This window comes from Eleutherodactylus coqui, chromosome 7, assembly GCF_035609145.1.
Source record: "Eleutherodactylus coqui strain aEleCoq1 chromosome 7, aEleCoq1.hap1, whole genome shotgun sequence".
NCBI classification, from domain to species: Eukaryota; Metazoa; Chordata; class Amphibia; order Anura; family Eleutherodactylidae; genus Eleutherodactylus; species Eleutherodactylus coqui.
The window spans coordinates 67,402,445-67,979,160 of record NC_089843.1 but is presented as its reverse complement, the minus strand read 5'-3'; the positions used below and the strand labels follow the sequence as shown (position 1 = coordinate 67,979,160).

General features: G+C 43.7%; 4 protein-coding genes across 5 annotated transcripts; 2 read left to right on the top strand and 2 right to left on the bottom strand.

Moving 5' to 3' along the window:
* The first annotated feature begins 165,207 nt into the window (after window positions 1–165,207).
* NWD2 (NACHT and WD repeat domain containing 2) lies at window positions 165,208–368,272 on the top strand. The gene is made up of 7 exons (XM_066573203.1): window positions 165,208–165,358; window positions 256,770–256,858; window positions 269,260–269,376; window positions 335,781–335,984; window positions 348,819–348,960; window positions 358,650–359,239; window positions 364,340–368,272. The coding sequence occupies exons 1-7, from the start codon at window positions 165,208–165,210 to the stop codon at window positions 368,270–368,272; spliced, it is 5,226 nt and encodes a 1,741-aa protein (XP_066429300.1).
* Window positions 307,586–556,773, bottom strand: LOC136572538 (uncharacterized). The gene is made up of 2 exons (XM_066573204.1): window positions 552,378–556,773; window positions 307,586–307,644 (listed from the first exon to the last, which is right to left on the bottom strand). Exon 1 carries the CDS (start codon window positions 556,762–556,764, stop codon window positions 553,789–553,791), a length of 2,976 nt encoding a protein of 991 aa, XP_066429301.1. The 5' UTR covers window positions 556,765–556,773; the 3' UTR covers window positions 307,586–307,644; window positions 552,378–553,788.
* Window positions 419,667–489,677, top strand: C7H4orf19 (chromosome 7 C4orf19 homolog). 2 transcript variants are annotated; one of them, XM_066573202.1, is made up of 5 exons: window positions 419,667–419,716; window positions 419,798–419,948; window positions 477,299–477,341; window positions 479,034–479,086; window positions 482,293–489,677. In XM_066573202.1, exons 4-5 carry the CDS (start codon window positions 479,055–479,057, stop codon window positions 483,092–483,094), a joined length of 834 nt encoding a protein of 277 aa, XP_066429299.1. In that variant the 5' UTR covers window positions 419,667–419,716; window positions 419,798–419,948; window positions 477,299–477,341; window positions 479,034–479,054; the 3' UTR covers window positions 483,095–489,677. The 2 variants fall into 2 exon arrangements, with proteins under 2 accessions (XP_066429299.1, XP_066429298.1); XM_066573201.1 differs by lacking the exon at window positions 419,667–419,716 and having other exon boundaries at window positions 419,746–419,948.
* On the bottom strand, window positions 509,152–564,577 carry RELL1 (RELT like 1). Its single transcript, XM_066573205.1, has 8 exons — window positions 564,258–564,577; window positions 541,120–541,344; window positions 534,756–534,830; window positions 524,948–525,020; window positions 518,557–518,796; window positions 517,142–517,280; window positions 515,865–515,897; window positions 509,152–512,214 (listed from the first exon to the last, which is right to left on the bottom strand). The coding sequence occupies exons 1-7, from the start codon at window positions 564,322–564,324 to the stop codon at window positions 515,874–515,876; spliced, it is 843 nt and encodes a 280-aa protein (XP_066429302.1). The 5' UTR covers window positions 564,325–564,577; the 3' UTR covers window positions 509,152–512,214; window positions 515,865–515,873.
* Window positions 564,578–576,716: the final 12,139 nt, after the last annotated feature.

Sequence of the window (576,716 nt, the reverse complement as noted above, 5' to 3'; positions counted from 1 at the left end):
GCAAAATTCTAGAAAATCTAAAATTGTGAAAGAGATCTGGAAAGTTTCTGCCAAAATAATAATAATAATATTGAAAATAAATACACACATATATATATATATATATATATATATCTATATATATACTGTATTTTTCGCTTTATAAGACGCCCCCCGTTTTAGAGGAGGAAAATAAGGAAAAAATATTTTGAACTCACCCAGGAACAGTGCACGGGATAGTACTGGGCGATGGAGCAGAAGGCGCAGCAGAGGTCTGCAACACCAGAGCTCCGTGTCACAGCACCACTTGTGTATGGCAGGAGAAAGGGAAGAAGCCGATTGGTGGAGGCGGAGGAGCAGCACCAGTTCCCACTGGCGCTTACCACCAATCAGCAGTACATATGGGCGGCAGTGGGGAGGAGAGAGAACTGCTAACTGTCCACACACTTGTATGCGCGATTGCGAATTTGCGTGACTGTGATTTAGTTAGCATGTTAAAGTCACGAATGCACAAACAAATACAGATTGTCATGAATTTCGGCAAGTGTGTGTCTTATAAAGCGAAAAATATGGTATATAGTGGTTGTTAGGACAGATGAGACAAATAAGAAGATCTGGAGTCATGTCTAGATGCCAGATGCTCCTACAAAAGTGCATAGTCTGTTAATTTACATCCACATTAATTAATCCCACTTAAGGTATTCTGGTCTCTTTTGATGAGGTGTTTCTAAGATCTAATTCTCTGTCCCCAGCAGATGGACAGCATATTTGTGACCTTCTGTATTATAATTTTTTCATGCAGCTTTTACTGAGAGAATCTACCTGCTGGTTAATTGAAAGCTGTTGGCCTCTTTACATTTTAATTATTTGCTGCTTGTAGCTCGGGCAGCTATTTCAAAAATAAATATTTCATAGTCTTGAAATGTTTTGCCTTCTGAATGCCATCACACAATTTCATTTACAAACAGGATGTAAAATTATTCTTCTATAAATAATAAAGATCGTGTAACTCTGGCGTCTCGTTCCCTTTGCAATGCTGATAGGAATAAGGATTTTAAAACTGGAGTTTGTTTTTGTTTATTTTGATCATATTCATTTATTATCATTTAGAATGAGATCAATTTTGTTGGTATTTTCATAAAAAAAGAAGCTATTACTAGGCTGTTAGCGGCATCGAAAATGGTCTTTGGAGCTGCAATAAATGCTGACTATAACAGTCATCAATAAAAAGCAGGGAAGCAGATGAAATAAAGGCATCTGTGCCACGAGGGGTTAGATCACCACTGCAGGAGAATCCTCATGTTGTAGTCCACACTCAGTTGCTTCCAATCAGTGATGACTATGGACAAGCAAAGTCAATCTAGCAAATGCAGAAGGAGGTAGGAGGGAGGGAACTGAAGCACAGTTGAAGTTCCAGAAGAGGACATACCCCGTCTGCACAGCAGTCGAGAAGCAAAGTGGAAGGCTAAATGGTCCTGCCTCTTATTTGCCACTGACTTGCCAAGAACCTAATTCCGAAACTCCGACAATAGTATCAAAAGAATATCTTCTCTTCTTACACAGTCCTGATGCTGCATGCTCTGCGCACAGCATAACTCCGCCACCAGCTCCCAGGACAGTACGCAGGAGAGAGCAGAGAAGTTATGCTGTGCCCAAGTCACGCAACATCAGTCAGGACTGTGGGGGAAAAAACTAGTACTTCTGATATTGCTGCTGGAGGTTTGGGAGCAAGGCTATAGATTGAGGGAACTAGAGGGGGGCACTATTATTACTAGGGACAGATGGGACATTATTAATGTGTGGGTGTACCAAGAGGAAGGCACATTGTCACTTTGTTGGGATACTGAGGGGAGGGGGTAGCGGCAGGATGGAGAAAGTGTGCAGAGATGAACCATGGCTTTAAGAAGTCCTCATGGAGGTCAGGGTTGGATGGAGAAGAAATTGAAAATGAATGACTCAGTTCAGAAAAGATATCATGTGTGATCACTGGTGGTAAATTTACTGCAATTACGATCCGATCACAGTGTAGTACTGGTACCTGACTACTATCTGGTGGCAGGATTGTTTAGAGGAATAATAGATTAATAGATTTAAGAAGCTGTATCTTAGTTTACTTGGTTGTTTTGTAATATATATATATATATATATATATATATATATATATATATATATATATAAACACACATATACACAGACTTTTTAAGGGGGTGGTCCAGGCATATTCTCTGCACAGTATCCTTCTGAGCTTCGTGCCCACCCTGGTGTAGTTTGCGCCCAGAAATAAAAAGGACAGGAAAGTGAACTAAACAAAAAACAACAAGTGAATGGACCAAAGGAGACAGAAAAACAAAGGTTTAAAAAATTTAGATACTATAAAACAACTACAAGTTGTACAGATCAGTTGTCACGAAACCCGCTCACCATACTATATTACAAATTTTATTATAGAACTTAAAAACTTCACATTTTTGACTGGTTCTTGGATGCCTCTGATATACTATGGAGTTCTTTACAGCAGAAAATAAGCCATTAATGTTTTAGATCTCTTGTTTGTGTGGCCTAAAGGCCCTTTTACACACAACGATGATTGGATCATAGGCTGCAGGCTATATCGATTACATTTCATTTTATATTTATTTTTCCTTACCTTTATTTTCATCTAGACTATTAAAGAGGCAGGAAGAATGGTCCTGGTGGGACTAACTTTTGAAAGATAGACAGCAACAAAGGCTGATAGCCAGCCTATTTAGAGTAAGCTAGGGAGCTGGTTTAGCTAATAGAATGAGTAGAGAAGCATAAAAAGATGAAAAAAAGTCTCATTATCCCTGCACAAATTTAAATCTGCAGCAGATACCAATGAGAGCAAACCATATCCTCCTCTCATATCCTAAAAGCACTTGAAGTGGAATTAAGGCTAATTATATTGAGAGAAATAGGTCTGGTAATAGTGTGGATCTGCACTCTGTCTCTCATTTAGGCCCCCTGTCCACGGGCATTGCGGTATCCCGCAGCGCATCTCTGCCACCGGAGCCGCCGCCGAATCTCTGCCAGTCAGCCCTATCTGATAGATAGGCTGACCGCGGAGAATCGGGGCAATTCGCAGCATGAGAAGAATTGCCCGCCGTGAGCGGAGAATCGCAATGATTCTCTGCCCATGGACAGGGGCCTGCCCTTTCCATAGCAGTGCTATGGAAAGCTTCAGAGGGCGTGATTCACCGGCGGTTTACTGCCGGCGAAATCATGCCCGTGGACAGGCACCCTTATACGCTTCACCAGGATTATCATTTGTATCTAATTATCCAGAAATTGATTGGAATTACGTCCAGTATCTAGCTTAGTAGTAGCACCATTTGTCTATCGATATGCCCTCTACCTATTAACTACTAGACAATGTGGGGAAACGCGTCGAACCAAACCCTAATCATACTCTATTCTAAACTATATAGGAAACTGTGGATACCCACGCACATAATATTTAAGGAAGTAGACCTGAGGAATATGGCTACTACTGTGACATCTAAATCATCAATTATATCGGCAACTCTACCCAGGTGAGACTCTCATCTTGGATAAGAGTAGGCCTTTCTTCTTTTTCTGTTCTGTAACTGTTCAAGTCTAAGTGCGTGTATGTGTTGGGTTCCATTCATTAAAACAGGAGGGATGAGGAACCTATTAGAGCCCTGCAATTTTAATTGGTTGTCAACAATAAAGAAAATAATTTTAATTTATGTCTACACCGTGAAAGAGCATATTTAGTAATTGTAATTTAAAAAAAATATATTTTTTATAATTCTGTCTATCTTATACATAATAAATATATAATTCCAATCTAAATATAAAATAACTAAAACAAATAATATATAATACTGTAATATAAATTATTACACCCTTTCACTTTTTGACTATTGCTCATCTACAGTAGCTGTATGTCTATGCCATTATTGAAAAGCACCTAAGAACTGATGAGGTGCATCTTGAATTTTTATGTAATTGCTGGTCCCAGACCACCTGTACCATCCACTTGAACATGGAGAAGATAAATGATCATCATGCCCTTTGCCAAAGAATAAGACCTTCAGCCTGTTTAGCAGAAATACATTAGTTTAACCATCCACTTCACACCACTTGTCAATCTAAGCGGAGATGGGATAATCTGTCGCCAATATAAGTGCACTAAAATCAAGATGTTTTTCTATAAGCATCATCACAGCTTATTTTCTAACCAGCTGTTTTTTAATAAGAGTTTTGAACAGATTAAAATGCTTCGAACTTTATAGACATTTATTTAGCTGGAGTCATCTAAATTATAAATTACAAAGACAACTTTAGACTAGCTGCACATTGAGTTTTTTTGTCTCCATTTATTGTATAACCCAAGAAAATCTCTAGGCATATACAATTAAAACGTAGGTTGTAAGGTATATGTCATGGGCTGTATATGAGTTCTTCATGACATGTTAAACAAATGGTGTTATAGCCTATGGATGACGGGTGAAAGTGTTTCGGCATCTGTCACACATAGGCTATTATCTCACCTGTATACCTCATTGAAAGCTAATGATGCATATGTTTAGAGGATACCTGGGAGGTATGCTATGCAGTAACTTCCATAGGCTACCATGTTAAAAAATATACTGTGCAGTATATGTTTTTTTTACTGGATTCCATTGGATGGAATAGCATAGTCTGCTACCATATTCCATCTTCTGTTCTTTGTAGTATGCTATCATATAAAAGGACGCTTTTTTGGCCCCCACTTGAGTCAATAAGTCCTATGAAGATGTTTAGCATGTAGATCAAGAGATTTCCTGACATAAATGATAGACATTGACAAAAAAAAACCCCGCAATATGAACCCTGCCTTATAAAAATATTTGAATGCAATACAGTACATGCAGATATTGCTACTGAATTGCCACAAGGGGAAATCTACTGACATAAAAATGTGTGGACATGCCCTAAATGTGTTTTATATGATCTTAAAATTTGCAACCATGACTTGCATCAATCCAATCACTCTTCATCCTATCTTATACTTGACTTTAAGCCATCCACATTTGGGTAAAAGAACGAACTGTCACATCCGCTTCAAGCATGCAATAACTGCAAAGCAGAAAAAAGTGAACTGCAAATGGGAATTGCGAGGACATCCAACAATGACGGACAAAACACCAAAACCCTTATCAAGAATACCAACACGCAGAAGCAGATGGAATAGCTAAAGTACATATGAGATATTGGTTCATATTTTGGCCAAAGCACTTAAGCTCATGAGCCTACGGCAAGGGTCCTTGTTGTCTTTTGAATCCCTACTCTAACAAGACAACTTAAACCCAAAGGAGTCTTGCCTGCAAGCCGGGCAATCGTCCCAATAGCAACAACCCCACACTGGAACTTGATAAATGGCATACAAGCAGAACAGGACACTGTTCACACCAACAGACCACCTGTACCAGGCACTTGAACATGGAGAATATAAATGATCATCATGCCCTTTGCCAAAGAATAAGACCTTCAAACTGTTTAGCAGAAATACATTGCAGAAGAACACAACACTGTTGCATGACTCCAAACACCAGAGTTCTGAAAGGAGCAAGATACATGAGGAGAAAGATACATGACCAGCAGCTCCCTCTAGAAAGAGGGGTTGGTATTCATGTGCAGCAGAGGATGGTGAATGGCTGACTGCAGAACTCCACACATTTGGCAGCAGCTTTCTCTCTTCTCAATATTTATAACACATGGCCACTTAATGGCCCGATCATGCATGTACATGGGGAGGCTGGAAGAGATGGATATTGGCAAACAGCTATCTATTGTACATGGGCTGCTTAACCTGTATCAGAAGCCAGTATACATGTTTTTCGAAGATGGACGCAATCATATTATTATTAAATAATTTTATTCTTCCTCTTCAAAGTCAACCAATATGCATGAACAAGTACCGACATCGTAGTTAATGTGAAGTTTTGGTTTTTTTAAACTAATATTGCAAACAGGTGCTAATTTGTAGTAAATTGAAGCAATCAGTGAACAATTTACTGTTTTTTATATGCAGCACATTTAAAGATAAAATCAAATGTTTAATTGATTCTCATTTAATTCACGGAAATGTAGGGAAAATAAACAAGACTGAAACAGACAGTAAAATAGGAAAGATTAAAAAAAAAAGACTAAAAGCAATAAATACATAATTTTTATAATATTCAGTCAAGACTGGTGCTACATGGCAAGATTAGCACAACACAGCTTTAGGCCTTATTCACACGAGCATTTTAACATGGCCAATTTAGCTGCGATAAAAAATTGCAACCATCTGAAGCATTGGTTCCCAATGTATTCATTCAGATGAAAGATCTTCAACCACAAAAAAAAATTGCTCCAGGAATAATAGGACATCGGCGACCGAAATGGCGACCGATTTTATACACAGCCGGAAAAGATAGGTCTTGCCCCAGGAGAGGCCATCAATGGATAATCAGCTGGGGTCCACTGCTCGTGACCCTGACCAATCAGCTGTTCAGTCACCTGCTGTCAGCACCCAAACACAGCGTACAAAGCGGAAGCCGATAGATCTGACTACTGTGTAGTGGTTGGCGCTGTTAATTGCAGGCTCCCATTAAAATCAATGAGAGCTACACCTGCAATTACCAGTTCTGACCCCTACACAGCGGTCAGAGCCATCTGCTTCCATTCTGTGCATTGTATTTTGGTGCTGACTGTGGGTGCTAAAACAGCTGATCAGTCAAGGTCCTGAGCGGTGGACCCCAGCTGCTCAACTATTAATGACCTCTCCTGAGGAAAAGTCATCAATAGAAATAGCCAAAAGTACTTGTGCGTGGTCTTGTTTTTTGCAGATTGTATTTCTCCATAGTATCATGTAATGCACCATATAATGTCCTAAGAAACTTTAAAAACTTCTAAATTGTAAAATAAAAACGTAATTGTGCCATTTTTTTTGGGGGGGGGGATGTCTTTATTGCATACATAATGCAGCAAAAATCATATGAAATCTTTATTCTGTGGGTCAGTGTGTTGGTGGCAAAACCAAATTAAAATACTTATTTTGTTGCATAACTTCTAAAAATATATATATGTTTAAAAGAACATTTTCTGTCATTGTCTGACCTCTATCACCTTTTTATTTTTCCTATAGATGGGATTGTGTGAAGGTTTGTTTTTTGCAGGATGACTTTTTGATCACTGTTTTGAAAACTTTTTTTGGAGACGGAGCAACCAAAAAAACTCAATTCTGGCGATGTTTTTTTTTTCTTTATGGCGTTTACAATGGGGGATAAATAATGTTATTTTAATTGATCAGACATTTATAATAGGGTGATCCTAAATATGTGTTTTTTTGCTTTTATTTTCTTAAATGTATCTACAAAAAAATTTCAACTTGTATAATATACTTCACTCTGACACGAATTCTATTAAGTCTTGCCGCGGGCTTAGTAGGCAAACATCCAATTATTAAGGGCTTATTCACATGGGCATATATCAGCCGGGTGTGAAAACCCTGCCAATATATACTGCTCCTCTGATGCATTGGCTTACAATGCATCAGTGCACAGGGGCGTATTTCCGTGGCGTAAAAGCACCTAACCGGGCGGTCTCACACCGGCGGCGGCAGCTGCATAGAATACTATGGGAGCCTATGCTAGCTGCCGTAGAAGGGAGGTGGAAGGGAGTTTAGCAGCGTGACTGCTAAACTCCCTCCACCTTCTCTTCTCCTCTCCACCCCTTGCCGCTGTTTGCAATGAGAGGGGGTGGGAGGAGGGCAGAGCTAAGCTCCACCCACTCCATTGCTAGCTACGGACAAAGGGCAGGGAGGCAGTGGGAGCTTTGCTCTGCTCCGTCCCGCCCCTCCCATTGCAAACGGCTGGAGGGGAGGAGAAAGGAGGTGAGCCGGCAAGGGGAAAGGAAGGGGGAATGTCTCCCCAGGCCCCATGGCATTGCAGCCTTGGCATATATGCGCCAGGCCCTTTGCCGTTCAGGCATTTTTACGGCGCCAGCGAGCGCACGTAAAATGCCTACGCCATGTAAATGGGCCCTAAGCCCTGGACTGCAACAACTAATAAGCCCCAAACTGCCATAACGAATGAAGGACCGCCCCTAATTTCATTGTGGATAAGCTGTTCGGGTGACAGAGGGACTTCCTTCCCTATATTGGGCCATTTAAATGCCGCTGTCAGAATTCACAATTGCATCTAAATAGTTAATGGCTATAATCAGAGTTCTCTGATCGCAGCCATGTGTCAGTTGTCAAAGACAGATGACATCTGCTATATATGGAGAGAGTTTGCTTTTAAGCCTGCTCCATACAATCCCTGCGCGCAAATCTGCTGTACATGTTACCAATGGGTTAATGATATACAATAGGAAAAATGGCCGCAAGTGACCTTGTGATCATGTCAAAAAATCCATTTAGACCAATAGATGTAGACCTTTTTAAATTTTAGACTAGAGATGAGCGAGCACCAAAATGCTCGGGTGCTCATTACTCGGGACGAAATTTTCGTGATGCTCGAGGGTTCGTTTCGAGTAACGAACCCCATTGAAGTCAATGGGCGACTCGAGCATTTTTGTATATCGCCGATGCTCGCTAAGGTTTCCATTTGTGAAAATCTGGGCAATTCAAGAAAGTGATGGGAACGACACAGAAACAGATAGGGCAGGCGAGGGGCTACATGTTGGGCTGCATCTCAAGTTCCCAGGTCCCACTATTAAGCCACAATAGCGGCAAGAGTGGCCCCCCACCCCCTCCCAACAATTTTTACTTCTGAAAAGCCCTCATTAGCAAAGCAAAGCACCACACTACCTCCAACAAAGCACAATCACTGCTTGCATGACACTCCGCTGCCACTTCTCCTGGGTTACATGCTGCCCAACCCCCCCCCCCTGCACGACCCAGTGTCCACAGCGCACACCAAATTGTCCCTGCGCAGCCTTCAGCTGCCCTCATGCCACACCACCCTCATGTCTATTTATAGGTGCGTCTGCCATGAGGAGGAACCGCAGGCACACACTGCAGAGGGTTGGCACGGCTAGGCAGCGACCCTCTTTAAAAGGGAGCTGCACACGTGGGCATAGTAATGGGGAACATATGTGCCACACACTATTCATCCTGTCAAGGTGTCTGCATGCCCCAGTCAGACTGCGGTTTTTTATAAATAGTCACAGGCAGGTACAACTCCGCAATGGGAATTCCGTGTGGACCGACAGCATGGGTGGGTGCCAGGAAGCCACCGGTGGTACATAAATATATCCCATTGCATTTCCCATCACAGCTGAGGTAATGTCATGTTAAATGCAGGTGGGCTTCGGCCCACACTGCATGCCCCAGTCAGACTGGGGTTCTTTAGAAGTGGACACATGCAGTTACAACTCCCTGTGGACCGACAGCATAGGTGGGTGCCAGGAAGCCACCGGCGGTACATAAATATATGCCATTGCCTTGCCCATCACAGCTGAGGTAATGTCATGTTAAATGCAGGTGGGCTTCGGCCCACACTGCATGCCCCAGTCTGACTGGGGTTCTTTAGAATTGGACACATGCAGTTACAAATCTGTGTCGACCGACAGCATGGGTGGGTGCCAGGAAGCCACCGGCGGTACATAAATATATCCCATTGCATTGCCCATCACAGCTGAGGTAATGTCATGTTAAATGCAGGTGGGCTTCGGCCCACACTGCATGCCCCAGTCAGACTGGGGTTCTTTAGAAGTAGACACATGCAGTTACAACTCCCTGTGGACCCACAGCATGCGTGGCTCCCTGGAACCCACCGGCGGTACATAAATATATCCCATTGCAGTGCCCATCACAGCTGAGGTAATGTCATGTTAAATGCAGGTGGGCTTCGGCCCACACTGCATGCCCCAGTCAGACTGGGGTTCTTTAGAAGTGGACACATGCAGTTACAACTCCGTGTGGACCGACAGCATAGGTGGGTGCCAGGAAGCCACCAGCGGTACATAAATATATCCCATTGCATTGCCCATCACAGCTGAGGTAATGTCATGTTAAATGCAGGTGGGCTTCGGCCCACACTGCATGCCCCAGTCAGACTGGGGTTCTTTAGAAGTAGACACATGCAGTTACAACTCCCTGTGGACCCCCAGCATGGGTGGCTCCCTGGAACCCACCGGCGGTAAATAAATAAATATATCCCATTGCAGTGCCCAGCACAGCTGATGTAATGTCAGCTTTAATGCAGGTGGGCAAAAAATTAATTGGATTACACTGTAAGCGAGGGCCCCAAAAAATTGGTGTACCAACAGTACTAATGTACCTCAGAAAAATTGCCCATGCCCAACCAAGAGGGTAGGTGAAACCCATTAATCGCTTTGGTTAATGTGGCTTAATTTGTAACTAGGCCTGGAGGCAGCCCAGTTAAAATAAAAATTGGTTCAGGTGCAAGTTTCAACGCTTTAATGAGCATTGAAACGAATAAAAATTGTTTACAAAAATTATATGACTGAGCCTTGTGGGCCTAAGAAAAATTGCCTGTTCGGCGTGATTACGTGAGGTTTCAGGAGGAGGATAAATATAATACACAGATTGATGAAGCAGAAATGTCCCCGTTTTGGATGGTGAGAGAGAACGATGCTTCCATCCGCGGGTGCAGCCTACGTATTGTTTAGGTATCGCTGCTGTCCGCTGGTGGAGAAAAAAAGTCTGGGGAAATCCAGGCTTTGTTCATCTTTATGAGTGTAAGCCTGTCGGCACTGTCGGTTGACAGGTGGGTACGCTTATCCGTGATGATTCCCCCAGCCGCACTAAACACCCACTCTGACAAGACGCTAGCCGCAGGACAAGCAAGCACCTCCAGGGCATAGAGCGCGAGTTCAGGCCACGTGTCCAGCTTCCACACCCAGTAGTTGTAGGGGGCAGAGGCGTCACGGAGGACGGTCGTGCGATCGGCTACGTACTCCCTCACCATACTTTTACAGTGCTCCCGCCGACTCAGCCTTGACTGGGGAGCGGTGACACAGTCTTGCTGGGGAGCCAGAAAGCTGTCAAAGGCCTTAGAGAGTGTTCCCCTGCCTGTGCTGTACATGCTGCCTGATCTCCTCGCCTCCCCTGCTACCTGGCCCTCGGAACTGCGCCTTCTGCCACTAGCGCTGTCGGATGGGAATTTTACCATCAGCTTGTCCGCCAGGGTCCTGTGGTAAGGCATCACTCTCGAACCCCTTTCCTCTTCGGGTATGAGAGTGGAAAGGTTCTCCTTATATCGTGGGTCGAGCAGTGTGTACACCCAGTAATCCGTAGTGGCCAGAATGCGTGTAACACGAGGGTCACGAGAAAGGCATCCTAACATGAAGTCAGCCATGTGTGCCAGGGTACCCGTACGCAACACATGGCTGTCCTCACTAGGAAGATCACTTTCAGGATCCTCCTCCTCCTCAGGCCAAACACGCTGAAAGGATGACAGGCAAGCAGCATGGGTACCGTCAGCAGTGGGCCAAGCTGTCTCTTCCCCCTCCTCCTCATGCTCCTCCACCTCCTCCTCCTCCTCCTCCTCAACGCGCTGAGATATAGACAGGAGGGTGCTCTGACTATCCAGTGACATACTGTCTTCCCCCGACTCTGTTTCCGAGCGCAAAGCGTCTGCCTTTATGCTTTGCAGGGAACTTCTCAAGATGCATAGCAGAGGAATGGTGACGCTAATGATTGCAGCATCGCCGCTCACCATCTGGGTAGACTCCTCAAATTTTCCAAGGACCTGGCAGATGGCTGCCAACCAGGCCCACTCTTCTGTAAAGAATTGAGGAGGCTGACTCCCACTGCGCCACCCATGTTGGAGTTGGTATTCCACTATAGCTCTACGCTGCTCATAGAGCCTGGCCAACATGTGGAGCGTAGAGTTCCACCATGTGGGCACGTCGCACAGCAGTCGGTGCACTGGCAGATGAAACTGATGTTGCAGGGTGCGCAGGGTGGCAGCGTCCGTGTGGGACTTGCAGAAATGTGCGCAGAGCCGGCGCACCTTTCCGAGCAGGTCTGACAAGCGTGGGTAGCTTTTCAGAAAGCGCTGAACCACCAAATTAAAGACGTGGGCCAGGCATGGCACGTGCGTGAGGCTGCCGAGCTGCAGAGCCGCTACCAGCTTACGGCCGTTGTCACACACAACCATGCGAGGTTGGAGGCTCAGTGGCGTAAGCCAGCGGTCCCTCTGCTCTGTCAGACCCTGCAGTAGTTCGTGGGCCGTGTGCCTCTTCTCTCCTAAGCTGAGTAGTTTCAGCACGGCCTGCTGACGCTTGCCCACCGCTGTGCTGCCACGCCGCGCGACACCGACTGCTGGCGACGTGCTGCTGCTGACACATCTTGATTGCGAGACAGAGGTTGCATAGGAGGAGGAGGAGGAGGGTGGTTTAGTGGAGGAAGCATACACTGCCGCAAATACCACCACCGAGCTGGCGCACGCAATTCGAGGGGTGGGTAGGACGTGAGCGGTCACAGGCTCTGACTCTGTCCCAGCCTCCACTAAATTCACCCAATGTGCCGTCAGGGAGATATAGTGGCCCTGCCCGGCTGTGCTTGTCCACGTGTCAGTTGTTAAGTGGACCTTGGCAGTAACCGCGTTGGTGAGGGCGCGTACAATGTTGCGGGAGACGTGGTCGTGCAGGGCTGGGACGGCACATCAGGAAAAGTAGTGGCGACTGGGAACCGAGTATCGCGGGGCCACCGCCGCCATCATGCTTTTGAAAGCCTCCGTTTCCACAAGCCTATACAGCAGCATCTCCAGGCTGATAAATTTGGCTATCTGCACGTTTAACGCTTGAGCGTGCGGGTGCGTGGCGGCGTACTTGCGCTTGCGCTCAAACACTTGCGCTAGCGACGGCTGGACGCTGCGCTGACAGACATTGCTGGATGTGGCCGAGGACAGCGGAGGTGAGGATGTGGGTGCAGGCCAGGAGACGGTAGTGCCTGTGTCCTGAGAGGGGGGTTGGATCTCAGTGGCAGGTTGGGGCACAGGGGGAGAGGCAGTGGTGCAAACCGGAGGCGGTAAACGGCCTTCGTCCCACCTTGTGGGGTGCTTGGCCATCATATGTCTGCGTATGCTGGTGGTGGTGAGGCTGGTGGTGGTGGCTTCCCGACTGATCTTGGCGCGACAAAGGTTGCACACCACTGTTCGTCGGTTGTCTGCACTCTCAGTGAAAAACTGCCAGACCTTTGAGCACCTCGGCCTCTGCAGGGTGGCATGGCGCGAGGGGGCGCTTTGGGAAACAGTTGGTGGATTATTCGGTCTGGCCCTGCCTCTACCCCTGGCCACCGCACTGGCTCTTCCAACCTGCCCTGCTGCTGCACTTGCCTCCCCCTCTGAAGACCTGTCCTCAGTAGGCTTAGCAAACCAGGTGGGGTCAGTCACGTCATTGTCCTGCTGCTTTTCCTCCGAATCCTCTGTGCGCTCCTCCCTCGGACTTACTCCGATTCCTACTACCTGAGTGATAGACAACTGTGTCTCATCGTCCTCCTCACCCATTGAAAGCTCTTGAGACAGTTGCCGGAAGTCCCCAGCCTCATCCCCCGGACCCCGGGAACTTTCCAAAGGTTGGGCATCGGTCACGATAAACTCCTCTGGTGGGAGAAGAACCATTGCTGCCCATTCTGGGCAGGGGCCCGGGAACAGTTCCTGGGAGTCTGCCTGCTCCTCAGAATGTGTCATTGTAATGGAGTGAGGAGGCTGGGAGGAAGGAGGAGCAGCAGCCAGAGGATTCAGAGTTGCAGCAGTGGACGGCGCAGAACTGTGGGTGGTCGATAGATTGCTGGATGCACTTTCTGCCATCCACGACAGGACATGCTCACGCTGCTCATTTTCTAATAAAGGTCTACCGCGTGGACCCATTAATTGTGAGATTAATGTGGGGACACCAGAAACGTGCCTTTCTCCTAATCCCGCAGCTGTCGGCTGCGATACACCTGGATCAGGAGCTCGGCCTGTGCCCACACCCTGACTTGGGCCTCCACGTCCTCGCCCGCGTCCACGTCCTCTAGGCCTACCCCTACCCCTCAGCATGGTGTATTACCAGTAGTGCAGAAACAGAACGCTGTAATTAAATGTGCCGCTTATTGGCCTGTGGTTGGAGGCTGACTTCGCTTACGGAACGCACAGCAGAGCCTGGAAAGAATTTTGCGCAAGCCCGCTGTAACATTTAGCTGGCTGTGTAATAATTAGGACTACTACCCCCAGTAGATACGCAGTACACTCAGGACGGTCACAGGCAGCCCAAATATATTTTTTTGTCCCAAATTTTTTTGGAAAAATCCACTGCCTATATAGACAGTATATGTCTTTCACGTTTTTCACTGTCCCTGCCTCAGCACTACTGGCCCTATACTATGTAAAATTACTGCAGACTGTTTCCCTCTGGACAGGATGACAGGAATTATGTAACGGGCAACGCACAGCCAGGAAAGAATTTTGCACAAGCCTGCTGTAACACTTAGCTGGCTGCGTATTATTTAGGACTACTACCCCCAGCAGAGACACAGTACAGTCAGGACGGTCACAGGCAGCCCAAATATATTTTTTTGTCCCAAATTTTTTGGAAAAGCCCACTGCCTATATAGACAGTATATGTCTTTCACGTTTTTCACTGTCCCTGCCTCAGCACTACTGGCCCTATACTATGTAAAATTACTGCAGACTGAGGACGCAATGCTCTGCACGGCCGATATACAAAAAAAAAAAAAAGTGCAACACTGCAAAAAGCAGCCTCAACAGTACTGCACACGGTCAGATGTGGCCCTAAGAAGGACCGTTGGGGTTCTTGAAGCCTAAAATCACTCCTAACACTCTCCCTATAGCAGCTCCAGCATTAGCAGCACTTTCCCTGAGCTATGTCAGAATGCATCTGTGGCGAGCCGCGGGAGGGGCCGATTTATATACTCGGGTGACACCTGATCTCGCCAGCCTCTCACTGCAGGGGGGTGGTATAGGGCTTGAACGTCACAGGGGGAAGTTGTAATGCCTTCCCTGTCTTTCTATTGGCCAGAAAAGCGCGCTAACGTCTCAGAGATGAAAGTGAAAGTAACTCGAATATCGCGTGGTGCTCGCCTCTAGTAACGAGCATCTCGAACACGCTAATACTCGAACGAGCATCAAGCTCGAACGAGTACGTTTGCTTATCTCTATTTTAGACACATAAATGTAGCATATATCAGCCACAAGTTATAATATAAACCTGGACTAAAGGTATGCATCAAAATCTGCAATAACATAGAATGTGCAGACTATGTTGTTGGTTTTGCTGCAGATTTAATGGTATTTCTGCAACAGATAAGGCATGTTGCAAATTTAAAAATGTGCAACATAACAAGAAGCTGCAGCAGATGTTGCAAACTTTGTAGTGGAGCCAACGTCCTCAGTAATAAGCAAGCTATGTCATATTCTTACAGACAATCCACTCAAATCTCACTGTTAAATGCTAAATTGATCCCATTCTATGGGTTATTCTAATGTTTTTGTAGTATAATCAGCAATTTAAGCTTTGGCGAATATTTTTGCCTTTTGAAGTTTCCCCAAAATCTCCTTTTTTCATTTTGAATGTCAACCTTAACTTGCTTTACTTTATCTTAAATTTCTACTTATGAATCTAAGCAAAAATATTTTAAGTGAAAGATACATTTAGTTTATTTTTAGATATAGGAAAAGCTACTAAAAAGATATTTCTTATTCTCTCTGAGAAATTCTAAATTTGAGCATACCTTGTACAGTTTATGTGTTTTCTTTTTATTTAAAAAATACTCATTGCTAGAATAATAAAAATAAAATTAATTCAAAAGCTATATGAAAAATAAATACTCTATAACAATGAGAGAGAGATTTACAAGTTAACCATGAACCTACAAACAACAGGTGGATATAGAAACCAGACACAATGAAAGGTGTATCTTGTGAAGTAGGTGCATGGCACAAAAATCCAACTCATTTCCGAGTTCCGTATGCATACTTTCTTTCAAGCCCCCAAACAAAGGGGAAACGAGGGGCTAAGAAGAAATCTGATTGGACACCCCCTTCTGGTCACGACCCCACTTCGAACAAATATATAGACTCCTTTACACATGTGGTGCAATCTACTATACAGTACAAGGAGAAAAAGGAAGCATTTAATATTAATATGCAGGAAAGAAGGGCCATTTATGCACTCAAAAACAACAAGGAGATCACCATTAAGCCTGCGGATAAGGGTGGCGCTATAGTGCTCATGAATACATCAGACTACACGAAACAAGCAGACAGACAGCTGATCGACACCAGATACTATACCAAACTGAATCAAGACCCAACTCAAAAATATGTGAGAGAATTGAGAAGGGTCATCAGAAGTCTGTCTGTGGGCTCCACAAAACTTTTGAACTTGATACCGGAGAATCCTAGGGTTAGAACATTCTACATGCTTCCCAATCTACACAAAGCTGGCAACCCAGGAAGGCCAATTATTTCAGTTGTGGGAACTGTCACTGAAGGTATCTCAGGATGGGTGGAAGGTGTCCTCAAACCACTGGTAAGAAATACAACCAGCTACTTGCAGAACACCACTGATCTACTGAATAGACTGTCAACCATAGTTCCCCTACCCGATGGCACCATCCTGGCCATCATGGATGTGGAATCCTTATTCCATACGAAGATGGACTGACCGTCTTCCAGGTACACCTTTAGGCCAATGGGGTTGCCTCTGAATCGGTGTTACAACTCAAAGGATTAATTCTCAAACACAACTATTTCTGCTTTGGCAAAGAGATAAACCTGCAACTCACCAGATCCACCATGGGCAGTAAAATGGCACTGTGATATGCCAACCTTTTCATGACAAAACTGGAGAGTGACTTTCTAGCCTCCTGCTCCAAAAAACCATTGGCCTACTTCCACTACACTGATGACATCATAATCGTCTAGAGCAACTCTGAACAAGAACTTAAAAAATTCCATGAGAGATTCAATGAATTTCCCCCCACCATAAACCTGGCATTAAGCTACTCATATACAGAATACTGTACTATAATTTTTGAACACCACCATAAAAAGGTCTAACAACTTAATACAGACATCCCTATACCAGAAACTGATTGATCAGCCCACATACCTCAGATGGGACAGTTTCCATCCAAAATACATCAAAAAGTCTATCGTCTACAGCCAGGCCATCAGATACAACTGGATCTGCTCTAACCCAACAGACAGAGATCAACAGTTATACATCTTAAAAGGACATTTTTAAATCAGCCCTACCACCCCACCTTAATTGATGACCAAATCACCAGAGCCACATGGTTACCTAGAAGTCAACTACTCCAATACACAGAAAAGGAAGAAAAAAGTAAGTAACCTAAAATTCACAGCTAGAGGTACTAAGGAAAACCGCAAAGAAACTGTATCATACCCTACACAAGCATGACCGTCTGAAAACCATATTCCCCGACCTTCCCCTCATGTTACAAGTAGAGATGAGCGAGCGTACTTGGAAAAGCACTACTCGCTCTAGTAATTTGCTTTATCCGAGTATCGCTGTGCTCGTCCCTGAAGATTCGGGTGCCGCTGCGGCTGACAGGTGAGTCGCAGGGGAGAGCGGGCGGGAGAGAGGGAGAGAAAGATCTTACCTCCGTTCCTCCCCGCTCTCCCCTGCAGCTCCCCGCTCCGTGCCGGCACCCGAATCTTCAGACCCGAGCACTGCGATACTCGGATAAAGCAAATTACTCGAGCGAGTAGTGCTTTTCTGAGTACGCTCGCTCATCTCAAGTTACAAGCAACCTCCAAATTTGAGAAACTTTATAATCAGGAGTGCATTGCCCTCTGAAACACAAAAAGGAACTTATTCCTGTTATGTTAGGCACTGCAAAACGTGCTCACATTTACGGACTGCGGACAGGATACAAATCCCCAACACAAAGCAGGACTATAAGATCCCTGGGAAATTCACATGTTCCACGTCCAATATTTTGTACCTGATCCTTTGCAGTAAATGTCCTGCTGGGGGTCTTTATGTTGGAGAAATAGGACAAGAACTGAAAGTAAGGATGAGGTCTCATCGCCACACAATTAAAGAAAGACTGAATTACCTGTGGTAGAGCATTTTTCTAGCCATGGATACAACATAGAAATATGAAAGTTAGTATATAAAAAGGCAACTTCAAATCTCAATGTCATAGAAAAATTTGGGAGTGCAAGTTTATAACCATCTTTGACACTCTCAAGACGGGAAAAAACATCACAAATGTTTATGCATCAGTGGAGATTATGAGAAATCTATAGCAGACATAACACACAGGCCTGGTGACCTCCTAACACCAATTTACAGAAAACTTTCACATCCCCTATCAGTGGACTAATTAAGTATTTACTCCTCTTTTCATCCTGTTCTGGTAGTGTTTTAAGTGTAAATTAATCCCACCACGTCTGTGCCTTTTCATATATGTATATACATTTATATATATATATATATATATATATATATATATATATATATATATATATATATATATATATAGACACTTCTTCAGATTTACTCCATTAAGTTTGAGGAAGAATCCTAAGTAGGTTCGAAAGCAGCATCATGTCTTTTTGTTAACCATTAAAAGGTATATCTGAAAACAATCACATGTTGCTTTCTGATACACTTGTGCACCCTGCGTGATGTGCCAAGAATGTCAAATTTTGATTCATTAGTCCATAAGACCTTCTTCCACTCTTTTGCTTGGCACAGGCAAGTCTTTTTTTTATTTTGAAATCTTAGAACTGACTTTCTTACTGATACTCTACCTGTCGAGGAGCTGAAATAGAAATGTGTTTATTTCTTGCTGCATTAAGCTGTGCTTGAAGACTTTGAGCTGTGAGTCACTGATCACACAAACTATGACTCTAATGAACTTGTCATCTGATTTTGTAGTAGCCTTTGGTCTGCCAAACCTCTTCCTGTCAAAGTTTCCTTTAGTTTCTAAGTGTCCTTTGATCGTATAGGAGACTGTAAAGATTGCCACCTTGATTTTCTTGGCAATTTCTCTGTAGGATAGACCTACACTTCTAAGGATTATAATTGTGTGTCTTCTTTGGTTAATTGTCCTTTTCTTGCCATTATGATAGCAATGTTCTCTGTTCTGATGAGCAAAACAGTACAAAGTCTGCCCTAGAGGGTGTTGTAATGCAGTCTGTTCCAGACTGGTTGTAAAGAATCAGAGGGTTTGAAAGTAATCTACAAAAGTTGAGACACCTGTGGGAATAACTTCCATCCAATTTCAAACCATAATTTGCTTTCCCTGCTGCCAAACAGCAGCTGTCTTTCATGTGTTCCCTGAAAAAAAACTCTTTAGTAAAATCATAAATACACACTATTGTTGTGTTTCAGGTTAACATTTTATAATATTTTCATGTTTTAAACTTACTTTTAAACCTTTGAATCATTTCACATTGTTTTCTGGGCTTAAACTGTGTTAATGTCAAAAATAACTGGACAAATTGATGTGTTCTAAGACCCTTGAATGGTAATATATTTATAAGGTAATGGTTTGGGTTCTCCTATAGCAAAGACCAGATCTTAACTGGTGTGGTTAAAGGGAGAAAACCAGGGAACTATAGGAAAAGCCACCAGATCTAGCCCTAAGCCATATTGGTTTTGTGGCACAGCAGAATCATTTACAATGTCTTGGCAGTGTGAACATAAGAAACAGAGACATAGCATAAAGCTCCTAGGCCCCGATGCAAAACTGTAGCATTTCCAGGATGTCACTGAATACTGTATCTCTAGACAGAAGACAAAAAAAATAGAAGGGTACAATATGTGAAGGATTTTGGGATGGGTGCGGTGATGCTTGTAAAATGTTCACTTTGGTGACTATTGTTATGCGATACAATTTCAATTTTTGAATGGCCTTTTTTTAATCAAAGGATTTATTGATGGAGTACGGTACTGGCTTCTTGTCTCTTGTGGTCAACTCCATGGATTAGGTCAGCAAAGTGAGTAGGTAAGTAGATCTCTATTCCTGATGTAGAGATTTTCCCCATTGGGAAGAGAAAATAAAGAATTAGACCATGAGGTGCTTCCTAATGTGGTAGGTATTACAAAAAAAAAAAATCACTTTTCTCAAGCCTACCACCTTACAAAGCACCTATGGGATCTTTTCCTTTCTCTATCTCCCTCTACACAAGGAATGCAAACCCACCTTCCAATCCTCAGTTGTAATACTGGTGTATTCTAATGTGGCAGAGTAGCTTTTGGATCCCATAAGGCATCAGCTCTCAGGTGTGACTGCTAGCTAGGCTCCCACTTTAGTTTCACCCCTTGTACAATATATTTCAATTGGTAGTCATGTGGCCATGTACCTATCAACATGTTGGCACAAGTCTCATTACAGTAGACTACTTTACTGGTTTATTCTGTTTTTCAACTAGAAAAGGCCAAAAATGATAACACATACAGAATAAAAAAGTTTCATCTGAGGATCAGCCAATCATTTTGGGAGGAGTCAATGATTTCATGGTCTTTTCTAATATTGTTACATATTGTACATTCTCCTGAATTCAAGGGCAAAGGAAACAACTGAGCGGAATTACTTTCATAATATATAGAAAAAGATTGATTTACTCTTATAATCCTATCACATTCCAGAAGACTATGAAAACTATGAGTCAGCTCTTATAAGACCATTGTAATGCAAATATTTAGAACCGTTTTATCTTATGAAGATTGAAATATAGACAGTTATTTTAGCATAGAAAGGAGAGGTTTCCAGGTTTAATTCACCTGTCATGGATGCTGTGACACACGACGTCTTGGATTGTAATAAATGTAATTGCTGACTATTATCTGATCGTAGGAAATTGGTCTCCTGAGATGGGGAGAATGACTTGATAAAAATCATTTAATGCAGACATGGTGAAAAATGGCATACCTGCAGTAAAAGGCAAAGTCGTTTTGCACATCTGACAACTATACAAATGGAATGACTCTATTTAAATAGAAAGGGACCGAGCGAAAATACATAAATCCAGATTAGTATTCGTTGAGCAACTTTCAGTACAAAAAAAGTAATCCAAACAAAAGAATAAGGATAGAGATAACATAAATACATTCAAGTATTGGATTATTGCGGTGTGAATTATTTATAACCTAGAACACAATTCTGCAAAGCTTTGGAAATAATTAAGGATGTGGATGGTAATAGGAAAATCACATTGAAGAGGGCACTCAATTATGTGTATTGTTTGTTAATAATGTTCATTGTGTAGTTGGTGATTTTACAGAAACATTTGTTTCAATTATAGATTAGACTATAAATAATTGTTCTTCATGTGCAAATGGATTTCTTGCAGAAGATATGAAAAGATTCATTAATGAGACTCTATCACCAACTTTTAGCCATATAAACCAGGAAGATGGGCACAAAGTAGGTGATCCGCTGAGTCCGGGGATGTAAGTGTTATACTTACCTCCCCCACTGTTTCCCTGGTGTTAGTGCTGAAACCAGCTGCTGCAGTACATTGAGTAGCACAATAGATAGTTCTCCCATTCTACGTTTAGAATGATAGGACTACTTAGCTCGCCGCTGAAAGCACTGACACTGGGGGTATGGTGGTAAATGGAAGTCTAAAACCTAAATCTTTGAGCACAGTGAGTCATGTACTTTGAGCCCTATAAGCCTAGAGGACTCAAAGTAGCTACATAGTAACACAGCAACATAGTATGTTAGGCTGAATGAAGGCAATGTTCATCTAGTTTGGCCTGTTTCAACCCCTCACCCTCTTGTTGATCCAGAGGAAGCCAAAATAAAAAGCAATGAGACAGAAGCCAATTTAGCCCATTTGGGGGGAAAAAATTCTTCTTGACTCCATAATGGCATTCAGAATAATCCCCGGATCAGCGTTTGAGTTTTACCTAGCTCTAAGACTCAGATCAACAACCCCACTAGTTATTTTTACTATTTATATAATCTCTTTTTATTAGGAAATGCTTAGTAAAACATATAAGTCTGAGAAGCATATCCATACAGATTGCTTAAACATACAGGAAGAAACGTACATTTATGATTGAGGCACGCAGGTCTCGCAATAGGTACAATCCGTCACAGTTTAAAACGACCATGAATGTTCTCATAAAAATTTTACTTTTATCAGATTTATGTCTTTTAAGCACACCATAAGACAATGGTAATGTCAATAATAGAGATGAGCGAGCACCAAAATGCTCGGGTGCTCGTTACTCGGGACGAAATTATCGCGATGCTCGAGGGTTCGTTTCGAGTAACGAACCCCATTGAAGTCAATGGGCGACCCGAGCATTTTTGTATTTCGCCGATGCTCGCTAAGGTTTTCATGTGTGAAAATCTGGGCAATTCAAGAAAGTGATGGGAACGACACAGCAACGGATAGGGCAGGCGAGGGGCTACATGTTGGGCTGCATCTCAAGTTCACAGGTCCCACTATTAAGCCACAATAGCGGCAAGAGTGGGTCCCCCCCCAACAAATTTTACTTCTGAAAAGCCCTCATTAGCAATGGATACCTTAGCTGAGCACCACACTACCTCCAACAAAGCACAATCACTGCCTGCATGACACTCCGCTGCCACTTCTCCTGGGTTACATGCTGCCCAACCCCCCCTGCACGACCCAGTGTCCACAGCGCACACAAAAGTGTCCCTGCACAGCCTTCAGCTGCCCTCATGCCACACCACCCTTATGTCTATTTATAAGTGCGTCTGCCATAACGAGGAACCGCAGGCACACACTGCAGAGGGTTGGCACGGCTAGGCAGCGACCCTCTTTAAAAGGGGCGGGGCGATAGCCCACAATGCTGTACAGAAGCAATGAGAAATATAATCCTGTGCCACCGCCATCAGGAGCTGCACACGTGGGCATAGCAATGGGGAACCTATGTGCCACACACTATTCATTCTGTCAAGGTGTCTGCATGCCCCAGTCAGACCGCGGTTTTTAATTCATAAACACAGGCAGGTACAACTCCCTATTGTGAAGTCCCTGTGGACCGACAGCATGGGTGGCTCCCTGGAACCCACCGGCGGTACATAAAAATATCCCATTGCATTGCCCAACACAGCTGAGGTAGTAATGTCGTGCTTAATGCAGGTGGGCTTCGGCCCACACTGCATGCCCCAGTCTGACTGGGGTTCTTTAGATGTGGTTTCAGATGCATTTATAATTCTCTGTGGACCCACAGCATGGGTGGGTGCCAGGAAGCCACCGGCGGTACATAAATATATCCCATTGCATTGCCCAACACAGCGGATGTAACGTCAGCTGTAATGCAGGTGGGCTAAAAATTCATTTGATTACACTGTAGGCGAGGGCCCACAAAAATTGCTGTATCAACAGTACTAATGTACATCCAAAAAATTGGCCATGGCCAACCAAGAGGGCAGGTGAAACCCATTAATCGCTTTGGTTAATGTGGCTTAAGTGGTAACTAGGCCTGGAGGCAGCCCAGTTTAACGAAAAATTGGTTCAAGTTATAGTTTCAACGCTTTTAAGAGCATTGAAACGTATAAAAATTGTTTAGAAAAATTATATGAGTGAGCCTTGTGGCCCTAAGAAAAATTGCCCGTTCGGCGTGATTACGTGAGGTTTCAGGAGGAGGAGCAGGAGGAGGAGGAGGAGGAATATTATACACAGATTGATGAAGCAGAAATGTCCCCGTTTGGGATGGTGAGAGAGAACGATGCTTCCATCCGCGGGTGCAGCCTACGTATTGCTTAGGTATCGCTGCTGTCCGCTGGTGGAGAAGAGAAGTCTGGGGAAATCCAGGCTTTGTTCATCTTGATGAGTGTAAGCCTGTCGGCACTGTCGGTTGACAGGCATGTACGCTTATCTGTGATGATTCCCCCAGCCGCACTAAACACCATCTCTGACAAGACGCTAGCCGCAGGACAAGCAAGCACCTCTAGGGCATACAGCGCGAGTTCAGGCCACGTGTCCAGCTTCGACACCCAGTAGTTGTAGGTGGCAGAGGCGTCACGGAGGACGGTCGTGCGATCGGCTACGTACTCCCTCACCATCCTTTTACAGTGCTCCCGCCGACTCAGCCTTGACTGGGGAGCGGTGACACAGTCTTGCTGGGGAGCCATAAAGCTGGCAAAGGCCTTGGAGAATGTTCCCCTGCCTGCGCTGTACATGCTGCCTGATCTCTGCGCCTCCCCTGCTACCTGGCCCTCGAAACTGCGCCTTCTGCCACTAGCGCTGTCGGATGGGAAGTTTACCATCAGTTTGTCCACCAGCGCCCTGTGGTATAGCATCATTCTCGAACCCCTTTCCTCTTCGGGAATGAGAGTACAAAGGCTCTCCTTATACCGTGGGTCGAGCAGTGTGTACACCCAGTAATCCGTAGTGGCCAGAATGCGTGTAACGCGAGGGTCACGAGAAAGGCATCCTAACATGAAGTCAGCCATGTGTGCCAGGGTACCTGTACGCAACACATGGCTGTCTTCACTAGGAAGATCACTTTCAGGATCATCCTCCTCTTCCTCCTCCTCCGGCCATACATGCTGAAAGGATGACAGGCAAGCAGCATGGGTACCGTCAGCAGTGGGCCAAGCTGTCTCTTCCCCCTCCTCCTTATCCTCCTCATGCTCCTCCTCCTCCTCCTGAACGCGCTGAGATATAGACAGGAGGGTGCTCTGACTATCCAGCGACATACTGTCTTCCCCTGCCTCTGTTTCCGAGCGCAAAGCGTCTGCCTTTATGCTTTGCAGGGAACTTCTCAAGATGCATAGCAGAGGAATGGTGACGCTAATGAATGCAGCATCGCCGCTCACCACCTGGGTAGACTCCTCAAATTTTCCAAGGACCTGGCAGATGGCTGCCAACCAGGCCCACTCTTCTGTAAATAATTGAGGAGGCTGACTCCCACTGCGCCGCGCAAGTTGGAGTTGGTATTCCACTATAGCTCTACGCTGCTCATAGAGTCTGGCCAACATGTGGAGCGTAGAGTTCCACTGTGTGGGCACGTCGCACAGCAGTCGGTGCACTGGCAGATTAAACCGATGTTGCAGGGTCCGCAGGGTGGCAGCGTGCATGTGTGATTTGCGGAAATGTGCGCAGATCCGGCGCACCTTTCCGAGCAGGTATGACAAGTGGGGGTAGCTTTTCAGAAAGCGCTGAACCACCAAATTAAACACATGGGCCAGGCATGGCACGTGCGTGAGGCTGCCGAGCTGCAGAGCCGCCACCAGCTTACGGCCGTTGTCACACACGACCATGCCCGGTTGGAGGCTCAGCGGCGCAAGCCAGCGGTCGGTCTGCTCTGTCAGACCCTGCAGCAGTTCGTGGGCCGTGTGCCTCTTCTCTCCTAAGCTGAGTAGTTTCAGCACGGCCTGCTGACGCTTGCCCACCGCTGTGCTGCCACGCCGCGTGACACCGACTGCTGGCGACGTGCTGCTGCTGACACATCTTGATTGCGAGACAGAGGTTGCGTAGGAGGAGGAGGAGGAGGGTGGTTTAGTGGAGGAAGCATACACCCCCGCAGATACCACCACCGAGCTGGGGCACGCAATTCGGGGGGTGGGTAGGACGTGAGCGGTCCCAGGCTCTGACTCTGTCCCAGCCTCCACTAAATTCACCCAATGTGCCGTCAGGGAGATATAGTGGCCCTGCCCGCCTGTGCTTGTCCACGTGTCTGTTGTTAAGTGGACCTTGGCAGTAACCGCGTTGGTGAGGGCGCGTACAATGTTGCGGGAGACGTGGTCGTGCAGGCCTGGGACGGCACATCGGGAAAAGTAGTGGCGACTGGGAACCGAGTAGCGCGGGGCCGCCGCCGCCATCATGCTTTTGAAAGCCTCCATTTCCACAAGCCTATATGGCAGCATCTCTAGGCTGATCAATTTTGCAATGTGCACGTTTAACGCTTGAGCGTGCGGGTGCGTGGCGTCGTTCTTGCGCTTGCGCTCAAACTGTGGCGCTAGCGACGTCTGGACGCTACGCTGAGAGACATTGCTGGATGTGGCCGAGGAGAGTGGAGGTGTGGGTGTGGGTGCAGGCCAGGAGACGGTAGTGCCTGTGTCCTCAGAGGGGGGTTGGATCTCAGTGGCAGGTTGGGGCACAGGGGGAGAGGCAGTGGTGCAAACCGGAGGCGGTGAACGGGCATCGTCCCACCTTGTGGGGTGCTTGGCCATCATATGCCTGCGCATGCTGTTGGTGGTGCCTCCCCAGCTGATCTTGGCGCGACAAAGGTTGCACACCACTGTTCGTCGGTCGTCAGGCGTCTCTGTGAAAACCTGCCACACCGTAGAGCACCTTGACCTGTACAGGGTGGCATGGCGCGAGGGGGCGCTTTGGGAAACAGTTGGTGGATTATTCGGTCTGGCCCTGCCTCTACCCCTGGCCACCGCACTGGCTCGGCCTGTGCCCACACCCTGACTTGGGCCTCCGCGTTCTCGCCCGCGTCCACGTCCTATAGGCCTACCCCTACCCCTCAGCATGGTGTATTACCAGTGATTTGATTTCCCAGGAAGGCAGGAAATACATTGGCGCAAGCCTGCTGTTAAACGTAGCTGGCTGCGTATGATTTGTTTACTATCTCCACCCACCACACAAGTACACAGAACGCTGAGGACTGACAGAGGCAGGGCACATAGAATTTTTCCTTTTTTTTAAAAAGAAAAGGCCCACTGACTATATTCAATCAGATAAGAAATCTGTTCCACAGAAATGCAGTTATATGAAGTGCAGCAGAGCGGTGATTTTTCCCAGGAAGGCAGGAAATAAATTGGCACAAGCCTGCTGTTAAACGTAGCTGGCTGCGTATGATTTGTTTACTATCTCCACCCACCACACAAGTACACAGAACGCTGAGGACTGACAGAGGCAGGGCACATAGAATTTTTCCCTTTTTTTAAAAAGAAAAGGCCCACTGACTATATTCAATCAATAATATATGTCTTCTGGCCCTGCCTACACAATTCTGTCCCTGTAGTATTACTGCAGGGCGCAATGCTCTGCACAGCCGATTTTGAAAAAAAAAAAAAAATGCAACACTGCTAACAGCAGCCTGCACAGTACTGCACACGGTTAAATGTGGCCCTAAGAAGGACCGTTGGGGTTCTTGAAGCCTACACTCACTCCTAACACTCTCCCTGTCTAACCACCACTTCTGTCCCTGGACTATTACTGCAGGGCGCAATGCTCTGCAGACAGCCGATTTTGAAAAAAAAAAAATTGTGCAACACTGCTAACAGCACCCTCCACAGTACTGCACACGGATAGATGTGGCCCTGAGAAGGACCGTTGGGGTTCTTGAAGCCTACACTCACTCCTAACACTCTCCCTACAGCAGCACCAGCAGCAGCACTTTCCCTCAGCTAACTCAGTCACAAGGCATCTGAGGCGAGCCGCGGGAGGGGTCGACTTTTATACTCGGGTGACATCTGATCGCCCCAGCCACTCACAGCAGGGGGGTGGTATAGGGCTTGAACGTCACAGGGGGAAGTTGTAATGCCTTCCCTGTCTTTCAATTGGCCAGAAAAGCGCGCTAACGTCTCAGAGAGGAAACTGAAAGTAACCGGAACATCGCATGGTACTCGTTACGAGTAACGAGCATCCCGAACACGCTAATATTCGCTCGAGCATCAAGCTCGGACGAGTACGTTCGCTCATCTCTAGTCAATAACCATAAAAACAGTAACTTATAAAGCAATAAAAGGGAGAAAAAGGGAGGGTGAGAGGGGTAGTCATCTAGGCTTCTTAATAGATTCTGGCCTGAAGACTTGCTATTGGGTTACTTAAGAGATATTTCATTCGTAACTGAATGTGAAACCCTCAGTGGATGAGGGGGGGGGGTGTTACCAGATGTGTTACCAGCGGAAGTGGGATACCAGATTGATATTATTGTGACCTTTCTGGTGCCGTTCTCTCAACTTATGAGTTCCTCATAGCGGTATATTTGGTGTATTTTGTTCTCCCATTGGGTTAGGGAAGGGGGTTCTTTGTTCTGCCACTTTAGAGGGATGAGTAGCTCGGCTGCGGATAATAGGATTGTTGGCAGGGAGTCTTTTCTTGGTGTAAAGTTTTTAGATGGTTGCCACAGTAAAACCTCCTCTGGTGCCAATTTTAATGAGGTCGAACAGATGTTGTTGATTTGGGAAAATATTTGTTTCCGATGTGGAACTATCCCTGGCCAATTCCACTTTGGTGGCTGCATCTCTAACAGCTATCAGAGGATGTTAACCCCTTAGTGATGGAGCTTTTTTGCTTTTTTCCAATTTAGCTTTTTCCACCTCCCTTTTAAAAAATCATAACTCCTTTATTTATCCATCGACGTCGCTGTATGGGAGCGTGTTTTTTGCGGGATGAGTTGTATTTTTCAATGGTACTATTTATTGTACCATATAATGTACCGAAAAACTTTTAAAAAATTCTAAGCAGAGAAAAATGGAAAAAAAAACGACATTCCACCATCCTTCGGTGCATTCTGTTTCTACGGCGCACAAACTGCAACAAAAATGACCCGATAACTTTATTCTATGAGTCAGTATGATTAGTATGATACCAAACTTGTATAGGTTTTTTTTGCTGTACTACTTATATTTTTTTTAAGATATTTAATTTTTTTGAAATTATTTTCTGTGTCCATTTTCTGCGCACCATAACTTTTATTTTTCTGTCAACATAGTTGTGTAAGGGCTCATTTTGTGTGGTATGTCCTGTCGTTTCCGTTGGTACCATTTTTGCATACAACTGACTTATTAATCGCTTTTTATTACATTTTTTCTCGAAGATAGAGTGACCAAAAAAGTGCATTTCGGACGTTCTTTATTTTTTTTCGGACCACGTTTACCCTACAGGGTAAATAATACATTACTTTGATAGATCGGATTTTTACGGACGCAGCGATACCAAACATATATTTTTGGTTTATTATTTAGATTTTTATTGCAAATATGGCAAAGGGTTTTTTTTTTTTTACTTTTATTACCTTTTTTTTTTAGTAATTACTAAAACTTTACTTACACTTTCTTTTAGTCCTCCTAGAGGACTACAACTAGCGATGCTTTGATCGTTCCTGCAGTATGACGTAATGCTATAGCATTACGTCATACTGTTTTTTACAGGCAGTCTATCAAGCCACCCAGCGGGGATGGCTTAATAGGCAGTCTGCTAAGGCAGCCCTGAGGCCTTTCAGAAGGCGCCCGGCTGCCATGACACCTGCACGGCTCTCCCGATCTCACCGTGCGGTGGCCGTACGGATTTAAATGCCGCTGTCAGCTGATAATAAACAACTGATGCTCGCGCTGTATGCAGGGAGATAGCGGCGCTATCTCCCTCCATACACGTCCTGCAACAGCAGGACGTAAAAACACTATAGGGCTGTCACTAAAAGGGTTAAATTAAAAACTAATCTCTAAGCTTCTCAAGGGAGCACTCCTAGACTCGGCCCCACACAAGACGTGGTACTTAAGGGAATGGGAAAAAGAATTAAACATTACCCTGTCTAAAGAAAATACAGACAAAATCCTAAGCAACTCTCATGGTTTCTCAAAATGTGTCGCCATTCAAGAAGATTCTTTAAAACTTATTACAAGATGGTACAAAACTCCTCGCTGGTTAATTAATGTCTATATCCTGTAATATCATTGCGCTCTAAAAAGATGTCTAGTCGCCTCTTGAACTCCTCTATTGATTTTGCCATGTCCTCAGGCAGAGAGTTCCACAGTCTCACTGCTCTTACAGTAAAGAACCCCCTTCTGTGTTGGTGATGAAACCTTCTTTCCTGTAGACGTAGCGGATGCCCTCTTGTTACCGTCGCCGTCCAGGGTATAAACAGATCATGGGAGAGATCCTTGTATTGTCCCCTCATGTATTTATACATAGTTATTTAGTCGCCCCTTAACCGTCTTTTTTCCAGGGTGAATAATCCCAATTTTGATAGTCTATCTGGGTATTCCAGTCCTCTCATTCCATTTTTTTTTTTTAACGTAGTTGCTCTTCTTTGAACCCCATCAAGTACTGCAACATCTTTCCTGAGCACCGGTGACCAGAACTGTGCGCAGTATTCCATGTGAGGCCTGACAATTGCCCTATATAGTGGGAGGATAATGTTCTCGTCCCTCGCCCCTATACCTCTTTTAAGGCACCCCAAGACTTTATTTGCTTTTGCAGCAGTTGACTGGCGTTGATTGCTGCAGTTGAGTCAACAGTCCACTAGTACCCCCAGGTCTTTTTCCATATCACTTTTCCCTAGCTGTAACCCATTTAGTGTATATTGGTGACATCCGTTTCTCCTGCCCATGTGCCTAACCTTACATTTAGCAATATTGAACTTCATTTGCCATTTTTCTACCCAAGCCCCCAACTTATCTAGGTCCATTTGTAGCCGCTCATTGTCCTCCTTTGTATTAATTATCTTGTATAGTTTTGTATCGTCTGCAAAGCTGACAGAGTCTCTTTAAATAAACAAGGTCAGTTTAACAATTGATATCAAATGATGTTATATGTGCTGTATCGGTGCTCCTGGGCATACATTTACAACCAGATGATTCTCAGGCTGCATGTGCAAGAGATGACAAGTGACCAAAAATATTTAAAAAGTTTTTTAAAAACTACTTTTTCTAATCTAATATATATAAATGTTAGCTTGCTTTGGTGCAGTTTGTTGCCAAAACAACTCTGCCCTCATATGTACCATTATGTAACTAGACATTATGCATCACACTCACGCTCATCACCACAGCATCTACACGTGGGCCATGGAAAAGTAGCCTAGCACCACACTCTTCTGAAAGCTGTCAAAAAGCATTTTCATCATTGCACCTTGAGCATACTCAGAGTTTTGTAAACATGATCTGGCTGTTCATCATCTTGGAGCACATGCTCTGGCTGTATATTGTTACTGGAACATACTATACAGAGCATACTTGGAGTGTGTTAGCTGTGCTTCACCCAAAAACAGGGTTGAAAGCAGAGCATCAAATTTGCGTCGCCAGTGCAATAGCTCTGATCCAGTTTATACTGCACAGACAGTTGTGCAGCATTGATATGGATGCAGAAGCAGCACAGATGTACCAGTCAGAAGCCATCTCTCTGTCTAATGAATATTTAGAAGCATGTACAGTATATATAGACTGATGATACAAGTATGCATAAGTTAAAGTATTTTGTTGTTTGTTTGCTGAAGATTTTTTAACTTGTAGTAATCATGAATTTTCAACTTGTTTCTATTAACCCCTTAATGCCCCAGGACGTAAGTTAACATGCTGGCAGGGTGGTAGTTCACACAGCAGGACATAAACTAACGTCTTTGGATGGCATAGTAACGTAGTATGCTAGGCTAAAAAAAGACAAATGTCCATCCAGTTCAGCCTGTTTCCACCCCCTATTTTTAATCCAGAGGAAGGCAAAAAAAAAACAGTGGGCAGAAGCCAATTTACCCTCACTCTGGGGGAAAAACTCCTTCCCGATTCCATAATGGCAGTCAGAATAATCGCTGGCTCCTCATTTGAGATCAACAACCCTTCTGGTTATTTAATGTCTATATCCTGTAATGTTGTACTGCTCTAAAAAGATGTCTAGTCCCCTCTTAAACCCCTCTATCGATTTTGCCATCGCCATGTCCACGGGCAAAGAGTTCCAACACACTCTGGGCTCTGCAAACAGCTCCTGGAGGCTCTTTTTCTATCTTTCAGTCGTTTGACAGATTATCTTTGCATGTAAAAGGGTCTTTACACACACAATTTTGACCACAAAAAGTAATTAAATCATATAGAGGCATATAAACAAATAATTTTACAATCTTACACAAATATGTTCTATAACACTAGGATTGCCATCTTTCTCGGCAAGACAGATGGCATCTTCAGAAATTCACTCCCAGACAAAGTCAGTGCAAATCTAGACTCGCCAGCTTTATTCACATTATGCAGCCGAGCATTTTATATAAACACTCTAATGACTAAAATGATCCCTGGGCCACCTAACTACTAACTCACATTAGTATCCCTCAATAAACCAGGTGCTAGGTCTACCATATAGTACCTCAAAACCATGCACTAGATGTATATTTACCTTTCGTGCACCACAGCCACTGACATACATCTCCCATAGGTATTTGCTTAGCTTTTCTTTCTTTCACGGGTCAGGAGTCATTGTGGGAAGAGCTTAGCCAACTTTTCTTGAGCTTTCCAACCATCCAACCTGTCAGCAAAGTAACTCAGCACTAGTGTTAAGCAAACTTTTGAAAGTTTGGTAAAAACTAGAACTTCACCTGTACCCTTAAAACTATTGTATAGCACTTGACCCAGGTATACCAGAGTCGTTACCAGCTGTAGCCTACTGATCTCATTCTTCCAATTACTAACCCCACATCCACTACATCTCGAATAACGACATACACTTATTAATTTGGGATATTTTGGCCACAGCAACCACTTTATTACAACAATTAACATAAATTAACCCAATTTAACCATAAAACCTATTAATTAAATAGTCACCTTCCACCAAAAAAGGGAGGTCCTTGGAGCACCAAAATCCGTCACCTCATTTAAAGGGAAATATCCTAATTGCCTCCAGCTGCACTCCAGCTGACTCGGAGAACTAATAGCCATTACAAGGCTAGACACTCCACCATCTCTGCAAGGACTTCCCCCTGTCAGAGCCAAGAGGCAACAGACACCAACATACACTATCCAACGAGATCGGGGAAGGTGACTAACCACACCCTGCCTCTCCCCCCTTGACCAATTTTATAACTGACTTTAAGGACCCCACCCATCTACCAACCGCTGCCATGACAATGTTATTAACCTCTCAACAACCAAACCACCCCCACCACACATTCTTCACATATCACATTGACCATTTTATTCCCTTGTAACAAAACATTCATAGGGCGGGAGGGTTGGACTTCCTTGTTTTCCTGCTTGAGTCACTTCTCCTCTGGGGTCTCCAATGGTCTTTAGCACACTTTTGTAATTCCTCCTATCCCCCTGCTACACCCCTCTCTTGTTTACAGTTAACCCTTTCCTTCCCACTTCCCTTTTAGCCCTGTCATATAAGCCTCCACTCACAGCCCTGCAGGCCTTTGTTCCAGCCCTTCTGTCTAAGAGGCATAAAAGCCTTTCTTCTCCTCCAGTGCTGGGATCCTAGTTTCAAATCTGACCAAGGACAACATCTGCATGGAGTTTCTATGTTCTCCATGTGTGTTTTATGGGTTTCTTATGACTTATATAAACCATGCAGATGTTGTCCTCAGTCATATTTGAACCTAGGATCCCAACACTTCAACGCAAAATAGGAGAAGCAGGAATTTTAGTAGGCTTGGCCAAGACAAACTGCTTAAGGTTTGTGTTTGCGCCAAAACTGAATTTTTCACGAAGTTCAACCCAAAACAGGGTCTGACATTACAGTTTGCTCAACACTACTCAACACCAAAACAGGGGAAAAACCCTTTCCCTGCCAAACACTCCTCTTGCATCTGGCCCACTAGTGAAATAAACTTGCAACAACAGTAATAACATCTATAGTGCCTATTGTGTCTATTGTCTTATAAACATGTCGGCAGGAACAGCTTGTGGTTCACCCATTCACCCATATATATCCTATAGAGGAAACATTTCATAGGAGCAAACAATGGCATCTTTATTTATTTCCCTGCTTGTCTCATCACTTAATGTACATTCCCTCCTGTTGTGTCAAGAAGAATTTTAGACCCCGTGTCACATTTGGTGACAGCCATGCAAAAGCGACTATACATGTGCCCTTTTTAAGCATGTTTGCTTGACAGCAAACTGAATGATTCTGTCATGATTTACATATTGGCTCAAAGCAAACATTTTACAATAACAACAAAGAAGACAGAGTTTCATCTGCAGCAACACTTGGATTTATTATTACTATTTTTTATTTAATTCTATTTATTATTGCAAAATTCCTCAAGTAAAAATCTATGAGAAAAGTACCGTATTCTGAAAATAGAAGTCACAACAGTTTTGCACATTTTATATGATAAATCTTTTGTTGTCAAGTGTAAAGTATCACGAAAGTTCAGTCTCCCATATGAGGTCCTGGATTTGCAGTTGCTGAGAGGTCTTCCTTGTCCTGGAAGACCTAGGACTGAGGATGGGAGTATCTGGAAAAAAAACTGCCATTTTTCCTGTTTTTTTCCTAAGTCGTTCATTCCGGAAAAAGTAAAATAAAGAAAGATGTGTAGAATATTTTCTTTGCAAATGATAAATAATATGGTATTCGAACTATATAACATAGAAAATGGCTTCGGAAAAAACCTGAAAAAAAAGTTTTTTTCCCAAATTTTCAGCTTTTTTTCCAGGCCATCCCATCCCTACCCAGGACATGTTTCCATTACATGGACAGCCCTTTGATTAAAGTGAGAACTGTGTAATGTTTCCCTTTCTCCTGTGGTGGTGATGCTAAGAGAATTAAACACCTCTTGACATGTTGCTCCATAGAGCACTGCTAATTGCTGGGGATCCCTGCAGCAAGACAATCAAGAATCACATTTTCATTGTAGGAAATGTCGAAGCAAAAAGATGGATACAGCTGGTGTGTGAGAGACCCCCATTGGTTCATAAAATGCTTCATCCGGATTTATCGTGTCTTACCCATCAATTCTGATACGATGAACCCCAGTGCAGCATTTTATAAATCAACGGGGTCTGTCAGGCACCGGCTCTGCCTATCCTGAAGTCACAATACAGATGAGAATAGAGCCTGATATTATAAGCTCCCACTGCACTCAAATTCAGCAGTAGTTTCATAAATATGTTGATAAACTACAGATCAACTTTTTGAACTTTTCATTTAAATTGCTTATGTTAAAGGAGATGTCTCAAGGAAGCAGTGAATTTTTTTTTTTGCCCATTCCCCCCCATTAAGTATACATTACTAAGCCCCCCTGTAAATGACATTTCTAGCTGGTTTGTACTTACCGTTCCAGCGTTTCAGCAACTTATAAAAGTTTCCCCAAGATGGCCGCCGGCTCTTTTCCCGTCGCTCGCTGCAGCCCGACGTGCGCGCTCCCGAGACGCAGCCAGCTGTGTCTCCATGACAACACGACGCCCCGCTGCCGCCGACCGGACCCACCGCAGCCGCCGACCAGTCACCCACCGCCAGGCAGCAGGTAACCGGCGCTAGCCCCCGGCTCCCCAGCGCTACGCTCCCGGCTCCCCAGCGCTACGCTCCCGGCTCCCCAGCGCTACGCTCCCGGCTCCCCAGCGCTAGACCCTCAGCCCAGGTGAAGGCCCCGGAGCCCAGCGCTAGGCCCCGGAGCCCAGGTGAAGGCCCCGGAGCCCAGCGCTAGGCCCCGGAGCCCAGCGCTAGGTTCCGGAGCCCAGCGCTAGGCCCCGGAGCCCAGCGCTAGGTTCCGGAGCCCAGCGCTAGGCCCCGGAGCCCAGGTGAAGGCCCCGGAGCCCAGCGCTAGGCCCCGGAGCCCAGCGCTAGGTTCCGGAGCCCAGGTGAAGGCCCCGGAGCCCAGCGCTAGGTTCCGGAGCCCAGGTGAAGGCCCCGGAGCCCAGCGCTAGGTTCCGGAGCCCAGGTGAAGGCCCCGGAGCCCAGCGCTGGGCTCTGGGGCCTTCACCTGTCAGTGAACATCACCCCCGACCCATCACTTACCTGGGCGGCTTCTCGGGACAGCTGGACACCTGGGCGGCTTCTCAGGACGGCAGCTCCAGTTTCTGCACCTTCCTCTAACAGAGGATGGTACAGAATGGCCGCTCCAGCGCGCTCCCGAGCAGTGACAGCTCGTCTGCGCATGCGCAGAAGAGCTGTAGCGGGGAGCACACTGAAGCGGCTCGTGCTGAAAGGAGAAGACCGGAATGCGCAAGCGCGTCTAAAAAAGCAAGCTGCCAGCGATTTTAGACGGAACCATGGAGACGGGGACGCTAGCAACGGAACAGGTAAGTGGAATAACTTCTGTATGGCTCATATTTAATGCACGATGTACATTACAAAGTGCATTAATATGGTCATACGGAAGTGTATACCCCCACTTGGTTTCGCGAGACAACCCCTTTAAGTCAGAAAGCAGGTATATGTAAAGGCATAGCGCTGTTGTGCTTCCAATTACTGTATGCAGCAGCTCAGGATTCGGCTGGGAGAAGGGAAAGGGAAGAGCTGATGGGCGCTTGCCAGCGCCAGTATTAGGTACACTTTTGGCAATATGCAGAGGCCCCTCTCTTGCCAGAGACCAGGGGAGCTGAAAGAGTGCAGTGAAGAGCTATGTCAGAGGTTCAGAAGATGTAATTTTGATGAAGCCTTACATACGGCTGAAAGGGAAGGTTCCGCATCCCCTAGGGATGTAGCGATGATGCAACTAGTGCATCTCTGCTATGAAGACTCGGCCCGCCCTATCAGGAACAGTGCTGAGCTAAGCCCACCCCACCCCCTAATCTGAAGGCCCTGTAAGGTTCGAGGTATCTCAGTCACCTGATATAAAGGAGAGGAACTGCATCACACTGAGGGCTCAGTCCCACGGGCGCCAATCCGCGTGTGTTTCTAGATGATAAGATGGCCGCACCGCGTGCAGACAAATCTCCGCATGACCGACTCCATTGGCAGCCATTGCCAGCAGCTGTCTTATCTTCCAGAAACACGGGCGGATCGGCACCCGTGTGACTGAGCCCTGAGGAAGTGAGTAGTAGTGTTGTGACACAGCTACGAAGCAGAGATAGCAGCAGAGAGAGGAGCCAAGAGAGAGGTCAATGGTCAATGTCATGGTGGCCACAGACAGCAGAGAAAAAGAAAAGCTGGAAGTGTAATGCTGATGATAGGAGCCAAAGCTGGAGAAATGAGCGTGCCAAAGAGGACAGCGACAAGCAGCAGTGAAGGAGAGGGAGTTGGAATTTGCAGTGGTTCCTAAAGACTCCAACAGCACCATGGATCCTGATACAGAGCTGCAGGACACTTAAGACTGGTCCAACAAGACATGATGGTGTGCGAACACTAGAGACAATGAAGGACAAATATGGGCATTTCCTCAGATGTAAACTGTAAAGAGGGAGTTGTGATGCAATATTTACAGTTACTGGATAACTATGTTAGTAAGTGATGGCATGTGTAACTGAGTAGGTGAAGTGATTCCATGTGTAGATACGATTAGTGATGAGTGATTTGTGCAATAATTGATTTGTGTCAGTGTCGGACAAATTTCATAAAAATCTTTGTGAATCGGGACAGTCAAATCCAACTAACTTTACAGTCAATGGAAATAAAGATCGGGTTTGCTTATTTGCCCACTGAAAGGTCTCCAATGTAGCCATGCATTCCTAAATTTAATGGGAAATACAGTCATACATCTGGAGAAAACTGTGCTCCTCCCAAAAATTGGTCAAAATAGTTTGCAGTGATGTAGGGGTCAATTGTAGCACAGGGCTGCCACTGAAATCAAGGCTCACATAGAGTCTCCTAGACCAAAGATTGCACCAAAGAAGACAGTCAATATCCTTCTTGTTTTGAAAGCAATGTCATAAATTCTTCAAGTTGAAACTCTGTCAGGTGATGACAATGCTCAAGCACTGGTCTTCTCCAAGGAACAGCTGCAGAGCCAAAACATTTGGCTATGCAAGACAGTGATTGCTTTAAAAGCAATGTTATAAAATTTGCAAAGAACAAATTCTACCAGGTGAACAAAACAGCCAAGCACAGGCCTATGCCAAGGAAAGGCTGTTAAGTTACTGCTGTTTTTTTGTGTTTTAGAAAATTTTTGTTTTGGGAGAATGAGGAGAAAACATGGCTCAAGGAAAAAAAATGGTGGCTTGGCATCTGGTACTGTCGGTTAGCATCACATTGCAGAAGGCGTCTGTGTCATTTAGCCTGAAGGGCAGCATTTCCATTGCAGGTAGCTGTGCAATGCTTGCATTCATGCTTTCTGCTCATGGATGATTGGGGTGGTATTGTTTTTATGCAGTTCTATTGAGGTTGAGTGGAGCAGCACCACACATCCTCTAGAGACCTTTAAATTAATGACAGAGGCTACAGTAAGGTGGAGAGGGGGACATAGGACCTCTGTTCTCCTGACCGGTGGGGGTCTTAGCGGTAAAACCACCACCGTTCAGACTTTTATCACCTATTCCATGGATAGGGGATACAAGCCAAACTTGCCACAATTCCTTTAAGTTTTCAGTTCACTTTTGATATTGACATCCAAATTGTGTGAATACGTAGTGTTCCTGACAGTCAAACCTTTGCAGAGTGTTAATTTCCTCCTTGTTCTTGGGTGGATTTTCTCTAGGAACTCATGGTTCATCTCACACTAATATAAATTCCTGATAGGTCAAGTCTCTGCTTCTGAAAACTGCCCTGTGTAATAACAATATGAGATTCTGGCCCCACTGGGAAAGGAGACGGATGTGAGTGGAGGTGCAACTGATGATATTTGTTTTTTCAAGGCTGGTTATCTCAGGCCATTCATCTTGGGATATCTCGATCTGAAATGAGGTATGTTTTCAATGCTAGCAGTTTACAGTAGCTTTGAACAATGAACTGGCCTACTTATATGTGAACAAATTTCAGCAAGCTCTGTATTACTACTAGTATGATACTGTCACTTTTGAAAGTAGTTATTTTTATGAAATCCCCAAAACAAAAAATACATTCAATTAAAAGGTCACCTAATTGTACGTGTGGAATATTAAGTATATGTGTATTCTTAAAACCCAGCTATAATTTTGACCTTTTCATAATTTCATTGCATATGAAGAAAAGCAGCATATTACATTGCTTTTACTTATGAATTAGTGGTCTAATTATACGGCCAGTGGGGAATATTACCATACCTTTTAGAATATTAGATACTCTGGTTTATATTGGGCACCTGTGGAAATGATTCGCTATATATTTACATATCCTTCAGGCCCTTGTTACATTTCTAAGTTATAGGTGTTGTACATGGTACTATATGCGCAGATGTGTTAAACCCAAGGATTTAATTATAATCTTCATCTAGATGGTACAAAATGCCAGTCATTGGGGCCTTTTACATGAGTGCTTTGCTCCCATAATCGAATGCCAATCAATGAAATGAGTGTTCATCTACCCAGCTTTAATACTGAGTGATTCAGACTCATTGATGAACCATCATTCATGTGATCAATCGTCCTGCATCAAGAATTAGCACTGTCAGAAACACATTCATGATTCCCCTGGCAAGATGTGCAGCTGAAAACAATGATTTTTTCCAATTGCAAAAAGAATGTGATCCGCCAATCAATGAGCATTGGCTCGTTTGGCGGCTGATCGGGTGCAGCTTTGCACGGGCCAGTAGTCAGGCAAACAAATGTTTCTACCAATGTTCATGCCCAATTATTGACCTGTGTTAAAGGGCCTTCCGTCATTAAACATGTACAATACAACAAGTTTGCTGGAGGTGCTAAAATGAAAAATACATCTATTTACTAGTATGATAGACTGATTGTTTCACTAAAAGGGTTTGATGGAGGATAGGTCATCAATAGATGATCAACGAGGATCCACCACTCAGGAACCCTCCAACCCACTGTCATTGCACCAGAGCCGAATGTCCACATCGGTGGTTAGGGCTGGAAGTGTAAGAGACAGCTTCACTCCCATTAAAATAAAAAAAAGTTAAATAAAATGTTAAAAATATTTTCAAAAGAAAAAAAAAGCAATAAATCCTTTATTTTTTCAATTTAAATGCTTTATTATGTCAAAAATGGAAAGAAAATAAAAGGTGCACATAATTGGTATGATTGCAACCATAATGAACTATAAAACTAATGCATTATTTTTCCCGCATGATGAAGACTGTATAAAAAAAATGCCAGAATTTATTTTTTTGTTAATCCCAGCCTTTAAAAACTAAATAAAAAGCAGTCAAGAAGTCAAATATACCCCAAAATGATACCAATGAATGCTATAACAAATTTGTCTCATAAAGCTCCATTAGCAGCAAAATAAAACTGTTATGAATCTTGGATTGTGGTAAAAAAAAAAGCTACTTTTTGAAGGTGCATTTATTGTGCTATTGTGCCTAAAAGACTGTCCCTACAATGGAGAGCGCTATATGCAAATAAGGGCCCCCAACTTATTTGGAGTGCTGATTAGGAGAAGAGACCACCATTTTCCAATAGGTGGGAGCCCCGTTAGTGGGACCTGCTCCTATAAGATATTTATGGCACTGTGGTATAAATAACAAAGATGGTAATATCCCTTTAAGAATTTTTGTAGCCCTTGGGTGTGGTTCAATGCTGCCCTCAAACTAGAAAAGGCTGTGCATCCCTGGTATAGATAAAATGGAAAATGCATGGGCATATCTATATGGCATGCTGAGGTCGTAGTGGCACTCATGCCTGATGGATCTAAAGACTTATTTGGTACATAACAAGAAAAATTGTAAGTAGGGGGCTGTATTAGACATTTTGCCCATATGGATGTATGAATGTTTATGATGTTCATCACCCTTTTGATGATGTCCATTACTTGGTTCTTACTCCAGAATTGCTTAATATATGCAATTTCTAGTAGGACTTCCAAGTGTATTATAATCTATTCATAGTGTGCAGACATTTTATCTGCATTATACTTCAAAGTCAAACTCAAGGTCTGCTGCTTTTTGTTTCTTATGCTGTAAAAGCAGTTGTGTTCTTATATGTGAAGGGTTTCACAAAGCCTGGTGATATAGAGAAATGTATCCAGATTTCTCTTCTAATTAAGATCATAATAGAAGCCATCACTGATCCAATTAAAATTAAGAATGCAGATAAATCATTGCTAGGATTTCAAGGCTCTTCCTTAACTTTCTTAATGATGCCAGCTCCCACTGTTCCCTCACTATTGCAATTGCAAGTTGGCAAGCAGAATTACATTGATTAATTATAAAATGTGACACAGAAAAGAGCTTTAGAAAACTAGATACTATAGAAGGATAATTACTCTTTTAAACAAGTGAATCTAGCTGTTTCAGTGGTTTTTTACGCATATAGTTGTTTACATGGGCTTGTTTTTTTATTTTCAAGTAACATCTCATTTATACACTGAAAAACTGTAAAAGTCTTTAAATGGGACACCTGATGGTTTACTTATTTCCCTGGTTTGTACGTCAAGAAGTCATACAAGATAACATAAATTCTTTTTTAACGGCAACACTGTTGTCAGTGGATTGCATCGGGTATTACTCAGCTCCATTAAAGTAAATGGGTCTAACGAAAACAGTTACCGTGTTTCCCCGAAAATAAAACATGGTCTTATATATTTTTTTTTTGCCCCAAAAAGGGTAAAGTGTCTTATTTTCGGGGGGGGGGGGGGCTTTTACTTACCTGGTCCGCGGCATCCTGATGCCTCCCAATGGTGTCCGCCGGCGGCGCAGCATCCTCCTGCTCCTCTCACATATGACTTCTACTGGCTACAAGGCTTTGAATGCCCCGCCTCCAGCAAAGCGAGCGCTGCGATTGGCTAATCAAGCACTGGCAGCCAATCACAGCCGACGCTCGATGAGCCAATCACAGGCATTCAGTGATGTCATTCACTGAATGGCTGTGATTGACTCATCGGGGGCTGGCTGTGATTGGCTGCCGGTGCTCGATTAGCCAATCACAGTGCTTTCTTTGCTGAAGGCGGGTTATTCAAAGCCCCGTTGCTAGCAGAAAGAAGCTGGGAGACAGAGGAGGATGCCAGCTGCTGCCACCGCCACCACTGCTGCCACCGACGACGACAACACTGCCGCCAATGCCACTGCCGCAGCCAACACTGCTGCAGCCGACACCGCCGCTGCCGCAGCAGAAACCATTGGGGCGCCGCGGACCATGTGAGTATTTTTTTTTTTTGTGGGGCACCCGAGATAGGTCCTATTTTCTGGGGAAGGTGTTATATTTCAAGCATCCCCCGAAAACCTGATAGGTCTTACTATCGGGGTAGGACCTATTTTCGGGGAAACATGATAGGTACTGTAGTAGCCAGTAGAGCAAAGTGTGATTGCTCTCAGTAAGAGAACCAAGTAATCTTGTAGATATGATACCTTTAAATGGCTAACAAAAAGATATGATGCTATAGCGAGCTTTCAAACCTACTTAAGGTTCTTCTTCAGGCTTAATGAACATCGGTCTAAACTGTAATACAAGATGGAGACCAAGTACCAGAGTACTAACATTTATGAGAAAAAAAGAGCCAATTTCTTTTCTCATCTGAGGCATCTTTCACAGGAGTGTTAATATCGTGCCCTAGTTAGCCGCACAATAAAATCGCAACCATCTCTGCTAAAAATTAGGCGAATGGACAATTTTCTGAAAACAAGTCCCGAGCTTAATTAACATTTTCTCATCTATTCACACAGCCAGGTGCGCTGTTTTGCTGAAAAAATGCCCTGCTAATCGGAATTCGCTCAGTCGGCAGAAATTCTACTCAATACTTTCTAATGACTTAGATAGGCACCTGTCATCTTTTCCCAGTGTTGGACGCAGCTAAACTCCCTCCCCCTCCCTATATTTTTCAAGCTCCCATTGGAGTCTACAGAGGCTCCAGTGTCTTTTGGCCCAAAGATAGGATAAGACCTATATTTTTCGGCAGCAGGAAATTTCGGTCATTGAATTCAGTCACTTATATGCTATTTTTTTCGGTCTGATATTTTTGAGAGGCTAAAAAAAATTTGCCTGAATGAATCCATAGGAAAGCATTGGTTCTGATGGTTGCGTTTTTATTGCATGGCTAAGGCCTCCTTCCCACGAACGGATTTACGCCGCGTAAATTCGCGGCAAAAATCCGCTGCGTGGCCCCCTGCTATTAGGTTCTATTGAACCTAATAGCACAATGCTCACGATGCGTAATTCCACCGCGGAATTATGCACCGCGATTTCTCCCGTCCTCACCCGCAGCATGCTCTATTTTCTGCGGGTGAGGACGGGCTGTACGCGCTGACGGCTTCCATTGCAGTCAATGGAAGCCGTCCGTTCACGCTATCTCCCGCTGTAACCAGCGGGAGATAGCGTGAAAAAACGCTTTCCCGCCCACCGCCGCGCGTCATATGACGCCATATGACGCGGCCGGCCGCGTCACGTGACACGGCCGGCCGTGCACGTGACACGGCCGGTAACGCGGCGGCGGTGGGCGGTGACGGGCGGTGACGCGGCGGCGGTGGGCGGGGAAGCGATTTCACGCTATCTCCCGCAGGTAAGTATAGGGGCTCTGGGGGGCGCCGTGACGGGCTTCACTGCGTAATATTACGCGGCGGAGCCCGTCACGCTCGTGGGAAGGAGGCCTAACTTAGCCACGCAAAAATGTTCATGTGAATGAGGTCTAATACAACCCTTTTACTATTTTTCCCCAAAATAAGACTTACCCCAAAAATACGTTTTAGTTACATTTAATAAAAAAACAATAGGAATGTATTATGTATGTCATTTACCCAGTAGGCTTGGTCCAGGTCCTTCCTGCTGCTCTCCAGAGTCTCAGGGTGGCTCCAGCAGTCCTCTACCAACCACTTCCTGGTTACTGGATTCATAAATTCTGTCTCCCTGAAGGATGGCTTTGATTGGTTCTTTGAGAGCTGCATCGATTGACTGAGACTGAGCTGCAGCTCTGCTAATTCATAAATCTCGCCTCAATGAAGCTATGGCTGTGATTGGTTCTTCAAGCGCTGTGGCTCAGCCAATCAAGGCAGTGCTGGAAGAACCAATCACAGCCATCGCTTCGTGGAGGCAGGATTTATGACTCTCGTAACCAGGAAGTGAGCCTGTGTGTCCATGACCACAAAAATGTTTTGCCACAGGTAATTCAGTCTTTCCCTCTCAAATTCTGTGGTGATGAGATCTCATCCTGGCTTTCAGTTTTTGTCTTGTTTCCACAAAAAAAGCACCCCAACACAACAGGGACAAAACATGGAACAGATGAGAGTTATCATACTGTAGGGCAACTTCAAGTCCCAGCATCACAGAAGAATTCGGGAGTATAAATTTATGGCCATTTTTGAGTCCCTCAAGAATGGAATGAACCTTGGAGCAGGGTTCTTGCATTAGTGGAGAGTATGAAGGGTCTGAAGGAAGTCAGGAGGGGTGTCCTTAACCCATTTAGGACCAGGCACAGTAAATATATGGTGCCTGATCCTGGGTTTAAAGCCCTTAAATTATGGCGGAGATTTAAGCCTTCTGACTCTGTATTGAGTCTGAGGCAGGATGGGTTGTCAGCTGTTAGTAACAGCTGATAACCTGGAGGAGAAGGCAGGAGTGGTTTTTAACCCTTTCTGCCTTCTCCTTCCCCGAGTACACAGCACTCAATGAGTGCTGTGTACTGAAAAGTGAAGGTGTAAGCATAACTTTCACTACGGGAGCCAGGGGTCATGTGACTTCCGGGATTGCCAGTTATAGCAGAGCTGCAGGGTCGTACTAGACCCTGACCAGCTCTGCCAGTGACTAATGTCACTAGAGGGGTTGTTTTCCTCTGTAACTGGGGCTCCTATGGGTAAAAAGCATAATTACATACACAAGTAAATAACAATTACAGAATAAAACAACAATATATGCATAAGAAAGAAAATAACCCAAAACCAACGATAACCAAAAGCGTCGCCATATGCTCCCTGTAATCCAAATTCATACATATTATATATTGAAATGTCCAAAACAAAATGCGGAACCCGTTCTCATACTTAATTTCAGCGTAAATATACTAATTCAAAGAAAAATAACTAGAAATGTTAAAAAAAAATAGTTTTTTTTAGCTTTTTACCCCAATGAAAAAAAGTCAGTGAAAAAGATAATAAAAAATAGCCATATAAGTCATGAAAAAAACGCAGTAAAAATTATTTTGGTAGCTAAAGGAAAAAAGTAGGGCAGTAAAACCACCACATGGGTAAAATCCCTAAAAAGTGTCTGGTCCTTAAGGTACAAAACAGCCTGGTCCTTAAAGTATTAAGGAGAGCACCCAGGGGGTGAGTGGGTCTGTGGATGGTGTCATCTCTCCCCAATGAGAGCACCCAGAAGGTGTGCTATTCCCAATCATTGTTCTACAAACTTGGTAAAAACTCAAACTTTGATTTGAAGGAATGCTGCCATCCAATAGGTGGTGCTGCAGAGGTATTGTTTCATCTTCTTGTTTGCAGGTCTGAAGGGGAGATTTCACATTCCTTGTCACTAGACTGATTATTAACTGTTATGGTCATCCCTCCCTGCTATTTATCTAAATGCTATTGTTCCTAGCAAGTCTGTGCCCTCTTAGCCTCTGTCTCTGGTATTTATCTAGTACAAATTAAGTTCACCATGTTCGTGCCCTCCCATGTGATCATATGTATTTATTAAGTAAGTCGTCAGATTTGTTCCATTATTGCCTGAGGAAGGATCCTGTGAGGTCTGAAAGCTCGCTATAACATCATGTATTTTTGTTAGCAATTAAAAGGTATCATATCTAAAAGATTACTTTATTTCTCTTACTGGGAACAACCACAATTAGGAAATAGGCTTACTAAACTTTATGCTAACTTATACATATTTTCCTCAGTCCCCAAATTCAGGGTAATTACTGGGGCAACCCTCAACTTTCATCCCTTCTTATCCAGAGTATGAGTTTACTGATAGGCTCAAATGATCACTCACATTTGTTCTGATGACCTGTTTTTTGTTTGCTTGTGTCTCTATAGTTTAGTAGCTAGTAGAAGTTAGTATCTCAGGCTCAAAGTAGAAATCAGCACTGCCACACCAGGTCCTGATGCCTTTTAGAATCATGTCCTGTGTGTAACACATACAATGTTATGACATAGGTTGGCATCTGGATCCTATATACAGCAGCAGCCAATGAAGATAATGACTGTAGAGAGAAGAGTGGTGAGTATAAGGAAGTATCTTGTCTGGGGTCTAGAATAATTTGGGGTTTGGTCTTGGATACTCTTGAGTGAACATTTGAAAGTTCGGTTGAGCCAGTTTGCTGAACTTTGGCAAAAGTTCAGTTTTATCCAAATTAGTTAAAATCAAACTTCAAGGCTTTCTAATTACTGGCTTTTTTTAAAAACAGCTCATATGGGAAAAGGAGGAGAAGAAGAAGATAATTTTAGTGTGTTCCGCCAAGATGAACCGCCCCAGTTTCAGGTTCACGCCAAACTGAGCATTTAGCAAATTTCGACCTGAAACAAGGTTCAACTGTTTTGGTTTGCTCAACACTAGGCTTGGATCTTATTAATTTTGGGGTCTGGTCTAGGATCCAAATTAATTTAAAGGTCTGGTTTGGGGTATAGTTAAATTAGGGTTCTGCTCCAGGGTCTGATTTTGGAGTTTGGTCTGAATTTATTTAGGAATCTGATATCTATATTATTTGGGGGGTCTAGTCTGAGGTCTGAATTTATTTAAAGGTCTGGATTAATTTTACACGTTGACCTAAGGAATACATTTATTTAGAGTATGTGTGTGTGTGTACACATGTGTGATGTACTGCACCAGTAATGTAGCTGTTTGCTGCTCATCTTTTTGGTGTTATTTGTCTGCATTTCTGTGGAGGTTGTGCCATATCTCTAGGTCTTCCGTATACGCTACAGCATTCTTAGCCGGGACAAGCATGTTTTGACATCATGTCTACTGTAACAATGCACTACTTAACTCTCACTGGTCTTTGGTCTGGGTTGCCGCAACTGTTCCTAATTAACTCAATAACTACTTTATTTATGTCTTAGGACTCCAGTCAGGCCTGGCCTCAGTATCTATACAGTTGATATTTGGTCTGTTCCTGTTAACTGCTAAACCAAGTTATCTTGTGTTACCAAACCTTGTCTGGATGTATACCTGTACAATTCAGCTACATCATCCTGTTACCTACCTGCACAGCTCTGCAAGATTGGTCTTTTACTTTGCACAGCTCTGCCACATTGGTCTGCTACATACACAGCTCTGCAACATCGGTCTGCTACTTTGTACAGCTCTGCAACTTCAGTCTGCTACTTTGCACAGCTCTGCGACATCGGTCTGCTACATGCACAGCTCTAATAAATCAGTCTGCTACTTACCAGGCTCTACATCATCATCATCAAGTTTTGTCTGGTCATCTGTGCTACTAGCCACACCATGATCACCCATCTGATCATGGTTCTAAGGATTCATGAAACTACAGCACCTGAGGTAGGTGTCATAACAACATGTTCCCCCTATGTGAGCGCTGTATGTGAATAAAGGTGAAAAATAAGTACAATATTAAAAAATGAAGTTCCTTCACGTAATATAACATCTACATATGTCCATCTATGTAAATATATTTCTCACCAAAGTACAATTTGTGATCCCCTTGTTGGCAAAATCCTGCATGCACAGCTGCAAGAGGACTGGACATTCCTGGATCTTTCAATCAAATTGAAAGAATATAGAAGACAGCACCTTGATATACGAACCTAGATAATGAAGTTAGGGTGAACTCGCGTGATGCTGAGCAAGAGCTCCCAAGGAGCAGGTACCCACTCACACTGGAGATCCTGGCAGGCTCAACAGTGGTATCTTGCAGGTCCTTCAACAATCCTCATAGTGAGGACAGCAGCAGCCAGAGGTGCCACAACAAGTAACAAATAACAAGTGGAACCTTACTTGTTATTTGTTACTTGTAACACAGGACTTCATGAAATAAATGATTAGCTGGAACTTAGTCTTGTGTTCCATGAAAGCTACTCTTTGGTAACTATTACAAAGGACCACAACACGAGAGCAGAAGGAGGTTTTTCTTCCATTACTCCAATCAAAGTAAAGGAATCCCAGGGATATTTGTGTTTCAAGAGCAACCTAAAGAGTGCAGGAGTGGGTTTTAATAAAGAAATACATACATGTCGTCTTCCTACTATGTATTACAATCTTCAACTAATCCAAGGAATCCAGACAGTGTAACAAATCCTTGGTATAGCACACTTTAATGTTTGCATTCTGTTTAAAGTCATTAAGGCATTAAAGCATGCAGAGTAGTGCAGAGTTGCAGGATAAAGAAGATGATATGCAGTCTGCAGGGGGAGAAGGAAATTGATTTCAAATCTACCATGGAGGCAAAAGGGAATAAGCACCCAGATCACATAATAGAGAACTCTGAGCTGTATCTGATGGGAAAATATTAATACAGGAGTTGTGCTGCTTGAGTAAGCAACCAAATGTCAGCATGACTGTGCGCGGTTTGGGCTCTAGGACTCTTCTTTATTCTGACTGGTGTTCCTCATTGGATATCAACAAGATGTGAACAGTACCCATGCTGATACGATAACTGCTCCATGGGAATTAAGCCAAAATGTATAAATTCAAAATGTTTACTGAAAATGATACAGCATTTTACCTTTTAGTATTACAGAATATAGCACTTCACAGTAGCAGAATATATAGAGCATGGTCATACAAGTAGTCAACTCTCTTCAGATGTTCGGGAGGAAAAGGAGAGATCTCCAGGACTCCTGGAAGAGAAGGCAAATCTCCTGGGCACCCAGTTTTTAAATTTAACTCAGTTCCCTCCATTCTTGCATTCCCCTTAAATCTTGGACGCCACTGTAGACAATGTCCTGCCATTGGCTGAGAGACTGGATGTTGTCTGTGATGAGGCTCCTGAGTGAAGAGAAGTGTGAAAAAGGGGAGAGGTGAATATCTGTGCAACTGGCCTGCAGTCTGTAGAAAGGAGATATCTAGTTTGGGTTGTGCAAGGATGGAGGGTCTTGTCTGGGATTTTTTTTATATAGGCGGTCTGGTCTGGGGCCTGTATAGATTGGGGAGGTCTGGTCCGAGGTCTCTAGGAGGTTCTGGTTTAGGATCTGTGTCAACCTCGTAATGCCAATGTCAAGAAAATAGTAGAGAGCGCCACAGGTAGGTATAATCCACGGCTGATAGGATGTGCATAAACAATCACGATGAATCTTTTCCTCAGTACTCCAATCCTCTGAGTCAAAGGAGAGCTGAAGATACAAGCTGGGGGGTCTAGAATCAGAGCTCCCCCAGGTATAACAGAAAGTGGAATGTCAGAAAAAATCCTCCTCAGACTGTCTTCCACAGGGTACAAAACTATGTTCCAGAACATAGTTTTGTACCCTGTGGAAGACACTCTGAGGAGGGGGCATTTGTGCATCATACCCCCCTCCTTCCAAGTAAGTGTTATAGCAAACTATTTCTTGTATGTGAAGCTGTCCTTAGTTTTCAGATTTTTTCTGACATTCCAGTCTCGTAATGCCAATGGGCATACATGTATGTCCTTTAGCAGCGGGTCTTGAATGGAGAGGGCCTGGGAGCTGAGCCCGTTCCATACACAGCAGATGCTGGCTGTCTTTGACAGCTGACACCTGCCTGCAACAGTCGAAATCAGAGATCACATTGATCACAGCTGATAATCATTTAAATTCCACTGTTAAATCTAACAGCAGCATTAAAATGGCCTGACAAAGGGAGTGAGCTCCTTCTCCTGACTGGTCCCCCGCGCAATGAGATCGTGGAATGCCATTTGGATTTCATGGGAGCCCGGGACTTTATGAAAGCCCCCAGGGTTGTCATGTATTTTTGCCTATCAAGATATGTCTGTGGCACATCTTAATGGACTACCTGCAGAAATATAATATGCTGCAATACTGAAGTATTGCTATATATTCTATGAACAAGTAGAAGATCACCAGTTCAAGTCCCCAATAATGTTTTTTTTAAGTAAATATAAGTTAAAACCTTTTTATTATTGCAAAAAATCAAACATATTACAAGTTTGCAAAAAGGCAGGATCTGTATGAAGGGGAATCTGGTTTGGGGTGTGCATTATTTAAGCGGGCAGGACTGGGATCTTTATTTTAGCAGCTTGGGTCTATAATTATTTCAGGAGTTTGAGGGATTTTAGATGTATTTAGGGGTCTGGTTGTCTGCCCTTATTTAGGAGGTCTAAGGTCTACATTTTGAGGTATAGTATGTGATGGATCATATGTACTGTTTATGATTCCCATTCTGTGTGTTAAGGGCATGTTCTATATAAAAGGCTTAAGGCAAAAAAAATAGCTCAGCCCTTTGATCTTATCTTTCCTGCATCTCCCTTCTCAAAAGTTTGCAAATATGCTATTCGGCACTGCCACACTGTTTTAGAAAACCTGTACAGCCTTGGGGATTTCTATTTTAAAATTATTCAAAATTATTTAAAAAAAAAAAAAGTCATTTTTTCCAGGAAAAGTGCCCTTCATTCTCATTCAAGTAAACTAAACTGGACTCTCAATAGTAGGCACAGTCCAAGAGTCTTCTGGAGTCGAGTGGTAATGTTTCTCCTTGATGAGGAGCGCTGCAGGAGAGGGCACTACAAGGGTGTAGAGAGCCTTTTAAAGGCCATGCAATGTTCTCTAGAAAAAAAGCTATTCGCCTTCAATGTGACCTGTGATCTGTTTAACAATTACAACGTTTTCTTTACATGAGTGTGTGCGCATATATATAAAAATTGTGCTGCCATTTGTCACTGCTGCGGCATCAGACACCACCACCTTGCTTCAAATATACCCTAGAGCCACGCACGCACACACACACACATATATATATATATATATATATATATATATATATATATATATATATATATATCGCAGTTGTCCCCATACATATTCTACTGGCAATAAATCTGGTGACTGAACAGACTGTCACAATGCTGTGGGGACATTCCTGTGACCCCCTTGTGTGCTGCCGAGCATTATCCTGCTGGTAAATGCCTCTTGGAAGCTGCCAAGACAGGAACACATGGGACTGCAGGATGTCTTGAACATTCCGCTGAGCTGTCATTATCCCTCATACCGCTACCAGAGGTGACCGAAATATATTAAAAAAATGTTTTGTACTGTAGAGCAAAATGTGATTGGTCTCAGTAAGAGAAACCAAGTAATCTTGTAAATATGATACCCGCTCCTGAGGAAGAACCCTGAGTAGGTTTGAAAGCTCGCTATACCATCATGTTTTTTGTTAGCCAATAAAAGGTTTCAAACCTACGAGATTACTTAGTTTCTCTTACTGAGAACAATCACATTTTGACTGTTGTATGTGATGGCCCTGCAGACCATAATTCCAATAAGTAGTGGGGACAGTGTACCACTCCATAGCAAAGACAGGATCAAGGCGCTCACCCTTAGGTCTACAGGGCTGTTGTCAATGCCCAAACGAAACCAGGATTTATTATTAAAGACAAATTGCGACCACTCTGTAGCAGTCCAGTTTAATTATTCATGACAGTACTGCAAAAGGAGGCAACAGTGGGTGGGTGTCAAAGGCAGTAGATGCTACGTGTCTGTAAATGGGTCAGATAGACACAGGCGTGTAACGATGGCGCCACCGTCCTCTGTATAGCTGACAACTAAGTCGTTGGATCTGCTTATGCTTGTCGGGTAATCAGGCGATCCTCCCTATCGGTGGGCTGTGATGGGTGTCCTGAGCCTGGTCACCTTGTGTGCCTGCTCTCATACATTCACTGGTTTCAACCCCTCCTAACAGTGTGGTCGGAACAGCCCAGGTGGCGGACAATTCATCGATATGACCACCCAACTTCTCACATTCCAATAATGCGCCCCTCTCAGACGTCTGTTGACTGGGTGAAACCTCTTTGATTGCGTCATAGTGGTCAACAAGCTCTACAGAAGCAGAAAAAGAGGTCACTACACATAAGTGGCCTCTGAGAGGCTGTTTTACAGGCCAAGGGAGTCAAGGGTGGAACCTCTTTTAGATCCTCAGGTGGCAAGACCGTTCATCTAAAGAACTCTGATAATTTGCATATCTGCTTGTATATATAATGTATGTAAGCACCCTCTGGTTTCAGAACAAAATACTGTCTTGCTCTGGAGGGTGAAGGGTTATCTTACATAGATTGCCAGAGCATTCATAGTATTAGGGCTACTAATGCAGTATATCTGCTTTATGATTGGCCAGCACTGCTTACATGATTGGAGCTCGATAATCACAAAGAAGTTTACAGTGGCCATTAGATGGAAAATGGCAGTGGCCATCAAGGCCACCTAAAAATCGAAGTACCAAACCAACAGAATAGAGGGGCAATGAAGAGAAAATCAAATACAGGAAAGATGCCCCTCAACTCTCCATTGCCAGGACAGAATTTTGTCCCAAAACTGGAGGGTCACTTAAATGTACTTACAGATACAGTACTTATACATCGTTCAGGCATAATTACATATGTTTAACCTACAGGCTTATTTTCTAAGGGCATTGTTTAAATGCCCTAAATTAAAGGAGTCTCTACTGGGGTCAGACTCTCGCTAATTCAGAAGTGGCTGGTTTCTCTACAGGTTTGTATAAGATGGCAGATGTACTTTATACTATTGCTGGCTGGAAAACTAGGCCAACTTTTCCTGGTCAATGATATAGTTAATCTCAAAAGAAACATAGCATGGCCCTGTAGTTATTTACTCATCGTGCTTCATTTAAATGCAAAATTAGCTGTTTATATGCTGAATATATTATAACTTTGCTATCAGCTAATGTATAACCAAGCTCACTCCATCACTAATGCTAGGCGACAAATCTACTCATAATCTACATATTCACATTATTATCTGAATATTATTACGCATAAACATCAGTAAATGTGCAAATATTTTAAAAAGTGGACGACTAGGGACTAATATGTATAATTATTTGCAATCTGTAATTAACTTTTTTGATTACCCACGCTGCTCCACAGAAAAAAGTATATAAAAGACACTACAACACAATCATGCTGCTAAATATAAAAAAGCCGGGTCAATACAAGATGTTGGTACCATTGATTCCAGCTTCAGTACAGTGGACCAGGTTGGCATCAACTGTGGGAAAGGTTGTTTCTAGAGATGAGCGAGCGTACTCGGAAAAGCACTACTCGCTCGAGTAATTGGCTTTATCCGAGTATCGCTGTGCTCGGGTCTGAAGATTCGGGTGCCGCTGCGGCTGACAGGTGAGTCGCAGCGGGGAGCAGGGGAGAGCGGGCGGGAGAGAGGGAGAGAAAGATCTTACCTCCGTTCCTCCCCGCTCTCCCCTGCAGCTCCCCGCTCCGTGCCGGCACCCGAATCTTCAGACCCGAGCACAGCGATACTCGGATAAAGCAAATTACTCGAGCGAGTAGTGCTTTTCCGAGTACGCTCGCTCATCTCTAGATGTTTCCATTATAACTACAGTTCCTGAATAAAAGTTTCACATTCCGATATCATGCCTGCCCCTCTGAAGGTGGCCTAAGGTATAGGTTCGCCCACCTGTGAATTCTTGCAGAATTGCTGTGGGTATTCCATTGCGGATTTCCAACAGCAATTCTGCTACATGAGAAGGTGACCTTACTGTATCACATTTCGCCCTCCTCACCACCACCCATACACACATATTTTCTGAATGTAGGCACTTGGTACATGCAACAGAAGGCAGTTTGTTCACTGAATGGCTTGGAAAGCAGTGCAATGATGAGTGTCTGCAGGCAGAGGTGAAGCATGGTGGAGCTTCCTTTCAAGTTTCGGGCTGCATGGAGTTAGGGATTTGGTTAGGATTAATGGTGTTTTCAATGCTGAGATTAATGGTGTCTTCAATGTTGAGAAACACAGGCAGATACTTATACATCATGCAGATACTTATACATCATGCATAGGCAGATACTTATACATCATGCAATACATGACAATGACCCCAAACATACAGCCAATGTAATTAAGAACTATCTTCAGCATAATGGTACATGTACTTTTGGGTGCAACTTGGGTCGGACAGCACATGGACATCCAGTCCGTGTGCTGTTCAATGTGATAAACACATGTGCTATTATTGTTCGAAAATTGTACAAGAATAGGACATACTGTGACTCTTTTTTACTCAGACTAACAGTCCGAGAAAAAAGAAGCCCATGTGTATAAATGAATGGGTGCTATTTCCATTCGATTTTTTGTTCTGAAAATGAGCTGGAAAAACGTCCATGTGCAAGTAGCCTTAAGAAGAACAAGGAGTCCTGGAAGTGATCATACGGCCCCACAGCGCCCTGATCTCAGCATCACAGAGTCTCTCTAGGATTACATGAAGAGACAGAAGGATATGAACTAGCCTACAGCCACAGAAGATCTGTAGTTAGTTCTCCAAGATCTCTGGAGCAACCTCCATTCAAAAAGTCTGTGCAAGTCTACCTAGAAGAACTGATGCTGTTTTTTAAGGCAAGAATCAGTCACACTAAATACTGATGTGATTTAAGTTTCTCTTTTGTTCATTCCCTTTGCATTTTGTTAATAAAAAAATAAACTATTAACACTTTTAGTTTTGAAAGTATTCTCACTTTGCAGTATTTTTATGCCTGCCTAAAACTTTTGCACATTACTGTATATCTGTAGTTTTAATGAACTACTTTGTTTTTACTCCTGACAATGAGGGTCAGTAAGAGCCCAGAAATACATTGTCCTACCATAAAAATCATAAAATCTTTGATTTGTCCATGTTTTTTTCCTCCGTGAAAAGCACCTTAAATTCTTGATCAACCTGAATCAAGAGAGGATAAAAAGAAGCCACTATTAACATTGGGGGTAATAGGCTGAACTGGAAGACATATGTCTTTTTTTGGCCTTACATACCATGTTACTATCAATTCAATGGGCCTCATTGCCTATATCTTGCCTCAACCACTCCGGCCATGGGAGCACTTTGGGTGTTTTTGGTTCTTCTTTAAACTTTTAGTTATGTATTGCTGCTCTAAAATTAGAACTTTTGGCCTTTCATAAGGATATTACAACAGAGCGGTTCTGTGGCAGAAAAGTCTGCGCTCGCTGTCAATACAAAGGGACAATTCTAAAAAGAACAATTTCCCTCCTAGAGCTATTTGGATTTTGCTGTCCTAGCCCACGTCGCCAAAAGGTGAACCTTGTCATAACAAGAAGCAGACAGGCAGGAAAAAAAAAGCCCTAATTATAATTTTCTCATATATTTTATATTATACAAAATGTCAATATCAACAAAGAACAAATTCTTTCAAAAAATGACTGGGATTGATGGACCGTTTATATTCTATGCAATTAAACACCACGCTGGCTTCAGTTTTCCTCAACAAAATCTTGACAGATGTCAAGCAAAACAATCACACATCACAACCTACATTATTCCTGGCTAAAAGAAGTCATATATTTAGCAGCACTCCATTCTGACAAGTTTCCAGGAGATTTCACAATGTTTTCACAGAAGGGCCAAGGCATTGAATGAAAACAAATGGAGGTAGAAGTACCTGACTGATTTCTAAATCCACGTAATGACTTATTTTCAAGAGTGTTGATTAGAGATGAGCGAGCACCAAAATGCTCGAGTGCTCGTTACTCGAGTCGAACTTTCAGTGATGCTCGAGAGTTCGTTTCGAGTAACGAACCCCATTGAAGTCAATGGGCGACTCGAGCATTTTTGTATATGACTGGTGCTCCGCTAAGGTTTTCATTTGTGAAAATCTTAGCAAATCACCAACGTCATGTAAAAAACACAGAAATGGATAGGGCAGGTGAGGAGCAACATGCAGGGCTGCATTTCGGGCTCCGAGGTCTCACTTTTAAGCCACAATAGTGGCAAGAGTGAGACCCCCCCCCCGCGCACTGTCAGCTTAACGATCGTTCTCCTCTGCGACAGCTGTAACAGCTGTGGCAGAGCAGAACGATGTTAGCCCATTGAATTCAATGGAGCCGGCAATACAGCCGGCTCCATTAAAAGCAATGGGCTGCCGGCGATCGCACAATGAATTTTCGGGAAGGGCTTAAATATATAAGCCCTTCCCTGCAATTCATCCAGAAATGTGTAAAAAAAAAAATATATATATATACTCACCTGGTCCCGGCAGACGGAGTTCAGCTGCGGCCAGCTGGCAGTTCTCCTGAACTGCTCTCTGTAGTATTCAGCAGCCGGGGAATACTGCTAAATGAGCTGCCTCTGATTGGTCACAGCCTGACTAATCAGAGGCAGCTCTCACTCACACCAATTCATGAATTCATGAATGGGTGAGTGAGTGCTGCCACTGATTGGCTCAGCTCAGCTGTCATTCAGCTGAGAGCTGCGCTGAGCCAATCAGAGGCAGCACTCACTCACCCATTCATAAATTCATGAATGGGTGTGAGTGAGAGCTGTGACCAATCAGAGGCAGCTCATTCAGCAGGCGGGGATTTTAAATCCCCGGCTGCTGAATACTACAGAGAGCAGTTCAGGAGAACTGCCAGCTGGCCGTGGCTGAACTCCGTCTGCCGGGACCAGGTGAGTATATATATTTTTTTTATTTTTACACATTTCTGGATGAATTGCAGGGAAGGGCTTATATATTTAAGCCCTTCCCGAAAATTCATTATGCGATCGCCGGCAGCCCATTGCTTTCAATGGAGCCGGCTGTATTGCCGGCTCCATTGAATTCAATGGGCTAACATCGTTCTGCCGGGACAAGGTGAGTATATTTTTTTTTTACTTTTTACACATTTTAGGATGAATTTCAGGTAAGGGCTTATATTTTTAAGCCCTTCCCGAAAATTCATCCCGTGCTAGCCGGCAGCCCATTGCTTTCAATGGAGCCGGCTGTATTGCCGGCTCCATTGAATTCAATGGTCAGTGCTCGTTTAATCGAGACGAGCACCGCGTGGTGCTCGTCTCAAGTAACGAGCATCTCGAGCACCCTAATACTCGAACGAGCATCAAGCTCGGACGAGTATGCTCGCTCATCTCTAGTGTTGATATAAAAGTTATGTAAGCTGGACAATTCTACTGCACCTTTAAGATGTCATGGGGCATTAGTCATTATTGAGGATAGGGACCATGGGGTCATCATTATGTTAGCCCCAGCTCGTGGAATCCTCACGCTGGCTTATGCTTATTATCGTTCTGGTTTTGGACACCGACAATGATACTTCCCCTCCGGTGTACAGGCAGATTCGTTGTCTGATAGGTGGGACAACTCAGTCAACCAATCGACATTAGTTTATGCATACCTTTTCTGGCTCCTCTTCACAGAGGGCACTGGTTATCCACTTGGTCTGGTCTGACTCTTCGTCTGATCACACGGACGAAGATCTGGTCTTGTCTGGAACTCCCTGTCAGAGTGACGTCCTGTCTGACTCCCATCTGTCTTGGCTGAAGACTCTCAGTCTGAAGGTATTTCTGGTCTTGTCTGTGGCTCCTTGTTCTCCAGAAAAAATGTGGCTCCTTGTTCTGTCTTGCATCACAGCTAAAATAGGTCTATCCCATTTCCTGTTGCCATCTAGGTAAAGTCATGGTTACTGATGTGAAGCTGTCTTCATCTGGGTGATCATCCCACTTATAGGTAGACTTTTTCTGTATCTGAGAGGATAGGGATAGTCTCCCATTGTGTACGAGCTGTGGCTAGACCACATTATCGCTAAGCGATGGTGCGAGAAGTACACAATACTGCAGTTATGCGGAGAACATTACGCGGTGGTACGCAGGGCCACGGTCAGGCTCACAGCTGTGATCCGCTGCAGGCCTCCGCAAGCAGATTCCACGTATGGCCATGTGAGTCCAGCATTATTCATACCGCTACCTGTAATACGTAATTTACAAGAAGCCCCTGGAACGCTCGCCTTCCTGCAGTTCCAAGAGCAGCTTGTTGAACACCTTCTGTGTGAGACCGCAGTACCTCAGCAAGCTTACGAAGCCTCACAGAGTGCCACTTTTCAAACCACATTCCTGCCACTGAGGTCAAGAAATACCCCCCCCCCCAAAAAAATAAAAAATAAATAAATAAATGTCGGGTTTGCAGGAAGCAATGATGTATTTTTTTTAATTTTCCAAATTTTGATGTTTTTAATAAATAAACACAAATTCTATCTGTCTATTTTTTCCACTTTAATGGAGTACGACATGAGGCGAAAAAACAGTGTCAGAATCACTTGGATATGCAAAACCTTTAGGCCTTAGTCAGACGGGCGTTTTTTGCCGCGATTTGCAGATCGCATGACGGATGCGCATCCGCAAATCGCGTGACCGGTGCGCACAAGTTGCCCGCAAATCGCCCGAAAATCTGCTCCTAGCCGCGTTTCATTAGAAACGGGCCGGAGCTGTCCAGCGCATTGCATTCAATGGAGACGGCAATACAGCCGTCTCCATTGAAAGCAATGCGCTGCGGGCGAGCCCGGGATGAATTGTCGGTAAGGGCTTAAATATATAAGCCCTTACCTGCAATCCATCCTAAAATGTGTTAAAATAAAAAAAAATTGCATTCTCACCTTCTGCCTGCAGCTCCGGGCAGCCATCCTGCAGTGGGTGTGAAGGGGGTGTGAGTCAGACCTGCCCCCTGATTGGCTCAGCGCTGAGCCAATCAGAGGCATGCCTCACTCACACCCATTCATGAATTCATGAATGGATGTGAGTCAGACCTGCCCCTGATTGGCTCAGCGCTGAGAGGCAGCAGTCACTCACCCATTCATGAATTCATGAATGGGTGTGTGAGTGAAACCGGCCTCTGATTGGTCAGGCTGTGACCAATCAGAGCAGATCATTCAGCAGGCGGGGATTTTAAAGCCCCGCCGGCTGAATAGTGCCGAGAAGCAGTTCAGGAGAACTGACAGCGGCCGCGGCTGGACTCCGGCTGCAGCGGAAAGGTGAGTATACAATTTTTTTTTATTTTAACACATTTTAGCATGAATTGCAGGGAAGGGTTTATATATTTAACCCCTTCCCGACAATTAACCCCGCGCACGCCGGCAGCCCATTGCTTTCAATGGAGCGGCTGTATTGCCGCTCCATTGAATTCAATGGGCAAACATCGTTCTTCTCTGCCACAGCTGTTACAGCTGTGGCAGAGAAGAATGATTTGTCTTCTATATGTTCTCAATGGGGTCGGCGCTGCTGCCGCCGGCCCCATTGAGCGCATATACAGAAGCGAACAGGAATCGCAGATCGCAGATAGGTGCGATCTGCGATTTTTTGTTCTATAATTTTTCGGACGAGCGCATAAAAAGCGCTCATGTGTCCGATACCATTGCGAAGCAATGGTTTTAAAAAATCGCCGGACGCATGCGCATGCGCAAATCGCGGCAAAAAACGCCCGTCTGACTAAGCCCTTAGGGAGTTATTCTATGTTAAAGTGACACATGTCAGATTTACAAAATTTGGTTGGCCATTAAGGCGCAAACAGGCTTGGTCACTAAGCGGTTAAAGGTTTTTTGTCAATTTTGTTTCTATCTTTGATGTCACAATATATATTTAAGAAAATAATCCTAAAATCCTGAAATTTCTGCTATAATTTACATCATTTTCTAACATACGTTATACATAAATATGTCAGCTCATGCCCCCTCCCAACAATACCAGCCCACTTTTCGTGAAGGTGGCCAGGCCAGCGCAGGAAAGCCACAAAATGTTTGCACAGGCGGGACTTGTGCAGAAAAATTGCGACTTTTCTACCCTAGAATTGTGTCATAAAGCAGTTTCCAAATATCCCTGCATGATTCTATCCTGTTTTCTGACCCTATACAGTATTCTGCATAGAAGATGGAAACCCATAATGGAACGGGTGCTGGAGCTAGAATTCTAGTGTGAAAGAACTCTTACTAATACCACCAATAAATATGTAGCAGTGATAATATTATACAGTTCTATAACATGCAATTGTATATTGAACTGCTTACTAAATAGTAATATGGTCTATTTTGTATATGTGAGAATAAATCTCAGTGTTCTCTTGCGCTGGCTATGAGGTCGAATTTGACTATTTCTCCTTTTGGCAGGACGGTTAAATGGTTTGGATGCCCTCCAGTGATCTACAGTATATGAAACTACTGATCATTGTCTTTGTTCTGGCAGAGCTCACAGACCATAATCCATGAATGCAGTTATGTTTTCTATTGTGTTTCCTTAATAATGAAGATTAGGCATATTTCACTCTTTATTTACTGGTGCACTATAACAATAACGCAGTTATTTTGATTCTTTTATATAGGGTGTTACAAAAGTGTTAAAACACATATAGAATGAAAACTGCTTGGCAGGCGGTGATAAAATTTTGCTTACAAGCTACAAGAGAAGGGGGAAACCCGTTAGATCATGTAACAAACATAGCGGTCATTTTTTTTTAGAAATTCTTTATTTGTAATTTTCATTTAACAGAAACATTTCCAATTCGGCGTAAGTTGAGTGGCATGCATGTCTAGAGAATAGCGATGAGCGAGTATACTCGCTGAGGCTAACTACTTGAGCGAGTAGTGCCTTAGCCGAGTATTCTCCCGCTCATATGTAAAGATTCGGCTGCCGGCGCGGGTAACATTTGAGTTGCGGCGGTGAGCAGGGGGAAGCGGGGGGGAGAGACAGATCTCCCCTCCGTTCCTCCCTGCTCTCCCCTGCCGGCCCCCGAATCTTTACAGACGAGCGAGGGGATACTCGGCTAAGGCACTTCTCGTTTGAGTAGTTAGCCTTAGCGAGTATACTTGCTCATCTCTACTAGAGAACATTCGAGTAAAATAAGCAGTATATCCATGAATCAAGACGAAAACACTATTTGCAGGCATGCCAGTGTTTTCTTCTTTGTAGATATTATTTTAACAGTAGCCTAAATCAGGAACTAGGGGGAGGGGGTAAATATAGGGGAGGAGAAAAAGCAAATTGAGGTCATGACGGTCATTTTGAATCCCGCCATCTTGGATTCAACTCACATTTTTGTAATGGGAAAGCAGATGTGTGATATATCAAACTGGCAGAGAAGTTGAACAGAAGAACAATGGTGTCCTTCATTTTAACATAACTTGTTTTCATGTTAATACATTGATTGTTCTTCATTACTAGCAATGTAAATGATGGCACTATGTTAAGCAGAACATGTTGAGTTTGTCCTTATGTCAGCTGAATGAAGCACGTGTTCACCACCATAGTTAATCATTTAGTGGATGTTTGCCGTTCATGTTTTATATATGTAATGTGGTTATATATGCAGTAGCATCTGCAGCTTCCATGTAGTGCAATGTAGTCTAACCCTATTCTCCAGTTGTACAGCAGCTTGGAATTAATGGCACTTTAAAAATAAATGATAATAATATTAATGCTACAATGTTTTGGCAGCGCCATCGAGGCATTGCAGGAATATTGCATGGCTTTTCATAACTCAAGTCTACAAGGTTGTCTCCACAAGGAGAAACTATAACCCTTCTCAACCCATATCATAGGCCTTTCATCCAGCCAGCTATAAACCTACTGTACACTGATGAGGGGCAACATCTCCGAAACAGTCTGTTTATACATGGTTATTTCTACCTGCTAGAGAAGACTTTGGTTTTGGCTTATTTTCCCAGTCATGTTAAAGGGCCTATTAAAAATTTGGACATTGACTCATAGAATAACAACTTTCTAATAGGTGTCACTATTATGAAGCCGCGTAATATCTCCCATTTACATATCAAAATTACCAGAGGAGCATTGCATGGCCTTATAAGGTCTTCTCACACCTACTAGGTGAGCTTCATAAAGAGAAATTATACCCCCAACCTGTGATATGCCAAAAATGGGACATTGATAAAGCAGCAAATTGGTGTCTATACAGATATTGAATTGCTATTTATCGTAAGCTGCAAAGTTAAATGATACAAAATACAAGCATGTGTGGATAAAGCCAGAAAGCTGCAATTAAAGAACTATCATTTATCAAAGCATGATACGAGCAAAGAATCTCCTTATTAGGCCTTTGGCACACTAGTAAATCCATAGACAGCACATGGCCCCATTATAACTTACGGGCTATATATAGGCACAGTTTTTCACATGGACTGATAGTCTTTATGAAAAACCTTGTGGTATGTTCTATCCCTGCCTGTTTCACAAATGAGGCCTTCGACCAGCAAATGCCGGACAATGTGCTATTTTCCTATATATTGTGAGTCGTGCCTGAGTTTCTCAGTCACAGCTAGTGTGGCACCTACTCTTAAGTCATATAGATCTTATAGAGTACAGTCCCCCAATCAGGACCCCCTTTATGACCTAGAATGGAGAGTCAGTCAGTATGAGTGGCTTGTATCTTGGCACACTTTCTGTCATCTAGCTTCTCTGGCAGAATCAGCTGTTTGCCTGTTGGTACCAAGATCAGTTGATCACACCAAGCCTTGCATTCTCAAAGGGGTTGGGTTTATTGGCGCACTACCTTTAATTAGCTTGTTGTTCTGTAAAGTCTGATTTTTTTTCTTATACATGTCCTTATATTAATTTAATACATATTATTAGTGTAATATAATTACAGTCAATAATTGAAACACTTAGATCTGAAGAGGCAAAAAAAAAGAGTTAAAGTTGGAAGCAAAAGGAAGGGAGAGGAGGAAAAACCCTATCTGTTGGACTTTTTTATCCATAGAAGCCATCTCATCTGAGATGGAATGTTTCTTTCCTGAGCATCTAAAACTTAGGTTCCTTTCATGGAATTTTATACTATCCGATCAAAGGTAATTAAACACCTGAGCAAGAATCAGAAGTAATATTTATTTCCATATGTTAATACTTAGTGGAACTCCTTTGACCCTATTGACATCGGATACTTTCTACTAAAGTCTAATACATTTCAACTGGTATTTCCCTCCATTCATTCTGCAAACATCTAGTGAGTTCTCACAGAGAAGATCAACACTAGTCATAATTCCTGACCTAACATTCCAGTTCGTCCCAAAGATGTTCAGTAGGGTTTCGGTAAGGATTCCAATTGTAGAACATCTTTATCCTCAAACTTACTAAAACAGCATTGTATTTGTAACAAGTCATGTTGTCTAATTGGAAGTATTACTGACCATTCCCAGAGTATTGCCACATTGTCAGCAGCACATTGTCTAGAATGTCAAGGTACACCTCTGTGTCAATGTTTCTTCTCACTGCAACCAACGGACTAAGACCATAATATGTAAAACATCCCCAGACCATAACAGAGCCCCCGCTGTACTTAACTGTTGGCACAACACAAAATGCATCCCCCAGACATTCTTCACACCCAGGTACATCTATCTGATTTAAAAATAGAGTTGCGTGATTGGTCATAGAATGTTCTTCCATTGCTCAACTGTCCAATGACGATTCTTCTTGCACCACAGTAGATGGGGCCAATGTATCTTCTTTGAAAGAACTTGCCAGACATTTGCTGGATGAATGGAGGGAAACAACACTTGAAGTGTATAAAAAGTTAGTAGAAATTATGCACGGAAAGTATCCAATGTCATTAGGGTCAAAGGAGGCCCCACTAAATATTAACATATGAAAATAAATTCTAGTTTCGACTCTCGCTCAGGAGCCCAATTACTTTTAGTAGGGTAGAGTTAAATTTTATGTAAATCATATTTCATAATGGAAGTATTAACATGTCTAATGCTGATCTTATGTTTTTTCAAATGCAAAATTGTGGGGTAATTAGTAGTAGAACATTATATTATCATATTTTGGTATAAGAAGGCCAGAAGATAACATTTACCAATTGTGCTCAGCAGGGATTCTCTACCATCTCTCAAAAAGGTCAACAGAATATTTTTGGAGGAAAAAAAGTGAAAAAGCCTGAAGCTTTTCAACACATTAAGTTGTTTCAACAAAATGCCAAGGTTATTGTCTGTTTTATGTAACTTTCATCTTAAAAATATCAGTGCAAGGATTCTGTCGCCGTTTCACTCCATTAAATTATACACAGATGTCAATGGAGCAAAATGCTGTACATGAAAGATTGACTAAGATCTGATCAACTTCTAGATAAGGTGCTGAAAAAAATGGAAAAGGAAATTGAATGTTAAAAATAAAATCTGATGTGTTTTGAGAACTATTAGGAATGGCTGTGGATATGGGAAACCCCGCACCTTGAATTGCACAAGCTTGAGTATTGGTTGCTGTACATTAGCTATACTGTCAGCTTTACTAGCTTCCACTCAGAAAGGTGATGACTGCTTCAGTACCATAATTACTCTCCCTTCTAGAAAATGGCTTTGAACTATTGTCTGATACCTGGCCTTCCAAATCCAAAATGTCTACTGTATTGTGAAAAGCTTTAGTTTCTCAAAACGTGGACATACGTCAGACAATAGCATGTAATTGCTGTTTATTCATCACAGTGAAGTTGATATTTCTATAGACAACAAACTCAACAAGCTTAATGAGGTTTTGTCATTAAAACAAAACCCGTCCACTAGCTGAGCTCTGCCTATAATAACAAACAAGGCCATTCTCACCTTTCTTGGGGCCCTAGGGGATATCTGGCACTGGCATCGGCAAGGCTCTCAGGAAGGCGAGCCTGGTGGAAGCACGTTAGCGCTCCTGGCATCAATGCTCATATCCTAGCCACTGGAGACATGATGCTGTGGCCTATGATTGGTCACAGCGACAAAGTGCTGTCGTCCAGCCTGTCTAACCGGAAGTCACTGCCGCTGGCAGCGCCGGCTACCAGCCTTATCCCAGAGCCTCAGGGAAAGTGAATATGCCCTTGTTTGTTATTTTTGGCCAGGCTCAGCTGGTGGCTCGGGTTTTGTTTTAATGACAAAGCCCCTTTAAACACCAAGTTTAGAATGACATTAGGAACACTCACGTGGACTTCCTGAATGCTTCTAAAATGTATGATGCAAATCTCATTGATTTATTATCTCAAGATTGGCAGGTAGGTATTTGTTGTAAAACACACAAAAAAAACTGTCCAGTAAAAGACACCCTTTCTAGTTAGTAAAGGGGTTGTACCAAGAACACAAGTTATCCCCTATGAGCTGTGAGTGTCACGACTGGAGTTCAGGCAGGTGGAAGTCCCTAGTTCTACCCACAACCCCTGTCCCTACCTACTTGCCCCCCCTGGGCTAGGCCCTAGAGCGACAACTGGGCGACAGTCCCTAAGCTCACTAGCGATGCGGGGCAGGAGTCAGATTCACAGACAAATACAGGAAAACACACAAACACAAAAGCAGGTCAGGCAATCCGGGTCAATAACAGAAGAGAACATGGTACAAGGGGTCAGGTGAAGTCAAAGTCAGGTCCAAGCAAGCAAGTCAAAACAGGGCATCAATTCAAGGTAATGTGAGTGTAGGTGGAGACCAAACATACACTGGCCAGGTCAGAAGGAAACTGAGCAGTTTAAATGCTGTCAGAACTCCTGCCCCAGCAGCTGATTGGGGCGGAGAGCCTGGCAGCAGCAGGACCCAATCACAGGACGCTGGAAGAAACAGCCGCCACACCCGGCTAAAAATAGGCAGAGACAGAGCAAGCGCGCCTGGGTGTCATGAGAATGGGGACGCAGCGTGGGACGCACTCACCGCATCCACAGAAATCAGGCTACTTAGGCGCCTGTTCCCTGAGCATGGAAGCACACGCCCAAAACCGTTGTCCAGGATTACGGTGGCCAGGGGAGGTCACAAAGACCGGGGCTCCCCTGCGCCGCTTCCCTGCAGCCCGGGAGATAGGATCAGGTGTGCGGGCATGATGACCCTGAGAGCCGCCGGTCCTGACAGTACTCCCATGGGGGAACACTGGACCCCCACGACCAGGAGCAGGCTTGAGAGGGAAGGCCATGTGGAAGAGTTGGACCAGGTGTGGCACCTGAACATCCTTGGCAGGGACCCACGTCCTATCCTCAGGGCCAAACCCTCTCCAGTGGACCAGATATTGAATCAAGCCCCAAACCTGTCTGGCATTCAGAGTCTAACGCGAACGCAATGCCCATAGAAAAGATAGGAGACCCATCTAACGCAATTACAATTGCTATGTTTGCGTTACCAGGCCCTGCATTGTTTACAAGTTGTCATGGAGACCGTTGGTCCCTTAACGCCAACTTGAAAAAATGCATGGCACGAAGCCCCACAAACACATACAGACACAGATCATGCTCACATCCCGTCAGGTCCAGTGTCCATCTTCTGGCTTCCTTGTAGCTGGCAGGACCTTGTTTCAGTGTGTTTGTTGGCTCATTAGATAACGATTATTGGGGCCAATGTTAAAAAACATTTTTTTCATATCCCCAATTTTAATTATATGTTTCATCTGTAATTTTTTATTTTCATTTGTAACTTTAATATATTTTTATGATGTTATTAATAGCTATAAGTTAATAATAAATTCAACAGTTTAATGTTTTAAAAGAAATGTTGTTGATTGTTGCTTTATTAACTCTAGACCTGTTTTATTTTTATACAGCATTTAAAAAAGTTGATATATAGAAATATCAATAGTTTTCTACCGATATTTTACAATAATCAATAGTTTGTTTAGCGATAGTCGATACTATCAACTATCAATATTTTTGTGTTGATGTCCCAACCCTAGCGAGAGGTAAGTAGTTGGCCCACTGAAACTAATTATCAGAAACAAAAAGTCATAGGTACTGGATTAATTCTTGATTTATGCGTTCAGTTTGTCCGTTAGACTCAGGATGGAATGCAGAAGAAAGAGAAGTTAACATTTAGGTTTTTGCAGAAAGCTCTCCAGAAGCGAGCAACAAACTGTACTCTTCTACCCAAGGTAATACCCTCTGGAATTCCATGTAGCCGAACAATCTCCCAAATAGTTCGGATAGTTGCTTGACGTCTGGTAATTTGCATAGAGGAACGAAATGTGACATTATTGGCAATTATCAACTATAACCCAAATGATCGTGTTCCATGTGAGAGAGGCAGATCTGTTATAAAGTCAGATGGGACCATGGCCGAGATGGAACGGGCACAGCGAGAAGAGGACCCTCAGGACATCTCCTGACACTCTTCCCCCTGGCTCAAACTGGGCATGCTGACACAAATGACCGGACATCCCTGGCCATATGAGGCCACCAATAAATCCTGGATAGTAGTTCCTGATTACCCCTGATACCAGAGTGACCAGCTAGGACTGAACCATACCTCTCCCCTAACACCTTCAACAACAAAGGGACAAAAAGTCTGCCTTCCAGAAGGGCTTTCAGGGCTGATTGTTGAACAGCGTGAATAAGAGGTGAAAGGTCGGAGGAGATAGCAGCGAGAACCATGCTGTGGGGGAGAATACTCTCAGGCTCAGACTCTGAAGGTTCTGCGGTTCCAAAACTCCTACACAAGGCATCCGCCTTAACATTTTTTAAGCTGGGTCTGTAAGTCAGCAAAAAGTTAAAACAAGAAAAGAACAGGGCCCAGCGGGGTTGCCGAGCATTCAACCTCTTAGTGGAGTCTAGATAAATGAGGTTTTTATAGTCTGTGAATACAGTGATTTGATGGAGTGCTCCTTCCAAAAAGTGCCTCCATTCCTCAAACGCCCTGTTAATAGCTAGTGATTTCCAGTTGCCTGTCATAATTTTGCTCAGTGGGTGAGAACTTCTTGGAAAAGTAGGCACAAGGTCTAAGGTTCGCGACTGTGGAGGGACCTTGAGACAGTACAGCTCCAACTCCAAACTCGGGGGCGTCTAACTCCACCACAAATGCACAGGATAGGTCAGGCTAGATGAGGATGGAAGCAGAAGATAAGGCCACCTTCAGGGTAGAGAAGGCCACAAGTGCCTCAAAAGACCAGGTACTTACATCCGCCCCCTCTCTGGTGAGATCCGTTAAAGTCTTAGCTACCATGGGGAAGTTCTTAATAAATTTATAATAGTAGTCAGAGAACCCAAAGAAGCACTGCAGAGCTTTTAAGATGACTAGCTGAGCCCATTCCGTGATTGCTTTCCCCTTTATCAGATCAATCTGAATATTGCATGGTGTAATGATATACCCCAAGAATGATATTTTCTGGACACTGAAAACACATTTCTCAAATTTAGTGAACAATTTGTTAGCCCTGAGATGAGTCAGTATGATTTGTAAAGGGACAGTGAGACCCCCACCAATCAGCAAGTTATTCCCATTCTGTGAGATAAGCTATCAGTAGTGGATCTGCAGGGGTCTGCCAACACGGATCCCTGCTGATTACCTGATCTCTGGGTTGGTGTGCAAGATGATTTTTGCAGGAAGCAGACAGCTCAATTCTCACTGCAGTGGCAGTGAGAATTGAGCAATACCAAACCTGACCACTACAGTGAGAACAACGCTGTCCTGCAAAACTCATCTGAGAACAGCTGATTAGTGGTGGCTCCAGGTGGCAGATCCCTATTGATCTATTATCGATGACCTATCCTAAGGAAAAGTCATTGATAGTTTACAAGTGGACCATTACTCCACCTCCACCAGACAGAACTGCTGATACCTGATAAGAAAGGTTCATCAATCCATGCTGCTTCTATTAAATTATGACTCTCCATGTCATTTTGTTCCGGAGGATCTTTTATATGTTTCTTTATCATCTAAGACATAACAGGGCTTCTTGGGGATAGGTTCCAGTACAGGGCTGTCCTTTTTAGGATAATTACTCAGTCTAGGAATATTTGATAAGGACATCTTAGGGTCAAAATATTCCCCTGTTAACATCTCCTGGTATTTTTGCTACATTCTTCATCATGGATAGCATTAGTACTTTTAATCTTTTTTGCATAACTCAATACAATATTAATTGATCGCAAAACAAACACAAGCATTTAACCATTCATTTATTTTTACACAAATTTGCAATTAACTCCTACATGGGAAGGCATTACATGTTAGAGTTATAGTATTACATTTTACAATACAAAGTCTTGATTCGAGCCGTTTCTATGTATTTGCTTGTAATTGTGCACTGTCCGTGGTACTGAAATCTTCAGCTGTTTGTGATTACTTCATTCATACCCACAAATATATAATCCTTTGTAATAAGCTTTAATCGTTCAAGGGCTATTCTATTTTGGGAGCTTACTGGCAGCTTTTAATACTTTTCCTGTGCAAGAATCATTATGTAAAATAATAATACCAGAAAGAAGGATTGTAACTAACATGGCCTTCGTACACACATGTTGGTATTGTTCTCCTCTTTTATGGAAAGTATAATATGAAGATGAGTATTTTGGTTTCACAGAAGCAGGAGGAAGACCTAGATGGTTAAATTAAATTTCACTGGGAGGGTTCAACTAAACTCTAAAATGTAACTTTTAATGAAAATATTCGTAAAAAAGCCTTGTCATACAAGTCTTAGATGAGACGCACACAAAAGAAACACAAAAATAACTCCTGGACCAGAACCCCTAATAATGATATGGGGAACTGCACTGGAGATGAGAAACGTCCAATCGTACAGGTTTCTCCTAAATTGTAGCCGAATTCTCTATAATGAAATCACCAGCGACGTATAATGGTTACATACACTGGATATACATATGAGGTCGGCTTAAAAACAGACGTTCCTGTGTTAGTAACAAAGGTGATTCAATTGATGGCTACCTCAAGATTGTGGTTCCACTAATGGAGAAAGAATTTCTTCAAGCAGACCCGAGCCAAAATTAAGCGTGGAGACACGAAGGCTCAGTCGTTCAGGCTGGCGGCCTACCATAGGGCTGGTGCTGCTGCTTTTGTTATTTTTGTTCCTGTAGCTACTGGGGTGGGGATTTCTTGGGATTTAGATACAAACCTAAGACTTTAGGATCGTCTATCCCTCACGCTTAAGACTCTACTAGTGTGGTTTAGTAGTTTAGGATCTTTCTCAGCAGTTTTTTCTGTTAGTAGAAGCAATATACAGTTTGACTCTCTATCCAAATTGGACTTGGTTCCTGATGATGCTACATTATAGTAGCAGAAACGCGTCGAACCACTCACGTAGATCTCTGTCTAATTGAGCGGCATTTTGAACCGCCATTTTGTGATCTTTATTGATCCGAATTAACCATACTACCTTGAGCCCTGACCTGAGATCCTTCAGTCGTATCATTCAATTGAACCTCTACGGGTTACTCATTTTTTCTTTTGTATTGGCTCACCAGCCCTCAATCAGACCTGAACGACTGAGCCTTCGTGTCTCCATGCTTAATTTTGGCTCAGGTCTGCTTGAGGAAATTCTTTCTCTATTAGTGGAACCACAATCTTGAGGTAGCCATCAATTGAATCACCTTTGTTACTAACACAGGAACGTCTGTTTTTAAGCCGATCTCATACGTATATCCAATGTATGTAACCATTATACATCGCTGGTGATTTCATTATAGAAAATTCGGCTACAATTTAGGAGAAACCTGTACGATTGGACGTTTCTCATCTCCAGAGCAGTTCCCCATATCATTATTAGGGGTTCTGGTCCAGGAGTTATTTTTGTGTTTCTTTTGTGTGCGTCTCATCTAAGACTTGTATGACAAGGTTTTTTTACGAATAGTTTCATTAAAAGTTATGTTTTAGAGTTTAGTTGAACCCTCCCAGTGAAGATGAGTATTTTAATTCAGTTCTGGGAAGTTACTAAGTTGAAAATGAAGAAAATGCTCAAGTGTTTTTTTTTTATTGTTTGAAAACCAAAAATGTTACCAAATCAATGGATACAGCTTTGCCTCTGGCTATCTCAAAGTTGGAAATCTAAGAGAGATATAAAATTTGCCTTGCTGCATTCCTCTTTACCATCACATTATTTCCAAATGTTTACCAACTAAAACAAATAGGATATACATGTACGGAAGCTATCTCCATGCATTTCTTTAAAATCAACAGGATATGGGAAAAAATAACAAAAAAAGCTACTTGCATTTGAATTCACTCCCAACCCTGTCGCTACACCAAAAGCTCCATGGTGCAAACACTGAACAGTTACATTGGTGATGTTAATATGTCACCAGTGTGGTCAAATACACTATCAGTGCGAAATACAATCAAGAACAGTTGGGGAAATTGAAAGAAATTACAGTGATACCTTGGGTTGCGAGTGCCTCAATTTGCGAGCTTTTTGACTTACAAGCAGGCTCGCTCCTGAATTTGTGCTCTGATTTAAAAGCAAAAACTCAGGTTACAAGCCTGCTTCCGCATTGCAGCATTGCTCTCAATGGGGCTGCCACTGCTGCCAGCAGCCCTATTGAATGTAACGGCTGCTGGCAACCTTTGCAATGATTTTCCGGGGAGGGCTTCAAATATAAGCCCTTCCCTGAAAATCATCCCTACCTGTAGTAAAAAATAAAAAAATATATACTCACCTGTCCACCGCAGACAAGGCTCAGGTGCGTCTAACCACCACTTGTTCTCCCTACACTACTCTGAAGCTTTTCAGCAAGTGGGGATTTCAAATCCCCACCTGTTGAAAGGGCTGAGTCTGATTAGCTGAGCACTTTATTGAATTCAATGAATGGCAGAGCGCTACCAGTGATTGGCTGAGTGCTGTGACTAATTACAGGCAGCATTCAGCTGTCATTCAATGAATGGATGAGTGCTGCCTTTGATTGGCTGAATGCTCAGCCAATCAAATGCAGCCTTTCCAGCAGGAAGGGATTTTAAATCAGGTAAGTATATATTTTTTCTATTTTTTACTACAGCTAGGGATGATTTTCAGGGAAAGACTTATATTTAAAGCCCTTCCATGAAAATTACTGCAGGGGTTGCCGGCAGCCCATTGCATTCAATGGGACAGTGGCATCCCCATTGAAATCAATGTGAGAGCTTGCGATCCAGAACCGATTAATGGCTTTTCCATTCATTTCAATGGGGAAAATTAATTTGACTTATGAGTGTTTTGGGTTAAGAGCTTTATCACGGAATAAATTAAACTCTTAACCCAAGGCACCACTGTAGTTTGTATATATTTTTTCTGTGTTTCAAAATAATGACCTTTATTTATATAGCACATGCATATTACATAGTGATTTACATCACTTGATATTTTCTGTCCCCTTTGGGGCTCACAATTTACATTCACCTTTTTAGTATGTCTTTGGAGGGTGGGTAGGAAACCCACACAAACACAAGGAATAATTACAAAATCCATGCAGATGTTGTCCTTGGCCAGATTTGAACCCAGGATTACAGAGCTGCAAGACATCAGTTCTAACCACTGAGCCATATTTATGAAGGAGGATTTGTATGGCTTAGACAGTGTAATACAGCAGTTTCAGGGATACTGGTGAATTTGGAACAAACTGGAATTTTTGCCGAAATTCAATAAAGTGGCTGAAACTAATTTTTCAAAAGTTCGCTCATCACTGTTCCTGAGCATATAATGTAGGTGCCTTCCATGCAACTGACCGATCTTGACACATAGGAGTGTGCTGCTGGAGCCCTAAATCACGCCATCATCACTATACATTTGACCTTTAATATTATTATTTCGCTGCCCACCCTCTATATTGCTGATGTCAGTGCACGTAATGGTGAAATCTCACACTTGTACTGAATGGCCCTGTGTCTCAGTCCTTCCTTGTGCTCTGCACGGGGCCTGAGAGCGGCCGGGCGTGAGAATACTTAACCCTCAGCTTCCGGTATATTGAGGTAAAGTTGAGGTGTAGATGCCCGGACCCACTGGTGTAGACAACTCAACCCACTGAGCATGTGCATAGCTGGGAACACAGAGCTGCACCGCACAAGCATCGGATCTCACCACAACTAGAAATGTCAGCAGGAAAAGCGTAAATTCTGCAGAAAGGGCTCATATATACAGTAACAATGCAGTGACTTGTGGCTCCAGCGGCCCACTCCCCAGACTCCAGATTGGTTATTAGCATACTGTAGAAAGCGACAAAGATTACATGTAATTTTTAATACTCAGGAACAATTTACTATTTTGAACACAGATGTCCGTGGTGCACAAATCATGACTGTAAGCACTCTGTTAGCAGCTTCAGATCAAAAATCCTGATGACAGATTCACTTTAAGTTCTTTTTCCAGTGAGATAGTTTTTTAGGTTACTATTACATGGAATGACTGTAGGATGCTTAAGGGTCTGACTGCCATCTCAACAATCGCTCACTGATGGAGGCAGAGCATGCCGGAGATCTCTTCTTGCCGTCTTTCATAGTTGAACAGCTGCCTGTTAATAGGGCTAACAATCACTTGGTTTTTCAGTCAGGTGAAAACCAAGCAACTCCATCAAGTGGGTGATTGTCATTCATTTGCCCTGTTGAGTCCCGTGTTTACATGGGGCGACAGTTACCTATAATAGCTCTTTTGTCTGATCACTCTGGCGCTTATTGGCCCGTGTAAAAAGTACCCTTACTGGATGAATTTCAATAATGTTTTTGATTATAGCATTTGTTGGAGGACCAGAACACAAACCTTTTGAGCCAACTGAGTAACACAATGGATTAAAATGATCATTGCAAAGCATTAAAAAATGGGAACATTTGCTTTATGCTGGAGTTTTACATTAAAATCCTGGAATTCTCAGTAAAATAAACATTCATACTAAGTTTTTGAAGATGCATTTAGAAAAAAAACCTGAATCTCATTGGCAGCTTCTATTGTTATTCTAGAGCATTAAAGGGATTTTTCAGCTCCTAAAAATCGTCAATAGCTGATCAGAAAGGTTCGGCCACCCGGGACACTGGCGAATCAGTTCTTCACCAAAATGTGATGTAACAGTGTATGGAGCAAGAAGCAGATAGCTTCACACATTGTGCAGTGGCCCAACATGGTATTGCATGTAGGTTTCCATTCACTTCAATGGATGCTGTATCTACAATACTACAGTGGACCACTGCCTGATGTAGCCATCTGCTTTCTACTCCATACATGGTGACAGTGAGGCCCAATGAACAGCTGATTGGCTGTAGTTGGCAGACCCCTGTCAATGAGTTTTGATGAGCTACTCTACTGATGACCTTTTTTTTTTTTTTTAAGCGGAATAGCACTACAGACTTGGATGCAATTTCAATTGTTTATTGGTTCCAAACAAGCATGTTATAAATGTAGGGATATTTTGGACCAATAATAATCCTTCATACAAGATCAAAACAAGAAATACTAGAGCATAATAAAGGCAAACAAATTGTTTGCATAAGTAAAAGGTTGTCTATAAATATGAAATATTTTAAATATCACACTCCAAATCATAGCACATGGCATATACTGTATATTAAGTGGGATCATTGCACTACTGGGCAAAGAACATGTAAAAGCCAAAGACGTTAGGGCTGTTTAATTGCCCATAAAACAAATGGGGGACCTGAACAGTATGACCTCCAATAGTTTATATGGTAAGTCTACATGCATGCTGATAGACTGTGATGCTGGTGGCAAATACTTAATTGCTGAAATAAGGATTAGTGCTAATTATATTAAAGGGATTAGTTATTAAAGTGCACCATATCGCTACCTGCCGCATAGAACATAACCTGGACATGTGTGTAATAAAGTCAGAATATTAATTTCATCAGCAATGTATTTTTATATTCTCCAGCACTGTATGGTAATTGACCTGCCTTGAGTCATGGAGGCGGGGCATATGAGCCACAAGTCACAGCTTCCACTAATTATGCATGCCCACTCCAGAGCTCCACCACCTGCCCTGCCACTAATGTGAGCAGAAGCGGCAGTGAAATCTCACACTTGTGCTGTGCAGCTCTCTGCCCAACCTCTTTAAATCTCTCTCTGCTATATCCATGCTGCTCCAGTCTTTGTTTACTGTACTGCTGCAAAGACATCATGTCGACACATGTGAAAGCTGCTGCCAATCACTCTAATTGGGGTAATAGCAAGAGACTGCAGAAGCCAATGATTGGCTGCATTGGTCATGTTTGTAAACAAAAACAGAGAGGGAGCATCGACATACTGGAGCTGGAATGTTAGGGGATTAAATAGGTAAGTTAGGCTTCTTGTATTATTTTATGCTAAATGCCCCCTTTGGGCCATTTTCTCTTGATCCCAGACAACCCCTTTACCCTCTTTAGTTGGATAAAGTTACACTACTGTACATTTCCAGATGCTAGCTAATGAGATAAATAAGCTTATTACACTGGTGAGAATCTCTTTCCACCAACAGCAGGTGGGAAACTATTTATATTTTAGAATTTAAATATTACAGAGATCAACAGGGGTCTTCGCCTCTTGCATATATAATTTCAGGCAAACAAAGGAGCAATCAATTCTTTGGAGAAGCTACTGGAATGCCAACTGAATTCATCAAGGATCTAAATTACAAGCTTGAACTTAACTTGATAAGAATGTTTTTATTCTAACAAGAACAATGAACAATAAAATTGTGAAGCAGTCAAGCGGATAGAAAGTAGCAACAAGGAAGAGAATCCTCGTAGAAACATCAATACCAGAGCCTAGATCCTCTTATTTCAAGGTTCAATTGTTGATTCTATTCATTTAACGTCTAAACATAGGATGTATGGGTATCATGCGTGATATAACAGAATTCCAAATGACCCAAGACTTACAGTATGTTCAGGATCACAGCTTGACCAGTACATCCTATATATATTCAGGATATTCATACATTGCTAACTTAATTTGTATGTCCCGGCTGCAGACTAAGGGATCATGGAAAACATACAGCTGTGCCTGGATTCAAAATCACAACATTTATAGCCGCCCTGACATGTTTTGCCAGAAACTGTCTTCATCAGGAATCACGGTCTATATGTCTTGCATAATGAGCAGGATCCAGCACTATCAGTTTTTTTATTTTTCTGCTCCTTTAAGGAAGCCAAACAAAGAAATATTAGCGAAAGTGTAAAAGAGGCCTAAGGTATACTTTTTTTACTGAACAGAAAGAAAATATATAATTTTTGTACCATCAGAAATTAAAGTGCTTAATGAAAATCAAGCCAAGGTAAGAGTGGCCACCACTGTACCTCTTGTTACAGACTTGTGTTATGTCTGACCAGTCCCTATGAGCACGACTGTCTTACAGCTCTTCAGACAAAAAGATGGAAAACTAGGAGACTGCAGCGATTTCAGGCATTGGGTGTAATAGCTGCAGGTCTGAAGAGTAGTCAGGGAAGAGCCAGGAGTCAGCAATGGGACGTCTTGGTTTGCAGTACAGATGGATGAGGTGAGTAGTGTAGTCAGAAAGGAAGCCAGAAGTTAGTATCAAGAGTCTCGGTTTGAGGTACAGATGGATGAGGCGAGTAGCATAGTCAGAAGGGAAGCCAGAAGTCAATATAGAGTGATCTTTCAGAAATGGCAGAGGAACAGGCAAGTGGAGCTTGATCAAACGGTGTTATGGAGCTGAATAATCATGCACTGAGGGAGTGGCAGGCCTGGCTTTTATAGGAAGTGTAATCAAGACAGAGGTCAGGACCAGGAGTCAGCAACTAAGTAGGTGGGATCAGGAAGCACGGCTGAGAGTCATGTAAGAGAGCTGTCCACAGGCTGGATAGCTCAGTAGTGAAAACTGCTGACTCGTGTGCAGGAAGTCCTCCGTTCAATTCTTGGCGTACAAAGTGCAAGAGAAAGGTATGACCAGATGAAGTAGCCCAGCTGGAACATATGGAAAAGATGCAGGATGGGTAAAAAGGATCTCACCCTACTCTGACCCTAACTGATCCTGCCTAAAGCATGGAAAGAACTACCCCAAGTCTGGGACCTTACGGCATTCCCTAAATGTCTTTAGATGGAAACCAGACAATAAATGACAGGGTACAGGGAAGACTGGAACTAAGAGTACGGAGGACCTAGAGATCCACAACTGAGTTGTACAAAATGCAGGAGAGATCACTAAAATAGACATGACAACAACAGACATCCACATTTGTGGAACTTACTGTGTCCTTTTCAAATAGAGAAGCAGCAGAAGCATTACAGATAGCAGCTATACAAAGCAATCATAAGTGAGCATGCTATTTTCTAAAGCTGTATCTTTGGAAGTGTCACTTGCATTTATTTACTGTTTATCTATTTTATTTTTTACATATATTACTTTCATCTAATCTATCTGTATGCCCCCCATTTAGAATTTGCTCCATTATTGACAATGCAGTCCAGTGTACATTTTGTGCCATGGATGCAGTACTTGAACAGCAGTTCGAGTGTGTATACTGTTGTATGAGACATGAGCATGTTGCACATTTGGAAGCCCAGATTCTGAATCTAAATGAGCAGCTTGCAACACTTAGATCTATTGGCAACATAGAATGGAGTTTGCTGCTCAGCAAGCGGGCACTCGCTGGGGTAGATTTGGGGGTGGATGGTAGCAGGAGAGTGAAGGATAATCAGGCAGATAGCTGGGTGACAGTTAGAAGGTGGGGATAAAACAATAAATACAGTGCCAGCAGCACAATCCAGAACACTTCAATAGTGGAGCAACACATACATAGTCACCTGGAACCAATGTAGCGTCCGAGGAGCGGGCCCACAGCCAAGGAGATAGCAGGGTAGATTGAGGCTTTGCCATGGGGCTCAACCATCTCCTCCCCTGAGGGTAGCACGGGACCCGTTCAAGTTACTGCCGAGAGAGATTCATATAGGAAAACTTAAGTAGCGGTTTATCTTAAAGTCCTGAAACTCGTGATGCTACCGTTCCATCCACTGTGGTGAATCCAGATGGTTAAATAAAAATTCCACACACAGGAATAACTTTTCAGAGTAGAACTGGGGATGGTCAGTTAAGCTCATTTACTTGCAGAACTAATTACACATGCCAGCAGGATAATGGTACAAAACACAAAAGTGGTGTGATAGGGAGAATTCACAGGATAACAGATGAGTCCACAGTCCCAGTTATCTGTGGAGTTCTGTTCCCAGCCACTGTCCTTCTCTCTCTCCAGCTCTCTAGCAGTCAACACTCACATTTGGAAGACGGGCACTCAACGCTGTATGGTGCTTCCTTTCACTCTCTCAATCCTCCAGGTCAATAGTGGGAAGGCCTGGGTGAATTGGGCCTAGGGCACACACAATCGCTTAGCCTCTTCCATCCTGGAGTCCCTTGTAAGACAAAGTACAATTTCTCCTAATCACCAAAAGTCCCCACACTCTCCAACTTCTGCACCTTGCACCGACTAGCTTGGGCTCCCACTACTAGCTCTCTTGCAGACTTGCATAGACTCCTTTACATTGCACCTTGTATCCACATATATCTAACACAGCAAGATACATTTTCCAAACATAACCCAGACATTAACCAATTCAGTGCTGCAGAGGTGCAATACACATCAAATTCATGCACATAGAAGACACTGACAATACAAATGCACAAGACAAACACTTTTATACTTATGGAGGGGCCCTGTTAACTCTGGGCCACTACACCAGAATCCATGGATCCAATCTGGAATCATAGAAAGAAAATGTGACAGCATCCAGAGTGCAGATATTAAAAAGCTTTATTCTTTTAAGAATCACAGCAGCAAGGTCTTTGTCAAGCATACAAAAAAACACAAATGTGTCTCACATATATGTAACCCAAAGGCATTAAACATACAAGCCAGGTGAACTTACACCATCACCGGTCAGCCTTCATTCTGGCGTGCATAGTTATCAAGGCACCATTCATTCCTCTTTAGCACCATTGCTCAATAATTGTGCAAGCGCAGGAAATAGTTCACAAAATCCAGTGAAATTACAATCACCCAGATGCTCCAATAGGGTGCCAGCCAACTGCATCCAAAAACTCAGTATCTGTGTGAGACACCAACTGGCGATTCCGATGAGACCAAAACTATCAGGCACATCAGCTATCACAGACTCACCACTACCCCAGTGCCCTGCACATGTGCAAAACTCCACTGATATAAACTAGCAAGCTATCAGCTTACATTTGCGTTTGCAATATAAAAGGATCAGTTGACTACAGTAGTGCGAGAACTAAAAAAATGCTTCTATAGCAGTTGGTCTAAATGGACCCCACAGTCAGTGCAATGTGTACTGTTACAAATCTGATGCTTTAAATATAGTTTGTGCTAGAGACTCTCAAGATACAGTATATCTAGGTCTTAAGGCACTATCCATCTTAATCCAAGGGGAATATATCAAAGGATCCCCAAAGGGTAAAATATAAATATACCTTCTGGGGATCCAATAGCATAAAATACTATAAATATAATCAACCACAATAGACCCGCTTAAGGAAGATCTATCAGAGCAACCACAGTCAAAATGATGAATAATAAGGAATTTTTATTAGTCAGTCATCCATCCATAAATACATGTATCCTGTCACAATTAGTGACCAAAGTCTATCCTCCAAGGTCACCATATGTATATGCATGCAGTGTCCAGATGGCCATCACATAATAACTTGAAAAGTAAAATAGAACAAAATTAAGATCAAGACACATTAAAAGTACGATGTAATGTCTCAAAGGAATCCAGATCTCACATGTATGGCTGAACATTCCACTCCATATTTCAACCCTTTGGTGACATGCTATCTAACAGAAAGATCCACCTCAATTCTTTCTTCTTGGGTAATTTATTTATATCATCTTCTAAAGAAGCATATTTTCCGTTCCCGTGATACTGCAGTCGATTGATCCTGCAATGTTGCCAACACTAATATGGCTATAAAAGCTGATAACTTGCTGGTTCACAACGGCAGAGTTTTGCACATGCGCGGGACACTGAGGTAGTGGTGAGACTATGATAGCTGAGGTGGTCTGACAGTTTTAGTCTTGTGGGAGTCACCGGTTCACGTCCCACGCATGTGTGAGCTATGAGATAGTGAGTTTTAGGATGCGATTGGCTGGCGCCATATTGGAGAGATTGGGTGATCGTAATCTCGTGGGATTACATAAACTATTTCCCACGCTTGTGCAGTTCTTGAGCAATGATGCTAAAGAGGAATGAAGGGTGCCATGATTGCTATGCACGCAGGAATGAAGGCTGACCTGTAATGGTGTAAGTGCACCTGGCTTTTCATTGGTAGTGGCTTGCATGTTTGATGCCTTTGAGTTACATATATATGAGACACATTTGTATGCTTGGCAAATGGATCTGGAAAAGTTGGGGATTGGGTAGAAAAGTGGCAATTGAGGTCTAACACTGATAAATGTAAGGTTATGCACATGTGATAATACATGTCACCAGTACAAAGTAATTGGGAAAACAATGGGTAACACTGACATGGAGAAGAACTTGGGGATTTTAATTAAGTGTACACTCAACTGGAGCAGCCAGTGTTAGCTTTAGCTTGATAAAGGCTCATTAAGTGCCGAAATGTAGCCTACAATTTTAACAACTATGGAGAAGGTTGCTTTTTTAATATTTACTCTGGTTTATGCTGCCACTGCTTCTAACTTCTTTTGGACTGCATGGGGTCATTTGGCTCTGACCTATTATAGTCACGTGCATCTGCTTTCCACCTCACCCTAAGGAGGTATATCTTGTGAGTGCTGCTGTATACCTTTTCTTTTTCTGAGGCAGCTTCTGCCAAGGCAGATAGGATTATGGGGTGCATCAAGAGAGGTCTAGAGGCACATGACGAGGACATGGTTCTACCTCTTTACAAGACACTGGTCAGACAACACATGGAATATTGTGTCGTTTTGGGCACTGATACTCAAAAAGGACATATCAGAGCTTGAGCGGGTACAAAGCCAGGCAACTAAGGTAATAAATAGAATGGGCGGACTACAATACCCAGAGAGGTTATCAAAATTGGCATTATTCACTTTAGAAAAAAGACATCTGAGGGGCAACCTAATAACTATGTATGGATAAATCAGGGGACAATACAGAGATCTCTCCCATCGTCTATTTGTACCCAGGACTGTGACTGTAACAAGGGAGCGCCCTCTACAGCTAGAGGAAAGAGGGTTTACACCGACATGGAAGGGGGTTCTTTACTGTAAGAGCAGTGAGACTATGGAACTCTCTGCCTGAGGACGTGGTGATTGTGAATTCTTTCTTGAGCAATACAATATCACATATTATAGTCACTGATTACTTTAGAAGGGTTGATTATCTAGGTTATTATTCCAATTACTAGATTGGAGTCAGGAAGAAATATTTTCACTTAAATGAGGAAAAATGGCTTCTACCACATTGATTTTTTTTTTTTTTTGCCTTCCACTGGATCAACATTTGGGGAGTAATAAGCTGAAATGGATGGACATATGTCTCTTTTGGACCTAACATACTAAGTTACTATGGCCACAGCCTGGCAAGGCAAGGCAAAAAAGCTCTCCAAACTGAAACCACCTCACATACTAAAAGTATAACCGGCATCCCCAGTAACCCAGAGTCAGCTTAAGAATGAACCCCAATAGAGCACCATAGACTGGCTGAGAAAATAGACAGCTCAGCCAGCCTTCCACCAACATTACAGCCACGGAGAAGCTTTTCCCATAGTGTCAAGCACAAAATGTGCCTCATGTGGACCCATGCCCATACTCAGAACCAGTTGGTTCCCAACACCTTATCAATGGTGAAACACATTGCCTTAAGCATGTGATTACTGTTTTTTCCTCTAACCATCACAATTACTGAATTTCATGTACTTCTGTCAGAGCTATCATCCAGTCAGAGAATACTCTTGTAGTCCTCATGCTAGTATGCAACTGAATTGATAGTAGACACTTTACTTGCACACATCTGATAGCCCTTGCCCTTGGTAAGATACAACTCTAATATGTGTATTACTCCCACATAAGCATTACGCTCTTAGAAAAAGACCAATAAATGGTTTTGATGGAGTCAACGTAAGATCTTGGCATACCATGTTGTTTTCATCATCCAATGTTATTATCATGTTAATAGAATATTTATTCATGCAAGAGAACTGTACCGAAGCTACAACACAAAATTTCACTCCTATGCTATTTGCTTAGCTTAGAGCAAACACGTATATAATAACTTTCAAAAGTGTTGGCACTTAGAGGTAGACTGAATTTCTCTCTTGATGCGTTTGTGAATATGGATGACTGGCATTCTTCCAGACTCTTCAGCATCACGTTGATTATTTCTCCTGCTCTGGAGAGCTGCTGCTCAATCCTCTTTTTTTCTTTTTTGTTGAGAGGACAATTTAAATTCAGAATACTAATGTGGGGAAGTAATGCTATTCTGGCACACCTAGGATAAACTTCAACATAGTTATTTGTGCTGATGAGAAGACTACTTCTTTTTTCATAATGTGGCATCTCTGCCAGTCTTGAGTGGATGCTTTAAAGAGTGACTGTACTTTTTTCAAACTCTTGACATGTCATAGCAACACGTCAAATGTTTTGATCCCACTGCTGAGACAACCGCTAATCACTAGAATGAGGGGGCTCCATAACTCACCTGAGTAGGTGATAAAAGTGAATTCTGGTACAAAACCTTTAAAATGGCTTCACAACTTCTCTGTCCTTCCTGCTTCCTGATGAACAGGGCATGTCACTGCAAGCAGTGACCTTCGACAGTGAAAGATTGGGTGCAGCAGTCACAGATCTCGTCAGCAGCAACCAGGAATGACAGAATGGTTGGGAATCAATTTTTAAGCGGTGGGAAAACCACCTTAATATTTTCCTGTTTTCAGAGTTACATTTACACCAAGAAGAGATTGCATTTACCTGTGTAACATACTTTATTTCTCCAAAAAAATTGAACATACCCTTTTTAGATGATCAAGGTCAAAGTTCACATCATGTGACCTTGAACTTCAGAACTTAAATAGTTTGTTCATGTAAAAGTTTTATCCAAAAGGGCTTCCAAGTGAAGAAAAAAATAACAAAGAGTTTTTACTCCTCTTTCCCTGCTCCTCTCTCATCCTTCCCGGGTCTCCATATTGGGGTACTGTTTACAGGCTGCAGTCAGACTGTGACATCCCATAAACCTGCCACTGCAGCCAATGACAAAGCTCAATGATCACTGCTGAATGCAGGCATTGGCTGCAGCAGCCTGTTTATGGGATGGTAAAGGCTGACTGCAGCGTGTAAGTGATAAGTCAGCAAGGAGTACAGAGCCGCTGGTGAGAGATGAGCAGGGAGAGGTGAGTATAAATACTTAGTTTTATCTAAAAAGGGCTTCTCAGTAAAGAAAACAGTTATCTTAGACAACCCCTTTAACATTTTATTCTAAAACTGTTTTTATTGGAAAGTGTGCTCTCTTAGCTTCAAAACAAACTTCAGATAAAAGTTCTATTAGAAGCAAAGTTATCTTTTTTCCGTTGATCTTGTAAGCATAAACTTCACATTTTCTCATGTTTGCAACCCTTACTTTATGTCCTCTACCATCCTGCCAAATATCATGAATATCTGAGATGGTTGAGTTAAAAGGTTATTTTTTTGTGCTGATTTCGCATGGAATGACCCTATTACAAAAATAGTTAAAATGCCTGCCTGTAGGTAAAATTTAAAAAAAAAATGATTTCAGTTACATGGACACAGAATGGCCACTTTATTAGCAACACCTTCTCTTTAATTGGAGTTGCCTCTTATGGAAATTAGACACATGACCCTGGAGTGCAGCATAAAGTCAAGTAGGTGAATTTTCCTTGGATTAGCTTCACTATAAATCCACATTAGAATGGGAATATTGAGCAACTTCAAATGAGTTACAGTCCTCAGTGCTCGACAAGCTGGGCCTAGAATTTCACTGCCAACCTTGTACACTTTTCTCATACAAAAAATGTGAAAAGTATACGGAGAATGGTGTGATCAAAGAAAACATTCAATGACCAAGGATCCAGTGAAATTAAACAACTTGTCACCAAATGGGGGTTAGAGGAGGTACTCAAATTTTGACTGATGCTTCAAAATTTGAAATATCTGTTAATTTGTTTGCCGAAGGGCTGGAGAGCAATACAATATGAGTGTCTGCAGGCAACAGTGAAGCATAGTGGAGGTTCCTTGCAAGTTTGGGACTGCATTTCAGCAAATAGAGTTGGGGATTGGTCAGGATCAATGGTGTCCTTAAGGCCTCAGTCAGACGGGCGTTTTTTCACGCGATTTGCGCATGCGCATGCGTCCGTCATTTTTTTTAAAAAACCATTGCTTTGCAATGGTTTTGGACACATGAGCGCTTTTTATGCCCTCGTCCGATAAATTATAGAACAGAAATCGCAGATCGCACCTATCTGCGATCTGTGATTCCTGTTCTCTTCTCTATATGCGCTCAATGGGGCCGGCGGCAGCAGCGCCGACCCCATTGAGAACATATAGAAGACAAATCATTCTTCTCTGCCACAGCTGCAACAGCTGTGGCAGAGAAGAACGATCTTTGCCCATTGAATTCAATGGAGCCGGCAACACAGCCGGCTCCATTGAAAGCAATGGGCTGCCGGCGTGCGCGGGATGAATTGTCGGGAAGGGCTTAAATATATAAGCCCTTCCCTGCAATTCATCCAGAAATGTGTAAAAAAAAAATATATATATATACTCACCTTGTCCCGGCAGACGGAGTTCAGCGCGGGCGCCCTGCAGTGGGTGTGAAGGGGGTGTGACTCGGACCTGCCCCTGATTGGCTCAGCGCTGAGCCAATCAGAGGCAGGTCTCACTCACACCCATTCATGAATTCAATGTATTGAACGCTGGACAGCTCCGGCCCGTTTCTAATGAAACGCGGCTAGGAGCAGATTTTCGGTCGATTTTTTTTTTTCTTTTTTTTGGGCCCCGGTCACGCGATTTGCAGATGCGCATCCGTCATGCGATCCGCAAATTGCGCGAAAAAACGCCCGTGTGACTAAGGCCTAATGCTGAAAAATACTGAAAGATACTTACCCATCAGGCAATACCATCAAGGAGGCATCTGATAGGCTCTAAATTTATTCTGCAGCAAGACAATGATCCCAGACAAACAGCCAATGTCATTAAGATCTATCTTCAGCATAAAGAATATCAAGGAGCCCAGGAAGTTTTTATCCTCCGAAGGGTAGAAGAGAAAACCTGTGAATCTGCGGTCTTGGACCTAATTCTTACCAACAGGGAGGGAATGGTTGAGGAAGTAAGGGTAGCTGGGAACTTAGGAGGTAGAGATCATGCTATCCTTGAATTCTGGATAACAAGGGCATGAAGACCTGAGAAGATTCTAATGTTAAGGTTGGATTTCAGAAGGGCAGCTTTTAATGAACTCAGAAAGAGGGCAGGAAAGATCCAATGACTGGATGTTCTTAAGGACAGAAATGTCCAAGAAGGTTGGGAAATATTGTGAAATGAGATTCTCAAAACACAATTGTTCACAATCCCTAAAAGAAGGAAGAATGGGAAGCATTTAAAGATACCAGGATGGATGAACACAGACTTAAAGTTAATAATGAATAGAGGCTTGCAAGAGTGGCCACAAACAATAAAAAGGATTTGCGGGGTATGTCAAAAGCAAAAGAAAAGTCAAAGATGCTATAGGATGTTTACAGGATGAGAATGGTAAATTGGTTAAAAATGATGTTGAGAAGGCTGAATTTTTAAATTCCTGTTTTGTATCTCTTTTCTGAATGTAAATGTAACATCTTTTGATCTTCCCTGTGCTGTTGAAGTAATAAAAGAATGCAGACTATCTATAAACATAGAGATGGTAAGGGAACTTTTAGCTAACTAAAATTAATTCCAAATTAAGTCCAAATTAATGACATCCTAGGATATTGAAGGAAGCAGCAGGTGTAATTGCTGAACAACTCGGTAATTTTTGAAAATTCCTGGAGAACAAGAGAAGTCCCAGAAGATTGGAGAAGAACAAATGTTGTCTGTATCTTCAAAAAAGAACAAAACAAACAAAAAAAATATTTTAAAAAACTCCTGCACTCATAAGAGAAGTTCTTTTTCCTTATGTCCACTTTTTGATTAAAAAAAAGGAAACTTAAAACTTAACTTTTATTTTAAATCAAAAAGTGGACATAAAGAAAGAACAAGAACTTCTCTTATGAGCGCAGGAATTTTTTAAATAATTTTTTGTTTATTCTGTTCTATACTCCCGAAAAAACCCTTGGAGTTTTTTGGATTCATTGTGGCTCTCCTCCATTGGATTGGATGTCTAGGGCATTAGAGGCTATAACTAAGATAAGAAGACCAGGACTACAGGTGTGGCACCTGGTTACCCCATTTAATATTGGGTCCAGGTCCCCACACCAGGTAAGTCATTTCCTATATAATATCTTTCCACATTTTTATATTTACTTTTAATCCTTTGAAGCACTATCTTACCTACATTATTATCTGCAAAAAAGTGAAGAAGGCACACGCATTAGCCCCGCCCCCATCCCGCCTCTCCTCATTGAAAATAGTGCAGAGGGGCGGAGAGGGGGTGGGAGCTCAGTTCCTGCTCCTCGCTCTTCCATCATCCTCCCCCTGCACACAAGGAGATCGTATATCGGTCCCGACTGCAGAGAGAAGAACTGCGCATGCGCGGATGAGAAGAGGCTCGTTCCTACGCCGACAAGAGCTGCTGCGGACCGACAAGAAGAAGAGAAGATTCTTGTTGTAACCAGGGACGACGGAGGAGCAACACGGGGGGGGGGCACCCCTTCAGGTAAGTCCAAAACTTCTGTTTGCTTCATTTTTCATGCACAATGTATATCACAAAGTGCATGGAAATGGGCAAACAGAAGTAATGACATGCAATGTTTCTGGCCGGACAACCCCTTTAATAGCTGTCTACAAAAATCTGAAGGACTGTCACAGTGTAGAGGGATCAGCCCTATTCTCATTTTCACAAGGAAAGACTAGAAGCAATGGGATGAAAATAAAAGGGAGGAGACACACATTAGATATTGGAAAAAACTTTCTGACAGTGAGGGTGATGAATGAGTGGAACAGGTTACCACAGGAGGTGGTGAGTTCTCCTTCAGTGGAAGTGTTCAAACAAAGGCTGGATAAATATCTGTCTGGGATGATTTAGTGAATCCTGCATTGAGCAAGGGGTTGGAACCGATGACCCTGGGGGTCCCTTCCAACTCTACCATTCTATCATTCTAAGTGATGATATGGCCCCAGAGAGCCCTGATCTTAATATCATCAAATCTGCCTAGGATTACATGAAGAGAGAGAGAGAAGGATATGAACAAGCTACATCCACAGAAGATCTGTAGTTAGTTCTGCAAGATGTTTGGAACAACCTCTCTTCAAAAATAGTCTACCTAGAAGCATTTATGCTATTTTGAAAGCAAAGGGTGGCCGCACCAAATATTGATGTGATTTAGATTACTTTTAGGTTTATTCACTTTGCATTTTATTTATTGTCAAAAATAAACTATTAACACTTCTATTTATGAAAACATTTTTACTTTGCAGCATTTTTCACACTTGCCTAAACCTTTTGCACAATACTGTATATATATATATGATCTATTTGATTTTATACCTGACAAAGATTGTCAGTAAGAGTCCAGAAAAACATTGTCCTACCATAAAAATCATTGATTTGTCCATGTCTGTGTTCTCCAAGTAAAGCATATATACTCTTATATTGTACACTTTTTAGCTAAGGTTTTGTTATACAAAGTTTCCAGTCTTTTATTCTACTATTGTATGGGAACTTGCAATTGTCCTAATGTACAGTTTTAATAGCCTGCAATTAGCTCTGAGTGCCAGATGTCATTGGTTTGAATAAGTACTCTACATAGGTAGTCAATGTTTAAAGTTAACTTCAGACTTTTACCAAGGAAACTAATTGCATGGTTGCACTGTAAATGCTGTGGACTAGTTAAACTTAGGGACTCCCTAGTGTAAGAGCCATAGGGAGATATTGTAGCACTTCTGTTCTGCCACTGTGCTCAGCACATTATCAAACAATTTGCTAAAAGCATAAAGCCACTGGTAATGCAATCAAAAGAAGTGTTTTATTATGCCAATAAGTCACAAAAAAAGTATTTCATGCCTCATACAGTTTTGCTGAATCATACCCTCTCTGCTAAAGTACTGTAACTAATTTTGTAAGAAAAAAAAAACCTCATTTCATAAATTCCTGTGGTGATTGTTGCCAGAGTTAGGACTGGCAGAAAGCAGAAGAGGAAGTTTCAAGGCTCGATAGGAGCTCGGGGCTCTGTTAGAACAATTAATTGGTTTGCTGCTGTATTTTCATTTCCTTTGCATATGGTTTCACTGATTCTGACAGAAGATGAAATTATAAATGTACAGTATTAGTATGCAGTAACTGCATGATGAAGGCATGGGATTTTACATTATGAATTTTTGCCTTGGAGCTACATCACTATGTCTTTTACTGATGATGGTAAAAAGATAATTAATCTGACTTTAACAGACGCACGTCAATATTTTGGTTCCGATGTCAATTGTAAAAGGAATCTACATTAGAACATGATACTGTTCTTGTAAAATGAAGCTCTAAATCCACTGTTAAACTGAGTTAGATTATTCAATATTTACTACCTGGAACCACCACTAGGTGGAGCTTAGGAGCTTACTGCATACATTATTGAATAAAAAGCTGTATCCATCTCAGACACATCCACAGGATGTACCATAAATGTCTGATAGATGCAGGTCCCACCTCTGGGACCAACACCTATTGCAAAAACAGCAGTTCCCCGCCCCCCGTCCTGGCTTACCACTGTGTCCGCTGGTGGCTTGAATTAAAAGTAAGAGCTGCACTGGTTGTTCCACACTGTTACTGTAACTCACATAGAAGTGAGAGCGAGCTATGCTATTTCCACAATACGGGAGTTACAGAATCAGCGTAGAATGGCCAGTTTAGCTGTTTCTGTACCAATGGCTGCAGCATACAAGCCATATTTGGATAATATGGGAGTTCCCCTACAATGGCAGCTATAGAAATCCTTCTTGAGTAAGCTCTTAGTGGTGCCTGCAATTAACCATAATTTCATCTTTTAACCCCTTAAGGACATGGCCTATTTTGGAGGGAAAAAAAAAAATTAGAATTTTGATATCATTGTAATCGTACTGACCCGCAGAAAAAATGTATTGTGTCATTTATGCTGCATGATTAAGGGCTTATTCCAACGTGCGTATATCGGCCAGGTTTTCACACCCGGCCGATATACACTGTCTCTCTCTGGGGGAGGAGGCGGGAACAGTGCACTGAGCTTTCGCCCCCTCTCTGCCCTCTCTCCGCCCCTAGCCACTGTTTGCAATGGGAGGGATGGGTGAGGGCGGTAGCTCAGTGCACTGCTTCCAGCCTGGCCTGCCTCCTGCCCCTGCAGAGAGAGACAGCGTATATCGGCCAGGCATGAAAACCCGGCCGATATGCGCACATCAGAATAAGCCCTTAATCATGCAGCATAAATGACGCAATACATTTTTTCTGCGGGTCAGTATGATTACAATGATATCAAAATTCTAATTTTTTTTAGGTTTTTTCACTTGTTAATAAAAACCCTTTTTTTGGAAATTTTTCTTTTTTCTAAATGGCTGCATTCAAAGTCCTATAACATTTTTATTTTTCCATGGACTGAGCTCTGTCCTGGCTTTAATTTTTGCGAGACAAGCTGTAGTTTTATTGGTACCATTTTGTGGTACATACGGTTATTTTGATCACTTTGGGTGCGTTCAGACGAGCGTGTTTTGGTGCGTGCATACGCACGCACAAAAACACGCTTGCATTTACAACACTGCATTCGCTATGGTGTGTGCACATGTCTGTACTTTGCAGGTGCATGCCTGCAAAGACAGGACATGTGTGCACCATAGGGAATGCACGCATTGTTTTCAATGGAGCCGCGGCTGCTGCCGGCGGCTCCATTGAAAACAATGACCTGCTGGCACCCTGCATTTCTTTTCAGGGAAGGACTTTACATATAAGCCCTTCCCTGAAAAAGAAAGATTTTAGTGTAAAATAAATATAAACGCAGGCATTCTCTTCAATGGAGCCGCTTCTGCTGCCGGCGGCTCCATTGAAGACAACGGTCTGCTGGCACCACCAAATTGTTTTTCAGGGAATAGCTTTACATATAGGCTCTTAACTGAAAAGGAAAAATTTTGGTGAAAAAAATAAATAAATGCAGCCATTCACTTCAATGGAGCCGCTGCTGCTGGTGGCGGCTCCATTGAAGACAATGGTCTGTGGCACACCTGAATTGTTTTTCAGGGAAGGGCTTTACATATAAGCCCTGCCCTGGAAATCAATTAAAAGTGATTTAAAAAACAAAAAAAAATAGATACTCACCTCCCTTCAGCTGCCGGGGCACAGCCGCGTCTTCTCCTGCTGTCCCCTGCACTGTGGTGCTGAACTGCTGATCTATCAGCAGCCGGGGATTTAAAATCCCCGCCTGCTGAAAGAGCTGAATGTGATTGGCTGAGTTGCTCAGCCAATCACAGGCAGCTCTCCCCGAATGAATGACAGGTGATAGCTGCCTGTGATTGGCTGAGCACCTCAGCCAATTACATTCAGCTCTTTCAGCAGGTGGGGATTTTAAATCACCGGCTGCTGATAGATCAGCAGTTCAGCAACACAGTGCAGGTGACAGCAAGAGAAGACGCGGCTGTGCCCCGGCAGCTAAAGGGAGGTGAGTACCTACTTTTTAATTTTTTTTTTACTATTTTAAAAGGCTTTTCAGGGAAGGGCTTATGAAGCCCTTCCCTGCAAAGCCACTAAAAGCTGCCGGGGCTCAGCAGGGACTTCTGCCGCTGTCCCCGGCTCTGTAGCGCTGCTGAGCTATCAGCAGCTGGGGATTTAAGATTCCCTCCTGCTGGTAGCTCTGATTGTGATTGGCTGAAGCAATTCAGCGTGTAATCAGTGGCAAATGTTCTACTTTAAGAAAAAGAACTTGTCCCTGTAGGACATTGAGCAGCACTGTATAGTTGAAAGAAAAAGTAAGTGGACACTTTGGAATTATCTGAATTCCCACATTGATTACTAATAACATGTGCTTTGATGGTTAGTTAAAAGTTACTGAAATTAACAATTGTAGACAAACACAATTTAGCTAACCTAATAACACTCAAACAGATGCCTGAGAAAGGCTTGGGAATCGAGCCAAAATGCGTCGCCAATAAAAGGATTATACACGGGACCATCTCCTACCTATTCTCTACGCCAACTGGAATTGTAAGGATGCCACAGGATCGGCACCCCCAAACAAGTAAGATCTATAATAGGGGTTTTTGTGCATCACTAAAACAGAGCGCTGAGAATTTTTCTCATCTTTGCAACTCAAACAGTTGTATCATTGATGTCTTTTATTGAGCACATTGAATATAATCATCTGCAGATAAGGGGAAAAAATAAGTGACTCTCCCCAATAGCTAATTGGCAAAATGTGTTCCAATAAAGAAGATGAAATTGGAAGTGTGGGTTTCACAGGTGCTTTGCCCATAAAATAAAGGCGTATAAAGCCTGACAAATTTTTCCTTGTGAAGAAACATTGGTTTGTGTGAACCATACCTCGATGCAAGCAACTCTCAGAAGACCTCTTCTCTGCTTGCAAAACTTTCCAAGCTTGCTAAAATTCAGGACCTCCAATAAATTCTAACATCGAGTATACTGAACCTTTTATTGCATATGAAAAGAACATCTTTTATCTGTTGCTTTGCAAGTAAATTTAAGAGCCATAAGCAATCTTACTGTAGCTTCTTAGTATTCCAGCAGATTTTCTGAGTATCTGTGTTACGATTCTTATTTCTCAAGGTCTTCACAGTCATTCAGTCGAATGTGTGAATTTATAAAGCACGTCATTAAAATAACAGAAACATAAGCACTGTGCAAAACATTTATCTTAAGTCTTTAATTAACCGAATCTAACTGAGGATCAGAGAGTTAACGTCAACTGCATCGTCACCTCTTCTGCAACACGGATACAGCTAAATAAATGCAGTGAATTCTGATTTTGCTTGAGGTCCTGTCTTAAAGATTAAGTGATTTGTTCTGGATTGAGAACAGGGTGAGAGCACTTTATCCTCAAGCACAGCTGCAGTAATAATAAGAGAGTCAGACAAAAGAAGATTTTATCCACCATGTGCCAAAATTATCCGGAACTTTTCTTCCAGTGTTTATAGTCAATCTTCAATCATTTTATAGCTCAGATTAAACGCACCATTTTATCTACTGATGTTTACTGGAGGAATGCATTTTAATTAACTGTACAGATAATGTTTGAAAACGTTTATCTCTTGACTACCTTAATTCCCACAGAAGTATCTATATAGATCTAATCATATACACGAAAGCAAGCAGAAATATCAATCCAAGGCACTCATGTGCTCATAGTGATAATACAAAAATTACTTTGCCGCCTGATTTAAGGTGGCCATACACATTAGGTGTATATCGGCCAAACCCGATAATTTTGGTAGGTCCACTGTCTGATCCTTTTGTTCTCTAGGACTGCCAGAAGTGTCTGGAAAGCGATTCTCTCAGCTCTAAATTCAGAAACACATGCATGCTCAGCCAAACCAAGTCTGTATGGGAATATTTGGCCGACAGTTATCTAATGTTTCTAGCTAGCCTTAGTGCCAAAATTATACAAATTTCATTTTAGCAGTGTCACATATATTTTTTACATTACTCCAACACTTTAAGACTTCTCTTATATCTCCTCTGGAACTCCCTCTTTAATTTCATACGACTTTCTTCTACTCTCTAAACCTTCAAAAACGTACTTATTCTAACAGCCATGAAGCTTGGCCTAATGGGTTGGTTTGCCGAATTTTGGCAAAATTTTCTATTTGATCCAAAATAGTTCAAACCAAACCAGAACTTTACCAATGCTTCTAAAACTGATATAAAACACTGTTTAAGATCCATAAAAGTCTGTATAACATTCTTAGGCCACCTAGGAATGTGTCTACTTTTGAGATATTTTTAAAGCAGTTAATGACGAAAAAGAAGGAAGAAGGAAAATGAAGAAAAAATATTTTTTCATTCTTTTTCCTTCTTTTTTCCTTATTTTTAAAAGAAGAATGAAAAAGAAGAATTATAGCTGGTTTGGCCAAACTGAACTTTGGGAAAGTTTGACCCAAAATGGTATGACTGTTTCAGTACCCTCAACACTAATACAGGGTCCCTCAACTGATTGTTAGGGCCGTTATTCAGACTTGCTCCTCTCCTACTGTGTCTGGCAGATTCAGGCTTCATCCTGCTTTGCTTGTAACCTGAGCTTCTACCTACTTTCTTTCAGAACCTCAATGCTTACTTGCTCCTGGCCTTCCAGCTCCACTGTAGCACCTTTGCCAATTATCACCCTGTATCCCTGAACTGGGAATTCCATTCAGTGCTTCAGTGTTGTTGTGAGATTGCTCTCTCTGACATCCTGCTTAGCCCCTGCTTTTGCATTTATTCTGTTATTATCTATAGAGATGAGCGCGCGTACTCGGTAAGGACCGATACTCGAGCGAGTATCATCCTTACTAAGTACCTGCCTGCTCGTCCGCAAAGATTGGGGTGCCGTCAGGGTGGGGAGTGGTGGGGGAGAGCGGAGGGGAACGGGAGGGAGATCTCTCTCCTCCCCCCCCCCCCCCTCCGCTCCCTCCTGCTCACTCCCGCAACACAGCGCTCACCCACACCGGCACATGAATCTTTGCGGGCAAGCAGGCAGGTGCTCGGTAAGGACGATACTCAGTCAAGTATCCTCCTTATCGAGTATGCTCGCTCATCTCTAATTATCTAGTATCCTTCTGTTTGTTGTCATTCGCCTTTGCACCTTTTTCTGTTAGTAGTCTCATCGCCTGTTCTTCTGTCTTGTCCTTGTAGGCCTGACCGCCCCTCTGTTTCTCTAATACTCCCAGTCCTGGTTTAGTGTATAGAAGTTCTCCTGAAAGTGTCAGCCAGCGTCTAGAGGAAGACCATGGGGTTGTCCTTATCAGGACGAGTGCTCTGTGCCTAGGCAGGGCTATCCCTCCTTCCCTGTAGTATCGTAAGGCAAGCTATCTTCCCTAGTTCACTTCCTTGGACTGGTTACTGTCATCTAGAGTCCTAACCTCCGATTCCCTGAGGGTCAGCTACGAGCTGTGCTGGACTGGGCCTTTGCCCACCTGGAAGGTTGATCTAGTGGCTCCACATCCACAGTCTTAACACTGATATTATAACACCAACTCCACCTGACATGTCTAAAGCTGCTTACTCTTTTTTGTGAAATTTTACATTTATTCCCTAATGCTTACAGATTGTATGCTGATATGGAGAGAGTGTTCCTACTGAATGTAGCACAGTGTTTTTGCTGTTAGAAATATAAAATACTAGCTGATATACCCGGCTTCGCCCGAGTTAATTTGGTACTGGTGTTTATCTGGTGTTCACACGGAAAATCTTCTGAAGCCGTGGTTACTTTAGAGATACCGGAAAAACATATGTTCATTATTTTGCATAGTTCTCTGCGTTACCCAGGAAACATCACGGGGAGGTAACCATGTGACGTTTCCTTTATATAAAATGACATCAGGAAGTGAGAGAATTAGATTTCATACGTAAAATATTGACGCTAATTCTTTTGCACTTAGAATTGAATAATCGAGTTGGGACCCATTAGTTTTTCCTATTTATGACATAATCAATGCTCCTGCCAAATTTCACGGTTCTATGACAGCGGAAAGTGAGAAAAATACATTCCATGCGTAAAATTTGGACGCTAATTCTTTTGCGCATAAAATTGAATAATCGAGTTGGGACCCATTAACTTTTCCTATTTATGACATAATCAATGCTCGTGCCAAATTTCACAGTTCTATGACACCGGAAAGTGAGAAAAATACATTCCGTGCGTAAAATTTGGACACTAATTCTTTTGCGCATAAAATTGAATAATTGAGTTTGGACCCATTAGCTTTTCCTATTTATGACATAATCAATGTTCGTGCCAAATTTCACGTTTCTATGACACCGGAAAGTGAGAAAGTTACATTCCGTACGTAAAATTTGGATGCTAATTCTTTTGCGCATAGAATTGAATAATGGAGTTGGGACCCATTAGCTTTTCCTATTTACGACATAATCAATGCTCCTGCCAAATTTTAAGTTTCTATGACACCGGGAAGTGAGAGAATTAGATTCTGTACGTAAAATTTGGACGCTAATTCTTTTGCGCATAGAATTGAATAATCGAGTTTGGACCTATTAGCTTTTCCTATTTATGACATATTCTATGCCCGTGCCAAATTTTAAGTTTCTAAGACATTGGGAAGTGAGAGATTTAGATTACGTACGTTGGACGCTAATTCTTTTGCGCATAGAATTGAATAATCGAGTTTGGACCTATTAACTTTTCCTTTTTATGACATATTCTATGCCCGTGCCAAATTTTAAGTTTCTATGACATTGGGAAGTGAGAGATTTAGATTACGTACGTAAAATTTGGACGCTAATTCTTTTGCGCTAGAATTGAATAATCGAGTTGGGACCCAATTCATTTTCCTATTTTCGAGATAATCTATGCTTCTGCCAAAATTCATGTTTCTATGACATCGGGAAGTTGGAGAACTTTTGGCGAGTCAGTCAGTGAGTGAGTGAGTGAGTCAGTCAGTCAGTCAGTGAGTCAGTGAGGGCTTTCAGCTTTATATATATAGATTACCTTCACCTATTATCTTCTTCCCCCTTCCCTTGTATATTGTAAGTCTTCACGGGCAGGGTCCTCACTTAATCTACTCTGTACCAGTCTGTCACTCATTTAGTTCATGTTTACTTTACTTGTTTCTTATCTTATGTAATGTTTTTAAACCCCTGTTCTTAAATGTACAACTGAAATGAATGGCGATTTAAAGCAAATAATATTATGCTACATAAAGCAGTATAGATGCTGACGGTGCTATACAAGTAATAATTTATAGTATAATTATAGATTACAAAGCATTGTGCAAATGGTAAACTATAGACAAATAGTTTCAATGGCTGCCACGGTCACATAATATTGCATTGAGCAGGGGGTTGGACCAGATGGAGGTCTCTTCCAATGTTATGATTCTATATGATAACATTGTGGATGATGACAAATCATGGTGCCGCAATATAAACACCAGAGTGGCAAAGATCTATGGAAGTTTGGGGCGAGGGATTGAAGGAGAATTTGAAGGGTACGCACTGCACTATTATAATTTAGCTAATTTTGCTTTGGAGTGTTTTAACAATTGAAAAGTATCTCATTCCAATAGTTTGATAGAAAATACTCAAAGTTGTAGCGCATCACTATGCAGAAAACTACAGGGACAACATGTTATTTTGGCGCTTGCTTCAGAGGTTACTTGAAATTAAATAACATTGGTTTTAGTTTCATTAATTCCATTTAAACTGGTAGGAACCATGTTTTTTGTTAGGTATAGATATATATTAAAGGGGTTGTCCCGCGAAAGCAAGTGGGGGTATACACTTCTGTATGGCCATATTAATGCACTTTGTAATATACATCGTGCATTAAATATGAGCCATACAGAAGTTATTCACTTACCTGTTCCGTTGCTAGCGTCCTCGTCTCCATGGAGCCGTCTAATTTCAGCGTCTAATCGCCCGATTAGACACGCTTGCGCAGTCCGGTCTTCTCCCTGGTGAATGGGGCCACTCGTGCCGGAGAGCTGCTCCTCGTAGCTCCGCCCCGTCACGTGTGCCGATTCCAGCCAATCAGGAGGCTGGAATCGGCAATGGAATGCACAGAGCCCACGGTGCACCATGGGAGAAGACCTGCGGTCCACCATGGGTGAAGATCCCAGCGGCCATCTTAGCAAGGTAAGGAAGAAGTCGCCGCAGCGCGGGGATTCGGGTAAGTACTATCCGTTTTGTTTTTTTTAACACATGCATCGGGTTTGTCTCGCGCCGAACGGGGGGCCTATTGAATAAAAAAAAAAACCCTTTCGGCGCGGGACAACCCCTTTAAGAGAGAAGTGTTATAAATTATTACATGAAAGAAATGAGAAAGTATAACCCCATCTCCAGAGACCAGGAAGTTACAGGGGAGCATACTTAGCCTTTTGTGTATGTATAGTGTATGGAGTTAAAACTCTGCCTTATCTAGGCTTCCGACAGTACAGCAGAGCTGACTTAAATCACTCATCATGTAATAATGAGAAAACTCTGCTCAACTGCCCCAAGCTACACAGTACAGCTAGCAAGAGAGCTTCAGAAAAGTGGAAGTGTCAGCCTATTGTTACTGTCAGCCTATTGTTACTGCCCCAGTGGACAAAGTGAAAACTTCAATATTTCCAGAATTGTTTTATGTGGACAGATAAGAAATACCAGGCCATGGTAGCTAATATCTTGCAGTTACATGATTATTGGACCTGAATAAATGTGACATGAAATAATATATACTTTCTCTTAGTTTACAGAAAAAAGCCTCAGTAGAATCATTGTTTATATTGCTAATTCTGTATTATTTGATTCAGGATTTGTAGATGATTTCTTTAATCTTACAAGCAATCGTCACAAAAGAGTCTTTGTACACTGTTCGCAAACCATGGCAAAAATACAATACATAAACATGTGAGCATGAATATATAAATATGATGAGAGCATTAACAATAAAGAGGAAATGGGTTCAATGCTTCTTTTGCTTATCTGTCACAAACATAAGTGTTACATAATCCATGTGCATGAACACTATCCAACCCGATGATTACAACTAGCAAATAAATAGCAGATTATAATAGGACAATATCCAATGTCACAGATGGTGCCCAAACATGGAACTCATGAAGAAAAGACAGCAGAAACTATTGTCCATACAGCTTCACATCTAGGGTAAGAACAGAAATTTTGAATTTGCATAGCATTACATACCATATTATTAGAGTTGGCCGTCACAATTATCAAGAATCTCTGAGTGAGAGTAAATTTTTGTGGTTTGCACAAGAGAAATGGTTTGCCAGATGCTCATAGATAAAATATGAATCTTAGCAGTAGAAATAAAGAAGCTTTTGGTAATTTTAAATTATCTTGGCCCTGTATTTCTCAAGAAAGTCACAGGAAAATGTGTAATCCATAAAAAGAATAGAAGGATGACCTACAAAAGCATTTCAAGAATGTTACATTGTACTTTGCATTTTGCAGCAAATTGTCACAAATACCATTATACTGAATTTACTAAACTCAATATAGGAGACTCCAACATTTCCTTGATGGAATTGTTCCTATGTGACACTTCTGACTTCTCATAAAGTCATCGAGATTTGAACTTGCAGACATGCTACATACAGAAGCGTGGTTAATATGACCAATGTGTTCTTCATTTTATGTCCATGAACATCGTGTCTATTTGAAGACCTTTTCCATATGTTTTAGTAATGTTGAGTGAATCAAAACAGTCAAAACTTGTTTCGAGTTGAATGTTGCTGAAAGTACGGTGCAGCATGGGCAAACCCACTAAATTATCCTTCGCCATCTCCTCCCCCTCTTCTTCCTACCTCATGGGTTAGCACTGTGGCCTTGCAGCACTGGGATCTTAGGTTTAAATCTGACCAAGGACAACATCTGCATGCTAGTGTGGGTTTCTACAAACATTTATACAAACTCTATGCAGATATTGTCCTTGGTCAGGTTTGAACCTAGAACTTCAGCGCTGCAAGGTAACAGTACAAACTACTGAGCTCTTAGACCATTTTTTACAACAGTTTTAGGGGTAATGATGAAGTTCCTATTCAGTTCAAACTAATCTGAACCTAATTTTTTTACCAAAGTTCCGTGAACCGCTGAAACCGAACGTTTCAACATTGTATCTAATGATGACATGTGTCCACAACAGGACGGTTACAAAAAATCCAAATTTGTTGGATTTTTGCCCGTCAGCCGCAGGTGACCGTGTGATTGTAGATCGCAATGCAAATTACGTGCAATAGCAACTTACCTACGACCTGTCTGTAATTTGGCTATATTTTTTACAGCCAATTTGCTGGTCTACATAAGTTAAGCAGCTGCAATTTGCCAACAAGAAGCACAAATTTGTTTTAGGTTAGGTCTACAAGGGGACTTTTGTATTGTGAATCAAAACTTAGACAAGTCACCAAACTCCTCTTGTAGCCCTAACCTAAAGGTTATTTTAGTGTAATCAGGCCACCCATTGCTATATCATGCTGATCTCCCCAGGACACCCTTTTATAAGCCAGAGCAAAGAGTCAAGAACAAGCAGGGGCTCTTGCCCTGACGGGTTTGAGCCATCGTCTGTGGTAAACCAGTGTCTGTGTACTACTTTTTGCAATATGCGTTTATATATTTAAAGGTAGTATTCAAAAAAATGAGTAATTCACTTGTCATTCGTCCAAATTAAAGTATGCCTCCAGTATGTAACTAATGCCTACCTGTCTGGGCTAATAAGCTGCCCACCTCTCTACATCACTCTTTTTGACAGCGCTCCAATAGAATGTACCCTAGAATCCATCAAGTCCTTACAATGTTAAAGCTGAACTTCTTTCATATAGTTAATGTGTCGTGCCTTTTTCTTTCCTGCAGGTTTTTTTTTCTTGATAATGTTAATAATTGTGTGTGATTTGCTATAACTAATTTATGCTGGAAATATGGTCTTGCTGAGTTTAATCCTTAAAATAAATTTCTAGAGGGAAAAATGAAATTGACTGTTAATTTAACTTCATGGGAGAATGTTCAGTATTTATCCGGTGTTTATTTCTATCTTTCTGCTTAATATTGGAATAGCCAACAAGATGTGTAAGAAAATATAGAATGCAACCGAGTTGAAATTTACACTAGATGAAAATCGTTTTATTGGGTTACTTATTTACGGTGTATCGGTCATTTTAGGTGCGCGCATGATAAATAATAGAATTTCTGGCCATAATAAGACTTGTTTTTAGCATTAAACAGCAGTTTTTCTCTCTGCATGCTCAATCTCAGTTTCCCTGAGCTAGTAGGTGGAGACTATCTGCTGTGATGTCTCCCATACACAGAACACCAAAGACAAAGAGATCCTGCTCACTTATCTCTCTGTAGCACACTACAGAATTAGCAGAAGCATGGAGGACATTTTGAATCAGGTAGAACACCTAAGATGCCCACATATCTTCAATATCAGACAGCTGAATGCTTGTTCAGTTGATAATATTCTTCCTGACCCCCACAAACACATACACATTCAATTCAGCTGAGCATGATTGTGTTTTCTGAACACGAAGAGGGGAGTAAGCTCCCATGGCGGCTGTTTATCTTCCATGAATACAAAAGCTTTGAAATTTAACATGTCTGATCCTTCTTCCCCAGGCATCATCTATAGGATCACCTCTTTTGAAACATTGTAGACAACAAAGGTGTCTTATTTCCACCGAATATTTTCCATCTTCAACTAGCAGATTGCAGAGAGACAGAACTTAGCCAAGAGGTTTGGTTACCATCTTTTCTTCTATCGCAGACAGACTAGAGAGGGGGGCTCCTGTTGTAGTCAATTATCACACATTAAATTATACACATCGCAGCTGGCACCATTGTTGATCCTGAGTTGATATAACCAGGGTGCTTAAATGGAACTAACAGTAACATGAAGTATCAATAATCTCTCAAAACAATATATATTTGCATGCACTAAAAACAGACACCATGAAGACACATCTGTGGGGTCAGAGGTTAAAGGTACATACATTTTTGTGTTATTCAATTTCTTACTGGCCTCCTTTAAATATACATCTACTGGCCAAAGGATTATTTATGTTCCCTCCCTTGTCTGTCTCTCTACTGATGGGATTAATGTCTTTCTGACGAATTTCTAATTGTTTGTCTTTCCTCAAATGAAATATTGTCCCTCCCTCTATGATTTATTTTAAGAGTTTTTAAATCCCTAACTAACACATCAAAAAATACCTGGACTATGGGAAATAATCTCAGTGAAGGAGTGGATTGAGATGGGAAGTTCCTATTACCTGTGGGTTGCTCATTGTCTCACAGCAGATCCAACAGATCTTGTAGGACTTGTCGGTCCTTCTCTGGCATGTTGGTAACTGCAGATGGTTGCTCATATAACAGTTTAAATGAGATCTGCCAGCAGAGAAGATATACATTTTTAACAAATGCAAACCTATCCAGGGATTATGTCAGCAATAAGGCAAGGCTTCTTGAAGAACTCAAATTTCATTTTGAACACAGATCCCACAGATCCCACGAGGCCAGAAAAATACAAACTCTAAGACTTTGTGGGGCTATGCCAGCTTTCAAATACTCCTCCAAGCTTTTAATGTTCCACAAGGTACTAATAAAAAAACTTATGTAACACAATCAAAGTATTACCCACAGTATTAAGATCATCATATTGAACTGTTGTCTATACAACTCCAAAGACTGAAGAAACATGATTCTGCCACGTAACCTCCCTTTATTTAACGTCAAAAGCCACAACATCTAGTAAATAACACAATAATTTGTTCAAACCAATAACAGAAGATAAAGCACCTCCTTTAAAAAGTATTAGACCATACACATTGTATCTGGCACCTTTGTTGATCCAGAATTGATATACCCAGGGTGCTGAAATGGAACTCACACTATCATGACAACATGCAAACTTTAGAAAGAAACATGTGAAGAAACACATAGCACTCTATAATAAAGTATCGAAAATTTCCCAAAAATGTTATTATGACATGCACCAGAGACAGACTCGAGCGAAAAAAATTGCAGCATGCTCTATCTTGGCATTTAGCCTGCACATACACACCAATATAGCGCATGGGGATTGGTGGCATGCAGCAAGTACGGATGTCATTGCATACTTGCTGCGTTCCGGCTCACGTGGTTGTGTGAGCCTGGCCAAAGACACAGGACTCTGTGAGGAGGAGGGAAAAATGGCTGATCTCATTGGACACATGTAGAAGAATTATATAGAATCAGTTTCAAGCCTATATGAGACAGAATAGAAGCAGGGGAGAGGAGGATAAGTATAGATAATAAAACTAATGAAAGCAAACACATATTGCATCAGTATTTCATCCATATCTAACATGTATGTAGTTTAATCTGTAACATAGACACATTGCTGCTCTGTAATACAGAAGTGCTACAATATGCTCATGTGCAACCCGCCTAAAGAATGATAAAAAAGAGGTCCACTACTACTTACGTAGTATGAGTGCAAATACAGAGAAGCACAATGCTACATTTCAAAGTAAAACGGCAACTGTTTATCCATTTGCTGCAACTGGAAGTTTCAAGGTTCGGTTTGATAATTGAAGCCAAATAAAGCCACAATCAAGGACATGATATGACCTTAGTAAATGAGCCCCAGGAGCATCAACTGTGGTTACTAATGAAATAGCACTACCTAGGCCACTGGTTGGCAAAGAGATCCTTAATTGGTTAAAACCGATACACAGAAAATGAGTCAAACACTAAAATGGACACTTTAGCAGGTCAACTGGTCCCAAATGTGCAAATGACTTTGGGGGAAAGAAACACTGGAAACCGAAAGTCTAATTACATAAAAATATATGTGCAGTCTATGGTATACAATAGTAATAATAAATAAAACTGCAAATAGGTTGCAAAACATCAATGGGAAGACATCCAGCAGTAGTTGTCATAATTCATATTTAATAGACATTCTGGATATTCAACAGAATGAGAATAAACCGGATAAGAGAGTACAATAGATACAGAAGGAGAAACAACAAGCAAGAAGATTGTGTGATATGGAAATTACTTTTATGATTTATTTAAGAGAACAGATGGGGGTTGAGAAATATAGAGGAATAGATAAAAGTGGTGTAGAAGATGGCACAAAATATAAGTAATTATCAGGCACGATAATGGTTGGGTGAGTAAGAGGATATCCAGTATATGGTTACACAATTACTAGGTGGAAGAAAGTCAGACAGCTAGGAGGTTACAAGTTACAGAAATCTAAAGAAATCAGTAAGCACAGATAAAAGAATACCAATGTCATGGTGCCACTGGAATGGTCCGGAATTGGGTGAATGCGCAGGTCCGATGTGACATCACAGCGTCAGCTCCAGACCACGTGATGGCGTTGCCGGCATATGTGCTGTTTCATTCCCTTCTGTTGTAAAGCTGATAGGCTGACTGGGTTCTCTATCATCTCTGTTAGCCTATTAGTGGCTTGCTTAGGGTATTTGTTCCAGCTCCTCTTTTGCGGAGGATGCCGGTAATACATTTAGTACTGCTCAATGTGTTTTGCCTTTGTGCTTCTTTCAGTGTCTTCCTATTCTGGGCATTGGGCTTTGGACTATGACTGTCAACTTCTCTCTCTAAGCTTTGTCGCTCTCAAACTCTGACCTCAGCTTATTTGTTTACGCTTTTCTGCCCTATCTTTATTTACTCCATTTCCACTATTTAACACCTATGGATTTATAGAGAATCAATTTAGGTTTCAAACATAGAGTTGCCCTTTGCATTTTATTGGTAGGTTCATTCGGCAGCTCAGGGAAAGACTCTAGGCCTCCTGTCTGTTTCTAACTCAATCAGTTATCTTATCTTGAATGTCTAGCAACCTAAAAACTGTCGCAGCTTGTCAGTCACAACAGCGTCGTGACATGGTGGCCTCGACACAGGCCAAAACCTGTCACCTTGTTATGCAGGACAATGGTTAATGCACCATATGCAGAGACTGCTGGTGTTGTACGTCTTTGCTGCATGATGCATGCTTGATTAGTCATGGCTGGGAGAAGGTTGGAGGTGTGCTTCCCTAATTGCTGTGCTAGTCTTCAGGTTTGGAGTAGTTTTATATTCTCACCCCTCCCTTGGCTCAATGCTGCTTATTCAATTCTCTAGAGGAAAGGCTGGAGTCTGGTGTTCCTCTAGGCTGGGTGAATTGCTACATATACAGATAAGTGCTATTGCTTGCTATCAGTTGCATTTTGTTTTCCCTTGTTGTTGTTTCTTAGTGGTGTCCATTCATCTTTTCAGGGGTTCCTATAGGGACAATCAGGGCCCAGAAATAAGACCATGGGGCCGCCTTTTATTGAGGCGATGACAATGCATTAGCCAGGGACCCGTCACCTCCCTGCTAGGTTAGTGCCAGCCTTCCTTCTCCCCTGGAGTGGTGGTACTGATCTGCATGGTGTGATGTTTCAGATTTCTGGTGTGGCACACACTGTTCTACAGTGCATACTGTTACAACTGCAGTAGTGTGAACATCACTCTGCATCCATGCTGAGCATAGTGCTTGTGTGCCGCACGGACGTGACAGAAACTCTCTGCGTTTTACACGTCAGTCAGCCTGTTCTTCTTCCATTTCTGAATCCATTGATCAGGTTCCTCAACAAGACTTGACAGATGTCACAACCAATACTAGAAAGTACATGCTAAGGTACTATCAGAGTGGTATTTATGAAGTTGCTAGAATGCAACTAAAGGGTTTGTGGTTCAGGAAGAAGACATTGTCAAAGAACTCTCTGGTTAGACACAATCATGTCAGACACTGGCATGACTATTTGAGAGCTAAAAGAAGCTGTACTTGATAGACGAAAATGGTAAGAGTTGATTCATAGGATGACATAGAATCGGCAACAACTAAATGGTTAATTATCATAGTTAAGAAAACCCAATTCCCTAATAGACTGCTCTGATTTAATCAATAGGGTCCCAGTTCAAAATCTCAATTTTGGAGCGGAAATGTGAAGTTTCAAGCATGGCCATAACATTACTGTACATTACATTGATGGTTGATTTACTTCAATGGCCACTGAGTAATTCTTTATTTCCCCTGTGGTTATAGTACAGTAAAACTGAACAGAATCTGCCTGATTTCCAAGCTTATTTTTGTTCTAAAAATGGGAATTATCTAAAACGATTATGTTTTAGGTTATCTGCTTCATTTGTTGACTTCTATGAGCGCTACATCATATAGGCAATTCAGAAGCATTGTTTACCCGGTGTGAGCGTGCTACAGTTCAGACTCTCTTCACCTGAGGTGTGACGGAGACAAGTTATACTGGGAGAACATTCAGATTAATATTCTGATGTATTCAGTTGCACGCAATCATTCTGTGCTATAATATTGCACTGCCACACATCTATTGATATTACCTTGACCTAACTGCACTTGATATTCCATGCTCCACTAATTGTAATGTGTCATTTCTAGAACTGTAGCTATATGACAAGATGGATAAAGAGTAGAATATTTCTTCTCCATTCTTAGGCTTCTTTCCCACGAGTGTGAATCGTCTACCGTTTCCACGGCCGGCTGATATACACTACGTTGGGAGAGATAAAATTGAGGAACCGATGCATAAATCAAACGTTTGTGTGTTCATTCAGATGCCATGGGTCCTGATGCATATAAGCCGAGACTACCATGCCGTCACCTCTTTCCCCTCCCTCCGCCTCGCAGCCTCACCTCTGCTCTCCTTCCTGCTTGTTCTTTGCAATGGAAGGGGGCGGGGCAGGGGCAGAGCTAAGTGCCGACCCATCCCCCCTTCTTCCACTGGTGGCTATGGACAGTGGGAGAGGAGAGGGCATGAACTTAGCTTCACCCACACCCCGCCCCTTGTCCGCAGCCAGCAATGTGAGGAGGCGGGATGAGCCAGTGCTTAGCTCTGCCTCCGTCCTGCCCCCTCCCATTGCAAAGAGCCAGCGGGGAGGACGGCAGAGGTGAGCCTGCACGAGGGGGGGAGGAGAGCAGAGTGAGGGAGCCCATGCAGCGGCCGACATATTCTGGCCCAAAAGATAGTTCCAGGACTATCTTTTGGGCCCGACGTAAAAACGCCCAGCGCTATATTGGCCGGGCGCTTTTACATCATGGGAATACGGCCATGTGCTCTGATGCATTGGAATCCAATGCATCAGATCACAGCATATATCGGCCGGCGGTAAAAACAGACAGCCGATATACGCTGGTTGGAAAGAGCCCTTAGCTCGATTCTTCATGATCCAGCTATTTGCTTAGTGGCTACTGTTGTGCTAAATCTGTACCTACATCTTCATGTCTTCCTTCATGTCAGAAGGTCACATGGGTGAGAACTTCTCTGATGCTTTGGATGAGAATGACTGCTGTACTTTGACCAATGGCCACAGGAGAATATGCCTATTACTATTAGAATCGTAAACTGAGCCCTAACACAGGTGTGAAAGCAGCCTTCCAAATGCATTGACCATTCTTATTATATTTTTGATGTATTAGGCGGCTTCACATGGACGTATCTGTGCGCACAATAAATACACAGTGAATAGAACCTATTCATTTCAATAGGTTCCTTCACATGTGTGTATTTTGTGTGCACATTTTCGGCCAAGAAAAAAAACTATAGCGCAATAAGGGTCCCCATAGAAGTCAATGGAGGTTGCACAAATACTTGCGAAATATGCAAGGAAATGCGTGAACACTGCGGAACTCCGCTAAAAATGAATACATCTAGAACTAAATAGCATTTCAGTCGGTGCATTTATTTGCCACACGCAAATTAACATTCCCTGCGGGCAGAAATAGTGCAGTACACATGCAAAAAAAAAAGTTCGTAGTGCAAAAAAGTTACACAAAAGTGTGCAGAATCGCGATTACACTCATGTGAAGCCTCATGATTTAGTGAAGCCTATTTCCACAATACTGTAACAATACAGGAAACACTCATCAGTGATTGTTCCCAATGTGATTTACAACCACACAGAGCTAATTTTATAGTAAGCCATCAGTATGCTGTTGTTTGCTGCTATTCTTCATGCCAGCCATCACCCATAACTGAATGAATCCTACAAGTATATTAAGGGTGCAATTCAACAGTCTCCTGAGAGGGCAGGGATTACCGGGTAATTACAGCTGAACTGGTCATCCTTCTGGTTATTGAATTCCAAAGTGTTACATGGAGTACTTTCAAATAATAAGATGTACGGTAACAGCCATGAAATATGCATTATATCTGGAACAAAGAGGATCACACTACATAGAATCTTAATAATTTTGCGTGCCGGGTCACAATTGCTTCAGCATATGTGTCAGGTTTTCATGCCTTCTTAATATTCAGTGTCAAGGCTGCTGCATTTGCAGATGTGATACAGTGCCTTAGTTTAAGCTGCAGTATGGTGTCATCGACACTCTCCTCGCTAATGCCAGCTGGCATGAAACGAACAGGATATTTGCCTTGAAGTGCAATTCATTTCTTCAATGAATCAAGCTAAAAGGCTGCATCATTTCCAGTCTTAAAATAAAATACGGAATTGACTTTCAAATGGTAATTTCCAAACAAAGAGTTAAAGAGGTTCAGTAGTTGGAGATAAAAGATGGCTCACATATCAGAGCAGGTGTAACGTTCACAAGTGCTGCGGGGAGGAGGAGGGGGTTGCTTTTTTGAGCAAATCCATACATGAAGTAAAATAGTGCATAAGAGGAAAAAAAAGACACATGTCCATCCAGTTCAGCCTACTATTACCTCCCAATGTTGATCCAGAAGAAGACAAAAAAAAAACAATGTGGTAGAAGGAAACTTTACCCATTTAAGAAAAAAAATTCCCTCCTGACTCCAATCTGGCAATCAGAATAATCCCTGGATCAACAATTCTCTAGTGTATATGAGATACAAGGTCTATATCCATAGGAGTCTATGAAGAGAAATGCTTGAAATCTGCTGATTTGGACATATAAATTATCCCTTTATGCAGGATCTAAAGCTACTACCATAGGAGCTGATCCATAGCATAGAGATGCCATGTAATCTTTTGCTAAACTTAAAATACCGCATTGTAGTTTGATAAACTATAGCAGCCAATAAGCTGAAATACATCAGTGTATAATAAGCCAATGAGTTTGGACATTCTGCAGGTTGACGGGGTTATCAGGGCACACATACAGTCATGAGAAAGACTAGGAGAGTGAGAGAGAGATCTCTCTTACTCTCTCCCCCCCCCCCCCCCCTTCCTGCTCGCCCATGCCGCCCCTCCCGCATTTGCTTAGATGAGTATGCAGTTACTCGAGAAGAGCGATGCTCGCTCAAGTATCTGCCTTTACTGAGCGTGCTCGCTCATCTCTAGACCTAACCTATCTTTTGTGTATGATGCACAGGAGTTTCCATAGACTCCTATGGGAGCTAGATAACACGCAACACGGCGTTCCCAATCATGTGAATGGGCAATTTCACAGCTAATGAGGCTCAGGACTTGAAAGGTTTAAACCGTCCGTTCACAGTATTTTTTGAGCAGTTAGCCGCGATTTTTTCAGATGTCTATTCTGCGTGAAAACAACATCTGTGTGGAAGAATCCTAAGTACACCCTATCTGATTCCTTTTCATATCAGGACATAATTTTAAGACCATCTAGGGGCCAGATTTTTTAAAATAAGTAAATGCAACCTCAGATGAAAAGCACACGACAAATTACACCGTATCATTATTTATTTATCAAAAACTCGGCCAAAATTCAGAAGTAGTATGTAAAAAATTAAGTGCGCTCTTACTGCTTCCAAAGAGATTAAGAGGGCCAGGTGCTGCTGATCAAAAGGCTTTGATTAATTGATCAGCAGCAAGTATGAGCATTTAATCAAAAGCAGAAGTCTTGGCAGTTTGCTGGTCTGCAGCATTCAGACAGACATGCTAACACAATGCCAAGGAGGAAAGACATCAGCAATAATCTTAGGGAAGCAATTATTGTTGGCCGTCAATCTAGGAACAGCTATGAGTCCATCATTCTACAGTGAGAAAGATTAATATTCTGATATATTCAGTTGCACACAATCATTCTGTGCTATAATACTACACTGCCACACATCTATTGATATTACATTGACCTAACTGCAAATGATATTCCATGCTCCACTAATTGTCCTGTGTCATTTCTAGAACTGTAGCTATGTGACAATTCGGTTAAAGAGTAGAATATTTTTTCTTCATTCTAGCTCCATTCTGCATGATCCAGCTATTTGCTTAATGGCAACTGTTGTGTTAAATCCATACCTACATCTTCATGTCTTCCGTCGTGTCCAAAGGTCACATGGGTGAGAACTTCACTAATGTTTTGAATGTGAAAGGCTGGTGCACTTTGGTTGATCAATGGCCACAAATGTGTTGCCCCTCCACTGAAATCAGCAGAAGAGAATATGACAGAAATCTCATTACTCTGGGTACAGAGAGAAACGGTGTAATTACCTCGCTGGGCCTATCTGCAGCATAGGCCATCAATTGTAGATCAGCAGGAGACCACCACCTTCTATCAGCTGTTTTCTGGACCAGTGTGCTCATGTACTAAGCTGATTTCTGCCTAAACAGTTCCGTTCTCACTACAGTGGCCAGGTTTGGTATGGCAGAGCAAGTTGCCATTGAAGTAAGGGCTCCTTCACACAAGTTTATTTTTCATCAGTATTTTGTGAACCAAAACCAGAAGTGGATTTTACAGAGCGAAAATATAATGGAAGGATTTGCATTTCTTCCGTATTTTGGACCTGCTCTTGGTTTTGGCTCACAAAATACTGATGAAGGAGCCCTAACTAGGAAAAATGAACTTTGCTTGTAGTACCAAGCCTGACCACTCCAGTGGAAATGGAGCTGTTTGCTTCCTTCAGAAATCAGCTAGAGCAGGTGCATACCAGCCTGGCAAACAGCTGATCATCAGTGGTTCTAGGTGGTGGAGCTCCGCCAATCTACTATTGATGGCCAATCCTGCAAATAAGCCCATCAATTGTTTACAACTGGACAACCTTTCTAAGGCCTTATTCACATGGTGCATTTCATTATGAAATTTGCGCTAATTCTTTGAATATTCCGCATCAAATCTACAGTGTAATCTATATAAAGTGTCCAATTCTTGTGAATGGCACTGATTTTTTACGTGATGGAAAAAAAAGTGACATCATTTTTTGACGCGAAATCCACATCAGGTTTGCCGCATGAGGATTAGCCCAATTGAATGAGGCTAAAATGCATGAATGGATAAGTGTCAGCAGCAATGAAAATCTGCAGCAGAAACCCGTCTTAGGCTGAGTTCACACAGGGCGGATTTGCCGCGAAAATTCCGTGCAGAATTTCGCCACGGCAAATCCGCATGCGGCCGCTAATCCCGGGATTAGCCAGCCTAGTGGACGAGATTTCTCAGAAATCTCATTCACACGGGACGGCAAATCCGCTGCGACTAAGTCGGCAGACGCCTCTGCTGCGGCGCGAATTTGCCGACCGCAGCATGTCTATTTTTTTTTTTTACGCTGCAGCCGCGCTCTCCTCCGCTTCAAAGCTGCCACGGCGGTTTTCCGGCGGAAATGTCGCGGTTTTTCGCTGCGGCCAAACTGCAACATTTCCGTCGGGAATCCGCCCTGTGTGACCGTGGCCTTAAAAGCATGGATTACTGTTGTGGTTTTCCATTGAAACCCGCAATGGATTTTTCCGACTTGGATTTCCTCATGTGAACAGTGCTGGTTGTAACTGGAAGTATACGCCCCATTCCAGCTTACCATGAATAGTCCCACTAAAGAATCACTTGCCGATAAATATATATTGCCTCCCAGAAGAGGTCACTTACTGTTTACCCCAAAACAAACATAATTTCATTACTGCCCAGTACTTAAGGCCCATGTAGACACAATGATTATCACTCAAAAGATGTCTTTTGAACGACTTTTGAGCGATAATCGTTGTGTCCATTTACAGGATGATCGCTCAAATGTCGAGCGATCTGCATGCAGCTGTTCTCTGCTCGGAACGCCTGGCTGTTATACAGCCAAGCGCTCCAAGCAGAGGATGCAGAAGACAAGTGGGGCCGCTTGTCTTCTGCATGCAGCTGTTCCCTGCTTTGAGCGCCCAGCTGTTATACAGCCAAGCACTTTGAGTGGAGGATGCAGAAGACAAGCGGGGTAGCCCCACTTGCCTTCTGCATCCAGCTGTTCTCTGCTCGGAGCGCCTGGCTGATAAGGCTGTCATAGCTGAATTCCTATCAAGCCATCCATGGGGTGGCTTAATAGACTGCCCGCTCGATTGCAGTATGATGTAATGCTGTGGCATTACAATCATACAGCAGGAGTGACCAAGGCATCGCAAGTTGTTGTCCCCTGTGGGAATAAGGCCTCATGTCCACGGTAAAAAGATTATTTAAAATCTGCAGCGTTTTTCCCGCACGCGGATCCACGCCCCCCATAGGGATGCATTGGACACCCGCAGGTAGTTAAATACCTGCGGATGTCATTTTACCCTTGAGGCGTGGATTGCGTGTGTGGGAAAAAGAACGCGGCATGCTCCATTTTAGTGCGGGTCTCCCGCGGGGACGGCTCCCGCAGGCTTCTATTGAAGCCTATGGAAGCCGTCTGGATCCGCGGAACACCTATACCTGAATTAAAACTTATCTGTCCGGACGCTGCGGATCTTCCCTCCGTCGCGGCCGGATCTTCTTTCTTCGGCCCGATGGATGTGCCCGATGCATGCACGCGGCACGCTGCCGGCGTGACGAGCACATCCGCCGGGCCGAAGAAAGAAGATCCGGCCGTGACGGAGGGAAGATCCGCAGCGTCCGGACGGGTAAGTTTAATCTTTTTTTTAGCCTCCTGTTCCCGGGAAAGGAGGGACCCGCTGCGGGATTCTCCATGAAGAATTCGCGTCGGGCCTCATTTTCCCCGTGGACATGAGGCCTAAAAAAAAAAAGTAAAAGTAAGAACAATAAAGTAAAATAATCATTGAAAGAAAAAAAAGTAATAAAAGTTTAAATCACCCCCCTTTTACCATATTTATAATAAAAGAATCTAAATCATAAAACAAAAATACATATTTGGTATCACTGCATCCGTAAAAGTCCAATCTATCAAAGTAATGTATTATTTACCCCGCACGGTGAATGTCGTCAGAAAAAAAACAAAACGCAACAAATGCGCTTTTTGGTCACACTTTCTCTAATAAAAATGCAATAAAAATGATCAAAAATTTGTATGTATTCAAAAATTGTACCAACATAAACTGCAGGATGTCCTTGCACAACTATGTCAACTGAAAAATAAAAACGTTATTGCGTGCAGAAGATGGAGACAGAAAATAATTTAAAAAAATTAAATGTCTGAAAAAAAATCAAAGTAGTACAGAAAAAAAAAAAACTATACAAGTTTGGTATGGTTGTAATCATACTGACCCATAGAATAAAGTTGTCAGGTCATTTTTGTTGCGGTTTATGGGCCATAGAAACAAGATGCACTGAAAGATGGCGGAATGTTTTTTTTTTTTTCATTTTACTCCACAGGATAGGTCATCAATAGAGATGAGCGAGCATACTCGCTAAGGCAAACTACTCGAGCGAGTAGTGCCTTATGCGAGTACCTGCCCACTCGTCTCTAAAGATTCGGGTGCCGGCGGGGGAGAGCGAGGAGGAACGGGGGAGGGGAATCTCTCCCTCACTTTCTCCCCCCCCCCCCCCCCGCTCCCACCTGCTCACTCCCGCAACTCACCGCTCTTCCCCGCCGGCACCCAAATCTTTAGAGACGAGCGGGCAGGTACTCACATAAGGCACTACTCGCTCAAGTAGTTTGTCTTAGCGAGTACGCTCGCTCATCTCTAGTCATCAATAGTTGATCAGAGGGGTCCATTACTTTGAATCACCACATATCAGTGGTGCTCTTAAAATATGCAGTATAAAATATACTCTGTTACTTACATATATTCAAAAGACAAAATCACAGCTAATAAATAGAGTAGGTGAAAAGATCAATATTAGTAAAGGGCCAAGTAGTCACTTGATAAGACGTACCCAAAATCAATTACAAGATGATCACACAGAGGGGGAATGCAGGAGAACACGCTAACTCTCAAAACCTTCCACCCAAAGGCTTATTCACTGTAACTATCAACCATGAGGATCAGGGCGGACAGTTACATTTAAGAAAAGCAATACATTACCCAGCAGGCCCAGTCCAGGTCCTCCCGCTGCTTTCCGGAGCTCCAGCGAGCTTGCTTCAGTCCACAGCCACCGACAGAAGTTCACTTCCTGGCTACGGGATTCATAAATCCCACCTCCAGAAAGCAATGGCTTTGTCTGGTTCTCAAGCGCTGCTCAGTTAGTCAATGCAGCACTCGATGAACCAAAGCGATGGCAGTGATTGGTTCATCGAGCGCTGCTTTTTTTTTGGCTGAGAAGTGCTCAAAGAACCAACCACAGCCATCGCTTTATAGAGGTGGGGTTTATGAATTGGTTGAGTTGCTGCTTCGTCAGTTCATAAATCCCGCCTCCACAACGTGATGGCTGTGATTGGTTCTCGAGCACTGCTCAGCCAATCAATGCAGTGCTCAATGAACCAATCTCAGCCATGGCATTGGTTCATCGAGCGCTGCATTGGTTGGCTGAGCAGCGCTCAAAAACCAATCAGAGCCATTGCTTCCTGGATTTATGAATCCGGTGCAGCAGATGGGGTAACCAAAATAAACAATATTAATTTACGAACAAAGGAATGGAAGTAAAGAAGGTTATGATGAAAATTCAGCAAATTAACAGTTACTTTTCAATAGCTTGGCACTAGCTACAGCTAACTAGATCCTAGCAGTAATAGTTTGCCCACGATATGAGATAACAACACTACTACTAATAAGAACAATATTAATAGCACTTTGCGAAGTTTTGTTTGAAACACAGATGATGTGATACAATACACAGTTCTTGGCAGGAATAACACTCTACTACTATCAATATGGTCTAGCTGAACAGGTAGGATCGCACCTCTGTATTAATATCTCATTTTGTCATTGTGAGTACTGGAAGTTTGCTAAATAGTACAAGCCCCTTTGACGTAGCACCTCCCTATGCAACTGCCTGTTGGTTATCAACTGCATCCCTGTGATGTGCACACCTAATGCATGAATTGAAGCCGGCCTCACTTTTGGTTCCCTTGTATGAGAATCACTACTACTACTGACTTGTCCCACGTCAAGAGTGCAACTCTACCTCACTGTTTTCAGTTCCTTGTCATGATCAGCTGTCCCCAACGGGTTGTGGTTCTAACACGGTTACTTCCTTCCTCTGTGCAGAAATCTGTCTCTGGTGCCTCTGCACAGCGTTCTCTGTGCTCTTCAAGCAACCCTTTCCCATCTAGGCTCTGTGCTTCTACTGCTCTTCCTCTGTCTCACATTCCACATCTCCTCTGCGGCCTCTTTTAATGATGCACCAGCAGCACCTCTACTCACATGAAGGTCAAATTGCCCCCTTTTATAGCAGGGCACCATTCCACTAGAAAGTTTCCAGTGAGCATGATTGGTCCTTTCTTTCTCCTTCTGTTCTTTTAAGGACCTTCCAACGTGTGACCTCCTAACAGCCAATCAAGACACAGCACCTAGGAGGCAATATCTAATGCAGTTTTTCAAACTGGCCACTAGAGGTCACTACAACCCCAAGTTTCTTGTCTTCATATGGTAGCAATTTAACCCTTCTGGGTGAGTCCCTAACATAAAGGACCTATAGAAATCAGAGCACCTTGAAAACTTGCATTGAAGGAACTAGAGTAAAATATTAAAAGGGTTTAACGGGACATAAATATTTGTGAAATACCCTTAGGATAATTTATCAATATTATATCCATAGGCTTATGACTTCTGACACCTCTAAGGATAGGTCATCAATTTTTAAGTCGCAGAATATCCTAACAGAGCTGGTATGTTACATAACCCTAGTAATTCTACTAGTCATGGAAATGTGTCCAGCTTCTCACTTTCATCACTTTACTTTTCTTCTGTCAGGCAAGATTGAATAGATGTTTAATGTATTGTATAGTGACTACACGGTTGGGGAAAGAAAAGGACAGAGAAATGACGATGTCAACTCAAGTAAAGAAATCTATCATCTGCAATGGGCTCTATAACCTAATGTAATGACTGCATACTAGAAGGGGCAATGAGTTGAATGCATCATTTAAATACTTGCATTCCTCCACGTTGCCCCTCGCAAACCTCAATGCATAGATTGGACTAGTTAATGTTCTCCATTATGTGAGGGACTCACCCTAGGTGGTAAATAGTGCCATAGCAACGGACTGGAGTGATGCATCAAAAATTGTACCAAAATCACTGCGAGTGCCAAAAATTGAACCCACATTTGGACTTAGTGTGATTGGAGGATGCTCTGATATAATAAGTAATTTCAGCTGCTTAGTGAGCTGAGTAGGCATCAGACCGATGATCAAATAAGCTGCTGGCTGTGAGAGAGGTGGAGCAGGATTGCAACAGCACGGATAGCAAGAGAACTGACTGGCACCAAAAGAGGACGGAGAAAGGAGTGGAAAATAGCTCTCCCGACCACTGACAACATTGTAATCGCTGGGGTCATTGGAAGCTGTGACTTCCACACAATGAAATGTAAGTGAGGCCAGCCTCTGCTAGCATTACAGGTGTGCACACCAATAGGACAGGCATGCTATAACAATGTATATCGGTGTTTAGAGAAAGTGACCAAACTGTAAGGGACACTGGGTGTGTCTCGAACTCCCGAGAGCAGTTTGCACCAGTGGAGGAGCATTGGGAACTTTAAGTTTTTTGACTGAAATATTTTGCATGGGGAGCAAGGGTGTTAACCCCCAAAGGGACTGATCTGTGCTTTCATGAGACCGCATTGATGTTACTAAAGAGTTATTGATATTGTTCAAAAAGAGCTACTACGTTAGAGATGATAGTTTATTGTGCTTAGGTAATAAAAGGTATCGTCATCATCCAATTGCTTACTCCTTATTATCAAGTTATCACTTTTCTTCCTGTGTTCGTAAATAAATATTGTATACTTTGGTTACTCCATCTACTGCATCATATCCAGAATGTTGTATTGCCCTACCTCAACCCTTGACAATTATGTGCATGAACTCAGTAGTTTGCTGTATGCAAAGGGTCATTGGAGGTTACAGCTTCCTTTTAACTTTGGTCTGGATTTAAAGGAAACCTGTTATGTCCCCACAGCACCATAAACTAAGTTATTGTGCTGTTGGGAGATGAGACAAGGAGACGGGTGAGGTATTTTTTATACTCCCTCAATGATCTGGTGGTTTCCTCTTCCTAAGTTGGCAAGCAGCATGAAAATCAAGTGAATTCGGCAAGTGTGCGTAGACTTGTGTAGGAGAGCATGCACATGGGATTCTAAAGAGATCAGATGTTCCTGTCACACACCAACTTCAAAGGGGCACACTGCTGGATTGTGGGAGCTGGTAAGTAAAAAAAAATGCCTTAACCGGGTCCATGTTACTTCCATAACTTAATTTATGGGGCTGTGGGGACATGACAAGTTCCCTTTAAAGTACTAGTATTTATTAGGAAATTATAATACCAGTGTTTCTAGTGGCACAATGTGCCACACAGCTGTGTTACATCGTGCATGCCTTATGATCCCCACACATCACACAGCTCTAGTACATCCATCCTGACCCCACACATTACATACAGCTCTACTACATGCCACACACAGCTGTAGTACATCCATCTTGATTCCCACACAATACACACAGCTCTGCTACATTGTACATTCATTATGATTCCCACACATCACACAAACAGCTCTACTACATCCATTTTGATTCCCACACATTACACACACAGCTCTACTACATACATGCTGACCCATTACATCACACACACAGCTCTGCTACATTGTACATCCATTTACACCCATCCTGACCCCACATATCACACACACAGCACATGACACACAGCTCTGCTATTCCACACATCACCAGATGCTTGGATACATTGATCACCTCTGGTCATGTGATTTCTGACTCCACCCACACAGGTGATCACATGACGGTGACATCATCACAGGTCCTGGTTGTAGCTGCTGTCAGTTTATCCAGTATACAGTACTTTCTACCAAACTGCACAATGGCTCCTCCCACAGCAGTGACATCACCGCAGGTCCTTCAGCCCATCGGATCTCTTTTACCAAAACTGCACAATGGCTCCTCCCACAGCAGTGATGTCACCGCATGTCCCTCAGCCCACTGGATCTCTGTGGTGGTGGTAGGTCAATGTCTTCTGTCAGGACTGCTAAGTTGTGTCTGAGATAATAATGGTTTGTTGTATTCTCCTTTTGTTATTTTTGTTCTCCCCTTTTTAAGTGCTCTAACTATGTTGTTCTTCTGTTGGTCAGGCTCTGTGTTTTATAAATGTATGGACCTTCAATAACATCACCAGGGGGCGGAGAGATGACGTTACCGGGGACGGAGTATGAGAAGCACTCACATACTAACTGACAAGCGGTTGTTAGTAGTTTGACTGTATGGTCCAAGATGGTACAGTGAAGCTGGTGGTCAGTACTTAGGACATAATTGAGCGCTGCAGTAGTATACAAGCAGAACCATTCATTACAAAGCATAGTATAAAATGGCTGATGTCCTGAAAACTGCTATTTTGCAGGCTCTGTGGCAGCATTTCTGCTATGGGAAATGTTCGTTTGTGTGCTGCTTGAATGGTACACTAAACATGACGTTTAAACAATAATTTCTCTTTTAAAGTACATAGTGTTGCATAATATGAAGCATAATTCTAGGCTTTAAGCAAATGACTTGTCATGTTTAAAGAGCGCAGTGCAAATTGCTGCATGTCACATTTGTCTTCGTAATAGCTGAATCGCCTTATGGGTGTTCTAATATCTGTACTGACGGCTTCTGTAAAACAGTGTTGTCTGAAAAGACCCAACGCGTGCGAAAAATAAAAGTGTCACAGACTATGTATACATTGTTATGCCTTTAGACTCACAAGGACGCCATCTGTCACTACTCTGCGCTATGCACGCTATCAACTGCTTTCAATATATCTAGTGGAGTTTCATAAAGAATTAAAGGTACCAGAGTTCCTTCTCTGACCCTTGTCTTGTATAGGTCTTGGAGGACACAAAACTCTGTTTAATTGCATTATTTTTTATATATATTTTTTAACTAGGTGATATTAAGTCTGGTACATGACCTCTTATTATGACTGCATTTGGTGAGCGGCTCCCGCTACATGGAGACTCCTCCTCTGGCACTGCTTCAGAAAAGCAGACACATAGGTAAAGGCCCTTTTACATGGAATGATTATAATTTATTCCTTCATTCAACAAAAATCATTAAAAATCATTCAAACGAGCGAAAATGAACGATGACCATTCAGTGTAAATACAGCCAATGATCGAACAACAAAAAATAAATTATTCGCTTTTTGCTCATCGATCATTTTATGCAGGCATGAAAATCATCATCGGCTCATTCACTAATCCTTCGGTTTAAATATTGATCATTCAGTTGTTCTCATTCACTAATTCAGTGAATATGAATGACTAAACGATTTCTCATTTGAACGAGCCAACAATGTATCTGCCTGTGTAAACAGGCTGCTTGAGCGAATGAGTGAACTCTGACAATGTTCGCTAATTCGCTCGTTCAAATAATAAATCGTTAGATGTAAGTGGACCCTAAAATGTAAGAAAGAAAAAGGGGTAGGACCCAAAGAGATTCTCCTTTGAGATTGAGGTGAAAATGTGTCCATATGAGGATCTATAAACACACTGAAATCTCCCATAAAATACAGGCCATAGGAAAAGTTGTTGCAAATATAGCAGCTTCCTGCAGGATATCTATGGAAGCATGTGATGGATTATAAATTCCTATAATAACATACAGGATGTTGTTGATATTGGCCACTACTAAAACATTTGATGTTAGGGAAAGAAGGATGGGGGTCGGATGTTGAGTTTCAATACCCAAGCCAGTGTCTGGCTATGGATTTCCTCCCTAAAAACACCTGACTGAGCTGTGTATAAGGGATCTGGGGAAAACAGATGTTTGGCCAACAGTTGTTGAAGGTGTTTGGCACCTTAAGGGTCCACACTCTTCCAAGACTTTCATCCCCTTTGTCCATATTGCAGATGCTGGATTTGTGACCGAGAGATTACTTCAAGATTTCGGAGGCAATCTATAAATGATGATGGCAGCTCACCTGCCCCAGTGCTGTGCCACCCCCAGCCTGAACTAAGAATTATTAAAGTTTGGCAAACTTAGCAAAATGTATTTAACTTTTACACACTACACACTACAAAACATACTTGGTCCAAATCAGAGCGTACTAGAGTAAAAGGGAGGTGCATAGCCGTGAGAATTATTGTGATGTTAAATATAATATTTGTACTATCCTTTGCAAATTGTGTTTTAAGCAAAGTTTGGTTTAAAGACTGTACCCTCTGGACACTGGGTGGCACAATGCACCAAAAGTCCCTGTTACCCTAGAAACCAGGGTATTGTATAGTAGGTTGGGTGGTGCTCGTCTCCTGGTAGAGGAGAAGTAAGACAGTCTGACTTAGTATTCAGTGTACTAATTCAGCAAGTGGCTTAGGAGCAGCAAGTGAAGTATGGACTCGATCCTGACTCCATGGAGTGTACCACCCCAGCGCCCAGATAGGAAAGCCACACATCACTGAATAAAGTTCCGTTAAAAGCTTATAATGGACGTGGACTTTTTTACTACTTGCTGTGATGAGTGCAGAAGTGAAAACGGTGGCTGAAAAACCACTGGTAAATGAAGAGAACGCAGCATCGCTGGATTGAGGTAGGCCCTTGACACCTCGAGGACTACAACACCTGTTGGCTGATCCCAATTCTGGGGTGAACGACTCTGCTATGGCACTCCATTCCATGCTAGATATTCTCAGGACACTCAAACATGTAAACCAACAGGGGTGCAACTACAAAGGTGCAGATGATGTAGTTACGACTGGACCCTGGAGCCTTAGGTGACCCATAAGATGTCTCTTCCGCATATAAGGAGACCAGTATTATGAATGAAGCATTATTATTGGAGGGACCCTGTTACAGATTCTCTATTGCGGCCCAGCAGCTTCACGCTACACCTCTGTAAGCAAGCATGTTGTGGCAAAAAATATACGGCATGAGCATATGGCAGTTGGAATAGTGATATAACAAAGACAATGGCTCTAACTTCATGTCATATTCAACACTGAATTTCTATTCCAGAAGCAGCGCACAAGCCCTAAACACACTTGTCATAAAGAAGGTAAAGAAATCATTGATTTTGTCTTTTTATCTGCAGAAGGAAACTTGATTGACTGACATTTCTTTTTGCAGGGCTCCATATAAATGGACGAAAACTGTCAGCTATTTCTCTGTGTATTAGTTATCCACCCAGAGCCCGCTGCCAAAGAGCGGAGTGCACAGACACTGACTGGAGATAAGAGTCTTGTTTAGATGCATTGACATACTATATTCTACCAAAGGGGATTGGTAGAGATGAGCGAGCACCAAAATGCTCGGGTGCTCAGTACTCGAGTCGAACTTTTCGTAATGCTCGAGAGCTCGTTTCGAGTAACAAACCCCATTGAAGTCAAGGGGCGACTCGAGCATATTTGTATGGGACCGATGCTCCGCATAGGGCATGATTTGTGGAACACCTGAAAACATCAGAAAGGCATGGAAACACCACAGAAACGGATAGGGAACAGCAGCGGCAGCATGCATGGCTGCATCTGAGGCTCCCAGGTCCCACTATTAAGCCAAATAGTGAGCCTGGCGGTCACCCCTCTAACAATTTAGTTGGGACAGACCCTCATTAGCAAGCACATGCGCTGGCACATCTTAGCTAAGCACCACACTAGCTGCAACCAAGGACAATCACCTCCTGCGGGTAACACCGCTGCCTCTTCTGCTGGGTTACATGCTGGCATTGCTGTCCGACCCCGCGCATGACCCTGTGTCCACAGCACACACAAAATTTTCCCTGCGCAGCATTCAGCTGGCCTCATGCCACACACTCGCTTCATAGCCACACCACCCTCATGTCGATTTATAAGTGCGTCTGCGATGAGGAGGAGCCGGAGACACACTGCAGAGGGTTGGCAGGGCCAGGCAGCGACCCTCTTTGAAAGTGTGGGCAATAGCCCATAATGTTGATGACAATTGATGATAAATTAACGTAAGATCATCATTCCAATCCCGTGCCACCTCCATCACAAAATTGTCAGGAGCCGCAAACGTGGGCATAAAGGGGACTCAGGTGCCAGCACTTCTAGACATCTCCACAATGCAGCAGTGCATACTAACACCAAAGATTGGTTTGAAGCCGGAGGTGTCGAAAAAGTAGCCACCACATTTATACAGTGACCCTGTGAAAGTCTCATGAAATCAGTTACACTTCCAGTGGATGCTCCAATCCAGTATTTCTGATAACTGTGGTAATTTGTAGCACGAGAGATAATACATGCTGAGCAACGCTGATCCCCAGACCCCAAGCAGGAGTATAGCAAGAGTATAGGTAAACCCCTCAAGTCTTTCAGTAGCAAGAGTATAGGCGGACCCCCTTAACATTTCTGTAGCAAGAGAATAAGACAACCCCTGAAAAATTGGTGTACCCAGAGTATAGGCGAACACCTGAAAAAATTTGGTTACCAAGAGTGTAGGAGAAGGCCGGAAAAATTAGTTTGCTAACAGTATTGAAAATGGCCTGAAAAATTGGTGTACCAAGAGGACAAGTGTACCCCTGAAAAATTGCTCAACCGCGAGGGCAGGTGAAAACCATAAACACTTTTTAAAGATACAGCTCACTGTTGCTTAATTTGTAACAGAGCCTGGAGGCAGCCCTGTGAAAAAATTGGTTGCAGTTAAAGTATAAAAACATTTGACATTTCTAAAAATTGTAAAAAACTTTTAAACAGAGCCTTTTGGGCTGCAGAAAATTTGGCAGTTCAGCTTAATAACATGCTGTTTTAGGAGGAGGATAGGAGGAGGAAGAGTAATAATATCCGAGAGTGATTGACGAAGCTAATTCCCCCTTTTTTTGTTGTTATAGCGGATGCATTTTTCCCCTGTTGCAGCGAAAAGAATCATTAGGTTCCACTGCTTTCCGCCGATAGAGAAGAGAAGTCTCGGGAAATCCAGCCTTTGTTCATCTTTATGAGTGTAAGCATGTCAACGCTGGCAGTTGACAGTCAGGTATGCTTATCCGTGATGATTCCCCCTCTCTGACAATCACAAGAAGATAAACCAGATAGCGCCTCAAGGTTGACATTCAGTGGAAGCCAACACTATTTTGATCCTCCAATACCCGGGGGAGAGCTGCAGAAATAATTGGGGTCTCTCATAAGAGAGTGGTCCCAAAGGAATAAAATGCAAAAGAGCTATCAGCAAACAAAATTTTCTGCGCTCAATAAATAGTGTGTAACCACAAATAGTAATCTGTCAAAGAATATATAGGAGTTACACTTACTGGGGAGGAGGGGGGTATGATGACCATGAACCCCTCCTTGAAGTGATGACTCTTTCAGCCTCCAAATAGATGTTTACCACACGTTTTAGAAGTGAAGCAATAACACCTTTAATTCCAAACTTCGCTAAAATAACAGGCAACGCGTTTCAGTGCACACTGGCTTGAGAAAGGTGCCTGTGTGCACTGAAACGCGTTGCCTGTTATTTTAGCGAAGTTTGGAATTAAAGGTGTTATTGCTTCACTTCTAAAACGTGTGGTAAACATCTATTTGTAGGCTGAAAGAGTCATCACTTCAAGGAGGGGGTTCATGGTCATCATACCCCCCTCCTCCCCAGTAAGTGTAACTCCTATATATTCTTTGACAGATTACTATTTGTGGTTACACACTATTTATTGAGCGCAGAAAATTTTGTTTGCTGATAGCTCTTTTGCACCCTCTCTGACAAGACACTAGTGGCAGGGCAGGCCAGCACATCCAGGGCATACAGCGCAAGTTCGTGCCACGTGTCCAGCTTTGACACCCAATAGTTGTATGGAGCACAGGGATCACGAAGGATGTTGGTATGATCAGCTATGTACTCCCTCACCATCTTTTTACATTTTACATTGCTCCCTCCGACACATCCTTGATTGGGGAGTGGTGACACAGTCTTGCTGGGGAGCCATAAAACTGGCAAAGGCCTTGGAGAGTGTTTCCCTGCCTGCACTGGACATGCTGCCTGATCCCCACGCCTCACCTGCTAGTTGGCCCTCGGAACTGCGTCTTCTGCCACCAGCGCTGTCAAATGGGAACTTTTACATCACGTTTTCCACCAGGGCCCTGTGATATTGCATTACTCTCATACCCCTTTCCTGTGGGTGGGTGGTGGCGTATTTCCACTTTCGCTCCAACGTTTGTGTTAGCAACAGCTGAACGCTGCGCTGAGAGACATTGCTGAGTGGAGGACCATGGAGGTGAAGGTGTGGGTGTAGGCCGGGAGGTGCTCGTGCCTGCATCCTGGGAGGGGGATTAGAGCTATGTGGCAGGTTGTGGCACAGGGGAAGAGGCAGTGGTGTGACCCGAAGGCGGTAAATGTCCTTCATCCCACCTTGTGGGGTGCTTGGCCATCATATGCCTGCGCATGCTGGTGGTGGTCAAGCTGGTAGTGGTGGCTCCCCGGCTGATCTTGGTGTGACACAGGTTGCACAACACAGTTCGACGGTCATCTGCGCTCTCACTAAAAAACATGCACACCTTTGAACACCTAGCCCTCTGCACGGAGGCTTGCCACGAGGGGGTGCTTTGGGAAACAGTTGGGGGATTCTTCACTCTGGCCCTGCCTCTACCCCTGGCCAATCCACTGCCTCTTCCAACCTGTCCTGCTGCTGCACTTGCCTCCCCCTCTGAAGCTCTGTCCTCAGTAGGCTTAGCAGACCAGGTGGGGTCAGTCACCTCATCGTCCAACAGCTCTTCCTCCGAATCCTTTGTGTGCTCCTCCCTTGGACTTACTGCCCTTACTACTACCTCCCTGACAGACAACTGTGTCTCATCATCCTCATCCACAAAAAGCTCTTGAGACAGTTGCTGGAAGTCCCCAGCCTCATCTCCTGGACTCCGGGAACTTTCCAAAGGTTGGGCATCGGTCACGACAAACTCCTCAGATGAGAGAGGAACCGTTTTTTCCCACTCAGGGCAGGGACCCGAAAACAATTCCTGGGAGTCTGCCTGCTCATCAGAATATGCCATTTTCATGGAGTGAGGAGGCTGGGAGGAAGGTGGAGAAGCCAGAGGATTCAGAGTTGCAGTCCCTAGGCCGGGAGTAGTGGACTGCGTAGCAGACTGGGTGGTCGATACATTGCTGGATGCATTTTCTGCCATCCACGACAGCACCTGCTCGCACTGCTCTGTTTGTAATAAAGGTCTACCATGCGGACCTGCATATTGTGATATGAAGCTGGGGAGCCCATAAACTTGCCTCTCTCCTAATGCCTCAGCAGCCAGCTCGTGTCCACGGCCTCGACCCTTACCCCTACTCCTCATGATGGTAGATTAGTAGAGATCAGGGCCCAAATAAATCACCCCACTGTACAGCGCTGACAACTGTGGCTAATTCACCACACACAGAGACTTGTAGATAGCGGAGGCTCTATGCTGTGACTTGAAAAAATTAACCCGCTGTCTTGCACTAACACCTAGGCGTAATTTACCGCTCACAGAGACTTGTAGATAAGAGAGGCTGTATGGAGTGGGAGAAGACTCTAAAGCCAGTGGATAGTGCTGGTAACTGCGGCTATCTCAGCCCCCCCTCCCGCCAAGGAAAGGGTATCGTGAGATGCTCTGCACAGTGGCAGAGCTGAAATACTTTGCAGTAGCCTAGGAAATATTAGAGTACTGTTTTACGGTGAGACCTCGGTGTAATGCACTGCAGACTGAGACTGCTATAACTGAAAGGCTGGGAACAGGCCTTGATGCGTAATTTAAAAAAAGGGTGCACTACTGCTCCCAGCCAGCCACAACTATAATGCACACGGTGAGAAGTAGCCCTAAAAAGGACAGTTGGGGTTCTTGTAGAGAGGATTCCGACTGTAAAACTTTCCCTATCTCAGCAGCTCTGTCCCTAAACTCTGCCAAATGCACTGCAGACACAGAACAGTATAGCTGAAATGGCCTGCACAGCACTAGATGTTTAAAAAAAAAAGGTGCACTACTGCTCCCAGCCAGCCACAACTGTAATGCACACGAAGAGGAGTAGCCCTAAGAACGACTGTTGGGGTTCTTGAAAACAGGATCCTACTCTAACACTTTCCCTATATCAGCAGCAGCACTTTCCCAAACCACTGCCAGCATGTGTCTGAGGCAAGCCGCGGGCGACCCCAGTGTAAGTACTCGGCGGTCACCTGATCCGCCAGCTACTCACTGCTGTTGCGGGGCAGAGGGCTGGCACGTCACAGCAGGAAGTGGTAATGCCTTTCCCTGCATGTTTATTGGCTAGAAAATGGCGCTAAACATGCGGGGAAGGGACATGCAATTGACTCGAGTACAGCGTGGTGTTCGTCTCGAGTAACGAGCATCTCGAGTACCCTAATACTCGAATGAGTAGCAAGCTCGGAAGAGCATGCTCGCTCATCTCTAGTGATTGGACATCTGAGCAAGAATCAATAGTATTATTTGTTTTAACACTTAGGAAAGAGTTTTCCCCCAAAAAGGCTAATTGGCTCCTGCCTCTTGGGGTTTTTGGCCTTCCTCTGGATCAACAACATAGGAGAATAAACAGGCTGAACTAGATTGACATTGTCTTCATTCTGCCTCACATACTATGTTACTATGTAGTGGGGCTCCTTTGGTCCCAAGGACATTGGATGCTCTCCGTGATGTACTTTCTGCTATCATCTAACACACTTCAGCTCGTATTTGCCTTTATTCATCCTGCAAATGTCTGGTAATTCTCTCAAAGAATTTGCCTCAGCTCGTCTGTAGTGGTGGAAGGAGCGTTGTCATTGGACAGTTGAGCAATGGAAGAACGTTCTATGGAGTAACGAATTACGCTACTCCATCTTCAAATTGGATGGACGTACCAGGGTGTGGAAGATGCCCAGGGAATGTCTTTTGCGCAGGTGTGTTTGTGGCAACAGTTAAATATGGCAGAGATTTTGTTATGAACCGGTGGAAGTTTTATGTGGTATGTTTTTGGTCCATTGCATGTAGTGACAAGAACCAATATGGCAATACTCTGGGACACTTTCACAAATCCAACGCTGTTACATGTTGTTTTTAGAATATGGATGTTCCATGAATGGACTGGCCTGCGGAGTCCTAACCTGAACCCTACTGAACATTTTTGGGACAAACGTCTCTGAGTGAACTTGCCAGACTCTTGCAAGATGAATAGAGGGAGATACCAGCTGAAGTGTATCAGACATTAGTAGAAAGTATAGCACGAAGACCATCCACCATCTAATTAGGGACAAAGGAAGCCCCTTTAAGTATTAACATATGGAAATAAATACAACTTTTGATTTTTGCTCAGGTGTCCAATTACTTTTGGTAGGATAGTGTATAAAACGCGTATATGTCTGGTCCTGTGCTGAGAAGATGAGTAACACCCAAAGATACTTATTGCAGGTCATTTTACAAGTCTTTCAAACCTGAAGGAAGAAGTGGGTCAAGTAAGTAACACTGTATCAACCTTGAAGGAGCAGGATTTCCTCCTATTAATTTACTTTCAGCAGAATCAATAGGTTCAAGGAAGGTGAGAAGGAGAACATTACACGAAAACCACTGTCCTATATGTTCACAGCCAAGCCTAATGATGTAGCATTGTATTGACTAAATATCCAATTATTTCTGAAATCAGAAAGAATCACCATCATTCCCAGTGTTTGCAATCACAAAATAGGACAAGCAGTAACAATAATCAATGGGTTTTAACTGTGTGGGCATTCTTTACCCATGATGTGAGCCCAAGTTGTGGACTGGCACTTAAAGCTGTCACTTTCCTCCGTATTGTCAGAAACTTTAGGACTACTTTTTAGAATTCATTGTCAACTGACCATCTTAAAAGGATTCCATCACCAAGCTTATGCTGCCCTAACTATGGGAAGCATGAACCCAGGACAGGTTTGTTCATTACTAGAGATGAGCGAGCGTACTCGTCCGAGCTTGATACTCGTTCGAGTATTAGGGTGTTCGAGATGCTCGTTAATCGAGACGAGCACCACGCGATGTTCGAGTTACTTTCACTTTCATCTCTGAGACATTAGCGCGCTTTTCTGGTCAATAGAATGACATGGAAGGCATTACAACTTCCTCCTGTGATGTTCCAGCCCTATACCACCCTCCTGCAGTGAGTGGCTGGGGAGATCAGGTGACACCCGAGTATTAAAATCTGCCCCGCCCGCGGCTCGCCACAGATGCATTCTGACAGAGATCAGGGAAAGTGCTGCTGATGCTGCTGCTGCTATAGGGAGAGCGTTAGGAGTTATATTATTCTTCAAGAACCCCAACGGTCCATCTTAGGGCCACATCTGACCGTGTGCAGTACTGCTGAGGCTGCTGTGAGCAGTGTTGCACTTTTTTTTTTTTTTTTGTATATCGGGCGTGCAGAGCATTGTGTCCTCAGTCTGCAGTCATTGTACAGAGTATAGGGCCAGTACTGGTGAGGCAGGGACAGTGGTACAGGGAAAGAGATATACAGGCTATATAGGCAGTGGGCTTTTTCAAAAAAATTGGGGAAAAATACTATATTTGGGTTGCCTGTGACTGTCTTCAGTGTACTGCGTGTCTGCTGGGGGTAGTAATCCTAATTAATACGCAGCTAAGCGTTACAGCAGGCTGGCACAAAATTGTTTCCAGGTTCTGCTGTCTCCGTTACATCACCACCGCCATCCCGCCAGAGGGAAACAGTATACATAATATACGCTGCCTACAGTATCTGTCTGCTGTATCAGCTCAGCATTTAAAAAAATAGAAGCAAAATACTTAAGGCCTACTAGTGGCCTTTGGCCACTTGACTGCTTCTGCGCTGTGAATTCCACTAGCTCAGTCATACGCACCTACGTCACAGTGCAGGCGTGCGCAAAATTGTTTCCTGGCTCTGCTGTCTCCGTTACATCACCGCCGTAATCCCGCCAGAGGGAAACAGTATACATAATATATGCTGCCTACAGTATCTGTCTGCTGTATCAGCTCAGCATTTAAAAAAATAGAAGCAAAATACTTAAGGCCTACTAGTGCCCTTTGGCCACTTGACTGCTTCTGCGTTGTGAATTCCACTAGCTCAGTCATACGCACCTACGTCTCAGTGCAGGCGTGTGCAAAATTGTTTCCTGGCTCTGCTGTCTCCTTTACATCACCGCCGTCATCCCGCCAGAGGGAAACAGTATACATAATATATGCTGCCTACAGTATCTGTCTGCTGTATCAGCTCAGCATTTAATAAAATAGAAGCAAAATACTTAAGGCCTACTGGTGGCCTTTGGCTACTTGACTGCTTCTGCGTTGTGAATTCCACTAGCTCAGTCATACGCACCTACATCTCAGTGCAGGCGTGCGCAAAATTGTTTCCTGGCTCTGCTGTGCGTTCCGTAAGTGAAGTCAGCCTCCAACCACAGGCCAATAAGCGGCACATTTAATTACAGCGTTCTGTTTCTGCTCTACTCGTAATACACCATGCTGAGGGGTAGGGGTAGGCCTAGATGACGTGGACGCGGGCGAGGACGCGGAGGCCCAAGTCAGGGTGTGGGCACAGGTCGAGCTCCTGATCCAGGTGTATCGCAGCCGACTGCTGCGGGATTAGGAGAGAGGCAAATTTCAGATTCATCTCCCCAGATTCATCTCACAATTAATGGGTCCTCACGGTAGACCTTTATTAGAAAATGAGCAGTGTGAGCAGGTCCTGTCGTGGATGGCAGAAAGTGCATCCAGCAATCTATCGACCACCCAGACTTCTACGTCGTCCACTGCTGCAACTCTGAATTCTCTGGCTGCTGCTTTTCCTTCCTCCCAGCCTCCTCACTCCATTACAATGACACATTCTGAGGAGCAGGCAGACTCCCAGGAACTGTTCTCGGGCCCCTGCCCAGAATGGGCAGCAATGGTTCCTCTCCCACCGGAGGAGTTTGTTGTGACCGATGCCCAACCTTTGGAAAGTTCCCGGGGTCCGGGGGATGAGGCTGGGGACTTCCGGCAACTGTCTCAAGACCTTTCAGTGGGTGAGGAGGACGAAGACGATGAGACACAGTTGTCTATCAGTGAGGTAGTAGTAAGGGCAGTAAGTCCGAGGGAGGAGCGCACAGAGGATTCGGAGGAAGAGCAGCTGGACGATGAGGTGACTGACCCCACCTGGTTTGCTAAGCCTACTGAGGACAGGTCTTCAGAGGGGGAGGCAAGTGCAGCAGCAGGGCAGGTTGGAAGAGGCAGTGCGGTGGCCAGGGGTAGAGGCAGGGCCAGACCGAATAATCCACCAACTGTTTCCCAAAGCGCCCCCTCGCGCCATGCCACCCTGCAGAGGCCGAGGTGCTCAAAGGTGTGGCAGTTTTTCACTGAGAGTGCAGACGACCGACGAACTGTGGTGTGCAAGGTTTGTCGCGCCAAGATCAGCCGGGGAGCCACCATCACCAGCCTCACCACCACCACCATGCACAGACATATGATAGCCAAGCACCCCACAAGGTGGGACGAAGGCCGTTTACCGCCTCCGGTTTGCACCACTGACTCTCCCCCTGTGCCCCAACCTGCCACTGAGATCCAACCCCCCTCTCAAGACACAGGCACGACCGTCTCCCGGCCTGCACCCACACCCTCACCTCCGCTGTCCTTGGCCCCATCCAGCAATGTCTCTCAGCGCAGCGTCCAGCCGTCGCTAGCGCAACTGTTTGAGCACAAGCGCAAGTACGCCGCCACGCACCCGCATGCTCAAGCGTTAAACGTGCACATAGCCAAATTGATCAGCCTGGAGATGCTGCCGTATAGGGCTTGTGGAAACGGAGGCTTTCAAAAACATGATGGCGGCGGCGTCCCCGCGCTACTCGGTTCCCAGTTGCCACTACTTTTCCTGATGTGCCGTCCCAGCCCTGCACGACCACATCTCCTGCAACATTGTACGCGCCCTCACCAACGCGGTTACTGCCAAGGTCCACTTAACAACGGACACGTGGACAAGCACAAGCAGGCAGGGCCACTATATCTCCCTGATGGCACATTGGGTGAATTTAGTGCAGGCTGGGACTGAGTCAGAGCCTGGGACCGCTCACGTCCTACCCACCCCCAGAATTGCGGGCCCCAGCTCGGTGGTGGTATCTGCGGCGGTGTATGCTTCCTCCACTAAACCACCCTCCTCCTCCTACGCAACATCTGTCTCGCAATCAAGCTGTGTCAGCAGCAGCACGTCGTCAGCAGTCGGTGTCGTGCGGCGTGGCAGCACAGCGGTGGCCAAGCGTCAGCAGGCCGTGCTGAAACTACTCAGCTTAGGAGAGAAGAGGCACACAGCCTACGTACTGCTGCAGGGTCTGACAGAGCAGACCGACCTCTGGCTAGCGCCGCTGAGCCTCCAACCGGGCATGGTCGTGTGTGACAACGGCCGTAACCTGGTGGCGGCTCTGCAGCTCGGCAGCCTCACGCACGTGCCATGCCTGGCCCACGTCTTTAATTTGGTGGTTCAGCGCTTTCTGAAAAGCTACCCACGCTTGTCAGACCTGCTCGGAAAGGTGCGCCGGCTCAGCGCACATTTCCGCAAGTCCAAGACGGACGCTGCCACCCTGCGGACCCTGCAACATCGGATTAATCTGCCAGTGCACCGACTGCTGTGCGACGTGCCCACTCGGTGGAACTCTATGCTCCACATGTTTGCCAGGCTCTATGATCAGCGTAGAGCTATAGTGGAATACCAACTCCAACATGGGCGGCGTAGTGGGAGTCAGCCTCCTCAATTCTTTACAGAAGAGTGGGCCTGGTTGGCAGACATCTGCCAGGTCCTTGGAAACTTTGAGGAGTCTACCCAGATGGTGAGCGGCGATGCTGCAATCATTAGCGTCACCATTCCTCTGCTATGCCTCTTGAGAAGTTCCCTGCAAAGCATAAAGGCAGACGCTTTGCGCTCGGAAATGGAGGCGGGGGAAGACAGTATGTCGCTGGATAGTCAGAGCACCCTCATGTCTATATCTCAGCGCGTTGAGGAGGAGGAGGAGGAGGGGGAAGAGACAGCTTGGCCCACTGCTGAGGGTACCCATGCTGCTTGCCTGTTATCCTTTCAGCGTGTATGGCCTGAGGAGGAGGAGGGGGATCCTGAAAGTGATCTTCCTAGTGAGGACAGCCATGTGTTGCGTACAGGTACCCTGGCACACATGGCGGACTTCATGTTAGGATGCCTTTCTCGTGACCCTCGCGTTACACGCATTCTGGCCACTACGGATTACTGGGTGAACACACTGCTCGACCAACGGTATAAGGAGAACCTTTCCACTCTCATACCCGAAGAGGAAAGGGGTTCGAGACTGATGCCATACCACAGGACCCTGGCTTGTCCTGCGGCTAGCGTCTTGTCAGAGAGGGTGTTTAGTGCGGCTGGGGGAATCATCACGGATAAGCGCTCCCACCTGCCAACCGACAGTGCCGACAGGCTTACACTCATAAAGATGAACAAAGCCTGGATTTCCCCAGACTTCTCTTCTCCACCAGCGGACAGCAGCGGTACCTAAACAATACGTAGGCTGCACCCGCGGATGGAAGCACCGTTCTCTATCACCATCAAAAACGGGGACCTTTTAGCTTCATCAATCTGTGTATTATATTCATCCTCCTCCTCCTGCTCCTCCTCCTGAAACCTCACGTAATCACGCTGAACGGGCAATTTTTCTTAGGCCCACAAGGCTCAGTCATATTACTTTAGTAAACAATGTTTATACGTTTCAATTCTCATTAAAGCGTTGAAACTTGCACCTGAACCAATTTTTATTTTAACTGGGCTGCCTCCAGGCCTAGTTACAAATTAAGCCACATTAACCAAAGCGATTAATGGGTTTCACCTGCCCACTTGGTTGGGCAAGGGCAATTTTTCTGACGTTCATTAGTATTGTTGGTACACCAATTTTTTGGGGCCCTCGCCTACAGTGTAATCCTAGTAATTTTTATGGGCTTCGCCTGCACTCATGGTACAGCAAGGTGTGTGGGGTTGGCCTACACTTTTGCTACATAAACATATTACCAGTCTGACTGGGACATGCACTGTGGGCCGACGGCCACCTGTATTGTATGTGACGTTAGCTCTGCTGAGCAAGGCACTGCAATGGGATATATTTATGTACCACCGGTGGGTTCCAGGGAGCCACCCATGCTGTGGGTCCACAGGGACTTCACATTAAGCATTTGTACCTGCCAGTGTCTATGTATTAAAAACCCCGGTCAGACTGGGGCATGCAGTGTGGGCCGAAGACCACCTGCATTTAATCGGACGTTACCTCAGCTGTGATGAGCAATGCAATGGGATATATTTATGTACCGCCGGTGGCTTCCTGGGACCCACCCATGCTGTCGGTCCACACAGAGTTGTAACTGCATGTGTCCACTTCTAAAGAACCCCAGTCAGACTGGGGCATGCAGTGTGGGCCGAAGACCACCTGCATTTAATCGGACGTTACCTCAGCTGTGATGGGCAATGCAATGGGATATATTTATGTACCGCCGGTGGCTTCCTGGGACCCACCCATGCTGTCGGTCCACACGGAGTTGTAACTGCATGTGTCCACTTCTAAAGAACCCCAGTCTGAATGGGGCAGGCAGTGTGGGCCGAAGCCCACCTGCATTAAACCTGACGTTACCTCAGCTGTGATGGGCACTGCAATGGGATTTATTTATGTACCGCCAGTGGGTTCCAGGGAGCCACCCATGCTGTGGGTCCACAGGGACTTCACATTAAGGATTTGTACCTGCCAGTGTCTATGTATTAAAAACCCTGGTCAGACTGGGACATGCAGTGTGGGCCGAAGACCACCTGCATTTAATCGGACGTTACCTCAGCTGTGATGGGCAATGCAATGGGATATATTTATGTACCGCCGGTGGCTTCCTGGGACCCACCCATGCTGTCGGTCCACACGGAGTTGTAACTGCATGTGTCCACTTCTAAAGAACCCCAGTCTGACTCGGGCAGGCAGAGTGGGCCGAAGCCCACCTGCATTAAACCTGACGTTACCTCAGCTGTGCTGGGCAATGCAATGGGATTTATTTATGTACCGCCGGTGGGTTCCAGGGAGCCACCCATGCTGTGGGTCCACAGGGACTTCACATTAAAGGGGTTGTCTCACGGCAGCAAGTGGGGTTATACACTTCTGTATGGCCATATTAATGCACTTTGTAATAAACATCGTGCATTAAATATTGGCCATACAGAAGTTATTCACTTACCTGCTCCGTTGCTAGCGTCCCCGTCGCCATGGATCCGTCTAATTCTGATGTCTTCTTGCTTTTTTAGACGCGCTTGCCCTGTGCTGTCTTCTCCCCTTTTGCTCGGTCCAGGCACGAGCGGCGTTCTGGCCCCGCCCCCTTCTACGCGTCATCGCGTAACTCCGCCCCGTCACGTGTGCCAATTCCAGCCAATCAGGAGGCCGGAATCGGCAATGGAACGCACAGAGCCCATGGTGCACCATGGGAGAAGACCCGCGGTGCACCATGGGAGAAAACCGCAGTGCATCCCTGGGAAAGGACCGGAGGCCATCTTGGAAGAAGATTTTTTGAAGTCCTTATTTCGTCGGATCGGTAAGTAGCAAGCGGCTTAAAAACCACTTTACTTTGCTATTTTATGCCAGGGGGGGGGGACAGGGGGAATGGCGTAAGGTAAAATTTTGAGGTTTGCCGCGAGACAACCCCTTTAAGGATTTGTACCTGCCAGTGTCTATGTATGAAAAACCCCGGTCAGACTGGGGCATGCAGTGTGGGCCGAAGACCACCTGCATTTAATCGGACGTTACCTCAGCTGTGATGGGCAATGCAATGGGATATATTTATGTACCGCCGGTGGCTTCCTGGGACCCACCCATGCTGTTGGTCCACACGGAGTTGTAACTGCATGTGTCCACTTCTAAAGAACCCCAGTCTGACTGGGGCATGCAGTGTGGGCCGAAGCCCACCTGCATTAAACCTGACGTTACCTCAGCTGTGATGGGCACTGCAATGGGATTTATTTATGTACTGCCGGTGGGTTCCAGGGAGCCACCCATGCTGTGGGTCCACAGGGACTTCACAATAGGGAGTTGTACCTGCCTGTGTCTACTTATAAAAACCCCCAGTGTGACTGGGGCATGCAGTGTGGGCCGAAGCTCACCTGCATTTAATCTGACGTTAGCTCTGCTGTCCAGGGCACTGCAATGGGATACATTTATGTACAGCTGGTGGGTTCCAGGGAGCCACCCATGCTGTGGGTGCACACGGAATTCCCATTGCAGAGTTGTACCTGCCTGTGACTATTTATAAAAAACCCCGGTCTGACTGGGGCATGCAGACACCTTGACAGAATGAATAGTGTGTGGCACATAGGTTCCCCATTGCTATGCCCACGTGTGCAGCTCCTGATGGAGGTGGCACAGGATTGGATTTCTCATTGCTTCTGTATAGCATAGTGGGCTAACGCCCCGCCCCTTTTAAAGAGGGTCGCTGCCTGGCCGTGCCAACCCTCTGCAGTGTGTGCCTGCAGTTCCTCCTTATGGCAGACGCACTTATAAATAGACATGAGGGTGGTGTGGCTATGAGGCCAGCGTGTGGCATGAGTGCAGCTGAAGGCTGCGCAAGGACACTTTGGTGTGCGCTGTGGACACTGGGTCGTGTGGGAGGGTTGGGCAGCATGTAACCCAGGAGAAGTGGCAGCGGAGTGTCATGCAGGCAGTGATTGTGCTTTGTTGGAGGTAGTGTGGTGCTTAGCTAAGGTATGCCTTGCTACTGAGGGTTTTTCAGAAGTAAAAATTGTTGGGAGGGGGGGGGCACTCTTGCCGCTATTGTGGCTTAATAGTGGGACCTGGGAACTTGAGATGCAGCCCAACATGTAGCCCCTCGCCTGCCCTATCCGTTTCTGTGTCGTTCCCATCACTTTCTTGAATTGCCCAGATTTTCACAAATGAAAACTTTAGTGAGCATCGGCGATATACAAAAATGCTCGGGTCGCCCATTGACTTCAATGGGATTCGTTACTCGAAACGAACCCTCGAGTATCGCGAAAAGTTCGTCTCGAGTAACGAGCACACGAGCATTTTGGTGCTCGCTCATCTCTATTCATTACCCAAGTCTATGTTCTATTCTGAAATGCTATGGTGCTTCAGAATATACACACTTTGAAATTTGACTCGGAGCTGAGCTCTAAGTCATGGAGGCAGACCACACTAGCCTCTCCCTGCCCGCATCATGCAGAGTGACAGCCCTCTCTCTATACACAAAAGACAAAGCTGTCAGTTTGCATGCTGCAGTGGGGAGAGGCTGGTGTGGCCTGCCTCCATGGCTGTCCAAAATAGCAGCGTTTCAGGTCGCCCGCTCACTCCTGGGCAGGTAGAAGTCAGGGCAGGGATGTGCTGGCCGCATGGTTATAAGCTGCAGATGATAAATCTAGCTAGGGCATGGAGGGCCCGCCTGAATAAGGCAGCTTCGGGAGATACGTTGTTGCAGGCTGCAAGACATGTTGGCTAGACACTGTTTTAATGAGTAGAGTGCCATTACAGCCATTTGGCTGCTTCTGGCAGCTAGGTATCAATTATGAAGGTAGATAATGACTCCTTCAGAGAGGCAGCATTAATCAACAAGGTGTATAACAGAAGTAATCAGATGGAGTAAGGTGGGTGCTGAAGCTTAAGGGAGCCACATCATTATTATTCCTTTACCAGGCCACAGTGCTTTATGAGCATTCTTTGCATTTATGAAGAAAACAGTCAGTGGGGTCTGGTACTGACAGCCCCCCTGACTTTGGAATATAAGATGAGAAGCCCGACATTTCCCAACGATTTTCGTTAGGTTAAAAACATCCGTCTTTACAAGCAAAACCATCGCTCACTTTTATCGTTATAACGAATTTTGAGCGATAATCTATTTGTCTAAATGGGGCTTAAGAGAATGCTCTGCTTATCAACTATCTGCTAACGAGCCACAGAGAACAAAGAGAGAGATAGACCTATCTGGGGCTGAAATCATCAATGAAAAAAGGGGTTAGTAAGTGACACTATTACTCGGAGGGGATAACTAGTGGGGACTGTTACTTTGTGAGGGCCACTAAGGAGCTGTGAGGAGGTCACTAATAGGCACTGTTACTACTAGAGGACACAAAGGGCATGGGTTAGCATCAAAGGGGTGTGGCCTAAGACTAAATGATACGCTGCAATGCATTACGCTTATTGTAAGAATTGCCCTTCTTTTCGTTTTTTAAAAACGTTGGGGGTGATGACACTCCCTGTACAGCACAGTGGAAAATATTGGTGCAATATAAATTAATCCAATAGGGAGCACTCGCCATAAACATATGGCAGGTGATTGCGGTTGGTATATGGAGTCCCCTCAGGAGCCAAGTACATTCCATATACAATGGGTGCTCGCTGTCTCTGCAAGCTGACACTTGCCTGTAACAGCAGAGATCAGACCGAGCTCTGATAACTGTTGTTAACTGTTTAGATGCCACTTTCAAATTTTACAGTGCATCTAGGAAGCCAGCCAGAGGGGGTGGGGGTATCCTTTGGTGCCCCACTGGTCGCTCTGCAAAACAATTAAGAGGTGTCAGTGGGTTCACATGGCAGCCCAAAGCCTAGTGAAAGCTCTCAGGGTTGCTATGTATTACAGTCTACTAGGCTTTGCCTGCAACAGAGCTTAATAAACTATTGTTAAAAATACAAAATACTGCAGTATTGAAGTATTGCAGTATATTGTAAAAGTGATCAAACTATTGTAAGTTTAAGTCCTCTATGGGGACTAAAGAAAGTAAAACTAAGGTAAAAAATATTAAAAGCTAAAAACGAACATATTTCCCACTTCTCAAATAAAAAACAAATGGAATCACTGTGTTCAGAAAAAAAAGTGCAAACTATTAAGATTAAGATATATAATTATTTATCCTGCACGCTGGATGTCATAAGAAAAAAAATAATTAATGCCAGAATTGTGGTTTTGGGTACCTGACATTTAAAAAAAATGAACAAAAAGTAATCAAAAAGTGATATGTACCCTAAAATGGTAACAATGAAAACTACAAGTCATCCTGCAAAAAACAACCCCACAACCCCATCGACGATAACATTTTAAAAAGTTATGCTTCTTAGAATATGGTTACAGAAGCAATTATTATTTTTTTTAATGTTTTTATTTTTTAGAAGTAACAATATATTAAAAAACTGTATACATTTAGCATCACCACGCTTGTACTGACCCACAGAATAAAATAAATATATCATTTTTGCTGCATCATGAACACCCTAAAAAAAAACAATGGTGTTATAGTGTTTTTTTTTCTATTTCACCCCACCTTAACATTTTTTAAAGTTTTTCAATACATTATATGGTACTATTTAATAATATCGCTCATCACGCAAAAACAAGCCCTAAGGGCGCCTACCCACTGGCGTTGCCGATTTTCGTGCGTGAAAAACGCAGCGTTTTTCGCGCTTTGTCCGCACGTTTTCCACGCCTTTTTCGCAGCATTTTTCGCGGCGTTTTTCATTAATTTCCATTGACAATCATGGGTGCATTAAGAGAAAAATAAGGAGACATATGCAACTGACAGTTCCTATGTGAAAAATTGCAACGAAACGAAAAAAAAAACCCAAATGGACAAGAACACATTCTATGCTAATTGCTCTTCAGAAAAAACGCAAAACGCAATTTAGCATCGCAGGAAAAAAAATCGCCAGTGGGTAGGCGCCCTTATACTTGTCAACAGAGGACTAAAGCAAATTTAGCTTTTGAAAAGTGGGGATAGAAAAACAAAAATGCAAAATTGAAAAATTACTGGTCTTTAAAGGGTTTAATAAAATGTATTGCAATTTAAGGCAATCTCCTCAGGGATAAGATTTACCGTAACTCAAGAATGTGGAGTATACCGATGCTCGAAAATGTATTTACATGTCCATAAATGCATAACTTTATGGGATATTTCTGTCACAATCTACCAGAGACAGCATCAGTTTCAGCATTGCAGCAGGAGTAGCAGGTATGGACAGCAGACTTACACCCTTGGGATATACTGGCATCCGAACTTACACTGGCTTTCATCTGAAGGTCAGAGTGAGTGAACTAGTCAGACACAATTCTGCACAGAAGACACCCTGATTCCAGGCTCTCTAATGACTGCCACTTGGGTTTACTTCAAAGGGTTTGCTCACTGTAGCGGAAAAACAAGATGTTTTCCCCACTGTAAATCTATAGCAGAAAGCATGGCTTATCTTATTATAACTGATGCATAACTAAGGTTTTAAAATATGCTGTCTATGCCTTTTAACTGTGAATACATAGTAACATAGTATGCTAGGCTGAATGAAGACAATGTCCATCTAGTTCAGCCTGTTTCAACCCCCCCCCCCCCCCCCCTCCTTGTTGGTCTAGAGGAAGGCAAAAAAAAAAACAACCAGCCAATTTAGCTAATTTGGAGGAAAAAATTCCTTCCCGACTCCATAATGCATAATGGCAGCCAGAGTAATCCCTGGATCAACATTTGAGATCAACAACCTCGCTGGTCACCTAATGTGTTGTAATATCATAGCACTCTAGAAAGACATCTAGTCCCCTTTTAAACTCCTCTATGGATTTTGCCATCACCACGTCCTCAGGCAGATAGTTCCACAGTCTCAATGCTCTTACGGTAAAGAGCCCCCTTCTGTGTTGGGGATGAAACCTGCTTTCTTCTAGACATAGAGGATGCTCTTGTTACTGTCACAGTCCTGGGTATAAACAGATCATGGGAAAGATCCTTGTATTGTCCCCTCATGTACTTAAACATAGTTATTTGATCGCCCCTTAGCCGTTTTTCTCTCAGAGTGAATAATCCCAATTTTGATAGCCTCTCAGGGTATGCCGGTCCTCTCTTTCCGTTTATTAATTTAGTTGCCCTTCTTTGAACCCCTTCAAGCACTGCAACATCCTACCTCATTTAATGCACCCCAAGACTTTATTTGCTTTTGCAGCAGCTGATTGGCATTGATTGCTCCAGTTGAGTTTACAGTCAACTAGTACCCCAGGTCTTTTTTCTATATCACGTTTCCCTAGCAGTTCCCAATTTAGTGTATATTAGTGACATCCATTTCTCCTGCTGATGTGCAAATACTGATATTTTACTTTGCAGCCCCTCTATCAGGTCATTGTAAATATATTGAACAGAATGGGGCCTAATACTGAACCCTCTGGCACCCCACTAGCAACAGTGGCCCAATCAGAGTATGAACCATTTATTACCACCCTCTGTTTTCTATCTCTGAGCCAGTTCTTTACCCAGGTACACACATTTTCGCCCAATCTGCGCTGTCTCTTTTTATATATCAGCCTATTATGTGGCATGGTGTCAAATGCTTTATAGAAATCCAAATATACGAGATCAAAAGACTCAACCCCGGTCCAGCCTAGAACTTACTTCATCGTAGAAGCTGTTCAAATTGGTCTGACATGATCGACCTCTCATGAACCCATGCTGATGAGGAGTTATGTCATTGTTATTCCTTAAGGGATTCTAAGATGGCGTCTTTCAGAAACCCCTTGAATATTTTTCCAATTATTGAAGTGAGACTTACTGGCATGTAGTTACCAGACTCTATTTTGGACCCCTTTTTGTATATTGGAACTACATTGGCAATGCACCGATCCAATGGTACAACCTCGATCTTGATAGTGTCCATAAATATAAGAAATAGCGGTATAGCTATCATGTCACTTAGTTCCCTTAGAACCCTTGGGTGTATTCCATCTGGGTCTGTCAATTTATCGATTTTAACCCTCTTTAACTGGCTCTGCACTTCCTCCTGTGTTAGGCATACAATATTTAGTGGTGGGCTCGTTGTAATCCCCTGCATCCCATGTGATATTTCTTTTTCATTCGTGAATACACTTGAAAAGAAACTTTAATAGATCTGCCTTCCTCACTAACATCTTCTATGGTTTCTCCATTATTCGTTAAAGGGCCAGTGCTTTCAGTCCAAATCCTTTTACTGTTTATATAATTGAAGGATATTTTAGGATTATTTTTGCTCTCTTTAGCAATCAGTCTTTCTGCCTCCTCCATAGCAATTTTGTTCTTTTCTTTATATATTTAGTTTTTTTTTCCCTGTATGATTTTAATGCTTCTTTGCTGCATTCTTGTTTTAGTACTTTAAACGCTTTTTTTTTTTTCGTTTATTTCCCCCCCTACAGTCTTGCCGAGCCACATTGGTTTCCTTCTACTTGTAGTTCTTTTGTTTTTAAAGGGTATGAACTGCTCACATGAGGTAATTAGGATGGTATTAAACTTCTCCCATTTGTCACCTGTACTATTTATGAGGATGTTGGCCTAATTAATGTTACCGATAGTAGTTTTGAGCTGATCAAATTTTGCTTTTCTAAAGTTGAGTTTTTTGTCGCTCCCTGATAAAGCTTCTTATTGAATGACAGCTGGAAATTAATTATATTGTGGTCACTATTTCCCAAGTGTCCCTCAACTGGCACCCCTGAGATTCTGTCCGATTTGTTAGTTAATAGTAAGTCCAGAATGGCCATCCCTCTATTTGGCTCCCTCACAAGTTGGGCAAGGTAGTTATCTTTAATTGTTCTCAAGAACTTATCTCCTTTGTGAGATTTGCAGGTTTCGTCTTCCCATATTATATCTGGATAATTAAAGCCCCCCATAATAATTACTTCATTGCGGTTTGACATCTCACTGAATACACTGAACACAATCACTGAAATTAGCAAAATTGAAAATCATTTCTATGGTGCAAGTTAAAATGTACCTGCAAATGACTTTTCAGAATGAGCTCCCATGTGTGTACACAAGTAGTAACATTATTTCTGTCCATAATATTACTTGTATCCTGCATATTTCACCAGTTTTTCCCCTCTGTAGGCTCTATCTCTAATTTTCAGTCTTCTGAAATGATACAGCAGGATGTCATTGTGTTACCGCTCTAGCATAGTGCCAGAGTACCTGAGGAGTCAGGACTATTACATAGGGTTAAGGAAACTCTCTGGATCTTCCTGTGCTGGAGTGACTGTAAGTTTAGGGCTTATGCTGGGCTCAATACTTGGAATGCATAACAGCCTTCCAGTTATTCCAGTCCTGATGTAAAGGTGTGGACTCCATTGGTAACACTCTGAACTCTCCAAATTCTACTTACCCTTACCGATGCACTGAAGCCTCTGTCTCTTGTCTCTGTCTCAAAACAAGAACACATGGGAGCATCTCTCTGTAGTTGCACCCATAAAGAAGATGCAGCATGCACATACTGCTTCCATGAACTCCTCACTCTCTCCCTGCCCTTTTTTTCCTCCAGAGTATTTCTAGTCTCCTCATGCAGGGAAGATTAGCTGCTTTGATGTCTCCTATGCACTGCACAAATAGGAGAGTAAGATCTCTTTTTGTTTATCTTTCTACAGCACACCCTCATAAATAACAGCGTCGTGAAGGATATATTTGCGGCATTATTGAGCAGTGTAGCTGTGATTTCGGTAGCTATAAGTTAACACATGTTTTAGCTCCAGCAGTACTTCTGTGTGAATCTCTCCCCTACTGTCAATGAGCACTATGTACTAAAAAGTGAAAGTGGAAGTGTTTCTTCCACTACACAACCCGGCGATCACGTTACCGCCAGGTGCCCCCTAGCACAGCAGAGCTGCAGGTTCCTAGCAGACACTGATCAGCTCCATTAGCGACTGATTTCACCACAGGGAGATCTTTTCCCCTGTAACTGGGGCTCCTATGGATGCTACAATGGAAAAATGTGAAATGAAAAAAAGACCATGTTAATGTCCCACAGAGGTTTTATATGATGCCATAGGGGACATAGATGGTAAAACAAAATGTTGCAAAAATATGTTAAAAAAAATTACAGAATAAAATAAAAACATACATAAAAAAGAAATAACCCAAAGCTGACAACAACCAAAACAGTCACCGTATGTGCCTTCAAATCCAAAATTATACATATTATATATCAAAGCATCCAAAACAAAATGAGGAACCCATTCCCATACTTTATTTTAGCGTAAATATACTAATAAAAAACCCCAACTATAAATGTTAAACAAAATCATGTTTTTAGCTTTTTACTCCCAGTAAAATGAAAAAATGAAAGAAAAAGTCAGTGAAAAAAAGAATTAAAAAATAGTTCCATATGTCACGGGGAAAAAAATGCAGCAAAAATAATTTTGGTAGCTGAAGGAAAGAAAATAGAGCGATAAAAGCACCACATGGATAAAATCCCTAAAAAGTGTCTGGTCCTTAAGGTACAAAACAGTCTCGTCCTTAAGGGATTAAAAACCACATTAGACAGCCCCTAGCAAAGAGTGGCTCCTATTCTTACAGACACGGCTATCTATTACATAGTCATTGAGATAGGTGGTATTCACAACTTTCACTCATGACATCAGCCGATCACCAGAGCTTCCAGAATTGAGTCCCATGATGACCAGCTGATCGTCCAGCCGGCTTCATTTAATATAAAGGGTGTTGTCCTAATGAGACTATCTCTTTAATTTTTTTTTCTAAAAAAGGAAAAGGTAGAGTGCAACTAAAACTAAATTAGTATAAAAAGTGCTGAAAATGAAGAAATAAGCTAAACGTTCAAAATGTGATTAAAATATAGCGTTCACTACTTGCAAATAATCCTGTGCTGTATCAGTCCAGTGAACTGACATGTAAAATAATGAAAATTGCTCGTCAGTACAATTCTGGAAAAAGGAACAAGAGCACAAAGCACCACAAGAAGCAGCATCCGATTAGCTGTGAACCGCTGAGCTTCTTTCAAGTTTCTCTCAAGTGATCAATAATCATATGCCATTTTCACCATCAGCAGCAGAAATAATGTTTATAGGAGAAGGAAATTCAACACTTAAAGATAAAAGAAGGTAAAAAAAAATATATATATATATATATATATTTATCATGTTCTACTGTTAAAGCAGTTGCCCATGATTAGAGAAAAGAGTCTTCTTTGTGTTACATTTGTGATGGGTGAAATGGTGGCGACCCTGAAGGACATCAACAACACATTAAACTGTGACATGATAATGCCTAGAATGGAATAACATACACATGTATTATCATCAACAAAAGAGGAAAACACCAAAACACTGGAATGGAAATACCATACCTAATCAACATTGGCTATGTAGACCCTACCTAAAGCAGGGTTATCGTCCCAAATGGGAGGGCCCCACGTCTCCAACTTAGGGGATTTAGCCTGTCCCTAGAAGAAAGAAAGGGAAAGATATTTGGCAGATGGAAATGCAAATAAGGCTAGGACAAGGCACATACCTTATAGGAGTCCACTGCTACACCAAACTCCACAGACAAGACAGGGTGCAGGCATCTGACAACCCTTTGGACGGAGGTGGGGGGTGGGGGGGCATAAAGGACATGATTAAGCCATCCAGTGCCAATACAGACTGTGGGGATTTAAAACAGGACAAGGTTCAAGCGTCCAACAACCATACAGATAGAGGGGATTCCGACGTCCATCCACCAACGGACAGAGGGGAAGAAACCGGACATGACTCAGGCATCTAACCACCGTTGGATGGGTGGCTTAAACAAGACAGGATTTGGACCAAGCATGGATAACACTGGATCCAGACAACAGACTACTCCCTGTTGCCCAATCAGTTGACATACCACATGATATATTTAAACAGAAAAGAGAAAAAGGGAACATTGAACACTGATGCATTCCTGACAAACGACTCCCAAGGGAACTTCTGCAGTAATAGGAAACACCAAGGATTCCCAACAGAAATTCCCTAAGGGAACTTCGGCAACGACAGGGCACAAATAACCAAATGAGAGAGTACATGTGCTGAAGTCACAATCACATCGACAAAGTTTAATGTCATCACGCCACCTCAGCTTCACTTCTTGTTTGCAGCCAGCCAAGTTTATCCATGGTTTGTGTCTGGTATTGCAGCTAAGCTGCATTTAATTCAAAACCTGCAATACCAGAAACAATTCATGGACAAGAGTAGCAATGTTTCTGGAAACAAAAGCAGACCACTTTTTTGTGATACTTGACAACCCATTACACTATTGAAAATTAACATATAGGGATGGACAAAGATACATTGAAAGAGTTAGATATTGGTAGATTGTACAGGTACAAACACAGAAGGCTGATTTTCTGCAGTGGATTTTGCCATGATTCCACATCAAAATGTGCAACAGATCAGCAGCAAAATCTGCATATTTACTGTACCATGGATATACAGCGGATATTTCCCCCCATTCATTGAACGTAATGAAATACCCTGTGAAAATCCACAGCATAAATTGACATGTTGTGAAAAATTGGCATATACTCACCTGTGGTGAGGATTTAACATCCACAGTTCATTTATGCTGCGGATTTTCACAGCTCCGGAGTTCACCCCTTCAAAAGTGGAATTCTGCTTCTCACATGCTACTCTTCAAGTTTGCAATTGGGCTTTAGACTTCTTGCACATAGGGCAATTTAATATTTGCGCCTGAGATTCTCAGGCACAACTTGCATCGGAGAGGACTCAGACATCCCATCTGTGTGCTTTCCAATGTGTTGAACATTGCCCATTGACATGTGCTATTCTCATCCAAAAATCCGACAAGAATAGGATATGCTGCGATTTCCATATGAATGGGTGCTATTTCCATCTAATTTAGGACTGAAAAAAAGTCCATGAGCATGTACTCTGACTCTCTGTCTTTTACAGGGGTCACAACAAAAAACTGAAATCCATGTTCTTGGGTTCCTAGGGGCCCATGCACTGTACCATCATGTAGCGCATCCATGCCTTCCCATTCAAGTACACTATTGTCATTTCAACATAGGACACCAGTATTGAGATATAGCGCTGGATACATCCTGTATAGTAGTATAATTACAATGATTGTTTAGCACTAATGTTTCATAGACCTCCTTGGATATTAGAGAACCTATAACGACTAAGTATAATATACATTGCTCAAAAAAATCTCAAGAACACTTAAGCATCTCAGTATAACTCCAAGTCACTTAAACTTCATGGATACCAATCTGTCCAGTTAGGAAGCAGAACAGATTGGGAATCAATTTTACCTGCTTTGGTGCAAATGAAAGTGACAAGGGCTTCACTAGAGAGGAAACTGCAAGACAATCCCCAAAAAGGAGATAGAGACAGTTTATCTCTCTTTCTTCTCCCTAACTGATTGTTCTCTAGTATTGCTAAGGTCCTTGTCACTACTGGTACACGAGGCTGTACCTGCAGCACAATTAGGTTGTACAGGTAGTTCTGCTCCTTCAGGATGGCACATCCATACGTGCCATCACAAGAAGGTTTGTCTTGCCTCCCATGACAGTCTCAAGAGCATGGAGCAGATACACAGGCCATTACACAAGACGATCTGGACAGAATGGTGGAACATTATCAATCCAGCATCAGGACCGGTATCTGCTCTTTTGTGTGAGGATGAACAGGAGGAGCACTGCCAAACACTCCATGCCTCCATGAGGGTGGCATGAGGATCTGACGTCCTATAGTGGGATTTGTACTCCCAGCCATCTACCAGCAGCTCAATAAGCATTCACCAATGAACACCAAAATTGGAAGGTTTGCCATTGGCGTCCCGTTCTCTGCACAAATGAAAGAAGGTCCCCATTGAGCAGAGGAGCCTCGTGTGGCACAGATTGCTAAGGCAGCAGAAATGCAGTCCTAAGCTCTCGCTCATGACCTGGAGGTTGCGAGTTCAATCACCGCCTGGTTCAAGTAGCCGGCTCAAGGTCGACTCAGCCTTCCATTCCTTGAAAGCACTGTGGAATAAACTGGCGCTATGCAAATAACAAGATTTATTTTTATATGACAGTCTGGAGATGACAGACATCATCAAATGTATGATTTAAGTGTTCTCTTCAATTTCTTTTAGCAGTGCAGATACTAATATCCCTTGTACACCTCAGACAACCAATAACATTAGGAATTGACTGCTAAACCGCTGGGAGTATGACAATAATGTGAGCACTGAAGCAGACACTAAAGTACTGAGCTATTCTAGGGGCCCAAATACTGTTCATCTACGAGGACCCTCTGTGTCTGCCCCTGCTAGTTTGTGAAGGAACAATCATGTAATGTTTGTTTGCAGTCATAACATGTCCATTTCGTATTCTCCCCGGGTTTCCTAGACGCTGTTTTCAATGTTGTTTTATTTGATTCCGTAAATGCCTGCGAATAACTGATTTTACATAGCAAAAGGAAAAACATCATTCAGAAGAGCCTGTGGTACGAAGCAACGAACAGAGGAAAGGAGATTGCCGCGTGTCTCTCGGAAGAATGAAAGAAAAACATTGATTTTTTTTTTTCAAGCTTTCCTATATTTGCGATCTTTTTCTTTACTCATTACTGTATAACAGTTTTCTCCATTCTGTCAGAGAGCTTCCAAGAAATGACTGTAAATCATCACTTTCTCAATCCTTGCCGCAGAGCAGAATTCAATCTTTTGTTCTTTTTCAACTTCTTATTTCTATAAAAGACATAATTGTATTTTTACAAAGAATTAGAAATCCTGACAGGTTTGTAAACTATAAGTTTAGAGCTAAGCGTTTCACTTAAAAACTCTTTTGTAGAAAAATTAAAGGGGTTGTCAGAGTTATTGCTGATAAGTAAAACCCCTTCTACATGCAGTAAAATAACAGATAGACATATACTCACTTCACCCCGCTCCCATTATATCCTAGGTTGCCGCTCTGGGTGTCCCTGCTGATGTCATGTTTACAGGCTTCCCCAGCATGTCTATGGGATGTCATATGTGCTGCAACCAATAACAGAGCTCAATGCTTAATCGCTGAGCTCTGTTATTGGCTGCAGTGCCTGTGACGTCCCTTAAACTAGGCGGGACTGCAGCCTGTAAATAAATACAGACTCGGAGGAACGAGCAGCGGTTCGGGACACAGTGGTAGTGGGGAGAGGTGAGTAGAAGACTATTTGTTTTTTAACTGCGTGCAAAAGAGGTTTTACCAAAAAGCTATAACTCGGACAACCCCTTTACAGGGCAGATATACAGAATCCCATCTGTAACTTGTACAACATGAGCAGTATAAGGAGGTGAGCCCACTGGCAACTTAGAAAAATATTAGCACCCCTTGCTGTATACTAGATGCCATTCAAGGGACTGTGTAACTGTGTAGCATGGTGTACACCCCACTATTCCATGCTTTATTCTATTACATGTCTAATCCCAGTCTAGTGTGAAATATTAAGTACTGTTGCTTTAAGTTGGGAAAGGGTCATTGAGGTACCGGAGGTGGAAAGGACAGTGGCACCATTTTGTGTGGTGCAGTTAGAGTGAGAAAGGACGTAGAGTAGCTGTGTTAGCAAGGTGCTCCATGTCTGTTGCACTAAAGAGGCTGAGGTCTATTGCCTTGTGAGCTGCAAAGTAGCCGTGGAATATCAAACTCCAAGGGAATCGGTAAGAGGGATTTGGATTTTACCTGAGCTGATAGAGCTTCCTGTAGCTTAGGGCCTGATAGATGGTGATTAGAGATGAGCGAGCGTACTCGTTAAGGCAAAATACATGAGCGAGTATTGCCATTTTTGAGTACATGCCCGCTCGTGAGAAAAGATTCGGGGGCCAGCGGGGGTGAGCGGTGAGTTGCGGGAGTGAGCATGGGGGAGCGGGGGGAGAGGGAGAGAGATCTCCCCCCGTTCCTCCCCACACTCCCCGCCGGCCTCCGAATCTTTTGGCACGAGCGAGCATGTACTCGAAAATGGCAATACTCACTCAAGTATTTTACCTTAACGAGTACGCTCGCTCATCTCTAATGGTGATCGCAAGAGGTAGACTCCTGCCGATCAACTGTCCTGAGAAAAGGTCATCGATAGTAAATGCTCGGAATACCCATTTAAAGTAGAAATTAATAAGGTTGGAGGCCTTATAGAAGGTAGTAAGGCGAATAAGAATGTAGAGTGCTCTTTATTTTAGTACATTGATTAGCAATATAAGTCTGCTTTATGAACACATTTTCAATTTTAAACACCCTACAGATGTTTATTCTCTTTTCTACATATTTGTGTAAGTACAGTCTATTAAATAGAATGTCTACTTACATTGAATGGTCACATTACACTAGGCAACAAAAATAAAATTGTGTCCGGAAAATCAGGGGTATTTTCACATTATTTGGATAACAAACAAATGGGTTTTTTTTAACAGTTATTGAGCCAAAACTTTGTTTGTCACATTGCTGACTAAGATTATATGTACAGTGCAGGTTCATAATTATACATGTACAGTCATTATTTTGTATGCTTATATACTGCTGTTATTTTTTGTTTTTTTACATCTGTAGATAAATTGGTGATTATTTGAATCAAGTATGGCATCAAGAGGTCATTAATATCCCGCAGATGCTTTCTGTTATGTATGTGGAGAGTTCATCAAAGAAACACTGTTTGGCAACAACAGCAAAAATCTATTTAGCCTACAGAGCATATTTTGGGATGGCTGTAGGTGATAAGATAAGTCATGGGCACTTCACTTCAGCTGCGATAATTGCAAGAAAACTCTGGAAAGTTGGTTAAGAGGCGAAAATAGAGCCATGAAGTTTGCGATATCGCAAATTTGGTGAGAGCCAACTGATCATTCCACCAACTGCTATTTCTGCATGGTAGACCCCTCCAAACATTGAAGTGGAAAAAAATGCAATTGCTGTGACATATGCAAACATTCCTTAGTCTATGCCCCAGTACCACATTGCACTGATCTCCCCATTCCAATGCTTCCACAGATCATGCATAGCGTACAGATGTGTTCAGAAAACCTCAGCTCAGACAGTGAAGATGCAACTGATCCTTTCCATGCCGGCTAAGATGACAGAAGACCATACTACCCAAACCAGAAGGATGTTATTGATTTGGTAAGAGTTACAAAAGCTAAAGCAGCAATTCTGACGTCCAGTGGAATCCATTACACAGTGGAACTTACAAATTACAACTGAGGGCGCCCACCCACTGGCGATTTTTTTTTCTTTGCATTTTGCGTTTTTTCTCAAGAGCAATTAGAATTGAATGTACTCCTGTCCACTGGCGTTTTTTTTTGCGTTGCGTTGCGTTTTTTAACATAGGAACTGTCAGTTGCATATGTGTCCTTATTTTTCTCCTAATGCACCCATGAAAGTCAATGGAAATTAATGGAAAAGCCGCAAAAACGCCGCGAAAACGCGGCAAAAAATGCCGCAAAAGACGCGCGGAAAACGCGGGAAAAACGCGGCGTTTTTCACGCACGAAAAACACAAACGCCAGTGGGTGGGCGCCCTCAAAGAAAACGTCATCAAATGTTTACTACCTTCTTCACCCTTCAATATGGACTCTGTTACTGCCATGATGTGACAGGTCCATTCAGTGAAATTGGGATACCTTGTAACACACAGGATAGGCACCTTTTCATCAACAGTTCTTCCAAGAGCCTGAAAGCAGTTCTGCTCCACAATGGAAATCAACTTCCATCCCCTCAGTGGCTCACTCCACACATCTCAAGGAGGAGTACAGTAATGTCAAATTCCTGTTGCAAGTTCTGAAGTACAATCTGTATGGTTAGGAGGTAATTGGAGACCTCAAGATGGTTGCTTTCCTTCAAGGTGGTTTCACAAAGTTTCCTTGCTATCTTTGTCTTTGGGATAGCACACCCAAAACTGAATACTACCATCCACAAGACTGGCCTGAACGTATTGAATTCACTGTTGGATGAAGCAACGTCAAGTGGGAACCCCTACTAGATCCTAAGATGATTCTGATGCCACCTCTTCACATAAAACTCGAGCTTATGAAACAGTTTGTCACAGCTCTAGATAAAGAATCTACAGCGATGCAACCTCTACTAAACTTCATCCCAAAGCTGACTGAGGCCATGGTAAAAGCTGGCTTTTTTGTGGGACCAAAAATCAAGAGGATCATAGAATGTCCAAAATTTTCTGACCTGCTCATAGAAGTACAGAAAGCAGCTTGGAACAGTTTTGTTGCCGTGGTTCAGGGTTTTTTGGGAAATCACAAAGCAGGCAACTATGTGGAGTTGGTGGAAACGATGGTGAAGAAATACTAAGTTATGGGCTGCAGGATGTCGCTCAAGGTTCATATCCTGGATTTTCAGCTACCTAAATTCAAGCAGAACACGGAGCATACTCTGAAGAAAAAGGAGAAAGGTTCCACCAAGATATGCAGCAGTTTGAGCATCGCTATCAAGGACAATATAATGAGAATATCATGGGCGACTACATCTGATGGCTGGTACGTGAAATTGGCCAAGTACGCAATTGTCAATCGAAAAAAAACAGACATTTTCATTAATATTGAACTGCATGGACATATTCTGCATTGTATAATGACTTTGGCTCATAACTGTAAGTAATTTCTTTTCTCACTCTGTATGTCCTTGAAACATTCGAAATTCAAAATCATATATTTTTAATAATTGATATCCTGACCACAAAAGAAAACTTTTTTCAAAATGAAAGTTATTTTCCATTATATTTTACAGTAAGCTAAAAGAAAAAAATGAACTTTTCTTAAAAACTTTTAACAAAAAAAATCGCATTGCCTAGTGTTTATTAGGCTGGGTTCACACTGGGCATATTCCTGCCAGAAATCCCGCGGTTTGGCCGCAGCAAAAACAGCGAGATTTCCGCTGGGAGAACCGCCATGGAAAAACCTGTGGCAGCTTTGAAGCGGCCCGGCCACTCTTTTCCGTTGCGGCCGGCGCTCCTATAGAGGAGAACGCGGCCGCAACGGAAAGAAAAGATAAACAGACATGCTGCATATTCGGAAACCGTGGCTGCGGTGGCCGCAGCCGCGGTTCCACCCTGACTCACCGCAGCGGATTGGCCGTCCCGTGTGGACGAGATTTCTGAGAAATCTCGTCCATATGGCTGGCTAATCCCGAGATTAGCGGCCGCGGGCGGATTTGCTGCAGCGAAATTCCGAGCGGCAAAACCGCGGCAAATCCGCCCTGTGTGAACCCAGGCTTAGAGGCACCCGACCTTTGACAATTGAAGATTCCCTGTATGAAATTTAGGCATGTGACCCGGAATGCAGCATAAAATCAAGTGAGCAAATTTTCCATGGATCAGTTTCAGTGTGAAACCACATTTGAATGGAAACATCCAGCAATCTGACCAACTTCTAACAAGGCCTGGTCATTAGTTCTAGATTAGTCATGGCCAAGATTACTGCCAACCTTATGGGATTTTCTTGTGTAACAGTGTCTAGAGGATAGCGAGAATGGAATGATCAAGGAAAAGGTTCAAAAAAAGGGGACCCTGTGAATCGAAACAACCTTTCGACTAATGGGGTCAGAGGAGGATGTCCAGAATTGTTCTGACAAATACGCAGCGCACAGTCAAGCAAATTGCAGTTGAATTCAATGCTGGTGCTGGTACATTTCCAACTTATATCTCTGAATGCACAACTTGTTGTTCCTTAGCACAGATGGGCTATAACAGCAGATGACCAGTTTGAGTATCACTGCTATCTAAAAGAAACAGAAAGACAAGATTCCATTAGGCAAAAGACTATAAAAAGTGGATCACTGAGTGGTGGAAAACATTGCCTGGTCAGATGAATGCAGTTTTCTATTGTACTATGCTATTGGGAGGGTCAGAATTTTGCACAAGCAGCATGAATCAATGATCCCTTCCTGTCAGCTGGTCAGAACATGTCAGTGCCTCCACATAATTTGCAGTAATTGTAAGACGGTATTATGCTTGCATGGGCCAATATTCCTGCACCTACCGGTAGTAAACTCTATGCTATGACAAATTACAGTGGTTCTGAAGGCCAAAGGGGGTCCAATATCATATGGCGCACTAGTGCTAAGGCAGCAGAAATGCAGTCCTAAGCTCTCGCTCATTGCCTGAAGGTTGCAAGTTCAATCCCTGCATGGTTCAGGTAGCAGGCTCAAGGTTAACCCAGTCTTGCATTCTTCCAAGGTTAGTAAAATGAGTACCCAGCTTGGTGAAGGGGGGGGGGGGTAATAAATAAATGATCTTAAAGCACTGTGGAATAAGTTGGCGCTATACAAATAACAAGATTATTTTTTTTAATTACATGGCTATCTCTAATAAAGTTGCCATTCAGTGTACATTGACAGTTATATTGTATTTCTTGGTCCACAGCAAAAATAGTAATTAAGAAATACTTGTGTTGCCCCATCCTTAGTTTTCCCCACACTTAAAAAGCCAATTAACAGAACTGTAAAGTGATCCCATTTACTGAGCATTAGCATGTATTACTTTATTCTTCTTCCTAAGAACCCTGATTTATAAAAACACAAAGTACACAAATCCTGATTATTAGCGCAGCCAGTTTTACCTTGTTAAATGGCGTTTCTGACAAAAGATATTGACATTCCTCTTCCTGCGCAATAAATACATCCGAGAAATGGTAAAATGAATGTCTGCTTTATAACTAATGTCCTTACCCCAAGGGATTAATTGGCATCAAACCGAGTCTTTGATTCATCTGCATTCACTTCAACCCAGCCACTCCAATTCAATCAATTCTGCTCCATTTGATAATTAAACCTTAACTCAGAGACAGTCATTTGGAGAGCAGTGCTGCGGCATTTAGCCACAGAAAATCAAGCAATGTGCTGTAATATGTCAGAAGAAGAAGCCTAAAACAAAATGCATCCTTTCAGTTGTGTCAAGTCATGATGTCACTCTCCTGTGCTCTAATGATTCAGCAATATGAGCTCATTCTCAGCAGCATCTTTGTTCCTGTCTCTATAAATGTAATTAATGGGTAATATCGGGCACACAGTTTTCTGGTGGAAATATTGTAATGAAAATATTGATCAGTGATGAAAAATTGCTTTATGGCTGCATCATGGGAACGGTGGGTGCAGAGCCACAATTTTTATTATCGTTTCAGTGATAAATGAGTGTTCGCTAAATTAACAGTTTTATTTCAGAGCTTCGAAAATGCTAATTAAGTTCTAGAACTAAAGGGTTAAAATAAAATAGAATTATATACATAAAAAAGGCAAATTTACCAAACAGATTGTGTCTTTGTTAACTACCGTGTTGACTACTGGCGCAGGTCCAAGGTTACATGGTTTTCAGTATTTTTTTTGTTTAAAAACTGATCATAATGGCAGGTGTAGATAAAGGCTCCTGAGCCCTGATGTAGAATATCAACGTGCTTCCCTTCCTCCTCTTTATGGCTGCTGGCTGTGGTCCACATGGAGCTTTCCATTGCATCACCACGTCTCCTAAAGGCTATGGAAACCTTTGTGCATTAAAAAAATCCATACACATATACTGTATTTTACTAAGTCCCTGAAGAAAAAAATGATGCATGTATCTGAGGGCGTTTTTTGCATTGACTTTTCCTTCTCATGTATTTAGAAAGCCTCATATTTGGTTTACAGGCTCTCTTATTCAAGTTTCTGGCTCATGGGTATTCTCAGCACTGGGCTGCTGGTCTCTTTTATAAATAAACACAAGATTAGCTTCCTCTCCCCTTTCCTCTTTCAGAGGCTGTGTAGCATAACTACGCCTACTCAATGCTACACAGCTATCTCTCCATCCTCTCTCTGAGTAGCTGCTGGAGTTAATTACAGCCCTCTGTAATAGTAGCTTTCTTTGCTCTGATCTCCTGTTCCTGAACCATCTTCCAGCACTGTCATACAGACTTCTGTAATAGCTTAGTGGAAAAGCAGTGAATGTATATTCAGAACAGGATAGCTGGATAAGGGAGGAGCTAGGAAACAACCCATCAGTTTACTCTGACTGACAGAATTTACTAAGATTTCAGTCCTCCAGTCTTAACAAATTAGGGTTACAGGTTCTAATACTCTTGCAGCCCCTCCTCTCCCTTATCCTTTTAATAACACGGGAAGGTTCAAATTCAGGGGCTCAATTCTAGTGTACCTCTAAATAATGCAGTTACCACATAATAATTACATATTAGTTCTACACTGTCATAGTGATCACAGTACAGCTACTTTCAGTGATCACAGGTGATGTCTTCTCTGATTGGGGTCATTTGATTTTGTTTTCCTTCTTTGTCTATGCTCAGGCTGCCATTTCTGCACATATTGTCGCTACTTCCACTCTCCTCATCTTGTCGCTACCTCCAATATCATTCTCAGTGCCCTGCCATAGTACTAGTGCCCCTAAAGACTAATAGAGCCTGCCTTTGTGAGTGATAATCATCCTTCCTACCCCCCATCCCCCCACACACACACACAACTTTCTACCCCTGAAAAGTAATAATGCCTCTCTGTGATCCCACAAAGTTGTAGTGCCTTCACTGCATCCCCAAAAAGTTAGAGTACCCCTTTGAGCCCACAGAAAAGTTTAGTGTCCCCTCTGTGTGCCAACAAAGTTATAGCATTGCTGTATGTTCACTCTATGCCCCGCAAAGTTATAGTGCCCCATCTCTGCTGCCACAAAGTCATAGTGGTCCCTATGTACCCTTACATTTTACAGCCTACAGGCTATAAACATTTGAAAGTGATATCAAAGTGGTGCTGTCCCTTAACAATTAGTGAAATTGCACTCCTCAAACAGCTGTGTTTTTATGGCTCCTTCCCACGGGTGCTATGATTGCGTCCGCCTGCATCACAGCCGAACATCGCATGAATGAGAGGCAGCCATAACCAAGTCGCGGCTGCATCTCCTATTTTAATGCCCATTCAGATGGCCGGGCTGCGGCGTGTATATGTCGCTGCCCGAAATACCGTCGGGTGGGGGGAGAGAGTTTAGCACTACTAAACTCTGGCTTGCGGCAAAGTGAGGGGACAGGATGAATGGAAGCTTAGCAGAGCTAGTGTGCTCATCTCCCGGTAGTCGGCAATGGGCGGAAAGGGATAGGGAAGGGAGAGGAAGTTTAGCAGAGCCTCTGCTAAACTCCCTCCCACCTCCCTTTTCTGGCAGCTTTCATAGGCTCCCATAACAGTCTATGGTACCAGTTGGCGTATTCCGGCAAAAGATAGGTCCAGACCTTTATTTAGGCAGCGTAAAGGTGGCTGGAATGTACACCATATGCACTATCTTTTCTGGACCCCCACTTTTACGTACCAAAAAATTCACCCATCTAAAAAAACAAGTGCATTGGAATCCAATGCTTCAGATCATCCCGATTTTCGGCTGGCATTTTATTACAGCGAAATAGCCGTAATAAAATGCTTGTGTGAAAGAGCCCTTAAGTTGTAGATTAATGTCTCCTTCTCAACCTTTCAGGTATTATAAGAGTCCCCCCAAAATAAGTCAGTGTAGTGCCTCTCTTTCCCAACAGTCACAACATTGTCCCCCACATTCTGAGTAATACCCAAATATCCCCATGAATAGAACATCTCAACAATTTACTCTATAAAGAGGACATCTCAACAATTTATGAAGGGGGCAGCTTATCAATCTACATATGTGTCTGCTCTCAACTTTTGTTCAATTGTGGCAAGAACACCTTAGACACTGCAAGGAGTACCTTAGCTTCTAGACAGTCCTCCCAACAACTGACTAGGAGCGGAAGTTTTCCGGCCAAGACTTCTTCCCGCAGTTAGCGACCCGATGACCAGGCTCTCCACAGTACACACAGAGGTTCTTTCTTAGTCGGTATTCCCTTCGCTGTTGAGGTGCCATAGTACCCAATTCCATGGGTTCAGCGAGGGGAAGTGGAGTGGTCTGATCTGCAGATGAAGTGGTTGGACTGGTCTTAGTGGGTTGCCTGGCCCTTAGTCAACGAGCAGCTCGAATAGATAGCAACATCGCTTGTTCCAGAGTTCTCAGCTCCGGATGCACAATAAGCAGATCCTTAAGACCTTTGGATAGGTCGGCCAAGAACACATCCTTGTGTGCTGAATTGTTCCACCCCGACTCCGTACAGTATTGCCTGAACTAGAAACAATAGTCCTCTGCCAACCTCCGACCCTGGCATAAGGACAACAGTTTCAAGACCGCGTAAGCAGCCCAGTCGGGCTCGGCGTAGATCTGACCTAGAGCAGAGAGAAAAAGACGTCTAACAACAGTCAGGTGGGGGAGTCTGGGGGTAAGGAGAAGGCCCAATTTTGAGGGTCTGCTCTCAGGCGTGAAATCCCAATACCAACTCTCTGGTACTTGGTGCCAGAAGAGTGGAGTCGCAGGTCGACGTACAGTCTGTAGCCTTCCCGAAAGGCAAAACACTGTCTTTTCTCCACTGTGAAAAAATTAGGCAGTGTAGCCCGAGGCTCGGAAACTGTCACTGGAACCATGGGAGGCGTGGACAACGCCCTTTCCTGTAGCTGCATGTGAGTGATCAAGTCCAAACAAACACAGAAATCAGGTCAGCAACTAGAGGGAACGCGATACAAAAGGGTCAGGCAAAGGCAAGTCAAGTCCGAAGCAGGAGGGTCAAAAGCAAGGAGATCAATCTGAAAATGCAGGTGTAGCCTGGAGACAAACATACACTGGCATCCTGGAAGGGAACAGACACGTTTAAATGCTGTCAGGACTCCCGCCCCAGCAGCTGATTGGTGCGGGGAGCCTGACAGCAGCAGAACCGAATCACAGAGGTGCTGGAAACAACCGCTCTCAGCCTTGCAGCACTGACAGAGACTGAGGACGCGCGCCCGGGGACGCTGGGACGCGGTGCGGGATGGCACCCGCCGCGTCCCTAGCAACCCAGCGGCGATCAGAGTTAAGGTGGCCAGGGGAGATAACCAGAACTGGTGCTCCCCTGCACCGCGCTCTTGCAGCCTGGGCGATGGGCCCGGCAGTGCGGGCACGGAGGCCCTGAGAGCTGCCGATCCTGACATAAACAAAACCTGACACTCCAGGGATTACAGCTAATTAATATCTGTGGACCAGGATTAGAGAGGGTGTTGTCCATGAAGACCCACCTGTAAAGTAAGTTATATACTTCTCTATATTCATATCATCATATGAATATTACAGGGGGTTCTTCGTAGAGAACATCCTCTCTGATCTTGGTCTGCAGAATGTCACAATGATGCTCCCCAGAGGTCCCGATCAATGTTCCACAATGAGGATATGTAGAACATTTATGGTTTATTAATTTGGGTAAATGAATACTGATCAATAAATATATAAAACAGAAAAAAACAACAAGGGGGTGACAGTAGTAGAGCTGCGAAATTACTAATGCCTAGGCATAAATTAACCAAAGGTTACACCATAAATATGATTACTAAAATGTCCAATCCTTAGTCATTGGTGGACAATCATACATCTTTGTGAAGTTAAAATCTTCAAGATGGTAGACAGATATAGTCTAAGTATTTTTGTGCGACAGCTGTAAGTATTGTATTAGTAACAGCTGATGACTGTCAGAACAAAAGGTTTAATATTGATCTTAGCCAATTTAGTAGATATACTGATAGTATTATTTATGACCTAGTATTAGAATATATTTCTTCTCCTTATGTAATTACCACAATAGCATGCATGAATTAATTAGAATAGGATCAATTAGATGTGTGAAATTGCTTCACTGAAATATAGATAAATCGTTGATGGTAAGAACACCTAAAGGGTTAATATAGTTGTATTAGGGGTGTACAAATAACAACCCTGCATGCTATAGAGTAATAGAAACCAAAAAGGTCTAGTAGAATCTCAATGCAAAGATGCTATATATTTGTTGCCTTGCTATATTCAGGTTAATAGAAGCCAGTGCGATAGTCAAGGTATAATAACAACTAGCTATCTGAATAGCATATAGACTGATCAGCCATCAGGGGCTGAGTGCTGCCAGTAAAATGCTAGCTAGCTATCTCAATGCTGTTATAGTTACTAACCAGCACTGACTAAATTACTGCCATCTCTAATCTAACTATCAGCTGTAGGTTAGCATGAGTACCTTATGGACTAGTCATCCAAAGGGAGGCTGATTGCTGCCAGTGCTATGCTAGCTAGCTTTCCCAATACCATTGAGGCTTGCTGACTAGCATTTCTACCATATCTAATCGGACTGACTATCAGCTGTAGGTTTACTATCTACCTATCTGAGCTAAAAACAGGATGCCCTTCCTGACATGTTTCCCCACCTCTGTGGTTTATTCAAAGAAGGCAAGGGCTGTTATGGGGTGCAACGCGTTTCGAAGGAAACTCTGCCTCCTTTCTCAAGCATATGCCTGTATATTATATTACTATTAGATTTACACAGTTTTATATATTTTTACAGTTCCAAACAATAAGGTAAATATGTATTATGTATAACATCTGGTCACTAGAGCGAATGACCACTACTGGTGGTTCAGGACACAAAATGTGCGTTCAAGTGACGGTATCGGCACCCAGACATCTGGCGTAAGGTAACGCACATCTTTGTGGTTTCCCAGCACACCAAAACGATTGCAATGGCAGGAATGTACACAACACCCCCGAACATTCCAGAATTCTATTTATACACCTCTTTGCTGATCATATAGGCATGTGCTCCAGAAAGCAGGCAGAGTTTCCTCCAAAACGTATTGCTGCCCTACTACTGTCACCCCCTTTGTTGTTTTTTGTTTGTTTGTTTTATATGTTTATTACTTAGTGTTAACTAAACTTTCTTAATAAATCATACATTTTCTACATATCCCCATTGTGGACCATTGATTGGGACTTATGGAATTGTGACTAGGATTAAAGGGGGTGTTCTCAATGGAGACCCATCCTGTAAAGTTAGTTAATTTACTTCTCTACATCAAATAGCTGTAATCCCTGGAGCACCAGGTTGTGTTTACTCACTTGGAAGTCTATGCTATACCACTCAGATACTGTATGTCATGTTAGAGACAAGCTAAGGAAGAAAACATATGTAGAGGACAATTCAACAACTTATAAAGAAGACAACAAAACTAATTATAAAGAGAATAACTCAATAACACATGAAGCGCACAACTCAATAACTTCAAAAGAACGCAACTTTTTTAAAAGCGATCAACTGAACAACTTATTATGAGCACAACTCAACAACTTATAAAGAAGACAAACCAATAACTTATAAAGAGCACGACTCAATGACTTATAAAGAAGGCAACTCAACAGCTTTTAGAGTGGACTACTCAACAACTTAGAAAAAAGACAAATTCAATAATTTATAAAGAAGGTAAATGTTGCAGCTGCAATACAGCTGAAAGTTACACTGACATATGGTGCAAATCCTCCATTTGCTATTAGAACTGCTGTTTATCTGCAAAACTGAGCAGCCATTCACAATGAATTTACAAACTGTACCATTTGACAGCAATACTGCTTGTAGGCGCAGTTTACGGACACTTTGTGGCTGCCACAGGTGATCTCATTCTTTCCGGCGTATGCCATAAATGCCACCTCTGGGATCCTCATATATCGTGGTCCACCAAATCCCACTCACCACGTGTAGCATGTATTTTCATAGGAGACGTGGCCTCATGCAAACGTAGCCATCTTTCCATCAAAGTGTATGGAGAATGTAGCGAATAGCAATTTGTGAATGGGGTGCGGTAATATTTCCATACAACTGTACAATAGACTTGCAGAATGAATTTTACTAGTGGGCAGGGATTATTTTAGACTTCCTGTCCGTAATCCCATTGAATAATGTTGCAGTCACAGCCCTTCTTGAACTGGCTGATAACGCAAAACATTAGAGTGCTTTGAAGGAACAGCAAACATTAATTAAGGCTGGGTTCACACGGGGCGGATTCCCAATGGAAAACCCGCGGCGGTTTTTAAGCGACAGGGCCGCTTGCTCTTCCGCTGCGGCCGGCACTCCCATAGAGGAGAGCGCGGCAGCAGCGAGAAAAAAAAAAGAACATGCTGCAGTCTGCAAATCCACGTCCACATGGCTGGCTAATCCCGGGATTAGCGAACACATGCCGATTTGCCGCGGCAGCAAATCAGCCCCGTGTGAACCCAGTCTAAGACAACAGGCTTTAGGTTTCATGTTCCTTTAAGTGATGCATTCTGCACATTTGTTGCTTTGGCAAATAATTAAACTCTCATAAATAAAAATAACTGATCTTGTATCCTGAGCTGGTGCTTTGAATGCTTTGCTTCCTACCAGGGGCTTGCATTTCCTGCCCATTCTAAGCTGCTCTCTCTGGGAGGTTTATATATAATGCACAGACTGTAAAGGTCCACAGCTCACATTAATGTCGCCTCTAGCTGTGACCACAGACACTTCTTTCTCTCTTGGCAGTAAAATAAAAGAAAGTGCTTTGTCTACAGGGTGCAGCCTTTTAGCCCGATCTTTGTACTACGCCTTTTTCTCGAATTCTTTAAATGTACAGATAGAGATTTGCGGATTATAATTATAAAGGAGCAATGCCAGCCACCCAGGCAGATACTAAATTTTTTATTTGGGCCATTCTCACCAGGATGCCCCACCGCATACTGGGCAGGCGAGCAGCATAGAGTAAGTACAATTATTTATTTATGTTTTGAATCATTAGGCAGTAAAAGCATTATAAACCGTGGATAATGGATCACCCTTACATATTTTAAGAGCACTAGAAATCGCACTTGGCACTGCTATGGCATTTATAGAACACCGACGTAGCATATACGATGCCATCTATGGAACGTAATGGTGCAGCGTAAGCGGGCTGTACATTGTAATATTAAGCATAAATCACAGTAATAATGATAATGTTAAAGGAACACCGACATACAGGATATCATCTCATTTAAAAAGTTCTATAACTGCTTTAATGATTTAGAGGCAAAACAGTGTGATGCTAGAAAAATATATGATGTTAAATACTCTTGTATAAAAAAGTATTATAGAGGTGATACCTGTTACGTTCATGTAAGGTGCAACTATGATGCCCTGCACGGACGTCACCAAAATGTCAGACTAAGACGTAATAATGTCCATAATATAAATGTATTACAACATCAACATATGGGAAACACCAATATGGAAGTGGTAACATTATCGCTAGGGCCGGGATCATATGAGCATGTCGGATTCCGCATGCGGTAGGCCTGCAGGGTATTATTGTATCTTGACACCACTGGAAGCTAGGGGTGTGACAGGGCTTGGATGCAGTAATGCCCCCTTCACGCCCCTAGCTCCCGATTGGATCACTTTAGAATGGTCCTAGCAGCATAGTGTGGATGGATTATTGGCTGCCCTGGAGGGTTAAAACACGAACCCTACAGGGCAGCCAAAAATCAGTACACACAATGCAGCTGTCCCTGTGATCCATCATGGCTCTGTGAGGACGGTTTTTAGAAGCCGCTCTGGCGGCTGTGAGCTGTGTCCCGACTACCAATTCCCCCAGTTACTCACAGTTTGGCTGCGGTATCCTTGTGCCTCAGCTGCCACCTGACTGTGAGCTGCCATGGTCACCCTTTCCGCAGTCCTCCTCCCGTGTCAGGATGGCACTTGGAGGATGAAACCTGCCGGAGCTCCCTGCCTTGCCGATGTCCTGGGCACTGGGTTCCGTGGCCCTTCTCCTCCTATGGGCTGGGGGTCGGACGCTTCCATTGACATCAATGGAGGCCGTTTGATTCCGCAGCAAAATAGAGCATGCTGTATTTTTTCTTCCACTCACGGAATACGCAATTTGTATCCACAAGTGTGACCCAAAAATTGAAAAGGCATGCCTTTCAATGCATGCGTTTTACCGTGGATGGCGATTACAGAATCCGCAATACAAATCCTCTTGTGTGAGCCTGGCCTAACTAACTTTGGTGTGCCAGACCCTGCCTAAAAGTGAGGTGATCCTCTCGATAAGGATAGCCCCACGTCTCAAACCTAGGGGATCTAGCCTGGAGGATAGAAAAGCAAACTGTATATAGCAGTAATAGGCACAGGTGAATAAGCTCCACAGTAAAAGTATCACCAATGGTACTTAGTTGTAGATGGCTATTGCCAAACCAGACACCTCAGACAGGAAAATAACCATCACCCATGTAGAGGCGGATCCAGAGTAAATACACTTTCATTACGATTAATTGGCTGGCTAGGGAAAAGAGATTCCTGTTGGTAAATCAGTCCATACACTACAGGAGATATTGACACAGGGAGGATGAGAAGGGAACATCAACACCGAGGGATTCACGACAGATGACTCCTAAGGGAATTTCAGCAGAGACAGGAAACAGGCACTCTTTGGCACCCGCCCCAAAAAGCACAAACCTTACTACGGGAGAGAAGCAAGTGACTCCAACTGCTGAACGCCAAACCATATAATACTTGAGAACTAAGCATGAAATACAGTAATCTGAGCATAGATCCAATGAGCACAGAAGCAGAACTATAACCGGCATACTTTGCAAAAAGGAGCTGGTTGAAATACCTTTATAGAGAAACTGATAGATCTGACTGAGCTAATAGACATCTCAATCAGCCTATCAGCGCTAGAACCAAAGGGAGCTGACCTAATCTGTAAGGGCTCATGTCCACGGGGAAAATAGGATTTAGGATCCGCAGCGGATTTCCTGCATGCGGATCCGCACCCCATAGGGATGCATTGACCACCCGCGGGTACATAAATACCCGCGGATCGTCAATAAAAGGCATTTAAAAAAAAATGGAGCATGAAAAAATCTGGACCATGCTCCATTTTCATGCGGGTCTCCCTAAAATAGGAATTAAAAGCATTTACTCACCCGCAGCGGACCGCGAAGCTCTGCTCTTCCTCACGGCCGCATCTCCCTTGCTTCGGCTCGGCGGATGTGCCCGGCGCATGCGCGCGGCACGTCGACGACGTGCCGGCGACGTGCCGCCGGCGTCAGGAATTCATCCGCCGGCCGAAAATGAAGATCCGGCCGTGAGGAAGAGCAGAGCTTCGTCGCCCGCGCCGGAAAGGTAAATGCTTTAAATTGCTATTTTCGGCGCTCATGTCCGCGGGGCAGGAGGGACCCGCTGCAGATTCTACATGGAGAATCTGCAGCGGATCTGATTTTCCCCGTGGACATGAGGCCTAAATCATATGGGGTGGATTTTTTCTGCATGCAGATTTATAAATCCGCTTTATCAAAAAGAGCACTGGCGCGGTTTCCACACAAAATCTGCTCAGATGGCCTTATATGAAATTGCCCCAATGACTAGGGATAAAGCCGAGTGTGGATCCATGTGAAAATCCACGGCAGGACTCCGAGGTTTGCCTAAGGGTTCTGCCACAGATTAAACTGTTAGATGCATTTAGGAAAAATCTAATGTGGCTCTGAAAGCTAAAGGGGAACATGTCATTTGTATAAAGAAGACCCCCTGGGTCTAATAGGAGTTTTTTTTTCCTGATACAGCACCCTACTGGAAGAGAAGAGTAGAAGTTCTACCAATAGACCTGGATGATTGTATATCCAATTGTATGCAGCATGCTAATATATGTGTAGAACTATAAGCCAAATACTTTATAACTAAAACTAAACTGAAGTTAGTAATAATAAAAAACTGTGTAACCTTCAGTATTCTCAACTCCTTATACATAGATCTATTATCTGATTACATAGCACCCCAGACAATAAGCTGTATACTCCATTACACTATATACAATATCATGTATCTGTTGTGTGGTTATATGTGTCCTATATTATAGATGTCCTGTGGTACTTAGCACTAAGATATTAGCAGCAGATTCTTTAAAGGTGTATTTGCATCTCAGCACTTCCTGACTGAGATGAGAAACCTGTGGCTGGTTTCCCAAACATCTCACTGGGTGTTATGGAAACAGCCGAGCGTGTCAGTCTTACACTGTTTTCGTAACTTCGTAAGTGAATAGTTCTTTAAAAAACAGGTGGAAAAAGTTGCATGCAACTTATGAACTGTCACTAAAATCCAACCATGGTCGATTTTATGTGACTGTACAGTTGCATTAGGTTGCAATGCAACACCATTAGACATGATGTCACATGCAACACATGTGACGATGTAACCCTAGCCTTACACAGTACTGTTGTATCTTGTCTTCACCAGAAGAATGGGTGGAGATAAGCTGCACGCCCACAACCACCGACCACATTTTGATCGGCTGGGCCGGAGAAAGGGTGCCCCTTATCTCCCCTCCTGCCTGGTGTCACTCACGCCTCCACCGCTGTCCCTTGTCCTTCCTGGCTCCAGTATCACTCACCCCTCCACCACTGTCCCTTGTCTCCTTCCCGGCTCCAGCACTGTGAGTTAGTCTCCTCGCCAGCCGGGCATAATGGTTGCAATATGCGACGGCAGCCAGGAGACTGACAGCGGGTGACCGACTGCGGCGGAGCAGAGACAGGACAAGGCAAACCACCAGGGACAGTGACAGCGGGGGAATGCAGCTGGGGTGGGGAGGGGGTGACAGTGCCGACGCCAGCAAGGGAGGAGGTCGCCAGGGGAAGTATGAGAGCAGAGCAAGGAGGTCAAAGCGGTGCCAGCTTGATGGGTTGCTGGGCGGGGAGCGCCGACGCCAGAAGTGAAGGAGGTCGCCGGAGAGGAAGTATGAGAGCAGAGCTAGGAGGCCAGAGCGGTGCTGCCTTCAGGGGTTGCCGGGCAGGCATATTCACAGCGGGGGAATGCAGTGGAGGGGGGTGGGAGAGAACTCACAGCGTTGAAGCTGCAAGGGAAGAAGGTCACTGGGGGAAGTATGACAGCGGAGCTCAGAGCACACATGGGACACTGGCAGGGTACCAGTGGAGGCAGCCTTGACCCATTCTCTGCCACAACCAATCAAATTGTGCGCACTGGTTGTGGGCATGCAGTTTATCTCCAACCATTCTTCTGGTGGAGACAAGATACAACAGCACTGCCTTACACACCTGAGCAAGAATCAAAAGTATTTCTTTCCATATGCTAATGCTCAATGGGGTCTCCTTTAGCCCTAATGACATTGGATACTCCGTGGCATACTTTTACAAATGTCTGATACACTTCAACTGGTTGATTTTTCTCCATTCTTCCTGCAAACATCTGAGTTTTCTCAAAGAAGATGGACACTGTTCATATTTCCTGACCCGACGTTCCATTTAGTCCCAAAGATGTTCAGTAGAGTTCAGGTCAGGACTCTGTGCAGCCAGTCAAATCGTGGAATGTCTTTATTCTCAAACCAATATAAAACAGCATTGGATTTGTGACAAGGTGCGTTGTCTTGTTGGAAGTATTGCTGACCATTCCCAGAGTATTGTCACATTGTCAGCATCACATTATTGTCTGGAATGTCAGGGTACACCTCTGTGTTTATAGTTCTTGCCTCTACAACCAATGGACCAAGACCATGCCACGTAAAACATCCTCAGACTATAACAGAACCTCCGCCATACGTAACTCCTGGCACAACACACTCAAGTAAAATGTGTTCCCCAGGCATCCTCCACACCCAGGTACATTCATCTGATTTATGAATGAGAAGTGGAGAAGTGTGATGATCCATAGAACATTCTTCCATTGCTCAACTGCGAAATGATGACGCTCCTTGCACCACGGTAAACTGGCTGATGCGTCTTCTTTTAGAGAACTTGCCAGAACTTTGCAGAACAAATGGAGGGAAATACCAGCTGAAGTGTTTCAGACATTACCACATAGAGCATCCGATGTCATTAGGTCCCACTAACTATTAACATAAGGAAAAAAAACTTTTGATTCTTGCTCATTTCAAATAACTTTTGCTATGATAGTACATATATATATATATATATATATATATATATATATATCCTTGTAATCTTATAATGCTAAAGATATCCTTATTCCATGCCTGCACTGAATACACCACCTATTGCTGTGTACTATTTCTTGTATATAAAATGCAAACAGCAAGGAAAAAGAGAATAAAAAGCCACAGAAATGTTCTGGCAATGAAAGGGTGAGCATGTTGGTTATATGTATCCAGTATATATTAGCACTCTGAGGTGCAGCAGCCTGGGCAGGGCTCTGATGAGGCTGGGGATGCCCAGTCCTGCTTCAGCTGTTGCTGCACACACTCCTCCTGTCTGCAGTGCCCCGTGCCCAGTTTGAAGCCTCCCGCGGTGGATGCCAGTGGTGAGTGGAGCAGTGGTGCCCCTCCTCTCTGCCTTGTAGCTGGGCAGGGAGAGGAGGGAGATGAGGGATAGAAGATTCTCCCAAGTCACATGTCCCCAGCAGCAGCAGTGCTAAGAGCTGCCGATCCTGACTGCAAGAGAACAGGATGCCCTCAGCTGCTGCTGGCACTGCCCGCCTGGCACTCTGAGTACATGGGTGACACATAACTGCTTCCTGTGATGCCGCTAATCCTGGACTTAACCCTTCACTGTTCTGTCTTTTTGCAGTAGTTGGCATGGCCCTTCTCTATAGGCAGGTGGTTAACCATTTACATGCGGGGTAAGAAGTTGCCCAAGCTCTGACTCGCCTACTTCACTTCTTATACTTGGCATGTTGGTGTGAAGCAGATGACATGTGGCCGTCTGGAGCGAGCAGTAGGGCACCATGCCCCCGGGACTCTGCTATTAGGAGGGCAGCGTTTGCTGGGAACCTCTCTGCAATGCCCCCTCACCTTGTGCCAACAGGGAAAATCGTCCGGGTCTTCATCAGTGCCAACCCTGAAGGCAAGTCATACTTTTTTTATACTATGTGTCTGATTCAACTTGCCAGTGGGACTTAGCTGCTGCAGAACCTCTTTGGTATGACAAGTGGTATTAGTTGCAAAGGTTCACCGGTGCCCGTGTGTGTTCTGTATATACAGGTGTTTGTAAATAGAGCTTTAGTTGATCAATATTGTCATCTGTTTATTATGATGTTATAGTCAATGTTACGGCATTTAAAGTATTTTCATGGGCGAGTTTCCCCGTGTGACTTCTGCGTTTTGCAAGATTTACAGAAATCGTACATGAAAAGAATAGGTTAAAAGGCTGTATTTACACAGGCGGTTTTATAGTACGAGTTGAGTGCGTTGCGAGACGCACAATATTCACCCAAAGATAGAACCCGTTATTTGCAATGGGTCTATTTACATGTGCAACTTTTCTTTTGCAGCACTTCCTATTTTTGGGCAATATTGCCTATTATTTCCTATGGGAGGCAAAAAACAAAATCGCATCGCACTCACAATGCGAGAGTGAAACTCGGGTATACAGCGATATGATGCAATCCGCTTTCCTTGCAAATGCTTCGCTCTTGCAGAAAAATCACGTTTCCAAGCGCCATATTAGTCCGTATTTCTCGGACCAATATCAATATCGCTCTCGCCTTGGTATATACAGGCTTATTTAAACATGTCCTATGTTTTGGGCAATTCTGTTCCAAAAGTACCCATTATTTCCTATGGGAGCAAAAAAAAAAAAATTGCATCACAGTGGCACATAAATGCGATTTGTATGCGATGTGGGGTGCGCTTTTTTCATTTTCACTATTGACACAACATGCGGTTTTCACACACGGGATAAATGCATGAGAAAACTGTATGTGTAGCAATGCGATATGGTGCGTTTTTTTCGCAAAACACATCGCAGGTTTACGTTCTTGAACTAATATAGAACTCACCCATGTAAATATACCCTTACATTATCCCTATTGCTTCCTGCACTGTTGATATAGCATACATTCAGGACAGGAGATGCTATTATTATGTTACAGTTATTATTAATAGTGATACAGTGTAGCAATAGCACCAAAAAGACATTAGAATTCCTTGTATCTGTATGCTGCATAGGACAGTATACGGTGTGGTATAGATTCTCTGTTATTATGATCTATTATATAACACAGATAAGAAAGCAAATCTACAGTACATATATGTGAATATTAACCCCACATTACCAGGAGGATTCCTCCACCTAATACAGTAGTTGGGGGAGTACACTCCAGAGTCTGTGCATGTCCTCATCATTAGAAGAGTATTTATAGTAAGCTCATACGCCTCATTGAGCCTGAGATGAATGCCTGGGCGACAGAAGACCCATCACATATTAGCCTGATGTCTCCTCCAATCTACATTCTTGTAATGTATTTATGATTTCTCTACAATGTGTTCAAATGTCAAACACTGAGGAAGTGTGAATGCTGCATAACGAATGACTGGCATGTGTTCACAGCACCCTTCACAGAGACAGCTGAAAAGTAGGTGCCCCAGATTTGCCAGCGAAAGATGTTACTGATATAGTAGGCAGAGCAGAAAGTACAGTAGTTGCCATATCTGCGGGGACCAGACCCAGAGATAGATGGGATTCGTAGAGTGACAGTATGTGTATATGGAATGTAGGACAAGTCTATGGAAGTGACACTGGCCATACAGTACATAGAGCTTGTCTATGAAGGGCACAATATATGGAGCTGGTATACTGTAAGCAGCAGTGATTGGCATGTGCCGTCATTTTGCAACGTGTTACATAGTTATACAGTCAGAGTATATTCACACCCACAACTTTTCTGTCCGTAAAAATCAGACCGAAACTAGACGGAAATCAAGCATATTGTTAAGGGCTCCTTCGCACGGATGTATTTGCATGCACTTTTGCGGACGCAAAGTATACGCATGCAATACGCAGAGAATAGAACCCATGATGGGTTCTTTCACATGAAGGATTTTTTTGCGCGCATTCTGTGTACAAATGATAGGTACTGCTCTAGCTTTCTGCGTATTTGCACATCAATGGGCTCCATAGACGTCTATGGGAGGCGCGCAAATGCGTGCACAGTAGACAAGGGAATGCGCAATACAGGGCAGAGGCAATGTCACGGGCACATATGAAGATGTCCCGCTTGCGCAAAAAAGTAGAACACAATGCGCCGAGACGCACACAAATCAACCTAGTTCACTGTGCAAATATGTTGCGCTAAGGCAAGCGTATATGCACATATGCTCTTCTGAAGCCACCCTTAAAATGGTCATATTCACACGTGTGAATTTTTAATTGGGTGAACAGTCGGAGCAACAACAAAAAAGCGTTTTGTTCTATTTTGTTTCGATTTTCATCAAAAACCGCCCATTTAAATCTATGGGTGCATTTTAAAAAACAGATTGATTGAGTTTGATTGCATGTGACCATGCTAATTTTAAAGGGATTGTACAAAAATTGCAAGGTATCCCCTATCCACAGGAAAAAGCGATAACCTGCTGATTGGTGGGGGTCTCATCTCTGAGACCCCAATCGATCAGAACAATGGGACTTCTGTGACCCGTTCTGCCTATGACTATGGAGTGACGTCTTCCTTCTCAGTGACGTAAGTATGAATGGAGTGCTGAATGAGCATGCACAGTCAGCATTCCATTCATTTCAATGGGGTTGACATAAATACCCGAGCGGGTACCGCTTCACTATCTCTGTAGTCGCATTGAAACTGAATGGAGCGCAGTGCGCTTGTGCGATCAGCTCTCCATTCAGTCTCCTCCTCCCTGCAGGAGGTGCAGTAACTCCACATGATGGGAGACAGTGAGACCCCCTCCCTCAAGCAGTGGATGGGAAAAACTTGTACTTCTGGATAACCTCTTTAAGAAAAATGTGCATTAAAATCGCATGCAAAATAGGAGAAAATTGTGCAAAAAAAAATACAGAAATGCATATAAATTGTGTGAAAATTGCACAAAAAATTGGTCTGATTTTTGGGGACTGAAAAAAACCACCCAGGTGAATATAGCCCTAGCGTGATTAGGGAAAGACTTCTATCAAGTTCAGTCATTCAAGGAAAGTGAATGCAAAATCAAAGTACAGGACAAGCCATATAAAACCTATAGTTCCCCATAGGACTGCAGATATCAGTTCAGGCTGTTAAACCTGCATAATATAAGACTGGCACATGAGATCATGCCAAAATTTGCTCGGAAGGTATTGCAAAGATTGAGCTTTCAAATGATATAACCTTCATTGATGTGAAAACAAGCGAAGATCGAAAACTAAAGACTTATCAGCAATCCCTCGTATAATGGTATTGCAATATAGTTTTACTTAAAACTCATCCATGATATATAAATTATGTTTAATCTCTTAATTCAAGTGTTTCCCTTCTAATGAATCATTCCTCCGCCACATCCATTCTCATACCACAGCACTGGCAGACTGTGACTGCATAGCAGTAAGTTTTCAGGTTGTGCACTGGTGACATCATCGTCTACAAAAAGCGTTGACATCACTGTCATCTCAACTGGGGATGTGAATACTTATCCCAACAGTGAATGCTAAGTTGTCATTTAAAGCGCAAGAAGTGTTTGCAGTGGATGATGGAGCCGGACAAGATCACATATGTTCACTGCTTATCTTTGACCTTGCTTTTATTGGAAATGCCCAGGCGTCTGTAGATAATGTGAGCTCTTCCTTGGTCTGTAGCTGTAACCAGATCCTTACATGATGGCTCACAATATTGCGCTATGTATTTCCAGCCTACACTAAGCAAAAAGCTAGAAGCAGCTAAAAACTCTCAGTATGTCATATAATTTTTGCTGATAAATCATTTCCTACAACCTGATGTAATAGGCTGCTAGGTATCAGGCTTTCATGGCTTAAGCTTACACATTATTAATGAACGAGTCTGGTCTTTGTACGTTATCAACAGTGCCGCTGCTGTATGCAATATTATCAACCGAGGGTCACTCACTGCTCAGTATATGTTTGGACATAAAAATTCCACTTAAGTAATATGTATTTGGCAAATATTTCATTCTTTCATAATGAAACTATACAGTAATTGTCTTATCACAAGGGCAACTATATACTGTATACTGTATGGGATTTTCCATATATAAGTCTGTTATTGGAATGAGCAGAACCAATATTGATAATCTCCATGAGTGTCAGAGGACAGTTATATTCCAATGACCTCCCTGCAGCCCATCAATAGGCAAAAACTATTACCACTAGGGGAGTTAGAGCATGTTAATAATGGCAGCCTGCATTACGCTGATGGGCTTTGAGGGCAACAACCAAAACTTTGATTTCCCCATTGCTTTCTTGCTCTAATATATAAAAATGATAATTATGATATTGCATACATATTTAAAGTGACTTTAGGAACGAATTGTGTTCTGCAAAGAGAGGGGTTAGGGGTTTATTGCTTGAACTTGTTCTTGCCATCCGTCCAATCAACTAGTTCTGGACCCAGTTTTTGGATGTCCACTTTCTGCTACAATTTTCTATCTGGCTAATGCACACTGTGCACTACTCTCTGGTAGTTCAGTGATGATCACGTTGGCAGTACTGCCCAATCAAACAGAGCAGGTATAGTGCATTGGTAGTCTAACACTGCCTGTGCAGTATGGGAATTAGGTAGTCTGAAGACTGAGTCAGCCATCTTGGAGAATTAAAAATTGTATGTGAAACCGACAAATCGGATGGAAAGCAGAGAAGAACAAGTGCGTGTAATACACCTGTCAGTCAGAGCAAACTGACAGCTCCTTCCCTAACCTGCTACCCTGTTGGGAACCATGCATCCACTGCTTTTCCATTATGCTATTACAGATAGCTGTATGACAGTGTCAGGGATGGTGGAGGAGATCAGTAGAACAGAGAGTATATAAAGCTAGTATTACAGAGGGCTGTAATTTACTCAGAGTGAATTTTTTGATCTTATAAGCAGTGAGGCGGAACGGGGCCAGAAACTACTCAGAGAGAGTAAGAGATAGCTGTGTAGTCTTGAGTGGGCGTGATTATGCTACACAGCTTCTGAAAGAGGAGAGGGGAGGTGGAGTTGAGCAAATTCATGAGATAGATCAGCTGATCAGTGCTAGGAACATTCCCTAGCCAGAAGCTGCAATGTAAGAGAGCCTGCAAACCAAGTATGAGGCTTTCTAAGTGCATGAGAAGGAAGACTCAATGAAAAAAAAAAACTGGTGCTAGATGTGTTTCACTTATCAGGATATATGTGTATTGATTTTTAATGCACAAAGGTTTCCATGGCCTTTAAACCCATAACACTACAGGATGTAAGTGTATGTTTTGGCCGCGGGGAACGTAACGCAACAGGTCATAAACTTACATCCTGTGGATGGCACAGAAGCTGAGCCTGTGCCATCCCGCAGTGGGAGTAGGCTTTTACTGATAGCCGGGCTCCTATTGCAACAGCAAGGATAGATAAGAACATCAATCCCCACTGTTAACCCCCTACATGACATGATCTATGTAGCTCATGGCATGCAAAGGGTTCACGCTCCCTCTGTGACATCATCGGCCCTCCGTGATGCAATTGCAGAGGGCTGATGGGTTGCACAGGATGGCAGATATTGTTGTCCGCCTTACCATTGCCTATGATCGCTATTGTAAGCGATAAGGCATTGCAGTACAGAAGTCCTGTAGTCCACTACTACAGCGATCACGGCTGTTATTTTTCAAGTCCCCTGCAGGCACATAAAAATAAAAATAATGTAATAAAACAAGAAACATTTTTCTTTCCCCTGTTTCTACAAAAAAAATAAAAAATAAAAACCACATATCTGGTATGACCGTATCCATAGCATCCTGTGCAATAAGTTAACAAACTATTCATCCAGTATGGCGAAAACTGTAAAAAAGGTCCCCAAAAAACAAAGGTAAAATGCAATAAAAGTGATCAAAAAAGACTTATGTATCCCAAAATGATCACGTCACACAAAAAATAAGCCCTCACAGAGCCCCGCCCATGGAAAAATAAATGCAACAATGAATAATAATTTTAAAAAAGGATTTTTATTGTGCAAAAGTAGAAAAAACTAAAAGCAAATTATAATGATTTTGGTATCATCATAATCGTACTGACCTGCAGAAAAAATGTATCATATCATTTATGCTGCATGATTAATGATGTAAAAAATAAATAAAAAACAATGGCAAAATTTAGGGCTTTTCTCTCCTTGCTCTCAAAAAAAGTTAATAAAAGTTTTACAATACATTATATGTACTCAAAAAAGGTACCAATGAAAACTAGAGTTTGTCACGCAAAGACCAATCCCTCATATGGGCATGTCAATGAAGAAATAAAAAAGTTATGTAATTGGAAATGTGGTGAGGAAAATCCACAAAAAATCCTTGCATCTTTTTTGCCAAAATAACATCGCCATGAAGCACGGCAGAAATCCGTGGCATTTCACCACAGCTATTAGGTTCTATTGAATTCCGCAGCGTCAAATAACCCGCATCATGCCCTATTTGCCCCGGGAATACGCGCAGATGACTTCCATTGTAGTCAAGTATAGAGTGAATATGCACCCCACCGGCCGCGTCATCTGACACTGCCGGCGTGCCATGTGCTGTACTGCGCATGCCTGCCAGCGTGTCATGCAGGAGCTGCGCAGTGGATCCGGGTGAGTATGGGGTCTTTGGGAGGGCGCCATGATGGACTCCACTGCGGTATTCCGCTTGCAGAGCCCATCACGGCTGTGGAAATGAGCCCTAAGCCAGGGGGTTAACTATAATTCTACCTGTTGGGTACTAGTTTATTAACCCTTTGCAATCCAATTTTGGATCTAGCGATTCCTAGGGGGCTTTCTCTTTCTGCTATTATACAATGGCACCGTCTGCTGGCTAGCGCCAGTACTGTGGTATGGGACATGCAGAAGAGGCCCCCGACAACAGAGCGGCCAGTAATATACAGTAAGAATACCCTGGCGGACGTCTTCCAACATCGGAGCTGTACAGCCTTCAATCAGAATGTCTTCAGACATCAGACAGTGGATTGGAAAGGGTTAAAATACGAGTTTTTCGAATGTATTGCTCCCTTGCAGTTTTTGGACATGCACGAGTCAAGGTTGTAGGGGATCTTGTGAATAGTGACTAAAAGTCGACCTGGTCAGATTTTTGTGATGGGCCAAATATCTTCTGTGACTTTGTTCCCAATAAAGACATATTTAGATGTAAATATTGGTAATTTCATAAACAAAAACAAAGAGCTGATATAAAGTACATTTATTCAATCCTATACTGCGCCAAACAAAGCTATGTACAAAACAGGTCTACACTTTGTAAGCAGCTCTTACAGCTTCTATGGACCCATGGTGGCCTCATCCCCTTCACTCACCATGGGTGGAGTAGGGTTAACCTTTTCCTCTGGTATGTTAGTGTTAGTAAGGCCACCTGCACACGGGCAGATTTGCATTGCAGAATCCGGAGCGGAAGTCTGTCTCCGGATTCCGCAGCAAATACCTTTCATAGCATGCTATGGGAAAACGCTCTTTCTTCTACACAAACGGAAGTCAATTGCGATTTTCTGCTCGTGGAGGCAAAATCACAGCATGCTCTATTTCTGTGCGGATTCTTCATGGACGGCATCCACTGAATCGAAGCCGTCTGACCTGTGGATTCTGCGTCATTGTCTAGCCGGCACAGGAAAAGACGGGATTTAGAAAAAAAACTGCACTGCGTATGTACGACGGCTCGCCGTGCAGACCATCCACAGTACAGAAAGAAGAAAGAAAAGTCAGGTCCACACGGATGCCGGCTGGGCACAGGGTCGGATTCCACTGCAGTTCTCCCACATGCGGAGTCCAACCCGGTCATGTCTATCCGGCCTTAACAAGGAGAGATGAAACTATTGAAGTGTTACATTGTGCTTCTTGCCCATAGTTGGTGGGTACTGCAGGGCAGTCTCCTGCTCCAGACTTTAGTTACATCTCTGGCCATGTTCGTAATAATTTTTTAATGCATAGTCATATTTTATGGAGTTTCATTGGGTCCATTTTAATTTGAGGATTTTATGCCAAGAACAGAATGTGCTGCCTGTCAAAAATTCAGTGATCTATTTCTCTTGCAATGCAAACATCGCTAGACACCCACAACGCGCAATTTAAAAAAAATCAATCAACTGAAATAAAAAAATTTTCATGTAAAAAGAAAACGCTGGAGAAAATTAAGACGCTAGTAATAAAGAAGAATACTTTTTGTAGGAGATCACGGACTAAGCACAGATGGAGTGCATGGACCCAGTAGAGCCGCCCATGGAGTTCATATAGGTTTGTATTACTAAACCACAGATACTCCATGTGTAAAAAAAAGCACACAAATATGTCAGCATTATACCACTGTGTTGTAGGGAGAAAGAAATTGTGAGTTGGCTGGCAGTAGTTATGTGGGTATAGATCTCACGTGACCAACTGCCTCCAATTTAAACAGAGACCGGAGCGGTAGGGGAGCAGTGCAACTTTTGAGCGATAATCGTTGTGTGCATTTAGAGGGCAAGGTGATCGTTCAAACGGCAGTTTGATTGACAGTTTTGAGCAATCACTTTGCACTCTGAGCGGGGTATGCAGAAGACAAGCGGGGCCACTTGTCTTCTGCATCCAGCTGTTCTCTACTCGGAGCGCTCAGCTGGTATACAGCTGTGCACTCCATGCAGGGTATGCAGAACACAGCTGGACCATTGTGTTCTTCATACCCCGGATGTTCATGGAGCGCTCAGCTGGTATACAGATGTACGCTCCAAGCAGGATATGCAGAACACAGCTGGAGCGCTGTGTTCTTCATACCCCAGCTGTGATCAGGGAGCGGGATACAGCTGAAACAATAGTATTAGCTGTATCCCGCTGTGAACTGATAAGGCTGATCGTTCTCTTTCAGCATGCTGAAAGAGAACGATCAGCAATACGTTAATGAAAATTGCACGATGTCAGTGCAGTTACACACAACGATTCCCACTCAAAAGACAGTTTTTGAGTGAATTTTGATTGATAATCATTGTGTCTAAATGAGCCTTTAACCAAATCACAAATTCTGGTAACTGAAATATGCAACCACTGTCCGCTGACCAAATTATTAGCACAGTACCTTTGGGGAGGCTGTACAGTAATGATGTCAAAATAATCTGTTTTACTGGTGATGAGCCTGGATAATGATATGATTACACATCACCGATACTTAAATACCCGGATACTTACTGTTGGACTACATGCTCTCGCTGGTGGTCTCTCTTCCAGTGACATCCCAACATTTGGAGTTGGTAATTGCAGCTATTGTTTCACTGAATGATTATCAGACATCCCTCTGGCACTTGCATTGCAACAGCTGGGTAGCTCCACGAATCCAAGTTGTGCACTCTCTCTCTCTCTCTTTCTCGTACAGGAAAACTAGCTCTCCACTAGCACTGGGGCAGCCTACTCCTCACAAGGCTCTCTGCAATCTACAAAAACACCAGAACAAGATATGCCTTTTGTGCTTAACCCATCAGCCAATGAACGGGCAGCTCAGGTCCTGTTAATGCACAACAGCAAAGTTAGAAAAAAACATCACAGCCATTCACTGCGATGGCTGATTGGTTCATCAATCGCTGCAGCGATTGGCTGAGCTGCAGCACTCGAGAGCCAATCAGAGCAATCGCTTACTGGAGTTGGGGTTTACAAACCCTGATACCAGCAAGCAATCTTCTGTCGGTGCTGAGAACTGCAAGGAAACCTGCCGGAACTGCGGAAACCAGCGGGAGGGACCCAGACGGTGCCTACTAGGTATATATTTCTTTTTTTTCTTTCATGTAGTGAAGCTAGTTCTTATTTTTGGGGTAGGACTTATATTTCAAGCCCCCGTTTCGAAATCAAGGGAGGGCTTACTTTAGGGTTGGTCTTATTTTTGGAGAAACACGGTATGTACGGATATGCCATTGATGTATGAGATGAAAATACCCCTTAAACCAGAGCTGCAGCCCCTTTATTCTGGCAGCCTAACCTCTACAATTGGTAAATCATGAAATACCCAAGACAGATGCATCACTCACTTAAGTGGGAAACCTCCTGTAAATACAAACATCATTTTTTTAATGTAAGTGCTACACAGCCTAATCCCCTTACAATTCATTACAAGAACTTATTCATAAAAAGAATGTTGTAACATTTTGCTGCAAGTGTTGTACAAATATGCTTGTTGTCCCCATGTTTGGTGAAGCATAATGAATCATTAGTAAAGTTGTGACAAGGTTATAGCTCAGTAAAAGATTTCATCCAAAAGTGTGAAGCTGCTACACAAATTCTCTATTATGCCAATTAAATTCAGTATTTTATCAATTAAATTACATTGCATGGAGCACTGCTGCTGAAAAAAACCAATAGGATTCTACGTAAGGAGATGGTGGAGCAGATACATAGCTGGGATAATGAGATATCAGCTTGTACAGTAAGATGGAAATAATAAAAATGGAATTAGATTGGGCGAGGGCATATGTATGGGAATATCCTGTTATACGGAGGACCGATAATAATATATTTAAGTATACGGCATTACATTCGTAGATGCTACGTCCCACAGTAATGATCATTATCAGTATGTACTATATTCAGTAATGGTCCAACAGGGTCATTATAAAGAAAAATTAGGCTTGCATCTATGATATATTTGTAGCCTATCCATAAATTCCTGTTATTAAGTATATCATTGTTTGTAAAAAAAAATTGATTCTTGTTACTGATTTCCAATTGGAATATGGAAAGTGTCACTTTCGGAAATGCTGGACTTGTGTTACGAAATGGGAAATGTATATAGTTGCATACTGTACATTGTTTTTTCTTTCACACGAAGCGGGAGTTGGGGATCAGCTTGTGTTCACGGTTGCTATAAATTCTGACTCCCATCCGCTCCGCTATAAGTGAAAGGGGTAAAATAGTGGATCATATTGGTTTTAGTTTGTGATGCCAGTCGGCAGCAGGCTGGAGTAAGGGGCAGCTGGATAGTTGTATTTTCACCCAGTCGTGCTATGAACAAAGTTTATGGTTGTTGGGAGAGGTACTCCCTTGCCCTGGAGGATTGTGTAGCATTTGACGTAATGCAGGTTTTCCCTAGTGAGAAGGGGCTCCAGGAGTCGGGATAAAGGTGAAACAGGTAAAATTCACTTCTATTCGCCGCTTCCAGATAAAGTAGTCACATCCAAAGTAGTTCAATTCCCATCCACAACAATCCAGATTTTGGTGACTGGAGATACCGCCCAGTCAATGGGTCGTATCTAGAGATGAGCGAGCACCAAAATGCTCGGGTGCTCGTTACTCGGGACGAAAATTTCGCAATGCTCGAGGGTTCGTTTCGAGTAACGAACCCTATTGAAGTCAATGGGCGACCCGAGCATTTTTGTATATGGCCGATGCTCGCTAAGGTTTTCGTTTGTGGAAATCTGGGCAATTCAAGAAAGTGATGGGAACGACACAGCAACGGATAGGGCAGGCGAGGGGCTACATGTTGGGCTGCATCTCAAGTTCACAGGTCCCACTATTAAGCCACAATAGCGGCAAGAGTGCCCCCCCCCCCACTGTCAGCGTAAAGATCGTTCTCCTCTGCCATAGCTGTAACAGCTGTGGCAGAGAAGAACGATGTTTGCCCATTGAATTCAATGGAGCCAGCAATACAGCAGGTTCCACTGAAAGCAATAGGCTGCCGGCGATCGCAGGATGAATTGTCAGGAAGGGGTTAAATATATAAGCCCTTCCCTGCAATTCATCCAGAAATGTGTTACAATAAAAATATATACCGGCGTATAAGGCGACGGGGCGTATAAGACGACCCCCCAACTGTCACCTTATACGCCGGCAATACAGTGGAGCAAAGAAAAAAAATCATTACTCACTTCTTCTGATGTTCTGCGCCGCTCCTGCAGGCTGTCGCTCCCTCCTGGTCCACGGCAGAGCATTGCTTTCTGGACGCAGGGCTTGAAATCCCCGCCTCCAGAAACACAGCCAATCACAGCCATTCAATGACATCATTGGCTGAAGGCACGTGTGTTTCTGGAGGCGGGGATTTAAAGCCCTTCGTAGAGAAATTAATGCTCTGCCGGGAACCAGGAGGGAGCGACAGCCTGCAGCAGCGCCGCAGAACGTCAGAAGAAGTGAGTAATGATTTTTATTCTTTGCTCCACTGTATTGCCGACGTATAAGGTGACAGTTGGGGGGTCGTCTTATACGCCCCGTCGCCTTATACGCCGGTATATATTTTTATTGTAACACATTTCTGGATGAATTGCAGGAAGGGCTTATATGTTTAAGCCCTTCCCGACAATTCATCCCCGCACTCGCTGGCAGCCCATTGCTTTCAGTGGAACCTGCTGTATTGCTGGTTCCATTGAATTCAATGGGCAAACATCGTTCTTCTCTGAAGAAGGATTTGTCTTCTATATGTTCTCAATGGGGTCGGCGCTGCTGCCGCCGGCCCCATTGAGCGCATGTAGAGAAGATTTATGGCCTTAAGAAGGACCGTTGGGGTTCTTGAAACCTAAAATACTTCTAACACTCTCCCTATAGCAGCTCCACCAAGATACCACTTTCCCTGAACTAATGTCAGAATGCATCTGTGGCGAGCCGCGGGAGGGGCAGATTTCAATACTCGGGTGACACCTAATCTCGCCAGCCACTCACTGCAGGGGGGTGGTATAGGGCTTGAACGTTGCAGGGGGAAGTTGTAATGCCTTCCCTGTCTTTCTATTGGCCAGAAAAGCGTGCAAATTTGTCAGGGAAGAAAATGAAAGTAACCCGAACATCGCGTGGTACTCGTTATGAGTAACGAGCATCTCGAACACCCTAATACTCGAACGAGTATCAAGCTCGGACGAGTACGTTCGCTCATCTCTAGTCGTATCTAATACTGAAGATACCGCTCTCTATATCATGCGTTGTATCTGGCACCTTCTCTCAGACGTGGGGAATGGATTGTCTCTGTCTGTTCTTGTTTTCTTTAAATTTTTTCTTTCTTGCCCTATCATTCCCTATTCTAATCTTTTTTTAAACTTTTCTACAGTTTTCCTTTTCCCTGCACTAATTAGTAAACTCTCTCTATCTCTGTTTTCCTTTTGCTCTCTCGCTGGTACTAACTGCCAACTACCTTAGACTGAAACTGACCGTTCTAGAATCTGGGAGGAGCTAGTTATAGGCTCTAGGTCCTCCCCTGAGTAAAGAGCTCAAGGGTTAGGCAAGAACCTAATCTACTCACTAATTGGGCCTTGTTGGCCCTCCAATCATCCAGTCCGTTCGAGCTTAAAGTGATATACACACATTTTAATAAAACTTTTTTACATAATTTAAAGAGAACCTAATTTTTTTAGATAAGCTAAGTACAGTCTTTATGTATTGACAACTCTGGGTCACTACACAGATAATGTTTTCCCCAGCCCTGCTGTCCTGGGATAGAATTTTGTCCCGAAACCCGAAAGTCACTTTAATTAACATATATTACATTTCATTGAACTGATAAACATTTAGATACATTAAGATCATTTATCATGTTGTTATAGCAGACAGTAATGTAAGGGGATGTATTCATAGACTCACTTGAGATGAGCCTGAGGTGTCTGCCCCTTTGCATAGTTCTCTTGACGGCAGCTTTAAAGATTTTTAGAATATTGATCAATTTATCAACATGACACGTTAAGTCACAGAACTCCAGACAGTTTTTGTAAACACCAGAAAAGCTAAAACACTGCAAGATGCTGGGATAGACACTAAGACATTTTCCTGAGGCTGAAATGAGTGTTGTACCTGTGATTTATTGATTGTTCATAAGTCATGGCAGGACAAGAGACTACAGCTACATTGTCTGGCGTGCAGGCGGCTCGTACGTGTAATTATCCAAAAATAAATGGAGCGTGCTGTTCATTTATAAACAAATATGTACAAAAAGGTTTTTATATTGTAAATTAAGGTCTTGGTTTTGGATATGCGCTATCCATTGTTTTAGGAGTCAAGCTGATTTTGAGGCCCCTGTATTTTTAAAGTGGTGGCACTTCATTCTCTTCACTGGGACTCCTGGAGATTGATGAGCGCTTGAACATGACTATCCCCAACAGTTTCCTTTGAAGAGAATGTTGGCTTGCATGGCCACTACTGCCACAATTTATGGACACACCAGGGGACAAATCTCCATATCTCTGTATCAGTGGGAATGCCAGCGGTCAGACCCCTGCCGATCATCAAGTTACTTGCTGTGATGGGAATACCCCTTTAATATACAGTAATATTATATGGAATCTTTTTTTAAAAAAAATAAAACATTGGGGAGGATGCCTGAGGACGTGGTGATGGCAAATTCGATAAAAGAGTACAAGAGGGGCCTGGACATCTTTCTTGAGCGATACAATATTATATCTTATAATCATTAATAACTTCAAAAGGGATTATTCTGATAGCTAGATTGAAGTCAGCAAGGATTTTTTCCCCTAATTGAGGAAAATTGGCTTCTACCTCATTGGGGTTTTTTTTTGCCTTCCTCTGCATCAACATTGGGAGGTAATAGGCTGAACTGGATGGACATATGACTTTTTTCAGCCTTACATACTATGTTACTACCTAATACTTTTCCACTGATTCACTGCTCCCTTCCTCCAGCCAATCTTTGTTTACAATACCTGCAACGGTAATGTGGTTATTTACTCATGTTACCACTGCAGCCAATAGAAGGCCCCAAAGCAGGACGTCATTAGTGACATCCAGGGCTAAACAGTGACATAGCAATGCCTATATAGTATTTAACACCCAAAAAGTACCGCTATCATATTGCCAACCACCATGCCAGCATAGCTGGACCCTGGCATTATTTGTTTGATGACCCAGTCTTCCCCAATAGAGTAGCTGTGTATGTGCAGAGATATCTTTTTAGACATACAATAACTCATAACCCTTATAAAAAGTTCAGCCTGGACAATAATGGGAGGTATAACATTTTGAGACCATTTGACACCACATATTTGTCAAGACTTTATCCGTCTCCAGTTACAATTCAATAATCCTCAATGTTGTAAAAAAATAAAAGCCCGCACCTCACGATTGCTAACACGTGCCATCGAAATGTATCCTAACATTGTGAAGACAGTTATTTTAAATGCAGCTCTATCTATAGTATGTTCCATTTAACTAACACAGCACATGCGGCAGATGATCCCAGCCTATCAATTCGTTGACATTTCCACTACTTGGTGTGTACTCTATGAAAAAGGGCAGCCGCATATATATTGAATGGTGTTCATTTAGTCTTCACTTATCTATTGAATGGCTTCAAGACTCAACTATTTAAACACGTATTTTCTTTTTAGAAGCAAAGCTTCTCCTCCGGCTGAATGTGGCTGAGGTGCTTATTAGATATATTGGATTCTATACTGCTTTTCCGCACAGCTGCTTTTTCTCAGGTGTGCAGGAAACAGTAAGAACGCAAAGACTGGCATTGTTCACCTATTCTATTTAACTCCCTCCGTACCCCGGAAAAAAGTTCTCTCTGTAGAACTCTATAGTATGTTACATTTCACCGTTTCATAGTTTCCTCGCAACAATTACCATCCTCATTGAAGTCTAGTGGATTATTACTTTCAAAGTGTAAGATAGTATTATATCGAGGCATTGTGATTAAGTGCTATTCAAAAATTCCTACAAAAATTGTATAACTGTCAGAGCAAAACTGAGAACGAATGGTTTATTGTAATTATTAACAGTCTCTATATGCTGTGTGGTAGATAGACCTAACTTCATATCTCAAGCCATTTCAAAGTACTACAAAGAAGCAGAAGGGTTCTTGACAAAGCAAAAACGAATTCATCCACAAAGTAAAAGAAAGTTCCTAAAGTGTATAGGTACCCTTGTAACAAAGGTAACTCTTATAGCAGTTAATAGAAACACAATGATTTCTGAATGTACAAAGTATTGGTACACTTACCAACAGTGAATCGTTAAATGGGTTGTGTAGTTGTTAATTACTGCACTTATGTAGTAGATCTGCGATTTGCAAGACCTCTGCTGATTAGCTGTTCACTGAGTCAATGTGTTCATACATTGTGCTGATTTCTACAGGACGTAGATAGCTCTGTTATCACTGCAGTGGCCAGGCTTGATCTTACTGGCCATTCACATCAAAAGGGACATTGCATGTAATACCAAGCCTGGCCACTGCGGTGACAATGGACAATGGACAGACATACCACACACACAGAGGAGGGCCCAAACGACACACATACCTCCCACCTGAACCATGTACATTCAGTTATGTCTTCCACACCTACAAACTGGCGAACTCAGACTGAATCGCAGAACTGCAAAACGGACGTCATACTCAACAGCAGGCGAACTCAGATGAGACTGTCAAACTTCGAACTGGACTCCATACTCGTCAACAGACATAAACCAACGTCTGACAAGCGCTCAAAATACTCACCTGCATACCTGCACAGAATAGTCATGGCAAATTTCACATTTGTGCGGTAAAAATTTGTGTAATTATTTGTTGCATCGGGAAGTGAGAGGATTCTTTTGAGCTTAGAATTGAATAATCGAGTTGGGACCCATTAGATTTTCCAACTTATGACATAATCAATGCTCATGCCAAATTTCAAATTTCTATGACATCGGGAAGTGAGAGAATTAGATTACGTAAGTAAAATTTGGACGCTAATTCTTTTGCGCTTAGAGTTGAATAATCCATTTGGGACCCATTAACTTTTCCTATTCATGATAAAATCAATGCCCGTGCCAAATTTCAAGTTTCTATGACATCGGGAAATGAGAGAATTAGATTACGTACGTAAAATTTGGACGCAAATTCTTTTGTGCTTAGAATTGAATAATCGAGTTGGGACCCATTAACTTTTCCTATTTATGACATAATCAATGCTCGTGAAAAAAATTTCTATGACATCGGGAAGTGATAGAATTAAATTACGTACGTAAAATTTGGACGCTAATTCTTTTGTGCTTAGAATTGAATAATTGAGTTGGGCCCCATTAACTTTTCTATGTATGATGTAATCAATGATTGTGCCAAATTTCAAGTTTCTATGACATCAGGAAATTAGAGAATTAGATTACGTACGTAAAATTTGGACGCTAATTCTTTTGCGCATAGAATTGAATAATCGAGTTGGGACCCATTAGCTTTTCCTATTTATGACATAATCAATGCTTGTGCCAAATTTCAAATTTCTATGACATCGGGATGTGAGAGAATTAGATTACGTTACTAAAATTTGGACGCTAATTTGGACGTCTTTTTTTGTTTTATCCATCCTCTTCTTCTTCTTCTTCTGTTTTTCTGTTTTGGCCAGATTTTCCTTCTTGCTGGAGAAGTTCGAAAAATTCATAATTTTTGTTACATTTGGGGCTTGTCATGTAAGGTACATGGGTATGAATATGAGGGATGTGAGTGATTAAAAAAAAAAAGGTACTGATTGGGCATGGAGGGGGATTATCACTATCACACAATGTTTCGATGACAGGGTTGAATCTAGGGGTATTGTAAATTGTGACCAAGGAATCATCAAGGGTATAGGAGTGGGTGGACATGACTCTATTCTCTAACTGGGCACTGAAGAAGTATTAGTTGATAGTTGTCCAGAAGTGGTGGTCATAATATCAGATGCACTTTTTGAAATAGTGTGGAATTCGGTCGGTGGGAGGGACAGGTAGGTGAGGTGATTGCTTGTTCCAAAAGAAGTTCAGTTGTGGCCTGGATGTCTGAGGTGATGGAGAGATGGAAGGTGATTTTTTTTTATGTTGTTGAATGGCGTCCAAAGGTGTAGTCAGGGGATTGGGGGTTTGCCTTATTTTTGGGTGGACTACTGGAGTGTGTTCAGTACTAATAGAGTTTAGTTGGATATATGTTGTGTCTCTAAAGAGACTACACATACTATGTGGGCTAACACTCTGTATATGTCTTCTTTGTGCAAGTATAGTACTAAGCAGCCACCCCCCTCAATATAAGGAAGGTGGGTGTGTGGTTGTTCATCAGTGCCGTGTACCTGTGCAATTGCTCCTCTATATAGCAGTTTGGCTGTCTGCATTTTGAGGGATTTGGTGTTTTTTTTTTTTTTCAATATTAAATCTTTATTTGGGATATAGACATGTAATATACACACAGTTTATAAGACATGTAATAGTTGCAGACATGTTAACATTACTATGTTGTTGTTTTCTATTTAAATCATGCAATTGTCAAATCCCATTTTTTCCTTATATCAATAATATTAGAACGGATAAACATTTTCAGAAATTGTATATAAAAGAAATACTTCGATACAACATGTATCGTATTGAATGAACTTGGCATTTTTGTGCAGCTTTAACTTTTTCTAATAAGGTTACCTCCATAGCTCCCATGCCTCTTTGTGTTTTTTTAAAGAGTTGTTTCTTAGTGCTATCCACTTTTCGAATAATTGTTGTTCTGCCATACGGTCCCTAAATTCCCCAAAGGATGGAGGTGTGGGCTCTCTCCATCTTCTCGCAATGAGAGATTTTGCTGTCATAAGGGCATGACCCAGCAAATAACTAATTTTTGTAGGGTATTTATTTAAGCCAACCAATAATAAGGTTAGTTTTGCGGATCTTGTGATACGGGTTTTTAGAATTTCGTCTAGATGATTAAGAATAAGATCCCAGTATCTCTCAAGAGCAGGGCATGCCCAAAATATGTGCGTTAGAGTACCCTTTTGGTCACAGTTCCTCCAACATTTGTCATTGGTGTTTTGGAATCTTGTGGCCAACAAGCACGGTGTGTAGTACCATCTCAGATTTACTTTAATTTGTGTTTCCAGTATCCCCAGACCTTTGGTTGAGCCACATGCCGTTTTATACGCCTTTTCCCATGATTCCGTTGAAATAACTGTACCCAGTTCGTTTTCCCAACTAAGCATATGTGTTTTTTTGGATAATTTGTTGTCGCCTGTCAGAATATCATAGAAATATCTGGTTTCGGACTTTCTCAGGAGGGGTTCTGATGTGATCTTTCTTTGGACTTCCATCGGGATTTCTATCTTATATATAGGAGACTTTTTAAGGAAATTTTTTATTCTGGTATAATTGAAGAGGTCTTTTTGGAGAAGGTTACATTTTTCCTGTAGGATTTCAAAAGGTTTTAGTTCCTCTCCTGTCATTATGTCCTCTAAGTTTTCCACACCCCTTACTCTCCAGGTGTCAATTCTTAAATCAGATATAAACAAGTTTAGTATTTCAATTGGCAGTTTTGGTTTTTTGTGGGTATCGTAGGTGGCTACTTTTTTTGTGTATTCTTCCCAAATTTTTAGGGAGGATGCCACTGTAGGAGGCAAATTTTTGGGAGGGATGTTTAGGGCAAGGTTGGTTGACATGGCCGCGAGTGATGCGCCAAGTAGCAGTAGGTGTCCTTTGGGTGTTTTTGTGAGGCAAGTTTCCATGCCTACCCAGGCCATTGTGTTGTCTCTTTTTGTCCAGCATCTGGTTTGGTTCAGGATAGTAGCTTTAAAATATTTTTCTAGGTTAGGTATATCTGCGCCTCCTTTTCTCCGGTTTGAGGCTAAGATTGAAAGGGCTAATCGTGGTTTATTTCCCTTCCAAATGAATGCAGATAGTTGTGCTTGTAGTTTTTTGATTGTGCTTTTTGATATGGGGATCGGCAGGACCCTGAAAAGGTATAAGATTTTTGGCAATATTTTCATTTTATAGGTCATGATCCTGCCTAGCCAAGATAAATTTATTCTTGATAGATGGTCGATTTCTTTTTGGATTGTTTCTAAGAGTGGAGTATAGTTAATTCCCTCTAGTTTATTTATGTCCGCAGAAAGTAATATGCCCAGATACGGGATGTTGTCAGCCCCCCATTTGAAAGAGAATTCTGATTGGATTGCGTGCTGTAGGCTTTGTGGGATGTTTATGCCTAGTATTTTTGATTTGTCAACATTAAGCTTGTAGTAGGATACTTTGCTAAAATGTTCGAGGATCTGGCAGGCAGCTCTCAAAGACTCCAGGGGGTGTGTTAATGTGAGGATAATATCATCGGCGAATAGGCCAATTTTGTGTTGGCGGGAGTTTAGAGGAATTCCTCTTGTTTCTATAGAGGATCTTATGATTTCGGCCAGGGGTTCCACCATGAGGACATATAGTATAGGGGAAAGTGGGCATCCCTGGCGTGTACCATTGGAAATGGTAAATTTATCTGAAATGTCGCCATCTATTAACACTCGAGCTGTGGGGTAGGAGTACAGGGCCCGGACGGCGCGAATCACACCCCCCCCGAGGCCAAATTTATTTAGCGTTTGAAACGCATATCCCCAGTGAACCCTATCAAAAGCTTTTTCTGCATCCAAAGCTATCATAGTTGTTGGGGATCTAGAGATTTGTGAGGAATATAAAAGGTTGAGAACCCTCCTCGCGCCGTCCGAGGCCTGCCGCCCCTTTACAAAACCCACCTGATCAGAATGCACAACACTCGGTAGGACATCGAGTAATCTATTTGCTAATATCTTTGCATATATCTTGACATCTGTGTTGAGCAAGGAAATGGGCCTAAAGTTTGCTGGATCGTCTGGCTCTCTTCCTGGTTTGGGCAACACTACCACCGTAGCCTGGAGCATCTCTTCAGGAAACGATCCTTTTTCCATAGCTGAACTGTAGAGTTTTCCCAAGTAGGGAGATAGGGAGTTTGAGAACCATTTATAATATTCTGCCGAATATCCATCTGGGCCAGGCGCTTTTTGGTTTTTCATGGAGGAAATTGTTTCCGCCACCTCGGATACCGTTATTGGGCGATCTAAACTAGCGGCTTGGACTGAGTTTATTGATGGTAGTTTAATTTTATTCAGGAATTTTTCTATATCTTCGTTGTTAGGGTGGGAAGTTTGTGGGTCATCTTTTAAGTTGTATAATTTACTATAGAATAGGCGGAATGCTTCCAATATTTGTTTCGGGTGGGATATTTTAAATTCTTTGTTTTTTGAGTTCCAAATGTATGGGATGTTAGTTTTAATTGACTTTTTCTTTGTCAGGTTTGCCATCCATTTAGAGGGTTTGTTTAGGGATGCGTAGACATTAGCACGTTGGGAGGTTATTTCCCTGTCGTGATCCCCTTGCAGCACCCTACGCAGTTCTAATCTTGTTTTGAATAGGTCGTTATATATTTGCTGGTTTGCATTAGTCTGGGCTAGACTTTCTAATTGTTGGATTTTTGTCAGTAAGGTATCAGTTTTTTCTAGTTTTTCCTTTTTGTACCTAGCTCCTAGTTTTATAAGGATACCCCTCATGTAAGCTTTGTGTGCTGTCCAGAGCAATTCAGGGCTTACATCAGGCGTATTATTTAAAGTGAAGTAGTCTTCAATTGCGTTTTGGATATCTTTTTGAAATTTGGGTATTTTCATTAGATAAGTATTGTTTCTCCACATTTTATGAAGGTGGCGGAATCCCCCAATTGCCAGAGATGTCAGTATCGGGGCGTGATCCGACCAAGTTATTGTGCCAACCTCAGCCCTGATTGTAGAGGTTATGAGAGACCTGTCTACCAGGCACAGATCTATGCGAGAAAAGGACCTATGTCTTGCAGAGAAAAATGAGTACTCCCTGGCGGAGGCATTGAGACACCTAAACGTGTCAAAAAGTGCGGCTTTCTTTATCCAGTTGCCTAGGGACATACCCCCTCTCACTTTGTCGCTTGTGGTGTCGACAGATCTCTCTGGTACCAGGTTAAAATCGCCATTTATGATTATAGATCCCTTGGCTACTTTGTTTATTTTTTTGTTTATTTTGTTTAGAAATTTGATTTGGTTTGAATTTGGGACGTATACGTTAGCTATAGTGACCTGTGTGTTTTTTAGCGTGCCCACCAGTACTATGTAACGTCCTTTTGGGTCACATATTTGTTTATCAATTTTTAGCGGGGCTGTGTCTCTAAATGCTATCAGCACTCCTGCATGTTTCTTTTGTGCGCAGGCTTGTATAACCTGGGGGAATTTTTTGTGTGTCATTCTATGACTGTCTGTGTCTACTAAATGTGTTTCTTGGATACATACTATATCCGCGCCGAGACGGCATGCTTCTCTCCACACGGAGCTTCTTTTGTAAGGGGAATTCAGGCCATTGGCGTTCAGAGACATCAATTTTGTGGCCATTTTCGCATGGCGGGTCGTTTGCACGGGAGGACGGAAGACTGGAGGTATCTGTGTTTATCTGCCAAAAAATAATTGAAACGAGAAACAACAACAAACGAGTAATGCATCAGATTACCAGTATCAACCTTGCTACCAGAAGTGTTTTTGCCATGTGAAGAGAATACCGCACAGGATAGTATTGAACAAGTTGTAACTGTTCCTTCGCTGGTAGCGGGTTTTTGCATGAGACGCAAGGTGAAACAACAATAAACCTTCAAAAAAATGTTTATACAAGCTTGTGCCTGCATGTTCGGTGGGGGGGGGTCAAAGTCACTAAAGTGAGAGGACTCACATCTCTGTATTCCAGAATGGACTGTAGATTTAATGTGTCCTTAAGTGTCCTTTGGTTTTTTAAACGGTTTTTTTTTTCTTCTTTTTCCTTTCCAGGAACATAAAGAGGGAAAATTTAGTGGGATCTTTTCTTCCTTCTTCTTGTTCTAGCTTTATTTTCCAAACTTGTCGGAACTGCTTTTCTCGGAGGTAGAGGGCGGAACTTGTTTAGGGGCGGGGGTTGGTACGCCCCACGATTTTAGTGTCTCCATAGCTGTAGAGGGGCTGTGAAATACATATACTGTATTAGCTTTTGTAGCAATGATTTTTGTGGGGAAGCCCCATCTGTAGGGAATATTTGCCTCTCTCAATGCCGTTGTTACAGCTGCAAAACTACGTCTCGCCTCCATAGTAGCTTGTGACAAGTCTATGAATAGACGTATGTCAGCATAAGGACTTGGAAGCACCTTTAGCTTTCTCGCAGTGTTCATGAGTGCCTCTTTGGTGCTATAGTGATGTATGCGTACTATGATGTCTCTAGGTGTATTTTCCTTGAGAAACTTTGGGAGGGGGAGTCTGTGGGCTCTGTCTATCTGCAGCTCCTGTTCTGGGATGTTCGGGAGGATCTTTTTAAGGAATCGTGTGATAAATCCCTTTATTTCAGAGTTGGAGATTTTTTCTGAGACACCTCGCAGTTTGACGTTGTTACGTCTATTTCTGTCCTCAAGATCCGTTAATTTTTGTTGTAGTTTGGCAACAGTCCCCTCTAATTCGTAGTGGGCATCAATCAAGGAGTTGTGGGATTTAACTATCTCTCCCATTTTTGTTTCTGTTTTTTCTATACGGTTGTTAACCTCTTGAACTGAAGTGTCAACATGAGATGTTAGGCTTTTTAGATCTAGTTGTATAGTTTCTCTCAGAGCTAGTACTATCTCTTTAATATATAACTCTGAGGCTGGCTTATCTGAGGCTGATAGATTAGCTAGCCCGCTCTCCTTCTTGCTATTTTGAGCATTTGCAGGAACTTCAGGGGCTTCTATGCATGTGTTATCTGACATTCTCTGCCTCTGCTTCTCGGGACTGCTTGTGGGGGAGGGGGCACTCAGTGACAGCGTGTCCGAAGCCATCTTATCTCCCTCAGAGCGCTTTATGCTGTCTTCTATCAGGGGAGGGTTGCTTGCTCCCATCTCTTGTCCTGTCTCTGGGATATCTCCTGTCTCCTCTATCCCCTCTGCAGTGTCCCCTCGCTCACCTTTGTTAGCTGGGATCGGAGCCTCCTGCACCTTAGCTGTCTGTGAGCAGTCGGCCATGTCAGAGGGGGGGCTGCGTGCTGGGAAGAAATCCTCCAGCCTGGCAGGTTTAACTTTTGTTGTTCTCCTCCTTGTTGCCATAGCTGGGTTCCTGGTAGGTTCCTGCAGCTTGTGGTGTATTTTTTGTTCTTCTGGAGTTGCTTTGATGTTGCTTAGAGTCCTGTTCTAGACGGAGCCTATGCAAAAACTTCCATCTTGGTGCCTCTCTAAGCCACGCCCCCCCGGATTTGGTGTTTTTAACTGCCCTCTTGTATTAGTACATTGGTAAGTATATGACCAATTTCAGTGATGTCTTAAAGGGACGGTTGATCTTTTAGACTCATTGGAAGAAACCTGCCTATTCTTTAACCAAAAATTGATGTTACTGGGTTTATAGTCATTCCGATCTCTGTTTAGCTTTTCTATTTTCTTGTTAAGACTTTATTTTTCGACATTTAACATGTGTGTTATGAGCTTTCTTTCAAATTCTATGTGTTACATCCATTTATTATTGTAACCACTTGCTTTTGCAATTTGGTTGCTTAACATATTCCAAAATGCAATTTTTTTCTCAAACAAAAGGGACAATAGTGTTCGGCTAGTGTGGTGTAGAGTATTGTCCCAATTCTTGGTAAACGATTCATTATGTTGGAAAGTGGGAAGTAGTTTAAATGTTAGTCTTCTTGGTATAATGTCCTCATTTAAGGTAAATGTAAAAAAATTTTGAGTCAAGATGATGTTGAGCTTCTTCTTTTAACAGTTTTTCTAAGTCAAAAAATAAGTTAAAAAGAGCCTTAACTTTGATGAGTTGTGGATCCGTTGATGCTGACTCTCGAGCCTGGTGTTTTGAGGTATTCTTGGTGACTTGATAGATCAGATGTTCTATTTCATATAATCTGTTGTTGCAGTAGTCCATGTTCTTGTTTCTCAATGATAGATCTGTGGCTAGAGTGCTCGAGCACAACTGAAAGACAGATCCTAGGAGAGGTGATCACCTACAAAAGGTCTGCTGCTGGAGTCCTGAGAGGGGACCCATAGGAAATCCAAGAGAAGAGAAGGATGGAGTGACTCCTATTAAGGATGTGATCCTGATAGAGTAGTTTTTGTAGAATTAATAGGGTGCTGCCAGTCCAATTACTATCACCACAGGTAATGGGGCATAGAAATGCTTAATCGCAAAAAGGAGAAAATGATGGACCGTGGCCGTGGGCGCAACTCTTGGAATTGATAGCAAGCACAACCAGTACAAGGGTTGTACCCATGGTCCATCATTTTTTCTTTTATATGATTAAATATTCCCTTTGTTTTTTGGCATCTTTAAGTATGACATTTGTTTAAAGTATTTAAGACTGCTTTCATATATGGCAAAATAATCCATTGTGGAAAATTCCACAAGAAAATGTCTAACATGCGCAAATCCATGGCAAACTCCCCCTGCTAGACATGCAGATTTTGCTGTGAAATATTCCTCCATGTGTGAAAGCACACTTAGTTGGTCTAAAAAATGAACATAAACTTGTTGTCCATGCAGCCTTTGAGAAACCCATCCTACCATGTAACTAGGATGAGTTGATGAGACCTGAGGAGGTCGAGGTTGACCCAAGGGAAGGGATCGGGGCCAATCACCACACTGCTCAGCTGTACCGGAACGAACAATGTGATTATTGTTATTTGTTACAATCTTGTTTACTAATTAATTTCTTAAAGGAGTTATCCAGTTGTAAACTATTGATGGCTTCTCCTTAAGGTATCTTTACATGGAGCAATTATAATTCAGATAGTCATTTAGAAGAGTCATTGAAGTGTATAAACGATAGTCATTCGTTGACTTTTATACAGAGTGATTTATCAGTTGTTTGCTGAGATATCATATATAGAAGAGTACTTCATGTAAATTCATTGGCAAGTCTTTGAAATACGAACGAGTGTGAAGTTATACCAGACGACTTTTGATCAACCAGCGACTATTTGTTGGTAAGCTGAAATGCAACAACTAGTGACTTATCACTCGTCACCCTGTCTGTGGCCATGTTTATACTGAACAGGTATCATTTGAATTTGCTCTTTCGAGCAATTATTCAGCCCATAGTGTGAAGGTAGGCTGTCTATAGTAGATCAGCAGGGGTCTGCCACCCGGGACCCTCACTGATCAGCTCTTTGCCAGAAGGCTGATGTGCTTCTACACTAAGCTAATTTTTGCTGGCAGAAGACAGCTCCATTCCCACTGCAGTAGTTCGTCTTTGTATTACAGGTAAATTTTCCATTGAATTGAATGAGAGGGAATGGAGTTGTCTGCTTCCTGTAGAAATCAGCTCAGTGCATGAGTGCTCCAGCCTGGCAAACTGGGGGTCCTAGGTGGCAGACCTCCACCAATCTACTATGGCTGTTTCATCCTAAGGATAGACATTCAATAGTTTACAACTGGACAACCTCTTTAATATATCTTTATAGCAGTTGCAACTGCACAGTTTTCCCTTCCAAAGACATAGGGAATTTACTAAGAGTGGTTGGGCTCTTGTTATATCCACCCAATATTTTTTTTCCAAAAGACACAATTGTGGAGTAAAAATGAAAAAAAAAATACAAAAAAGGCGTGCACCAAAATTTGAGATTTCTCCATACCAGTTGACACAGGTGGCTTGATAAATTTCCCCTATAGAGCACAATGTTCTATTATTAATTTCAATTTTTGTATATAGTTGTATTTATATCCTGCTTGTTTATAGTTTATTGTCTTGTTTTTACACTGAAAGTGAAACTGCAAATTAGTTCATTCTAATACATATGACAAAGATGTTAGATGTCACACTTGCTGTCTATCTTAGATGAATTATGGCGGGAGCTTTAGTTCTCCTTCACTTGTATATTGATAATACTTGTTTCTATTTTATCAAACATTATGCTTTAAGATGGGTTTAACCCTGAGAGCTGCATGAATAGCCTCTCCATGGTGGATTTATAAATGGATTTATACATTAAGTTTAACTGGTTTATATCTTGAGGTAGAATAATAGCCTTTATTTGACAACAGAAAGGGAATTATGGTGGTCCCAAAGCTGTCCTACCTGCCAGATATCTTCTATGATTAGCCCTTAGACAAATTGGTGGATAATTAGCTGTCATCACATATCCTTCTGGAAAGAGTTAGAGGTGTTCCTTGTGTCTGGAAAAGAGATTTTTGCATCAAATTTGTGCAGCACAGCAGATAAATTACGTTAAAATTTTGGTCCATGGCCAAACTCAACTTACTGCTCAAAGCTCATGACTCCAGAAGTCGGATTCAAAATTGAAGCCTCATAAATTTAATTGTATGCAAAAGTAAAAGATTGACAAATGTAGAGAAAAAGACCATTTTCATATCTGAAGTCAATTAAACGGGATTTCTCAGACTTGTAGGGGTTGTCCGGTATTTTACTATTGATGACTAGAGATGAGCGAGCAAACTTGCTAAGGCAAACTACTCGATTGAGTAGTGCCTTATGCGAGTACCTGCCCACTCGTCTCAAAAGATTCGGGTGTCGGCGGGGAGCGGCGGGGGAGAGCGGGGAGGAACAGGGGGGGGGGGAGATCTCTCTCTCACTCTCTCCCCCCCACTCTCCCCTGCTCACTCCCGCAACTCACCACTCTCCCCCGCCAGCACCTGAATCTTTTGAGACGAGCGGGCAGGTACTCGCATAAGGCACTACTCGCTTGAGTAGTTTGCCTTAGCGAGTATGCTCGCTCATCTCTATTGATGACCTCTCCTCAGTTGCTTTGCAGGGGTCCACCATTAGAATCCCTGCCAATCAGCTGATCACTGGGCCTGATATCAATGCGGAAACCACTGAAAGCAGATATATCTGTCCATGTTGCAGCGGCCTGGTTTGGTACTGCAGGCACAGCTCCCTTTGAATGTAATGGGAGCTGTGCCTTTTAGAACCAAAACGGGCTGCTGCAATGTTGACAGCACTAACTGCTTAAAGCGCTGTCCTCACTGATACTGGGCATGATGATTAGCTGATTGTCGGGGAACCCAAGTAGGGCCTCAGCAATGAGGAGAATGGGTGCCACCCCCAATTGAATCGAGTATGTGCGTTATAGTTCCATTCATCTCTATGGGACTGATGGAGAAACTACTTGTGTGTATATTAAATTGTTCTTGTTTGATTGGGTTTTTTTGCAAATAGCTGAAAGTTTGTAAATTTGGCAAATAAACCTAATTTGTTTAAGATTGTTGAAGATTGAATAATTTTGTTGAAGATTGAATAACTCTATCTTTCTGCTTGTCTGACTGTCTACATACATGTATTTACAGGATATATCATTTTCTACAGATATTATTGTCTCATCATATTTCTATCAATAATTCAGCAGCCTCTAATTGCAGTAGAAGTTGTGCTGAAATGTGATATAACAGCTGTAATCAACATTAGAACAAACATCTGATCTGACCTTTAAATACCATTTCTAATGTAATATTGTTCTAAATTTACATGAATTTAATAGAAACGAGAAGAAAGTTGCTGATTGCTGATTACTTGGGATTACGTGTTTGTGTTTTGAGGTGTGCGGCACTGCTTTCGGATAAATGACAATACACACAGATCTTTCAAAGGGTCCGTTTACACCAAAAGATTTTTCATCTGAACGAGCGAACAGATTTCGCTTGGACAATCTGTTTATACAGGCCGATACATCGTTGGCACGTTCAAGCAAGAAATCGTTCAGTCATTCTCATTTGCTATATAAGTGAATGAGACAGAATGAACAATCCATATTTAAACCGAATGATAAGCCAACAATGACTTTAAGTCATGCATAAAATGAATGAAGAACGATAAGTGAAAAACTGTCATTTATTGTTCAGTCGTTGCTGCTTTTAGACTGGACGATCGTTCACTTTCACTCGTTTGGATTGATTTTTTTGAACAATAATCGTTTCATGTAAAAGGGCTTTTACAGATAAATATAAGCATTGATTTGTGGGTGATTTTTCATGCTTTTATCTGATTATTCATTGTTTCATAGCAATGTCCTCATACTTTGTTTCTTCCCCTAGAAATGTCAAATTTGGAGATTTTTTTGCTACAGGAATAAATCATTGGAACAAGAGCGTAACTAAAGGCTCATAGCTCCTGGTGCCAAAGTTCAGCTTGCCCTCTGCTACGTGCCTACGCATGCCGACAATCTGCCCCTGTTGTATTACCTCCATCCACGCACAAATGCTGAAAATCTGCCTAAGGCTTCATTCACACGAGCGTATATTGGCCGCGCTGTCACGGCTGGTCGATATACACTGCCCATCTGATGCATTGGTTTACAATGCATCAGTTTAGATGGGCATATTCCCATGGCGTAAAAGCACCCGGCCAGCCAAGATAGCACATGCGGTGCACTGTGCGCATTTCGGCCAGGTGCTTTTACACAGCGGCGGCTCCCATAGACTCCTATGGGAGCTGCCGTTGAAGGGAGGTAGTTTAGCAGCGTGTCTGCTAAACTCTCACCCCCTTCCCTCCTCCTCTCCGCCCCTTGCTGTCTGTTTGCAATGAGGGACGGTGGGGCGGGGGCAGGAGCTAGTTGCTAACTCCCACCCAGCCTCGCTCCCTCCCATTGCTGGCAGCCAACAAGGGACAGAGAGGGAGTGGGAGCTTAGCATACTAGTTACCACCCTGTCCCGCCCCCTGCCCTTGCAGAGAGTCAGCAAGTGGGCAGTAAGGGTGATACAGTTTAGCAGAGTCTGAACGGGCACACAAGCGGTAGATTTGTGTGCCCATTCACACAATTTTATGGCACCGGTGGGCAAACATAAAAATGCCTACACTCGTATGAATAAGCTCTAATGCTGCTTCCCCTAGCCGTCTTAACTCCAGTGCACAATGAAAAATGTTCAACATCTACTTGTGCTGCTGCCACCTGACAGGTCGAATGGAGTGTATATTGTGCCCAACTTCTCCTCACATCTCCTCACACAGTACTCTGAGAGCCAGGGGATGTGCAACCTGTCGATGGCAGCATGAATAGGTGTAAAAGTTTATTCAATGCGCGCTGGAGTTACAGGAGTTGAGGGAAGTGGGGGGGCTAACGACAGAAGATCTACCTTCCAGTGTGGTGAGGGGAACCCTAAAGCCCCCAGATTTAGGAGCTCTCTTGCAACTGGGACCTCCTATAGCAATACCAATGCATTGGAATATTTTGACCTAGATTCTTAATTAAGTTGGAGATCATTTTTCTGAATCCATGAGGTCAGCCTCAGTCTACTCAAACATGTATTGTAACAGGTATTTTCTGCTGATGGATAAGCCTCACCGTGGGTAGTACAATGATACCCAAGCTCCCTTGAGTGGCCATTCATTTTGACGATTTTTAGTATGAACAGACAATACTTCCTTAGAAGTGGTCCCACTGTGTCCTTGGTAATATAATGTACAACTTTAAAGACACAGTAAGCATAGAAAACATCCCCCAAACAACCCTAGTAGTCCTTCCCTTACAGGGATTTTTCGCTACTACCCCTAACAATCCTGAGACTAACACACTCGAATTCCACATGTAAATGGGCTGGCAGTACACATGCAGCGCTGCTAAGCAGTCCGCTCATAATAAGATTAGAACGGGTGGACTACTTAGCGCATCGCTCAATGCATTGAGCGTCAGCTTTCAGCACTCACACCAGGAGCTTACATACTTTAGCTTATAGGGCTAAAAGCAGGTGACAGATTCCCTTTAACATGGGGCATTTGGGTACACTAGTCAGGATTGCTGGTGGTCCAGACATGTATCCTGTAGATAGGGAATAAATGTATTCAGTGGGAAAATATAACACAGTATTGTTAGAAAAAATTGTCACCGCGCTACGTGGTACTTTTATCGTGTGTATGAAGAACACTTTGTCTTTAGCAATAGGCGTAAAGGCAAGTGGTAATGTAGGAAAGACACTTACTGGGGAAGAGGGGGGGTTTGTGAATACAGAAGCCCCCTCCTTGAAGTGTAGACTCCAATCACAGACGATGGTACACACCGGTGTACTGGATAAAGTCCAAGGTTTTATTAAACAATCCACCGATTGTGGATAACGTAACAGGCAGGCTTATTTCCTATTATTCTGGTTTTTCTCCTTTTTTTAATGTTTTGGATCCGTTTATGCGGGCATGAGGGGGCTACCAATTCCTTAATGGTTTTATTCTTCCGGAATGTGAGGGTTGGGTTGGAGGCAAGTGGGGTAAAAATGGGTCCTCTTTAAGGATATTCCAATGCTTTTGAAAAATCTTTCGGATTTTGTCATGTTGAACACTGTATTTAGTGATGAATCTCGGTTGGCCATCTGACAATTTGGGGTCACTCTTTCCTTTTTCTTTCTCTTTCCTTCCATTCTTTATTTCTGTGTTTTCCTCCTCATTATGTTTCAGGGCTTTTTTGTAAGCTTGTTCCACTAATAGGTTGGGGTAACCTTTCTCTGAAACGTTTCTTTAGAATGTCTGATTGGCTGATAAAATCATTAGATCTTGTACAATTTCTTCCTAAGCGGGTAAATTGTCCGTAGGGAATATTGTTTTTCCATGTTTTCGCATGGCAACTCTTATAACTAAGGTATCTATTAGTGTCTGTTCTTTTGAAGAAGGTTTTGGTGATTATTTCCTGATTTTCTATATATAGTTCTATATCCAAAAATGTTGCTTTGGAAGTGCTGTGTTCTTCAGTGAAACTTATTCCCCAATTATTTTCGTTTAGTTTTTGATGAAGTGCAAAAGACTTTCTTCATTTCCTTCCCAGATGAGGAATATATCATCGATATATCTGCGGTAGAATTATATATTCTGTTCTCCTGTCATTTTTTCTACCTCGAATGCCCCCATGAAAAGGTTTGCGTAAATGGGCGTGAACTTAGTACCCATAGCGGTCCCTTTCTGTTGTAAGTAAAATTGATCTTTATATGTAAAGTAGTTATTGTGTAATATAAATTCAATGGCTCTGAGTACGAACGCTTTTTGATTTGAGGCATTTGATCGTCTTTCGATAAAAAATATTCTACTGCCCTGACACCTTTTTCGTGTGCTATATTTATATATAGAGCCGTGACATCCAGGGTACAAAATATGTAACCCTCTTGCCACTTCGTTCTCCTTATAGCTTCTAAAAAATCTCCTGTGCTATATATCTCTTTGTGAGGGTTACCCTGTACTAGGGAACCCCTTTTAATGTCCTGCAGCTCTCCGGTTAAACATGTGGATCGGGTACTTGTGGAACCCCAGTGGAGTGGAGTTTTTGAAAACCTTGTGGCGCATTCCTACCCTACTTATTCAGTGGGAAAACCTTTTTATGTCTTTTTGATCCTATTTTGTCTCATATTGCAATTAAATGTGATAAATATTTAAAGAAATCTTCTATATGTGTCCCAGATCAGCCCATCCTCCCCACTGTCCTATATTTAGTTCAGAGACAGCTACTTGCATAAACAGCTCTCCCCCCACTATCTATAATATAATACCGACATAGTTGCACTCAATAAGCCCCACCCACTTGACTATTCTCAACTTGCTAGTCATTTAACTGCTTTAAATGGAAGAAATCAGCAGTATGTTAACTTATGTATTTTTTACAGGCCTTCTTACATAAAAAAATGAGTATCACTAAATAGGTATAGGAAGTCTTAGGCTGCACCCCCACATATGGTGCTAGTAGCATATTTCTATGGAGTTTCTGCAGTGCTTTAGATGTGCATATTAACTGCCCATCAATACACTGTCTGAAAATCAGATGTGTTTTACCACTAAACAATGCTATGTTGCAGTGTAGTTTTCAGGTTATTCACTGCTACAGGTGAAGCACATCGTTTTAATGTGCTTCATCTGTACAAACCGCCTGGCAAAATCACGGCACAAATGTGCTGTGAAGATACCAAAGAAAAACCTTTTAAGCGCTTTGTGAAGATACAACCTTAGCATAGAATGTGCCGTAGACTCATAGAAAAAACTCAGAAAAAAGGGGTATTTCTGACGATCCCGAGCAGCAGATCTCCATCGATCAACTACTAATGATTTATTAAGAGGACAGGTCATCAGTTGTAAAAGCCCCTAAAATACCCCTTTAAAGCATTTCTTCTTGAAAAATGGCAGCCATAAAAAAATATTCATAATGCGTGTACTGGCTTTCCAAAAATGACTGAAACTGTCCTAACATATAACCCCATCAAACCCCCGGATTCCTCAAGTCTGTTATTACCTGACTGGGCCTGTCCTCCAACGCTACTTTTCTGATAGGACAAGTATGCTCAGATCGATGCTTCACCGATTTGTCAGAATAGCCACTCTCTTCCTTCCTCCGTAACTCCTGGCTCCTTCTTCCTAACTAGTAATGGTTGTCTGCATTGGTGGCCATACTGTCTATACACATAGTAGGTATATATCATTTGTCCTTACCGGCAATTGACAGTTGGATTATTTCCTATACAAACTCTGGGGTAGATTTAAGTATTCTAGTTCAGTTTGTACCAAAAAAAACTGATAAACATTCTTTGCAACAGACTTTTTCTGTGTTTGACATTTTTTGTGCCTGACTGGACAAAGGGGAGTAGATAAGATAGAATAATGGGACGTGCCTTAAAATTTGTGCCAATTGCAAAATGTTGTTGCGAAAACACTGGCCTAAAGTAAGCCAACCAAGAGGTGGTATAAAGTTAGATAATAGTGTCTGAAGATGTACCAAATTCATCATACAACATGAGCCACTGTGATAACTTTACACAAATGACTTTAGGACAGCCCCAGAATGTGAATGTATTAAAACAATAGAATTCTAAGAAGTTAGGACTTACCTGGTGTGGACAGCCCGTCACAGACAGGCCGCCACATTGCTGGTCCTGGTTGGCCTTAAAATAGTTTAGCACTTGTCCATTCCACCACTAGATCACTGTAGGGGTCTACATGGATTGGGAGAGGGTCTGTGGGAAGTACAGGGTACACTCCCGGTACCATGGCTACAAAACCTCTCTTCCTGACTGCGATAAATTTGACACATCTGGTCAAGTTCTAAGCTGTGTAAATTTACAACAAAATGAATAAATCTTCCCCATTGTGCCTAATTACAGCATGTCTGGACCATCACATTGTGAGAACATTTTAGTTAAGCGCAGAAAGGTTTTTTGAGTTACATACAGCATAATGTTTCTAAAGTTAGAATTAAAGTCAAATAAGTCATAACCTGGGTGGCTCCAATCCACTTGCGTAAATCCGTGAAAAAGCCCTTTGAATTATGTTCTATCGATTAGGGGGGCAAATCTTAATGATGTAACATGAACACAAGTAGGAAAACCCCCTAAATGTTTTACCTAGTTTTGTTGTACATTGTAACTAGAGATGAGCGAACGCGTTCGTCCGAGCTTGATATTCGTGCGAATATTAGGGTGTTCGTGATGTTCGTTATTCGTAACGAACACCATGCGGTGTTCGGGTTACTTTCACTTCCTTCCCTGAGACGTTAGCGCGCTTTTCTGGCCAATTGAAAGACAGGGAAGGCATTACAACTTCCCCCTGCAACGTTTAAGCCCTATACCACCCCCCTGCTGTGAGTGGCTGGCGAGATCAGGTGTTCGCCTAATATAAAAGTCGGCCCCTCCCGCGGCTCGCCTCAGATGCGGTGTGAGTTAGATGAGGGACAGTGCTGTTTATACCGGAGCTGCTGTAGGGAAAGAATTGGTAGTTAGTGTAGGCTTCAAGACCCCCCAAAGGTCCTTATTAGGGCCACTGATAGCTGTGTGTTGGCTGCTGTTAGCAGTGGCATTTTTTTTTTTCTCAAAATCGCCTCTGCAGACCGTTGCACCTGGCATTAGGGACAGAAGTGCTGCATAGGCAGGGAGAGTGTTAGGAGTGAGTGTAGCCTTCAAGAACCTCAACGGTCCTTTCTAGGGCCATATTTATCCGTGTGCAGTACTGTCCAGGCTGCTGTTAGCTGTGCTGCATTTTTTTTGGGCTTCTCAAAATCGCCTCTGCAGAGCATTCCACCCTCCATTGATACTGCAGGGAAAGAATTGTATAGGCAGGGCCACAACACAGTTATTATTCATAGAATATACGCAGTGCTGCCTTTTGGTGGAAAAACAAGTGAAAACAAATCTATTTGTCCAGCCTCTGTCCGTCCTTACGGGCGGTGGAGACGTGTGAGCTGCGTGAAGAACAGTGCTAAATCATACGCACCCAGCTACGCTTTACTGCTGGCTTCGCCATTTGCTTTCCTTAATTGGGAAAAAAAATACCTGCTCTGCCAGAGTTATAATAACTCTGCTACCCTCACGTTCTGTGACACATAAGCAGGGACACAGCACAGTTATTAAACTTCTCATGTTCATAGAATATACGCAGTGCTGCCTTTTGGTGGAAAAACAAGTGAAAACAAATCTATTTGTCCAGCCTCTGTCCGTCCTTACGGGCGGTGGAGACGTGTGAGCTGCGTGAAGAACAGTGCTAAATCATACGCACCCAGCTACGCTTTACTGCTGGCTTCGCCATTTGCTTTCCTTAATTGGGAAAAAAAATACCTGCTCTGCCAGAGTTATAATAACTCTGCTACCCTCACGTTCTATGACACATAAGCAGGGACACAGCACAGTTATTAAACTTCTCATGTTCATAGAATATACGCAGTGCTGCCTTTTGGTGGAAAAACAAGTGAAAACAAATCTATTTGTCCAGCCTCTGTCCGTCCTTACGGGCGGTGGAGACGTGTGAGCTGCGTGAAGAACAGTGCTAAATCATACGCACCCAGCTACGCTTTACTGCTGGCTTCGCCATTTGCTTTCCTTAATTGGGAAAAAAAATACCTGCTCTGCCAGAGTTATAATAACTCTGCTACCCTCACGTTCTGTGACACATAAGCAGGGACACAGCACAGTTATTAAACTTAGATAATTCATTCACTAGAGGCAGTGGGGCCTTTCGTTTTCCAAAAAGGGCAAAAATTATATTTGGCCTGCAGTCTTGCGCCAATTTATTTCCTGCCTGTGAAATCAAATCACTGGTAATACAGCATGCTGAGGGGTAGGGGTAGGCCTAGAGGACGTGGACGCGGCCGAGGACGCGGAGGGCCAAGTCAGGGTGTGGGCACAGGCCAAGCTCCTGATCCAGGTGTGTCGCAGCCGACTGCTGCGCGATTAGGAGAGAGGCACGTTTCTGGCGTCCCCACATTCATCGCCCAATTAATGGGTCCACGCGGGAGACGGTTATTAGAAAATGAGCAGTGTGAGCAGGTCCTGTCCTGGATGGCAGAAAGTGCTTCGAGCAACCTATCGTCTACCCGCAGTTCTGCGCCGTCCACTGCTGCCAATCCGAATCCTCTGTCTGCTGCTCCTCCTTCCTCCCAGCCTCCTCACTCCACTACAATAACACCTGCTCAGGAGCGGGAGCACTCCCAGGAACTGTTCTCGGGCCCCTACTTAGATTGGGCAGCAGCGGTTCCTCTCCCACCAGAGGAGGTTATCGTCACTGATGCCCAACCATTCGAAAGTTCCCGGGGTCCGGGGGAAGAGGCTGGGGACTTCCGCCAACTGTCTCAACAACTTTCTGTGGGTGAGGAGGACGATGACGATCAGACACAGTTGTCTTGCAGTGAGGTAGTAGTAAGGGCAGTAAGTCCCAGGGAGCAGCGCACAGAGGATTCGGAGGAAGAGCAGCAGGACGATGAGGTGACTGACCCCACCTGGTGTGCAACGCTTACTCAGGAGGACAGGTCTTCAGAGGGGGAGTCAAGGGCATCAGCAGGGCAGGTTGCAAGAGGCAGTGCAGTGGCCAGGGGTAGAGGCAGGGCCAGACCGAATAATCCACCAAGTGTTTCCCAAAGCGCCCCCTCGCGCCATGCCACCCTGCGGAGGCCGAGGTGCTCTAAGGTCTGGCAGTTTTTCACAGAGACGCCTGACGACCGACGAACAGTGGTGTGCAACCTTTGTCGCGCAAAGCTCAGCCGGGGAGCCAACACCAACAGCCTCACCACCACCACCATGCGCAGACATATGATGGCCAAGCACCCCGCAAGGTGGGACAAAGGCCGTTCACCGCCTCCGGTTTGCACCCCTGCCTCTCCCCCTGTGCCCCAACCTGCCACTGAGATGCAACCCCCCTCTCAGGACACAGGCACTACCGCCTCATGGCCTGCACCCACACCCTCATCTCCGCTGTCCTCGGCCCCATCCAGCAGTGTAGTTCAGCGCACCGTTCAGCCGTCGCTTGCGCAAGTGTTCGAGCGCAAGCGCAAGTACGCCGCCACGCACCCGCACGCTCAAACGTTAACCGTCCGCATAGCAAAATTCATCAGCCTTGAGATGCTGCCGTATAGGGTTGTGGAAACTGAGTCCTTCAAAAGTATCATGGAGGCGGCGGCCCCGCGCTACTCAGTTCCCAGTCGCCACTACTTTTCCCGATGTGCCGTCCCAGCCCTGCACAACCACGTCTCCCGCAACATTGTGCGCGCCCTCACCAACGCGGTTACTGCCACGGTCCACTTAACTACGGACACGTGGACAAGCACAGGCGGGCAGGGCCACTACATCTCCCTGACGGCACATTGGGTGAATTTAGTGGAGGCTGGGACAGAGTCAGAGCCTGGGACCGCTCACGTCCTACCCACCCCCAGAATTGCGGGCCCCAGCTCGGTGCTGGTATCTGCGGAGGTGTATGCTTCCTCCACTAAAGCACCCTCCTCCTCCTCCTCCTCCTCTGTCTCACAATCAAGATGTGTTAGCAGCAGCATGTCGCCAGCAGTCGGTGTCGCGCGGTGTGGCAGCACAGCGGTGGGCAAGCGTCAGCAGGCCGTGCTGAAACTACTCAGCTTAGGCGATAAGAGGCACACGGCCCACGAACTGCTGCAGGGTCTGACACAGCAGACCGACCGCTGGCTTGCGCCGCTGAGCCTCCAACCGGGCATGGTCGTGTGTGACAACGGCCGTAACCTGGTGGCGGCTCTGCAGCTCGGCAGCCTCACGCACGTGCCATGCCTGGCCCACGTCTTTAATTTGGTGGTTCAGCGGTTTCTGAAAAGCTACCCACGCTTGTCAGACCTGCTCGTAAAGGCGCGCCGGCTCTGTGCGCATTTCCGCAAGTCCCACACGGACGCTGCCACCCTGCGCACCCTGCAACATCACTTTAAGCTGCCAGTGCACCGACTGCTGTGCGACGTGCCCACACGGTGGAACTCTACGCTCCACATGTTGGCCAGGCTCTATGAACAACGGAGAGCTATAGTCGAATACCAACTCCAACATGGGCGGCGCAGTGGGAGTCAGCCTCCTCAATTCCTTTCAGAAGAGTGGGCCTGGTTGGCAGACATCTGCCATGTCCTTGGTAATTTTGAGGAGTCTACCCAGGTGGTGAGCGGCGATGCTACAATCATTAGCGTCACCATTCCTCTGCTATGCATCTTGAGAAATTCCCTGCAAACCATAAAGGCAGCTGCTTTGCGCTCGGAAACGGGGGCGGGGGAAGACAGTATGCCGCTGGATAGTCAGGGCACCCTCCTGTCTATTTCTCAGCGCGTACAGGAGGAGGAGGAGGAGCATGAGGAGGATGAGGAGGAGGGGGAAGAGACAGCTTGGGCCGCTGCTGACGGTACACCGGCTGATTGCCTGTCATCCTTTCAGCGTGTATGGCCTGAGGAGGAGGAGGAGGAGGAGGAGGATCCTGAAAGTGATCTTCCTAGTGAGGACAGCCATGTGTTGCGTACTGGTACCCTGGCACACATGGCTGACTTCATGTTAGGATGCCTTTCTCGTGACCCTCGCGTTGCACGCATTCTGGCCACGACGGATTACTGGGTGTACACACTGCTCGATCCACGGTATAAGGAGAACCTGGCCACTCTGATTCCCGAAGAGGAAAGGGGTTCGAGAGTGTTGCTATACCACAGGACCCTTGCGGACAAGCTGATGGTAAAATTCCCAGCCGACAGCGCTAGTGGCAGAAGGCGCAGTTCCGAGGGCCAGGTAGCAGGGGATGTGCGTAGATCGAGCAGCATGTACATCCCAGGCAGTGCAACAGTCTTTAAGGGCCTGGCCAGCTTTATGGCTCCCCACCAAGACTGTGTCACCGCTCCCCAGTCACGGCTGAGTCGGCGGGAGCACTGTAAAAGGATGGTGAGGGAGTACGTAGCGGATCGCACGACCATCCTTGGTGACGCCTCTGCCCCCTACAACTACTGGGTGTCGAAGCTGGACATGTGGCCTGAACTAGCCCTGTATGCCCTGGAGGTGCTTGCTTGTCCTGCGGCTAGCGTCTTGTCGGAAAGGGTGTTTAGTGCGGCTGGGGGAATCATCACAGATAAGCGTAGCCGCTTGTCAACCGACAGTGCCGACAGGCTAACACTCATCAAGATGAACAAAGGCTGGATTTCCCCAGACTTCTGTTCTCCACCAGCGGACAGCAGCGATACGTAAGCAATACGTAGGCTGCACCCACGGATGGAAGCTACGTTCTCTCTCACCATCCAAAACGGGGACATTTCTGCTTCATCAATCTGTGTCTAATATTCCTCCTCCTCCTCCTCCTGCTCCTCCTCCTGAAACATCACGTAATCACGCTGAACGGGCAATTTTTCTTAGGGCCACAAGGCTCACTCAAATAATTTTTCAGAACAATTTTTATAAGTTTCAATGCGCTTAAAAGCATTGGAACTTTAACTTGAACCAATTTTTCGTTACACTGGGCTGCCTCCAGGCCTAGTTACCACTTAAGCCACATTAACCAAAGCGATTAATGGGTTTCACCTGCCCTCTTGGCTGGCCATGGCCAATTTTTGGGATGTACATTAGTACTGTTGATACAGCAATTTTTGTGGGCCCTCGCCTACAGTGTAATCAAATTAATTTTTAGCCCACCTGCATTACAGCTGACGTTACCTCAGCTGTGTTGGGCAATGCAATGGGATATTTTTATGTACCGCCGGTGGGTTCCAGGGAGCCACCCATGCTGTAGGTGCACACGGAGTTTTTAATACATCTGTACACTTCTAAAGAACCCGTCTGACTGGGCCATGCAGTGTGGGCCGAAGCCCACCTGTATTACGCACGACATTACTACCTCAGCTGTGTTGGGCAATGCAATGGGATATTTCTATGTACCGCCGGTGGCTTCCTGGCACCCACCTAGGCAGTGGGTCCACAGGGAGTTTAACCTACATGTGTCCACTTGTAAAGAACCCCAGTCTGACTGGGGCATGCAGTGTGGGCCGAAACCCACCTGCATTAACCCTTTCCAGTCCACTGTGTGACCTGTGAAGACATTAGGGTTTAAGGCTGTACAGCTCCGTTGTTGGTAGACGTCCGTCGGGGTTCTCTTACTGTATATTGCCAGCCTCTCTGCTGTCGGAGCCTATCCTACGTGTCAGCTCATGCAGTACTGGCTTTAGCCAGCATATAACGCCGTTGTATAACGGCAGAAAAAGAGTCAGCCCCCTAGGAAAACCATATACAAATTGGATTGGAAAGGGTTAAGCACAACATTACTACCTCAGCTGTGTTGGGCAATGCAATGGGATATTTCTGTGTACCGCCGGTGGGTTCCAGGGAGCCACCCATGCTGTGGGTCGACAGGGACTTCACAATAGGGAGTTGTACCTGCCTGTGTCTATGAATTAAAAAGCCCGGTCTGACTGGGGCATGCAGACACCTTGACAGAATGAATAGTGTGTGGCACATAGGTTCCCCATTGCTATGCCCACGTGTGCAGCTCCTGATGGCGGTGGCACAGGATTCTATTTCTCATTGCTTCTGTACAGCATTGTGGGCTATCGCTCCGCCACTTTTAAAGAGGGTCGCTGCCTAGCCGTGCCAACCTCTGCAGTGTGTGCCTGCGGTCCCTCGTCATGGCAGACGCAATTCTAAATAGACATGAGCGTGGTGTGGCATGAGGGCAGCTGAAGGCTGCCCAGGGACACTTTGGTGTGCGCTGTGGGGGGGAGGGGGGGCGGTTGGGCAGCATGTAACCCAGGAGAAGTGTCAGTGGAGTGTCATGCAGGCAGTGATTGTGCTTTGTTGGAGGTAGTGTGGTGCTTAGCAAAGGTATGCCATGCTAATGAGGGCTTTTCAGAAGTAAAAGTTGTTGGGAGGGGGGGGGGGCCCACTCTTGCCGGTATTGTGGCTTAATAGTGGGACCTGTGAACTTAGGATGCAGCCCAACATGTAGCCCCTCGCCTGCCCTATCCGTTTCTGTGTGATTCCCATCACTTTCCTGAATTGCCCAGATTTTCACACATGAAAACCTTAGCGAGCATCGGCGAAATACAAAAATGTTCTGGTCGCCCATTGACTTCAATGGGGTTCGTTGTTCGAAACGAACCCTCGAGCATCACGGGAAGTTCGTTCCGAATAACGAACACCCGAACATTTTGGTGTTCGCTCATCTCTAATTGTAACGCTTTGATTAACGGCCCGTGTAATTGTGAATAGCCTTGAAATGTGCTATATATATTTCCCTGCTTAGTTTTCATCAGTCATACACTATATACTTTGAATGATTTTGCAGTAATGAACAAAGTTAAACATTTATGCCTTAATGGAGGCTGCTCTCGCTACCTGCATTCCATAAATAATACAGAGGCCAATGCTGCTTTTAGAGGAGATGCGATTGAGAACGAGTGGTGGGAGTGCTAATACCTCCTCTGAACTATATTTTTTACTGTAGGCTTTACAGAAGAGCACATGCACATTATAAACTGGCTAATGCACTGTTATGGTAGTGCTTTATAGTGCAAGTAGTTAAAGCGCAAACAGGGTCCATGCTACAGGAGCTAGGAGTTGTTTAATGTGGACGGAGTGGCATGTTGACTAGCACTGCCTACGGTAGCACCGATGGTATGTATAGAGGATAACAAGTATTTGGAAATAGAATTTTTGGGAAGGGAACGCTTCTTCGTTTTGGACCACTGTTCTTGACAACTAAGGCATCTTTGCATCTAGTCATGAGTTTTTACATTTGCTTTATGGTCTTTTTCCGTACTTATCAGAATTATTATAAATACTTCAGTTAAAGCTATTTCCTGTAAATAAAAACCAAATTCTGACATTGGATCAAAACTGTTGACACCAGTTTTTAAATGAATGCCATTGCCTACTCTTCTTCACTATACTCCTTTTTATCTGAATGTCGTAGGTGCAAAACTCTCTGCGGTCATGGAGGTTGTAGGGAGTGGGTTCAAGAGCTAATCCCACTCTATATCCGGTCGCTGCCAACTATTTTCAGCAGCTGACAGTTGCTAGTAATGTCTACAATCATACTATATCTGATCGTGGCCATTTAACTGTTTAGATGCCAGGGTGCCCCATCAGCCCCTGTAACGCAATCATGGGCAGTCAATGGATTGGCATAGCAGCACACGGCCTTTTAAAGTCCTGGAAACCCATTTAATAGGCAACACTAAAAAGTACTCTAAACTGCAACAGAGAAGTATTGCAGTATATGATAAAAGGGATCGAGTGATAACAAGTTCAATGACCTCATTGGGACTAAATGAAAATATAAAAAAGGATGAATAACAGTTTATTTAAAAATCTAAAAAAAATAAATAAATTCTAAGAAGTAAAAAAAAAAATTATTATCTGTTCTCAATATAAAAAATAAACATAAATTGGTATTGCTGTGTCTATAAATATCGGAGTTATTAAAAAAAAAAACATTGCACTATTTATCCTGAATGGTAAATGCCGTAAGTAGGAAAATGCACAGTGCTAGAATTACATTTTATGGGGCACGCTGTTGAATAAAAAATGATCAAAAAGTCCTGTACCCAAAAATAGTACCAATAAAAACTACAGGCTGCCCCACAAAAAACAACCGTACACACATTCCAGTTGATGGGGGAAAAAAAGTTACTGGTCTCAGAAAATGGCAATGAAAAGCAATTTAAAACAAGGCTTTTGACTTTTTTTTTTTTTAAAAGTAGTAAAACATAAGAAAACTGTAAAATTATATGAGTTTGATATTGCCGTAATTATGTTGACTCACAGAATCAAGTGAACATGTCATTTTACCATATTGTAAGCGCCATAAAAACTAAACTCTTCCAATAATATCACAGTTGCATTTTTGGGATGGTCTAAATAAGGAAAGCAATTGACAGACTCTTCCATCACTGTAGAAATTCTACTACATTTTTATATACTTTTCTAGATTGTATATTGATCAGTTGTCTGACATCTGCCCTTATGTATGCCTGTCTACAAAGCCTATGGATTACTAGTCAGATATTCACCTGGATTTAGACAAATATTGATCCACTGCAGTGTTTAGTTTTACTCAGGTTCCTCAAGTCTCTGTCCACAGTTCTTTTCTTTCCTTCCAAAAGTCAAGAAAAGAGGATGGAATAATGGATCCCATTAATTTTAATAGGACTTTGTCTTGCAAAAAAATTCTCTCACAATCATTGGTGTTACTGTCAGGGTGGAAGAAGCTGCAGCTCTTAAGGGGCCCAGCAGCTTGAGGGATACCTCCACTATTAACTCCTTGGCAACATCCACCATACATGTACAGCAGATGTGAGCGGGGTTGTTATGGAGCAGACTTGGAAACTTGAGCCTGCTACATATGCGATGGGTAATTGTTGTTAAATACAGCAAATACAGAGCTGCAGTGGCCAGGATTAGCTATAAATTTAATTCTAGATGTTAACCCTTTAGATGGTGCAATCAGAGATGACCTTGGCATTTTAATGGCCTGACAGAAGGAGGGGACTACATCTATCCTCCAAACAGCTCCATCACGTTCATGATGAAATCGCAGGGTGCCGTTCCATTACCAGGACTACTATGGGGCTCTTTGGAGGACAGGACTTAACAGGTTTCCGGTAAAAGTACTGTACAATATACTACAATATTAAAGTAATGCAGTATATTGTAGTACTGAAGTATTGCAGTATATTGTACAAATGATCAGAAGTTTATCTCCCCTAGTTGGACTTTAAAAAAAAAAAAGTGATTTTTTAAATTATCCCAAAAAATAAAAAATATCAAAAGTGAAACACTTTCCTATTTGTATTGTTCAACAAAAACATATTTGGTATCACCATATCTAGAAAAATGTGGTATATTAAGCATTATTTATCCCACATGGTGAATGCCATCAGAAAAAATGCACAGCGTCAGTATTTTTGGTTATCCCTTTTTCCCCAAAAAATAGAATTAGAAGTTTTCAAAAAGTCCATATGTTCCCCCTTATTCTTTTGGTTACATTGAAAGAACCAATGTTAAAAAATTGTTAGTAGTATCAGTCAAAAAGACTGATTGTTGTAACTCTTAGAGATGCATTTCATTCACACTACTGGTAAGGCAGGGACAGGCAGTAGGCACAGGAAGAGCCTAGGTTGCTAGAGCAAGATGGGAGGTGATGACAAGGGACTGCAGGAAGGAGCAGGAATAGAAATAAGAGTTAATCGTCAATAGGGTCAGAATGGGAAATCCAGGAGAATTGCTGTTGGCCTGTGGAGTAGTTAGGCCTGGGACCTCTTTCATCTTTAAGGGCTTTGTTATACTGGAGGCCAATGAAGGCTCGTGCATCATGGGTGGTAGTGGACGGAGGGCCAGAATTACTTCATCCAGTGAAAAGAAAATGTGTGTCTCTAATATGGCAGCTCCCAGGGATGTATAACCTTATGTATAACAATAATTGCCATTTTATTTAGCTTCTACAGACTTCGGCCGAATGCAGACGGCCGGGTCGGCAAGATTCTCATAGCGGGATGCAACCCTGTACCCCTGCAGCGACCTAGGGCTTACATGTCTGGCGTCTTCACTCTGCGTTTTTTTTTTAACCTTTTTTTATGCTAATATGACAAAAAGCACAAAAAAAGTTTTTTTTTAACATTTTTTTTTACACTGTTTGTGTCCCTCTGGGGAACTTCCACCACAGCGCTGATGATCGCTGTGATAAAGCATGGCAGGATTTCTGTCCTGCCATGCCTTATTGCTTATACAGCGATCACAGGCTATGGCAATACAGGACGCCGGTACCTGGCATCCTGTTGCCATAGCAACCAGCCGGGCTCTCTGCGATTATATCGCGAGAGCCCGGAAACTTCACAGAGGCAGCGCGCTCCCTTTGTAAACCCTTCCCATGCCGCGATCTACATAGATCGCAGCAGGGAAGGGGTTAACAGCGAGGGGCGCATCTCCGATGCACCACCGCTGTTGCAGCGGGAGGCCGGCTATCACTGACAACCGGCTCCCGCTGCGGGATAGCGCAAGATCTGCTATGATCTTGCGCTATCCCTATGACGTAAGGGTATGTCATTTTGCAGGAAGTACCCCGCTCCCATGATGTACCCTTACGTCATGGGGAGGGAAGGGGTTAAATATTGAAAAAAAACTACTCATAATTAGTATCGCCACATTGATAACAACTGTACTATAAAGTATTACATTATTTATCCAGTATGATAAATTCCATTTAAAAAAAGCAGTTTTGTGTTCATTTTGCCTCCTGAAAACGGAAATACAAAATAATAAAAAAATGTATATACTTCAAAATAATGCCAATAAAAACTGTAAGTTGTCCCTCAGCTCCGTCAGCTGAAAAACAATATTGCTCTGGTCCTGGAATGTGATGCCAGACAAAAAGTCCTTTTTGTAAAGAAAAAGGTGTTTATATTGAGCAAAAGTAGTAAAACAGAACACCTCTGTAAATGTTGGTGCCGTCATAATCAGGCTGACCCATAAAATACAGCAACAGCAATATAATATACCACATGGGGAACACAATCAAAATAATTCTCAAAAAACAATGGTGAAATTGCCTTTCTCATTGCCCCACAGCAAAGAAAAAAAACAATAAAAGTTTTTCAATACATCATATGGACCCGAAATATAAACTCCATCCCGTCCTGCAAAATACAAGGCATCATACAGCTACTGTGACGAAAAAATAAAAAGTTATGACCTCTGGAACACAAAAGGGGATATGATTTATTGGTTTGTAAGGTTATAATTAGTTATGTCATTGAATGTTTAAAATACGCTTCAGGTGATTTTTATGTCAAATACATTAAAATGAGACTTTTAGTGGGTTGAACGCTACATGTAATATGCAATTTGAGCCCTATTTATCTCAAATTGTAGAACCTCCTTAAAGTAATTCTACTGTTTAGATCTACCAATTAATATTTTATACACTTAGGGCCGTGCAATAGTCCCAGCAGTACGTCCCGGCTGAGCTCCATGAGCAACAACCTTATGATTGTTCTTCCTTTGTAAGCTGTAGAAACATGCATCTAATGATCAGTCCCCTAATCAACAGCTGAAGGAAACCAGTGGCACGAACCTCCAGTTATATTGTAATTAGATTCTCATTCGATCTCCTAGGGAATACCCAGGAAGAATGTTACGTGACAACTTTATTATAGATAACTTCTGTTTGTATGTATCCTTCCACTTCGGGATAACTGAGCTGTTGATCTGAAATGTGCAAATGCAAATGTACACCACTAAAACAAGAGCAAATAGAGCAAAAACAAAATTGATCTAAAATATGTTCATGCTGTGCTTCTTTTTTTAGCTGGCCTACTTTGTAGTATAGTAACCCCCATGGCAGTATTACTGTCCACATCAGATGGAGCATGGCGGCTAATTAGTGCACTGTTCACAAAACATTGGCAGTAGAACAATCCTCTTCTGTTGACATCTTTGAGCCCATTGTGTATCCAATCAACCACAAGTTATCAAAAGTTTGACTTGCTAAAAGTTAAGCTAAATAAATGAGTTTTAGAATATGCGCAGAAGAAACCATCTGTCCAACTAAGGTGTTACGTAGCAGAACATTGACTTAAAATGACTGAACACGTTTCTGCTTTTTAGCCCATTGAGTTGAATAATCAGCTTTATGTAAATAGATTAGATATCAAGACCCCATACAGGAGGATAAATCTGTCATTTAGTGATGGCTGATATTTTTCTTGCTTAATTTCAAACACAATACAGATGAAAGCTTTGAAACAATGGTGCAGGCGTACAGATGACTCATGAAGACAGAAACTATGTTTATTCCATTAGTAAAATGCACAAAAATATTTCTAAACATGAAGATTAAAAAAAATTAAGTTGTTGCCTAAGTGATGAATTCTTTTTGATTCTTCTGATGAGATACCCCTACACTTCCAGATGATTTCCAGGTGATTTCAGTTATTCCTCAGTAAACCACCACCAGACAACTTACATATGGTCTTGGTTACTCCTCAGTAAGGCTATGTTGACATCTGTGCTATGCTTTCCGATCTTCTGTTCTGTGATCGGAACAAGAAAATGGAAAGTTATTCTTTCTGGCACAAAATACCGGAAACGAACAGAATTCTGCCAAAATGGAGACCTATTGGTCTGTGTTCTCCCAATAGCTCAGGGAAGATCAACTGATCTTCCCCGTGGTATTGGGGGAATAAAAGAATGCAGGCTATCTGTAAGCAGAGAGATGGTGAGGAAATACTTAGCTAACTTAAATGAATTTAAGTCTCAAGGTCCAGATGAATTACAATCTAGGATACTAAAGGAAGCAGCGGAGGTAATTGCTGAACCACTCGCCATAATCTTTGAAAATTCCTGGAGAACAGGAGAAGTCCCAGAAGATTGTAAAAGGGCAAATGTTGTCCCTATCTTCAAAAAAGGGAAGAAGGTGGATCCAGGAAACTACAGGCCTGTGAGCCTGACTTCTATACCGGGAAAGATCTTTGAACAAATTGTTAAACAGCATGTATGCTCGTACTTGGATAAAAATGGAGTAATTAACCAGAGCCAGCATGGGTTTGTAGCAAACAAGTCATGCCAGATGAATCTAATTTCCTTCTATGATAGTATCACCAACTGGGTTGATCAAGGAAATGCGGTGGATATAGTTTATCTTGACCTTAGTAAAGTGATGTCATTCACTGAATGGCTGTGATTGGCTCATCGGGCGCCAGCTGTGATTGACTGCCGGCGCTCGATTAGCCAATCACAGCGCTCGCTTTGCTGGAGGCGGGGTATTCAAAGCCCTGTCGCCAGCAGAAGGCAGCTGTGAGACAGAGGAGGACGCTGGACGCCGCCGCCGACACCACCGCCGTCACAGCAGACACCACTGCCGACGACGACACCATCAGGACGCCGCGTACCATGTGAGTATTGATTTTATTTTTGTGTGGAGCACCTGAGATAGGTCCTATTTTTGGGGGAGGCCTTATATTTCAAGACTCCCCCAAAAACCCGATAGGTCTTACTATCGGGGTAGGACCTATTTTCGGGGAAACACGGTAAGCGATTTGGGGTATTATGGTAATTACCTCTTCTCCTGTTCACTCGTAGAGAAACAAAAGTCAACCAAAAGCGAACATTCACTAGGTCCAACATTTTGGGTAACAACAATCCTAAAATCATCCAATAAGAACATCACAAATACTAATATGTAATTTATCTAAGCTCACAAATTCTTGCATTACTATTCAAATGAAGACATGCTTTTGCTATTTCGCGTTGACATTCAGTATGTGACAACCTATAATTCAGCTACTACATATAGTCTATACTTATTTCAAACAGTAACACAAGAATATCATAATGTCTATGCAGGATAATGCCCTCATGCATAAAGTATCTGACCACTTGGCTTTAAAGAGGATATGTCAGTTCTCTGGACATGTCTGTTATCTTAGAACTATGCACTGTGATGAATTGCATTGTATGAGTAAAAATATAGCTGGATGTTACGATTCCCGCTGTCAATAGGGTCCTTACACATTCTTACACTGTCAGCAGCTATTGAGCATGTCCCATGCCAATTGATTCTTAATAGAGGAACATGACAATGGAGAGCTGTCTTCAAAACATGCCTAATAGTTTTGTGCAAATAGGTGCAACCCAACGAGCACCATCAAACACCTCCAACTGAGTGAAAGAAAAAATATTTGATACATTATTAAAGGGGTTGTCCCGCGCCGAAACGGTTTTTTTTTTTTTTCAATAGCCCCCCCGTTCGGCGCGAGACAAACCCGATGCAGGGATAAAAAAAAAAAGGGTAGTACTTACCCGAATCCCCGCGCTCCGGTGACTTCATACTTACCTTGCGAAGATGGCCGCCGGGATCTTCACCCTCGGTGGACCGCAGGTCTTCTGTGCGGTCCATTGCCGATTCCAGCCTCCTGATTGGCTGGAATCGGCACACGTGACGGGGCGGAGCTACGAGGAGCAGCTCTCCAGCACGAGCGCCCCATTCAACACAGAGAAGACCGGACTGCGCAAGTGCGTCTAATCGGGAGATTAGATGCTGAAAATTAGACGGCACCATGGAGACGAGGACGCTAGCAACGGAACAGGTAAGTGAATAACTTCTGTATGGCTCATAATTAATGCACAATGTACATTACAAAGTGCATTAATATGGCCATACAGAAGTGTATACCCCCACTTTGTTTCGCGGGACAACCCCTTTAAAGGGTACCTGTCACCAACTGTAAGCACTATAAAAACCTTTTCCAATCCACTGTCTGATGTCTGAAGACATTCTGATTGAAGCCTATGCAGCTCTGATGTCAGAAGACGTCTGGCAGGGTATTCTTACTGTATATTGCTGGCCACTCTGTTGTCGGGGGCCTCTCCGGCATGTCACATACTGCAGGACTGGCTCTAGCCAGCAGATCGCACCATTGTAAAATGGCAGAAAGAGAAAGCCCCCTAGGAAACCCTGAATCCAAAATTGGATTGCAAACGGTTAAGGCACTTATAGTTTAGGTGACCTGGAGTCCGGGGAGCCCCTCTTCCTACTCATCCGGTCCCCCCTTCCTGTGGTGTTCCTTGGCTAAGTCAGCATGCGCATAGTCAGTTTGACTGTTTTCAGAGGCTGCGCATAAATACTCCCAGATAGATGAATGGGAATAGAGGCACAGCTTTATGAAAAGAGTCAAGCTGTCTTTGTGCCCCAGAAGACACTGTAGGAAATGAGGAGCGGGTAACAATGAGGAAAGGCATCACGGACTCCACTTCACCTAAACTATAAACACCATAATTTAGTTTATGGTGCTTATAGTGGAAGACAGGCTCCCTTTAAATAATGTAACACACACCAAATAGCACATGGGTTTGTATAAAGTTGCGTGACAAAACTGAGGTAGTGTTCACATAACTGGATGTGGCAGCCATAGATGCCTCGAGAAGTGCTTAGACCACAGGTCAATAACGGACACACAGATGTCCATTTGCCTGCTTAAGTCGCAGATGCCTGTTTTTGGGCTTTAACTACAGATGTTTTCTCAAAGGGAACCCATCATCTGGTTCATGCTGCCCGAACCATGGACAGCATGTACCTGGTTCAGATAAGCCCATTCAACCCCCTGTATGTTCCATTCTGAAACGGTGCTCTGTTTCAGAAAAAAAAACTTAGGGTACATTTACATGGGCGAGTGTGAGATTGGGCCGATATCACAGTTGTAAGCACGCAATTTTTTAAAATGATTACAATGCATTTTGCAAGAAAAACACATCACATCACATTGCTGTACTTCAGATTTGCTCACTTGAGTGTGATGCATTTTTTTTTCTCCCAAAAGGAATAATGGGCAATTCTTCAACAGAATCGCCCAAAACTAGGACATGCTGTGGCTTTTCTATCTCGTAACATCGGTGCGAGAGAAAAATTACCCATGTAAATGCACCCTTTTAAAATAATGTGTTTGTGCTCACGGGCGATTTCTGTGGTTCTTGCAACGCACAGAGATCACATGTAAAAATTGCTTGTATAGATACAGACTTAGATGTTTGGCTTGGAGATCAGCTGGAACAAAGCTCTGAGTAAAATAGGCGTTCCTTGCCAGACATTCCCCACCTGCATCATGAAGACTGACGGCTCTTCCTCTTCACACCAACAGGTAAAGGAGCTTCACTCTTGATGCTGCAAGCAAGAAGAGGTGGTATGGCTCGCCCCCTTCAATTCGAGAGCTCCAAGAGTTGAGCTACAAGTCAACCTCTAACTATGTTTTGTTCGGAAGTGCAGCAACATTTCACAATGAAACATACATGGGTTGAATAGGCACAGCTGTCCCGGGTTCTTAGTACCTGTGGTTCGGGTAGCATGAACCTGGTGACAGGTTTTCTTTAAGTGTATGCCAGTGGTACATGCTGATGTCCCGTTAATGCTCAATCTCCTGACACTGGCTTCATTGTGAAGTCTGGCCATTAAACATCTATCCATTTACCTCTTTATGGTTAATAGCCCTTTTACACAGATCGAGAATAGAGCAGCCTGTATCATTCTGTGTTTCACATTCCTATGAAACGCTGAACAATCAGTGTTTAAATTGCACAATAAGTGCACAAGCCGGCGCTGATTTTTATGCCGGCCGAAGCTGTAGGGCAAGCTAGAACCTCACACTTCTCGCTTGTCATTTAGTGGATTGCATGTGTTCAAACTGAATGATTTTCATTCAGTTTAATTCATTTGAATGATTTCCTGAATGATAATTATAATTCGATTATAATGATTCCGTTTAAATGTGGCATAAGACCTTCCCAACACCAGAAGCAGAGAACTTCCTGACTTCTGCTTGGTTTTCTCTTGGATTTGCTGAATCGGTAAAGCAGATCTTAAGAATCAACTCTAAGGCTTGGGTCAAACTTCGTTTTTTTGTGCCTGTCAAAAACGCAGTGATCTTAAAAAAAAATTTCAGGCAGTTTTTCCATTTTTTTATACAACACCTCTAGAAAAAAAAGACTATGTCCATTTTACATATGGACTTTGATGCACATTCACTATGAATACACCCTAAGCAAATCAGTAGCAATTCTGCAAATCCGTGTCAAAATTTGCATGCCAGATATGCAGATTTTGAAATGTTGTAATTTTCTGCCACATATGAAAGCATCTTAAAGGCACTGAAGAAATGTGTTACTTTAGTAGGGTTATCTGAACCCTAATATTTCATACATTATTTGTCTTATTTCTGTCATTTAAACAGAGCACAAATGAAAACCTGATGTATGGCCATCACAGTTGCTGTACATATGTTGCAGAATCACATTTTTCACCATTCCAGACTTTGGATGATGGCCAATTAAGCTGAAGTTCTGCATGATTATGTATCAGACACACTTCACAATCATTGGGAATAATGATATGACTCTCATGAGTGATGAGGACGCTGCAGGTGATGATTTCAGATATACCTAGCTGCAGAACCTGAGTTACTGGAAGTGAGACTGCATATAAATACTTCAATATAAAACTGGGCCACATGCATCAGAAGAGAAGAACAATGTCTGTGCATAAACGTTCCAAAACTGATGTCATTGATGTAGCAAGAATTCATCAGCCGCAGCCTGATTGTAAGTGCTTTAGAATATCCATATGTACTCAGCTGATTGAAGGCTATTCATGAGAAGTGCGGTATTTTGAGATATATTTCTGCACATGCTCAGAAAAAGATTGAATTATGCAATCAATAGAGTATTCTCATTTGCAAGGTATCGTTTTGGAAAACAAAATGATTGATATAGCCCATCCTTCTGCGTAGTTACGGCAATTGCATCTGATGTGCGCCAATGGGGTTTCGGACAGGACCCCATTTGATTCTGCAGGCATTGTTAGTTTATGTGCGCTGGACCACACCCGTCTCCTGTGGCCATAGTTAATTCTTCACTGTCTCTGAGCTCTGTTTCTGCAGCTGTTTCTAATGACCATATTAGGTTTCTTGTATAAGATACAGTTTCACAGTGCGGTAATTTCTATGCGGTGGAAGGTCAACATATCCACGGTAGCCCTCTTACTGGCAAACACTTCAGCCCATTGGCCGCCGCAGTTGGGTGGAGCTTTCACTGCATTACGGTTAACGCAGTGTGGGACTGTACCAACAAACTCAGCTCGCTCATTCATTTCCTGACAGTCGATTTAGCTACTTCCTGTTTCTGCCATGTCTACTACTCAAGCAGTCTGCTACTGTACTTGCAATATAACTAAAAGCCTGTTCCAACTTTTAGCTAGAGTCTACTCACCAACTTTTGTTCTCATCCAGTCTTGTTGTTGCTATTGCAACCAGATGCCTACTGGATACTATTCTGGGGACCATGACCTCAGGAATCCCTGCAGCCAAGTCCATATCCCTGTATAGGGGTTAAAAGGGAAAAACCAAGGAGTTCCTTAGACTTCACACCCCAGTCTAGGCAGCCCCAAGGTTGTAGCAACCATAAAGATCCATAATCTCACCATGAGAACTATAACATCTACACTATCCTACTAAAAGTAAATGAACACCTGAACAGAAGTCAAAACTAGTATTTATTAATATATGTTACTAATTAGTGGGTCATCCTTTGGCCCTAATGATGTTGGATACTCTCCATGGTATACTTTCTACTAACATTTGATACACTTCAGCTGGTATTTCCCTCAATTTATCTTGCAAACATGTCAAGTTCTCTCAAAGAAAATGGACACAGTTCATATTTTCTGACTTGACACTCTAGTTCGTACCAAAGATGTTCAGTAAGGTTCAGGTCAGACTCTGCTCAGCCAGTCCAATCGTGGAACATAGAATTCCTCAATCCAACATAAAATAGCATTGGATTTGTGACGAGGCACGTTCTCTTGTTGGAAGTATTGCTGACCATTCCCAGAGTATTGCCCCATTGTCAGCAGCATATTGTTGTCTAGAATGTTAAGGTATACCTCTGTGTTCATGGTTCTTGCCGTTACAATCAACAGACCGAGATCATGCCTTGTGAAATGCCCCCAGACCACAACGGAATTTCCTCCGTGCTTAACTGCTGGCACCATACAATGAAGGCATTCCACAGGGTTCTCCACACCCAGGTACAACCATCTAACTTAAAGATGGAGTTGTGTGATTCATCACTATGTACAAGGTTCTTCCATTGCTCAACTGTCCAAAGACAACGCTCCTTGTACCATTGTAGATGGGCTGATGCATTGAGCTTCTGATAGATGGCTTATGTGCAGTGGCATAACCCGTATCAATACTGTCAATACTGTTCCAATATAGCAAATTTGTCGATTGCTAAAACTGTGATACTTTGAATTTTTAGTACAAAATGTCAAAATTACCTCAATTTTGTATAAATCTATATTTTAAAGATTGTATTTAAAGGGGTTGTCCCGCGAAAGCAACTGGGGGTATACACTTCTGTATGGCCATATTAATGCACTTTGTAATGTACATTGTGCATTAATTATGAGCCATACAGAAGTTATTCACTTACCTGCTCCGTTGCTAGCGTCCTCGTCTCCATGGTGCCGTCTAATTTTCAGCGTCTAATCGCCCGATTAGACGCGCTTGCGCAGTCCGGTCTTCTTCTTTTCTGAATGGGGCCGCTCGTGCCTGAGAGCGGCTCCTCGTAGCTCCGCCCCGTCACGTGCCGATTCCAGCCAATCAGGAGGCTGGAATCGGCAATGGACCGCACAGAAGCCCTACGGTCCACCGAGGGTGAAGATCCCGGCGGCCATCTTCACCAGGTAAGTAAGAAGTCACCGGAGCGCGGGGATTCAGGTAAGCACTGTCCGGTTTTTCTTTTTAAGTCCCTGCATCGGGTTTGTCTCGCGCCGAACGGGGGGGCTATTGAAAAAAACAAACCCGTTTCGGCGCGGGACAACCCCTTTAAGGGAACAGTGACCTTAAAGTGCAGGTTTCTTTATAAATTTGGAAGTATTGAAGCATGATGAGTTCAGAAATACATCTTAAAGGAGTATACCTGACAAAAACAATCCACTGGCGCAAATACATTGTTAAATAGTCCCATTACATTTTCCGCTGGATGGTCCTTGTGTGCTTCAATGTATACAAAATCTTTACTATATTATTATATGTTGTTGTTGAAAACTGGGAAAAAAGAAGAAAATGTATTACTGTTGCATATTGTTTTTAGGGGTTAATTTATTATTTTAGTAGTATCTCTTCTAATCTGTGATGTTTTTATGATTTGTTCTACACAAATGTTGGGCATGTAGTGTATTTAGTAGAAGCTTGAAGTGGATTAGGTTAAACCCCATCTAAATCTTATTTTACTAAGTATCTTTTCAAAGGTCGTCACATTAATGGAATAACAGAAAGACTTCTTCCTAAAAAATGACCCATTTTCTGTATTACACATTGCCTCACAGAGTAAATGCCACACTATTGACCCTTTGCAATCCACTGTCTGACGTCTGAAGACATTCTGATTAAAGGCTGTACAGCTTCCGATGTCGGAAAACGTCCATCAGGGTATTCTTACTTTATATTACTGGCTGTTCTGTTGTCGGGGGCCTCTCCAGCATGTCCCATACCGCAGTACTGGCTCTAGCCAGCAGACTGCGCCATTGTATAATGGCAGAAATAGAAAGCCCCCTAGGAAACCCTGAATACAAAGTTGGATTGCAAAGGGTTAAGATTTTGTCGCAGTATTATGCAGTTTTTAGGATATGTTCAGACAAAGAAGTTACGCAAATTCACGCAGTTTCGAGTCAATCATGTGATCTGGGAGTGTGATAAAAGTGGAAAACTAGTCTGTAAAGCTAACTTTGGAGAGGTTATACCCACAGAAACTGGTTTGTGTCATTATTTTTTTGTTTCTGGATAAAGATTGTGATAACAGCGAGCACCGCTGATAAGAGTTCATTGCTCAATTCTAGAAAACTAACGAATCATGCACGAAAGCTGAATGATTTTCGAGCATTTAGATGCAACGGTTATCGCTCAAAGGATGGCTTTGAGTGAATTTTGAGTTAGAATCATTGAGTCTAAATGGGACTTAAGGGTACTTTCACATCTGCACTGGGGATTCTGCCTTCCTGCTTTGTTCGGGGAGCAGGAAAGGGAAATCTCGCAGCTGAACAGCTGGTCAGCTTTTGATGGAAGAAAAAGCGTTGCATGCAGTGCTTTTACTTCCGGTATTTTCAGCCACATCAGTGATGGAATCTCCAGCTGGAGATTCTGAAGCAGATGTGAAACCACATAAGAACCCAGTATAGATTTGAAACCCATAAGTATTACATTGGAATGTGCGAACCTTGTTTAATACGTGCCAATGGTTATTGATGATGATCTACTGTATAGGTGAAGAACTGGTTGACAACACTAGTCACATATAGTTTGTTAATTTTGCTGCTAGAACACATAATAGGTTGCAAGATTTTATGTGTTTAATATTTTATAGAATACGCATCTCTGGGAAGCTTTTCCCAGGGAGAAAAGCTTCCTGATAAAGCCAGCTAGAACTGAAATTGTGGAGCCTCTTTGAAAGCTTCCTTATGAACTTTTAAACAGCTGAGAAATTCCAAAACCTGCAGGGATATAAAGTGTTTTTAGAAATACTGTATCTTTAAAGTGAATGTTTCTTGTGCAGTACTTAGTTGTGATGCAGGAGTGTAATTATAAGGCACTGTTCCCAAATTAGCGGCTTTGCATTAAAACCATCAAACTACTAATAACCACTAGTCTGTATGTATGTGTGTGAGTGATTCTTATGCTCCACCCCTGGTAACGTCATCACTCTGCCTCCTGGTGATGCCATCGAAGGTCCTACAACATATATACAACACAGAGTCTGACCGACAGAGCAACAGCACAGTTGGGGCTCTTGAAAGGGCAAAAATAACAAAATGAGAATACAACTAAGCCATTATTATCTCAGAAGACACAACTCAGCGGTCCTGGCAGAACACACTGACCTACCACAGAGATCCAGTGGGCTAAAGGACCTGTGGTGATGTCACAGCTGTGGGAGGAGCCAAGCTGTGTGTGTGATGTGTGGGAATCAAGCTGCTGTGTGTCTGATGTGTGGGGATCATAATGCATGTACCATGTAGCAGAGCTGTGTATGTGCATTGCGCCACCAGAAACACTGGTACTATAATTTCCTACACAACTCAACATCCCTGACAGAACACACTGACCTACCACCACCACAGAGATCCGGTTGGCTGATGGACTTGTGGTGATGTCACCGCTGTGGAAGGGGAGATAAGGTGTGTTTGTCTTGTGTGGTAATCAAGCTACTGTGATGTGCCACCAGAAACACTGGTACTATAATGTCCTAATAATTATTAGTATTACTAATAGGTGACAGTAGGGTAAGCGTCATGTATCTCATGTTAGGGCTTATACCCACTAGCATTTTTTTTTCGCTGTGATTTCGCTGCGTTTTTTCCCAAATATCAATGGGACTTTCTAAAGTTAAAATTGTATCACACAAAAGTTGTAAGTTTGCGTTTCTGTGATTTTTGTGCGATGTGATTTTAACATTAGGAAGTCCCATTGACATTTAGAGGAAAAAAAATGCAGCAAAATCGCAGGGAAAAAAAACGCTAGTGGGTAAAAGCCCTAAGTCTTATCTTTAACCCCTTAATGACACGGCCTATTTTGGGCATAAGGATGCAACGATTTTGGGGGGATTTTCATCTACACTTTTCAAAAACCATAACTTTTTTTATTCTTCCGTCGACATGATCGTACGACGGCTTGTTTTTTGGGTGCAAACTGTAGAGTTTTTTTGTGCCATTTTTGGGTACATAGACTATATTGTAAAACTTTTATAAATTTTTTTTATGATAGCAAAGAGAGAAAACACATCAATTCCGCCATTTTTTTTTTAGGTTTTTCCACGTTTCCACAATAAAACCCCTTTTTTTGGAAATTTTTGTTTTCTAAATCGCTGCATTCAAAGTCCTATAACTTTTTTATTTTTCCATGGGTGGAGCTCTGTGAGGGCTTGTTTTTTGTTAGATGAGATGTAGTTTTTATGGGTGCCATTTTGGGGTACATGCTGCTTTTTTGATCACTTTTATTGCGGTTTTTGGGAGCTAAAAAGTAAAAAATAAGCATTTTGCCTTAGTTTTTTAGTTTTTTTTTACACTTTTTGCCATGCAGGATAAAAAGTATGTTGAATTTGTTGTATGAACGGTTACAGATACGATGATACCAAATATGTGGGATTTTAATTTTTTTTAAAAAATTATACTAAAAGTGGAAAAAGACACAATTTATATCTTTTTTTTACACGATTTATGTCCCTGTAGTGGACTTGTACAATAACACCTATGATCCCTATGATAAAGCATTGCAGGACTTCTGTCCTGCAATGCCTTATCGCTGGTTATAGCGATCATAGGCACTAGCAAAGCAGGACGCCTGTATCTGGCGTCCTGTCGCCATGGCAACCCGTCAGCCCTCCACCATTACATCACAGAGGGAGCGCGTTCCCTTTGTGAGCCCTTTACATGCTGCGATCTACATAGATGCAGTGTATAAAGGGTTAACAGCAAGGGTCGCTGTCCTGATGCACCTCTGCTGTTGCAGCAAGAGGCTGGCTATAGGTGACAACCGGCTTCCACTGCCGGATATTGTGGGATCTCTTCTGATCTCGCGCTAGCCACAGGGCGCTAGTGTACGTCCTGTTGCGTTAAGTACCCTGCAGCCAGGACATATACTTACTCACTGTGGCGTTAAGAGGTTAATATGCTTTTCCATGTTAATATTTAATGTAGAATAAAAAAGTTTGGTACGGTGTTATCCAGTAGAGCAAAATGTGATTGTTCTCAGTAAGAGAAACCAAGTAATCTTGTAGCGATTAAAAATGATCATATCTACAAGATTACGTGGTTTTTCTTTCTGGGAACAATCACAATTTTTAATATAGCATAATACTACTTGCCATAAATAAAAGTTAGAGGCTCAATAAGGTTGGGGACCTCTGCCATAGGGGGTGCAAAAATTTACATCCACACGCAGTCTCTAGAGCCTGAGGAGGCCCAAAGACCCATCTGCCCCAGTTGAGGAGACCAGTACTATGAATAACATGTAAAATTTGAGGGTCCTGTTACATGCTTTTCATTAGGACCCTGGAGCAGGTACATCTCTGTCGTTTTGCCTCTATTTTGTCCTAAAGCACATAAAATATAAGAGCAATTAGGCTTCCTTCACACGGGCGACACAGCATCGCCGCGAGAAAATTGCAGCAATGTCACATCGCTGCACTGCCCGATACCGCTGCGTCTTCTCACGGCAATACCGCGATTTTGTAGCACTACAAAGTCGCATGTGACGCTACAAAGTTGTGCGACTTTGTAGCATCACATGTGAGGATTTTTTGAGGAGGCTTGAAATATAAGCCCTACCCCGAAAATAAGCAGTAACTAAAGAAAAAAAAAAGTATACATCACCTCTCCCGTGCTGTCTGGGGCACCGCCGCAGCTTCTCCCCAGTTCCCGGCACTGATCTTCTTTTGGCCGGAGATTAAAAAATCCACGGCTGCTGGAAGCGCCGGCTGTGATTGTCTGCCGCTTAGCCATCACAGCTAGTGCTTAAAGAATGGCTGTGATTGGTTCAATCACTGCCATTCATCGAGCACTTGCTGTGATTAACTGTCAGCCAATCACAGCCAGCGCTTCAAGGAGGCAGGAATTTTTTAATCCCCGGCCAGAAGGGAAGAAGAAGATCACTGTCGGGACCTGGGGAGAAGCGGCCGGGCTGACAACGCATCTAAGGTGATGTATGTGTATTTTTTTTCCCTACAGTTAGGGCTTAGATTATAGCATTTGCTACTGTCAAAGTTGCATCGCATGCCAACAGAGAGGAAGGCTCCATAGGGAAACGTGGGCTACAAAACTTTGCGAGTTGTGCATATCGCCGGACCCGTGAGGTTTTTGTGTCATTTTCTAGCATGCTACAAAACATTGCATGTGTGAAGTAACCCATAGGGAAGCATGGGCTTCTTATACATGTGATTTGTAGCATTGTAGCCCATGTGAAGGAGGCCTTACACTTATGAAAACGTAACCCCTTAGTAGCTCCCCAAGCACTTTTCACAAATGTCACTCTGGGGCCTTAAACCTTGTGCAGGTTTCCCGTGTCAGGAAGAGTCATTTCCTGGATGTCTAACGACAACCGAGATCCTGCTGTAATGGCTGAGAGCAGAGAAACCTCCTTTACCAACAGTTTAACCCCTTCTGTGGTGTGATCAATAGCAATCGCGGCATGTAAGTGGGTGACAGGGTGAGGAGACTCCCACTGTCCCTCATCAGCACCCTGCAATGTGATTGCGAGATGCCAATGAGTTTCTATGGCTGCCCAAAGCCTGAGAAGTGCCTCTATGTCTACCATAAAGCTCAGCGTATCAGACCCTGCAGCAGAGTGTGCCTTGGTGGTGCTATAAGCATAGTATACAACATTACAGAAGTAATTTAGTGTACTATGCAAGTGATTGAATGATCGCATCTTCAAGTCCTCTTGAGGGACAAAAAATAGTTTGTCCGAATTGCTGTTTTTTTGTCCATCTGTAGTAAAAAGTGATCAAAAAGTGGCATGTATCCCCAAAATGTATCCATGAAAACTATTACTCTTCCTTCCAAAAAAAACAAGGCCTGTCATAGCTACATAGGTGGAAAAGTTTAAAAAAAACTATAGGACCTGGAATGCAATGATGCAAATTTGCAAGTAGTAAAAATGTTTTTAAAAAATCTTCAGTTTTACTATAATTGTATTAACTCGCAAAAAGAAAGTAAAAAGTAATTTATACTGCACAAAGAACATCAAAAATAAAAGCTGAAAAGGCAGTTCTAGAATTGCTATTTTTTGCCAATCCTATCTCACAAAAAGCGAGATGAAAAGCAATGAAAAGGTCATCTGTAGCACAAAATGGTACCAATAAAAACTAGAGGATGAGGCAGCAAAAATAAGTCCTTATACAACTCTGTTCAGGAAAAAATAAAAATATTTTGGGTCTTGAAATGTGACAGAGAAGCAATTTTATTTTACAGTATTTTCAGTTTTTAGTGTAGAAAAGTAGTAACACAAAAAAAGAAACTTTTATGTACACCGAAATAGTTCCATTAAAACATAAGACTTAGGGCTCCTTTACACTGGTGATTGTGATATGGCCACAAGCAAATCACAGCAAAATCGCAGCTTTCTTCAGGTGATTTTTGAGCATCAGTGATGCCGTTTCTTGTAAAAAATCGCGCATGGCGTAGCTGCCGCCCACGATTTTCCAGCAAGATGGTCAATAGGAGTTCCTGATGTTAAAAGTGCATCACATCACACAAAAATCGCAAGTTTGTGCATTGTGATACGATAAAAAAGAGGCTCCATAGGAAAACATCGAAAAAAATCGCGAAATGCAGAAAGATAGGACATGCTGCGATTTTCAAATCTTGCAAGATCGCATGAGTGAAAACATTTCAAATGGGAATGAAACTATTGAAAATCATTGGTTTCAGAATTCTGTGTTTTCACTCACTCTCGCATCACATGAAAATCGGACGATTTTATCGCCAGTGTGAAGGAGCCCTTATTGTCATTGTTCGGAGAAAGAGAAACCAAGTAATCTTGTAGATATGATACATTTTAATGGCTAACAAAAAATACATGATGTTATAACAAGCTTTTGATATATATAGCTTGTATATATAATATATACATACAAAAAGGCACAGACATGGTGTGATTAATTTGCACTTAAAACAATGCCAGAACAGGATGAGTAGAGGAGTAAATACTTAATTAGTCCACTGATAAGGATGTGAAAGTTTTATGGTCTCTGAATTGGTGTTAGGAGGTCAGGAGGCCTGTGTGTTATCTCTGCTATAGATTTCTCATATTCTCCACTGTATCATGAAGCCTGTTGAGATGTTGATGCCTGTGCTGAGAGTGCCAAAGATGGTTATAAACTTGTACTCCCAAATTCTTCTATGACATTGAGATTTGAAGTTGCCTTTTAATATAGTAACCTTCATATGTTCTAGATTGTCTTAATGACTAGAAAAAGTCTTAGCCACAGGTAATTCTGTCTTTCTTTCTTTAATTGTGTGGCGATGAGACCTCATTCTCACTTTAAGTTTTGGGCCAGTTTCTCCAACATAAAGCCCCCCAATAGGACATTTCCTGCACAGGATCAGGTAGACAACATCGGATGTGGAACGTGTGAATGCCCCCGGGATCTTATAGTCCTGCTGTGTGTTGGGGATCCATATCCTGTCTGCGGTCAGTACATGTGAGCAGGTTTTGCAGTTCTTTACATTACAGGGATAAGTTCCTTTTTGTGTGTCCAAGGGCAATGCAGTCCTGATTATAAATTTCCTCAAATTTGAAGGTTAACTGTAATACAGAAGGGGAGGGTCAAGTTTTTAGACAGTCATCCCTGTATAGGGTATGGTGGAGTTTCTTTGCAGTCTTCCTAAGTACCTCTAACTGCAGATTGTAGGTCACTACTAGAGGTATACGATTGTTTTCTTCCTTTTCTGTGTATTGGAGTAGTTGATTTCTGGGTATCCTGGTAACCCTGGGGTTTTGATCATCAATTGAGGTGGGATGGTAGCCCACATTTAAAAATGTCCTTTTAAGATTATATAAATGTTTCTGTCTGTCTGTTGGGTTAGAGCAGATTCGCTTGTATCTGATGGCCTGGCTGTAGACGATGGACTTTTTGATGTGTTTCCGGGGGAAACTATCCAATCTGAGGTAAGTGGGCCGATCAATAGGTTTTTGGTACAGGTATGTCTGTATTGAGATATGTACATTTTTTATGGTGGTGTGCAAAAAGTTGATTTCTGTATACGAATGGCTCAATGTTAGGTTTATGGTGTGGTGAAATGCCTTGAATCTCTCATGGAATGTTATTAGTTCCTGTTCGGAGTTGGTCTATATGATTATGATGTCATAAGTGTAGCAAAAACAAGCCCATGGTTTGCTGGAGGCTATGAAGTCACTTTCCAGTTTTTCTGTGAAAAGGTTGTCATATTGCGGACCCATTTTACTGCCCATGGTGGTTCCAATGAGTTAAAGATAGTATATTTATTTGCCAAAGGAGAAATAGTCACATGTGAGGGTGATCCTTCTGAGTTGTAACACAGATTCAGTGGCCTCAAGCTGTACCTGGCAAACAGTCAGTTCATCGTTGCGTGGGATGTTGGAATATAAGGATTCCACATCCATAGTGGTCAGGATGGCGCCATCGGGGTGGGGACCTATGCTTGACAATTTGTTCAATAGGTCTATGGTGTCCTTCAAGTAGCTGGTTGTATTTATCAACTGTGGTTTGAGGATATCATTGACCCATCCTGAAATTCTTTGAGTGAGGGTTCTCACACCTGAAATAATTGGCCTACCTAGATTGCCAGCTTTATGTAGTTTGGGAAGCATGAAGAATACTCTAACCCTAGGGTTCTTCGGTATCAAGTCCAAATGTTTTGTGGAATCCACAGACAGACTTCTCATGACCATTCTCAATTCCCTCATATATGTTTGAGTCGGGTCTTGATCCAGTTTGGTGTAGTATCTGGTGTCAGACAGCTAGCTGTCTGCTTCTTTCATATAGTCTGATGTATTCATGAGGACTATAGCGCCATCTTTATCTTCAGGCTTAATAGTGATCTCGTTGTTTTTGAGTGCATTGATAGGCCTTCTTTCATACATATTGATATTAAAGGCTTCCCCATTTCTGCTTATCCATTATAGTAAACTGGTCTCATTGACAAACGATTAAAGAAAGACCGAATTACTCATGGCTGAGCATTTTTCTAGCCACGGAAACAACATAGAACAGAAACAACTTCAAATCTCAATATTATAGAAGAATTTGGGAGTACACATTTTTTAACCATCTTTGGCACTCTCAACACAGGCATCAACATCTCAACAGGCTTCATGCTGCAGTGGAGAGTATGAGAAATCTGGAGCAGTGATAACATGCTAGCCTGGTGACCCCCTAACACCAATTTAGAGACCATAAAATCTTTATCAGTGGACTAATTAAGTATTTACTCCTATTCTCATCCTGTCCTGGTATTGTTTTAAGTGCAAATTAACCATTATACCATCCATGTATATGCATTGTGAGGGATTAGCGTTTAGGGGCAGTAGCAGCGTGGGCATCCGCGGCCAGAAACAGTGACACTGGGCAGCAACGTTCTTTAGTCCAGGCTTTGCCTGGGTTTATTGCAGCAGAAACAAAACCAAAACGGAAATAAACACCTGCTCGTCTGAGCACTCACTATACATATGCTTGTTCCTGACTACTCACTGTCAGAATACTTTTTGCTTGCTGCACACAGCCAGTCCGGTCCTCAGACCTGTGGAGGTCTCACCACACCCTCCTGGGTGTTGAGGTTAGGGGCGTCACCCTGTCAACCTCGCCTTTTGGCTCTCTCAGCCCACACGCTGGGCTAGCCGGGCTCCTTGCTCCGCAGAGCCCTCTCTCTGGCTCTCAGCCAGACGCTCTCTCTGGCTCTCAGCCAGATGCTTTCTCTCTCCAACTCTGACCTGCAGGTCCAGGCTTTATAAGGCCTGGCACCAGCCTCACCTGGTACGTGGGAGTGACCATCCCACCCTTCACTTTGGTCACTCCAGGAAAAGCCGGCCCGGACTATGCGGCTTGGAGCCACAAAGCACTCTTCTCCAGTCTATCTTCCAGATCCACCACCTCAGCCTGAAGTGTTGCAATCTGCTCTGATAGGTTTCTCTTAGCTTTTGCATCCTCCCCTACTTGCTTGAGGAGCACATTTTTCTCATCTTGCATAGCCTTCAGGTGTGCACTGAGACCAAGCTTCTGCTGCTTCTGTTCTTGCAGTAACTTCTGAGACTCTTCACTCTGAGCTTGCAGCTTCTCCTGCAGCCTGCTCACCTGCTCAGACAATGCTGTCTGCACACTGTCACCTTTCGTTATCTTTATTTGTAGCTCTTGAAGCTGCATCTCTACTATGTCTTTCTTGCATTCATATGCATACTTGTTTTCCAACAACCCCTTCAGCTTTTGGGACAGCTCAAGACACTCACTTTCCAATGTTTCTTTCATTTTTTCAAGTTGCTTCAACCGCTTGGATAGTTTCCCCACAGCTACAGCATGACTTTGTTCCAGCTCCTGGATTTGGGTTCCATGTGCTTCAGCTTCCTCATCCAAGCTCATCTGTAGCTGGGACACCAGTCTCTCAAGCAGCACTTCCTGGTTTTCCTTGTGACCCAGTAAGTCTTCCAAGAACTCTGCTTGCTTTTTGGTCTGACTGCACGCAGCTTTCTGTATTTCCAGCTCTTCCTTGAGCTGACTTACTTGGCACTCCGAGTCACCATTTTTCTTTGCAAGCTGCATTTTCAACTCTGCCACCTGATTCTGCAAACCTGTAGTTTGATTACGTGCATCTGTAGAAGCTCTTTCTAACTTGCAACACATCATCTCCAACTCTTGGGTTTTCATTTGCAGTTTCTTACAGTCCTGTTCATACTGCGCAGCTTGTGCCTCCAGACATACTCTGCGTTCAGCCTCATCTCTGGCTACATCTCTGAGGTCTTGTATCTCTTCATGGGCTGATGAAAGATATTCCTTAAACTTTTCTTTCTTACTTCTCATCTCTTTTAAGCGCTGTTCATACTGAACATTCATCTGTTGCAGCAACACTCGGCGATCAGCTTCCTCCTTAGCCAACCTCTCAAAATGCTCCTTCTCCTTTAAGAGAGCTGCACTTTTTGTTTTCAGCTGCTCCACCTCTTGAAGGCTAGTTTCTTTCTCAAACTGTGTTTTCACCTTTTCACACTTAGGGGCTTGTTCTCCCAACACAGCCGTGTGATCCGTTTCAGTTTGTCGTATAAGGGGCTCATTCCCTGTAGTCTTGGGTGACTCTGTCAGTGCAACCAACTGCTTTATTAGGAGTTGCCTTTCCTCCCACTGCACCCGCATAGCCTCTCCATGGGCTTTAAGCTGCTGAGCCATGGCCTCCTGTTGTGCTTTCCGCTGCTGAGCCATGGTCTCCTGTTGCAGCACTATCTCTGGCATCCATTGCTTCAGCCATTCCTCCATACTGGCTGTATCTGGTTGCTGCGCCGTTGCAGCTTCCACCCGGGACATGGGGTTATGGCATGCTCAGACAATCTCTCCTTGGGCGGTTGCCCTTAGCAACGGTTCTCCAGTTGCTGCAGCAAAATGTCCATTAACTGGTGTATGTCTCTTTAAAACCGCTGCCCGCATCCAAACACCATATGTGAGGGATTAGCGTTTAGGGGCAGTAGCAGCGTGGGCATCCACTGCCAGAGACAGTGACACCGGGCAACAACATTCTTTAGTCCAGGCTTTGCCTGGGTTTATTGCAGCAGAAACAAAACCAAAACGGAAATAAACACCTGCTCGTCTGAGCACTCACTATACATATGCTTGTTCCTGACTACTCACTGTCAGAATACTTCTTGCTTGCTGCACACAGCCAGTCCGGTCCTCAGACCTGTGGAGGTCTCACCACACCCTCCTGGGTGTTGAGGTTAGGGGCGTCACCCTGTCAACCTCGCCTTTTGGCTCTCTCAGCCCACACGCTGGGCTAGCCGGGCTCCTTGCTCCGCAGAGCCCTCTCTCTGGCTCTCAGCCAGACGCTCTCTCTGGCTCTCAGCCAGATGCTTTCTCTCTCCAACTCTGACCTGTAGGCCCAGGCTTTATAAGGCCTGGTACCAGCCTCACCTGGTACGTGGGAGTGACCATCCCACCCTTCACTTTGGTCACTCCAGGAAAAGCCGGCCCGGACTATGCGGCTTGGAGCCACTTACCAAACTACAATGTGTCAATAACATAGCGTTACTGACACAGAAATGCTGGCTTCCTCCACCGAGCCCAGGCCACTCGGTGGCACGTATCCACCCTCCAGCACTTTGTCAGTCACTGTCTCACAGCATATATATACATATATATTCTGATTAATTCCAGGGAGCCCGAGGAAGGAACCTGAGTAGGTTCAACAGCTCGCTATAATGTCATATATTTTTGTTAGCTATTAAAATGTATCATATGTACAAGATTATTTTTTTCTCTTACTGAGAACAGTCACATTTTGTTCTATTGGCTAACACCGTACTAAACATTTTTCTTTTTAACATACAATTTGTCCTGCAAAAACAAGCCCTCATCTGGCTATGGTGATGAAAAAATAAATAGTTATGGCTCTTTCAATACGATGATGAAAAAACAAGGAAAATAGCTTGGTCATAAAATAGGTCATCACTAAGGGGTTAAAGAGTTCTATCCATCTTTTGTGCATATCTTGTACTATATAGGGGTCTTTTTACAGTGATTTCACTGGCAAGTATATAATGTACTGTTTAGTAGTCTAAATATGAAAACATACAATAGTGTAAAACCAGCATAAATATAAATTATTGTGTCTTTTATGATGTCGCTGATTATGATGATCCAGGGATTATTCTGATTGTCGTATTGGAGTTGGGCAGGAATTTTATTTCCCTAAAATGAAAAAAATTGGCTTCCACATTATGTTTTTTTGCCTTTCTTTATATCAGCATTGCAGGATAATAGGCTGAATTGGATGGATGTGTAATTTTTCAGCCTTACACACTATGTTGCTATGTTACTAAATGTATTCATGGGCAATATGGCCAGAAAGATGAGGCTGGAGCTCAGGCTATTAGCCATGCATTATTGCTTATATGTCCACTATATGGCCATTCATATTTTCAGGGCTATTTTAGGGACATATACACTATAGCAGGTACTTACTGAAGATAATCTCTGCTGTAGCATGTCAATCATTTTCTTGTCTCGGAGGAACCTATAGAATTCCTTATTCTGATCTTCCCAGGATATGAACAGAATGTAAGATGTACCGTATGAATTGAATGTAGGACCTACAGTAAAGTCAGTAGGCGAGCAAGAATAAAGAAATGCTGATTTGAATCTGCATTATGATTTGAAGCCCTGCCCCAAACCATTTGTTGAAACCCCAAACTTTTACCCACTTGTATCATATAATTAGAGATGAGCGAGTATAGTCGAGCGAGCATTGCCTTTATCGAGTACCTGCCCGCTCGAGATGAAAGGTTCGGGTGCCGGCGCGGGGGAGCGGTGAGTAGCGGCTGTCAGCAGGAGGGAGCGGGGGGGGGAGAGGGAGAGAGAGATCTCCCCTCCGTTTCGCTCCGCTCTCCCCCGCAGCTCCCTGCCCGCCGCCGGCACCCAAGCCTTCAGTCTTGAGCGGGCAGGTACTCGCTAAAGGCAATGCTCGCTCGAGCAATTGCCTTTAGCGAGTATACTCGCTTATCTCTACATATAATGCCCAAATAAAGTTGTCTGCACACAAACAGATTTTTGCTGCGGAATCCACGGCGGACATCTGCACCACGGATCTGCAGCAAATATCGTCCATAGCATTCTATGGGAAATCGCTTTTTCCTGTACACAAGCAGAAATGAATTGCGATTTCTGCTTGCAGTGTATTTTTGTTCACCATTAAAAGGTAACATATCTACAAGATTACTTGGTTTCTCTTACGGAGAACAATCACAGGCAGCCTTAGGCACTCATACAGTGTCTAAATAACAGTACCATTAACCCCATAAATGGTCACTGCATTTTGAGACAATTTGTATTAATGTGATAGCCAATGTGATAGCTAGTAAAGGTGCAAATTGCTGGCCACTAGAGGTCTTTTTTTCTTCTAATTTGCTGACTATTGCCTGTTGTCAAGTCAAGTCCGTCTCTCGTCATGCTGCCCATAGACGTCCTTGGAGAGCAGAGGGGTGGGGAAGGAGGAGGAACAGAGACTCGCACAGACGTTGCTGCAGCTAACTAAAAATTAGATATACCAGACGGTAAAACTGCTGGAAAATGCAGGATAAAAGACATATACAGGATTGTGCAAACGTTTTAGGCAGGTGTGGAAAAAATGCTACAAAGTAAGAATCTTTTTCAATATATCTAAATAGGCTTAGGCCTGAGGCACAAAACCGGACTTTAACTCTGTGGGGTATCCAAGTCTACAACTAACTAGACCCAGACAACACACGGACCCAATGTACCAAATCACACAGCAGTTTTTTCTCAGAGATACACGGATCATGTGAAGCAAAACGCAGAATGTACTATTCTTATGTGATCTGAGACTCGCTTATTCAAGAACAAAGGGAAATAAATGGACGGCACTCAGATACTGTCCGTATTTCATGAATCCATTGCAAGAAATGCAGGGAAAAAAGAATTGGGCCTGTTTCAGTTTTTTTTTTTTTGCAAATGTGAAAAACAAATGACATACCGAAGAAAAAAGAAACGGACACATAGACTGCATACAGATGGGATTTAGAACTGCCCTCAAATGAAAGAACGTTCTCATCAACACAGATGTAGGTCATCAATAGTTGATCGGCTGGGGTCTTTCACTTGGGATCCCGACAGGTGATTGTGTGCACACTGGGATATACAGAAGCCACTTACTAGTGTAGTGGCCAATGCTTATGAATGCAGGCGCAGCTTCCATTGATTTTAATGAGAACTGTGCCTGCAATTACAAGCGTACATAGAGGTCGGAGCAGTGGCTTCCGCATTGACCCTTGTGTATTCCGGACTGATTACTTGATCAGCCAGGACACCAGCCGATCAACTATTTATGAGCTATCCTGAGGATATGTCATCAATAATATTTTGTGTGGAAACCCCTTTAACCCTTTGCAATCCAATTTTGGATTCAGGGTTTCCTAGGGGGCCTTCTCTTTCTGCCATTATACAATGGCACCATCTGCTGGGTAGAGCCAGTAGTGTGGTATGGGACATGCTGGAGAGGCCCCCGACAACAGAGCGGCCAGTAATATACAGTAAGAATACCCTGCCGGACATCTTCCGAGATTGGAGCTGTACAGCCTTCAATCAGAATGTCTTCAGACGTCAGACAGTGGATTGGAAAGGGTTAAAATAATAGCATTGTACATGTGCTCATACTTGCTAATTTATATATGCAACATGTAAATTTGTTGCCCAAGCACTGATTTCGGGGGCTGTGATTCATTGCGGTAAGAGATTGCACTACAGGTGGGAACTATCCATAGACGTCTCTGTAGTGCATGTATAATGCTCATAGAGAAGTGTTATTTCATCATTGAGGTTGCAATTAAAACAGGATGTGGTCAATAAACCGTAAAGATCTTCATGCTAATTTTCAGCAGACATAATGCATTGTTGTGTTCCTTTTAATTAGTACATAGCCATACAAGTCAGGGTTCATATAGGAACTAATTGTAAAAAGAAGGATTTATGTTTCTAAGGCAAAAGATAATGGCCACTGCTTATGTTAATGCTCATTAAGTAAAGCCTCTTGAAACTGGAATGAGTATAATCAGTACTGTGGATGCTGGAATAACCAGTAATGAAATAAAATCTCCTATCTAATATACAAGAGTCAATTTTCTCTTTGGCACTGTTACTGAATATGATAATTGCTGTAGAGTACAAGACAATCTCCGTTAATCACTATGACGTGGAACAAGTTGCAATGGTAAAAGTAAGGGGTGCTGAATTTCCCATTGTGTTTGGGTAAAACTACACTAGCCTACCAAAAGTAATTGGTAATTGTCTGAAATTTCCCTCCATTCATTCTCCATGCGTCTGGTGAGTTCTCTCAGAGAAGATGGACACTGTTCATATTTCCTGAGCAGTGTTCCAGCAGGTCCCAAAGATGTTCAGTAGGGTTCATGTCAGGACTCTGTGCAGGCCAGTCCAATCGGGGAATATCCATATCCTCAAACCAACGTAAAACAGTGGGCACCCTTGCTGGATTTGTGACAAGGCACATTGTTTTGTTGGAAGTATTGCTAACAGGTCTCGGAGTATTATTACATTGTCATCAGCACATTAGTGTCAAGATTGTGGGGTACACCTCCGTGTTTATGGTTCTTACCACTGCAACCAACAGATAGAGACCATGCCACATAAAACATCCCCAGACCATAATGGAACCTGCGCCATACTTAATTAACTGTTGGCACAACACAATCAGGCAATAGGAGTTCCCTAGACATCCTCCACACCCAGGTATATCCATCTGATTTGAAGATGGAGTAGCGTGAATCATCATCACTCCATAGAACGTTCTTACATTACTCAACTGTCCAATTGCAACACGCCTTGTACCATTGTAGACAGGCTGATGCATCTTCTTTGAGAGAACTTTTCAGAGATTTGCAGGATGAATTGAGGGAAATACCAGCTGAATTATATTAAATGCTAGTAGAAAGTATGCAATGGAGAATATCTGATGTAATTAGAACCAAAGAAGCTCCACTAAGAATTAATATATGCGAATAAATACTACTTTTATTCTTGCTCAGGTGTCCAATGTATTTTTTTAAGATAGTGTATATATCTTAAATTTATAGGGGCTTTACACTTTTTATTTAGATTTGATGGGACATGCCCAAGAGTCTCAATGCGTTCTCTATGAAGGTGTATACATCTCAAAGGGAACTAAATGCTGGGTGAAATTTAGTTACTGTTAATGAGTTGTATGCAATAGTGACTTGGCTTGCTTAGGCGCCCTTGCATACACCCACGGTTGTGTCCCTTCTGAGAAACATTCTATGTACATGTAAAAACTGCATAGGGCCAGTCTCACATTAGGTTGGAGGAGGATATGGTGACATAGTTGATTCATATTTTCCAAAATATTGACCAAAAAAGTGAAAGTGGCCATAGAAGTCAATTATTTCTATTTGACATAAGCTTACTATGCCTGTGTTGCTCCAAAGCAAATCTCTGAACAGCTGTTGTGATGTCTCAGTATCAGGTTATAATAATTTAAGGGCTTATTCACACAAACGTATATCGGACGCAATTTTCATGACCGGCCAGTATACGCTACCATCTGATGCATTGAATTCCAATGCATCAGATCACATGGGTGAATGTCCGCGGCGTAAAAGCGCTCAACCAGCCAATATAGTGCTGTGCGCTTTTACGGTGAGCAGGAAAGAAAGTCCTGGAACCACCTTTCCTGGCTGGAATACAGCTGCTACCAAATACTCTTATGGGAGCCAATGACAGCTGCCAGAGAAAGGAGGTGCAAGAGAGTTTAGCAGTGTGACTGCTAAACTCCCTACCTCTTCCCTCCTCCTCTCTGCTCCTTCCTGGCTGTTTGCAATGGAAGGGGCAGGACAGGAGCGGAATTATTTGCTAAACTCTGCCCTGTCTTGACCCCTTCCATTGCTGGACGCCAACAAAGAGCGGAGAGGGAGCTTAGCACACTAGCTCCCCCCCCCCCCCCCCCCCATCCTGCCTCCTTCCCTTGCAAAGAGCTAGCAAGGGTGAGGGAAGGGGGAGACAGCGTAGCAGAGCTAAACTGTCTCCTCCCGCCCGACGCCATTGCGGGGTCAGCGTATATTCGCTGGGTCCGTGCCTTCTGAATGGGTGCCCGTTCACTCATTTTTACATCGCCGATGGGCGAACATAAAAAAGCATGTGCCTGTGTGAAAGAGCCCTAATGAATAGCCACTAGAGATGAGCGAACGTACTCGTCCGAGCTTGATATTCGTGCGAATATTAGGGTGTTCAGGATGCTCGTTACTCGTAACGAGTACCACGCGGCGTTCCGGTTACTTTCAGTTTCCTCTCTGAGACCTTAGCGCGCTTTTCTGGCCAATTGAAAGACAGGGAAGGCATTACAACTTCCCCCTGTGACGTTCAAGCCCTATACCACCCTCCTGCTGTGAGTGGCTGGGGCGATCAGATGTCACCCGAGTATAAAAATCGGCCCCTCCTGCGGCTCAGCTCAGATGCCTTGTGAGTTAGCTGAGGGACAGTGGTATCGTGCTGGAGCTGCTGTAGGGAGAGCGTTAGGAGTCAGTGTAGGCTTCAAGAACCCCAACGGTCCTTCTCAGGGCCACATCTAATAGTGTGCAGTACTGTGTTAGCACTGTATTTTTTTTTTTTTTTTCAAAATTGGATATGCAGAGCATTGCGCCCTGCAATAGGGACAGAAGTGGTGGTTAGGCAGGGAGAGTGTTAGCAGTGAGTGTTAGGCTTCAAGAACCCCAACGGTCCTTTCTAGGGCCACATCTATCCGTGTGCAGTACTGTCCAGGCTGCTGTTAGCAGTGTTGCATTTTTTTTTTTTTTCTCAAAACCGGCTGTGCAGACCATTGCACCCGGCATTAATACTACAGGGATAGAATTGTGTAGGCAGGGCCAGAAGACATACATTATTCATTGAATAGACGCAGTGTGGCTTTTCCTTTGAAAAACAAGGGAAAAAATTCTATTTCGCCTGCCTCTGACAGTCCTCAGGGCTCTGGGTACGTGTGTGCTGCGTGCAGAACGTTAAAAAAAATCAGACGCAGCCAGCTACGTTTTACTGCAGGCTTGCGCCAATTTTTTTCCTGCATGGGAAATCCCTGATCTGCTGTAGCGAATAACTTTGCATCACTGCAGTTCTGTGACACATTTGCAGGGCCACAACACAGTTATTAAACTTAGTAGTATTCATTGAATACACGCAGTGTGGCTTGTCCTTTGAAAAACAAGGGAAAAAATTATATTTTGGCTGCAGGCTTGCGCCGCTTTCTTTCCTACCTGGGAAATCAAATCACTGGTAATACACCATGCTGAGGGGTAGGGGTAGGCCTATAGGACGTGGACGCGGGCGAGGACGCGGAGGCCCAAGTCAGGGTGTGGGCACAGGCCGAGCCAGTGCGGTGGCCAGGGGTAGAGGCAGGGCCAGACCGAATAATCCACCAACTGTTTCCCAAAGCGCCCCCTTGCGCCATGCCACCCTGCACAGGTCAAGGTGCTCTACGGTATGGCAGTTTTTCACAGAGACGCCTGACGACCGACGAACAGTGGTGTGCAACCTTTGTCGCGCCAAGATCAGCTGGGGAGGCACCACCAACAGCATGCGCAGGCATATGATGGCCAAGCACCCCACAAGGTGGGACGATGCCCGTTCACCGCCTCCGGTTTGCACCACTGCCTCTCCCCCTGTGCCCCAACCTGCCACTGAGATCCAACCCCCCTCTGAGGACACAGGCACTACCGTCTCCTGGCCTGCACCCACACCCTCACCTCCGCTGTCCTCGGCCCCATCCAGCAATGTCTCTCAGCGTAGCGTCCAGACGTCGCTAGCGCCACAGTTTGAGCGCAAGCGCAAGTACGACGCCACGCACCCGCACGCTCAAGCGTTAAACGTGCACATTGCCAAATTGATCAGCCTAGAGATGCTGCCGTATAAGCTTGTGGAAATGGAGGCTTTCAAAAGCATGATGGCGGCGGCGGCCCCGTGCTACTCAGTTCCCAGTCGCCACTACTTTTCCTGATGTGCCGTCCCAGGCCTGCACGACCACGTCTCCCGCAACATTGTACGCGCCCTCACCAACGCGGTTACTGCCAAGGTGCACTTAACAACAGACACGTGGACAAGCACAGGCGGGCAGGGCCACTATATCTCCCTGATGGCACATTGGGTGAATTTAGTGGAGGCTGGGACAGAGTCAGAGCCTGGGACCGCTCACGTCCTACCCACCCCCAGAATTGCGGGCCACAGCTCGGTGGTGGTATCTGCGGCGGTGTATGCTTCCTCCACTAAAGCACCTTCCTCCTCCTCCTCCTCCAACGCAACCTCTGTCTCGCAATCAAGATGTGTCAGCAGCACGACGCCAGCAGTCGGTGTCGCGCGGCGTGGCAGCACAGCGGTGGGCAAGCGTCAGCAGGCCGTGCTGAAACTACTCAGCTTAAGAGAGAAGAGGCACATGGCCCACGAACTGCTGCAGGGTCTGACAGAGCAGACCGACCGCTGGCTTGCGCCGCTGAGCCTCCAACCGGGCATGGTCGTGTGTGACAACGGCCGTAAGCTGGTGGCGGCTCTGCAGCTCGGCAGCCTCACGCACGTGCCATGCCTGGCCCATGTCTTTAATTTGGTGGTTCAGCGCTTTCTGAAAAGCTACCCCAACTTGTCATACCTGCTCGGAAAGGTGCGCCAGCTCTGCGCACATTTCCGCAAATCCCACACGCACGCTGCCACCCTGCGGACACTGCAACATCGGTTTAATCTGCCAGTGCACCGACTGCTGTGCGACGTGCCCACACAGTGGAACTCTACGCTCCACATGTTGGCCAGACTCTATGAGCAGCGTAGAGCTATAGTGGAATACCAACTCCAACTTGCGCGGCGCAGTGTGAGTCAGCCTCCTCAATTATTTACAGAAGAGTGGCCCTGGTTGGCAGCCATCTGCCAGGTCCTTGGAAAATTTGAGGAGTCTACCCAGGTGGTGAGCGGCGATGCTGCAATCATTAGCGTCACCATTCCTCTGCTATGCATCTTGAGAAGTTCCCTGCAAAGCATAAAGGCAGACGCTTTGCGCTCGGAAACAGAGCCGGGGAAGACAGTATGTCGCTGGATAGTCAGAGCACCCTTCTGTCTATATCTCAGCGCGTTCAGGAGGAGGAGGAGGAGCATGAGGAGAATGAGGAGGAGGGGGAAGAGACAGCTTGGCCCACTGCTGATGGTACCCATGCTGCTTGCCTGTCATCCTTTCAGCGTGTATGGCCTGAGGAGGAGAAAGAGGAGGAGGATCCTGAAAGTGATCTTCCTAGTGAAGACAGCCATGTGTTGCGTACAGGTACCCTGGCACACATGGCTGACTTCATGTTAGGATGCCTTTCTCGTGACCCTCGCGTTACACGCATTCTGGCCACTACGGATTACTGGGTGTACACACTGCTCGACCCACGGTATAAGGAGAGCCTTTGCACTCTCATTCCCGAAGAGGAAAGGGGTTCGAGAATGATGCCATACCACAGGGCGCTGGTGGACAAACTGATGGTAAACTTCCCATCCGACAGCGCTAGTGGCAGAAGGCGCAGTTCCGAGGGCCAGGTAGCAGGGGAGGCGCAGAGATCATGCAGCATGTACAGCGCAGGCAGGGGAACATTCTCCAAGGCCTTTGCCAGCTTTATGGCTCCCCAGCAAGACTGTGTCACCGCTCCCCAGTCACGGCTGAGTCGGCGGGAGCACTGTAAAAGGATGGTGAGGGAGTACGTAGCGGATCGCACGACCGTCCTCCGTGACGCCTCTGCCCCCTACAACTACTGGGTGTCGAAGCTGGACACGTGGCCTGAACTCGCGCTGTATGCCCTGGAGATGCTTGCTTGTCCTGCGGCTAGCGTCTTGTCAGAGAGTGTGTTTAGTGTGGCTGGGGGAATCATCACAGATAAGCGTACCCACCTGTCAACCGACAGTGCTGACAGGCTTACACTCATCAAGATGAACAAAGCCTGGATTTCCCCAGACTTCTCTTCTGCACCAGCGGACAGCAGCGATACCTAAGCAATACGTATTATGCACCCGCGGATGGAAGCATCGTTCTCTCTCACCATCCAAAATGGGGACATTTCTGCTTCATCAATCTGTGTATAATATTCCTCCTCCTCCTCCTCCTCCTCCTGCTCCTCCTCCTGAAACCTCACGTAATCACGCCGAACGGGCAATTTTTCTTAGGGCCACAAGGCTCACTCATATAATTTTTCTAAACAATTTTTATACGTTTCAATGCTCTTAAAAGCGTTGAAACTTTAACTTGAACCAATTTTTCGTTAAACTGGGCTGCCTCCAGGCCTAGTTACCACTTAAGCCACATTAACCAAAGCGATTAATAGGTTTCACCTGCCCTCTTGGTTGGCCATGGCCAATTTTTTGGATGTACATTAGTACTGTTGATACAGCAATTTTTGTGGCCCCTCGCCTACAGTGTAATCATAGCAATTTCTATGTTCTTCGCCTGCACTCATGGTACAGAAAGGTGTGTGGGGTTGGCCTACACTTTAGCTACATAAATGTAACTTGTGCCTTGTCTATACTGCAGCTACTGAAATGGAACGAAGACTGCGCTCCCACTATACTTCTGCTTCGGAATTGTTACTGGGGCCTGTCTTGAGTGCTACTATTACTGAAATGGAACGCATACTGTGCTCCCCCTATAATGCTGCTAGTGATATGTTAGTGGGGCCTGTCCTAATGCTACGGCTGAAATGTTACTAATTATGGGCTCTGCCTATACCGCTGCTAATGGTATGTCTCTGGGGTGTGGAAACAGAGGCTTCCCAAAGACATGATGGCGGCGAGGCCATTTCCCACCAACGCTGTTACTGTTAAGGTGCATATAACCACGGACACGTGGAGAGGACACGTAGTGCCTCAAAAACATCCCCCGCCACAGCCCACTTAATCCTGGCCACATTCCAAAAACGAACAAAATAAAACCGCGCTACTAGGTCCGCAGTCACCAACACATTACCACCAACGCGGTTACTGTTAAGGTACATATTACCAGTCTGACTGGGGCATGCAGTGTGGGCCGAAGCCCACCTGCATTAAGCACGACATTACTACCTCAGCTGTGTTGGGCAATGCAATGGGATATTTCTATGTACCGCCGGTGGCTTCCTGGCACCCACCCATGCTGTGGGTCCACAGGGAATTATAAATGCATCTGTTTCCACTTGTAAAGAACCCCAGTCTGACTGGGGCATGCAGTGTGGGCCGAAGCCCACCTGCATTAAGCAGGACATTACTACCTCAGCAATGCAATGGGATATTTTTATGTACCGCCGATGGGTTCCAGGGAGCCACCCATGCTGTCGGTCAACAGGGACTTCACAATAGGGAGTTGTACCTGCCTGTGTCTATGAATTAAAAACCACGGTCTGACTGGGGCATGCAGACACCTTGACAGAATGAATAGTGTGTGGCACATAGGTTCCCCATTGCTATGCCCACGTGTGCAGCTCCTGATGGCGGTGGCACAGGATTCTATTTCTCATTGCTTCTGTACAGCATTGTGGGCTATCGCCCCGCCCCTTTTAAAGAGGGTCGCTGCCTAGCCGTGCCAACCCTCTGCAGTGTGTGCCTGCGGTTCCTCCTCATGGCAGACACACTTCTAAATAGACATGAGGGTGGTGTGGCATGAGGGCAGCTGAAGGCTGCGCAGGGACACTTTGGTGTGCGCTGTGGGGGGAGGGGGGGGCGGTTGGGCAGCATGTAACCCAGGAGAAGTGGCAGTGGAGTGTCATGCAGGCAGTGATTGTGCTTTGTTGGAGGTAGTGTGGTGCTTAGCAAAGGTATGCCATGCTAATGAGGGCTTTTCAGAAGTAAAAGTTTTTGGGAGGGGGGGGGGCCCACTCTTGCCGCTATTGTGGCTTAATAGTGGGACCTGTGAACTTGAGATGCAGCCCAACATGTAGCCCCTCGCCTGCCCTATCCGTTGCTGTGTCGTTCCCATCACTTTCTTGAATTGCCCAGATTTTCACACAAGGAAACCTTAGCGAGCATCGGCGAAATACAAAAATGCTCGGGTCGCCCATTGACTTCAATGGGGTTCGTTACTCGAAACGAGCCCTCGAGCATCGCGAAAAGTTCGTCCCGAGTAACGAGCACCCGAGCATTTTGGTGCTCGCTCATCTCTAATAGCCACCTATCGATTTTGCATTCTCGTACTTTCATTCCAACATTCCAAGAGCTATAACTTCTCAGTCACTCCATTGACAGCTGTATGAGGGCTTGTTTTTTGCTGGTGAAGTTGTATCTTTTGTTGGTAAAATTTAATGCACCATATAAAAGTTGCTAAGGGGGGGGGGGGGGATGAAAAAAAAAGGTCTACTGTGTCATTTTTTCCACCATATTCTGTTCCCTATAACTTTTTTTATTTTTCCATTGATGGAGCTGGGTGAGCACTTCTTTTTGTAGGGTAAGCTGTAGTTTTTATTGATATCAATATAGGGTACAAACAATTTTTTTAATTCATTGTTTATGAGTGGCAGGGTGACAAAAAAACCTCCACAATTCTTCCATGTGTATTTTTTTTCTTACATCATTAACGATACGTAATATATAACACAATATTTTGATATTTTGGACTTTTAAGGACACAGCAATGCCGTGTTATCTTTTTAACTGCTTTGATTTTTTTATGGGAAAGCCAGGAAAACCAAGAGAGGGTTTTTTTTATTTGAACATTTAAAATTTTTATTTTAATTTTTTATGTTTAATAATTTCTATTAAACTTACTTCAACATTTTTCTTTAGTTGTAGTGTCTTTAGTTTAGCAGTTTTTTTGCTTGAACTTGTGATTGTTTGATCAATTGTACAATATACTGAAATATTTCAGTATTGCAGTATATTGCACTTTTACCAGCAATATACTGCCCGGCAATTTACCAGCAATATACTTCACTAGGCCTTTTCACTGTAATACACTAGCAAAATAATCACTACATTTGTTTCTCATGATCCATCTGACTACTATGGGTCCGAATGCTATCTGAGTTGAGTCCATTGCAGACCTGGACTGCACACAGACTGAAAATACACCTGTGTAAATCAGCTTTTAGGTCGACTTCACACATATCGGAAATGCTGTGGAAATACCATTGTATTTACAGTACAACCCATGTGAAGGAGATTTTTAAAATGTCCTTCAGATGTGGATAACTTTCAGAACGAATCCACAGCATTTTTACAAATTCTGTAGATTCGAAATCAAATCTTATAGACAAATGACTATCTATTAGGCCATTAAAGATAACATTTATTTTTATTTTAAAACCAGGAACACTAGTAAACCCTATATATAGTTTATAGAGCACCCTCCCTGAAAAGGGTGATCCTGTCTGGAGTCTAACCTTAACTTCCCCTATTACACCCTATATAGGAGAGAGCAAGGTTAAATATAGGATTTGGCTAGCAACCATTGAGCATAGTACGCATAGAGTGGTAGCATGTCTAATATTGCAGGCAAAGCAATAATATGAATAACACTATTATATATATGTTATCCCAAATGGTTTTAAACATCCTATGCATTTCGCCTGTCAATTTTAACGGCTCATCAGGGAACTCAATAACCATTTGTCATGGCAATAAAACATTTATAGATTTTAGATCGTAGTTATATATGTTAGCTATCCCAAATCCAAAGGAAACAGAAAACGATATACCAGAATTCTGCCAGCAATATCACATCAAAATTCGCATGTGCAGAATTCGTGGTAGATTTCCAGGACAGCATTGCTGAGGATTTTAACCCTTGTATTTCCAGGTTTGACATCCGCAGCTTTTTTTGAACAATGCTGTGGATTTGTTGAGGATATTTTCCCCACCATGTGAAGGAGATTTCTAAAAGATCCTCCACGTGGCTGGTACTATAAATGGATGCAGAATTTCCACTGTAATTCCGGCATTGGAAATTTTGCGACTTTTCTGTCCTGTGTGAAGGCGGCCTTAGGGCGTTCATGAAAAAATATTTCTAAAATGGCCTAAGATATATCTTTAAGTAAATTTTTTAAACTGAAAAGCAACATTATTTAAAGAACCGCCCAATACATAACATTTCAACGTGAGCCGCTAATGTGAGCCGTTCTTGGGGAATGAAATCAGCTTGCTGTATAGTTCATCAACCAAACTATCTATCATGGATCCTAATTACTTCAATCCACCCTAATTACAGCATCTCTATTCCTCTAATGGCAAATGTTATAAATTACCACAAATATAAGCGGAGTCACATTCTAAACCCTGCAGCCATAATTTCCCTGGAGACCATGAGATAATGATGCCACTTTAAGAGCGCCTAATTTTACAAGATTTTCTAGTTTTGGTGACATACACAGTTTATTATTATTATTATTTTCCAGTTTGTCTAGCTTGATATATTTTAAGTGAACTGTAGGTTTAGGAACGAGAAACTAGACTGTCGGATTCATTTGACGAAGCTGTGGATATAGAAGAGCAGAGTTTGCTTTTTATCACGGTGGATCAAGGTATCAAATAAGATCGTATCAAATTTTCATTCTTTACTCATTGCTTTATCTCACTGGGCGAAATAACCTGGTAAAACAGAATGAAAGTCTGCATGGCCAAAAGTACATGGACTCCAAATATTATCCATATGCTATATAATATCCTTGTTTAATCCCTTATGAGCCTCTATATACACTACATAAATATATTCTAACCGTTGATGCACCAAGCAGCTATGACATGTATTTACATTGAATGGCCTCTTTATTAGAGCTCCCAATCTTGTAGCATGGTGAACCATCTTTGGCCTTCAGAACCGCAGCAATTCGTTGTAGCAAAGATTCTGCTAGGTAGAGTTGAGCGAACGTACTCTGCCGAGCTTGATGCTCATTCGAGTATTAGCATACACGATGGTGCTCATTACTGGAACGAGCATCACGCCATGTTCGACCCCGCCCCAGTTTTTGGCTCCTCCTCGCTATGACCTGCCTGTTTTGGCCCCTCCCCAACGCAGCGCGCACGTCAACGGCAAATTTTTTGGCTGGGGGAGAGAGAGAGAGATAGAGAGAGAGAGAGGCCCAAACCCCCCAAAAAAGCTCGGGACCTGGTGGCCCACATACAAAAATGCTTGAGTCTCCCATTGTAGTCAATTGGGTTCGTTACTCGAGTAGAGCTCTCGAATTTTACGAAAAGCTCGACTCGAATATCACGGACCCGAGCATTTGGGTGCTCGCTCATCTCTACTGCTAGGTGATGTAATCATTCTGCAGGAATGCTGGACCCAGGGTGAGCTAAGAAAACATCCCCCACATCATTACTTCACCTCCATCAGCCTGAACAATTGATATCTGACAGGAAGGGTTTATCGATTCCATGGTGCTTGTAGACAAAATTCTCACCGCACCCTACCCCATCAGCATGGTGCAACAGAAATCTGAAACCATAATTTTGACGCGAAAACCATTGTAAAATAAGCCATCTAATAGTATATGTTATAAAGTTAGACTAGACAGTCTAACGATGTCCCAAATTTATTATCTAGCACAGCCACTGTGTGGTTTGCCCTGTACTATTAGAAAGTATTAGTAACTTTTCACCCCGGTTTATCCTGAACTTCATATTTCTCCATTGACTTTCATATAACATTTGGATGCAGTTTTTTTGCAACAAAAAAAAAAACAACTAAAAATAGCAAATAGATCCAGGAAAAACACCACAAGACAAAGCATTTTTTAGTAAATACAGTAGGGAATATTTACTTACAACTGCATTTGTAAGTGTGCCTGGTTAGGAGCCACAACGGTATAAGACTAACTTCCCATGGGCACAAGTCTCTTAAGGGCATCTTTACACAGCGCATATCTGCCGTGGGCTTCTTGTAGCGGAAAACCTGCAGCAAGTACATGTTAAATCACCAGTGGCCTAAAGGGTGACTTCAGATGGCCGTAGGCGCAACTACGCACCACCTGAACAAGAGAAATTTCTTACTCTTCTCCGGCTGTTTAAACTTCACGCCAGAGCGCAGGAGTTTGAAAAAAAAACATGTGGAGATTGGTTCTGCCTTATCTTTCCCGCACGCAGTATTCACTATATGTGGGAAAGATAGGGCATGTCCTATCTTTTCTCTGACGTACAATTAACAGCTTAGGGCGCCTACTCACTTGCGTTGCCGATTTTCGCGCGTGAAAAAACGCGGCGTTTTCGCGCATTTTTCGCGGTGTTTTTTGCAGCCCTCCATTGACAATCATGGGTGCATTGAGAGAAAAATAAGGAGACATATGCAACTGACAGTTCCTATGTGAAAAAACCCCACGAAACGGAAAAAAAACCCAGATGGACAAGAACACATTCTATACTAATTGCTCTTGAGAAAAAACACAAAACATCACAGGAAAAAAAATCGCAAGTGGGTAGGCACCCTTAGAATAGAGCTATTGAAAACAAGACCACTGAAATTGTATTAAAATCAGGGGTTTTGTTTTGTCTCGTTAGACGGCCATGATGATCACAGCCGCATATGGGTAGAAGACCACACTCATCTGAATCTGCCCAAATGGTGCCGTTTGGATGCATTTTTAATTATGCAAATTTTGCATATTTTAACCCTGGTATTTTAAAGGTTGGATTCTGCAGCATAAATCCAGAGCATAAATAGACATGCTTCAGATATAGAATCGGCAATATTTTTCTAAAATGTTGCAGTTTCATTGCAGAAATTTTCTGCAGCATGTAAAGATTATTTTAGAAATCTCTCAATGCATTGTGGTGTAAATACATTTCCGCCATGTATGAAGATGGCCTAATACATCTGTTGCATATGGTGGTACCTCCATGCGCCCATCGATAACCTACGTCAGCATGGAGCTAGAGGAGGTTTTTGCAAAAAATATAATGGGCCGAGCGCGTCCAAACCCCCTAAGACCCGGACACCACCAACTTCCTGAAAAAGGGTTCCTTACAACCCGGGGAACAGGTTATAAGGTTGGCACTATTGATGTGTTCATGTTCTTATTATTGTCCTGTACATGTGAATATGTAGTATTTAATATGTTTGTTTTATAAATATCATTATTGTAAACGTGTGTAGTACCGCAGAGTTGGGTACTCCAGCACTTTCTGTGTTGACTATATTCTTACAATCAAGTCCTAATGTGATGTATAATAGGTGTAACAAGTTATGATTAGAGATGAGCGAGCATGCTCGGTTAAGGAAATTACTCGAGCGAGCATCGGCAAATTATGAGTAACTGCCTGCTTGTCTGAAAAGATTCGGGGGGCTCCCCCCCCCCCGTAACCCCCAGCTCACCCCTGCCGCCCCCCGTATCTTTTCAGATGAGCAGGCAGTTACTCGAAAATGCCAATGCTCGCTCGAGTAATTTCCTTAACAGAGCATGCTCGCTCATCTCTAGTTATGATGTTATTGTTTCTCCACTGTAATATGTGTTCTGGCAATATTCTTCAGTCTCTGGTGTGTATAGGTCACCTAGAAACAGTCAGGGGAGTAGATAGCAAAGAGTAGATAGCCTGGGATTGGCAGCCTAGATCCCCAATACAGGTTGAGCTAGTGTAACAGTATAAAAGAGAGGAGTGGATGGTGTTAAGTCAGTCTTGTAAATCCAGAGCTAGGCTCAAGCTTGAGAGAGGCCCCTCCCCAGCAAGGAACAAGAAGAAAGCCAGTGCAGTGGGAAGTGGAACATCAAAAGTGTGAGTAACCAAGAAAAAGTTGTTCTGAAGATGTTAGCAGTGGAGAGAGAGAGAGAGAGAGAGAGAGAGAGGGGGGGGGGGGCAGTCAGCTCTTTGTAATCCCAACCAGATAAGCTAATCTGGAGCATTAAATCAGAATGTCAAGAAAAGGAGAAATTTAACCCTCACCTCTCAAATCTTAAAGAAGTGTTTTTATAATATCAAGTTGTCCTCATGTACCTTAAATAAATGTAACTCAAATTGTGTAACTGCTGTCAAGTAGAGAACTCTCTCTCTCCCTGCCAATAAAGTGTTTTACCAGCTAAATCCTGCTTCCTGGAGTCCCTTTCCACCATCTACTACATCTGCACTGAGGTAGCACACTATACACTCCAGGCAATGACTACTACCCCCATTTTTTTTTTAGTTCTCCACTTTTTATATTTATTATTTTTGTTTATAACGTGTTTCTACTGTCTCTACCCATATATGGACTGGCGTCATGACAAAACAACATCATCCCCTACCCGACTCCATCGGTAGCATCCCGCTGGGTTATCACCATCTTACCCTGCCCAACTCCTCAGTCAGCCTGTAGTGAGAACTTGCTACTGTGTAGCACCACATCCAAACCACATTAAGCACCTTTCCAGGAGGAACTGTTGACTACCATCTTAGTTTCCCTCACTGCTTAACCCTTCCTAGGTCTGACTCGCTGCACATGATTGTGAGAGCATTGGATATTCCTTGCATATACATGTCTTTTTGAACATGACATGCTGAATGCCTTCCTTTTTTTGATGCATTATTTTTTTTGGGGGGGGGGGAACTCGTCTCTTCTGCATTGTGATATTTTAATATTATTGTATTAAATAAAATTTTAAAGTTCTTTTTATTGAGGCTTTTGCACGCTGACCTCTTTTTTTTTGTCTTTTCTGAAAAAGTGCAGCTAAAACGTTATAGTTTTGGTGTGTACCAAAAAATGTATGTACTGTAACTCCACCTGTAGAAGTACATCTTATGCGTTGTAATGGCAGTCTAGCTGCCTTGCACTTTTGTAGCGTCGCTGTCTTTTATCATCATAACCATTTGTCATAGTTTCAACCACCAGTTCAGTGTTACTTTTTTGAGAAATACTTTAATTAAAACATTCCCACACGCAGAGAGACCGAGCACAGAAACAGTCTCTGTAGCTATTAATGATCGGAACATTTTCCTGGCAAAGCTCTCCGTTGTTTTGGGAATACTTGTCCCTCGCTGCCTTCTATATTGTCACATTTATCATCCGTCATATTAGGCTGGAGAGTAATAGATAGGGAAAATTCATTCTACAGAATAAACAACCAAAATCGGAGTCCTAAAGTCTTGTGCCTATTTGTTTTTAGTCTGAAAGCTGGAGTGCTGATAAATTACCTTTGATAGCTGTACTAAAGATATTCAAAGGGGAGATTTCAGCACTAAAAACTGCTGTCATTTAAGAATATGCCAAAGGGAAAAGGCAGATTTGGAGCTCTGCAACATAAAAACAGAGTGCCGACATTTCCAAGGTATTATGCAATGAATCCTCCATAGAATTGTAAATTTATTTACAGTAAATAAGTAGAAATGATCAATTTAGACAACCACAGATGTATCAATTAAGGCCTTCACCACCACAGATTCCCATGGATGCATATATTACCACTTTGTTGTTGTTGTTAGCCGTTTAGTCGTTCACGACTGTCGGCAACCCTAAAGGCGAGCTCCTCTGTATTTTTCGGTTTTGCATTGCTTTTTTCAGTTGTGTGATATCCATGCCAGTATCCGCTCTGACAGTATCAGCCATTGTGTTCTTTGGTGGCCGGGTCTTCTTTTGCACTGATCTGTCCAAGCATTATAGATTTTTCCAGTGACTCTGCTCGCATTACATGGCCAAAATACGTGAGCCTGGTCATCTTACCCTCCAGTGATATATCTGATCTTATACGATTCAGGACTTCTCTATTTGTTACTCTCGACATCCACGTTATATGCAGCAGCTCTCGCCAGCACCACATGGCAGTGACATGGCAAATATCAAAGCTGTAGTCCAGGTCTGCCCAGAGGTGTCCCAGCATATCCTCTATATCGATTCTACAGCAGTGGAGATGTGTTCTTTTAGACCGTCACCAACGGCGTCCATATCGAACATCTATAAGGTACATAAAATAGAGATCATCTGCACACCAGTATTAATTGTCACCAATATGATGCAGAAACCTCAGGTTGCAATGTCACAACCTCCAAAAGTAACCAAGATTCAAAAGACAGGATTGCAGACATTTCTTGAATTTGCAAAGGTTTGTGAATGTTTTTATTACAGATGTATCAGATATTCACAGTATAGCCAGACAGTATAACCCTGTATTAAGCTGCATCATGAAAAGAACATAAATAATGTGGTGGCAAGAAACTAAAGAACTAAAATAAAACAAGGACAGCAAATATAATACTAAATAGCGAAAACATCGGAGACCGGCACAGAGTAATAAGTATAATTCCAAAGGGGCTGGTGGTTGAGCCTACAGATCAATACTAGAAATAAAAGAATACAGCACAAAGTAACCAAAGAATTGTAGGTGCAGAGAGGAACTAGTGGGAAGTCAGACAGTATCCTTAGGCACCTGAGGCTGTGTTCACATCTGTGTTGTAGACTCCATTCAGGGCCTCCAGAATAGTTCTGTCCGGAACTCCTGAAGAAGATAGCACAGCATACTGCATTATATTATCATGGAAAATGCATAACGGAAGCAGGACGGACCCTATTGCAGTCAATGAAATCCATCCGGCACCGTTTGTTTCCATCATAGGACAAATCAGTTTACTGCAGGATGTCCATATTCCTGGTCCTATAATTGGCACAGAAGAATGGAAACCTCAATGTAGATGTAGAGAGAGCCTTACTCAATCTATGGAAAATTGGGATACAAAGAAGCAGTGAAAGATAACATAAAATGTCATCAGGTTAGGGGCAAATACAGAATTTTTAAAAAGGATTTTCTCCCATGCAGTTGCAAGAAAGAGTAAGAGAACCCTTTGGAATTACGTGGCTTTCTGCATTAATTACCAATAAAATGTGGTCTGAAGTCACAATTATGGACAAACATAATCTAAATAAACTAATAACACGCAAATAGTTGCACCGTCCATGACTTTTACTGAGGACAATTGTAATATAATCTGTGCAATATCTAATGGAAAACGTTTGTTTTTAGTGTATTGTGCCTCATCCATACATAAAAACATTTAGGTTGTTATTGACCTTAACCCCTTAATGACATGGCCTATTTTGGCGTTGAGGACCAAATGATTTTTGGTATTTTTTCATCTCCATTTTTCAAAAGCCATAATTTTTTTATTTTCCTGTCGACGCTTGCTTTTTGCATGGCGCACTGTAGTTTTTATTGGTACCATTTTTGTTACATAGACTACATTGTAAAACTTTTATTTTTTTTATGATCGTAGGGAGAGAAAACGCATCGATTCTGTCATAGATTTTTTTTTTTTATTTTTTTTTTAAAGCTTTAATTTTTCAGCATAAATGACACACTACATTTTTCTCTGCGGGTTGGTACGGTTACTACAATACCAATATTCTTATATTTTTTTAGGTTTTTCCACAATAAAACCCTTTTTTTGGCAATTATTCTTTTTTTCTAAACTCACTGCTTTCAAAGTACTATAACTTTTTTATTTTTCCACGGACAGAGCTCTCTGAGGGCTTATTTTTTGCGAGATGAGCTGTAGTGTTTATTGGTACCATTTTGGGGTACACACTTTTTTTTATCACGTTTATTGCGTTTTTTGGGAGACAAAATGCTAAATATTAGCATTTTGCCTCCGTTTTTTAGCATTTTTTTAACGCCTTTTGCCGTGCAGGATAAGAACCCTGTTTAATTTATTGTACGCATCGTTACAGATGCGTCAATACCAAATATGTGAGATTTTTTATGCTAATATAATAATAATCTTTATTTGTATAGTGACAACTTATTCCGCAGCGCTTCTAATATAAGAAAAAGCATTTACAAAAGGGTTTTTTAACTTTTTTTTTTAATTTTTATTTTTTGTACTTTATTTTGCTCTTATTTTTACACCATCTGTGTCCCTCTGAGGGACTTACACAGCAGGACTGCAGATCGCTACGATAAGGCATGCAGGACTTCCCTCCTGCCATGCCTTATCGCTTACTATAGCGATCACAGGCTATGGTAATACAGGACGCCGGTATCTGGCATCCTGTTGCCATAGCAACCAGCCGGGCTCTCACGATGTTATTGCGAGAGCTGGCTGGAGTCACAGAGGCAGCGCGCTCCCTCTGTGAACCCTTTCCCTGCCGCGATCTACTTAGATCGCGGCAGTGAAGGGGTTAACAGCACGGGGGGGCACATCTCCGATGCCCCCCGCTGTCACAGCGGAACGCCAGCTACTAGTGACAGCCGGCTCCCGCTGCGGGATAGCGCGAGATCTGCTATGATCTTGCACTATCCCTATGTCGTAAGGGTACATCATTTTGCGGGAAGTACCCCGCTCCCATTACGTACCCTTATGTCATCGGGAGGGGAGGGGTTAAAGCCTGTAAGTGAAATCTATATATTTCTAGAGTATACTAAAAAGGGAGAACACAAAAAACAACCTATACAAGCTTAAACAAGCGGAAAAATACCAACATTATAAAACAATAACGTTGCCAACTTTATGGAACATTTTCCAGTAGAAAGTAAAAGTTCTTAATATAGACAGTACCTGTAGGCAGCGCGTGTCCCAGTTACAATGTAACTCTCCTGCCTGAGGTACACTATAGGAAATGGGAAACTTTACCAAAGTGTGCTGATTGCAGCACAGATGACAAACTCTTTAATGTACTTCATCGGTAACTGCAAGAAAGTTTCTATCCATGGATGATATTACATAAGCCACAGAAGTATCGGCATAAGTTTATAGATATGTTCATGTAGTAGAAATCTGATTTAAAGAGGTTTTGTCATTCAACAAAAAATCAATAGTTACCTATTCATCACCAGACCGTCTTCTTACCGCATCTTCTCCTGGCTGATCTTCTCTAGTCCCCCAGGTCACCTCACTGCAAGCCGGACGGATCCTCTTCCTCTTGTTATGATCCATTCATTATCTGCATTCTTCTTCCTGCAGGTCAGTGTAGGTTATGTCACTAGTGACAAAACGTTCACTGCCTAGCAAGCAATGCTGATCTATTGCCGAGACTGCGCATGCGCACTGTCTTGCCGCATGACATTGCAGAAAGACAATGTGCATTCGCAGTCTTGGCAATAGCTCAGCACTCCCTGCTAGGCTATGAACGCTACATCACTATTGACGTAGCATACATTGCCCGGCAGGAAGGGGACTGCAGAGAATGGATGCTTCATCACCGTAAGAAGAAGAATAGTCCGGCTTGCGGTGAGGTGACCCGGGGGACTGCAGGAGCCAGGAGAAGATCGGTGAAGATGTGGTAAGAAGACTGACAAGGGAGGAATAGGTGAGTATAGAATTTTTGTTTTTTAATAACAGAACCCCTTTAAAGTTAAGTTAAAAACATAATTAAAAACTGAAGCACTGTTCATCTACGAAATAAGATTAAAGGATTGAAGGGTACCTTATAAATGGACAGGCCCTTTAATTTTATTGTATGCCATAAAATGCCATAATGAAGTAAAACAGTCAACAGGTTGGATCCTATAAAGAACTGTTAGGTTAAGTTTCCTACTCCAGATTAATGTACCGTGCCTTGTGCCACCAAAACAGATCTGACTGGAGCTCTCAGTGCATCGAGTGTACACTACTATATGTTACATCAGGTAATGGTCAGTACATCAGGTCCAGTGGCCAATGAGTGTGCTGTGAAGAGAAGAAGCCTTCTGGAGCACAGAACAATTTCCATCCACTGTGCCAGGGAACCGTAGCAGCATATGAGCAGGGAGGGCGGTAAGGCACACAGGGTGTTGGGACAGAGTGGGACCACTGCATTAGAGAAAGTAAAGTACATCTAAAACAGTCTTCATACACTGTTATACACAACAGAACACTTGTGTCTGCAGTATTCTGTAGAGAACACTGCAAACACATCTGGAAGGAGTGCGTTCTAGTGTTATGCCTGTTATACAGCTAGATGAAGACACATATCTCAGCCCCGTTCTTACCCAGCTGCATAGCAGAAGACCTTTTTTTAAAGAAACAGGCTGATTAAATATATTGCAAAAATGCTTAGAATCACCTATTCTGTACATGTAAAAAAAAAAGTGTGAGTACTCTTTAAGCCCTGTAAATTGTGAGGTGCGGTCTCCAAGGATCGTCTTGTTCTTCCGGTACATCCTACAGATGTGCAATTGGATTGAGGTCTGGGGAAGTTGGAGTCCAAAGTCATCATCTTGAACTCTTTGTCATGTTATTAAAACTGTTTCTAATCAATATTTGAATGGCAGAAGGGTACGTCATCTTAATGAAGATGGACACTGTCAATAGGTAATACTGCTGCCATGGGGAAGTACAATATTTAGGTAGGTGGTATGTGTAAAAGTAACATCCATATAAATGCCAGGACCCAAGGTTTCCCAGTAGAACATTGCATCACACAGCTTCCACTGCATTGTTTACTTCCCATAGTGCAGCCTAATGCCATCTCTTCATTACGTAACCAATACCTACGCACCCATTGCTCCATGGTCCAGTTCTGATGCTAACATGCCCATTCTGGATGCTTTGTCAGTGGCAGACATGGCAAGCAGGGATGTCTTCTGTCTTCTGACCCTTTTTTTTGTCATAGCTAGAGATGAGCGAACCTACTCGGCCACGCCCCTTTTTCGCCCGAGCGCCGCAATTTTCGAGTACTTGCGTACTCGGGCGAAAAGATTCGGGGGGTGCCATGGGTGAGTGGGGGTTGCAGCGGGGAGTGGGGGGGAGAGGGAGAGAGAGAGGGCTCCCCACTGTTCCCCGCTGCTACCCCCGCCCCCCGGCGCCCCCCGAATCTTTTCACCCGAGTACGGAAGTACTCGAAAATCGCGGTGCTTGATCGAGTAATTACTCGAAACGAGTATACTCGCTCATCTCTAGTCATAGCCAGCATTAACTTTTTCAGGAATTTGTGCTACAGTAGCTTAGTGCAGATGGGCTAGGCTTTGCTCCTTATATGCCTCAATGAGCGTTGGGTGTCCATAACCCTGTTGCTAGTACATCGGTTGTCCTTCATTGGCCCATTTTTAGTAAGTACTGCCCACCACCTACTGGGAATACTCCACAAGTCCTTCTATTTTGGAGATGCTCTGACTCTCATCTAGCCATCACAACTTTGCCCTTGTTAAAGTCACTTAGAACTTTACGCTTTCCTATTGTTAGTGCTTCCAACATGTTCACTTCAAGTTGCTGCCTAATATATCCCACCCCTTGACAGTTGTAATGAGATAATCCATTTTACGTAGTATTATAAAATCAAATATCACATACATTACTAATTTGTATACAAATTGATCCCTTAGGAAGCGGGACATTCATGTGCCTTAGCATCCACTTGTTTCCCCTTAGGATAAAATACTAATCTCCCTTCATAATTTTTCATATATTGCTGAGTCTGCATTTTATGACATTCAGAAAACATTTATACTAATGTCTTTATAATTGTAGTCCTGCACTTCTAACCTATGATTTTGGAGTGATTTTGGAGTGTTCTTAGCTGAATACTTGGGCAGATATTGATGTATTTTAAATGCTTTGCAAATTGCATTGCAGAAGCATGCAAAAATTAGATTTGCAGGATGAGATTATTCAAATGAGATACAGGCCGGCGGGTGTTTTTCCCAAGTCTTTCGCAGTCGCCCTTATTCTTCCATCTCTCTATGATGCCACAGATTGATTTTTCTATGTTTTAAATGGGATTGATTTTAAACTGGGGCTTTTTAACATTTTTGGCCCTTTGTTAATATTTTGTAAGATTTATTTTGTTTTTCATTTAAAATTATCTTTATTAAACATTTCCTCTGTTTTTTTTGTGTGCAGATACAGAAGCAGAGAGAAATGCCCTAAGAGAGCAGGTGTACCCCAAGCTGAGAGAATTCTGCAGAGAAAACTACGGCATGGAGTTCCAGGTAATGTACTTATCACATACAGCTATATACGCTGGAAGAAAGTAGAAGCATTCGGTTGGACTAGTTTGAGAGCCAATAAGTTCTACACCTTTTAAATATCATGTTGTTTTTTTTTTGGTCCCTAATCTTGAGCTCCTTGATTTCTTAACCCCTTAAGGACCCAAACAGTTTTAATTTCTTCATTTTTGTTTTTTTCATCCTCTGTGTTCCAACAACCGTAACTTTTTTATTTTTTCATTAACAGGGCGATATTAGGGCTTGATTTTGGAAGGTCAAGTTGGATTTTTTAATGGTGCAATTTTATGTTCTACGTAACTGACTGAAAAAAATGTTAAAAATGTCTAAGTTGGGTGAAATGGCTAAAGAATGCAACTGTGCTTTTTTTTTTGTTTGGGGGGGTATTTTTATAGTGGTCACTGTGCGATATAAAATGGTACATTAACTTCGTTGTACACATGAAGATGATTATGGTTATACCAAATTTATATAGTGTTTTGTTATATTTATTTAAGAAAAACGTTCGGGGAATCTGTCACCATCCTTTTGCAGTCCTCATTGAGAGCGCCATAAAATAGAGCCCATCACACTGATTAGAGTGATATGTCTGCTGTGTGTATCTGTGCAGTAGTTTGGGAGACATTTACACTTTATCAGTAGCAGCACTTGCTTAGAGGACTACTTGAAGTATTGTAGTATGTAAGGCCGAAAAAAGACGTATGTCCATCCAGTTCAGCCTTTTAACCCCCAATGTTGATCCAGAGGAAGGCAAAAAAAAACAATAAGGTAGAAGCCGATTTTCCCCATCTAAGGGGAAAAAATTCCTTCCTGACTCCAATCTGGCAATCAGAATAATCCCTGGATCAGCGACCTTTCAGAAGTAATCAGTGATATAACATGAATATTCTATCCCCCAAGAAAGACATCCAGGCCCCTCTTGTACTCTTTTAGTGAGTTCGCCATCACCACATCCTCAGGCAGAGAGTTCCATAGTCTCACTGCTCTTACAGTAAAGAACCCCCTTTCTATGTTGGTGTAGAAACCTTCTTTCCTCTACACCAGAGGTTCCCAAACTTTTTTGCCCCGTAGACCACTTGCCAATTTTTTCCTTTTCTGTAGACCCCCTGCCTGCCTAAGGCCGACTGCACATGACCAGGTCAGATTCCGCAAGCGGGAGCCCTGATCGGAATCCGACCCTGTGCCCGGGCGGCATCCACGCGTACCTGTATTTTCTTCTTCTTTTCTGTACTGCGGATGGTCCGCACGGCTTGCTGTCGGACATGTGCAGTACGGATTTTATTTTTTAAAACCCTGCTTTTCCAGTGTCATCGTCTAGCAATGACACGGAATATAAATTGCGGAAGGGCTGCGAGTCAGATTACTTACATTGACTTCAATTTCAGCTGTCCACATGGAATCCGCTTAAAAATAGAACATGCTGAGATTTTTTTCTCCACAAGCGGAAAATCGCGATTAATTTTCGCTCGTGTGCAGAAAAAAGTATTTTTCAATAGCATGTTATGGGCGGTATTTACTGCAGAACCCGGAGGCAGACCCTCGCTCTAGAATCCTGCAATGCAAATCTGTCCATGTGCAGCCGGCCTAATATTGAATTTTCCTTAACTTATTAAAGTCAAATGAGTCTCATGTGGCGCAGAGTGTTAAGGCAGCAGAAACGCAGTCCTAAGCTCTTGCCGACGACTTGAAGATTGTGAGTTCAATTCCATCCTTTTGAGGTCAGTAAAATGAGTATTCAGCTTGTTGGGGGGTAATAAAATGATCTGCAAGCGCTGCGGAATAAATTGGCGCTATACAAATAAGATTTATTTATTTTTAAATGGGTTTTCCCAGCTGACACGGTGCTGCTCACTGAGATTGCATTTTTTTGTAGAGTGGACAATTGTAAAAAAAAAGGAAAACGTACAATTTTTATTTGGCTCTTTATTGAAAAGAAACAAAAGGCAAGTAAATATTTGGCTTTGGGATGAAACGAATCAGAACCTAGTAAAATTCCTTCATGAAATTAATATATACAGTATATATATAATGCTGTTAATGGGAGGCATGAGCCGGATACTCTGATAGCAATTGGTCAATATTTGGCTTCACATTCGTGAGGTATAGTCTCAAATCTCCAAGTCCAGTGAATGGCAATAAATTTATTTTTTTCGTTAGAAGATTGGCGACTGCGCTAAAACCCTTTTTCCACAAGGTAGAAAAGTTATCGTAAACTTTCTTGCGATAGTCCATAATGCAGAATAAGTAACAGGTACGCGTGCAATGCTTCGCTGCTGGTATGAAAACTTGACCCCCATTTACATCTCGTGCACCCCCAATTTTTTTCTTGTTGACATGGACCCTCAGCAAGTCAAAATTGACCCCTAGGTGTCCATATAGACCACTTTGGAAACCACTACTCTAGACGTAGAGGGTGCCCCCTTGTTACAGTGACAGTCCTGGGTATAAATAGATGATGGGAGAGATCCCTGTATTGTCCCCTGATATATTTATACATGGTTATTAGGTCGCCCCTCGGCCATCTTTTTTCTATAGTGAATAACCCAAATTTTGATAACCTCTCTGGGTATTGTAGTCCAGCCTATTTAATTTATTACTTTAGTTGCCCATCTTTGTACCCGCTCAAGCTCTGATATGTCCTTCTTGAGTACCGGTGCCCAAAACTGCACATAATATTCCATGGGTGGTCTGACCAGTCACTCGTTAGTCCTGAAGCTGCAGGCTAGCTCCACCTTTTGCTTACATTTTTTTTTAGTAAAAGCCAGACAAAAGACTTCAAGTAGTCCTCTATGCTTGTACGACTACTGATAAAGTATAAATACAGATCCACACAGCAGACATATCACTGCAATCAGTGCGACTGTCACTATGCTGTACTGCTCTCAGAGATGGGTGCAAAACAATGGCGACAAGGTCTTTTTGAAGAAAATTAGATTTTTGGGTATGTTCACACATCGTGGAGAAAATCTGCACCAAAATCCATTTGCAGATTGTGTTGAGAGTTTCATCATGGAATTCAGTCATTGCATTATAATAAATGAATTCTGCAGTGGAAGTCTACGGCACTTCCGTAACATATAGAGTATGCAATTTGAAAATCTACAGGATGACTTTCTTCCACTGCAGATTTACTCTGTTGTAAGTGAATGAGGTTTGCTAAAAACAAATCCTATTCAATAACATTGTAAGGTACTTGGCTACAGAAATTCTACGAGAAACCACAGCTGAAATTCCACAGCAAATCCGCCATGGGTGAACTCAAACTTTGTCACCGCATTCTAACACCCATGAAATTGTAATTTTTTCATTGAGCATGTGCTGTTTACATGGGAAGCTGTAGTTTTAGTAGTATCCGTTTAAGGCCACCTGCAGACGGGCGAAAATTTCGCGGCAGGATTCCCCGCAGAATTTTCGCCCCTGGACGCCTGCATAGGATTGCATTACAGCACGCAATCCTATGCAGACGGACGCGGTCTGTCTGCGCGAAATCATGCGCAGCTAACAAACCGCAGCATGTTCTAATTCTGTGCGGGGCTCGCAGAGCCCCACACAGAAACTTTACTCACCCGTCGCCGGCTCCGCTCTGCGCATGGGCCGGCTGCCCGGCGGAGCTGTGGGAGCAGGTGAGTCCGCGGTGCTCTCTGCAGGCGCTGGGTCGGGTCCCGCTGCGAGAATTCTCGCAGCCGGATCCGACCCGGCCGTCTGCAGGCGGCCTAAGGTGCATAAAAAATTTTGTTGTTTTTTTAATTCAATTTTGTTCTTTTTTTTGTTCATGGCATTCATTATCCCATATGGGATAAGTAACATTATGTTTTATTAGTTCTGAGTCTTACAGATGCAGCGATAGCGATGATTTGTATTATGGTTTATATTTTTCATGTAAATAAAGAGTAATAGGGCTTTTAAATCTTTTTTTACACATATGTTTGAAGACTGTATTGATATGGGCGCAATATTGATCTTTGAAAATCTGACCCTTTTTACTGCAATTTCCCTGCAATTTAGATGCATGTTTGATGCGTTTTTGCATTAAAAGGTGCAATTTGCATCATATCTACTTGTGTTTTTCACTCATAAAATGTTTGAAAAATGCATCACACCAGCATGCAAATCTAATAGCTTCCATAGGAAATAATAGGTGATACTTGAACAAGAATCGTCCCCAAACTGGATTTGCGGTTTTTCGATCTCGGGCCATTGGTCTGAGAGAAATGTCGCTCATGTGTATTTACCCATTGAAACCAATAGGTTCTTTTCACGTTCAAGTTCTGTCAATCTCATAAGCGGACAGGACTCATTATTTTAAGATCGTAGCCTTAAAAGTCATTCAACTTTTTCTTATCCACCTGTAGGGACTTGATTGCTTGCATAATGCAATGCAATACTTGTGTATTGCAGTATATTGTGAATTGGATGTAATTCTATTACATCATAGGCAGAGTGTAATAAAAGTACTAGAATGGCATGTCTGGAGGCCTTCGCTGTCACGACAGTCAAACAGCATCCTGTGATAATGTTGTGGGGGAAGCAGTCAGGGAACCCAGGGAGCACCTCCCTTTGTCTAACCACTTAGATGCTGCACCCACCTCTTGCAGAGTAGGCTTGATTCCTAAGCCTGCTCCATACAAACCCCATACACATTCACACTGTACATACATGGTGAATGCTGCAGTGGAGTTAATATATGTTTATAGTAGTGGAGTCCCATGTACTGTAGAGATTGATAAAAAAAAGTAACCAAATTGCAACTCAGTGGGGTTTTACCACAAATCATTTTGGTTTTTAGTTGTGCAGTTTTTGCAGGTAAAACATGTGCTAACCTTTTGCTATGTGCTGTTTGGCACAGGCAGAAGTGAGTTTTTACAGTGTGCCAATTCACAGTGTGCAGCACAGGGGAGGTAAAATAAAGCGGTTCACCACCCTTTGCAAGCGTCATAGGATAGGACAGATTCCCTTTCCAATCTCTACCAACATATTAAATGGACAGACAGCCCTGGATTCATTAAAGTGGGTTTCTAGGACTAGATATTGATGACTTATTCTCTGGGTAGGTCATCAATATGAGATTGGTGGGGGTCCACCACTCAGGATCCACGCCTATCAGGTAATTGAAGAAGCCGTGGAGCTTGGGTTAGCATCATGGCCCCTTCTCAGGCCTGTAACATAACATTCATTGGTCATGTGGCCTGAGCTGCTCCATCCCATTCAAGTGATTGGGACTGAGGTGCTACACCAGATACAACCACTATGCAATGTACAGCACTGTGTCTGGTATGCAGCAAAGTGGCTTAACTCACGCCAATCAACTATCGATGACCAATCCGGATGATGGGTCATTAATAGTAAAGTCCTGGTAAACCCCTTTAAGGATTGCGGGTTAATGTTTAATGTTTTGCTTTTTTTAGATATTTTTATATGTGGATTTATAAGGTTTTTTTTAATGTATTTCTGGAAATATCCATAATTTACAACTCAACAGCTTTCTGCTAGATTCTACTTTGAGCATCACAGGAAAGAAAGAAAAACGGAATTATGTTACAAAATGCAACATGAATAATTATTTCCCGAGTTCTATTGATCTTCGCAAGCTACCAACATCACAGCTGTGCAGCAGTGCACTTAATTACACAACTTTTCCATGTGACTTACTATATACACCAGAGACCCAATAACTGGCTGCTGTTAGTTAATGACAAAAATATATGCTGTAGATATATAATCCGCTTCTCTGCACAACCCATTACTGAAAGTCAGGTATTTCTTATATTTCCTCTTACCTTTTTCCAAATTCCTCACCCTTCCACATCTTATTTTGTGAGAGTGTGAGGATCATTTTACTGAAATCAGAACTGGATAAGAAGTAGTTCAGTCGGAGCTATTTACAGACTATAAATGGTGAGACTGGTGTAGACATCAAGAGTCTAAATTAGGTTTTTGCAAACTGTGAAGCGAGCTTCACAGGTGAGGTGTCCACCACTTGCTGGTGAAGCACAGCAGAAGAGTCAGTTTTGATATAATTGATCATATTCAACACATTGTCTGCCTTCATGTTACTATATGCATATCTGCGCCTTCCCCTTTCTGCAGAGATAGACTTTGAGCACTGGTGGGACACAGGTATCATCATGGTCTGGCTTGTGAGATCCTAGTGGAAAAAGGGGGTTTTCGGGACTAGGATGTCATCGATATCCAATCAGTGAAGGTTTGCCATTTGAGACCTTTGCTCTTCAGCTATTTGAGGTGGCTGTGGCGCTTAGATGAGTGCTGTGGCCTCCTCTCAGGATAGTGACGTCATGGTTATTCATCACATGGCCATTCAACAGCCGAGTTGCATTCAAGTGAATGGGATAGAGCTGCCATATTAGGCACAGCCGCTACGACATGTACAGTACTATGCATGGTGTGCACTGAAGAAACCACAGTGCTTGCCCAAGCACTGTGGCCTCTTTAAACAGCTGACCAGTGGGGGTGACAGGCAGGGGACCACCACCTAATTGGGTATGGATGACCTATCTTAAGGATAAGTTATCAGTATCCTCGTACCAGTAAACCCCTGCAAGTGGCACGCCCAAGTGTGGCCTATTAATTAGCAACAATCCTCATGCAGTTAATGCAGATTAGCTGCAGTGTGTATGCGCACCCAAAAAGTAGATCAGTGTCCTTAATGATATATAGTAATGAGTGTCGAGCAAGTGTTCAGCCCATAATAACGTGGCCTTTCTGGGCCTTCAGGATGCATTTCTTTTTGCAGTTTTTTTCACTGCCACATTCCAAGTATCACAACTTTTTTTTCTCACTGACTTAGTTGTACAAAGTCTTGTTTATTGTGAGATAAGTTTTTGTTTTGCACCAGCCTCTTTGCCGCCCAATCATTGCGCCATAATAGTATGGCGGTCCACAGGGATGACGCATGACATTCTGTTGGAGGGCAAAAAAGGATTAATGTGTTCTTAGGGGGAGCTTGTAGCCAGACCACCTTCTCGTACATTACCATCTTGTAGATTGTTGAATATATTCCTGCCCTCTGTGAATCTATTCTACAGTTTAGCAGAGCTGAGAAGGGAATCATAGTGTAGCTCTCTTGCATCATAGTTTACAAGGAGGTTTCTAAGGAACTAAAGGGGTTTAATCCGTTTCACTTTTCTTTGTGGGCGTTTAGTGGAGTAAATTGATCCCATTGGTATAACTTTAATAGGGCATCGTATACAGATATCACTGGCAATTAGAATAATGAGGATAGGGCTAAGATTCCCTTAGATGATTCCTTAGACATGCCCCTAGATGAGTTTATAGAAACCAGCGATAGTCCTAGGGATGCTTCATACAGGCTGCACGATGCAACAGAAGTGGCGGTAAATTCTACACGAAAATCTATAAGCTACCTGCAAATTTTGATGCAGAATTGAAACTGGCTTAAAACCTACCTGCAATTACGCATCAAAACCGCAGCTCGACCCGTGGATTTTGATGTGGAATTCTGCAGATTTGGCTGCATCCTGCGGCATAATTCTGTCATGTGTGAAAAGTCCCTAAGGAGTCATAGACGCAGGTTTGACTTCTTCTAGCCCTATTATTAGTATTTGGAAAGTGTTTATTACGTGTAGATATTTCATGGTTAGCGTTCTCAATATTGCAAACATCTCTATAAGGTTTTGCTCACACAAGTGTAATCTGCGTAAAGGAGTTTCTTGAGCTTTCTTCCACCTATTTTCACCCTTGATTTCCAGTTCGTCTAAGTCCATCTTCCACATGATCACTTCCGCATATAGGTTAAACAAGAAGGGTGAGAGGATGCAGCCCTGTCGGACGCCTCTGCTGGTCCCGAACCAATCTGTGTCCCCATACTGTGTTCTCATGGTGGCTTCTTGATTGGTATAAAGTGATTTTATCAGATTGACTAGATGTGCCAATACACCCAGCTCCTGTAGGGCATGCCATAGCTTGCTATGGTCAACGCAGTCAAAGGCCTTGATGTAGTCGATGAAGCACGTGTAGATATTCTTTTGATATTCTCTAGCTTTTTCCATGGTCCATTGCAGGTTTGCATTATAATCGCGGGTGCCACGTCCTTGCCGAAATCCTGCCTGCACATCAGGGAGTGCCGCTTCAACTACTGATCTCAGTCTTTCCTGTATAATTTTGAGAAGGATCTTGCTTGCATGCAGAATGAGGGCTATGGTTCGGTAGTTGGAGCAATTCTGGTAGTCACCTTTCTTTGGTAGAGGGATGAAGACAGATCTTTTCCAGCCCTGTGGCCACTGTGTGGATGCCCATACAGAGCTGGGATGATTTTTACTGGTACTGGCAGCCATGTCTTTTCTTGCCGCTTGCTGAAAATCAGCATTTAGTTGCCGTACTTCGTCTTTGTTGCCGGCCACCTTTGTTGCTCTTCTTTTATCAGCTATTCTGAGGATTTGTTCGGACAACCAATAGCGTTCTTTTTCCTGCTTCTTATAGGTGAGATGCTTACTGGCTGTTTCTATAAGCATGGACTGAATATCGTGACATAGTACCTCTGGATGCTTTTGTGATCTGTCAAGCAGTCTAAATCGGTTTGCTACCTCAATAGTGTATGATTGGGGGGTTTTAGAGGTGTCAAATTTTCTCAATGAAGCGCCTTTCTTAATGCTACAGAATTTGACCTCGATCTCAGCTGCAAGGAGTTCATGATTGGCAACCATCGTTATATCGATATATTAGTATAATAGTCTCATATCTAGTGTAAATGAAAAGTAGCAAATTCACATATTATTATACAGTACATTGGAATTCCTTCTAGTTCTTAGTGGCATGTAACCATATCATCATATATATTAACTGCACTAGAAATATACTGCAAGTGAATATGGTTATTGCAGTATCCTTACTGGAAGATCAATGTTTCCTTCTAATAGAGTAACCGTGTTCAAGAAAGCCGAGCTTGAAATAACAGGCCTCCACATCACTGTAATCATTCCTTCTGTTACGCTTATCTCTGGGCACAGATGCTCGGAGCTAGAAAATGTTTGGCTCCAGATAATTTTTCATGTAAAAAAAAATCAATATTTTACACTATAATAAATATGAAAATATCTTAAAGTACTTTTTTAGGGAATGCTCGCCTCTAATGATTAAAAAATATCAATTTTGAGAGCTCCGTGAAAATACGTGGGCAGCTCCTGCTTGTGGCAATCACTGTAGTAAAGACAGATTAACATTACTGCCAGCCGCCATAATTGTAGGCAGATAAGTTACTATAATGAAAGTAGTTACAGCCATACATGGGATTTTCTTGTTACTTCTCTATTTTTCACACTTTTTTTGCATAAATTAGTATTATATGTGAATGCCTGAAACTTTGTAATTAGAGATGAGCGAGTATACTCGCTAAGGCACATTACTCGAGTGAGTAGTGCCTTAGCTGAGTATCTCCCCGCTCGTCTCTAAAGATTCGGGGGCCGGCGCCGATGACAGGTGAGTTGCTGCGGGGAGCGGGGGGAGAGAGGGAGAGAGATCTCCCCTCTGTTCCTCCCCGCTCTCCCCCGCCGCTCCCCGCCGGCCCCCGAATCTTTAGAGACGAGCGGGGAAATACTCGGCTAAGGCACTACTCGCTCGAGTAATGTGCCTTAGCTAGTATACTCGCTCATCTCTATTTGTGATATATCGTAATGGAGTCAGTAGGAGTGAGGCAGCGCAACTTTCCAGCGACCACCCATTCAGCACAACAGATAGGCCCCATTCACTCGGACAGCATATGGACCCGTAATGGTGAAGTGGGCTATTTACGCACGCGATTTTTCACACGGACTGTATGTCCTACTTTTCTCACACATGTAATGTGTGGGGCTCCGTGAATATTGGACAGCACATGGACATATCTCCTATCATTTAAGACCGAATGCAGACGACCAATACGGATTTTCTCATGTGCATTTGTGCCGCGGAAGATTTGCCATTGTAAATAAAAAGTGGTTGCAATTGATCGCATGCGGGGAAAAAACGCACATGCTTACTTTCTGGTTCTCTATAGCAACGTGAAAAGTATCCACCTACACCCTCGCAGTACATCTGCAGTGTCGTCGTGGATGTACTGTGAGAAAAATCGCATCCATAGAGGTCTATTGAGCCCTCTCATGTGTGATCCGCGCTAAAATAGAATATACCACGATTTTTTTTCACGCGTGCAAATTTCCGCGATAAATTTCCACCTGTTAGTATTGACCTGCAGAAACTAATTGACTGCTATGGCTGCGTGCAACAGTGGAAATTCAGTGTGGAATCATGCTGCGGAAAATCCACTGATGTGCATTCGCTCTTACACCAGATTTCTTCTAGCACAACAGAGGCACGGGCCCTAAACATAGAAAATGTACATTCATGGCAGCCTCACACGAGCATATGTGCAAAAACACTTGCATAAACGCAGTGCATTTGCAACATGAATGATGCGCTTTTGCACATATTAGTGTACTTTTTGCACTTGGGCGGCCATTTTACATGGGTGCAAGACATACCCGCATAATGATGTAAAAGGCTATTTAGCCTAATTTAGTTCCAGGTGTGTTCTTTTTCTCACGGAATTGTGCAATATATTGTGCAATTGCATTGGTATAGAGTGCGCATTTGCACATCTCCCAAGCAAAAACAAGTACCGCAAAGTAATCCATTGAGATCAATGGGTTTAATTCTCCGTATAGTGTGCGCAAATACGCTTTTGTGTGGCTGCCCTCACAGTAAGGACAAAAACACATGGGAGCATGCGATAATAAGCTGATCCCTCTATGGAGAATATTAGCGCATGAACCGAGTTTTAGGGGTTTTTTTTGACTCTTCAAACTCTGTGCTAGTGGGGAAAATATGAAAAAAAGCGTGAAGATACTTCCTGCCTACTCTGTGCGAGACAAACAGGGCAAGTCCTATCTTTTCTTGGGCATAGAAAACAATGGTTTCGCTTCTTACCATTATGCGGCTGTGATTTGCATCACCACATAATCACGCCCATCTGTTTGAGCCCTTCCGCCGCAATGTGTGATCCCTTGGTAATCCTTGTGCTACCTCTTCTGTATTGTAATGGCTCCAGACAATTTTTGGGCGCAAGAAACTGGTCTACATTAACTGGTCTACATTAGTTTAACCCTTTCCAATCCACTGTCTGACCCCTGAAGACATTATGATTTAAGGCTGTACAGCTCCGGTGTTGGAAGACATCCGTCGGGGTTCTCATACTGTATATTGCCAGCCTCTCTGCTGTTGGATCCTATCCAACATGTCACCTCAGGCAGTACTAGCTTTGGCCACCATATAGCGTCATTGTATAACAGCAGAAAAAGAGTAAGTCCCCTAATGAAACCAGGATACAAATTTGATTGGAAAGGGTTTATCCTGTTGACCTGCGGTGAACTGAGTCATAGAGAAGGTAGTTACTCTATACTATAATCTTAGTTATACAGTTATACACTAGAACACATGGCTAAGGGTGGCTTCACATGATTGTATGCGGAAATGCACACGCTTCAGCGCAACATATCTGCGCTATAAATGAGGTTGATTTGCGCACGTATTTGCAGATTTTTATGTACTGTTTATGTACTCAAGGCATGTTTATTTGCATGCAGCAAACAAACACGCCCCATATGAAATAGCTATTTGCCTAACGAGGTCCAGATATGTTTTCTTTTTCTCTGAATTGCGCAGCGTACCGCGTATTTGGACTGCATTGAGTGTGCTTTTGTGCACCTCCCAGTGACTGCTATTGGTACTTTTGCTATGCAAAGATGCAGGAAAATATAGCGTTAGGTGCCTCTAATGAGACATTTAAAGTGATTTAATAGTTCTGTCGACTGAGAGATTTATGGGCTGCGGCGTCAGTTCACTGCAAGACTCCACAGTCAGCCGTGAAAGATTGCGAAGGCCAGCCGTGACTTGGTCGCGGCTATTCTTCGTTCATGCAAAATTTCGGCCGAGTTAGTCAGGACTTTTTAGCGTGGCCAACCCATCGTTATAATGACGCTCGTGTGAAGGCGTCTTAGCCCTAAGACTAATATTTCTGCATTCAGAATTCCAAAAAACTGCTATTAAATAATGAACTTTGAATATAAGCCTTTATTATAATGTCACTGCTGATATTACTAAGAAACTGATGACATTTAAATATAATACAAAATAATCTAGTATTATGTAAAATGGGAGCGTTCCCCGTAATATCTTTGTCTGTGATTACAACTTTTGGTATTGGAAGAACTTAGTCATACAGTATATGCAGATATATAAATTATAGGATAGCACACAACATCAAGTGAGACACAAATACATCTATTACAAGATACAGCAAGGAGAACTTAAGGCTGAACTGCAGAGGACAGTGAAATTAAAGGTCATTTTTAATATTTCCTCTTTTTGAATCCTAGGCCATAGACTTGTATTGGGGGATACCAGGAGAAGAGTGGGATAGTCCTGACCTGCAGAGGACTCGTATGAGGCTGTTGGAGGAGTGTCTGAAGACATCTGCTGGACCGTGCTTTGTTGTAAGTAAGCTGTAGACTTGTTTCTTACATGATAGTTGGGTTGTATACCAAAAGGGATGCTCATATCCCCATATGTAATATTAGACGAGGCAAAGAACATAATCGTATATTGCTCTACACGAGCTAATATGGCGAGTGTAATAAAAATATCTGTGTTGCCACACCATAAGTGGTAAAGCTAACCAGGGGGTCTAACCTGGAGCACCCCCCCCCCCCGCCCCCTCCCCTTCCCCCTCGATCCCAACCCCCACTTCTTACCCTCCCCTCTGCCCTTGTCTGTCAAGTAATAGAATGTAACAATCATATCTTAGTGGTTTCATAAGTTCTCTTTTAATGGTTACAACAACAAGATGAGAAGTGGAATTCACGACTTTATCAGTCCTTGACATTGTAAAGTTGTATATACATACTGTAAAATCAATAAAATATATTGAAAGAAAAATATCTGTGTTGGTATGCTGGATTATGTGCTACCTGTAGTTTACATGTATGTACTACTGAGTAAGGTCAGCTTCACCTTGGTGTATGAGCAAATATGCATGCTTCAGCGCAACGTAACTGCACTATGAACGAGGCTGATTTGCGCACGTATGGGCGTAATTCACTGTACTTTTTGCGCACACAGGGCATGTGCATGTGAGCGGCAAACAAACAGGCCCAATGTAATTGGCTATTAGCCCAATGAGTTCTACATGAATAGCGCAGCATATAGCACACTTGCGCACCTCCCAAAAACCTCTATGGAGACCTTTGGTGCGCAAATACACACGAAAGTACAGCATGCTGTATTTTTTTTCACATTTTTTTACAGCATTGTTCAGTCATTCAGTTCACTGTATCAGTGAATTCAGACCAATAAATAAATATACACCCCAGAAGGATCCCTAAATACAAACCCCCATACAAAACTCCTTATAGACTTACACAACAGCTCTCTTCTAATGTTTAACCTTGCTTCCTGGCTCTCTGGCATGCGGATGTTACGTTCAGCAGGCTGTGGGAACAAAGACCTACAAGGGCGCAAGCCCATTAAGGGCTGTAGGGAAGAAAGGAGAGTAAGGGGTGTACATGCAAACCACAACAACAGGAAACAAGCACCAAAATATTTACCAATATACCAGAAAACCCAAACAGATAGAAATATTTCTAATAAGTTAGTAGGTAAGAGATATTGTTTTTTTTGGCCATAATAAGTAATTTCACAAGCCCCTACACTAACAAGACAACTTAAATCCAAAAAGGGAACCCTGCCTACAAACGGGGCAATCGTCCCAATAGGGGTGGCCCCACACTGTAATCTGGGGGCCTGGCTCGCCTAGATGGTAACAGGCAGCAACATAAGAACAGCCAAATAAGGTAAATACAACACAAACACTGAAGAGGACAGTTCACACCTAATATCTGAACACCTACAACCAGACACTCAACATGTCACTGTTCATACCAACAAATGGACAAGGGATTGCCACCCAGAACCTCATGCATGTAGCTTACACCAAAGCAGATCATACATGACTCCAAGCACCAGAGTTCTGAGAGGGAATTAGATTAAAGAATAAACGACCTCTAGTAAGAGGGTAAGGTAAAGTCCCCTGGTGCAAGCACCGAGTCATGACTGACTCCTAGGGTGATGTCATCTCGTGATGTTTTCTTGTCAGACTGTTTTTGCGGGGTGCTTTGCCATTGCTTTCCTCGGTCATCTTTTACTCTCCAGCAAGCTGGGTACTCATTTTACTGACCTTCGAAGGGTGGAAGTCATAGTTGACTTTGAGCCAGCTACTTGAACCACGTAGGAATTGAACTCACAACCTTCAGGTCGTGAACAAGAGCTTAGGACTGAATTTCTGCTGCCCAAACACTCTGCGCAACACAAGTAAGAGGGGCCGGTATTTATGTACAGAAGACCACTGGTGATTGGCTTGCTGGAGCAATACACACCCACCCAGCTCAGTCATCCCTGTGGAAGTGTGCTTCTGGAAACCCAGAGAACTACAGGTCCCAGGAGCACAACCTAACAGTGGACCTCCAGATAAATGACATGTACCTTATCTTTGCAGGCCTTTCAACAGTAATAGGACTCGCACACATATGGTAAATGTGGCTACGTTTTAGCATTTTGGTTTAAGAGAAACAGATTTAGATCACCATAGGGTTCTATAATGATAGAAGTTTAGGTCAAACCAGGTCTTGAGGCCATAAAGCTCTGCATTAAAATGTGAACACATCAAGGTTGCCTGAATGCCGTCTTACTGTGAAGCTTTCTTGTAGTAGCTTAGACATATCATACAGCTTGTTATACAATAGAGCAATTCTAGTATGCAATGCCTTGTGGGACGCGACAAATTGGCCTAGAAGAATTCCACTGTGGATGTCAGCAGGTGCGGTACAGCTTTACCCTAAACACCAGTGCAGTCTATAAAAAGACAACTTCAAAACACCTCTGAGAATGTTATTTAAGGAGAATCAGAGAGACGGATTTCTTTAACTGAGAACATCAATAAGATGCCCTAGATACAGAGGACTTCTTCCTGAACCCCCATTTGGATGACTGTATAGAGAACACTACACAGAGGTAGCAACGTTTAACTTGACTGTGATAACTTTCTGCAACAAGTTATCTTATCTTAAGCCTATTTTATCTTAATTTAACACAGCAAAAGCCATTATATAACAATTGAAAGCACAAAAAAACAGTGGCACAGAAAGTTATCTTAACCCTTTTTTAAGATCAGAGTGCTTCAGTCTTAAGGGACCAGGCACTTTTTAGGGATTTTATGGCGTTAATATTATTCTTGGGCTGTTTAAAATTATTTTCGCTGCATTTTTTTTTAGGACATATAAGGCTATTTTTCACAGGGTTTTTTTGTTTTGTTAGGGGTAATGTGTACAGAAAGTTTTTTTTTAAATTTATAGTTTTTTATTTTAAAAAGAATTACATTTATGCTAAAAATAAATTACCAGTTCACCATTTCGTTTCAAACATAGTAACATAGTAACATAGTATGTAAGGCTGAATGAAGACCATGTCCATCTAGTTCATCCAAACGTTTTGGTATATAATTGGTATAGTCTTTAATTACAAGATTTGGTGACAGTTTATGTCGGTGTGGGCTATGGGTCATTATTAGAGATGAGCGAGCATGCTCGTCCGAGCTTGATGCTCGTTCCAGCATTAGCACACTCAAAGTACTCGTTACTTGAGAAAATTTTGTCTCTCTCATACCCACGTGTTTTCAATGGAGTTGCGGCTGCTCTTGGAAAACAATAATTTTAGTGCAAATTTATCTGCATGCGGCAGATGTTTCCTTCTTCCCCGCTAGTAAAAATTTTGTCTCTCTCATACCCACCTGTTTTCAATGGAGTTGCGGCTGCTCTTGGAAAACAATAATTTTAGTGCAAATTTATCTGCATGCGGCAGATGTTTCCTTCTTCCCCGCTAGTAAAAAGAATTCCCTGCTGCTACATCTGCCACATCTGTGACAGATGCAGCAGTGGAATTCTTTAATTCCCTACTGCAGCTGTCACACATGACAGCTGCGGTAGAGGATCCTGCTGCCGGCACCCGTCAACGGATTTCAGGGAAGGGCTTTAATATAAGCCCTACCATGAAAAACCTGAAAAAATAGTGTAAAAAAATAAAATTGATTCTTCAGCTGCCAGGGCTCACCTGCATCTTCTCCATGCTGTCCCCAGCTCTGTACTCCTGATCTATCAGCAGGCGGGGATTTAAAATCCCCGCCTGCTGAAAAAGCTGATTGTGATTGGCTGAGCACCTCAGCCAATCACAATCAGCTCTTTCAGCAGGTGGGGATTTTAAATAATCATGTGCTGATAGATCAGCAGCGCTACAGAGCTGGGGACAGCGCGGAAAAGACGTGGCCGAGCCCCGGCAGCTGATGGTTTTTCAGGGAAGGGCTTTAAATATAAGCCCTTCCCTAAAAAAACATGACAAAATAGTGTACATTTTTTTTTTTAATTAATACTCACCTCCCTTCAGCTGCCAGGGTTCAGGACTACAGAACCAGTGGCAGTGCGGAGAAGACACGGCTGAGCCCCGGCAGCTGAAGGGAGGTGAGTATCATTTTTTTTTACACTATTTTGTAAAGGTTTTTTAGGGAAGGGCTTATATTTAAAGCCCTTCCTTGAAAAACTAGGACTACAGACGCGGCTAAGCCCCGGCAGCTGAAAAGAGGTGAGTATCAATTTTTTAAAATGTTGTACACTACTTTTTTGTGTTTTTTCAGGGAAGGGCTTATATTAAAGCCTTTCCCTGAAATCCATTGACAGGTGCCGGCAGCAGGATCCTCTACCGCAGCTGTCACAGATGTAGCAGCAGGGATTTTTTTTTTACTAGCGGGGATGAAGGAAACATCTGCCACATGCGGCAGACGTGTTCTTCATCCCTGCAGGGGACACTGCAGCGGTGGAGGATAAGTTTTTTGGGTTTTTTTTACACTAGAATTATTGTTTTCAATGGAGCCGCCAGACCATTGTTTTCAATGGATCTGCCGGGAGCAGCCGCGACTCCATTGAAAACAATGCAGAGCATCGGGCACCATGAAAAATGCTTGAGTCTCCCATTAAATTCAATGGAGTTCGTTACTCGAAACGAGCTCTCGAGCATAAGAAAAAGCTCGGCTTGAGTAACGAGCACCCGAGCATTTTGGTGCTTGCTCATCTCTAGTCATTATCTCTTTTATATATAGAATGCCATGCAAAAGTTTTAGGCAGAAAAAATGCTGCAAAGGAATGAACAAAACAGAAAACTAAATCACATCAATTCTTCTAAGTATACTTGCAAACAGTTTTTGAAGGAACTCGTCAGGATGGTTTTCTTCCAAACCACAGATCTGTGGAGTTAGCCTTGTACAAACCCTTATGCCCCTTCATGCAATCCCAGACAGACTGGGTAATGATCAGATCAGGTCTGTGTGTGGGGCCAAATCATCACTTCCAGGACTCCTTAATCCGCTTTATTCTGAAGATAGACATTAATGACATTGGCTGGATGTTTGCGGTCGTTGTTCCTTTGCAGAATTAAATTTGGAGTCAATCAGGCACCATCTATTTGTGAAACAAATTGTTCCTTTACAGCGTTTTTCCCCACCCGCCTAAAACCTTTACACAGTACTGTATACTTTTATTTTATTTTGTAAGTTTTTACACTTATTTTTGTAACTTTTTTAAACATCTATGTTTCCCATGACATCATATTAGAATTGTGAGGAACATTCACACTGTCATTTGTTTTATTTCACACTTTTCCACTGTAACTAAGGCCGGCTGCACATGGGCGGATTTGCATTACAGAATCCGGAGCAGGCATCCGCCTCCGGATTCCACAGCAAATACTGTCCATAACATCTAATTGAAAATTGATTTTTCCTGCACCTTAGCAAAAATCAATTACAAATTTTCCGCTCTCGGAGGAAAAATCAAAGCATGTTCTATTTTTGCACATATTCCATGCAGACGGCTTCCATTGAAGTCAATGTAAGGCGTCCAAACCGCGGCCCTTCTGCAATGACTTCGCGGAAAGGTCGCGGATTCCATGTTATTGTTAGGCGATGTCATGGGAAAAGCAGAGATTTTAAAAATCTGTGCTGTGAATGTCCAACAGCTTGGTTCGGACCATCCACAGTACAGGGAAGATAGAAGAAAGGATGGTTATGAGCGGATGCCAGTTGGGCACAGGGCCGGATTCCACTGCAGGATTCCGCATGTGCAGTTTGACCCACCTGTGTGCAGCCGGTCTAAGGCATCCATAAGAGCCTCGATTACAGGGGAAAACATTCCACTACAGTGACATTAGTCATTAACAGAGCTGAGCTAGGGGCTGCTAAGACCTAGCAGCTCCGGCATGTGGGTGGTCGGAATCACGTAATCACTGGGTCCCATGCAGGGAACGGCAGTGCGGCTCCTGCATTCTTTACATAGCGCTCAGTGAGTGCTATGTAGTCTGTAAAAGAGAATGCAGAAGCTTTTCTGTCTGCTCCTTTAGGTCCTCAGCTGTGTCTTCTAACACAGGACCTGGTATTTTTACAATTGCACGGATTAAAGCACAGGACCGAGCGCTGTATGTTTAGGACGCTTGGTCCTTTATAGGTTAACGCATTAAAGGGGTTGTCCCGCGCCGAAACGGGTTTTTTTTTTTTCAATAGCCCCCCCGTTCGGCGCGAGACAAACCCAATGCAGGGGTTAAAAAAGAAAACCGGATAGTGCTTACCTGAATCCCCGTGCTCCGGTGACTTCTTACTTACCTGGTGAAGATGGCCGCCGGGATCTTCACCCTCGGTGGACCGCAGGGCTTCTGTGCGGTCCATTGCCGATTCCAGCCTCCGGATTGGCTGGAATCGGCACGTGACGGGGCGGAGCTACGAGGAGCCGCTCTCCGGCACGAGTGGCCCCATTCAGAAAAGAAGAAGACCGGACTGTGCAAGCGCGTCTAATCCGGCGATTAGACGTTGAAAATTAGACGGCACCATGGAGACGAGGACGCCAGCAACGGAACAGGTAAGTGAATAACTTCTGTATGGCTCATAATTAATGCACAATGTACATTACAAAGTGCATTAATATGGCCATACAGAAGTGTATACCCCCACTTGCTTTCGCGGGACAACCCCTTTAAGAGTCAAGTTAAACTTTGCAACATCTGTATGTAAAACAGCACATCCCTCTGTGCTGATTGATCCTTTAACCAACTCCGTGAAAATAGGGGTGTAGCTGGGGGTGGGTTAAGGGGATGAGGCTCTGGTGTCAGGTGCCAGGAGGATGTTACAAAGCTACTCTGTCTTGTCAAAGGTATTTAGATAAAAGATTTTATGCATATATTGTACATAAATGCCCCCATGGCTGCATCTTATATTGTCTGCTTGTTTTGTCTCCCTCTTCTGCATAGGTAAATACTATACTCCCTATTTAAGGAATTAGGTAAATAGCTATTCCATAGCATAATCTTATTAACTGAATTGCATTATTAGATTTTTTTCTCAATAGCTGCAGAAGTAATCTTATTTACCAGTCTTCACTGCTACCTTGAGTCTATGGACCAGCGATAACAAACCTACCACTTAAAAGGGGCTACGCGTTGCATTCAATGTCTTGTGCCTCTTACTTAGAGCAGAGACTTTGTCACACATGGTGCCGAGGATCAGGCTGAGCTTTCTCTTGGACCACAGGGGAAACCTGAGGTGAGGCACCAGGCCAGCCGGCCTTAACAGAGAGAAAGTGTTCCTCCATTTATAAACCGGACTCTGCCCAGATGGGGGTCATCGTGCCCTTCTCCTCATGGGTGGGTAACAGTGTTATTAGTCCCTCATGCCCTAGTTCACCCCTCAATAAATCTAGGGATGAGCCTGGATTTTTTTGAAATGGGCACTGAGTAGAATGTCGATCTCGACCCCCTTGGGTAGCTGTAATAGGTATAAGACATTATGGTGCACGTCAAACAAAGCAACTTTATTAAACCAAAGTACAGCAGCACAAAGATTAACTCTCAAGGCCGATTCCGTGCCAATAACAAGTAATTTCCCACAATCAGGATGTAATAGTCTAAATGTATTTGTACCAGGTTATCAACAACAAACATAAATGACTTTTATTCTGCTCATTGGAGAATAATATCAGTCTAAACCTTGTTTGCTAGGACCGTCTGACAATAACATATGTACGACACCAGAACTAAGCTCATTACATATGTAAAGCAGCAGAACCAAGCTTGTTACAAATACAACACCACACTGAAGCTCAGTACATAGATTCAGCAGCGAAACCAAACTCATACCATTAATACAGCACTAGGACCAAGCTTAGTACGTAGATACAGGAGCAGAACAAAGCTCAGTACATAAATGCTGTACTATAAGCAAGCTTGTTACATTTAAATATCACTAGGACCAAATTTATAACATAAATGCAGCATTACGGAGTCGAGTCACATTATTATGACCATTAGTTAGTATCCAAAGTAACCGCAATGTGCTGAACAGAAAGCAGTTAGATAGTCCGGGCCAGAGTCTAGTTTTCTTGTGGCAGTAGCCAGCTCGTAGAGTGGAGGTGGGAGGACCAGGATAACAACAGCTTCAGCGTTTGTGAAGAACCTTCCATCAGCGATAATACGGGAAAAAAAGTCCCATTACTTATATGGTAAATTCACTGCCTTTCCAGTCACGCCATTTTGGTCCTCCCTGGTGAGCCTTGTTTACCTGGCTGTAGGAATGATGTCATGCTTACAACATGTGACCACAGCAGCCAATTATTGGTCTCAGTGAATTTTTTTAATGGCATTTCCCATCGCCTGGCTAGATTTTGTGCAATCTTGAAAATCCCTTTTATCATTTTGAACTTTTTCATAAACTCTATGTTTTAATAGCTCTAGCCAACACTTGGCCTGCAGTCCTCATTGTAATCCCGGCATCCAATTATCTGCACATCAAACAGTATATATTCTATGAGTTTACTTAGATCTCTCACTGCTTTTACAAACACAATTTCAAGACAGATGAGCGTATTGTGAGAGGCAAATATTGCATTAGCCATAAAACGACAAGAATAAGCTATTGATTTATAGAATAGAGATACCCACTGCGCTGTTATATGTACAGTATTTACAGTAGAGAACTGGCTGAGGAGCAAGACATACATGTACATAGCCATGATAACATAGACAGATACAATAAAGGGTTTGTCAATGCATACATGACAATGAAAGTCTTGTAGATCTGTATACAGCTGTCTACTGTTCTGCCCTAACCCATGCACTGAATTGTGAAGAACAGGATCATTAAAATATTTACAAGATAATAAATTTGCAATGAGGTAAAAAGCTTCTCCTAATATTAACACTTTACTTATGGCCCATGGTGTGCTTCTATCTTCAAGCCATTTCCTTTTTTTTCAACCTTTTTTTCTGATACAATGTTTATTGAGATTTTTAACAAACAAATATAAACTCTGAATCAAATAATGAGGGAATCCAACTGGGATGACAGGGAAAGAACAAAGGAATTGGAAAACAAAGGAAGTATGTAGGCATTGGTGGCAGTTGAGGTTTTCAATAAAGGACACAAAGATGTAGCACATGTAAATCCTTGTGTGGTAGCCCGTGAAGGCAAACTGATCAGAATCATGGGATGAAAGATCGATGGGGATAGACACCCCAGCAAGAGAGCAGGCATTCTCTTGTTTGAGGTATGACGATAAGAGTCCTTTTATTGAAATTCCAAACAAGCGCCCAGAAGTATGACGGTACATATCCTGAGCTGTGGGCATAGAAGCTAATAGATCCTCTATTGTGTTAAACACTGAGATCTCAGCAAACTACTCCTATAATGTTGGGGGGTTGTTGCTTTTCCAGTGACGAGGAAGAACATTTTTAACTGCTCTGATCAAATAACTAGGTAAAGATCTTTCATAGAAGGAATGGCCAACAGGGATCATGAACAAAAGAGTACGCTCTGGATAGTTGGAATATCAATCCCTTCTATTTCTGAAGTACATGATAGAACTTTAGACCAGAACCAGTGGAGAACTTCATAAAATGAGTTTAATCATCACCCCCCCCCCCTCCCTTCCCCTCTCCACATCTCCAACATACATCCGAGACTGTTGGGAACCAATGATGGAATAGGGCAGATACCCTATACCACCAAGAGATTATTTTGAAAGATGTTTCTTGGACCTTGACGGCGATGAGAGTTTTGTGGGCAAACTGAAAATAGTTCTTCCGCAGTTCCTTTTCCCAAGCTACACAGACAGCAGGATGGGACTTGGTGAAATAATGAATAAGGAGAGTATACAATTGTGAAATGCTGTGGGTGGGGAAGCGGACGATGAGACAAGAATGGGAGCGGGAACTCAGGGTTGTGTATAACTGGTAATAGTGGGCCATTTGGGTTTAAAAGAGGTTTGCCCCACTTTGTTCCCAAAGAAGTGTTGTGAGGGCTCTATGATTTTTGGCCTAGGCAATCCAGACCCAGAGTTTGTTAAGGAGAACATGAAAGAAATCCAGCATGTGAGAGCATGTTGATGCCCAGAAAAATTTCTTGCAATCAGCTAAGATAGAGCAGCTCTACCTGTAGAGTTGTTAGTGTGTGGTCTAATGCTGGGTTTAAATCTCTGCATAGAAGGACAGTTCCCTTGTGCCAGAGGAAAAATTCCATGTTGCTCCAATAGTTAAAATTGGAAAAACACATTGCACTTACATGCAAATCGCATGGCATACAAGTGCAATGGATTTTTTTGCACATTTATAGGAGATAATGGGCGATTCTTGAGCAAGAATTGCCCAAAAATAGAACATGCTGTGACTTTTCTATCTTGGACCATCAGTTCGAGGAAAAATCACTCATGTAAATAAACAGATTGAAATTAAAGTGTAATTTTCACATGCAAGTTCTAACCATATCGCTATCGAATGGAACTCGCACATGAAGCTCTTCTGTCTAAAGATGGCCTTAGATTAATATGTTGCACCAATATCTATTCCTTCTCTCCCATTGCTAGAAATGATGTTAAACAGCAGAAACCCACTGTAGTAGTTAAATAGTAAATGTGCTATGGGGGTAACTGAAAAAAAGGTAGCATAAAGGCCCATCTAGACACAGCGATTCGCTCAAAGTTTGCTCAAAAGCAATCTTTTGAGCGATAACCGTTGCATCTAAACACACGACCATCGTACACTTTTCGTGCACTATTCACTCGTCAGTGATTTCTAGCAAACTAGAAATCACCAATGGCTGTAATCAGCGCTGCAGGCTGATTTTTTTCAGCGGGCGGCGCTGATAGTATTCTTTCAGCTTGTATCCTGCTGGCAGTTCTCAGCGGGACACCAACTGAAAGCTCTGAGAACAATGCAGCTGTTTGCATATACAAAACAGCTGCATTGTTCTCGGAGCTATAGCAGCAGTATCCCGCTCTGCCTGCATTAACTCTTAAGTAGCTAATTAGCTACTTAGTGTTATGCAAAGATGATCGCTCAAAACTGCAGCTCAAACTGTCTTTTTTTTGAGCAATTATCTTTCAGTGTAAATGAGCCTTGAGGGTGAAGTCACACGAACGTATATCGGCTCGGTTTTCACGCCGAGCCGATATACGTTGTCCTCGTGTGCAGGGGGGGAGGATGGAAGAGCCCGGAGCAGGAACTGAGGCTCCTGCCCCCCTCTCTGCCTCCTCTCCGCCTCTCTGCACTATTTGCAATGGGGAGAGGTGGGACGGGGGCGGGGCTAATTCGTGGAATGTAGCCCCGCCCCACCCCGCCTCTTCCCATTGTAACTAGTGCAGAGGGGCAGAGAGGAGGCAGAGAGGGGGGCGGGAGCTCAGTTCATGCTCCTGGCTCTTCCATCCTCCCCCCTCTGCACACGAGGACAACGTATATCGGCTTGGCGTGAAAACCGAGCCGATATACGTTCGTGTGACTTCACCCTAAGAGTGTTATTGAGGTCATTGGTAAAACATATTAAGCAAAGTGCACTAATTAACAGAATATGACAATAGTAAAGAATATCCAGAATTATTATATGGCATTACTGTTCCCAGACCGTCATCTCCAGACACGGCGTCATTCTGAGTATTTGTGCTTACTTTGTTTTTAGCTTATCTAGTTTTGTAAATGACATTTTGTCCCTCTGTTAATATACGATATGTTTGTGCAGACATACAGTAAATTGTAATGTAAGCTCTAAATCAGAAAAGAGCATTGGAATATTACAGCGTATTACAGACAGGCTTTTATTACTTAGTGTAATCTGTTTATCCTTCAAGGCTGACTTTCGGATTGACAAATAAAAGCCACTAGAAGTAATTCAGCCCAGTTTTTGTCTTTTTTCTTATACACTTAACCATTCTCTGGGAATTAATTAAATGTCTTCATCACTATGGACCAGAATCCTCTTTATGTAGTCATTTGTGGAAAGTGTAAGGTTATTGATGGGTGATTTTACTGTGATGAAATACAATAGCTCTTGTGTCAAATAATGAGCTGTGCAATGTCATGTGTGGTCAGCATTAATATGGCTCTGAATATGTAATGCTAATGATCCGACATTCACTAAGCAGGTGAAGCAGGATTCACATAATTTCTATTTGAGTGCTTACAAAATTTAGCTGTAGTGGGGAATTAAATTATGTGATGTCGTCCCCTCCCGATTCTGCTGCCAATTCGCCTGGGGTCCCTCTTCATATGTCCATGATATCTGTAGGGCTCCTGACACTACTTCATGCACACTGTACACCATTTGTCACACAGTGCATGCTACTCCTTGATTGGCTAATGCTGCTCATGTGAACAGCTGTGGTCAACTAGAGCAGCATTCAACTTCTTAGGCTACCTTTGCTTCATGGTTATCTAAGAATCACCACAGACCCTAGACAAATTTTCTTCTGAGATCGGAGGATTGTTTTAATATAAAAATACAGAATCAAAACTTGAAAAACTTTTTATTCCTAAACTCAGCACCTACTCCTCTATGAATTTCCATTTTTTCCTATGTCAATTTTGAAAGGGGAGATGGGAAGAACCAGAAAGATACCTTTTAGTTACTCTTCCGGTGTTTTGTTTTATGGGTTGTAACTAGAGATGAGCGAGCACCAAAATACTCGGGTGCTCGTTACTCGGGACGAAATTTTCGCGATGCTCGAGGGTTCGTTTCGAGTAACGAACCCCATTGAAGTCAATGGGCGACTCGAGCATTTTTGTATATCGCCGATGCTCGCTAAGGTTTCCATTTGTGAAAATCTGGGCAATTCAAGAAAGTGATGGGAACGACACAGCAACGGATAGGGCAGGCGAGGGGCTACATGTTGAGCTGCATCTCAAGTTCCCAGGTCCCACTATTAAGCCACAATAGCGGCAAGAGTGGGCCCCCCTCCCAACAACTTTTACTTCTGAAAAGCCCTCATTAGCAATGCATACCTTAGCTAAGCACCACACTACCTCCAACAAAGCACAATCACTGCCTGCATGACACTCCGCTGCCACTTCTCCTGGGTTACATGCTGCCCAACCCCCCCCCCCCCCCCCCCCGCACGACGCAGTGTCCACAGCGCACACCAAAGTGTCCCTGCGCAGCCTTCAGCTGCACTCATGCCACACCACCCTTATGTCTATTTATAAGTGCGTCTGCCATGAGGAGGAACCACAGGCACATACTGCAGAGGGTTGGCACGGCTAGGCAGCGACCCTCTTAAAAAAGGGGCGGGGCGATAGCCCACAATGCTGTACAGAAGCAATGAGAAATATAATCCTGTGCCACCGCCATCAGGAGCTGCACACGTGGGCATAGCAATGGGGAACCTATGTGCCACACACTATTCATTCTGTCAAGGTGTCTGCATGCCCCAGTCAGACCGCGTTTTTTTATAAATAGTCACAGGCAGGTACAACTCCGCAATGGGAATTCCGTGTGCACCCACAGCATGGGTGGCTCCCTGGAACCCACCGGCTGTACATAAATGTATCCCATTGCAGTGCCCATCACAGCTGAGGTAACATCCGATTAAATGCAGGTGGGCTTCGGCCCACACTGCATGCCCCAGTCAGACTGGGGTTCTTTAGAAGTGGACACATGCAGTTACAACTCCCTGTGGACCGACAGCATGGGTGGGTGCCAGGAAGCCACCGGCGGTACATAAATATATCCCATTGCAGTGCCCAGCACAGCTGATGTAACGTCAGCTTTAATGCAGGTGGGCAAAAAATGAATTGGATTACACTGTAGGCGAGGGCCCCAAAAAATTGGTGTACCAACAGTACTAATGTACGTCAGAAAAATTGCCCATGCCCAACCAAGAGGGCAGGTGAAACCCATTAATCGCTTTGGTTAATGTGGCTTAATTTGTAACTAGGCCTGGAGGCAGCCCAGTTAAAATAAAAATTGGTTCAGGTGCAAGTTTCAACGCTTTAATGAGCATTGAAACGTATAAAAATTGTTTACAAAAATTATATGACTGAGCCTTGTGGGCCTAAGAAAAATTGCCCGTTCGGCGTGATTACGTCAGGTTTCAGGAGGAGGAGCAGGAGGAGGAGGATGAATATTATACACAGATTGATTAAGCTAAAAGGTCCACGTTTTTGATGGTGATAGAGAACAATGCTTCCATCCGCGGGTGCAGCCTACATATTGTTTAGGTATCGCTGCTGTCCGCTGGTGGAGAAGAGAAGTCTGGGGAAATCCAGGCTTTGTTCATCTTGATGAGTGTAAGCCTGTCGGCACTGGCGGTTGACAGGCGGGTACGCTTATCCGTGATGATTCCCCCAGCCGCACTAAACAACCTCTCTTACAAGACGCTAGCCGCAGGACAAGCAAGCACCTCCAGGGCATACAGCGCGAGTTCAGGCCACGTGTCCAGCTTCGACACCCAGTAGTTGTAGGGGGCAGAGGCGTCACCGAGGATGGTCGTGCGATCGGCTACGTACTCCCTCACCATCCTTTTACAGTGCTCCCGCCAGCTCAGCCTTGACTGGGGAGCGGTGACACAGTCTTGCTGGGGAGCCAGAAAGCTGTCAAAGGCCTTAGAGAGTGTTCCCCTGCCTGTGCTGTACATGCTGCCTGATCTCTGCGCCTCCCCTGCTACCTGGCCCTCGGAACTGCACCTTCGGCCACTAGCGCTGTCGGATGGGAATTTTACCATCAGTTTGTCCACCAGGGTCCTGTGGTATAGCATCACTCTCGAACCCCTTTCCTCTTCGGGTATGAGAGTGAAAAGGTTCTCCTTATACCGTGGGTCGAGCAGTGTGTACACCCAGTAATCCGTAGTGGCCAGAATGCGTGTAACGCGAGGGTCACGAGAAAGGCATCCTAACATGAAGTCAGCCATGTGTGCCAGGGTACCTGTACGCAACACATGGCTGTCCTCACTAGGAAGATCACTTTCAGGATCCTCCTCCTCCTCCTCCTCCTCCTCCTCAGGCCATACACGCTAAAAGGATGACAGGCAAGCAGCATGGGTACCCTCAGCAGTGGGCCAAGCTGTCTCTTCCCCCTCCTCCTCATCCTCCTCATGCTCCTCCTCCTCCTCCTCAACGCGCTGAGATATAGACAGGAGGGTGCTCTGACTATCCAGCGACATACTGTCTTCCCCCGCCTCTGTTTCCGAGCGCAAAGCGTCTGCCTTTATGCTTTGCAGGGAACTTCTCAAGAGGCATAGCAGAGGAATGGTGACGCTAATGATTGCAGCATCGCCGCTCACCACCTGGGTAGACTCCTCAAAGTTTCCAAGGACCTGGCAGATGTCTGCCAACCAGGCCCACTCTTCTGTAAAGAATTGAGGAGGCTGACTCCCACTGCGCCGCCCATGTTGGAGTTGGTATTCCACTATAGCTCTACGCTGCTCGTAGAGCCTGGCCAACATGTGAGCGTAGAGTTCCACCGTGTGGGCACGTCGCACAGCAGTCGGTGCACTGGCAGATGAAACCGATGTTGCAGGGTGCGCAGGGTGGCAGTGTCCGTGTGGGACTTGCAGAAATGTGCGCAGAGCTGGCGCACCTTTCCGAGCAGCTCTGATAAGCGTGGGTAGCTTTTCAGAAAGCGCTGAACCACCAAATTAAAAACATGGGCCAGGCATGGCACGTGCGTGAGGCTGCCGAGCTGCAGAGCCTCCACCAGGTTACGGCCTTTGTCACACACGACCATGCCCGGTTGGAGGCTCAGCGGCGCAAGCCAGCGGTCGGTCTGCTCTGTCAGACCCTGCAGCAGTTCGTGGGCCGTGTGCCTCTTCTCTCCTAAGCTGAGTAGTTTCAGCACGGCCTGCTGACGCTTGCCCACCGCTGTGCTGCCACGCCGCGCGACACCGACTGCTGGCGACCTGCTGCTGCTGACACATCTTGATTGTGAGACAGAGGTTGCATAGGAGGAGGAGGGTGGTTGAGTGGAGGAAGCATACACCGCCACATATACCACCACCGAGCTGGGGCTCGCAATTCTGGGGGTGGGTAGGACGTGAGCGGTCCCAGGCTCTGACTCTGTCCCAGCCTCCACTAAATTCACCCAATGTGCCGTCAGGGAGATATAGTGGCCCTGCCCGCCTGTGCTTGTCCACGTGTCCGTTGTTAAGTGGACCTTGCCAGTAAACGCGTTGGTGAGGGCGCGTACAATGTTGCGGGAGACGTGGTCGTGCAGGGCTGGGACGGCACATCGGGAAAAGTAGTGGCGACTGGGAACTGAGTAGCGCTGGGCCGCCGCCGCCATCATACCTTTGAAAGCCTCCGGTTCCACAACCCTATACGGCAGCATCTCCAGGCTGATAAATTTGGCTATGTGCACGTTTAACGTTTGAGCGTGCGGGTGCGTGGCGGCGTACTTGCGCTTGCGCTCCAACACTTGCACTGGCGACGGCTGGACGGTGCGCTGAGAGACATTGGTGGATGGGGCCGAGCACAGCGGAGGTGAGGGTGTGGGTGCAGGCCAAGAGACGGTAGTGCCTGTGTCCTGAGAGGGGGGTTGGATCTCAGTGGCAGGTTGGGGCACAGGGGGAGAGGCAGCGGTGCAAACCGGAGGCGGTGAACGGCCTTCGTCCCACCTTGTGGGGTGTTTGGCCATCATATGTCTGCGCATGCTGGTGGTGGTGAGGCTGGTGGTGGTGGCTCCCCGGCTGATCTTGGCGCGACAAAGGTTGCACACCACTGTTCGTCGGTCGTCTGCACTCTCAGTGAAAAACTGCCAGACCTTTGAGCACCTCGGCCTCTGCAGGGTGGCATGGCGCGAGGGGGCGCTTTGGGAAACAATTGGTGGATTATTCGGTCTGGCCCTGCCTCTACCCCTGGCCACCGCACTGCCTCTTCCAACCTGCCCTGCTGCTGCACTTGCCTCCCCCTCTGAAGACCTGTCCTCAGTAGGCGTAGCAAACCAGGTGGGGTCAGTCACCTCATCGTCCTGCTGCTCTTCCTCTGAATCCTCTGTGCGCTCCTCCCTCGGACTTACTCCAATTACTAATACCTGAGTGATAGACAACTGTGTCTCATCGTCATCGTCCTCCTCACCCACTGAAAGCTCTTGAGACAGTTGCCAGAAGTCCCCAGCCTCATCCCCCGGACCCCGGGAACTTTCCAAAGGTTGGGCATCGGTCACGACAAACTCCTCCGGTGGGAGAGGAACCATTGCTGCCCAATCTTGGCAGGGGCCCGAGAACAGTTCCTGGGAGTCTGCCTGCTCCTCAGAATGTGTCATTGTAATGGAGTGAGGAGGCTGGGAGGAAGGAGGAGCAGCAGCCAGAGGATTCAGAGTTGCAGCAGTGGACGGCGCAGAATTCTGGGTGGTCGATAGATTGCTGGATGCACTTTCTGCCATCCACGACAGGACCTGCTCACACTGCTCATTTTCTAATAAAGGTCTACCGCGTGGACCCATTAATTGTGAGATGAATGTGGGGACACCAGAAACGTGCCTCTCTCCTAATCCCGCAGCAGTCGGCTGCGACACACCTGGATCAGGAGCTCGGCCTGTGCCCACACCCTGACTTGGGCCTCCGCGTCCTCGCCCGCGTCCACGTCCTCTAGGCCTACCCCTACCCCTCAGCATGCTGTATTACCAGTAGTGCAGAAACAGAACGCTGTAATTAAATGTGCCGCTTATTGGCCTGTGGTTGGAGGCTGACTTCCCTTACGGAACGCACAGCAGAGCCAGGAAACAATTTTGCGCACGCCTGTAGTGAGACATAGGTGCGTATGACTGAGCTGGTGGAATTCACAGCGCAGAAGCAGTCAAGTGGCCAAAGGCCAGTAGTAGGCCTTAAAGGGGTTGTCCCGCGCCGAAACGGGTTTTTTTTTTTTTCAACCCCCCCCCCGTTCGGCTCAAGACAACCCCGATGCAGGGACTTAAAAAAAAAACTGCACAGCGCTTACCTGAATCCCCGCGGTCCGGTGACTTCTTACTTACCTGATGAAGATGTCCGCGGGGATCTTCTCACTCGGTGGACCGCAGGGCTTCTGTGCGGTCCATTGCCGATTCCAGCCTCCTGATTGGCTGGAATTGGCACGTGACGGGGCGGAGCTACACGGAGGCGGCATCCAGCACGAGCAGCCCCATTGAAAAAAGAAGACCGGGACTGCGCAAGCGCGGCTAATTTGGCCATTAGACGGCGAAAATTAGTCGGCTCCATGGAAACGAGGACGCTAGCAACGGAGCAGGTAAGTAAAAAACTTTTTATAACTTCTGTATGGCTCATAATTAATGCACAATGTACATTACAAAGTGCATTAATATGGCCATACAGAAGTGTATAGACCCACTTGCTGCCGCGGGACAACCCCTTTAAGTATTTTGCTTCTATTTTTTTTAAATGCTGAGCTGATACAGCAGACAGATACTGTAGGCAGCGTATAATATTATGTATACTCTTTCCCTCTGGTGGGATGACGGCGATCATGTAACAGAGGCAGCAGATCCAGGAAGCAATTTTGCGCAAGCCTGCTGTAACGCTTAGCTGCATATTAATTAGGACTACTACCCCCAGCAGATAGATACTGTAGGCAGCGTATAATATTTTGTATACTGTTTCCCTCTGGTGGGATGACATCGCTGAAGTAACAGAGACAGCAGATCCAGGAAACAATTTTGCGCAAGCTTGCTGTAACGCTTAGCTGCGTATTAATTAGGACTACTACCCCCAGCAGATAGATACTGTAGGCAGCGTATAATATTATGTATACTCTTTCCCTCTGGCGGGATGATAGCACTGATGTAACAGAGACAGCAGATCCAGGAAACAATTTTGCGCAAGCCTGCTGTAACGCTTAGCTGCGTATTAATTAGGACTACTACCCCCAGCAGATAGATACTGTAGGCAGCGTATAATATTATGTATACTCTTTCCCTCTGGCGGGATGACGGCGATCATGTAACAGAGACAGCAGATCCAGGATATAATTTTGCGCCAGCCTGCTGTAACGCTTAGCTGCGTATTAATTAAGACTACTACCCCCAGCAGATAGAGACTGTAGGCAGCGTATAATATTATGTATACTCTTTCCCTCTGGCGGGATGACGGCGATCATGTAACAGAGACAGCAGATCCAGGAAACAATTTTGCGCAAGCCTGCTGTAACGCTTAGCTGCGTATTAATTAGGACTACTACCCCCAGCAGACACGCAGTAAACTGAAGACGGTCACAGGCAGCCCAAATATAGTATTTTTCCCCAATTTTTCGGAAAAAGCCCAGTGCCTATATAGCCTGAATATCTCTTTCCCTGCCTCAACAGTACTGGCCCTATACTCTGTACAATGACTGCAGACTGCGGACGCAATGCTCTGCATGCCCGATATACAAAAAAAAAAATTGTGCAACACTGCTAAAAGCAGCCTCAACAGCACTGCACACGGTCAGATGTGGCCCTAAGAAGGACCCTTGGGGTTCTTGAAGCCTAAAATAACTCCTAACGCTCTCCCTATAGCAGCTCTGGCACCAGCAGCACTTTCCCTGATCTCTGTCAGAATGCATCTGTGGCGAGCCGCGGGAGTGGCCGATTTTTATACTCGGGTGACACCTGATCTCGCCAGCCACTCACTGCAGGGGGGTGGTATAGGGCTTGAACGTCACAGGGGGCAGTTGTAATGCCTTCCCTGTCTTTCAATTGGCCAGAAAAGCGCGCTAACGTCTCAGAGATGAAAGTGAAAGTAACTCGAACATCGCGTGGTGCTCGCCTCTAGTAACGAGCATCTCGAACACGCTAATACTCGAACGAGTATCAAGCTCGGACGAGTACGTTCGCTCATCTCTAGTTGTAACTTAAATTCAGTTTTAAATATCTATGTATAAGTTGTTTTCTGTAGATGCAATTAGAATTTTTTATGAATACATTAAATGGTACACCAGTCGCTTTTGGAGCAGCCCCCACAACACCACATCCCACCTTAATGCTGTTTTAGATTGCTTCCTTATGCTGAAACATACATCATGTATAATGCTTAATTTTATTTAATTGCAGCATAAATAAAACCTCAGACTTTTCTGCCAAGCTCTCTTTTTGGTACTTTGTTTTTTACCTTGTTGATGGACTTTGGAAACTCAACAAAACATAAATTATGACGTTACTGGAACCCGATTCAGCTCCTAGTGTAGAGATTAGATCTTTAAAATCACTTAGTATTTCCATGCAAATAAAGTAATAGCTGCATGTGGAGGACTAAATATATTTATGAGGAACAACTTTGTTCTTATTTATAGGTTAATTGGTATGACTCTAAATCTTTATCTCCCCGACCCTCTCAATTAATGGAAGATGTTTGTGAGGAATCAATAGTATTCATTGATGGGAGATAATAACTTCCAAGGGTCCATGAATTGTCAGATTCTTGACACTAGAGAAATAGTGGCTCCACAGATTAAACCAATGACTAAAGTACCTAACCCCACAGACTTTTTACTTTGATAGTAGATGAAAGACAATCGGCCTACTGAATCTTTCTATGTCTCATCTTTCTAAATTCTAGGGATGCAAATTAGCTGTTCTCCAGAAGGAAAACTGTCTAGTGTCACCTATAAGTAGCTATCCCTGTAACTCCAATGACTGACCCTTTAACGAGCCTTAAAACATGACTAGAGATTCCAGCCAAACTAGAGGCTTCTATAAAAAGAAAAAACCCGTCTATAGACAATTGCTTTGGGGTTCTGTTACATCCATACATGACTTATTCTTATGTGGCCTACATGGGTGCAAATTTAATGTCCTAAAAGGATCTATTAAGTCAATGCAGGACTTATCCTACATGGACAAGACTAGAAACATCTTCAGAGTGAGTTTCCTTAGACAGGAGTCAGACATTAGTGAAACAGAAGTGAAGGCAGGAATCGGACCAGAAGTCAAACATTAGTTAGGAGTTCAGACAACAGTCAATCAGGAGACGGACAGAAGTCAGACAGGGTACAGATCAGGAGTCAGATATTAATCAGGCAGAAGTTAGACATTAGTCCTATAGGATTCAGAGAGGTGTCAGGCATATGTCAGACAAGAGTCAGACATGAGACAAACAGGAGTTTAGACATGCATCACACAGGACATAGACTAACAGAGATCCAAACAGCATGCATGCTCAAACCAGACTGGAGAATATCTGGCACCTTCTGAGAGGAGGGGCTGGAATAAATGTGCATATACAAAGGGTGATTGGCTGGCTGGGCTAATCCACTCCACTATAAGGGGCTCGGATGATGTTTCCTTGGTTGGTATAAGAGTGACCTCTACTGGCTGTTATACATTACTGCATTTTGAGTATTTCTGTTTGGAGTATTGCATACTACTTCCCATTGGCTTTAGAGATCGGGTGGGATGTCTGGAGGACTGCAGATGATAGAGAGGTGCTAAGGTGTGAATTGTAGGAGCCGGAAACCCAGTGAAAAGAGCAACAAGCTGGAGAGTGATTCCAGTGGTACTCAGTCTTGAGAGACTGTATTACAGGGAGAAAGAGTTGCAAGAGGAGTGAGGAGTTATGCGGGAGCCGTGCAAGATTAGTCCTGGGGATTCTGTTCCTGCTAGAGAGGCACAATGCCAAAGAAAGGAGAGAGCCTGTAACTGAGAAATGCACCCCCATAACACATCACAGATGGAATTGCTGAGAGAACAAAGCTGCAGGGACTACATCTACAGAGACTGCTAAAGAGAGTCCACATTTACTGCAGCTTTGTGCATCAGGGTACCCCAACAGACATCCAAAGATGTTTCACCTATGCTACAGTAACAAACATGATGGAGATACGTAAGGGAGGTGGGCCCTCAGAAAAAAACGTGTGCACATGGATAGTGACTTAAGCACAGACCTGCCAGTTAAAAATACATGAGCTTGAGCCAACACCAGAGAGGTACATGCTCATCCACTAGTTGCTGACAGGATATTGTACAACATTTGCATTACTTTCAGACTGTGTGTGTGGGCGACTATCACTGCTGGGTTGACATGTTCGGTGGGGCTACCACATGTTTTATAATTGATGTGTATTGCTGATTTTTATCATTTTGAAAATATTGTTATAATATTCTGTGCAAGTTAGAGTCGCACATATTCTTAGTTTGAGTTAGTGAAGTTATCCAACTGTTCTGTAATAACTTATCTTATATCTTCTATTGCCCCTACTGTGATACCACAGCCAACCAAATCAACCTAACACCTGTAGAAAAGTGCTCTCAGGGGATTACTGGTTCTTGCAAAGATCCAGTTAGCATCAGAAGATTCAGAGGCAGTGCACCATGGGGAAATATGCAAATTAGCTCTCCTTGAGAAGGAAGAAGACTGTCTTTTTAGTGCACACCAGGAAGTATGATATGGAAAATGGAAAAAATGTTCACCTTTTGAATGGCGTCCTTAGCAAAGTTCAAACTAGATCCCCCAGTGTGTAACTGGTCTGTTAAAATAACAATTCTGAATCACATATTTGTAAAACTTTGAATTGTTCTGTTCTTCTTTTATTTCTTCTGGCAATTGTATGAGACTATGACTAAACTGAAAACGTTACCATTCTCAGTGGAGTCTATTATACAGATGTAGCAGCGCCATCCTTGAAGGATGGCATGCTGTGTTTCTGGCATAGACCAACAAGCACCACTACACTATTTGCATAGCCTGGCCACTGCCATTCAGTTTAAATGGCAGCCATGCTGCATCTGTAGTCTGACACTGTCTAGTTAGTTTCTGACGTTGTCAGACTATGTAGGGACACACTCTTTTGCCAAGAGAAATGGTAACACCCAGTTGTCAATGTCCTCAGTCATTTCCAGGAGGAATAAGAGAGGTACAGAAGAATACAAACTTTATAAAAAAAAACAAAAAGAAGAAAAAAGCGCCGGAAGTTTTGTTTCATGAAGAGTGCAAGTATTTCCTAAAAACAGACATGTCAGGAGAACCAATGGAGCCTATTTAGGGAGCTGTAACTAACTACAGATTGGAATGAAGAGGCAAACAAGGAAAGCATATGCTGTGGAGGATCTCGTCTCCGGCGCTCCGGCTGTACAAGCTGAGGTATCTCAATTGCTATTTTCTTGCACAGAATAAGACTGTAAAAAACGCACAGTATGGAATAAAGTGAAGCGTTTAACCTAATTCTCCTGTATTATTCCCAGGCCATGTTTTCTCAGACACCTGCCAACTGGTCTTTCATACCTCATGGGCAGGCAGTACAATGGCCTTTGTCCGCACTGAAATTATTAACTAGAATTAATATGTCGTACACGTACAAGGATCGACTTGAAAAATAACAGCGAGTAGTAAAAAGAAATCAGACGCGAATAATTACAGGACTGCTTTTGGTATTTTTGCAGTTCAGCAATGGAAATCGTATCAAAAGATTTATTCTTTAAAGGTATTTTGTGACATTCCACATTACAAATGGGAAAAGGTTATAGATAACAATCTGCTTAATGTGCAGAATGGATGAATGTGGCTATATGGTGTGTAATGGAAAGCAGCCCTCGGCCATGCTCACATGGGGCGGATTTGCTGTGGATTTTCCATATGAACCCTCCGTACAGAAAATCCTCAGCATTTACAGTAGCAGCAAAGTGGATATGATTTCCAAAATGTCATCCACACGCAGTGCAAAAAGACACGCAGAAAACCCATAAGAAAATTGACATATATCCAATATAGCATCGGATACGCTGCGGAATCCATTTCTTCTCAATGAGGGTGCGAAATCTGCACCAAGATCTAAAATCGCACCACAATCCACACCAAATGGTGCTGGTTTTAATGTGTGGACTTTCAGCTGCAGATGTGCTGTGGGCATTCCGTAGCAAACCTGTCCTGTGTGAACATGCATTTACGGTATGCTCACATGGCTGAATTCACAGTGGAATTCCGCCTGAATTCCACCTCTAAAAAACTTCGTCAGAATTAGCATCTTACTGGTGGGGTTTTGGTGTGGATCCATGAGCGGATTTCGCTCTGTCAAGGGCCAAATTCGCATGCGGAATTTGGACGCAGAAACTAGACTTTCCTCATCAAGAAGTGATCTATCGCCTGGAAACTTGCATAAACTTAATTTTCCGCATTAGAATTCCGCATGTGGATTTTGCCCACTGACAGGGATGAATATGTGCACTGACTTGTCCCAAAAACCCGCATTAGAAAGAATTACATTACCCTTATAATTCCACCGTGAATTCACACTGTCTGAACATAACCTTATAGGGTTCCTTATCGATGGGGGTAAAACAGCCTGAATCCTTTTAGATGCATACACTGTTTTCCATGCATTGCTGCTCTTCCATCTACCCACTGGGGACTCCCAAAGTACGGACCCCACACCCAAGATCAAAATGTTATGGAATATCCTAGCAATACACCATAATACAGTGGAATAGTGATGGGAATATACCTCTGTATTGCTTCAGACTAAAAAATATAACCTAGGAGCCACGGTCTCCTAAACTATAAGATTCAGTCAAGGAGTCAAATAAAATTTTTAGCTGCCAGCTTTAAAGGGGTTACACCAAAATCTAAATTTACCCCTATCCACTGCACCTCCCTGCAGTGAGGAGGGCATTGAGTGGAGTGGTGATCGGCAATTCCCATTAGTCCCATGGAAATGAATGGAGTCGCGGCCAGGAATGAGCAGCCAGCGCTCCATTCAGTCAGACATCACTGTGGCTGACCGGAACGGCCCCCACAATGACAAATTTACACACATTCAAAAAAGAATCAAACGAGCGATTTAAAAAGTTCAGCACAACTAATGTAACAAGTGGTCTCTCCAAGTTCAACAGGAAGTGACACTTAACGCCTTGAGGACACAACCACTTTTGTTTTTTCATTTTTTGCTTTTTCCTTCCCACTTTCAAAAATCGCAACTTTTTTATTTTTCTGGCAGCATAGTTACCCGAGGGCGTGTTTCTTGCGAGATGAGTTTTAGTTTACAATGGTCCTATTTAATGAACCACACAATGTAGTGGGAAACTTTTAAGAAAACTTTTGTGGAGTGAAATAAAAAAAAAAAAACACAATTGCACCATTTTCAAGGGGGGGGGGGGGTTGTCTTGTTTTTACGAGATACACACTGTGGCAAAAATGACATGTGAGTCAGAACGAGTAGGGAGGATTCCCACCTGCATTATGACCCTCAGTTATAATTTCATCTTCCTGTTCTGTTTTGGAGCAGAAAAAAGGAATTCAAATGGAAATAAACGTTTGTTTTTTCCCAAATTGATGCTAATGGACTTCCAAAACAATGAAAAGCAAAGGAAAAGCTTTCAGTTTGCTTCCATTCCATTAGATTTCAGGTTTTTTTTTCAACTGAACAAATAGACAGCCATATTTGCTCCTGTAAAAAGAAAAAAAATGGAAGTCTAATGCACCGGAAGCCAACTGAAGCTCTCCATAAAAAAAAAAACCTCTGAAATCAACGGGTAAAAAAAAAGAAACGTTTATTTCCATTGAAATTCCTTTAAATAGAACAGAGAAATGGAAATTGTGACTGAAAGTCCTAATGGAGGTCTGAATGGGCCCCATCAGTGATGCCAAATTTATATAGTTTTTTTCATGTTGTGCTACTAAAAAAATCTTAAAATTACTTTATCACCTTCATCTGATCACCATAAGTTTTTTATATTTCCATCGATGCTGCTTGTCTTTTGCCTGCTGACTAAAGATGAGCGAGCACCAAAATGCTCGGGTCCTCGTTATTCGAGTCGAGCTTTTCGTAAAATTCGAGAGCTCTATTCGAGCATCGAACCCCATTGACTTCAATGGGAATCTCGAGCATTTTTTTTATGGGACCCGCCGGTTGCCAAGCTTTTTTTTTCTTTTTCCTGTGTTCGTGTTCTCTCTCTCTCCTCCGCCAAGCCAGCCACAAACTACCGTTGACGTGCGCAGCATCGCAGCGGGGAGGGGTCAAATATGTCACGTCAGTGGCGGGGAGGGGACAAAACGGGGGCGGGGTCGAACACCATTGAGTATGCAAATACTCGAACGAGCATCAAGCTTGGAAGAGTACGCACGCTTAACTCTACTGCTGACCTGTGGTTTCCCGAGCCCGTCCCCTACAATCCCCATACATGTCCGCCATACATCTTCACAGGTGTAATTACCAAAAAATCCCAGAAATTTAATATTGCAAAGCTCAAGTCTAAAAAATATGAAGTCTTAATGAAATTCTGTACTATTTGGCTTGAAAACGGAGCATCACTATACTTACCACCGCCCTAAAGAACAAGCCTACAGCAACGCATACTGTTACATTGTATCAAATTATTAGAATTATGGCAATATCTCTATTTTATAATCCGTTCAAAAGAATGAATGAATATAATTAAATGATCATGTAACAGAACTAACAGAAAGACATCAACATCATAGAAATGATCAGAAATATTGTCTCCTTTGTTTCGTTGCTCATTAGTGAGAATTTATCACCTTCAAAAAAAGAATCAAGTGTTTGATGGTGGGAGGTGCGAATTTTTGTAGAATTGCTGCGATAATTTATTTTGGTGTTAAGACTACCGGAATGCCTCAGGGAATCAAGGATGAGACGTAAACTGCCGTATCGCCATCTACTGGGCATTGGGATGTGACAGTAAATAGTCTGCACATTCAGAAGCATACAATAACATGATGCAATACAAAAGCGGTATAAAATAACTGATTATATGATATTGGCATATTATGGCACTTATTATTGAACTCTTATAATAACTATACTATTGGATATCATAATTGCAGATAATTGGCCAAACTCCTATGTTTATTAAACACAGCATAAGGTGTGTATTGTAGTAAACCTATACATTAGCTATATGCCTTACTTATACATATATACACTAAATGCTCCTCATTTGACCTACAGAACTGTGTTATACAGTTGTGGCCAAAAGTTTTGAGGCTGAAGACTGACAAAAACTTTGGTTTTCACAAAGTTTACTGCTTTAGTGTTTTGGATCTTTCAGGTCGCGCTCACACGGGCAGATTTGAATTGCTAGGTAAGTATAATAAGACATTCTCTGAAAATAAGACCTAGCGCCTCATTTGGGGCAAAAATTAATATAAGGCAGGGTCTTGTCTTTGGGGAAACATGGTAGTTATCACTGACTAAGGCCAGTTTCACACGAGTGATCACAATATCGCCATGAGAAAATTACGGCAATATCGCAGCTTTTTCCCGCGATTTTTGAGTGTCAGCGATGCCTTTTCTTGAAAATAATCTTGCATCGTATCACCGCTACCCGTGATAAAATCATGCGATTGTTTTTTTTTTATTGTTAAAGTCAATAGGATTTTCTAATGTTAAAGACGCATCGCACAAAAATTGCAAGCTCGTGCGATAAAGGAGGAGGATCTATAGGGAAACATGGGAGATAAAAAAAATCGCACATCGCAGAAAGATAGGGCACACCGCAATTCTTTTTTTATTCACAACATGGCATCAGTAAAAACATCGTTAATGTGAAGAAAACCATTGAAAAGCATCTGTTTTACAAACACGCGTTTTTTTCATGTTGTCACTTTGCCGGAAAGTCGTGCGATCTTGTCACTGATGTGAAACTGGCCTAAGGCCTCCCTCACACAGGCATTGCAGAAAGCACAGCGATTTAAATTGCAGTGCTTTGCCGCATTTTTGCTGCAGCGATGCTGCGGCTGATGCCGGCATTTAGCAGACTCCATCATTGGTGAGGAGCGCTAAGTGCTCAAAAATAGGACAGGCTGCGGTTGAAAATTGCAGCGCTGAAAAGCACTGTGATCAAGCGGCTTCGTGAGATGCTCCATTGAAAACAATAGGAGCCACTGACATGTGTGAGTGCGACATAGGGGCGAGAAAACTGGCACGTGTTTCACGCGTATCAGAGGATTACAAGTGTTTCCTATTTATTTCAATAGGAAACATCACATCGCACTCGCATGTCTTTAAATGTCCCTTTGAAAACAATGGGCTACGGGTTCCAAGAGAACGCCAATAAATAGGACATGCAGAGATTTTTAACCTCGCAACATTGCTGTGAGAGAAAAAAAATCATTTGTTGGCCCATGCGAATATGAGAGCTTCTTATAGTTTCTGCAGATTAGATAGAGGTAGTATCATGCACTGAATAGCTAAGAGGAAAGGCTCATTAATTAATGCTGCTTGTGCCAAATTCTGAGCCTCCCATCAGTATGATGCAACAGAAATCGGGATTCATCTGACCAGACAATGTTTTTCCACGGCTCAGTGATCCAATATTTGCCGTCTTCTTGTCCACCAGAGCTTCGCCCTTCAGTTGTTCCCATACAGTAACCATGCTGGAAGTTGGTGTCTTCTGTTATATCCCAAGAAACGAAGAGTTGTGCATTCAGATACGTTATTTGGAGCCCCAACATTGTATTTGGCTACGATTTGTGCCACAGGAGGTTATCATATAGACCTGCAGTAGGACTTCCACAGCAAGGGAAGACCATTATAGATATGGTATTATGTAATGTGTATGACTTTATGAGTTCTCCATTCAATGGAAGTCTACAAACAGAGGCTGGACAGACATCTGCCCGGGGTTATTTAGTGCTCCTGCACTGAGCAGTGCGTTTGGACCCGTTGACCCTGGAGGTCCCTTCCAACTCTACCATTCTAGGATTTTATATACTATATGTTCCTCATTGCAGAAGTCACAACATTGGAATGTGACTGCATTCGGACTCGATTCTAAGCTGTGTCCTACAGACTTTTTAGATTAAACCCATTTTTTCATAGTAAGGCATTGTGTACGTGTGGTGTATTAGATTGCTTTCTCTAAGCCATCCGCATGACCTCCAATGCACATCATATCTTCGAGGGCACAGGATTCATTTTGTTTGGTTATACAGAAATGCCTGACTGCACATTGTAATTCTCCCAAGGGGGTGAATATGCGTTTGTCATAACGCGGTAAACTTGACAGAGTTGTTATTGTGAAAGAACTTAAAGGATTACGTCTTAAAAAAATCAATTGTGTTCACAGCTAAACGCATTGACCTCTGTGTAGGTGGCAATATCACCACAATACAGCAGTATTCTGGATTTATACCAGCACAGCAGACCACATGTATTGTGTCCAGGTGCTGCATGAAAAGTCAGGAGGCAAAATGAAGCACAAATCCAGATTTTTTTTGTGGACGTAAATTTGTTTTTCCAATGTTTGAAAATCTAAATGATCTTCTTGGTTGGACACATGGGTGGCAGTAGAGAATTGGGGTCCTGAAAATACGGAATTGATGCTGGTTCATGTCACGCACTCACCCATCCCTAGTGTTTTTTGCACAATTCCTCACAACCCTACTGTATGTCCTCAAGGTCAAATGGGTGGCGGACAAGTTGGCCTATCAAGTGATCTGAATAGGGAAAAACCTTCCCAGATTCACAACACCCATAGTCAAGATGGTTGAGCCAACTTGAGCACCTATTCATATACCACTGCACATGACGCTTCTTTATGTTGCATATATCTAGGGTGGGCATGATCGAAATAGTTTTTAACCCTTTCAAGATTTTTTTATTTTAATCTCCACCTTCCAAGAATCCTAACTTATTTATTTGTCCATCAAAATAGCTACATTAAGGTTGTTGGGTTTTTTTGCTAGATGGGTTGTATTCTTTATGGTACCATGAAATGTACCATATAATGTAACAAAAATCTTTAAACAACTTTTAAGTGAGGTGAAATGAAAAAAAAAATCCAATTGTTGAATTTTTATTTTTTATTTTTTTTGGGGGGGGGTTATTACGACATTCATGGTGCTGTAAAGATGACATATGAACTTTGCTCTGTGACTCGTTATAATTACAGAGATACCAAATTTATATAGTTTTTTTTATTTTCTATTAAAAAGTAAATAGACGTTTCCTTTAAACAAAAATTGCTTTCAGTTGCCATAAACATTTTTATTTTTTAAGTGATTGGGTTGTGGGAGGGCTTGTTTTATGTGGGGCTTTTTATTGGTACCATTTTTTGGGGGGGGGGGGTACTCCATTTTGATCACTTTTTATTTTAGTTTTTTTGGGGGAAAAAACCCTCACAATTCTGGTATTATGTATTTTTTACAGTGTTCACCATGTGATGTAAATAGGGCAATATTTTAATGGTTTGGATTTTGCAGACACAGCAATGCAAAATATGTACGGTTTGTTAATTATTTAGATTTTTATTGTTTTTTGGGCTTTTTTATATTTTTTTTTGTTTAAGAAACAATTTGTATATTGTTTTCTACATTTATATTTACTCCCCACAGGAAACTTCTATTTACGATAACTTGATTGCATGTAATATTTACTGCAATACTTTAGTAGTGCAGTATATTTTGATTTTCAGTTATGCCTATTAAGTCCTGCCACTGGCAGGACATTATAGGTATCCATCAATGGCAGCCCTGGGATCCTTCACTAGGTTTCTGACTGCCATGCTAGCTCATTAGCACCCCATAATCGCGTTGCATGGGGTACAGATTGGGTGCCGGAGAAAGCCACCACTCCTGATGACTGTCTTAACATGCAATCAATTTTGACAGCGAAATGTAAATAGTTAACTGTTAAACACAGCTCTGATCATGGTAGTTGCCAATGTCTGTCATTGGTCAAAAACAGCCGATAGCTACCGGGTGTGGAGCAGACTTCGCTCCGCAAGCGCACTCCATACAAACAGGTTTCACCACCAACACAGAAAGGGGTTCTTTACTGTAAGAGCAGTTAGACTGTGGAACTCTCTGCCTGAGGACGTAGTGATGGCAAAATCCATAGAGGAGTTTAAAAGGGGACTTGATGTCTTTCTAGAGGGGAAGGATATTACAGGATATAAATCTTAGGTTAATTGTTAATCCGGGTATACAGGCAGGTAGGAACTATTAGAGGTTGAGCCAGGGAACAGTCTGATTGCCATTGGGGAGTCGGGAAGGAATTTCTTCCCCAAAAGGGCTAATTGGCTCCTGACTCTTGTTTTTTTTTTACTTCCTCTGGATCATCAACATAGGAGGATAAACAGGCTGGACTAGATAGACATTGTCTCCATTCGGCCTTACATACTATGTTACTATGTTATACAACGTTCATCATCCCATGATGTAAATTTACTGTCGGTGATTGTGAAACGGTTAAAGGGGTTGTCTCGCGAAAGCAAGTGGGGTTAAGCACTTCTGTATGGCCATATTAATGCACTTTGTAATATACATCGTGCATTAAATATGAGCCATACAGAAGTTATTCACTTACCTTCCCTCCACTGGCGTCCCCGTCTCCATGGCTCCGTCTAACTTCAGCGTCTAATCGCCCGATTAGACGCGCTTGCGCAGAAGGGTCTTCTGCCTTCGGCTCGGTTCGGCAGCAGCGGCGTTCTGGCTCCGCCCCCTTCTACGCCTCAGGCTTTAACAGATGGGCGTGTGTTAGTCCCGTTATGCGGCCGTGAAAATCACGTCCAGATAACGGAACGAAACGAAATCATTAATTATAACAGTTTCGTTTTCACTATCGAGATTCTCACGCGTTGATACTTGGGGTAAGAAAAGATAGGGCAGCACCACAGAGTTTGAATAGCCAAAAAAGAAAAACCCTGCTTCATGCGCTAATACGCTCTGTAGTGGCTCGCAATTGAGCGCATAAGCCCATATTTATTTGCCCTGAAAGGTTTTTATGGTACTAAACTATTGATGACCTATCCTCAGTTAAGGTTATCAATAGCATATTGGCAGGACTTGTTACCTGGCAGCCCGGTGTATTGGAAGCAGAACTCCACCCTCTGTGCAGTGCCCCAGAATGGTACTATAGCTCTTTCATATTCACTTTAATGGGACTGTATTCACACAGTCACTTCCATATTGTATCCATGAAAACCGGGTGCAAAGTACATTGGAAAGCACATGGTTGCCCATCTATGTTCCGTCCAATGTTCACAGACCCCACACATTGCATGAGCTCCTCTCATTTGTGAAAACAGACGAGAATAGGACATACATTGATTTTCTTCCATTGTGAAAAATCTGTTGTGTGAATAGCCTTATAGACTACTATGGATCTGTATGCTGTCCGTGGAATACACGCAAGCACATGAACTGAATCAGTCCTTATCTGCAGTACCACTACAGGCCACTGCACAGTTGATGGTGTTGCTCCCACTGATCTGCTACCGTGTTTCCCCGAAAATAAGACACCCCCTGAAAATAAGGCACCCCCTGAAATTTGCAGAAGTCCCAAATATAAGGCACCCCCCAATAGTAAGGCATAGTAAATTGTGCAGGCAAGTCAAAAGGCTTGTCCCCTGCTGCCATCCCCGTTGTCTCCTACCTCCAGATGTATAGGTAGATCTGCAGACAGTCTGCTGTTATCCTGTCCCTGCTGTGCTGTACGAGTGTGCTGTTGTGAGCTCCCCTTGCTGGCTGGAAAAGTCCATACTGTACGTTCTGTTCCTGCTGTACATGTCTGCTGTGATGAGCTCCCCCTGGTGGCCGGCAGCTGCAATACCATCCCTGCTTACAAGTAGTACAGGAACTTCTGTCTGCAGACAGGTACGTTACTTTACAGCCCTTATTTTTTATGGCTCTGTGTGTGAGTCATGCAACCTGTGTGTGATTCTTAAGGCTGGGTTCTCACAGAGTGTATTTCCAGCAGAAATGTCGCGGTTTGGCCACAGCGATAAACAGCGAGATTTCCGCCAGGAAAGCGCTGCTTCAAAGCCCACGGCACTCAGCTCGTTTTAAAGCGACCTGGCTGCACGCTTTTCCATTTCTGTGGCCGGTGAATCCGCACCACAACACCGGCTTCTCCCAGCTTTGCCGTGACAGATTTGCTGTCCCATCTGGACGAGATTTCTGAGAAATTTCATCCACAAAACTGGCCAATTGAGGGATTAGCGGCCACAGGCGGATTTGCCGCGGCAAAATAAGACACCCCCTGAAAATAAGAAGTAGCGCATATTTGGGAGCAAAAATTAATATAAGACGCGTCTTATTTTCGGGGAAACAGGGTAATAATGACTATCGTGTTAGGTCATCAGTAGTTTAGTACCAGAAAATCCCTTTAATCTTGCTCTTGTAGGCAACTTTTTGCTACTGAAAATCCTTTTCCAAACCCCCATTAAGGTCAATTCACATCATTGTTATGTTTCCCGTTCTTCTGTGTTCTTGGACAATAAAAATGGAAATAAACAAATTGGATAAAAGTCCCATTGGTCAACTCTGTTTTTTCTTTTTTTAACATTGAAGTCAATGGGAAATGGATGCAAATGGAATGTTTCCCATTGCTATCCATCATTTATTCTATTTTACAGATCCATTTTTCTTAACCGCACATGCACAGCCAGATGATGAGAAACAGAAGCCTAGCGGAAGCAAACAGAGATCAAAGTGTCCTTTTTTTGACAGATCCTTCAGAGTTTTCCATGAAAAACGGATGCTTATTATTTCCATTATACATCTGTTTCTCGTCAGTTTGTATTAATTTTGTAACTGATCTAGTAAAAATTGATATATAATATTGATATGAATGGAGCCTTATAGATATGGAACAGTCACAGAAGGTTCTGCAGCAGATCTGTCCTGTATGAACATACCCTTATAGGATCTCAGTTCATAGGCCGGTATCTTGAGGGAAGAAAAGCTATAAAGGTAGACTTCCCCTTTAAGGCATCCACTTGCCTATCTTTATTAAACTCAAAGAACTGTATATCAGACAGGGCGCATAATGAATTGCTTGCTTGGTGTATTACAGATGAGGAGATCAATAGAATGCACTTACTGGGAGTATAAAATCATGTCGCTGCTGTTGTAGTAAATCACAGCTTCCACATTTCCACTCCCACTACTCTATGTTATATTGATTCTGTGATTAATACAAATAACTTTGCATTTCCTAAAATTTAGCTTCTGAGAAATGGTTTCAGTATCCTTAAAATGCATACAGCTAAGGTTGCTACCTGGTTGCTATATCACCGGCCCAGACGGTATTTCAATCGGGAGGCCGGTGCTGGTATTTTATTTGTACCAGCCCCATTAGAGGCTGATAACACTGCTTGACAGCATTTTTGCATCTGGTGTGCGATTTATCAATCCATAAGGATTTTTGGGTGTAGAATCCGAATTTACCTTTAGAAATGATGTATCATGTAAGGTTTTTATGTAATTTAGATTTTTTCAATTTTTTAAAAAAGGTTTTTGTGTTTGTGCTCATTTTCCGGTGAATTATCTATATAAAATGAAATCAGTGACTAAGCTAATCTCTTCAGTTGAATGTAATACACAGTGGATGAAGTTCTAAAAATGGTCACTAGATGGCAGAACAGTGTAGTTGAGCAGGAAGGTTACCGACATGAGCCTAACTGTACTGCTGTTTAGTGTATGTTGTAATCTGCATGAAGCACTTCTCTTCATTCTTACCTCAGCATATCAGTATTTTTTGAGTTACATTCACAAATACATTACCAGAAAAACATTATTGAGTTCTGAGTGTTATTTTATTTTTTTTGTATTTAAAACCAGACAATATTTGTCAATACCGTATTATTGTCTATGTAATAGTAATATGTATCTCAGAAAAGTGACGTGATAGATAGAATCTGATTCTTCCACTGAATTCAGCACCCCAAAATTAGTTGGACCAACCTGTTTTCAAACCAGATACAGAAAAAAAATTTAATTTGTTGACCAGTGTAATTAATTGAAAACCCATACTGCACTTGTGCAGCACTATGGGACCTACGAGAAGCAGTTGCAAAGCTGTAGTACAGCCACAAAGAGGTGGTCCACTTAGCATCCTCTTCCTGGTGGTAAGGCTTCTCCTCAGACTCAGAAACCTTGTTCTCAGCGGTCAAGTGATTTTTGTGGTGCAATGCGCGAGCCCCTGGCCCAGAATTAATTACTCATTGGCCAGATTGCATTTACGCTGGCTGACTGCTCTACTGGGGAACACTATTACTGTTAGGGCTAAAACTTAGTGCACAATTACTATTGGGGTCACTACTAGAGGCATTATTACTATTGAGGCCAGAACTGGGTGTACTGTTACTATTGGGGCATCTACTGGGGGCGCTAGTACTATTGGAGTCACTACTAAGAGCACTATCACTATAATGGTCACTATTGGGGCCACTACCGGGGGCACTAGTACTATTGGAGTCACTACTAAGAGCACTATTACTATAAGGGTAACTATTGGGGCCACTTAGGGGGACACTAGTTCTATTGGAGTCACTACTAAGAGCAATATCAGGGTCACTATTGGGGGCCACTACCAGGGGCACTAGTTCTATTGGAGTCACTACTAAGAGCACTATCACTATAAGGGTCACTATTGGGGGCCACCACCTGGGGCACTAGTACTATTGGAGTCACTACTAAAAGCACTATCACTATAAGGGTCACTATTGGGGCCACTGAGGGGGGCGCAATTACTACTTAAACGGAGGTAAAGACATACTAAAAAGCCTCACCCCTAAACCACACCTCCTTTTAACCCTCTCCAATCCACTGTCTGACGTCTAAAGACATTATGATTTAAGGCTGTACAGCTCTGATGTTGGAAGACGTCCGTCGGGGTTCTCTTACTGTATATTGCCAGCCTCTCTGCTGTCGGAGCCTATCCAACGTGTCACCTCATGCAGTACTGGCTTTAGCCAGCATATAGCGCTGTTGTATAACGGTAGAAAAAGAGTAAGCCAACTAGGAAAACCAGGATACTAATTGGATTGGAAAGGGTTAAAGTGGTCAGTATTTTTTGTGACAAAGGTGGCAACCCTATATACAGCGCTTTGTATTTACTTATCGTAATACTTAAATAAACAATCATGCTGTACTGCATATGTACTCCATGCTGTACGGGATCCACACAGCGGAAGTAATTGTAGTGCAGCAATTATTAGTAATTATAATGCTGATGTTGTAAGACACTGAGTGCTGCGCCTAAAAAATACTATGTGCAAATCAGTAGTTGTTATTGGCACCAAATTACAGTGTCTAGTAATTATATAAAGAGCTAATAGAGCTGATTGTGTGCTGACAATGTCTCTGTTATTAGACGTTTAATTGTTTATAAGCTTTTGTTTTTGGCTTCTAATGAAAGATAATGATCAAATGTGTGGGAAGTATCTCCATGTACTGGTTTAACAGGCTTTTCTAGTGTAATGTTGTTCCAAATTTGTCACCTTCTTTTGGGATGAAGGGATACGAAGAGGCGACAGTACCACATATAAAGAAACATAATATTTGCATTTTATTACTGTACTCCGGGGGAGCGGAAAATAATCACGGGGTTCTGGGAGTAAACTTTGCGATGGAGCTGCTCCCAGTTTTGAAAGTTAAGAGCGAGATTATGACTGAATGCATATACCTAGATACTAACACTCATACATGTAAGATTTCTGTAGACAATTTTTCTAACCATGCGTTGATGTAACCTAGGTCTATGATATTGTGGGCTTTTCCACCCTCTTGCATCTTTATAACACATCTTTTGAGGTCTTTCGAAAGTTGTTTGCACCGAAGACATGCTTCACACTAACCAATCTTTTTATTGAGAAGGGCAACTTTGTCAGCAACCAGGCTTTGTGTGCCTTTATTTAATAGACAATGCATCTGTGAAACTCATACCTCCAATCATGTCTCCTAAATTTAAAAACTCTTTTCCCAATTAGCTCTTCAAGAAATCATTAACACAGAGAGTCACTTAATTCTTCTCCGTGCACTGTGGATGTTGTTTACTCAATGTGCTCAATAAAAGACAAACTATACAACGGTTTGTGTCCGATTAATTTAGTTAGATTGTGTTTGTCTAAGATTGTAACTTAGGGCTTCTCCACACGGGCGTATGCTCAACTACGCTCGCTGCTACAGAGCATAGTTGCACATAAATGAGGTAAAATCTTTTTTTTTACTTTTCAAACTCCACGCTATTCTGCGCGAGTCTGAAAAAAAAAGCAGGAAAATTGGTCCTGCCCTATCTTTCTCACACGTAGTATTAACGGTAACAAAAACGAAACTATTGAAATCATTGGTTTCATTTTGTCCCGTTATGCAGCCATGATTATCACAAACACATAATGGGATGAAATTACACCCATCTGTTTAAGCCCTCACTGTAGAGCATGCATTTTATTGGTAATCATTGCAGAATCCATGTAATTCCAAATGGGTCACTTACTTTTTCTTGCAAATGTACATACCCTTTTATATGAATACATATATTCACAAATGCACACATACATTATATAGCAGGCATCACCTGTTTATTATATGCACCATGATAATGCTTAGATTATGCATTTGACCATGTTACTGCTCTATACAATCTGCGAGTTGTACAGAACCATAATATGGCAATAATAGCAGTCTATGCAACCCATCATTCCTTGTGTACTTCCAATTTTTTATGTATATATGCAAGTTTTTTTTCTCGTATGAACCTTTAGGAGGCACAGGTGGGAGCGGGCAAGTATTTCTGTAAGTGCTAGCATTTGACCATAATCTCTAATGGATCTCTATATCTCCTACTGCCACTTTAATGTATTTAGGTGTCAGAGAACCTTTTTTTTACCTTTTGTTTTGCCACATTACCTGTGGTGAGCTTTAATCTATCACTATATCAATAACTTGTGTAACATCTGTAAAACAGGGTGGATGATGTTTGGCTGATTTTGTATGGTCGGACTTGTATTTGATGGCAAGAGGTTTTTGCTTTCTCAAGGGCACATGCCACTTTACAAAAGCTAATCAGACTTACCGTAGACTGAGTTTATCATCTTGAAGTTTTATCTTGTAGCATTTTACTGAATCTTTGAACTTGTTTTGTACCAATGTTATTAAAAAGAACTGCAAACACAGCAATTCAGCCTATAGCATTAATACCAATGTCAGGCTAACCTTAGCTTTATGTTAGAAGATGGGATGCCTATAAAATTATGGAAGCGTGAATGTTGACAAGTCATTGTCACACTTAACAGTCTACAAACTTTCACTTCTTACATCTCCAACACAAAAGTGCAATAATGTATCAACATGGAAGAGTGTTCTATGTTTGGATGTACTTTAGATACCATCATATAGAATTACATTTTGACCAATTATAACTCCAATTCCCCAGAAATTGGGACGCTGTGTAAAATGTAAATAAATGTAAGGGGAAAAGAATGCAATGATCTGGAAATCTCACACCCCCATGTTTTATTCACAATTGAAAATAGAACACTTATCAAAAATTCAAAAAGTGAGACATTTTTGCATTTCATCTTTAACTCTCAGAAATTGAGGGCAGCAGCATATCACACAAAAGTTGGGACTGGGTGACAAAAGGCTGGAAAAAGTAGATTATACCCACCTGATAATCAGGTTTCCAGTAGTCTCCACGACAGCACCAATTGAGATTGCCTCCTCCTGGTAGGACAGGAACATACTGAGAGGTTAAAAGCTCCCCCCTTCCCCACTTTCCTCAGTGGATTCTAACAAATTGCCGGGGCAGGAGCTAAACTTAAATTTCTTCCCCTAACCGGGGTTTTTTTATTTTTAAATTTATTATATTACTTTTATAGGGGGGGGAAGGTACGGGTGCTGTCGTGGAGACTACTGGAAACCTGATTATCAGGTGGGTATAATCCACTTTTTCCCCCAGTCGTCTCCACGACAGCACCAATTGAGACGTACCAACTAAAGTTTATTAGGGTGGGATTGCTGCCGAGAGGACTTTGCGGCCGAAGGCCATGTCCTTGTCCTGCTGCACTTTTACCCTATAGTGTTTAGTGAACGTGTGGGGTTTTTTCCAGACTGCGGCCTTGCAAATTTGCTCGACCGAGGCTGAACTGTGTTCGGCCCATGAGGACGCTACTGCCCTTGTGGAATGGGCTTTAAGAGCTAACGGGATCTCCTTCCCGAGGGCCTTATAGGATTCTATGATGGCCAGACGGATCCACCTGGCTATGGACCTTTTTGCTGCTTTGCTACCCTTATTTGGGCCACTGAACTGGACGAACAAGTTGTCGTCCCGCCTCCAGTGGCTCGTTGTATCTATGTAGGTTAGGACTGCTCTCCTAACGTCCAGGCAGCTTAGGGTTCTTTCCTCCTCGTTTTTTGGGTTACTGAAGAATGAGGGGATTATTATATCCTGGGACCTATGAAAATCTGACACTACTTTTGGCATAAAGGCCGGGTCTGTTTTAAATATTAGTTTGGTGTCTGCGATTTTCATAAACGGGTGGCGGATGGACAAGGCCTGTAGTTCGCTAACCCGTCTTGCGGAGGTGATGGCTACTAGGAAGATGGTCTTGATTGTAAGCATTCTTATAGGTAGCACCTTCGAATGGTGCCGCTGTCATGGCCCCTAGAACCCCATTAAGGTTCCAGTCTGGGAACAGGTTTATGGGCCTAGGGCGTAGTCTAGCTGCTGCTGTTAGGAACCTGTGGACCCATCTATCGTCTGCGAATTTTGTGTCGCAGATAGCGCTAAGGGCTGAAACTTGGACTTTTAGGGTGCTCGGGGAGAGTCCCATCTCTAAGCCCTCCTGCAGGAATTCTAAGATTAGCGGAGTGTCGGGGATAGAATCCCCGCGATCCCTTCCCTGTCTCCATGAGGAAAACCTTCTCCAGACCTTCTGGTAGATCAGGTGGGTCGTCTTTTTCCTACTGGACATTAGGGTTTCTACTACTTTCTCTGAGAATCCTTTCTTTCTTAGCGAGGATTCCTCAAGAGCCATGCCGTTAAATGGAGTTTGTCTAGGCCGGGGTGGTTCAGTGGCCCCTGCGATAGAAGATCTGTCCAGGTAGGGAAGGTGACTGGGTCCTGGACGCTCAGTGTTGTCAGAAGACCGAACCAGCTTCTTTTCGGCCAGAAGGGGGTCACCAGGATTAGCGTGCATCCCTGGGTTCTGAAGTGCTGTAAAACCCTGGGGATTAGTGGTATGGGAGGAAAGGCGTAAGCCAGTCCTTGTCCCCAGTCCTGGCCTAGGGCGTCTACCGCTATCGGACGATCTCCTGGCCGGAGGGAGAAAAAGTTGCCTACTTTTGTGTTCTCCCTGGTTGCGAAGAGGTCCAACTGTGGGGTCCCCCACCGGTTGGTTAGGATTCTGAATGCCTCTGGGGAGAGGGACCACTCTCCTGGGTCTATTTGCTTCCTGCTGAGGAAGTCTGCTTTTTCGTTTAGTGTCCCCTTCAAGTGGGTTGCCGTGATCGAGAGGATCCGGCCCTCCGCCCAGTGAAAGATTTTCTGTGCAATGCTTTGCAGTGGGGGAGATCTTGTGCCCCCTTGGTGTCGTATGTGAGCGACCGCGGTGACATTGTCTGACAGTATTTTTATGTGTTGGTTCTGTAGCGAGTTGCCCAACTGCTGTAGAACCTGCCAAACTGCCTGTAGTTCTCTGAAATTTGAGGACTGTTCTTTTATCCTCTGAGGCCAGGGACCCTGAAAGAATTGGTTCCCCACATGCGCTCCCCATCCACAGGCGCTTGCGTCTGTTGTGATGTGGATGGCTGGGTTTTGTAGCCAGTGAACCCCTCTCCGCAGGTTCTCTGGGGATGTCCACCAATGCAGGGATGTTTTTGCCCTGTTTGGGATGTACATCCTTGCCCCTAACGAGGGCTGCCTTTTGTCCCACGAGGATAGGACTACGGCCTGCAGGGCTCTGGTGTGGGCCTGGGCCCATGCTACTCCTGGGATGCATGATGTCAAGCTCCCCAGGAGAGACATTGCCTCCCGAATTGTGCAGAATCGTCTTCGTAGGAAAGTTTTGACTATTCTGCGGATTTTTTGTATTCTCTCCTCGGGTAGGTAGGAGCATTGCGATTCTGAGTCGAGAGTTATTCCCAGAAACGTCTTCTGCTTGTCGGGATCTAGGCTGGATTTTTCCCAGTTTATAATCCATCCCAACGATTGGAGAAGTTCTAGCACTGTCTCCAGGTGTTTTGCTAGGAGTTTTTTGGACTCTGCTATTAATAGAACATCGTCCAGGTAAGGTACTACTAGGATCGATTTTTCTCTCAAGTGGGCGGCTACCTCCGCCATAATCTTGGTAAAGATTCTGGGAGCTGAGGATATCCCGAAGGGCAGGCATCTGAATTGGTGGTGCTCTATTCTTCTGCCCATGTCCACTGCGAACCGCAGGTATTTCTGCGAATCTTTGTGGATCGGAATGTGAAAATAAGCGTCCTTTAGGTCGATGGACGCCATGTAGGCTCCTCTGGGGATCAACTTTATTGTCGAGGAGATGGTTTCCATTTTGAATCTCCTGTATCGGACGCAGGTGTTCAGGTCTTTCAGATTTATTATCGTCCGGTGTTTCCCGCCGGGTTTTTTTACTAGAAAGAGCCTGGAATAATAGCCCTGGGTTTCCTCGTTTCGCGGTACGGGAGATATTGCGTTTAACCTTTGCAAGTCGCGCACGCTTTGCCTTAGTAAATGTAGCTGTTTTTTTGGGGCTCGCGTGGTAATAAATTTCCTTCTGGGGATGGACACTAGCTCTATCCGGTATCCATACCGTAGGATCTTTGGGATCCATGGGCCCCCGCAGATTGCGGCCCATTGATCCACAAAGCTCCCCAGCCTTGCCCCTACGGGGATGGCGTCAGGGTCTCTGCTTTGGCTCCCCCTGGTGGGGGTTGAAGAGGATATTCCTTCCTCTGCCCCCCTTGGGGTAACTCCAGCGGCCTGTCTTGCCCTTGCCTCGGTAGGCCTCGGGCTGCTGCATTGGGGCCCAGGAAAAGGTCTTCACTCTCTGTGGCTTTTCCTCAGGGAACCCTTTTTTCCTGTCGGCCGCCTTTTCTAGAATTTTGTCTAGGTCCGGTCCGAACAGAAATTGGCCGTAGAATGGGAGGGCACACAATTTGTTTTTCGAGGCCAGGTCGCCTGACCATGATCTCAGCCATAACACCCTTCTGGCTGAGTTAGAGCGGGCTGTGGCTTTTGCTGAGAGTTTGACGGTCTCGGCCGCGGCGTCCGCTAGGAAGTTAGTTGCCATGCGCAAGATGGGAAGGGAGTTAAGGATCTAATCCCTCGGTGTTTTGTTGGTCAGGTGTAGTTCCAGCTGCTCTAACCATACCCCCAGGGTCCGCGCCACGCAAGTGGCTGCGATCCCTGGCCTAAGGATGTTTGCCGCTGCCTCCCATGATTTCTTTAGGAGTCCCTCTGCCTTGCGATCCATGGGGTCTTTTAGCTGTGCGGCATCCTCAAAGGGAAGAGTCGTCCTCTTGGCTACCTTGGCCACCGGGACGTCTACCTTAGGTATTTCATCCCAGCTTGCGCAAGCTTCCTCTTCCAAGGGGTATCTCCTTTTTACGCCTCGAGCGGAGAAGGAACCTGCGTCTGGTTTACTCCACTCTCTCTGAATTATTTTAGAGATGTTTTTGTGGACCGGGAAGGTATGTTTACGCCTCTCCCCAAGTCCACCGAATATTTCATCCTGTAGAGTCCGCGGCTCTCTGGGCTGTTCCATTTTTAATGTAGCCCTGACTGATTTAATTAATTCCGTCAACTCGTCTTGATGGAACAAATATTTCCTGTAGTCCTCCTCCTCTGAGGACTCCTCGGCTGCCTGTTCCTCTTGCTCTGATCCGATGGAATTCTCGGAATCAGAAGGCTCCTCGGGAACATACGCCTTTTTCTGGCGTTTCGCTGGCGGTGCCGGCAGTGACGTTAGAGCTGATCGAACCTCCTCCTTCACCAGCTTCCTAACGTCATCCAGGAATCCCCCCGATTCCTCTCTGACTAGCCTAGCCACGCATGCCTTGCATAGAGGCCTCTGGTACGTGGCTGGCAGTCTCGTCCCGCATTCCGCGCATTTTCGCAGTTTTGTTCTGGGGGGGATGTCTTTTTTATCCCCCTGACAAACAAAGCATTTTTGCGGGTAAACATGCAATTTTTCCATATACAACATACTGGATATTTGCATTGTATTTTTGCCGCACTGGCTACTTACGGCCGCTGAGGCTGAGGTTTCAGCTGTCTCTGGGGCTGGAGCACTCATTTTTATACCAGTGCTGCAGACACCCTGCGACCTGTAGTGCTGGTGTTCTGGCTTCTCTCAGGTTCCTATTTGAATTTTCGCGCTCCTGCGCTAAGCCCGCCCCCTCCGCTCCTAATGCAGACGCGATGACGTCATCGCGCTGGACGCGAGATGCGGCGCCCCGCCCCCTGCCGTCAAAGGGCTTCCTGGAGCGCCGCGCTGTAATTTCTGCCGGAGGACGAGGGGGACTGAGGCTCCCGCTTTGAACCCCCCATGGGCCGCCGCGGGAGGAACCTGGCCCGGGGGTTACCACCCCATGTGGCGTCCCGGGAGTCGTCTGGCTGCGAAGGGATGACAGGGTGAGCCACTGCCTTCCGATCCGCCTGTATACTTTCGCTGGCTTCTCCACCAGCTCCTCTCAGAGATCCTGCCTCCTGGCAGGACAGGAAGACACTGAGGAAAGTGGGGAAGGGGGGGAGCTTTTAACCTCTCAGTATGTTCCTGTCCTACCAGGAGGAGGCAATCTCAATTGGTGCTGTCGTGGAGACGACTGGGGGAAAAGTAAGTAATACTAATGAAAAACAGCTGGAGGGTCAATTTTCTAAGTCACATGAGTGTGAATGAAAATAGCCTGTTAGAGAGGCAGAGTCTCTCAAAAGTAAAGATGGACAGAATTTCATCAATCTGTGAAATACTGCATCTAGAAATTGTGGAACAAGCCTCATATGCACAAACAAATGTGCAGCTTTTTTTATTTTGCACTAGCATAGTACACTTTGTAAACAAAGGTGGGTGTGGCCACCTCAGCTCAACAGATTTCAATATGATTTGCACCAGAAACTGGTGTAAATTATACCAGAAATCTACTCCTGCAGCCAGCTGGCATAGATTCCTTTCTCAGTGCATGGACAGCCAGAGAGGTGCCTAATGCATGAAAAGGCATGCATCTGTGGGGATCATATGAAGAACAGCATTTGAAATGCCAATCCTAATACATTCCACCATTTTTGTTTTCTTGTTTTTTACATTAGTTAGCTTTTAGCTTTCTGAGAAAATCACTTTTAACAGGGTTTACCATTGCATACATTAATTACATATCACTAAGTTATAACATCGCTTTCCGATCTTTTGTGATCTTTCTGCCAGGACTCCTACAGTCTTAGGGCTTATTTACACGAGCGTATATCGGTCGGGTTTTCACGGCTGGCCGATTTACGCTTCCATCTAAGCAGTTCTCCCCTTCCCTCCCCCTCACCAGGTCCCTGCCTCTCTCCTTCACTCCGGCGTTTGCAATGGGAGGGCGCGGGGCGGGGTGGAGCTAAGTTCCGCTCTGTCCCGTCCACTCCCATTGCTGGCTATGGACAAGGGGCGTGGAGGTGGCGGGAGCTTAACTCTGCCCCCGTCCCGCCCACTGCCATTGCAAACCGCTCGGAGGGGAGGAGAGAGGCAGAGAGTTGGTGAGTGGGAGGGAACTGCTTAGATGGAAGCGTATTATGGCCGGCTGTGAAATCGCTGGCCGATATACACTTGTGTAAATAAGCCCTTAAGTCGGAAAAGGCCTAACACTAGTGTACTGCTGCATCTGCATCAAGTTTTTCAGTGCAGTTGCGTTGTGCAGGGAACATCAGCAAGACCTAATTTCATATGTCTAAGGGGGAAAATTGTGACTTAGCTACTGTAGATGTAAAACTGTCTTTGCAAATTTTATTTATTTTTTTGCCTTTTTCCTTACTAAAAGTAGTAAAAAAGTAACCAGCGCAAGAAAAATGTGAAATTGCACATAGTAAACAATCAGACTCGTGCTGAAAATTTTTAGAATCCCTTTAATTCAAGGGGATTTTTGGGACTTTACTGCTGATGGACTTTTTTCAGTATAGGTAATAGTTGATCAGTGGGAGTCTATCCTTTAGAACCTCTGGCCTATCAGCTAATATGAGGCCAGCTGTCATTGAAAATAAAGCCAGAAGCAGACAGCTCTGTTCGCATTGCGGCAGCCCACGTTGCTAATTGCAGGCACAGCTCCAATTAAATTCGATGCCTGTAATTTCCAACTTCGGCCGCTGCAGTGCAGATGGAACTATCAGCCTCCAGCTCCATCCCCACTGACAGTGGCGTACTGCTAGAAGTCGCGATTGCGACCAGGCCCCTGCATTGAGGCCCGCCATATACAAAATTCACATGGAGTGCATTACCGGCTGATCGCACTGCTGCATGATGGGTGCATCCGACGGTGTGTGATTGTGGTAGGAGGAGAGAGGGAGAGAAACTAGGAGGGAGGCGGAGAGGCAACGCCCACAAGTCGGCACTCGGAGAGGAGGGGGCTGTTACCCAGGAGACCCAGGCCAATTACAGGCTGCAGACTACCATGCACAAGGCCCTCCCACTGAGAATCTGCAGTTGTGAGTGGTCACAACTGCAGTCTATTAGTGCACTGCCGGCCAGCAATTACCAAGGGCTCCAGGAGAGGATCTAGGATGCCTCTCTACTCACTCCTGTAGCAGTATCCGGATAGCCTGTAAATGAAAGTCCAGGAGGACCTTTGGTCGGTATAGCACTGCAGATCACATGATTCGGCTCCGGTCATGTGATCCGCATTGCTATGCTGTCCACAGGTCCTGGACTTTCATTTACAGGCAGTCCAAATACTGCTCCAGACATAAGTAGAGCAGGGAGTGTACTTAACTTATACCAGCTATACATATTTATCATCTCCATTTGCATGTAAAAGGGCCTCCAGGAGCTTTTTGCAGACACTGGGCTCTGCACACAGCTGCATTGTTCTCGTTGGGGCTGCTGACAGAATACAATGTAATCTCCGCCTCCCGTGGAGAACACAGCATGCAGTCTATTGAGAGATACTTTATTTCTCTGTGACTGAATGATGGATTTTAAGTTCACCTTAAAATTATCGTTCAGACAAAAAGTACACGATGGCAACGTTTACATGTAATGATTATCGCTCATTTGCAGTCGTTTGAACGAATTTTGAGCAATAATCGTGGTATGTAAATGGGCCTTAACACAGCTATCTTTCCTTCTATCTTGTCCTCTTTCTGAGTAACTATTGGTTCCATTTCCCCTCATCACTCATAAAAGCAGGGAATTCACAGAGAAATCTCCTCCAGCCTCCCCGCTGAGAGCTAACGATACTAGCAGGTGCACGGGAGCTAGTATGTGCAGAGATGAGTGTCGGGCATGGTTTAATATTCAGGTTTCTTCAAAACCTACATTTTTCTTTGGGCAAGGATCTTGTTGAAGAAAGTTTCAATGAAGAAGCCCTTTCAGATGCAAGTTACTGATGGGTTTTAAGCCATTTGGGAAAAGTTCAGCAAGTACCATCTTGGCTAGGCCATCTGTCTCAACACAGAGGTAAATGGGAATATTTTTACTCATCAAGGAATGGGAGATCTGCTATATAGGTATCCTGTTGGGGAAGTCCTCCAGTGATTGTAGGGTGTAATATCTACAGAATGTAAGGGTATGGATAAAACGATTTCAATCAACAAATAATCCAAACAAATCTATCTTGCTGAATGACAGCGATTATCCTTTGCTACGTATGTTGATTTAATGATTGTTTAGCTGTGTTTAGATAAGTTAAAAATACCATGTTTGGATAATATATTATCATTTGCTTTTTTAGCGCATGCATTTTCCCCATTTGTTCAACTTCTGATGCAGAGGCGAACTTCTGGACTGGCTTCAGGCAACGCCCACTTCCAGTTGCCTTGGCACTAAACAGTGGGAAGGCATTCCTATAGGCTGCAATGCACTAGCAATGTATTCTATTTATACTGTATATTGGTTTTTTGTTATGACTTGTAAAAGGAGGTAAGTTGCTGGTTAAGTCCTCCAAAATGCATTGCAGTGCTTCTTGACCATGTCTGATGTTTCTTCATCCTGAGAGAGTGAGAGTCTCATATTCCATTCCGAGATGTAAATGAATATATGATGAGCAATCCTGAATCTGGGGGTTGAGTGTACCCCTCTCCCCCATGAATTACACCCCTGAGCGCTGGTTTGTGTGGTTTTTTTTTTGCTTCCATATATCATACATCTGTCTGTGATCGCTCAGTGGAAAGGCAGTGAATACACGGTTTACAACAGGGTGTAGGTTAGGGCAGGAGCTGTCAGTTGACTGACAGAACACGCTAAGATTTCAGTCCTTCAATCTGCAGCGCCTTCAAAAACAATACAAGCGTGAAAAACAAACAATGAGAAAGTTTTCATGAAAACCAATTACAAAAAGTCGTTATTTTCCAAAAACACATTGATTAAAAAACACTGCAAAGGTTTACATAGCCTTTAAATACAAGCAAAAACATTCACAAATTTTTGCTCTTTTTTTTCCCGGAACTAATCAAATAATAAAAACATCCCAAAACAGCTAAAGCAAACAGAAACCTACAAGCTTTGAGAAGACACAAGCCTGGAGCATTCTTACACAAACACTGGCAAGTTAAATTGCTCATGCCAAGTGTAATTTCATACAGAAGAAGACTAATTCTTTTGTAACATCTTTAACAAGATTTTAATAACTAATTTCTGTCATTTGGAAATAATTTTGTTCCACTGGCAGTTACCCAGGAAAACTTCTGGTATTTACACAAAACACTGGCTGCTGTAGCTGCCGAGTACCCTAAGGAGCTTTCCTTATCATGTAACCCCTGCAGAAAGTGTTTACACAACATATCCAGTCAAAGAAAATCTGCCTTTTCCTGCTGCAGTTTATACAGAATGGAGTGCATTAACTACTTCCGCTACATGAACCATAAAAAATGGTCTAATAATTATTTGTAATTGCAAACAAAAACATTAAATGACATTACAATCAAGTAACTATTGGTTAATGAAAGGTAACACTATAAATATTAATGGCTATAGAAGATGACCAGTGGCTAGTTCCCGAAGGGATGCAATCTGTTTAACCACTTACTTAAGAGTGTATGGAGCAAGCTTGAAAGCCGAGTCTACTCCATACCCAGCAGCTGCCAGCCGCCAGTAACTGCCACAGTCAGAAATTAGCTCAAAGTTTACTGCACATTTAACAGTGAGCAGGAGGGGGGACCCTGCCTGCACCCCATGCAGTGTGGGGGTGCCGATGGACTAGCATGTCAGCCTGGGGCCTACTGAAAGCTCCTAGGGCTGCCACACACAGCCCTACTTGAGGCAGGGCTTGAAAGGCAACATCAAAAGTCACTACATACTGCAATACTGAAATATTAATTATATAGTACAAGCGATCAAATGATCACAAGCTCAAGTACACCAAAATGGACCAATTTCTAAGTTTTTTAAATTTTCCCCACTTAAAATGTTTTAAACGTTTTTTTTACAATAGTTCATTGTACAGTACATTAAATGGTACCACTAAAAAATACAACTCGTCCCACAAAAATCGGCTATGTCAGTGGAATAATTACAAAATTATGGCTTTTAGAAAGCGGGGACAAAAAAATGAAAATCAAAAAATGAGAAATCTCTGGTCCTAAAGTGGTTAAGCAGAATCTGCTATGTCCTCTGATTAGTGGAGCCGACTGCATATCTTTGTAGCCACGGCCCCAATGACTCTATTGTACCTCTTCCTTTCTTTATGTGCCACCCCTATTTTCCCACACCCAGGAAGCAGGCTTGGGGCTTCCCCAGGTCTCATGGTTGTCATCAACATAACAGGGTCTAGCTCTAGGATTGGAAGAACTAGACCACGCTCCCTGAGGGAAGTCACAGTCTCCTTATCCTCCTGTGTGGACAGAGGGAAAAAGCTTGTTTGGTTTGGTTTGAACTAGTTCGAACCGAACTGAAACTTCACTAATACCCCTAGAACTGGTTTATAACACTGTCTAAAAGTTGTATTAGCCCTGTATAACACTCTTGTCCACCTAGGAGTGTATCTACATTTGAGCTGTTTTTAAGGTAATGTTAATGAAGAAAAAGAACGAACACTAAGAAGAAGGAAAAAGAAGTAAAAAGGGAGAAGATTGTTTTCCCTTCCTTTTTATTTATTTTCCTTCTTTTACCTTTTTTCCTTCTTCTTCCTTCTCATTTTTTTCTTCTTTTTCATACTTTTTTTCTTTTTTTCCTTCTTTTTTTCAAAGGAGAAGAGGGAAAAAAAGAAATAATAAAGAAAAAGTATGAAAAGCAGGAAAAAGAAGGAAAGTATTCTCTTGCCTTCTTTTTCTTCTTTTTCCTCCTTTTTTTTACCTTGGTGTTTGAACAAGAAGAAACATTTCAGCTGAGACAAACTGCCCAAGGTTCAGGTTTGTGCCAGTCTGAACTTTCAGCAAAGTTTGACCCAGAACAGAGTTTGACTGTTTCAGTTTGCTCAACACTAGTGCACAATGAAAGACATGAATGGTACAGCTGTGTGTGTTATTAATTTAGTTAGATTTGTTTGTCTGTAATTGTAACTTAGATTAACAATTAGGCAGATAGATAGATATTAAATATGAAATAGATAGATATTAGATAGATAGATATGAGATAGATAGATAGATAGAGAGATATATAGATATGAGATAGATAGCTATTAAATATGAAATAGATAGATATGAGGAAGATAGATAGATATGAGGTAGATAGATATTAAATATGAAATAGATAGATATGAGGAAGATAGAAAGATAGATAGATATTAGATAGATAGATAGATAGATAGATAGATAGATAGATAGTAAATATGAATGATGGAGAGGTCAATGACTTGTTCTTTCTTTCTTTTAACGCCGCTAACATTTAAGACTTCCTTTTGTCTGTGTGTTAAACATTCCTTTAAGAGTCTGGCTTCATATTTAATTCATGTTGAAATCTGGCATGATGAGGAATTTCCATCTGGAGAGCACTTTCCTGATTCCTCTGTGTGTTTTATGCATGTCTGCAGACTCGGCCTGGCCTGCAATTACAGCGTCTCTGATTTACTGTCATTTCCCAGTTTTCATTACTCGTCATAACTTGAGATTGCCGGACACTGTATTCCAATACAATCACATGTACTGCTAGTTTTATAGACCAAAGCTTGTCAGTCTCTTCTCTATGAGCACCACTTTTGTATATTGTCATTATGTTGTCATTTATTTAACTTCTGTCTGTATTTTTTCTTAAAGTTAGTCATCATCTCCTTCTAATAAAGGGATACAAATGTGCATGTGCTAATCTGCTGTATATGTATCATGTTCGCCTAGGGATCTGAATAAGGGTGCCTTATAGGGGCTGATGAACTTAGAAAATGTCGTCTAAATGTACGCTAAGTACCTCACATATTCAATGATGAAATATATGACTTACGACTTTTAGGTTGATGCTGCATCATTGCGGTTGTCCACTATTATGCACTGCATATTAATTTACAGCCGGAAAGAGTTATGTCATACGCAAATTATTTTTCAACTTTTTTGATCACAAAAGAGGAATAAATAGTTTTTGAATTACACATTATCACAAAAAAATTATCTGAATATATCTATTTTTAAGGCTTAAATTGGGTCAAATATTGAAATAATGCACAAGTTGGGGTCTGATATACAGTCAGAGAGGTTTTCCAGAACTTAAAAAAAAAATTACAGGCTTAAAATGGTATAAAATAAAGAAAAAAGCTCACCTGTTTTAGTGACTGCCCACCAAGCACTGGAGCCCTGGTCCCCACCACTCAGAACCCAGAAGAAGCTGGTGGGCAGTCATGTGCCATTCATTGCACATGTGGCCGCTCAGCCAATCAGACTTCAACAGAAATTTTTCCATGGCCACGGAAGCCTGTAATTGGCTGAGCAGTCATGTGTGCTATGAACAGGACATGGCTACCCACGAGGTTCTGAGCAGCAAAGGGGAAAGAAGCGGAAGTGCCACAGCTGGCTTCACTTCCATTAAAATCAAGGACAGCTGAAATCATCTATTATACCTTCGGCAGTTCTGCCTCCAACACTGGGAGTGAATCAAGCTATGGCACTTCATCTCTCATCCCCTATGACAGCCGGCTGAGTGATCAGCTCATTGCCAGGGATCCTGCGGACCCTGAAGATAATGACATGCCCTCAGGATAGGTCATCTATAGTTTTTACCCAGAAAACCCCTTTAAGTTGTTAAAGGGCAAAGTCTTTTTAAAAATCTACTCAAGACTCCCCTCCACAGCATAGAGCTACTCTGGAAGACTGGATTGCTGTCTAGTGCACTCGTTGTCCAGGTATTACATGGATTGACATTCATCTGAAAGGCCATCATGTAATACTACATGATCACAGGGGCAATTTCTGATTGTGACTTCTGCTGGCAAGATCAGCTGTTTACAGGGCATACCACAGCCAGACCTATGGCATTCAGCTGATAATTGGGTCATTTTTCAAATTAAATGGGTGGTCTTTTTCATTAAAACCATTTTAAAGGAGTTTTCTTACAAAGAATATTTATCATCTATTCACAGGATAGATAGGTAAGTAATGTATGACTGCTAGGGCCCCGAGTGGTAGCAGCCTCACAATCACTAGACAGGTATCCCGATCCCTCCTTTCCTCGTCAAAGCATAACTGTGGAGTGTGATAGTTTAAGGTAGAAGCGTTCTCTCTGCACTCCCCCTTACACTGTTCAGCGGTGTAGTTACTGGGACAGAGTCCTGAGCAGCTGCCAGGACTTATCCCCACCCCTCAAGGAGGAGATAAGGTACCCGGAGTCCTGGTTCAAGACCCCACTTCCCTACCTTGACTGCAGCAGTCAAAGTGCTCAGAAGCTCTATGAGAGAAGGCACCGTCTCTCAGATGGCACAAGCAGTGATGCAGCTAGCGCATCACCAACCAGAAGAATAGCCCCTGCCATAGGAAACATATGGACTAGTCCCCCACCCCTCTCGAGATGAGCCCAAACATTCTGGAATGGTATTTAAGGCTGCATCAGAAGAGGGAGAGAGCACAAGTACACTAAGAGGGAGCAGAAGTGATGGGGAAAGCCATATAGCTCTGACATGATAGCCTGCATAGTGTGTGATGGGGGCTGTTTGAAGAACTTTGGGACCCATAGAAGTATGAACTAAAGGTTTGCCAGAGCACCAGGGGAGCTGTGCCATGCAGCATGCTGCCATTTGAATCGAGAGAGAGACAAAAGAACCAGGATTGTGCACAGAGTGCAACGGTCTGCAGGTGCCCCAGTGATTACCACAGAGGCTGCTGCAGAGAGCAACTAATTATAAGAGAGAGAGAGTTCGGAGCCAAGCTACAGTACATCAAAAGTTTCTTCAGCAATGAGTTGTAAGTGAGGTCGGCCTAAAAGCTGAGTTGACTTCACTTTCAGGCCTTAGTCACACGGGCGTTTTTCCCCGCGATTTGCGGATTGCATGACGGATGCGCATCCGCAAATCGCGTGATCGGGGCTGAAAAATCGCCCGAAAAAACTGCTCCTAGCCACATTCCATTAGAAACGGGCCGGAGCTGTCCAGCGCATTGAATTCAATGGAGCCGGCAATACAGCCGGCTCCATTGAAAGCAATGGGTTGCGGGCGATCTGACGATGAATTTTCGGGAAGGGCTTAAAAATATAAGCCCTTCCCGGAAATTCATCCAGAAATGTGTAAAAACAAAAAATATATATATACTCACCTGGTCCCGGCAGACGGAGTTCAGCGCAGGGACCAATCAGGGGCAGCTCTCAGCTGTCATTCAGCAGTCATTCAGCTGAGAGCTGCCCCTGATTGGTCCCTGCGCTGAGCCAATCAGAGGCAGCACTCACTCACCCATTCATGAATTCATGAATGGGTAAGTGAGAGCTGCCTCTGATTGGCTCAGCGCAGGGACCAATCAAAAGCAGCTCATTCAGCAGGCGGGGATTTTAAATCCCCGGCTGCTGAATACTACTCAGAGCAGTTCAGGAGAACTGCCGGCCGCGGCTGAACTCCGTCTGCCGGGACCAGGCGAGTATATATTTTTATTTTTTTTTACACATTTCTGGATGAATTTCCGGGAAGGGCTTATATTTTTAAGCCCTTCCCGAAAATTCATCATGCGATCGCCGGCAGCCCATTGCTTTCAATGGAGCTGGCTGTATTGCCGGCTCAATTGAATTCAATGGGCTAACATCATTCTTCTCTGCCACAGCTGTTACAGCTGTGACAGAGGAGAATGATTTGTCTACTATATGTTCTCAATGGGGTCGGCGCTGCTGCCGCCGGCCCCATTGAGCGCATATAGAGAAGAGAACAGGAATCGCAGATAGGTGCGATCTGCGATTTCTGTTCTATAATTTATCGGACGAGCGCATAAAAAGCGCTCATGTGTCCGATACCAGGTTCTCTAAGATCGCAGATCGCAGGCGCAGGTCGCACGGAAAATCGCCCGTGTGACCGAGGCCTCATAGTGACTTTCAGGGATTAACAAACATTTATCGTATTTTTCGCTTTATAAGACGCACCTGATGATAATGATGTGGTCGAACTGTCGCCAGCTGTTTTTATGATGGAGGAATAAAGTTTTTTGATTTTATTTATACTGGATGCTGCCACGGTCCTATATTCTTGCTGCAACTGATGATAAGACGCACCTAGGTTTTAGAGGAGGAAATTAGAAAAAAAAATTTAACTCCCCCAGGGGCTTTATTTGACAGTGCAGGGGATAGTACGGGGCAACAGAGCGCCAGTTCTGTGCCTTTTCTTTACCCCAGAAGGAGCAGCAGAGCTCTGAGACAGCGGAGCCCTGTAACAGCAACGCTCATGTACGGCAGGAGGAAGGGAAAAATGTACCATATTTGTTATTCTTTATTACGCATACCATAACTATCATTAAGATTACTTTCGCAATAGTTTATTTGTGCTCAGACTATTTTCTAGACTGCATAACCCTATTCCTTTACAGCTAGTTAGTTAAAAAAAAGTTTTCTAATTTTTGTAACTCCGTGTTCTGCATCGTATCCTGCAACCTGCGTTGTGCACTACCACCCGTGACAAGAGCAGTGACAGTCCAGCATGTGTGCTGATGTTCTATTCAGTGTCTATTAGAGTGACAGTGACAGCTGAGCAACACCAGCAGTCAGACATTAATACTATAAAGGCAAAAGTACTGAGGATATCTTGAGGTTTAATGTGCACATTTTGTAATGCTCTTGCATCCTGAACATTGCATTACCAGACACTTAGTACAGACTCATGCAGAGAAAATAGGAAGATAACGGCTCTAGAGAAATGGATCCTACGAAGAGCTATCACTGTACCTCTGGAGTGTAACACTGAAGACACAGCTGTTAGACTCTAAAAAGTGACTCCGAGCAGGATTTAGTGAGCGTTTTAGTAGATCGTTTTACAAAAGTTTTGTTTTTTTTTGCTATTGTACTTAGTGACAATTTACCTTACCTGTCGTTAAGAGTGTTATAAAATGTCAGGAATGGCAGGCTGTAACTATACGTCTTCACCCAGAGATGCAACTGAAGTGATGTATACTGTATATAATAGTGATTTCTATTATGCTTTACTCAAATGTTGAATATTATGGCTTTCAATGTTGTAAATCCCAATGCTTAAAGCAGCTGCTCTATTATGTTATCAGAGCGGAATCAAATTTACAGCTTTCCGACCGTAAAATCTGTTTCTGGACTCTTTTCAAGCCATGTTCACTACCTTTAATGTATCACTTCCTCGGTGCCATAGGCTTGATCAAGGAAGAACATGCGTTACTGGGTGTTTAATCACAATTAGAGACTGTGGGCGGTGATGCCTTGGAACGTTGTGCATTATGATCTTAGTACTAGACGGGTACATTTTGATTACAGTGGCATATAAGTCTCAATTTACAAGCAGAGAATCGGCAATGAAATTCTATCTCGCTCGATAGCTGGTTTTCTAATAAAGAAAACCCATCATCTTAATTTCCCACAGAAATAGTCAATACACATATTTGACTGCTTGAAGCTGAAAATCCATCACTATTATTAACTGGAAAATTAGAAAAATCCTACAAAACTAAAAGTAGATTTACTATGGTAACGGTTCTCAATCTGTAGCTGTGTAGCTGCATTGCCAACCTGTGCCGTCGACAGGGCACCTACCACTGGCTTATGAATTCCCCTCCTCCTGTTAGCTTCCTCACCCTTGATGTTCTGCGGCGCTTCTGTTAGCCTATCGGTGTCCCCCGAAACACAGTCACTTGCAGATGTAGCAGCAGTAAACTGGATGTCCATTGCACTACATCTGTAGTGACTGGTGGTGGCCTTTTGTCCGCACTATGTTAATTGCATAGAGCTTGCTATTGCCATTAATAGTGAACTAGATCTGCAGTTCTGCTACTGTATTTATTTTATAACGCTGCTCAGGCCCCCAGTGTTCTTACAATGGTAAGGTTAGCAGATTTTCGCCGGGTCAAAGCAGGACAAAGAGGTGTGGTCAGGGGCGGGGCTTAGAACGACGGATGATTTTACCTCCGTCACTATAAAAAGTACAGAATCTGTTCATGCTGTGTGGCACTTCCCCTCATCTCCTCCCAAGGCTTCATGCTGTCAGCGCTCCCTTACTTCCGGTTCCCAGCAACCTGTAGTGGCCTCACCTGAGAAAGGGTGCCATATCTGACCAGGTCGCTGGGAACCAGAAGCCGGGAAGCGCTGACAGCACAAAGCCATTGAAGGAGGTGACGGGAAAGCCGCATGGTATGAAATCAGCTGCAGATATGCGGCTTATTTCCAGTCAAAATCTTGCCCAATGGTACAAAGCCACACGAAAACTGACATGCGGCGTGGAATTCAATTCCGCAGCATGTCAATTCCTTTCTCGTTTCCGCAGCAGCCTCTCTCCTCTCTATGGGAAGAGAAAGCTGCGCCTATCCCGCGGAAAATATGCGTTTTTTCAGTGCGGTTATTCCACGACAATTCCGCTAAAATTCCGTCCCGTGTGGCCCTAGCCTACATCGGCATGAGGTATGCTGCCACGTGGAGTGTGGCCACAGTAGTAATAGTACTCCTCTATACCAGCCCCAGCAATAATAGTGAGCCCCTGTAATGGATTGTAATAAATTAAGTAAAATGCCTATTGCAAATACGCATCCTCTCCTCTACACTACTAACACAGCGTCCAGTCTGAAAGTGCAGACTAACTATTCCCTCTTCTCACCCCCTCCCACCGTGTTCCTAACATGGCGCCTCCATCCAGGAATGCAACTGAGATAAGACCTCAGCTCCTGAAGGAAGAAACCCCTTCAAAGCAATAACCAATCAGCTGCAGATATGTACTTCATGACGTATTAACCATGCCCACTGTCTATAAAACGCAATGCAGCTTGATTAGAATAAAGAAGTTTCATTAAGCTGAACAGCAGGCTTCAGAGTAATTCTTCCGTGCATGCACAGGCTGCAGGCCTTACACCTTCTAATCAGGAAGGGGACAGATATTCATCATTAGGTATATTAGTACCATTCATAACACCCCCACAGTAGCCTCAGTAGTATGAGCGCTCCCATATACCAGCCCCAGCAATAATAGTAACCCCCACAGTACCCAGTAGTATTAGCGCTTCCCTATACCAGCCCCATCAATAATAGTGACCCCCACAGTAGCTCCAGTAGAATTAGTCCCCCCCCCTATACCAGCCCCAGCAATAATAGTGACCCACCACATTACCCCAGTAGTATAGCGCTCCCCTATACCAGCCCCAGCAATAATAGTGACCCCCCACAGAAGCTCCAGTAGAATTATTACCCCCCTATACCTGCCCCAGCAATAATAGTAACCCCCACATAGCTTCAGCAATAATAGTGACCCCCACAGTAGCCCCATAGTATTAGCACTCCCCCTAAGACCCATATATTTCCCTCTTCCTGGTCTTCACAGCGCCTCTGCTCCTCTCAGCGCTGCTGCTAGCGTCAGTGTATGTGCCCGCAGCACTTGCTCCTCCCCTCCCCTCTTCTCTCTTGCGCAACCAAAGAGGAGAGATCAGGGGAGGAGGGGACGAAGATCTCGGATGCACACATTGCCGTCAGTGTGTGCATCCGACTGCAGTGCTGAAGAGTGATTACCAGCCGAGAAGCTGCGGCACCCCGGCCAGTAATCACTATAATGGTGACTCGACGCCCCGAATGTGGGACAAGTGTCCCGAAAGCGGACAACGTTTCTTGGCCGAAACATTGCCTGTTTTATGTGGAGCTAATAACATTTCCTTTCTATGAGTTGAAGAATCTTTTGCTCTTCATTGCTGCTCTGTAGAGATGAGCGAACGTACACGTCCGAGCTTGATACTCGGGCGAATATTAGCGTGTTCGGGATGCTCGGTACTCGTAACGAGTACCACGCGATGTTCCGGTTACTTTCAGTTTCCTCTCTGAGACGTTAGCGCGCTTTTCTGGCCAATTGAAAGACAGGGAAGGCATTACAACTTCCCCCTGTGACGTTCAAGCCCTATACCACCCCCCTGCTGTGAGTGGCTGGGGAGATCTGATGTCACCCGAGTATAAAAATCGGCCCCTCCCGCGGCTCGGCTCAGATGCCTTGTGAGTTAGCTGAGGGAAAGTGCTATCGTGCCGGAGCTGCTGTAGGGAGAGCGTTAGGAGTTAGTGTAGGCTTCAAGAACCCCAACGGTCCTTCTCAGGGCCACATCTAATAGTGTGCAGTACTGTGTTAGCACTGTATTTTTTTATTTTTTTTCAAAATTGGATCTGCAGAGCATTGCGGCCTGCAATAGGGACAGAAGTGGTGGTTAGGCAGGGAGAGTGTTAGCAGTGAGTGTAGGCTTCAAGAACCCCAACGGTCCTTTCTAGGGCCACATCTATCCGTGTGCAGTACTGTCCAGGCTGCTGTTAGCAGTGTTGCATTTTTTATTTTTTTTTCTCAAAACCGGCTGTGCAGACCATTGCACCCGGCATTAATACTACAGGGATAGAATTGTGTAGGCAGGGCCAGAAGACATACATTATTCATTGAATAGACGCAGTGTGGCTTTTCCTTTGAAAAACAAGGGAAAAAATTATATTTCGCCTGCCTCTGACAGTCCTCAGGGCTCTGGGTACGTGTGTGCTGCGTGCAGAACGTTAAAAAAAATCAGACGCAGCCAGCTACGTTTTACTGCAGGCTTGCGCCAATTTTTTTCCTGCATGGGAAATCCCTGATCTGCTGTAGCGAATAACTTTGCATCACTGCAGTTCTCTGACACATTTGCAGGGCCACAACACAGTTATTAAACTTAGTAGTATTCATTGAATACACGCAGTGTGGCTTGTCCTTTGAAAAACAAGGGAAAAAATTATATTTTGGCTGCAGGCTTGCGCCAATTTTTTTCCTGCATGGGAAATCCCTGATCTGCTGTAGCGAATAACTTTGCATCACTGCAGTTCTCTGAAACATTTGCAGGGCCACAACACAGTTATTAAACTTAGTAGTATTCATTGAATACACGCAGTGTGGCTTGTCCTTTGAAAAACAAGGGAAAAAATTATATTTTGGCTGCAGGCTTGCGCCAATTTTTTTCCTGCATGGGAAATCCCTGATCTGCTGTAGCGAATAACTTTGCATCACTGCAGTTCTCTGACACATTTGCAGGGCCACAACACAGTTATTAAACTTAGTAGTATTCATTGAATACACGCAGTGTGGCTTGTCCTTTGAAAAACAAGGGAAAAAATTATATTTTGGCTGCAGGCTTGCGCCAATTTTTTTCCTGCATGGGAAATCCCTGATCTGCTGTAGCGAATAACTTTGCATCACTGCAGTTCTCTGACACATTTGCAGGGCCACAACACAGTTATTAAACTTAGTAGTATTCATTGAATACACGCAGTGTGGCTTGTCCTTTGAAAAACAAGGGAAAAAATTATATTTTGGCTGCAGGCTTGCGCCAATTTTTTTCCTGCATGGGAAATCCCTGATCTGCTGTAGCGAATAACTTTGCATCACTGCAGTTCTCTGACACATTTGCAGGGCCACAACACAGTTATTAAACTTAGTAGTATTCATTGAATACACGCAGTATGGCTTGTCCTTTGAAAAACAAGGGAAAAAATTCTATTTTGGCTGCAGGCTTGCACCAATTTCTTTCCTGGCTTGGAAATCACTGGTAATACAGCATGCTGAGGGGTAGGGGTAGGCCTAGAGGACGTGGACGCGGCCGAGGACGCGTAGGCCCAAGTGAGGGTGTGGGCACAGGCCGAGCTCCTGATCCAGGTGTGTTGCAGCCGACTGCTGCGCGATTAGGAGAGAGGCACGTTTCTGGCGTCCCCACATTCATCGCCCAATTAATGGGTCCACGCGGGAGACCTTTATTAGAAAATGAGCACTGTGAGCAGGTCCTGTCATGGATGGCAGAAAGTGCTTCAAGCAAGCTATCATCCACCCAGAGTTCTGCGCCGTCCAGTGCTGCAAATCCGAATCCTCTGTCTGCTGCTCCTTCCTCCCAGCCTCCTCACTCCACTACAATGACACATGCTCAGGAGCAGGCAGACTCCCAGGAACTGTTCTCGGGCCCCTGCTCAGATTGGGCAGCAGTGGTTCCTCTCCCACCAGAGGAGTTTATCGTCACTGATGCACAACCATTGGAAAGTTCCCGGGGTCCGGGGGATGAGGCTGGGGACTTCCGCCAACTGTCTCAAGAGCTTTCAGTGGGTGAGGAGGACGATGACGATGAGACACAGTTGTCTTGCAGTGAGGTAGTAGTAAGGGCAGTAAGTCCGAGGGAGGAGCGCACAGAGGATTCGGAGGAAGAGCAGCAGGACGATGAGGTGACTGACCCCACCTGGTGTGCAACGCCTACTCAGGACAGGTCTTCAGAGGGGCAGGCAAGGGCAGCAGCAGGGCAGGTTGCAAGAGGCAGTGCGGTGGCCAGGGGTGGAGGCAGGGCCAGACCGAATAATCCACCAACTGTTTCCCAAAGCGCACCCTCGCGCCATGCCACCCTGCAGAGGCCGAGGTGCTCTAAGGTCTGGCAGTTTTTCACAGAGACGCCTGACGACCGACGAACAGTGGTGTGCAACCTTTGTCGCGCCAAGATCAGCCGGGGAGCCACCACCAACAGCCTCACCACCACCAGCATGCGCAGACATATGATGGCCAAGCACCCCACAAGGTGGGACGAAGGCCGTTCACCACCTCCGGTTTGCACCGCTGCCTCTCCCCCTGTGCCCCAACCTGCCACTGAGATCCAACCCCCCTCTCAGGACACAGGCACTACCGTCTCCTGGCCTGCACCCACACCCTCACCTCCGCTGTCCTCGGTCCCATCCACCAATGTCTCGCACCGCACAGTCCAGCCGTCGCTAGCGCAAGTGTTGGAGCGCAAGCGAAAGTACGCCGCCACGCACCCGCACGCTCAATCAATCGTTAACCGTCCACATAGCCAAATTTATCAGCCTTGAGATGCTGCCATATAGGGTTGTGGAAACGGAGGCTTTCAAAGCTATGATGGCGGCGGCGGCCCCGCGCTACTCAGTTCCCAGTCGCCACTACTTTTCCCGATGTGCCGTCCCAGCCCTGCACGACCACGTCTCCCGCAACATTGTACGCCGCGTCACCAATGCGGTTAGTGGCAAGGTCCACTTAACTACGGACACGTGGACAAGCACAGGCGGGCAGGGCCACTACATCTCCCTGACGGCACATTGGGTGAATTTAGTGGAGGCTGGGACAGAGTCAGAGCCTGGGACCGCTCACGTCCTACCCACCCCCAGAATTGCGGGCCCCAGCTCGGTGGTGGTATCTGCGGCGGTGTATGCTTCCTCCACTAAAGCACCCTCCTCCTCCTCCTCCTCAACCTCTGTCTCGCAATCTAGATGTGTCAGCAGCAGTAGGACGTCGCCAGCAGTCGGTGTCGCGCGGCGTGGCAGCACAGCGGTGGGCAAGCGTCAGCAAGCCGTGCTGAAACTACTCAGCTTAGGAGATAGGAGGCACACGGCCCACGAACTGCTGCAGGGTCTGACAGAGCAGACCGACCGTTGGCTTGCGCCGCTGAGCCTCCAACCAGCCATGGTCGTGTGTGACAACGGCCGTAACCTGGTGGCGGCTCTGCAGCTCGGCAGCCTCACGCACGTGCCATGCCTGGCCCACGTCTTTAATTTGGTGGTTCAGCGCTTTCTGAAAAGCTACCCACGCTTGTCAGACCTGCTCGTAAAGGTGCGCCGTCTCTGCGCACATTTCCGCAAGTCCCACACGGACGCTGCCACCCTGCGCACCCTGCAACATCGGTTTAATCTGCCAGTGCACCGACTGCTGTGCGACGTGCCCACACGGTGGAACTCTACGCTCCACATGTTGGCTAGGCTCTATGAGCAGCGTAGAGCTATAGTGGAATACCAACTCCAACATGGGCGGCGCAGTGGGAGTCAGCCTCCTCAATTCTTTTCAGAAGAGTGGGCCTGGTTGGCAGACATCTGCCAGGTCCTTCGAAACTTTGAGCAGTCTACCTAGGTGTAAAATTTAAAAGCAGAAAAACTCACTTAATGCGCTCCATCCAGCTGTATCAACAGAATGAAAAGAGTCTTACTTGGTGTGGGGTGCCAGGAGTCCAAGGCACCCCACACCAAGTAAGACTCTTTTCATTCTGTTGATACAGCTGGATGGAGCGCATTAAGTGAGTTTTTCTGCTTTTAAATTTTACATTTCTCTCCTCCTTGACAACACTGTTTCGGAGTCGCTCGCTGCTGCTCTCCCCCAGGGGATGTCTTCGGACCATCAATGTACTTCATCCCAATTGATTTGAAACACCCCAGTGGACCCATGAACTGACCGGTTTCCTTTCATTAGGACCGGTTCAGTTGCGGTGAGTTTTACTTTATTTTATAACTGTTCCTGATTGCAACCTCGTTATATACCATCGGAGCGCCGCTTCTGATTTTCAGTCTACCTAGGTGGTGAGCGGCGATGCTGCAATCATTAGCGTCACCATTCCTCTGCTATGCATCTTGAGAAGTTCCCTGCAAACCATAAAGGCAGCCGCTTTGCGCTCGGAAACAGAGCCGGGGGAAGACAGTATGTCGCTGGATAGTCAGAGCACCCTCCTGTCTATATCTCAGCGCGTTCAGGAGGAGGAGGAGGAGCATGAGGAGGATGAGGAGGAGGGGGAAGAGACAGCTTGGCCCACTGCTGACGGTACCCATGCTGCTTGCCTGTCATCATTTCAGCGTGTATGGCCTGAGGAGGAGGAGGAGGAGGATCCTGAAAGTGATCTTCCTAGTGCGGACAGCCATGTGTTGCGTACAGGTACCCTGGCACACATGGCTGACTTCATGTTAGGATGCCTTTCTCGTGACCCTCGCGTTACACGCATTCTGGCCACTACGGATTACTGGGTGTACACACTGCTCGACCCACGCTATAAGGAAAACCTTCCCACTCTCATTCCCGAAGAGGAAAAGGGTTCGAGAGTGTTGCTATACCACAGGACCCTGGCGGACAAGCTGATGGTAAAATTCCCATCCGACAGCGCTAGTGGCAGAAGGCGCAGTTCCGAGCGCCAGGTAGCAGGGGAGGTGCAGAGATCGAGCAGCATGTACAGCCCAGGCAGTGCAACAGTCTTTAAGGGCCTGGACAGCTTTATGGCTCCCCAGCAAGACTGTGTCACCGCTCCCCAGTCAAGGCTGAGTCGGCGGGAGCACTGTAAAAGGATGGTGAGGGAGTACGTAGCCGATCGCACGACCGTCCTCCGTGACGCCTCTGCCACCTACAACTACTGGGTGTCGAAGCTGGACACGTGGCCTGAACTCGCGCTGTATGCCCTGGAGGTGCTTGCTTGTCCTGCGGCTAGCGTCTTGTCGGAGTGGGTGTTTAGTGCGGCTGGGGGAATCATCACAGATAAGCGTACCCGCCTGTCAACCGACAGTGCCGACAGGCTAACACTCATCAAGATGAACAAAGCCTGGATTTCCCCAGACTTCTCTTCTCCACCAGCGGACAGCAGCGATACCTAAGCAATACGTAGGCTGCACCCGCGGATGGAAGCATTGTTCTCTCTCACCATCCAAAACGGGGACATTTCTGCTTCATCAATCTGTGTATAATATTCCTCCTCCTCCTCCTGCTCCTCCTCCTGAAACCTCACGTAATCACGCTGAACGGGCAATTTTTCTTAGGGCCACAAGGCTCACTCATATAATTTTTCTAAAAATTTTTTATACGTTTCAATGCTCTTAAAAGCGTTGGAACTTTAACTTGAACCAATTTTTCGTTAAACTGGGCTGCCTCCAGGCCTAGTTACCACTTAAGCCACATTAACCAAAGCGATTAATGGGTTTCACCTGCCATCTTGGTTGGGCATGGCCAATTTTTACTGAGGTACATTAGTACTGTTGGTACACCAATTTTTTTGGGCCCTCACCTACAGTGTAATCATAGCAATTTCTATGTTCTTCGCCTGCACTCATGGTACAGAAAGGTGTGTGGGGTTGGCCTACACTTTAGCTACATAAATGTAACTTGGGCCTTGGCTATACTGCAGCTACTGAAATGGAACTAAGACTGCGCTCCCACTATACTGCTGCTTCGGAATTGTTCCTGGGGCCTGTGTAGGCTGCTACTATTACTTAAATGGAACTTAGACTATGCTCCTCCTATACTGCTGCTTTGGAATTGTTACTGGGGCCTGTCTTGAGTGCTACTATTACTGAAATGAAACTAATACTGTGCTCCCCCTATAATGCTGCTAGTGATATGTTAGTGGGGCCTGTCCTAATGCTACGGCTGAAATGTTACGAATTCTGGGCTCTGCCTATACCGCTGCTAATGGTATGTCTCTGGGGTGTGGAAACAGAGGCTTCCCAAAGACATGATGGCGGCGAGGCCATTTCCCACCAACGTGGTTACTGTTAAGGTGCATATAACCACGGACACGTGGAGAGGACACGTAGTGCCTCAAAAACATCCCCCTCCTCCTCCAACAATGAAAACATTCTTGGCAAATGCCTTTGCATTGGTTCGTCTGGTGGCAGTCCAAGAATTTCACCTTTACCGACACAACAAGAGAGCCCCCCCACCATCCCCCCGCCACGGCCCACTTAATCCTGGCCACATTCCGAAAACCAACAAAATACAACCATGCTACTAGGTCCGCAGTCACCACCACATTACCACCAACGCGGTTACTGTTAAGGTGAATATAACCACGGACACGTGGAGAGGACACGTAGTGCCTCAAAAACATCCCCCTCCTCCTCCAACAATGAAAACATTCTTGGCAAATGCCTTTGCATTGGTTCGTCTGGTGGCAGTCCAAGAATTTCACCTTTACCGACACAACAAGAGAGCCCCCCCCCCACCATCCCCCCGCCACGGCCCACTTAATCCTGGCCACATTCCGAAAACCAACAAAATACAACCGTGCTACTAGGTCCGCAGTCACCACCACATTACCACCAACGCGGTTACTGTTAAGGTACATATTACCAGTCTGACTGGGGCATACAGACACCTTGACAGAATGAATAGTGTGTGGCACATAGGTTCCCTATTGCTATGCCCACGTGTGCAGCTCCTGATGGAGGTGGCACAGGATTGGATTTCTCATTGCTTCTGTACAGCATTGTGGGCTATCGCCCCACCACTTTTAAAGAGGGTCGCTGCCTAGCCGTGCCAACCCTCTGCAGTGTGTGCCTGCAGTTCCTCCTCATGGCAGACGCACTTATAAATAGACATGAGGGTGGTGTGGCATGAGGGCAGCTGAAGGCTGCGCAGGGACAGTTTGGTGTGCGCTGTGGACACTGTGTCGTGCAGGGGGGAGGGGGGTTGGGCAGCATGTAACCCATGAGAAGTGGCAGCGGAGTGTCATGCAGGCAGTGATTGTGCTTTGTTGTAGCTAGTGTGGTGCTTAGCTAAGGTATGCCATGCTAATGAGGGCTTTTCAGAAGTAAAAGTTGTTGGGAGGGGGGGGGCCCCACTCTTGCCGGTATTGTGGCTTAATAGTGGGAGCTGTGAACTTGAGATGCAGCCCAACATGTAGGCCCTCGCCTGCCCTATCCGTTGCTGTGTCGTTCCCATCACTTTCTTGAATTGCCCAGATTTTCACACATGAAAACCTTAGCGAGCATCGGCGAAATACAAAAATGCTCGGGTCGCCCATTGACTTCAATGGGGTTCGTTATTCGAAACGAACCCTCGAGCATCGCGATAATTTCGTCCCGAGTAACGAGCACCCGAGCATTTTGGTGCTCGCTCATCTCTACTGCTCTGCTAACGTTTCTATTTGTGGAGCCTTTGTGGATTACTGGAGTTAGATCCATTGCTGAGCGTGCAAGACTACGTGCCTCCCTCTATTGAGTTTATTGGTAGAGCTGCTGACAAACACTGCTTTTCAAAATGTTCCGAAAGGCTGTCCCACTGGGGTGGAAATCTGGACTGTCACGCCTAAATCGGGACATCTGGTCACCTTATACATTGGTCACCAATCCTGTGAGTAGATGATAAATGTTCTTTGTAGAAAAACTGCTTTAAAATGCTTCTGATATTCTATCTGCGTACTAAAGTTGGTTTTTGGTGTAATTATATTATAAGTTTGGTTCTGGTGCTTTATTTATGTTATGAACTTAGTTCTGGTGCTGTACTTATTGTTATGAGCTCGGTTGTGGTATTGTTTCTGTGTGATGAGGTTGGTTTGTACTGTAGTTATGTTACGAGTTTGGTTCTGGGGCTGTATTGATGTAAAAGAAGGTATAAAGATATGCAGCTCACCGTCTCTCTCCAATGCAGCATTCATCCAGGGAATGTATGTTGATCATGCGCTGAGCTCAACTGAAACATGATTTAATTGCTAGAATAAAATCCAGCACCAGAAAAAATAATAAAGGTTAAAAATAAAAATCCAATGTACTGATATGCATTAAAAATTTATGAAGCAAATATCATTCTTGCTTACATGTATTGAACCCCCCCAAAACAAGCTGCTTTTTGGGAGGGTTGATACACCTAAGCAGGAACCATCATATTTGCATTTACGAAATGTTATTGCATATCAATAAATTGAATATTTAACCTTTATTATTTTTTCTGGTGCTTGACTTCACCCTTACTATCACTTTGCTGTATTTATATTCTGAGCTTGGTTCTGGTGCTGTATTTATGTTATGAGCTTGATTCTTGTACAGTATTTATTCACTAAGCTGTTGTTTTACTTCTTTCTGCACTAGCAGAATACAGATAAATTGTCTATTAGTATAGTATGTATAGTTATTTTCTTATGATGGGGTGCAAAAATAGATTCTGCACAGGGTGCCATCTAACCTAAGGCCAGCAATGTCCAGCTATCAAGAAACGACAACTCCCAGCATGGGCTGACAGCCTGCCCACTGGGAGTTGTCGTTTCAGAATTGTTGGAGAGAGACAGGTTGGGGGATTACTGTTCTCTCCTGGGCAACTCTGGATTTTATGACTCAAGAAAATATTGTATCTTGTCGTGTTGAGCTGTCCCTAAGATAAAAGTAACCTTGATCTTTAAGGAAGGATAACCCCAGGGGCTAAATGCTCGCACGCCTCAATTCACAACGATAAAACAAATACACAGGTTGTTCAGCTGATTTATCCTCTGTAAGTTCGGATCACACTGCTTCCCATTTTATTCTGTGCCACAGAAGTGTTTCATTTGCATTGCGTGTTGCTAAGCCTAATTAACCAAATTCCATGGGGATCTCGACATGTCAGATGTAAACTGTGCTAATTCTATTGCACAGGGTCTGCTCGGAGAAAAATATGGAACCATTCGAATCCCTGGGGAAGTTGAGTCATCTGAGTTTGAAATGATTCTGGATGCTGCCATTGAGGCCAAGCTTGATACAAGGACTCTGGAAGAATGGTATTGCAGAGATGAAAATGCTGTGCCTCCGGCATATTACCTCAAGCCAAAGTCAGAACTACTGAAGAATTATCATAATCCTGTGAGTACAAGTTGTGAACAAAGGGTCGTTCTCGTGTAAACATTTGTTCCATGATATTCACCATGTGTATGAGTCAAAAGAGGGTCACAAAAAGTAGGAAAATTTGTTTTTTTCATCCGTGTGGCATATGGCCAGTGAGTGGGATCTCTGGGGGTTCAGTAGTGACAAGTGAAAAATAGAAGAAAACACCACAATCACGTGTAGTGTGGTATTTAAATGATAATGCACAGAAATAATAATTTATATCACACTGACATTTAGGTTGTTGTTGCACCATTCTGGTTTGGATGACGTATACTTAGAAGAGGTCATTAACAGTCGATAGGCAGGGGTTCGCTGATTGGGATCCCCGTTGATTAACATCCTCAAGCTGCAGTCAGTGTAGTCGAGCCAGACATCCACATTGGAGTTGATTTCAATGGGAGGGATATCTTCTATTACACTTCCGACTCTGACCTCAATGCAGACGTCCAGTTTGACTGCACTGACAGCAGCTGGAGAATCAGATGATTGTCAGGGATCTTAAGGGGCGGATACCCACGATCAATTGAGCCGGCTCCATTGAAAGCAATGGGCTGCCGGCGAGCGCTGTCATTCAATAGCTGAGAGCTGCCTCTGATTGGTCCCTGCGCTCACTCACATGAATGGGTGAGTGAGAGCTGCCTCTGATTGGTGAGGGCTGTGACCAATCAAAGGCAGCCCATTCAGCAGGTGGGGATTTTAAATCCCCGCCTGCTGAATACTACACAGAGCAGTTCAGGAGAACTGCCGGCCGGACGCGGCTGAACTCCGGCTGCAGGGAGAAGGTGAGTATACATTTTTTTTTTATTTTTACACATTTTAGGATGATTTCCAGGGAAGGGCTTATATTTTTAAGCCCTTGCCGAAAATTTATCCCGCGCTCGCCGGCAGCCCAATGGGCTATTCCATGTCAGTTCAACCAACGCTCCCAGTCGACCATCTCAGATTTCAATGAAACTTTGCACAAAGATAGACCCTGACCCTAAACTAAGATAGCCAGAATATTAGGCTTTAAACTGCTTTGGTTCACGAGCTACAGGTCTTAATCTAGGGGGTTGTCATGTGATTACAGCGCGCAACCTGAAAAAAGTGGCGATTTCAATCCATTGCCAAGCCAGTTCTAATGACTCTAGAGCAATGAAACCTCACACACTAGGAGAACTTTTGGTGCTGAATTCAGCTAAGCTCCTCAGACTGCCACTCTTATCATCATTCTGCCACCATTGCAAGTCAAATTAGCTAAAAAATTCTATCGCACAAAATAAAACTCATATTTTAAGCAGTAATAACTCATAATCAATGTAATCCAACTCAGCTATGAATTTATCAATGTGTACTCCATAGAAATGTTTCTCATTATTCACATTATGGACCCAAAAGGATGCATAGCTCTTAAGATACAATGAGTCAAAAATGGCAAAAAACATTTTTATGCAAATTTTTACTTTTTTTCAGAGGCAAAAATCAGAATGTACTCCATTTTTTTTTATTTTTGCTCTATTTGAAAGAGATTTTTTTGCTCTACAAGATTTGATGTTTTTCATTTTGTTCCCAGACCTTCTAGATAGGAAATTTTTGTTTTGCGTTTTGTCATTAAGCTGCTTCATAGGATCTTCAGCTTGACATGGCATCCAGCAGTTGCGCTTCCTTTCTGCTCATTTTTCACTCCATCTTTGCTGGTGCACAATCAGTCACTTGTGAACTATAGTTATTTATTACGCAAATGCTAGCCTTAGATAATCTTAGTATCCAATATGGATAGAGTGCTCTGAAAAAAGGTAAAAATTTGCATAACACTGTTTTTTGCCATTTTTGACTCATTGTATCTTAAGAGCTATGCATCCTTTTGGGTCCATAATGTGAATAATGAGAAACATTTCTATGTAGTACACATTGATAAATTCATAGCTGAGTTGGATTGCATTGATTAGGAGTTATTACTGCTTAAAATATGAGTTTTATTTTGCGCGATAGAATTTTTCAGCTACTTTGACATGCAATGGTGGCAGAATGATGATAAGAGTGGCAGTCTGAGGAGCTTAGCTGGATTCAGCACCAAAAGTTCTCCTAGTGTGTGAAGTTTCATTGCTCTAGAGTCATTGGAACTGGCTTGGCAATGGATTGAAATCGCCACTTTTTTCAGGTTGCGCGCTGTAATCACATGACAACCCCCTAGATTAAGACCTGTAGCTCGTGAACCAAAGCACTTTGAAGCCTAATATTCTGGATATCTTAGTTTAGGGTCAGGTTCTATCTTTGTGCAAAGTTTCATTGAAATCTGAGATGGTCGACTGGGAGCGTTGGTTGAACTGACATGGAATGACCCTGTATTACCGGCTCCATTGAATTCAATGGGCGACATCGTTCTTCTCTGTCACAGCTGTTACAGCTGTGGCAGAGGAGAACGATCTTTAGTATATGTTCTCAATGGGGTCGGCGCTGCTGCCGCCGGCCCCATTGAGCGCATATATAGAACACAGCGATGCGCAGAACGCACATAGGCGCGTTCTGCGAATCGATGTGTCCTATAATTAATCGCACATCCGCATAAAAAGCGGACATGTGACCAATCCCATTGGGATGCATTTGGTCTATAGATCTGCAGATCACAAGCGCGTCTGCAGATCGGACCAAAAACCGGTCGTGTGACCGAGGCCTCAGTTTGTCATGTACTTTCAGCCCATAAGCTTAGCTCATAGGGCTAAACGTAGTAGACTCTCTTGAAATTCCTGGAAAACCTCATTAAAGTTTCATTATATATAATATATGCTGATTTTTAAAAAAAATAAAGCACCTGGAAGGAGTTGTCAGAACTGAATGAAACTTTCTCTGTGTGATTGTAACATTGATATAAGTAAATGATTCCAATATCAGAGCAAAAGGATCATTTATTGTATAAAACTGAACACTTGAAGGGAGGCTCTAGTACCCTGTTGGGCTGCAGCTAACTTGGATGTGAGATTTGATATGGGCAGGAATGAAAGCATACAGGTTCTGAATGGTATCCTTCAGTTCAGAATGACATAGGAGCCTGTAAAGATGGTGCCACCTGTCTCTGGATGGTGGACAATGAAACACTTGGAGCTGCTCGTGCTTGTCGGATTATCAGATGATCCTCTCTACTGGTGGTTTGTCAGGGGTGTCCTGAGCCCAGTTGCCTTGTGTGAGTACCCTCACACACCCACTGATCCCAAAACCTCCTAACAGTCTGGGCAGAAAGGCCCAGGTGGCAGCAATTAGTCGATATGATCCAATAGCTTCTCACATTCTAATAATGTGCCCCCTCTCAAACCCTGTTAACTGAACAGAATTTTTTTGATTGCATCATAGAGGCATGTTTAGTGGTCAACCAGAGCCACACAAGCGGAAGAAGAGATCACTACAAGGAGCCTCTGAGAACCTTTTCATGGGCCAAGGGTAGTCACACCACAACTCTAATAATTTGAAAATCTACCTGAGATGTAACTACATGCAGAGTTTTGCAGAAAAATGCCAACTCCTTCTAGGAGCTTGATTTTTTTTTGACAAAGACTGTATTATAGATTTCATTATAATTTATTTATTCCAGCTTATACTTGCTAATTTAGAAAATATCACACAATGTGGACCTCTGTGTATTTTGTTTTGTAATATTATTCATAAAGTTTCATAAAAGATTTAATTAGACATAAAATAATAATAATACATAAAAACAACAATCTTTCTAATGTGGAATTCATTACAACGCAATATTTCTCAGACAACATGAAGAATCAACAACTGACACAACAGAGCACTAAATGATTTGATATGATTACAGAGAAATAGAACAAAAACTAGAGTAATTTTATCCCCATTCAATACACTCTTTGTAGCAAATATGGCAATATGGAAGTCTAAAAGCATTAAGAAGAAAAAAAGGGAATGCACATCTTAAAGGGGTTGTCCCGCGGCAGCAAGTGGGTCTATACACTTCTGTAGGGCCATATTAATGCACTTTGTAATGTACATTGTGCATTAATTATGAGCCATACAGAAGTTATATAAAGTTTCTCACTTACCTGCTCCGTTGCTGGCGTCCTCGTCTCCATGGTTGCCGTCTAATTTTCGCCGTCTAATGGCCAAATTAGACGCGCTTGCGCAGTCCGGGTCTTCTTATCTTCTCAATGGGGCTCTGTGTAGCTCCGCCCCGTCACGTGCCGATTCCAGCCAATCAGAAGGCTGGAATCGGCAATGGACCGCACAGAAGAGCTGCGGTCCACGGAGGGAGAGGATCCCGGCGGCCATCTTCAACCGGTAAGTAAGAAGTCACCGGAGCGCGGGGATTCAGGTAAGCGCTGTGCTGTTTTTTTTTAAGTCCCTGCATCGGGGTTGTCTCGCGCCGAACGGGGGGGGTTGAAAAAAAAAAAACCCGTTTCGGCGCGGGACAACTCCTTTAAGAAGGGACCCCATTGCAAAAATAAATTCCCTCTTGGAGCTGATTCAGACTCAAGTTCAATCCCTGGTAAGAGAGACATGATCTTTTAAGGGTTTATCCAGCTTTTAAAAATTGATGGCTTATCCTCAGGATAGTCCATCAGTATGGGGGTTGATGGGAGTCCCCCCGCTCATACAATTTATATGGCATTCTGAGGGTGAGCACGATTGTGCTCAGATGTAAACATTGAATTGGCTGTGGCAATTATAGGAGTGCTGTGCCCCCTTCAATGAACTGATCGGCAGGGATCCCGAGCAGTGGTCCCCCACTATCAGATATTAATTGCGTATCCTGAGGATAGGCCATCAAGTTTTAAAGGCTGGATAACCCTTTTAAATAGGTTCCTCCACTACCTTATATTGCACATGAGGAGGGCAAGCACTGCACATGTTCACAACTAAAACGTAAACTCGTCACTACATTAGCCCCATGGCATCTTCATTGGCTGCCTCTATTGAAGAGTCCTTTAAGGAATCAAATACTCTGATCTATATTGTGAAGAAAATCAAATGTCCAGACTGAACACATCTTCATAAAATCATCAAGAGTATTAATACAACTAAAACAATGGAAGAAACATGGTAGGAAAAATCCTACATGTTTCAAACCAATACAGTCCTAACGCATGGCATTTTTCATTAGAATAAAAGCCATTTTTATTATCCCCACCCCTTAGCAATCACATGATTACTACGATTGAACAGATTCTTCAGTTTAGAAGATTTGCGCAATCTGAATATTGTAGACTCCAATAAAAAGAAATTAAAGGGGTTGTCCCGCGCCGAAATGGGTTTTTTTTTTTTACAATAGCCCCCCCGTTCGGCGCGAGACAAACCCGATGCATGTGTTGAAAAAAAAAAGCGGATAGTACTTACCCGAATCCCCGCGCTCCGGTGACTTCTTACCTACCTTGCGAAGATGGCCGCCGGGATCTTCACCCTCGGTGGACCGCAGGTCTTCTGTGCGGTCCATTGCCGATTCCAGCCTCCTGATTGGCTGGAATCGGCACACGTGACGGGGCGGAACTACGAGGAGCAGCTCTCCAGCACGAGCAGCCGCATTCAACACGGAGAAGACCGGACTGCGCAAGCGCGTCTAATCGGGCGATTAGACGCTGAAAATTAGACGGCACCATGGAGACGGGGACGCCAGCAACGGAACAGGTAAGTGAATAACTTCTGTATGGCTCATAATTAATGCACGATGTACATTACAAAGTGCATTAATATGGCCATACAGAAGTGTATAGACCCCAACTTTGTTTCGCGGGACAACACCTTTAATAATGCACACGCAATATAAGCAATGGAACTAATATTGTAGTTCTTATAAATATATTCAGTCAGAGCACAGGTTAAAGTCCATATATGATATTAAAAATATGTCAGCAGCTTCACAACAGTTTTTTTCCTTGGGGCAACATAGATGCATATTTAAAAGCTTCCTAAGGGCGGTGACTGGAGCCGCAATGCCCTAAAACAATGACTACCATATATCACAATGCAGATGTGCACATCATGTCACCTAATAAAGGTGGCTGTGACTTTGGTCATTAATGTTTTGTTTTGTTTTTTCTCTCCTTTTTGACCTTGTTTTTCATTTCTAGATTATTTTTCAATTCTTATTCAGCGGTGCTAATATTTAACTAAAATGTCTGTTACATAACCTTGCAGGGGGTCTGTGTGTTTAATAAGTAGCCTGCATTTTAATGAGTTCCCAGTGGATCATGCTTTTTTTGTGTAATGTTGATACATTATAATTAAGTGGTGTGAATATGCAGGGGAAAAAAGAGTGGATTTTACTGTTTACTGTTCTCCTTTCTTTTAATGAGTGTTAGATCATAGCAGTACACAAAGAAAAAGTTTGTTTTGCTTATAAGTTTCAGCACTGAGATTTGCGTTGTATGCAAAATTTAACCTAAGTATTTTCAACAAATTCATTTTTAATTCCAACTTTAAACGGTATTAGGCTAGCTTTAAAGATATTAAGTTTATTGTAAGTAAATAAAGAATTTTAAAGGTTAATGTGTGATACTGTGTTAGCTATAGCATGAGCAAAGCTCTTAAAGCATACCTACACTTTCAGATGACTTTTCAGAATAAGTTGCTGTGTGTGTACATGTGGAAGCCACTATTTATGACATTTACATGACTTGTATACAGTGGTTATCAGCAGTTTTAGCCCCAGTAGTAATAGTGACCCCATTAATGGCCCAGTAGTTATGGTAGCTACAGTACTAATAGTGACCTTGTTAGTAGCAATAGTGAATGCCATAGTGGCTGCAGTAGTAATAATGACCCCCTTAAAGTGATCCGGGTAATAAGTGACCCCCATAGTGGCCCCAGTAGGAATACTCACCCCAGGAAGTGGTCCCAGTAGTTTTGGTGACTGCCATAGTGGCCCTCATAGTGGCCTCAGTAGCAATAGTGGCCCCCATAGTGGCCCCAGTAGTAATGGTGTCCCCCATAGTGGCCCCAGTAGTAATAGCCCCCCCCCCCCCATGGTGGACCTCTGCCCAGGCAGCAACCCCACATACAGTAAACTCACTCAGCCTGCAGCTCCAATCGGATAGAGAGGTCAGGGGCCACAGAGTGATTACAGCAGCAGTGGCGTTTATGGGGCATTTTATTCGTCACACTACAAAAAGAACATAAGGGAAGGTTCATCAGTAATATTTCGCAGTATTAGACCATCATACTTCCATCAAACCTTTAAAATTTATAATGCTCTCTTTTTATTTTTTTTTATTAAAATATAATGCAAAAAGGTATAAAGTACAAACATATTAAACCTCTTACTTTAACTTTACCCACAGCACGATCGCTAGTACAGCGGGCATTCAGTCTTTATGCAAGTATCAAAAATCAAGAGGAAAAACTTTAAATTTCCCTAGAAGAATTAGTCAGACATGTTTGATGCAGTGGTAGGGCATTCAATCCACCGGTCCCATATCTTAATAAATTTGACAGGGCAACCTTGAGCCATGTATGTCAGCTTATATAAGGGGGTAACACTAATTATTTCAACCAGCCTGGCAGTCTTAGTGGGATTTTTGGGGTGCTTTCAGTTGAGTAATATTACTTTTTTAGCGTAGAAAAGCAGTAATTTGTATAGAATGCGTGTCGCTGCATCAACCAGATGTCCTTCACAAGGCCAAAGAGGCAAACCTTAGAGTGTAAAATATGCGGGGTTCCCAAACTTGTTTCCATAAACTCAAGAATATCTCGCCAGTAAATCTGTAAGACATGAGACTCCAAAAAAATATGCATGATTGTGCCCACATCTGTCAGGCATCTTGGACAAACCACCTCAGGGGATAGGCCCATAGCATGCAGCCACGTAGGGGTGTAATATATTCTATGAAGGAACTTAACTTGTACTACTCTGTCCCTAGTACTAATCAGGGGGGGTGGGGGCAGAGGTGGCTAAGAGGCCACTCCAGTCGTCCGAGTCCAGGTCCAGGATATATGAGCCCCATTTTGCAAGAGTCCTATCCTTCAGTAAAGTAAGGCTACATGTCAACTGCCTATAAAAAAAGAAAGAGGGAGGTTTCAGGAGGTTAGCCATCTGTGCCAGGTCTTCCAGCCTGGTCAAGGCAAGGGGGATGTTCAGGCCCCCAAATTGGGCTCTAAGGGTGTGTCAGAGTTGGAAGTATCTAAAGAGGGAACTACTGGAGAAGTCAAAACGTAAGAAGGAGCAGAAATTGCCCCCTTCCACTATATCCGAGAGAATAATATTTCCATGATGTCTCCAAAAGACGGCATCTGGTATGCATGGCAAATGTGAAAGATTGGGATTGTTCCATAGGGAAGTGTGAGGTGACCATTTGGTTGCTTCACCGGGTATCAGATAGAGGGCGATATTCCAGACCTTGAGAGTCACCCACGTAGGTGTAGGTAGAGTACTTACATCCGAGGTCGGTCCCCTTAGCAGTAAGCCCCTCAAGCCTTGTTCAGGACCTATTATTCTGTGCTCAAGTCCTATCACTGAGCTATAATCAGTGGATGACAGCCACCACCCCGTGCACACCAACTGGCTATCTAAGTAATAACAGTGACAGTGGGGGAGAGCCAGCCCCCCCTCTTCCGTGGATAAGCAGAGGATCTCCAGTTTAATTCTCGGAGTGGAGCCTCGCCACAGTATACGAAGGAGTATGTTGCATAGTGTTATGAAGAATCTTTTAGGGATTATGACAGGGGCATTCTGGAATATGTACAAGAATTTGGGCAGTGGCTTCATTTTATTTAAATGTATGCGACCCACTAGCGTCAATGGGAGTGAAGCCCAGCGTGTTGCCGTATCTCCTGCCCATCCCAAAAATGGAGCTAGATTAGGCTAAGTGACTTAACTGTTTGTAGGGTTGCTGCCAAGAAGGTTTGTAGCTGGCAATTATTTTTTACCGGCCATTAATATGGCCAGTAAAGAGTAATTACGGGCCAGATGGTAGGCCTCCGCCCCCCTGGGGTCCTGCAGACTTCTGCCTGAGGCAGCAAGTTCTGGTTGCCTGATGGCAGGGAAGCCCCTGGAAACATACATATAGGAAGGCCTCTTTAAATGAGTCCATAACCACTGACCATTGGTCCCGACAACAGCAGCTACATGTAAGTTACATGCAACCTATATGTAGATTCTGTTCATCCTACCCATCAGCTTTTCTTCCATTTTAATTCGTAATACCTTAAAACCTTTTTGAATTAACGGTGATTTCAGGATAGTATTATGTCATTTCCATTTGTGAACACGTTGTTTTAACACGATTTAATTCTTTTAGATTGTCTGCCACATTTAAAGACAAGGATTTATCTGAATGCTCTGATTCTGTTACTTGGATGAACATCTTATTGAGCCGAATAACAGAAGTTCTCTAATGTTGAGTGAAAATTACTAGCATTAAACGCAAATATGCTGTAATTGTACTGGTCATATACATAGTGATTGTCAAAGTGGATCGGGCAAAAGTCAAAACGGAAAAAGGGAAATAGAATGAAATAAGATCTAGATATGACAGAGTTTAATTTCCATGTCACTTCTTAAAGCTGCATGAGTTGAGCACTGGGATAATACTCTTATCTAGAATAATACAGTAGGTTTACCCACAATCCTATGTAAAACCACTGATATTACATTATGAGTCATCATTCCAATCATATACGTAGCTTTGTTAGATATAACAAACTCTGTAGGTACATTAAAAACCAGGAAATATGAGCAATGAAGGTATCCTATTAACTTGTACATGCCACAAAGTACGGAAACATTTTCAGACTACTTAAGTAAAGCTGAGTGTTATGTCTAAGCCAGAAGCAAATAATATGTCTAAATGGAACATAAATGTAATGTCCCTGAAGGAAGAATATACATTCAAGGTACAAATGCAGATAACACAAAATAGAATATAAGGAAACCACAAAGTGGGCAAAAAAGAAATCTGACCTTAAACTACTAATACGAGAAGACTCAACCTTGCCTGATGAGGGCGACCCCACATAGGCACCCTGAGTACAATCCTGACTCTCCGTAGTTGGTCACAGGGAATGTAGCAACAGGGAGCTAGATGTAACAACCCCCCAGATTAACTGAGAAAGCTAGACAGGACATAACTGAGCAGAAACAAAGGAGTAGAGCATAAGCCGCTGATTTAACCAGGAAAAAGCTTCAGACTGAGAGTATAACCAGTGTTCTCTGTAAGGAGGAGCCAAAATAAATGTGCACAGACTAATGCTGATTGACCCGCTGGGAAACATTCCTCCCAGCTGACTAGTCATTTGATATACTGACAGAGAAGTGTCCTGTTCAGCGTCCAGTGCTGAAATTAACTAATGTGGTGACGTCACCCCAATCTCGATCTTCCAACATGGGCGGTGAGCCATGACCTTGAACATCTGCTTGTCTGCTCTTTCCAGAAGCAGCATCACTCTTGCTTTATGTGGTGTCTGGTATTGGAGCTTATCCCCACTGAAGTGCATAGGGTAAGAACAGATGCATGGACAAAAGTGGTGTTTCCGGGGGGGGGGGGGGGGGGGGAAACCCAATCCCTTCTTTCTATTCCTGCACAGCCTATTTAATATAATTAATTAATAATATTTGTAAGTGCAAAGTTGTATCACATTATAAGTAAATATGAGTAATGGGGAAACTACACAACTTAAAGTCGTTATCCGAAGTTTAACTTCTATCACCTATCTATAGGATAGGTGATAAAAGTCTGATTAGCGTGCTGTCAATGCTAATGGCTATCACTGATCCAAAGGGGTCCCATGTCCTCCACTTCTCCTCACTTTGGGCTCACTGCACACCCCTGCAGTGATGTGGAAATTGAATGGGGAGACAACCAAGCATGTGTTGTACCCCTCCATTTATCTTCAAAGGAACTGATGGAAATAACCAAGTACGAGTGCTCAGCTATATCCCGTTGAACATGAATGGCGCGGCACCACGCATGTTCAACTGTCACTCCGTGCAAGCTCCTCCTCACTGCAGGTGGCACAGTGGGCCCACAGTGAGGAGAGGTGGGCATGAGACCCCTATTCTCAGGATTGGTGTGTGTCTTAGTGGTGAGAACTCCCCCCAATCAGACTTTTATCACCTATCCCATGGATAAAAGTCTTGGGATAGTCCCTTTAAATAGTCTTTTATTTGTGTTAAAGCCTGGGTTGGAGTATCAGAGGATCCTCAGAAGAGCCCAAGCTCTGATCCCAAAGATCCACCAGCTTTATTTGAAGCTGATTTTGAGACCAGTCAATTCCCATTACGTTCTATTTATGATGTGCTGATTAACCAATTAACTATTAGACCTATAAGGTCAAGAGAAGGACTTGTGTATTCTGGTTACAAGTAACTTAAATAGTCACTAACTTTTCAAACAACTTGTGCTTATATGATAGCCAGTGTGCTAATGAGCAAAACTTTGATTTACCTAAAATTATGTTTTTGTGCTTAAAAATCCCTCTTAACTGTTGGCCACTAGAGGTCTCCTTTCTCCTAGCTGGATGTCTACTGCCTGCTATCAAATGATCGGCAGGATAAGCTAGGACTTTAGACTAAGTGTGGGAGAGATAAATGAGTAATGGTGCTCCCTGAACTGCATAGAGAACAGAGAGGAGGGGGGGTCCTGTTGCTGAAGCTAATTGTGAGTTATCTGCTGCTTTTATTCACATGTTCACTGCTCAGTAATGCTGCACACTCCTACATGATGATGATATTCATCTCTGTGCTATAACCAGAGAGCAGGATCTGTAGTTCTGTGCCACAGTATATAGAACACAGCATAGCAGCCGTTTGGCTCATCCGACTAATATTGAGAGAACTGAGAATCAAATTTACATTCTGCAGAGGGGATAATGGTGAAAAAATACAGGGTAAGCATGTGCAGAAATGGTCAGAAATAGTGTTATTCCTCAGGTACCCATAGCAGCTTATTAAAAAAGGTCGTCTGAAAGCATCCTGAGAGATTTTCAATCTAGTGTAAAAGACTGACGGTGGTGGAAACTATGTGATATTGAAACCAAAGAGGTCTCCATCCTACATATTGACCACTATGTCTCTGTCCAGGTTCCATCCTGTTTACCATCCCTATGCAGTTTTTTGCATAAAAGACAGAAACTAGGACAGGACCAGCGTAAGAGTCACAAAACATAGTGTGAAACCAGTCTTACTGTGCATTCATGCGGCAGTATATGTATTTTGGCCGGTGAGTATGCAGCATATTCATGGGCTGAAATACACTGATACCCTGTGTGTTTCTGTCTATCAGCAGGTTTTATTACATGCGTAAATATACAGCATATTTGCGCACGTAATGCAGGTTTCTTGCATATTTCCACTTGTCCACTGATTTCAATGGGCTGTTATGGTGCATAATACGCACCAAGATAAGCCATGCTGCGTTTTTTTCACAGAGCTCTCTGTAAACGAACCCATTGAAATCAATGGGCTCTTTTCACTGCATATTACATGCATGAAAAAACACGTAAAGCACTGCATAAATACGATCATATGAACACATCGGCGCCCGTGTTACTGCAGGTAGAAGACGGCCGCACTTGAGGACGGACGTCTCTCTGCAGCGCCGGAAGAAAGAACATGTGACCGGCTTCATTGCCGGTCATGTGTTCTTTCTTCAGTGCTGAAGGGAGTCGTCCGTCTTGAAGTACGGCCGTCTTCTTCCTGCAGTAAGGGCACAGTCATACGGGCGCATCGGCGTCCGTATACGGGTGCCGATGCGCCAGTGTGACTAAGCCCTGAATGTGAATAGATATTTTTGCTACATCAATGTATTAACTAATCTGCAACAATATCTCCAGGCACTAACATCCTTGAAACAGGTTTTTATGTTTTTTCCCTTTTAATTTCTATAGGTAGATACTTCCACGAATTCTGCCAATGAGAAGTGGCATACAATAGTAGAAGAGATCAAAAACATTTTCAACACAGCGGTCAAGTTGCTTCATGAGAAGGGAAAGATGAAATCCAGCCAAGCAAAAAGATACTTATCATCCGGTATCTATATATTTCTCCTATGGGGACTTTTTAAAACAGTACCCCTTAAAGGGGAATGTGTTGCACATTTGAAAGGGTTGTCTGAGTTAGAGGCCTTAGTCAGACGGGCGTTTTTTTCGCGCGATTTGCGGATCGCATGACGGATGCGCATCCGCAAATCGCGTGACCGGTGCCCGAAAATCGCCCGAAAATCTGCTCCTAGCCGCATTTCATTAGAAACGGGCTGGAGCTGTCCAGCGCATTGCATTCAATGGAGCCGGCAATACAGCCGGCTCCATTGAAAGCAATGCGCTGCGGGCGAGTGTGGGATGAATTGTCGGGAAGGGCTTAAATATATAAGCCCTTCCCTGCAATTCATCCAGGAAAGTGTTAAAATAAAATATATATATATATTGTCAGGACAGTGTCCGGGATATGGGGGTCCCTGAGATATCCCGCAACCCCTGTCCCTGCCTACTTGCCCCCCTGGGCTAACCCCCAGGGCGACAACTGGGCGGCGGTCCCTACCCTCACTAGGGAAGCGGGACACGGGAAGACAAACAGACACTGAAGACAAACAACGGTAGAATGGTCAGACAATCCGGGTCGGCAACAGGAGGGTGCGCAGTACAGGGGGGTCAGGCAAAAACGTAGTCAAGGTCCAAAAGCAGAGGTCAGGAAAGCCGGGGTCACAAACAGGAGTCAAAGAATACGCGGGTGCAGCTGGAAGACCAAACTAACACTGGCAAGGCCTGAGAGGAAAACACACCTATTTAAATGCTGTCAGCGCTCCCGCCCCAGAAGCTGATTGGGGCGGGGAGCCTGACAGCAGCAGGGCTAATCAGGGCGGTGCTGGGGGCACGCCCCCAGTCTAGCTGCACAGACAGTTACTAGGGAAGCCAGCCTGGTAGTCAAGTGACTAGAAGCACCAGCTGCCTCCCTAGCAACCCGGCGGCGACCAGTCTTACAGCGGCCCGGGAAGATCACAAGAACCGGGGTACCTCTGCGCCGCGCTCCTGTACCCCGGGTGGCCGGACCGGTGGTGCGGGCACGGCGGCCCCGAGAGTTACCGGTTCTGACAGTACCCCCCCTTCTACGGGGGGACACCGGACCCCCATGGCCAGGTGCGGGCTTAAGCGGGAAAGCCCTGTGGAATGCCTGGACTAGGCGTGGCGCATGAACGTCCCTGGCAGGGACCCACGTCCTATCCTCAGGGCCAAATCCTCTCCAGTGGACCAGGTACTGCAGCACACCTCTAACCCGTCGGGCATCCACCAGCCTTTCTACTTCATACTCCAGTTCCCCCTGTACCAGAGAAGGAGGAGGCGGGTTCTGGGTGGGTAGAACTGGAGTCACATACTTCTTAAGTAAGCTTTTGTGAAAAACCTTGTGGACCTTCCAGGGGTCAGGAAGTGCCAACTTATATGACACCGGGTTGATAACCTGAGAAACAGTAAATGGGCCAATGAACCGAGGAGCAAGTTTCAGGGAGGGAACCTTGAGTCTCAGATTCTTGGATGACAACAAAACTTGCTCCCCGACTACAAAAGGTGCAGAGATGGTACATCTTTTATTAGCGTATTTACGCAGTTTCTCTTGGGAACCCTGAAGGTTCTTACGAACCTGGGCCCAAACTGTGCACAGTTCCTCAGAGGATATGTCGGCGGCCGGATTGTTCGAGACCACAGGAGTGGAAAGCGAGAACCGGGGATGAAACCCATAGTTACAAAAAAAAGGTGACAATTGGGTCGACGAGTTAACATGGTTGTTGATAGCAAATTCGGCGAGAGGTAAGTAGTTGACCCACTGATACTGGTTATCAGAGACAAACAGTCGCAGATACTGGATAAGTTCTTGGTTCATTCGTTCCGTTTGTCCGTTACTCTCGGGATGGAAAGCGGAGGAGAAGGACAAATTTACGTTTAGATTTTTACAGAAGGCTCGCCAGAAGCGAGCGACGAACTGAACCCCTCTATCTGACACAATGTCCTCGGGGATCCCATGTAACCGAACAATCTCCTTGATGAACATTTCCGACAGAAGTTTGGCGTTAGGCAACTTGCACAGCGGAACAAAATGTGACATTTTAGAGAAACGGTCTACTATTACCCAGATGACCGTATTCCCCAGCGAGGATGGCAGATCAGTAATAAAATCCATGGACAAATGGGACCATGGCCTGGACGGAATGGGCAAGGGAAGAAGAGGACCCTCAGGACGTCTCCTGAGATTCTTCCCCCTTGCGCAAACCGGGCACGCGGACACAAATCCCCGTACCTCCTTGGCCATGTGCGGCCACCAATAGAGTCTGGACACTAACTCCAGCGTACCCCTGATGCCGGGGTGTCCAGCTAGGACTGAAGCATGTGTCTCCTCTAACACTTTCAATCTCAGTGACAACGGGACAAATAATTTGCCTTCCGGAAGGGCTTCAGGAGCAGATTGTTGAGCGGCGTGAATGAGAGGTGAAAGGTCGGAGGAGACAGCAGCGAGGACCACCCCAGGGGAGAGAATGCTCTCAGGCTCCGGCTCGGCAGGTTCCGGAGAACCAAAGCTCCTAGACAGGGCATCAGCCTTGACATTCTTAGAACCGGGTCTATAGGTAACAACAAAATTGAACCGAGAGAAGAACAAGGCCCAGCGGGCTTGCCGAGCATTTAACCTCTTAGCGGAATCTAGATAGGTGAGGTTTTTATGGTCTGTGAGTACCGTGATCTGGTGATGGGCTCCTTCCAAAAAATGCCTCCACTCTTCGAAAGCCCACTTAATCGCCAGCAATTCCCGGTTGCCTATATCATAGTTCCGTTCGGTGGAAGAAAACTTCCTAGAAAAATAGGCACACGGTCTAAGGTTGGTGAGAGTGGAGGGACCTTGGGACAGTACCGCTCCCACACCAAACTCAGAGGCATCTACCTCCACCAAAAAAGGGCTGGACAGATCCGGTTGTACTAGGACAGGTGCAGAAGAGAACGCCGCCTTTAGGGTATCGAAGGCCCTCAGAGCCTCAGAAGACCAGGTCCTCACATCTGCCCCCTTTCTGGTGAGGTCCGTTAGAGGTTTGGCCACCACGGAGAAGTCTTTGATGAATTTGCGATAGTAGTTGGCGAAGCCGAGGAAGCGTTGAAGGGCTTTCAACGACCCTGGCTGGGCCCACTCCGTGATGGCTTTCACCTTTTCAGGATCCATCTGGAAGTCGCATGGCGTGATGATATACCCCAAAAATGATATCTTTTGTACCCCGAAGACACATTTCTCGAGTTTAGCAAACAGCTTGTTATGTCTGAGTCGAGCTAGTACAGTCTGAACGTGAGTATGGTGACTCGGCAAGTCGGAGGAAAAAATCAAAATGTCGTCTAGATATACAACCACGAACACCCCCATGATATCCTGAAACACTGAGTTCATGTACCCCTGAAAAATGGCGGGGGCGTTACACAATCCAAAAGGCATAACTAGGTATTCAAAATGCCCGAGGGGCGTATTGAAGGCGGTTTTCCACTCATCCCCCTCCCGAATGCGGATGAGGTTGTATGCTCCCCTGAGATCAAGTTTGGAAAACCATCGGGCACCAGCGACCTGGTTGAGGAGGTCAGGAATGAGTGGAAGAGCATACTGGTTTCGGACTGTGATTTTGTTTAGCTCTCTATAGTCAATACAGGGCCGAAGACCCCCATCCTTCTTCTCAACGAAGAAAAACCCGGCACCCACCGGGGATTCTGAGGGCCGGATGTGCCCCTTGGCCAGGCTGTCCTGGATATAGTCCCTCATGGATTCTCTCTCAGGAACCGTAACGTTATAAATGCGGCCCTTAGGAAGTTTGGCCCCAGGAATCAAGTCTATTTTACAGTCCCATTCCCTATGAGGGGGCAGAGCTTCAGATAATTGTTTGGAGAACACGTCAGAAAACTCGGAGAGGTATTCTGGTAGGGGGGTCCCCTCGCAGGTGGAGATTCCCATCTTCACCGCACAAAGGTGGTTGGCACAGCGGGGACCCCACTTTACCAGTTCCAACGTGTCCCAATTTACTACCGGGTTGTGCTCCCGGAGCCAGGGGAGGCCTAGGACGACGTCCACAGACAAATCTCTCATCACTAGAAAGGTGCAGGTTTCCACGTGTAAGGCTCCTATAGTAAACCTTACTTCAGGGGTAACCAGATTAACCACCCCTGCTTGCAATGGGGTGGAGTCCACTCCTGAAACCAGAATCGGGGTCTCTAAACGTAAAAAAAACCCCGGACAGTTGAGCAACGAAATTAAAGTTAACGAAATTCGCCGCAGCCCCAGAATCAACAAAGGCTTGCCCAGTACGGTGGAAAGCATGAAATTCTAGGGTGCAAGGCAATAACATTTTGGATAACACAGGGAGTACCTTGGCTCCTAGACAGTCCTCCGGACAACTGCCTAGGAGCGGACGTTTTCCCTGCCATGGCTTCTTGGCGCAGGTTGCAATGCGGTGACCCGGCTCCCCACAGTAGAAGCAGAGGTTCTTCTTCAGGCGATTTTCCCGTCGTTGCTTAGGGTTCAGGGCTCCCAGCTCCATGGCCTCGGTGGTGGGAGGTGGAAAAGTCGGGTCAGTAGAAGAAGTGGGCGTGGGGAGTGGAGTGGTCCGAGCGGCGTGTCTGGCCCTCAAACGTCGGTCAGCCCGAATAGCCAGCGACATGGCTTGCTCCAGGGTTCTTGGCTCCGGGTGGGCCACGAGTAGGTCCTTCAGACCCTCAGACAGACCGGTCAAAAATAGGTCTTTTAGGGCGGCATCATTCCACCCGGATTCTGTACAGTGCTGGCGGAATTGGGAACAGTAGTCCTCCGCCATCTTGCAACCCTGGCGCAGGGCCAGAAGCTTGGAGACTGCGTAGCCGGCACGGTCGGGTTCGTCATAAATTTGACCCAAGGCGGAAAAAAAGGCGTCAGGGGATAGTCGGGCGGGAGAGCCAGCAGGTAATGAGAAAGCCCAATTTTGGGGCTCTCCCCTCAGGCGGGTAATTACAATTCCCACTTTCTGGTATTCAGTACCAGAGGAGTGGGGGCGGAGATCAAAGTAGAGCTTGCAGCTCTCTCTAAATGCGAAAAACTGACCTCTCTCTCCGGAGAAACAATCCGGAAGCGTGGCTCGAGGTTCTGTCATTGTTCCTGGAGCGGAAGCGGGTTGCATGGGACCTGCAGCTGCCGCTTGTTCCTGTCGCTGCAAGCGGGCTGTTAGGTCCTGGGCAAGGTTCGTAAGGAACTGGACCTGGTTCGCTACAGCTGCCATGGCCTCCATCGAGGGGTTCAGAGTTGCCGGGCGGATGCAAGGGTCTGACCTTCGTTCGGCCAGTGTTACTGTCAGGACAGTGTCCGGGATATGGGGGTCCCTGAGATATCCCGCAACCCCTGTCCCTGCCTACTTGCCCCCCTGGGCTAACCCCCAGGGCGACAACTGGGCGGCGGTCCCTACCCTCACTAGGGAAGCGGGACACGGGAAGACAAACAGACACTGAAGACAAACAACGGTAGAATGGTCAGACAATCCGGGTCGGCAACAGGAGGGTGCGCAGTACAGGGGGGTCAGGCAAAAACGTAGTCAAGGTCCAAAAGCAGAGGTCAGGAAAGCCGGGGTCACAAACAGGAGTCAAAGAATACGCGGGTGCAGCTGGAAGACCAAACTAACACTGGCAAGGCCTGAGAGGAAAACACACCTATTTAAATGCTGTCAGCGCTCCCGCCCCAGAAGCTGATTGGGGCGGGGAGCCTGACAGCAGCAGGGCTAATCAGGGCGGTGCTGGGGGCACGCCCCCAGTCTAGCTGCACAGACAGTTACTAGGGAAGCCAGCCTGGTAGTCAAGTGACTAGAAGCACCAGCTGCCTCCCTAGCAACCCGGCGGCGACCAGTCTTACAGCGGCCCGGGGAGATCACAAGAACCGGGGTACCTCTGCGCCGCGCTCCTGTACCCCGGGTGGCCGGACCGGTGGTGCGGGCACGGCGGCCCCGAGAGTTACCGGTTCTGACATATATACTCACCTGCTCCCGGCAGCCGGAGTTCAGCCGCGGCCGGCCTGCAGTGGGTGTGAAGGGGGTGTGAGTCAGACTTGCCTCTGATTGGCTCAGCGCTGAGCCAATCAGGGGGCAGGTCTGACTCACACCCCCTTCACACCCACTGCAGGCCGGCCGCGCGGAACTCCGGCTGCCGGGAGCAGGTGAGTATATATATATTTTTTATTTTAACACTTTTCTGGATGAATTGCAGGGAAGGGCTTATATATTTAAGCCCTTCCCGACAATTCATCCCGCGCACGCCGGCAGCCCATTGCTTTCAATGGAGCCGGCTGTATTGCCGGCTCCATTGAATTCAATGGGCAAACAACGTTCTTCTCTGCCACAGCTGTTACAGCTGTGGCAGAGAAGAAGGATTTGTCTTCTATATGTTCTCAATGGGGTCGGCGCTGCTGCCGCCGGCCCCATTGAGCGCATATAGAGAAGAGAACAGGAATCGCAGATCGCAGATAGGTGCGATCTGCGATTTCTGTTCTATAATTTATCGGACAAGCGCATAAAAAGCGCTCATGTGTCCGATACCATTGCAAAGCAATGGTTTTAAAAAATCGCCGGACGCATGCGCATGCGCAAATCGCGCGAAAAAACGCCCGTCTGACTAAGGCCAAAGGGGTATTCTGGAACTTTTTTATTTTTGGTTGTCAAATAAATGATCGGTGGGGATCCGCCGCTAGGGATTCCCACCAAACAGCAGATTCCTGGGACTGCTGTCACTGTGGTCAGTACAGAAAGCACTGACCATAGCGCAGCGGCCCAGGTTGGTACTCCAGGCACAGCTCCCAGTGAATTCAATGGGAGATACATCTACAATACCAACCAGGTCCACTCGTCCAGATCCTAATTGGCGAAGCCTTGCCAATCATCTATTGACAGCTGGTCGGTAATCAATAGAGGAAATAAAAGTCCCAGAATACACCGCTAAATCTTTTGTTGTTAAATATGCTAGCCATGACCCAAAACAATAAATTAGCCTATACTCTCCTCTTCCAGCGCCCCGCTGCTCCCACGTTGCTTCTCCATTCTGCACACTGGGTCTGTTCTTATAGGCTGCAGTAGCCTGTCATGTCCCGTTCACAGATTAAGGCCTCGATCACACGGGTGTTTTTTCCAGCGATTTTCGGATCGCATAATGGATGCGCATCCGCAAATCGCGTGACCAGGGCCGACGATTCGCTGAAAAAGCTGCACCTAGCAGCGTTTTCAGTGAAACCGCCCTGCACTGCCCGCTATCCTCTGCCACAGCTGTGGCATAGGAGAACGATGTTCGCCCATTAAATTCAATGGAGCCGGCAAAAAAAAAGGATACTCACCTTTTCCCTGCAGCCGGAGTTCAGCCATGTCTGGCCGGCAGTTCTCCTGGACTGCTCTGTGTAGTATTCAGCAGGCGGAGATTTAAAATCCCCGCCTGCTGAATGGGCTGCTTCTGATTGGTCACAGCCCTCACCAATCAGAGGCAGCTCTCACTCACCCATTCATGAATTCATGAATGAGTGAGTGAGTGCTGCCTCTGATTGGCTGAGCGCAGGGACCAATCAGAGGCAGCTCTCAGCTATTGAATGACAGCTGCCTCATAACAGGATGAAACAAAACCATTGATTTCAGCGGTTTCGTTTTCACTAGTGATATTCTCGCCGGTTAATACTACGTGCAAGAAAGATAGGGCAGGACCTATCTTCCCGCTTTTTTTTCCAAACTCGCAAGGAGCAGCACGGAGTAGCGCAGAGTTTGAAAGGTAAAAAAAAAAGCATAGTTCCACATACGCTCATCTGAATAAGCCCTGAATATGCATGATACATGTCTATTTACATGTGAAATCATTGGGACCTTCTTGCATTGTTTTGCATGCATGAAAAACGTAATGAATATGCATACAAAAAGAATGCAATACACGGGAAATGCATACAGTTTCAGTCTGTGAAAATGCTACGTATTTCGTGGACCGAAACTGAATATGCCTATGTGAATGAGCCATTGGACAGTAAACCGGAGCTGCGAAACTGGAGCCGTGGGAGCCGGAGCAAGGTGAATATAGGCTAATCTATTGTTTTGGGGCATAATCAGCATACAGATGTAGCAGAGTTTAACTTGCCTGTAGTAAAGCTGCATTTACACACACAGACGTGTAAATTTGTCACAAACTGACAGTTTTGATCAATCACTTTGCATAGGTGCTAATTGGCTAATCACCCCTTTAGTACTTCATTTGCATGTATTTAGAGAACAGCGAGTGGTGTGTTCTCCAGTGGGACAGCAGCTGTTAAAGAATGTTATCAGTGCTGCATGCAGAGAACTCAGCATGCAGTCCCTCTTATCAGGGATGATAGATTTCATGCGCACCTGAAGTCAGCGATAGACGAAAAGGGCACAGTAAGTGCACGATGGGTACACATTTACACACCACGATTATCGCTCAAAAGTTGGCTTTTGAGCGAATTTTTAGCGATAATCGTTGTGTGTAAAAGGGCCTTTACTTTCTGCAACAAGATATCTTTATCTTAGCCCATTCAAAAGCTTTTGTTCTCTTATTTTAACACAACAAAAGCTATTGTAAAGTAACTGAAAGGGTAAACAAACTGTGCCACAAAAAGTTATCATAAAACACTAAAAGTCGTGTTAAATTTTGCTGCATCTGTACCTAAAAGAGAATTTATTGCAGACAATATTAGTTTCCATACTTTCTGTCTGCAGCAGAGAAATATTTGTATTTTTTATTTTATCTTGATTTAAGTGATGTCATTTTCTGATGATACATTTGCCTTGAAGGGGTTTATCCAGAGCTAGAAAAAAGGGTCTGCTGTATGTCCAGAAACAGCAGTGCGTCTGTCCATGGGCTCTGGCTGGTATTGTAGTTCAGCTCCATTCACTGTAATCTTAAGAGTAGTCATACCAGACAGCCAATGGACAGAAGTAATGCTGTGTCTGGAAATACAGCAGACCCCTTTTTTTATAGTTCTGGACAAACCGCTTTAGGTTCATAACACAAATTACAGTATTTTCCTTTTAGAGTGTTTCTTATGAAATAAAAAATGTTGATTGACATGATGAAAAATATCTGAATTATAATAGTAATGTATCTGTTGATAAAACATTTACATTTATTACCAGTTATGGTTTACATGCTTTGGTAAATATTAGGAAATGTTTTTTTATCAATATTTAATATACTTACTATAAACAGGACCTGTCATGTCTACATAAGCTTTGCAGCTTTGGCCCCGCTGATTCCAATCATGTTTTTCTATTGTTGCTACTCCCCCCCCCCCCCCCCCCCCCATTTTCCCATACTGGACCTTCTTAGGTTCGACTCCCCGGGCTGTGAATGTATCAAGTAAGTGGTCCCCACCACTCACTGTCTATGGGTAGCATGAGATTTGATTGAAGCGAATGGTAAGGATCGAGCACTGTAAATTTAATCTGATGTCACAGAGTCTTGGGGACCTCCTACTTGACACATTCAAAGCAACTGAAGCCAAATCTAAAGAGAATTGGTACAGAAGAAAGGGGGTGAGTAACAACAAATCAGTGATAGAGCCAGAAATCTGCAAAGCTATGCAGCCGACCCCGCTGACATGAGGACATGACAGGTCCTCATTAACTATGCATGGTCCTTTTCAGAAATGGGGTAGACTATATCTGTTAGTACTGGTTTTGTTTACTTGAATATTTTTGCTTTCCATAGCCTTGGAAGATGAGTTTGACTTTGCTTTAGGAAAACAAACAGCAGCATTTTTAAAGAAATGTGTTTGCTATATTCGGAAAATTTCCAATATTGAAAGACATGTGAAAATACCTGAGATGTCCAAGTATACAGATGTGATACAAGTAGAAGGCAAGCCCGTAAGAGACCCGGAGGCCCTTGAGAAGATGGTAAAGCTCAGGGATGAATTTGTTCCATTGATCGTTGCATCATCCAATCTACGGGTTTACACCTCAGTCACACATTGTGACATGAAACTGGGCTATTCTGAAGAAGTGGAGAACCATTATGTGGAAGGACTTTGCAAACAGTTCTATGAAGACATGGTTGACATAATCCAGGCAACGGTGCAACAAAATTTTGAAACCGAGACAGATGCACTATACGATGAAATCTTGCAGCATTTGTCTTTGTGTAGAACCTATTCGTCCTTTTATGAATACAGATGTGAATCGCTAAGCCTCGTCCATAAATACATACAGCGCTCCAAATCAGGCCATATCTATCCACTAGTAATATCTGGTGGACCTTGCACTGGAAAAACACTCCTCTTAGCAGAAGTAGCAAAAAAGGTAACTGTAAAATATCAGTTGGATTAATGTTCATGTGTCTAATAATGAGACTTGAATCCTAAAACTTAAAGAATTAAAACTGAATTACAAAAACGTGAATTTAAAGAGCCACTCTCGTTAAAAAATTATGTAACTAGTCAACCACAATATATAAGCCCCCTGATATTACCTCATTCCTTTATATCTGAAATTTCCTGAACTTCTTCTCTTCAGTTGGGTCATGTGATCTTCTTGTGATTGCCTGGGTATTACTTGTCTTTGTGTTCTCTCCAAAAGTCACTATTTCAATCACCAGATTTGATGTATGGGGAAACTACATAGACTGTACCACACAGGCTCTTCACAAGGGAAAGGGGTACAGAAACTCCTATCATAGTTACTGATCATGAGGTTCCTATCACTCAGTTATAATCAAGCAGATTAGAGTTCATCCTCCTGACTATATACATATGGTGTTTACCTTATTTAGGAGAATACAGAGGGTAATGATAATAACACTATCCTCCTAGCATGCAGAGATGGTTCTGGCTCTAGCTGCCCATGTGACGCTGTGCTGATGCATCATGGCATTGCTAGCATAGCAAAAAGGAAGAGAAAGCAGGGTGAAATCTAAAAATCAAGACGGTATCTCATAAGCATCACACAGGATGCTGCACTGCATGGAAGTGATTGCAATGTACAGATGCAGCAGCGCTGATTTAGAAATCAGGTGCGCTACATCTGCAGTGCAGACAGCTAGGCTTCTGTCAGCAACGCCAATCATGCTGAGCCACAACTTTATTACAGCTGTAATCTGCTAACGCAAGTTACATCTGTACATAGGAGACATCTAGAGTGTGACAGTCAGCTGAGGGTTGCAGTGTTGGAAAAATGTATTTCTGCTGGAGTGGCCCTTTAAATTAGTTACACTCTTTTCTGAAATATTTTGATCCAAGCTTAGGAAAATTAATGCTCTGAGTTTCCGATGGATTTAAAACATTTTTGTAGGTTATATTTTAAGTCTTGATATACAGATGGGACAATCTTTTTTCAGTACACTTAGCACATTTTAGCAGATGTTCCTCTTTTTATCATAGGCAGATTATGTTTACTGTGCTCAATCTGTTTGTCAAAGACCAGACTACTTAAAAATTAGTTTATGAATCACAGACTGCTATGTAGTAAAAAATGATATATATATCATATTTATATAAATATTTAAAATATATATATTTTTTAATATATTTATTTTGTTACTCTTACCTGTGTTACTATATAATATTATAAGAAAGTTGTGGGAAAATCTGGCCATAGGCATATGGTAATTGTTCGCAAAATCAGCAATTTGTATATTTGCAAAAGTGAATTACAGGATTAATCCAAGTTGTGGGTTTACCATTCTCCTGAAACCATTAAACATGGCACGCAATGAAGCAACTGATACCTAGAGCAAGAAGCCAGAGTAACCAGAGGATAGCCACAGAAGCATGGGGAGTATAGTACAAACTACGTTCAGATCTCCAAATTATGTGTTATTATTAGAGATGAGCGAGTATACTCGCTAAAGGCAATTGCTCGAGTGAGCATTGCCTTTAGCGAGTATCTCCCCGCTCGAGACTGAAGGTTCGGGTGCCGGCGCGGGGGAGTGGTGAGTAGCGGCAGTCAGCAGGAGGGAGCGGGGGGGGGGAGAGGGAGAGACAGCTCCCTGCCCGCTGCCGGCACCCGAACCTTCAGTCTCGAGCGGGGAGATACTCGCTAAAGGCAATGCTTGCTCGAGCAATTGCCTTTAGCAAGTATACTCGCTCATCTCTAGTTATTATATATTACCGCAAAAGTCAATAAAATGAATTCTGTGTCCCCTGCCCCCAAACAAAATGTGGTAATTTCCATTGCCCAACTTCCCCTTCTCTACTGCAATGTTTTCAGGGTCCCTATGTCACTTTGAGGTCTAGGGTGGCAAAGGAGGTTAAAAATATAATCTTAGACAGTATCGTACATTACTGTGCATAGGTTTTAGGCAGGTGGGGAAAATGCTGCAAAGTAAGAATGCTTACAGAAACAGAAGTGTTAAAAATTGTTTATTTTTGTCAATTAACAAAAAGTGGAAGAACAAAAGAGAAATCTAAATCAAATCAATATTTGATGGGACCACCCTTTGTTTTCAAAACAACATCAATTCTTCTAGATATACGGGCACACAGTTTTTGAAGGAACTTGGAGGGAGGTTGTTCCAAACATCTTAGAGAGCTAACCACAGATCTTCTGTGGATGTTGGCTTGCTCAAATCTTTCTGTCTCTTCATGTAATCCCAGACAGACTGGATGATGATGGGATCAGGGCTCTGTGGGCCAAATCATCACTTCCAGGACTCCTTGTTCTTCTTTACACTGAAGACATTGGCTGTATGTTTGGGTTCGTTGTCCTGATGCTGAATAAATTTGGAGCCAGTCAGATGCCTCTCTGATGATACTGCATGATGGATAAGTATTAGAGATGAGCGAGCATACTCGCTAAGGACAATTACTCGAGCGAGCATTGCCCTTAGCGAGTATCTCCCCGCTCGGAAGAAAAGGTTTGGCTGTCGGCGCGGGTGAGAGGTGAGTTGCGGCAGTGAACAGAGGGGAGCGGGGGGGGGGGGAGAGAGGGAGAGAGAGATCTCCCCTACGTTCCTCCCCTCTCTCCCCAGCCGCTGCCCGCCGGCAGCCGAATCTTTTCTTCCGAGTGGGCAGGTACTCGATAAGGGCAATGCTCGATCGAGTAATTGCCCTTAGCGAGTATGCTTGCTCATCTCTAATAAGTATCTGTCTGCATTACCGAGCATTAATGATATCATTAGTCCTGACCAAATCCCCAACTCCATTTGCTGAAATACAGCCATAAACTTCTGAGGAACCTCCACCATGTTTCATTTTTGCCTGCAGACACTCATTATTGTACCACTCTCCACCATGCTTCATTGTTGCCTGCAGACACTCATTATTTTACCGCTCTCCAGCCCTTTGGTGAACAAACTGCCATCTGTTACAGTCAGAAATTTCACATTTTGACTCATCAGCCCAAAACACCTGTTCCATTTCTCTGCACCCCAGTTCCAATGTTTTGTGTATAGTTGAGTCGCTTGATCTTGTTTCTATGTTGAAATTATTACTTTTTGGCCTCAATTCTTACTTTAAAATCATTTCTGGCCAGACTTCTCTGAACAGTAGATGATTGTACTTGGGTCCTACTAGTTTTTGCCAGTTCTGAACTGATGGCACTGCTGCATATTTTCCGATTTCAAAGGGAAGTAAGCATGATGTGTCTTTCCTCTGCTGCACTAAGTTTTCTTTGTGCTTCTTCAAAAGAGCTTGAACAACACATCTTGGAACGCCAATCTGCTTTGAAATCTTTGCTGAGAGGGACCTTACTGATGCAATATAACAACCCTGTATCTTGTTGCTGAGCCTAGCCATGCAACGGTGTATGACCTGTGATAGGACACTGACAAAACAAACTACTAACACTTCTATTTTTGAAAGCATTATTACTTTGCAGCAGTTTTACATCAACTGCCTAAAACTTTGCACAGTACTGTATACACACACATATATATTATAAGAGGTGGTCTTTTGGAACGGTTTCACTCTATATGTAGTGGCCCAGAGTTAGTGGGGCCACTCAATAATGTTATATGTCTGTCTCATGCCATTGTCATGTCAGTGTCTTGTGTGTAGTATGCATCAGGATTATGTGTATTGCATCTCTGCAGCACTGAATGGGTTAATGTCTGGGTTATGTCTGGAAAATGTATCATGTTGTGTGCCATGTGACTATGTCTTTTATATATGGTTGAAAGGATGCTATGCTAGAGAGTCTGGAGCAGTTCATGCCAGTCTAAGTGAGTGCAATGAGTGTTTCTGACAAGTCTGCAAGTGAGTAAACTCCACAGAGACAGATTAGTCTGTGTGTGGACAGAATGGAGGAAGCTGAGCTTGGCCTGGGACCAGTCTACCCAGGATATGCCAGTACTACCACTGAGCACTGAGTGAGAGAGAATGACTCCTGCTTAGAGAGAGAAAGGTACTAGAGGCGTGAGTGTTGACCGGTAGAGAGTTGGAGAGAGAAAGAATCCCTGGGAGCGGGATCACACAGATAACTTGGACTGTGGATTGTCTGGAAGACCCCAAGAATCATCCCTATCACACCGCCTTCTCTGGTTGTAATTGTGCCAAACCATCGTTGTAAAGTGGACTTTACTAAAGTTTCGGTAAACAGACATTACCGACCGTTCCTGGTTTGTCCAGAAAGTTTCCCTGTGTGTGAACTAAGTTATTTCATCATCAAGATTCACCGTAGAGGATGGAACAGTAGCATCATGAGTGACAAGAAGATTACAGGTAACCTCCGGCTACTTTTCCCTGTGATCTTCCCCAGCAGTAACTTGGTCGGCTCCTGAGCTACCCTTCGGAGAGGAGATGGTAGAGCCACCAATGACAGAGTCTTTATCTATCCCGCCATCTCCTCGGCTGTGGGCCCGCTCCTCAGACGCTGCATATATATATATATATATATATATATATATATATATATATGTATATGTACATTGTGAAACCTTTCCAAAAGACCACCTCTTTGAGAGAGCCAACCCCCTTAGACCAGATTTCCTGTGACAAATTTTAAGTTCCATTGTATGTTATGCATGCTGAACACTGTTTATGGGAAGACCTCCACCCCAGAAGACCGGTTTTAAACTCAGTTTTGGATGGTCGCCTCACTGAGGTTTCACTTGTCTATGGAGGTGAAGGTTTTAATTAAATCCTGGTAGTCTAGAGTGTTAAAGGTGTAATGCCAACTTCCCTGGTAGTCTGTCATAGAGGTTGTGTTAATGCCAATTTCTCTGATGGTCTAGGATGGTAGAAAAATTGATGCAAACATCTCTGGTAGTCATTGCTTTGTTTGCCAATCCTTCTCTATGGTTTAGATCATCACATTGTATAGTAATACTGTAATAGTCTAAGAAAGACATTTTTTTCACATTTCATATGATTTTATTGTAATTAATCCTAATTTAATGCCATTTATAACCATAATTAACCATTTCCTAATCTAATTTAAGTTAATTACATTATTTATTTATTCTAGGCCTGTTCATGGCTTCAGGAAGAAATGGGACCGGAGTCAGATCCTGTCGTCATTGTAAGATTTATTGGATCCACAGAAATGAGCTCTGAATTAAGCTGTCTGCTTCAAAGCCTATCCGAGCAGCTAGCCTTCAATTACAGATGTTTACTGCAGAGCATTCCGAAAAAGATTGTAGATCTACGAGAGCTCTTTTTAAATTTGCTGAATGAGTCTTCTTATCATAAACCCCTGGTTCTTGTACTAGATAGCCTTGAACAACTTACAGATAGCGATGATGCCAGGAAACTTTGGTGGCTCCCTATTCATCTTCCACGCACAGTTCGTATAATATTGTCAACACTGCCAAACAAGCATGGAATCCTTCAAAAACTACGGTGCCTTATAAACAGCGAGGACAACTACATAGAACTTATTCCACGAGATAGAAAAATGTGCAGCCAAATACTAAAACATCAGCTACTGAGGGTTAAAAGGAAAGTAACGTCAGGTCAACAAATTTATGTCAATGAAGCATTTTCTAGGTGTACTCTACCAATGTTTGTCAACCTGACGTTTAGAGAGGTCCGAAATTGGAGGTCTCATAAGGATGTTGATGAATCAACTCTCTGTGTGACTGTCCATGAAAACATCGAACAGTTATTCTGTTCTCTGGAAAACAAGTGTGGACTGAGGTTGGTCTCAAGAGCACTTGGTTATATTACAATGGCAAAAACAGGACTTAGTGAGGTGGAACTTGAAGACATTCTTGCTCTTGATAATAATGTCATGAATGAGTTACTAACAAATGGGAAAACGTTGAATCCATTAAGGGTACCATATACAATCATTGCACAAATTAAAGAAGATCTTACAGGTTATTTAGTTGAGCGACACATAAGAAATTGTACCCTTTTTGTTTGGTCTAATAGACATCTTCACCTCATTGCCCAGAAGTTGTATCTCAGCAATGATGATGACTTGCAAGAAATGCATGTGAATATGGCAGAATACTTCCTTGGTGCATGGTCAGGAGGCAGAAAAAAGTCATTCTATAATGATCATCACTACTTTGAAAACTGCATTCAGAATGAACACAGGGGCATACGTGAGAATGAAATACTGTACAATGATGAAAATGAATTTGACAGGCAGGCTCCTGAGCAGCCATGGGCATTTCAGTGTAATCCTCTGCAGCCTGATATTTTTTTTATAAATCACAGGAAAATGACAGAACTACTACATCATTTAACCAGATGCGGAATGACAGATGAAATAATGTCTGGGATTACAATGAATTTTAGCTGGCTCTATACAATGATCAAAATTGGACAATTTGATAGGGCCTTAAGTGACATTGAAATAGCATATAATTACTCACAAGAAAAAGAATTGAAATTCCTCGCAAGTACCCTTCAAAGCATAAAAAATAAGGTTCTGAAAAATCCAGGCTCACTTTCTGCTGAACTGCAGCAAATACTTCTTCCAGTTGTGAGTTCTTTGCCTAAGTTCAGAAACCTTCTTGTAGAATGTGACAAAGATGGTCCTAAATACTGTTCGATTGTCCCATTGCACTCTTCGATGGATGTGACATACTCCCCTGAAAGAATTTCGCTGTCATCTAGCTCGTTGCATGTTACAGAGGTCTTATCTACTTATAGCCCAAATATAATCATTTCTGCACTTGAGAATGGCACAATCAGCACTTGGGATGTTGAGACGAGACAACTCTTAAGACAAATAACCACTACTCAGTTTGTAATAATGGGAATGAAGCTTACGGTAGATGAAAAATATCTCGTTGTGTCCACCGCAAAAAATACCCTGCTAATCTATGACAACCTAAACTCTTGCCTTTTGTCCGAAGTAGAAGTTAAAGGTTCCAAAAGTGTAGGAGGTGGGCCAAACCTAATCAATGGCTTCACCCTATCTCAAACACATGCACTAGCCTGGTTGGAAGCAAGTAAAGATGTAAATGTGATTGACTTACTTTATGGATGGCCACTTTATAATTTCCATTGCTGGTATGAAGTAACGTGCATCCAGTGTTCTTCAGATGGGCTATATGCATTTTGTGGTCAATACCTCAATACCACCACAATTTTCCACTTAGGCACAGGAGAGAAGTTGTCCACTGTAACTTCAGAATTTTCTGGTGGGTTTGTGAAATATATCCTTGTTCTTGATACGAGTCAAGAAGTGGTTATGCTTGACAATGAAGGAAGCCTCTCTGTTTGGAATATAGAGGAAATAAGCAATCCCCAATTGACGGAAGAATTTGATTGTACAAAGGGAGACAGTGATGTTATTAGCACTGAGCTGTCCGAAGACCAAAGTGCACTTTTAATCTGTAAAGCATTGAGCATTGAACTTCTTGATACACGTATGTGGAAGGTTTCTGAAAAGTTTAGGGCAAAACGCAATGAGAAATTTATATCAGCTGTTCTGTCCCGCAACTGTGACTGTATTATTGCTTCCATGGAAAATACCTCATCTATATTTGTTTGGAGAAGAGACACAGGGCAGTGCATGGCAAGTTTACCAGAGATCTCAGGGAGTATAGTGAAATTAGTGAAATCTAGCCATCATAACTTACTTTTGTCCCTGTCCATCAGTGGAGTGCTTTCTATCTGGGACATTGACATCTTAACCGCGATGTCCAATATTGACAAGACTGGGAGAGCTGTCCACACGGTATTATTGTCCGGGAGAGGGGATTTCATCTACTCAATTGATGGATCTGAATATGTTCAAAAATGGAATTTTAATACAGGCTTCATTGAATCAGCCTTTAAGCATGAAGGTGTTGTAGAAAATGGTGTGCTCACTGCTACTGGAGAACTACTGGTCACGTCAGATGACAAATGTAATCAATATGTTTGGCATACTAGCACTGGGGAAAACCTCTTCCGGATTAGTGGTCAAAGAATATCTGAACTGTTAGTTACACATAATGATCAATTTATAGTGTCTTTATGCGAGCAAAATGCATCCAGAGTATGGAGGCTCGCAACAGGCCATAAAGTATGTAATATCTTAGCTGCCTTAAAGAATGCACTTATAACTACTGCAAATACTTTTTTGATTGGAATGACCAAGAATAAACTTTTGGCTGTAAGCCTATGGACAGGAAGCATAACAAAAAAATATTGCCTTGATGATGGATCAACCATCGTCAACTTCAGGTTAATTCCGGACTGTCCAGAATTTGTTGTATTTATGACATCCACTGAGACCGTGAACATCTGGAGCCTTGCTGAGGAAGCCATTTGTAGAAGAGTCCAGCTACCATGTAATTTCCTACGAAATCTTAATGATTTTGAAATCTCTCCTAATGGGAAGCTTGGGATTATCACCCATGGAGATGAAAAGTTCAATGTTCTAGATCTTCACACTGGAAAATTAAGAGTGATACACGCATCAGGAATAATATGGAAGCAGAGCTTGTCTTGCGATGGACGTTATCTCGTCTACATTTGCTTCCAAAATGGCGAAGATGATGAAGATAATTCCGTCTCAAGTTTAATAGTGATGAGACTTGCAGATGGGAAAAGCATCGGTGCTTGTACGTTATATAAAACGCCAACCTTTCTTGCACTCTCACAAAGGCACCTCAATATTGTAGTAGGGTTTGATGATGGAAGCATTGGCACTTACACTGTGGTGGACCGGGTTGATGCAACATTAAAAATTAAAATTGCCACTTCTAATAGCCGGCAAATTTTCAATAATAAAACACACCTTCATAGGCCCAAATGCAATAACTACATTTTTAAAATGGCACCTGACTGCTTGTGGAGGGAATCCACTGAAGTGTTTGCAAGAGATAGCCCTATCACAGTTTCCGAAGCTGGTGAAGGAACAGAGTCAACACCAACCAAAAAACATAACTTTTGCTATGAGAAAATGTGTTCTGCCATTGACTGCAGGGGACAGAGTTTTGCTGCTAACAACTGAGGCCACCAAATGATTGATATGTTCAAAATGTTTACAAATTAGACCTATAATTCAATATCGTGTTCTTTGGTGGATAAAATATGTTACATTTCCCTCATCATGGAAGCATTACTGAAGATATAGCAGAACTTTATCCAGCACTTAATGCTCTGTTATACAGCATGCATATTATGACCACTGCTAAAGCACTTGTGGTATAAAAGAAGGAAACTTACTGCAAGAAAATCTAAAGTAATGGTCAGATCAAGAATCTTTCCTTGTAAGCAGATTACCGTGTCCGTCCTAGGTGCACTAACATTTCTAGCTCTATAATAGAAGCAGTTCATTGCTCATTAGGTTTGCATCTTTTTATATTTTTATCTTGCAAAAGCGCCATAGAAAAAGAAGTCAACCATTGTCTCCAGTGACAAAATCTACTAGTTAAAAGGGTTGTCCATTTGTAAATTATTGATATCCTATCCTTAGAACAGATCATCAATAATACATCATAGTAAGTCAGTAGAAGTCTGCCACCCAGGATGCCCAATGATCAGCTCTTCCATGGGCTGGTGTCTTACAGCATTTTGCTCATTTCTGCAGGAAGCATACAGCTCAGTCCTTACTGCAGTGGTCAGGCTTTGTATGACATGCAAAGTTCTCATTAACTTCAACTACGTGTAATACAGAGTCTGGCCACTGCAGTAAGAATAGAGCTGTCTGCTTCCTAGATATCAGCTCAATCCATGAGCACACTAACCCTCAGAACAGCTGATCCATGTGGATCCCGGGCGGCAGACCCATACTGATGAATGGCCTGTCCTAAGGATAGGCCATCAGTAGTTTACAACTGCAAAACCCCTTTAAATTAGTTTAAATGTGTCAGAATTTTGGACCAGAGATTTTAAATAATTACATATATTTATATAATATTCTATGCTCTATCCCAATACAAAGCTAAACCCTATAAACCATGCAGTCGGACGTATGCACAGGCCCATACTATACCTCTGCGTGATTGTAACCCATAAGAACACTCCATCACATTGTATTAGGGAGATATACTCCTCCAGAAGCATGGTGCTTCACAATGGCTCTAAACAGAGGTACAGAGGCACCTGAAGTCCCTACAGGTCCATATTATGGCCAATTAAAAATGTTTGGGGTTTTTGTACTGTATGGTATTTCTGTGGAGCAATAGGAAAACTGTAGGTACGTGTCCATGGGTGATTTACTAGCACTCATCCACATTAAAATGTGGACACATCCCATACTAAAAAGAAAGCATTGCATAGACAAACTCCAAGTTGGAGATCCAAGTACAGCAGGGGTAGGGTTAAAGGAGTTGTTCCAAGATCATAAGTTAAGTTATAACTTGCTGGTTAATGTGGGTCTCCCCGACGATCTCTAGAACAGGAATCCTGTGTCCCCTCCTACCTGTCACTGCAGATACACTTTTCCTTTGCAGTGATCTCAGAATGAATGGAGCGCTGGTGAAGCATGCACGGTCTGCACTCCATTCATTTGAATGAGCTGATGGAAATACCCGAGAGGGTGACACTCGGCTACCTTCGAAGTCCCATGGAAGGTGAATGGAATGTTAGCACGCTTGCGCGACCAGTTCTCCATGCAGTCTCCTACTCACTGCAGTGGGTGTTGTAACTCCACAATGAGGAGGACAGGGGACATGGGAGCCCCTTCTCAAGATTGGCAAAGGTCTCAGTACAGAGGCCTCCACCAATCAGCAAGTTATTCTCTTCCTGTGGATAGGGCTGCATTCGTAATCTTGGTGCAACCCCTTTAAAATGTCCTGCCTTTTGGTATTCAGTTGTTGGGAACTATGAATCTATGCAGTTATCAGCTCACAACGAATACAAACTTTAAAAGATGATAACCATAACTGCATTCCACTCCAATAAAAAGAAATGGCAGGAAAATAAAAAAGTTAATGAATTGCATACGAGAGCAAAAGAACAAAAAAATATATACTGTACATACTCCACAGTGAAAACGTAACTATATGAAAAGTGCTTAGATTATGCGAAAGGCATACAGTATGAACGGAATGTATGTCCTTTGTTTACTATTAACTCGACCTTCAAAGTGTTCCCTCAAGTTACCATGATGTCAGGATGCAGTATGTTCAATATACAATGGTCTTTCCTGCCCATTGTAACTTGAAAGCAGATTCAACATACAAGGCCACAGACCGTCCGAAGCTGGGGCATATGCACTTTCTTGGAAAATCCAGCCAATCAGACTGAGCATTTCACTGGTAAAACCCCTGTATAACTGCAGTGCATACAATGATTGGCTGTCTAGTAGCGCCTCTCTGTGGTACAGCATAGTACTGCTCTACTGGTCCCAGGATGAGCAGCTCCTTTGGATATCAGGTAAAGGCAGCACTTTTTATTTTGCTGGTGTACATTGTACGGTACTGAACCCTGAAGAAGCTCCTGCTCTTATCATAGAAAGTGATTTACAGTTTCCAGCCTCAATTTCTGACTTTTAGGCTGGGTTCACACGGGGCCTATTCCCGGTGGAAATCTTGTGGTTTGGGAGAACCCGCGGCGGTTTTGAAGCGGCCCGGCCGCTCGCTCTTCCGCTGCGGCCGGCGCTCCCATAGAGGAGAGCACGGCTGCAGCGGAAAAAGAATGAACATGCTGCGGTCGGCAAATCCGCGCTGCAGCGGCGGCTTCTACCGGCTTAGCCGCAGCTAATCCCGGGATTAGCGTCCACATGCAGATTTGCCGCGGCAAAATTCCGCACGGAATTTCCGCGGCAAATCCGCCCCGTGTGAACCCAGCCTTATATGTGTGGACCAAATTTATCTTTATTATTCATCTGCTTAAATTTTTTTCAATCTTGCTTTTGTTTTATTTTCCTTGACATTCTGAGGCTTCGGAACCAATTACCAGTTTTCCATAGAGTTTTGGTTACTACATACAATATTTTCAACATACAATGGTCATCTTGGAACCAATTGACACTGTATGTCGAGGGACCACCGAACCACATTCTTCTAGTGTTTCATAAAGGTATATTTGACCTATTAAAGGAATGGGTATTCTGATGTGGCATTACAAAACTGCATCAGCTAAATACTCAGCAATAGGCAAAATAATGTAACATTTAACATTATTTGCTCTCTTATTATCATTATCTGATCTGTTATTCTTATTATGTGTTTTTAAGAATCTCTGCTGCATAATCCTATGATTAGACTTTAGGTCTAACTGGCTCATGAATTCCAAATATCTTTGCAGCTCTGCTCATAAAACTTGAAGACCATTTGCATTTGTTGAAAAAAGTATGTGAACCCTTTATAATCACCTGGATTTCTGCATTGATAACTAATTAGCGTGGTCACAGTTATAGTGAAACACAATCCAACTAAACTGATAACACACAAACATACTGACTGAACATCCACAGTGCAGAGAGAAAAAGTAAGTGAACCCTTAAATTATTTAATAACCTGTAGATCCACCTTTAGCAGCAATCACCCTCACCAAATGTTTCCTTTAACTGCAATTTGGATTTGCACAACGTTGAAGAGGAACTTTGGAGCATTCAACCTTGAAAATTTGTTTCAATTCATCAGTATTTATGGGATGCCTTGCAGGTAACAGCCATCTTTAGGTCATGCCACGGCATCTCGATAGGGATAAAGGGTTTTTCCAAGTTATTTTTTTAAATAGCGCTTCCCAAGCCGCAAAACAATAACATAGGCTATACTCATCGGTCCGGGGCCTCATACCTCCAGCACCACCTCTCCCCTCTCCCTGCTGGGCCTATATGTATATAAAGCTACAGAGTCAGCCTATGAACAGAATGTAACAGGCTGCTGCAACCTGTAAATAGAGTACCAGCATGGATAATGGAGAGGTGGCACAGGAGGTGTGTGGCTCAGGACAGGTGAGTATAGGCTGTATTAGCAGCTGTATTTAAAAACTAACTCAGAAAACACATTAAAACTCAGTACTCTTGTAAAAATGTTTTGAAATACCTTAGAAGTCATTGCTCCCCTAATGATTGCGGAATGTCCAGACCTTGATTCGGCAAAGTAGCCCCAAACCATGATGCTCCTTCCACCATGCTTCACAGTTGGGATGAGGTTTTGGTGTTGGTGTTCTTTTTCCTCCAAACATACTGCAGTGTTGTACATATTTCTTTCATTTGCCAATTGAATATTTTTCCAGAATCATAGCCTTTTATAGTTTTTTTCAGTTTTACCCATCTCTAGAACACGTCTTATGAAAGTTGTTTGCACCGAGTTATGATTCACACTAACTAGTCTTTCTTGAGAAGAACAGATGTTTCAGTAACCAGGCTTTGTGTGCCCTAATTTATTAGGCAAAGTGCCATTAAAACCCATGCTTCCAATCTCATCTCAGAGGTTCACTTACTTTGTCTCCCAGTGACTTGGAAAACAATCAGATCACTAAATAAGATAAAATTAAAAAAAATAGTATCTGTGCCAATGAGCTCCGAGTTTGCATCTCTCCTGCCTAGCCAGATATTCTTGCGGAGGTGCAGTTAATACACTGCAAGCCTTTCATGCGCATGAGACATCAGCACGCACTATTTGTCACACTTCTGCTATTACTTTGCCTGCGAAAGACCCAGTAGCAACGCTATGCAGCGTGTGATTCAAGTTATATGACATTTTGCTTGATGTATTTTAAGAAGCTCTCACTAGACAACCCCAATTCCAAAAAAAATGGGATGCTGTTTAAAATGTAAATAAATGTAAAGAAATAAAGAATGTAATGAATTGGAAATCTCATAAAACCATATTTTATTTGCAGTAGAACATAGAAAACATTAGAAGTTGAAACAAAGACATTTTTCCAGTTCATTTAAACAAATTAACTCCTTTAGAAATTGCTGGCAGCAACACATCTCACAAAAGTTGGGCAAGGCCATGTCTACCATTGTGTATCATTATTACAACATTCTGTAGACGTCTTGGAAGTGAGGAGACCAAGCATTCAAGTTTTGGGACAGGAATGTTTTCACATTCTTTAGTTACACCGTTTTTTATTGAAAATTTTCATACAAATATTACTGGTGTACCACATTCTTAATTCCCAGCGCAGGGGCCTCATTATTACTGACTTGAAGGGGTAACAAAGGGTATATAACATGGGGTCATCGAGGATCTATATCAATTCTCTATTGTTTGTATACTAAATATCAGGGATTGGCTTCTGGTAGGGTGGTTAGGTAGAAGATAAATTATAATGTAGCCCTGGGACTTCTAGATAGTCAATCCAGGGTTGCCATGAATTAAGGAAATTGGGTAGGACTTCCGTTCTAATAGAGTGGATACTTTCATAGAGTATAATTGTAGATATTCTATTGGTTACCTCAGGGAAGGAAAGACTGGAGGTTTTCCATTTGGAAGCAATATGGATCCTTGCGGCCATACAGATAAACTGAATAAGTCGATGGGCTCTAAATGTAAGTCACAGTGGTCGATCTCCTAGGAGGAAGACCTTGGGAGATTCAGGAATTAGGCCCACAAACAGTGATTTATCAACCTATGGACTTGTGACCACAGTTTAACAACCTCTGGGCAGGACCCGCCAGGTGTAGAGCATATTCCCAACTTCTTAGCAACCAAAACATGGTGGACTCTGTGGTACAAAATACGTTCTATGAAGAATGTTAACCAAGGTTTCCACAGGAGAAACTTGGTGGCTACCCTTAGAGATCATGGAACAACAATGCTGCCATCTTTCTAGGGTTATCTCCATCCCCAAATCCTCCTCCCATCTTCTAAAGAACCAAAGTTTTTCACCCACTATAGGCTGGTTCAGCCTACAATATATATATATATATATATATATATAAGAGAGAACCTTTCTGAGAGGGGTCATTAGCACAAAGGTTTTCAAATGGTGTGAGATTGGGAAGAACGGGGGGTAGAGGCAGGGATTGGACAAAATAGAACACCCAATTGATCCGTAGGCATTCCTGTATGGGTGGTTTGAAAGTGGCCAAAAATTAGTGTTTGATGATGAATCTCGACTTATAGTAGATGTGGCGAAATGTAGTTATATGATTGCTTCTCCACCATGTGAAACAGGATAGGTCCAGACTCGGTGGAAATTGCGGGTTGGGGATTATCGGTACTATCGTCGAGGGCTTAGAGGACAGGCTATATTTAAATCGAGAAATTCTCTACAAAAAAAGGGAGTAATAGGATAGGGGGCTCATCTGAGTCAATCCTGGAGGAAGAGGCTCCGTGGACCAGGTTAAGGATGGAATCAGGTGAGGATATATATATCTTTTCTCAATGTCCACCCAGAATAAAAACTTTATATTCATGACCATGCAACTTCACCCCCTTTTATTTTCAGGTTATTGCGGATGGCCTCCGCCAGTGGCTCGATAGCTAATGCAAATAGGGCTGGGGACAGAGAGCATGTTTTCACATTCTTTACTGATGTAGGATTCTAGCTGCTCAATAGTCTTGTGTATTCTTTGCTGGATTTTTTGTTTCATGATGCGCCAAATGTTTTCTATTGGTGAAAGGACTGGACTGCAGGTGGCCGATTCAGCACCCGACTCTTCTTTTGCGAAGCCATGTTGTTGTAATTCATGCAGTATGTGGTCTACCATTGTCTTGCTGAAATATGTAAGACCTTCCCTGAAAGATACATTGTGTAGATGGAAGAATATGTTGTTCTGAAACCTCTATATACTGTTCAGCATTGCTAGTCTCTTTCAAGATGTGTAAACTGCCCAAGCCATAGGAACTAATGCAACCCCATACCATCAGAGATGCAGATTTTTGAACTGTGTGCTGATAACAAGCTGGTTAGTCCCTCTGTTTTTGAGTCCGCAGGACACAGGGCCAAAAAGAATTTCAAATTTTCATTCATCTGGCCTCAAAACAGTTTTCCATTTTCCTCAGTCTATTTTACATTAGCCTTGGCTCAAAGATTTCTGGAAGTATCACTGAGCCCATGGAGAGATTTGCATTACAGAATCATGCCTGTTTTTAATGCAGTGCTGCCTGAAGGCTCATGGATCTTGAGAATCCAATATTAAATATTGGGCTTATCCCTTGTGCACAAGAACTTCCCCAGATTTGCTGAATCTTTTGATGATATTATGTACTATAGATGATGGGATATTCAGAGTCTTTGCAATTTTACGTTGAGGAACAGTTTTCTGAAATTATTCCACAATTTTTAGATGCAGATTTTTCCAGATTGGTGAACCTTTGACCATTTTTACCTCTGAGAGACTCTACCTCTCTAACATGCTCCTTTTAAACACAGTCATGTGATTTAGTGTAAAATTGACCTGTGAAACTGAGCTGTTTTTCACTAGTACCATTTACTTTTCCAGCTTTTGTTACCCCTGTCCCAAATTTTTTGAGACATGTTGCTGCTAACAGTTTTTAAATGAGTTAATATTTGTAAATGAAATAGAAAAATGTCTCACTTTCAACTTCAGATACGTGTTCTATATTCTATTGTGAATAAAATATGGTTATAGGAGATTTCCAATTCATTACATTCTTTTTTTTCTGTACAGTTATTTACCTTTTAAACAGTATCCCAAATTTGGGGGATTTGGGGTTGTCTAATCCTTAGAAATGTACAGTGAGAGCTTTTTTAAATGTATTTACAGTTTATACGGTATCTGAACTTTTTTGGAATTGGGGTTGTATCATCTAGGTATTGATGTTGCCGGAGCAGCCATCAGGTTACATTTCATTAGCAATCAATGCAGAAATCCAGATAATTGAAAAGGGTTCACTTACTTTTTCTTGCAGCCGTAGAAGTTCATGTGTTAAAGTGGTTTTCCAGGTAAAATATTATTAATGACCTATCCTCACAAAAGGTCATCAATAGTTGATCGGCTTATCAGGTGCCTGTTGACAGTGCTCCAAATACACAGGGGTTGGAGCAGAAGTAAATGCTCCGACCCCTGTCCAGTGGCTGGTGCTTGGAGTTAAAAGCGCTAACCACCACACAGGGGTTGGAGCAGCAGCTTCTGCTCCCATCCCTGTGTATTTGCGGCGCTGTCAGCGAGAGTGGGTCAGCTTATCAGCAAGAGTCCTGAGTGGCAGACCTCAACCGATCAGCTATTGATGATCTATCCTGAGGATAAGTTAGTAATTGTATTTTCCCTGGTAACCCCCATTAATGAGCATCACATATTTATGTTATTGAGCCAAACTACCCTAGGCCTTCAGACAAGCAATAACGAGAATAAAAATTAAGCCATAAAAGGGTCCATCAACGGAAGCATAATGGTGGAAGAGAAAGCTAAAAAATAAATTGCAAGAGTAAAAATTAATGAAAGTGTATTAGACAAATTCTAGAGAAATGCTGATTAGGTGGTAAGTCTTCTTAACCCCTTAGTGACGGCGCTATAGTAAAACTATGTCCTGCTGTTGCAGGACGTGTATGGAGGGAGGTAGCGCCGCTATCTCCCTCCATACAGCGCGGGCGTCAACACTGACGGCAATAGCCGCGCTCGGCCAAATCGGGCGGTCGTGGCTATTAACCCTTTAAATGCCGCTGTCTAAATCCCCTGAACGCTGTTCAGGGGTCCCGCACGCCCCCCCCCCCCCCCCCCCGCGGTGAGATCGGGGGACTTCAAAGTAAAATAAATTTTAAAAAAAAGTTTTTTTAATTGTAAAAAAAAAAAAAGTTATAAAAGTTTAAATCACCCCCCTTTTGCCATATCCATTATTAAAAAATCTAAATCATAAAATTGCGTGCTCAAAATGACTGCAGAAAATTATTGAAAAAAATTACATATCTTAAAAAAAAATACAAGTACTACAGCAAAAAAAATACTATATAAGTTTGGTGTCATAGTAATTGTACTGACCCATAGAATAAAAATATCAGGTCGTTTTTGTTGCAGTTTGTGCGCCGTAGAAACAGGACGACCGAAAGATGGTGGAATGTCGTTTTTTTTCCATTTCTCTACGCTTAGAATTTTTAAAAAGTTTTTCAGTAAATTATATGGTACAATAAATAGTGCCATTGAAAAATACAACTCATCCTGCAAAAAACAAGCCCACATACAGCGACGTCAATGGATAAATAAAGGAACTACGATTTTTTAAACGGGAGTAGGAAAAAACAAAAATGGAAAAAAGCAGAAAAGCTCCGTCACTAAGGGGTTAAATGCAAACTATCATCATATTGAATTGCAATTTAAAACTTTTTAATAGTAAATTCAGGATTGAAAAGCAAATGTTTTTGAGAATTCAAATTAGAACAAACATTTATAAACACAATGATTACCTATGGGAAATGTTTACATGCTGCTCAATGGTGAACCAAGGCTTTAAGCTGACCGTATACAATAGATTTACGATGGTCAAACCAACCAATTTCAGTTGGGACCAGACGACTATCTAATATTCATAAAACATCCAGCCAATGTTCGTTCAGTGCATGTTGAATGGAAAAAGGATAGTGGATGTTACATTTTTTTGTTCCCAATGGAGAGCAGCTGCCACCAAAAGTGTCTGGCATCGGTATGCTACCATCTACCCATTGGAAACACAAGTATGCAAACAAGAGTGGGTATGTATTGAGGGCCGTTTATTGTACAGCTATTGTAAGCGTTTGGCCAATATTATTCTGAAATCCATTTCTAGTTTTCGATCTGTCGCCCCTTATTTCACACTGCAGCTGTACTTATTCTTATTGGTTGTTTATAAGCATAAATCAATTAAAAACTCTTCAGGGAGTCATTGCATGGGGTGATTTTCATTGTACTAAGGGCAGAGTTATCATAACATACAAACAATTTAATTACCACTGAGAAAATAAAGGATATCTGGTAACTGTCATGCATAATGTTAGTTAAAGTGACCCTCCAGTTTCGGGACAAAATTCTGTACCGCTACCAGAGAGGGAGGGTGGGTATAGTACCTACAGTTGCTCTTCTTTGCCACACCTCTAAACTGTAGGTTTCAGGCCCTGTTTTCGACCATGCGAGATGTCTGCAGCAATTTTCTATCTACTTAATGCACACTGTGCACTGCTCTTTGATAGACCACTGCTGGTAGCATGAGCAGTTCTGGGTGATCAGAAAGCAGGTATAGTGCATTAGTAGTCTAGAAATGCAGGGGATTAAATAGTCTGAAGATTGCATTGGCCTAAAACAGGACCAAAGCCGATGCATTGGAGAGACAGCAGAGAGCAACAACTGCAGGTAATATACCCTCTCACCTCTATCTCAGTCACTTTAAAAGTAGGAGCCTTTCTGATCATATTCGTTTAGGGTTCTATGCCATTTCATTGAAAGAGCCACCAACAGAATAGAGATGTCACTTACTGCAGCACTCGTCCGATACATGTGTGTCCTCCTAGCACATGAAATGCTCATCAACATATATTTAGCATTCCTTTCTGATCAACTCTGAAGAGAGATAATAACAGTCTGGCTTATGCGGAAGCAGATATGCCATATGTACCATCTGGGCCTCCAGTAAGTAAGGGGTCCATTGCCTCCTTTAAAGCAGCTTGCTACTGTGCATTAGATTGCATGTAAGAGACTCAGAAAATGAATTTCATAGCTCACAATTACTGGTGGTTTGTTAGAGAGACGCTGGCTGCCCATACAAATGGGCTAACAGCAAACTTCTAAAAATGTGTTCCAGCTTTTGTGAACTTTTGGCCATAGTCAGACTATAATACAAGTATTTGGCTGGCCAAAAATACAAGTGTTTGGCATAATCTGCCAAAATTGACCAATAAGTTGCCATTTTGTTGAAGCCAGTGTGTTGGTTTTTTTTTATTGGCTTCCTGGTCTGCTATGATAGTTGGCTATGTTGCTGATGGTATCATTCGAATAAATGATTCCACGGACGATTGATCAACCGAGACTTCTTTCATGTGTAAGCATAAAGGATGGTACTATATGATGAGCTATCGGAGAGAAAGAGGCTCATATACTGTTTTTTCACAGGGTCTCTATATTGTTTGTGTTAGATCTTGGGCTTATGTATCACACATGAATAATCCAATTGTTTTTGGATTGAAAGATTGGTAAGTATACAGTGGTAAAATACTTATGTTGATGAACAGACAGCACTGGAAAATCTCTAGTGAGGTCAGCCTGCAGATTAAATGTGGGTTCAGTCTAATTAGAGGATTATTCTTGGACTTTTACTATTGCTGATTTATATACAGGATAGGTTATTATTAGTTTTTTTTTGCAGGGGTCTGCCCTGCTGGATCCCTGCTGCTCAGTTGAACATCCGACCTGCTGTCAGTGCAATGGCCTGGACATCTTTACCGGTGGTCAGGACCAGAAGCAAAGCCCCCTATTATGATTCCGGCTCCTCATTGTGGTCAGAGCCAGAAGTGCAATAGTAGACATCACTTCCCTTGATTTCAATGAGAGCAAAGCCAGTTATTATACTTCCAGTCCTGACCACCAATGACTATGTCAGGTCCACTGCACTGACAGCGGCCCAGACAATCAGCTGATTGGTGGGGATCCAGAGTGGCAGACACTCTCCCATCGGCTATTTACGGCCTTTCCTAAGGATCGGTAATCAGTACTAAAAGTCCTGGAATACCCCTTTAAAAAGCGGGGACTCTATTGTCTTGTTTCTTACCGTTAAATGAGCAATGAATTATTTTTCCATTTAAGATAGAATGAAGAAAATATAAAATGACCTTTTCAATCAGTAGATTCCTATCACTGTACATTTTGACCTGTAAACAAATGCTATAATTTCCTTCTTTTTATCCTAGAGTATCCAAAATATCAAATGTTGATTTTTCTTCCAAAATAATGTAAGAAATAGCCTTTACAAGGTTCTACAGAAACCCCAGTTATTTCTTCCATTTCCACATTTTTTCAGTCTTATGGAAGCTGCCAGGAGAGACGTCATTGTTAAATCATCAACAAATATAACTTGGACTTACTCTACATAAAATAAGACTCTAGATGCATTGATTACAAAATCAACCAGAAATGATCACAGAGGCATAAAATCACTTACATTTGTCAAAAGCCTTATTGCATTTACGAAACCTGATTTCTGAAATCTATTTATGTGGCTGTATGAGATTTTTTTTAAAGGGTCTGGGTTTTTGATTTTTTTTGCAGAAGCAGTGACACTCTAGTCCGTGGGCTGTGCCTGATGCATTGCAGCTCATTATAATACAATTAAATGAGGGGAAAAAAGGATAGCAGGTGGACGGAGCACCAAGTGGAAAAATATGGTGGGAAGAAGGTTGCAAGTCTGTAGTATTTCAAGTGGAAAAATAGGTGCTGTCAGCCTTGAAATGCAGGTTAGCCAAGGGCTAAGTTACGTAAATATGCATGGAAGAATGAAAAAAAAAACTAGAGCTCTGCCATAACCTGTTGCAGGTGAGGAACTGAAAGCCAAAGATGCTAGTGGTGTAAAAACAGCACAAAACTTTTATTGAAAACCAGCAGGTAATATATTTCAAAGTCAAGCACCTCTTCATCAGGCAGGTTGATAGCAGATTCTGATATCTTAATTAGACTGTTCTAATCCAAACAAGTCAGTAGAGCCATTGGTGGCCAGCGGTGGAGTTTTGTGGCCATCAGCATTCTATTTGCACTTGGCCTTGTAATGCGTTACCTGCTGGCTTTCATTAAAAGGTTTTACCGTTTCTACACCGCTAGTATCTTTGGCTCTCAGTCCCTCACCTGTTATAGATTTCACCAGAGTTCTAGTTTTTTCTTCCATGGTCTTCCATGGATTACAATACGATAAGAGACACTGCCCATGGACAAGAGTGATGCTGTTTCTGGACAGACCCTTTAAGATAATAATACATTGCAACATGCGGTTCATCACAAACACTTTGCATGTTCTGATAGCTGCTCCTCAGCTGTCGATGACTTCCTGTATTGGTGACCACCATGTCTACACATGTAATAATCACAAAGGTCGTGGTCACCAGCAGTTATTCTGGTCAATACAGAGAACCAGTCCATTATACAGGCAGTAACCTGAAAGGGCAAATTCTGAAAACAGTGGGTTCAGATGACAAAAATAATGCCTATATGGTATAGGGCTAGAGGTTTTGTACAACCGGCAAAAACTCAATGTTTAGTTGAGTTTCGATTTTGAAATGTCAAATTAAACATCTAAAATGTGACCTATCTGGACCTGTTCATGGTGTGATGTTGACATCTGCCTTAAACGTACATTACTTTGTGTGTCACACACAATTGAAATGACCAACCGAATACTCTGGGATTGACATAATGCCTGCATAATGTCAACATAGTCGATAATATCAAAAAATATATCCAAAGGTTCTAGATTATTTTGAATTTATAGGAAATTTCTTACTTGATGTGCTAAATGGGATGTTTAACATACAGCTACTGACTGTTCTACAATTTTTCTACAATCGTATTTCAATCCAGTACATAATATGAAATGTTTATGAAGAATTTACCTTCATCTAATATATTGTATGTGCAATACGGCATGTCCTTTCCCAGCTTTCAAAAGGACTTACATTTAAAAAATAAGCTTGTCGGGCATCAAATTTCTGTTTGAATAGATTTCCAGTTTGAGAATGCCCAGCGATGTGATACATCCGTGTTCTGTGTACAAGCCAATATAGTATATTCTGTGACTTGAATGATTTTTCCTATCTTGTTTGCAATTGATAGATGAATGTTTTTATGTAAACTTTATATTGTTGGGAGAGTTTACCCAAGCAGAGATTTATATTTTCATAAATGTTTAACTTAGTTACCTTTTGTTACAGAGTTATTAAATGAAAACGCTATTGCAGTCTTCAACTAATATACAGTCTTGTGTATGCATTGTTTGTACAAATAAACCATGTTATATTGACAGATAAAAGTGTCTCTCTCTATTCTAAAAGTACTTAGTACAAATACAAAAGCTCCTTGTCAGGACTCAAACCCAGGAGCTCCTGTACTCCAGGCAGTGGCTCTCCATGCTAAGCCATTCAAGCACTCTGGATAGCTCCTCTGCAGAATCCTGTTCTTGTTCCCAGCCCCTGTTTCCTGTTTGTGTGATTGGCTCCACCCTGTTCCTTGATTGGACTATTTAAGCCTGACCTTGTACGTCCTTTCCTTGCAAAATTATTGTGCTCTTAAACCTTAGCCAAGCTCAGCTACCAACTGCTCCTCACACTACAATTACTGCTTCTGTGTACCAACCTCTAGCTTCTCCCTGACTATACTACCTGCCTGCTCCTTTTGTACCGCAACTGATACTATCCGTGTACCAACCTCTGGCTTCTCCCTGACAACGCTACCTGGCTGCTCCTTGTGTACTATAACTGATACTACCCATGTACCGACCACTGGTTTTACCCTGACTTTGCTACCTGCCTGCTCCTTTTGTATCGCAACCAATACTACCCGTGTACCAACCTCCGGCTTTCTCTGACCATGCTATTGGCCCACACTAGTCGCAACAACAGACTCCGAACCTGCACCTAATCATAACACTTCTCCTGTTCAGACAAGTGCAAAAACTAGAGTATCAGCCAAGTATGGAGTCAAATGAGGGTGATAGACTGTTGATAGTGAAAGTAGAATTGATTTGCTTAGTTGACGAGTTGGAAGAATCAATAAAGAACAGAATTTTAATATTCATTGATCTCCAGCTGCTGATCTTGATGCCAATAACCAAGCTTCAACTTGATCTTCAAAACAAAAAATAGGAATGGCACATGGATCTTGTCTTGAAATTGTACATCTAACTGACTGATTCTGAGCAAGTCACACAAAGGACATCTTAGAAATTCTGTATTTTGAGAGGAATCAGTGCACACAAGCACTTTGTGAAAATCAATAATACAGCAAGATGCTTTCTCCATTGTAAGGTATTAAAGAGTTACTGCACTTAAAAAAAACTTTTGATATGTCAGAGTGACATGTCAAAAATTTTGATCTTTGGGGGTGTGAGTGCTGAGACCCCTGCTGATCACTGAAATGAAGTTTCTGTGCTGTTTTGGCTGTCATTGCTCTGTGTTCTTCTCACCAGCTGAAGACGAATGTGTAAATCTCTATAGAAGTCTATGTGACCGTCTTCAGCAGCTAAGACGAGCCAACTAGGAATGATGACATCCAAAAGGGGCACAACACTCGAGTGAGTACTTCTGTCCCTTCATTCCTGCGATTTGCAGGGGTCTCAGCCCTTGGATCCCTATTGATCAAAACTTTTGACATGTTGCTGTGACATGTAAAAAGTTTTTTTTTTTAAAGTGCAGTTACTCTTTAAAGTATGATGCAATGTGGATATGCCAGACTAAGTATCATGATTAGGTGTCATGAACGAATGTTTGGCCACATATACAACCAGGAAGCCATGAATACTTTATAAACCTTAGTTACAAGACCTTTGAACTTTTAAATGAGTTTTCCATAACAGAACGTTATGGGTTATGATATCACTTTGTGATTAATGATCCTGAAAAGGAAAAGGCTGTAGCCTGATCAAAGTTCTTCCCTGTATAGCACCATTCTTATAAACCAGCTGTCTAGAAAAGGATTGCATATCCTATTGTTATGCTATCATTGTCTATGATGGGAAAACATCATTAGCCCTAAGGTCTTAAGGCAGCCTGCCCTAACAGCAGGCCATCTTTAATCACATAGCCCCCCACCCCCTTCGACTTCACATCAGCGATCATCAAAATTGGTTGGCCAATTTGACTAGCCAATCATGGGTATTCACACCCAAGTCACATAAATTCCACAGACCCCCTCCCCAACACTGTTTCTCTCCTTGATTGGCCAGACAATTTTGACCAGCCAATCGTGGCTTTCCTAGGCAGAAAGGCCAATGAGAGGGGCACAGTTGACACTGGATAGTATGATTGGTGCTGCAAATGACAACATCAATCATTGGCATTGACAGTTATGATGGTGAAGGTGGTGCTACCTCATCCATTTCTGTGATTTGTTGGTCTATGCAGACCAACCAATCACAGCTAAAGAAGGTAGTGGAAACCTCTGGAAGCTTTTCTGGATGCCATTGCACTCAGGAAGCTGTGTGCTGATCTGTGCTGTATATTATGTTAGGATTTGTGGTGTGACTGAGGCAGACATTCTGCCGAAACATGTCGGAAATTTTGAGGTACCGGTGTGCACATGGACTGAAGTTTTTTAACATGACGCAAGAAATTTCAAGTTTTATCTTATTTTTGGATGCTGGTTAACCTTTTTTCACTGATCAATCACAATGTACAGCTGTTGCAGCATTGCTACATACCAATTCCTTAATTTCCTGGTCCCTTCTCCCTGTGTCTCTCCTGCAGCTGCAGAGCACAGAACAGCTAGGCCCGTTAGGGATCAATATCTGTTCTCAATTTTTGGCATAGGTCTTTTTTGGTCAGTTTTTTTATTGTTATATTGCACTACCTCCATGTGTGTGCGCTGTGGCTGCAGAGCACTGATCATTGACTTACATGACTATTAATCATCTGTGCGCAGTTCTCTTTGTGCTTCTCTTGTTTTTTTGCCACGTTCGTCCTCCGACCACTGAGCTCAGATCAGTGAAAAACGGTAATTTCTTAGCATGGTTAATTTTTTTGGCTTTTTCTCTAATTTTTCCATCCACATAATCTCTTTGTATGTGTCCTGCAATGGCAAATAACTAATCAGCATGTGTGGTCATTTTTCGGTGCAGTTATTTTGTTACTATTTTCAAAAACTGTAAAAGAAAACTAAAATGCGATCATAATTAGGAATTCTTATCTTAGCTACCCATAGACGTAGGACACTATAGTAGTGCATTTTTAGGATAACTGCATCCATTTATTTTGTCTTAGAGTTCTTTGGTTTGGCATTTATTTTAAAGGCGGTCTCAGTATGGAAAAGTCTTTTTAATGACCAGACATGCTATAAAATAACCAAAGAATCAAAACTTACCTCTCTTTTTTCCCTCGGGAAGCAGCAGCTCCAGTGAATCGCCTACTGGCAGCGCTGGCCAGGAGTCAGATGACCACTGCAACCAATCAGAAGCCACAGAGTCCCGTTGTGAACTTGAACAACCCCTTTAATGAAATTTTAGTGAACTAGTAAATGTTTTTTTATAATTTGCACACATGTATAAGCACCGCACGCACGCACGCACATGCACACACAAATGAAATTTGTATATGCTACACACAAAAGCTATCAGGTTAAAATAATAAAAACAGACCCGGTTGGGACAAAACCCTATGATGTACATAATTGCTGAATATGTGCACTATATAAATGAGTAAAAAAATAACTAAAGGTTCTGTTCAGCCAAGGAGTCATGCACCCTCATTATCTCCAACACTGATATGGTCAGTGAGAGAAAGAGGAAGATACTCCATTCCTTTCCAGTACCTCTGCAAGCAAGAGCTCATTTATTGTACCAAGGCAAAACTTTCCCAGCGAAGTCACCAAAATAATTAATAAATAAATCTTGTTATTTGTATAGCGCCAACTTATTTCACAGCGCTTTCAGGCAATTTTTATTTATTTTCCCCCACCAAGCTGGGTACTTATTTTACCGACCTTGGAAGGATGGAAGGCTGAGTCGACCTTGAGTTGGCTACCTGAAACATACAGAGATTGAACTTGCCACCTTCAGGTCGTGAGTGAGAGCTTACACTCTGCGCCACACGAGGCTGCCCCAAAAAGGTGTAGAGTGTGTTTCAAAGAGGGTAGCAGAAAGGACCCCATCTATCAGTGTGACACCTGCCCTGGAAAACCTGGCCTTTGCCTAAAGGATTACTTCAAAGCATGCCACACATCCATGAATAATTAATTTTCTAATGCGACTGCTTTCGTATGCAGTATCATTATAACTAGTAGAACCACACACAAAACTACTACCTCTTCTTATACCCTTTTTCTAAGTCCTTAGAGGATGTAGTTTCCAAAATGCACTCCACTTTATTGGTACTTATAGGGCTTTGTAAAAGTGATATGGCATCTGAAAACCAACAAAGCCAAACCCATGCTCCAAAGCCCAATCAGTCCTTCCACCTTGAGCCCCACAAGGCACCCAAATAGCAGTTCACGTTCACATATATGACATTTCAGTACCTGGGAGATCTTGATTAATAATTTATGGCAATTGTCACTTTGCATCATTCATTGTGCATTTATTTCTGGGAAATTCTTGTAAGGTTAAAACGTTAACTACACCCCTAGATAATATCATTAAGGGATGTAGCTTCCAAAATGGGGTAACTTCTCAGGAGTTTCTTTATTTTACCTGGGAGCCTCTGCAATTGTTGGCCAATGCTGTGTAAATCACCAAATTAGGCCTCAAAAGTGTATGATACTCTTCCACTCCTGAGCCCCGTCAGATTTCAAGGCTGAAGACTAGGGCCACATGTAGAGTGGTCTAACAAAGAGGAAACACAACATAATAATTAGCTGACTTTTCACAGTGGAACAAGCTGGGCACTGAAATTTTCACTTTGCACCATCCATTGTGCGTTAATTTCTGTGCAGAAACAATTGTAGGGTCTAAATATTCATAAAAATACGTGATAAATTCCTTGAAGGGTCTAGGTTTCAAAATTGGGTCTCTTTTAATAATCTCCATTGTTTTGGAATACTTTAGGGTATCTGCAAATGCAACATGCAGTCTGAAAAGTATTCCAGCAAAATCTATACTTCAAAAGCCAAATAGCACTCCTTCCATTCTGAGTAATATTTCATTTTCATGGGCAAATGTTAACAAGGTTCACCAAACACCCATGAGGTCAAAAGGCCCACTACATCCCTTGATAAATTCATTGCGGAGTCTACTTTCCAAAATGGCATCTTTGGGGAAAAAGACATTGTGTTCTTATGTCTTGGCACATCATGGACTCTTAAAACCAGAAATGCTGCCTGCAAAAATCTGTAAATAGAACAGAGGCCTCAAAGTACACAAGGTGTTTCTTTATTTCCAGGCTGCACACTATTTCTAAAAACTGCAGATCCAAAGTAATAAATAAAAGGGTTTGTTTGTCTGCTAATACTTACTGTTACAGAAAATTGTTTAACCCCTTAACGACCGGGCCATAGTGTTTTTACGTCCTCAGCAAGTGGGCTTTATTCTCTGAGGACGTAAAAACATGCGTCCTGCAGAGAATAGAGCCCCGTGGGCTGAGGACGTGACAGCTCCATGCTGTCGGTGCCCACAGGTAGCCGACAGCATGGAGCTGTCATCCCGGGCTGCGGGGACCCCCCCCCCACCCCCCCCCCGCGGGGACCCTGCGATCGGCGCTGTCCAATGGATAGCGCCGATCGCAAAAAAGTAAATAAAAGTGCCCCAAAAGTTAGATATTCAGCTCCCCTGATGGATCGGATCCATCAGGGGAGCTGAAAATTCTCACCTGTCTTGTCGGCGGTGTCCCCCGGAGATCTGGTCCTCCCGGACCCGCCGGCGGCCTTACGTCACGCGCATGCGCAGAAGCCCGGGAGCCCCCGGGAAATTCAAAACCTCCTGGCTCCCGGCTCCTGAAGGTAGCCGGGAACCAGGAGGTGTTACCGGAGACTGCAGTGAGCAGTCCCCGGGCCCGCGATTGCCGCTATCCATCAGATAGCTGCGATCACGAAAAAGTTTGAAAAGTAAAAAAAGGTGCTAGTTTCACCTCCCCTCATGGATCGATGTCCCGATGTCCCGGGTCCCCGAATCTCCGTCTGCGCATGCGCGCTCAATGATTGACATCGGGCACGTGCACAGAGGGGCTCGAGCCCTGGGAAATTCAAAATCCCTCTGCTCTAGGCTGCCATGTGTAGCCTGGAACAGAGGGATATCACTGGAGACATGATCACTGTCATCCAATGGATGACAGTGATCATGCATAGTAAAAAAAAAAGTGTGAAAAAGTTAAAAAAAAAAAGTTAAAAAAGTTTGAAAAAGTTTTTAAAAAGTTTAAAAAGTGTACGTTTCATCTCCCCTCACGGATCATATCCGTGAGTGAGGATCAAAGTACGCACATAAGGCCCCCAGATTTATCCGCGGACCTTACCCCAGCTTCTGCGCACACGCCCGTCGCCAAAATGGCGGACGCATGCGCAAAAGCTGTGGATTGCCAGGATAATTGAAAATCTCCCTGCTCCTGGCTACAAAACTGAGCCAAGAGCCCGGAGATTTCACGGCGGGCCGCGGTGAGCGGTTCCTGATCACGTGTTCGCCGTTATCCAATGGATAATGGCGATCACGTAAAAGTTTTTTTAAAAATTTGAAGTTTCATCTCCCCTCACCGATGCGATCGATGAGAGGAGATGAAACTTTTTACCGGAGGCCTCCGTATTTGAACCCCGATGCAATCCTCATCCGTGAACTTACCCAGATTCTGCACATGCGACCGCCGGCAAAACACCGAACACATGCGCAGGAGTCGGGGAGCACAGGAAACTTAAATTTCCTTGCTCCCAGCGACCAATGGTCACCGAGAGCCTGGAACAGTGACGGGTGGCCTCGTTGAGCGGTCCCCGGTCACGTGATAAAAAGGTAGAGATTTACCTTAGGTCGGTCTCACATGACCGGATAGGAATTACGGATCCCGCATGCGTCTGATCCGCGGTAATACGCAGATCAATCGCATTGGATTACACAATTCCGCTCACATTAGCGGGTCGGAATTGTGTAATCCACTCGCAGAAAAGAGAACGCAGCAGGTTCTATTTTACTGCGGCTATCCGCAACATAGAGCCCATTGTGCTCCGTGGTCGCGGATATACCCGCAGCCCATACGCAACTACGTTGTATACAGGCTGCGGGTACCCGTGTCATCGCTAAGTGACGGTGCGGGAAATACAAACAAAAAAAAGGTACTGCGCATGACCAACTGTGTGAGTAGGCAGTTATGCGCAGTACATTATGCGGCCGTACGCAGGGTCACAGCCGGGCTCACAGATGGGATCCGCTGTGGGCCTCCGCAAGCGAATTCCACCTACGGCTGCATGAGCCCGGCGTTATTCAGACCGCTACCTGTGATACGTATTTTACAAGAAGCCCCGGGAACGTTCGCCTTCCTGCAGTTCCAGGAGCAGCTTGTTGAGCACCTTCTATGTGAGACCGCAGCACCTCATCAAGCTTACGGAGACTCACGGAGCACCACTTTTTACACCCCATACCCGTTACTGAGGTCAAAAAATGAACCCCAAAAAGCATGAGAGGAGGGGGGATACCGGTTTTATTGCCCCATAGGGCTATTCCAACCAGCCTCCGTAATTACCCCTGTCTTCGGAAATACCACACAGTTCACATTATTACTTTTATCTAAAATTTGCGAACGCCAAAAAGGGCGCGGAGTGTGGGGGGGAGGGGGGGAAATTTTAGGGAGTCAATTTTTATTCCGTTCAAATAAGCAATGGGGCCTGGAATTTATTCAGTTGTGCCCTGAAATCCAACGGGTGTTCCCTCCTTTATAGGCCTAGCCATGGGTCCTGTAAGTAGATTAGGGCCACAATGGGTATGTTTCTGAACTCGGGACAAACGGGGGTATCCATTTTGGGGTGAATGTCTTCATTCCTATGTACCCTGTACAAAAAAACTGTTTTTAAATTTAAAAAATTACCAAAAAAATTGAAAAACGTAACTTTTTCCTTCTGCTTTGCTTAGATTCATTCAAATATTGTGGGGTCAAAATACGCAGTACACCCCTAGATGAATTTGTTAAGGGGTCTAGTTTTCAAAATGGGGTCATTTGTGGGGGTTCTTTATCGTTTTGGCCGCTCAGTGGCTCTATAAGTGGGCAATGGGGCCTGGAATTTATTCAGTTGTACCCTGAAATCTAACGGGTATTCCTTTTATTGTAGGCCTAGCCATATGTCCTATAAGTCTATAGGGCCACAATGGGTATGTTTCTGAACACGGGACAAACAGGGGTATCCGTTTTGGGGTAAAAGTCGTCATTTATATGTGTGCTGTACAAAAAAAACTGTTTTTAAATTGACGCAATAGCCCAAAAAATGAAAATCGTAATTTTTTCTTACTGCTTTGCTTAGATCTATTCAAAAATTGTAGGGTTAAAATACACAGTACACCCCTAGATAAATTCGTTAAGGGGTCTAGTTTTCAAAATGAGGTATTTTGTGGGGGTTCTCTATGGTTCTCATATGTGTGCTGTACAAAAAAAGCTGTTTTTAAAATGACAGAATTGCCAAAAAAACAAAAATTCTAATTTTTTCCTTTTGCTTGGCTTAAATTCATTCAATAACTGTGGGGTCAAAATACGCAGTACACCCCTAGATAAATTCGTTAAGGAGTCTAGTTTTCAAAATTGGGTCATTTGTGGGGGTTCTCTATGGTTTTGGGCGCTCAAGAACTCTACAAGTGGGCAATGGGGCCTAAAAGGACTTCAAGCAAAATCTATGTTCTGAAAGCCACCGATTACTCCTTTCATTTTGGGCCCCGCTGTGCATGCGGACATAAGATTAGGGCCACAATGGGTATATTTCTGAAAACAGCACAAACAGGGGTATCCATTTTGGGGTGCAAGTCTTCATTCATATGTGTGCTGTACAAAAAAAGCTGTTTTTAAAATGACAGAATTGCCAAAAAAACAAAAATTCTAATTTTTTTCCTTTTGCTTGGCTTAAATTCATTCAATAACTGTGGGGTCAAAATACGCAGTACACCCCTAGATAAATGCCTTAAGGGGTCTAGTTTTCAAAATGGGGTCATTTGTGGGGGTTTTCTATGGTTTTACATGTGTGCTATGGGGTCTAAAAGGACTTCAAGCAAAATTTCTGTTCTGAAAGACACTGACTACTCCTTTCGTTTTGGGCCCCGTTGTGGACTCAGATATAATATTAGGGCCACAATGGGTATATTTCTGAACACGGGAGAAACAAGGGTATCCATTTTGGGGTGTAAATCCTCATTTTCATGTAAACTATAGGAAAAAAATATGTCTTTAAAATGATAGATTTGCAAAAATATGAAATTTTACTTTTTCTCCTCTAAATTGAATTAATTCTTGAAAAAAAACTGTGGGGTCAAAATACTCATGACACCCCTCAGTGAATAATATAAGGGGTATAGTTTTTAAAATGGGGTCATTTGTGGAGGTATCTATTATTCTGACACTCATGAGCCTTTCCAATCTTGGCTTGGTGTAGGAAAACAAAGTGCCCTCAAAATGCTAAAAAGTCATGTTAAATTTGTACGTCTCCTAAATGATTTAAAAAAAAACGAAAGTTTTTCCAATGTGCGCCCAAAATAAAGTAAATGTGTGGAAATATAAATCTTAGCAAAAATTTTTATATTATGTTTGCACATATTTAAGATATTGCAGTTGGAAATGTGAAAAAATGACGATTTTTTCAACATTTTCCCAATTTTGGCGCTTTTAATAAATAAACACAAATTCTATCGGTCTATTTTTTCCGCCTAAATGAAGTACAACATGTGGCGAAAAAACAATGTCAGAATCGCTTGGATATGCAAAACCTTTCTGGTGTTTTTCCATGTTAAAGTGATACATGTCAGATTTGCAAAATTTCGCCTGGTCATTAAGGCGCAAACAGGCTTGGTCACTAAGGGGTTAAATTAGAAAATATGTGGAAAAAAAATGAAATGTTTAAATCTCACCTTCACTTCACTTAATTCCTGTGAGACATGTAAAGGCTTAAACTTCAGGTTTTAAAATGGGAGGATTTGTAGGGATTTTCTAAAAATAGCCCCCCAAAGCCTCTCCATAACTGAATTGGTGCCTAAAAAGTAGATTCTAGAGATGTTTTTCAAAATTTGAAAAATTGATGCTATGTTTGTAAACCTTGTAACATGCTAAAAAATAAAAAGGATATTTAAAAAGTGATGCCAACCCAAAGTGAACCTATGTTAAATGTTCTTTAATAAATGGTGTTTTCCAAAAAATAGATTCATTGGTGGCAGTTGGGGTTGAACTGCATATAAACAAAAAATAATAATGATACTCATATCTCTGCTGATATGCTGCTCGCCGATTCTATTGTATTTTGTCACCACCAGAAGTAGGGGTGGTGAAAAGATGTAGTATCCTTGATAGGCTGGTGACGCCCCCAGGAGCAGATTGGCTGATGCGCTAGCTCACTGTCCCTGGAACCTGTAGCTTACTGTGGGCCTGCTGTACCACCAAACCCCCTGCTCTCAGCCTCTGCCCTCCCATCTCCCCTGGCGAAGCCCTGCCATGCTGGCACTTACCAAGGCACAGAGCATCTTCCTTGGTATGCGCTCCGTTCCAGCTCCACTCACACTGCAGCTGCTTGTGGCTCACAGCTACGTCCCTCCCCGCCGGCTTTGCACCACACGGCCCCATGTATCTGTGTTCTGCTTAGTCACGGCTGCTGGATCTCTGTCACTGTCAGCTCTGTTGCCCCACCACCACCACCACCACCACTTCTCCCACCACTCAGTCTTTGTCGGGGTCTGCTCTGCAGCGCTGCTGTTGGCTCTGTGATCCAGCTGTCAACAGGCACCACAGCCATTTCAAAGTAGGGCCCGGGGCATCATCATACTATGGGGTGGCGGTAGTGACAGCAGGGCCAATGGTCTGCAGCGGAGATCCCAGGGTTCCCAAGACAGTGTTACGGCAGGGAAATCATGCAGCCCCACAGTAAGCTACAGGTTCCAGGGACAGTGAGCTACGGAGAGTGAGCTACCGCATCAGCCAATCAGCTCCTGGGAGCATCACAGCCCTGTCAAACAGCCTAAATCTTGTCACCACCCGTACTTACAGTGGTGACAAGATACACTAGTACTCTGCTCGCCCACCTGCACACCTCCACTCCCAACCTCCAGTCGGTATGATTATTTTGACTGCATTGGTCATGCGGTTGTTTACCTATGTGATTGCTGCAGCCAATAGGAGGCCCTGACACGGAATGATCTGTGATGTCCCATAAACAGGTCAGGGCTTCTACATTAGACAACCCCTGCAACTATTTTGTGTGATATGACTATGTGTCCTACAAGTCGGAGTTTTCAAATCTTCAAAAATGCTAATTTTTCCAAATTATCCAAATTTTGGATTTCTTTTTAATGAATAGACACAAAACAAATTGAACAAAATTTACCACTAACATAAAATACAGTACAAAGTCTCATGAAATCTCAGAACCACTTGGATAAGTAAAAGCATGACAAAGTTATTGTGAAATAAAATGACATATGGCAGAATTGAGAAATTTGGTTGTGTCCAAAGCTGGCTAAACCTAGAAGGGGTTAAAGGGGTTGTCCCGCGCCGAAACGGGTTTTTTTTTATTCAATAGGCCCCCCGTTCGGCGCGAGACAAACCCAACGCATGTGTTTAAAAAAAAAAACGTTTAGTACTTACCCGAATCCCCGTGCTGCGGCAACTTCTTCCTTACCTTACTAAGATGGCCGCCGGGATCTTCACCCACGATGCACCGCAGGTCTTCTCCCATGGTGCACCGTGGGCTCTGTGCGGTCCATTGCCGATTCCAGCCTCCTGATTGGCTGGAATCGGCACACGTGACGGGGCGGAGCTACGATGACGACGCGGGACCAGCTCTCCGGCACGAGCGGCCCCATTCACCAGGGAGAAGACCGGACTGCGCAAGCGCGTCTAATCGGGCGATTAGACGCTGAAATTAGACGGCACCATGGAGACGAGGACGCTAGCAACGGAACAGGTAAGTGAATAACTTCTGTATGGCTCATAATTAATGCACAATGTACATTACAAAGTGCATTAATATGGCCATACAGAAGTGTATAACCCCACTTGCTTTCGCGGGACAACCCCTTTAAGTACTGCAGTCCAAAGTGACGATAGTGTCCACAAAACAAATTGAGTTATCTTGTCTTATCAGCCTTCTATCCTTCTGAGGTCAGTAAAATGAGTACCCAGCTTGTTGGGAAGGGGTAAAAGACGACTGGAGAAGGCAATGGCAAACCACCCCACAAAAACAGTCTGCCAAGAAAATGTCACAATGTGACGTCACCCTAGGAGTCAGTCATGACTCGGTGCTCGCACCAGGGGACTTAACCTTTTACCTATCTGGTCTACCTTTTATTGACTGTGGAATCAAATTCACCAGGATTTATCCTCATGGCTGCGTGCATGGCTGGAAACCGCTGCGGGATTCTGCACTGGGAATCCATGCGTGCCCGTCGACCTGAGGCCTTAGAAGGAAGTTGCATAAAACAGAATACAGTAAACATAATAAATCATTTTTAGTTAATAAAAGTCACAAAATTCCAAAAAGCATCAATATTTGATGTTTCCCTAACAACCTGTAAAATAAAGTTGCCATTATGTAAATTTAAAGTTAACAGCATAAAAAAATAAACATAATTGAAAAACCTCAGCATACTGTGCAATGCTTGAATTCACCTATGCAGAGAAACTGAACAGCCCGGTTTCCCTACAATTTACCATTGGTTACTGGGGATCTCAGAAGTAGGATACTCTTTGATCTGCTAATCGTAGGAAAATCCTCCTAACAAATTGGGCTCGCTCAAATCCTTGTCCTTTTAGAGGTTAAATAACTTCCACAATTTCTCAGCTGCAGCGCTGCAGTCCTCTGAGACAATATACTAGCTTTACAGCAGTAACGCCCCGGTAAATCCCTCATTGTAATCTGTGAATTGTTGGGAATTTGCATACCCTTAGGTTATTATACGCTCATTGACAAAAAAAATAATACAGCAAGGAGTTGTTGTAATCTAATGAAACTTTATATGCGTGAATATAATGATATAAGTAAGTGATTACAATATTAGAGCAAAATGATAAGTTTATTACTTTGCAATTCATAGGAGACTCTAGTGCCCTATTGGGCTGCCTCTAGCCTGGATACATAATGAAATATGGTCGACTATAGAGGCATATAGGTACTGTATGCTATCCTGCAGCAAATTTGGTTAATATGGTAACTGGGCCTTTAGATCCTGCACACTGGAAGGCTGCCAAAGCTGGCATCTCAGCTCTTTCCATAAATGCTTGATTGGCAATAAATTTGTCGACCAGGCAGGCCAAGGAAGTGTGAAAACTAGGCGGAGACATTCTTGGGAAAGTCTCGCTTTGTGTGGGCTAGCATTATCATGGCGGAAAAATGCCTGTTCAAAGCCCTGCCATGAGAGGAATCTCGTCTCAGTTAGCACATAGTTAATTATTTGCCAGAACACCTAGTTTCTGTAGGTTCTATCCGGACTAGACAGGGTTAACAGCGCCTGTGCTTTCTAGTCTAGGTTAATTAGTCCTGCTAGTGTCTGAGAGGTGTGGCTAGTGATTGACTTGTCTGTCAGCCAATCAGCTTCTCCCTCCTCCCTATAAGATCCAGCTCTTGCTGCCTGGGAGTTGCTGATCAATTTCCAGTGATCCCTGAGCAGTCCCCCTGCTCAGACCTGCTGTGTGTCTGGCTCCGGTGTCTTGGTTTGCTCTTTGTTTGTGTCTATTGTTTGTCTGTCCTTGTTCTGTTTATTTCCGTGCACTGTACCCCATGAGTTCAGGGCTCCCTGGTAGGGATTGGTGGTGGCATAGGCACAAGTGTGGCTCCGCACCTGTCAGAACCGATCGACCTGCTGAATAGGCAGGGCTCCCTCCTGGAGTAAGGGTTTTCAGGAAAAGGTTTTTTCTTAGTTTATTTTACATTTTCGTTGCACGGTCAAGATATACAGACCTTCACCCTCCTGCAGAGGTGCTCCCTGTCCGTTCTGCATCTACCCACCTGTACCAGCGCTTTCCTGCATCTGTCTTGGCTGCCCCACCTTACCCTGTCCATGTTTGCAGTCCAGGACAAATGTGACAACATGTTGCCAAAGGATTTCCAGCACAGAGGATTGAGCTGTCAGTGTACCTTGATCACTACTAGAGGTGACTGACTGTCATATGCAATGGCTTCCTAAATCATCACATCAGCAGATCAAGCACTGTGTGGTTTCACAGTAAAGGCAGGATTGAAGTGCTCACCATGAGACCTCCATACTCAAACATTACTGTCGTCGGCTTTCAAGCAAAAGCTGGAATCATCTCTAAAGACGATGCAATTTCAGTCCGTAGTGGCCAGGTTTTTGCTCACGGTAAAATGTCAAATGAAGGTGACAGTGTTGGGGTGTTAATGGCTAGACATGTAATGAGAGCTGTAACACCAAATCTCCTTCTGCTAAGCACCTGGTCTGGGCACAGAAAGGTTTTTGTAATGAAGGTGCCATCTGTGTCTGGATGGTGGACAACAAAACTGTTGAATATGCTTGTGCTTGTCTATGAATGAAATGATCCTCTCTACTGGTGCTCTTTCTAGGCTGTCTGGAGCCTGTCAATCATGTCTGCATTCCCTCACATTACCACTGCTCCCAACACTCCCTCACAGATTGGTCAGAACGACTTAGATGGCAGACAGCTCATCCTGCTTCTCTCATTCTCAAAGTCTGTTAGCTGGGCAAAATGTCTTCGACTGCGTCATAGAAAAAAATGTCTAGTAGTCCACAATCTTTCAACAAAAGGTACACTATACAAAAGTAGAATGATGGCAACAGGGGAAGCACTTTTACAGCCTCTGATGGCAAGACCCAGTGTCTAATCATACCACAACAGTAATCATTTACATATCTGCCTGAGACATAACAGCAATCCAACATAATTATATTTTTTTTTGTCAGTGAGTATGTATATATCACAGTTGCAAAGAAAAGTAACTGAACCTTATGAAATTAACTTCTATGATTATCAATAAAATTTGACCCTGGCAAATATAATCTAACTAAACCAGTAACACCCAATTGTTGTACCGTTCATGTGTTTTACTGAACACATTGAAAAAACATACAGAATACACAGAGAAAAGAAAGTGAACCTCTGTGTTGATGACATCTCCAAGAGTTATGTAGTTGTCAAAATGTGTTTAAATTAAGGAGATGAGGTTGGAAGTATGGCTTTCACAGGTGCTTTGCCCATTGAATTAAAGCACACAAAGCATGGTTACTGACAAATGTTATAGAGGCACATGGCTGGAAAAGTTTACAAAAGTATTGATAAAGACCTAGGTGTATATCAGTTCATTGTTGAACAAATTATCAACATATGAAGAAAATTCAAGACTGTTGCTACTCTTCCCAGGAGTGGGAGTCCTGTTAACATCACTCCAAGACCACAATGGTCAATCCTGAGAGAGAGGAAAAAGAACCTACAGGTAACAGCAAAAGACATACAGAAGACTCTGCAAGCTCCACTCACTAAATAAGAAGGTGTTCATAGGAAGATACCACAAAGGAAGTTGCCATTCTATACCCCCTCCATCCCTAAAAAAAATGTGTTTATTTCATGTTTGCCCGAGACAACCTGGACATTCCACAATACTTCTGGGGAAAAGTTCTATGGGCAGATAACATAAAAGTGGAACTATGAAATATAGTGAAGAGAGTATCATAATTTGGGGCTGTTTTGCTGCTTGAGGGCCTGGACACCTTGCAGTTATTCAGGGAACAATGAATTCTAAAGTGTATCAAAACATTCTACAAAAGAAAGTAAGGGCAGCAGCCCCAAACTTCAAACAGAAGAGATGTTGGGTGATGCAACAAGACATTGTTTTAAAGCACACAAGTAAATCAACTAAAGAATAATTGAAAAAAAAGGTGATTTGTGTTTTAGAATGACCAGGCTAGAGTCTGGATCTTAACCACATTGAGTTACTTTGGCATAACCTGAAAAGGCCTGTGCATGCAAACCATCTCAGAAATATTGATGAACTTAGACCTCGTTCACAAGGGCGACAAAGTCGAGCGATTTTTCTTGTGTTGTGACAAAGCTACATATGGCATGTGTGTGAAGCCCATGCTTTCCTATGAGTTCCTTCACATTTGCGATGTTTTGTAGAATGCTACATTGCGAGTCAAAAACCTTGTGGGTCTCACGATATGCATATGACCTGTGAGGTTTTGTAGCTCATGTTTCCCTATGAGCCTTCCTGTCTGTTGCATCTCATCACACCAAAGTGCAATTTCCGTGTGGTGCGCTGCAACTATGACAGTAGGAAATCCTACTAACAAAGCTGTAAACTAAGCTGTAGCTGCAGGAAAAAAAAAACAAAACACATACATCACCTCTCTGGTGCTGTCCGGCTCCGCTGCATCTTTTTCCCGGTCCCCGGCACTGTTCTTCAGCATCTCTTCTGGACGGGGATTGGAAAATCCCCGCCTCCAGGAAGCGCTGCCTCTGATTGGCTGAGAGCCGTGGCTCAGCTAATCAGAGCGAGCGCTCGATGAATCAATCACATCCTGAAGACCTTAGGTAAATCATTCCTACAATTGGTGACTGCAATTAACCATTATTGCTTACTTCACTCTCACTTTTTATTGGTCTCTTTAACTGTTAAAACAATTGTTTCCCGGTCTTTAATCCTATCAAGCAGATGTTACTTTATTACACGTGTACAGGATATGGCAGTACTGAATGATTAAAATTTTTTTACGGGAGTCCTCTTCCAGGGAACATTCCAGTTCACTGGTTCTTTTACACACTGGCATTGTATACGATGGTGATTAACCTTTGAATAGGTACTTTACTGTATATTCCTTGCAGAACGTTCTGCACTTGATGTGTTAGGTGTCTATTCACTACAATCTCATCAGGATAAGCAATCTGCAAACAATACATTAGTATTCTAGGCAATCGAGGATCCAAATATGTTACATTCAGATACAGATGTAATGTAGCAAACATTATCTTGACATTTTTTATGTGCTATGATCACTCAGCTACAATGTACTACAATGCGGTAAATCGAGCTGTCATGGTATAGCAGTCATGTTAATGATTACTACACCTGTAAAGGCCAATGTGTGTATTATATATTGCAACCTAACTGCTCACTCTACTAATATAGCATCTGGTGCTCAATCCAACATCTCAACCCTGAATCAATGGATAAGATTAGAAACATTGATATGCTACAAAAATAGCAAATTATGCAATGAGGACGAAAAAAAAGGCAGCGCTGAGGGGAAGAGTCAGAGAAAGAGAGTAGAAAAACGGAAATATACCACCACCTACTTAGCAGAGGGTATAGACACTTTACTTCAATAAAGAAATCCAAGATAGTACTATGGAAATGCACACCGATTGCCCAGGAAAGGTCCAAAGGCCACCAGACTTTATTATGGTGAAGTCATCAACTGTATAAATACCAAGATCCTTGAGGATGGCAAGCCTTCTCTTACACTTGCTTTGTGGATATCTTTGTTTTCCTGGCCTCAAGGCATACAAGTGGTCACCTGCATTTCTTGTATGGTCTCCTGGTTGCACCAGATGAGTGACCTATCTGTTGATCATATGATTCTATGTACTGGCTCCATAGCTGTTTAAGATGGTATTCTCTTTAAATTGTTGTTCAATAAACTAGAACATAGACATGTAGCAGGTCTGCGTTAGACGTAGTTGAGTTTCTAATTTGCTGCAACACAATTTATCTGTGGTTTTATCTGGGGCATTCATACACTGACGTTATACGACCCCACGGCAAAACTCAGAATGGGCTTTGCAGAGTTATTCTCTACTATACTTTCATAATACATCTTTATCGTCGTCCGAACTGCATTTTCCACATATAGATCCGAACAACATGCTTTCCTTCACGCCAATGGACAAATAGAACAATGCTGCTACAACACCCCCACCTAATAGAAGGCAGCATTCCTGCAAGTCAATATCAGACCTTTCAACAAGCCTTGCAACATGATTGAGAATATAAGCAAAAACCAGAGTCTTCTCGAGAAGGAAAAGATCACCATGTACAGACAGACTGTTTTGGGGGTTTGCCTCTCATCAGTGTGCAGTAGGTTTCTGGCTTGGCTAGAGAGAAGCCTTTAGATGTGGGTATTGTTTCTCCTTAGGGAGAGCACCTAGGTGTGAGGAGAGGTATAAGGCAGGGGCGTAACTATAGAAGATGCAGGGGATACGGTTGCACCCGGGCCCAGGAGCCTTAGGAGGCCCATAAGGCCTCTCTTCTCCATATAGGGAACCCAGTACTATGAGTAAAGCATTATAGTTGGGGGCCCTGTTACAAGTTTTGCATCGGGGCCCGGGAGCTTCAAGTTACGCCTCTAGTATAAGGCATGGTTCCATTTTCACATTTGCATAAATTTCCCAGAGGAGCATGCACGACCTTATGCGTCTTCTCAAATCTGCTAGTTGCTCTCCCTAAAAATAAACAAACACGTCCTGACCTTCCTTCACAAAGGCATAAAACTCGGGGTACTTGCAGCCACCACAAGGGGAACTTGACCGCTATTACTGAACTTAAAGCGACCCTCCGGGCCTGGAGAAACAATGATGGCTGAACCGCTTCTCTGACTACCTGATAACACTATACATAGTATGCAATGGTAGTCTAATGAGGCTTTTTCACAGCACAAGAGTCGGCTTAATGAGTGCATGAGCGCTGATGTAACCGTTAAGGTCGTTAGCACTTGTGCAGAGTGTTTAGACAGGCAGACTTCACCGCTGGATCGTGGGCTTCTCGCTGAGCGCTTCGCCTTCTATGTGAATTGCAGAGCGGGGAGCGTTTATACGGAATAAGAAGTCCAGCGATAGTTTTTACGCTGACTGGAAGTCAATGATCACGATTTGTGAACAAATAGTGAGCGATTTTGCATTTACAATGAAGGATTATCACTGAAATTTGTTTGATTGAAAAAAATTTTGAGCGATAATCTTTACGTGTTAATAGGCCATAGGACACTATATGCTAATCTGATTGGTCAGCACTGCTCACGTGCACAGGACTGGTCAATCAAAGCTGGTGTAGAGTCTTAGACTAGGGATTAGAGATGAGCGAGCACCCAAATGCTCGGGTCCGTGTTATTCGAGTCAAGCTTTTCGTAAAACTCAAGAGCTCTACTCGAGTAACGAACCCCATTGACTACAATGGGAGACTCGAGCATTTTTGTATGTGGGACGCCGGGTGCCGAGTTTTTTTTTCCCCCTAGGTTTCTCTCTCTCTGCGTCGGGGAGGGGCCAAAACAGGCACGTCACAGCGCGGAGGAGCCAAAAACTGGGGCGGGGTCGAACATGGCTTGATGCTTGTCCGAGTAACGAGCACCATCGAGTACACTAATACTCAAACGAGCATTAAGTTCGGCAGAGTATGTTCGCTCAACTCAACTAGTGATGTATTCTAAGGGCTCATTCACACAGGCGTTTTGTCACTGCATATTACGCAAGTGTATTTCCCTGCGCAACATGTGGTGAATGGAGACAATGAATGTCTATGGACTTTTATTCACACCTGCATTGGAGCTGCGAGGGGAAATCCCTATAAAACGCAGAAGAAATATGTTGCTGCATGCTCTATTTCTCTGCGTTTTATACGGAGCCCCTGAAGGGCTGCGTATTGAAAGGCTGCCCCTTAGCAATGCCTGCAAGAGGGCAGCGTTTATCATGGAGCCTCGCTCTGCAGTGGGAGATTTGAAAAAGAAATAAAAAGTCACATTGTGCCTGTCCGGGATGTAATACTTCTGGGCATGCACAGTGATTATCGCAGCCCCAATGCAATGTCTGCTGATTCTTCTGCCGACAGAGAGTAGGGGCTGCGATGAGTACAATGCTGTGAGACTCGCAGCATTGGACTCATACGGCCGTGTGAATGAGCCCTTTTACACAGTGTACAGAGAAGCTGGTGTGGCCATCATTGTTTCTCTAGATCCGGAGTGTGGTATTAATGGACACGTATAAAACTCAATGCAATAAGTATCCTCTAGATGAGTTTTCCTCAAAATTATGTGTCTTTACATTACTTTGGTCTTGAAGTGTAAGTGCTTATCTGCTTTGTATAAGTGCAACACCCCAGAGGGATGACCCTGGACACTTGACTACTGTGTGAAGCTGGGAGGGTTAAGTGTTGGCTTGTCATGGCGGCACTTACCAAACTCTGGTCCCTGAGGGATAACACGTAGCCAAAGCCAGAGCAGGACTGCATGCCACCTTCGACACCCCTAGGATAGGGAATGCCAATAAACGGGTTTATGGGGGTAGTAGTAGTTATCACTCGTGATGCCACCATTCCCACACACCAGTATGCTATGCAGCAGAGAAAATAACACAGAGACTTGTGTATAGTACCTTGGGTCCCCATGAACAATTAGGACCCAGTATAACTTTACTTGTAGAAATAACATTCACAAACAATTATTCAAGGCAATGCAGGTACAATTCTCTTAAGTGCAAGTAGACTAAAGCTCAGAGGTCAGGGAAGATACACAGGATGAAACCGGTCCTACAGTCCACGTTATCTATATGGCACCACTCCTGGACCGGCATCGCTCCAGAGGAGGAAGGGGGGTAGGGGTCACTCCGAAGACACTCTGGCAGACAATTATTTACATGAAAGCTTTAACAATAACACCCCGCACAGCAGGCACATGGGTGTGTCTCAGTAGCGTACCTCTGTGCAGTGATCCTGACTATGGACAGCTGCACAGGAAAAGCCTGTAGTGTGAATTGGTACCTGTACAGTAGATTCCTCTTTACAGAACTATTGGGAATTGCTCTCTCTCTGTAGAATCTTGGGACTCACTCCATTCACATCCAGAATCCAATCGCTATGGGATATCTCTCCTCTTCCTCCATCTTCACCTGCATGGAAGCTAAAGGTGCTTCCATGTGGCTCTGTGTTAGCACTCTCTCCTCCTGAAGATGGACTTGAACTCCTTTCCCGCTCTCAATCTCTCACATTTATAACTTCACTTAGTCCACATGACATGACAAACTGATACATTTACATGCAGGCAATGATTTTATTACTGTTAACCTCTCAAGCGCCGCAGTTGTGCAACACACACACTGGATATGACAGGACAAGCTTTGCACAGTGCATCCACATAGGACAAACATGTATGACATTTATGGAGGGGACCAGGATGGTGTTCTGGGCCACTGCATAAGAAATTATTACCACGTGCACCAAGTTACTGCAAGCCCTCTGAAGTATTGACCTGTGGTGGATTATCGTTTGGGCAGCTAATTGAGGTCCACTGGCTGAGTTTAATTTGTTTTAAGCCCCTCCTGCCGGCCTAAACATAAATGATGGCGCACTCCTCACTTTTTTTTATGTGTGGTGCTTGATCCCACTGATCGCTCCTCTGCAGAGTACCATTGGCTGGTTTGGGAAGTCATAACAAAAGAGCCCCATTCAGCAGAAAGCACTGATTAGAAGCTAAAACGGAGGCAGTGTTCATATAATGCTATATTGGCATCATCTGATGGACGTGTACATATATTTGGTGATTCATTTTTTTAGGGAAATAATATAGATTGAACCAACTACTTTAAAAAAGAATATGTAAATACTGAGAAAATGTGAATTTTTTTCCTGTTTCTGCCCATTTATCATTTACAAAATAAAATGATACACACTCCAATTTGGAAAAATTAAAAAGCTCTACGTGTCCCAAAAAACAGAAAATATTGGAGCAGACTAAGGGCTCGGTCAGACGAGCATGCAATTCCGGGTTGTTTAGCAGCGAGCACAGCACAGCTACTAAAGATCGCATGAACGGGCTGCTTCAAGCTCCCTGTAGCAGCCCGTTCACATGCTCCGTGGTGTGGGCTGTGTTCTTTCCTATAGAAAGCACACAGCAAAGATAGGACATGTCCTATTTTTGCCGGCACATCGAAGCCGACATGCGAGTTTGCTTTTGTAAGGTGCGAGGAGTTTTGCGCACCTAACGATCTCCATGTGAACACTTCTATAGGAACCTATTGGTTCTTATTAGAAGCGAGTGAAGTGCGCTGCTAAACAGCGCTGAATTGCACGCTCGTCTGACCAATCCCTAAGGGCGCTTTCACATGACAGTTTTCGTGTTAAGTTTTTTGTGAGCCAAAACCATGAGTGGAGAGAAAGTATAATGGAAAGATTTGCAGTTCTCGGACGCACTCCTGGTTTTGGCTCACAAAAAACTGAACACAAAAACTAAGGCCCTAAGGCCTTATTCACATGGGCTACAAAATGGAACGACTTTGTAGCGCTACAAAAACATACATGTATGTGAAGCTCAGGGTTTCCAATGGGTTCTTTCAGGCTGCAAAACGTCTCTCATGTGAAAGAACCCATTGGAAACACTGAGCTTCACATACATGCGTTTTTGTAGCGTGTGAATAAGGCCTAAAGGGTGCCTTTACACAGCAGATTTGGTGCCAATTTTCTTCATCTTAGAAATCAGCACCAAAATCCGCACCATTTCATTTGGACTTTGCAGTGGATCTGCATTAAAATGGTGTGGATTTTGATGTGGATTTTTCAGATGTAGAACATTTGCAGCAAATCAATGAGGAGGCGACTGAGGATCGAGCCCTGGGGGATCTCCAACACTAAGAGGAAGTAAAGCCAGTGAAGGAGACGCTGAATGAGTGGTCAGAGAGATAGGAGGAGAACCAGGAGAGAGCAGTGTCCTTTAGGGTGATAGAGTGAAGCATAGTGAGGAGGAGGTCATGGTCAACAGTGTCAACTAGAGATGAGCGAACGTGTTCTTAACGAGTACTTACGCACCCGAACACCGGCTTTTCCGAGGACTTCAGTGTTCGCCCGTAAAGATTCGGGGGGCGCCGGGGGGCGGGGAGAGGCGCGGCGGCGCGGGCGGCAGCAGCGGGGAACAGGGGGGAGCCCTCTCTCTCTCCCTCTCCCCCCCACTCCCCGCCGCACCCCCCCCCCCCCCCCGCGCTGCCACGGCGACCCCCGAACTTTTTTCCCCCCGAGCACGGAAGTCCTCGCAAAGTTCGGTGTTCGGGCGAAAAGGGGCGGGGCCGAACACGTTCGCTCATCTCTAGTGTCAACGCATCGGAGAGGTCGAGAAGGATTAGTAGGGAGTAGTCACCCCTTGACCTCGCCGTCATCAGGTCGTTTGACACTTTTGTGAGGGCAAGAAAATAGAGCATACTGTGTGCAAAAATATGCACTTGTGAACAAACCTATTGAAATCAATGTGCCAATTCGTATGTGCGTACAACCCCTCCCCCCATCTGATTTAAAAGACTATGTTCTTGCCTATCGCGTGTGCATTTGCACACCTCCCATAGACTTCAAAGAGGCCCTTTGGTAGGCAAATATGCAGGAAAATAGAGCAGGTCCTATTTTTTGCATGTGCAAAAAAAGGAAATGAGAAAGACCCAATTGAAATTATTAATAATAATAATCTTTATTTGTATAGCGCCAACGTATTCCGCAGTGCTTTAATGGGTTTTATTCTCTGTCTTTTGTGCGTGCAGTTTTAGCATGGGTAAAAATATGCAAATACATCCATCTAAAGTCGCCCTTATGGTTGAACAGTCGTTGAATGAAAAGTCGTGTGGTGAACAATCATTTTGCTACATATATTTCAGTTCATAGTGACCGTTACAGTCATTCAGACTGGCCATAAATGTTCAGTGTCACCAGGCGGTGACAAACACTCATTTTCTGAACGTTCTTTCGAGCAGAGATCGCTTATGAATCAAAAGATCTTTTATCCGACAAACGGATGGAAATTCCAAACATGTTCAACTTCTTTCTAGACAAGGGCGATGTGTCATCAGTTGGCTAAAGCCAACATTTATTTCTATTCACCCAACAAATGATCACTCTAGTTGAAGCCGTCCATTTCCCTAAACTTTAGACCTTATGAAATCATTGTTCTGTCTTGTAGTAATCATCCTGTAGGTTATTTTTATGCAGATACAAAAACACTGGATGGAATGATTAGTACAAAGGAAAAGGTTTCCATTTTGACTGTGTTTGAAAGCTAATTTCATGCCTGATCAACAAATTTGCTGCCCACATAACCGAAAAACACAAATTTTATTTCAGCAGTAACATCTGGGAAAATTATAAACTGCAATATATATATATGGAATACCCAGAGAAGCTATAAAAATTAGGATTATTCACCCTGGAAAAAAGGCGGTTAAGGGGAGAACAAATAACTATGTATAAATACATTAGGGGACAATAGAAGGATCTTTCCCATGATATGACTGGGACAGTAATAAGAGGGCATTCTCTACGTCTAGAAGAAAGAAGGTTTCTACACTTCTGCCTGAGGACGTGGTGATGGCAAAATCCATAGAGGAGTTTAAGAGGGGACTAGACGTCTATCTAGAGCGCTATGATATTACAGGATATAGACATCAGGTGACCAGCGAGGTTGTTGATCCGGGTCTTGGAGTCATGTAGGAACTTTCAAACGTTGATCCGGGGATTATTCTGACTGCCATTATGGAGTCTGGAAAAAAAAAATTCCCACTAAATGTGCTTAATTGGCTTCTGCCTCACCCGGGTTTTTTTTTGCCTTCCTTTGTATCAACAAGGAGGAGTGAAAACAGTCTGAACATTGTCTTCTTTTAGCCTTGCACACTATGTTATTATGTATATCTATTTTTTTTACATAAGAAGGGTAAAATTCCTTTTATCTGGCATCGGTGAGACATGAAAAATAATGGACTATTGAAACGTGTATTTTTGGATGACACGCATAAATTCAAAAAAAGTTTAAAAACATTAAATAAAGGTGAAGAACATTGAGTAAAGCCTTATTCAGATGGCCGTATTGTAAGTGGCGCCTGAGAATCACCAGGGACAGTGTATATTGCATGTAGAAAACTCATCTGTGAATACGGACAAAAGGATATACAGTGTTTTTTTTTCACATAGGCCATTGTTCTGTTTGAAAACTCACCATGTTCATATATATCTCACAACTTTAGGGCAGTTTCAGATGAGCATAGTTGCGCCTGAATGAGGGGAATTTCTTCACCTTCACCGGCTTTTCAAACTCTAGAACACAGGAGTTTAACAATAACTGCGGGAAGATAGGTGCTGCCCAATCTTTCCTGCACGCGGTATTCGCTACCTGCGGGAAAGATAGGGCAGGTACTATATTTTCTCGGCCGTACAATTAACAAGCTAGAATCCCGTTAGTGAAAACGAAACCACTGAAATCCTATTGAAAGCAGTGGTTTCGATTTGTCTCATGGTGCGGATGTGATTATCAACAACCGTATAGCGGGAGATACACACGTTCATCTGAATCCACCCTTAGGCAAATATGTTTGACTGGCACGGAACGTATTTGCATCTGAATGAGAGTCGGAGATGGCAAGAAACAGGCTGATACGTCCATGCCAGCATATGGTACTGTTACTTTTGTGCTTGAAGTACCAGTTCACCCGCTCCCGTGTTATACCCTTCCCATGGAATAGAATGGCAATTAAATGCCAAATTAGGGCTAGCTGTCTTTTTTTCACTCCATTGTACACAGGAGAACTCCCTCCCCCTCCCTTTTTTTAAGCTGCCATAGACTTCTATGGCAGCTTTCTGCGTATCACGGACAAAAATAGCGCAGGTCCTATCTTTTCTCATACAAAGATTTTGCTCGGCTAAAACACATTCATCTGAACGAATCTATTGAAATCAAAGGCTTCGCTTGGTTGGGTTATACGGGTGAGATTTTCACGTATGGAAACTCCTCTGCAAATATGTTCGTCTGAAACCGCCCTTACAGAAATGGAAAGACCACTCCCTTCCACTGACCACATCAAATCACGATACATGATACGGACCAGAATAGGACATGCAGCAATTTATTCATATGGACCATCAGGCCTTTTGAAATGCTCTCATGTGAATAGCCTTCATGGCTCAGTCAGATGAGCGGATATTCGCATGTTTTTCAGCGTGGGAAAAAAACGTACTGCGTTTGCGGGAAAAAATTTGCACCTACAAAAGATAGAACATATGGGTGGCAATGGACGTAGTCATGCAAATTTTTTCCCACACACAGTACATTTTTTTCCCCGCTCGTCTGACTGAGCCCTCATACTATAAAGGTCTGCAGCTGTCAATGCAAACTTGTAGTTGTAGTTCCATTAAATCTCAACAGATGGAGGACAAACAATTTGATAGAATTACAAGTCCCAGAATGCCATGTCAGTTGTAGTCCACTGACATGGTGGGAGTTGTCGGCGGCAGAACCTATTCCATTGGCAGAGGCAAATAAAAAAAATGCTCCTAAAACGCAACCAGGTGAAGCATTTGATTTCAATGGCCTCATTCAGACGAACGTTTTTTTCCATGTAAAATATACACGTGTGAAAAAATAGGACATACATGATCAATTTCGGATGTATATTTTATACGGTGCATGAAAAGATAGGGCTTGCCATATCTTTCGATCTGATATGCCGCAAACTCCCATAGACTTCTATGGTAGCTGGAAACAAGGAAAGGGGAGGGAGTTACCCTGCGCACAAGGCTGGGAAAAGAAAACAGCTCGCCGTAATTAGGCATTTTAATGCCATTTCAAGGATTTTTGCTGATCATTGCTTGCCATCGCTTCTGCGTATTTTTTAACAGTCACACAGCAGCGCCTTGTGTGAATGGGGTTAAATACGACTGTGATGCCTGTTATGTGGTGGTGTTATAGTCAATGGCTGATTATAATAGAGGCTATAGGGGTGGCTGCCCTGGGCCTTTGGTCCCCTTATCCGCCACTGGTAGAAGTATACCTAGAGAGGGGAAGAGAGCTGAAGATCTCTAACCTGATGGAGCTGCGGACTGCAGATGGGGAATGCAGCAAGTAGTGATAGACCTCTTTGGTGAGACGATTCTTTTGGCTCCCAAATGGCTCTCAAACAGCTCATAATTCAATACTGCCTCTGGAATTTCATATAAAGCCAAATTTTGACCCATGATTGAATAATTTAAAGGGATATTCTCATCTCAGCGTTTCATGACTGAGATGGGGAAACCTGTAGCTGTTTCTCTATCACTTCGCTGGGTGTTGAGGAAACAGCTACAGTGAATGGAAACAGTGCAGTGAAACAGATGGCCCAGATCAGGGTCCACCTCCGCAGGATCAGGATTGGCTGTTGGATGTTGTAGTCTCTGGGAGGATTGGGGGGGTCAACCTGAAGTTCAGTTCTCAGAGTCCTCCAGTGGAAACTTGGCATCACCATCATCCACCCAACTTTGGCCACTCAAGAATGGTCTCTCAGCCACCGTTTTGTCCCCTGCTATTGGTAACCTGTACTCCTTCCAGTTCCCTGACTCGGTCTCATCACCACAAGAAACAACAGAGCCCACATCCCACATCCATTATCAAAATAAATGAACTTTATTGTGGGCAGGAAAAAATAAAGGTTGAAGTCGGCTTCTCGTGAAAAAAGAACATGCTTTATTAATGCTTAGTGCCAACAAACATCAGCGCAAAGGATGCGTTTCAACCCAGTGTGGGTCTTGGTCACCTTTGAAGAACATATACACACAGGCATTTAACAACACTTGGTTACAATTAAAGGGGCTGTCTCACGAAAGCAAGTGGGGTTATACACTTCTGTATGGCCATATTAATGCACTTTGTAATGTACATCGTGCATTAAATATGAGCCATACAGAAGTTATTCACTTACCTGCTCCGTTGCTGGCGTCCCCGTCTCCATGGCTCCGTCTAATTTCGGGGTCTTCTTGCGTTTTTAGACGCGCTTGCGCAGAAGGGTCTTCTACCTTCTGGACGGTCCTGGGCACGAGCGGCGTTCTGGCTCTGCCCCCTTCTACGCGTCATCGCATAGCTCCGCCCCGTCACGTGTGCCGATTCCAGCCAATCAGGAGGCTGGAATCGGCAATGGAACGCACAGAGCCCATGGTGCACCATGGGAGAAGACCCACGGTGCACCATGGGAGAAAACCGCAGTGCATCCCTGGGAAAGGACCGGTGGCCATCTTGGGAGAAGAATTTTATAAGTTCATCTTTCATCACATCGGTGAGTAGCAAGCGGTTTAAAAACCGCTTTAAAATGCTATTTTATGCCAGGGGGTGACAGGGGGAATGGGCTAATGTAAAATTTTGATGTTTGCCGTGAGACAACCCCTTTAAATTAATTTAAAAAAACCTTATGGTCAAAATCTCTAGGAAACGCCCCCTGGGTGTGACATATGTTATTGGAGCAATGACAGAGCTTGGCTGGAGTATCAGTATATATATCTCTGAGAACATTAATGTTTATATCCAGATACTTTAATTTGGTAGTCCAGCCAAATATATTGGCTCGCTATGAGCAAGATGTAAAAAAAATGAATGTTAGCTTGATAATTCATCTGATAAGGAAGTGGATAAACAATCTCTGCCCAAATAATGATTCTATTATTAACCCTTTGCAATCCAATTTCGGATTCAGGGTTTCCTAGGGGGGCTTTCTCTTTCTGCCATTATACAATGGCGCCATCTGCTGGCTAGAGCCAGCGCTGCGGTATGGGACATGCTAGAGAGGCCTCCGACAACAGAGCGGCTAGTAATCTAAAGTAAGAATACCCTGCCAGATGTCTTACGACATAAGAGCTATACAGCCTTCAATCAGAATGTCTTTAGACGTCAGACAGTGGATTAGAAAGGGTTAAGAACTCTAGGAAAGCTTGATCTCAAGAGGGCACTTCTGATTGTCACTGCCAAACCAGATAGTCAAGACATAGGAGACTGTAGGAAAGTTGGGTACTCTAGATGAAAACTGTGTGTTCTGGATGAGAAATTGGCCTGCTTGCACAGTATGGAATCCATTAATACACACATCTACATTAGGACATTCCTTCCTCCGGAAAGCTGAGCCTTATAAAATGTGATTATACCCATTTCTGCAGCAGAGCATACATTATTATAGTGTTAAATTTGCCATTCAGGGTTCCAGGAAAGTGTAAACTGCCTATATTGTTATATACAGGAAGAAAAATGACACTGTAGAAATAGACAAGATAAAGAGTCAAGCTCCTGAGAACATTCAGTAATATAGGACTGTATAACTGGACACTTTACCATTCAGATCTCCAAGAAAGCTGGATAATCTGATCATAGAGCCACAACGTAAGGGCTTATTCACACGGACGTATATCACCCACAGCCGATATACACTGCCCCTCTGATGCATTGGTTTACAATTAATTGCATTTAAAAATATAGAACAAACAAAACGTATATAGGCTATGCAACACCCTCTTACAGTGGGTTGGGAGGGGTATCATCTCTCCTTGTGCGGAGCACCTAGAAAGTGTGAGGAGACTTGTAAGGCCATGCATGCTCCTTTAGGAAATATATGCAAATAAGGAAGATGAAACAATATCACTGCAGCGCCACCTATTGGATGGCAGCATTCCTTCCAGTTAATGCTTGGCCTTTTATACAGGTCTTTAGAACAATGATTGGGAATTGAAAACCAATCCAGAATCCACACACAGACAGCTGTTTCAAGGTTCTTGCCCCTCATCAGTGTGCAGTAGGATCCTGGCTTGGCTAGTGAGAGGCCTATGACGTGGGTCATGAAGGGTATCATCACTCCTTAAGGAGAGCACCTAGAAGTTGAGTGAGGAGACTTATATGCATGCTCCTCTGGGAAATACTGTATATGTAAATAAGGAAGGAATAAGGAACAATACCTCTGTAGCGCTAGCTATTGGATAGCAGCATTCCTGTAAATCAATCAATAGCCAAGCCAGGATCCTGCTGTGCAGTGAATACTAAGTGCTGGAAAGATTGGGTGGCACCTACCTTCCCACAGCTTTTTTCAAATTCCTGGCGCGGAGTTTGAAAAGCAGCGAAGGGGAAGAACTTCCCCTCATTCAGGTGCAACTATGCTCCATTCAGGCAAGCATAGTTGCACCTAGGCTTGTCTGAATCCCCCCTCAGGCTCCGGTTTCTTTCACACGAGCACATATCGGACGGAGTTTTCAGAGTTGGCCAATATACGCTTCCATCTGGGGCGTAGAAAACAGGCGCACAAATCTAACGTTTGTGTGCCCGTTCACATGACATGGCGCCCAATGCATATGCACCGAGCTCACCATGCCGTCGCCCATTTCCCCTCCTTCACCATTGCAGGCTCACCTCTCGTATCCTCCCTGCTCGTTCTTTGTAAAGAGACTAGTGTAGAAGCGGATGGAGCTAAGCGGTGGCCCGTCCCGCCTCCCCCTATTGATGGCTATGGACAAGGGGCGGGGAGAGGGCAGTAGCTTAGCTCCGTCTACATCCCGCCCCTTGTTAATAGCCATCAATGGGAGGAGGCAGGACGGGACGGTGTTTAGCTCCGCCCCCACCCCTTCCATTGTACAGAGCGAGCGGGGAGGAAACGAGAGGTGAGCCTGCATGGGGGGGAGGAGAGCAGAGAAAGGGAATTTAGCAACCAAACGGTGTTCCCTTCATTTCAGGCCTAGCCATGTGTCCAGTAAGCAGATTAGCGTCACAATGGGTATGTTTCTGAACACGGGACAAACAGGGGTATCCATTTTGCGGTGCAAGTTTTCATTCATGTGTGTGCTGTACAAACAAAACCAGTTTTTAAAATGACGCAATTGCCAAAAAAATTTAAATTGTAATTTTTTTCCTTCTGCTTTGCTTAGATTCATTCAAAAACTGTGGGGTCAAAATATGCAGTACACTCCTAGATGAATTCGTTAAGGGTTCTAGTTTTCAAAATGGAGTCATTTGTGGGGTTTTTCTGGCATTTTGCCACTCTGGGGCTCTACAAGTGTGCTATAAGGCCTAAAACACCTTCAAGCAAAATATCTGTTCAGAAAGCCACCGGTTGCTCCTTTCGGTTTGGGCCCTGTTGTACATACAGACATAAGATTAGGGCCACAACGGGTATTTTTCTGAACACAGGGGGATAAACAGGGGGATCCATTTTGGGGTGTAAATCCTCATTTTCATGTGCACTATAGAAAAAAATATATCTTAAAAATGAAATATTTGCAAAATTATGAAATTTTATTTTTTTCCTGATCTAAATTGCATTAATTTCTGAAAAAAACTGTGGGGTCAAAATACTCCTGACACCCCCTCAGTGAGTACATTAAGGGGTGTAGTTTTTAAAATGGGGTCATTTGTGGGGGTATCTATCATTCTGACACCCTTTTGCAATCTTCGCTTGGTGGAGGAAACAAAAACATTTGTCCTAATGTTAAAAATCAATGTGTTCCTCAAAATGTTGATAAGTAATGTTAAATTTGTATGTCTCCTAAATGGTTAAAGAAAAAAAAGAAATGTTTTTTAAATGTCCGTCCAGAATAAAGAAAACAGATGGAAATATATATCTTAGCAAAAATGTGTACAGTATGTTTGCGCATATTTGGGATATTACAGTTGCAAATGTGAAAAAATAACATATTTTCTAAAATGTCCCCAATTTTGGTACTTTTAATAAATATACATATATATTTTTACTGCCTACATGAAGTACAATATGTGGTGAAAAAACAATGTCAGAATCACTTGGATGTGCAAAGCCTTTACAGAGTTATTCTATGTTAAAATGATACGTCAGATTGCTAAAATTTGGCTCTGTCACTAAGGCGCAAACAGGCTTTGTCACTAAGGGGTTAAGGGGTTCAATGAATAAGGCTGGAATCAGACGACCGTATATCGGCTCGGTTTTCACACCGAGCCGATATACGGTGTCCTCATCTGCAGAGGGGGGAGGATGGAAGAGCCAGGAGCAGGAACTGAGCTCCCACCTCCTCTCCACCCCCTCTCCGCCCCCCTGCAATATTTGCAATGAAAGGAGGTGGGACGGGGGCGGGGCTAAGGTTCCCAAATTAGCCCCGCCCCCGTCCCGCCTCTCCCCATTGCAAATAGTGCAGAGGGGCGGAGAGGAGGCAGAAAGGGGGCGGGAGCTCAGAGCACTGCTCCTGGCTCTTCCAGGCTCCCCCCTTGCAGAGAGAGACGACGTATATCGGCTGGGCGTGAAAACCGAGCCGATATACGGTCGTCTGAATCCAGCCTAACTCTGTAGAGGTTTTACAAATTAAAATAATCCTGACACGGCGTTTTCATTACATATTCTACTTTATTTAGATAGTAAGAGTAGACTGATATAATTGCACAGACTGAATGACAAATAATTGAATCCCAATTGGCCCATGTAAACAGGCAGTCGTTCATCTATGGACGACTGCCTGTTTTCTGTGAATGAGGCAGGCCGTCCAAAACGATCCACTCTGCCTCCATTCACTGAGCGATGATCATTCCTATGTAAAAGCACAGGAAGGATTATTGCTGAGATGGCCTGTTGGACATCTGTGCCTGACAGGTCATCCCATGTAAACAGTATACGTGATTGTAATAGAAGGGGATAGTTTGAAGTTAATGTGTGGAAGGGGTTAATGTGAAGTGTTTTACACAGTAGGCTCTCCATATCTCTCCTCTGATCTCAGACTGACAGGAGAGCAGAAGAAAGAGATGGGAGAGACAGGCTGATATAGTACTGATATACCAGGAAATATTGCTACAAAAGGCAAACCTTTCCAGCCAGCTTTCTGAATGGCTAGCAATGATGACTTTATTGGAACCTAGATCAATCAGGTCCCGACGATAGCACCCGAACAGACTTTTAGTAACAGCCTGTTTCAGGTGTTTTATCTGCTGTGAGGTGCTGTGATTGCCCACTGACAGCAGAATATAATTTTATATCGCTGCTGCACAGAGCCCAGACAGCTGTGATGTAAATTCAAAGTGGGTAGTCACGAAGGGGTTAAGAGATAGCCCCAATTTGTGATATCATTTGTGCAGCAAGGTGAATAACTGACAGGAATGTATGAGAGAATAGGCCTATGTTAGGAGACCCCTAGCACAGAAAGGCGTTGGTGATGGTTGCTAAATGGAAATGCAAGAGACATAAGCCTCCATGTGAGTTAAGGAGAGCAAAACAATGAGGAGGAGGCTCCCATGCGTGAGGGCTGAAGGGCATGTGCAAGATACAAAGATGGGAAGAAAAAAAGGAAAGATATACTGCCAGTGGTTGGTATGTAAAAATTGACAAAGACACCGAGACAAGGCTGTCGAAAGGCTAACACAGAAGTGAAGGAGAGAATGGCAAGTCATTTCAGTGAGACTAGTGATAAAGGGTTAATTCCAGTGGTTACCTTGCTGTCACCAAATGGGGAAATTTATTCCAACCTGTATATATGAAAAAGATTGTGTTCAGTTCTAAGTAAAGTTAATACACAATGTCTTTCCAGACAGAGGCTTCTTCGGAGGAGTTACTGCTGCAAAACAAATAAAAGTGTAAGTGTGCAAGCTGTAAGTGTAGTTTGATTTAAAATGTGTTGGCTTTAAAGCTTTATTCCCACGAGTGCATATCGGCTGCCATTTTCACGGCCGGCTGATATACGCTGCATTGGGAGAGAAAAATCTGATAAACAGCACACAAATCAAACGTTTGTGCGCCTGTTGAGACGGCCTGGGGTTCTGCGCATATGCGCCGAGCTTACCAGGCCGTCGCCCATTTCCCCTCCATCCCCATCGCAGGCTCACCTCTCGTCTCCTCTCAGCTCGTTCTTTGCAATGAGAGGGGGTGGGACAGGGGAGGAGCTAAGTGCTGGCCCGCCTCCCCCCATTAATGGCTATGGACAAGGGGTGAGGAGAGGGCGGGAGCCTAGCTCCACCCAGGTCCCGCCCCTTGTCCATAGCCATCAATGGGAAGAGGCAGGACAGGATGGCACGTAGCTCCGCCCCACTCTAGCTCCCTCCCATTGTACAGAACAAGCGGGGAGGAGACGAGAGGTGAGCCTGCACAGGGGGAGAGGGGAGTTTAGCAGCCTTGCTGCTAAAGTCCCTCCCACCTACAGCTGCTGCCATGGGCTCCCATAGGAACCCATGCAGCGGCCGATGTATTCTGGCCCAAAAGATAGTTTCAGGACTATCTTTTGGGCCCGACCTAAAAATGCCCGGCGCTATATTGGCTTCACCGGGCTCTTTTACGTCTCAGGAATGCGCCCATGTGATCTGATGCATTGGAATCCAATGCATCAGATCACAGTGCATATCGTCCGGCCGTGAAAAGCACGTATGAAAAACAAACCGCAGAGCAGCACAGAGGAATTTTCATAAAAAGATGTTCAGCATCCTACTGGTAAGATGACTCCTTTCTTAAATCTTCTCCATAAAAGTAACACAACAAAGGCCATGTTAAGGCCGAAACGTTGTGTTAGTTTTATGGAGAAGATTTAATAAAGGAGGCATCTTAGGATGCTGAACATCTTTTTATGAACATTCCTGTGCGCTGCTCTGCGGTTTGTTCTTAAAATCAGGGGGATTCTCTGCTTATTTGTACTTATTTATTTTTGTTTTATATCACAATTACATTTTATATTTAAAAACACATATTATTACATTCAAAAACACAGATAGTTTGCTTGTGGGTTCAATCTCCAGTACCTTTGCACAGGTGATTAATTGAGAACAGGGTTACCTAATTAAGGTGTACTAAATTGCATTTGCTGAACTTGGTGTGTCCTTTCCAAACAGAGGATTCATTAGAGGAGTTACTGCTGCTAAGAGCTATTTAAAGCAAGCAAAAGTGTGAGTGTGGTTTGATTTAAAGTGTGGCTTGTTTTAAGTGCATGTGATTTAAAATTGTATGACTTTAAATTTTGGGACTTTCACAGAGAATCACCTATATTTTTTTTACTGTTATTTTCACTTGTATATATCATCTGACTTCTATCAAGTACAATCCCAATTTAGAATGTGCTCCATGATTGACAGTCCTGTCCAGTGTAGACCTTGTGACATTTAGGCTGCATTCCCACAAACGTATATCGGCTCGGTTTTCACGCCGAGCTGATATACGTCGTCCTCATCGGCAGGGGGGAGGATGGAAGAGCCAGGAGCAGGAACTGAGCTCCCGCCCCCTCTCTGCCTCCTCTCCACCCCTCTGCACTATTTGCAATGAAAGGAGGTGGGATGTGGGCGGGGATAGTTTTGTGGATTAGCCCCACCCCCATCCCGCCTCTCCCCATTGCAAATAGTGCAGAGGGGTGGAGAGGAGGCAGAGAGGGGGCTGGAGCTCAGTTCCTGCTCCTGGCTCTTCCATCCTCCCCCCCTGCAGATGAGGACGATGTATATCGGCTCGACGTGAAAACCGAGCCGATATACGTTCGTGGGAATGCACCCTTAGGGTGCCTACCCACTAGCGATATTTTTTCTTGCGCTGTGAGAGTGAGTGAAAACACATGATTCGCAGCACAAAGAAAACTCTGCGATATCACTAATTGCTTTTAATGAGGCCGTCAGCTGCAGCGCCAGCCCCATTGAAAACATAGGGAGTATATCACAGACTTCTGCCACAGTTGTCTCAGCAGCAAAGAGGTGAGTATATATATTTTTTTCACCAGCTAGAGATGGTTTTCAGAGAAGGGCTATTTCAAGCCCTTCCCTGAAAATCATCGCTGCGGGGGTTGCCTGCAGGGACAGAGGAAGACAAAGTTCGATTAGCTCACAGATGTCCTTAATCTTATTGACTGGGACAGTATCCTCAAAAATAAGAGTGCAATTAATAAACGGGAAATGTTTAAAAACATCTTAAGGGTGCATTCAGACGACCGTATATCGACTGGGTTTTCATGCCCAGCCGATATACGGCGTCCCTCTCTGCAGGGGGAGGAAGCTGGAATAGCCGGGAGCAGTGCACTGAGCTCCCGCCTCCTCTCCACCCCTCTCCGTGCCTCGCCAGTATTTGCAATGGGAGGGAGCAGGGCGGTGGCAGAGCTAAGTTCCGGGGCGTAGCTCCGAAACCCAGCCGATATACAATCGTCTGAATGCGCCCTTAAATAGGAGAAAACGAATATGGCTCAATAAAATGTAAAGGGGGCAATAAACAACAAAAAGAAAGCATTTAAACTACTAAAATAAGAAAACAATGAAGAAGCATTACAAAGCTATAAAGAAAAAATAAATCATGTGAACAGCAAATAAAAGCAGCAAAGGTGGGGACAGAGACACTTATTGCCAGGGAGAGTAAAATAAACCCTAAACTGTTTTTCAACTGTATAAATAGAAAAAAGTTTAAAATGGAAAGTGGTGGCCCTTTAAAAAGTAATGAGGGAAAACTAGTAGAGTGTGATGAGGAGAAAGCAAATATGTTACTTTTTTTTTTTTTTTGCCAGTATATTTACTCAGGAAAATTAAATGACAGGTGAAATATAAAGTTACAAAGTAAGCACTCTATTAAATATCACTAGTCTAAGCAAGGAAGAAGTGCAGAGACACCTTAAAAAGACTAAAAGAGACAAATTGTCAGGTCTCGATGGAATACACTTGTGAGCTCTAAAGGATTTGATGCTCGTTCGAGTAACGAGCACCATCGAGTACGCTAATACTCGAACAAACATCAAGCTCGGCAGGGCACATTCTCTCAACTCTAGTCAGCACCTAGAAGGTGGGTGAGGAGACTTATAAGGCCATCCATGCTCCTCTGGGAAATATGCAAATAGGGAACATGGAACAATACTTCTGCAGCGCCACCCATTGGAGGACAGCATTCCTGAAAGTCAATGTTAGACTCTTTAAACAAGTATTGTAACAATAACTGGGAATTGTAAGCAAAAGCAAGAATAACCATACACAGACAGATGTTTCGAAGTTATTGCCCCTAATCAGTGTGCAGTAGGTTTCTGGCTCAGCTAGTGAGAGACCTATAGACCTAAAAAGTCTAACACTGACTTGCAGGAATGCTGCCTTCCAATAGATGGTGGGTGCTACAGAGGTAATGTTCCATTGTTCCATTTCCCCCAGAGGAACATGGATGACCTTGTATGTCTCCTCACACACCTTCTAGGTGCTCTCCTTAGGGCTCCTTCAGACTGGTGAGGGCAATATTGGGCTATGAATCATGGCCTGAAATCGCCCTCACAATCCATGTGAAACCCCTGGATGCGAGGCATTTTCATTTGAAAACAGCTTCACATCACTGCAGGGCTGAAGGAATCCCCGATGCGACTATCACAGCCGCGGCAGAGGATCGCAGAGTTCTCTCATTGTTTTCAATGGGGACTGGCGCTGCTGCTGCCAGCCCCATTGAAAACAATGGACGCTATTGAAAAAAAAATAGAACATGCTGCAATTTTTTTTCCTGCATAGCATTGCGATGACATGCAGGAAAACATCACTAATGTGAATGAACCTATTCAAAATAATGGGTTTCATATCTGTGCAAGATGTGACGCCAGTGTGAAGGCAGCCTTAAGGAGAAACAATACCCTTCTCGACCACGTCTATAGGTTTCTCACTAGACTACTGAAGCATTGATGACAGCGCCCGGCCTGCTCCACTGGACGTTCAGCTGATAGGTCATCAGTTCAGAAATCCCAGAATACCCACTTAATTCTACATTCTGCATCTATAGTGAAACTTTTACGAAAAAGTTGCTTTAACATCCACCTAAATGCAAGAGCATTAAAAACAGCAATACAAACAGTATGAGCAAACATGCATAGAACAGAAGTAATTACTTACGCCCAGTATACAAAGTGCATCTATCTAACCTTTTATAAAGCCTTGTCTTTCCCATAGGTACAGAAAGTCATTTACACAGGCTGGCTTCTATTACTCGTCCTGGCTTGTAGTGCGCAATACTTTCCAAATAAAGAATAGCCCCAGCTCCTGCTCTAACCTTATCTCTCCTGCCACCTAACCCAACCGGTAGTGTCAGACAGTACCAGCTCCCTGCCCAGTCCATGAGTGTAAAGCCGTCCAGCAGGAGTTACACTTCTCTCGCCCTGCAGGTAAAGAGTTACACACTGTAAGTCTAGGAAGTATGAAAGAATTTATTTCCATGTCTTGTCACGTGATCCTTTAATTCTCAGTGTCACCAGCTCCAGTCCCTCATTAAGAGAGGTCATGCAAACTGCAGACTGCTCCGACTCATTTCACATTCAAATTCAGATGACAGGCTAAAAAAAACATGGAACATACATAGAAGAGGACTTCACTACCCGAAGCACCAGGAGAAGACAAGTAAGAAACCCTTCTACTTTATATAGCACCTGTGATAAGGTTTACCTGTCCTACCGCACTTCCAGCTACTGACACACCTGTTACACGAACAGTGCGCGAGATCCACTACGCTGCTGTATATGCAGGCAAGAACTTGTTGATGTTTAGAAGTAGCAGAGCTGAATTTGTCATGTAACTATAACTTCTTACTTATTACTTTCTTATTTCTTTACCTACAGTACAATTCTATGTTAAAACTACAGCTCAGCTCTGAAAGCTGTTACATCTATGTTTACTAATACAATTGTAGAATTGTTTAAACTATTATACATTGTTTTAAATCATATAAAGTCACACAGAGTATTACAGAATATATAGAAATATTACAGTAATGAGTAAAAATGAGGTTAGGATACAAAGTTACGTGACTTTTGGAATCTGAGATGACATTTCATCAGGTATATTCCTCCACGGGGATGATCCAGTGTTTTCATGCTCATTGTAACCTACTTCTATCACTCCTCTGGGAAGTGGTGACTGTTGGAAGTTTACTGTGACAAGTCTGTTCTGCTAGTTGTTGGAAAATATACACATTGCAAATGTCCTGGTTTATATTTGCCTGCCTGTTACAGCCAGAAATGGGAATGTAAATCATTGTACAATGTGAGTGAAGGCAAACAAAAGCATGTTTTGTACATATAAGCCAGTGAAAGTTGGCATAGTAACAACACAGACATTGTGAGAATTTAGATGTTGCAGAGCTGAGTTTGTCATTTGTAAACTGTAATTTAGATTGTGAACGGCATGGTAATTTGCATGGTACTATCAAACTTAAAAGGGTATTCTGGGCATTTAACTACTTAGAATAGGTCATCAATAGTTGATCAATGAGAGCTATACCTTTTTTTTTTGCATCTCTGACCCCAATGTGGATGTCCAGGCCAGCTGCACTAACAGAGGTCAGAGGATCACTGAGGATCCCTAGCAGCGGACCCTTGCCAGTCAACTATTGATGACCTATGCTGAGAATTAGTCATCAATACTGCATGTGGTTGAGTGTCCGGAATACCCCTGGATGGATTTACATGTGTCGTAAAAAACCATCATAAATGAATTTGCAGATTTTAATGCACATTTTGGTGCGGATTCGCTGCTAAAAATGCTGAAGATTCTATTCTTTGCAATCAATATTGTGAAGAGTCAGAACTAAAGATAAGAAGTGGGACCTGCATCTATCACACCCCTTTAAATTTTGCTCTGGGGATGGAGTGTGTAGTGTTTGCTTACCCACACAGATGTAGCAGAGAGGAATTGGTATTTAACTGCTCTTTTTTTGCATATTGAAAGCTCATAGATTTATCGGACTTCTACCTGCCAATCTATGGAAAGCGTGGAGAGAATGGACAGTTTTATTAAATAACAGATAAACTACATATAATAATAATCTTTATTGATATAGCACCAATACATTCTGCACCACTTTACACCTCACAATCACACCTCTTTATAGTGCAAATGTATAAGGATACATTATGTAAAACTGAGGGACAGTGGGCCCGTTAGAGTGAATGATTTAGTGGGTACTTTTAATTGTACTGTAATTACTGTTATTATTATATCAAGTAAGGCTAACAAAAAACCTACAAAATCCATCAACAAGTCATCTGCAAGTGAGTTTGTCCTCAGCAGAACCTCACAGGCTTGTTGTGTTTTGGCCTCATGGTCGGGTCAGAACGTGGACCCACCCCCGAGGATCCTCAGATGGGACACTCTGACCCTGACTATATACATAGACACAAATGTATATAATTATAAATATGTGGGCACGCATATAAAGGATTCCTCCTGCATTACTGACAACGATGCTTCCATTAGAGAAAAGCTCCATACATCTGACATCCAATGGAGCTGGCCACAATTCTTTTCACTGTTGTATTGGTACAGAATGAGACAGAGGTAACACCTCTTTATGCCTTCATGTGAAATTGCAGTAATATAGATGTACCATAAAGGCCACATGCACCTATATGGAAGCCTGTACAAAAGCGTACACACAAGCATATTTGCACTGCTTTTATGCGCATGTTTTTTATGTCCATAATACAAAGTGCTTAAACTCCATTGATATTACTATACACCTAAGAAGCCCATTAAAGTCAATGGGATTGCATAAATATGCAGTGAATAGCATAATACATACATATTCACAGCATATTTATGCATGAAGTCAATGGGTCATTTTTGCGAGGCTTTTTACACACGCGCAAAAAAATTCTATATGCAGAGACTGTGCGTAGTTTGGTCGTATAAACACGCTGTGTATTAATGTGACTGAAATACGCAATACGCCCATGTGAAAAAAAAAACATTACCGTCCCAGGATGTTGGCCTAGTGCTATTTTGGCAAATAACTGCATTATAGATGGAAAGGTGCGGCTGCATAACCTCAATAAATGCTAAATTTAGTTTTCCATTTGACAAAAAAACTGCATCAAAGATTGTACAGTCTGAACAAGGTTTATTCTTCCTATGGGCCGTGCACGGATGAGGTCTTATTATGTTATGTTAGTAGCTATCCACTAATCTGCACTTCTATATAGCAGCCTTTAGCTTTACTGCACCTTTAAAGTTGCGCACCATGAATTTGATATTTAGATGCGAACGTAATTTGGTCCCTGTCACAAACTGCAAGTGGAAAGTTCTCACCTGTCACAAACATGGCTGCATGTCTTCTGCTGGTTGCCTGGGATGTATGAAAATGAGAGGTGGTGACGGCGAGCGGTGAGGAGGATGTGGCGCTGCAGGTGGACACAGTCTGCTGTCCTCTTCATTTGTTTCTGAGTCTTTTTTAATATAGTTAATTTATACTTTTTTGGGGTGGAAAAATACATCTCATGATTTATTTCAACCAAGTCTGCAGCTTGCTATAACTTCTAATATCATCCACAGGCAGATACGTATGTAGAGGCTTCTGGAGGCATACAGATACGGATCCTTTTACAATTAATCATTGGAACGAGCAAACGAGTCGTTCGTTTTCAAATGGTGTCCATTTACACACATAGATAATAGTTTACATTTTTCGTCTTTTTTTATCATACTCTATCAGTCCATTGTTGGTCTGTTAGAAGAGTCTGGAAATGATTTTGATCACCTTTTACACGGAACGATTGGCAAACGACGAACAATAGTTTTTTTATGCGTACATAAATCTTTCTATCGTTGGCCATGTTTATACTGAATGATTATAGTTAATTTTCACACAATTCAACGATTATTTGAACGATAATATTGTAAAAGCGCCCTAAAGTTGTGATCAAGGGGTCAGTTGTGATCAGTTAGCGCCTATTCTACTTAGTTTGGCTGATATCAAGGAGCTATGTTTTTTTTTCAACTACACAGGTGACCTACAGTGGCCAGTGATTCACTGCAGTGATAAGGAAGTGCAGAGACCAGTGGGGGACTGGAAAGAGTGAGAACCAGATCAGGGGGCACTGGGAAGAGTTGGAACCCAATCGGGAACGTGAGCTTGACTTATTCTTACCACTCATAAGGGCTTGTACACATTGGTGCTTATGGGTTCCATTTTCCTTTAGATAAATGGCATCCCATGGCCAAACTGAACCTCCTTATGATGGAACCAAACAGCACTCAACAGACCCCATTTCCTCTAATAGGGTCCATATGGCAGCCAACTGGCCAGCATTTTACAGGACAAATTAGCGCTGAATGCAGTCCTATTTTATCCTTTTTTTTAACAGAATTCAGCATCAGAGGTTCCAAAAGGCCCTTATTTTTTTTGAAAAATATTTTTTTAGCACTAGACAAAACATTTAAAGCGGCCCTTTAGGCCTGAATAAATAGAGATGGATGAACTGTTTCTATGTGCATTAGTATACATTGGTAATCTAAGACACTATATGCTGACTGGTCAGTACTGCTCATGTGGACTGCACTGGACAATCAAAGCAGGTGCAGTGTCTTAGTAGTCTAATGATGTATACTAGTGCAGAGTTTGCATCCAGTTATCAGAGAAGCTGGTGCGGCCATCTTTGTTTCTCCAGGTCCGAAGGGTCCCTTTAAAGGTTGACATGTGACTTGTAAATTAGAGCAGGTTACATCTTTAGCTATCGTTCCATATACATATACACAATTGACTCATCTGATTGCTTTGTGGTAAAGGTTGACATCAGAACTTGTAATTTCTACAAGCCTAATCTTTGAGATCAGGAAGATTTTTTCCTGTAGCAAAGCATATAATTACCTTTAATCAATGTAACACTTTCTGTTGATCTCCTAATGACGGTCCTTTCTTGAAGTCTATTGCTGCAGTCACTGCTGGGACAGCCCGGGTGTCACATTATATCTAATCTAGATGTGAAAAGAGTGGGTTTCATGAAAAGCGGCCATACTTTTGCTCCCAAGCTGTGGGAAAGCTATAACTCTCTGAAAGCCCCATCGTGCCAAACTGAAATAATATACATTACCTAAGCCTGATTTAAGTGAGTCCGTTTTCAATGATCTGACATGTAGAAAATCACTGCAGAAAAATTATAAACCTGAAAAACAACAGCAAAAAGTCATATGCCACATAGTAGCATTATCTTATCAGCCCCTAACAATGAAGAGCTCTGTCTGCAGTGAAGATCTAAGGATTAACAGGGAGTGTATGCAGAACGGAGGGAATGAGGTTGAATGTGAGCCTCTTTCTGTATGTGGCGGCATACATATAAGGGTGCTTTTACAAAGGCCGATAGTCGCCCAAATGATAGCTCAAAAGAGTCACTATGGGCAACTGTTGTCCCATGCAAACACCGGACCCGAAAGGGCAAGTGAGCAAGAATCACTCAATTGTAAGCGTTGCTTGATTTTCAAGTCATCTAAAAACCAAGTAACTGTTGGCTCCTGTAAACAGGCAGTCATTCATTTACTAATGACTGCCTGTTTACTCTGAATGGGGGAGTATGGCCGGAATAGATCTGTGGCATGCTTCGCGACAAACAGCGGGACAGCCATCGGGCAGTTAGGTGCCTGACAGTTGTTCAGTGTAAAATTACCCACATATAAAATCTTTGGGTTTTCTTTGCTGCAGATCTTATTTCTTCTTCTATACTGAAACTTTATTGGTCGGCACAGTCCTATGAAAATACAGTGAATAGTAGATGACTCAACAGTATTCATAAGAAGGTAGCAAATAAAGGCCCCTATACACCTTACACATCAGTCTACTAAGCCAGCTGATTTTGGCGGAACCAGAAAACTCATATATGTGTATGGGGGACTCCTGACTTTTTGCCGATGATGTTAGGGGAAAGAGAGATCAGGGACGTTGAATTTCAATGCCTGATCCTTTTGTCACCTCTAAACCTACCACCAGAGTTGTCCTGCTTTGGCTTTTTGCATCGTCTACACATAAAATACATCATCATTAAGCCAATCCAAGCATTTATGCATTAACCCTTTCCAATCCAATTTGTATCCTGGTTTTCCTAGGGGGCTTACTCTTTTTCTGCCATTATAAAACGGCGCTATCTGCTGGCTAAAGCCAGTACTGCCTGAGGTGACACGTTGGATAGACTCCGACAGCAAAAAGGCTGGCAATATACAGTAAGAAAACCCCGACGGATGTCTTCCAACATCGGAGCTGTACAGCCTTAAATCATAATGTCTTTGGATGTCAGACAGTGGATTGGAAAGGGTTAAGGGGAGTCAAGGGAAACAGCTGTCAACCCAACAAGGGTTCAGTCAACAGCCATGGAAGGTCTAAGGGCACCTTAGGATTGTAGAGAGATGTACCAATGGGTAATATGTCATAGATTTGCTCATGTCTAGCTGTGATTGAAAAATACTGTATATCAACGTTTTGAGTCTGAAAAAAACCAACTACATGCATGACTAACTGCAAGCAAATTCCATGAACTTGTAATGGACGGTTCATTCTGAGAATGTCACAGAAAAATGCATTACCTAAACAGGTATACCTACATTTCTTTTAGCTAATTTCCACCCCGTAGCAAAAATTGCTTCAAAATGTCTTATTTCTTGAAAAGTTAATTGTCCTGGTAGAAACTAAACTGAATGATGATTACTGCAGAACAGTACTGTTGGCCAAACAGGCCTACAGCTTGGATTTTTTTGTGACCCCAACACTCATTGAATTCAATGGAAGTGTGATGTCGCAGTGCTACTTGCAATCTTTGGGTAACAAGAAAATAAGAAAAAACCTAAATATATCCCAGTGCTCAAGTAGGTGGCACTAATCACATAGGTCGAATCAGCAGAAAGAACTATCAAAGCACTTACTTAGTGGGGGGGGGGGGGTAGAAACGCCAATCCCCTATTCATCCAGGTCTGCTAAACAATAATTGACTTCCGGTACCAAAAGAAGCAGAAATGATGACATCTGGTTCCAGGCAGATGATGTATTTACTCCATGACCAACAGAACAGGAAACCATTTGCAGGGTACTGCTACTACAAACCTTTTTCAAGCTTGAAAAAGTAGGCTTACATACTATGTTACTATGTTTGTAGCAGCAGGATCCATTCAAAATGTGTTGCTGCCCTGTTACGTGTTTAGTCTCACCACCTTGACCACTGGAAGATATTTTTGTTTTTTCCTATGTTCTTGTCACACCTGGTTGTAGCGAAGGATCCATGGGTAGATTACTTAGTGCCCTCTCTGTGAACGGGCATACCGGTCACAGCAGATGAGTTCCTCCTTTTTTGTTCCTTTGCATATTATACCCCTACTTCAGAGTACTGTCCTATATTTAATGGGCATAAACCTTGTAGTGGGCATCTAAGTGCTCCCTCACTCCAAGAAATGTCACAAGACATTATACTTTAGAAGATGGGAGGAATCTCGGCCAGGACGGAATCAGTTTTTAAGATGGCCATATACATAGGCTAAAAGGTTTTCAAACCATAGGGACTTACGTACGTAGAGACAGACAATGCAGCTGCTAAGAGACCCTAGGATAGAGGGGGCCCAGGCCAGATTGGTCTCACCTCCTTTGCTATTGGGTGGTGAGAAACTATTCAGGACTCCCCTTTCCTCCATTGTTAGCAAAGAAGGGTCTGCGGAATTGGCCGACGCATCATAAAAAGCATGGCAAGGAGAAAACGAAAATCAAGCCTCTTTGTCTTAAGTGGTAAAGCACAGCACCACATTGTAGTGGGCATTTTGATAATTGGTATACGTCTCTCTCCTATGCACATCCCTGCAATAGGTAGCTGTCGACAACTCCTCCGATCACCCCATAAATATGTATGTCCACTCTGGCCAAGCATGCATAGAGCAATAAGCTGCTGTTCTATTGCATTGTGCATATGGCATTTTAATTGACTGTTAAGCTAGTTCTAATAAAGGGTGTGTTCAAAAAGTAATTTCATGTGGCTTTTAATGAGGATGAATAGATGTTAATTAACTATATGTTCTATGACATCATATTTTAGTCTTTCCAACATTACATGTGATGACATAGTATTATCCAGTCAAAATGATCTTCTGGTATGTCACACAGAAACGTGAGGAGATCATATATATGAAATTTGTGATCCTAGATCTTGGATTTTCAGGTTGAAAAAGCTCTATAACAGAGCTCAAACCCCTTTGGCACTGCACAGAAGTTTCTGCTACTGAAAATCTGTGTCCCCGAGTTATTAGCCGTGTTCTTTACTTGCATATTGTTTAAAAAAAGTTGTCCGGGGGCTGAAAAAAAAGCTAGAAAATTGCTATACAAACATAAAAAAGGCAAATTCACCTAATCAGTTCCCAAGGCACCCCTGTTCCAATCGGACCTGGCCCCCCGCTACTCTCTACTTCCTGCTTGCTCATCAGGTCCCCCAAACCTACCACTGCTTGGGCAGCTTCACATTCAGTGTTTTTTGGAAAATGCACTTGCAGCTTTTGCTGCAGTTCTTTGAACCAAAGCCAGAAGTGGGTCCAGCAGGAAGGAGTGCAAGTCCTTCCTTTATAGTTCTTATTGTTTTTTTTTAATCCACTTCTGGCTTTGGTTAAAAAAACTGCATCAAAAACTGCAAATGCGTCTTCAAACAAATGCAGTGTGTGAAGCCACCCCTACAGCATCTGGTCCACCGCTACTCTCAACTTCCTGCTGGAGTGATGATATCCCGCCAACAGAAGCAATATGACAGCTGCAGCCAATCACCAGCTCACATCCGCCGATGATTAGTTAACTGCAGCTGTCACATGTCCTTGTGTTAGGACAGCATTACAACTGCTGTATATGCCTTCTTTTACCTTGTACAGTGGCCTGAGCACTTTTCAAGTTTCGTGTTAGCTTCTTGCTATCACAATATGGTTCACACATTGCAGCAGCCGGTAGCAGTTTTCATTATGATATGACATATATATATATATATATATATATATATATATATATTTGTCAGTACTTCATGTGCCAGACTCAATCTCCTTTTTCATTGTCTATACAGGCATTATATTAGTGGCCTGGTGCACTATCCTTGTGGCAACTATTGTTTGCCAAAATCCAAACGTAATGGTGCAGGATGCAACCTACCTATAGTAAAATAAGGTGTTTACAAATGTCATTCTGTTTTTTCCATTTGCTCTCATTACTGTTGTTTTGTGGGATGTTTATCAGTGCGGCACAGAGTGTTAAGGCAGCAGAAATACTAGTCCTAAGCTCTAACTCACGACCTGAAGGTTGCGGGTTCAATCCCTGCATGGTTCAGGTAACCAGCTCAAGGTTGACTCAGCCTTCCATCCTTCCAATGATTACTCAGCTTCCTTGGGGGGGGTAGAAGATGACTGGGGTAGGCAATTGCAAACCAACCCTTCAAAAGCAGTCTGCCAAGAAAATGTCACGACTTGGTGCTTGCACCAGGGGACTTTACTACTTGCTATCAGTGTATCATATGTAATTACTGGAGTTTCCTTTTAAATCGCTACTAAGCTGCATGCTAGTAATATCCATTTCAAAAAAGCATCTCAGTTATTCCAGGCATTTTTAAGGACTTTTCTCACATGACAGAATTAACCCACGCCGACATTTCTGCGTCACAATGTTAACCCTATGGGCTTGAATTCCGCACCTGTTAAAATCTGCGCGTTTTAACTTCAAAACCACAAGATTAAATCCCACAGCGGAAAAACTGCAGAATTAAGGAACATCTTGCGGAATTCTTGTTGCAAATTCCTAACATATAGAGGATGTAATTCCGTGTTTATAGTTTACGGGGGGGGAGGGGGGAGGGAATGCAATAAATTCCGCAAAATGCTCTACAGAATGCATTCTGCAGTTAAAGGGGTTGTCCCGCGCCGAAACGGGTTTTTTTTTTTTTCAACCCCCCCCCCCGTTCGGCGCGAGACAACCCCGATGCAGGGAGGTAAAGAAAGCTCACCGGAGCGCTTACCTGAATCCCCGCGCTCCGGTGACTTCTCTACTCACCGCTGAAGATGGCCTCTTCCTCCGTGGACCGCAGCTCTTCTGTGCGGTCCACTGCCGATTCCAGCCTCCTGATTGGCTGGAATCGGCACGTGACGGGGCGGAGCTACACGGAGCTACACGGAGCCCCATAGAAGACTGCAGAAGACCCGGACTGCGCAAGCGCGGCTAATTTGGCCATCGGAGGGCGAAAATTAGTCGGCACCATGGAGACGAGGACGCCAGCAACGGAACAGGTAAGTATAAAACTTTTTATAACTTCTGCATGGCTCATAATTAATGCACAATGTACATTACAAAGTGCATTATTATGGCCATGCAGAAGTGTACAGACCCACTTGCTGCCTCGGGACAACCCCTTTAACAAAACACTAATTGACAAAATTTGCATCTGTGCTGCATCCTGCAGAGAATTAGATCCCTTGTTGTTCTACCAACCCTTTTATCTAATCCGGTAATCTACCGTATTTCCTCGAGGATGCCGTAAGAGTGACAGAATCGGGAAACCATTGCTGAACAAATGGTAGTAGTGCTAAAACCTTTCACAATTACAACTAATGAAATAATTACAGCTACGGACGGGTTTACGAGATTGTACTGTAATAATTATTGTAGGATACGCTCCGCTTGTACTGTGACTCGTAGAAGGTGGAAAAACAGGCTTGTAACATGGGAGTTGCTTCACTATGATGACAAATAACACAAGGTATTGAATCCTTTAAGAATGTGGGGGAACCAGGTTAGATGTGTGTAATACATCGCCTGAGAGACAAACACATCACAGGGAACTAATCACCACCTATTAAACGTTTACTGCCACAGTTCCTCCATTGAAAAGCTTATTTCTAATCACAGAGTTAGACATATGAATTAGATGATCATGGCTTTGTAAAAGTTTAATTATGAACAGCTGTAATGATGTAGCCGACTACTAAGAGGAACTTTATTTGGGCTTCACAGCAACTATTTTAAGTGATATGACATCACACAGTCGCTATATTAAAACTCCTTGCAATTTTCAACCTTTAGCCTATGTCACCTTCCTCTCATTCATGTTGTCCAATTCAGAATACAGGAAAAGAATACAATGGCAAAGCGCCTTTTGCAGATGACAATAGGTAATAATTGTTAGTGATGAATGATTAAGACAAGGCCCATTTACACACAACGATTATCACTCTCAAATTTCGTTCAAACGATGTTCTTTGAACGATAATCGTTGTGTGTAAATGCTACCATCCTTAGCTTTTCGGCCGAACAGTGATTTGTAGTTCAGCAAAAAAAAACATCATTCAGCCAGCCAGCTGATAGCAGGGACCACATGCTGTAATTCTCTACGGGAGCGCTGATAACATTGTTTTCAGCTGCTCTCCCGAGAACAATGGAGCTGTATGCAGATAACAGACCACCTGCCGTTATCTGCCTACAGTCAAGGGAGCCTCATTTACATGCAAATGAAGTTAATAAGCTACTAATAAGCATTAGTACCCATTAGTAGCTTATGCAAAATGTATAATGGACCACTTCCAGGCACTTAGCAGAAGGAAATTTGGTGCAATGGCACCTATTATGTGTCCTACCATTAACATTCCAACACCATCGCCTTTGTTTGCAGCGGTGTCGTGAACGGGAAACCTGAACTGGAACCGTATAGTCTTTAGCAATGAATCCATGGTCTGTTTGAAAGCCCATTACGATCGTGTTCAAGTATGGAGGTCTCATGGTGAGCATTTCAATTCTGCTTTTGCAATAGAGCCCTATTTGCTAGTATGATTATCTGGCAAACCATCACATACGACAGTGGGTCATCCCTAGTAGTGACCGAGGGACACTAACAGCTCAGTAATATATGCTGGAAATCCCGCGGCCGCATGTGTTGCATCTCATGGCAGGGCTTCCAAGAGGCATTTTTCAGCAGGATAATGCTTGCCCACATAAAAAAATTATGGGACCCACTGGGAGTGGGTCCTATAACTCTACGAGTATACAGGATCTAGAGTCCCAGTTGCAACATCTGTGAGCAAATGTGTCACTGGATAACATAGGGAGCCTGTGTGCTTTCATGCCAAACCATATCTCATCATGTATCCTGGCTACAGATGACCCGACAGGGTACTAGAGCCTCCCTTGCATTGTATAGGTTTCCCCAATTAACCTATCCTTTCACTCTAATATTGTAATCTCTTACTTATATCATTATAGAAAGTTTCATTTGATTCCAATAACTCCTTTCTGGTGTATTTTTGTTTTTTGTCAATGAGTGAAGCGTGTTCTTTCCCTAGAGTAGTTTTACACTGGTTGATATCTGCTAGTGGTAACGTGCTCACAGATAATGAGAATATTGGTTGGTGGTCGTTAATAATGTGAATATTATTACTAGTACTGGGACAAACAATTCTTACTACAATCGTCCATCCCCATATAGAATGCATTCAACAAAAGTCTAACTCCCTTTTTACAATGGCAAATGTGCTGCCGATGAGTGAGCCACTGCACCTTCATTGGCGGATTGTGTGTATTTGCACATTAGCCAGTGATCGGGGAAACAAACATTTGGCGCACGTAAAAGGGCCTTTAGAATATAGCGTACTTAAATTGTCTTACTAAATGCAATGCATAGTTGTAGCACAGCTAAAATTGCATGTAAAGTGGTTGTCTAGGAGTTTTAATTGATGGTCTGTCCTTCATTTTGCTGATCAGAAGGACTCCCTGGTGCTAGAATGCCAATGATCATACATTGATAGCTTATTTTAAAGGTGGCCATACACTTTAGATAGTTGTCCAACATGGCTGAATATCTTTACCCAATATTTACCATCAGGCGTGGGTCAAAAGACTCCGATACATAATAGATAGTTTTCCAATTGTGGCAAAAGTTTGGAAGACTTTGATCTAATAAGTATGGCCACCTTAAAGATGGGCCATCAATTATGGTTCCAAACAACCACTATAACCCTATTTAACTGCATTGTGATACCTGCTTAACCCTGGCATGGCAAAGGGTCATTAAGGCTGAATGCACACGGGCAGAAATTCCACGGCGAGATTTTGCGCAGAATTTCCACCTTTGCACACTGCCATAGGATTGCATTAGTTTATGCCAAAATACTTAAGCCCATGAGCCCGTGGCAAGGGTCCTCGTTGTCTGGTGGGTCCCTACACTCACAAGACAACTTATAATTTGCCTGCAAGTGGGGTGATCGTCCGAACAGGGACGGCTGCACGCTAGAACCTAAGTACCTGACTCGCCATAGATGGAAAACGATCCAAGCAGAACAGGACACAGTTCCCACCAACACACAACGGATTGCATACCACATGGAAATTGACTGTTCACACCACATGTCCAGTAACCTGCATAGACACACAGAACATGACTGTTCACACCTACAGAAACCTCCCTGGATGATTAAAAAAATGTGTGAAATGGGAAAAAAACAATTACACAATTGGGGAGTGGGGGGATTACAGAATTCATGGTGTAGTAAAAATGACATATGATCTTTATTCTGTGGACACTACAATTACAGACATACCAATTTCATATAGTTTATTTTATTTAGTATATAGTACTTAAAAAATACTTTTTTTTTTTTTATTGCTTTCTGTCACCATCTTTTGACCCATTGACCCATTTCTTTTTTATTTTCTGTCAATGGTGTTGTGTGACGGATGACTTTTTTTACGGAAGGACCTGTAGTTTTTATCGGTATCATTTTACTGTGCGTATGATTTTTTGAGCTCTTTTCATACAAAATTTACTTGGAGACAAAGTAACCAAAAAAGCCCAATTCTGGCATTGTGTATTTCTTTTTTTGATGGCGCCCATTGTGCAGGAATAATAATGGGATATTTTATTAAATTGGACCTTGACTGATGCAGCAATACCAATTTTTACATTTTTGTTAATGCGACAATTGGGAAAAGGGAGGGTTAAACTTTAAATATTTTTTATTTGTTGCAATAATTAAAAAGTCCTTACTTTATTTATTTTTAATTGTGACCATTTGATCGCAATAGGCCGCCTGCAGACGGCCGGGTTGGAGAATGTTGGCCCGCTGTGAGAATTCTCGCAGTGGAATGCAGTCTTGTACCCCTGAAGAGGCCTGTGGCTCAACCGTTCCCGGCGTCCTCCATCTCTGCTATGCGCCGGCTGCCAGCCAGCCAGCGCATGAGCAGAGAGGAGCCGGCCCGGCAGTACTGCCATTTCTGTGCGGGCCACTTTGAGACCCGCACAGAAATAGAACATGCCATGATTTGTTTTCTGCGTGTGTTTTCAAGCGGACAAATCACGGCTGTGCGCATAGGATTGCGTTTTTCAATGCAATCCTATGCAGGCGGGCACGAGCGGAAATTCTGCGGGAATTCCCGCTGCAGAATTTCCGCCTATGTGCAGGGGGGCATACTCTGGTATTTCGTTATTCTGTATTTTAACAGGCTTCCTAGTAAAGATGTATTATAGGCATGTTGTAAGAGGCAAAGAACCATGACAGCCCTGGATGGTACCTTGCAATCTTATTGTGGCAGGGCCATTTGCGACATTAAGACCAGATCAAATGGGACATTTTAATGCCGCTGTCAAAATTGATAATAGCATTTAAAGGGTTAACAGCTGTGATCTGCGTTATCTCCAATCCTGGCTGTTGCACCGCATGTGGTGTTTGTCAAAAATAGCTGACACCCGTCGTGTAAGGAGCGCACTGCACACACAACATCTATGTATGTTCTAACTGTTTGGGGGAATTTACAGTTATAGCATATATAGCCGTTTGTATGCCAGCTAGGAGTTAAGACCCCAATACACCTGCAAGAACTGTAAGATGAGGAATCATTCATCCGACAGCTATTTCCTTTGACTCCCCCATACACATGAACATTCGGCTTTGCGAAGTGTTTGTGTGTTTAGGGAGGTAAGCCACAACCAGACAGTTCTGGCGCTGTCTTATCTCTCAGGAAACAAACGGATCAAGTGCTGAAATTAAGCTTCCTTGATTCTAGTTTTCCCTGACATGATCTGTTGGGGACAAGTTGAGCCAGCCCCATACACATAAGAGAGTGGTCCGGCCCTAGTGGGTTCAGATGATTAAACGCCAATATGTATGGGGGCCTTTAGTTTACCTGCAGTCCCATATAAAACCATGCAAACACATCTTATCTCATGATGACTTATAGCAACATTCAACTTTACTCTATCTGTGAAAAGTTTAACTGTTTTTTATACCATGTCTCATTTTTATTAATAAGAGTTAGAAACCTCAGCCTGCATGTTGACTATAGGACGTTGTAGCGTTGCGGTATAGCCGTCGGTTTACACATTTAATCATTACAACCCTTTAGAGCATTTTTTTTACTTTGCATAAGCCCTGGTAATGTGATCATGTGGAAATTCCAGTGGAAGAGGTTGTTCTCTAAGCCCAGGAATTAGATGAAATGCTTATTCCTGAGGCCTATGTGAGAGGTCATTCACTGCTGCACAACGCATCCATACATCTTGTGTTCTAGGATCTTGGATTGAAAAATAAATACTAAAAAAGAGTTTTTGCTTGTTTATTAGGCAATCGCATTAATAGCAACTCTACTACCTAAATCAGCCCCTTTGAGAGTAGGAGCTACATTGGAAGAACATAATAGAAATCACATCTTTACAGTGCAGTACACGGACTTTTATAGATTTCTGGTAGTTCACCTCCATGATGCACAGAGAAGAGGGACCCGCATAGTAAATATCATAATATGCCTATACTAATGGAGCCAGGTTTTATCCCTTTGGACTCTTAGTCCAATTCCCAACCCCAATGCTTGCTAGCAATGTATTTCCTCTAAAGAGTAAAGGTCTGGATAGATTGTTGCAAACCATGTCAAAAAGCACAGGACCAACCAGGACAGGGACATCTCCTAGTGCCCCATAGCAATTGTACGCCCTTGGTTCTTCTTTTTATAACATGTTCCATAGGCAGGTACGTATAGAGCCAATGGAAAAATATCTGCATAACCAGGATAATAGGTTGGGTTAGGAGAGGCATGATAATTGCATTCTCATATTATGAAATATAAACATCAATGTTTGCTTGGTTTCTTTACGCTGAGAGCACACACGTGCAGTCTTTTCTCTATTAGTCAACCAGCTGTCTAGATATTTAGACTATTACTTTATGAAGAAATATACAATATATGTAATGCAAGTAGAGATGAGCGAACGTACTCGGATAAGCACTACTCGTCCGAGTAATGTGCCTTATCCGAGTACCGCTGTACTCGTGCTGAAAGATTCGGGACGCGCTGCGGAGCGGGGAGCTGCAGGGGAGAGCGGGGAGGAACGGAGGGGAGATCTTTCTCTCCTTCTATCCCGCCCGCTCTGCCCCGCTCCCCGCTGCGACTCACCTGTCAGCAGCGGAGCGCCCCGAATCTTTCAGCACGAGTACAGCGGTACTCGGATAAGGCACATTACTCGGACGAGTAGTGCTTATCCAAATACATCTCTAAATGCAAGTTGTTCTCCTGTTAGAAAATCTATGCAGCCCTGCCAGCATCTAGGGGTCTTTACAACCCTGCGTTGTTCAATCCAGTGAAGGCTCCATCCTAGCGTTCTGACCTCTCTGCAGAAAACTGCATTGGGATAGAAAGCAGGAGGGAACCAGTCTGTTGGGTGATGGTGGGAATGCAGGATTTGGAATACGATGCAGCAGATGGAGCAACCAAAATTAACAATTTTTATCTGCAATCAAAGGAATAAAAGTGAACAAGGTTAGAAGAACACTAAAGCAATTAAACAATCCCTTTTAACCCCATAAGCATGCAAGCTTTTTTTTTTCTTCATTTTTTGCTTTTCGTCGATATATTTGCTTGAGGGCTCATTTTTTAGTGGGATGTCCTGTAATTTCTATTAGTACCATTTTGGTAATAATTTTTTTTTTGGGAAAATTGAGAGACCAAAAAAGCGCAATTCTGACACTATTTTTTTTTCTGACTGTTCACCGTGCGGATTAAATAATGTGTTACTTTGTAGGCTGAAAGATCTGCAAACACTGATTAATAGGCTCAGTGATTTGTGAGAAAACTGCAGGATTTTAGGATTCTCTAAGATATAGACTGAGATAATAAAAAAAACACCAACAATTCTTTAAAAATATGTCTACCATAAAAAAACTTATACAACAATTCCTTTTCTGATGACACCTTCCCTTTAATAAAGGACTTGTTCACTTTAGAGAAACCCTAGTTATATCTCATACCAGGTCATATTGAGCGAACAATATGAGTTCCCTCATTGGATTTCCACTGAGCTTGTTGCTTGCTGAGTGATATAATCAATATGGATGAATTATAGCCTATCAGCAGCCTCCATGCTCCACAGTCAGTAGCAGTCAAACTGGTTTATGCTATTTACTTTGGTAATTCAATGGTGGAGGGACAATGGGAGGCAAAATAAAAAAATAGAATATCATAGGACCATGTTCTGTATGTTATATACAGCGCCCGGCAATCATTCTATCATTGTCTTGTTTTTGTCATAGACTTCACTTAAAACCAATGTGCTTTATCTTCTGACTCATATCGTTGAACCCACCAATAGTATGGAGGTGGACAACTCTCTGCCAACACAAAAGGGTAGGCAAACTAACATATGTCATTCATATACAGTAATGAGCACTCTGGATCTGATATTTATACTTCTAAGGCTGCTTTGACATCTGCGTTGTGGGTTCCGTTTTTCTGCTCCGTTATGGGAGCAGGAAAGGGGAATCCCCTGACCGAATGTGTCCATCTTATGATGGAACCAAACAGCACAGAACAGACTCAACTGACTATAATGGGGTCCGTTTGGTTTCCGCTTAGCTCCGAACGGATGTTCCTGCACAGATGTGAAAGCAGCCTTAGACTGATGTGGTGCAGTTTGTTATCAAAACAACTCTGCCCTTCTGTAGATGCATTATGTAACTACACGCTAAACCTCACTCTCACTCATCATCACCATAGCATCTACAGCATAGGTTTCAAACTCATTTTCACCAACGGCCATATCAGCATTACGGTTGCCTTCAAACGGGCGTTTTTATTTGTAAGACTATATTTTAAAGGATATATTTAAAAAACAGATGGACCAGATTAAGGTGAGCTCCAGGTACTTATCATGGGTTGTCTACATTTGGACACACGTAATTTGCAGCACTTGTGGCAGTGGGTGGGTTCCGATTACCCCTTCACTGCAATTGGCTGACACTAATTAGGCGTATATGATTTACTATATATGATCATTTTGTCAATATGGTTGCTAAGCTTGTGGAAGGCCTTACAGCCGAAACGCTACTGTCTGTGTGATGGGAGAATAAAGAGTACATTTTATATAGCACCTCTACATGCTGCCAGGATTTTCTTCTATATTACGTGGACCAGATTAAGGCTGGCTACACACCAACGGGTTGGGAGCTCGCAGTGGAATCCGGCCCTGACTGCAGCCGGCGTCCGTTCGTACCTGTTCTTATCTCTTCTTTAACTGTACTGCGGATGGCTGTGGTGAGCTGCCGTGTATATGCACAGTACAGATTTTTAAAAGATGTTTATTTTTGTTTCACTGTGGCTAGGCGATGACGCAGAATCTGTGACCATTCCGCAATAAGGTACTAGTCTAGAAAAATTGGCACACAAGTCCCCCAACACAGATCCTTGACTCTAAACTGCCAGGTAGTCAGAGAAAAGGAAAAGTTCTGGAAGTTAGCAGAATCTGGTGAAAGGTTCCCAAAAATCCCTTAGGGCAGAGCCCAAAACTCACTGGGTTATGCAGCCGTATAACACAATGTCCTCTCTGATCTGTGCAGTAGGCTCACAGTATATGGACAGGCAAGCTGGAACAGACTGCCCACTGCAGGATGGAAGCGAGGACCTACCGGCCTGAGCCCCGGCAGGCAGCGCTTGACAGCAGGAAAGGCTCAGTGGAAGAAGCAGACAGGGGAGTGCACATCCATGGCTCCCAGGGCTGCAGTAACAGCCACAGCGCTCAGTCTGCATGCACTGAGTATCACATTGTAGGACCAAGATGGCGGTCACAATCCTGGTACCCAGTAGCAGGCTGCAATCTAGTCTACAGTGCGCCAGACGGTCTTCCTGGCACAGCTTAGGACCTTCCAATCTGGAAGAGACTCTTCTGCATCTGGACCACGCGAGCCAAGTAAAATGACATGGTGGACCACATTCGGTCCGCAGGCCTTGAGTTTTACGCATGTAATCTACAGGGTGGGACATAGAAAAGTAACCCGGCACCACACTTTTATGAAAACTGTCTAAAAGAAAATTTGTGTTTGTTGCCCACAGCAATCAATCACAATGCAGCTTTCATTTCTTATGCTGCTGAGATGAAATGAAAGCTGCACTGTGATTGATTGCTATGGCCAACAAAGATTTTCTTTTAGAGTATGTTCACACGTCGCTGATTTGCTGCAGATTTTGGTTCAGATCTGCAGCAGATTTCATCTCTTCAATTTGAATTCAATTGAAAGGGTGAAATCTACTGCAGATCTGCAACAAAATCTGCAACAAAATCCTCAGCAAATCAGCGACGTGTGAACTCACCCTTAGACAGCTTTCGTAAGAGTGTAGTTTTGAACTAGTTTCACATGACCCACCCTGTACAACAAACGTCATGCCTCATATTATCTATATCCACACTAGAGGGGCAAAGTTATTGCTCTCAATCAAACATACAAGCCTAAATCATAAAATGTACACTTTTTCATCACTGAAATATAGGTTATTTTTATGCAAGTATATGAAGTCACACACAAATTCTATGGCCTTGTTGTTGATTTTGATTTGAATCTGGCCATTTTTTGATGTCCTCATAATTTTAGTGTCTAAATTCAGGTAGAGGCCCATTTTTTCACTTTCAGTTTTAAAGGGGTTGTCCCGCGCCGAAACGGGGTTTGTTTTTTTTTCAACCCCCCCCCGTTCGGCGCGAGACAACCCCGATGCAGGGGTTAAAAAAGAACACCGGACAGCGCTTACCTGAATCCCCGCGCTCCGGTGACTTCTTACTTACCTGCTGAAGATGGCCGCCGGGATCTTCTCTCTCGGTGGACCGCAGGGCTTCTGTGCGGTCCATTGCCGATTCCAGCCTCCTGATTGGCTGGAATCGGCACGTGACGGGGTGGAGCTACAAGGAGCCGGCATCCACGGCATCCAGCACGAGCGGCCCCATTGAGGAAAGAAGAAGACCCGGACTGCGCAAGCGCGTCTAATTTGGCCATTAGACGCCGAAAATTAGACGGCCTCCATGGAAACGAGGACGCCAGCAACGGAGCAGGTAAGTGAAAAACTTCTTATAACTTCTGTATGGCTCATAATTAATGCACAATGTACATTACAAAGTGCATTAATATGGCCATACAGAAGTGTATAGACCCACTTGCTGCAGCGGGACAACCCCTTTAATCTTACATATCAGCTGCTTCAGACCGGCTTCTGTTTCTGCAGGCAGAATTGTGTTATCCACATAACGGAGATTGTTGATGTTTCTGCCACCTATTCTCACCCCAGTTTCCAATTTGTCTAGGTCCATTTTCCGCATGATTACTTCTGCATATAGGTTAAACAAGAAGGGTGAGAGGATGCAGCCCTGTCAGACGCCTTTGCTGATCCCAAACCAATCTGTGTCCCCTATACTGTGTTCTCACAGTGGCTTCTTGATTGGTATAATAGGATTTTAGCAGCTTGACTAGATGTGCCAATACCCCCAACTCTTGTAAGGCGTGCCATAGCTTGTCATGGTCAATGCAATTAAAGGCTTTGATGTAGTTGATGAAGCACATATACAGTATATACTCTTTCGGTATTCTTGAGCATTTGGTATTCTATTCCTATTGCAGGTTTGCAATATGGTTGCGGGTGTTGAGTCCTCGCCGGAATCCTGCCTGCACATCAGGGAGTGCCGCTTCATCTACTGATTTCATCCTTTCCTGTATAATTTTGAGAAGGATCTTGCTTACATGCAGAATGAGGGCTATTGTTCGGTAGTTGGAGCAATTCTGTGAGTTGCCTTTCTTTAGTAGAGGGATGAAGAAATCTATGTCATTGGGGTGAAGGGCAATGCTAAACATGGACAAAATCTGGAAGAGTAGGGATATCAGCATAGCAACTAAATGCAGGATAGTGCAAACCATCATTTTCCCCCATAGCCATGTATGGATGTGAAAGCTGGACTACGAAAAAAGTTGATAGGAGGATTGATGCGCTCAAGCTGTGGTGCTGGAGAAAGCTGCTGCGTATGCCCTGGATGGCCAGAGTAACAAACAGAGAAGTTCTGGATCGTATAAGACCCGATATATCACTGGAGGGGAGGATGACAAGACTCAGGTTCACGTACTTTGGCCATGTAATGCGCGCAGAGTAGTTAGAAAAACCTGTAATGCTTGGACAGATCAGTGGCAAAAGAAGACCTGGCCGCCAAAGGACACGATGGCTGATACTGTCAGAGCGGATACTGGCATGGATATCACACAACTGAAAGAAGCAGTGCAAAACCGAAAAACATGGAGGAAGGGAGCCTTTAGGGTCACCGAGGGTTGTAAACAACTAAACAGCTAACAATAACAACATACAAGTGTAGGCATTACAGTCGCTATCCTGGGATGGGCTTTCTATATATGCAGTATTTGACATAATGAATATTTTTTACTGGTCCCTTTCTTTTCAGCAACAGAATATGTATCATAGTGCTAATCTATGTCGCAGCTAAAGCGCCCTTGGAGAGAGGAGTATAGCCTAAGTTCATTGCATCAGTATTTTTTGTAAGTGGTGAAAAGCTGTGCCGGGATCCTTAATCCACACGTCCTATAAACAAGTGTATGGGGAGCAGTATGTTTATGGTCATTGTCCTGCTGGTGAATGAACCTCTGCTCTACTCTCACATCTCACATCTCTGACAGATTTCCCTTTAATTACTGCCATTAGTCTTTCTTTCATCCCTGACCAGTCATTCAGTCTTCTGATAAAAAGCCTCTCCAAAGTATGATGCTGCCCCACCATGTTTCACTGCTAGAATAGTGTTCTTGTGATGGGAAGTGTTGAGTTTGCGCCCTGCATAGAGTTTCCCGTGGTTAAGAAGTTCTATTTTAGTCTACTCTGACGAGAGAACCGTCTTCAATGTGTCTGCCATATCCTGTTTAGTAAACTCCAAACGTGTTATATTTTTATTTAGGCAATGGTTTTCTTCTGGCCACTCTTCCATAAAGCCTCGCTCTGAGGAATGTACGGCTGGCAGTGGTCTATGAACAGATACTTCCATCTCCTCTATGGATCTTTGGTGCTCCTTCAGAGTTATCGTTAGTGTCTTTGTTGAGTCTCTGATTAACGTCTTCCTTGCCCAGTCTTTGAGTTTTCGTTAGTGGTCTTCTCTTGTAAGGTTTGTAGTTGTTCTATATTCTTTCAATTGTGTTATAATGAATTTAATGGCGCTCTGTGGGATTTTCACAGTTTGGGATATTTTTTTACAACCCAACCCTGATCTATATTTGCCCATAACTTTGTGTCTGACCTGTTTGGAGAGCTCCTTGGTCTACATGTTGCTTGTTTAGTGGTGTTACAGACTCAGAGGCCTTTCAGAACAGGTGTATTTATTAATGTGCATGGCGGTCTCTCGGCTTCTCCCATGATGGCAGATGTCACGGAGATAAGGATTAGTCGGTTGGATTTCAACTGCCCAATCCTTTTGTTCTCAAGAGAGATGTTGCTGCCAGAGGTGTCTTGCAGCGGCTTTCTCCCCTTTCTACATTCAGAACACATGCACGGTCAGCCAAGTGTATATGTGTATGCAGAGGATCAGCAGGGGATCAGGAAAGATAGCTATTCAGTCTACAGCAATCTACAATGTATGGGCAGCTTACATGCTAATAAATATTCTGCCCCATAGTACTTAAGCATTGGGATGTGCCTAGACCTATAATCTCACTTCTCTGGAGCATTAATAGGCAGATATAGCATATGATTTATTCCTATATGTAGTCTTCTATCTAGAAGCTTTTACATTTTCTTACTGCTGCTCTTCTTGTGCTTACAGTGGCCGTTTCCCTTATGCATCTTGGTAAAAGCTTTGTCCTTTTACTTTAGCACTTGAAGGTAAATGTATGCTGCAGGATATAAGGTGGATGACTATATTTAGCAGTCTTCAAAAGCCAACCTTGTATTTAGAGGCAATAAGCCTCCGCTGTGCCGCTGCTCAGATAGCCGCTGTCCCTTGCTGTAAAAAATTGAAAGTTGTACTATCTCATAAAGATTAGACAAGGGGCCGGGATTTTACACCCAATGGACTGATGATTGCCCAGTTGTTCTCTACTGCTAAGCTGTTGTAAAATATCAGCACAGGTCACTTCACTGATAATTCGTATTGCTCTGCGTCCGTTTGCTTTCAAATAGTTTGTTGAATAAATTATGAAAGAACGTCTCCAGGGACTATGCTCAACAATGACTTGAATGTAAGAAATTGATGTCTTATAAGATTTACATCTTGCCAAGCAAAAAATCGTGCAAAAACGCATGTGTGGCTTAAAGAGTTAAGGAGAACATCACTGGAGGGTGTGGAGGTAAACCAGCATACACTAGGTATTAATACCACTGCTTTAAATCGCCAGGCAAAAGGGAATTAGCCCCTCCACTACCCTTGACCACCAGGGAAGCTGACATTAACCTTTCCACTTCCCTAGAACACCACAAGTGTGTTCATTCATCCTTTTAGTCTGATAAACCACTAGCAAAGCTTACATTAACCCATGTAGTGCTACAGATGCACAGAGCCCTAGGCCATGAGATAAGCTGGAATGAACCCTCTACTATCCTATACCCATCGGGGAAGCAAAAAGGAAACCCTAAGCTAGACCACTAGAGATGTCTGAAATGCGTTTTTGGCAAACTAAGGTATGCCTTATATTCTAAAATAACAGAATTTATCATATATAGTAGCAAAAAAATTAAGGTAATCAATAGTTGATCAGTGGTGATCAGCCACTTAGGGTCCCTACCAATTAGCTGACCTTTCAGCCCCTTGTCATTGCAGTGGGCCGAATGTCATCATTTGTGGCCTGGGTGGGAGTGTATTAGATAGCTGAATTCCCATTTAAATCAACTGGAGTGATAGAGTGATGCCCCCTATTTCACTTCCGGTTCCTCATTGAGGACAGAGCTGGAAGGGTAATGGAAGGCATCACTCCCAATGATTTCAGTGGGAATAAAGCCATCTAGTACATGTTTCCCCCTGACCAACGATGATGGTGTCTGGCCCACCTACACTGACAGAGGATTACTGGGGATCCCCTCCGATCAGCTATTGATTACCTATCCTGAGTACTCTTAAGCCCTGAATACTCCTTAAACTAGTTAGGAAAACCTACAAGTGCTCTTATTTTATCTGTTTCTCTTTTTTCCATATATGCAAAGCAACCTCTTCATTGAAAAAAATAGGTCCCAGCAGTGGGAACTTCAAAATTCTAAGAAATATCCTTTAAATACAGTATAACATAGGTACTGATAACGTCATCATTAATCAATATACCTTATTACCAAACATGTAACATCAGCAAAGCTCTGCTGTTACACAGAGGTAGAAAGAGCCACTCAAACGCTTCTGATGTGCTTATACACTATAATGGAACCTCTTTGAGAAGACCACCCAAAATTGCATTAAAAACTGGTCTTCAAGAGGGGCGGTCTTCTCAAAAAATATAGCCAGTATGTATGATTTATGGCTGAAGTGAAAATCTTTCAATAAAAATCTTATCAAACGGTGGGCTTTTGGAAAGGTTTCACTGTATTTGCATAGCACAGGCATTCTTTGTATTGTAGGGGCCACATTATATAAACATTCATTGTGCCAAACGTTCATTGTACCAATGAGTGGACCTTTAAATATTCCCCCTTCAGGAGAATTTTTTTTTTTACCTTGGGTTTGTCAGCAGACTACAATCTATGATCTGTGCACAAACTAAAGACTACGTAAATCAATCTGATATACAATAAAGACATTCAAAGAAAGTTCTGCCAACTAGATTTACTGAGCATTATTGGAATGGGTAGAGTTCTAAACTCATACAGTACATCATCACTAATGTCAAGGACATTCACAAGACAAAGTGAATGTACATCTTTTAATGCTATGTCCTTTTTAAGTCCAATATAGCTCCATTTCCATGATATAGAGGTTGGAATCCCCAAATAAACATAAAGTTAAATGGCCATCTGCAGCCACCAGAAAATGTAACAGTTTTGATATTAATTGTAACCATTTAAGGACCAAGCACAGTAAATTTCCGGCGCTTGTTCCTTGGCTTTAAACCTAGCCGATAGTAAAAATATGGAGGGGGTTTAAACCCCTTGCTTCTGTAATCAATCAGAAGAAGCATGTTGGGTTGGTTGTCAGCTGTTAGTCACAGCTGATAACCCGGAGGAGAAGGCAGAAGTGGGTTTTAACCGTTTCTGCTTTCTCCTTTCCCGAGTACACAGCGCTCAATGAGCGATATGTACTGAAAAGAGGAAGTATAACTTCCACTACACGAGCCAGCAGTCACATGAATGCCAGAATTTCCTGCTACAGCAGAGCTGCAGGGTCCTAGCAGACCCTGATCAGCTCTGCCAGTGACTATTGTCACTACAGAGGATGTTTTCCACTCTAACTGGGGCTCCTATGGATGCCTCAGCTACAGTGGAAAGTGTAAAATAAAAAAAAACATGTGAATGACCCCCAGAGGTCTTACATGATGTCCTGGGGGACATAGATAGTAAAAAAATAATTGCATACATAAGTAAAACAAAATTACAGAATAAAAAAAGTATATATACATAAGAAAGAAAATAACCCAAAGCCGCGCCAACCAAAACCGGCGCCGTATGCGCCCTATAATCCAAAACCATACACATTAAATATCAAAATGTCTAAAACAAAATGAGGAACCCCAGAAGGGGAAATATAAAAAAATTAATTTAAAAACAGTCACAGAAAATGGCCATTACTTACTGAGTAAGGAGTGCATATAGATGCATCCTCTCACCATGCAGGTAGCTGACTACCAAATGGAGGAGCCAATAACACCTACCAAATGAGGGAGCGAATTACACCTGTGCAGGACACCAATGAGACAACCACTCACACTGCCTCTTGATATAGAGGGGGGTGGATGCTTGGTGTATACTCCCACACATAGTGGATACAAGGTGCCAGACCATTCTGATATATGTAGTTCACCATGCAGACCAGCAACCTTAATAATGACGCCATGATAATTCGGCGGGTTGCCCTGCATATCCATCAGTGAACCACATTGGTACTGCCACCTTGGGCTCCCCCTGGAGTCTTAAAGCCACGCTGCATGTGAATGATAGATAATAAATGCAAGGCATTGGTTGGATTTTGGCCAAGATACAGGAGCCCACTAACCACTTCACGGTTCCTTGCGTAGTAGTCGGTCCTTACACTAATATAAATGCATCACAGAAGGGGAAATATTAAAAAAATTAAAAACAATCACGGAAAATGGCCGTTACTTACTGAGTAAGGAGTGCATATAGATGCATCCTCTAATCATGCAGGTAGCTGACTACCAAATAAGGGAGCGAATTACACAGTAAGTAAATGAGGAACCCGTTTTGTTACCTTATTTTAGCGTAAATATACTAATTTTAAAAAACTATAAATGTTAAAAAAAAACATTTTTTAGCTTTTTACCCCCAATAAAACTAAAAACCAGAAAAAAGTCAGTAAAAAAAAGATATTAAAAAATAGCCCTATATATCATGGGGAAAAAAGCGCAGCAAAAATAATTTTGCTGGCTGAAGGTAAACAAAATAGGGCAGTAAAACCACCACATGGGTAAAATCCCTAAAAAGTGTCTGGTCTTTAAGGTACAAAGCAGCCCGGTCCTAAAGAGGTTAATGCATTAACTGGCCAACCATATGTTTATGGCGGTCTACTAGCAGTCCCCCAACAGCAAATGTTGGGACAAAGAAGAATCAGGCATCTTCAATTCCAACTTGCCTGATCTATTGTTCTTACAAGAGATAAGGCACTGCCAAAGGTGTCTGGCATTGGCTTATTCTCATTGGCTCATTCAGAACACATGCTCTTAAATAGTTGTCAATTATGTAAGGTGTATAGCCACCATTGCAGAATACCTTCTAAGTTCTCATCTCATTTTACTTATCATTAGATTCCTTGTTATTGGCTAAAAAAAAACATTTGCTGAGACTTGGAGTAATTGACTTGCTGTGGTCACAACTTGTTCCCACACTTAGGCCTCAGTCACACGGGCGTATCGGCACACGTACACCGGCGCCGATGCGCCTGTGTGACTGACACCAGCAGACGGATGTACCTGCAGACGGCTGTCTCTCTGCAGCGCTGGAGGAAAGAACATGTGACCGGCTTCATTGCCGGTCATGTGTTCTTTCCTCCGGCGCTGCAGAGAGACGGACGTCTTTAGGTACGGCTGTCTCCTTCCTGTAGTCACACGGGCGCATCGGCGCCGGTGTACAGGTGCCGATGCGCCCGTGTGACTGAGGCCTTAGTATATCTCGTTCTAAACATCCTTGACCAAAGTTTTCTACCTAGCTAAGTGCTGAATGTCGATCCATTGTCCACAAGATAAAGTAGTGTATAGCTGAATGACACTTAATATTTCATAGCTCTTCACAGATATTATTAGGATGAAAGGAGTAAAACCTCTACGCAACGAGATAATTACAGAAAAGCTTTTTACAGCAAGAAAGAATTGTCCCGTTGAGTTCAGTAGAGTTGGTGGGTTATAAAGATACTTTCCAAGTTTTTTATGGTCAGTAGAATAAACCTCCACTCAAATATCCCAGGTGAATGAATCCCCAGTATAAATCACATCAATACACATGCACTTCTGTACAATGGAGGTAAATGGACCATGTGTCCCTCAGACCCACTCATGCATTCACATTGATGTATAATTCTAGACCCTTCAGTCTATAAGCAGACCACTCAATGTGACTTCTGTACGTGGCCAAATTCAAGCGTTTGGCTATTTTCTTTGGTGGTCCCATTGAAAATGAATGAAGTGGCAGCGCACATGCTTGACCAATGCTTGATTCATTATAGGACCTTAAAGACCCACGTTCTCATGATCGGTGAAGGTTCAAACATTCGATCCTCGAGCATTTAGTTTTACCCTATCCTATGGATAGTTTTGTTTTGTGGAACACCCCCTTTAAGTGATACAATGGAGATAATATCACATATCATCAAATTCACAAAATGCCAATAACCAAACTCTGGGAATTGCCATTTTTGGCTTGTTTTTTTAGCTTTATACAGTACCAGTCAAAACTTTGGACAGACCTTTACATTGCATGCTTTTTTAATCTACACTGTAGATTGATATTGAAAACGTGAACACTATGGCCTCATGCCCACGCCCGGGTCAGATTCCAACTATGAAATATTGCAGCCGAGTGAGACACGACACCCCTCAGAGACCCCATACTTACCTGTCCGGAACCGTGGCAAGTGTCTTGGCCGGCGAGCTGGCGCGCATGTGCAGTGCGGCGCATGATGCGGTGGCGCTGGGCTGTGACGCGGAATCACGCAATACTTCTGCAGTGCACACAGCCAAAGTATCATGGGACGGACAGCTTCCATTGACTGCAGTCCAGGTGATTTTTTGCATGAAATAGAGCGGAAAATCGCAGTTAATTTCTGCTCGTGGGCAGGGGAAAATCATTTAACACAGCATGCCTATGGACGGACATTGCTGCGAAATTCGTGACAGGTGTCTGACCACGAATTCCGCAGCGATAATCCGTCTGTGGGCATTTGGCCATAGATCGCAGCTCTGCGGCTCATGGTAAATGAGCAGGAAGCTGCTACAGGAGCAGAACCATTACCAGTGGAAAGGAAAGTCTAATAGACATGTGGCATACTTTTTCAGCATGTTGAAGCCTGCAGAAAAAGCACACAGTAGGAATGACAATCATGGACAGCACTTATCCATAATGATCCAAGAGTATGTCAGCTCCCGTGTGGATGTACTCAGACATGGCATGGGCCCCTTTGACTTCTGGGTGTCTAAGCTGGATGAGTGGCCAGAGCTCGCACAACATGCTTTAGAGGCACTTGCCTGCCCTACTTCTCCTGCCTTTGCTAAGTTTACTGCTCCTACTTTTTCACACAAAGGTGCTTTTGCCATGTTTCCTCCTTCTTCCAAAATGGACAATGATGGAGAGACCATATCTGCTTTCTTCCTTGGCTCAATTTTTGATCTAGGAACCCTGTGTGGGCCTTCTTTCATTTTCAGTGACACTCCTGTGCTATGATTGACCCCTACACCACTGTACACTATTTTGACCAATTTTTGGGAGGAGCCCAGTATCGACCAGATGTGTGGCTGTAATCCTATGCAACTTGGGGGGTTTAATAGCATTGGAGACCTTCTTGGAAGCAAATTAGCAAACCCAATTTTTACTCCCATTGACTTTAATAGGAGTTGGAATTGGCTGTCCCGATTTACAATGATTTTCATGAAATTGGCCTTATACAACCAATTTTTCCACTAACTGCTCATCACTAAATGGGACCATCATTCGTTTTTCAACAGATAAATTACCTCAAGCACAACTTCAGACTATGTAAGGGCTATTTGACCAAAATGGAGAGTGATGGAGTACTATGCCAGATGACATGGATTCCACAACCTCCCAATCTAAACCCAAATTAGATTATTTTGGATGAGTTGGACTGTAGAGTGAAGGAAAAGCACCCAACAAGAGCTGAACACCTCTGGAAAGCCTTTTAAGACTGATAGGAAACCATTCTAGGTGGCTACTTCATGAAGTTGATTAAGAGAACGCCAAGAGTGTGCAAGGTTGTCATCAAAGCAAAAGGTGGCTACTAGAGATGAGCGAGCCTACTCGGCCACGCCCCTTTTTCGCCCGAGTACCACGATTTTCGAGTACTTCCGTACTCGGGCGAAAAGATTCGGGGGGCGCCGTGGGTGAGTGGGGGGTTGCAGAGGGGAGTGGGGGGAGAGGGAGAGAGAGAGGGCTCCCCCCTGCTTCCCCCCGCCCCCCGGCGCCCCCCGAATCTTTTCACCCGAGTACGGAAGTACTCGAAAATCGCGGTGCTCGATCGAGTAATTACTCGAAACGAGTATGTTCGCTCATCTCTAGTGGCTACTTTAAAGAATCTAAAATATTCTGATTTGTTTAACATTTTTTTATTTATTACTTAGTTCTACATGTTCCTTCATAGTTTTCATGTTTTCAATATGAATCTACAATGTAGAAAATAAAAAACAAAAAAGCATGGAATGTACTATATATTGACTCTTTTATCGGAGATCTCCTCCGTTTGGATTGGTCTGAGACTACGGTAGCATGCATGTTCATGGTGGAGTAGAGAGAGAAACACTGTATCTGTAAGCCAAATGAGTTTTTGGCCCAAACTAGGTTTGTAATATATAATACTATTGCCACTACTATTATCACATAACATTATAACAATACTAGCAATGATAAATATAATGAGATGACTGTTACTGCATTGTTCTTCTAGCCAACAAGCGAGTATCAATTACCATTGATTTACAATAGTAGTTTTGCACCACTGTCATGGAATAATAGTTTCTGATTACCGATCACATGCTGCAACAAAAACTAAAATCTGAAGTTTATTATGTTTTATTTTATGCCTTTGTTCGCTGTACAATCATTTTATTCTCATTAATCAAAATGAAATGAAAGGAAAGTGGATGTCTTATCTATTGAAACTAATCAAATAATTTATTTCAAACTAATTCTATGTATAAGGGGTAATGAGATGACAATGCTAACATAACCATGAAAAGTGACACAAATATCTTTTACTTCTATCTATCAGTGGTTGGAAATAATAAGGGTCAGAACATGCAGTCCAGGAACATACACCATAGTAAAGAAGTGCCACTATGGTGATTACTGTGTGTCGGTGACTTCCTGCTAACACGGATGCCGGAAATGAATTATTAGTTGTTAATAAGTCCATAGTCCAGTAGCATTTAATAGGGCAATTATATGCTGATTAATATCATAATCTGTCTTTATAGTGGTTACAGCTTTGTTTTCTGATACAGAACTCCAAATTCCCCATGTAGACCTATAATTTAATAATACAATTCTAGTTGCAACAGCCACCACTAGGGGGAGTTAAGTAGTATAGTGCATACTCTTTATAAATAAATTCTATAGTGGAATAGTATACAGAAAGCTCTTGAGCTCCCTCTGGTGGTAGATGTAGACAGTCAAAATTTTATCATTTAGGGTACGTTGACATGTTGCAGAGACGCTGTGGAAAAAATGAAGTGGAAATGTTTACTATTAAAGTGAATGGGATTAAAGCAAATCCTGTTCAGATGTAGAGGAAAAAAACACTGCAAATTTTCTGCTGTAGTTGTACTGTAACACTAACCTGCAGCGCAACTGCAACGTGTGAACACACCCTGACAATGGAGATTCTGAAAATGCTGGAATCTAGGGAGTACGGCTAAGTAGCAGCAACCTGTACCTTTTATCTGCTACTCTGGACCCTCTTCTTTATCCTGTACAGACGCCGATCTGTCACTGTGTTTACATGCATCACTTCCTCAGTAAACACAGCAACAGACTGTTACCTACAACTTCCAGCATGCATAGAACTCGTCTCCCAGTCGGCAGTATAGCTCCGCCCACAACATGCTGGTCCTGCAACTTACTAGCACCAACCTCCCTCTCACTAAAAGTGCCAAAGAATGTCTTTTAAAGCAGGCAGACAGGAGCTTCCAGCTCTCTCAACTGCACATGATCAATACTATACAGTATTTGCACCCCTGTCCTTTCCTGTCCTCCCATCCTGCACTGCTCACAGCTGGATGTTGGAGGCTATGAACCGGAGGAGGAAGTAGCAAAGGCGGACAAGATATCAGAGGAAGTAGAGATTTTTTTCAGCGGAGACTCACGTGACGTAGATAGAAAATAAAGAAAGTATGAAGACCAGGTACAGTGAACCTATTACAAAATAACGTTTTGTGATGAAGTATATTAGATTTTAAAATGTTAGTCTGTTCCCAGAATACCCTTTTAAAGGGGTTTTCCAAGCAAACACTGTGTCAATAGTTGATCAGCAGGAATCCGCCACTCAGGACCCTCACTGATCAACTGATCATCCAGCCTCCTGCCAGTGCAATGGAGCCCAATGTTGCTATTGGGGTCAGAGGCAGAAATGTCACATAGGGCTCACTGCCATTAAAATCAATAGGAACTCTGCCTCCTATGACACTTCCACCTCCAACCCAGGGGTCTGGGATAGTAGTGCCAGAACTATAATAGAAGGCTTCAGCTCTCATTGATTTCAGTGGGAGTGAAGCCCTCTCTAACACTTCTGCCTCCGACCCTAATGACTATGTCCGGCACTCTACACTAACAACTGGCCGGATGATCAGCTCACTGTCGGGGATCCTAAACAGCGGATCCTGACTGATCAACTATTGATGACCTGTCATGAGGATAGGCCATCAATAGTGTTTGCCTGGAAAACCCCTTTAACGCGACGTCTAGGTAGTGGACTAAATTCAGGCAACTATGAAGATATATGAAAAAAAAAATTCTATGTGCTATGTTGGAGCTAAAAACTATTTGGTATTTACATTCACCAAGTATTGTTGTACGCTGCATTTCTTTTGCTGCCTGTCTTCTTTGACACTAGGGGAGGATCCAAAAGGCAATGCAGGAATTATAGAGTTCCATAAAGCGTTTCAGATTGACCCTTCCCTACAATTAAGGCAAAAGCCATAGGGGAGTGTATGGGGCAATTTCACAAGCTGCATGGACAACGGGTGTCAGCTGTGCTGTAATGCCGATCCTGGCTGTTTAGCCACTTAGATTTTAAGGTCAATAGCGACTGCAGCACTTAAGCAGTTAGATAGATTGAGCTTGCTTCCTCTATTGTCCCCCTCCCACTGGGCTGCTACGGTAATCAGTTGCTTTAAAAGGGCCCAGGAGGCTGCTCTTTTAGTACACCTATTCTGACAGGATGTAATAGGATGACGCTGACAGCACGATATACTGCAATACAAAAGAAAACATAAGCATTAGTTTCGTAATATGTGAAAAATATTAACAAAAATTAAAATAAACTGTTTCAACATTTCTTACGTGAACGAATATAAACAATACAATAATCACACGTTGCCTCCCAAAAAATTTGAACAAAAAAAAAAAATCAGATGTACCCCAAAATGATACCATGAGCGAGCCTACTCGGCCACGCCCCTTTTTCGCCCGAGTACCGCGATTTTTGAGTACTTCCGTACTTGGGCGAAAAGATTCAGGGGGCGCCGTGGGTGAGTGGGGGGTTGCAGCGGGGAGTGGGGGGAGAGGGAGAGAGGGCTCCCCCCTGTTCCCCGCTGCTACCCCCCGCTCCGCCACGCCTCCCCCCCCCCGAATCTTTTCACCCGAGTACGGAAGTACTCGAAAATCGCGGTGCTCGATCGAGTAATTACTCGAAACGAGTATGTTCGCTCATCTCTAGATACCAACAAAATCTGCAGCTCACCTTACAAAAAGACAAGCCTCCACACAGCCCCATCAACAGAAAAATAGAAAAAAAATCATGACTCTCAGAACATGGCGACACAATGTAATTTTTTTAAGAGATTTTTTTATTTATTCTGTGAACATAACAGAAACGACATAAACTTGATGGTATTGCTGTAATCGTACTAACCTGCAGAATAAAGGTAATATGTCATTTTTACCATACAGTGATTCACAGCCAAAAATGTCAGTAAGGGACTAAAGTGTGCAAAATTATTAGGAGATTGTCATTTAGGCCGCCTGCAGACGGTCGGGTCGGATCCGGCTGCGAGAATTGTCGCAGCGGGACCCGTCCGGCACCCCTGCAGGGACCAACGGGTACTCACTTGCTTCCGCGGCTCCGGGTGTTTGATGTGCCGGCTGCAGGGCAGCCGGTGCTTGCGCAGAATGGAGCTGGTGGCCGGGGAGTGACATTTCGAGCCCCGCACAGAAATAGAGCGTGCCGCGATTTGTTTGCCGCAAGAGATTTAGCGCAGACAAACCACAGCCGTCTGCCTAGAATTGCGTTTGCTAACGCAATCCTATGGCAGCTTCCACGGGCGGAAATTCTGCGGGACATCTCGTCGCGGAATTTCTGCCCGTGTGCAGGAGGCCTTATACAATTCACTAATATTGCCAGAGAGACTCGTACTGGTGATGGGGCACTACATTTGCTTATTTGTAGTTATGACCATTCTAATATACCGTACATAGTAGCAAATATAGCTCATTCTACTAAGTGTCAGCCTTAGCCTAGATGGCACCCTATGCAGAATTGTTTGCCCTCCCTCCTATCATAATTAAAAAATGTATATATATATTGCACTGATAGGCAGCCTACCTGTATTCTGCTTGTGCAAAAAGGCACAAGATACTAGCATAGCCACATCAGAACAACACAGTGAATAAATACTGTACCAGAACCAAGCTTATAACATACATACTTTACAGCACTAGCACCAAACACATAAAATAGAGCAGCAGAACCAAGCTCTGTATATAGATACATTACCAGAACCAAGCTTAAAACATAAATCCAGTCACAGAACCAAGTTCATAATATACACTATATGGACAAAAGTATTTGAACACTGCAGAAAATCAGCAAGTATGCAAATACTGAGTTTGCCGAACGGTATTCTGGGAAGGGCTTGGGTTAAACAAAAAGCTGCTCATTTTATAATAACTATTCATTCATCTGATCGAGCCCTAGTGGGATGAACTGGAGCGACGGGTACGACACTGTCACCCACGCCCATCCTCACAACAATCTCTTCTCACAGCCTTGCATGAGGAATGGCGAGCTATTCCTGCCCAGACTTACAGAGAACTTGTGGAAAGTATGCCTCCACGTGTTGCCGCTGTAATATAAGCAAAAGGAGGGCGGACACCTTACTAAATAGAAGAATAACGCACTTTTACTGAAAAACATGCAGAGTCCAAATACTTTTGTCCATATAGTGTAAATTCAGAATCAAGCACATAACATGAATCGCGCACCAGAACCAAGCTCCCAAGCTCATAACATAAATATAGTACCAGGACAAAGCTCAGTACATAAATACAGCTCCAGAACCAAACTTAATACATAAATACAGCACTAAAAGCAAGCTGAGTACGTAAATACAGCACAAAGCAACCTCAATACATGGATGCAATACTAGAACAAAGCTTATAACAGAAATACAACCCTAAAACCAAGTTCATAACAAACACAATAGCAGAACTATGCAATTGTGTTGCAGAGGCACCAATGGGCTAACAGTGGCGCCTTGGAACATCAGAAGAGAAGAGAGGCCAGGAGGAGGATGATTCATGTAGCTCCATAATGAGGAAGAAAATAATCTGGCCTGATGAACTTAAGGGCGACAATCACCCCCAGTCACATCTGCCTGGTCCTACTGCCTACAAGCTGGAGGCTGGCACCTTGTGTGACCTCATGGGTTGCTCATTGCTAAAGTTGGCCATGCTTCTACTTCTATCCATAGAGGCCAATCCAAAAGGAGAATTTGCAGTTTTGCCAGTACTCATACAGTAATTACCCTACATTCATCAGCCATTATCTTATGTTCTATCTCTGAACTTATGAGCTCAGTGAATAACAAAAGCAACAACAAGTCGGTGAAGTGTTTGTTTTTTAATAAAGCTGCATTGTTAGTACTATAATAATAAGTGCACATCTGATATTCATCTTCTATAGCTCAGGGTTCCCATCAACACGTTTAATGCAGTGCATATTAATATATGAAAAGATTGCTCCCATGAAATAACGAAAGAACTCAATGCTAATTTCAAGGTCCAGAGATAAATGAATTGGAAGTGTGCGAGCACCTTAGAGAAAGGCAATTTACAGCTGCGCTTGGCTGTTTGATGTGCTCAGTGAGATAGAAGGGAAATGTCCCTGGATGTCTTTTTTTTGAAGTCACTACACATTCTCAGCATTAGAAATGTGTTCATGGGGAAATATCTGATGAAAGGTAATATAAATCAGTGTAGCGGACAATATGGAAATTGTATGAATCCCATAATCACTCGTTAGGAGATTAAAGGATTTCTAAAGGGTTGTTTGCTACCAGCAGTTCACAGAACGGCCCTTCAGAGACATAATATTATTACACTGAGTTGTATTTGTTCACATCATCCATATGAATGTTTGTATGAGGGTCTGGCCTGTAAGGACTTTACGAGGTTGTCGGTTTCTGGAAATCTGCATTAAAGGGGTTGTCCCGCGCCAAAACGGGTTTTTTTTTTCAATAGGCCCCCCGTTCGGCGTGAGACAAACCCAATGCATGTGTTAAAAAAAAAAGAAGTTTAGTACTTACCCGAATCCCCGCGCTGCGGCGACTTCTTCCTTACCTTACTAAGATGGCCGCCGGGATCTTCACCCACGATGCACCGCGGGTCTTCTCCCATGGTGCACTGTGGGCTCTGTGCGGTCCATTGCCGATTCCAGCCTCCTGATTGGCTGGAATCGGCACACGTGACGGGGCGGAGCTACGAGGACCAGCTCTCCGGCACGAGCGGCCCCATTCACCAGGGAGAAGACCGGACTGCGCAAGCGCGTCTAATCGGGCGATTAGACGCTGAAATTAGACGGCACCATGGCGACGGGGACGCTAGCAACGGAACAGGTAAGTGAATAACTTCTGTATGGCTCATAATTAATGCACGATGTACACTACAAAGTGCATTAATATGGCCATACAGAAGTGTATACCCCCACTTGCTTTCGCGGGACAACCCCTTTAACTGGCCCGTAGTAGACAAAAGGGTATCAGCAGAGTGTACAGAGTAAGGCATTAATTTATAGATATATATCTGAATATATACATTTGCAAACTGTTTGAGACAGAAGGATTTGTGCTCAAGCCACATCACAAGTGCAGGATTAGCCTTAGATACACATGGAAACATGGAAGTCGGCAATGGTATATCGGTTTCCAGGATATCAATTGTAGTTTAGATTTTTTTTTTTTACTCAGACCTACCTAGTAGAGTAAAAGGACAAAGATTCGATCTATGCTGCGTATATCCATGGCTCTATGTCTGTACCGATCTGATAGAATATTAAAACCACGTGCCTAATATTGGGTAGGTCACCTTCATGATGCTAAAACAGCTCTGACTCATCAAGTTGTAATGGGGCTTTTGGCACCGCTTCATGATGGGCATGGCTGTCCCTAAAAGTTGGGCCTACCTAGTGTGCTGGCGGTAAGTCCAACATTAAAATGTTCTCAACCTTGGCATCTCCGAGGTGGCTGAACTCCATGGACAATGGCCTTGAATCGTACTTGGTCAGATGCCGAAAGAAAGCCAGGCTGGTGCATTGTTGCCTGTAAACTTTATTTCAACAAATATAGCTTCTGGTTCTTCTAGTCTAGACAGTTTGCTGATGCTGGGGAGCTACCAGGAGTGAGAATGGCAGAGATCAAAAGGAGCCTAATGACCTAGGGGCCGAAGAGACGGATGAATGGGGGACCTGGCTGGATCACTGTGGCAAAGGATCCCACAGCAATGTGGGAGAAGAGGGAGTCTCTGTCCCCATAGATGCTGGACACTGAGGCATCGATGTTGTCAGTCTAGAAGAGAAGTACCAACACAAAGGAGAGCAAAGCGGATGCTGTGGACCTCTGGAAATAAAGTATGCAGTACTATGCTGAAGATAGACATTTACAAGAGGGATTGAACAGCCTTGCTGGACTCAGATTGATACATATTGTTAACGTTAAATTTCATTTAAACTTTCATAACGTTTAAAGTACTTTCATAACGTTTAGTAGAGCCCCTCCATGGAGTGAAAAGATACATTTTTTCATGATTAATAAAAAAAAATGTTCTACTCATTTTTATATTTAACTGCAGTATAATGTAATATGTTATATCGCAGTCTAACAGGCTGTCTATCAAGCCACACCACAGCTGCCATGAAAACCCAATGGCACCCCGTGATCTAATTGTGGAGGGAACCATTCAGGATCCCCAAAATCTATTTAGAGTAAATTAGGTAGAGCTCCAAGAGAGAGGTGAGAGGAGGAGAGGGCAAATGGTGATCAGACATGGATCAGTTAGTGACTCACCCTGACACACCTAGGGGCCCCTTGGGGTGTTGGGGGTCCTAGGGTGTCTGAAATTGAAGTGTGCATGTAGAAGAGATGGTATCTATTGGTCCTCAGGAACATCCAGAAAGGAGGGCGTCACCAGGATGATCCGATCATGTATATACATATATCGGAAAAAAAATAAAGAATGCAGTATAGGTAGAAACCTAAAAACCAGAGTGCTTAGGGTATTTAAAGGGTTAACAGCCATGATCAGTATGAGAGCTAATTGTGGCTATTGCAGGCTGGTGTCAGTTGTCAAAGACAGCCCACACCCACATTGTATAGAACGGGATTGACCCAAGATCCTGCCCTATACAAACCCTCAACCTCCATGACGTAACTGTATGTCATGGGATGTTAAGGGGTTAAATGATTCTCGGCTGCTATTTTTTGCAACTCAAGCTTACATATACTTCTTGGACTTATCCTATGCAGACCATGTAGTTGAGAATTGCCACCACACCATCATATTAGTTTATGAGCATGGTATCACTGAACATGGCATCATTTTGTGTAAATGAAAACTGTGAATTGTGTTTTACCATGCCGATACTGTACCGGACATTACACAATACATGTAGCTAAGAGTTGCATATAGTCTCTACCTTGTTTACATATATACCAATGATATAATGTACAGCAGTGGCATAAAATACTCTTCTCTGACTGCATCCGCTTCTGTACCCAGTGATCACCCAATTTATTGCATGCAGGAAATCTAATCTTGGCTCCTCTGGTGTTACCGCGCACACATATGCTGTGTGAATGTGACAGGTGGCATCTAGTTTGCATACAACGTGCAGGCAGAAAGCTAAATCCGACATTCCTACAGCAGCTAAATAGATGCAAGATACTGATCTCACAGTGTAGGAGTATGCCGCTGCCCTTTGTACATAAGTCGGTGGAGTTCTATAAGGAATGAGTGATGCATATCAAATGCTGCCAAGTGGCTAGTCATATAAATGTGCTGATAAAATTATGTATAAATGCCAATTATAGCGATAAGCATGGTAATAGGTCTACATAGTAGCAGATATTACTGCTACTTGTTTAGCGTAAACAGCCTCGTTCTAGAATTCACTTTCAAGAAATTACAAAATGTACTAAATGTCACATTTGATCAGTTCTTTCCTATAGGAGTGTATATAAAAGAGAAAAGCTCCATAGCAAAAAATCAAAATGAACACTAAGGGTCCCAGCATTTATGTCTTGTGGGAGAATTGGACAGTGTGACCCCTTGGGCCAGTCTCCCCTATGTTCTTTAATAACATTGCAGAGCCTATAAAGAGAAGGGACTGTGCTGACCCCCAATTTTAGATTGGGTCTGAGATTCCAGATCAACACCAGTGATGCTGTCTTGTGTTACGCTGATAGTACTAATTGACTCCCTAGTCCTGTTCTACAGCACACTGTGTGTTAAAAATGAAGAGAAACTATTAAATTCTGCTAACGAACACAGCAGCAAGCTAAATATTAACTGGAAGCCATGTGGACACTGAAGAATGGGTTTATATGTTTTTCCTCCACTATAAAGCCTAAATATAACTGTAATGACTCTATAAAATAGAAAATCCTTCCTACTGATACAACAGTGCTAGAGGGAAGCCCCATCTATGACGTCCGTAAGCCAGAAAAGAGAATTTAAGCATTTACATACATACACATAACATTAATGAGTCTAACATAGTTATGAGTTTTACAGGCTTTCTGCTATTGAACCTATAGTAGAAAGCTTATAAGTATCGCATGACTGCTTTCCTATCTCCTATAGACTGAGGGCCCCTTCACGTGGGCGTATTCGCACATAGAATTTACATGTGCAATACGCAGAGAATAGAACCCATTGATGTCAATGGGTTTGTACACATTTCCCAGTTTTTTGTGCCCATTTCTTGCATCTGCTAAAAAATTGGACTTGCTCTGTTTTTGTACGCATTTGTGCACCAAAGTTCCCCATAGAAGTCTATTGGAGGTGTGCAAATGCACTACGTTATAAGGTCTAAAGACTGTGTCACAAGAGAATCTTTGTGGAATGGCAAAGTCTCAGTCACCACTGATCAACCATATAGGTTATACAGTCATTGGCCTGGCAGAACCTGAAAATTGATACACATCTCCCATCTCACCATATATAAAGCAATTCACCTGAAAAACATCCTGGCATTCTATCACTGGACCCCCATTGGAGTAGCTCCATTTCCTTTTTTGCCACTACCTTTTCTTACAAGAGAATCTTTGGTTATTGTTGATCCCAGTTAACCGGGCCAGGACTCTAATACATTACTGTCTACACGGACTTGATAGTTTTATTGTAGGCTGCAATACCCCAGATCACCAGATTTCCAGTTACATCTCATCTGTTTACTCCACAATGTCAGCTCTGGTGCCTAATGTAAGCTACTCCTGAAGCCTCTAGGCTATGGCTGCCAATTGAGCCTATATCAAGACCCGGCCCTAGCTTGGACTTGGTGGCTTGAGTCAGGATATGAGTCCTTGATGTGCCTACCTTCGAAGAGAAAGGGACCGTGACTTCCCTTACCGAGCTCTGCCTGGCACTCTCTGCCTGGGGATCATACCAGCTCCATGCCAGCCAGGCTGATATTGATTTGGAAAACTGGGACCACCCTAACCCCACAGCTTGCAACTCCGTACATAGACATACCATAATTGTTAATGGTTGGAAACCACTTCAGGACAAGTCATCAATAATTAATGAATAGGAGTCTACCACTTGGGATCCCCGCCAATCAGCTAATTCTCAGGGCCAATGTCACTACGGACAACATAGGAACTAGATTGTTCTGACCATAGCAAAGCTGTCTAGTAGGTACTGAAGGCAGTGGGAACTGTGCCTGCAATACTAACCCAGGCTGCTGTGCTGTAGTCAGCACTTTCTGCTTCCTGTGCTGTCCATAATGACAGCAGTGTCGGGAATCAGCTGATCAGTGAGGATCCCGAGCGGTGGAACCCCGCCAATCATCTATTGATGACCTGTTCTAAAGATAGGTCATCAATAGACGCAGTGAGATAACCACCTAAAATAGTGTACATAGGGGGGATTTAGGGAGGCACTTGTACCAGAATTTTGGTTTCAAAGAAATCACAAAAATAGTGATAACCGCACCAAAATTTGTAAATTTTTGGCTCTTTTCCGCCATCCCAGTTACTTTTCTTAAAGAAAAAGTGGGCAGGCTACCCAGAGCATGACAAATTTACTATAATTTACACTAGCAACTAGTATATAGAGTGTTATAACACAAATCTAATCCATCTCATGAGTCCAAGATAGAAAAAGCTTAGCAGCACTCACTAATTAAAAGGTTCTTTGTTCTCATTACATTAAAATAAACATGTTCGGGACTTAAGGATCACAGCTGTTGCCTGCTCTGATACCATGATCCTCCACTCCCGGGTATGTTTACCTTAAAGGAATGAGAATAAAGAACCTTTTAATTGGTGGGTGCTGCAAAGTTTTTTCTCAGTTGAACCCTGATGAATCTATAAATGTACAGAGCACCACTATATGGGTTCAAGGTATCCCCGAAATAAGATATCCAGCACTTTGGGTCAGCAGTGCCGATCTCTTCTTTTGCTATAGCAAGGCTGCACCGTTTCATAGCTGCTGTAGATTTCTACAAATGCCCCAGGAATAACGGACTGCAATCTCAAAATTGACTATTTTTTTAAATTTCTGGTAATCAAGATAGTCCTGATTAAAACCAAGCTGCCACCAAGTACACCAGTTTAAATTCAGGAGATACATAAAAGAAACCAATTAAAGAGGTTGTACCGCAGGATAGGCGATAACTTGTTGATCAGTGGGGGTCTCGGCAGTGAGAAAATCTAACTCATTTCATAGTCCCTTGCTCATGGTCTCGTAAACAAGTTAATGGGAACGTGCATGCATGGGAATCTGAAAAGAGTCAGATTTTCGTGCCATGCGCTGATTTCAGAGGGGGACACCACTGGATTGTGGGAGCGGGTGAGTATAAAAAATACATGACCTGGCTCCCTGTCATGTCCCCTAATAGCACCATAACGTAGTTTATGGTACCGTGGGGACGTGACAGGTCCCCTTTAAAAAAGACTTTTATGAAAGAAAGACAGTGAGGCGAGCTACATGGCTCTGACTCTATCCACACTAATTTTTATCCATAGGAATCCCTCCTGACTTGGATGGGCTCTTTTAAGGCCCAGATTCCTATGCTGTCAACATGTCAAGCGGACGGTCCCCACCATTCACTCTTGATGAGTGATGTTGAATTTGTATGACAGTAGGACGACCCACTTGACCCATTGACAACACCAACTGGGCCATGGAAAAAAATTGGAATAAAGTAAGCAGGGGCAGGTCTGCAGACCAATGCATCTAGTCCCACTGACTTTATCACATTACAGGGATCATCCATACAAACATGACTTGTGGCTGCATATATTGGTGCAAAAAGATCTTCAAAACGTTATTCCTCCATAATAAAAATGCTACGTTTCAATCATAGATAAGGTCTTTGTCAAGCACAAAGTATCAGTAATAGCATCCACAGTATTTACAATACGTCATACAAACTGATAAACCAATCACATTAGAGCTGAGACACCTGTGACTAATCCCAATAGTTACACAGGTGTGCCCCACATGCAAGATATTTAAAACATACTCCATACAAAGCAGTTTAAAAGGTATGTCGTCGGGTGTGTCTCGTCCACATGCCATCTCCGTATCTTTATCACATGACAGGTCAGACCTCTGCAATTGATTTTTTACTTCCCGCCCCACACACACACACACTGTAGGGTGGCAGAATACTGGCAGTAGATCCCCCTGCACATCAAAAGCCGAGGGATGCATCCAGCGAAGTTCTCAACTACCATCCAATACCATATTCTAACTCAATTTTGTTACATGGGGAAAACCACCTACACAAATGTAACCCAGTTATGTCTGAGTAATTCTATCATGTTCACCCCGAGCGCAAGACTCACCACGCCCAGGACGAATATAAGGTCATGTTAACACAGGGAGAGAGAACATGCATACACAACAACACAGACACCAGATAACAACAATAATCTGTACTATGAAGCTATGACAAAAAATGGACATGCGTGCAAACAAACAAGAACAGCAGACAAACACCACAACGCTTACCAATAAGACCAACATGCATCAGCAGATGGAATAGCTAATAAATACGAGGCATTAGTTAGTAATTTGACCAAAGTACATAAACTCACAAGCTCGTGACAAGGGTCCTCGTTGTCTTGTGAGCCCCTACTCTAACAAGACAACTTAACCCCAGGAGTCCTGCCTACAAGCGGGGAGATCATCCCAATAGGAAGAGCTGGAACCTGTGGGCCTGGCTCACCCTAGATGAAATATAACATATACAGTGAGCAGGACACTGTTCATACACAGACAGATAAGGAAAATACCCCTTGAACGGGTAACTGTTCATACCAACAACAGACAAGGGAAATGCAACACACACTGAACAGGACAGTTCACACTGCATGTCTGGTCGCCTACACAGACACTGAACATGTCACTGTTCACACCAAGAAACAGGGTATCCCACCCAGAACCTCATGCATGCTACTCTCACCAAAGCAGAACATGCAAGATTCCAAACACCAGAGTTCTGAGAGGGAAAGAGGAAAAAGGGGTAAATGACCAGCACCCTCTAGAAAGAAGGGCTGGTGTTTATATGCAACAGACTGGTGGTGAATGGCTGAAGAACTCCACACCATCAGACACCTAAATCAACCACACCTGCAGCAGTGTGCTCCTGGAAGCCCAATAGAACCACAGGACCCAGGAGCACAACGTGACAAATTTATTGTGTGCTATACTGTGGGAAGGGGTGTAACAAGAAAACCTGGGATCTGCTTGCTGCCAAGGTAGTTATGCCCAGTACTTAGGGAATTACTAAGGGGTTTTCCGAGTTATTTCCTGATGATGTCCCATAATCCTGTCACAGCTTCTTATGTAGAATCCCCAAACAGGTTTACATCCTTGCGGCCCTGTGGGTAAACAACCCATACCACTGTTGCGGCTGATGTAAACTGACGCCAGATCGGCGGTCAGCAGCGGCAGGGAAGCAGTGCGCAGTGGAAGATGAGTATGTGTGTTTGTTATTTTACACACTCCTCGTCCCCCCAACTGTCACCATTGTCAGAAAACTAAACAACTGTACTCTGAAAAATTAGTGGTAAGTACTTAGTCCCAGAGAGCCTCTTTAATATACTGATAGCTTCCTATGTAGTTCATTCAAATAGTTATACTATAGCGGTACAAGAGCGGATCTAATCATTTGAATTGTACAGAGTGACTTCTGCACCAGAACATGATGTATCGTGGTTATGACACCAGATGTGTGTAAGGGTACAAGTATGATGGGTTTTCTTAGCTTTGAATGAATAGTAAGACGATTTTGGGAACAGTTCTTGAAATCATTATCCCTCTACGTGAGGTATGTCTTCTACTGCATTGACTACGTGGAAACACTGGGATAACAAAGGTTTTAACTATTTCACATTTGCATGGGCCTTCTTTATTTATTTGCTCTAAGAAAACATTGTTACTCATAGGAATGCCCATTTCTTTTGTCCTTGACATGCATTGAACCTCTTTTTTATAAGAGTGAGAAACCACAGAAACTACTTCCCACAATCTATGTAAATATCAGATTACTAAAAAAAAGACTAAGGGTCCTTTCACAAGTGCAATTTCATCATCAGCCCATGCAATGAGCACTAACTGACAATGAGCATGAAAACATGGCACCTTGAAGTATACAGAGTGCTTAGAGCAGGGGCGTAACTAAAGGCTCAGGGCCCTGATGCAAAACGTGAGCTGGGGCCCCCCCTTTATCTGTATCTGTATCCGTACCCATACCTAAACCATGCTGCACAGAGGCATAACTTGAAGCTTCTGGGCCCCAATGCAAAACCTGTAACAGGGTCCCCAACTATAATGCTTTTTTTTTATAGTACTGGGCTCCCTATATGGAGAAGAGAGGCCTTATAGGCCCCCTAAGGTTCCTGGGCCCGGGTGCAACCGCATCCCCTGCACCCTCTATAGTTACGCCCCTGGCATAGAGTATGTTGCCAACCCATATCCATGTGCATGAATAACTCTGCACTTTTCAAGATGTAATGCAAGGCTGTCTATTCACAAGGCGTTATTAGACACTCCACAAATACGTGGATTTGTGTATTGTTTCATGGTGGCTTTGCATGGGACAACTATTGTCCAAATAGTAGCTCAATTGAACGAATGTACAGCGACATTTTCTTGTGAACACGGCCACCAATTAGGTGAGAAGTGAGAATTAGTTCACTAGTCGCTTAATTTCAGCTCACCTAGAAATAGTTGCTGGCTGATTAGTTCTCGTCTGATGTGAATAGGCAATCCTTTGTCTTTCAATGACTAGCCAATAACTTTGTGGGCACATCAGCAACCACAAAATTGAACAAATGAACAACAATCGCTTTGTGTAAAAGCACAGAAACAACAGTTGTTCATGCGCTTTAACGACTCATGTCAAGCCAACCTAATGCCTTGTGAACTAACAGACTTGCATCTGATTTTGTAGATTGTGGAGTTGTCCATGCATCCTAACAGCAGATGGCAGGGAAAAAAAGGATCGCAATAGTTGGATTTTGTTCCCAAGGCAAATAAGCTACTGCCAGAAATGTTTGGCAGCAGATTATCCCGACTCCCTATTGAGAACGTATACATGTTTGTCATGTGATCAGCATGCATGTGCATGGGAGGGTCAGGAGAAAAAGCTTTAGGCTGACAGCTATCATAGGTATATGGTCAACTTTACTTATTCACAACTTTCTGCTAGAAGAAACCATAACAATTTGGCATTTTAAGGTGTATTCTTACTAAGAAAGTTACCCAACTGTCTCATTCTCTATAATATGCAAGGGGGCAGTGCGGGTAATTGCATAAGTTGATGCTTATTTTTGTTTGCTCTGTAAATTGTATATAGTACATAGGTCGCCCTTGAGAACAGGTCTCTCTTGGGAGAGTAGTAGTCGACATAATAGGAAGTTGATGGGCTCTGTAGTTCCAGGAAATAGAGGCAAACCGGAGTAAGGAACGCTGCTGTTGCACGCTGCCTGAAGTCACTGTGATTTGCTGTGAAATGGGGTTATACCTATTGGAGATAACAGCAGAGAGTGTTACTAACACCATATTGCTTTGGCTACACCAAGAAAAAGGAACCTCACACCGAGAGCTCAAGTGGAAACCAAGGAGACACCTCTCCGCCTCCACTCAGGGGCGTAATTATAGAGGATGCAGGGGATGTGGTTGCACCTGGGCCTAGGAGCCTTGGGGGGCCCATAAGGCCTCTTTTCTCCGTATAGGGAGCCCAGTACTATGAATAAAGTATTATAGTTGAGGGCCCTGTTCCAGGTTTTGCATTGGGGCCCAGGAGCTTCAAGTTACACCTCTGCCTCCGCTTCACAAAAAGTTGGACTGTTTCCCTTTCAAAAAAAAGTTATTTGTGAAGTATCAATTCAGCAGTATGCTGTAGTGCCCAATAAGAAGTGTAGTTGGGTGTGTGGAAGATGCAGTTGGAAGAAGGGGTCAGGCTTCCAAAGTGGAGTGTAGAACCAGGGTAGATAGAGAAAAGTTTACATTAGGGAACATGAACAATCAGTGAAAGGCAGCGCTCCAGGGATCAGGATATAGAGGACAATTAAGTGCAAAGGGCCGAGTTAAGTGCTGAAAAAAGATGAGAAGATTGGAAGGTGACTCACCTGGCGTGATCAGGCTACCTCAAGGAAGGGCAGTCCCCCACGCTCGCAGTCCCAATAGGCGGTGAAAGGAATTATGATTTCCCTGGGTTCATCCACCCCAGTCACAAAGACATCCAGCAAAGGCGGAAAGCATCAATGGTGATTCCGAGTGAAAGTTTCGGATAGCATGCAGGCAAATAGACAGTGTGTCACACAAAAAAAAAACTGCGCTCCAGGGGATAAACCAAATTTGTGGAGATGTAAGTGGAAAACTTACTTCACAGGGGTGTCTCTGACCCCTCAATCCAAGTGAGCAGTCAAATCACACGGATCTATATAATAAATTTCGAAAAAATATTATATGTAGGATTGTTGCCCTGCAGGATTTTTTTAAAGATGATGGAACCATCTTTGTGATTTGACCGCTCACTTGGATTGAGGGGTGTTCTCATCAGAGACACCCCTGTGAAGTACGTTTTCCACTTACATCTCCACAAATTTGGTGTATCCCCTGGAGCACTGGGGTTTTAGGTTTAACATACTGTCTATTTGCCTACATTCGGTAATATGATAGACCTCCCTAAAAAGATGTGTTTTTAGGGCACGCTTAAAGCTGTGGGAATTGGGAATTAGCCTTACTGTCCAGGGTAGCACATTCCAGAGAACTGGTGCAGCTCCAGAAAAAATTTGAAGGTGGAAGTGGGAGGTCCAGATTAGAAAGGAATTTAGTCTAAGGTCATTAGCAGAGCAGAGAATACCGGTAGGGTGGTAGACTGAGATGAGGAAGGAGATATAAGACAGTGCAGCACTATGGAGGGCTTTATGGGTAACAGTGACGAGTTTAATCTGTATTTGATGGGCAAGCAGTGCAGTGACTGCCACAGGCTGGAGGCGTCAGTGGAGTGACTGGCACAGGGTGGAGACATCAGTGCAGTGACTGGCACAGGGTGGAGGAGTCAGTGTAGCTGTAGTGGCCCAGAATAATGGGGCCCCACCATAATGTCTGCTATATGTTGTCTGCATTGTCTTATTTATTGTCTTTGAATAAGGAATGATTCAGCAGAATATGTATTGGAGTTTGCAGCACTGAATGGCTTAATGTTTGCAAATGAGCTGTCTCTGTCTTAAAAAGTATTGTTTTGTGTTTTAAGTTTGGAGTCATGTGACCTTGCTTGATATATGTGGTTGCAAGAGAGTTCTGCAAGATCCTCTGGTTTTGGTCTTGGTCTGGCAAGGAACTCACACAGACATCTTCAGTTCTGTGTGGGCTGGAATGGAGGAGGCTGAAAGACATTCCCAGCCGTCTCTGGGCCTGTTACACCCAAGGAATACCAGTTGTGTATTAACCCACTGAGGAACCGAGAGAGAGTGGAACCACCATTGCAGTGTGGAGTGTATGCTTATCGTGAGTGCCGACTATTAGACAGCTGTAGAGAGAATGAGGCGTTTGGACTGGTGACTGAGCCCTACAGATAACTGGGACTGTAGCTTCCTCGGTGAACCCGTGATATCCTCCCTGTAGCACCACCTTGTGATTTCTGCACCAATTGTCCTGCTGGCATGAGTTATACTGAACTGTAATTATGTTTCTACAAGTAAAAGCAGCATTGCCAACTGTTTGCTATTTAAACTTACCCTGTGAGTGTGGGCCATTCATTTCACCATCCGGATTCACCACAGAGGAAGAAAAAGTGGCGTCACCCATGACAACAGACCGCCAAGGTAAAGCGTGTATTGGGTTACCCTTTGAATGGCCTGCCCTGAGTTACTTGGATGGCCCCGTGCTACCTTCAGGGTGGGAAATGGCAGAGCCCCGTGACTAGGCCCGAACTATACCCTGCTGTCTGCTAGGCTGAGGGCTCGCTCCTCGGATGCTTCATAGCGGCTTGACAAGAAGTTAAGCCTGGCTGCTGCATTCAGGATGGATTAGAGAGGAGGGGGTTTAGAGAGGGGAAACCCGATCAGAAACGAGTTGCAGTAATCAAGCTGAGAGTGGATAAGTGTGACAGTACGAGTTTTTGATGTTTCCACAATGAGGAAAGGGCTGATTCGGGAGATGTTTTTGAGGTGCAGGTGAAATAAGCAAACAAGTGACTGAATATAGGGAGTGAAGAAAAGGTCAGAGTCAAATATGACTCCAAGATCGTAGGCGTGCTGCCAAGGAGTTATTGTGGTATTACAAATTGGGATGGAGTTATCAGGTTTAGGTCGGTCAGTAGATGATGGAAGCACAAGAAGTTCAGTTTTTGAAAGATTCAGTTTTAGATAGCGAGACAGCATAGTGATAGAAACGGCAGACGGACAATCACTGGAATTTTGTAGTAGCGAGGGTGTGATGTCATGGGAAGACGTATATAATTGGGTGTTGTCAGTGTAAAGATGGTATCTAAACCGAAATCTACTGATAGTTTGTCCTATAGGGGTCCTGTAGATGAAAAAGAGGAAATAGCCATGGACTGAACCATAAGGAACCTCAACCATAAGGGGAAGAAGAGAAGAAGCAGATTACATAAGTGAGACACTGAACAAGAGGTAGGAGGAAAACCAGGAGAATGCATTAACCTTGAGGCCAATAGCGCAGAGCATATCAAGGAGGAATTGGTGATCTACAGTGTTAGACACTGCAGAGAGATCCAGAAGAATTGGTAGAGATTAGTCACCACTTCATTGAGCTGTCAGGAGATCACACTTTAGTAAGAGTGGGTTCTGTAGAATGTACAGAGCGAAAACCAAACTGTTAGGGATCTAGAAGAGAATTATCTGAGAGATAGCTTATTAGACGAGAGTAGACCAGGAGTTTAGAGATGAAGGAGAAATCAGAGACGGTAGTTGGCAGCGAAGAACGAGTCAAGATATGGCTTCATTAGTAAAAGAGATTTGACAGCAAGTTTGAAGAAGAAGAGAAGGATACCAGAAGAAAGAGACAGATTCATTACTGTTGTGAGATGACAGATAGCAGCTGGGAAACGCATTTAAGCAGGTGGGAGGCTATAGAGTCATTATAGTAGGTAGTAGGGCGAGAAGAAGAGAGAAGCCTGGACATTTATAGACAATGTCAGTGGAGCCTACATACAGTGGGTTCTAGAATCCGCAAGTGGTGGAAGATTGTTTCTCTAAAAACAAACTGTGTGGACTGAACGGTGATGGTTTGTTTTATCATCCTGTGTTAATATTTGAATTGCACTCCTAGCACTGTGTGTTGCCAGCGTTGTGGATATTCCCAAACTAAGTCTGAAGCATTAATAATTTTACGCGTGCATAAGTAATACTTCTAAGATTTAGCTAGCCATAGTTAGCATTGAGGAACGGTACCGTAAAATATTCTGGAACCTGCTTTGCTCCCATCGCCTGCGACATATGTACAGATAATATTTTTAATTACTTTATTGCTCATTAAATTAAAACTTCAATATAAAGATTAAAATATTTAAAGGTATTAAAATAAGTCCAGAAGATGGATAAAAGATATCAAGTAAATAGAAGCTGAAATCGTATGGTAAAACTTGTGACTGATACTGTACATAAAACTAGGACTCCTGTGTTTGTGTGTTAGTTTCAGGAAGAAGCCATTCTTTATGGGATGTGTCATTGTCATAGCCAGATTTAGCATTCAGGAAAGCTATAAAATGTCCAAAATTGTGCAATTCACATCCTGAATTCATTGAGCAAAACGAAACATTTATCTAGTTAAGATAAAATATGCGGCAACTTTTTTCTCTGGGCCTTCCACTAGTATTAAGCGACACTGGATTTGGTTATAGTAGTATTAAATTTATGTCCTAAGGACTCATATAAAAATTGAGAGGCGATGGAAACAAAGAAGGGTGTGGTGGTTTGTATAGAGCTGGCTGGCTGAGGCTGTTCAGCCAACATGTAAATTGTTTCCATTAAAAGGCACAGAGCCGGTCATTGTGGTTGGGAGAAGCGCCTCCTCCAGATAAGACGTCTTGCACTTTGCATTTGTGATGTAATGTGTACCAAGGGTGTAATCATTACCATCCAGTTACAGCCGTGTGCTTTGTACGTGGACTCGGGATAATACACACGGCACAGATTGACAATATGATTCCTCAGGTGCAGCCAAGGAAACATTTACCTATGATTTCATTATGAACTGTGCTCACAGTCTGCAATTGGCTCTATCTTACCAGTATACTGTATTTCTTGGGTTAGGCAATAAGAAAAGGATATGTATGTCTTTTATTAACCTCGAAGAATTAACAATTTCTGTCCTAGTGGTGTCTGTGTATTCCACGTCTAGCATAGCACCAGCCCGAAGACTTGGCCCATGGTAGGAAAGGTCCTGCCTTTGCTGGTGACACAGCTAGAACATCACCAGTGATAGCATCTAGGAGGTGGGCCTGGAAACAAATGCTAACAGGCTCCGTTACAGGGGAGTTGTGGCACACAAGTCCAAAGGCCATTTAAGAAGACTGAGAGCAGAATTAGCTGTTAGTACAAGCGCAGCGAGGGGCTCCAGGAGATACCCAAAAGCAAAAAGTGCCCGTTTAAAGAGTCAATGTTGCAGCTCCTGCACAGATGAGGATATAGCCAGCAGATATAACTGGAGGCCCAAGTTAGAGCCAATAGGCACCAAAAGCTGTAGGCCAAATAATAGGGTCTGTATTAAGGCCGGTGCAACAACTGCCCTAGTAGAACAAAAATGGTCCAAGTGCGATGATGACATGATCACAGACACGGCCACAGGCCATGTAATTTTGAAGGCTGTCCAAGTAAAGCCCTGCTGCTTAGGCACAGGTGAGACAGCAAGTCGGAGAGGAGCTGTTGACTCTCGTAAGGCCCATGTGTATGATGCAGCCTGCATTGTGGTATTATCCATAAAGAAAGCTGCGCCGTCCTGTGTGTGAGCCAAGTAAGAGGCAGCCGAGGGACATCTCCCTCGTATCAAAGGGTCTAGGAGAAGGAAAAGATACTGTATCCTTTCAAGCGATAAGCCCTGTTTAAGAGATTGGTCTTGTTCTATGGTTGGCACTATGCCCCCTGTGTTAACATGCGGATTGGTTTTGGACTATATCCAGTAATTATGTTTTGCAGGTTTTAAGTACAATAATGTCCTCCTATGGAGCAAATTATAACTTAAAGTTTTTGAGTGTCGCATAAAACTTGTGTATGCCTCCATCTGTCCACTGATGTGCCATTATTACCATTACCCAGGGGCGTAACTTAAGAGGGTGCAGGGGATGCGGTTGCACCTGGGCCCAGGAGCCTTAGGGGGCCCATAAGGCCTCTCTTCTCCATATAGGGAGCCCAGTACTATGAATAAAGCATTATAGTTGGGGGCCCTGTTACAGGTTTTACATTGGGGCCCAGAAGCTTCAAGTTATGTCTCCGTGCAGCATGGTTTAGGTATGGGTATGGGTACAGATACAGATAGAGGGAGGGCCCCAGCTCACGTTTTGCATCAGGGCCCCTGAGCCTTTAGTTACGCCCCTGCCATCACCTGCAACCCTCTTGTATCGGTTCTTTAAGAAAAATCTGCATTTATTATTCTGTTTCCTTGTTCCTGTTGGCCTCACAGCTAAATGGGTGTAGGCACACTAGGGAAGGGTAAAAAATAAGAGTGGAGAGTCTCTTAAGGGCTCCTTCACATGCACAATGCGACAGTGAGTAAAAACGCAGAATTATGAAACCAATGATTTTCGATGGTTTTATTCACATTAGCGATGTTTTCTCTCCTGATGTTGCGATTCAAAAAATTGTGGTATGTCCTTTCTTTCTGCAATGTGCAATTTTTTTTTTATTTCCCTTGTTTCCCTGTGGAGCCTCCTTTTTATCGCAAAGCACAAACTTGTGATTTTCATGCGATGCGTTTTTAACATTAGAAACTCCTATTGACATTCACGCAGCAAAATCGTGCAATAAAAAAGCATGAGAAAATTGCAAGTAGCAGTGATGTTTTTGCGAGAAAAAGCAGTGCTGACGCTCAAAAATTGGGGGGGGAAAAGTTACGATTTTGCTGCGATTTTCTCGCAATAATATCGCAATCGCCAGTGTACAGGAACCCTAATTATGGTTCATATTCTTCTCTAAAATCAGGAGCTGATGCGGTGCTAATAGTTCTGATATAGAGATAGAAAAAGATATCAGGAACAGCGCATTTCAACAGTGAACTGGAAAATGAAGAAAAAAAAGTACCATGTTAGCCAGTAGAGCAAAGTGTGATTGTTCCCAGCAAGAGAAACCAAGTAATCTTGTAGAAATGATACCTTTTAATAGCTAACAGAAATACATGATGTTATTGTGACCTTTCGGACCTCTCGGGGTTCTTCCTCATTTAAGTGCAAATTTTCACATCTATGTTTGTATTCCTGTTGTAGTATTTTTTTAAGTGCAAATTAATCCCACCATGTCTACGCCTTGTCATAAGTATGTGTGTATGAGTGTATATATATATATATATATATACACCTTTTCGGATCCATTTCATTATGCCTTGATGAAGGACCCTGTGAGGTCCAAAAGCTTGCATTAACATCATGTATTTTTGTTAGCCATTAAAAGTTATCATAACTACAAGATTACTTGGTTTCTGTTGCTGGGAACAATCACAGTTTACAACAGTGAATTGAGAATTGGCACTTGGTTGTTGGCTTTATACCAGGGCTGCTCCATTATGAGCCCAACAGCAACATCCTCTATGGCAGACATGGTCGGGACAAGGAGTAGGCAAAATAGGCTGCTGCCTAGGGGCACCATTAGCGTGTGAGGACATTTATATAAAAGTTCTGGAGTGTGATGAATGCTTCCTTTAATGGTAATTACATTAATGATTGTCCATTTGACAGCTACTATGCTAAACTTCAGGGTGAGGAGTATATTATGGAGTATGCTGCTTATGATAGTAGTCCTGGGCAGACAATATCGCTAGAAAGATAATTTTGCAATAAAAATGTCCAACATTGCTTGAGTATCTAGATTTAGCTCTGCATTTTGGGTGCGGCTGTGGTTGACATGAGATGCACAACAAAGGTCTTGTATCTGAGGGTTGGAGATGTGCAGCTGTGGTGTAGTTTATGCCTGTAGTTTACAATGTAATACTGCACAGTGTCACCCATATAGCCATGCTGAGTGGAAGGGAAAAACATAGGAGAATGTCTGCCCAAGCACTAGTGTACAGATAATCCCGCTTCATGGTTATAGAGTACTTATTAACCACTTGTATGAGACCTGATTTTTGCGAACTAAAGATAACTGTCGCAGCACGCCACCGCTGATCATCTGCTGATTGGACTGCGGTCAGGCATCACTGCCATTTTGGCTCTTCATGCCTTTCCTCTACTCGCTCCTAGGCTTCTGCTCATAGGGCTCGTGCATGCTCCCACCAAGCTTGTGAATGAGCCAGTGCGCGCTCCCATTATTTCTCCCCCTCCAGTCCGGTTCCTGCGCTTGCTATATTAGGCATCCACTATCCGGACCCAATTTGGTCTCATCCTGACATTTGTGATAAAGCCCTGTTCGTGTGTTCTGGTTTTGACCCTTGCCTGTGTACTGACTAACCGGATTTCTATACTTCCTGACTATGGCTTTGTACAATGGACTCTGCTTTGTCTGCTTACTGCCCTGACTAATAGCCAGGACATTGTTTCGGCACCTGTGCTGCCAGCCCTGACCCAAGCCTGCCTATTTACTATGTGTCAGTTCAGACCTTCGGGGACTGTGCCATGTCCTAATGCGGCATCAGAAACCACACAACCAGGACTTTCTGTGCTTGTAATGGCCTGGGGACCCCACAGCAAAGCTATCATCCTACTTGTAGGGGATAAGCATGAAAGCTGTGGTTTCCGGGTGCTGCCAACTTAGTTAGTTCATAGCCAAATCGGTGTGTGGCAAGGTTCATCCACACATGTCTGACAGTACCTTCACACTGGGCGATTATCGCCAGAATAAATGCTGGAAACAGCTAATTCGAGTAATAGTTGTCTCTTGTATAAATGGCCACCGGCAGGGCACTGGGCAAGAAATCACTCACTTCTCAGAATTGTTTGGTTTTTAGCAGACCTAAAGACCAAACAACTATCGGCCCATGTAACATAGGACGTTACTCCTCTATGAACGGCTGCCTGTTGGCGGGAAAAGCAGAGATTTAAAATAAAAATCTATATCGCTCATGTCCCACGGATAACCATGCAGACCATCCACAGTGCAAAGAACATTTCAGAAGGCAGGTATGCGCAGATCCTGGCTGAGCGCAGGGTCAGATTCTATTGCGGGATTACGCATGCAAAATCCGACCCGCCCATGTGCAGCCGACCTAAAGGTACCGTAAGGGCAATTCAGACTGCATAAAAAAATCGCTGCATGTCCTATTCTGGTCCTTATCCTAGAGGAGACTAAAACATGTAATCTCGGGTGCAACTCGTATACATCCATCTGAGTAAGCCCTAATGATACCTTCTTTTGGTACCATTTTTGGGTACACATATGTGCAATATTGATTTGCAATCCTATCTTATCAAAAATGCTGAAAAAAATGTGCGTTCTATAGTCTCTATTGTATTTATTTTTTACACCATTCACTAATCGTCTTTAATAGAACAGGTTGTTTTGGTTTTATTGACATATATATTTATTTCTGATTGTTTTGTAACAGCCATATAATAAAATGCATTAAATGTAAAATATTGTATTTTTTATTTTTAACTGTTAATTTCATACATTTCTATTAACTTTCTTTAATCTTATAATGTGTTTATAATTAAATATTAATCATCCTGAACAATGATGCACTTCCATATACACACACTGATGCAATCAAAAGGGACCCCCCCCTGTTCTTCTCCTTATATGCCCTTATATGCTAAAATTAGCTTTGATCACCACATAAAAAGAGCTAACTGGCACAGAACAAAGGTTTCTCTGATCTCTGTCGCCGGACCGGACTTGTGTCTTACAGCCGCTGTCTTGCTTCTGATTGCAAGGGCTCAGTGGCGATCAGAGTGCCATAATAGTACGGTTGAGGTTGTCTGAGGACTACTGCCTGCGCCCTACTATTACACAGCAGGTTGTTAAGGATTAGTATAATTTATTCCTTTTATTATTTAGTGCCATGAGCCTCCGGGGTGTTGTACATATAAAATACAGACGGATTTACATTAAATAAATATGAACAAACAAAATGACATGCATGAGAAATAAATATTAGCTTAGTGAGTGCAGCAAACTAATAGTAGTAGTTAGTTGGTAGTATTCTAGAAATCTGTATTCTCCATAATCTTCCACTGTAAAATGAGTATATTTCTAAATAAACCTTATTAGTTCATTAAAATGGTTGTCCAGAAATTTTACTATTGATGACCTAAGAATAGTTGAATGGGGGGTCTGCCACTCGGGATCCCCACTGCTCAGCTGATTACCACTGTCAATGCAGTAGGTAGAGCTGTCAACACTGCAGCAGCATGGCTTGTTACTCCCATTGTATTCCTGCAGTGCCAAAACGAGCCACTACTATATGGACAGTGCTGTCTGCACCAACAGCGGGTTAGGTGATTAGCTGATCGTAAGTGATCCTGATCAGCGGACCCGTGCCAATCAACTATTTATGACTTATGTTGACGATAGGTCATCAATAGTAAAATTGCCAGACAATCCCTCTTATATTTAACATATCAAAGAATGATTTGTGATGTATGCTGTATGGGATGTCTGTTATAAATCAACAATATCACTACAAAAATATAAAAAAAGTTACAATGAGATACTTTTAATCTATTATCCAGAAAGTCTGATCTTCTGACACCTGTTTCTAGACTAGGACTACAATATAATGCGGAAGACAAGAAATAGAAGGCTAAGTAGCAAGGGCCAACTATCTTATTACAAGAAATAAAGTTTTCTAACCTTACAAGGGAGTTTTATATACTTTTTATGGCAGTCTAATAATCCAGAATATTTGATCATACATCATCTCCCCAGTGCTTTTAATGCCAGATTAGAATTGTAATGTTACTAGAGATGAGCGAGTATACTCGCTAAAGGCAATTGCTCGAACGAGCATTGCCTTTAGCGAGTACCTGCCCGCTCGAGACCGAAGGTTCGGGTGCCGGCAGCGGGCAGGGAGCTGCGGGGGAGAGCGGGGCGGAACGGAGGGGAGATCTCTCTCTTCCTCTCTCCCCCCCCCCCGCTCCCTCCTGCTGACAGCCGCTACTCACCGCTCCCCCGCACCGGCAACCGAACCTTCGGTCTCAAGCGGGCAGGTACTCACTAAAGGCAATGCTCGCTCGAGCAATTGCCTTTAGCGAGTATACTCGCTCATCTCTAAATGTTACTAATGTACTCGTTTTATGGTATCGCAATGTATTTTATCATCATCCCTATTATTAGTATACAAACAAGTAGTACAGACAAGCATGAGATCACAGCTTGGTAGCTTGTCTCCATAACGCACCGGGAATCACTGAGGAAGCTAGGACCGCGTTATAGACATGTTCATTTTGACAATATTGCATTGTTTTAAGCGCCAGTCAAGTGCTGATTACCAATGGAACCCTTTCTGCCGGTTTATGCCAGAGACGATGGATTTCGATCTTCATATTTAGCTATTTTCTGTTGCCGTTTCTCATAGATCCTGCCATCACACGGGTATACCAGCCACAATGATGGCCAAATCGGGCAGTTATGGGCCAAGACTTTGTGTGTTTGTATATGGAAATATCACAGTATTTTTCGTTGTGGGCAGATTGTAGTTTTTCAGAGGTTCCAATGAATCATCTTTGCCATAGAATTGTGTCTTTGTTTGTCTGTGAAGTACTTTTGCAACAGAGTCCATGGTCAATTGTTTCATCAGCTTCTTTACAGAGTCGGTATTTTGCATCTATTGTAGATTTTTCCACCCCGACTTTTATCACATTAGTCCTGATGGTCTGTTCTTCTGCAGATAAATTAGTCCTACAGTTTTTTTTCAGAGTTATTATTAATATCAGCATAACTTTTTCATTGTTGATCTATCACGGCTATGTACTGAGAGACAACTGTTCTTTTTCCAGGCATGTGGCGCCCATCTCCGACCTTTAATGGAATACCTTGCAGGTAAGCTTTATTTTCTTACTTTTTGGAAATACTTAGATATTTTCACTTTTAAAAACTTGTAGTAAGAGACTGTGAGTAATTTACTAATCATTTTTTGTTTTTAAATTCCTTACGAATTCTTGATTTTCATAGTATCCCTATGGTAAATATGAATTAAGGTTCCATGTACATCTGTGTTGGAAGCCTGCAAAATGTTGCACTGTTTCATACAGGAAAATGTCAGCTGGTGTACCGGAGGCCGGATGGACCCCATTATAGTAAATGGAGTCTGTCTAGTGCCATATGGGTCCAGCATGTGCCTAAGCTGGTGGTTCCGGGATTTTCATTGTTTGACACTGAGAATGAGCAGAATAACAGAAATCACAGCGGAGGCTCAGCGCAGGTGTGAATGAGGCCTAGGCTATATAACTTTGTGTTTTTGGCTGGTATACATGAGAATACTTTGCAAAATTGACTGTTAGTGATAAAGAAATATGGGACAGAACTATGCTCACTGGGGAATAGCGGGGAAGGCAAGTATAACCCTTACATCTCCAGACTCAGCGAGTTACCTACTTTTAACCCATAAGCTTAGCTTGTAGGCTAAAGTAGGTGACAACGTCTCCTTAAATAAAGCAGTTTCATAGAAACCATTGTATTCCAGTTGGAAGCAGTTTTGAGATTAGCTACCTTCCTTTCACAATAAATTACAGATATTCTACCCTATTCAAAAGTTCTCTATTAATCAAAGTAAGCAAAACAATGAGACAGATTACATTCAGTAATATACAAAGAAGGGTAAGTTGTTTTTACAATAAAGAGGTGTAGCATTTATTAGCTGTGCCGGTACTAGGATACAAAACTGCTCTTAGCTCACCGTGGTGTATGCTGGATGAATGACAGGGCCAAATTGGACGGGGTGTAGGGTTTGTAGGGGCTTCTGGATTACCTTGGAGCGCAGGGAGGGGAGATCTTCATTCTTGCTGGGAGCCTGGACCAGACTGCAGCCTACTCACCCTGTTTAAGAGTGATGCCTGGTAGGGGGTGTGGCGGGTGTTATACTTTATATCACAGCAGGTTCAGTGAGGAGGTCATGGATGGCACTATGTGAGGTGTTTTGGAGGCCATTGGAGATATGGTTACCCTCCTTTAAGAATTAATCTGACTTGCAGATGGTGGTCCCACCAAGGAAGTCCAAGGGGAAATGGTTCTATATGAACCAGGCAGTACCCAGGGCAGATTTGTCATCCTCTGTGCTGGTGTAGTACTACTGGGGACTCATTGTTTGGATAGTGTGGTATAGACGGCCATCCTTGACCTCCTTCTTATCTGCTGTCTTGGTGGTATATATTAGCGTATTGTTATGTTAATTACTTAATTTAATTTTTAAATGTTTGCAATTTTGTATTGTGTTACTAAAGAGGCTTTTGTGACCAGTCATTTCCAATCACCTTTCAGTAACACAGCTCTTTATTTAATAGCTTGGGGGTTGGGAGCAGGGACAAGATGGGATTTTGGGGATATAATGTGCAGGCAGGAAGCACATCTGCAATACCCTAGTCAAGGACTGAACCATTGTATCTGGCCAAATTTTAAACTTATATTGCACAACGCGACTTCTTAAGTACTGACACTATTATATACGTAGGGTCCTGCACAGCCTCTTCAACTGTTCTTTCCCATATTATTTTGTAATTATTATTTTATGTACAGGTATTAAGAGACCTTAACCAGATGGGGTGCAATTGCTGTAAAATGCTGAACAGGTAAACTGCTTATTTTTAACTATACTTATCATGTATTATCAGATTGTTTCACTGGTCTCTTCCTGACCACTCCATCTTTTGAATTGAGTTGGTAGACAGTAGTAGGGGTCTTATTGATAGCTCCCAGAGTGCACATGGGATGTGTTAGCATGCCCTCCCAAAGGGGCAAAAAAGCATAAGGTCTCTTAAAGGTACAAAGCATGGAGGTTACTATTTGTAACAGACAATCTCTCAGTAGGACATATAGCATAAGACCTTCTTCACACAAGTGTGTCCGATATCAGTGCATGAAAAATTGACTGATTTTAAATGGACTGATATCCATATGCGTCCCGTATGTCCATTTTCTATGCCTGCATATGATCCCTGTGTCATCCATTTTTTTCTCCTGACTAAAAACAAACTGAAGGAGGCCAATTTTTTTTTTACAAAATTGCTTGGCAACCAACAGTAAAAAACGAAGGAAACATGAATGTCCTTCGTGGGCACTCTTTTTTTGTGCACACCCATTGATTTAAATGGGTGACTGTCATATTAGAAGTTGAACCAGTTAAGGTGAATTGCAATTTTTTTTTACAGTCCATGTAAAAAAAAAAAATTTTCGTATAGCCCCGTTGACTGTAGTGGGTCAGTAAGCTGTCTGTATGCAGTCAGAGGCAAATATGGACAACACATATATGTGAGAATCGCCTGTGCGAATAAGCCCTGGGTGTTACAGTCGCTCATAGTGGATACTCAGCTCACTTGTCACAGACTTTAATCTTCAAAGGGAAACCCACTTGAACACAATTTGGCAGATCTTGAGTTTGAACCCAAAAGACTATCTGGCCACAACAGCTATATTTCCAGTGATTTGTCAAATCCACAGCGCAGTGTCTATGCAGATAGCAGTGAGAAACAGCCCCACTTCTCCAGAAACACATCCGATAAAGAGATCTCCCCATACCCTGTGGTCGCAGGCAAGACCATAGCTGACACCATTCAAGATCACAAGCGGGTCACCACCCAACATGATGTCAATATCTACCAATCTACAACTCTAGTGTAGTGCACTGGCCAGACCCATCTCCAGTCTCACAGACCAGGATGGTTAATGCTTGCGAATTTCAGTTTCGCATATCTGACCCTTGCTATAAACTTCACTGCTAAAAACGTCACAACTCAGCAGCCTGACATATAGCCTCTAACTTTGCCCTAACCAGAGCTCATGCAGCACCTCACTCTAACGTCCGCACCCATGGACGGAGATAGCTGTGACCTCAATGCTCACTAGTTACTTCGAACAAATAACATAACTAGCAGTAAGCACCTGCAAATAAAAGTCCAACAGCACATTACAGCAATCGGTGCAAGACAAAAACATAACAAAACTCCCCATGACCGGTCTAAGTTACAGTCCAGTATATAGTAATAGCGTTCTATTCAGACATATAGTTTCGTAAGGAGGTGCAATTCATGGAGAAAAGTGGTCCTCCAAGTTTTAGTAAATTCAAATCTATACTGTTTCAGGAGACATTTATGTCTCATATCCAAGGGAGATGTCCAGTGTCGGCTGCATGCAAATATCACCTGATCACTCCACCAATTCATGGCCACTGAATTCTTCATACATATCAATGGAAAATTGCTTGCATTTATTAGCAGCCCTGCCTCCACTGAAGTGTATGGAGAATGCAGTGAGTGGGAATGGGTGGAATTCTGTTCAGTAGGTGGTAATCCCAAAGGTGGCATTTATAGCATATCATGTGAAGAGTAAGATGACATATAACAGCCACAGTATGACTGAAAAGTGTGCCAACATGATTTTTAATGAATGCACATTTTGCAGGGGAACCGTGTGGCAATTAATACAGTAGTGCACATTTTTGTGGTAAAACTCTAGTGCCAAATTGTGGAATTAACATGGTTTTCATGTGCTCTCACCCTAAAGGAGGTTTACTTATGGAATGCAATCTGAGGAAAACTAAAATTCCTCAGGTGCCAAAGGTCTGCAGGTGGGAGCTTACTCCTGCCTAAGAGCCCACCGGGTGATTCACCTGTTAGCCAGTCCGAGCCTGGGGATGCCCAAGAACATATGTATCATAGAGGAAGCCAATGCTGCTGCTATGGAGTCCTTAGAGAGTGGAGATCCAGCCCTATTTTATCACCTTAGGAAATTACGCTGAAGGATTCTCTTTTGGGGTTCTGTCACAAAATACCTAAAAGGAGTATTGAGATGTGACCTCCTAATAGAACCATTCACTTTCATTTGGCAAACAACACCACTCTGGTTAAGGAGTCTGTTTGCTTCTGTTGTATTTGGAGTATAGAGTAGTGTGGTTGACTAACATAGTAAGGCTGAAAAAAAAACATATGTTCATCTAGTTCAGCCTGTCCCCCCATGTTGATCCAGAGGAAGGCAAAAAAAACCCAATGAGGTAGAAACCAATTTTCCCAATTTAAGGGGAAAAAATTCTTCCTGACTCTAATTAGAATAATCTCTGGATCACTGACCCTTCTGAAGTAATTAGTGATATAACATGTAATATTGTATCGCTCAAGAAAGGTGTCCAGGCCCCTCCTAATCTCTTTAGTCTTGTTAACCATCACCATGTCCTCAGGCAGAGAGCTGCTTTTACAGTAAAGAACTCCCTTCTATGTCGGTGTAGAAACCTTCTTTCCTCTAGATGTAGAGGGCGCCCCTTTGTTGCAGTCACAGTCCTGGGTATAAATAGATGATAGGAGAGATCTCTGTATCGTCCCCTGATATAGTTATACATAGTTATAAGGTCGCCCCTCAGCCGTTGTGTTTGTAAACTAAATATCCCCAATTCTGATAACCTCTCTGGGTATTGCAGTCCACCCATTCCATTAATTACTTTAATTGCTCACCTTTGAACCCACTCAAGCTCTGATATGTCCTGTGCCCAAAACTGTACACAATATTCCATGTGTGGTCTGACCAGTGACTTGTAAGGAGGAAATACAATGTTCTTGTCATGTGTCCCTAAACCTCTTTTGATGCAGCCCATAATCCTATTTGCTTTTGCAGCAGCTGCCTGACACTAGTTGCACCATTTAAACTTACAGTTAACTAAGATCCCCAAGTCCTTTTCCCTGTCAGTTTTGCAAATATGCAGGTGACAAAAGCAGCTCTTATATAGTTTTTAGAATTTTATATCTGTGCATATATTATGAAGTACCAGTAACATTTTGTTCTCTTTTAGTTATATGTTCAAACCACAAGAACCTTCAACAAATGGATATGTGAATGAAGCACACAGCTACGAGCATGAGCGTTCCAAGTCTCCAACTATAAAGATCAGTGAACTTATGAATGAAGGATACAACATAATCGAACGAGACGGATTCAGTGGTTCGCATGATTTGTACAATGTGCCAGAAAAGATCAATGTTACAAATGATGATGCAGACTCCAGCAGACCGCCCAATTCCTCATCAAATGCAGTTTTAAATGAGAAATTTATAGTTGATGTCAAAGAACGAGATGACCGTTCCTCTGAATCTAACAGCAACCGGCAATCAACGCACACTTCAAGCCAAGAAAAATTAGCCATACCGAATGATTACACAACCAATTCAGATGAGCCAGAATGCATTCAACATCAGCTATATGGGTCAATGCAGGAAAATATTTCTCTTACAGAAAGTGCAATACTTGAGGTGAAAAGTAGTAGCTTAAACTTAGAATTCTCCAATGACGTTGAAAATATACAACTCAATGGTTTTGGTAATGAAGCAAACCATGTATGTGACTCTAACAAAGATCCTCCAGAAAAAGCGGACAATGAATCTAGTTCTCCTTCAAATGACCACGATCTTATAGAGAGGTCAAGATTTCCTTCATTAATTGAGCTTATGCTTGAAAGAAATGTAGCTCGGGGTTCAAAGAAATGTACAATAGTTACAAATGGAATACATGTGGAAGATGATATGGATCCAGATGTGGCTGAAGCACTAGCAGCACTGGCCGCTGCAATAGCTGGTGAAGAATATGAGGACTATTAGAGATCTGAGAGGTGGTATGTGTTTGCACTTTGAAAAAAATTCTGATATTCTTGATATGGAAAAGCATTGATGAATATTTTCACTTTTTTGGAATTCAGGAAGTTCAAGCTGAAAATTCTTAAAATTTTTCACTAAGAAAAAAACTAAAACGGAAGACCTCCAGTACGTCATGAAGAGCACAAGATGATGTTATTTGTAGCACTGTTGATGGGATGTTAACATATTATGACGATTTTAAACAATTCCATAATGTGACATTCTGAATACCACTGGTTGGTAGGAACGGTCTCCCTTTCATATAACTTAATTTCCCAGCATGTCTGATAATATTTATTGGAATGACTGTAAATCATGTGATCTATTAAGCTATCTACTAATCAAGAAATATTAGGCATCGTGTATCAAGAAAGTGGTCTTGATGTAGAGTCTTATGTTTCAGAGGAAGAAGAACTTTGGCTGCTGTTTGCTACAAAGTTGCTATTTCTCTGATACATCCTCGATACATGAAGCCCTGGGATAGGTTTGTCTATCACTGGTAATGACTGATACATCTTTATAGCAAAGGGCTTTTACTATTGATGATAGCCACAGAATAGGCTATCAATAGTTGATTGGCGGAGTCCACCATTCGGGATCCCTGCAGATCAGTTGATCTCTAAGTTCGCTGTCACTGTGGACAGCACTGGAAGCAGATAGAGCTGTCAACATGAAGTGGCCTGGTTTTTCTATTGCAGGCATAGCTTTCATTGAATTCATTGGGAGCTGCACCTGCAGAACCAAGGTGACTTGTTCTTTAGCAATTAGAACAACTTGAGAAATTCAATAGGGTTACCTTCACATAACATTAAACGTGAGTAACGTTTCTAATATGTCTTTACATGCAGCCTTTGTTGTAGTACTTGTGTGTTTGCTTTTTCCTTAAAATAAAAAATAGAATCTCAGGCCCGATTTTTACCCAACTTCTGGAACACGCAATATACTTTTCTCGAAACAACCAACCAACTAGCAGTTGCATATATAGAGTACAAGGTGATTAAAAAAGAATGGGCAGAAGTAAAGCTGATTTCATCATACATGAATTGACATATTACAGCTAGAATGACATGAAAAGATAGAACTCTCCAAGATTTAATGCATTTCACAGATGTTCTGTAAGTGACATACCCTAAGAGGTTAATGTTGCCAAAAATTACACCAAAATTGCCACGTGCACCCAAATTTACACCAAATGGAACTGAGCATGGTCACTGGACTGTTTGTGATAGGTGGATGCCCTGATATAAAAGATACATTTCTGCTGCATTGTGATTGGAGAGGATTCCATACTAAGGAAGTACAGCAGCTGCTGGCTGTGAGGAGAGAGGATCAGGACTGCTGTAGCCTGTAGGGTAAGAAACTTGATCAACACTGGCAAGAGGACTCTGAAGGAGGACTGGCAAGAGGACTCAGACCTCTGCAAAGCGACATATAGGTGAGGCCAGCCTTATTTGAGACTGGGTGTACACACCAAAAAAGGGTTAAAAACAGTTAGCCAGCACGCATGCTGCATGGGACAGAGACACACTGGGGAAATTGGTCTGTTAATAAGATCTCGTCACTCAAACCCCCAATTCATGGACCGAGACATTTATGTATATGGAAAAGTAACGCGGTGGCTCGTGTAGCCGGTGAGGCTTAGATAAGAGTGATATTGCAAGTTAGTTCTGTACTGTGAATTTCTTTGGGACTGTATTAACACTGGTAAAGTCTAAACAACATTGGGGGACATTTATTAAGGGGTCTATGCCATAATTCAGGTGTAGAAAAGTGACACATATTTGTGCAATCTCTGCTTGAACAAAACATCTTGTGACTTTCCATCCCCATGTGTCGACCCCGTCACATTTCCTAAAAATAGGCATAGCTTGTCAAGATGGTACGTGCCCGCCCCAGACCAACAGATTTCTGTATAATTTATGCCATAATGGCATAAATTATATCAGCAATGTATGCCTGGTCTTACCCTGGTGTACATTTCTATCTAGGCACACGAAGGAGTCCGGATGTATTGAATGCATGAAGAGGCATACGCTGGGGCAAATCTTACTAAGCCCGGAGTAGGAAATGCCAGGTTTACTACATTGTTCATAAGGTATTAGAATGTTTCTATGTTTTAGCTAGCAGTAGACAGCGCCTGGGTATTTGTATTTTCGTGTTCTCAAATAAACATTATACGCTTTGGTTATCACATCTGCTGTATCGTATTCTGAGTCCTGCGATGCTACACCTCACACCTGGCAGTTTGATGTGGGCATTGTTGGTGACATGGCCAATGTCAAGTCAGTAGTCCAGTTCTGCCCAGATGTGTCCCAGCACATCCTCTATTATCAATTCCACTGTAGAGATTCTGGTTCTGTGGCATTGAACATTTGTAAGGTGCATTAAACACTTGAAGAGTAGTTCTATCTTTTCATGTCATTTTGGCTTTTGTATATCACTTCATGTATGAAGAAATCAGCCTTATTGTTGCACCAGTCTTTTTGAATCACCCTGAATTATAGAATGGCACACAGTGCTTGACCTAAAACATGGCCACCAACCATCACTGTAGTTACTAAGAGAAAAAAAACTATAATAGAATAACTATAATGTCCCCATCCCTTTCCTGACCGCTCTCATAGGCTGCCATAGGAAGACTATGGGAACGGACAGCGCATTCTGGCAAAAGATAGGACAAGACCTATATTTTTTGGCCGGCCGGAATGCGCACTGTATGCGCTATCGTTTCCAGATGGCTGATTTTACACACCGGATAATTGCCCATCTGAACAAATGCATTGGAATCCAATGCTTCAGATGGTTGCGACTTTCGGCCGGCGTTTTATCGCAGCAAAATCGCTGCAATAAAATGCTTGTGTGGAACTAGCCAAAAAAACCCTAATAATAATTACTCCTACTACTAATTAACCCTTTCCAATCCACTGTCCGACGTCTGAAGACATTCTGATTGAAGTCTGTGCAGCTCCAATGTCGGAAGACGTCTGGCAGGGTATTCTTACTGTATATTACTGGCCGCTCTGTTGTCGGGGGCCTCTCCAGCATGTCCCATACTGCAGTGCTGGCTCTAGCCAGCAGATGGCGCCATTGTAGAATGGCAGAAAGAGAAAACCCCCTAGGAAACCCTGAATCCAAAATTGGATTGCAAAGGGTTAACGATTTGCCAAACAGTAATCACCTCCCAACCCACCCCTTTTTCTCCTGTTTCTTCATTCTCCCTACCATGTGTACTTCTAACCATGATCTTGCCTAATCCTAAATAATGTTTTTCACTTTGTTTAACATACTACTTACCTCGGTCAGACTGGCCCACCAGAGAACCAAAAGTTCCTCTAGTGCAGTGTTCCCCAACTCCAGTCCTCAGGGACCGCCAACAGGTCAGGTTTTTAGGATTTCATTAGTATTGCACAGGTGATGTAATTATCATCAGTGCCTGAGACATTGCCACAGGTGTTCTTACTATAGGATATCCTGAAAACATGACCTGTTGGTGGTCCTTGAGAACTGGAGTTGAGGACCCATGCTCTAGTGGACCTATGCTCTGACTCTAGCACTTGACTCTGAAGGTCCAGGAGAAGACTACCCCATTTGTATCTGGCTTTGGTACCAATTACTTGCAGGAGGGTCTATTTGTTATGCGTGAATTCCCAAATGCTGATGAGTTGAAGGAGCCCCAGTCCAGCAGGAATCCTGGCATTTTTTAGAAGTACGGAATGGCAAATAGAGCCACATATTGGGAGCTGTATCTGCATTAACAACTTGAGAGATGACAATATGTATGGAGCTGTCAGCATACAGCTACATCCACACTGACAGCGGGCCCATATATACCATATTATGTATTTGCACCCTTTCTCAACCTGTGGACATTTCAATACTATATTGTGCATCAGCATGAAGATAAAGCTCTAAGTAAACCACTCCTAATTAAGTCCACAGTGATTCAGTGCTGGTGATTCAAGGTTGTTAAAACAATACAATGCAAGAAGTCCAAGGTGGTGAATATTTTTAATAGGCTTTGTATGTGTACATATTACCGACTGGATGTCACATGGGCTGTATAATGACTATGCAGAATTGCATATATGACATTTCATCTATTTTAATTCTTCAACATCATGGAATAACTGTTCCATGTGTCAACACATACAGAATGTGGTAGACATATTTTTCCTTTGCATTGGTCTAATGTGAATACTAGCAGGTAATTGTATAATAATCTCTAGAATATAATTATCACTGCCTACACAGCCACAACCTTCAGAGCCATAATGACCTCATCTTCAAAAAGCCTCTTGCCAATCCTAGATATATGTGACAAATGTTCTATTACGGTATGGCATACAGTATATGATGTATACTTATAGCACGATTAAACACATTGCCAAGGCCTAAAGTATGAAGTTATAACTAAAACATGTAGTAGACCCATGGCACAATTCAGAATAAGGTCCCAGTCAGGTGACAGGAATGGCAATACGTTTGCGGCCCTTTTTGCTGAAGCTGACCAGGGTAATGCCCTATGCACTGTATTTTTTAACAATGTATTTTTGAAAATGAAGACTTTCGTAATTGGTTTTCATTAAAAATGTCTGATTGTTTGATTTTTATGCTTGTATTATTTTTCAAGGCACTGCAGACTTCAGGACTGGAATCTTAGCACTTCTATCAGTCAAAGTAAACTCAGCTTCTCCCCCTAGCAGATCAGGAGGACAAAGAGAAGAGCAGAGAAAACTACTAATACAGAGGGCTATATGACAGTGTCAGGGGCTAGTGAGGGGATCAGGAGTTCTTAGCAGTGAGGGGGAACAGATTAGCAGCTACTCAGAGAGAGGATGAGCTAGACAAGATAGCTGTGTAGTACTGAGTGGGTGCTGTTATGCTACACAGCCTCTGAAAGTGATAAGTGGTGGGGGAGCTGGGATGCCATTGAAAGAAACTAACTGATCAGTGCTGGGAATGCCCCAAGCCAAAAACGTGAATGTAGGAGAGCCTGCAAGTCAACTATAAGGCTGTCTTAATGTATGGGAGGGAAAACTCAAAATATAGCAAAATATAGATAAATATTAGTGATGAGCGAACGTGTTCTTAACGAACACTTCCGCACCCGGACACCGGCTTTACCGAGGACTTCAGTGTCCGCGCGTAAAGATTCGGGGGGCGCCGGGGGGCGGAGAGAGGCGCGGCGGCGCGGGCGGCAGCAGCGGGGAACAGGGGGGAGCCCTCTCTCTCTCCCTCTCCCCCCCCCCCACTCCCCGCCGCACCCCCCCCCCCCCCGCGCTGCCACGGCGACCCCCGAACTTTTTTCGCCCGAGCACGGAATTGCTCGCAAAGTTCGGTGTTCGGGCGAAAAGGGGCGGAGCCGAACACGTTCGCTCATCTTTAATAAATATATAATTTTTTTCTGAAGGGACTGAGGCTGATTTTACGCAGGCGAGTTCGATCTCACTTCATGAAACTCGGCCTGATATCACGCTTGCCAAAATGTGATGTCCCTGCAGATGCGAGGCGTTTTTCTATTAAAAATGTCTTGCATCACTTCAGGAAAGTGGTGATCCTCCACCGTGGTTTTTATCCGCGGCGGGGGATCGCAGAGTGTTTCTCATTGTTTTCAATGGGAAACCTCACATCGCACTTGCGTTCACCTTGCATGTCGTGCAATGCTTTGCTTGCTCCGTTGAAAACAATGTGCAATGTGAGGAGTTCCGAGGGAATGCCCAAAAATATGATATGCCATAATTTTTCCCGCGCTACGATGCGATGCAGGAAAAGAAAATCGCCCATGTATATGACCCCTTGCGCAATTTTCTCAGCTGTGTGAAAGCGTCTTTAGTAAGATATGTGTGTATTCGTTTTTCATGCACAAAGGTTTCCATAGCTTTTAATCTCAATGTCAATAAGCCACGTAGCTTACACATAGTACTATACTGCAAGAGGGCATTACACCTCGTCAACAAACCTAGCCACCATATGGTAAACATAATAGCTGTCTGGCTACTGGTAATATAAGACTCTTTAGACATGAGGCAGGCTGGTGCTTGGTCCTTCCTCATTGCTTTAGGAACAAAATGTGAAGCAGAGTCAACCAACTTTACTACAGTCTCCATGACAGCTACAAGGGATAATTAGAATATACTAGTAATTACACCACTGTGACCATGCAAAAGATTCTTACAAGAATCTGATAATTCCTAAAATTAAATGTCGGCAATTGTAAACTCAGCCAAGAAATAAATCGGTGATACACTTTTTCTATTTTAAAACTAAAATACAGTAGTAATATAAATACTAATAAATCTCGTCAGATACAATAACTCACATGAACTGTATTCATACTTCTACCAGTATAACTCCAACAACCTTTTTTAAGAGTTGCTCTGAACTTCAATTGTATAGCAACAAGCTGAATTGTACACCAAGGGAAGTCCTACATGTCCACCAGGAATCTCTTCATTTCCATGTAGTGATGATTGTACTTTAGACTGAATTGTAACAAAGCGATGTATGTGCATACTGTATTTAATAAAATCTTTATAATTTGTATCTACTCACTTCATGTTTCTTCTTCATTTCTGCGGCTGTATTTTTGTATCAGCTGGACAGTTGTAGGTTGCCAATGTCTACTGGTCTAATGTCCATTAAGTCGTGAACTGAGAACAGTGTGGAATAGAGATGAGCGAACATACTCGCTAAGGACAATTGCTTGAGCGAGCATTGCCCTTAGCGAGTACTTGCCCGCTCAGGAGCAAAGATTCGGCTGCCGGCGGTGAGGAACGGAGGGGAGATCCCTCTCTCCCCCCCCCCCCCGCTTCCCCCTGCAGACTGCCGCAACTCACCTGTCACCCGCGCCTGCAGCTGAACCTTCTCTGCCGAGCGGGGAGATACTCGCTAAGGACAATGCTTGATCGAGCAATTGTCCTTAGTGAGTATGCTCGCTCATCTCTAGTGTGGAAGCTTTGACCCCTTAGTGACGAAGCCTGTTTGCGCCTTAGTGACAGAGACAAATTTTGGAAATCTGACATGTGTCACTTTAATATAGAATAACTCCATAAATGTTTTGCATATCCAAGTAATCCTGACATTGTTTTCTCCCCCACATGTTGTACTTCATTTAGGTGGTAAAAATAGACCAATAGAATTTGTGAATATTTATTAAAAGTGCTAAAATTGGAAAAAGTTTGGAGAAAAAAGGATATTTTTTCAGATTTTCAACTGTAATATCTCAAATATTTGCAAACATACTGTAAATATATATCTTTGCAAAAATGTATACATCTGTTTACTTTATTCTGGGCGCACGTTTAAAAAACTTAGTTTTTTTTAACCATTTAGGAGAAATTTAACATTACTTATCAACATTTCGAAGAACACTTTGTTTTCCTTCACCAAGCCAAGATTGCAAAGGCTCATAGCTGTCAGAATGATAGATACCCCCACAAATGACCCCCATTTTAAAAAATACACCCCTTAATATATTCACTGAGGGGGGTCATGAGTATTTTGACCCGACAGTTTTTTTTCAGGAATTAATGCAATCTAGAGAAGAAAAAATAAAATGTAAGATTTTTGCAAATACGTCATTTTAAAGACCTATTTTTTTTCTATAATGCGCATGAAAATGAGGATTTACACCACAAAACGGATACTCCTGCTTGTCCTGTATTCAGAAACATACCTGTTGTGGCCCTAATATTATGTCTGCATGCACAACAGGCCCAAACCGAAAGGCGCAACCGGTGGCTTTCAGAGCAGACATTTTGCTTGAAGGTGGTTTAGGCCCCATTGCACACTTGCAAAGGCCTTAAGCAGCTAACGCAACAGAGAACCCCCACAAATGACCCCATTTTGAAAATTAGACCCCTTAATGAATTTATCTAGGGGTGTACTGCATATTTTGACTGCAGAGTTTTTGAATGAATCTAAGCAAAGCAGAAAAAAAAATTGACGATTTTCATTTTTTTGGCAATTATGTCATTTCAAACACCATTTTTTGTACAGCACACATATGAATAAAGACTTTCACCCCAAAATGGATACCTCTGTTTGTCCAGTGTTTAGAGACATACCCATTGTGGCCCTAATCTTATGTCTGGCTGCACAACGGGGCCCAAACCGAAAGGTGTATTGAAGTTCAACTGTTTTTAACTTTTACGTGGTAGCCATTACCTGCTGGATAACGGCGATCACGTGACTGGGGACCGGTCGTCGCAGCCCTCAGTCACTGCTCCAGGCTCTCGGCTACCTTTAGTAGCAAGGACATTTTAAATTTCCCGGGCCCTCCCCAGCTTCTGCGCTTGCGCCCACCATTTAGCCAACAGGCGCATGCGCCGAAGTGGGGGAAAGGTCGACGGATAAAGATTCTGTTGAGGGACATCGTCAGAGGCCTTAGGTAAATAATTTCACCTCCCCTCATGGATTGAATTCTTAACGGGAGGTGAAATTTTAACTTTTTTTTCTTTTACGTGATCGCAGTTATCCATTGGATAGCAGCAATCATGTGATGAGGGACCACGCATTGTGGCACCCTGTGAAATCTCCAGGCTCTCGGCTACGTTTGGTAGCTAGGAGCAGGAAGATTTTAAATTACCCAGGCAATCTGTGGCTTTTCCCGCATACGTCCGCCATTTTGGCAACGGGTGTATGCACAGAAGCCGGGGTAAGGTCCGCAGATTAACTTGGGTGCCTCAGGTACGTAATTTCATCGTCCCTCATGGCTATGATCTGTGAGGGGAGATAAAACTTAAACTTTTTAAACTTTTTTTTAACTTTAGATGATCACTGTTATCCAGAGGAAGCATGTTTTTACGTCCCTGAGGATTAATGCCAACTTAGCTAGGATGTAAAAAGGCAATGGGGCCGTCACTAAGAGGTTAAAGGGGTTCTCCACTTCTAGCTGTTTTGCTGCAAGAAGCGATCCACCAAAACATTGCGCAGTGGCTTGGGTTGATACAGTAGTCCTATTCACATTAATATGACTTAGCCTGCAGTACCAACTAGGGCCAAACTAACTCTGCTCAAAGTACAGAGCTCTCGATCGATGATCTGTGAAATCATTCGTATGAATGATCCCACAAGCTACAATAAAAATCAAAACCTGTCTTAAATGTATGGCTAGCTTAAAATAAATCTATACTCGCCTCTGAAAAGTGTCCTTCCATCCATAACTGGGTCCCATTCACCACCACACTGAATTGGGATTAGGTGGTAGCAGTCAAGTGCACATTGACTGGTAAGTGACCATTACCAGCTTTTTCCGGGTTCGATATGGCAGTGAAAACAGTTCCTATGGAGGAACACTAAAAGAGATGAGCGTAGGCCTATTTCTTTATTTTACACCATTTTAGTCTTTATTTCACAGGTTTCCAATGCATGTCATAATTGTCCTGATTCATACCATCTCAGCAAACACTTGCACTTTTGGCCACAGTAGGCTGAAATCTTTCAACAAGCCAGATTAGATCCTTGGCTGACTAAAATATCTGCCATTGGCCATTGCAAATGGTCGTTCATGTTAATTTTGCAGCTTATAGTCGCCTGAAATGGTCAACAACAGTCATTTTGGGCTACCATTATCCCAAGGAGGCTTGGACTGGTCCACAGGGGAACAGGTGAATCGCCTGGTAGACCCTTAGACAGGAGTGGGCACCCAGCTGCAGACCTTCGGGGCATGCTGGGAGATGTATTTTTCGAGTGAGCCCCCAACTGCAGATCTTCGGGGCATGCTGGGAAATGTATTTTTCCTCAAAGATTGCATTCCACAGTAAACTTCCTTTAGGGTGGGATCACACGAAAAACCACACTGACATTTAATTTTAGCATAAATTGGCAATGCTTTTAAATGGATTGTTAATGGTCACACAGTTCTGCTGGGAAAACTGTTGTTCCTCTACAAAACTGTGCAGCGCCTAAAAATGTATTTAAAAATGGTGCCATTTAGTGATAAAATTGCATGTTGGTGCATTTTTGGTCATGCTGTGGGGATTCCGTTAGTATTTGAATGTAGCTGTATAGAAGGCCTCAGGAATTAATTTCACTAGTTGGCCCTAAGCATTCCAGTCCGCTACTGCTCTCAAGTGTATGGCCAACTTAAGGTGAATGTCTCTACATATAGGTAACCCGTAGAGATGGAGTTCTGGATGGGAAGTTGATCATAAAGGGAACGAGGGACAGTTTGCATGTCTTCAACCGATAAATTACAATGAGTTTTACCCTCCTGTAGATGTGAATCGTGTACATACCCTCTTAGTTAAAGTAGGCTTTGCTATGTTATATAGAGCGATCAGTGGGTTTAATAGGCAAAGCTTCAGTTCGCTAGTCCTATATACAGTACAGATACCCTTTGGCATGTAATTGACCCTATGGCACTGACACCTGGGACACATTTCTGCCATCCACCCAGCTACGGTTTTAGTGCTATACTTTTTCTGTCTCTGATAGTTAATAAAACCTAAGAACAACTGAGAAAAAAAGTCTTATCATCAAGAGGAGTACAGAAAAAAATAATGCGTATCAGGCCAAATAACATCAGAAGGATGAAGACTAAATATAAAAAATCAATCTTTAGTATACATCAAAACAATATATCCCTGTTAAAACAATTAAAAAAATCCAAAGTAAGCGAGTATCAAAATATATACCGCAATACCCCAAGATGTAAATACAGCACAGCCTCTTGGAGAAATATAGAGAGGTACATTCACTCATTAATGTCAGTCTTGAGTACACAAAGATGCAAAACACAATGTGAAGCACACAAACATCCCAATATACTACAAGGCCGCTTGCACATCCACACTGGAACCTCCGTCGCAGATGCGGCACGATACCATCAGAAAAAGTGCTGCATGCAGTGGTAAAATGCTGGACGGCTAAGCAGAAGCTAAACAGACCCCAAAATACTCAAAGGGTTCCATTCGTCGCAGTTCGGTTCCATCATAAGATGGGCAGGTTTAGCCAGGGAAATCCACTTTCCTGCTGTCATAATGGAGCAGTAAAACAGAACCCCCAACACAGATGTGAAAGCAGCCTGAAGTGGATACAACATAATGTATCATGAGGTCAATAGACCTGGCAATATATAGAGGTCTAGATATATCGTCCAGGGCTTCCATATCGTGATGTTTGTGTAGTTCACATTGTACTGTACATATTTTGATACGCCCTTAGGGCATATTTTGATGGAATACCCCATGAAATTCTCTGCGTGAGTTCCGACTCTGAAAACTGCGTCAAAAACCTCATCTTTTTACATGGTTTTTGGTGCACATCCGCACTTGGATTCGGTCGTCAGTGGGCAAAATATGAGTGTCGAATTCTGAAGTTGAAAATCTTGTTTACGTATCAAAAATTTCATATCACTTCTTGACGCGGAAACTTGATTTTCCATGTCTGAATTTCACGTGTTGATTTTGCACACTGACGGCGCCAAAAACGGTGTCAAAAACACAGAGGTAGAAATATGGCGGGAAATTCCACAGGAAATTACGTTGTCTGAACGTATCCTCAGTTTAGATTTTACATTGTTTTCAATGGTGTGTGTTATCTTGGTATATAATATGAGTAATTTTGATACTTAGGCCCCTTTCATACGAGCGTATGTTCACTTGCAAGTGCAAGAGCGTAGCAATTTTGTAGAATGAACTATGCATTTCTGCACGCACATCGGCGTATTTTATGAAGCTTTTGCGCCTGCAAGGAATGTTCATTTGTGCGTGGCAAACAAAGATGCAACAATTGTAATGGCTAATCAGTCTAATGAGTTCCAGCAGAATTACACAGTGTTTCATGCATCTCCTAGTGTATAGTGCACACATTTCTCCCCCACCCACACATTGACTTCTATGGTGCACAAATGGGCAGGCAAATACGCGCATGTGAACAAACCCATTGAAATCAGTGGGATCTATTCTCTGCATATGACACGCATAAATGTTGAGCTCACAAATACATCCGTGTGAATCTAGCCATAAAGGGACCTTTATTAAAAAAACGGTCTAAAACAGAAAGTGTCTGTCGCTCACAGCAATCAATCACAGCTCAGCTTTAATTTCTTATAGTGGACTGTGATTGGTTGCTGTGGGCAATAAAGAAAATTCTTATAAACTTGCCCCTTAGTTTTTATTCTTCTGATGTCATTTAGCCTCATGCACATTACTTTACTCTCTCTTTTTTCTATTGGTTATAATATGTGACTGCTATTTTTTTAAGTGGTGCCAGCTGAGTAGTCAAAGGAAGGAATGATGGCCGTATAATAATGTTCGGCGGATGCACAGTAGTTCCCAAACATGATGTGAGCAGAGCCTGGGGCTTGCTATCAGCCACTGTTTATGTGGAGAGCTGTGCTCTCTTTTAGTATTAGAACTAATAGCATAAAATACAACTTGTGAGCAAATAAGGAAGGCGACAGCTGTAATCCTGAAATAACCTCCAGGTTACAAACAATGGAGACCTGCCGTGACAGCGCTTTCAGGTGTAGGTAGATATATTAATAGCTTGCGGGACTACAGTACACAGGACTAGAGGCAGGGCTCCAACTCTCAGACAAAACAATCAGGACTCTTAGAATACTTTGGCTGCTCCTTGTGACCCTGGGAAAGTACTCAGTCAACCACAAAAACACCATTTACTTACTGAATGTCCTCTATACCATGCTAGATGAAATGCAGCGCTGCCAAAAAGTCATACTGCAAATGGCAGATTTTACAATGCAATTACCACATCTTTTCTAGATAATGCCCCACCTTAGAAATTCATATTGTACTATGTGCGCTACTAGATTTCTACATAAGCAGCAGAGAGTACGTGTGGAGACATGCAGATCCAGAAAGGAGACACAGTGGTTCTATGTTCTGCTGACCTTGTGACTAGAACCTCTTGTTCGATTCTCAAGAGACAACTCTCAGCCATCAGGAGAGTCTAGCGGCAGACTTCATATAGAAGCACATGCTGTAGATGAACTTGTAGTAGTAAAGTCTTAGTATATGGTGCTTCTGTATTTAATAGTGTACACACTGGTGACTTATCCAGGGTACAATTATCGAAAAATTAATCATAACATGACGACAAATCAATTAGATTTCATTATTTTAGAAATAACATAGTAAAAGAGGAGAGAATGTGAATGCACCATGAACTTATTTGGCCCTTATAAATCTAATCGGAGATGAAAAGAAAATGCTCCTCAAGCCAACATTACAATGGGAGTCCTCCATGTTAAGTAGTCTTGTATAAAAAAGACAGAAGTATTATAGAGGTGATTCCTTTATTGACTAACCAGAAAAATATTTGCAGGCTTTCAGAACACAAAGGTTCCTTCTTCAGGGAAGTTGACAAATGGAGAACTGAAAGAAAGGCTTAAGACTTAAATGATGTTACATCCAGATATGGTACATGGGGTAAAACATTATTAAGATAAGCCAAAGCAATAAAATTTAGGTTTGTGTATAGAGAGAGGAGTAGAAGGTACAGCCCTCAAAGGCTATCTGGTAAATATACTTTATGTTAGGGATGGGACAAAGAACTTAGGTACTCAAGGTTAAAAACTGCAACACGTGCTTCCTCCATGAATACACACATTTTTCCTTCTGCGCAAGAACATATGAGCCGCCTGCTCTCCAATAGCAATCATGAAGCCTTCCTCTTTCAGTAGGTCTTTTTAACAGTCCACTGGTAACTGTGAGCCATAAAAAGTATTAACTCAGTCTTTAAAGGGGTTTTGTCATTAAAAATAAAAAAAATCTATACTCGCCTATTCCTCCCTGTAAGTCTCCTTACCAGATCTTCTGCTCGCTGAGTTTCTGCAGTGCCCATGGGGTAACCTTACCGCACGCCAGCCAGCTTGTTATGAAGGCCACATTACTCACATTCATCTTCTGGGCTGGTCAGTGAAGGTGACGTTGTTCACTGGCTAGGAAGGAATGCTAATCTATTTCAGAGACAGCTCGCATGAGCAGTTTCTGAAGTAGATTGACACTCCCCCTGCTTTCCTGTGGACTGTGATGTAATGTACATTGGCTGTCAGGAAGGAGACTGCCAACCAAATGTATGTAACCTCACAAGAAGCAAAAGAATCAGCCAGCTGGAGGTGAGGTGACTCCCCTGGACTGCAGGAGACAGGAGAAGATAGGGGAGGTGAAGATCTGGTAAGTAGACTGACAGGGGAGGAATAGAGAAGTATTGAATTTTTTTTTAATGACAGAACCCTTTTAACATGCATCTCATGATACACCATAGGTACTGTAGCTTCTAACAGATTTTGCGGCGCATTGGCCTCCTCATCTCCAGGTTGCGCATATGGTATGTTTGCCATTGGTATGTTTGCCAGCCTTGTCTTATACAGCTCTATTTAATGTTACCAAGGTAATAGAACTGTTGTGTGTCCAATCAATGCATTCAGTTGACTAGTATGGAACATAGTAAGGTTTTTTTCAATGGGGTAGAAGGAGGGATAACTATAAAGTTTCTAATCTCTGGCACAATCTCATATCTCCTCTCCTGCAGGCAGCTTCTCTGCTACATTAAACTTAGTCTATAGTGAGGTTCCGTACATTACGTTGGCAGTCTGCCAATGTACTTTACGTCACAGCTCACAGGCCATCAGGAGGACTGCCTATCTTCTTCAGAGATTGCTCATGCGAGCTGTCTCTGAAATAGATTACAATTCCTTCCTAAGCAGTGAAGCTACAGCACAGGGATGTGACCTTCACCGACCCAGCAGGAAGGAGTTTGTGATAAAGCAGCCTTCATAACAAGCTGGGCCCAGCCTGCAGTGAGCTGACCCGGGGCACTGGAGAAGCTCAACCAGGAAAAGATGTGATAAGGGAACAGACAGGGAAGGAATAGGTAAGTTTAGATAGTTTTTCTTTTAATGACAAAACCCCTTTAAGTGTATGAAAATATTGCCTGCATAGGGGTATAATGTCATACCCAAAACATGATTTGGTTTGCACAACTTTATGTGACCACAGTTTTTTGTCCAAACAATTAACAGGACACTAACTTTTCAGACAACCTAAACTCATCTAATAACCTATGTGTGCCTCATCAATCTTGTAACATAATCTCATGAAAAATGTTTTTGTTTTATCACTGAAAATCAAGTTTGAAGTCCCTCTGGAATCCACTGCCTGTTGTAGGCATTCAGCTTCTCTAGTAACTGTGATATTAGGATGTGTTCTTAGCTGTGGGAAAGGGAGTATCTTTACAGGCACAGCTTCCTGTACTCACACTATTCTGCATGCTATTAGTTCTGAAGTCAGTGTGCATTATTATTGGACTGATATTTATTAGCTGCTTTACTTGGTCTTGTGTGTTTGTACAGCCAAAGCATAAATAAAGCATATATAGAAATCTTGAAAAGCAGCTAATAAAATATAATCCAATAAGAATTATGCTGCTTTGCCCACCACAAACTAGAGATATTTTGTACACACTGACTGCAGATCCGAGAGCATCTGACTGATCAAAGTTTTATTTCAACACTGAGAACAGTCATCGTAATAGAGAAAAATAGGGAAAATCTCCACCTTGATTAAACCAGAAGCAACACTCGATATCAACAAATATTAGTTGACTTTGTATACACGAGCATCTGTCACTTGCCTACATACTGTAGCACAATCTAGTTATATTCAAAGACTCAGTTTGATAAAATATAATAGTTGTTAGATTATACACTTCTAACCTTGCAATTTTCTCAAACACTAGTAGCCTGTTGATCATTTATGCAACACAGTGTCACCACCGTCACACTTAGCTCAAGCCTGATTGAATCAACTCAAATGTATGAAATGCTAAACATCTCTTTGAATAGACCCATTGACTTACATGAATCTTGCTGTGGCTAAGGGTGTACCTCCAACGTCATCTATTAAGTTATCTCAACCAAGGTCTAAAATACAAATATTACATTAATCCAGATGGCCCAATTTTTCCCCCAATATATTTACCTGCATGAATGGTATTGACCACATTGACAATGTTAGAGTAAATGTTGGAGAGCCATAAGGAGCTGAGAAAAGAAAGAAGATAAATCAATTTACAAGCCTACCTTTATCCATATCCACATCTCACATTTCTGTGAGCAATGCAGCTCTAAGGCTGGTTATGCATATAAAATTATCTAATGTCTATGGCGGCCTCCTGATTCTAAAGGCCCATTTAGACCCAACGTCTCTCGCTAAAAAATCGCTCAAAGGTGCCTTTTGAGTGTGAATCGCTGGGTCTAACTGCACGAACATCATGCTGTTGTCGTTAACAAGTCATTCATTGTTGTCTTTCAACAAGCTGAAAGAGAACGATGAGCCTTATCAGTGACATGTGCCGAGTTCTTGGCAGGATACCGTTGATACTATTGTTTCAGCTGGTATCCCGCTCGGAGAACACAGCCGGAGTATGAAGAAGACAGCGCTCCAGCTGTGTTCTGCACACCCCACTCGGAGCACTCAGCTGTACACCAGCTGTGCACTCCATGAACTCAGCAGGAGTATGCAGAAGACAGCACTGCAGCTGTGTTCTGTATACTCCGCACAGAACGCTCAGCTGTATACTAGCTGTGCGCTCCATGACTATAGCAGGATAATGGAAAATACAGCGCTCCCGCTGTGTTATGCATACCCCGCTTGGAGCGCTCAGCTGTATACCAGCTGTGCGCTCCGTGAACACAGCAGGAGTATGCAGAAGACAGCGCTCCAGCTGTGTTCTGTATACCCCACTCAAAGCGCTCAGCTGGATACCAGCTGAGCGCTCCAAGAAGACAACCGTTGTGCGCAGAAGATAGTGGCCCCGCTTGTCTTCTGCATACAGCGTGAGCCTTCATTTACATACTTATGCAACGTGAACACTCAAAACTGTCACTCAAACTACCGTTTGAGCGCATTTTGAGCGATCATCTTGCCGTGTAAATGCACAAATCGATTATCGCTCAAAAGATATCTTTTGAGCGATTTTTGAGCAATAATCGTGTCTAAATGGGCCTTAACCCAACGGCAGCTGTCAAAGTTGATAAGGATCAGAAATTGGATTTCAACTTGTGGATTCTTTTGTTCTTGAGGAGATAAGCTACTCTGAATGCGGCTTACTTCTTATTAAGACCATATATATGCTCGGTCGAGCTAAGCATGTTTGGGTGATGAAGCGTTCATCTGACAGCTTTTTATAATGTGTAGTATGTAAAGTCTTCACAGGGACATACAACATGATGTGTATGTGAATAAGATGAAGGAGTAAAGGCATGATCAGTCTGTGCATGGTTTGTTTGAAGTGTGCAACCCTTGAGCAGCAGCTGTCTCAACCTGGTTCACACAGGTCTGCAGAAGAACTGTATAGACAAAATGGTAAAATATTTTTGATCAAGATTATCTTTTCAGTAGCCTAAAGACTACGGACTCACAACTTTTTTTAAACCCATGTTTTTTTTAGCATTGGAAGTAATTAAAAACTTTGCACCTTTTCTCCTCTGCTCTTACAGTGTATTTCTATACCCTATGGACGGGTTGTGACGCTAATAACAAAAAGGACACATGTTTTAGTTCTAGCTTACAGCAAGAAAGTAGGGAAGTGTAATATATTTTTAAAAAAATTAAATCTTGGTATTTGTATAGCGCCAACTTATTCCGCAGCACTTTCAGGTAATTTTTTATTTATTACCCCCCACCAAGCTGGGTACTCATTTTATCGACCTCAGAAGGATGGAAGGCTGAGTGGACCTTGAGCCGGCTACCTGAACCATGCAGAAATTGAACTTGCAACCTTCAGGTTGTGAGCGAGAGCTTACACTCTGTGCCACACGAGGCTCTACACATATATAAAGTTATAGCCAAGTCAGGATTTTGACTAAGTCCTTACAAGATATCAAAGAGTTTTCCTTTAAACTGCTGCAATGCAGAATTAGCAGTATGTTTCGGGAAATTGTCCTGCAGGAAGGTGAACCTCTGTCAGACTGAAACAGGTTTCATCAAGAACTGCTGTTTGCTTCCCTCAATCTTTCCTTTGGTCCTTTTTTTAAACAGTCTATTGTATTACAAGTATTAATATGCATAGTAAAACATACAAAATAGATGGTTTTACAGTACATTGTGGAAGGTCCAATATGAGCAGAACTCTCCCAGGGAGAGTAAGGCTGCCTGCAGACGGGCGGAAATTCCCCGGCGGGTTTTCCGCCCCTGGAAGCTGCCATAGGATTGCGTTAACATGCAATCCAAAACAAATCGTGGCATGCTGCAAATGTCGCTCACTGGCCGCCAGCTCCGCTTTGCGCCTGTGCCGGCTGCCCAGCAGCTGGTACATGAAAGAGCCAGGGCCGCAGGAGACGTGAGTGTCACGCTGCTCTCTGCAGACGCTCGGATTGGGTCCCACTGCGAGAATTCTCGCAGCCGGATCCGACCCGGCCGACTGCAGGTGGCCTAAGTCCAACTAGTTTTCCTGTATATTAGGATAGGACTAATACATGGATTTAGTTTTGGTAAATACGTAGGTTCAATGGAGTAGTACTGACGTAGTTCAGAGTGATCACAACACATCAGAGGAGGTCCATCATCACCGAGGAGGCAGACATCAGTGACATCAACTGCGTGAGCAATGCAACTACCCATAAATCCACGTCACTTCACACTAGAAAGGAGCCGGTGCGCAAGGTAAGATAAAGAGCCCAGTAAGACTATAATACATTGCCATGATAGTCCTTGTGAAATTGACTGTGTAACTCAACTCTGGGCCCAACTCAAAAGGAGCACACAAGTTTAAATTCTTTACCTGTGAAAACCAGAATTGTTATGGAGTGACAGTTTTGGTTTGAAGACCTTACGGATTAGAACTGGATCACCAAAGTGTCGACAAAAGTGCATCCACAAGAATGTTCAGCCTCTATCATCGAGAACACACCGCACTATTACAAAGCAATGTAGTACCAGATACGGTTCATTAAGGCATAGGTGCCTGTGTCACTTCTTAGATGAAGAGTATATGCATGCAAGCCACACAAACCAGCAGATGAGCTATAAAACGAAGCCACGGTTTTCCGTGGAAAATACGGCGAGCAAAAATTCTATAACTATCAATCGAACTTGTTGCCTACTCCTAATAATGGTTGTTGGAACTGACTTAACAGCTCTGATGCACCCATATGCAACGTCAACCTAAGGGCTCCTTCCTCCGCCAAGCCACATGTCCAAACTGTCTTTCCTTCAATCCCGACCAGTTTCCCAGTCCTTGCCAAAGAATAGCATCCCTACATGCTTCACTGTGGGAATGGTGGTTTGGGGGTCATGGTAAATGCTGGGTTTGTGCCACAAAGTGTTTCCCATGATGACAAAAAAGTTCATTTTAATCTCATCTGACCAGAGAATATTCTTCCATGTGTTTGGGGAGTCTGCCACATGCGGACTCTCGCAGTTGGAATCCGACCTGGCTGTCTGCATTCATCTTTTGTCTGGTTTTCACTATGGCTGTATACCTTCCTGGTTATTTTTAAAATAGCTTGCTAATAAAGATTATCTTGTTATTTTATAATGATTGGCTGGGCTGTGATTCTTGTTTAGGTGTAGCATGCTATATTTAAGCAATGGCTTTTCGTTGGCTGCTCTCTCATAAAGTGTCACTCTGGGGAGTATAAAAGGAGGAGATGGGCCAGTCGGATTGTAGTGCGGACAATAGCCCGAAAGACAAGGATACAGTTCATTGCCTTCTCGAGGGAACATCTTATTCCAGGCCTCTCTCACACTGGACTTGCAACGGGGTGGTAATAGTGCAAACAAGATACAACCACATAGCGATGGGTTCGTGCTCCAAAACAAACGTTTAATAAACCATCCAACCTTTTCTTGTTAAACTGTGGCATGTCGGCGAAGGCGGGGAAGTGCGCATTGGGTGACCACTGCAGACTAGCAGCTTTAAGTCCACCTGTTTCTCGGTGCAGCTAAGATGACCCGGCATTAGTACAAGTTCCTGCTGCTTCCTAAACCAGGTGTAGCCACCGTATCTGTTGATAAGCATCTCTATAAAGTGTTTTCTTATAAGCATTCCCTTCTGCTCTACAAACACTCTACTTTCTGTTCTACAGGCGAAGCCCGTAAGCTTCCCTATGTATACTGACCTCCCCTCTTATGAGAACAGCATAGGCACCAGGCCATCATCTATTCACACTCTGCCATGTTCTTAAAGGACCCTGGCCCCATAAAATAAGCAACAGACAAATGTTAGCTTAGAGCAACTATCGTTCCCTGCCCACTCCACACGCACGTATATGGCCTATAGTGATCCTATAGACAGATATTTCCAAATCCACTGTGGATCTTTGGTACTTCTTCAGTTATTGTTGGTGTCTTCGCCGAGTCTCTGATTAAGGCCTCTTTCACATGGGTGACAGTGATATCACAGTTATAAAATCACGGCCATATTGCAGCTGTGTTCCCGCGATTTTGTAGTGCCAGCATTCTTGTGAAAAATTGTGCATCGCTTCTGCCAGCGATAAAATTGTGTGATTTTATCGCGAGGAGGTTAGGCCCTACCCCTAAAATTTGCCTTAGCTACATTTCCTGAAAAAAGCTGACATACTCGCCTAGCAGGCTCGGTCCGGGTCCTCCTGCTGCTGTCCAGAGCTCAGCCGTGCATCCTGCAGTCCTCGGTCACCCACAGAAGATCACTTCCTGGTTGCAGGATTCATAAATCCCGCCTCCAGAAAGTGATGTCTCTCATTGGTGTATCCAGCACTACTCAGCCAATCAATGCAAATGCTGTGATTGATTTATCCAGCTCTGCATTGATTGGCTGAGCAGAGTTTCAAGAGCCAATCATGTTGTGGAGGCGGGATTTATGAATTAGCCAATTAATGCTGCGGCTCAGCCAATTCATAAATCCCACCTCCACAATGTGCTGGCTATTGATTGGTTCATTCAGCGCTGCATTGATTGGCTTAGTAGAACTAGATGAACCAATGAGAGCTATTGCTTCCTAGAGGTGGGATTTTTGAATCCGGCAACCAGGAAGTGATCTTCTGTGGGTGAATGAGGACTGCAGGCAGCACGGCGAAGTAGCAGGAGGACCATAACTGAGCCTGCTAGGTAAGGCCTTTTACCAAGTAGTGTTTTTTTTTTTTTTAACGCTGCGATATCGCTGTGTTTTTTTCAATGGGACTTTCTAATGTTAAAATCGCAAAAGCACAAACGTGCGATTTTTGTGCGATGCGATTTTAGCATTAGAAAGTCCCATTGATAAAAACGCAGCGATATCGCAGCGTTAAAAAACGCTAGTGGGTAGAAGCCCTAAGTATGCCTTATTTGTTTTTTAGGGAATACGGCTTATTTTAGGGGCAGGGAAATGTATTGCATCGCACGAAAATCGCTAGTTTGTGAGATGTGATGTGATGCGATAAACAAGGAGGCTCCCAAGGGAAATGTGCGATAATTTTTTTTTTGTAGCCCATCACTCAAATATAGAGCATGCTGCAATTTTTTCATCTTGGAACATAGCATCAGAGAAAACATCACGAATGTGAAGGAACGCAATAGAAAGCATGGGCTTCACAAACATTCAATCTGCAACGCTGTTGCATTGCAAGGAAAACATGCGATTTTGTCGCCTAAGGGAAAGCAGCCTTACGCCCTCGTTCATTGCCCGCTTTCTGAAGTTTGGAGAACAGCTTTCTCTTATTAAGTTTGTAGTTGTGCCGTATTCTTTACATTGTGTTATAATGGATTTATTGCGGCTCCGTGGGATGCTCAGTTATCTTCCATAGTACAACCCTGATCTATACTTCTCTATAACTTTATTTATAACCTGTTTGGAAAACTAATGTTTCTTACTTTGTAGCGTTGCAGACTCTGGATTCTTTTATCGTTATTCAAGGAATTATATGACTTCTGAAATTAATTGGTTGGACCAGATCTTATTAAGGTGATTATAGCAAAAGGGGCGAAAACAAACACACCTAGTTTGTATTTATTTTTTAAACAAGGTAATTTTTTTAATTCTACTGTAACAATTAGGATTATTTTCTCAGGCCCATTCCATTAATCTAAATGAAATACATTTTAATAACAGGCTGTAATGCAACAAAACTGGATAAGACTCAATGGAAAAACTCTTTCACAAGGCACTTAGTAACATATAATGTATGAAACAGGCAAATACATGGTACAATACCAATACGTGCAGACTCACACAGAACTTGGTCAGGAAGAGGGAGAAAAGTGTGTGCACCATAACATGTATGGGAGGCACGTTAAGATCTTTGTTAACTACTTATCATCCTACACTGTTATTTATAGTTTTGTCTCCCTCTGCTGGACACCTCACATTTTACAGTCATTCCTCATATGTTTGAGTGTTACTATGTCATTTCAATTTCTTTTCTTCACCAAAGATCACACACTGATAATATATCTTCCCTGCCTGCTACCATGGTCAGTCCCTGTCAAGTCATGGGTAAGATCCCTGTAGAGAGGCAGTTATGAAGGATTGTCAGCTCACTAATGAAGCAGGATCTCCTCATCTCTGTGCATGGAGATATCATAGCAGCTGTCGTCCTCCCCTTCTGGAGCGAAGTTAATCAAAAATCACCATCTAGAGATGGAGCCTGTGAAGCGGACAACTGGTGAAAATATGCAATACAAGTCATGTAATGGCCAGAAATACTATTACCCATTTACACACGATACCGAATTCTGAAGAGTCGCCCGAAACAAGTTAAAGGCACATTTGCATCAGCGTTTTGGTTACTGATTTCCTGCTCCATTATGGGAGGACAATACAAACCACTGGCTGAACAGACTTGGCTTATGACAAAATCAAACGACACAGAATCGGCTCCATTGACTAGAATGGGCTCTATGTTTTCTGTTCTCTCGTCTGACATTTCCCAAGATGAAATAGTGCCGGACGCAGCATTACAACTCCAATTCCAAAAAGGATGGCATGCATAAGAATGTAATGATTTGGTAATCTCGTACAACCATATTGTATTTACAACAGAACATATCAAAGAGGTGAAAGGGAGACATTTTTCATCTCATGTTTAAAAAATTAACTCATTTAGAAATTAATGGCAGCAACACATCTTATAAAAGTTGGGCCAGGGCCGTGTCTACCATTGTGTAGCATCTCCTTTTTATGCAAGTCTGTAAACGTCTGCGACGTAAGGAGACCAATTCCTGGAGTTCTGTAAGAGGAATGTTGTTAAATTCTTGTCGGATGTACTCTAGCTGCTCAACTGGTCGTTTTTGCTGTTTTTTTTGTTCCATAGTATACCAAATGTTTTCCGTTTGTGAAAAGTGCAGGCGACCAATCCAGCCCCTCTGTGAAGCCATGCCATAGTGATGGATGCAGGATGTGGTTTAGTATTGTCTTGCTGAAATACACAAGGCCTTTCCTGAAACGGTCGGATTGGACCGTACGTTGTTCTAAAAGACGTCAAACACAAGGCCCACAGGCGGAATCCGGCCCTCCCTTTTATTTTATGTGGCCTGCAGGCCAAGAAGCAACCCAAGAGGAATTTCACTGACCCAGCCTGCAGCTACCGTCCGGCAGCAGCAGTGCAGTCTGACTGCTGACCTCTCCTCCTCTGGCATCTGTGTGCCTGCCTGTACGCAGCGGAGACGCCAAGTAGACATGTCAGCAGTCTCTGACTCCGCAGCGGCCGACACTGCCGGATCGGAGCCTCAGCCTGGGTGAATGGAAGGCCTGTATTGATGCTGCCCAGCCAGAGAGCAAAAGAAGTCACTATAACTACTGTGACTACTATGGGGGTTACTGATTACTGGATTCACTCTTGGGAGAGGGGTACTATTACTATAGTCTTGCAATTGGCCCTGTAAAAGCAACCATAAGACTGATGTGTCTCTTGGTGGCGATGCATTTGGCACACCTGTTCTAAAACCGCGACATACTGCTCAACGTTGCTGGTGCCCTTCAAAATGTGTAAACTGCCCATGGATTAGGTATTAATGCAACCCCATGCCATCACAGAAGGCGGCTTTTGGACGGTGTGATGATAATGAGCTGGATGGTCTGTTTCTTCTTGCGGCCACAGCAGCTATGATTCCCAAAAAGAATTTCAACTTTTGATTTATCAAATCACAGAAGTTTTCCATTTTGCCTCAGATCACTTTAACCCTTTCCAATCCAAATTGTATCCTGGTTTTCTTAGGGGGCTTACTTTTTCTGCCATTATACAATGGCGCTATATGCTGGCTAAAGCCAGTACTGCATGAGCTGACACGTTGGATAGGCTCCGGCAGCAGAGAGGCTGGCAATATACAGTATGATAACCCCGACTGACGTCTACCAACATCGGAGATGTACAGCCTTAAATGATGTCTTCAGAGGTCAGACAGTGGATTGGAAAGGGATAAGTGAGCTTTGGCCCAGTAAAGATGCCGGAGTTTCTGGGTTGTGTTGATATATGGCTTCTTCTTTGCATGATACAGCTTAAACTTTAATTTGTGGATTGCATAGCGAACGGTATTCACAGCTAATGATTTTTGGAAGTATTGCTGAGCCCATGCAGTTATTTGCATCACAGAATCATGCCCGTTTTGATGCAGTGATGCCCGAGGGCCCATAATCGCAAGCATCCAATATGGACCATTGGCCTTGTCCTTTGTGCGAATGAATTTGACATTAGGGAACATTTTTTCTGAAGTTTTTCTCAGATTGATGAACCTCTAACCATCTTTGCTCCCGAGAGCCTAACATGCTCTTTTTATATACAGTCATGTATGTGACTTAGCAGAAAATTGACCCTTGAGCTGTTTTTTTCCATTAGTACTACATACTTTTCCAGCCTTTTGTTACACCAGTCCCAACTGGGTTTTTTTTCAAATGTGCTGCTGCCATCAAATTCTACATGAATTAAAATTAAGTGGAAAATGTCCCACTTTCACCTTCTGATGAGTGTTCTATTATGAAAAAAATGTGGTTAAGTGAGATTCCAAATGATTGCATTTTTTTCCCATTTTACATAGCGTTTCAACCTGTTTGGAATTGGGGCTGTATTTTAGCAAACATCTGCAACAGAGGCTCTTGATTAAACTTCCGATGCTGATGTTAAAAAGCCTTTAGTCTATCTCAGTAGTTCTCCAAAGAAACTTTCATTTGTGTGGAATATTTCTACAAGACCTTAATCTGCCTCTGCAAATTCCTGCTCCATAATTCACACATATACCTGGAGATTTGGGTGCACAATTTTCTGCATCTTTCGGTGCAACAAATACTTCTACTAATCAAAGCTGCACCTGCTTTAACCCCCCCATTCTCAAAACACCCCATGGTGTGATGTTTTTACTGGTTACGTCCAATAGCAGTAGTTCTTTTCCAGGTCAAGGATGTGATCCACTATCTTAATGTAGTGGATTTCTTTCTCACCCCACCACAGTGAGCTGATTGCACCAGGCGAGCATGTGCAGGGCAACACCACACAGGAGAGCCTCGGCATCATTAGGCACTGTTCCTCGTTACAGCTGAATGCTTCTGGGAGATGTAGTTCTCAGTCTAAAACCGCGGTCACACAAGGTGCCTTGTAGGACCGTCCAGTAAATGGTTAGGAAGAAAGAAGCAATATTAGAACTAGAGTCGAAATACGGAGGACTACATCCAGAATGGTGATTTGGGCATGTAAGGCTCCCTTTTCTACTGTTGGGGTGTAGTTACACAGGTGATTTTTCCATGCAAGTTTTGTGTGTTACAAGACGCCCAGAACTCGCCTAGAAATATAACCCATTGTCTTCACATGCGATTTTTCTGCCGCAGCATGTTCTCGTTTTCTGCGATTCAAAAGAAAGAAAACTCACCCGCTATTTCCTATGGAGAGTTAAACATTGCATTGCACTCACATGCGATCCAATGTAGGTGTTGATTTGGTGGCTGCGGGTCAGCTCCCAATTTTCCGCTTAGGCACAAGGCTGATCAAAATATGCAAATGAGAACAGAACCTCCCCTTGCACGTTTTGTTTCCTATTTTACGTATCCCCTAAAAAGCCAATGCAAACCATGACCAAATGCAGCAGCTGAACATGACACTACACCAAGGGTTCCCAGAGACACATTTATTACAATTGTCAACAGCACATAAAACCATAAAGCTTTTTCTCGCACTAATGCTCTTTTTGGTGCATGTAAAAATATTGCGATATAAAATTGCATAGAAAGTAACCACCAAGGACCCCCGGCTCCGCAGTGCGCCTGCACGCACACCACACTGCTCACATTTCGTCAGGCCTTGTTCACAGACATTTGGGCAAAAGGAGATTCTGGTGTAGTGAGGAACAAGAAATGCAACACTCATCCCCCACAAGCACCACTCTGGGCCGTCGTTCCACTTAGGGCTTATTCTCACTGGCGTATGCAGTTCTGGTCCATGAAATATGCAGCGTTTTCACAGATCACAATTGTGCGTATTCACAGTGTATTTGGAGCTTTTTGCGGTTTGTTTTTGCACATTTATTCACTGTGTTTTTCACATGAGCAAAAACAATTCGAGGCGGCCCCATAGATTTCTTCTGCCTTCATCTATAAATATGCAGTAAATACACATTATTGTATATTCACTGAGCGTTTACGCAACTTTAATTGGCAATTTCAGTTTGCAATACAGACCAAAGCAGGACTTGCGATTTTTTTTCACGCACGAAAAAAAACATTTGCATTGGACTCCTCGGATAGCATTTTGCACATCAATAAGAATTAAGCTGTCCATATTATGCACATTATAAACAGATGCGTAATGCAGAGCGCAAATACACCCATGTGAATGAGCTCTTCGAAACGGCCATTTGAAAGCAACCATAATACTGGTGTGGCCCTCTGTGAAATGGGGTTTGATACCGCTGACTTCATGGTGAATTGTAGTTGCTATTTACTTGAGGCTGACCTCTAGATAAAAGAAAAAAAAGCCTTGGGCTTTCGAATAAAGGGGGCTTAAAGGGAATCTTTCAATTCCTACAGCACCATAAACTACATTATGGTGCTGTTAGGGGAGGTGACGGAGTCGGGTGATGCATTTTTTTTTTTTAAACTCACCCGCTCCCCAATTCCTGCTGTGTTCACCGCTGAAGACCATACGGAAATCTGACTCTTGAGATTGCTGTGCATGCAATCTCCCATACAAGTCTATGTGAGAGTGCACTCACGGCAATTTGCAAAATCAGATTTTTAAAATGGGGCACCGTGGGAAACAGGGAGCGGGCGAGTATAAAATACCACCTCGCCCGACTCCCTGTCACGTCCCCTAATAGCACCATAACCTAGTTTATGGTGCTACAGGGAGGCGACAGGTTCCCTTTAAGGGGGTATCTCCAAAAAATTATTTATCACCTATGCACGGGATAGGTGATAAATTGTAGGTCTGCTTGGTCTCAAAGGGATCATGAGAATGGCACTGCCCGAATTCTCCTCCAGGAATTGATGGAAGGGACATGGATATAAAACAGATTTACAATGTCTTTTCTGGTGCCTTAAACTGCATAAAGTAAGTGAATGTAAAATTAGCCAATGTTTTCAAGTGTCATGTTAATTTTTTTAATACAGGTTTCGAAGGTTTTTCCTTTTTTTAAAAAAATATGGTTTCCTGGCATTTCTCAGTCCTAAAAAGAGGCCTGTAGGAAAAAGGCCTGGAAAAAAAAAAAAAAGAAGTCATCCAGTGCATACCGCGTTTTGAAAAAAGTGAATGCTGCTGACCGCAGAAACGACACACACACACACACACACACACACACACACACACACTTTGGGGAACATCTACTAATACAGCCTAAAAGCTAGACAGTGCAAACTGAGACACAATCTTAGATTTACCATCCACCTGTGGTGAATTTTATCACATTTAAGACTGCCCAGCTTATGTTTATACCATCTATTAGTTGGCTTCGTTTACACCAAAAATTGTGCCAAAATGTCACAATTTTTGGTACAAATTAGGACAATCCCCTTTTTCAGTCCAGTCGGGAAAAAACCGTCTGAAAGATTCTAAACGTAGAACGAAGCACAGAAGACAGTTTTCTGGTGCAATTTGTGCTAGACAACTGCTACATTTTGGTTAACTGGCGCTTTATAGTCAGTGCGTTTTTAATATTTTACGACAGACTTTAAAGTAACATCAGGCCGCAGCAGTAGAAATGTTGGGATGACTTCAACTTGTTTTAGAGGACTATAGTATGCCAACAATATTGGTGAAGTTCCAACTCCCAGTAGCTCGCCAATTAGATAACTGAATGGGTACAGCCACAACCAAATGTACTGACAAGAAACGCTCCCTTCTGCGGCAGCTCCTACATTCAGCGGATCGGCAGGGGTGCCAGATGCTGAAGGATCTGCAGAAAAAGGCAATATGGCACATTCACAGCTGTAAAACCTATCACACATCTGTTGGCAGATGGTATTTGTATGCACCGGAGAAGTCTGTTCATCTTCCTCCACTTACTAGGCAGATCAAGGCGATTAGCCATCAACCTGAATGATCATTTGGTCAGCAGCATTTGTGATCCTGAAAATAAAGAACAGGGAGAGAAGTGGAGAAAACCACAAACCCCCCAAAAAACACCATCAAAAATACTTATTAACGTGAATGTATTTTGGTGCGATTCAACAGAAATCAGGTATAAATAGATTTTTTTTTACATATTTTTGTGCATCACCAAACCTTAATTACAAATAGTAACAATATGACATTATAAAAAGTCCCTGACACCGAATAGCAGCTTCTCCGGGTTAGTGAAATAGAGTATTACACAGCACTCATTTCACATTGAGAATCCTGTTCGTGGGATGGGAAGCGTGAACTATGCCCACTGTAAAAATATTGTATTAGACCAGAACATAAACAAGCGCTGGTTAGAATTACTTTATGTACATGTAGTATCGTACTAATATACAACTGTTATATACACACACACCGTAAAAACTGCTTCCTCTACAAAAGCATCCTGCTATAAAATTACTAAATTCTTTGTTTTTCTGTTACTTTGGTATTTGTAAAAGAGAAGACTGACGCGTTCTGAACACAGGTCGTGCATCCGGACACCTCCGCTGGAATATACTGTCTAAAACCTGCACTTTGCTGTCTTCTCAGATGAAGCGAGTGACAACGCCAACACAAACTGCAAAAAAAGAAAGAAAAAAACGTGGTTTTAGCCAACGCACAGCTCGAGCCATTTCCATACTCACAATAACATTTAGTGCTACATTCACATTACAGGTCATGGGAGAGCAGCAATATTATTTGCTCTGTCGATAAAGCATCACAAGCTGCAAGACTTATGAGAAATTTGCAGTTTTAAGCTACATTTACACAGGTGAGCGTGATATCGGGCCAAGAAACTCAGCCCGATATTGTGCTTACCGACGTGCATTTTTCACGCCGACGCGAGGAGTTTCATTCAAAAATGCCTTGCATCACTTCTGTGAAATTGTGATCCTCAGAGGATAGTATTTGCCATTGATTTGCATTGCACGGCATGAGAGTGCCATACTATGTCTTTAAAGGTCCCATAGAAAACAATGGGCGATGCGTCCCCATGGAACGCACAAAGATAGAACACGTTCATGTGAATAAGCCTATTTAAAAGAATGGATTTCATATTCCTGCGAGATTCTCGCTAGTGTGAATAAGCCCTTAGGAGAATGCAGTTTGGGGCTCTGTGTTGTCATATTAACATGCTGTATGTAAACGGTTATGCCGGATAGCAGGTATGTGTGAAACGGCCAGACTACTAGGGCTTATGGGACCATTTAGATTAACCAACGCAGACAAAAAGCATGTCAATTCATTTCACAGACGGATGAGCTTTGATCTATTGCTGGCACAAGATGAAGATGTAGAAGGAAATCAAACTCCAGTGATGAGACTGTAAAGGAGTACGGAGAGCAGCAACAGATGCAAATGTAGGAATAGTCTAGTTAGAAATCTATCAAGTTATTACAGAATTCGGGAGGCATTTTAGATTTTATTCCCCATTTCCCTATCCAAGTTTATAAAGTTCTGATATTGCAGTCCTGACTATTCAGCCCTCACAATAGCACTCTGTCATCCTTCAGTTTGTGCTGTGTACACCGCAGACAGGATCACAATGAACGTTAGCACCTAATTATGAACACCACAGGATCCATCATTCACAATAGGTCATTTATATGGCTCCCTCATCTCTGCAGTGACCTTTCCACATATCACAGAGCATGCCTACAACACGCTCCCTGTGGAAGTTTATAGATCACTCCTGACAGTCTCCCTTTGTCCCGATTTCCATTGTAAAGCAAATCTCAGGAACTGCCATTGCAGTAGCTGAGGGGCGAGGTGGTTGCTCACATTGTTATTTAAAAGGAAGTACAATCAAAGAAGAAAAGAAAAAAAAATTAGCATTTTGGTCCAAATGCCGACTGTGCATGGGGACTCTAGAAGAGAACACAGATCGCCTTTAGCTTTGGAATATAAATATATATTTATGCAAATTTTTTTCTTGTGAAGTGCTTTTATTCTTTGATTGTACTTTGTATAACAATAGAATATATATTAACCCTTTCCAATCCAATGTCGGGCCTGCCCCGACATCATAATTTCCCTCCACAGCTCCGATGTCGGGGAAGGCCCGACACTGCAGTGCAGGAGTGGATCTGCACCCGATCGTCAGACACATCGGGTGCAGATACACTCCTGCGCACTGGTCCTCATTGAGGACCCCCGAGGAGAAGGCAGAAAGGGTTTTTAACCCTTTCTGCCTTCTCCTTTACACATTACATAGCGCTCAATTAGCGCTTTGCAATGCATAGAGATTCCGGCCGGCGATCATGTGACCGCCGGTGTTACCTGACCCCCAGCGGTCACATGAACGCCGAGCCGGGAGCCGGCACTGTGGGGGAACCTGCTTACCTGTCCGGTGTCTTCCGCATTCTCCCTTCTGTCTCCCGGATCGGCGATCATGTGACCGCTGTATGCCACCTGACCCCAGCGGTCACATGATCGCCGAGCCGGGAGGCAGAAGGAGAATGTGGAAGACGCCGGACAGGTAAGCAAGATCCCCCACGGTGCAGTGAGCACCTGCACCCTCCTGAACTCTGTCAGTTCAGGAGGGTGCAGGGAAATGTATTTTTTCTCACCCATTCTCCCCAGCTGCAATTTATTTGGAGCTGGGGAGAATGGGTGAGAAAAAATAAATGGATTGGAAAGGGTTAAAACACACACAAAACTAGATCTGTGTTTTTTTGCTTTTTTAAATCAGTTTGCAAAATGGCCACACTAGCTTCTCTGACTACTTGATGCACACTGTGCATTAGTAATGTTTCATTAGTCTAAGACACCACACACACTGCTTTGATTGGCCAGGGCAGCCCATGTGAGCAGTGCTGACCAGTCAGATCAGTATGAAGTGTCTTAGGCTACTGCTGCATACTAATGTACACTGTGCATCAGGTAGTCAGAGAAGCGGTTCAGCTATCTTTGTTTGCCCAGGCGGTCACCTTAATTAATTACACTTTATACAACTATGGAGCAGCCATCTTGTTCAAGTTGCAGTGAATAGCAAATCAGAGATACACTTTACGAAAGAGACTAGTAATTATTAAGAAATTATATAGTACCAGTGTTTTTTGGTGGTGCAATGCGCCACACAGCTCTGCTACATGGACTTCATGCACACATCATTGCTACATGTACATTACATATAGCTCTGCTACATACATTCTTCATACAACAGCAGCATCCTGCACACACTGATCACCCCCTGGTCATATGACCCCAGACTCCTCCCACACATGACTGATCACATGACGACATAATCACAATCCCTGTAAGAACACAACTGCTGTAGGTGTTCGTTAGTATTCCATCCCCTACAATCCGCCGTGGCCTCAATTGCTATGGATTACTAACAAACACCAACCTGGACAGCAGCTGTATGCTTAAAGGACCTGTGATGAGGTCAGTGTCATATGATCAGGGGTAGAGCATGTAACTCACTCACGTACAGACAGGTCGTCGTTAGTATTTTGATAAGGTACTTCTGTTGGAGACTATTGGGGGCATGCTTGGTGACATGTGCCGAAGATATTTTGCAGGTATGGGGAAGAGGTGAGCCATGACCATCTCCTATTAGGAAAGGTGTTACCTATATATAGGTGTTACTTGAGGATAATGAGATGTCTGCTTAAAAGTGCTGTCTAGAGACTAGGAAGTGTCAGACTGTTATTAGACTTAGTGGTCACAGTGAAACGGCAGGCTTTCAATTTTGTTTTTAATATAGATCTTCACATCGTAAAGCTACCCTACACAAATGCATCATGAAAGGTTTTTAAAAGGTTTTTAAAGATAAAAATGTGATTTAAATAACCAGTCATTTGATAACACATTCCCTTTTAAATGGGTTGTCCAGTTACTGAACAACGTGACCCCTGTGCTAAAATAAGAGCAATACTCACCCGTTTCCTGCCACAATCCAGCGCTGCTGCCCCGCCATTTGTGACAGAGGAGGTCATCGGACGTCAGGTGACCGCCCGTTTTCCTGGCACGATTCCAGGAGTTAGGGGACGTAATGAGGCATCTTATTTTAGCACAGGTGGTACTGAAGGGGGCATCTTGTCCAGTAACTGGACAGCCCCTTTAAAGCATAATTACTGTATGTCCGTATAAGATAATGAATACCTTTAGACGTAAGGAGAACACATGAGAGCTACACATCATGATAAACCAGGTAAGTGGAATTTACAGAACACCAAAGCTTAAAGGCACCTGAAAACTGTACCAGAAAGCATTACGTACCTTCACACTTCAGGTATCCACCGTGTTTTGAACCTGTAGAAGACAGAAATGTGTAGCATTAGGTCACTTCAGCACCAGACGTGAAACAAAACAGGAAATCAAAACTATACGGATTTTTAAGAAGTTGTCATTTCCTGCTCCGTAATCTCATCAACCTGCAAACTGATAATGAGCAGCACGTTGGCAATGAGGAAATAGGCAAAAAATGGTTTCTGCTGAAATAGCAGCCTGTATTCCAGTATCTCAGCATACAATATCTTATATACAGGAAATTCGTTTCTAGAGCATGTTAAGGCATATTCACCAATGAGCCGTTTTAGCTGCAGCTAGAGCAGTCTGTGATATTTATGAGCTACAGCTCATCCTGCCTTCTGCAACTAATTGACAGTTTCTCCCTATACTGTGCACAGGAAAAAAAAGCTGTCAACCAGTGCAGTCAGGACGGGGAAAGATACAGCTCATGAACATCAAGGACTACTCTGCACAGGACTGCTAGGACCTACGAACTCTGATTCAACTGCCGCTAATAAAATGATTTTATCAAAACTACTGCAAAATCTTCAGCAACTTACATATGAAAGGATTGGTCATCTGTGTCACTACTTTAGGCCCAATGTCCACATGCAGCTTTAATTTGCAAAACCTGCACGGGTGATACGCAAATCAAAGCCGCCCATAGGGATGCATTAGCATCCGCAAACGATTAAAAAGCATGCGGGTGCCAATTTCTTTTGGCGTGTAGACTGCACGCTGCGGAAGAAAACTTGCAGCATGCTCCATTATGGAAGTGCTTATATCCGTGACACAGCTGTCATTGTGGCTGTGCAACAGATCTGCGGGAAAGCAGAACATTAAAAAAAAGGCACTGTGTAAGCGTCCGGCATGTTGTAGGCATGTCCAGAAGCATCCACCGTGCTAAAGAAAGATCTGGCCGGCATAGATGAGAGCCGCGCTGGAGCCGGAGAGGTAAGAAAACCTTTTTTTCCTCCCATGGCTGCGGACACGCAGGGATTCAGCTGTGGAATCCGTATGCAAGTGGACATTGGGCCTTAAAGGTAATCCATCACCAGGTTCATGCTGCACAATCTGATGACAGCATAAAGTTCTCATAGTCTACAACTATTTAAAATGGTCTCACCGAAAATATAGACGACATACACAACTATATTCATTAACATTTATTCTAACTGAATCAGATCCAAGTAAAACCTATACTTGTGCTTTACAAGGTGCGAATTCACTTTAGCAGGGCACGTTGGCCGCCCAGGTTGCCCTACCTCTGTGCCGGTGCCACTTCGCTGCCTGGTGTCCACTTCGACTGGTGTAGCAGGTACTTCACTATTTGTTGCTTCTCTTCCATCAGATGTTAAGCGTTTTCTTTCTTTAGACTTTGGCTCTACCTTCGTAACTCTGAACCTGCCAATGCAATGAATAGAAACCATAGATTTGGGAGCAAAAACACACAGACAAAAGAAAATTAGGTCTCAATACATACATCTAGTGTTCATACACACAGGCTGGTCAGGTCAACACAAGGTACAAATTTGTTTACTTGGTGGCCAAATCAAAACGGTTATCGAAAATATACCTTGGCTATTAAGGCTGGGTTCTCGGCGGAAATCCCACGGTTTGGCCGCAGCGGAAAACCAAAAGATTTCTGCCTGGAGAACCGCTGCTGCAAAACCCGCCGCGGCTGTGAAGCGGCCTGGCCGCTCTCTCTTCCGCTGCCGCCGGCGCTCCCATAGAGGACAGCGCGGCCGCAGCGGAAAAAAAAAAAAAATACACATGCTGCGGTCGGCAAATCCGCGCCGCAGCGGCGGCTTCTGCCGGCTTAGCCGCAGCGGATTTGCCGTCCCGTGTGGACGAGATTTCTGAGAAATCTCGTCCACATGGCTGGCTAATCCCGGGATTAGCGGCCGCATGCGGATTTGCCACGGTGAAATTCCGCACGGAATTTCCGCGGCAAATCCGCCCCGTGTGAACCCAGCCTAAAGGTACTCTTAAGCAGGACGACTACTGGGCACATAAGTGCCAGACAGCTGTCCCAATGATTATAGCTCCTGTGCTTCACATAGGAGAGAATCATTCGCTATACGGAGGTGGAGTGGGCTGAAGATCGCTTCCGGTCACTCACCTCCATTCAGAATCAACAGGTAGCCTGTTCACAGATGAACGACTGCCTGTTTACAAACTGAATGACAAACAATAAGTGAATGAATTATCATTCTTCGTTCAGTCGCTGGCAGCGATTACACTGAACAATTATTGTTCAGTTTCACGCAATTCAGTGATCGTGCCGTGTAAAAGCGTCTTAAGATTGAACATTGCATATGGCCTAGATTTACTTTTGACATAGCAATTTGAAAACTGATTTTATTGATTTTTAAGATTTGGATCAGATTTTGAAATAGATTAAGCCTGCAAAAAAAAAAAAAATTTCCTATCATACTCTTTGGAGGATTTTATTAAGTAACTACAAATTAAACAAAGCTTCACCAACGCTCTCCACTGGATGGTGGATTCTACTTAGGGGTTTTATATGGTCATACGGATCCATAAACAGCAACCACCACCTAGTGGACGTTGGCAAGGAGTTTGAATGCCAGCACTCCTTGCACTTTACTCTATTCTACAGTGTACATAACGACCTTTTGTGGAACGACCCATAGATGAAGCAACTGATCATGATTACCTTCCCACAGAAAGGACCGTGACGGCTCCTTGTCTGGACTTCTTTGGTTCTTTTTGTTTCGGAGGAGACTTCATAAAATTCCAGCGTTTGTTGGTGCATCGACTGCAGACGTTTTTGTCAGCCACTCCCCCAATAGTGTGAAAATGATTCCCACGACAAGAATGCTTAGATGGGGTTTCACCTGGAGAGGATGGACTGAGTGGAGACGAAGGAGTCAAAGGAGTGGTTGGTGTGATTGGGCTAGAAGAAAATGAAATGAGAGGAATTAGAGAAATGGTGAAATGCCCAAGAGAATACAGTATATCAATGATCTGGGCTTTTAGGTTTATTTTTGCTACTTGTTACTTAGAACAGTGTGGAATACAGGAAGACAGGGATTACATATTAAGGGAAGTAATACCAGTAGAATAGGCACTGATGGGACATGGAGGCCAGAAGCAACGCGTATGTGGCGCATTTAAAGGGGATGTCCGGTTAAATATTAAGTTTTTAAAAGTTCAGAACTTCTGGCATCCAAAATGAGTGCTGAAGCCAGGAGACGGTGCGGTGATGCTGCGGCCTCCTGAGGTCCGCTGTCTGAGACTGGGTGCATTGCAAGACTGTAGCGCTGGACTAGTGAAGCTGTGAAGGGCAAGTACCCATTTGTTCTATTGTTTTAACTGACTTTGCACAGATTTTAAGACCTTGATTTGTAACCGAACAAGCCCTTTAAAGTATTGAACCTACATCTGTATATAGGGAAACTGCAAGTAATAAACCGGTATAACTGCATTACCAGAATTCTTCCTTAACTGGAAGCATAAACAATTCAAGAGATGAAATAACAGAATTTGAATTCTTTTGTAGTTCCCTGATGTAGACGTGTACAAAAAGGACAAACCTAGACTTCAGCACAGATAAGAAGTCACCAGCTGGACCAATACAAATCAGAGGAAGTTACTGTACATGGGCGGTATATATGAGAGGTTTAGTATCAATCATGTGCAGCACATGGGTAGACCAAGACCTTTCTAACTCTTAGGCCTCCTGCAGACAGGCGGGAATACCGCGGCGGGATTCCCCACAGAATTTCCACCTGTACACGCCCGCATAGGATTGCATTACAATACGCAATCCTATGCAGACGGCTGCAGTTTGGCTGCGCGAAAGCACGCGCAGAAAACAAACCCTGGCATGCTCTATTTCTGTGAGCCCCGCACAGAAACGTCACTCCCCGGCCGCCGGCTCCGCTCTGTGCATGCGCCGGCACATGAAAGAGCTGGAGCGGGTGAGTTCCGCGCTGCTCTCTGCAAGTGCTTGGGTCGGGTCCCGCTCCGAGAATTCTCGCAGCCGGATCTGACCCGGCCGTCTGCAGACGGCCTTAGACTGCGTTCACACTGGGCGGATTTGCAGCGGAAATTTCGCCATGGCAAATCCACCTGCAGCCGCTAATCCAGGGTTTGGCCAGCCATGTGGGCGAGATTTCTCAGAAATCTCGTCCACACAGGATGGCACATCTGCCGCGTCAAAGCCGCCGCTGCGGCGCAGATCCGTTGGCCGCAGAATGTTCATTTTTTTCTTCTTCCGCTGCGGCCGCACTCTCCACTATGGGAGCGCCGGCCGCAGCGGAAGAGCCAGCGGCCAGGCAGTTTCAAAACCCACGGCAAACACACATCGCACTGCATGCAATAAGCACGAGTGCAAAGCGAGGTTTCCCACTGAAAACAATGGAACACTTGCGTATAGGATCACTACTTTACTGAAGTGGTGGGAGGAGATTTTGACATAAAAACGCCTTGCATCGCAGTGAAAACGCACACTGGCGAGCGTAATATCGGGCTGCGTTTCTTGACCTGATATTGCACTTGCTCGTGTGTAGGTAGCCTCAGGGTGACATTAAACGAGTGTATTTGCGAACGCTTTTGTGCGCAAAGCCTAGAGAGTAGAACCCACTGATGTCAAACGGCTCATTTTCCTAAGCGCGTTTTGAGCGCATATTTCGTGCACGTCCAAAAAACTAAACAAATTTTTAAATAAAGGCCTTCTCTCTTTTTGCAATCTATGGCAGGTCTGCAAATATGCAAGGGAAAGGGTGAAAATGTGCAAAATGCAGGAAAAGAACACAGCTGGACCTCAAGTCTTTAATAGCCATTCAATTCCATGGAAAGTGTGTGTCGCGCGCCAACTGGCCCTGCGTGCAAACATAACAGTAATATGCGCAGACGCGTGCAAAACCTTGTTGCTGGTCGAGCGTATTTGCTCAGGCACTCGTGTGTGTCTGCTCTTAAAGTAAATTATTGCAAAACTAAAGTCCACACTGAAATTTCTGGAACAATCTAACCCTTTTACACTATCCTGATCATGCAGAAAGCATTAGCTGAAAGAATCCATTCTAGATGTGAAATGACATAACAGTTTCTGCATTTCCAAAATAAATCCACTAGGGGGCAGAAGTGCCCTTTCATTTTCTGACTGCATTGAGCATTAGATGATAGGGACTAAGTGCAGTTATTGTGTGCAGCAATATACCCACACTGTACAGTACTTATGTGCGTCACAACGGGTCGGGACTACCCATGGCTACAAAGAGAACAAGGTAGGTATAAAATATCTATATGCCCCCTGCTTTTTACAGGAGGCATCACGGCTCTCCTTCCCATCACGACTTACCAAGTCTTCCAAAGGAGCAGCAAAGAAAAAACAAGCCAAGATTAAAAACATGGTCCAACAATAAATATTGTATGGCAAATCAGCATGCAGCGCTGCGTGGTTGTACCTTGGTTTTACAATACTGCTGCTATATACCACATATCAATATTGAGAATACGACTACATTAACATATGAAACGGGCCAAGAAATGGGAGTTAAAGGTGTTGTATAAATGATCGGTGATCAGCGTTTGATCGCTGGGGTACGGATCAGTTTGACCACCACCCGTCATGTAAACCGAAGTCCGCTGTGTGAATGAAGCAGTGGTCACACAAGGATTTAAAGGGCACCCGTCACCGCTTTTACAGCTATTAAACCCCCTTTACCGTTTGACAGCTGATAAAAATGGGCATTTACATAGTTATTTTGCTAACAATGGGAATTACGATTCGTGATCAGTCCGGTGGGCGTGTTGGACCGTCAGCGATGGGCTGTCCTGACCCTCTTGGGAGGCCTGTGTGCCTTCCCAAACACAACCATAGGTCATCGTCGGTAAAGTCTACATTTCGCGCATGCACTGCAAGCAATGTAACTGGCGCATGCGCAGTTCGTCTGTGTCTATTGTGTAGCTTCATGAAATCAGCTGTGCTTGCACGAGATTTAGACAGCGGTGGTGATGACGTGCACAGAGTGGTGCATGTTTGGGGAGGCACCAAGGCCTCCTGAGACAGTCAGGATAGCTCATTGCTAATGGTCCAGTACGCCCAACCAGATCGATCACCTATCATTTGCATGCATTGCGGGAACAATTAAACCTCTGATTTCACAGCTATGCTTAGACCTGCATGGTTAGCAAACCATGAAAATTCCCATTTTAATCACCTAGAACAATATAAAGTGTTTAATAGGTGTAAAAATGGTGACAGGTTCCCTTTAAAAAAAAATAAACAAACAAACACACAAGCGACAGTTGACATTACTGGTCCTTTTATTAGTTTTGGGAGAAGAAAGATTTACAATCACTATTCAGAGTGGCAGTGGAGCATCCAGCTATATAAAAAGGAGATAAAACAGCCCATTAACCTGTTGAATCCCCCATCCATCCAGCACCAGGACCCCAGTTTACATCACAGCAACAATGATTATGTAGGACACAGTAACACGTGAAGTAATATGTGCGCACACCCCAGATCTAAGGTAACTAAAGATCCTTTTAACAAAAAAAACAGTACAGCAAAAGAAAGTACTTAAAATCAAGTAAAGACGAGGAATCAATAGTGCTTCACTGTAATACCAGCCGGCAGTCAGGCTTTCACAGACCGAATATCATAATAGAAGACAAGTAATATAAAGGTGCTGAAGTGTCTACTCTTACAGATATATCCTCAATACTCTAGAAATGACAGGAGAAGAATTAGACGAGTCCTTCCAGATGGTACAGAGCACTTGCTTCGCTCCAGGATCTCTTTCACCTCCGGGGGCGCTGTGGAACACCACGTGACACACGTGCTCACATACGGTGGGAGTGTGGAAAAATTGCTCCCGTCTGGTTCGCCATCGATTCTCTCTACAATAAGGTTTGTCTCACTGATCCCCAACGGTCCCCAGAGATGGCCTTACGGTGGTTTCACACCTGTGCTGAGGGTTCCGCTTTCCTGCTCCATTCGGGGATGGCGTCATCTCAGGATGGAACCAATCAGCGCCAGACAGACCCCAATGATTATAATGGGGTCCATTCAGTTTCCGCTTAGCTGGTGCTTTTATACAGAAGAAAATGCACTGCATGCAACGCTTTTTCTTCCAGTATTCCGAGGCCGATCCTCTGACCGGAGGTTCCAACACAGATGTGAAACCACCCTTACTCTCCATCATACCCAGGTCAATCGCCTCCTTGAAGAAGGGGCTGTTACACTTTACTACAGGTAACCTGATTAGGCGGAGGATTGCCACTGCTGAGATATAACCAAACTCCTAGCTTAATGGAATGGTATTAGATCCTCAGATCTATTGCTCAGGAGGAGGATGGCTGTGACAATACTGTTCAAGGACTTTCTCCATTCTTATCTTCTTTTGTCTTATCTTTGTCTAGTATAAGTTTCTTCTGTGTTCTGTAGTTTTAGCTATATACAACCAGGTCAACAGATTAATACTGGAGAAATCCCCCCCACATCTCTGCCATCGAGGGCATCTTACCCAAGCATTAATCCCAGTTACATGCTGATATGTTACATTATTGCCGCTGGTATGTAGAGGGACCAACAGGCGCTATGGGCTTATCGTCATACCCCGAGCAGCAGCCAGATCTTTTATAGCAGCCGGCAGCCCTTTTAAAATAAATCTCCAAGAAAGTTGACACTTTTGCTAACGAGCTCTCGAGTTGATCAGCTGATTGACTACATTTGCAATTTTTTGCAGAACTAAAGCAGACTTATTTTTAATACTTGACAACCTCTGTATCCCCTTAAAGGGTTGGTCTCATTTTATAAAATAACATATCACCTGGATGCACCATGACTATCTGATCAGTGGGGGTGAATGTCTTTGGGAATCCTCTGATCCTGAGAATGAAGGTCGCTGCATCTCCTATGCTTTCCTTGCGATGCTACTGGCCATTCGGGTGTGTGGGAAACTGCAGATGGCTCCAATCCCTTAGGCCGCCTGCAGACGGGCGGAAATTCCAGGGCAGGATTTCCCGCGGAATTTCCATCCTTGGAAGTTGCCATAGAATTGCGTTAGCAAACGCAATCCTAGGCAGACGGCTGCGGTTTGTCTGCGCGAAATCTCGCACGGCAAACAAACCACGGCATGTTCTATTTCTCTGCGGGGCTCGCCGGCACATCAAACAGCCGGAGCCGCGGGTGTGGGCGAGTACGCACTCCTCTCTGCAGGCGCTCGGGTCGGGTCCCGCGGTGAGAATCCTCGCAGCCGGATCCGACCCGCCCGTCTGCAGGCGGCCTTACAGGTTATCATGGTCGATAACATCACTGAGGAGGTTCAGCGATGTTGTAACCTGGATTCTCCAGGATCATCAAATTAGATAAGCCATTGCTTTTAACCCTTTCCAATCCAATTATTTTTTCTCATCCGTTCTACCCAGCTCCAAATAAATTGGAGCAAGGGAGAATAGATGAGAAAAAAATACATTTTCCCTGCACCCTCCTGAACTAACAGAGTTCAGGAGGGTGCAGGTGCTCACTGCACCGTGGGGGGACTTGTTTACCTGTCCGGCGTCTTCCGCATTCTCCCTTCTGCCTCCCGGCTCGGCGATCATGTGACTGCTGGGGTCAGGTGGCACGCAGCAGTCACATGATCGCCAGGCCGGGAGGCAGAAGGGAGAATGCGGAAGACGCCGGACAGGTAAATAGGTCCGCCCAAGGTGCAGACTCCCGGCTTGGCGTTCATGTGACTGCTGGGGGTCACGTAACACCGGCGGTCACAAGATCGCCGGCCGCAATCTCTGTGCATTACATAGCGCTAATTGAGCGCTACGTAATGTGTAATATTAGCTTTCTCCACTCTGTCATACCGCACTCTGTAATAGCTTAGGGGAAAGGCAGTGAATGCACACTCATAACAGGGGAGGAGTCAGTCAGTTTACTGTTACAGAATTTGGTAAGATTTCTGTTCTCTAGTCTGCAGTGCCTTGGAAAACAATACAAGCATGGCAATCAGATGTTCAATGAAAACAGATTACAAAAAGCCTTCATTTAAAAAAGCACATTGATTAAAAAAAAAAGCAAAATCTTTTAAATACAACCTTACCTCTCTGGATCAAACATGCTGTTATCTCCCACCCCGGAAGTGTCTACCATGGCTTTGAGGACATCAGCATTTGCTGCAGAGACAAATAAATTGATATTATAAGACAAATAGATAAATAAGAGCAAGTAATAAATTCAAAACGCACCCACCAGGGGTGTAAAACCTCTTCAGTCATCCATCATAATTAGTGCTGAGCGACCCAAACCAATAGAACTACGTTTTGGGTTGAACTCTGCTTAAAGCTTGGTTCGGATTCCTGTCAAACTGAACTTTTAGCAAAGCTCCACTGGTTCAGTTCGCTCCTCACTAGTCTTGAACACTTGTGTATAACACTGTCTAAGGGCTTATTCAGATGACCGTATAGCCACTGCGTTTTCACACTGAGCCGATATACGGTATCCTTGTCTGCAGGCGGGGGGGGGGGGGGGGGGGGGGGAGAGGATGGAAGAGCCAGGAGCAGGTACTGAGCTCTCGCCCCTTCCCCGCCCCTATTTGCAATGGGAGGGGCGGAGCTAAGCATTGTTACATAGCTCCGCCCCCTCCACCCCTTCTTCTATTGTAAATAGTGGCAGCAAGGGGTGGAGAGGGGGCGGGAGCTCAGTTCCTGCTCCCGGCTCTTCCATCCTCCCCCCCCCCCCCCTTCCTGTAGACGAGGACACCGTATATCGGCTTGGCGTGAAAACCCAGCCGATATACGGTTGTCTGAATAAGCCTTCAGAGCTATAGGAGCCCTGTATACCACACCGATTCTACAGGGCTTTTAGACCACGTTTTTTACTACTTTTAGGGTTATTGTGAGCTTCCAGGTTCAGTTGAAACTAGTTGGGACTGAACCAAACTTTTTGCAAAAGTTCAGGAAACAAGCCGAACATTTCAAAAGTTCACTCATCACTAATTATGATATAGCTCTGACGAAACTAGGCCACCTCAACAAATGTATACACCCATACACAAACGTATACACCTGAATGTACATAGATCAACGTTTCCCAACTCCAGTCCTCGGGGCACCCCACCAGCAAGTCATGTCTTGAGGATATCCTATAGTAAGAACACCTGTAGCAATGTCTGAGGCACCGACAATAATTACATCACCTGTGCAATACTGAGGAAATCCAGAGAACAGGACCTGCTGGGGATCCATGAGGACTGGAGTTGGGAAACACTGACAGATTATTGACTCCTTCCTGAGCACATAAATTCCCTAACACGTTTACACTGAAGCAGACCGAAGTCACCCAAGTGCCAGCATAAATAATTACGGGCGAGGTCAGTGCACAGATGTCTGCAGGGAATATGACACATGTGGCTTCTATGTTCCTTTATAAGACCCACACAAAGGGAGCGGCTCCAACAACAGATATTAGGGAGTTGCTATAAATACAATTACTAGAGGAAAAGTTCACCGCAAAAGGTGGGGCCAAAGGCCAAAAAAAAAAAAAAAAAACTGTAGTAAAGCAGCATATTCCCTGCCCATTCTCCGTCCAATTCTACAGCAGAAAATTAACAAAAACCCTCGATCCAGTCAGGTGTATAAGTAGACGCTATCAGCAACTATATTCCCAGCGAATGACAATGACGACTTTTTACAACAGTATGGAGATACAAGTACAGGTTCAATACAACGGCTTCTGCAGTCAAGTTGGGGGCCAGATGAAGAAATAAGCTTTGCACCTTCATTCTCCTGAGGGACCTGACATAAAGCACAGACACTCCGGCAGTACGCTGGGCGGTACAATGGTCAAAGTGATGCAAGACCAGCTAGGAGACCAAAAAGTATCATGCTTCTACCTGGTCTTCCACTGTATACAAACTGCTGACTGTAGACTAGAGGCCTGGGCATTGTTATGTAAAGGATCAAGTACCAGCGTCTGTGCTGCCCTCTGCTGGAGGCTCATTTAATCAAAAATTGATTTATATAACTGTTTATTTTCTATGTTCAATATATACACATTTCTAATTTTCAATGTCACAATCTATAGATTAAAAAAAAATAAAAATCCCCAAATCCTGCAGTTTTCACACTGACCGCTAAGCCTAACCGTCTGACACTTCCAGTTCTGCAGCTCTCATCATCTCAAGATCATCACAGACAGAATTACAATGAAAGGTGACACCTATATACAGATAACACAAGATCACCCCCTCCCAGCACAGTAACATTTGTACAGGTCACAGAACATGCCTGGAATATTCTCCCATAGAAGTCAACGAGTCAGCTCCTGTCCATCTTGTGAACAGACAATTAAGCTGCTATATAAAGGCCTCTTTCTAAATACTGCCATAAACCTCTCTCTGATGCAAAGGTAATACGGCCAACGCCATAGTTGTCTACAGACAATAGAATTTAAAAAAAAAAAAAAAAAAAAAAAGTTAGAAAAATAAATAAAAATCTACAACAGCAGAAAAAAAAGGAAATAAGTAGTTTCACGGTCTAGTTTTCATTAGTAAAAAATATGGAATTTATTCCCTTTAACCCTTTCTAATCCACAGTCTGACCTCTTAAGACATTATGATTTAAGGCTGTACAGCTCCGATGTTGGAAGACGTCCGTCGGGGTTTACTGTATATTGCCAGCCTCTCTGCTGTCGGAGCCTATCCAACGTTTAGCCAGCAGAGAGCGCTGTTGTATAACGGCAGAAAAAGAGTAAGCCCCCTAGGAAAACCAGGATACAAATTGGATTGGAAAGGGTTAAGAATATTTTTAGACTGGCAGAAAGTTTACACCAAGCTGGATAAGAGGCATGTGGGTGAGGAATCTGGAGAACGTAAGCCGCTGAAAGGAGCAGCTTATATTCACTCCATTCTCCTCACACTAGAATAAAACACAAGCTCTAACACCAAAGAAAGGCTACATTGAGATAGCCTTAATGATCTATAGGGCCTTAATGGGTTTATACTGTTATGGCCCACATCCTTTTTTTCCAGCAGAAATTGAGGGGTATTTACTATAGTTTAAGTCTATTTTAACCCCTTAGTGACCAAGCCTGTTTGCGCCTTAATGACCAGACAAATTTAGCAAATCTGACATGTGTCACTTTAACATGGAAAAACACCAGAAAGGTTTTACATATCCAAGCAATTCTGACTTTGTTTTTTCACCACATTTGTACTTCATTTAGAAGGGAAAAAAAACGAAAGAATTTGTGTTTATTTATTAAAAGTGTCATTTTTTTCACATTTCCAACTGCAATATCTCAAATATGTGCAAACATAATATAGAAATTTTTGCTAAGATACATATTTCCATCCGTTTATTTTGGGCGCACATTGGAAAAACTTTCGTTTTTTTTTTAACCATTTAGGAGACTTACAAGTTTAACGTTACTTTTCTTTTCAGCATTTTGAGGAACACTGTTTTCCTACACCAAGCTAAGATTGGAAAGGCTCATAGGTTCAAAATGATAGATACCCCAAGTCACCCCATTTTAAAAACTACCCCCTAACGTACTCACTGAGGGGTGTCATGAGTATTTTATCCTCACAGTTTTTTTTCAGGAGTCAATGCAATTTAGAAGAGAAAAACTAAAATTTCATATTTTTGCAAATATGTCATTTTAAAGACAGGACTTTTTTCTATAGTACACATGAAAATGAGGATTTGCACCCCAGAATGGATAAGCCTGTTTGTCCCGTGCTCCGAAACATACCCATTGTGGCCCTAGTATTACATCTGTATGCACAATGGGGCCCAAAATGAAAGGAGCAACCGATGGCTTTCGGAACAGAAATTTTGCTTGAAGGAGATTTAGGCCCTATTGCACACTTGTAGAGCCATTGAGTGACCAAAACGATGGAGAACCCCAAGAAGTGACCCCATTTTGAAAAGTAGACTCCTTAACAAATTTATCTAGGGGTACAATGACTTTTTTGACTTCACAGTTTTTAAATGAATCTAAGGCAAGCCGAAGGAAAAAAATTACAATTTTCATTTTTTTGGTAATTCTGTCATTTTAAAAGGTTTTTTTTTGTACAGCATATATATGAATGAAGACTTGCACCCCAAAATGGGATACCCCTGTTTGTCCTGTGCTCAGAAACATACCCATTGTGGCCATAATCATATGTCTGGATGCACAACGGGGCCCAAAATGAAAGGAGCAACCGTTGGCTTTCGGAACAGAAATGTTGCTTGAAGGAGATTTAGGCCCTATTGCACACTTGTAGAGCTCTTGAGTGACCAAAACAATGGAGAACCCCCACAAATGACCCCTTAACGAATTTATCTAGTGGTACGATGACTTTTTTGACTTCACAGTTTTTGAATGAATCTAAGCCAAGCAGAAGGAAAAATTATGATTTTTATTTTTTTGGCAATTGTGTCAATTTAAAAACAGGTTTTTTTTGTACAGTGTACATAGGAATGAAGACGTTCACCCCAAAATGGATATCCCCGTTTGTCCCGTGTTCAGAAACATACCAATTGTGGCCCTAATCTACTTAAAGGAAACATGGCTAGGCCTATAATGGAAGGAGCATCTGTTGGATTTCAGGGTACAACGGAATAAATTCCAGGCCCCATTGCCCACTTGTAGAGCCATTGAGCGGCCAAAACGATAGAGAACCCCCACAAATGACCCCATTTTGAAAACCAGACCCCTTAACAAATTCATATAGGGGTGTACTGTGTATTTTGACCCCATAGTATTTGAATGAATCTAAGCAAAGCAGAAGGAAAAAGTTACGATTTTCATTTTTTTGGCAATTTTGTCAATTTAAAACCAGTTTTTTTGTACAGTGTACATAGGAATGAAGATGTTCACCCCAAAATGGATACCCCCGTTTGTCCTGTGTTCAGAAACATACCCATTGTGGCCCTAATCTACTTATAGGACACATGGCTAGGCCCACCCATAATGGAGGGAATGCTTGCTGGATTTCATGGTACAACTGAATAAATTCCAGGCCCCATTGCCCACTTATACGGAAAAAAAATTGACTTCCTAAAAATAATCCCCCCCCGCGCGCGCCATCCATATTTTTTGGCATTCCCTAAATATTAGATAAAGGTAATAATATAAACTGCGTTTTATGTCCGAAGACAGGGGTAATTACGGAGGCTGGTTGGGATGGGCATATGGGGCAAGAAAACCGGGTATTCCCCCTCCTCTCTCGCTTTTTTTGGGGTATTTCGTGACCTCAGCGGCAGGGATGGGATGTAAAAAAGTGGCGCTCTGTGAGACTTTGTAATCTTGCTGCGGTGCGGCGGCCTCACACAGAAGGTGCTCAACAAGCTGCTCCTGGAACTGCCTGTAGGCGAGCGTTCCCGGGGCTTCTTGTAAATTACGGGTTACAGGTAGCGATCTGAATAACGCCGGGCTCACACGGCCGTATGCAGAATCCGCTTGCGGAGGTCCACAGCGGATTCCAGCTGTGAGCCCGGCTGTGACCCTGCGTACGGCCACGTAATGTACTGCGCATAACTGCCTACTCACACAGGCGGTCATGCGCAGTACACCGTTTTTTGTTTTGATTTCCCGCGCCGTCGCTTAGAGATGACCCGGGTACCCGCAGCCCGTACACAATGTATTTGCACATGGGCTGCGAGAATATCCGTGGTCGTAGAGCACAATGGGCTCTAGGTCGCGGATATCCGCGGTAAAATATAGCATGCTGTGTTCTGTTTCTGCGAGTGGATTACGTAATTCCGACCCGCTAATTGGGGGGAATTGTGTAATCCAATGCATGTGATTGATCCGTGGATTAATGCTGATCCAGCGCATGCAGAACCCGCAACTCCTCTCCGGTCATGCGTGACCGGCCTAATGTTAGTTCGCTACTTTATCACGTGACCGGGGACCGCTCAACGAGGCCTCCGGTCACTGCTCCAAGCACTCAGCGACCGTCGGTCGCTGGGAGCAAGGAGATTTAAAATTTGCTGGGCTCCCCGGCTCCTGCGAATGTGTCCGGCATTTTGCCGGCGGGCGCATACCCAGTAGCCGGCAGGATCCATGGAGGATAATCGCATCTGGATTCAAATGCGGAAGCCTCCGAGAAGATGTTTCATCTCCTCTCACCGATTGCATCGGTGAGGGGAGATGAAACTTCCACTTTTTTAAAAACTTTTACGCGATCGCCATTATGCATTGGATAAGGGCGATCACGTGACCAGTAACCGCATACCGCGGCTCCCCGTGACATCTCCAGGCTCTTGGCTACCTTTGGTAGCCAGCAGCAGGGAGATTTTAAATTTCTTGGGCAATCTTTCACTTTTGCGCATGCGTCCGCCATCATACTGACGGGCGCATGTGCTGAAGCTGGGGTAAGGTCCACGGATCAACATCCCATCAAGGAACAAATCCGGGGACCTTGGGTATGTAATTTCATCCCCCTTTACGGATACGATCCATAAGGGGAGAGGAAACTAACTTTTTAAACTTTTTTTTAACTTTTAACTTTTTTTTTTTTTTTTACTTTTTAACTTTATATGATCACCGTTATCCGATGGATAACGATGATCATATGACTGGAAACCGCATACAGCGGTCCCCAGTCACATCTCCCTGCACTCGGCTATCTGACAGCCGGGTGCAGGGAGGTTTTGAATTTGCCGGGCTCGCCAGCCTTTTGCGCATGTGCGCCACATTGGCGCATGCACAGAAGCCAGCGGAGGGTCCCGAGACCGTCCAGAGGACATGGAGGAAGCAGGGTGAGTATTTTCACCTTCCCTCATGGATCCGATCCATGAGGGGAGGTGAAACTTTTCCTTTTTTTACTTCTTGCTTCACTTTTCCGCGGTCCCCGCTGACATCTCCTGCCTCCGGGCTACCTACAAGAGCCGGGAGCCAGGAGATCTTAAATTTCCTGGGCCGCCAGCCCTTCTGCGCATGCGGCTGACGTAATGCCGCCTGGCGCGCATGCGCAGAAGGCCGGCTTCGGGGCCCGGAGGACCAGGAGAGCGGGGAGCAGTGCGGCGGACGGGGGTAAGTAATTTCAGCTGCCCTGATGGATCCGACCCATCAGGGCAGCCGGATCTTTAATTTTTTAAAAACTTTTATGCGAACGGCGCTATCGATTGGATAGCGCCAATCGCATTGCAAGGGGGGGTGTCCCTGCAGCCCGGGATGACAGCTTCATGCTGTCTGCTACCTGCGGGCACCGACAGCATGGAACTGTCACGTCCAGAGCCTGAGGGGCTTTATTCTCTGCAGGACACATGTTTTTACATCCTCAGAGATTAAAGCCCACTTGGGCAGGATGTAAAAACACTATGGGCTGGTCGTTAAGGGGTTAAAGCCGCATCTACAGTTTTGAGCAATCATCATTGCATACTTTATAGTAGCTAATTAGCTACAATAGAGCTATGCAGGCAGAGCGGGACACAGTTGCTACCACTAATAGAAGAATACAGCTGCTTTGCATAAGCAAACCGCTGTAGTATTCTCCTCTCTGACTGCCAGTGTCCCCACTGTGAACTGACAGCAGGACACAGGCACAGAGAATCTTATCAGCGCAGCCAGCTGATAACAGCTGATCGCTCAATTCTAGCACACTAGAATTCAGCGCTTAACGACTCGTGCACGAACACGGCACAATATCCCTGCATTTAGACAGAACGAGAATCGCGCAAAAGACGGCTTTGAGCAATTTTTGAGAGATTCTCGTTGTGTCTAAAAGGGCCTTTACTCACCACTAAACAATAGAAGAAACTCACCTTCAATGTCTCAACAAAAAAGTTAATGACCAACTTGTTCTTGTATAAACTTACACCTGAATAATACTTCCTTTTATAGTCTGGGAGCTTTAACCATTAAAAGGAACTCGTCACGTCCGCACAGCGCCAGAAACTAAAGGCGGTTTTAGACGTAACGATTATAGTTAAAATAAAATAGTTCAAAGAAGCAAAAGAGAAGGATAATCGTTCAGTCTAAACGCAGACAACGACTGGACGCTGATCAAGAATGGTTTACTTTCCGTTCGTCGCTCATTTTATGCAGGCATAGAAATCATCGTTGGCTCATTTGCTTATCGGTCGGTTTAAACAGCAATTGTTCAGTCCCTTTTATTCGCTTATGAAGAATTCTAAAAGATCTGCATTTGAAAGAGCCTACGATGCATTGGCCTGTCTAAACAGGATGCACGAGTGAAAACAAGTGAGCGGCAACGGCACTCACTCGTTCCAGCGAGAATCGTCGCGTCTAACAGGACCATACCTTTTCGGTGCTGCTAGGGGACATGGCAGAACCGGATGAGGCATTTTTAAAACTCACCTGGTCTCTGGTTCCTGCAGTTCAAGTTTTAAAACCACCTCACCTGGCTGTGTCACTTAGTTTACGGTGCTGTGGGGTCGTGACAGGCTGCCTACAACAATGCACACGAATGGATGAGAGAGCAAAGGTGTACCTAGCCTATAAGGAAATAATTTGGATGATAGATAAGGTTGGATTACTGATGAACACAAGAAACATTCATGACTATTTCACAAAAACGCAAACAATCAAAACAGATGGCATCCAGATTACTAAGAAAAGGTGTAATACATCTGGTCATTACCGGCAGGATGCAAACAACAAAACGTTATGGAAATGTATGTGGTGTATGTACAGCCCAATGCTTCACCTTCATACGAGAAACCACAGGCTTACCTTCCCTAGCGACAACAGGTAAAGGCTGGTTCACACCTCCAGTAGAACTTTCCATCTCCCGGTTCCATTTTTGGATTAAAATAGAATTAAATGTTTCCCTTCTTTTCCCCACTGATTTTAATGGGTTTGAAGAAAAAAAAAAAAAAAAACGCAAACTGGAAGCCGGACCTTTTTAATCTTTTCCTGTATTTGATGCTAAATCTCTAATACACTTTAGAAGTGCCAACTGCTAATTTTCTACTACTAAAGCTCTTAACAGTATGAAGAAATTCATGAAGCTAAATCGCAGAGGCCAGCGCTGGGCGGCCGACACATTAGCTGCAGCGCAGCAGGATGCCTTCTATTTCCAATAGCAATACAACACTTGTGCTTTGGAATAATCTGTACAGGAGTACAACTCCAGTGCCAGTCTAACTGTACGATGGGCTCTTCAAGAAACCCCATTGCCCTCAACACAAATAGTCATACAACTGGAGTCCTTACCAATGCATTTAAGTACACAGCTCTGTGCAAATGTTTTAGGCAGGGGTGGAAAAATCCTGCAAGGTAAGAATTGTTTTAAAAATAAAAAGCGCCCTGGTCGCTCCAAATTTTTTCTGCAGCAGGACAACAAGCCTAAATATACAGCTAATGTCATTAAGGACTACCTTCAGCGTACAGGTCAGGAAGTGATGATATGGCTGCTCATCATCCAGTCTGCCTAGGTCGGATTATATGAAGAGACCGAAGAGTCTGAGCAAGCCTACAGCCACAGAAGATCTGTGCTTAGTTCTTCAAGAAGTTACCATCCCTACAGAGTTCCTCCAAAAACTGTGCGCAAGAGTGCCTAGAAGAATCGATGCTGTTTTGAAGACAAATATTGATTTGATTTAGATTTCTCTTCATTCACTTTGCATTTTGCTAATTGACAAAAAGAAACTATTATTAACACTTCTAATTTTGAAAGCGTTCTTACTTTGAAGCATTTTTTCCACACCTGCCTAAAACTTTTGCACATTACTGTAGATTAAAAGTGTATAGGACTTGGGCATTATTCACAAGGTGCTATTTCACAGCAGATTTGAGCGGCCACATGCAGATTTGGCCCAATTATCAGGGCTAAATCTGCATGCAGATGAAAATGTCTGAAAGGATCTGACAGTTTGCAGCCTGTGTGACCGCATCCATTGTTGTCAGTTTGCAGACACACACATCTGCTTTACCCTGCGTGATGTGAAACGCACCTTCATTTTTCATGATGTAGTTGACAATCTGCCCAACGGTGTCATTGTTCGTGTCTCCGACGCTTTCTTGCATCTCTGGAAGGAAAGTGAAAAAAGTAGTAAGTCAGTGTTAGAGGCATATTGTCTGCATGAAAATAAACTAGGGGAAAAAATAAAAAGCATTAATGGAAACGCATCGGGCAGTTCTAAAAGGTAATACAACTCCTTCATTCTATCCCATAAAGGAATATATTGGAGAGCTGTGTGACGGACAGTTTCTTCACCTTTTCAGCTCCCAAAAGATTAGTTCTGGAGATTTTCTAGTTCTGCGAAAAGCAATTCTACTTAATTACACGGCTGCATCCTGTTTTGGAGATAGGAAACCGCTGGCAGATACAAGGAAATGTGGTGCGATCTACTGAAAATCTGATATTTGTGCTGATCATAACACACATTCAGCGGCAGATGTTACCGGCAAATACTTCTGATGAGCCATCCTCAAGAAAAGTCATCAACAGCTGATCAGCTGGAGTGTGCCACACAGGATCATGGCCGATCAGCGCCACACAGGGTATGGAGTGAAAACTAATGGCTCTAACCCTGTATAGTGTCTGACGCCGGTAACTGCAGGCACAGCCCCCATTAAAATCAATGACAGCTGCGCTTGCAGTTCCAGCCATTCCACCGCGCTAGGAGCAACCAGTTGATCGGCCAGGTCACAGGTAGCGGACTCGAGCTGATCAACTATTGGATTACGTATTCTGAGGAACCTACCTGAACCGGGGGCAGTAGGAACACGGGACAAATATGCCCATTTATGTTTTATTCGGTAATGCTGTTGCATTTCAGAAGAAAAAAAAAAAAAAACAAACATACTCAAGACTGACAGCTCTTCCTTAGGCCGGCTTCACACGAGTGTGACGGGCTCCGCCGCGGAATATTCCGCAGTGAAGCCCGTCACGGCGCCCCCCAGAGACCCCATACTTACCAGCGGAAGATAGCGTGACGACGCTTCCCCGCCCACCGCCGTCGCGTCATGTGACACGCCCACCGCGTCACATTACGCGGCCGGCCGTGTCACGTGACACGCCGGCGGTAGGCGGGAAAGCGTTTTCACGCTATCTTCCGCTGTGTTACAGCGGGAGATAGCGTGAACGGACGGCTTCCATTGACTGCAATGGAAGCCGTCAGCGCGTACACCCGAAGCAAATAGAGCATGCCGCGGGTGAGGACGGGAGATTTCACGGTGCGGAATTCCGCATCGTGAGCATTCAGCTATTAGGTTCAATAGAACCTAATAGCAGCGGGCAACGCAGCGGATTTTTGCCGTGAATTTACGCGGCGTAAATCCGTTCGTGGGAAGGAGGCCTTATGCCGAGGGCCATCAGTCTAGATGACAAGGGTAGAGGGAGTCCGGCACAGTACGCCTCTTAGGGCTTCTTCACACGCGAAGGCGATATCGAGCCGCGATTCACAGCCCAATATCGTCCTCGCAATCCATGTGAAACCCCTGGATGCAAGGTGTTTTTATGTGAAAACAGCCTTGCATCCCTCCATTCTAGCTCAGCGTCATACTTCTAAGGCTGCTCTCAAACAGGAAGCTGTAAAAACGCTGCAGTTTTTCTTATGCACCCCATTATTGCAGAGGGTGGTGAGGTGCATTTAAAAAAAATAAATAATAATTTGTTGGAATGCACTAAAATAGAGCAGACGACATTTGAAAATTATGGCGCCGCGCTCAAACACTCGTCTGAGAAGCCCCATTGAAATCAATGGAGGCATTTTACAGCGTTTAGCGCAGCATTTGAAATACTGCATTAACGCTGTAAAAACGGCCTGTGTGAGAGCAGACGCAGAATGTTGCTCTGGAAACGCAGCAGCATTTCAGGATAAAACATACATGGGCCGAATGACATCTCTGTCCCTGAGCTCATGTTGCCGGTGGTTCGGGCAGCACAAACCAAGTGATAGGTTCACTTTAAGTACCAATGACTGTCCAGATAGAGATAGTGGGTTGTGTGGGTGTGAGGGTGTCCAGGCCATAGTACACGCATACACGGACCCCCTTACCAGCTAGTGAGTCCAGACATTTTAGCCATATTCAGGCCTTGGCAACCTAAAACAATTCTTCAAACAGGAGGAGGATTATTTCTGCACTTTACTCTCGAGTGAATAACTTCTAGTAGTCAAAATTCTATTTGCTTGCTGTGCAAGACGGCCCGTGGTCTGGTGGGAAAAGACTGCAATCCAATGTGTATGACGGCAATGAGGCAAGAATGATCTGGCATGTTGGAATTTCATACATCCATTTCCTTTATTTCACTGGGAGATAAGTGTTGCCAGGTGTCAGTAACTTACCTCCCCATACTCTACTGATATAACCATGAGGTAGATCCAAGGGGAGAAGATTATGGAGAAAGAATCAGGAGAGATAATCGTCAGGGCAGATCAGAGCTACTTCTGTCAGATGTCTAGGCAAACTGTAACCTACCCATCACTCATCGGTCACAAGGAGACAACATAATAAGATGAAAGATCCTGTCTGCATAATGAGTTCTCAGCCCCATGTGATCAGATCAGTCTACAGGCTGCAACAAGCAAACTACTTCCCACAACCAAGATGGCCCATTAATCTGCATGTGACACAAAATGTGAGGTCAGACAATGGCATTTAAAGCAGAAACATGACAAGTTTACCAGAGGCACCAACAAAGTACACGGAGGGCGGCCGTTTGGTTTTCTTTTTTACTTTTTAAACTAAAATGTTTAAAAGTACAATAAAATTTCTAATCCTAATGAAAAGGGTTCTCCCTGCCATAGCAGGTTCTAGCATATTAACCTATCCCAGTACAGTGACCTCTGCTGTGAGAATCCAGTTCTGTAGTTCGCCCCCTCCAGGCTTGTGTTCTACACTTTTCTACCAGCCTCCGCTATCCTTGCCTACAGAAGCTAATCCCAGAGCAGAATACTAAATGAAAGCTACTCTGACTGGATGCTGCGTGAATGAAAAGGCTTTTCCTTTCGGACAGCGGTCATAAACCTGCCCCATTAACTGCAGGGCACAGAGTGTTGTCAGAGTGCTGGTCACGGGACTCGGAGGCCAGAAGAAAAAGGATTAGTTGCCTGGAGGGGGAAGAGCTACAGTACTGGGTTCTTCACAGCAGAGGTCACTGATGCTGGGATGAATCTCTTACAAAAACAAATGAAATTAATAAAAGGAGCATTTCATAAAAAATATGCCAGAATAAAAAAACGGATATGCGAAGTGTAATTTTTTTATTTAACCCCTTAAGGACCAGGCTGTTTTGTACCTTAAGGACCAGAAACTTTTTACGATTTAACATTTCTAGTTTTTTTTTTTCAAATTAGTATATTTACACTAAAATAAAGTTCTGGAACGGATTCCTCATCTTGCTTCGGACATTTTGAGATATATAATATGTATGGTTTTAGATTACAGGGCGCCTAGAGCGGCGTTTTAGGTTGGCGTCGGTTTTGGGTTATTTTTTTTCTTATATATATTGTTGTTTTATTCTGCAATTTTGTCTTACTAATGTATGTAATTATGTTTTTTACTACCTGTGTCCCCCAGAGGTCTTACATGACGTTTTTTTTTTTTTATTTTTTTATTTGACACTTTCCCACTTTGGCTGAGGCATCCATAGGAGCCCCAGTTACAAGGGAAAACATCCCCTGCAGTGACATTAGTCACTGGCAGAGCTGATCTGGGTCTGCTAGGATCCTGCAGATCTGCTGTAGTAGGGAACCCCGGCGGTCACATGACCCCCCGACTCCCTTAGTGAAAGTTACACTTTACTTTCTAGTACACAGCGCTCATTGAGCACTATGTACTCAGGGAAGCAGAAGGCAGAAAGGGTTAAGAAACCCTCCTGCCTTCTCCTCCGGGTTATCAGCTGTCAGTAACAGCTGATAACTAGAGATGAGCGAACATACTCGGTAAGGGCGATTTCCCAATCGAGCACCGCGATTTTCGAGTACTTCACTACTCGGGTAAAAAGTACTCGGGTGCGCCGGGGGTTGCAGAGGGGAGTGGGGGGGGAAGAGAGGGAGAGGGAGAGGGCTCCCCTCTGTTCCCCCCAGCTCCGCCGCGCCCCCCCCCCCCCCCCGAGTACTTTTCACCCGAGTAGTGAAGTACTCGAAAATCGTGGTGCTCGATTGGGAAATCACCCTTACCGAGTACGTTCGCTCATCTCTACTGATAACCCGTTCCTGTCTCTGATTGATTACAGAGCAGGAGGCTTAAAGCACCGCAGTAATTTTACATACGGCTAAGCTTTAAAGGGGTTGTCCCGCGGCAGCAAGTGGGGATCTACACTTCTGTATGGCCATATTAATGCACTTTTTAATGTACATCGTGCATTAAATATGAGCCATACAGAAGTTATTCACTTACCTGCTCCGTTGCTAGCGTCCCCGTCTCCATGGCGCCGTCTAATTTCTGTGTCTTCTGACCGCTTTAGACGCGCTTGCGCTGTGTGGTCTTCTGCCTGGTGAATGGGGCCGCTCCGGCGCGCTCGCGCCGGAGAGCTGGTCTGCGCGTCATCGTAGCTCCGCCTCCGTCACGTGGTGCCAATCAGCCAATGAGGTGGCTGTATCGGCAGTGGAACGCAAGGAAGGAGAAGACAATCCATGGTGCACCATGGGAGAAGACCCGCGGTGCACCATGGGTGAAAACCGCAGTGCACCATTGGGAAAGGATCGGCGGCCATCTTTAAAAGAAGAAAAGAAGATGCTGCGCGAACGGGGATGCAGGTAAGCGATTTTTTTTTTTTTTAAATAACAAACGGAATTGATTTTAAACAGGGCAGAATGCGGGGGTAAGTTGAAAAAAAAAATTTTGGATTTCGCCGCGGGACAACCCCTTTAAGCCTAGGACCAGGCACCATAAATTTACAGTGCCTGGTCCTAAACAAGTTAAATATGCGTATGATAACACAGCCCAAAACAATGTATTCCGTTTGGACAGCATATCATACGCAGCCTATACAAGGGTATACAGCTCATGCTGTGTGGTACGCAGAAGTTTATTTCTCCTGTGTATGGATACTCATTATCTACACGCCAGGGTCCATTGACTTATTGCCTCCATTCACCGCCATATCACGGTGCATTGTCTGTACATCTAATAACTCACCTGGCAACACTGTCTCATTGTACAATTGAGAACAAAGTCCACTTACACTTTGATTACTTTTGAAAGATTAGAAACAAAGGTATCACAGCATGAGCCTGAATATAGTTCATCATAGACTTACAATATATACTTGGCCTCATTTACCAAAACTGTCCAAAGAAATCCAACATTCCTTCACAAGTGCCATTATATCCTCCGGCAGGCAGCATTGTACCCGTGAAATATTTGGGGATATGACTTCCTACAAGCCCTCCTGCTGGCAGACGACGCACACGTGCCACATCTAGCCTTGTACAAGGCTCCCGTGCTGTTTTTGCCATCAGTATTGAAGCATATGATGCGATTATTGCCGGCATTCTGATCACGAGAAAATAACCTCCAACTAAGCAAACAGAAGTCTGTATTGTCTTACAGGACGGCGCTTCTATTAAGGATGACGCACAACCTGCCGGTAGCTGCTCTCAAAGAAAAAAAAACATGGAAAGTGAACTTTAGGGATGCAGCCTAGTTTAGTACTTAAAGGGAAGGTGCCATCAGAAAATGACCCATTATAGAAATCACATTTTTGTGTTCGTTTTTTTTTTTTAATTTTCGGTCACAATCTATATTTTTTTTAAATTCTAAAATCTTGCATTATTCACACTGAGCACAGAACCTAACAGGCTGATACTTCCTGGTCTGTAGAGAAAACTTTGCAGCCGTCATCTCACTAATACCACAGGCAGGATAACACTGAGGTAAGGCTGGGGTCACACGGGACGTATTCCTGTCGGAAATCTCGCAAATTGGCCACAGCGAAAAAATGCGGAAGGTGCTTCATCAAAGCGCGCGGCACTTAGCTGCGGGTTTTGGAGCGGCTTGGCTACACGCTTTTCCGTTGCGGCTGACGTTTCCATAGAGGAACTGCACAACAGAGGAAGCTCCCTCTGTGAAGCCGTTGCACGTCTCCACCGAGTTGCTGCTGCTCTCGGAAGCTTGCTGAAGGTGTGTATATGGCAGCCAGTCAGAAGCTTCCACCAAGCTATGGGCAGATCAGTGAGAACGTGTATTCGGCTGCCAATGAGAACCTTGGGGCGTTCCCTTTAACTTAGGCCGTCTCCACCCATAATCCTGGTGGAGACAAGATACAACAGTACCCATGCATTATTGAATTTAAGCCCTTCCATCCATAGCAAATTTAGGCGTAAGGCCAAGCGGCACCTCCTGCATCTTAAAAAAAAAAGTACGTACCAATTTCTCCAGTGATTTTCTCTTCCGGTTCTGCTTCCGTAGTGCACCGGTAGCCCTTCTTCTTTAGAATATGGCAGATGAGGACTCCTAGCAGACCCATGATGAAGAAAACAGGAACCAGGTAGAAGGCAACATATTCGGGATGGCCACCAGATGAGGATTCAGCTGAGTTACCTGTACTTGGCATCGCAGTCAGAGAGTCATTTGCTAGCTCAGACTCCAATACTATAAAAAAATAAAAATAAATAATCATATGGTTTTCCTAACAGAAGCATAACAATTAAAAAATGACAGCCTATCTAAAAACAGCCACCAGCTGATCGCTGTCAGTCCTGCGCGGAGAATCCCTGGTCAACATCTAGGTGAAATCTCATGCAAACACACATTTTCTCTGCAACGTTAAAAAGCAGAGTATTACATAGAGGCCCTTCTAATGATCTAGCAACTGTGAAACACAGCCGAGTTTGCCAGATCATTGGCTTAGGCTGGGCTCACACAGAATCCACTTGCAGGGGCCTGCAGCGGATTCCAGTTGTGAGCCCCGCCATGACCCTGCGTATGGCCGCAAAATTGTACTGTGCATAACCTGCGTACTCCGTACACTTTTTGTTTATATTTCCCGCACCGTTGCTTAGCGATGACATGGGTACCTGTAGCCTATATGCAATCTAACTGTGTATGGGCTGCAGGTATATCCGCGACCATAGAGAACAATGGGATCTGTGTTGTGGATATCTGTGGTAAAATAGAACATGATGCGTCCTATCTTCCACGATTAGATTATGCAATTCCGACACGCTAATGTGAGCGGAACTGTGTAATTCAATGCATTTGCTTGATCTGCATATTACCAGGGATCATATGATCGCAGGATCTACAATTAGAATGCGGTCGTGCGAGGCTGACCTTATAGTCATAACTGCTTGCACCAGGACAAAAGGGAAAGGAAATTACTTATGGAAAATACGGTTTTATGTTAAACATTTTTGAAAAACTTTTGGCGATTTTTTTTCTTGATGCCACAATCTACACTCATTGTAAAAAAAAGCACATAGAAGAGGTTGTCGAAATTGTGAAACTAAAAGTGTGATTGTAACGTTGATATACGCGATTACAATATCAGAGCAAAAGGATAGTTTATTGCGGAAAACTGACCCCATTGAAGGGAGGCTCAAGTACCCTGTTGTACCGCTTCTAGCTTGGCTACAAGAGGTGATACAGGCAGGCATGGGGGCTCTAGTACCCTGTTGTATCACCTCTAGCTTGGATACAAGATGTTATACAGGTGGGCATGAAGGCTCCATACCCTTTTGTACCACCTCTAGCTTGGATTTAAGATGTGATACGGGGAGGCATGGAGGCTCCAGTACCCTGTTGTACCGCCTCTAGCTTGGATACAAGATGTGATACAGGTGGGCATGGAGGCTCTAGTACCCTGTTGTACCACCTCTAGCTTGGCTGCAAGATGTGATACGGGGAGGCGTGGAGGCTCTAGTACCCTATTGCAGGGGTCCCCAACTCCAGTTCTCAAGGACCACCAACAGGTCATGTTTTCAGGATATCCTATGGTAACACCACCTGTGGTAATGTCTGAGGCACCGACAAGAATTACATCACCTGTGCAACACTGAGGAAATCCTGAAAACATGACCTGTTGGCGGTCCCTGAGGACTGGAGTTGGGGAACACTGCCCTATTGTACCGCCTCTAGCTTGGATACAAGATGTGATAGAGGCGGGCATGGAGGCTCTAGTACCCTGTTGTACTGCCTCTAGCTTGGATACAAGATGTGATAGAGGCGGGCATGGAGGCTCTAGTACCCTGTTGTACTGCCTCTAGCTTGGATACAAGATGTGATAGAGGCAGACATGGAGGCTCTAGTACCCTGTTGTACTGCCTCTAGCTTGGATACAAGATGTGATGCGGGTGGGCATGGAGGCTCTAGTACCCTGTTGTACCGTTTCTGGCTTGGATACAAGATGTGATACAGGCAGGCATGGAGGCTCTAGTACCCTGTTGTACTGCCTCTAGCTTGGATACAAGATGTGATGCGGGTGGGCATGGAGGCTCTAGTACCCTGTTGTACCGTTTCTGGCTTGGATACAAGATGTGATACAGGCAGGCATGGAGGCTCTAGTACCCTGTTGTACCACCTCTAGCTTGGATACAAGATGTGATACAGGCAGGCATGGAGGCTCTAGTACCTTGTTGTACCACCTCTAGCTTGGATACAAGATGTAATACGGACAGGCATGGAGGCATACAGGTTCTATATGGTATCCTGTGACATATTAGTTTACATTTGCTGTAACTGAGCCTCTAGATTGTGCAAACTCGTAGGCTGTTGAAGTCGATGTACCAGATGGTCTTATACATGTTCTACTGGCAATAAATCTGACGACCGGACGGATGTTGGGACAATCCTGCTGGAAAATGCCTCCTGGAAGCCGCCATAAGAGGAACACATGTGGCTGCAGGATGTCCTGAACATATCACTGAGCTGTCATTGTCCCTCATGCAACTACAAGGGGTGACCAACTGTCGCATGCGATGGCCCCGCAGACCATCACACCAACGGAGGGGGTAGTGTGCCACTCCACAGCAAAGGTAGGATTTGAGGCGCTCAACCCTAGGTCTCCAGACATTAACACGTCTGTCGTCAGTGCCCAAACTAAACCTGGAATAGTCACTGAAGACAACCCGGTTCCCATCCTGTAGCAGTCCAGTTTCATCATCCACGACACAACTGTAAATGGAGCCAACGGTGGGTGTCAATGGATGTGTAATGTGCATCGTGAGACCAAATCAAAGACCTTCATCAGAGTGCCTGGAAATGTTTCCAACAGACACGGGGAGTAACAATGGCGCCCCCTCTCTCTGGATGGCAGACAAGAAAACAGTTGGAAGTTGCTCATGCTTGCTCAGATGATCCTCTCTACTGGCGGTCTGTCGAGGGCGTCCTGCAGCGTTTCACAGTATAACACGGTTCTTTAAAATGAAAGATGCCGTCAGCAAGTCATGCTTTGTGTGGTTCAGGCAGCATGACGCTGCCAACAGGTTCCCTTTAAAACCAGGAAGCCGACTAGAACAATGTAAGGTGACACAACAGGGGGGAATGGAACGTAAGCTCGCAGATGGTAAGAGGATGATTCATCCATCATGTGGGAATTTCTTGGATTCCTAGAACTAACACAACTTCTATGGATTATGACTGTAGAGTAATGTAGTCTCCCGCTGAGTTTTTCCCTTTACACCCACAATTCATGAACTTTATCAGTACATAAAGATACTAGTTCATGTAAAGCCTCAACACCGACTACTAATTAATATAAAGCAATTGTAGCTCAGCACAGAAGATACTAAAAAAAAATCTTTTAAGGGTCCTTTTACACGGGACGTGCTTAAAGGGGGTTCTCCAGGCAGGGGCCACTGATGATAGTTCGGTCTAGACGCAGCCGACGACAAAACGAACGAGGATTGCTCACTTTTTGCTTGTCGTTCATTTTCTGCCGTAATAAAAATCATCGTTGGCGTGTTCACCTATCGTTCGGTTTGACCAGTAATCTTTCGGTCCTTCTCATTGACAGTGAATGTGAACGACTAGACGATTATTTTTCGTTTGAACGAGCAATAATGTATCTGTGAGAAGAATAATCAATGAATCGCAGAGGAAACAGTTTAGGTGTATTTACTAATCAAGTTGACAAGTAGCCGCAGGGCCATTTTTCTGCACGAGTTCTGTCCAACTGCGAGAGGGACAGAACTCACGCGGGGAGAGAACCCGATCATGTGAAAGGGACCCAACGCTGAAGGATAAAGCTGAAATGCTTTATTAAATATATGAAGCTTAAAACCACTAAATCTATGCAACATGCATGCAAAGGAAAGACATGCAGAAAATGGCAAAACATCACATTTCTGACTCCACGCTTTTAGGAGGGGGGGTGATGGTCTCACACAGATGGATTCTAATTGCGGAATCCGTGATCGCTGTTCGTACGTAGAATCTGCAGCAAAACGCAAGCATTGAAAGGCATGAACTTTATATAAAGACTTTTGCTTCACACCTATGGATACGAATTGCACATTCCGCAAGCAAAAGAAAAAATTTGCAGCATGTTTTATTTCACCGCGGATGGCCTCCATTGAAATCAATAGAGGCGTCCGACCCACAGCACATACGCAATCAACACCGTAGGAGATACAAGCAATGAAAGAAAAAACAAAACACTGTACTGCACATGACTGCCAGCGAGCCACCGCGGTCATCCACAACACAGTTCAAGCAGGTACGCAGGGTGACCAGCCGGGCTCATACCCGAATCCGCTGTGGGTCTCCCGCATGTGGAATCTGACCTGTTCACGTGAGCCCGGCCTTACTAATGAGAGATTGTTGTTATAGCCTGCGGATAGGCCATCAATAAGTTACAACTGGACAACCCCTTTAAAACAAAGTCTATATTTATCATCACATTTTAGGATCAAACGTTTTGTGCTTATTTTTTTTATAGCATTTGGTATTATTCCCACCCCCAAACATATAGTAATAGATAACATTCTGGCTGCATTCATTCACCACTGAAGGTAGTTTACTGCATACTACAGTATATTACTCATGCGGGTATTAGTGTATCTTGACGCCACCAGCAAGTACTGGTGGAGTCAAGATTGACGGGGTGACGCCCCCCTGAAGCTCATTGGCTGCACAGGTGGTTCTGAGCCAGGTCCTGGCCGGTCACTAATGAAGGATTAGAAATTAATGCCAGGCCGTTCTGCCCCTCATCCACTGAAGCAGCTTCTAGGACCTTTAGGTATTCTGCAAATCTGGAGCTAGGGGTGTGACAGGGGCGTTTCTCCTGTCAAACCCCTAGCTTACGGTGGCGTCAAGATACACTAATACCACTCATGTGCTCACGTCTACATTCATGGCAGATACAGTCACGTTTGATGTCCGTAGTGCTATATGCAAATCCACAATGCAGATGTGAACAGAGCCTTAAGGCCTATTTACAGGTAACTATTATTGCTCAAAATTCGTTCACAGCAGTTGCGCAGGTCGGCAAAACATGGGACTGGTTGAGATGGACTTAACGACAATAACTGGAAACGTAATTTTGCGCAGTCTCTGAAAACCCCCTTTAATTTATGTCTATGCAGGGGATCTGAGGCTGCGCAGCCAAAAAAAATAGGGCATAGACCATTGCAAAATATTAAGAAACGTGTCGGCACATAACTTGTTTAGGAAGGGGGGAAATAAAAAGGCAAAATAAACCAAAACGGTGTTCAAGGGTGAACAAGTGTTGAGACATGGAGAGCAGGAGGACTGCAGAAGCAGGTTCCAGTATCGCAGCCACCAACGGCTGCACCCAGCCTGGCCAGCCCAAGCTAATAGCAGCGACTTCACTACAAATGTCCTTATATAGAAGCTGCAGGAATCTTCAGATGTAATAATAGACACAGAACTTTCCAGTGAGAACACAGAAAAGGGGAAAACAAAGCAAAACCTATGAAAGGATGAAGGGGAATCTAATCAAGTCCTGCTTAAAAAAACCTAGGCTCATTACATACCCCAACATGAGGCTCTTTGGGGACTTTCACATGTTGCCGATTTTAGTGTGGATCCTCACCAAAAAGTTTGCCAAGATGTCGACAGTGGATACACAGAGAATTTCAATTCAAGGTGTGAATTCTACTGCTCATCTGCACCAAAATTCATGTCAATGTGGTGCAATTTTACGAGAAATTCAATATGGATTTTGGTACAAATTTTCTACTGCGGATATTAGGCCGAGAAACTTGCAAATGCACACTGGCAAGTTTAACGCAGAAACGAGGCATTGCTTATTCAAGAAGATATATCACCTGAAAATGTGTAGCTGATGAACAAGCGCTCGTTAGTCAGCTGATCAGCTTGTTAATGGAAGCATAAGGATGTTCGCTGGTCGGTTGCACATCTTCCTGTTCCAACAGGGAACCAACACGAGCCCTATGGGAAAGGTCATTCGGCCTCTAATAGAATTTGAATCGGCCTATATAATGGCCTAGAAGACTTGTGTGGATCTTGTTCGGCTCTCATATTACAGAACAGATTGCCGGGTGTAGAAGGACCCTTAGAAACGTCATGTTTCCACCTGAGCATTTTCTTTTGATATCCATAGAAGCTGAAGTCTGCAGTATATTTCTGGCTTCCGATGAGTTTGAGTTCCCATTTCTCCCATAGACCTATATCACAGTTCACGTCTGTACCACCCTGACCAGGTCATGTATCCCCATTCCATCCCGTCTTTTTCGCATCACTCTACACGTTATATCCATGTTGGCTCAAGTACTGGCAGATAGAGAAAATGGTCCCCTGGATAAAATTAGCACCAGGTCCCTAGTGTGTCCCTCCGCGGACAACTTCACATGGGCAAGTGCAATATAGGGCTGCGAATCACAGTCAGATATCACACTGACCATCCATGTTGAAATCCCCGAGGATGCAGGGAACCCCCGCCGTGACTGTCAGCTGTGGTGGAGATTCACATAGTTTCTGCCATTGTTTGCAATGTGAGACCTCACATTACGTGCACTTTCCCATGGTGCAATGCTGCGGCCAGCCCCATTGACAATGATGAGCGCTGCGATGCAAGAGCACGCACAAGACAGAACATGCCACAATTTATTTCCCACATAGCATCACGGTGCCATGCGGGGAAAGAGGGGGAAAAAAATATATATATATATATATAGCTCATGTGTATGACCCCATTCAAAAGAATGGGGTTCATATGTGTGTGACTCACCTCACGCAAATCTCGCGATTGTATTGCCCGTGTAAAGTCGCCTTTGGGTTTATTCACACAGACATTTGTGCATAAAACATTTGCACACACAATACACAGAATAGAACCCATCGATTTTGAGCGCGCATTTCGTTCATGCAAAAAATATGCTGGATGCTTTTTTTTGCCATTTTGCACATGGAAATAGTATATACTGAAATAACTTAATTGTCCATTTCAATGAATGGGAGCGTGGTTTTGTTACGTGTGCAAAAAAGTACGGAAATACACAACACCCATTCCACAAAAACGCAGTGCGAATGCATATGTAAATACACCCATGCTTGTGTATATCTGACCTCATAGGCGGAGAAACCTTACTTTGTTACTTTTGCCCTATTCTGCCCCTTCTAAAGTCCTGCACCATACATTGGCGCCACATTAAAATACAGTTGTCAGTCTCACAGATGCCAATAAGTGGCGAGTGACATCCCTATTAACAGGGGGCTCAAGTCTGTAGCATCAGGAGCGCAATTGTTTATAAGAAAAGGGAAGAATAAGAATGTCTCAGTTTACAGTAAGTTCTTTGCCCATTAATAAGTACATTACTTCCTTCTGCCATTGTTAGCGAGATATTTCTGGATGAAGTAAAATTAAGAAAAACACGACAACCGTACGGTAAAATGGTGCATATAGAACCCAGCATCTTACCGGCGTGCGGACCTGCATATCACTGTGTTTGTGGTAGCGTACGCCTGTGTGTCATGCACGCTGTTCTGCGCCGGCTTCCTGCCCCCCCCCCCCACTTCAACTTTTAACTCATGTTTCCTACAGCATGCGTAAAAAATATGCCGCACATGTACAGTGTTTTAGTACGCACCCATAGAGAATAGGGCTCTGTAGTGTGTAATACAGAGGAAAATAGAACATGCTGGGTTTCTTCTTCTACGTGCGTATTATACACAATGTATATGGATCAATAAAATGCAATGTACTGTCATAGACTCCATCCACCGCGTATCATGCACACATACATTGTGCTCGTGTGAGCCCGGCCTAAGGCCTCGTGCATACGGAACGCACAGATTCCTCCTGTGCCCACGACGCTGTCAGATGATCTTTTCTTCTGTATGCGCAAGTGCTGCTGGCACTCCGGCGGCACATGCGCAGTACAGATTGGTCAGCGCCGTCGCCTCGGCGATGACGCAGATCTGTGACACTCCTGCAATGATCACTGCAGAAGTGCCGCAGCAGGAACGGCTTCCATTGACTAAAAATACAGCATGCTGCGGTTTTATTTTGGCACGGAGTGGCCGCAAATAAAATCCACTGGTGTGCGTGGAGAGAGGAATCCCCACACACATCAATGGGCACAATGAGCAGCGGATCGCCCGACCTGCTGACAAGCGCAGAATCCGCTGCTCGATTTGCCCCGTGTGCATGAGGCCTAGTGGTGCCAGTACTGTGCCACGTGTGGAAAATGCAAGGCTTCCTGCCAAAGACAGCAGTTTGTTACTAAACATTGCATAATCCCAGGAACTAATTACTGTCGGTGAGCTAGGATAGAAGTACGCGGCTTCTCTCCCACAAAGCATCAGGCCTCCACCTCACACAGGAGAGGATACGGACCTCAGAAACCACCAGCAGCCATCTTTACATGTGGATTTTCATGGTGTGCATTTCGCTATTTTAGTCAAAGGTGAAAAACACCATAAAAAACAATGAGAATCTGGCCTAGCGGTGCAGTTGTGTTCTCTGCAGGTCCTATGGACTAGGGGAGCAGTAGAAACAATGTGACCGGATGAGGCTACGTGTAGCGGCTGCCGTGCATCCAGTCCTCTAACCCAGGGGTCCTCAACCACCGGTCTGAGGAACAGGACAGGGCCGTTTGTGAGTTTCTGCCAGCCTGCAGTGCCGCCGCAGACCAGCACTGAACACTGACAGTATGCGCTGCTTTGAGGTGGGCTGGCGTTAGTGACGCGGCTCCCGGCACATCACATTATGTGGGGTGGATTGGTGATCTGGCCACAGTGTCGTGGCTCCTGGCGGGGATCTGGTCTATAGCGCTGTACACCAAGGTCCCGCCAGCACCCACCGATCTACAGTGCTGTGTGGTACATAGCGCTGCAACCCCCTGCATAACCCTGCCCCCATATGATCAAAGCCCCGTCCCTGCCCCACCCCGCCCTGCCAGGCCACGGAAAAATGGTCTTGCTTAAAGCCGGTCCCTGGTGTAAAAAAGGTTAGGGACCACTGCTCTAACCAGATACAATGTTGTGCTTACACTGAAGCTGTTCCAATGCAGACCCTGTAATATGGCCATAAGGTGTGAACACCGCTGAATAACCCCAACGTCTGAGGCTACAGTCACACGGGCGAGCAAAATACTGGGCCGAGAAACTGAGCCCGATATTGTGCTTGTGAACGTCCGCTTGTCACAGCAACACAAGACTTTTTCATTTAAAAACGCCTCGTTTCACTTCTGCGATCTCAGGCACGTCAGAGGATCGCAAGTGTTTACCATGGATCACAACGGGAAACATGACATCGCACTCACACGGCAGGCGAGTGTCATGTGATGTCTTTAAAGGTCCCATTGAAAACAATGGATGATGCATTCTGAGGGAACGCCACAAGATTAAAAATCGCAGCACATTCTTCCAGCAAAGAAAAAGAACTACAATTAAATCGCCCGTGTGAAGAAGTGCATTCAAAAGAATGGAGTTCATATTTGTGCGAGGTTTCTCGCCCGTGTGAGTAAGCCCTAAAGGGTGTAATTCAGGGTATCAATGTATATTAGAGAACGACTGACCGCAATTCTTTAAAGGGGTTGTCCCGCGGCAGCAAGTGGGTCTATACACTTCTGTATGGCCATATTAATGCACTTTGTAATGTACATTGTGCATTAATTATGAGCCATACAGAAGTTATAAGAAGTTTTTCACTTACCTGCTCCGTTGCTAGCGTCCTCGTTTCCATGGAGCCGCCTAATTTTCAGCGTCTAATGGCCAAATTAGACGCGCTTGCGCAGTCCGGGTCTTCTTCTTTTCTGAATGGGGCCGCTCGTGCCGGAGAGCGGCTCCGTGTAGCTCCGCCCCGTCACGTGCCGATTCCAGCCAATCAGGAGGCTGGAATCGGCAATGGACCACACAGAAGAGCTGCGGTCCACCGAGGGAGAAGATCCCGGCGGCCATCTTCAACCGGTAAGTAAGAAGTCACCGGAGCGCGGGGATTCAGGTAAGCGCTGTGCGGATTTTTTTTTAGGTCCCTGCATCGGGTTTGTCTCGCGCCGAACGGGGGGGCTGTTAAAAAAAAAAAAAAAACGTTTCGGCGCGGGACAACCCTTTTAAGGGTATGTTCACACCGACAGAAATGTTGTGGATTTTGCACAGCGGAATTAGCTGCGCAAAATCTGAACGTTTTGCAGTCCAAGCACTGTAGATGGGATTATAAGAAACTGGTCCATATGCAGCGGAGACTCTCCACAGTGTAACTGCAGCTGAACCACGGGTTTCAAATCCAAACAGTCAATGTGAATTCTGCGTTTGGGTCCCTTTTCAAAAAAACACAAGCGTTACTTTAGTAGCACAATCAGATGCAGGATGATAAATGGCGTTACCACAGCAGCATGTATACACCCAGGTATCAGTGCTGCAACCCTGCCCTACTGAACACACACTGTGTCTGCAGCGTTCTACCATGCACAGCAGCTTACAAAAGGTTTTGTATATACTGACATTTTCTTCCTTAGCTTTCTCCACCCTTCTTTCAAAAAAAAAAAAAATTTTTAATTTTCCCATTGACAAAGCCTTATGAAGAATTGCTTTTTTTTCCATTCGACTAGTACTTTTTTGACTATAAAATGGAGTTTCCAGCAAGATAAAATCTTACTGAAAAGCATCTGTTCCTTATGGTCCAGACGCAGGGGGGGGGGGTCTGAGATCCAGAGACTCCTGACCGCTGTCTTAAAGGGGTTGTCCCGCGGCAGCAAGTGGGTCTATACACTTCTGTATGGCCATATTAATGCACTTTGTAATGTACATTGTGCATTAATTATGAGCCATACAGAAGTTATAAGAAGTTTTTCACTTACCTGCTCCGTTGCTAGCGTCCTCGTTTCCATGGAGCCCGTCTAATTTTCGGCGTCTAATGGCCAAATTAGACGCGCTTGCGCAGTCCGGGTCTTCTTTTCTCAATGGGGCCGCTCGTGCAGGATGCCGTCTCCGTGTAGCTCCGCCCCGTCACGTGCCGATTCCAGCCAATCAGGAGGCTGGAATCGGCAATGGACCGCACAGAAGCCCTGCGGTCCACCGAGGGAGAAGATCCCGGCGGCCATCTTCAGCAGGTAAGTAAGAAGTCACCGGAGCGCGGGGATTCAGGTAAGCGCTGTGCGGTGTTCTTTTTTAACCCCTGCATCGGGGTTGTCTCGCGTCGAACGGGGGGGTGGGGGGGGGGGGTTTGAAAAAAAAAAAAAAAAAGGGGAATTTTTTCTTACCGATAATTCCCTTTCTGGAAGACATCATGACAGCATACGCTGGAGGTTGCTCACCTGCTGACCTGAAGGGACAGGAAGAGGCAGAATATAAAAAGCACCTCCCCTCCACCAACACCAGTGCGTTCCAAATGACCACAGTGACCAGTTACTTAACCAGAAGGTGTGTTTTTATTGACATCACACACCTCAGAAAACAAAGTTAAAGCATACACATTACCTCATGTGTTGGACAAACTAGGGTAACCATGTTGGTAAGGGGGGGAAAAAAGCCCGTATGCTGTCATGATGTCTTCCAGAAAGGGAATTATCGGTAAGAAAAAATTCCCCTTTTCCCCATGACATCATGACAGCATACGCTGGAGGAATACCAAATAAGTGGCATGGGCTTTTTAGGGAGGGATTACGGCTTGGAGCACCTTCCTACCGAAGGATGCGTCCTGGCTATATTTAAAGTCCAGCCTATAATGTTTAATGAAAGTATGGCCTGAAGTCCATGTGGCTGCGTTACAGATTTGCTCAATCGATGCGTGCGCTCTCTCCGCCCAAGAGGATGCCACCGCTCTCGTTGAGTGGGCCTTCAATCCTTCTGGAGGGGGGATGCCCTTGGCCTTGTAAGCCTCCTGGATGGCTCTCCTGAGCCACCTGGCGATCGCATCTTTAGAAGCGGCCTTTCCTTTGGCCTGCCCCTGAAATTGAACGAAAAGTTTGTCAGACTTCCTGAAACTTTCTGTTGCCTCGAGGTACGCTAGTACCGCTCTTTTGACGTCTATATTATGGAGCTTTTGTTCTTTTGCATTTTTGAAATTTTGGCAAAAGGCTGGAATAACTATTGGTTGGCCCCTGTGGAAATCTGACAATACTTTAGGCTGGAAGGATGGGTCTAAAGAAAAAACTATTTTATCCGGGTGGATAGTCATATATGGGGCCCTTCGTGAGAGGGCCTGGATTTCCCCCACGCGTCTGGCTGACGTAACTGCCACAAGCAGGGCTACCTTGTATGTCAGCCAGGCGATGGATAGATCCGTAATCGGTTCAAATGGGGGGTCGCATAAGGCCTGAAGGACTATGGTTAGATCCCAGGGTGGTGCCGTGGGCCGTGTGAATGGATGTAATCTGCTCGCCCCTCTAAGAAATCTCCTAATCCACCTGTGCTCCGCCAGCGCGAGATCGAAGAATGCCCCCAAGGCCGCAATTTGGACTTTGAGTGTATTCGGACTCAAACCTTTATCCAGGCCCGCCTGGAGAAAATCTAAGATTTTCCGGACGTCTGGCTGATCCAGCTGCTGGATGTCCTGGCCTAACCACTCCGAAAATTTTTTCCAGACTTTGGAGTAGATTTTGTGTGTCGAGGGTTTAAGGCTCTCGCTAATGGTGGAAATAACCTTAGGGGAAAGACCCTTTCCTAGGAACTTTACCCGCTCAAGCTCCAGGCCGTAAGCCTGAACTTGTGAACTTCCGGGTAAAGAAGAGGGCCCTGCGATAGTAGGTCCGGTCTTGTTGGAAGGTGGAAGGGCTCTCCCACTGACAGGGATCTCAGGAGGGGGAACCACGGTCTTTTGGGCCAATATGGTGCTACAAAAATTACTGTTAGGGTTGACTGCAGTAATTTCCTTAGCAGAAGCGGGATTAGTGGTAGAGGGGGAAAGGCATACGCTAGGTCCCAATCCCAGGGGTGAGAGAGAGCGTCCGTGCCCAGGGCCTGTTTCTCTGCGCCTCTGGAAAAGAAAAGCCGGCATTTGGTGTTTGCGCTTGACGCAAAGAGGTCTACTTCTGGTACCCCCCACTTCTCCACAAGAAGGCTGAACACCTCTGGATGGAGTTCCCACTCTCCTGGGTCCACTTTCCTTCTGCTTAAAAAGTCCGCGGCTGAGTTCTCGGCTCCTCTTATATGAAAGGCCGATAGGGACTTTGTTGTGCCTTCCGCCCATTGAAGGATCCGCCCCGCCAGTCGTTGTAGTGGAGGATTCCTGGTGGTACCCTGGTGGCGAATGAGTGATACTGTTGTCATATTGTCTGAGAAGATCCTCACATGTTTCGCCACTAATCGTGTTTGCAGGCTACGCAGGGATTTCCATACAGCTTTAAGCTCCCTAAAGTTCGATGAGCTAGCTTTCTCGTGAACGTCCCAGGCCCCCTGTACATAACCGCCTTCAAAGTGGGCCCCCCACCCTTTGGCGCTGGCATCGGTCGTGATTATTACGGCCGGGTCCAAATTCCAATCGGATGCCTGAGACAGGTTGTCCGACGACACCCACCAACGGAGAGAAGCTCTGGCTTCCGCAGAAATAGGGATTGTCTGATCAAGCGAAGCCTGCAACTTGTCCCAATTCCGGAGAATTAGTGACTGGAGTCCGCGACTGTGGAATTGGGCCCAGGGGACCACGCCGATGCACGAAGTCATTAGTCCCAGGATCCGCATTGCGTCTCTTATCGTTACCCTATGTTTTTTATATAGGTTGGAACATTCTTCTATGATAAGATGTTTTCTTAGGGGAGGAAGGGACGAATTTTGTAGACTGGAATCCAGAATGACACCCAGGAATTTCTTCCTGGTTTCTGGCTCCATGTTGGATTTTGACTCGTTAACAATCCAGCCAAGCTCCTTAAATAACTGCAATGTGGACTCCAAGTGTGATCTCAGAGTAGATGGGGAATCTGCCACCAACAGGAAGTCGTCTAAGTAGGGGATGATCATGACACCCTGGTTTCGTAAGAAGGCCACCATTTCCATCACGACCTTGGAAAAAATTCGCGGAGCCGAGGAGATTCCAAATGGTAGGCAGACGAACTGGAAGTGGCGGATTTCCCCCTCCACCCTCAGCGCAAACCTCAGGAATTTTTGTGAGTTGGCGTAAATAGGGATATGAAAATAGGCATCCTTAAGGTCTATTGTAGCCATTACGTTATCCCTGGCAATTAAAGGAGTTGCAGTTCTAATGGTTTCCATTTTGAATCTCCTATATTCAATGAATTTATTCAGTTGTTTTAAATTGATAATGGTGCGGTGGGAGCCGTCTGGTTTGGGAACCAGAAAGAGGGGGGAATAGAAGCCTTTTCCCTGTTCCTTCTTAGGAACTGGGATAATCGCGCCGAGACCCTGTAGGTTCCGTATGCCCTCCAACAGAGCCTGTTCTAGGCCTGGAGACTGGGTTGGGGTTATCATAAACCTGTCCGGGGGGCGGGATAGTAGCTCGATCCTGTACCCCTCCGCCACTAGGTGCAGTACCCACTCATTAGTTGTAATACTACGCCAGCTATTGGAATAGCGAGCCAGTCTACCCCCTACCGGGCCCGAAAGTATGGGCTGAGGGACAAAAGTTAAAGTCTTACCCCTTCCGCCCTTTGGATAAGACCATCTTCCGGTCTTTCCCTTCCCGGCGTACGTAGACGAGGGATGAGGGGTGAAGGGTCTCTTGGGTGGTCTGGTGGCAGGCAGTCCGTGACTCTTGTCAGCTGCTTTCTCCAGCAGACGATCCAGGTCTGGTCCGAATATACGCCCGCCCCGGAACGGTAGGGTACATAGCCTATTTTTGGACGCAGCGTCCCCTGACCACTCTTTCACCCACACTGCCCTTCTGGCGGTGTTCGATAGGGCTGCCATGCGGGCTCCGAGGCGGACTGTTTCCATCGAAGCATCTGCCAGGAACCCTGTTGCCATTCGCAGCAGAGGGATGCCGCTTGCGAACTCCTCCCTAGGGGCTTTTTGGTCGACTAGGGCTGCGAATTGGTCCAACCAGATTGCCATGGAACGAGCCACGGAAGTGGCCGCGATGTTAGCTTTCATGATGAGACCGGAGGTGGACCAGGCTTTACGCATGGATGTGTCCACCTTATGGTCCAACGGGTCCTTTAAGTGGGATGTATCCTCAAAGGGCAACCCGGACTTTCTGGATACCATGGCAATTGCAGTATCGACTTTAGGTATCTCGTCCAAAAAGGACACTTCATCTCCCGGAAATAACAGGCGTTCTTTAAATTCCCTGGGGATTAGCGGAGCCTGATCCACGCTCTCCCACTCATTTAGGATCAGCTGCTTGAGTGTGGCGTTTACGGGGAATGAAGATTTTTGTTGCGGGAGTAACCCCGCGAACATATCCTCCTGGACTGTGCGGGGTTGCTGCACGTCTTCCTCCACCTGCATGGTCCTGCGTACTGCTTTCAGCAGTTGATCCATGTCCGCGGTAGAGAAAAGATATTTCTTGTCCTCCTGCGTCACTTCCCCGTCAAAATCCACATTTTCCGCTATGTCGGAGTCAGACTCAGACACCGCCGGAACCGACCTGCGTGTAACCCCGGAACCAGGTTGGAGGTCCGAGAGGGAGGACTGCACTTCTTCTCGGACGACTGACCGAATTTCGGCCATAAGGGAAGTTTTTTCCTCCTGCATAATTTTCGCGGAGCAGGTATCGCATAGCGTTTTGGTGCAGGAGTCGTCAAGTTTGGTTAGACATACTGGACATTTTTTACTCCTGCGTCTAGCCTCCCTTGGTTTTTGAGTATCCCTGTCCTGTAAGACAAGGGAAACTCTGTTAGTGGGGAAGTGTATGTAGTGCAGGTGTAGGTTGGTCCACTGGACCACTTACAGTTAGGAGGGTCTCTGGGTCCTCTCTGGTCGACATCTTGCGCCTTGCAGGAACGCTTCCTGTGCTTAGGATCGTTCCTTAGCGTGGAGAAACACCACCAGCTGATGCAGGGGCAGCGGATTTTTGAATTTGGCGCCGGCCGCGCCAGGCCACGCCCCCTTTGCGGAGCGTCCGACGTCACCGCGCTGTATCCGAAGCCACGCCCCCTGGAGCGCTCCTGTCGGCCCTGGACCCGGAGATGGCGGCCGCCGCCGCAATGACGGCCGCAGTGGTGCCGGCAGCCCGTACTTGGACCCCGGCCCACCGGAGATGGCGGCCGCCGCCCGAAATGACGGCCGCAGTGGTGCCGGCAACCCGTACTTGGGCCCCGGCCCACGCAGTCCCCGGAAAGCTCCCAGATGGGGTCCTTCCCACTGGGTTTGCCGGGGCTGCCCGAAAGATCCACGCCGCCGCTTCGCCGGTAAGTCCTCCTCCGGCATGGGACAGCGTTGCTGGAGTTCTGCCGCTGCTGTCCTGAAGGGACAGGAAAAACACTGGTGTTGGTGGAGGGGAGGTGCTTTTTATATTCTGCCTCTTCCTGTCCCTTCAGGTCAGCAGGTGAGCAACCTCCAGCGTATGCTGTCATGATGTCATGGGGAAAAACCCGTTTCGGCGCGGGACAACCCCTTTAATGATCCGACAGCGTGCTGATCCATCATCGGAAGAACTCTCAGCTGCACGCTCCTCGCCTGATCCCCTGCAGCATGTAACACTGGTTATCACTCCCAGTATGCGTCTTACAGTGCGAAAAATACCATATATTCTGGCTTATTCTGACGATTCTGGTCCTTGTAAAACAGACCAATTTTGATCTACAAGTATGTTCCATCCATTTGTGTCTCCGCTCTACAATTTGGTATGTCATCCATTTTTTTTCTAGCATTATCTAGCCAAGGTCTGTGAAAATAGATCGCACACGGATGTCATCTGTAGGAGCTCCATTTCCTTTGCACTCACTGACATAAATGGGTGACCGAAGTCCAAGAAATCAGACCATTACAGGACATGCTGCGAATATATACATTGTTTTTGTTTTCCTTTCCACAGATAAACACAGTCCATATACCCTCGGTGGGATAAACACAGTCCATATACCCTCGGTGGGATAAACACAGTCCATATACCCTCGGTGGGATAAACACAGTCCATATACCCTCGGTGGGATAAACACTGTCCATATACCCTCGGTGGGATAAACACTGTCCATATACCCTCGGTGGGATAAACACTGTCCATATACCCTCGGTGGGATAAACACTGTCCATATACCCTCGGTGGGATAAACACTGTCCATATACCCTCGGTGGGATAAACACTGTCCATATACCCTCGGTGGGATAAACACTGTCCATATACCCTCGGTGGGATAAACACTGTCCATATACCCTCGGTGGGATAAACACTGTCCATATACCCTCGGTGGGATAAACACTGTCCATATACCCTCGGTGGGATAAACACTGTCCATATACCCTCGGTGGGATAAACACTGTCCATATACCCTCGGTGGGATAAACACTGTCCATATACCCTCGGTGGGATAAACACTGTCCATATACCCTCGGTGGGATAAACACTGTCCATATACCCTCGGTGGGATAAACACTGTCCATATACCCTCGGTGGGATAAACACTGTCCATATACCCTCGGTGGGATAAACACTGTCCATATACCCTCGGTGGGATAAACACTGTCCATATACCCTCGGTGGGATAAACACTGTCCATATACCCTCGGTGGGATAAACACTGTCCATATACCCTCGGTGGGATAAACACTGTCCATATACCCTCGGTGGGATAAACACTGTCCATATACCCTCGGTGGGATAAACACTGTCCATATACCCTCGGTGGGATAAACACTGTCCATATACCCTCGGTGGGATAAACACTGTCCATATACCCTCGGTGGGATAAACACTGTCCATATACCCTCGGTGGGATAAACACTGTCCATATACCCTCGGTGGGATAAACACTGTCCATATACCCTCGGTGGGATAAACACTGTCCATATACCCTCGGTGGGATAAACACTGTCCATATACCCTCGGTGGGATAAACACTGTCCATATACCCTCGGTGGGATAAACACTGTCCATATACCCTCGGTGGGATAAACACTGTCCATATACCCTCGGTGGGATAAACACTGTCCATATACCCTCGGTGGGATAAACACTGTCCATATACCCTCGGTGGGATAAACACTGTCCATATACCCTCGGTGGGATAAACACTGTCCATATACCCTCGGTGGGATAAACACTGTCCATATACCCTCGGTGGGATAAACACTGTCCATATACCCTCGGTGGGATAAACACTGTCCATATACCCTCGGTGGGATAAACACTGTCCATATACCCTCGGTGGGATAAACACTGTCCATATACCCTCGGTGGGATAAACACTGTCTATATACCCTCGGTGGGATAAACACGTCTATATACCTTCGATGGGATAAACATGTCTATATAGCCGCGATGACTAACAGGTCAGTGTGCTGTCCATGGAACAGCAGCAAACACCGGCAGCAAACGGAGCTGGAGGACAAAAACAACAAGCTGTGTGAATAAGTCCTCAGGCTACATTTACAGATGCACAAAACCCCCGTGAATATGAGCTCCATTGTTTGAGTGATACATGAGTGATGTTTTCCCTCCCAGCGATGCCACGAGGTAAACAAATGATGCATGTCTGATTTTTTTTGCGTTCCAGGCAATGCGTTGCCCATTGCTTTTAATGGGACAGTCAAACGCATTGCACGCCATGAGATGTGCGCCCGACACTTGACAATCCTCGTGAAACAAGCGCCGGAGGATCGGAACTTCAGAGAAGTGATGCGAGATGTTTTTGCATGATATCGGCTCGGCTTTCTCAGCTTGATGCCGACTCGCCTGTGTGAATGCAGACTAACTTGAATGTATAATCCTGACTCCCCCGTTATACTTAGATGAATCTAGGGTCCGTCTTCTAGCAAATCAGGGCTTTTTCTTGTCCAAAGCTATGGGAATAATCAAGGCTATCTTGATAATGTACAATTTTTGATGCTGCATCCACAACACTTTTGACCCTCTACCAGATCCTTCCTCAGACCGGTAACACGTTGTGAACATATAAGACACCATGTGAACACAGTAACTAATAAAGAGCTTATCAAGGCGTCTGATTACTCCAGAGAAAGCTCCTGTCTTCTGCAGTGCGGTCATCGGTGCAGCATCATGTGGAAGCAGCAGCAGTCCTGGGAATACACTCAGTGCAGAGATCGTGTTGTACAAATCCACAGTCCGCACCCTCCACTTGATGGTGATGGTCACAGCGCTTGTATAGAAAAGCACCATTCTTTTCTTCCCATATGGAATCTAGCAAATAAAGGCCAGCTGCTCCGGCCTCGTAATATGTACTGAAGTACAAGGAAGTGGTTAGGGCTGCTTGTGGATTATGTGCCTACAGATCAACATCCACATCCTGTCCGGACAGCAGCCCCATCAAGATGTCATCATCACAATCCCAAGGCTGGGTTCGCACCTGCGGTAACGGCTCTGGTCGGCTTTCTGTATGAGTGAACATAGAATTTCTGCCCAAACCGATCCATCCTAAGATAGAACAGAGCAGATCCCATTGACTATAATGAGGTTCATCTGACTTCTATTATGCAGTGCTGGGTAGCCCTGTATGATGCCAGATGGAAACCCAATAGATCCAATTATAGTCGACGGGGTCCGTTCAGTTTCATCATAAGACAGAGCAGTTCAGCTGGGGAGTTACCTTTTTTCCTGCTCCCCTAAATGCCTTCCGCAGACGGCCGGGTCGGATCCCGCTGAGAGAATTTTCACAGCGGTAGGCGATCCGTGCCTCTACAGTGACCTGCGGCTCACCTGCTCCCGGCGTCTCGCTCCGCTCTATGTCCCGGCTGCCACCCAGCTGGCACATGCGCAGTGCAGAGCCGGCGCATCAGCAGTGACATTTCTGTGCGGGCATCTGCAAGGCTCGCACAAAAATAGGACATGCCACGATTTGTTTACCGCGCGAGTTTTCACACGGTCAAAGTGACTGCTATGGCACTGATTGGGCCTCTATATACATTAGATTGTAATCAACCGAGCCCGTCGAGCGACTAATGTGTTTGGGCCGGCTCAGCTTTCCCGCTGCCGATAGAGAATGTTGGTGATGTTGAATTTCAACACCCAATCCTTTTGCTCCCCGGGAGATAAGTTGGCTCCAGATCTGGCTGGGGCTTTCCTGTACAGGGCAGCCAGGGAAACTGCTGACGGACAGTCATTCATACCACAGTTGCTGATTGTGTACGGGCAGCTTTACACATCAGTGTTATGTTCAGCTTACATGTTACATGTCTATAAGCCCCCCGTATGACATGTTGAGGGGGCTTTTTTTTTGCCTTACCTGGCAGAATTTTTGGCTATGTTCACCTGGCAGAAACCGTTGGATTCTAACTGTGAAACCACAGCCGAAATATTCTGCTGAGATCTGCCTGCGAATTCAGCCCTGTCCGTGGGCAAAACCCATGTGTGGAGCTCAGATGCGTTTCCATGTGAAGTAGTGACACGTCACTTCCTGAAGGTGATCTGCGTGGAAACAATGGCGGAATCCCAGAGTGAGAAGGCCAGATCTGTGTGCGGAGCTGCAACAAAAACCGTGGCAGAATAGTCGCAGTTTTCTGCCGAGGCTTTAAAGATGGAGTCTGCGCAGAAAATTCCATGCCAGATTCTGCTGTGCGAAGAGTCGTAGGCTGCCTGTTCACGGGTGTTTTTGCATTGCGTTCCCTGCGGCAATAATCCGGCTGCAGGGAACGCAGTGTACGCTTTCCATAGCGCTGCTATAGAAAGCGCAGCCCCCCTGTCCACGAATTATATCCATTCTCCGTTCGCGGCCGGCAAATCACAGCATTCTGCGAATTGCTGCGATTCTCTGCGGTGAGCCTGTCAGATAGGCTCACCGCGGAGAACCGTCAGCTGGCTCCTGCTCCCCGATGGCGGAGAGCCGCAGCGTGATACCGCAATGCCCGTGGACAGGCAGCCTTAGGCTGGGTTCACACACGGTTCACAACCGCGGCGGCTTTGAAGCGGCCCAGCCGCTTTATTTTCCGTTGCGGCCGGCGCTCCCATACAGGGCCGCGACAAAAATAAACAAAAAAGAAAAGATAGACATGCTGCTTCTGCTGAAACCGTGGCTGCGGCAGCCACGGTTTCAGCTGGGTTTACCGCAGCGGATTAGCCGTCCCGTGTGGACGAGATTTTTGAGAAATCTCGTCCACATGGCTGGCTAATCCCGAGATTAGCGGCCGCACGCGGTTTTGCCGCGGGCAGATCTGCTGCGGCAAAACCACGGCAAATCCGCCCTGTGTGAACCCAGCCTTAGAGGAGTTGTACCAGAATCACAAGCCATTTCCTATCCACAGGACAGGTGAAAACTTGCTGATTTGTGGAGGTCTCATTCCTGAGACCCCCGCCATATCAACAACAGGGTCCACCATCCTCCTCACTGCACTGGCCAGAGACCAAATGGAGCGCTGGTCACGCAAGTCTGTTGACACTCCATTCACTTTCAATGGGACTGCTGAGATAGCTGAGTGGCAAGTGCTCGGTTAGTTCTGTAAGCCCTATTGAAACACGTGGAGCGCAGACCGCCACGCTCGGCCACTGCTGCATTCATTCTGATGTCACAGTGACAGGAGAGCAAGACAAGGGACCCCTGCTCTTCAGATCAAGGGGGGTCTGAGCGGCGAGACCCCCACTGATCAGTAGGTTATCCCCCATCCTATGGATAGGGGCGAACTTGTGACCCAGTACAACCCCTTTAATGTTCTGTAAGAAAATGCAACGGGGCAAGAGCCTTCCTGTACAGTGAGGGATGCAAATATAGCACCATCCTGTGGCAACCATCTGGTGGTATACATTGAAGGGCTCATTCACATCTGTGTTGGGCCGGTGGCACATGACCGGATTTGAATTGCGGAATCCGCGGTATTCTGCACCCATTCAAAGAATAGAACATTTGCACGTCACACGAGCGGACAACGATTGCTATCTCTGCGGAAATACAATCACAGAATGTTCTATGTTTGTGCGGATTCCGCACGAACGGCTTCCATTGAAGTCAATGGAAGACATCCAACCGCCGGCTCATCTGATATTGACATTGCGGATAAGTTGCAGGCGCCGTGTCATCGCTAGCAACAGCGTGGGAAGTATCGATTTAAAGAGAAAACAAACTTCTGTTCTTCACATGTCTGACGGCAAACCGACGCGGTCATCGGCAATACAGAAGAAATCTGGTACGCAGGGTGGCCGGCCAGGGTCAGAGCCGTACCGCCAGATTAGGGTTGTTGTCCACGTGTTCCGTTACGATTTTTTTTTAACCTTTTTAAAAACTGAACAAATAATGCTATTTATTCCATTAAAATAAATTAAAAAACTGAACAGAAACAAACTATCAACCTTTTTTGGGAAAACCCACTGAAATGAATGGGGGAAAAGAATTGAAACATTAGTTCCAAAACAGAACAGACCCGAACATATGACCGGGCGCCAACGAAGAGCCGATGACATGAATGTAACGCATAACACACATCCGATACATACAGCCACATACAGGCTCTGTCCACGTCACGTCTGTCTGCACAGAGGTCGCGGCACGGGGGACGTTAAAGATTCCGAAAACAGAACCCCAGGATAGAATCTGCCGCAGGTATTCCAGAAAACTGCTGAAACGGAGAGCGACGGGCCGCAGATTACTGGTCATTATGTGCGTTTTATGGACTTTAAACGTTCGCGAGGGGCGCAGACGGCGACAAAGACCTGATGGGAGCAGAGAGGCGGTGACACACGGATGGCGGGGGATCATAAGACAGGAGAGTCCCTGGAGAAGGACATCCTGCAGAAGTGTCACCAGTACAAGTCACAGGGGGCCCTCCTGACACTGCTCTGCCCCCCACTCGCCAGCTGTGACACTACTGTGCCCCCTGCTTACCGGCGGTGACACTGCTCTGCCCCCCACTTGCCGGCTGGGACCCTGCTCTGCCCCCCACATAGTGTGCCCCCCTCCCGTACACCCGCCGCCTCCAGGCTGCACACAAGTTACACTACTAGTACGGAGCACAGAGCCGCCGCCCACCACACCCTGCTCGGCCGGGAGGGTATCACGGGGGCAGCGGCGGGCGGTATCTTATCTATAGGACGGGCGGGGGTCACGGAGTTGCGGTAGGTCTCCCCGCCGGAGTCGCGCACTTACCGGCACTGCGGACCCTTCTCCAGGCTGCCTGCTGCGGCCACACACCAGACTTCACCGCCGGAGACATCTCTGCTCTGCCGCCCGCAGTCTGTCACTCAGCAGCGCCGCCACCGGGTAACGAGCGGGCGGAGCTCCGAGGGCGTCTCATCCCCTCCCCGCCCGCCATCTTGTTATAAGCCGGCTGGGAGCGCTAAAGTTTTCACAGTCTGTCAGGCGGGTGTGGAGAGGACGGCGCTAATCCGCGGTGTGCGGGCAAGAGCTGCGGCGGGTCTGCGCCATAAACCCGCAGCCACTCGGTGCGGCGCCGTGGCGGGAGGCGGCCCTCCAGGTGGACTGAAGCTGAAGGGGAGACACCTGCTAACCGCGCAGCATGTGCTGAGGGGCAACCAGCGGCAGGACATCGGCTAGCGGCGAACAGACGTGGGGGCTGCAGTGTCCCGGCCCCGCAGGCTTATGGAACCCGCTGCCCAATCACAGCGCAGCTGTCATTTCTTCTACTGCAGAGGTAGAATGACAGCTGCGCTGTGATTGGTTGCTAGGGGCAACAGGTTTTCTTCTAGCTCCTAAGAGTGGTTTGGTTGCTGTGAAAACCATATTAATACTAGCTGTAAAAGGCGACCTGCACCCGGGCTAGTGCGATGGCGGGCCGTGAAACTGGGCGCAATATTGCGCACATGCGATATTCCAGCGGGTGTTTTTTTTTTTTAGTCAGAATCTCCACCCATCACTTCAGTGAGGTGGTGACCCTCTGGCACAGTGTAAGCCTCAGAGAATGGCAGGTGGTCCCCACTGTTTTCACGCTGTGCGATGTGTGCTTTCCTGCTCCACTGAGAACAATGGGCGATGCGTTCCGCGGAATGCGCAGATAGGACATGACACGATTTTTTCCTCATAGCATCGCTCATGTATCTGACTCCATTCAGAAGAAAGGAGTTACGGTAATATTCGTGCGTCCGGTAACACCCATTTGCGTGATTTTCTTGGTCGCGTGGAAGCAAACCGTGGTAAAAGGTACATGGAAATCAGTTTTGTGCTGGAGGGGCGCAGTTCATGGGGCGACATATCACACCCATCACGTTATTACGCGGGAGGATACAGTCACAGGTTCACAGGCTGTATGCAGGAAATAAGACAAGGAGGAACAGGAAGTGTGAGGAAGGGCTCCCGGCACCGCTGGACTTCATGCAGTCTATCTTCCGCCCTGCAGTGCTGTCGGTACTACCGAAGTGTTTCCTAGCAGTGGGAAGGATATGTTAAGCCCACATGGGTGCTACTTCCATCCGAATCCTTAACCCCTTAAGGACGCAGACCTTTTTTTTTTTTCCATTTTCGTTTTTCCTCCCCCCTTTTAAAAAATCAGATCTTATTTATCCATCGCTGTCTCGGGGCTCATTGTATTTTCATTGGTCCTATTTAATCTACCTTATTCAGCTTATAATGTACTGAAAAACGGTTAAAAAAAATTAAAAGTGGAGTAAAATGGAAAAACGAAATCCCGCCATCTGTGTGCGCGTCTTGTTTCTATGGCACACACACTGCAACAAAGATGACATGATTCTCCGGCTCGGTGCGATTACTATGATACCAAACATATAGTTGTGGGGTTTTCTTTTTTGCTGTACTAATATTTTTTTGCAAAGGTGTTGAATTTCTTTTTTTTAATTTTCTGCCGCCTATAACTTTATTTTTCCGTAGTTGTGCGAGGGCTCATTTTTTTGTGGGACGTCCTGTAGTTTGCGCTGCTACCATTTTGGAATGCATACGATTTTTTTTTTTATCGCTTTTTAGTACATTTTTTTTGGAGATGGGGTGACTAAAAAAAAAAACGTAATTCTGGCGTTATTTTTTTTTCTGACGACGTTCACCTTGCAGGGGTAAACGTGCTACTTTGATAGATCGGACTTTTACGAACACAACGTTACGAAATATGTATTTTTGTCTTATAATTTATTTTATTACAGATAGACAAAAGGTTTTTTGTTTTTTTTAAACTTTTACTTTTTTTTTTTTTTTTAAGAATTAGCAAAACTTTTTTAAATTTTACTTCTTTTTTTTTTTTTTAGTCCCCAGAGGTGGCAAGAACTTTTGCTGCTTTGATCGCTCCTGCAATATGATGTAATGCCGTAGCATTACATCATACCGCAATCTGACAGGTATTCTATAAAATCACGCCACGGGCATGGCTTGATAGGTAATTTGCAATACCAGCCTCGGCTGCAATGACATCTGCGCTGCAACCCGCATGCTGTGCAAGTGTGATGGGAGGTTTCTCATGGAAAAAACTACCGATCCTCCATTGTGCGTGAAACTCAAAATGAGAGAGGATTGAAATCTCACAAAAGCAATGCAAGGCGTTCTTGCCGAAAATTGACCCGCATCTGCAGGTAAAACGCATGTGGACAAGTGCGATATCGCGCTTCTTCGTGTGAAGGTAGCCTGAAGGGGTTATTCAGCTTTTAACTGCAGAGGGCTATCCTCAGGATCACCCAGCAATAGTAGAGAGGAAGCCCTACGGATAAGCTGTTCACCAGCCCCAGAAACTCGTGCACTGAGCTGCTTTCTGCTGGAAGCTGATTGCTCTGTTCTGTCTGCAGTGGCCGGACTTAGTATTACAGACAAACTTCCCATGCACTTCACTGGGGACTTTAATAAGTCTACAATGGAGAAGAGTAGGGGTGTAATTACTGTATTATCGATAAAGTATAGTAAGCCATACCAGTCAGCTGTATCAAAAGCTAACAAGATATTGTCTTTAATCAGGAAATGCATTGCCTCAAAGGCAAAAAATTATGATTCCTTTTCATTTTGGGCAGCGGACTGCATATTGGGGAGCTTATAAGAGTTCAAAAAAAGAGGAAGCAAATTAATAGTTGGAATTGAAAATCTGAGTTCTTATGAAAGGTTTTCACCCCAGAAGAGAAAAGGCTGATGGGTAATGTTATATTCATATAAATAAGTGAATGGCTAATTTATTAACCCTGTGCAATCCAATTTTGGATTCAGGGTTTTCTTAGGGGGTTTTCTCTTTCTGCCATTATACAAGGGTGCCATCTGCTGGCTAGACCAGTACTGCGGTATGGGACATGCTGGAGAGGCCCCCGACAACAGATCGGCCAGTAAGAATACCCTGCTGGATGTCTTCCAACATCAGAGCTGTACAGCCTTCAATCAGAATGTCTTTAGACGTCAGACAGTTATTCTTTTTGCATCATCAGATATGGAACAGAAGGTCACAGTGGTTAAGGAGGTATTCCAACCCTGGGCAGGGTATGCCATGACTGATTGTTGTTGGTCCTCCGCTCTGCCTGGTGAATGCCAGTGCAGGGCGAACAGGTTGCTGTGTGTGTGCAGGTGCAGATTGGCTCTTGAATCATGCCTGATATGAAGATAGTAATAAGTATGCTGCATACATCAGTGCCCAGGATAATGGAAAACAGCCAAACTAGCTATTCTTTGCTGTTTCCTTAAGGCCATATGCGTAATACCTTGCTGTGGATGGTGAGCCAGCCTATCACCACTATATAATACTGCACATAATAGCATATCTCACAGTGCCATGCGCAGGCTTCCTGTTTTTTTATTTATTCTAATTTCCCACACTGTCGCTTCACAATGGAATAGAACATGCTTTATTCGCTTTGCATATTACGCAATGCATACACGCAAATGTGAGCAATACAGGGTAAGGCAATATATTTGATTGCCTACAATCTACTGCATACGACGCATGCGTAATACACTGTAAACTTGCGCTCGTGTGAGCCTGGCCTCATCTTCATAGAAGTGTATAGGATTTATGGAGTGGCGTACAACAGTCCGCTCAGCTGGTCATGTAAAAACCTGGCCAACACGGTCAGCGGAAATGAGCAAAGATGGAATTCAGGGGCGCAGTGTGACCCGCATCTATCAGCCATCTGAGCCATCCTGTAGATATGCCATAAATGGCTGGGATGGGAATACCAATTTAATGACCAAGAGAGATGAACTAGTGAAGACTTAAAGGGGTTGTCCCGCGAAAGCAAGTGGGTCTATACACTTCTGTATGGCCATATTAATGCACTTTGTAATGTACATTGTGCATTAATTATGAGCCATACAGAAGTTATTCACTTACCTGTTACGTTGCTAGCGTCCCCGTCTCCATGGTGCCGTCTAATCTTCAGCGTCTAATCGCCCGATTAGACGCGCTTGCGCAGTCCGGTCTTCTCCCTTCTGAATGGGGCCGCTCGTGCCAGAGAGCTGCTCCTCGTAGCTCCGCCCCGTCATGTGTGCCGATTCCAGCCAATCAGGAGGCTGGAATCGGCAATGGACCGCACAGAGCCCACGGTGCACCATGGGAGAAGACCTGCGGTCCACCGAGGGTGAAGATCCCGGCGGCCATCTTCGCAAGGTAAGTAAGAAGTCACCGGAGCGCGGGGATTCAGGTAAGTACTATCCGTTTGTTTTGTTTTTTTAAACCCCTGCATCGGGTTTGTCTTGCGCCAAACGGGGGGGGCTATTGAAAAAAAAAAACCCGTTTCGACGCGGGACAACCCCTTTAAGTGAAATAGGATTTTACAAAACCTGCTTAAAACGTGAAGCCATCAGAGATACTACCTCCACTTATATAGCCTTGGGGCAAAGATGGAATGTAAGAAAATCTAGGCAGAGGATATAAACTGTATCATGGGCTTGCTGCGGGTGCTTGTGCATCATTATAGTACATGGAGAATATGTTAGGGCCCTTTTACACGGACTGATAAATCATTCACATTCCCACATCCAGCAGGAATCCTAACGGTTATCGCTCAGTGTAAATGCATGACGTGACTGAGCGATGAAAGAGAATGTTTGCTTCTCGTTTATTCAGTTTCTGCAAGTAGAAAACTGCCGTATTGGACGTGTAAACAGCTAGTCCATATAGGAACCACTGCCTGTTTACTGTGAATTGAGGCAAACAGGCAAGAACTATCCCTGGCCGCTCCGCCTCCATTCACCGAGCAATGCTCTCTCCTGTGTACAAGCATAGGATTATCGCTGGGGCGACCTGTCAGCCATCTGCACCCAACAGGTTATTCCGTGTAAAGAGGGACCTGAGAAGTCCTACAGCTTTTATTAAACTCGTGACCTCAGGCAATGTGTGTGTGCAGCTTTATCTGTTGAATCAACAATGCATTCTGCTATGGTATCTAGGAAATCACTTCATGTCTGGGAGACAATATCCTCTTCTAGGAAAGAATCTATAGGACAGCTGCATCATCTTAAGGTAGATGAGTAACGTAAGCGAACCAGTTGAAAGCAATGGCTTCTATCGTATACAGTGTATGCAAGCGTATTTCTGCTCACAAATACGCCCATGTGCAGGAGCCCTTATGTCTTTATCAGCTTTGTAAATTATGATAGAGCCTGTTCACCCCTCATTATAGCCTCCGTCTAGGGTTCCTACGAGGGTCTCCATTTAAAATCCAGGAAAGGAAGCCAGTGCCAGGCAGCTGCTGCCAAGGCAAATAGAATCATGGGGTGCATCAAAAGAGGTCTAGAGGCACATAACGAGGACATGATTCTTCCTCTTTACAAGTCACTGGTCAGACCACACATAGAGTATTGTGTACAGTTTTGGGCACCGGGACTCAAGAAGGACATCAGAGCTTGAGCGGGTACAAAGGCGGGCAACTAAGGTAATAAATGGAATGGATGGACTACAATACCCAGAGAGGTTATGAGAATTGGGACAATATAGAAATCTCTCCCATCATCTATAGCCAGGACTGTAACAAGGGAGCACCCTTTAAGTCTAGAGGAAAGATGGTTTCTACACCGACATGAAAAAGTTCTTTACTGTAAAAGCAATGAGACTATGGAACTCTCTGCCTGAGCACATGGTAATGGTGAACTCGATGAAGGGGTTAATAGGGAATGGACGCCTTTTTTGAGTGATACAATATTATGTTCTAATCACTTCAGAAGGGTCGGAGTTCTGGGGATTATTCTATTGGAGTCGGGAAGGAATTTTTTTCCTCCTTAAGGCCGCCTGCACACGAGCGTTCCGGATTCCACTCGCGGATTTTCACGCGCGTATGGTACCTAAATGTGCTTGCGAATAGGTGCGGATGCGTGAAAAATCACGCGCGGATATACGCGGATGTGTTGCGGAAAAAAACGCACAGAAAAATCCGGAAGACACCCTTATTGTAAACCCAACCCCTAGAGAACTGCCCATTCCCTGGAAAACAGCTTAAAAACCAACACCCAGACTCCGTTCTGTCCCTCTTGCTTGTGTGAGCACTGTTAAATTATTCTGGCAACATGCTTTCACCCGGTGAGCAGATGTCTTTGTGGGCATGGTTGATCCATGTAACTTTTTTCGGACGTACTGCGGTAACGGAGGAGGAAGAGCCCCCCAGGAAAAAAAGGAGGTACTGGGTGCACCCTGGCTGGTGTCTGCTGGCTGCTCTCTGGTAGATGAGGGGACTGAAAGGACAGATCTGCAGTTGAAATGTGCCTGTGAAGCTCTGTGCTGTGTGCTGGGACGCCTCCTACCACGCCTACTTCCTGTAGTCATAGCAACCAGTGACTCCATCCGCAGCTGCACTCCGGATGTACTGCGTGAAAAAACGCACCCATTGGCCGCCTGCAGACGAGCGGAAATCCCGCCGCGGGATTTCCCGCGGGATTTCCGCCGCTGAAAGTCTGCATAGGAGTGCATTACAATACGCACTCCTATGCAGACGGCCGCGGTTTGGCCGCGCGAAATCTCGCGCGGCAAACAAACCGCGGCATGTTCTAATTTTCTGCGGGGCACGCACTCACCTGGCCGCCGGCTCCAGTCTGCGCATGCGCCGGCTGCGCGGCAGCCGGCACATCAAAGAGCCGGGGCCGCCAGGCGCGGGTGAGTACGCGCTCGTCCCTGCAGGCTCTGGGGTCGGATCGCGCGGCGAGATTTCTCGCTGCCGGATCCGACCCGCTCGTCTGCAGGCGGCCATTCACTTGTATTGGAGGCTTCACGCGCATGATCCGACCAAAATTAGAACAGGTCGCAGATTTTTTCACTCGCGTGAAAAAACGCGATACACATCCGTCCGTCTGGGGACAACTGCGGATCCTCATAGGAGTATATTGGCTGCGGTCTGGGGCGGATTATGTACCTAAAATAACGCGCTTGAAATTCTGCTCGTGTGCAGGCACCCTTAATGGGGAAAATTAGCTTCTACCTTATTTGTTTGTTTGTTTTTTTGCCCCCTCTAGAGCAAGATTTGGGGGAAAGGGAAAGGCTGAACTGGATGGACATATGTCTTTTTTCTGCCTTACATACTGTTACACCTGTAGATGTGATATGAGCTGAACATATATCAGCCGTTAATGAAAACGGTTGAAATCGAGACTAATAGGTCTTCTTTTAACAGGTTTTAATTTGTTTCTGGGATTTTGTGCCAGAAACAACAATGTGATGAACTGCACTATTCTTTCAGCAGTTTTCATTAATGGCCAAGGTAGGTCCCATCCAGCGGTGGCATTTTTGGGATTTTAAACGGAAACGGGACCCCTGGATGAAGGTCATAACAAGGTGAGAACAAGTGCTTACTAAGTTAGAGAAGCCATTGCCAACCACAGAAATAAAGGCCATCTACATAAGGCCGCGATGTGTTTGGTTCATTGGAGCGCTCTGTTCTGGCACATGAAGGTGAAGGGGTCTCTTGCAGGGAACATCCTTCTGTGAGGTCCATATGCCCTAATAGAGTATTTGGACGAAGGGTGTTTGGACAACCCCTTTTATGAAACTACAAATAGACTGATTTTAAATTCTATAATTTGTAAAATGAGTTTATGGGGGAGGCTTGAGAACGGCTCTGGGAAGTGACAAAATGTCAATTGGGTGTATAAAGATATCATTACAAGATCAAGTTTGTGGAGCTTAAAGGGGCATTCCAGGCTTTTTTAACTGCTAATCTATCTCCTTCTACACTTCCTGCTCAGGACCATAGTCATGATGTCACATCCTGTCCTAAACATGAAGTGTAAGAGCAGTGCAACACTCCCATTGATTTCAAGGGCAGTGAAGCCGACACCCAACTTCAATGTTCCACCCGCTGCACTGATAGCGGTCAGGACGATTAGCTGATGGACGGGGATTCTGAGCGTCTGTCTCCTGTCCATCAACTCTGATGACCAGGTGATAGGTCAGCCCTTTAAATTGGTATTCTGGGCTTTTTAAGTGGCCTGGAGGTCAGCCAAAACTACCACTTTTTTCAGTGTACTGCTTTCTGCTATATGAGTGAGAGCTTTGCAGGCCCCGTTGTAGTTATCTGCCCCTCTGCTGTTCAGTTATTACATGTACTTTGCCCCCCATAAATGCATTTTCAGTAAATGAGAAACATTGTGTAAATTGTATATTTGTTCACATTCATTATTGGGGAGTGGCGGGTAGATTGTAGGAAATGCTGACCATTTACTTTTGTGCTAAGCAGTAAGAACTGAGAATCAACAATGGGTCATAACTTACTGCACATACCAGCTATTCAGAGCAGCAGAAAGAATGCCAGACTTTTTCATGTGCAAATACATTACATTTTTTAGTCACTTCAAGACTCGGCCTCGTGTCTTGGACAGCCTGAATTCTTTAAACTTGTGTGTATAAAATAGGACAAGAAGTCACAAACCTGGTTTAGAATTTCTCTGCATCATATACCAGTTAATAATTGTGATGACAATCTTTTTGGATTAGCACCACTTTAATCAGAATTGGGCTAGGTACAGTAACTAGTAGTTAGTGCTCTCTGATTCATAGAAAAGGTTGTAATCTGCTTAGGGGGATCATGGGCAATAGTCAAGTAAAACATCTTCCAGCTGATAGCTAAGGGCCTTTTACATGGCGTGATCATGCACAAGCATTTCTGGGAACATTCGCTTGCACGATCAATAGGCCATGTGAAGGTGCTGTTGATCAATGGACGAACAAGCAAACACTCATTCATCACATGATCACATCTTTTACACAGCATTAAAATAAATCATTGTCAGTGGAACATCTCCCCATGTGAACGGTGGATGTGCTGCCGACAATTGGAATTATTGAATAATTGAAATACTGTTTGAGTGTATTGCCTTGGATCTCGTGGGTCCCCTGGTAAAGTTTGCTAGGGGTCATCAATATATTTGGTAGTAATGGACTATGCAACCAGGTACCCAGAAGTGGTTCCTTTAAGAAATAAACCATCTAAATGTATTGTGAGCGAATTGTTCGACATGTTATGGACCGATCAAGGGACACCATTTATGTCTAAGGTCATGAAAGAGTTGTGTAAAATGCTAAAAATTAAACTACATACCTCAGTCTATCACCCCCAGACAGATGGTCTGGTAAAAGGCCCAACAAAACACTTAAAAGTGTGTTGAGGAAAGTGGTAGAGAAGGATCCCGCGACTGGGTCTGTCTACTACCCTACCTACCGTTTTCCATTAGAGAAGTTCCTCAAGCATCCCTAAAGAAGTCAATGGTTGTGGATTTGTTGCAGGTTTTTCTCGGTGACCTTAACCTCTTAACAACTGCCCTATCGGGAAACTACGTCCCCAGTAAGTGGGCTTTAATCCTAGTGGACGTAGTTTTATGCATCCTCTTTGGATTAATGCCCACCTGCCTGAGGACGTGACAGCTCCATGCTGTCAGTGCCCGCAGGTAGCCGACAGCATGGAGCTGTCATCCCAGGATGCGGGCAGTCCCCCCCGACATTGCAATCGGCGCTATCCAATGGATAGCGCCGATCGCAAAAAAATAAAGAAAACAGTGAAAAAATGTAGTAATACAGCTGCCCTGATGGATCCGATCCATCAGGGCAGCTGAAAATACTCGCGCGGCTTGTCCGCGGTGTCCCATGAAGATCGGGTCCTCCCGAACCCGCCCGCGGTCTTCTGCGCAGGCGCGCCAGACGATGACGTCAGGCGCATGCGCAGAAGCCCGGGAGCCCACGGCAAATTTGAAATCTCCTGGCTCCCGGCTCCTGAAGGTAGCCGGGAGCCAGGAGGTGTTACCGAGGACCGCGGGCACGCGATCACTGCTATCCATTGGATAGCGGCGATCGCGAAAAAGTTTTTAAAAAAAAAGGGAGTTTCACCTCCCCTCATGGATCGGATCTATGGGGGGAGGTGAAAATACTCACCTAAGTCCTCCCCGATGTCCCGGGACCCGAATCCCCATCTGCGCATGCGCGCCCGATGTCAATGTGCACAGAGGGACTCGAGCCCCGGGAAATTTAAAATCCCTCTGCTCTTGGCTGCCATGTGTAGCCAGGAGCAGAGAGATTATACCGGGGACATGAGCACTGTCATCCAATGGATAGCAGTCATCATGTAAAGTTACAAAAAAGTGTAAAATCAAAAAAAAGTTTTAAAAAGTTTAAAAAGCTTGCGTTTCATCTTCCCCCACGGATCATATCCGTGAGGGAGGATGAAATGATGTACCTAAGGCCCGCGGATTTATCCGCGGACCTTACCCCAGCTTCTGCGCACGCGCCCGTCGCCAAAGTGGCGGACGCATGCGCAAAAGCTATGGATTGCCAGGATGATTTAAAATCTCCCTGCTCCTGGCTACAAAACTTAGCCGAGAGCCTGGAGATTTCACGGAGAGCCGCGGTGAGCAGTTCCTGGTCACGTGTTCGCCGTTATCCAATGGATAATGGCGATCACGTAAAAGTAAAAAAAAGGTGAAGTTTCATCTCCCCTCACCGATGTGATCGGTGAGAGGAGATGAAACTTTTTACCGGAGGCCTCCGTATTTGCACCCCGACGCAATCTTCCTCCGTGAACTTTCCCGGATCCTGCGCATGCGACCGCCGGCAAAACACCGGACACATGCGCAAGAGTCGGGGAGCACAGGAAACTTAAAATCTCCTTGCTCCCAGCGAGCAACAATCGCCGAGAGCCTGGAGCAGTGACGGGTGGCCTCGTTGAGCTGTCCCCGGTCACGTGATAGAAAGGTAGCGATCTACCTTAGGTCGGTCTCACATGACTGGATAGGAATTACGGATTCTACATGCGTCTGATCCGCGGTAATACGCAGATCAATCGCATTGGATTACACAATTCCGCTCACATTAGCGGGTCGGAATTGCGTAATCCACTCGCAGAAAAGAGAACGCAGCAGGTTCTATTTTACCGTGGATATGCGCAGCATAGAGCCCATTGTGCTCCATTGTCGTGGATATACCCGCTGCCCATACGCAACTACGTTGTATACGGGCTGCGGGTGCCCGTGTCATCGCTAAGCGACGGTGCGGGAAATACAAACAAAAAAAAAAGTACTGCGAATGACCGCCTGTGTGAGTAGGCAGTTATGCGCAGTACATTACGTGGCCGTACGCAGGGTCACAGCCGGGCTCACAGATGGGATCCGCTGCGGGCCCTTCGCAAGCGGATTCCACCTACGGCTGCGTGAGCCCGGCGTTATTCAGACCGCTACCTGTAATACGCAATTTACAAAAAGCCCCGGGAACGCTCGTCTTCCTGCAGTTCCAGGAGCACCTTGTTGAGCGTCTTCTGTGCGAGACCGCCGCACCTTAGCAGGCTTACGGAGACTCACAGAGCGCCACTTTTTACACCCCATACCCGCTACTGAGGTCACGAAATACCCCCAAAAAGCATGAGAGGAGGGGGGATACCCGGTTTTCTTGCCCCATGTACTCATCCCAACCAGCCTCCGTAATTACCCCTGTCTTTGGAAATACTACACAGTTCACATTATTACTTTTATCTAAGATTTGGGGAACGCCGAAAAGGGCGCGGAGGGGGGGGGGGGAATATTTTTAGGGAGTCAATTTTTATTCCGTACAAATGAACAATGGGGCCTGGGATTTATTCAGTTGTGCCCTGCAATCCAACGGGTGTTCCCTGCATTACAGGCCTAACCATGTGTCCTATAAGTAGATTAGGGCCACAATGGGTATGTTTTTGAACACGGGACAAACGGGGGTATCTATTTTGGGGTGAAGGTCTTCATTCCTATGTACACTGTACAAAAAAACTGTTTTTAAATTGACAAAATTGCCAAAAAAATGAAAATCGTAATTTTTCCCTTCTGCTTTGCTTAGATTTATTCAAATACTGTGGGGTCAAAATATGCAGTACACCTCTAGATGAATTCATTAAGGGGTCTAGTTTTTAAAATGGGGTCATTTGTGGGGGTTCTTTATCGTTTTGGACGCTCAATGGCTCTATAAGTGGGCAATGGGGCCTGGAATTTATTCCGTTGTACCCTGAAATCCAACGGGTGCTCCTTTTTTATTATAGGCCTAGCCATGTGTCCTTTAAGTAGATTAGGGCCACAAGGGGTATGGTTCTGAACACGGGACAAAAAGGGGTATTCATTTTGGGGTGAAAGTCTTCATTCCTATGTGTGCTGTACAAAAAAAAAGTTTTTAAATTGATACAACTGCCAAAAAAATGAAAATTGTATTTTTTTTCCTACTGCTTTGCTTAGATTTATTCAAAA

Excerpts from the sequence above, each read along its gene's own strand:
- C7H4orf19 (XM_066573202.1), top strand. The coding sequence starts at position 479,055 with ATGGGGTGCAATTGCTGTAAAATGCTGAACAG. Across the intron at positions 479,087-482,292 it reads TGCTGTAAAATGCTGAACAG|TTATATGTTCAAACCACAAG; the intron begins GTAAACTGCTTA and ends GTTCTCTTTTAG.
- RELL1 (XM_066573205.1), bottom strand. The coding sequence starts at position 564,324 with ATGTCTCCGGCGGTGAAGTCTGGTGTGTGGCCGCAGCAGGCAGCCTGG. Across the intron at positions 541,345-564,257 it reads GAGAAGGGTCCGCAGTGCCG|TATTGGAGTCTGAGCTAGCA; the intron begins GTAAGTGCGCGA and ends ATTTTTTTATAG. Across the intron at positions 525,021-534,755 it reads CTACATCATGAAAAATGAAG|CAAATGCTGATGTCCTCAAA; the intron begins GTGCGTTTCACA and ends TTGTCTCTGCAG.
- LOC136572538 (XM_066573204.1), bottom strand. The coding sequence starts at position 556,764 with ATGCAGGAGGAAAAAACTTCCCTTATGGCCGAAATTCGGTCAGTCGTC.
- NWD2 (XM_066573203.1), top strand. The coding sequence starts at position 165,208 with ATGTGGCCGTCTGGAGCGAGCAGTAGGGCACCATGCCCCCGGGACTCT. Across the intron at positions 165,359-256,769 it reads CATCAGTGCCAACCCTGAAG|ATACAGAAGCAGAGAGAAAT; the intron begins GCAAGTCATACT and ends TTTTGTGTGCAG. Across the intron at positions 359,240-364,339 it reads TAGCAGAAGTAGCAAAAAAG|GCCTGTTCATGGCTTCAGGA; the intron begins GTAACTGTAAAA and ends TATTTATTCTAG.